This window comes from Emys orbicularis, chromosome 1 (assembly GCF_028017835.1).
Source record: "Emys orbicularis isolate rEmyOrb1 chromosome 1, rEmyOrb1.hap1, whole genome shotgun sequence".
Lineage (NCBI taxonomy): Eukaryota > Metazoa > Chordata > Testudines > Emydidae > Emys > Emys orbicularis.
Window position 1 is genome coordinate 337,763,967 of NC_088683.1, and position 576,716 is coordinate 338,340,682.

At 42.4% G+C, this 576,716-nt stretch overlaps 2 protein-coding genes across 3 annotated transcripts; one reads left to right on the plus strand and one right to left on the minus strand.

Moving 5' to 3' along the window:
- The first annotated feature begins 84,329 nt into the window (after nt 1-84,329).
- On the plus strand, nt 84,330-143,047 carry PGR (progesterone receptor). Of its 2 annotated transcripts, XM_065405609.1 has the most exons (9): nt 84,330-84,963; nt 85,045-85,633; nt 87,445-87,596; nt 113,440-113,556; nt 125,400-125,705; nt 131,298-131,442; nt 134,902-135,032; nt 137,282-137,439; nt 142,892-143,047. In XM_065405609.1, exons 1-9 carry the CDS (start codon nt 84,330-84,332, stop codon nt 143,045-143,047), a joined length of 2,388 nt encoding a protein of 795 aa, XP_065261681.1. The 2 variants fall into 2 exon arrangements, with proteins under 2 accessions (XP_065261681.1, XP_065261671.1); XM_065405599.1 differs by having other exon boundaries at nt 84,330-85,633.
- A 33,607-nt stretch (nt 143,048-176,654) lies between these two features.
- Nucleotides 176,655-473,546, minus strand: ARHGAP42 (Rho GTPase activating protein 42). Its single transcript, XM_065406329.1, has 24 exons — nt 473,393-473,546; nt 390,508-390,603; nt 355,993-356,054; nt 298,456-298,527; nt 265,724-265,825; nt 259,505-259,615; nt 247,658-247,762; nt 243,981-244,110; nt 241,136-241,236; nt 235,640-235,749; nt 230,739-230,817; nt 229,782-229,821; nt 222,175-222,237; nt 220,383-220,457; nt 218,734-218,818; nt 217,385-217,443; nt 216,128-216,233; nt 203,394-203,553; nt 202,276-202,420; nt 199,887-200,267; nt 195,862-196,018; nt 193,280-193,342; nt 176,999-177,078; nt 176,655-176,743 (listed from the first exon to the last, which is right to left on the minus strand). Exons 1-24 carry the CDS (start codon nt 473,544-473,546, stop codon nt 176,655-176,657), a joined length of 2,625 nt encoding a protein of 874 aa, XP_065262401.1.
- Nucleotides 473,547-576,716: the final 103,170 nt, after the last annotated feature.

Genomic DNA, 576,716 nt, shown 5'->3' on the forward strand with positions numbered 1-576,716 from the left:
CAAGCGCAGAAGAAAAGTTAAACCTGGCAAAACCAATAGACAGGGGGAAAGAAGGGAGTTCCTCCCAGATCATTCCATTGGGAGTGGAGGGAGATATAGTGCTTGCCCCCTGCAGAGCCAGACTCCAAACCAGAAGGATCCCCATAGATCCATGCAGATCCCAGGGGACCTGTGGAAGGCTAGGACCATCTGTGCAGAAGCGCTAGACTAAGACTTCAATGGAGCTGAGCTACCAGGGACTCATGCTAATGTTACTATGAAAGCTCAGGTAGCGGATGCCCAAGCGATCAGCAAAAAAAAAAAAAAAAAAAAAAAGCCGCGATTGGCGGCGGCAGTTCAGCGGCAGGTCCTTCGCTCCTAGAGGGAGAGTGAGGGACCTGCCTCCCCCGAATTGCCGCAGGTGCCGCCCCTCTCCCTTGGCCGCCCCAAGCACCTGCTTGTTAAGCTGGTGCCTGGAGCCGGCCCTGCAAGCGATCACCCTTAAATGGTGGTTCCACACCATGAAGAAAGCTTTGCAAAACCAAGGCTGTATTACCTGTTCCAGGTAAGCTCCATTGGCCTGGAATTGGCTGGTTTGCATCTACCCCACCCAGGCCACTTGCTCTCTGCCCCCGGACCCACTGGTTTTCACCCTTTCCCATGCATGGATCCTAAACGCATGGAGAACCCTCTGTGGGATCCTAGGAAGAAGGTTTATGCCGAAGAAGTGGCTAACCCCTTCTCCCTTTCTGCATGGAAGGAATGAAATCTCTGCATGAATCCTGGTGGCTCAATCTGAACCTAGATATTTAATGCCTTAAAAATTCAACTGAAAAGGAAACTAAATATATGCAAGGGCAGTAGGACAATATGAATATCTCAACATCTGAACATTCAGATGTTTTCCCAGTTAACTTACTAACCAGAAATTAGGGGAAACACTTTGATATCAAAATATTTGGTGTATTCAAGTATTAGTGGTAAAGGGATTTTCTTATAACACTATTTTGAAGAAAAGTTATTTAAAAGCCCAGCTCAACTCCCATTGATGACAATGGAAATACTCTCACTGCCTTCATGAGGCGATGGATCAAGCCTTAAATAGGAAGTCTTTAATGATGGGAATTGTCACAGGGTGGCTGGTCCTTTAAAGGAGATGGGTCTTAGCTCCACCTGTGACATGGCCAACTCTCCTCCCCAGATATGTGATTCACATGATCGGGCCTCACCAGCAAAATAGGCAGGAGACCCTCTGTTTCTCACTGCTTAGGTGGGAGGTATGTATCCAGATGCCTAACATGGGGCAGTAGTGCACACACCCAGAAGAAGAAATTTAGGTGCTTAGGGAATTTTTACCCTGAAAACTTAGGTGCTGAGTGAGTTTAGTCACTTACAGGATTAGGCACAGCTGAGCAGGGGTTTTGTGGATTGCAGTGGGGCCTAAAATTAGGATATAGGCACTTAAATAGGGGATTAGATGCCGAAGTACCTTTGTGGACCTGGGCAGTGGACAGGCAGTGTGTTGCATACCTTTCAAAATGGATACCAGTTACCATTATATATTTAAGTCTAGACTATGCTTTGTAGGTGCAGTCCTATGTTGCAGGCAGAGCGGAGGTGCACCATCCCCTGGGAAGCACTCCAGTTACTACTAGGTTAAGTGAAAGTGCTTTAAAAAAGATTCAATAGGTCCAATGTCCCAAGAAAGCTAATGTTACTCTGAATCACTCACCTGTGTAAATACATATCCTCAATATTGCACTGATTTATTATATATTTGTATTGTGGTAGCACCTAGAGATTCCAACTGAGACAGGGCCTCATTGTGCTAGGTGCTGTACAAACACATAGCGAGAGACCACCCCTGCCCCAGAGAGTATAGACAAGACAGCAAAAAGATGAGAGAAAGGTCATATTGTAATTGCATTTTATAGGTGGCAAGGTGAGGCCCAGAAAGATTTAAGTGACTTGCCCAAGGTTACAAGAAAGTCTTTGGTCAGTTCCAGGCCTCTCTGTCAATATAGTTTGCAATTAATATTGCAGAAAGTTACCATGCAGTAAGTGTGCACACATTTTTTAAGGCACTTCAATTTGTTCTGAACACAATTCCTGGAGCTCATACAATGTGTTTCCTTAAAGTGTACATCCTGGCAAAGTTTGAAATATTTTTTTTGCCCAAAAAAGTTTTTGTCTACTGTAACTTTTACTATGTATGCATGTGTGTTTGTGTGAACTCTATGATTTAATATAGTTTAATGTCTTCCTGATTACACAGCTGCTACTTTTTTTTGGCAAAATGTTTCTTTTGCCATCACTGTGGCAGGAAACTGAAACTAACAGAGAACAATTTAATTCCAATAACATTTTATTTTTAGAAAATACATGTTGAATAAGTATGCCAGAAACTGAAGGCCAACAGATGGAAGGAAACTGAAATTAGATAGTATCGTATTTTTTACTCTTATGGCCATATATCTGATCTATTTGTCATGCTCATCACCTTAGCATCTGAATGCCTCAAAAAGAATTTTGCAGATTTTCTCCTACATTGGGTCCATCTTATGCCACACCACTGGTGCAAAGTTAATAATGATGTTGACATAACTGAACATGGGAGGAATCCATATTCTCCAATGCTGAAGAGCCAATGTAACAGCACCTACACCACCATCCTCTCCCTGCTGCTATATAGGATGTGGTTTAGAGAAAAAGAACATGATTTGGAACAACCCATTCCCTCGCAGTTAGAACATCCCCAGCAGGGCCTAAGGCTGCTCTCATTTATGCCAAGGGGAATCAATTGGTACAATGGTAGCCCACAGTCAGAGGAGCAAAAAGGTGGCTTGAAGTGTGCTGTGCACCCTTCGCTGCAGCTGACAATCTAGGTCTTTGTCGTAAAGTACTGAGTACAGTTTCTGATGCAATCCAATACTGAGAACAAAGGGCCAGAATCATAAAGGTACTTAGGCCCCTATGTCCTACATTTAGTCACCACTGACATTCTGAAAACCACCACTTAGCTGCTGCTTCGCCCCGAAGGCACCTAAGTTTCTGTGGCAGTCTTGTGCAAAGCCACATAAATCTTGGCGCTGCCCCATAGCTAAGGAGTTGCTCGGCGCTCACGCTTTGTTTACCCACCAATCTTCCCTGTGAGGTCTGATTTGCACGAAAGGCAGCTGGGTGTGTGCTGGAATGCATAGTAGCCCAGTGGGTAAGGCACTCATATGGGTCAATGGAGACCCACGTTTGGCTCCTTATGCCGCCTCATTTCATAGAATCATAGAATCATAGAATATCAGGGTTGGAAGGGACCTCAGGAGGTCATCTAGTCCAACCCCCTGCTCAAAGCAGGACCAATTCCCAACTAAATCATCCCAGCCAGGGCTTTGTCAAGCCGGGCCTTAAAAACCTCCAAGGAAGGAGACTCCACCACCTCCCTAGGTAACGCGTTCCAGTGCTTCACCACCCTCCTAGTGAAATAGTGTTTCCTAATATCCAACCTAGACCTCCCCCACTGCAACTTGAGACCATTGCTCCTTCTTCTGTCATCTGCCACCATTGAGAACAGCCGAGTTCCATCCTCTTTGGAACCCCCTTTCAGGTAGTTGTAGGCTGCTATCAAATCCCCCCTCATTCTTCTCTTCTGGAGACTAAACAATCCCAGTTCCCTCAGACTCTCCTCATAAGTCATGCGCTCCAGACCCCTAATCATTTTTGTTGCCCTCCGCTGGACTCTTTCCAATTTTTCCACATCCTTCTTGTAGTGTGGGGCCCAAAACTGGACACAGTACTCCAGATGAGGCCTCACCAATGTCGAATAAAGGGGAACGATCACGTCCCTCGATCTGCTGGCAATGCCCCTACTTATACAGCCCAAAATGCCGTTAGCCTTCTTGGCAACAAGAGCACACTGTTGACTCATATCCAGCTTCTCGTCCACTGTGACCCCTAGGTCCTTTTCTGCAGAACTGCTACCTAGACATTCGGTCCCTAGTCTGTAGCTGTGCATGGGATTCTTCCGTCCTAAGTGCAGGACTCTGCACTTGTCCTTGTTGAACCTCATCAGGTTTCTTTTGGCCCAATCCTCTAATTTGTCTAGGTCCCTCTGTATCCGATCCCTACCCTCTAGTGTATCTACCACGCCTCCTAGTTTAGTGTCATCGGCAAACTTGCTGAGAGTGCAGTCCACTCCATCCTCCAGATCATTAATAAAAATATTAAACAAAACCGGCCCCAGGACCGACCCTTGGGGCACTCCGCTTGAAACCGGCTGCCAACTAGACATGGAGCCATTGATCACTACCCGTTGAGCCCGACGATCTAGCCAGCTTTCTATCCACCTTACAGTCCATTCATCCAGCCCATACTTCTTTAACTTGGCAGCAAGAATACTGTGGGAGACCGTATCAAAAGCTTTGCTAAAGTCAAGGAAATTTGGAGCAGGGACTTGAACCCCTGTTGAGTGCCCTGGCCTCCAGGCTATTGAGTCAACTGTTTGTTTCTTTTCATTTTTGGCCAGTGACTACTTAATTATTTATACAAAGTGGAACCGCTTTAACATGAGAGACTGATATAGACCCACCCCAGAATACTGCATGTTCCTTCCCACTCCTGGCTAGCTTAGACAGCACCCCACTCACTTGCTGACTTCTGAGAATCCCTTTCTTAGGTGTTGAACTCTCCCCAGGCATTGCCTGGACACCAAACTCAGAGCTGTGAATCCCACTGTGTGACAGGATGCTTGGGAGTTAAGCATTAGATCATTAATGATCTGGAGGATGGCGTGGACTGGACTCTCAGCAAGTTTGCAGATGACACTAAACTGGGAGGAGCGGTAGATACGTTGGTGGGTAGGGATAGGATACAGAGGGACCTAGACAAACTAGAGGATTGGGCCAAAAGAAACCTGATGAGGTTCAACAAGGACAAGTGCAGATTCCTGCACTTAGGACGGAAGAATCCCATGCATTGCTACAGACTAGGGCCGAATGGCTAGGCGGCAGTTCTGCAGAAAAGGACCTAGGGGTTACAGTGGATGAGAAGCTGGATATGAGCCAACAGTGTGCCCTTGTTGCCAAGAAGGCTAATGCCATTTTGGGCTGTATAAGAAGGGGCATTGGTGAGACCTCATCTGGAGTACTGTGTCCAGTTTTGGGCCCCACACTACAAGAAGGATGTGGAAAAATTGGAAAGAGTCCAGCGGAGGGCAACAAAAATGATTAGGGGGCTGGAGCACATGATTTATGAGGAGAGTCTGAGGGAACTGGGATTGTTTAGTCTGCAGAAGAGAAGAATGAGGGGGGATTTGATAGCTGCTTTCAACTTCCTGAAAGGGGGTTCAAAGAGGATGGATCTAGACTGTTCTCAGTGGTACCAAATGACAGAACAAGGAGTAATGGTATCAAGTTGCAGTGGGGGAGGTTTAGGTTGGATATTAGGAAAAACTTTTTCACTAGGAGGGTGGTGAAGCACTGGAATGGGTTACCTAGGGAGTGGTGGAATCTCCTTCCATAGCGGTTTTTAAGGTCAGGCTTGACAAAGCCCTGGCTGGGATGATTTAGTTGGGAATTGGTCCTGCTTTGAGCAGGGGATTGGACTAGATGACCTCCTGAGGTCCCTTCCAACCCTGATATTCTATGATTCTATGATTACAATGCCTAACATCCCTTTGTGAATTTATCCCAGAGTTCCTTATGCATTCACAATGTACGTGTTGGCACAGAAAGCAAAATTCATCAGGTGGGAACAAGCTGTTTATAGATGCACTAACATTGTGCTAGAAGCAATTGCATTTTATATCTTGTTTTGCCCTAGCAGCTGGCAGGGAGAAAATCGCTCAGAAGAGCAAAGGAAAGAAGACTGGCTGAACAAAGGGTTTCACCTCTTTTCCTAAAAAATCCCTGCACCACAACAGCCCCGTGTGAACCTGCTTGGAGGGGGAAGTACTGGGGGAGAGGGGACTACCACCTTCTCCATTGCCCCTAGTGTACAGCATAGTTTCTTATAAAAGGAGAAGAAAGATGGATTTCTGGGTTTTTTTTCTCATCTCAAGTCACTGTTACCTAGAATTAACAATGCCATGAACATTAAAGAGCTGAATATAGTTCTGAGTGTACCAAGCCATAATTTCACTTCACTTATCTTCTTGTGAATAACTTCTTGATCTGGGGCCATGCAGTGCCATACTAGCTATCTTAGCAAGCAAATTTTCTTTCTTTCTTTCTTTCTTTCTTTCTTTAAATTATAAATTTGAAGTTGAAGTCTTCTGTAAAATTGTGCAATGTATTTCCTTTGAATTGTAAAATTACCCTTGGCTGAAGTGCACGCTGTGCCTAGGAACCAGCACTGGTTTACTTGAATGTTGTTCCTGGCCATAACCTGTCTGCAGGAGGCTTTTGCCTACGTGGCTCCTATGTCTGGCTGGCTGGCAGGCAGATGCCTAGATATGACAGGGGTTCTGAGTTGGGAGGTCAATTCCCCTTCAGTGTAGGTTAATTGGTATCTAAATGGAGGACCAATTAACAAGGGGAGTTGCAGCTGAAGGGGTAATTAGAGGAGGAAGCAACCCCAGCAGCTGGGAGCAGATAAATGGAGAGGAAGGAAGCCCTGAAAAGGGGATGGGGGAGAGTCTGAAGGAAGGTAGAGCTGGAGGCTACTAGTACTTCTTCCTTTCCCCCAGCAATAAGCGGGGTAACTGACTGGGACTTGTAATTATGTAAGTGGTACTACAGACAACAGCCTATAGGACAGTATAATAAAGCATAGTGGTAGTGAAGGTTATGTAAAGTCAGAGAGAGTCACAGAGGACACCCTGTGATACTAGAACATTGCAACTTCCTCAGTTATTGGGAAATATCTCTTTTTTTTTTTTTTACTCCAACAATAATTATAGCCCAGTTTTAGGAGGGAAAACTATTTTCTTGAGTTCTGTGGTCTAATATGACAGACCTGAGGCATGGGCCCTATTGCTGCTTACTCTGAGCAAGTACCAACTTACACAAATGAGCATGAAGCCCTCCAGACCAAACCCTGTACAGGGGTTTGCAGTGAATTTTGACCATTAAAACTGAGTTAATTTCAACATGAACCTTTTTTAGTTTCAGAACTACAGAACCATTATGAACTGGGTCTCTCCCAGATAACTGCAAATCCCTTTATCAGTATTGCCAACCCCAAAAGTTCAAAAATTATGGGTCAGACCCCCAAAATTCATGAGATTATTTTTGTAATTACACTGTCTTTTTGGGGCTATTTTTGACTTTTAAACTCTCTGTGCCCACCTCCAAAATCTGTCTGTGTGTGACCGTTAGTGTTGCTACCTTTCCCAAATTTGAGTCGGGTGATTTTGGCTCTGCCCTCAGCTTCTCCCCAAATGCCAAAATTCTAATTAATTTTCCATCCCCTCTCACCAACCTCTGCCCATCTCTCAGCCCAGCAATTAATTAGGCAACCACTACATCATTTAGATAGCCCCCTGCCATCCCCTATATCTGCCTGTTCCCAGCCTTATCCCTGTTTTCATAGGTCAGCGGGGCAACTCCAGGTCTCTTCAGCCCCTCCCCCTTCCCAGGCCTGGTTTTGCGGGGATGCGGGAGGGGAAGGAACACAGCCACCTTGAGCTACTGGGTTCTTTTTATTGCAGGAAATTGCCCTGCTAACTATCCCCCAATGACAGCCCTGGCTTTTATATGCAGAAAACCAGTTATTGTGACACAGGTGGGCCGTTGAGATTTTATAGCATGTTGGGTGGGCCTCAGAAAGAAAAAGGTTGAGAACCCCTGATCTGGATGGATTGCACCCTCAGCAAGTTCGTAGATGACACTAAGCTGTGGGGAGAGGTAGATACGCTGGAGGGTAGGGATAGGATCCAGAGTGACCTAGATAAATTGGGGAATTGGGCCAAAAGAAATCTCATGAGGTTCAACAAGGACGAGTGCAGAGTCCTGAATTTAGGATGGAAGAATCCCATGCACTGCTACAGACTAGGGACCGACTGGCTAAGCAGCAGTTCTGCAGAAAAGGACCTGGGGATTACAGTGGATGAGAAGCTGGAGATGAGTCAACAGTCTGCCCTTGTTGCCAAGAAGGCTAATAGCATATTGGGCTGTATTAGTAGAAGCATTGCCAGCAGATCGAGGGAAGTGATTATTCCCCTCTATTCGGCACTGGTGAGGCCACATCTGGAGTATTGCATCCAGTTTTGCCCCCTCTCCTCCCCCCACCCCCCCCCACTACAGAAAGGATGTGGACAAATTGGAGAGAGTCCAGCGGAGAGCAACAAAAATGATTGGGGGCTGGGGCACATGACTTATGAGGAGAGGCTGAGGGAACTGGGCTTATTTAGTCTGCAGAAGAGAAGAGTGAGCAGGGGATGTGATAGCTGCTTTCAACTACCTGAAAGGGGTTTCCCAGGGGGATGGAGTATGGTCTCACGTTGCAGTGGGGGAGGTTTAGGTTGAATATTAGGAAAAACTATTTCACTAGGAGGGTGGTGAAGCACTGGAATGGGTTACCTAGGGAGGTGGTGGAATCTCCATCCTTAGAGGTTTTTAAGGCCCGGCTTGACAAAGCCCTGGCTGGGATGATTTAGTTGGGGATTGGTCCTGCTTTGAGCAGGGGGTTGGACTAGATGACCTCCTGAGGTCTCTTCCAACCCTAATCTTCTATGATTCTATGAAGTCCCACCAGGCAAGAAATTGCAGAACCTATGAATATGTCTAGGTAGTTCCTGTCTAGAAGAAACTTTGTCTTCTAACTTGGTATGCCTGGCCAGTGCAGACAGGACCCAGTCATATTATAAATCAGTTTACAGAGATGATCAGTTTACAGGAATAGAACAGTTGGGGCCTTTCTACAGTGACCAAGGAGACTGTGTTAGTGCCTTTCTCGCAATTACTATGTTTAAGAAAAAATGGAATCATGCTGGAATCATGTTAAATGGTTTCCCTGGACTTAGCAGACAGGATCTTATTGCAACAGCACTGGATACAAAAGGATGTTAAACAAAAAAAAAATGTTCAGTAAACTGTTTATTACAGTTAAATCTTTAATGTCTATCTATCTCCAAGTCATTGCTAACCATGAGAATTTCCAAACTCCTGCCTCCTCAGAAAATAGATTTCACAAAGGTCTCAGTTCAGTGATCATATCCATCAGCTACAAAACAGTAGTTCCAATAATATCATAGGCTACTTTGATGTGGAGTTAATTAAGCTTATCTGACTTGAAATACCATATAGATTTGGCTAAGGAGAATCCTTGAGGTGGTGAACACAAATGTTGTACAAGTCACTATGCCTCTTTGTGTCTGAAAGACTGCAGGTGACATTTTTTGGTGAATGAAACTTGAATGAGCTCCCCCTTTTCTTCCTTTTCATTTGCTTTTTCTATAGATCCTTTAGCTATTCATTTGTGTAACCTAGAATCTTTTCAAGATGTTCAGACTGTAATTAATCTATTCTGAGTCTGTGTTCATTATTGTTGGTAAAGCACTCTGAAAAAAGAAGAGTGCTGCATAAGTACTAAGGACAGTATTTGGCCCCACTTACATCTAGTGCAGCTGGAAGGCAAAACGCTTGTGTAATTATTATTATTAATCACATGGGCCAAATTAGTGAAACTCTCAATGGCTACACTAGAAATTGTGCCTTTGTGCTGTTTCTTTAAATTTGTCAGAGGAAGCCAAGCAGGGTGGGGCTGGGGAAGGTGATAGGCAGAAGCTGTGCAGTGAAGCAGCTGTTTTCCTTATTCTGATAAACTTCCTTGCCCATTGAAAGAGGAAAGCAACTTTTTCAGTGGTTCTTTCCTATTGCCACTTGACAGGGCCTGCTTTGGCCTTCCGATTTAAGGGAGTTCACTAATATCACTGCTCTACAGCCAAAATGCTTCTGAAATAAATGTAGTCAAACTTTACTAATTCTGGGTCACTGAGAACGAAAATGATGCTTAAAATTGTTGATTGGCTCTAGTTTTCAAGATATGCTATTGGGTCAGTATATACGACCCTTGACTTGGGAACGACGGAGGATAAGTGAGTTATAAAGGGAAGGGATCTCAATTTAAACCAGAAATGACTAAAATACATCTTTGACTGGATCTATGAATAAATCTATGACTGGGTTTGGACAGTACTTGCTTTTTAGGCAAAACAATGAATGATGCAATCTGAAGCTGGTATTGCATCATACATGATATGAATTGCATCATGTTATTCCTAGCAGTCATGGATGATGCAATCATAACGAAGCTTACATCACTCTGCTGAACAAATTGCCCTATATCAGCTCTAGAAATCATACAGTGTCGTGCTCTCTTATTTGTCAGTGTTTGATTTTGCCAAGGGACACATTTCTGTTTAGCCAAAGTGAGCAGAGATGCCTCGTACTTGTGTGAACAGTGCAGACAACTTCTGCTATGTTTGTGGTGAAGTGACTTTTGCATCACAAAACCGCAGTATAACCATTATGGTTAAGAAAGCCTATCACCTTTATTTTGGCTGCAAAATTGGAGATCAGGACAAGAGGTGGGCCCCACACATATGCTGCAACACTTGTGCAACAAATCTTCGCCAGTGGTTGAACAGGAAAAGGAAATCTATGCCTTTTGCAGTGCCAATGATTTGGAGAGAGCCAACAGATCATACCAGCAATGGTTACTTCTGCATGGTGCCTCCAGTTGGGAAAGGTGTGTCAGAGAAGAAAAAGTGGACTGTCCATTATCCAAACATTCCATTGGCTATACGCCCAGTACCCCATGGAGAAGGACTGACGGTTCCTGATGTACCAGAATCATTCTCACTTGAGTCAGACGAGGAAGAGGAAGAGGATGAAACTGCTGGTCCTGAACCATCAATGTCACAGGACCCACATTTTCTCCCATCCTCCTCCTCTGAACCACACCTCATAACACAAGGTGAACTGAATGACCTTGTCAGGGATTTGGAACTACCCAAGAGTAAAGCAGAGCTGTTGGGCTCCAGACTACAGCAGTGGAATCTCCTGGCAGGTGATGTTAGGGTTTCCATGTTCCGTGACCGTCAAAAGGATCTTGTCCCATTCTTCTTCATGGAAGGTGATCCTGTAGCCTGCAACAACATCGATGGTGTGATGGCAGCCCTCAACATCGTTCACGATCCAGATGAGTGGAGACTGTTCATTGATTCATCGAAGACGAGTCTTAAAGCTGTTTTACTACATAATGGCAATGTTTTGCCATCAATTCCAGTTGGTCATGCAGTCCATATGAAGGAAACCTATGACAACACGAAACAACTTTTGAGGTGCATAAACTATGACCAACATCAGTGGCAGCTTTGTGGCAATTTGAAGGTTGTTGCTCTCTTGCTTGGTCTGCAGACTGGATACACAAAGTACTGCTGTTTTCTCTGCGAATGGGATAGTCGTGCAAGAGATTCCCACTACATCAAGAAAGATTGGCCACTCCGACAGTCATTGGAGCCTGGGAGGAAAAGTGTTCAGCATCCACCACTTGTTGAATCAAGGAAGATTTTGTTAGCACCCTTACACATCAAGCTAGGTCTGATGAAGAACTTTGTCAAGGCCATTGACAAAACACAAGCAGCTTTCAAGTACCTCCGTGGAAAATTTCCAAGGTTAAGTGAAGCTAAGATAAAGGAAGGTGTCTTTATTGGTCCTCAGATTCGTGAACTTCTTCGAGATGATGCATTTGACCATGCACTGCGTGGCAAGGAAAAGACGGCCTGGAAAGCCTTCCAGTTAGTGGCAATAAATTTTCTCGGAAACAACAAGGCAGACAACTACTGGTTGTTGGTGGAAAACCTCCTCAAGGCATACCAAAGCCTTGGTTGCAACATGTCACTAAAGCTACATTTTTTGCACTCTCATCTAGATTTTTTTCCACCGAACTGCGGAGCAGTGAGCGACGAGCACAGCGAGCAATTTCACCAGGACATTGCAACAATGGAGAAACGCTATCAGGGCAAATGGAGCTCATCAATGCTTGCAGACTATTGCTGGACAGTGACAAGAGATGCTCCATTTAATGAATACAAGAGACAAGCCAAGAAGCGCCGAGTAGTCACTGAATAGGACTAAACTATGTACAGAATAGTTTTTTGCCTTTTGTTTCATAATAAATTTTATTTCTATAACCCTTTTGCTGATTTTTAAAGTGTTACATAAACAGGACAGGTGAAATATTATCATGTAAAGCAACCATAAACACATGAAAAGACCTAGGTTTACAATTTATGATTAAAACTCTACTATCTACACAATATACATAGACATAAAATGTAAAAACTTAAATATCTTAGAAACAGTAGCCAATCAGTTGTTTTAATTGTCATATTTGAATTCAGCACATCAAAATACATAATAAATAGCACATTTTATCTCTGAAGCAGACGACTTCTCAAAAATTGTAGACCAGTGTATTCTACCTCTTAGCTATCCTATTGAATCCTACTTTTAAGAGGAGCAGGGGAGAGAGGGAAGCCCTGTCTGCTGGTTAAATAACTAAAAATGTGCTTAAGCATGGTTAACATCTAGTTATGGCCTAGCAGGGTTTTAGGACTTTTCAGCCAAATAGTTTTTAGAACAGCAAAGTTCTTGCCTAAGCATGGTCTGCAAAGTAAGGTCCCAGGACATGGTTAATAGAAGACAGGTTTTCCTCATTATCAGATCAGTGAACTTTTATAAAAATTTGTTTGACTAGAATCCATTTTGAATCATATGATGTTTTTAACTCCATTTTCTAGCTTGTCCATACTGAGCTAGAGCTCAAATAAAAGGAGGTTCTACATCCAGCTAAGGACTAAAATCATATCACGGAAGTATAGGGCTGGAAGGGACCCTGAAAAGTCATCTAATCTATGCTCCCACTCTGAGGCAGGACTACGTAAGCCTAGACCATTTCTGAGAGGTGTTTGTCTAACTTGTTCTTAAAAACCTCCAAGGATGGGGATTCCACAACCTCCCTTGCTCCCCTATTCCAGTCATTAACTATCCTTATAGTTAGAAAGTTTTCCCAATATCCAATCTAAATCTCCCTTGCTGCAAACTAAGCTGATTATTTCTTGCCCTACCTTCAGTGGACATGTACAACAATTGATCACAGTCCTCTTTGTAACAATATTTTACATATTTGAAGTCTATCGGGTTCCCTCTCAGCCTTCTCTTCTCTAGACTAAACCTCCTCATAGGTCATGTTTTGTAAACCTATATCATTTTTGTTGCTTACCTATGGATTCTCTCGTGATCTTGTCCAGATCTTTCTTAAATGTGGCACCCAAAACAGGACACAATACTCCAGCGGAGGCCTCACCACTGCTGAGCAGAGCAGAACATACACCCCTGAATGATATTAGTTTTTGAAACTGCAAAATATGTTGGCTCATATTCTATTTGTGACTATAACTCCCAGGTCCTTTTCTGCAGTACTACTCCTAGCCATTTTGTGTTTGTGCATTTTGATTTTTAACTTCCTAAGTGTAATATTTTTGCACTTGTCTTTCCTGAATTTCATTGCGTTGATTTCAGAACAGTTCTCCAATTTATCAAGGTCCTTATGAATTTTAATCCTATCCTTAAAAGTGCTTGCAACTCCTCCAAGTTTGGTATCATGTGCAAATTTGATAAGCATATTATCCTCCAAATCATTAATGAAAATATTTAATAGTACCAGGCCTATATAGCCCACGTTTTCACCTACATTTACAGGAAATGGGCCCCAGAACCTGTGACTCCTAACTGAACTCCCACCCAATCATAGATTCATAGATTCTAGGACTGGAAGGGACCTCAAGAGGTCATCGAGTCCAGTCCCCTGCCCTCATGGCAGGACCAAATACTGTCTAGACCATCCCTGATAGACATTTATCTAACCTACTCTTAAATATCTCCAGAGATGGAGATTCCACAACCTCCCTAGGCAATTTATTCCAATGTTTAACCACCCTGACAGTTAGGAACTTTTTCCTAATGTCCAACCTAAACCTCCCTTGCTGCAGTTTAAGCCCATTGCTTCTTGTTCTATCCTTACAGGCTAAGGTGAACAAGTTTTCTCCCTCCTCCTTATGACACCCTTTTAGATACCTGAAAACTGCTATCATGTCCCCTCTCAGTCTTCTCTTTTCCAAACTAAACAAACCCAATTCTTTCAGCCTTCCTTCATAGGTCATGTTCTCAAGACCTTTAATCATACTTATTGCTCTTCTCTGGACCCTCTCCAATTTCTCCACATCTTTCTTGAAATGCGGTGCCCAGAACTGGACACAATACTCCAGCTGAGGCCTAACCAGTGCAGAGTAGAGCGGAAGAATGACTTCTCGTGTCTTGCTCACAACACACCTGTTAATGCATCCCAGAATCACGTTTGCTTTTTTTGCAACAGCATCACACTGTTGACTCATATTTAGCTTGTGGTCCACTATAACTCCTAGATCCCTTTCTGCCGTACTCCTTCCTAGACAGTCTCTTCCCATTCTGTATGTGTGAAACTGATTGTTCCTTCCTAAGTGGAGAACTTTGCATTTGTCTTTGTTAAACTTCATCCTGTTGACCTCAGACCATTTCTCCAATTTGTCCAGATCATTTTGAATTATGACCCTGTCCTCCAAAGCAGTTGCAATCCCTCCCAGTTTGGTATCATCTGCAAACTTAATAAGTGTAGTTTCTATGCCAATATCTAAGTCGTTGATGAAGATATTGAACAGAGCCGGTCCCAAAACAGACCCCTGCGGAACCCCACTTGTTATACCTTTCCAGCAGGATTGGGAACCATTAATAACAACTCTCTGAGTACGGTTATCCAGCCAGTTATGCACCCACCTTATAGTAGCCCCATCTAAATTGTATTTGCCTAGTTTATCGATAAGAATATCATGCAAGACCGTATCAAATGCCTTACTAAAGTCTAGGTATACCACATCCACCGCTTCTCCCTTATCCACAAGTCTCGTTATCCTATCAAAGAAAGCTATCAGATTGGTTTGACACGATTTGTTCTTTACAAATTCATGCTGGCTATTCCCTATCACCTTACCACCTTCCAAGTGTTTGCAGATGATTTCCTTAATTACTTGCTCCATTACCTTCCCTGGCACAGAAGTTAAACTAACTGGTTTGTAGTTTCCTGGGTTGTTTTTATTTCCCTTTTTATAGATGGGCACTATATTTGCCCTTTTCCAGTCTTCTGGAATCTCTCCCGTCTCCCATGATTTTCAAAAGATAATAGCTAGAGGCTCAGATACCTCCTCTATTAGCTCCTTGAGTATTTTAGGATGCATTTCATCAGGCCCTGGTGACTTGCAGGCATCTAACTTTTCTAAGTGATTTTTAACTTGTTCTTTTTTATTTTATCTGCTAAACCAACCCCCTTCCCATTAGCATTCACTATGTTAGGCATTCCTTCAGACTTCTCGGTGAAGACCGAAACAAAGAAGTCATTAATCATCTCTGCCATTTCCAAGTTTCCTGTTACTGTTTCTCCCTCTTCACTGAGCAGTGGGCCTACCCTGTCCTTGGTCTCCCTCTTGCTTCTAATGTATTGCTAAAAAATCTTCTTGTTTCCCTTTATTCCCGTAGCTAGTTTGAGCTCATTTTGTGCCTTTGCCTTTTTAATCTTGCCCCTGCATTCCTGTGTTGTTTGCCTATATTCATCCTTTGTAATCTGTCCTAGTTTCCATTATTTATATGACTCCTTTTTATTTTTTAGATCATGCAAGATCTCGTGGTTAAGTCAAGGTGGTCTTTTGCCATATTTTCTATCTTTCCTACCCAGCGGAATAGCTTGCTTTTGGGCCCTTAAGAGTGTCCCTTTGAAAAACTGCCAACTCTCCTCAGTTGTTTTTCCCCTCAGTCTTGATTCCCATGGGACCTTACCTATCAGCTCTCTGAGCTTACCAAAATCCGCCTTCCTGTCTCTATTTTGCTGTACTCCCTTCTACCCTTCCTTAGAGCTTACCAAAATCCGCCTTCCTGTCTCTATTTTGCTGTACTCCCTTCTACCCTTCCTTAGAATTGCAAACTCTATGATTTCATGATCACTTTCACCCAAGCTGCCTTCTACTTTCAAATTCTCAACGAGTTCCACCCTATTTGTTAAAATCAAGTCTAGAACAGCTTCCCCCCTAGTAGCTTTTTCAACCTTCTGAAATAAAAAGTTGTCTGCAATGTAGTCCAAGAATTTATTGGATAGTCTGTGCCCGGCTGTGTTATTTTCCCAACATATATTTGGATCAGGGGTAGGCAACCTTTCAGAAGCGGTGTGCCGAGTCTTCATTTATTTACTTTAATTTAAGGTTTCACGTGCCGGTAATACATTTTAACTTTTTTTAGAAGGTCTCGCTCTATAAGTCTATATATTATATAACTAAACTATTGTTGTATGTAAAGTAAACAAGGTTTTCAAAATATTTAAAAAGCTTCATTTAAAATTAAATTAAAATGCTGATCTTACGCCACCAGCCTGCTCAGCTCGCTGCCAGCCTAGCATTCTGTTCACCTAGACCGGCAGCGGGCTGAGTGGGGCCTGACCTCTGAAGCCCCCCACACTCCCAGAAGGGTGGGTGTGGAGGGCTTCAGAGGTCAGGGCAGAGGGCTGGGGGTGTGTGGAGGTGCAGGGCAGAAGGCTGGCGGTGTGGGGGGCTTCAGAGGTCAGGGCAGAGGGCTGGAAGGGTGTGGGGGGGTACAGGGCAGAAGGCTGGGGTGTGTGGGGGGCTTCAGAGGTCAGGGCAGAGGGCTGGGGGTGTAGGGGGTGCAGGGCAGAAGGCTGGGGGTGTGGGGGGCTTCAGAGGTCAGAGCAGAGGACTGGAGGGTTGTGTGGGGTGCAGGGCAGAAGGCTGGGGGTGTGGGGGGCTTCAGAGGTCAGGGCAGAGGGCTGGGGGTGTTTGGGGGGTGCAGGGCAGAAGGCTGGGTGTGGGGTGGGTCAGGGCAGAGGGCTGGGTGTGGGGGAGTTCAGGGCAGAGGGCTGGGGTGCTCGGCTTGTGGGGGTGCTCCCAGCCCACTGCCCTCTGCCCTGAGCGGCTCATGGCAGGGGGCTGGAAGGGATATGTCCTGTTCCACCCCCCCGCCCCAAGGCCCGTCCCTACCTCTTCTCTGCCTCCTTTACCCAGGGCCGGCTTTAGCAAGGGGCTGCTGCGCGCCAGCTGGAGTTCCAGCCGGGACAGCGGGCCGCGGGGCTTTTGCAGAGCAGCGAGCATGCTGCCACTCCTCCCCCCTCCCTTTGCAAGGGCCGGCACAGGGAAGGAGAGGAGGAGGGGCAGGAAAGCAGGCTGCACCACGGCTGGGGGAAGGAGGGGAGGAGCTTGGCTGCTGCAGGACGGAGTTTCTGCCTCCTGCCCCAGCAGGGGAGAGCGGGGGGCGGGGGGGCTGAGTGCGGCTGGGGGTCGGAACCGCGGCAGGCAGCCGCGTGCCATTCAAAATCGGCTCGCGTGCCGTGTTTGGCATGCGTGCCGTAGGTTGCCGACCCCTGATTTGGATAGTTGAAGTCCCCCATCACCACCAAATCTTGGGCTTTGGATGATTTTGTTAGTTGTTTAAAAAAAGCCTCATCCACCTCTTCCACCTGGTTAGGTGGCCTTTAGTAGACTCCTAGCATGACATCACCCTTGTTTTTTACCCCTTTTAGCCTAACCCAGAGACTCTCAATACTTCCGTCTCCTATGTCCATCTCCACCTCAGTCCAAGTGTGTACATTTTTAATATATAAGGCAACACCTCCTCCCTTTTCCCCCTGTCTATCCTTCCTGAGCAAGCTGTACCCATCCACACCAACATTCCAATCATGTGTATTATCCCACCAAGTTTCAATGATGTCATAGTTGTATCTATTTATTAGCACTTCCAGTTCTTCCTGCTTATTACCCATACTTCTCGCATTTGTATATAGGCATCTAAGATACTGGTTTGATCTTGCCTCCCAGTTTTGCCCTGACCCTCCTTTCTCTCTGCCATTATAGCCCACGGTCCCTCTTGTTTCCGACCCATCTCCCAGGTCCCCATGTTCCCCACTTACCTGTGGCTTTGCTCACCTGTCCCCGTCGAACCTAGTTTAAAGCCCTCCTCACTAGGTTAGCCAGTCTGTGTCTTTCCCCTCCTCGAAAGGTGAACTCCATCTCTGCCTAGCAGTCCTTCCTCAAATAGCATCCCGTGGTCGAGGAAGCCAAAGCCCTCCTGGCGACACCATCTTCGCAGCCAGGCATTCACTTCCATGATGCATCTGTCTCTGCCCGGGCCCCTACCTTGGACAGGAAGAATCGAAGAGAATACCACCTGCGCTCCAAACTCCTTCACCCGTACTCCCAGAGTCCTGTAGTCACTCTTGATCCGCTCAGTGTCACACCTCGCAGTATCATTTGTGCCCACATGGATGAGTAGCATGGAGTAGTAGTCAGAGGGCTGGATAATCCTCAACAATGCCTCCGTTACATTTCGGATACGAGCCCCCGGCAGGCAGCATACCTCCCGAGATGAAATGTCAGGGCGACAGATGGGCGCCTCCGTCCCCCTCAGCAGAGAGTCTCCGACCACCACTACCCTACGTTTCCTATTCGCAGTGGTGGCAGCAGACCTCCTAGCCTTAGGGGCACGAGGCTGCTCCTCCTTTACTGTAGGGGGTGATTCCTTTTCTCCTGTATCAAGAAGAGCATAACGGTTACCTATTACCACGGCGGGAGAGTTTGGAGCAGGGGTGGAGCACTGCCTGCTGCCAGAAGTAACCAGCTGCCAGTGTCCACCCTGAGCCATCTCCTCCTCCACCAGTGGTGTGTCAGCAGTCCTGTGTACTGGGACAGCTACCTTAGCTGTCTCCACATGGACACTGTCCAGAAATTGCTCGTGGAGACCACAACTTGTGGCAACAAAACATTCCACCCACTGAATAAAATTCCAACCTCTAGTTGTCAAGGATTAGAGAGAGTGATTTTATTTTTATTCTTTGGGAGAACTGGGAGCCACTTTTGAATTAACCTAAGACCAACTAAGGCCTGGTCTACACTAGGAGTTTATGTCGAATTTAGCGCCGTTACATCGAATTAACCCTGCACCTGTCCACACCACGAAGCTATTTAGTTCGACATAGAGCTCTCTTAAATTCGACTTCTGTACTCCTCGAAAACGAGAGGAGTAGCGCTAAATTCGAAATGGCAATATCGAATTAGGCTAGGTGTGGATGGAAATCGACAGTAATAGCTCCGGGAGCTATCCCACAGTGCACCACTCTGTTGACGCTCTGGACAGCAGTTCGAGCTCGGATGCTCTGACCAGCCACACAGGAAAAGCCCCGGGAAAATTTGAATTCCTTTTCCTGTCTGGGCAGTTTGAATCTCATTTTCTGTTTGGACAGCGTGGCGAGCTCAGCAGCACTGGCAACGATGCAGAGCTCTCCAGCAGAGATGGCCGTGCAATCTAATAGAAAGAGGGCCCCAGCATGGACTGATCGGGAAGTCTTGGATCTCATCGCTGTGTGGGGCGATGAGTCCGTGCTTTCAGAGCTGCACTCCAAAAGAAGGAATGCAAAGATCTACGAGAAGATCTCTAAAGCCATGGCAGAGAGAGGATACAGCCGGGATGCAACGCAGTGCCGCGTGAAAATCAAGGAGCTGAGACAAGGCTACCAAAAAACCAAAGAGGCAAATGGACGCTCCGGATCCCAGCCCCACACATCCCGTTTCTACGAGGCACTGCATTCCATCCTAGGTGCGGCCGCCACCACTACCCCACTACTGACCGTGGACTCTGAGGATGGGATATTGTCCACGGCCAGTTCCTCGTCGGAAATGTTAGCGGACGGGGAAGATGAGGAAGGAGATGAGGAGGACGAGGCAGTCGACAGCGCTTGCACCGCTGATTTCCCCGACAGCCAGGAGCTCTTCATCACCCTTACCGAGATCCCCTACCAACCGTTCCCATCCGTTACCCCGGACACCGAATCAGGGGAAGGATCAAGCAGTGAGTGCTTTAAACATCTAAACATTTATTTTTAACATAACTGTAATATTTATATTGTTAACAATGGGGTTTTCATTCACTCATTTAAACATAGAAACTTTTATTTATAACACAACAGGAATATTAATAATATCAGCAATTGGGTGTTCATGATTTCTTTGCCTTAGGCAACTATTTAGTCCCAATATGTAAAAAAAATCAAATAATGTCCGGATTTTCATGATTAGGCAACCACAGGACGCTCCACTCTGTAGTCCCTTCCAGTACAGTTACACCAAAATACGGTCTATATGTCCGGGAATTGACAGAAAGTCCTCATGGGAGAGCTCAGCATAGCTCTCCTGGAGGTACTGCTCAAGCCTGTGCATCAGGTTCCTTGGCAGGGCGATCTTGTTAGGTCCACCGTGGTACGACACGTTCCCACGCCATGACTCTATCAAGTAGTCCGGGATCATAGCACGGCAGAGCATGGCGGCATACGGCCCTGGCTTCTGCATGCTCTCCCGAAGCATCCGTCCCCTGTCGCTCTCCGAGATCCTCATCAGCGTGATGTCGCACATGACGCCCTGCTTTGAATTAGGGAGGGGAATGTTAGTATTGGGACTGCTTTACAGCCACGCGGTGGAGGCGGCAGAGGGGCAGCATACAGGGATCTTTCCCTGGGACAGCCGCGAGGTGGTGGGACAGGGGCAGAGCTCATGCTTCCCTGATTGCTGCCAGCAGAGAGTGGCATTGCTTTCAGTGCGAAAGGAGCCCAGTGCTACTATTAAAGTTTTAAGCTGCCACAAGTCTACGGCTTACCATGTTTTCCTGCTACAAAAGTAGAGGTGTCCTGCCACGCTTCTCAGATCGCAACTGCAAGACCCCAGGCACTGAAGGCGAGGGCCGAAAATTCGACCTTGTCCTGAGTGCGCATGTGAAAGGTGCAGTGCATGGTGTTGTTCACAGAGAAAGACTATGTTCTTTGTTAGCAACTTCATTTATCTGTCTCAGGAATTCACTCCCTTTTTCCCATTCCCACAGACACATCTGCGACTGTCTCCCAACCCAGCCTGGCATCACACTCCCAGAGGCTAGCGCAGATTAGGAGGAGGAAGAAGAAGACGCGTGAGGACATGTTCTATGAACTTATGGACTGCTCACGAGCGCAGGCAGCCCAGCAGACACAGTGGAGGGAGAACTTGTCACAAATGCACCGAGCAGTCATGGAACAGGAGGAGAGGTGGCGCCAGGAAGACCAGCAGGCTACTCAAACCCTGCTTGGACTAATGAGGGAGCAAACGGAGACGCTCCGGCGCCTTGTGGATGTTCTGCAAGACCGGAGGCAGGAGGACAGAGCCCCGCTGCAGTCTATCTCTAACCGCCCTCCCCCGCCACAAAGTCCCACACCCCCCTCACCAAAAGTCCAAAGAAGGAGGGGCGGCAAGGGCCGTTAAAACTTTCAGTCAACCCCTGCAGACTGCTGTAGCACTAGAAGGCTCTCGTTCCACAAAGTTTGAAAAGTCCTTTCCTACCCATCTCACACAAGCCCCCGTCCAAGTTTCCTCCCCCCCCTTTTCATGTGCGGTTCATAATAAAATATTTGTTTCTGTTAAGTACTGTTTCCAAGATTTTCTTTTAGAGGAGATTCTGTCTGAAGGGGGGGAAGGGGTTTGGTAATTGGACAGGACAGTCACCTTTAGCAGGCTACAGAGGCGGGGGCAGGTCCAGCATCAGGACACATACACAGTGTCCAGTCACCAGTTACCCTGGTCAGTCTGGGAGGTGGTTTTCATGTTCTGGGGGGCGGGGGGGTTGATCTGTGACTTTGTGGCGGGGGAGGGCAGTTAGAGATCTTATGCCGCGGTACTTATCCTGGATCACAGAGCCACGCAGCAGGGGGTCTGTAACCCTCCGCCCCCTGCCAGAAAGTCACTTGGCCGACACATACACGCAGTCCCGCCCAGGACTGCTGGCAGGCTCCGTTGAAACAACCAATCCACCACTGCGGAGCCTGTCATTCCCGGAGTTTAGAAGCATCATTTGCATCAGAACACTAAACCCGCCCCCCGCCACAGTCTGCGTCCCCGGTTTAAAACATTCCCGCGAAAACAGTAAAAAAGAGAACCTTGTTCAGTAACAAAACGGAACAGATTTTATTTGTTGGGAAGGTGGTGAAGGGGGTATGTAACTTGGAAGGATAGTCAACAGTAACTGGGTAAAGAAACGGGGGCAGGTTCAGCATCTGTGTCCACAAACTAAACAGTCACTGGAGACCCTGCTCAGTCAGGAACCTAGCTTTCAAAGCCTCCCTGATGCACAGCGCGTCTCACTGGGATCTTCTAATCGCCCGGCTGTCTGGCTGGGCGTAATCAGCAGCCAGGCTATTTGCCTCAACCTCCCACCCCGCCATAAAGGTCTCCCCCTTGCTCTCACACAGATTGTGGAGCACACAGCAAGCAGCTATCACAATGGGGATATTGGTTTCGCTGAGATCACAGCGAGTGAGTAAGCTTCTCCATCTCCCCTTGAGACGGCCAAAGGCACACTCCACCACCATTCTGCACTTGCTCAGCCGGTAGTTGAAGAGTTCTTTTTCTGAGTCCAGGGCGCCAGTATAGGGCTTCATGAGCCAGGGCATTAGCGGGTATGCAGGGTCCCCGAGGATCACTGTAGGCATCTCCACATCCCCAAGACTTATTTTGTGCTCCGGGAAGTAAAGACCTTCCTGCAGCCGTCTAAACAGACCAGAGTTCCTGAACACGCGAGCGTCATGAACCTTGCCCGGCCATCCGACGTTGATATTTGTAAAACGTCCCCTGTGGTCCACCAGTGCTTGCAGCACCATTGAAAAGTAGCCCTTTCTGTTAATGTACTGGCTGGCCTGGTGGTCCGGTCCCAGGATAGGGATGTGAGTCCCATCTATAGCCCCACCGCAGTTTGGGAATCCCATCTCGGCAAAGCCATCTATGATGAGCTCCACGTTTCCCAGGGTCACTACCTTTGATAGCAGTACCTTGACGATTGCCTTGGCTACTTGCATGACAGCAACCCCCACGGTAGACTTGCCCACACCAAAGTGGTTCGCGACTGACCGGTAGCTGTCTGGCGTTGCAAGCTTCCAGAGGGCTATGGCCACTCGCTTCTGGACAGTCAGGGCTGCTCGCATCCGGGTGTCCTTTCGCTTCAGGGCAGGGGACAGCAACTCACACAGTTCGAGGAAAGTCCCCTTCCGCATGCGAAAGTTTCACAGCCACTGGGATTCATCCCAGACCTGCAGCACTATGCGGTCCCACCAGTCCGTGCTTGTTTCCAGGGCCCAGAATCGCCGTTCCACAGTATCCACAAGACCCAGTGACACCGAGATGTCCTGGGCGCAGGGTCTCGTGGTTTCTGAGAGCTCTGAGCTACTCTCCGACTTCATGCCCTCACGGTGGTGCCGTAGCCTCCTCTCATGATTTATCTGCAGCTGCCTCTGGTAAAGGTGGATGAGAAGCTGCGAGGCGTTGAGAACTGCCACAACTGCAGCGATGGTCGCAGCGGGATCCATGCTCGCACTGCTGTGGCGTCCGCGCTGTCACTGATCAGAAAAGTGCGCGAACTGATTTCCCGCCGGCGCTTTCAGGGAGGGAGGGAGGGAGGTTGGGAGTGACGGACGGATGACGACAGGCACCCAAAAGCACCCTCGACACATTTTTTTACCCAGAAGGCATTTGGGGCTCGACCCAGAATTCCAATGGGCAGCAGGGACTGCGGGAACTGTGGGATAGCTGCCCACAGTGCACCGCTTCCAATGTCGACGCTTGCCCCGTTAGTGTGGACTCACAAAGTCTCACAAAGTCGAATTACTGTCCTTAGTGTGGACACACACGTTCGACTTTGTAATATCGATTCCACATATTCGATTTAACTAAAATCGAACTACTCTCGTAGTGTAGACATACCCTAAAAGCACAAACCACCCTAGGAACCAGTTATTTAAAATTAAGAATTGTTTTTGGAGAACAGGCCAAAATCTGCTGTCATTTACTCTTGAATTTACAGAAGGGTAACTCCATTCACTGCTATGGAAATTGCTCCAGATTTTTATCTGTATAACTAAGAAAAGAATTTGGCTCTAGCAAGAGAGAGGAGTGGTGAAGAGGAAAGGGAAGAGAGAGAATTGAGATTTTGGAGCCTTTACTGAAGAATTTCTGTTGTGTTTTGTTTCTGGTTAGAAAACAAACAGATTTAGATACTAAAATACAGTAGAATTTAAAACAATACTTAAAGCAAATATAATCCCATGTTTATTGGAGTCCAACAAAAAAGGACAAATCTGTTTCCCAGACCTGAGATGCACTATGATAGATGGTGTTTGCAAAACTTATGCTTTCCTGGAGGGTCTGTAGGTGGAGATGCACTGAATCAGATCATCTCTTAGGAGCCGTGGCCCCATCATTTCACCTGCCAATGCTGTCCACTTTTTGGGGTATGTATAGGTCAACTGCAGGCCCCCCAGAAAATCAGAAGTTGCAGGTAACTTCTGCAACCCTCCTCTAGGTGAAATTTCCATCTCTGGTGGGACCCTGTGCCGTGAGCTATACTAATGGAAGCCAAGATAAACCAGAGCTGAATCAATCCCTACAGCTTTGCCTAGGTTTATAGGTAACAGAAAAAATAGTGATACCAACCCCTGGAACCCTGATTTCTGAGATTTGTGTCCTTCCAGAATTAAAAACTGCATCTGCAGAAGAATTCCAACTCCAAGAAATGACAGTCCATTGCCCAGCTGCTGCCTGTGAATTAATAGGGTACTGGGTTTTGTAATTATTCTTCAGGAGGACTGGGAACCTGCCTCCCTGAGAACACTTCTCTCCTTGAGCCACATGGCTTCAGTTACAATCAGCAGAGGTGCTCAAGCTGCAGTCCCACTGATTTGAAAGAGACAGGAATGGTGGGGCTTCTAGAAGGGCATTCTCAGCTTTGGAACCACTTTCTCCTCCCTTTGGTCTGAAAAATCCTGAATTTCTTCGTCTTCATGTTATGCTGCAAATCCAATCTATTTACTTGGATTATGGTGGGGAGGGTGTATGAGTGAGCTCCTGTATGTGGGATGGAGACTTTTATATGAGGGGAATTTGTTTGGGCTCTTGAATTCTATGGTGTGGGTTGCTCCTGGTTTCATTTTTATTTACTATGTTTTTAATTAGTTGCAAAGAGCACCCATTAATTTAGGCTGGGTGCCTTTTTATGGCTACAATAAATCAAAAAGAATAAACAAAAATACAGAACTATCCAGAGGCCAATAAGAAACAGAATTAGGGCAAATCTGTAGGCCCACAACAGAATCCAGGATGCAGGGATTCAGCACTCAGAATTTTTGTCAGGCTAACAAAGTTTGGGACTCTTACAATAAATGTTTATTGTATTCTGGTGAGTAAACGAAGCAAAAACAAACAAACCTGAGGTGCTGAACAAGTGCAAAGTTTGTCTGTGCCATTCATTTGGTGTTGGGTTTGGCAGAGGAGATTTGGAGGTCCAGGAAATGGGAATTGGATTTTGTTTCTAGGAACATGAGGAAACAGAGCAACCCTTCCTCTACAGGCAGATCTCCACATGACCTGTCTGTATATTGTGGGGTGGGAGCAGTGCAGGTGTAGGAGGGGATGGAGCAGTGCTTGATAGACCTCCAGTTCCCCTATGGATATTCCAACCTCCCTGGATCCTGCCACTGAGGAGCCAGAGGGAAACACATCTAATGGAAGGATGGTTCTTAAAGAAACCATGCTCCTAAGGGAGAATGGAGATAAGAGCCAGTCAAGCAACCTTTCATGGTAGAGGGCTATGCAATTTCCCAAGATCCAAGGCAGGGCCGCCTCCAGGTTTTTTGCTGCCCAAAGCAGCGGGGGGGGAAAAAAAAAAAAAAAGCCGCGATCGTGATCGGCGGCAGCTCCACTGCGCCGCTTTCTTCTTCGGCGGCAATTCGGCAGCAGGTCCTTCCCTCTGAGAGGGACCGAGGGACCCGCCGCCAAATTGACGCCAAAGAGCCCGAGGTGCCGCCCCTTCCCCTTGGCCGCCCCAAGCATCTGCTTGCTGAGCTGGTGCCTGGAGCCGGCCCTGATCCAAGGGTTTGGAAGGCCTCACTCCCATAGGTTCTAAAACCCCGTCGCCTTGAGGGAATCCTTGATAGGAAACTCCACAAGTAAAACTTCCCTATCCCTCTGCCCCCCTTTCCTTCACAAGAAGGGATGGCTGGGCCCATATATTACTTTTTTATTTCTCATAGTGAGATTAAATGTAGTTAGTAAATAATAACCTGACTCATCTATCATGTTTTTCATCAGTGGATCTCAACATGCATAATAACATTATAACCGGATTTGAGGTATACATGCTATTGCTAATGGTAACTGACAGAGCTAAATACAGTAGGAACTACAGTTCTACAGCAAACTTATTGATTGAAATAATAAATAAGTTCGTTGAGTGCTTGTTCATATTTACTTCACTGCTGGTGCCTGTGTACTCCATACACTCAAGTTCGGATTCTTTTGGCCAGCAGTCTGCCTGTGCCAGGAGTGTCCTTGTGCTTCCCACCTCCAGATATAAACGCGGCTCAGCCCCAAATGTTCCTTAGTTAGAACTTGCAGTGTCCACACTTCTTGTTCGCTGTGCAGCCTATTCATTGTTGTGTAAATAGTGGCAAATAGGTACTTAGCAGTAAGTCATTTAGATTAGCTTTCAGTTATCTTGTTAATGTCTCCTATCTTCTTTTAAAAGGAAGAAAGTTTTTCCTTTACTGTGAATTTCCCAATACCAGATCCAGTCGTCATGACTGAACACAAATCTTCAGGCTTTAAAAACTGCCCTCATGTGAAGCAGTAATTCCCCTTAATAATGAGTATATGAGATGTATTTTATGGCTTGGTGAGAGGCGCCTGCCAGAAAGATGTGTCATTTGCAAATTGCTTTTGAAGAGAACTCTAAATAGAAAATCACTCCTGAAGTGGTTTTTGCTAGAGGGATCAATGTCCCCCTCTTCAGATCCTGGAGTGTCTGGGACTTAAAAACCCTGAGAAGACCTCTTCAAAGAGTACTCATGTCAGTTCTTCAGCTCTCAACTCTGAAACAAGCATTTTGAAGGGTACACTGCAGTTAAAAACCCACGGCTGCCCCATGCCCGCTAGCTCAGGCTAAAGGGCTGTTTAATTCTGCTGTAGATGTTCAGGCTTGAGCCCGGACTTTAAGACCTTGTGTGGAGGAAGGGTCCCAGAACTCAGGCTGCAGCCTGATCGCAAACATCTACTTTGCAATTAAGCAGCCCCTTAGCCCGAGCCCTGCGAGCCTGAATCAGCTGGCATGGGCCAGCCGTGGGTGTTTAATTGCAGCCTAGACACACCCTAAGGGTTCATCCTTCATGTGTGGTAAAATCTCTGGAGCCAGGGGGAGAAAGGAGCACTCAGCATCTAAGGGAAAGAGACCTAGATCTGCTTCACTGGTGCCTAGTCCTAAGTAAAAAATCCCATAGATTTGCCTCTGAGAAGGGTAATTCAAGGCCCAAGAAGGGTCCCTCTGGAACCCACTGAGGAGTCAATTGCCATGTCTTGGTAGCAGCCTCTCCATAGTGTCAGAAATTACTTCAGTCCCGAGGCATCCAGTACCAATGTCATCTTCTGGTACAGATGCCTTTGATTCATTTATCCACAGTGCCAGCTGACTCAGTCCCAAGATCCTATATGGCGTCGTGAGACTTCAAGGTCTCTTCAGTACTAGAGTCACCACTGTTCTCCATGGTTAAGATACCTCCCTTGGTATGGACTGTGGCACCTAGTCTGGTACCAAACACATTGACCTTGCCAGTTAGAGCGCTTTCTGAGGACTGACCTTGCACTCCAGATAGAACTGCTCCACCCCATGAGAGGGATAGTCCTTTTCCTCCTCCAGGTCAGACAATAACAGGGAGGTGTCATTAGTGTATTCCCTGGGATCTAGGTATTCTGGTACATATGCCTCAGAGAGGAAGTCTAGGGCTCACTATTATTATTCCAAACAGAGGAGTTCTAACAGGAACCCTGCTCCATACTCCTGCCAGCACCCTTGGCCTTTTTGGGCACAATGGAACTGGCCAGGAAGCCAGTTTCAGAAGCCTAGTCCAGGGCTAGATCTCTCTCCCTACCATGTCATAAGGGAGTATTTCAGGCAGCTCAAGCTCCAGTACTTATAATTGAACAGCAATTACAGGGTTCTGATGAGAAGCTGCAAGTGGAAGATTAGCCTATCCAAGCATCCATCTCATCATCTCCTGATGAGACTGATACCTGCAACAGCCACCTCACAGCCCAGTGATTTCAAAACGTTCCAGGACTTGCTGAATAGGATGACAAATTCACTGGAATCTCTAATGTAGATTGTCCCAGGAGAAATTGTGCAAGCTCCTGGATCTCTGAAACACCTCTGTGCTTGGGCGCCTGGCAATGCCATCAATGAGTGACTGTTGGAGACTGCCGAGTTATTCTGGCAAACACCTGCTTCCCTAGCTAACACGTCAAAGAGAGCAGATCACCGCTACTAAATGCTTTCCCAAGTTGCTGAACAATTTTAAACCTACCCTGCACCTGAGTGGTTGCATTCACTAATGAGAGAACCAGATATGGGCAACAGAAATCTCTACCCTGAAACAAAGAACCAAAAAAACTCAATAAATTTGGTCATAAAATTATTCAACATCAAGCTGACAAGTGAGGATCACGAGTTATCAGGTCTCATTGGAAAATACGATTACTTGAATTCTGATGCCATCTCTAAAGTTGTTGACAAAATTCTTCAGAGAGGAATTTAAGTCTTTGGTCCTGGAGGAACAGCTCATAGTGTGCCCATCCCTTCAAGCGGCTATTGATGCTGCAAATACAATCCATGGCATCTTTGATTAACATGAGAAGATCTTTTTGGCTTCAATCCTCTCGTGTCCCTAAAGAAATACAAGTAACAATAGAGGATCCACTGTTTGAGGGCTGCCAATTGTTTAATATAAGGACAGAGTCTTACATACGCTAAAGGGCTCTCAGGGGACACTGAGGTCTCTAGGAGTTGCTCCTGCATCCAAATGAAAACAATTTTGACCTCAGGCATAACCAAGGCAGGACCTCCAATCTGATTATCTCTTTAACCAGATCTGATATTTCAGAAAGAGGTGCAGGAAGGCTCCATCTTCCCTGCACCTCATGGCATGGATGCTGGCTGGTTAAAAACAGTAGCCGGGAACTGTTCTACGGCAGTGCAGAACATTCTAATACATACTAGAAAAGACTCTACAAGACTATTTACCTTCGAGCGGAAGAGAATTACCCTTCTGACACAGCAACATCAATTAGCTAGTTGGACTAGTTCTTTTCCTTAAAGAATTCAGGACTGTCTATAAACTCCACCTGGCAAATATTTCTTCTTGCCATCCACCTAGTCAGGATCACTTAACATTTTAACTCCCCATAATAGCTAGATTCCTGAAGGGACCATATGCAGGTATATCTTGGAGCCTCCCCCTCAGTGGGATTTCAAGCGTGGAGAGATACAAGCACCCATGATGGGACCGCCATACACTATCTTTCACAAAGATAGGGTGACTACAAAACCTCAACTAAAGTTCTTGCCAAAGGTAGCATCTTGCTTATACCTGACTCAAGTTATACACCTGTCTGTTTTCTTTGCCAAGCCACATTCCAACAAGGAGGAAGCTAAGCTTCACATATTAGATGTGCTTAGGGCATTACCCTCTCTTACACACAGGGCCGGCTCTAGGCACCAGCAAAACAAGCTGGTGCTTGGGGTGGCACATTTTTAGGGGCGGCATGGCTGGCGCCAAAATGCCGCCCCTAAAAATGTGCCCCGGCCACCCTAGCTCACCTCCGCTGCTGCTGCCGCTCGCGCGCCGCTACTCGCCCTCCCTCCCAGGCTTGAGAGCCTGGGAGGGAGGGAGGGGGAGCAGCGGCCCGCGAATCAGCTGTTTCGCGCGCCGCGGCCGCTCGGGGTCTCCCCCTCCCTCCCAGGCTCTCAAACCTGGGAGGGAGGGGGAGATCCCGAGCGGCCGTTTCGCGCGCCGCTGCTCCCCCGCGTTCCCAGGCTTGAGAGCATGGGAGGGAGGAGGAGAAGCGGCGCCCGCGCAGCTGCCACTCGAAGTCTCCCCCTCCCTCCCAGGCTCTCAAACCTGGGAGGGAGGGGGAGACTCCGAGTGGCCGCGGCGCGGGCGCCGCTTCTCCCCCTCCCTCCTAAGCTTGAGAGCCTGGGGGGAGGAGGCAGGGAAGGGGCGGAGTTGAGGCGGGGCCGGGGGTGGGGTAATTAAAAAACGGGGTGGGGGGGGCGGCCAAAATTGTTTTCGCTTTGGGCGGCAAAAATCCTAGAGCCGGCCCTGCTTACACACAGGACTGTGCCCTTTAGAGTGTCCTCTAGGCTATTCGTAGCTTATGCAGATAGGGTGAGAGGTCAGGTTATATCAATTCAGAGACAGTCTAATTGGATTGTGCTATGAAGTAGCTAACACAGATGCACCTTTGAGAGTTACAGCCCAGGGCTCAAGCCACTTCTGCAGCTACGTTAAGAAGTTTTTCTAATACTAGACATTTGTAGAAAAGCAATTTGGGGCTTGATACTTACATTTACCCAATATTACTTCATAATAGAAGCTTCAAGATCTGATGCTTACTTTGTCAGAGCTTTCTTGCAATTATTGTTCAGATAGACTCTCAGAACCCACCTCCTGTGATCTAGGTCACTGCTTGTGAGTCACCAACAGTGAAATATGGATGGGGCAAGAACTTGAAGAAGAAGAAGAAGAAAGGGTTAGTTACCATATATAAAGTGTGATTCTTTGAGATGTGTTTTCCACATATATTCCATAACCTACCATAACCATAACCATAACCTTCCCCTGCTATTCTGTACTGGCAAAAGAACTGAAGTGCCCTGCCCTTTATACCCTCACGTGAGAGATGTGAGGCATGGCCCCAACAGACACTGCTGGCCAAAAGAATCTGAACTTGAGTGGATGGGATCCACGTGCATCAACAGTGGAGTGTATATGTAAATAACACATCCTGAAGAACCATAGTTACTGTAGGGTAAGTCACTGTTTCATATTTTATCTGTATCTGCATACCCAGCATTACTTAAGGCTCCAGGACTGTACAGCAATAAAATTCTACCTCTCCTACAGGGTGGCTTCCATGGAATAGTATGACTAGGGCTCCTAAGTGCTACAGTAATACAAATAAGAAATAAGAGTTTCTGTTACCAAAAAAGAGAGGCTTCTTTCAGGAAACTGACATTTTAAGGTTCCGGGGCTATGTGTAATTTTTAATGCAGCTTTAAGCAATTTCAAAAGTTTCACTTATGAACTTATCTCATTAAACTATCACTTCCTCTGAATTGAATGTTTCCACCTATCCGACACAATTGTCCAATACTGTACACAACGCAATGTCACCATGCACCATCTCTGTTGTACTGATGCAGCTAATTAGTGACAATTGCAACAAAGCTATGAAGTCTTTAAAATGTTCATAAAGCTAGACATTTACAAGATTCAAGTTGAATGACAGCAAGCTCTTTTTTTAATTGCACTGCAGATAAAGTTGTAAAAACAGAAAAGCACTCCAACTGCGTATTTTCAGGAGATCCCACAGGAAAACAAATGTTGTATCTATGATTTCATTTTGAAAGCACTAATGACAGCCTATTTTTAAGCTGAAAGAATTGAAGAGTATATATTATAGTCTCTAACTGAAAACAACATCATTAAATTTTTGGAGACGTCTGAAGAAGCTCTTCAAAATGCCAGCATGACCTCTATAACTCAATAAAACCGTCAAAATAGCCTTTCTCCATCCGTAAAGAGAAAAATCTACTCATTTCCACTCTTCTGAAGTGATAAGATGGAATAGAGGGATTTTTTTTATATATTATAGTTACAAAGAACTCTTTGTAATAGCTTATATTCTATAATAATAGGGGGAAAGAACTTCTAATATTATCCTGCCACCTAGCAGTTTTTCAGCTCCATAAGTTGTAACTGCATTAGAAACCATGCATTTTCTTAACATGATAGGGAATGTGTTGCTCTGAGCTGTCATCCCACCCCCCATGTAGGTTGCTGAGTCCATAGAAGAGACCAAATGCTGTAATCACCCAAAAAGTGGTGGGTAATACACGCCCTTATATGTCTTATTCTAACTGGAAAAAATAGTATGAGGGATTTATTCACTACCTTCTTGTGCTTCAAATATTGTCTGAACTTATTAAAGACAAAATCAGCGGAAGAAAATGGCATTGAGGGTATGTCTTTACTGCAGAGTTTACCCATGTCCAGACACTTGGAAATGGGCTCCCATGCTTGCCAGACCTGTGGGAGGGCATCCACACTGCAGAGCTGCAGCAACTTATACCCGTTTAGCGGCATCCACACTAGCATGGCAGTAGCCCAGGTTAGGTGTTGGATTTCAGAGAGTGTATCCCATGGTTCTTAGCCCATCATTAACTGGAGTCACTCTAGGACTTGTTTTGTGGTGTATTGTGGCAGAACATATCTGTCCTTCCCAAGCCCCAGTGTGGAAGTCTTTTTAGTCCTCCAGGACATTTAATTAAGGCACTTCAGGCTCTGCATGGCACTCACTTCTATCCATTCCAGCAGGTGCCAAGGCATGGACCAAGCAGTGATGGATGAACTGTTTCTGCTTTTGACTGTGTTGTGGTTGCAGCAGATTGAGAGGCATGGTGGAGGACATTTCAGCAATGGTTTTTGACCCTTACAAAGCGGTGGTGGCTCTTGGTAAGGAGATTATGCAGAATGGATGCTGACATGGCAGAGTGGAGACAGCTGTCACTTACTACAGTCACTGTGGATTCCTCATATGTATGCTGGTGCTTCTGGGGCAGGACAACTAGCACAGAATGCTGGGGTTGCATCGCCATGCAGACCTGAGATGAATAGCAGTGGCTTCAGAATTTCTGCAGGAGGAAGGCCCCTTCATGAAGAGCTTGACCTGACCCTCCAGCACCAGGACATGCAAATGAGTTGAGGCCATACCACTCCAGAAGTGGACTGCTATTGCCAGCTGGAAGGTGGCTACCCCAGACTGCTACTGGTCTGTGGCTAGCCAGTTTGATGTTGGCAAGTCAACTGTTGGTACTGCAGTGGTGGAGATTCATGAGGTGATTACTACTGTGAGTTACCCACAGGTGGCGGACATAACTAATGTGCCAAAAGTAACAGCTGGTTTTGAGAGAATGAGGTTCCCAAATTGTGCTGGGACCACAAGTGTGAAGTACAATACTTGGTTATATCATGATCAGTGGAACTGGAATGGGAGGGCCCATCTTCCCTGAATGGGCTGTCATTGATGAGGCAGCAGGGGAATGGGTGAAGTTATGACAGAAGCAACTAAGCCCCATGGACAGAGCAGTCCACAGGATTTAATAAAGTTCCACTTAGTCAACTTAACCTGGATTCAGCATTGCTCTTTGTGAATGAAAAATGGTGGCAGCATCTGAGGGGTGAGTTTTCTGAAGTGCAGCAGCTGGCAGCGTGAGTCACTAACTTGGTCTGAAGCCAACCCAGAGCCCTTGATATGAGTACTCCTGGGGGAATTCTGCGTCACTACGTGTGCGCAGAATTCATGGCCCCCACAGATTTCTTTGACTACCCGCAGAAAAATGACTTCTGCTGGGGAAGCAAAGGAAAGCTGCAAGAGCAGTCATGCATCAACTCCCTGGCAGTGCAGACAGGTCAGTTTGGGTACCCAGAGCAGAGACATAAATCACTGCCTGGGGGAGGGAGGCCTGGGTAGTCATGTGTGTGTGTGTGTGAGAGAGAAACACTCTGTCCCTCTTGCTCACTACTGCAGCATGCTCGGCGTGGAGGGACAAGGCTTTGGGATATTTCTGAAGAGGTAGGCTTGGGGCAGGCTGTGTTCCCTCAGGCAGAGGAAAATGTAGCAGCCTGCCTGCTTAGTGAATTTTTCCCATTGTTTTTAGTGAATTTCCCCAGGAGTATAAAACAGGTGTAAAAATGTTAAGGCTCCATTACATTGCCAGAGTGGTATAAAGAAGCCTTATTGTAAAGGATGGTATGGCCTTATAAATGCTTATGGTTCTTTAGTGATTAGAACTGGTCTACATTTTTGGACTGAAAAATTTTCCTATCAAAATGTGCTCCATTAACTGTTTGCCACTAACCTTTTTGGAGATGGTCAGTAGCCAGTACAAATTATGAGTTTGCGTCCCCAGCCCTCCTTTGCTTTTCAGTTGCCTATGATATAACACTGAGCATATGGCTGCATATATTTGTTGACTAATAATTAGAAGTAAAGGGTCAATACTAGTTACATTACTATTAGAGGGGGTTTGGTGATTTCTTCCAATGCTCCCCACTCCCATTCTCCATCCATTGTATTGTAGTTTAAATAAATTGCCAAAATAATTTAAACTAGCTGGATTATATTGCGTTATTTCGACCAAACAAATGCAGAATTTGGCAGAATTTTAGAATATCGTGTGCAGAATTTTTATTTTTTGGCGCAGAATTCCCCCAGGAGTATATGGGGAAGACAAACCTAGCCCAGCGATGGACTCAGGGGAAGAAGAAGTTCGAACTATACACAGACATGGCCATCCAGGAGGGCAACAACAGCAAGTGGGTAAAACTCTTTATTTTACCTCATTGGGGGAAAAGGCAGAGAGATCTGCAACACTCTGAAGCTCACCACTGCCTCTAGCCTCACATCACAGGAGTCTGGGTACCTACCCAAAGCAGAGTGAAAGTGTGGTGCAACACAGGTTGTTCTCTAGAGATCAATCTGAAGGGGAGGGAATAAACCCCTGTGTTACTGCCTTACACACACTGTAGACTTGACAGACTCCCTAAATCAGGACAGGCTAGTCTGCCACACTTGGGATCACCACCTGAGGGAGCAGCTGCTCTGGGAAGGCAATCTCACATTAGATTAATGCTTAGACATGGGGTGTACAGCAGGAGCCTGGAGAAAGAGGATGAAAGTCATAGGAGGAAGAACATCCCCAGAAGTACATGCGGTGAGACCACAGCAAAAGAGAGCAGGTGGCACAGACCCCCTCTTGGGGAATACAGCTATACAAGCCATGGATTTCATCAGGGTACAGGGCCAGAATATTATAGGTGCAGTGTAAGAAGCACAAGGGGGAGACCCATGGACAATGGAGACCATTTTAAAAGCATATGGGGATGTTTTCAAAGGCACCAAGTGCCTGGAAGGAAAGCTATGACTGGAAGTAGAACCCACAGTGGAATCTGTGTGCTTACCATGAAGGAAAATTCCACTGGCACTACATAATCCAGTATGCAAGGAACTTCAGGGCCAGATTATGATATTGTGAGGCCCTAAGCTATGTCAAGTGTAAGAGGCCTCATACCATAAAAAATTAATTTATTATTTTCACAGGAAGGACATTGAATATATAAACATGAAAGCTTTATATTTGCATATATACAAAAGGCCAAGTTGTAAAAATGGAATAATAACACTGCTCTACAGCCAAAATGCTTCTGAAATAAATGTAGTCAAACTTTACTAATTCTGGGTCACTGAGAACGAAAATGATGCTTAAAATTGCTGATTGGCTCTAGTTTTCAAGATATGCTATTGGGTCAGTATATACGACCCTTGACTTGGGAATGGCGGAGGATAAGTGAGTTATAAAGGGAAGGGATCTCAATTTAAACCAGAAATGACTAAAATACATCTTTGACTGGATCTATGAATAAATCTATGACAGTACTTGCTTTTTAGGCAAAACAATGAATGATGCAATCTGAAGCTGGTATTGCGTCATACATGATATGAATTGCATCATGTTATTCCTCGAAGTCATGGATGATGCAATCATAACGAAGCTTACATCACTCTGCGGAACAAATTGCCCTATATCAGCTCTAGAAATCATACAGTGTCGTGCTCTCTTATTTGTCAGTGTTTGATTTTGCAAAGGGACACATTTCTGTTTAGCCAAAGTGAGCAGAGATGCCTCGTACTTGTGTGAACAGTGCAGATAACTTCTGCTATGTTTGTGGTGAAGTGACTTTTGCATCACAAAAGCGCAGTATAACCACTATGGTTAAGAAAGCCTATCACCTTTATTTTGGCTGCAAAATTGGAGATCAGGACAAGAGGTGGGCCCCACACATATGCTGCAACACTTGTGCAACAAATCTTCGCCAGTGGTTGAACAGGAAAAGGAAATCTATGCCTTTTGCAGTGCCAATGATTTGGAGAGAGCCAACAGATCATACCAGCAATTGTTACTTCTGCATGGTGCCTCCAGTTGGGAAAGGTGTGTCAAAGAAGAAAAAATGGACTGTGCATTATCCAAACATTCCATCAGCTATACGCCCAGTACCCCACGGAGAAGGACTGCCAGTTCCTGATGCACCAGAATCATTCTCACTTGAGTCAGACGAGGAAGAGGAAGAGGATGAAACTGCTGGTCCTGAACCATCAATGTCACAGGACCCACATTTTCTCCCATCCTCCTCCTCTGAACCACACCTCATAACACAAGGTGAACTGAATGACCTTGTCAGGGATTTGGAACGACCCAAGAGTAAGGCAGAGCTGTTGGGCTCCAGACTACAGCAGTGGAATCTCCTGGCAGGTGATGTTAGGGTTTCCATGTTCCGTGACCGTCAAAAGGATCTTGTCCCATTCTTCTTCATGGAAGGTGATCTTGTAGGCTGAAACAACATCGATGGTGTGATGGCAGCCCTCAACATCGTTCACGATACAGATGAGTGGAGACTGTTCATTGATTCATCAAAGACGAGTCTTAAAGCTGTTTTACTGCATAATGGCAATGTTTTGCCATCAATTCCAGTTGGTCATGCAGTCCATATGAAGGAAACCTATGACAACATGAAACAACTTTTGAGGTGCATAAACTATGACCAACATCAGTGGCAGCTTTGTGGCGATTTGAAGGTTGTTGCTCTCTTGCTTGGTCTGCAGACTGGATACACAAAGTACTGCTGTTTTCTCTGCGAATGGGATAGTCGTGCAAGAGATTCCCACTACATCAAGAAAGATTGGCCACTCCGACAGTCATTGGAGCCTGGGAGGAAAAGTGTTCAGCATCCACCACTTGTTGAATCAAGGAAGATTTTGTTAGCACCCTAACACATCAAGCTGGGTCTGATGAAGAACTTTGTCAAGGCCATTGACAAAAGTGGGCTGTAGCCCACGAAAGCTTATGCTCTAATAAATTTGTTAGTCTCTAAGGTGCCACAAGTACTCCTGTTCTTTAAGCAGCTTTCAAGTACCTCCGTAGTAAATTTCCAAGGTTAAGTGAAGCTAAGATAAAGGAAGGTATCTTTGTTGGTCCTCAGATTCGTGAACTTCTTCGAGATGATGCATTTGACCATGCACTGCATGGCAAGGAAAAGACGGCATGGAAAGCCTTCCAGTTAGTGGCAATAAATTTTCTCGGAAACAACAAGGCAGACAACTACAGGTTGTTGGTGGAAAACCTCCTCAAGGCATACAAAAGCCTTGGTTGCAACATGTCACTAAAGATACATTTTTTGCACTCTCATCTAGATTTTTTTCCACCGAACTGCGGAGCAGTGAGCGATGAGCACGGCGAGCGATTTCACCAGGACATTGCAACAATGGAGAAATGCTATCAGGGCAAATGGAGCCCATCAATGCTTGCAGACTATTGCTGGACAGTGACAAGAGATGCTCCATTTAATGAATACAAGAGACAAGCCAAGAAGCGCCGAGTAGACACTGAATAGGACTAAACTATGTACATAATAGTTTTTTGCCTTTTGTTTCATAATAAATTTTATTTCTATAACCCTTTTGCTGATTTTTAAAGTGTTACATAAACAGGACAGGTGAAATATTATCATGTAAAGCAACCATAAACACATGAAAAGACCTAGGTTTACAATTTATGATTAAAACTCTACTATCTACACAATATACATAGACATAAAATGTAAAAACTTAAATATCTTAGAAACAGTAGCCAATCAATTGTTTTAATTGTCATATTTGAATTCAGCACATCAAAATACATAATAAATAGCACATTTTATCTCTGAAGCGGACGACTTCTCAAAAATTGTAGACCAGATTATAATCTAACTAAAACATGTCTTGCAATATGCCTGTTTGCATTATAAAATAGTTTCAAATTAACATATTTTCATCTATGATTTCTTAATTAGTAGATATGAAAACTTTATATCTACAGCAACACAAAACCAGCTACAGTTACACAGACCAGCTTTCTTCATGGAAGCAGTACAACCTGCAATATGTCTGTTTGCACATCACATTAATTTTAATACTGAAATGTAAAACATTTTCTTTCATGATTTTTGAAGAGCAAAGTCATTGATGATGTCCTCAAATGACAAGCAATGGAGTTTGTCACTTTCAATGCACAAAATGCTTGGGACAGATAACTTTTCTTGCAGCATTTTCTAGGCAGACATCTCTCTTCCCATTCACTTTCTATCCTTTGTCTCCCCCAGGACCACTAATTAATCTTGAGTAAACACCTCATGAAAGAGAGAGAAAGAATTTACCAGAAAAAAGACTGGTAATATCTAAACAGGCATTGAGAAAGTCAGAAAACTAGCCTATATTCAAGCAAATATAATGAATATTATAGGCTTTAATAGCCTATAAATCATATATGCACATAGTTTGAAATAACTTGCTCACCAAGTACTCAGAATATTTTGATATATATGTATATCTTCCTTCACTCCTCAAGATCCACTCAACCCAAGTCCATAAGACGATCACCTGCAAACTCAGTCATTTGAAGCACGGATAGTGCATGAAGCAGAAAGCGGCGTGCGCACTAAAATACACAAGTGTACGTATGTACGGATCAAAAGAAGAAAGAACACACTAAAACTTAAGAAAACAAAGAAAAACAGGAGCGAAGGCACTATACAACTAAGCGTGCTGGACCATAAACAAAAGATGGTGGCCTTCCAGCTATTACCAGCCAAGAGGGACGCAGTACATAACGTCACTCCTAGGATGAGTCCAATATGAGTATGAGCTTGGCAGGATTGCTTCGCAACACTGCTGTCCCCGACCTCACATTTTGCCCGATTTTATCGGCAGTTAGATTATTATTTTTTTAATAAGTTATGAAAGCACAGTCAGAATTTTACCAGTAGCAGCTGGCCAACAAAATGCTGCCTTAGGGGACTGATAGCAGACTTACTCATAGAAATACTAATTTTACAAGTGCAATTATTGTTTTTTTTCTCAGTGCTGGCCTCCAGCCTCTCAAGAACGAACAATTAGTGAAGGGTAAGGGCAGGGTAAGGGTATTTGTGTAGCCAGATGTGTATATTTTTGTCATATTTGAACGAAAATGTCTATATTTAGACAGAATATTCTTTTTCCCATATCTCCTTTATTCATCGACAGATTTTGATAACATTTGAAATGGAGTCAGCTTTTTCTTTTTTCGAAGCCCCTCATATTGCAAGGCCCTAAACTTTATCTTAGTTATCTTATGCCTTAATCCAGCCCTGTCTGTAGAGCAGTGGTATCAAAGCACCTGTAAAGTCAGTACAGCCTGGGTAAGCAGCATGGTGGTGGGAAAGAAGCCATCAGGCAAATTATGCATCTGCATAAACCCAAAGCCCCAGACCTGGCTTTGAAAAGATGCTACTATCCACTGCCCACCATAGATGATATCTGGCCAGAAATCTCCAAAGCCAGAATCTTTATAGTCTGTGAGTAAGGGACAGGTTTTGGTACATGCGCCTGGGGAAAAAGTGGGAACGGCCTTATTTGCCTTCAGTGAAAAGAAGTAGTTGTCCAGTTTTGGGCACCACATTTTAAGAAAGATGTGGACAAACTGGAACAAATCCAGAGGAGAGCAACAAAAATTATAAAAGCTTTAGAAAACATGACCCATGAGTAAGGCTAAGATTTTATCATGGACATTTTTAGTAAAAGTCAAGGACAGATCACAGGCAAAACAGAAAAATTCACGGAAGTCATGACCTGTCCTTAACTTTTACTAAAAATATCCCTGACAAAATGGGAATCTGCGGATCCCCACACTACTTCAAGCGGGGCAGCTGCAGAGATTAGGAGCTGCCTGTAGCAACTGGGGGCTGCAGGGTACCCCTTGTGCCTGCAGCTGCGGGTGTTCCCGGCTGGCCGCAGGAGCTCAGAGCTCAGGGTTCCCCGCCACCCATGGGGGCCAGGAGCTGCCGCAGCAGCAGGGAGTTCAGGGCCTCCCCCGCAGTGCTGCCCTGGGCAGCAGGAAGCTGGGGGTTCCCCGCCACTGCCCGCCAGGAGCTGTGGTGGGTCCCTCGCTGCCCCGGGCGGCAGGGAGCTGTGGGGGTCCCCCACTGTCCCTGATGGCAGGGAGCTGGGCGATTCCCCAATGCTGCCAGCAGCAGCAGGGAGATTGGGGGGTTCATCCATCGGCGGCAGGGAGCTGCGGAGTCCCCCACTGCTTCCTGTTCCAGCGAGGGACCCTTCAGCTCCTGACCACTGCAGGCTGAAGTCATGGAGGCTGCTGAAAGTCATGGATTGATGAGGAAAGATGTCAAAAACTGGGTATGTTTAGTCTACAAAACAGAAGGCTAAGTGGGGACATAAGTCTTCAAATATGTAAAATGTAAGTACTGTGATCAATTGTTCTCCATGTCCACCAAGGGTAGGACAAGAAGTAATCAGCTTGAGGTAAGTCCAGACTACCCGCTGAATCAGCGGGTAGTAATCGATCTATCGGGGATCGATATATTGCGTCTCATCTAGACGCGATATATCGATCCCCAAACGCGCTCCCGTCGACTCCAGAACTCCACCAGGGCGAGCGGCGGTAGCAGAGTCGACGGGGAAGCCGCGGCCGTTGATCCTGCACCGTGAGGACCCAAGGTAAGTCGAAATAAGATACGTCGACTTCAGCTACGCTATTCCCGTAGCTGAAGTTGCGTATCTTACATCGACACCCCCCCCCCCAGTGTAGACCAGCCCTTAGTTTGCAGCAAGGGAGATTTAGGATGGATATTAGGAAAAACTTTCTAACTATACAGATAGTTAACCACTGGAACCAGTTACCAGGGGATGTGCTGGAATCCCTATAACTGGAGGTTTTTAAGAACAGATTAGACAAACACCTGTCAGGGATGGTCTAGGTACACCTATTCTTGCCTCAATGCAGGGAATTAGGTGACTTCTCAAGGTCCCGTCCAGCCTTACATTGCTATGATTCTATGCTATGGCTCATGTGCCCAAAGTTTGCCTGCTTCAAGGAGCACATGTATGTGTCAACATGTATGTGTCAACCATAAAGGGTACTACTTGATCATTATGTAGTCCTTGGTCAGTCACAAAGGCAGGTTCATGAACACTAGCATGGGATGCACACGCAAGGTGTATGATGCCACAAAGGTGTGTGTAAACTGGGAGGAAGCACCCAGTGCATAGAAGGGGAGAAGTGTGCAGAGGAGTGTTTTGTTTTGGAATATTTTTACAATATAAATATGCATATTTATAATAAGTTGTAGAGGTAGAAGGGGTGGGAAAAAATAGACCTGGGGAATTATGGGATGGCATTGGAGGATTATCAAAACCTGAGCTACACAACCTGGGCTTTATCTACATCCCCATTGCAAAGTAGGTGGGTTTGACCCTGTCTTATAGTGAAACCTAAGCGCTAACCAGGAGCAGCCCCAGCCATTTTGCTGGCCAGAGCAGAAAACATTTTTTCCTCCTGTCACAGATCCACAGGATCTATGCTATGCTATGCTCCAGCTTTTTCAGTTTCTCAGAGGAACCCCTTTAGTGTGTCAGACCCCCAAGGGGTCTCACTTTTGCTCCAGAGTGGGCCACGCACCCTCACCACCTCCTAGACTGAGCTTCTGGGCTCCAGCAATCCTGCTTCACACTGAGTTCTGCTCAGCAAGTCTAGCTGAACTAGAATCCCGGTTAAGGACTTGGACGCACTCAGGGACTAATGCTCTCCAGCCAGTATTTGCTGTGATGAACTGCCTTTTCAGAACAGAGTAGGATTTGTTAGGCAACTGGAACACAACACTGGGAGTCCTTAGATTAGCACAGAGAAATAAAGGTTAAAGCATGCTCCATTTTAGTCGAGCCAGAGCATACCACCAGCCCACCTGCAGTGGATTCCATCTCAGCCTCCCTAGTCAGTCCCAGGAGAGAGCAGCAAGCCTCCTCCAGAAGCCTACAATTTATCCCCTGCTCATCCTGTCACAGTCCTTTGTTTTTGAGCTGGAGTTTCTGCTCAGCTTCCCTACTGGGGTGTGGTGGGGGGACCTCCTTCCTTGGGGTCATTGGTTGCTAGGTGTCAGTGTTCTGATCAATGGGGCTTTCCATTGTCTCGTTCAGATTCTTCATTGATATGGGTTGCTTTCAGCAGGTTCCAGTCAGTTCCTTAACAATCCTATTCCTTGCAGCCCAGACAACAAGGCGCCACATTCACCTCATGCCCTGTGCTGCCCCTAAGAGCAGACTTAACCCTTTTTTCCCTCCACTAGGTAACAAGGCAGAGTAAGAGGGAAACTGAGGCACACATAGGATCCATAAAAAATGTTACAGAAAATTCCTACTTTGTCACATCCCCTCCCTCCCCCACTAGCAATGGAGCTGCCAAGTAAAAAAAGAAAGCCAAGCAGTTTGGCTCTCTCTGACAGTTGGCATCCTCCTCACCCCTCCCTACAACCACCCCTGGCTCTAACCTGTACCCTCAGCCAGGCAAACAAGCCTGGGTTCAGAGCACATCTAAGCCTGAGCATAAGGGTTTTGTGTGAGGCCAAGTATAGGGGATTTGGCTAAAACCTGGGTAAGAGACTGAAGTAAGCCTGCAGTGAAGTTATACCCTGAAAGTAAGATGCAATGAGCAAGTAAAAATAGGGAGAACCCCTCACAGAGTTAGAATTGGGAAATTTATACTGTAATATTGTTGCAGTACAGACTATGACAAACAGCTTTGCTACAGAGGGATTATATATATAAAATATGGGTTACGTATATTTTATATGTTTTTTGTGTTATAAGTCAACAATACCGATTAGCACCTTATCAACTGTTTTGTTCATAATAATTGTAATGGGTTTTTTAAATTAATTTTAGCTACTATTTTGGGGTTTCATATGGCTGCCCATTACTGTAGTATCTGAATGCCTATTTTTTTCTAGTGTTTTTTCTAGCATTTGATTATTATTATTTATCAAATACTGGAAGGGAAAAAATTAAAGGCAAAGAAACCTTGAAACAGGAATGTTTAGTCAAAAGCCTGTCTCTTCACTACCAGCCCTAGATTTGGGACTGGTAAATTAGTGCAAACACCCCAAATATAAGGAGGAATGGCAACCCCTTCTATTTATCTTTCCAATCCCTTTTGCATCTGAACATGTATTAGCACATTTGCTTTCCGAAATTCCAGGATGGGAAGATTTCCTAAGCATGGAAATAATGCCTGAGATTTTCAGAACATGCTAGATCAAGCCTAATGATTAAACATCTCACTTTTTTTTTTAAAGATAAGGATTAAATTCTCACATTTTTAAAATCTAGATTTGAGATAGTTATCTCCTAAATCTTATTATTTATTTTGTATCTGTATGGGAATAGCATTTAGAAGCCGCAAAATGATTCTTTTCTATATAAGTTCTTGTACCACACACATCACTGTAGTATGAGTGCCTTTCAATACAGCAATAAGCAACATGACTAACATCTGTCATGTTGTTTGTTCTGTTATCCTCTCCCCAGGAGGAGAAGTGTATGCAGTGGAGTATTTTGTTTTGGGAAGTTTTTCTATCTATACTGTTTTTAAGAACACCTGTCAGGGAAGGTCTAGGTTAACTTGGTCCTCCTTCAACACAGGAGGCTGGACTTGATGACTTCTCAAAGTCCCTTCCAGCTCTACATTTCTATGATTGTGTGTGTGTATATATATTTTACACACACGCATACACACACACTCACTCTGGTCTCTTAAGCTAGGTGCTATAGAAACATACTGTAAGAGATAGTCCCTGCCCAAATATCTCATTATCTATGTTTTAGGATTAGGTCCTAGTCCCGGTCTATGACTAGGGCCCCTAGGTGCTATAGCAGGGGTCGACAACCTTTCAGAAATGGTGTGCCAAGTCTTCATTTATTCATTCTAATTTAAGGTTTCACGTGCCAGTGATACATCTTAACGTTTTTAGAAGGTCTCTTTCTATAAGTCTATAATATGTAACTAAACTATTGTTGTATGTAAAGTAAATAAGGATTTTACAATGTTTAAGAAGCTTCATTTAAAATTAAATTAAGATGCAGAGCCCCCCGGACCGGTGGCCAGGATCCAGGCAGTGAGAGTGCCGCTGAAAATCAGCTCGCATGCCGCCTTCGGCACGCGTGCCATAGGTTGCCTACCCCTGTGCTATAGTATTACAAATAATAGGTGCAACATCTGAGTGAAACAAACAAATGGAAGGAGATGGAAAGGGAAGTAGGGATAACAGTAATGTGAATGTTTCTACATAGGGTACGTCTACACTTACCGGAGGGTCCGGCGGCAGGCAATCGATGTTCTGGGATTGATTTATCACGTCTGGTTTAGACGCGATAAATCGATCCCGGATCGATCCCGGAAGTGCTCGCCGTCGACGCCGGTACTCCAGCTCGGCGAGAGGAGTACACGGCATCGACGGGGGAACCTGCCTGCCGCGTCTGGACCCGCGGTAAGTTCGGACTAAGGTACTTCGAATTCAGCTACGTTATTAACGTAGCTGAATTTGCGTACCTTAATCCGAAGTGGGGGCTTAGTGGGGACCAGGCCATAGACTATCTATGCCTATGTCTACATAGATATACTCATGTAGCTCTCATCTGATTTAGCACACTAACAATAGCAGCGGAGCACTGGTAGCATGGGCAGCAGTGGCATGGGCTAGCAGCCCCAGCTACATACACATGCCGTGCCGGTGGGTTTATACTCGGGGTGGTTAGTATGGTGCTGCTGCTGCAGCTACCTGTGCTACCAAATACATTACTATTCTTAGCATATTCGCTCAGTGAGAGAATCACACCCCTAGCTCGTAGTGTAGATGTAACCCTATTTGCATAATAAGGTATCACGTAATTTTTTTTTCTTTTAAGAGTTAAATTTGTCAGTAGCAGTAGTCCCAGCTGTCTGCCTGTCTAGCCATTGTCAGCTGTAAGTGTTCTGTAAACACACTAAATCTCTAAATAATCCCACTCCAGTGTCACTGCTGGAAGCAGTGTAAAAAATTATAATAGCAATTTGAGATCTGTTATATGCCCATTTATATTTTGTTTTTAATGAAATTCCTATTAACTCTAACTTCTTGTAAACAAAACTATGAAATGCCAACACAATTTGCAGTCAATATTACCTAGTTAAATCGACATTGCAAATCCTCACTTTGTGTCAGTGAAATTGAATACATATGAACTGTCAGTTTCATTCAATGTATGGAGTCCTCTTATGGGTTTAAATGGCCTAATTGGTTACTTCATGTACAATTCATTTTTAAAAATTCTCTTTCTTAAAGAGGAAGAAGCTCTAGTTATCTCAGAAAAAAATAATCATGTTACATTAAAGAACACAATACAAGTACCCTTTAAGGTTTTGCCATTAATGGCAAGGTTAAATGTGGTACTTTTTGCTTCATTGATTCAGAGATTCATGACCTAAGTGAGGTCATTGCTTATGCACAGAGCACAATTAAATCAAGGTTAGACAAGCAGGGTGCTTTAGTACAAGATAATGTGCCAAGAAATTACATAGCTCTTGAAAATTTGCATATGAATCATACTTGATGATGAACTTTTATTAGTCTTTGTGACTGTCTCAAAAAATCAAGTGGTGAGTTATATCACATTAACATTGATTTAATTTCAAAAAATGTGTACATGCTATTATTCTAAGAAGATAGCTATTAAATGTAGGTCTAACTTTAGATTAACTCCTTTTTAAAATATAAATAAACAAGCAAAAAGAAAAAAAGTTGGTTTGTTTAGTTTTTTGTGTCTTGTTTATGCTTTTTCAAGATAACATTCGTTATAAAATTAGTTGGAGAAACTCCACAAACATTTTAAACTTTCTTTCTAATCAGAATTGGACATAATACTTACATAAAAGGTCTTACTTCCCGTCTAAAGATTTCCTATCTTAAATTCCTTTAATACGTACGTAATGTGCAGTCCTTCACATATACGTTTAAATAAAAAGAAGGCCATTGCCAAAGTATGACATGCAAAGACTGTTCTGACATCAGCTGATATTTTAATAATGTTAAAGGGTTCCCTCTCCTCCCCCAACCAAAGAGCAAGGAAATTCAGACTCAGGGCTATTTTAAATAGTGAAATAGTTAATTTGCTTTCTATATAAACTATTATTTGTTGAGTGCTGTCAGCACACTCAATATTGTACAGTAGAAAAAAGATGCCTGCTCCACAGAAACTGCCTATCAGACTCGAAGAAGAGCTCTGTGTAAGCACAAAATCTTGTCTCTCTCATCAACAGAAGTTGGTCTAATCACAGATATTACCTCACAAACTTGTCACGCTATATCTGATGCAGATTAAAGTGCAAACAGACAAGGCTCACAGAAAGAAGGTCCAAACTTCAAGCAGTGCAAGTATTTTCTTTCAAATATATAATCAATGTGTGTTGGTTTGTTGAAAGGCCTCATGGGAAAAGTTAGTTTTGAGGGATGAATCGGAAAAAGAGGAGGGAAGCCATTTGGTGCTCAAGGAGAGAGAGGTATTTCTGTGCATGAAGTGTGGGTGGTGGAAGAAGAGAAAAGACTGGAGCGGGAGAGTGGCTGAACCCTGTGACACGGAGAGAGGCAGAGTAGGAAAAGACTCAGGGAAACGGCAGCAAGATGGGTGTTGCAGACCTGACTAGAGGGTCCCTGAGCTGGAACCCATATTAGAGGTCATGTTGGGGTTCCCCATCAGCCACTGGGGAAGTGCCACGGATTGGCAGTGGAGCAGAAGACTGCCTGAGACAGTTTGTCCATTAGGACTTTGATACCCCCAGAAGGAGAAAACACATAATGACCTGGCCGGAGGGCCCAGCCAAGAAGATGGAGCAGCCCCCTGAGTCATACAGCACGTGAGAGAGGCAGTGGGCATGTGAACAAATGATGGAAGGGAGCATCACACCTGGAAGGTTCTAATCCCCTGATCTAGCTATGTTGATAATATTGCATATTAACAATCACTGGCTCCTTGCAATCCAAGTCAATGTCATAGGAACATAGGTATTGCCATATGAGATTGTCATGCTGTCTGGAGTGGCTCACAACTGTGAGTGCCTACCTAAGAGCAGACTGTCAGAAAACAGGACAGATACCCCAAACCGGTGGTTTGTTCTATAATTAGACTTCACCAAGCCAGTGACAAATGTGAACTCCTGGATCATTATAACAGTCTTACCATGAAGTCACAGACAGACCCCTTAGACTCTCCAGTCTATCTTGCCACCCAGAAAAACTGGACTTTGTGATAAAAGGTCACTTAAATCAAAAATCACACCACATCAGGTTGGTCCGAGTTCCAAGAGACCAGTCACTTACCCCATTTCAATTGCTACTCTAGATCTTACACCAAAAACAAGCTGGTAGCCAATTCCATAGTAAACTAACTAAAGGTTTATTAGCTATGAAAAGGAAGTGAGAGTTATTGAGAGGTTAAAGCAGGGAAAATATATGCATGGATGAGTCAGAGTTTGTAATTCCAAATGGTGGCAGTGATGTAATAAACTTCCAGTTTCCCAAAAGTCTTTTGAAGGTACCGTTTAAGAGTCCAAACAGTCCGGAGATGAAGGATCTTTCTCTGAATCCATACTTATAGCTTCTTCTCACAGAAAACAAGCTGACAGTGTCACTACCCACATATGCTTTTCCTTTGATGACAAAGTGAGGAATGACTTTTGAGTCTTTGACCTCCAATCGTAGCTCTTTTCTAATAGATTTCTTCATTTGCATTCTACAAGGCTTCTTTCTCCTTTGGGTTATTTAGTTACAGGGGTATACACAATGTAAATGTTTGCTACTACATAATAACAGGATACAGATAAGTGAAAACAATGCAAGTAACATCCCATTAGTTTTCATGAAGTTTAAATACCAAATACACTCTTAAACATTTAACAATCACTTTGCTCTTCCCTAATACACAAGGAAATTGGCCTGGGTCTGCAGCATGAGTTAGTACCTGGTCTGCTGGCGTCACAGAGAGCAGACCAGGAATCCAGCCAGTCCAGTAACCCATCTCTGAAAATATACCATATCTGATGCTTCAGAAGAAGGTGGAAGAAACCCTTTCCAAACTGCAAGGGCTGAGTTTGCAAACTGATCTCTTCAGTTTGTATCACAGAATTTGGTGTGAACCAACCAATGTTTTTCTATCTATGCTATTGGCCTCTATGAAACTTTCTTCTGTATCATTTCATCATCATACTATCTGAACACCTACATATCTCAGGTTTGCTAGGGGTTCTAGATTGAATGGAAACTTACAAAGGACTCTGCAGTCAATCTCACCCTCTGAATCCAAATACCACTTACCACCAAGAAACCACTCCACCCTCTTCCTTACCCAGTGAGCCTTAAGGATGGAAAGCACTAGGGCTTATTGCAGGAGAAGAAATGCTACCTGTTGTGGGGGATAAATGGACTGGCAGGAGATTTGCTGGTATTAACTACCTCCGTTGATGTTGTAGGCATGGGATGAAGTTCTCAAAAGCATCAAACTTCAAAGCCAATGCTCAGTTGAAAAGTTCAATGTGAATTTTTTGCACTGCTCTGGTCAGGAGAATTACTCTCCATTATTTTTATTTGTTAAGCTTACAAATATGTGCTTGGTACTATACATAGTTCTCATTTAGGGACTCTCACAAAAGTATTAAAGTGAACATCAAAAGGGTAAAATATTCAGATAAACTCAAAGGACCAAATTCTGGAAACTCAATTTGTTTGGCCACAAAAGTGACACAAAAGAGGCCCCGTTCAGACCCACAGCTCTCACACCCAGCCTCCAGCCAAGTTAATCATGCACAGAACAAGAATATGCAGGAACCATCATTGATTTAGGGTGCATACATGCACAAATGTTCTGATTACATCACTTGACCCCCTAATGACCACCTGAGAATTCACCTGTGTGAAAGGCCTGGAGAATCTCTGCACACTTTGGCTGCATATAGTTCACAGTTTTTCTGTTTGCAGAGGTACATCAGCCAATCAAAATTTGGCCAGGTTTTTACATAATTATTTTAAATTTTTCTGAGTCACTATCAACCAGGTTATGTTTCTCAACATTTCCAGTTTAACTTGGCTGAAAATACTAAGCAGTTCCTTTCTCTTGTTACTGTTTTGGTGCTCCTGCTTCTGATTGAAACCAAAATATTGAGGCATTCATTGGAAAGAATAAATGTGAAAAAGAACTTACAAACATTGGACACATGTGAAGTTACTACATTCTTTAGTTCTCCAGCCATGCGATCCTATTTTGCCAAACAAATCCCCGGTTCTCAGAAACACATACATATAGTGTCTTTGCATGTTTTGTTTAATTTGTGTGGTTAATTCCCCATAATTCACTGAAGATTTGCTATGTTTTGTGATGTGCATGTATATGAAACTAATAAAAATAAAATGACATCATAAACATAAAGGCACACAAGAATTTAAAACAAAATTTTAAGTAATCCCTTCTTAACGCCAACTAAGATTCAGGTTTAGTTTCAGGAATGGACAAAAATTCAGGACTATTGACTTCAATGGGACTATTCACAGGCTTGAAGTTGAGCATGTCAATCAGGGCCATCTTACTAGGCTAATATAAATGTACTATAAATGGCAACACAGGTATGTACAATAACTGTACTCAAGGCAAAATATAAAACACACTATGGTATGAAGAAAAGCCTAACAGGGCTATCTCTTGTTATTCAGTCAGCATTTTCAGGGACTGTTACAAACAAAACAAATGTAACCTATTGACTGCACATTTAATTTAATAAAACATTGCAATTTAACAGCACCATTCACCCAGGGCTCTGAAAATGCTTACAAACATAAATTAATTTATTCTAGCAACACCTGCTCATGAGTAGGCATTATTATTTCATTTTGTAATGGAAAAACTTAGGCAGAAATAAGTTAAATGACTAGACCTACAAATAGTCCCTGAGAGAGCCAGCAGGTTCTAACCTCTAGGCATGATCTCTGTTCAGCACAGTTACAGTTTGGTGTGGAGTGTCCTGGTATTTGAAAAATGTAAAAATTAAAGCCACCTTGTTGCTCACGGGGGAAAAAATAGTCAATTTATGAAGCATCCACAATGTTTTATGTGCTGCTGTTTTGCAGCCAACACAAGTTAAATAACAAACACTGTTCCTAGAGCCATGCTGACATTATCCGTGCTGCTAGTGCACAAACGAGCACGTAAATGAAACTAAACCATGTTGGCTTGTGCTCCAGAAGACTCCTCTGCCAAGTGGAAAAATACACAACTGATAGGGACATAAATGTTAGTTTCAAGCTTCTAAGAGGATAGCAAATTATTACAGACTATGCGAAGCAGAATATTTTCAGTTTTGAGTTTGGATTTAATCTTTTTTCTGGGTGTTGCTGTGGAATTCCCTTTTCTGAGAAAAAAGAAGATAGCCAAAAAAAACCCTCTCCCAGATGTTCCAAAATATAAACAACTGCTTTATGTTTTATGCATTGCAAAATAGCCAGTACCATCAATCTGCCTTGCAGACAGTATGGCCATTAGCAAGCAGGAAAAGGGCAGGAAAAACAAAACACATCTTTCAACAAAGAAAAAGTTGGAGAGAGGAGTTCTATTGTTTTATAAATGGCCTCCACCCTAATACTGTCAGGTGTCTCATGCAGCACAGCACTCATGGTGGTATGTCATTTAAAAAATAACCCTGTTATTCTCGCTAGACCCAGAAGTAATGCTGACCCCTCCAAATGGCACTTCCAAGTCTTTGTTAATAAACCACTTCTGACTTCTAATTTGCTAGCACACATGCTTCTGTGAGATCCTTGTTCCTATTAGGCTACATCTACACTACGGGGGGGATCAATTTCAGATACGCAAATTCAGCTACGGGAATAGCGTAGCTGAATTCAACGTATCTGATCCGACTTACCCCGCTGTGAGGACAGCGGCAAATCGACCGCCGCGGCTCCCCCGTCGACGGCACTTACTCTTACCTGGGCTGGTGGAGTACGCGCGTCGATTCGGGGATCGATTATCGCGTCCCGACAAGATGCGATAAATCGATCCCCAAGAGATCGATTTTCTACCGCCGATCCGGGCGGGTAGTGAAGACCAGCCCTTAGTTTCACAAGGCCACATTGTGTCAGAACTGGCTGGACCCTACTGCCAGAAAATGGAGAAAGCACAATGAAAAGGAATAAAAGAAAAGTGAAATCCAGTTCAGTATGGGTTGGGTTTGTTTTCCTTGCCCTCATTCATTGGAGCTGCCCACACAAAAGGGTGGTCTGTCAGGGCTGACCTGAAAGAGAAGACAAATACAGGAGGGAGAGGGAAAGAACAACATACCGGCCTATAATAGGAATTTTAAAGCCTATGATTTTCCTCTCAACTAACCCCTAGTTCCCTCTCATCAACTCCTAGGTTTCTCTGTTTTGAAAAGAAAAACAATCTATCCCAGACTTTAAGAGAATCGGGCCAGAGATGAGGCTTGTGGACTACCTACTTGGACATTATTTCTCTCAAATCATTTCAGTGTCATTTTTACACTTGCTACCATGTCCCCGAAGGGTCTGAGATTTTGGAAATAGCTCTGAGAAATTCCCCCAAATCCAGAGAAAAGTATAGAGACCTGCTCAGTTCCTCAGAAAAGGCTGTGTAGGTAGAAAAACACACCAGCCTGAAGAGGAGGAAGTGAAAAAGAAAACTGATAGAAGTGGAGAAAACCAGACTATTTTCCTCATAGGGGAAAATAAAAGAGAAAGGTGAAGTCAAGCAAAAAACAAAGCAGGCTGAGGAAGGAGGCCAGTTGTCAACAGTTGCACAATCAGGAGACCTGAGCTATATTTCTGGCTCTGCCACGGACTGTGGCCTTGGGCTTAAATCCTGTGCCTCGGTTCCCCTATCTGTAACCACTCTGTCTGAAGGCAATTGATATCTATGTGAGAAAAGCAATATGTAAGAGTACGAAGTGGTGGCATTAAATTTATTATCTCCATGGGAATATTTAATGAAGCAGAAAAAAAATCTGCTTTACAGGCACAGAAGCACCTGAAAAGTTAAATAAAGAATGAGTAAAAGAACTGAAAATTCTTTCTGAAAGGATAATGGAAATTATCCAAATGAATAGGCCATTTCAAGCTGTCTTGTTTTGCATCAGGGCTTTTCATCAAGAGCAAGATATACCAAGTCAATTACTTTGTCTATGCCATGGCAAATAAGGTGCATGGCATAGTGTACACATGGGCTCCTGATCAGAAGAAAACGTACAATAGTGAATGCAATGTTTGAAGTGCTTTTCTTTGAGAAACCTGAGCAACTTGCTGAATTTAAAAGGAAAACCTGAAGGGTAAATGTATATGTTGCAGAGATATGTTTGTGAAAAATTATAGTTTAGAGAATCTCCCTCATAAGAGACAGTATTATGAATATAGGAATTTTAAGACATGCCCTGGATGTTCAAGTCATGCCCTGGTTTGAAAACAAAGGGTAGCTATGTAGCAGTTCACCATGGATACGCTAAAAGTTTTGTTTCTTTTCATTCACTTATTTGTTGTTTAATGAACCTCAAGATCATTACATATGTGATGTGAAAGTTCTTGGTGCTTGGCACCTCACAGGATCAGGCCCTGATCAGGCCAAAATTCTACAATAAACTGAATATAACTGTGGTTTTCAACCTGTGGTCTGCGGACTCCTGGGGGTCTGCAGACTATGTCAAAGGGTTTCTGTAAAAGGTTGTCATGACCATAGATGAGTGGTTCTCAACCTGTGGTCCACAGACCCTTGGGGGGTCCGCAGATGGTGTCTAAGATTTCAAAGGGATCCACACTTCCATTTGAATTTTTTTAGGGGTCTACAAATGAAAAAAGCTTGAAAACCACTGGACTATAAGAAAACCAAACAGTTCCAACACTAGGGTTGCCAGGCATCCGGTTTTCAACCGGTACACCCGATCAAAAAGTGACCCTGGCGGCTCCAGTCAGTACCACTGACTGGACCACTAAAAGTCTGGTCGGCCCCCACAGCAGAGCTAAGGCAAGCTCCAGGATCCGCGCGGCTCCTGGAAGCGGCCAGCAAGTCCGGCTCCTACGTGCAGGGGCAGCCATGGGGGTGTTGTGCGCTGCCCCCACCCCGAGCGCCAGCTCTGCAGCTCCCATTGGCCGGGAACTGCAGCCAATGCAAGCTGCAGGGGCAGCGCCTGTGGGCATGGGCAGCATGTAGAACCCCCTGGTCCCTCCGTCTAGGAGCCAGACATGCCGGCTGCCTGAGGTAAGCCTGAGGTAAGCCTGAGGTAAGCGTCCCCCTGCCCCAGCCCTGAGCCCCCTCCTGCACCCCAAACCCCTCATCCCCAGTCCCAGACTCCCAGCTGGAGCTCTCACCCCACACCCTCACCCCAACCCCCTGTCCCAGCCCTGAGCCCCCTCCTGCACTCAAACTCTCTCCCGAAGCCTGCATCCCTTCCCGCACCCCAACCTCCCTACCCCAGCCCTGAGCCTCCTCCCATGCTCCGAACCCTTCAGCCCCAGCTTGGAGCCCCCTCCTACACCCCAAACCCCTCAGCCCCAGCCCCACCCCAGAGCCCACACCCCCAGCTGGAACCCTCATCCCCTCCCGCACTCCACCCTCCTCCCCCAGCCTGGAGCCCCCTCCCGCACCCTGAACCCCTCATTTCTGGCCCCACCCCAGAGCCAGCACCCCAAGCTGGAGCCCTCACTCTCACCCTCTCCTGTACCCCAACCCCCTGCTCCAGCCCAGTGAAAGTGAGTGAGGATGGGGGAGAGTGAGTATTGGAGGGAGGGAGGATGGAATGAGTGGGGGTGGGGCCTCTGAGAAGGGGCGGGGCAAGGGTGTTCGGTTTTGTGCAATTCGAAAGTTGGCAACCCTATCCAACACTACTTTTGTCACTATCTGGAGGTTGGATTTCAGGGCCTGTGTAGCTGTCCTATTGGCAGTGGAGACATTGTGGAGGATGTGATGATTGCTAAGGATTTCACAGTCAATTCTGGGACAAAACCCAAAGAACTGAAATCTACTGGTGGGAAATGTCATGACACCCTGACTTTCCTGGCATATGTATCCATCCCAACGATCTGATTGCTCTTAATATCACAAATATGGTTGTTGCACAGCATTATTCAGTGATTTAAGTGGTGTTTGTGTATCATTTTTTATGTTTATTTGTGTTTGAGCCTGCAGAGTAATTTAGGGTTATTTGGGATGAGATCCGCTGCATAATTGTAAAATTATTATATTACTAAATGTTTTGATGCAAGTTGATCAGTGCTGAAAAGGACATTTTAAAGATACTGTTGTACCAGTATACAAAATGCAGATGAAGGCATGATATGGTTAACAGCAATTGTATTGTTTATGTTTTACTCTATTTTTCAAAGTGAAGTGAAAATATAAGTGACCTTGGCTGATCTGTGCTGAGATAGTAAACCGGGAAGGGTGATTTGATTATTATCTATGCAACGCTCCATTAGGAAAAGAGAATACATCATTGTGTGGGTTTTGCCTACCCTGGCTACTCAGAGGAGCTGCCATTGCTCATACTTGCAGAGATGCCTCCTGCAAATATTTGTAAATTGATTTCACATCCAGTTCTCTGACTGAACCTCTTGAGGCCTTTGTTGCTGGTTTCAAGCTCAAAGGGGATGCATCTGAAAGGGGATCAGGCTGTCTTCAGGAGAAGGCAAATGTATGCTATAATACAGCAGCTGAAGTTCCCTTAAAAGTCAGGAAATGCAGTATTTTTTTAAGCTAAAAAATAAGTGACGAATTGCAGATACTTGACTAAAATGAGTTCTTCAGATAGTGCCAGTCACTACAATTCTGGCTTCTCACAGAGACTAACAATCTAACAAGTATAGTGACAGCCAAATCCGTAATTTTGAGGCCAAATTTTCAAAAACATCTAAGTTTTGCCTGCAAAATTTACACAAAGGCATGTGGTTTGTGGAAAACCCACATTTGCCTGTTCTGATAATCACTTGTGTGTGATAAACAAGTACTATACACAACAGCATATTTTGTACAAACGAATGTGAGGTGTCTGTGTGTGTAACCTGAGTGCCTGTCTGTCTCCAGATAGAAACCCTATTTGGCCAAGTCTAACGATTTTTCCACCTCATAGCCTATGAAAAGACAAAGATATTTTGCTTTATTGCAGTGCAGAGGACATGAAATGGAATGAGAGCTCAGTCATACTTTATAGCCACTGGCCTCTGTTGCAGGGAAGCTGATCCCTCTCAGATCTCCTCAGCATGCAATGGAAGTGCTCCTGTCACTACATCTCTTCAGGGGATGACTCATACTCCTCCTGAATGCCTAGCCAGCTCTGCTAGGTAGTAAGGAGATAAGGAACGGGGTGTAATCTCACCTCCTTTCTGCCCACTTTGTGGTGTCTTGTGCCCCAGAGTGCTAGGAGGGGTTGTGACTTTGCCTGGGTGTTATGCAGGGGTATAAGAGAAGGGAAGGTTATGTGAAGGATAGGAGATCCACCTATGGAGCAGTGGGACACTGACTGGCCCTCAGTGTAGATTTCATTGCTTTTTAGTTCTTCTTAGCAGCACATATTGGGGAATGTTTCCCTCTCTTAATCTTAATATGATGCTTTTCATTGCAGAAGCTTGCTCACAGGGATTGAAACTCTATGTTTAAAATGGATGGGGGCTGCTTGTGCCAGATTCTATTTCACTAAATACATACCATGTTGAGTTTAGGATTGGTGAATGTATTGCTATCCATGCTGGCTAGTTTTCCAAGGAATACAGCATTTTCCCCTCCTCTTTTGTTTGGCTGCCTGTAGGCTGCTTCTAAAGCCTGTCCCCTAAGGCACTGCCTGTTACTCAGGCTGTTTATCAGGGGCCCTCGATCAGTCAGAATGCATTGGTTAAGAGCTAGCTAAGAGGTTCAGCATGTCATGTTGACATGATGATTCTGGTTTAGGAGCCCCAGGTGCTACGATAATAGAAATAATAATAATATTCACAAGAATTCTTAGAAGAGACTCATGCTTTCAATAATACAGTACAGAGATGCCTGGGGGATGAAATTTAAAAGCTATGGGAATTTTTTGGTTTTCGGGGTGAGAGGGTTGTTTTGTTTTGTTTTTGTGGAGATAGATAGATAGATAGATAGATAGATAGATAGATAGATAGATAGATAGATAGATAGATAGATAGATATGAAGGAATTCATGGATTAATATTGGTTCTGTCCATCTATGTAACTATGTAAAGACCCAATTATGTAAACACTACCAAGCACAGTACTTACTGTCATAGCTAACCACACTTCTGATAATTACGTTGATTGGTTAAGGAAAAAAATTGACTGAAATCCTTAGCAAACATCACATCTACCACAATGTCCCCACTGCCAAGAGGACAGCTATACAGACCCTGAAATCCAACCTCTAGATGGTGACAAAACCAGCAGACAAAGGGGGTGTCATAATAGTTCTCAATCATGATGACTACGTCAACGAGACCAACTGATGGAGGCCAGCTCTCTGACGCCACCTACTCTAAAGAACTCAAAGAACACCCCACACTACAATTCACCCAGAAATTTAAGGATGTAACAAATCCTTTCCCAAACAACTCCAAGAGAAATTCTACAACCTTATCCCCCATGAACTCCCACCCCAGGGACCTTCTGCATGCCTCCCAAGATGTATAAACAAGGGAATCCAAGAAGACCCATCATATCTGGCCATCACACTCTTACTGAAGGAATATCTAGACTCACAAAACCATTCTAAAACCACTAACCTCACAAATGGCCAGCTTCCTCCAGGACACAACTGACTTCCTCCAGAAACTCCACTACATTAACAACCTCCCTCCGAACACCATCTTCACCATCATGGATGTCACCTCCCTATTCACAATGACAGCATCACTGCCTGCCTCAAATATCTACAAGGCAATTGGCAACAGTCAGATATCCCCCCACCCAACACACTGCCAAACTCATCCATTTCATCTTCACCCATAACACTTTGTCCAAACCATGGGAACAGCCATGGGTACTAGGATGGCTCTGCAATATGCCAACATCTTCATGGGCCACCTTGAAGAAGAATTTCTGGACAAATGCACTACAAACCAAAGATATACCTGAGATTTATTGATGATATTTTCATCCTCTGGACAGATGACCTAAACTCCCTCATTGATTTGCACCACAACTTCAAAAACCCAGCCATCAAACTCTCTCTAGAACACTCCTGTACCAAGATCAACTTCCTGGACACCATAATCAACTTCAACAATGGAACCCTATAGACAACTATATACAAGATACCAACAGATCACCACACTTACCTTCACAGACCCTGTAACCAACCCAAACACACTAAGAAATCTGTTTTCTACAGCCAGGCACTCAGATACCACAGGGGCAAAAGTCTGGGCTACAACCATTAAAACTTAAAACCACCTTCACCAAACAAGGACACTGCACCAGGGCAGTAAATCGCATCATGGAGTGGGCCACCCAAACTCCCCAAGAGAACCTGCTTTAAAGTAAACAAACAACAAAAAAGGCCTCTGACTGCACTCCCTTAATTGTCACCACCCCACAGTGGAACCTCTATCAGTTACAAACGACACTCGATGGGGGCCACATCGTAAAATAAATCTTTCCCAAATCCCATCTTCAAAAAAACCCAACCTCACCAAGCTCGTCATCAGAAGCAAGCTCCCTACAGACCAGGACCCACCAACTGAAAGTGGCAACAGACCCTGCCAGAACAACAGATGCAAAACTTACTGACATAGCTCCACTGCTATGTTGATGTATACCCGTACCCCACAGCACAACTTTCAAGATCCATGGATCCTACACATGCCTATTACAACATGTGGTGTACCTCATGCAGTGCACTAAATGCCCTAACAACAACTATGTGGGTGAAACCAACAATTGCTACACTCTCGAGTGAACTCACACAGAAATATTATAAAAGACAAAAACACCATATCGGCCAGTGCCGAACATTTCACAAAATGATTATTACAACAGTCTGTAACCCACGAGTCCTCTTTTTTGTCCTATGACTACAGACATGTTAACAGGCCACTTCACCTTGAATGGTCTCTTAGAGTATGTGTTAACTATTTATGCTAAACAATCACTTCTGGTCTATGCTACAGATCTATATCAGTACAACTACATCACTCAGGGGTGTGAAAAATCCACACTCCTGAGTGACATAGTTATGCCAGCCTAACCCCTATGTAGACAGTGCTTCTCCTATTGATATAGCTACAGCCTCTCAAGGAAGTGAATTAACTACACCAATGGAGAGCTGTCTCCTGTCATCTTAGAGCATCTTCATTAAAGTGCTACAGCGCGCAGCTGCATTGGGGCAGCTGTGCTGATGCAGCGTTTTAAGTATAGACTTGCCCTCAGTTCCACCATGCATTTAGCTGTGATACTGAATACTTTTCCTAGAGCTGAAGAAGAGCTCTGTGTAGCTCGAAAGCTTGTCTCTTTCACCAGCAGGAGCTGGTCCAATAAAAGATATTACCTCACCCACCTTGTCTCTCTAATGTTGTGGGACAACACTGCACCAACAACACTACAAATAACTAATCCTGGTACTCCCATTTAATTCAATGGGACTATTCATGGTAGTAAGCATCAAACTTCAATGGGAATTTCACTGAGATCTGGGAGCTAGATCCACAAAGGGATTTAGGTGCCTAACTGCTGCCTTACCTTGTAGGCACATAAGTTTCTGCCCGTAAAGTTCTCTAGGCACCTACATTTCTGCACAGCCACCTACACCCTGACACTACCGAGCTGCTCAGCACCTCACTCAAACCTAAGCCCCAGCAGGATTCTCAAATTAGATATTTTCCCACCTGTCTTGCCTAGAGGGTCTGATCTGATAGGCATGCTCAGAGCATGCCTCCCCTGCAGAAAAGACAACCAAGAAGGACGTATTGCCCACTTACACACCATAGCCAGGACACACCCCTGAGAGGTGGGAGACATAGGTTCAATTCCCTGTGCTGCCTGATTTGGAGCAGAATCTTGACCCAAAGTCTCCCACCTCCCATCAGGCTATAGGGTGTTTTGGGGTGGGTCTCTCTGCTGAAGCTGTTCCAGTTTGTATAAAATACTTAAATATTGATTGGAACAGGGGTTGGAACCTGGGTCTCCCAGGTGAATAAACTGACCATTAGACTACAGTCATTCTCACCCTCTCTGGCCAGAGAGATATCTGCGTGTGTGTGAACAAGAGAGAATTTGTGAAACATTCATTTCCTTGTGGATGAAAGGCACACCTAAATGTAAGTCATTATAATTAATTGATTTTGAATTCTTTCTCTGGTTACTTTTTCTTCCCTCAAAACTGCTTCATATTAGAGATGAACCCAAGCCACAAAGTTGGGCTTCAAGTCCCAGTTTCCCCCTTTTACCACAAAAAATTGATTTTGGGGCACTCTATAATAACCTGCCTATTGCCCCCTGTTCTTCCCGAGATAAAAGTTCCCGGGGTTGCTAAGAAAAACACTAAAGGACACAGATATAACCTTCTGATAAAGTAATTGACACAGGCAGTGTTCTTTCCAAAACAAAGTATATTTTTTATTAAAGTAACTAATAATCCCTACTACAATATCATATAAAAATCCTAAGCAAGGCACAAACCCCCTGAGACACAAATACCTTATTGCAAATTAAAGAGCACTTATACTACAAAATACAATATAGTTTAAATGATTCGAAGCGAAGCAATTTGTTGCAAGTGGCCAGTTTGCAACAAATTGCTGATGCTGGATCTTAAATTGCTTTAAAGTCTACATAGAGAAAATACACACCCACATTTCAAGCATACACATACTAACCCTATATACTATCCTATACTATACTTATACTAAACTATAATTAAAAGAATGTTAAGCTTATTCTATAAATCCATTGCTGTTTTCTTTTAAAAATCACTGCTGCTGCTGTTCAGTTCCTGGTCAGTCAGCTCTGCTCCTCTCCAGCTTTTCTCTCTCTGCAGCAGTTTTTCTTTTGCTTGTCTTGCTAGTTCCCTAGCTTTCCCCACACACCTTTCTCTTTCTCAGACGCAGCCTCCTGACTCCAAAGGTGCTGTTGGCAGCAGGCCTTTTATGGTACATTGTAGCTCTTTCTTTATATACCTTCCGATTCTTAGAAAGTTACCTCACTCGTACCATTGGTCAGTCTTGATCTTTACCTCAGAATTCTGATTGACAGCTCTGACCTTTAAAATGAGTTGTGACTGGTATGAGTGAGTTCTGACCAGCTAACCGCTCAACTAACTGACCTCTCTGTCACCCTTTACTGCACATGCTCTGTAGCCACCAATCTTGCACATGCTCACTGTTGTCATTTACCTCAGAGCTGCCAGGCACCATTTTAGAAATCCTAGTTTTCACTATGCATGCTATGGGTCCGCAGCGTCTATCTCAGGTAGAGTGATTTTGGCTTATTCAGAATAGAAACCAGAAATACAAAGTAGAGACTGGAGAATTTTCTCTAGTTATAACGCCCAGTGAAGCTTGTTTGGGTTCAAGCCCATCTCTACCTCATATTTGAATGTAAGTGCATATATAACAATTTTGAAGCACTTCAAGGAAAGGAAAGTGATCAGGAACAGTCAGCGTGGATTCACCAAGGGCAAGTCATGCCTGACTAACCTAATTGCCTTCTGCGTAGACTGCGTAGACTGTCGGTCCTTGATCAGTTGAGACTGAGCGGATCACAACACGTCTTCCAATCTTCTCTCGCTCTGGCCATCCTTCGCCATGCTTGTCCATATCTCCTTGTTAGGAAATCATCCCACCTCTTTGGAGGTCGACCGCATGGCCATTTCTGTTCTCGCGGATACCACTCGGATATAGCTGCGGTCCATCTGTTGTCGCTGAGTTGGGCCACATGTCCCGCCCACCGCATTTTGCTGAGCCTGCTTTCAACAACAACATTTCGCACTCCAGACTGCTGCCTAATTATTTCGTTGGGGATGTGATCACGGAGCAAAATGTCCAAAAATGTTCGTTCCATCGCCTTCTGTGTGACAGACAGTTGATGTTCTTTAATCTTTGTCAGCGACCATGTTTCATTGCCATGTAACATAGCTGGAAGCACGGTCGAGTTGAAAAGATTTGCATGAGTTGTTTTGCTGATCTTTCTTTGGAGGATGTCCTTGATGTCATTGAATGTGCACCATCCAGCTTTTTTTCTGAACGACAGTTTGCCTTTCTGATTGTGGCGCATGTTGACTTCCTGGCCCAAATAAATGTATTTATCAACCTCTTGGATCTGCTCTCCTTCAAGAGTTATTTGGGTTCTTGGCAGAACATCTGATCTCATGTATTTTGTTTTCGACCAATTCATTTTTAATCCGATTTGACTACTTTTCGCGTTCAGTTCTTTAAGCATTCTCTCAAGCTGGGCTGTATTTTCGGCTATCAGCACTATATCGTCTGTGAACCTGAGATGGTTTAGCCACTCGCCGTTGATATTAATCCCACCTTTCAAGTCTGCTCGTCGAAAAACCAATTCAAGACAGGCTGTGAATAATTTTGGTGAAACTGTATCCTTGTTTCACACCTTTCTCTATGGGGATTCGGAGGGGAGTATCAAACAGCGATATGTCCGTGCTGCAGACAGAGTTTGCTTCCTTTAGAAATGTGATATATTTCACGCTGATGCCCTGTTCTGAAAGAGCTTCAAGAACGGTGTTAGTCTCTACGCTGTCGAACGCCTTCTCATAGTTCACGAAGGCAATGCACAAAGGGAACTTACATTCCCTTGAACGCTCTAGTAGTTGGTTTAGAGAGAAGAGGTGGTCTATTGTGCTATAATTCCTTCGAAATCTGGCCTGCTCTCTAGGTTGCTGTTCATCCAGGTTTCGCGATAGTTGATTTGTTATTATTTTAGTGAACAATTTATAGATATGCAAAAGCAGGCAGATCGGGCGATAGTTCTTTAGATTTTCTCGATTGCCTTTCTTATGCAACAAGATGGTATTGGACTCTTTCCAACTGGACAGTATCTTCTGGATTTCCAGGTAGCGGCTGAACCTTTGGGCGAGAGCTTTCCAAAGTTCCTGACCTCCCACCTTAAGCACGTCTGCTGTCAGACCGTCCTTACCTGGAGCCTTTCCCTCTTTCATTTGATGGACTGCATGGCGGACTTCGCTAATGAGAACCGTGAGTATGTGTTCATGGGTTTGTTGAAGTGATGGCATTGGGACGTCTATACAGGATGCAAACAGCTGGGTGTAGAAATCCCTGCAGATTGCCTCCATCTCTGTTCGATCGGTTACTGATTCTCCGTCCCTGTTCTTCAAAGCTGATAATGATGGCCTGTACAATGCCAGTTCCCATTTGCATTTTTTGAGACTTTTACGATCTTCAGCAGCCTTTAGGAGCTTTTCAATTCGAAATTTCTCGAAGTCTTCCTTCAACTTCATTCATATGAGTTTGCAGAGAAGGGAGTACTCAAGCCTGTCACTACCATTTCTTTTCATTTTCTTCCTCTTCTCCAATAAAGTCTTTGTATTTTCTGAGATTCTTCCACTAGCTCTTCTTGGTCTTTCACGTTCAGCTGATTTCACACACCATTTCAGTCTCTTACTGAAGTTCTCATAATCATCGTCGCAGTCCTCCAGGAGGCTCCAATCTTCCCTAGAAATGTTTTCCTTCAGGATTGCCTTGTCGAAAGCTACCGGTTGGTGCCTTCTGTTCGCCATACACAGCGCCTCTTTCTCCACCTTCACAGTGAACATGAGTCTGTCTCTCAGTAGGCGATGATTGCTACTGATATTGAATGATGGCACTACTGAAATATCCTGCACGATGCGTTGTCTATCGATCAGAAAGTAATCGATTTCATTTTTTGTCTTCGCGTTTGGTGCGATCTAGGTCCATCTTCTGTTGGCCTTCTTTCGGAACCAGGTGTTACCATAAGAACATAAGAACATAAGAATGGCTGTACTGGGTCAGACCAAAGGTCCGTCCAGCCCAGTATCCTGTCTACCGACAGTGGCCAATGCCAGGTGCCCCAGATGGAGTGAATCTAACAGGTAATTATCAAGTTATCTCTCTCCTGTCGTCCATCACCACCCTCTGACAAACAGAGGCTAGGGACACCATTCCTTACCATTCCTTACCAATGAACATTCTCCTCATCTCCTCGTCTCTGCCAATATAGCTAGTCGTTCTCCGATACCGTACCTTCCTATGAACTTTTCGCTCTCTCTCCCTCTTCCAGCCTTGGCGTTAAAATTTCCCATCACAATTATATATGTGGAACTCTGAACAAGGGTTACCTCCAGTTCCTGATAGAATACTTCCATATCATCATCATCGCATGCACTTGTGGGAGCATAGATCTGGATAATTTTGAGGGTACTATTTCGGTTCAATCGGAGGTAAAGCACCCCGATACACGATGACTTCAAATGGCATGAGACAAGTTTCAAAGACCATTCCTTGTTTATGATGAATCCGACTCCTCCAACTGTCCTCGTGCCTTCTCCTTTTCCTAAAATGACTGTGCTTCCATCCCTCCAGCTGACCTCCATCTCCTTCTTTCGTCTTGTTTCGCAAACACCCAGCACATCGCAGGCTGTTTTTGCCTTTTCCTCCATGAGATGGTTTATCGATTCCTCCTTCATCATTGTTCTGCAATTATAAGTGCACACTGAGAGAGTTGTCCCGTTTCCTTTTGGCGACCTGGCACCTGAGATTCTTTGCAGCCTCTCGTCATTCGAATGCCTCACTGCCTCCGGAGTGAGGATCGAGGGACATGCCGAGGACTGAGACTTGGTTTTCCATGTTGTTTTAGCCATTGTTTTCAGTCAGTCGCTGGCTGGGCTGTCAGTGGCGCGTTTACCTCCTCAACTTGGCTAGCTTACAGCCTCAGAAAGAGGGATTATATGCCTCTCCACAGAGGAAGCAACTCCCTCGCTGGACTGACAGTCTGACACCTTGATAGCATGGTTAGACCTGCTGGAGAGTGCACTCCGCTATCACCACTGTCGAACAGCCAGGGTCACTGCTGTGCCATGTTGAGGTGTTGAGGTAGGATTTGCAGCAGATCCTTCTATGATGAGATAACTGGCTCTGTGGATGAGGGGAAAGCAGTGGACGTGTTATTCCTGGATGTTAGCAAAGCTTTTGATATGGTCTCCCACAGTATTCTTGCCAGCAAATTAAAGAAGTGTGCATGGCAGAATCACAAATATCTGGCATCTTTGCTTTCTAAAGTACTTATCATTGTTTACCCCTTTTCCCAGATCATTTATGAATATGTTGAACAGTACAGACCCCTGGGGGACACCACTATTTACCTCTCTCCATTCTGAAAACTGACCATTTATTCCTACCCTTTGTTTCCTATCTTTTAACCAGTTACTGATCCATGAGAGGACTTTCCCCTCTAATCCCATGTCTGCTTACTTTTCTTAAGAGCCTTTTGTGAGAGACCTTGTCAAAGGCTTTCTGAAAGTGTAAGTACACTATATCCACTGGGTTACCCTTGTCCCCATGTTTGTTGACTCCCTCAAAGAAATCTAATAGATCAGTGAGGTATGATTTCCCTTCACAAAAACCACGTTGACTCTTCCCCAACAAATCGGGTTCATATATATGTCTGATAATTCTGTTCTTTGCTATAGTTTCAGCCAATTTGCCTGGCACTGAAGTAAGGCTTACTGGTCTGTAATTGCCAGGATGGCCTCTTTTTTAAAAATTGGTGTCACATTAGCTATCCTCCAGTCATCTGGTACAGAAGGTGATATAAATAATAGGTTACATACCACAGTTACTAGTTGTGCAATTTCATATTTGAGTTCCTTCAGAACTTTTGGATGAATACCATCTGGTCCTGGTGACTTATTACTGTTTAGTTTATCAATTTGTTCGAAAACCTCCTCTAATGACACCTCAATCTGGGACAGATTTGTCACCTAAAAAGAAAGGCTCAGGTGTGGGAATCTCCTCACATTCTCTGCAGAGAAGACTGATGCAAAGAATTCACTTAGCTGCTCTGCAATGGCCTTGTCTTCCTGAAGGCTTCCTGCTTCTGATGTACTTAAAAAAAATTGCTGTTACATTTTGACTTTTTGGCTAGTTGGTCTTCAAATTCTTTTTTGGCTTGCCTAATTATACATTTACACTTGACTTGCCCTGTTAATGTGGAATTAACAGAGACATCAAGACTGATTTGAAAGAATTATTGTGCATGCCTCTTTCCTGGATCATCTGGCAGAATGCTAATCCCTTTTAGCTAGAAATCTACTATACATGTGCTGAAACTGTAGAAACATTTTGTAAAAGTAAAGTTAAATTTTAAAGATTAAAATCTTCACATTGTTGTTTTGTTGCCAGCAGTTTTTTTGTTTGTTTGTTTGTTTGATTGATTGATTAGGAAGAACAATCATAGACAGTGTATTGAAGATAATTGAAGAAGCAGATACATTTCTGATTAATAGAAGAACAGAAGGAGGAAGGAGGGGGCAGAAGATTTGCCTGGAGGGCAGCACCCTGCCTTATTGATAGGGCCCTACAAAATTCACGGTCTATTTTGGTCAATTTCACGGTCACTGAATTTTTAAAATCATAAATTTCATGATTTCAGCTATTTAAATATGAAATTTCACGGTGTTGTAATTGTAGGAATCCTGATACAAAAAGGAGTTGTGAGGTGTTCACAAGGTTATTGTAGGGGGGGTTGCGGTACTGCTACCCTTACTTCTGTGCTGCTGCTGGCAGTGGTGCTGCCTTCAGAGCTGGGCAGCTGGCCAGGAGCCCAGCTCTGAAGGCAGAGCCACCGCCAGCAGCAGCGCAGAAGTAAGGTGGCATGGTATGACATTGCCACCCTTACTTCTGTGCTGCTGCTGGTGGGGTGCTGCCTTCAGAGCTGGGCACCTGGCCAGGAGCCACCGCTCTCTGGCCACCCAGCTCTGAAGGCAGCGCAGAAGTAAGGGTGGCAATACCGCAACCCCCCTAAAATAACCTTGTGACCCCCTGCAAACTCCATTTTGGGTCAGGTTCTGCCAATTTGAGAAACACTGGTCTCCCCCATGAAATCTGTATAGTATACAGTAAAAGTACACAAAAGACCAGATTTCATGGGGGGAGACCAGATTTCATGGTCCGTGACGTGTTTTTCATGGTCATGAATTTGGTAGGGCCCTACTTATTGATATTATTTTTTTCTTCTGGGACTTTTGGTCATTAATTTCAGGGTCTTTTTCCACTGCAGTTGTTAAGTTGGTGCAACAGTTGTTAAGATCAAGGCCGGCTCTACCATTTTTGCCGCCCCAAGCAAAACTAATAACATTTTGCAGGATTTTCATTATACTACTGCCCGAACTGCCAAAGCAAAAAAATAATAAAAAAAAAGCCGCTCGGACTGTACCACCCCAAGAATGGACGGAATGGTGCCCCTTAGCATGTGCCACCCCAGGCACATGCTTCCTCCGCTGGTGCCTGGAGCCGGCCCAGGTTAAGATACATTGGGCCTAATTCTGATCCAATTTAAATCAATCAGGAGTAACCTCACTGAAGTTTTGCTAGTGTAAAATTGTTGGGTGATCCCAAGGAGGCTTATTATCATTTATGTTGCAATAATTTCCTGTTGACTAGGGGAATCATAAAAGTAATTAGTCACATTTCTTCTGTAAAGCTACATTTTAAATTAAGCTATTGAGTTAATTGAGGTTTCTTGTTTTTTTCTCTTTAGAGCTAGGCAATGGGACATTCAATCAGGTGGAAGGCTCAAGCCTCTATCAGACCTGTCCTCTTTCCAACCAGCTTCATTAGAAGCTGTGTCCCAGGAAATAATCAAAAGGAATCAGCTTATTCTGGATACACCACAAAGCTAATACTGTATTGAGAAGAGAAATATTACTGACAAAAATAGAGTAATGTAGCCTCCCACCTGGCTGAGTGTGTCATGGCTTATGCATTGAGGGAAAAATAGATACCACAGTTAGATTACATGTTTGAACTTTCTCTATCTAAAGATATAATCTATCTGTATCTATTAGAGCTGGTTGAAAAAAAAATAAATGGAATATGGCAGCTCCAGATGGAACTTCTGGAAAGACTAAAATCCTAGAATACCAATACCCTTGGGGTGAGGGTCCTTGCCCGGCATATAAGCAGGTTCAAATCCCTGGTCCAAATCAAATAGAGCAATTGCTGACATGGCACTCTCTCTTTCCTGTTTTTCATGATAAGTTTTTAAAGGTCTTGTTTTCATTCCACGTCAGGACAAAACAAAACAAAAATCAAAACCTTTTTCATTAAATGGAATTGTTTTCTGGCCAGCCCTAATATCTATAATATAAACATTTTAATTTGAAATCACATCAGTTAATATTAGTCACAAGGCCAATTTATAGCCACAGAACTATTTCCTGAAGACTCTGAGAAACAGACCTCATAGAGGGAAACAGCATATTTGGGACATCAGCCCCGAGATACAGTGTAAACTATTGCTCTCTTCAAACCAGCCAACATTGCTGCTGGATCGTCACAAGTATTGGCTTTTCAAAGGAGTCACCACTGGGAAAAAAGAAGTGGGATGATGTTGGCTCCTGAAAAGAACAGGCATCAGCTGCAGGAATCAGAAGCTTACATGGTCCAGGTGTTGCACTGTTTCTTCTGAAGAGCTGATACAGGCAACTAGGGAGAGAGATGGTGCTATCTTGACAAAGGAGGCCAGTAGTGGCTAAAGAGGGAAGGCAGGAATCAGTGCTATCACAGAGGAATAGAAGGATGTCACAGGGTGGATGAACAAAGTCAGTACATGAAGAGGAGGGAGGGTCAAAAATGAACTCTGGAGATGTTAGATAAAAATCCCCCAAATTAATAAAACAATTATTGACTGACAGCAGAGGTAATAGTGATAAAATTTGTTGCTGAGGGGAAATACTTCTGGTGACCAAATCTCATGAAAAAGTGAATGTATATACAGTATTTCTATGTTAGATTCACCAAGATGACATTTTTCACTAGCTTAAATTACTTAAGTAAATTATTTTCTAAACCTCAGTGTTGTGTGTCTGTCCAGCCGAATCCTGGAAGCTGATATGTATTCAGTGATGATAATAATTATTTTTAAAATCCTTCTTAAAAACTTGTTCTGGAAATGTTCTTTTCTAAGTCAGCTCTGAGAAGCGCGCTGAAGACTTTTATTCAGCAATAATACAGGGAGAAGAACTAGTTTGTTCAAATAAAAATGTGGTACACCTACTAAAAGCTGCACATCTTTTAGATTTTGTTGTTCTCTGAGCACAACATATAATATGCTTTGTAAATTGAAGCATACAATATGCATGTTCTTTGAGCAGTAAGAATACCAAGCTATTCACTAATGGTACAGTGACCCTCTGATATTGTGATGCACATCATCCATCAACTGAAATTATTAAATCTGTGCTAGCTACTGTCCCAGGTCCTAGCGACCTACTAGGACTGCTGTGAGGGGAATCCAAGCCTCTGTGCTCTGGATCCCTTGGGGTGTACTATGTTTCTGGAGCCTGAATGTACTCAAGCCACTGCCCCGTTCCCGGGGTCCATAGGCACACTCTTAGGGTGCAGACCTTCTATCTGGCAACCCCCTTTGAGTGTTGAAACCTGCTGTCCAACTGCCTAGCCCCTCCCAGTGCAGCACTGACCCTTCAGACTCCCCAGTACTTCATAGATTCTAGGACTGAAAGGGACCTCGAGAGGTCATCGAGTCCAGTCCCCTGCCCTCATGGCAGGACCAAATATTGTCTAGACCATCCCTGACAGACATTTATCTAACCTACTCTTAAATATCTCCAGAGATGGAGATTCCACAACCTCCCTAGGCAATTTATTCCAGTATTTAACCACCCTGACAGTTAGGAACTTTTTCCTAATGTCCAACCAAACCTCCCTTGCTGCAGTTTAAGCCCACTGCTTCTTGTCCTATCCTTAGAGGCTAAGGTGAACAAGTTTTCTCCCTCCTCCTTATGACAGCCTTTTAGATACCTGAATACTGTTAGCATGTCCCCTCTCAGTCTTCTCTTTTCCAAACTAAACAAACCCAATTCTTTCAGTCTTCCTTCATAGGTCATGTTCTCAAGGCCTTTAATCATTCTTGTTGCTCTTCTCTGGACCCTCTCCAATTTCTCCACATCGTTCTTGAAATGCGGTGCCCAGAACTGGACACAATACTCCAGTTGAGGCCTAACCAGTGCAGAGTTGAGCGGAAGAATGACTTCTCGTGTCTTGCTCACAACACACCTGTTAATGCATCCCAGAATCACGTTTGCTTTTTTTGCAACAGCATCACACTGTTGACTCATATTTAGCTTGTGGTCAACTATAACCCCTAGATCCCTTTCTGCCATACTCCTTCCTAGACAGTCTCTTCCCATTCTGTATGTGTGAAACTGATTGTTCCTTCCTAAGTGGAGCACTTTGCATTTGTCTTTGTTAAACTTCATCCTGTTGACCTCAGACCATTTCTCCAATTTGTCCAGATCATTTTGAATTATGACCCTGTCCTCCAAAGCAGTTGCAATCCCTCCCAGTTTGGTATCATCTGCAAACTTAATAAGCGTACTTTCTATGCCAATATCTAAGTCATTAATGAAGATATTGAACGGAACCGGTCCCAAAACAGACCCCTGCAGAACTCCACTTGTTATGCCTTTCCAGCAGGATTGGGAACCATTAATAACAACTCTCTGAGTATGGTTATCCAGCCAGTTATGCACCCACCTTATAGTAGCCCCATCTAAATTGTATTTGCCTAGTTTATTGATAAGAATATCATGCGAGACTGTATCAAATGCCTTACTAAAGTCTAGGTATACCACATCCACAGCTTCTCCCTTGTCAACAAGGCTCGTTATCCTATCAAAGAAAGCTATCAGATTGGTTTGACACGATTTGTTCTTTACAAATCCATGCTGGCTATTCCCTATCACCTTACCACCTTCCAAGTGTTTGCAGATGATTTCCTTAATTACTTGCTCCATTATCTTCCCTGGCACAGAAGTTAAACTAACTGGTCTGTAGTTTCCTGGGTTGTTTTTATTTCCCTTTTTATAGATGGGCACTATATTTGCCCTTTTCCAGTCTTCTGGAATCTCTCCTGTCTCCCATGATTTTCCAAAGATAATAGCTAGAGGCTCAGATTCCTCCTCTATTAGCTCCTTGAGTATTCTAGGATGCATTTCATCAGGCCCTGGTGACTTGCAGGCATCTAACTTTTCTAAGTGATTTTTAACTTGTTCTTTTTTTATTTTATCTGCTAAACCTACCCCCTTCCCATTAGCATTCACTATGTTAGGCATTCCTTCAGACTTCTCGGTGAAGACCGAAACAAAGAAGTCATTAAGCATCTCTGCCATTTCCAAGTTTCCTGTTACTGTTTCTCCCTCTTCACTGAGCAGTGGGCCTACCCTGTCCTTGGTCTCCCTCTTGCTTCTAATGTATTGATAAAAAGTCTTCTTGTTTCCCTTTATTCCCATAGCTAGTTTGAGCTCATTTTGTGCCTTTGCCTTTCTAATCTTGTCCCTGCATTCTTGTATTGTTTGCCTATATTCATCCTTTGTAATCTGTCCTAGTTTCCATTATTTATATGACTCCTTTTTATTTTTTAGATCATGCAAGATCTCGTGGTTAAGTCAAGGTGGTCTTTTGCCATATTTTCTATCTTTCCTACCCAGCAGAATAGCTTGCTTTTGGGCCCTTAAGAGTGTCCCTTTGAAAAACTGCCAACTCTCCTCAGTTGTTTTTCCCCTCAGTCTTGATTCCCATGGGACCTTACCTATCAGCTCTCTGAGCTTACCAAAATCCGCCTTCCTGAAATCCATTGTCTCTATTTTGCTGTACTCCCTTCTACCCTTCCTTAGAATTGCAAGCTCTATGATTTCAAGATCACTTTCACCCAAGCTGCCTTCTACTTTCAAATTCTCAATGAGTTCCTCCCTATTTGTTAAAATCAAGTCTAGAACAGCTTCCCCCCTAGTAGCTTTTTCAACCTTCTGAAATAAAAAGTTGTCTGCAATGTAGTCCAAGAATTTATTGGATAGTCTGTGCCCCGCTGTGTTATTTTCCCAATATATATTTGGATAGTTGAAGTCCCCCATCACTACCAAATCTTGGGCTTTGGATGATTTTGTTAGTTGTTTAAAAAAAGCCTCATCCACCTGGTTAGGTGGCCTGTAGTAGACTCCTAACATGACATCACCCTTGTTTTTTACCCCTTTTAGCCTAACCCAGAGACTCTCAACACTTCCGTTTCCTATGTCCATCTCCACCTCAGTCCAAGTGTGTACATTTTTAATATATAAGGCAACACCTCCTCCCTTTTTCCCCTTTCTATCCTTCCTGAACAAGGTGTACCCATCCACACCAACATTCCGATCATGTGTATTATCCCACCAAGTTTCAATGATGTCATAGTTGTATCTATTTATTAGCACTTCCAGTTCTTCCTGCTTATTACCCATACTTCTCGCATTTGTATATAGGCATCTAAGATACTGGTTTGATCTTGCCTCCCAGTTTTGCCCTGACCCTCCTTTCTCTCTGCCATTATAGCCCATGGTCCCTCTTGTTTCCGACCCATCTCCCAGGTCTCCATATTCCCCACTTACCTGTGGACTTTGCTCACCTGTCCCCGTCGAACCTAGTTTAAAGCCCTCCTCACTAGGTTAGCCAGTCTGTGTCCAAATAGGGTCTTTCCCCTCCTCGAAAGGTGAACGCCATCTCTGCCTAGCTGTCCTTCCTCGAATAGCATCCCGTGGTCGAGGAAGCCAAAGCCCTCCTGGCGACACCATCTTCGCAGCCAGGCATTCACCTCCATGATGCATCTGTCTCTGCCCGGGCCCCTACCTTGGACAGGAAGAATCAAAGAGAATACCACCTGCACTCCAAACTCCTTCACCCGTACTCCCAGAGCCCTGTAGTCACTCTTGATCCACTCAGTGTCACACCTCGCAGTATCATTTGTGCCCACATGGATGAGTAGCATGGAGCAGTAGTAGTCAGAGGGCTGGATAATCCCCAACAATGTATATGGCAGAGGGGCATTGCTGGCACATGATGGCATATATCACATTGGTAGATGTGCAGGTGAACGATGGTATGGCTGATGTGATTAGGTCCTATGATGATGTCACTTGAATAGATATGTGGACAGAGTTGGCATCGGGCTTTGTTGCAAGGATAGGTTCCTGGGTCAGGAACCACACATCACTGAACAAAAACACTGACCCAGGAACCTATCCTCCTCTGCCATGTACATTGGCCAAACCGGACAGTCTCTATGCAAAAGAATTAATGGACACAAATCTTACATCAGGAATCATAATACTCAAAAACCAGTGGGAGAACACTTTAAACTGTCTGGCAGGGCCGGCTCCAGGCACCAGCCCACCAAGCTTGTGCTTGGGGCGGCACCTGGAGAGGGGCGGCACGGCGCTCCGGCTCCGGCCGCCGGGGAGAGCGGAGCCGCAGTGGGCTCGCCGCCCTCCCCCGGCGCTCCGGCCGCCAGGGAGAGCGGGGCCGCAACTGGGCTCGCCGCCCTCCCCGTGGCGCTCTGGCCGCCGGGGTGAGCGGAGCCGCGGCGGGCTCTCCGCCCTCCCCCCGGCGCTTTGGCCGCCGGGGAGAGCGGAGCCCCGGCCAGGCTCTCCGCCCTCCCCCCGGTGCTCTGGCCGCCGGGGAGAGTGGAGCCCCGGCCGGCTCGCCGCCCTCCTCCCGGGGCTCCGGCCGCCAGCAGAGCCGCGGCGGGCTCGCCGCCCTCCCCCCGGCGCGCTGGCCGGTCGGGGAGAGCGGCCCATGGCCGGGCTCGGCGCCCTCCCCTGCCGCTGTCGCGGGGGGGGGGGGGCGATGGGAGGCTTTTTTGCCTGGGGCGGCAAAAAAGCCAGAGCCGGCCCTGCTGTCTGGTCATTCAATGACAGACCTGCAGGTGGCTATTTTACAACAGAAAAGCTTCAAAAACAGACTCCAACGAGAGACTGCTGAGCTGGAATTGATATGCAAACTAGATACAATCAATTTAGGATTGAATAAGGACTGGGAATGGCTGAGCCATTACAAACATTGAATCTTTCTCCCCTTGTAAGTATTCTCACACTTCTTAACAAACTGTCTGTACTGGGCTATCTTGATTATCACTTCAAAAGTTTTTTTTCTCTTACTTAATTGGCCTCTCAGAGTTGGTAAGACAACTCCCACCTGTTCATGCTCTCTGTATGTGCGTATATATATCTCCTCAATATATGTTCCATTCTATATGCATCCGAAGAAGTGGGCCCATGAAAGCTTATGCTCTAATAAATTTGTTAGTCTCTAAGGTGCCACAAATATTCCTGTTCTTTTTGCGGATACAGACTAACACGGCTGCTACTCTGAAAGTCAATTGTGGAATTCTCAGTCAAACTCCATTTTAACTTGTACACCCTGCTCCCAAATAGCATGTGCTATGCAGAGCATAACATTTGAGTTCTAAAATGTGTAAGTTCTGTGTACCTAAGAAATTGCCTCATTCTCCATGGAATACGCTGACACTTGAGATTTCCTGGGATGCTCAGTCTAACATTTTCCCAGATGTATACATTAATGAGTTGAGTTCAGGGCGTCCTCCATGGAGTGCTCTGAACTCTGGAACACACTTCCTCTTTGGTCGAACAGAACCCAAATTTGTTGACCTTCAGAACATGCTACAAGATAATTTTTAGAAGAGATTATTGGAGTTGAAACTATGTAGTTGTTTGTTTGGTGCCTGATTTTTGGGGAGTTTTTTCTTTTTCATGTTTTTTTCCAATTGTTTTTGTATGTATTTTGAAATCAATAGCATTATTTTAAATAATTTGGGGTTTTTGCCAAGAATTCATATGCTTATATGGTACAAAAGATTAGTTCTGAAAAGAAGACAAGATGCCCATGAGCCAGCTTCTTTTCCACAATGCAAGCATATGATGACATTACAGTGAAATATCATGATCTCTATGATCACTGCAAATCTGTTATTTGTTAATAATATTTTATTTATAAGGTAAAAATTGTGTTCTAGTGCTGTATAGATATACAAGAAAAATATTCTTTTCATTGATCGGTTTATAATCTAGCAACCAATATGCAGACAAAGATAAAGAATGGGATGTAACAAAAGCAAGATGACTAGAAAGTCAACGTGTATGAGATAATATCTTTTATTGGTCCAACTTCTGTTGGTGAGAGAGATAAATTTGCAAACTTACACAGACCTCTTTGTGAGCTCTGTGTGAGTGCAAAAGTCTATTAAAATATATTACCTCACACATCTTGTCTCTCTAACATCCTGGGATCAATATGGCTAAAATACTACAGATAACCAAATAGTCATGTTTGGCACAGTGTCTGCTAGTTTTACAGGTATTATTATTTATTAATTATTATTATTATTATGATTTATTTATTATTTGGTGTTCAATCGAATAGCAGAGAATGTCTGTGAAATCATTATAAAAATTTAATGAAACCCGAAAATATGAGGTTCCCATGTCATTTAGATTTTTTTTTTTTAAATACGGTAGTATCATGAAAATCCTGCAAAATGTTATTGGCTTTGGTCTAACTAGGACTATTGTAGAGTAAAAAGTGGTCCATTTTCAAGCAGATATGGTTGCATTTTTTTAATGAAAACCATTTTCAAAATTTCAGATTTTAAAATTCTAACTTTCATTCTTATGAGTGATTTATTTAAAAAGTCCATGTTTCTTTGAAATACCTCTATTGGAATATTTCACAAAAAGCAAAGATTTTGGATTATAACATGGCCTGAATCTTTCCTTAATCTGTGGTTCCCTACCTCCATTAGGCCAGCAGTAGTAGTGAGAAAGCAAATCACATTGTGAACTGAAGTTTGTGAGGAACTAGCAGAGACTCTGGCGTGATTCCAGGAAGGAGGTGGGGCTGCCTGCAACATGGAGAGAGAACTTTTTTTCTGGCAGATGTTAAAAGGAATCCGGGAAGGCTAGGGAAATGGAAGAGTCCTCATCTGAGAGGAAGTGGGGAGTAGGAGTGGGAGAGAACTCCCACTGGATGGGAGGGAGAGATTTAGTCAACTCCCCCATTGCTGTTGTTTTCAGTATTTCTGATCTGATCTTTTGGATAGGTCCTCTGAACAGCAACATCTTTTAACTGGTGTCCAGTTCTCAGTAGTCTGACTACATGTTTCATGTAGAATGAAATGGGCTGATTAAAGGCAATGAAAAAGGGACTGAATGAAAAGCAACTGCATGAGATCCATTCTTACATTCAGCAATGGAATAAATTGGAGGGAGAAAGAAATCTGCATGTAAGGACATAGGGTTGAAGGAAAATTGAGTGGGAATGAGATGACAGAATATAAAGGAGTTGATCTCCAATCCCCAGTTCTATGGCCATCATGCTAAGTTATCATTCTTGTTTTTTCATCCAATTTAGATTGTAGGCTCCTGGGGCAGGGCTGGGGCTATTACGGGAATGTTAAGCATCATGTGCACCTATGGCGCTATATATATATATATATATCAGTGCTAATAATGAGTATAGGCAGATGTGGAAGGGTAGAAGAAAGAGACAGCATTTGGAGGAGAGAGAGAGAGAAACTTGACAACCAGCTGCAGTGAAGGAAGTCTCCAGGAAAAATTCAACCGGAAGTCTACCTGATTAATGACAACCAGTTCTTGATGGGTGGGGGATGGCTTGAGAGAAAGGGCAAATGTGAAGTTTGATTAAGTTTTAGCTCAAGAGAAAAGCAATAAACATATCATATCATACTGCATTTTTCAATGTCTTGGCACTAAAGGGTTAACATTTCATGATTTTGAAGATTAATATACTTCCATCCTAATGTTTTAACATGTACACACACCATGCTGGGTTATGCTCTTGTTGGATCTCATAATGCAGGTAGGTTTAGGCAGGAGACCTCAGCTGTTGCAGAGACCAGTGTTGCTTTATCAGTACCTGGCAATCTTCTGTCCAAGACTGTGGCCAAGCATGGACTCATGGAAGTCAGTATGGTGTGTTTAAGATACTATTTGTTGGATGGAATGTAAAATGAAGTTCTGATCACTTTGTTTTTGTTGTTTTTTTTTAATATCTCATGACACTTTTACAAGAAAAAGGGTGTTAACCTTTGTGTCATGGCCAGCTTCCTGTTTGGGAGTTATATTCTATCTAAACTTCCCTCTGCAGTTTAGAACATAAGAACATAAGAAAGGCCGTACCGAGTCAGACCAAAGGTCCATCTAGCCCAGTATCCTGTCTACTGACAGTGGCCAATACCAGGTGCCCCAGAGGGAATGAACCTAACAGGCAATGATCAAGTGATCTCTCTCCTGCCATCCGTCTCCACCCTCTGACAGACAGAGGCTAGGGATACCATTCCTTACCCGTCCTGGCTAATAGCCATTAATGGACTTAACCACCATGAATTTATCCAGTTCTCTTTTAAACTCTGTTATAGTCCTAGCCTTCACAACCTCCTCAGGTAAGGAGTTCCACAAGTTGACTGTGCGCTGCGTGAAGAAGAACTTCCTTTTATTTGTTTTAAACCGGCTGCCTATTAATTTCATTTGATGACCCCTAGTTCTTGTATTATGGGAATACGTAAATAACTTTTCCTTATCCACTTTCTCCACATCACTCATGATTTTATATATCTCTATCATATCCCCCCTTAGTCTCCTCTTTTCCAAGCTGAAGAGTCCTAGCCTCTTTAATCTCTCCTCATATGGGACCCGTTCCAAACCCTTAATCATTTTAGTTGCCCTTTTCTGAACCTTTTCTAGTGCCAGTATATCTTTTTTGAGATGAGGAGACCACATCTGTACGCAGTATTCGAGATGAGGGCGTACCATCGATTTATATAAGGGCAATAATATATTTTCAGTCTTATTCTCTATCCCCTTTTTAATGATTCCTAACATCCTGTTTGCTTTTTTGACCGCCTCTGCACACTGCGTGGACATTTTCAGAGAACTATCCACGATGACTCCAAGATCTTTTTCCTGACTTGTTGTAGCTAAATTAGCCCCCATCATATTGTATGTATAGTTGGGGTTATTTTTTCCAATGTGCATTACTTTACATTTCTCCACATTAAATTTCATTTGCCGTTTTGTTGCCCAATCACTTAGTTTTGTGAGATCTTTTTGAAGTTCTTCACAGTCTGCTTTGGACTTAACTATCTTGAGCAGTTTAGTATCATCTGCAAACTTTGCCACCTCACTGTTTACCCCTTTCTCCAGATCATTTATGAATAAGTTGAATAGGATTGGTCCGAGGACTGACCCTTGGGGAACACCACTCATTACCCCTCTCCATTCTGAGAATTTACCATTAATTCCTACCCTTTGTTCCCTGTCTTTTAACCAGTTCTCAATCCATGAAAGGACCTTCCCTTTTATCCCATGGCAGCTTAATTTACATAAGAGCCTTTGGTGAGGGACCTTGTCAAAGGCTTTCTGGAAATCTAAGTACACTATGTCCACTTGATCCCCCTTGTCCACATGTTTGTTGACCCCTTCAAAGAATTCTAATAGATTAGTAAGACACAATTTCCCTTTACAGAAACCATGTTGACTATTGCTCAACAGTTTATGTTTTTCTATGTGTCGGACAATTTTATTCTTAACTATTGTTTCGACTAATTTGCCCGGTAATTTACAGACGTTAGACTTACCGGTCTGTAATTGCCGGGATCACCTCTAGAGCCCTTTTTAAATATTGGCGTTACATTAGCTAACTTCCAGTCATTGGGTACAGAAGCTGATTTAAAGGACAGGTTACAAACCTTAGTTAACAGTTCCGCAACTTCACATTTGAGTTCTTTCAGAACTCTTGGGTGAATGCCATCTGGTCCCGGTGACTTGTTAATGTTAAGTTTATCAATTAATTCCAAAACCTCCTCTCGTGACACTTCAATCCGTGACAGTTCCTCAGATTTGTCACCTACAAAAGCCAGCTCAGGTTTGGGAATCTCCCTAACATCCTCAGCCATGAAGACTGAAGCAAAGAATCCATTTAGTTTCTCCGCAATGACTTTATCGTCTTTAAGCGCTCCTTTTGTATCTCGATCATCAAGGGGCCCCACTGGTTGTTTAGCAGGCTTCCTGCTTCTGATGTACTTAAAAAACATTTTGTTATTACCTTTGGAGTTTTTGGCTAGCCATTCTTCAAACTCCTCTTTGGCTTTTCTTATTACATTCTTGCACTTAATTTGGCAGCGTTTATGCTCCTTTCTATTTGCCTCACTAGGATTTGACTTCCACTTTTTAAAGGAAGTCTTTTTATCTCTCACTGCTTCTTTTACATGGTTGTTAAGCCACAGTGGCTCTTTTTTAGTTCTTTTACTGTGTTTCTTAATTTGGGGTATACATTGAAGTTGGGCCTCTATTATGGTGTCTTTAAAAAGCACCCATGCAGCTTGCAGGGATTTCACTTTAGTCACTGTACCTTTTAACTTCTGTTTAACTAACCCCCTCATTTTTGCATAGTTCCCCCTTTTGAAATTAAATGCCACAGTGTTGGGCTGTTGAGATGTTCTTCCCACCACAGGGATGTTGAATGCTATTGTATTATGGTCACTATTTCCAAGCAGTTTAAATTGCACAAGGCATTCTTCACCTCCTGCTGAAGAAATACACATATACATAAGCACACAGGGCTTGACCTGCATGGTGCTGAGGCTCTCCTGAGTACTCACCATGCCCAACTATGCCTGCTCAAAACCTTTCAATATCAAGTCCACAGGGCCTATCCCTACTTTCATTAAAATTAATGGGGGTTGTACCGTTGACTTCTTTAGTAGAGGCTAAATTTAGTCCATTATGTAAATACACTGGTATAAATTTGCAAAATGTTTTGGCATCATTTAGAAGAAGACTTTTATATACAGTAACTCCTCGCTTAACATTGTAGTTATGTTCCTGAAGAATGCTACTTTAAGTAAACGATGTTAAGTGACTCTAATTTCCCCATAAGAATTAATGTAAATAGGTAAAAAATAGGCAATGTAAAAAGGTTAGGTTCCAGGGAAATTTTTTTCGCCAGACAAAAGACATTATATATATATATATACACAGTATAAGTTTTAAACAATACAATTTAACACAGCAATGATGATTGTGAAGCTTGGTTGAGGTAAGCGACAAAGAGTCCTGTGGCACCTTATAGACTAACAGACGTATTGGAGCATAAGCTTTCGTGGGTGAATACCCACTTCGTCAGATGCATGTGTCGAAGTGGGTATTCACCCACGAAAGCTTAAGCTCCAATACGTCTGTTAGTCTATACGGTGCCACAGGACTCTTTGTTGCTTTCTACAGATCCAGACTAACACGGCTACCCCTCTGATACTTGGTTGAGGTAGTGGAGTCAGAGGGTGGAAGAGGGTGGGATATTTCCCATGGAATGCCTTGCTCCTAAATAATGAACTAGCACTTAGCTGAGCCCTCAAGGGTTAACATATTGTTGTTCATGTAGCCTCACACTCTACAAGGCAGCACGAATGGAGGGAGGAAACACAATAGACGCATGGCAGTGGCTCATGATGAACCTACGCTATCCCACTGGAGCGCACCACTCCCTCCACTTCCAAAGTGCCGGGGGGTGCATGTGTGTGTGAGACAGAGACACACTCTGTGTGTGTGTGTGTGTGTGTGTGTGTGTGTCAGAGAGAGAGAGAAAGACAGAGACACCCACCCCCTGTGTGTGTGTGAGAGCGAGAGCGAGTCATGCATTGCCCCTTTAAGTATGCTGACCTTACTCTAAGTACACTGCCTTTTTAAGTAGATCAGCAAGTTGAGACAGCAGCTGCTGCCAGCAAGTTCCCTCCATCCTGAGCCCTGTCGTGTCCCCACCCTGCTCTGAATAGTATTTTTTATATAAATTAAAAAGGTAAATAAAAGATTTTCCACTAGGTTGGGAAAGGTAAAACAGGGAGAGTCCAGCAGCATCTAAGCCTATGGCATGCTGCCACCAGTAAAGTAAAATGGACACATAATATTGTATAAAGCCTACCTTACAACGTTGCTTCTGGAAACTTGTCCTGTATAAAATCTGATGTTAACTATGAGAATATCTAGGGTAGGGATAGGGTCCAGAGTGACCTAGACAAATTGGAGGATTGGGCCAAAAGAAATCTGATGAGGGTCAACAAGGACAAGTGCAGAATCCTGCACTTAGGATGGAAGAATCCCATGCACTGCTACAGGCTGGGGACCGACTGGCTAAGCAGCAGCTCTTCAGAAAACGACCTGGGGATTACAGTGGACGAGAAGCTGGATTTGAGTCAACAGTGTGCCCTTGTTGCCAAGGAGGCTAAGAGCATATTGGGCTACATTAGTAGGAGCATTGCCAGCAGATCGAGGGAAGTGATTATTCCCCTCTATTTCGCACTGGTGAGACCACATCTGGAGTATTGCGCCCAGTTTTGGGGCCCCCACTACAGAAAGGATGTGGACAAATTGGAGAGAGTCCTGTGGAGGGCAATGAAAATGATTAGGGGGCTGGGGCACATGACTTATGAGGAGAGGTTGAGGGAACTGGGCTTATTTAGTCTGCAGAAGAGAAGAGTGAGTGGGGATTCGACAGCAGCCTTCAACTACCTGAAGGGGGGTTTCAAAGAGGATGGAGCTAGGCTGTTCTCAATGGTGGCAGATGACAGAACAAGGAGCAATGGTCTCAAGTTGCAGTGGGGGAGGTCTAGGTTGGATATTAGGAGAAACTATTTGTGACTTTGCACTCTATATGATTTTATGAAAGTATGCTGATGAGTGTGAATATATGCTTCATGAAAAAGGTCTTTTGTAAGGTACCAGTACAAAGCTTATAATCTACTGAGTGTGGTTATCCTGTTTGTATAAATGTATCACTCTTGTATCTGAAACTGGAAATATGAAATATAACTCTGAGGGCCTATTGTAATTATGCAAAGTGTGGGCCATTAATGGTGGTTTGGAATCTTAGTGGCTCCCATTAACCAGGACAATTGACTGTAGATGGCTCTGTTTTACTTGTAAGTCTTCCTGTATATGTGTGTGCTGGCAAGTGAGTAATGAAGTCTCACAGTGACATGTGATCATGTCACCTGAACTGGAATCCATCTTTAACCTGGTGCATTTCCATTGAGAAGGAGGGGTGGGAACCCAGAGGGACAAAGGATTCCCGCCTTATGCAAAAGATATATAAGTGGGTGGAACTGAGAAAAAGGCGCAGCCATCATGAGAAATCCCCTAGCTACCACCTGAGCTGAAAGAAGGGCTGTACCAGGGGAAAGGATTGTGACCAGATTAAGAAGGCATCCAGTCTGTGAAAGAAACTTATTGAAACATCTCTGAGGTTGAGATTTTATCTGTATTCAGTTTTATTACTGTACTAGGCTTAGACTTGCGTGTTTTGTTTTATTTTACTTGGTAATTCACTTTGTTCTGTCTGCTATTACTTGGAACCACTTAAATCCTACTTTCTGTATTTAATAAAATCACTTTTTACATATTAATTAACCCAGAGTATGTATTAATACCTGGGGGGGAGGGGCAAATAGCTGTGCATATCTCTCTATTAGTGTTATAGAGGGCGAACAATTTATGAGTTTACCCTGTATAAGCTTTATACGGGGTAAAACGGATTTATTTGGAGTTTGGACCCCATTGGGAGTTGGGCATCTGAGTGTTAAAGACAGGAACACTTCTTAAGTTGCTTTCAGTTAAGTCTGCAGTTTTGGGGCATGTGATTCAGACCCTGGGTCTGTGTTGGAGCAGACTGGCGTGTCTGGCTCAACAAGACAGTGTGCTGGAGTCCCAAGCTGGCAGGGAAAGCAGGGGCAGAAGTAGTCTTGGCATATCGGTTGGCAGTTCCCAAGGGGGTTTCTGTGATCCAACCCGTCACACTATTTCACTAGAAGGGTGGTGAAGCACTGCAATGGGTTACCTAGGGAGGTGGTGGAATCTCCATCCTTAGAGGTTTTTAAGGCCCGGCTTGACAAAGCCCTGGCTGGGATGATTTAGTTGGGGTTGGTCCTGCTTTGAGCAGAGGGTTGGACTAGATGACCTTCTGAGGTCTCTTCCAACCCTAATCTTCTATGATTCTATGATCTGTATACCCTATCATGCAAATAAATTAATTAGAATGAGTATCTTTCCCATAAGAGGCTGCTCTTCCCAGTTGGAAGATACTTAAAAAAATAAGAAAGAAGAAAATATTTTTATAGTGAATAGTATTCCTGAAAGATGCTGGGTTGTCTGTCCTTGAGGCTATCCCCCATTTACTTACAGATCAGAAACAGCATAGGCAATAGGAGTGCTAGTTTCTCCATGAGTCATGTCATCCTGACTCTACCCAGACCAAGAAGAACCACCTCTAGAGGTAAGGAAGTAGTTTATTCTCAAGATCTTTCAATGCTTAGTTTCTCTGCTGAGACTGCCACGAAGAATGTAATTTAGTACAAATTATATTAGTGGAGTTTTGGTATAACCTTTAGTCTTATTGGAACTGAATGGAACCAAGCTAATATTGCACATACAACACCAAACTACCATCAGATGGTAACAACTTCTTGGTCAGAACCAACCAGCGATATATTTGAACCTGCAACCTAAAGGGGAGCCATCCAGTTCCCAGATATTTGTAAGTGCCCCTCTTATTTGCTCAGATAACAGTTATACAAAAATATCAGAGGCAAAGAAGGACCCTCATTCAAATAGTAAATTCCTTCAGTGGTGACCTGCATCCTCTGTGACTGTGAGATGAGTGAAAGATATTCAGGGGGCCATGAATGAGAGCCGAGTTTAAACTGCTTTAGTTTTCACCATCTTGTGGAAGGTGCAAAGGCAAGTGCATAAATATTTACGGAGGCCCTATAGGATCTTGGGCCAGAGGTTACACTCACATTGTAATATTAAAGTTTGAAGACGTATGAAAAATAGAGGTATGGATGAACAATTACTGCAAGTAATTTAATCCTTTGTTACTCTCTCCTTTCCAAGACCCCAACCTGCCCACCCTGCCTAGAGCAGAGTAACTTGTTGTTTACATCCAATGGGTGGTGAAGTGTCATAACTGGGCAACCACATAACAGAAAAGGGAGGGGGAAAGAAGGGTTACAAGCCAGAGGAGGAGGAGCTTAAGAAAACGTGTGGGGCGGGTGGGGGTGGAGGCACCAGATGCCAAAGAGGCAGGGATAAAGGGGAAAAGAGGGGGAAGGCCAGAAAGGATATTGCCAGCTTGATTTTGGCGCATGGGTCACAAGACCACTCAAATTTGACCCAGCTGCCCCTCCCAGCACTGCAGCAGGAGGAGACCTGGAAAGGAGCAGGAGGAGATCGCTGGAAAGAGAGAACCCCTGGGAAGGCCAGGAGAGGAGCAGGATCTTGTCCTCCATCATGGGCAAGTCAAGACCTGGCACATCCCAGGTCTCTCCGCTATTTTTGAAATAAAATGTTGGCAACCCTAAGGGACGGGGCCTTGGAGGAAAAGGGAACTCGGAGACAGTGGGCGGGGCCAGGGCGAGGAGGGGCGGAGCTGGAAGCAGCAAGTGGCGGAGGGTGCCCAGCTGAGGACTTGGCTGCCTTCTCCCTGCACGGGATCGGTGCCTCCGCAGGGAAGCAGGGCCAGGCTTGGTGCCAGCCCCCAGCCCGGGGAGGCAGAGCGGGCGCGGCAGGCAGCCAGCCGGGGAGAGGCAGCGCTGAGCAGGGAGCCAGCCTGGGGAGTCGGAGCCCTCTTCAGCCCTTCCGACGGCGGCAGCTGGCGCTGCGCGGTCTCCTGCTCAGCGCGCAGGGTCCGCCAAAGGCGCCGGGGGCAGCGCCTCCGCTCGCCCGGTCACCTCGGCCGCCTGTTGCTGCACCCGGCAGAGGCGCCTCCGCCTGCTCGCAGCTTAGAGCGAACGCGCGGGGGGCGCAGCGGGAGCGTCCCTCGCCGCGGACCCCGGAGGCGGTGGGTCCCGTGGCTGGCTGCGGGGTTTGGGGCTTGTGCTGGTGTCTGTGGGGCTGGGCAGAGGCGAGGCAGGCGGCGGGGAAGCGGAGCTCTCCGGGGACCCGCGGCGGAGGGTGCCGCCCGCTCAGAGGTGCCGCGGGGCAGGGGCAGGATGTGAGGAGCTGCCAGTCCCGAGCCAGTCCCCAGCCCAGCGCCCTGCGCGGCTCAGCATGAGCAAGATGAAGGCGAAGGACTCGAGGGCGCCTTCCTCTGCCAGGGACGGCTCGGTCCGGCTGCAGGGCCGCCCAGAGCGGGATCCCTTCCGCGGGAGGGCGGAGGCCGTGGACATCTCCCTGCATGGGCTGCTCTACCCCAAAAGCAGCGAGGAGGAGGAGGAGGAGGAGGAAGAGCAGCAGAGGCTCCCAGAGGGGGAGGAGAGGGGCCCCTCCTCGCAGCGGGAAGACAGCGGCTCCCCGCCGGATAGGGACGCGCTGGACAGCGTCCTAGACACTTTCTTGGCTCCCCCGGCCCACGCCAGCTCGGCCAGCGCCCCCGCGGCTTGGTGCCTCTTCGGGGCCGAGATCCCCGAGCTCCCCGGCGCGCTGATGAGCCGCTGCTCCGAGCACCAGCGCGGAGAAACAGCCGCCGCCCACCAAGACAGCCCGGCTGCAAACTCGGGCTCCGTGCCGCCTCCGGCCCCGGCCGCCTCCCTGTGGCCGGGCGGGGCGCCCCCGGCTGCCGCCGCGATGCTGCCGCCCCAACGGGAGGGCGAGGGAAGCGCAGAGAGCGCGGGTGGGCCGCGCAGTGCCCCCGCGGCACTCTCCGAGGAAGATCACGGCTTTGCCTCCGGGGACCCAGCTGAGCAGGACGCCGGGTCCGGGAGCAGCCTTGCTCTTGCCCCTGCCTATGCCGCTGCCCCTGGGCGCTCTGCGGCGGCAGCAGGGTCCGGGCAGGATTTCCTCCATGTGCCCATCCTGCCCCTTAACTCGGCCTATCTGGCAGCCAGGACCCGGCAGCTGCTCGATGTGGAGGAATACGAGAGCAGCCTCTTTGGCCGTCGTGCGTCTCCCACCTCCACCCCCCATGACTTCGCGGACTATGTCTATCCCCAGCCCGACTCAAAGGAGGAGCATTATAGCTACGGGGACTTCCAGCCTGCTCTAAAGATCAAGGAGGAAGGAATTAGTGCCAGCACCCCCTACTTGGGCACCAAGACCACTCCAGCAGTAACGTGCACAGACTACACGCTGGCCCCTCCGCAGCCGAGAGCCAGCCAGGAGTCCTCCTCTCTCGAGTGTATCCTGTACAAAACTGAGTCTTCAGTTCTGCCTGGGCCCTATGGGCCGCCGCACTGTAAAGCATCGGGGAGCTCAAGCTGTATGGTTCAGCGGGACAGTCTGCCCTCCACATCAACAGCCCCTCAAGCCTTTTACCAGCCTCTCAACCTGAACGGCCACCAGCAACTTGGCTTTCAGACAGCCGTGCTCAAAGAGAGTTTACCCCAGTTATATCCTCCCTATATCAATTATATTAGGTAAGATTTAAGGTTACATGCATCTACAGCAAACGGCACTAAACCTTCTTCTTTTAAAACATTACTTTTAAAGGCACAGACATTTCAAAATATTTATGTCTGCATTTTATCAGCAAATTTGTGGTGTTGATCTTAATTTAAAAGGGATGATTTATTGTGTTATCTTTTAAACAGACATGGCAAACAGTTATTGACAGTTTTTTAAATAAGATGTTACTGAGCTAGGTCTTCAGCTAATCTGTGTGCCATAACACTTTTTTGTGTTAAGGAGATTAAATCACAGAAGTTGTGCTGAAAGCAGACTTATAGACAAAAAATACAGACTTCACCTAAGTTTTTAAGTAAAATGAATTTTGTATTAAAGGAACATTGCACTGATTAGAATAAGTTTTTCAATAAAAAGGGGAAGTTCTAAAAAATGTGTGAGACATTGAAACATGACAAAAAGGAATCAAAGGGACCTGAGCTTCACTTGATCAAAACTCCAACGGAGCTTTTAAAATAAATACATCTAGAAATAAGACAAATATATTTACATTTACTACATTGTTTGTGTCATATCTGGAATTTTAGTTCTTGTCAGAAGAACTCCACTTTATCAAATCGTACTCTTGTGACAGTGAAATTTTAAATGCTTTTGTCACAAGGGAACTGGGGTAAAAATCTGTCTGGGGATTGGTCCTGCTTTGAGCAGGGGGTTGGACTAGATGACCTCCAGAGGTCCCTTCCAATCCTGATATTCTATGATTCTATGATTCTATGACCTCTGGATCCAACAGAAACTATATTTTGTAATCAATACAGTGTTTATTACCGTATAATGGACTAACAGGTGATCATTTCTGAACAACCTTAAATGGTGAAGATTTCATGATTTATGTGCAGGTAACTTCTGTATACACAATGTATATTTTACAAGTAGATATTATGTTTACATTTACATATTTCTTTAAAATGCACATGCATGATTTTAGGGGAAAACCACCCAATTTCAAAGCAAAAATTAACATGACAATATGTCCAAAATTCTGATCTTGCTAATATATTAATAAGTCGTTAAATAAAATGGCTCAATATGATTCTTATATACAGAAATACTACAACATTGTTAGAATATTTACTAATCCATTAAAGACACTTCTAGTTTTTTAGTAAATAGCCATTTACTAGCTAAATAAATCAATTTCTTTAGGTGGACAATATATCTGGAAATAATTCTTCACTATCCTTTTTGTGTTAATTAAAACTGGATAAAAACTGGGTAAAACTGCAAATGAATTAGGAGATATTAATTTGATATTTATGAGTTTTCTGCGTAACCTGAAGGCCAGTTACCAGTTGCCTGGGGAAAGGGCTGCTGAAGTTAAATTAGTTTCAGTTCAAAGCAGTTTATTATTATTTTAGATTCAGCAACTAGAGAAATTTGCACAGGAGTAATTTTATTCACATGAGCAGTCCCACAGAAGGACCAGGCATCCATTTCGAAGACCCCAGCAAAGAGCCTAGCTTTCCAGTCTACTAGCTAAAACATGTTAAAATACAACTTGCCCTCTACGCCAGGGTTTTTAAATTACTTAAAACATTTTAGCTAATGCATTTTACAGATATGCCTTTTATCCAAGTCCCAGAGCAAAAACACATTCAGTGCTGGAGTTGCTTTAGTCACTTTTCTTCTGTCCTTAACAAATTTGCTTTCAGTTTTAAAAGGCAAGCATTAGGACTGTAATTTCCTTTGAAACTATAACCCAGACTGACAGTGAATCTTCTTTACAAGTCTGTTTCATTCCTGTTAATTTTCTTTCCTTTTAAAGGCCAGATACTGAAGTTGGTCAGAGTCCTCAATACAGTTTTGAATCATTACCTCAGAAGATTTGTCTGATCTGTGGTGATGAGGCTTCTGGTTGCCACTATGGAGTACTTACCTGTGGAAGCTGTAAAGTCTTCTTTAAGAGAGCAATGGAAGGTACGTCAGATGCCTTTGTTTCTAATTTTCTGTAATAAAACTTCCTGCAGTACATTAAGCACTTTATTTTTATCTAGCTTTAAAACCAATCTTTGTAAATATTACTGCAGTCATGTTTTGTCCCTGAGAAAAAGTTTCAGATACTTGCAGTAGGTGGTAAATTCCTTCTTAGTTATTTAATATTAATACCATTTGCTTTACTTATATTTATTATCTGGCTTGTTTTATTTTGGGTTGTGGATTTGGTAAGCTTATAAAATCTTGCAGTTCTTAATCTGTTACAAACTTAATAAAATGTTAATAAATACCAGCCTCACTTTAAAAATATTTAAATGTTGCTGCTTGGCAACAAACAGCCTTGGTATGAAACTATGTTCTTTATGCAAATAAAAACTACCATTGGCTTCATTCTCTCATTAAAGTCAGTGGTAGTTTTTCTTGCTTATGGAATACAGAACTGGGCCTTTGAGTTTTAAATAATAATAATTTTACAATAGTTGTTTTGCTTTCTATTCAGGACATGAAAATCAAGTCTAAGGTGTTAATAAAACAGTAGTTTTATATTACCTCTGAAAATAGGTTGGTACCTAGTTGATAATGTATGTTTGGTTTCTCTTTTTAAATCAAATGATATATGTGATCCTGCATTCCTTATGTACCCAAAATGTACACACACACACACCTGTTGAAATAATTATTGTGTACAAAATGCAAAATTAGACTCCATATTTTTTCTGACACTACCAAATACTAAATAAAAGAGTATACTGTATACTCTTCAATGGTTTTACCTTTTACCTTTTATGTGTTTATCTTCTCATCATGTCAAACTAGTATACTAGAGTACCGCATATACACAAAACCCTTGCTTACAGTATATTTCTCTAATTTGTATTTGTTTTCTTAAAATCAAAGTTGTATAATATGTTTCTCTGACATTTCATATAGTTTATTAACCTTTATATAATTTAATCTTCAAATGAAAGAACATCTGAATGTGGGGGTGAAAAAAATTAACATAGTTTGCGAGATATAACACTAATTTTTGTTCTGTAATTTGATGTTTAGTCTATGTGTGTATTATTCTTAAAGTGTCATATCTTTAAAAAGTCAGTCATAACATAAAGATAGTTGTAGCTTACTAGGTTAGGCTCCGATTCAGGAAAGCAATTAAAGATGTGTCTATATTTAGGCATGTACTTCACTGACTTGATTAACTCATATTCTTGATTAGGTTACATAAACAAATTAAGTTCACTTATTTTTAGCAATACTCTAAATACATCAAATACTTATAATAGCTCAAGCAAGTGAAATTTTTAACAAGGAATCAAATTTAAAAAGGCCACATTTTAAAGAAAATTTTTTTTACTTCATCCCTATAGAGTAATGTTGTCTTTGACTAATATTTTTTGGTTGGTTGGTTTCTTTACGAACTGTTAAAATCAGCTGGGTACAAACCCGCTTTCCAGTTGTATTTGCCCAAGTAGGCAAATCTACTCAGAAATGTATTTTATTACCATTTTAATATAAAAGCATTGCTGATAAATGTTATGAACACTTTATGAATAAAATATTAATGAGCATATGTTGGCAAAGTCTTCACAGAGTCATAGATTTTAAAGCCAGAAGGGACCACTGTGATTAGTCAGCTCTCCCGAATAATACAGTCTATATAGGACTTCCTGCTTCAATCCAAAAGCTGTGGTTCAACTAGAGCATATTTTTTAGAAAAACATCCAGTCTTGATTTAAAAATTTCCAGTAATGTTGAATCTACCACTCCCCTTGGTAAATTGTTCCAATGATTAATATCTCTCACTGTAAAAAAAAAAAAGGGGGCACCTTATTTCTAATCTGAATTTGTCTAGCTTCAGCGTCCAGCCATTAGATTTTATAGTTTTGTCTTCTAGATTGAAGAGACCTCAGATTTGTGTTCCCCATGTTGGTACTTACAGACTGTGATCAAGTCACAATCTCTTCTCTTGGACAAGCTAAATAGATTAAGCTCCTAGAGTCTTTCACTGTCAGGCATGTTTTCCAGTCCTGTAGTCATTCTTGTGACTCTTTTATGAAACACTCTCCAATTTGTCAACATTCTTCTTAAAGTGTAGACACCAGAACAGACACAGTATTCCAGTAGTGATTGTACCAGTGTCAAATACAGAGGTAATATAACTTCTGTACACCTACTTGATATTCCCCTTTTTATACATCCAAGAATGACATTAGCCCTTTTGTTCACAGTGTTGCACATGGAGTTCACGTTCAGCTGATTATCCACCATGATTTACAAGTATTTTTCAGAATAATTGCTTTCCATGATCGTGATCCCCCCATCCTGGAAGTATAGCCAACATTCTTTGTTCATAAATGTATGATTTTACATTTGGTTGTATTTAACATATATAGTTTGCTTGTGCCTAGTTTACTAAATTGTTCTGAATCAGTGATGTATTCTCTTCATTATTTACACTCCTCCATTCTTTGTGTCATTTGCAAACTTTGTTTTCTTTCGGATCATTGTTAAAAATGTTAAATAGCGTAGGGCCAAGAACTGATCCCTGTGGGACCCCACTAGAACCACACCTATTCAATGATTATTTGCTGTTTACAATACAATTTGAGATCTTCCAGAGATCCAGTTTTTAAATAATTTAACTTGTGCCATGTAGATTTTGTATTGTTCTAGTTTTTTAATCAAAATGTTGTGCCGTACCTAATCAACACTATTACCTTTATCAATCAAATTTGTAATCTCGTCAAAAAAGTATCAGGTTAGTTTGGCAAGATCTATTTTCCATAAACGCACATTGAATGGCAAGTTAATTATATTAATTTCCTTTAATTCTTTATAAATCAAGTTCCATATCAGCAACTCTATTATTGATTGATTAGAATTGATGTCAGGCTGATGGGACTATAATAATCTGGGTCATCCTATTTACCCTTTTAAAATATTGGCATGATATTAGCTTTCTTCCAGTCCTCTGGAACTTCTCCAGTGTTCCAAGACTTACTGAAAATCAATATTAATGATTCAGCAAGCACCTTGGCCAGCTCTTTTAATATTCTTGGGGGAAAGTTTTAAATCTGCTGATTTAAAAATGTCTAGCTTTAGTAGCTGCAGTTTAACATCTTTATTAGTGACTGTTGACATGGAAAGTATTTCACCATCATATGATATGAATACTTCATTTGGCTTTATTCCAGCTTCAGAACACTTCTGCGATTTCTACATTATCATTGACAATGGAACAGTATCATTGCTAGCATTCTTGTTGTGCCTAATATACTTTTAAACTCCTTCTTATTGTTCTTAACCTTGCCAACCATAGAGTTCTACTTTTGTCCTTTTGCCTTCCTTATCAATTTCCTACAATTCCTAGCTTCTGGTTTGTATTCATTACTATGAACTTCTGCTTTTTTCCATTTGTTATACATACTTTTAAAAACTTTTTATAGCTACTTTAATTTCTCCTCTAAGCCAAGTTGTTGTTGTTTTGTTTAACTAGTGTACTCCTTTGTTGATTGTGAACTTTTGAACATTTAGTAAAATATTTGTAAACAGTTATCAGTTTATCTTTCGTATCCTGTTTTGGACTTTATTTTGCTTACACATAACAAATGTAGTCATGTCATGATCACTTGTACCTAAACAACCATTAATTTTAGTTTTGTGATCAGTTCCTCTCTGATTGTCAACATCATGTTTAATACAGCGTTCGCTCACGTAGGATGTAAACATAAGGTGATTGATATCACTGTTTTCCTATGCACAGTCTTTCCAGATTAAGAGTATTCAATAAATGTGAAAATAATGAATGTGAAAATAGGTGTCTGTACACACTCTTATGTGGACAATACAATGTATGCTTTATGTAGCATCTTCGTACTTGCTGATACAAAATGTTTTCATCATAACATGAGAGATTATTGTTTTAATTATGAGATTTCAGGAGTGGAAGAGTGACTCAGAAAGTTGGGACATGACAAGTGAAATAGCAGTCTCTTGACTACTGGAAGTTAATGGGGAGGAAGACAGAAAGGAGTCAAAGGCTGGATGTGTAGAGTGAACAGGATGGACAAGTAGCTGGTTACATAGTCCAACACAGAGGTTGCACGTTTGTGGTGATTTTTTAATATCAGGAGTTCAGTCATTAATTTGATTGAGAGCTGGATAGATAGTCATTAGAGTTGCTGAAGAATGGAGTAATATGTTCCCATGTATTGGCAAAAGGATAGCCCCCTGATTTCTATGTAGCTTAGATGTAATGATCTATCTCACTAACTTCAGCTGTCACAAACTAGTGTAGTAAAATAGTTTGTCAGTAAGAACGAACACTCTAAACATTTTACTGAAAATACCGTACAAAATAACGTTTTGCAAGTTCACAAATGGTAAGTATGTAAGTTGAAAACCAGATATGTGTTTGATGTAAAAATATGCTACTATCCCCATCATTTCCTCATAGGGGATGTAGCATTACCTTTATGAATTTTTAGGTACTGTAGTACTATTCTAGACACAGTTATTTTATTTTTAAAATAACAGTTAATGAAAATAAAAGACTGAACTTTGTGAATGCAAGTTCACAGTTACAACTCTGCTCTTCATGCACTTTGCATAAAAATATTGGTTGTTATGATAAATTAATGCATTATTAGGAATAGGTGGCTGTTGGGAGGTTAATTTCTGTTCTAAAAGTTTCTGAGTTGAAATATGTTGATTGCTTCATCTTTAATTATCTGTGATGGTCTTTTTCACACACACATCATTTCCTGCATACAGAATTTTCCTCTGAATCCAATTAATAAATTGAAATTCCTTTAAAAAAAAAAACTCTGTTCACTTATGGAAAAAAGGGATCTATCTGTTCAATCTTTCATTAGCCAAAATATACGTCTTATCATGTATAAACATCAGTATGAACTATATTCTAATAAATTTAGCTAGATAAGAATTATTTATGCTCGTTAGATTTGTTGTAACTATATATTTTAGTGTGGCCAGCATATAGATGAATACATTTTAAAGAAGAACTAAAACTGTATGAAAAGCCTTAGTGAGAAGACTATATAATATAAATGTAGAATGAAACTGCTTTGGGAAGCGGAATTGTTAAAATAAATGTGATTGCTCTTGTACAGACTTTAAATCATTTTGGTTCTCAGCTTTTGATTTGTCAGTTAACAGGTCTGAAGGTTGGGCTGCTTTGTAGAATGTGTATGTTTTGCTCTCATCGGAGTTCTGAAGAAGAGTAGCTTAACTGTCATTTTCAAGGTCAGCTAATTAGAAAAGCATTCCTTTCACAAACATAAACTTCTTTGCCAGTCTGTGAAATAGTAAATTTTGTCCCGTTTTCAGCACTGCTGTTAAGCAAAGCATCTTTCAAGAAACATGTAGCAACAAAACATTTTTCACATCATTTATACATTACGGTGTCTGGATGCAGGCAGTAAAGAGTCATATTCCAGGGTGGAGAGATTATATTGTAGAGCACTGCTTTTGGTCTAGCATGCACAGGTTTAAAACCTTCTGAAAATAAAAATATTGGTTGGGGAAAATTGGATTTAGGTGCAGCAGATGGGGTAAAGGCTAATGTTGATAGGGAGTGGAGGAAAGAGAAAAATGTAAGGATAGCCAAGAGTTAGAAGTCTGTAGCTTCATAAAAAACAAACAAACAAACAAAAAAAACTCTTTCACAAATTAGGGATTATTTACTTTCTTCAGGTATTTGCCTAGAAAAGACTGTTGCCTAAGTTGTTGCATTATTGTTACTTCTTATTGTACAAACTTGGGACAATTACAATGGCTTTTAAGAAGTGCTCTAAAAAATAAAAGCCAATATCCTCCTGGCAACAAGAGAATTACAACAGCTACAATTACTTTACTGTCATTTAAGGAATTTTAAATGTAAAAATGGATACAGTAGGTCAGAGTGGCTGAAACTTTCTTCTGTTGGTGAGCTGACAACCAACATGTATGAATGCTTGGAAAGGAACTTTTGAATGGTATCAAATAACGATATTCAGGATATTTTCTAAGAAACCTACAATTGAATAAGAATTTAAAAGGTACTGCCGAATGGGCTGTCTTTGGTTTGCAGTTGCATGAAGTTTTAGTATGGAATACAGTAAATCCTCACTTAAAGTCGGCCCGGTTAACATTGTTTCGTTGTTACGTTGCTGATCAATTAGAGAACATGCTCATTTAAAGTTGCGCAATGCTCCCTTATAACGTTGTTTGGCAGCTGCCTGCTTTGTCCACTGCTTGCAGCAAGAGCAGCCCATTGGAGCTAGCTGGTAGGGGCTTGGAACCAGGGTGGACCAGCAGCCCCACTATCAGCTCCCCATTCCCCTAAGTTCCCTGTGGAGCAGCCGCCCAGCAGGCTATCAATTGCCGGCAGTTCAGCTGTCCCTCCCCCCACTGCTATGTGCTGCTCCTGGCCTCTGCCTTGGAGCTGCTCTCCGGAGCCTCCTGCTTGCTGTGCAGGGGGGGAGAAAGAGGGGGACTAATGTCAGGGTGTCCCTCTCCCCCCTGCTCCTGTACCCAGGTTACCCTATTTCCAAAGAGCAGGGGGGACACACACAGGGCTCAGGATGGAAGGAGCTTGCTGGAAGGAGCTTCTCAACTTGTGGATCTATTTTAAAAGTCAGTGTACTTAGAGTGGGGTCAGCGTACTTAAAGGGACAATGTGCGTCTCTCTCTCTCACACACGATGTGTGTCTCTGTCTCTGTCTCTGTCTGCCATGCTGTCTCCCCTTCCTCCATTCGTGCTGCCTAGTGGAGTGTGAGGATACATTAACAACGTGTTAACCCTTGAGGGCTCAGCCGATTGCTAGTTCATCATTTAGCAGTAAGGCATTCGCTGGGAAATATCCTCTGACTTCACCACCTCAACCTAGCTTCACAATCATCATCGCTGTGAACCAGTATTAAATTGTTTGTTTAAAACTTATACTGAGTGTGTGTATATATATAGTCTTTTGTCTGGTGAAAAAAATTTCCCTGGAACTTAACCCCCGCAGATTTTTGGAGAGGAATTAAATGTTTAGATTTGTTGAATCCCGGACTTCTACCATTTGCTGCTCATACATTGTCTCTTGGCAGCTTGCATTCAAGCCTTTCATTTTTCAAGTGACCCCTTGCAAATGCTTTAGGTATGCAAAGAGCATTATTTGAGGTTAGACCTCAAATAATATTGCAAGTTCTATCTTTTCTAAATGAAGTTCTTCGTTTTGAAAAAAAAAATTCATCAGCTGATGTCACATGTTTTCCTTTGGCTACTGCTGATACTTACTTCAGCATGCTAAGGAAAAATAACTGCCTGCATCTGAAGGGTTTGAGACTAGTAAAACAGGTCGTATTGCAGCACGTATATGGGGAAACTGATTATTGGTTTGTTAAGACACTCTGTTTCAAAATAAGTCTAGTAGTTGCACATCTGCTTCTATACAGTTTTTAAATATAGTTTGAGTTCAGGGATGGGAGTGGGTTGCTATGCAGGTAATTGCATATGGGGACAAGCTCAAACAAATATAGCAAACAGTTAAGTCACTTGTCAAATTCCACTCCCCTTCTCCTCTTGCCTGAGTTTAACAAACTCTACCATTATGGATTACTGATGCCCTAGTCATTCTCTGCAAGTGGGGAGGTGTGGGGTGAGGTGGTAGCTTCAGGCTCTGCTGGGATTGATCAATGCCAGGCCTCCTCCAACTACACCAGGGGTCAGCAACCTTTCAGAAGTGGTGTGCCGAGTCTTCATTTATTCACTCTAATTTAAGGTTTCGCATGCCGGTAATACATTTTAACGTTTTTAGAAGGTCTCTTTCTATAAGTCTATATTATATAACTAAACTATTGTATTTAAAGTAAACAAGGTTTTCAAAATGTTTAAGCGTCATTTAAAATTAAATTAAAATGCTGATCTTACGCCACCAGCCTGCTCAGCTCACTGCCAGCCTGGGGTTCTGTTCATCTAGGCCAGCAGGGGCTGATCAGGGCTGCGGCCGGGACCCCAGACCTGGGGGGGGGGCGTGTTTCAGGGGTCAGGGCAGAGGGCTGGGGGAGGGGGTTCAGGGCAGAAGGCTGGGGTGTGTGTGTGGGGCTTCAGAGATCAGGGCAGAGGGCAGAGGGCTGGGGGGGTGCAGGGCAGAAGGCTGGGTGTGTGGGGGGTTCAAGGGTCAGGTCAGAGGGCTGGGGGGGTGGGGGTGCAGGGCAGAAGGCTGGGTGTGTGTTGGGGTGTGGGGGGTTCAGGGCAGAGGGCTGGGGAGTGTGGGGGGTGCAGGGCAGAAGGCTGGGTGTGTGTTGGGGTGGGGGGAGGTGCAGGGCAGAAGGCTGGCGTGCTGGGCTCGTGGGGGTGCTCCCAGCGGCTCATGGCAGGGGGCTGGAAGGGATATATGCCCTGTTCCACCCCCTTCCCCCAGGCTCCGTCCCTACCTCTCTCTACGGAGCTGTGTGCACGCTGCCGCTGTTCCCCCTCCCCCTCGCTAGGGCCATCAGCTGATTGGCACAGGAAGAAGAGGAGGAGGGGCAGGAAAGAAGCGGGGAAGGGGGGAAGCTTGGCTGCCGCAGAACCAAGCTTCTTCCTCCTGCCCCCGCAGGGGAGAGCGGTGGGCGGGGGGGCTGGGGGCCGGGACCGCGGCAGGGAGCTGCGTGCCACTCAAAATCGGCTCGCGTGCCCCGTAGGTTGCCGACCCCTGAACTACACCATTCAGAAACTGGCTATTGCACTGCCCATCCACTCTGGTAAAGTTTCTCAGACTGTATGGCCAACTTCATAATGGTGGAGAGATTCACCACAAGAAAAAAACAACATGCTATGCATAAGGAATATTACCAGACTAAACGCAGTTGTTCCTTCCTGCCCACATGAATATAAATAAGCATTTAAAACAGTAAGACAATTAATAAGGTGAAGGCCTCTTCTGGGAGTGGAGTATTATGGATGCAGCAGTTTTGAGCATCAACTTGTTTCTGATAACTTTGCCAATCACAGGTTGTCGCTAGTGTTAGGATTGGAAATGGCAGTGATACTGCTGTGACTGGTCATTATTGCTGATTTATTGCATGCTGAGTTGCACAAATGCTAGCTGTTCAACTTTTTCCTGAGTCTACCTTTATGCAGTCTATGTAGTGGCAATGCCACCTATTGTACTGAACATCCTTTCAGATGGAACAGAAGTCATCTCAGTTAGTGCAAATCAGTTTGGTCTACGGAATTCCAACAGGTGACTCTGGTCAGACAATGACTAGGTACAGCTAAAGATTACTTGGCTTTTGCAAGACCAACTGTAACTGTTTAGGTGAGATGGCATCTGTCAAGCAAGACTCTATATTTCTCCTGCAACACTGATGATGTGCTCATGGTGGATATTCAGATAGTGCTTCAAAAGCTACTGAATTCCATCGCTTGCTGTCATATCAACAGGCTGCAGAGGCAGCAATATATATCTCCAGCCTCATGTTGGTTCCCTAACTGTGTGTCCATGTTCACAGCTCTTATGCTTTTGCAAACAGCTGTTGCTTAATGCCAGTTAAGCTCTCAGCACATACAAATTAGTCTTCATATTAAGTATTGTAGCCAGAATACAGAGAGAATTGTATGGAAACAAGTGGCAAGCAGTTGTTTGAGATCCATTGTTATCTTATTTTGATCAGATAGTGGTGGATAGCCACCACCCCACCTTCATATCTGTGCTAAAACACACATTTTTTCTGACTGTACTCTGCCTATTATTATAGTGTTACTAGCACACCCACAATTTACCTGATGCCTACTAGGCAGAGTGAGTAAACCTGTGCCCCCATTCCCCTCAAGGCCATACAACCCCATGTAGTCTCCCTGCAATCTGGAGGAATTAAATAGTTGTGTACTGTAGCTGATCCTGCTCCTGCCTTGCAATCCACTGGTAGAGACAGACCCCAGCTAGTTGTGCAGAGGTCCATTGTCAATTAGGTCATCTGGAGTGGGAGCTGTTCTTTGCTATTTGTTACTCTCTTCTGCTTCTGGTGTACAATTTTTTCAGTCTTTGTTACTTTCTGACTGGGGCAGTCTGTCCCACACTGGCCCACTAAAACTGTAGGATGGAATTGTGGGTCATAGACTCATATAAAATAAATGAGAGGTGGAAGGTAGGAAAAGAATTATGAATCCAGTTTATGTATGAAATGGCTTTATCTTAGTAATGTGTTGTGATTTAAATATTTGAGAGTTTTTCCTGGGAGTTGTTAGTGTTCACAGAAGTGTGTCATGTACACGAAGTAATTCAGACGAACTGAACACAAAAGGCTGTTGATTCCATTGTTTTATACACATCCATTCACTGTCATCAGAATTCTATGACTGTAGAGCACTTATGATGATTACATAAGTGCCGTCTGCAAGATATGTTGCCATAAAAAGGTCAAGAGAAATTAAATTTAAAAAGTTAAAATAATGTCTCTTTTTGACAAACTATTAAACTGAAACTAAAAGTTCTATTATGTTTTTAGTTCATTCTGCTGTACACAAAGGTTTATAGTTTTCAGAATGCTAAAATTCTTGAGACCAGGATTAAGTAAGAGTATTAATTCCTTGTTTATGATAGTTTCTGCTTATCCAAGAATCCTAATAATGCTTTAATTTGCTTTTCTGCTTTATTTAATTCAATTTAGCCATCAACGTTAGTGCTATGTTAATTCACATTAGCAGAGTTCTTATTTCAGTTTATTCTCTCCTTCCTTTCTCTATATAATGCAGAGATTATGCTTTAATTCTTATACAAAACTTCATGTTAGGCACATTAACTAACTAAACAATATTCTCATTCTGAAGTTTTGTTACCTTCCTCCTCTATCCTATTTAGCTGATACTATTACAAATGAGAGGTTTCAGAGTGGTAGCCGTGTTAGTCTGTATCAGCAAAAAGAACGAGGAGTACTTGTGGCCCCTTAGAGACTAACAAATTTATTTGGGCATAAGCTTTCGTGGGCTAAAACCCACTTCATCGGATGCATGCATTGGAAAATATAGTAGTAAGATATATATATACAGAGAAAGTGAAAAAATGGGTGTTGCCATACCAACTATAACAAGACTAATCAATTAAGGTGGGCTATTATCAGCAGGAGAAAAAAACTTTTGTAGTGATAATCAGGATGGCCCATTTCAAACAGTTGACAAGAAGGTGTGAGTAACCATAGAGGAAAAATTAGCATGGGGAAATAGTTTTTACTTTGTGTAATGACCCATCCACTCCCAGTCTTTCAAGCCTAATTTAATGGTGTCCAGTTTGCAAATTAATTCCAATTCTGCAGTTTCTCGTTGGAGTCTGTTTTTGAAGTTTTTTTGTTGGAGTATTGTGACTTTGAGGTCTGTAATTGAGTTACCAGGGAGGTAGAAGTGTTCTCCGACTGGTTTTTGAATGTTATAATTCTTGACATCTGATTTGTGTCCATTTATTCTTTTGCATAGAGACTGTCTGGTTTGGCCAATGTACATGGCAGAGGGGCATTGCTGGCACATGATGGCATATATCACATTGGTAGATGTGCAGGTGAACGAGCCTCTGATGGTGTGGCTGATGTGATTAGGTCTATGATGGTGTCCCTTGAATAGATATCTCTAATGGACAGAGTTGGCATTGGGCTTTGTTGCAAGGATAGTTTCTTGGGTTAGTGTTTTTGTGGTGTGTGGTTGCTGGTGAGTATTTGCTTCAGGTTGGGGGGCTGTCTGTAAGTGAGGACTGGCCTGTCTCCCAAGATCTGTGAGAGTGAGGGATCGTCCTTCAGGATAGGTTGTAGATCCTTGATGATGCACTGGAGAGGTTTTAGTTGGGAGCTGAAGGTGATGGTTAGTGGCATTCTGTTACTTTCTTTGTTGGGCCTGTCCTGAAGTAGGTGACTTCTGGGTATTCTTCTGGCTCTGTCAATCTGTTTCTTCACTTCAGCAGGTGGGTATTGTAGTTTAAGAAAGCTTGTGTATATATATCTTCCTACTGTATTTTCCATTGCATGCATCTGATGAAGTGGGTTTTAGCCCACAAAAGCTTATGCCCAAATAAATTTGTTAGTCTCTAAGGTGCCACAAGTACTCCTCGTTCTTTTTGCTATTACAAATGAGACAAACTCTGGAATGCTTAATCATTTAACCCAAAGAACCCAAAGTGCACTTGGAGACTTAGATATTTAATAGATTGTTGTACATTTAACTCACTTTATTTTGGCTAGTGAAAATGAAGGCTCTTGCAGCAGCACTGGAGAAAGTGTATGGCGCAACAGAGGAGATTATAAAGCTATATGGTTGAAAAGGGAAGTAGAGAGAGACAAAGTCTATGAGACAAACTGAAGCAAGTCCAGGGAGAGTTTAAAAAACAAAGATTGAAATCTTAACTGCAGGGCCAGCTCCAGGCACCAGCAAAACAAGCAGGTGCTTGGGGCGGCATATTTCTAGGGGCGGCATTCTGGTGCCGGCCATCATAGGCGCCGACTCCAGGGCATGGGGAAAAGGTGCCCCCGCGGCCCCAGCTTGCCTCCGCTCCGCCTCCGCCTGCTCCTCTGAACGCGCCGCTGCTCCGCTTCTCTGCCCTCCCTCGCCTGAGAGGGAGGGGGGAGAAGCAGAGCAGCGGTATGCCTGGGGGAGCAGGTGGAGTGGAGGTGAGGTAGGGCAGGAGGTCGCGGGGGGCCCGCAGGAAGCAGTGGGGGGTGGGAAATGCGGCACGCCCGGGGGAGGAGGCGGGGCTGGGGATTTGGGGAAGGGGTTTGGAAGGGGTGGAGTTGGGGCGGGGCCGGGGGTAGGGGGGCACAAACAAAAGGGGGGGGGGTAAAAAAATTTTTGCTTGGGGCGGCAAAAATCCTAGAGCCGGCCCTGCTTAACTGTATCCTGAAATGAATGAAAAGCAATAAAATTGGGTGGTGTGTGTACATGTGATAAAGCAGGCAATAGTATTCTCTTTATGCCGATGTCTTGAGAGCTGGGATTTAGGGAGATTATAGAGAAAGGAGTTGTGATAGTCAAGACAGCAAGTGGAGATGAAAGTGTCAAGACATGGGAGATTTGAGAAGGGAAGGAGAGTGCAGAGTCAAGGATGATGCCGAAGTTGTGGACATTAGAGGCAAACTGGCTGTTGGAGCCAGGGAGGGAAAGAGAGAAGTGGTTGCCTGAGAATTTTTCTCTCACTCTGGAGAAGCCATTCTTTTTTTTTTTTTTTAGACATTTAGCTGAAAAGTTGAGACAGAACCGAAAAGTTTACTGTAGAATTAACCCTTGAAGGCTTCACAGGAAGTGGCAGTAGGGAGCAAAGAATACAAAGAATACAGTCTCTTAGTGGCCCAACAGAAAAATTGCAGGATTGTTCCTTACAGTACATTTTCTTCTATTTTATTCAGTCTAGGTTTTGATATCTAAAAATATTGGGCTTCCATCATTTCCCTTAGTAAATGTTTCTACTGCCAAATACATTCCCATGTTGGAATTTCCTGATAGTCAGTCTGCATCTTCCTACTGTAATACAAATAATTAATAATTACAGAGGATGCACACAGTCAAACCAAAAAAATAAAAACATAGGGAAGTCCAACGTTTGAGATGCTGCAAATAAAATCTACTCAAGTAAATATTTTAGTATGCTCACTAATAGCCTATACAAGCTTTCCAGCTGGTTTATCCCCTAATTTTGAATTAACCAAATATAGGGTTGCCAACCCTCCTGGATTGCCCTGGAGTCTCCAGGAATTAAAAATTAATCTTCCATTAAAGATTATGTCATGTGATTAAACCTCCAGAAATACATCCAGCCAAAACTGGCAACGCTAACCAAATATCTTGCATATCTTTCCTTTCCTATTCACACGTTCTGTCCTTCAGTGAGATGCTGGAATTTAAATATAAAGGTCAAACAACTAACAACATTTCTCGGTGTCTAGTTTCAGTTAACTGTAGAAGCACAAATATTAGTGTGAGATGATGATTAGGCATTTGTATCTCAAATTAATCTGTGTGACTGAAATCCGTTTATGTTCTTCAAATAGACATCAGGTTAGACAAAAGAGAACATAACCATATTACTTAACATTTTAAAAGGTAATATCCAGGTGTGCCTGGTCGCAGTCATCTGTGTCAATTATATGTCACTTATTTTAGACCCAATTATATCAAATGCTGAGTGATTTTTTTGGTACATTGATTATAGAAATTTATTGAAATTACCTGTAAAAATCCAGACTCAGGAGATTATAGAAGATATTAAACATGTTAAATCAGAGTCTGAAATGTTTTCCAGAGTGGATGCACTAGAAAGGGGAGGGATAGCTCAGTGGTTTGAGCACTGGCCTGCTAAACCCAGGGTTGTGAGTTCAGTCCTTGAGGGGGCCACTTAGGGATCTCAAGCAAAATCAGTACTTGGTCCTGCTAGTGAAGGCAGGGGGCTGGACTCAATGACCTTTTGGGGTCCTTCCAGTTCTATGAGATAGGTATATCTCTATTTATTATAATCTGAAATTAATGGGTCAGACTTAAGGGAACTGGATGTTATGGAGTGGAAAAATCAGATGGTGGGTAGTAGAAGACTTCTCTGAAGTTCCCTGTGTTGATGCATCCATATAGAGTTGATATTAAGTTACAAAGGACGAGTGCTATTCAGTCTCAGAAGGTGACTGCTGCTTGTTCTACAGTCTTGAAGATTAGGAAAGAAAAGTTTTAAGTCTGATATTAGGAAAATGTTATGAATAGTAAGAACCAAATGGGTGGGCAGCTCTAAATGATATGATAAAAATAACAGTCAGTCTACATTAGCACTAGAACCAAAGGAAATTTCCCTAAAATAATCAGTGTAGACAAGACCAAAGTGACTGTCCAATGAGTAAAATAGTACTATGTGTAATTTGAATACTCTTAGTCCAGCACCTTGCTTTTGCTCAATTAATCCTTATTCAGTTATTCCTTGTCTTCTAACTGGCAACAGTAGGTCATTTATTTATTTTATTTATTTTCATTTATAATAAAATAAAGAAATGCCTATCCTGTGGTCTGGATACTTTTACCATACATGAATACAACATTTTCTCAAATCAGAAACCTAACCGCATTAGCCTCTTATAAGTGAAGCATAGTCCAAAGCCCATTGATATTAACACTGAAATCCCAGTGGATCTTTTTTGCCATAGGCATGTCTTTGTTTCTCTATTTTACTATTGAAATTTTGGAGGCAAAAGGGAAATATCTAGTCAATTATATTGCTAAAGCTGATAATAAAGGATTTACTGTTCACAACTAACACCCAATGGTAGTTAATGGATTTTAAATTCTAAATCTACTTAAGCTTGTGAAAATGAAAGACATTCCATAACATAGCTCAGTCAAATGGTTAACCCTTATTGATGGCATTGCAGTGCAAATCCAACCTCAGTGGCTCCTAGTGACCTCACATACAGATGGAATAGGAAGGATGGCCAAATAGAACCCTGTGTAAGTAACTTCAAGTGAGAAATCTCAGGGCAGATAAGCAGTCTTCAATAAAATATGTGAAAGTATGTGTTTCTGTAGCAGTTTTCTTGGTACATTTCCATTTTAAAAATTAGTTCAACATTACCATCTTGAGTTTTAGCATGATACATACAGTAGACCTGCTTCTCCACTCCGTTATACCAGTTTTATGCCTGTGCAACTTGGATTTACACTGTCATACAATAGCATTGGAACCATTTTTACATTGGGGGTGCTGAAAGCCATTGAACAAAACTGTAAACGCTGTGTATGATGGAAACCACTTGAAGCCAGGGGGTGCTGCCGCATGCCCCCCAGTACCCCTAGTTCCAGCATCCCTGCTGTCATAAAACTGGGGTAAAATGAGAAGAGAATCAGGTCTATTGTATGAACAATGGAGGAGGATTAAGTTACAGTGAACTAAAGCCACTTTACTCCTGAATGAAACCATCCACGCAGGGGTGTGGGTGGAGGTTAATGCACTTTAATTTATGTGCATTGACTTCACATCTTTAGTTGATTTGCCTTCAGTTTCTTGAGTGTCACCTAAATCTGAGGCTTCAACCTTTTGAATACATAGTTTCTAATTGGAAATTTGGGGGTTAACTATAAGAGATTTTTCCCTATGCTTTTAATAACTAAAAACTGCAGAACTGGTGTGGTTCAAATGTCCAAAATAATTACTTTTGGGTTGAGACTAAGCATGGACAATTAGACTGGAAGAGGAATTTAAGAAAGTATAGGCCTGTGATATTACCATCTTCTACTGGCTTTGGTCAGATTACACAGGGTAAGCTAGGTTGGTAATTTGGTAGGTTGAACACTTCTCTTTTGGTAACAACTGTGTCAGTGCTCCAGCTGGCACTACAATCTTATATATGAGACATGAAAGTGAGGTTTTACTATATATGGATATAACTTTTTTTTAAGTTGTATATGCTGGTATCATGGATACATTTTAAACTTTATTCTGAGTATGTGTACCTAAACATCTACTTACAGCACTCTTGAACATATAATAAGATAATCTTACAATTATTTAGAATTCTTCTCCTTGAAGTTTAACTTTCTGCTCCATAAAGTTTCACAATATAGCATCAGCTTCAGCATTTTCTTGTTTATCTAAAAGATACAATTTGATGGCTTAAGGAATGTCCTTACTTCCATGTTGGAGATTTATCGTTGATTTTCTTGGGTATGTCTACACTACGAAATTAGGTCGAATTTATAGAAGCCGGTTTTATAGAAATCGGTTTTATACAGTCAATTGTGTGTGTCCCCACATAAAATGCTCTAAGTGCATTAAGTCGGCGGACCGCGTCCACAGTACCGAGGCTAGCGTCGACTTCCGGAGCGTTGCACTGTGGGTAGCTATCCCACAGTTCCCGCAGTCTCCATCGCCCATTGGAATTCTGGGTTGAGATCCCAGTGCCTGATGATGCAAAAAAAGCGTCGCGGGGGGTTCTGGGTACATGTCGTCAGGCCCCTCCCCCTCCGTCAGAGCAACGGCAGACAATCGATTCGCGCCTTTTTACCTGGGTTACCTGTGCAGACAACATACCACGGCAAGCATGGAGCCCGCTCAGCTCAGCTCAGCTCACCGTCACCATATGTCATCTGGGTGCCGGCAGACGTGGTACTGCATTGCTACACAGCAGCAGCTAATTGCCTTTTGGCAGTAGACGGTGCAGTATGACTGGTAGCCGTCATCGGCTATCTGGGTGCTGGCAGACGTGGGGCTGCATTGCTATACAGCAGCAGCTCCTTGCCTTTTGGCAGTAGATGGTGTATTACGACTGGTATCCATCGTCGTCGTACTCCTCAGTGAGTTCGGTCAGAGGCACCTGGGCAGACATGTTTTGTCTCCTGGAGACTCAGTCCTGCCGGCAGTCCTATTGTACCGTCTTGACGATGATGGCTAGCAGTCGTAATACAGCATCTTCTGCCAAGCACCCAGAAGATGCCGATGGCTATCAGTCATGCTGCACCGTCTGCTGCCAGCCTAAGATGTAAAAGATAGATGGACCAGATTTGTTCTGTATTCATTTGCTTCCCCCTCCCTCCGTGAAATCAACGGCCTGCTAAACCCAGGGTTTTGAGTTCAATCTTTGGGGGGGCCATTCTGTGTGACAGTTGTTTGTGTTTCTCCCTGATGCACAGCCACCTTTGTTGATTTTAATTCCCTGTAAGCCATGTCGTCACTCGGCCCTCCCTCCCTCCATCAGACAATAGTTTCGCGCCTTTTTTCAGCCCAGACGCCATAGCACTGGGATCATGGAGCCCGCTCAGATCATCGTGGCAATTATGAGCACTATGAACACCACGCGCATTGTCCTGGAGTATATGCAGAGCCAGAACATACCAAAGCAAAACCAGGCGAGGAGGCGATTGCAGCGATTGCAGCGCGGCGACGAGAGTGATGAGGAAATTGACATGGACATAGACCTCTCACAAAGTACAGGCCCCAGCAATGTGCAAATCATGGTGTTACTGGGGGAGGTTCATGGCGTGGAACGCCGATTCTGGGCCCGGGAAACAAGCACAGACTGGTGGGACCACATCGTGTTGCAGTTGTGGGACGATTCCCAGTGACTGCGAAACTTTCGCATGCGTAAGGGCACTTTCATGGAACTTTGTGACTTGCTTTCCCCTGCCCTGAAGCGCCAGAATACCAGGATGAAAGCAGCCCTCACAGTTGAGAAGCGAGTGGCGATAGCCCTGTGGAAGCTTGCAACGCCAGAAAGCTACCGGTCAGTCGGGAATCAATTTGGAGTGGGCAAATCTACTGTGGGGGCTGCTGTGATCCAAGAGGCCAACGCAATCAAAGACCTGCTGATATCAAGGGTAGTGACTCCGGGAAATGTGCAGGTCATAGTGGATGGCTTTGCTGCAATGGGATTCCCAAACTGTGGTGGGGCGATAGACGGAACCCATATCCCTATCTTGTCACCGGAGCACCAAGCCACCGAGTACATAAACCGCAAGGGGTACTTTTCAATGCTGATGCAAGCCCTGGTGGATCACAAGGGACGTTTCACCAACATCAACGTGGGATGGCCGGGAAAGGTACATGATGCTCGCGTCTTCAGGAACTCTGGTCTGTTTCAAAAGCTGGAGGAAGGGACTTTCTTCCCGGGCCAGAAAATAACCGTTGGGGATGTTGAAATGCCTATCGTTATTCTTGGGGACCCAGCCTACCCCTTAATGTCATGGCTCATGAAGCTGTAAACAGGCAGCCTGGACAGTAGTCAGGACCTGTTCAACTACAGGCTGAGCAAGTGCCGAATGGTGGTAGAATGTGCATTTGGACGTTTAAAAGCGCGCTGGCGCAGTTTACTGACTTGGATAGACCTCAGCGAAGCCAATATTCCAATTGTTATTGCTGCTTGCTGTGCGCTCCACAATATCTGTGAGAGTAAGGGGGAGGCATTTATGGCGGGGTGGGAGGTTGAGGCAAATCGCCTGGCCGCTGATTACGCGCAGCCAGACACCAGGGCGGTTAGAAGAGTACAGCAGGGCGCGGTGCGCATCAGAGAAGCTTTCAAAATGAGTTTTGTGACTGGCCAGGCTATGGTGTGAAACTTCTGTTTGTTTCTCCTTGATGAACCCTCCCCCCACCCCCGGTTCACTCTACTTCCCTGTAAACTAACCACCCTCCCCTCCCCCCTTCGAGCACCGCTTGCAGAGGCAATAAAGTAATTGTTACTTCACATTCATGCATTCTTTATTAATTCATCACACAACTAGGGGGATAACTGCCAAGGTAGCCCGGGAGGGGTGGGGGAGGAGGGAAGCGCTGGGTGGGGTGGAGGAGGAGGGAAGGACAAGGACACACGGCAGTTTAAAACGTTAAAACTTTAACACTTATTGAAGGCCAGCCTTCTGATGCTTGGGCAATCATCTGGGGTGGAGTGGCTGGGTGGCTGGAGGCCCCCCCATCGCGTTCTTTGGCGTCTGGGTGAGGAGGCTATGGAACTTGGGGAGGAGGGCTGTTGGTTACACAGGAGCTGTAGCGGCGGTCTCTGCTCCTGCTGCCTTTCCTGCAGCTCAACCATATGCTGGAGCATATCAGTTTGATGCTCCAGCAGCCGGAGCATCGACTGTTGCCTTCTGTCAGCAAGCTGACGCCACCTATCCTCTTCAGCCCGCCACTTGCTCTCTTCAGCCCGCGATTCAGCCTGCCACCTCTCCTCTCGTTCATATTGTGCTTTTTTGCACTCTGATATTGACTGCCTCCACGCATTCTGCTGTGCTCTGTCAGCGTGGGAGGACATCTGGAGCTCCGAGAACATATCATCCCAAGTCCGCCGTTTTCTCCTTCTAATCTTCACTAGCCTCTGTGAAGGAGAAACATTTGCAGCTGGTGGAGGAGAAGGGAGAGGTGGTTAAAAAAGATACATTTTAGAGAACAATGGGTACACTCACGTTAAATTTTGCTGTTCACATTACACAGCACATGTGCTTTCGTTACAAGGTGGCATTTTTCCTCTTATATTGAGGGCCTGCCGGTTTGGTGTGAGAGATCAGTCACGCAGTGCCAGGCAACAGAATTCGGCTTGCAGGCAGCCATGGTAAGCCACAGTCTTTTGGCTTTTTTAACCTTGTTAACATGTGGGAATGGTTTCAAACAGCAGCGCCCTCATTTCCCATACCAAACACCCTTTGGGTTGGCCATTTAAAATGGGTTTGCAATGTAAAAGGAGGGGCTGCGGTTTCCGGGTTAACATGCAGCACAAACCCAACTACCCCCCCCCACACACACACCCAATTCTCTGGGATGATCACTTTACCCCTCCCCCCCACCGCGTGGCTAACAGCGGGGAACATTTCTGTTCAGCCGAGCAGGAACGGGCACCTCTGAATGTCCCCTTAATAAAATCACCCCATTTCAACCAGGTGACCGTGAATGATATCACTCTCCTGAGGATAACAAAGAGAGATAAGGAATGGATGTTGTCTGCATGCCAGCAAACACCGGGACCATACGCTGCCAGGCTTTGTTATGCAATGATTCCAGACTACGTGCTACTGGCCTGGCGTGGTAAAGTGTCCTACCATGGCGGACGGGATAAGGCAGCCCTCCCCAGAAACCTTTTGCAAAGGCTTTGGAAGTACATGAAGTAGAGCTTTCTGGAGATGTCCCTGGAGGATTTCCGCTCCATCCCCATACACGTTAACAGACTTTTCCAGTAGCTGTACTGGCCGCGATTGCCAGGGCAAATTAATCATTAATCATTAAACACGTTTGCTTTTAAACCATGTGTAATATTTACAAAGGTACACTCACCAGAGGTCCCTTGTGTGCCCTCAGGGTCTGGGAGCACGCCTTGGGTGAGTTCGGGGGTTACTGGTTCCAGGTCCAGGGTGATAAACATATCCTGGCTGTTGGGGAAACCGGTTTCTCCGCTTCCTTGCTGTGAGCTATCTTCATTGTCTTCATCATCATCTTCCTCGTACCCTGAACCCACTTCCCTGTTGCGTGATTCTCCATTGATGGAGTCAAAGCACACGGTTGGGGTAGTGGTGGCTGCACCCCCTAGCATGGCATGCAGCTCCGCGTAGAAGCGGCATGTTTGCGGCTCTGCCCCGGACCTTCTGTTTGCTTCTCTGGCTTTGTGGTAGGCTTGACTTAGCTCCGTAATTTTCACACGGCACTGCTGTGCGTCCCTGTTATGGCCTCTGTCCTTCGTGGCCTTTGAGACTTTTTCTAATATTTTGCCATTTCGTTTACTGCTACGGAGTTCAGCTAGCACTGATTCGTCTCCCCATATGGCGAGCAGATCCCGTACCTCCCGTTCTGTCCATGCTGGAGCTCTTTTGTGATCCTGGGACTCCATCATGGTTACCTGTGCTGATGAGCTCTGCATGGTCACCTGTGCTCTCTACGCTGGGCAAACAGGAAATGAAATTCAAAAGTTCGCGGGGCTTTTCCTGTCTACCTGGTCAGTGCATCTGAGTTGAGAGTGCTGTCCAGAGCGGTCACAATGAAGCACTGTGGGATAGCTCCCGGAGACCAATAACGTCGAATTCCATCCACACTACCCCAAATCCGACCCGCAAAGGCCGATTTCAGCGCTAATCCCCTCGTCGGAGGTGGAGTAAAGAAACCGGTTTAAAGGGCCCTTTAAGTCGAAAAAAAAGGGCTTCGTCGTGTGGACGTGTCCAGGCTTAATTCGATTTAACGCTGCTAAATTCGACCTAAACTCGTAGTGTAGACCAGGCCATTGTCGTGGTTTGTTCATATTCAGAAGTAATTGTTTGTGGTGTTCAAGGGACAGAGGAGCAATTGTTATTGGTAAATATCAAAGCATTTGAATAACTAAGGAGCAACATGGCCACAATCAAAAATGAGTCTGGAACTATTTTCTTGGTTGAAAGGACAGTGGATGTTTATGTAAGTCTTGGTAGGGACATAAAAAAATAAAAGGATCCATAAGTGATACTTCCAGAGGGAAAACATCACCCACTTTTATCTGTGTTCCTACAGATGGCTTAATTATACTTGAGTTTCCTGAAAGTATCAATATTTGAGACAGCAGGCGGACTCTGACATATTGCTGCATATAGTATAGTCCAATAAAATCATTCCAACCAATAAAATCATTTCAAAACTAGATACATACTGAGTATGCCCTATTCCTTCTCTTAAAGCCTCTGTAGTGTAACAGTAGCATAGAGAAATACTGTGAGGGCTTTCAAAGCTAACTAAGGCAAAGTAGGGGAGAGATCAACTAAATATTGCACAGACTATGAAGGAGAGGGATATGGTTAAGAATAAGCATTCTGCTTCTTGGTCTGTGGCCAGAAATATGAAGGGTTGTTTTGTTGCTTTTTAATGTTTCACTCGGGGGGGGGGGGGGGGGAGAAGGAATCATGGTGCAGATGTCATGGAAGAAGGCAACAGTAACAACTGAGGAAGAGCCCTGTTTAAGCTTGTGTCTATTACCTCACTGACCTTGTCTCTCTAATATCCTGAAACCAACATGGCTACAACAATGCTAAAAAATGAATGTGAACATTAAAAACAAAAGCTAAAAACATGCTCTTTTGGATGGTTTGGCAGTAATTCTTAGCATCTTGCCAGAAGACAATGCCATTTTTCTCATGAAATAAATACTCATAGCTGTACCTATTACCCGTTACTGAGAGGACATTTTCAGATTGTCCTTACTGTATATCTGTAGAACAACTCTTGCTGAACACATACTTATTTTACCAGAAGTGGGCAAAGAAAGGGGATACAAAAAACAGCAGCTGAGTTACATAACCACCATTTCAGACTTCTTTATTACCATTGGCAGTAAATAACTAAATCAAACAACAACTGCTCTGAAAATAAATACACACATGAAAAGAAGCAATGATTGAAACAACATTCGCATGTCCACACCAGAAAGGAGGAACACAAATTTCACAAGTTTGGATGCTTTCCTGTACTTGAGCCATACCTTTTTTGCTCTGCATAATTGAGCTAACATGTTTTTCTATTGATATTTTGATACTTCCACTCACTTGAAGTCCTGGTTAGAATTAGGAGGTACCAAAACATGGAGGTGGGGAAAATTTAAAAAGTTTTAAACACCAAAAAATAAATTTGAGGTTAATTTGGACGGATGAGTGAAGGTTGGGATTGATTGTTTTATCCAATCAGGTTGTCCCATCCATAATTAAAATGATTGGCAATACAGTTGCAATCAAATAATCACAGGATAGAATAATAATGTTTTAGAGCATAATTTTGACTTTGACTTGAATGAGAGAAGAACTGGGCCATCATTATTATTTGTTGTATTTGACTACAACATTATATCTTGGCAATAGAATGCTAATAAGATGACAGCATTGCTGGAATGTAATTCACATTAAAATAACATCAAGACAATAAGATTCAATTTTAGCACACACAAAATAAAGCCTGACATTCAAGTAATTACATAACTCTTTCAATTTGACTAAAATTCTTTACAGTCAAATTTTAAAATTTTGTTTTTGCTAAGGAAAATCTACTGAAGCAAGAAAGTATCCATAACATCAGGAAGAATACACAAATCCTAAAACTGCAAGACCAGAAAAGACTACTTCATACATCATTCAGTCTGATCCACCTGCTTCTGCCTTGCTTGCACTAGTTAGTGGTTCTTGAATCTTTTCGGTGCCCAAAGAATTTCCCTTTGGAGACTGTTCCACTGTCCAAATGTATTTACTGTTAAGAACTGTTTCATCATACCTAACTAAACTTTTCCTTCCTTAGTGTCCAGCTGTTGCTGTTTGTTCTACCGTCTTCAAGGCTTTGAATGGTTCCTGTCCTTCATTGATTTGTTTCCATTTAAGGAACACCACCATGTGAATAGAAACTGTTTAAAAATGTACTTGTCACTTCTTACTCTTCATGCTTCTGTGGGGCTGCTGCAGTCTCCTAGCCTCTTCCTGGTGATGCAACAAGTTTGTGCGTTGTATAATCAACTTCTGTCAGTTTCTTAAAATGATGTAGCACCCTGTATCACTAAAACGGGTTAATTAAGAAGTTTTCTATTATGAATTTTATGCTCTCACCATTAAAAATGTACACCTTATTTCTAGTCTGAATTTGTCTAGCTTCAACTTCCAGCCGTTGAATTGTGTTATATCTTTCTCTGCTAGATTTGAAGAGACCAATAGTAAATATTTGTTCCCCATGTAGGTACTTATAGACTGTAATCAAGTCACCCAATAATCATTGCTTAGTTGAGCTAAATAGATTGAGCTTATCGAGTCTATCACTATAAGGCATGTTTTCTAATCCTTTAATCATTCTTGTGATTCTTCTGTGAACCCTCTCCAATTTATCAACATCCTTCTTAAACTTGGGGACCAGAACTGGACACAGTATCCCAGCAATGGTTGATCCCATTTTGGACCTTACCACTGCTTTCCCTGATTAAAAAAAAGTTTAATAAACTTGTTTATATGGCAAAAGCTGTATTTTCTTGGCATGACTAACAGACAAAGGTAGAAGAGTGAAGATTGTACAGTGGTTCAGGTACCAGCCTGGGACTCGTGAGACCTGGGTTCAATTCCTCCTATGCTAGATACTTCTGATGTGAATTCGGCTGTCATTTAGTCTCTTGGGCTCAGATTTCTAACAGTATTTAGGAGTTGCAGTACTCAACATTGCAATGTCTAGCTGATTTATGAATCCGAATCTAATTTTCAAAAGGTGTTTAGGCACTTAGGAGCCAAAAGCTCATTGGCAGTTGAAGGGATTTAAGCTTCTAAGTCCCCAAATCCTTTTTAAAAATGAGATTTAGACACCTAAATCAGTTAAGCATTGCAACAATGAGCAGAGCAATGCCTAAATACCTTTTAAAATCTGGGCATCTGGGCCTTAGTTTGCCATCTGTAAAACTGAGGTAATAGTACTTTCCTACCTTACAGTGGTGTTGTTAGCATAAAAATAAATTAAAGATTGTGAGTTGCTCAGATACTGTGGCAATGGTGGCCATACAAGTATGTTAGGTAGATAAATAAAGTACATATACATTTCTTTTGTGTGTATTCCCTTTAGATGTCACTGTTATATGTTTTTCTCAAAAAAAATATTTCTGCTATTTCATAACTTTTATAGAAGATGTGCATATTTTTTGTTTTGTCAGTATTGTTCATTAAGCCTGCCAATATATAATGGGTTTGGTCAGTGCTTAGTTTATCATGAAAGAGATGCTGGGGCTCAAACAATTTTATTTACTTTCAAGCCCTGGCACAAATTAAGTACTGGGTTTGGTGTTCCTATCTGCTGAGAAATGTGGAGGGTAACAAATAGAATTGAAAAAGGAATAGACATTTTCCAAGAGCAATGAAAGGGATTGCAAAGCAAATGTAGCATTCTAACAGGGCCCATTCCTGGGATGCTGGGTGCCCCAGCTTCTGTGGCCTGAAGCAGGAGTTGAGGATACTCATCCCCTTGCAGGAGGTGCCCAACCCTTCAAAGGAAAGCACCCTCAGTTACCCTACGAAACAGAGAAAAAATGTTTTACAAGAAGTGAAATAAGATCAGAGAAAAGACCCAGAAAAGAAGAAATCCCAAATTTGGTCCTATTACCTGATTTATATACGAAATGTCGATTATACAGTAACATGAACAGTATATATTGTCCATGCCCTATTTTGGAACTATAGAAGACTGGTGAACATTAAGAAGCCAAAACAATTACTATAATAAAACTGTCAGCTGGTAATATCTGAAAGATAACGTTAAAAAAACTCTAGTGATTCTTGTAATGGGACAGTCAGCCTTTGGTTTGAAGTCACTTTAATTTTTGGCTCACCATACACTGGTTCAGAGATAGTTTTGACACAATCAGAAACATTGTGTTAATTCTGGGTTTTTCTTGTTTGCAGGGCAGCATAACTATTTATGTGCTGGAAGGAATGACTGCATAGTTGATAAAATTCGTAGGAAGAACTGTCCAGCATGTCGATTGAGAAAGTGCTGTCAAGCCGGCATGGTCCTTGGAGGTAAGATTCCTATAAAGCCTGGATTCAGAAAAATAACCAATCAAGAACTTTACTGCAATCCATTTAGTTTAAATATTACTACTTTGGAATTTCAGTGACTTCAATAAAGGACATTAAGTTAAAATATATTTCTAGAGGGACAATTTGTCTGGGAATTTTAAATAGTTTTAAACTCATTTTAAATTCTTCTGAATAAGAACACCTTCAAATGAATTCTTTCTGGAGTAAAGTTTGTCCTGCATTGCATATGTATACACTAGGTTGCTCACTAACATGGACTGGTCTTGCTGGCTTTGATTTGTTCTTTTTTTTTTTTTTTTTTTTTTTTTTTTTTTGGAGTTGGAGAACTTGCTTTAGGAAATAAATGGGAGTTGAAAATAAAGTAGTTGTCTCTATCTCTTCTCTTGTGTGCTTCCCACCATTGGTTTGGGTGGATGGCAGCAGCATTCTGTCCTTCCACTTTAGTGAGTAGGGAGAGGGCTTGTTAGCTCTGGCATTACATGGGCTGGATACTAAGAGCTGAGAACTCCAGTCTGCCCTGGTATACAGTAATAGAACGGAGAGGTTGGTATAGACAGCATTTTGCTTTCTCTGTGTAACCGCAAGCAAAGCCAGTGGAAAGCGGAACACTGCTTCAGCAGACCCACAGCCTGGGAGCCACTGCCCTACAAGGAGACAGTCTAGTTACAGGGTAAGTTTTGGAGCGCTTACATGCAGAAAGGACAGATATATATCCCTGTATTTTTCAAACTGCTGATGTAGCATTTTAGGCAATAACTTCCATTAACCGTGCATAGCTTTTGAAAATTTATGGCTAAGATGATAAGAAAACAGCTATTTGAGGATGGCAGAATGGAGAAAAATGGATAAACCTGAATAATAGAAGAGAATTAAAACAATAATTTTAAAAATACAGAGAAAGAAGAAACAGAATAAACTAGTATGTCTTAAATGGCATTCATTTAGTGCTGTACAACCTATTAGATTTTTTTTTACTAACTTGTTTCAGCTGGAAAAATCAAGATTATACACTGTTGGTGATTGTATTGCCTCTCCCATCTGGGTCCTTTAATAACTGAAAATATTTATGTAAAAAACTAAAATTAGATTTTTATAACGTTGTACACTTCCAACTCCTGTAATAGCTTAGGGCTCTGGTGCTAGATTTTTCTGAACTGATGGTCCCTGTGTTACTCCTATGTTTTAGCCTTTGTCAGTGATATAAATGAATACAGATGAAAATTAGCATTTTCTTTTTACTTCTGAGTGGTAATGTACAATGTCTCCCCCCCCCCCACACACACACACTTTTTGCATTAGATCTTAGAGTTCTTGGCACTTGGCTAATAGCTTATCTGCACTGCTGGGGAACAGAAGAAATGGTTTTCTCTCTTAAACCAATTTCTTACATATATTACATTATACTCTGTCTTCAGATTACTGTTAATTTGAGCAGGATTTTCTTTGGTGTTTTGCTTTATGCACTTGATTTAATCCAGATCCAGATCAGTCTTGGAGCTGCTTATTGCACCAAAGCATAGAAGGGAAATATCCAGGTCAGTCATGTGTTAATTTGCAAATGTTGTGGCTGGCCACAAATGGTAGATATTTAGGGCATAGGGCTCCATGCATCCCCTTACATCTGCACATGAAGGGGAGCTGGAGTTTGTGCGCACATATGGGGCTTGGGATTAGGGGTATGGAAGGGAAATTGCCATTTACAGTATGCTTCCCTATCTCCAATTCCCACAGAAGACCCTCTGGGGTTCAGGCTTTGCAAAGCTGGGTGGATGGGGTGGAGGAGCTGGCTGGGTTCTTCGGGATTCTGCCTCTACTCTGTAAATAAGCTAAAATATCCAGATGGACCAAGACACTGTTTCCTCTTGATATCACCCAAACACATTTGCATGTAATGTCAAGAGGGACTATTCATATGCATTAAGTTAAGTACATGTTTAAGAGTTTGCAGGCTGGGGGGGTCTAAGGGCTTCGCTACATATGAAGTTTCTCAGGAATAACTCCATGTGTGGACATTCTTATGCTGGAACAAGAGTGCCATATTCCTGTTTAACTTAACTTTGAAATGCGTAAGGGTGCAAATGGTTTGTCATGAACAGGGCGGGGGATGGCAGGAGAACATTGGGAGTGGGTGGTCACAGGTGGGGATGCCCTGTCACACCTATGGTGGGCCCAAGCATGAGGTACTGCAGGCGATCCCTGCTTTCGGCCACAAGTTGTGGCCACCTCTTGAAGCAGGGTGGCCTGTGCTACAAGTGTGGCATCAGTCTCTGAACAGTTAACAGAGGATAACACCACTCATAATTTGTCTGCGCCTTTAAATAAACAAACGAAACTCAAAGGCAACCACTTAGTTGCAGTACTTGAGGGCAAGGCCCTGACTGGGCACTGGGGTTCTGGGCTAGCACTGATGAGCTCCTGCTCTGCCCCAGTCTCACCCAGCACTGCTCCTGGGCCCTGAGAAGAAGCAGGCAAGCCTGCTCACTGGGTTGCTGGCTCCCGATTGGTCACTGTCTCCTCCTGGCCCTTTTAGCCTGGTTTGAGTGGGTTTCTTCAGCAGGGGGTATCCAGGCACCAATACCCCCCAGCACCCCCCAGCTGGGACCAGAAAATGCCTGATCGACCCCATCACAAGGGCTTTTCAGGCCTGTCTAAATGATGTCAGTGACTGGGCTGGGCTGGTTCCTGGTAGACCAGGATCAGGAGGAGGGTGCAAAGGTGGCTTAAAGCCCCTGGAACCTTGTCTCCTCCTGGACTGAATTCAGTGCAGCACAGAACCTCACCCAAGGTCTTTAACAAGTACAAGTGGTCGTGGCCTCTGTTTTTATGTCCTACGAGGTATAGATGACACCTACAGCATCCCATATGGTCCTAACATCATGATGGGGGTATTGAGTCTGTACTTCTCAGCAGGGAGCATGCTACAGGGTGAGTCATCAACATCACTTTCTGTAGCATCTAGTAATTCCAAAGAGTTTTCCCATCTAAGTACTGATGGGAACTCAGTTTGTCGCAGGAGATCTATGTAAATTAATGGAGATATCCTATCTCTTAGAGCTGGAAGGGACCCTGAAAGGTCATCGAGTCTAGCCCCCTGCCTTCACTAGCAGGACCAAGTACTGATTTTCCCCCAGATCCCTAAGTGGCCCCCTCAAGGATTGAGCTCACAACCCTGGGTTTAGTAGGACAACACTCAAACCACTGAGCTATCCCTCCCTCCATCATCACAGCTTTAGGTGGTAATTCTATATAGAAAGATTAAATCTGGAGGCTTGAGTTTTTTCTGCACTTTGCATGGGTTTGTGGATGCTAAATTAGGAAAAAATGCTTGGTTTTCCATTTACCTGATGAAAAGTAAGGATCTGAAAAAAGGAATGAGACATCTATGTTTCTTGCTGCATATTATAAGAGCAAAGGTTGTTGAAAAATCATAAATTCTAGATACTGACACATGGGGTCCTGGCAAGAGGCTGTGAAATAACAATCACATTTCAAAATATAAGAAATTATAAACACAATTGAATTACAATAATCGTTTTGTTTCCTAAACTGTATTAGACTGCTCAGCGGTCAGAGCAGCTAGTCATGTTTCATTTCCAACTGACACTAACACATTTTAGAAGACAATGTATATTCACATTAACAGCGAATGGCTTTCATTCTTCAAAGAGATTATGCTGCTGAAAACAAATCAGGTCAAACTGACCAGCTGTAAACCTTTCCGCAAATTAACATTGTGCTTTTAAACTCACATTTTCCCATTAGTTCCCCAACTCAGGTGAACAAATCCCACCTTTGTCCATAGTAGTATAAAGAAACTCTTTGAAAGTGTATGCGGTGAAGAGGTTCTTTATACTACTATTCTTAATACTTTCTGCAAAAAGTTGAGAAAACAAGTACACCAATATTTAAAATTATGTAACAATCTTGTAGTTTCTTATACATTTAAATAAATCTGCATGATTTAAACAATCCATATTCTTAGAGTGATAGTCCTTTATCACTCTGGCATCTGTATCAATGATGTGCCACTGCCTTCTGCTGGGGATCCATAATTCCCAGGATAATTACACGGCAGAAGTGCAATAAATAGGGTACTAGTGCCAACATTCACTTCATATTGAACAAAAGGGAATGCAAAGGCTAAAAATGATCTTTCCACCAAAGAAATGCAAATTCACTTTCACTTTAACATTCACAACTTACTTCCCTAACTTTTAAACCCCACTAGGTTCCTAAAAAGGGAGAAGTATGAAGAAAAATAGTGAGTACTTGAGTAATTCATATACCTATTCATACAGAAGATCTGGGGGAGGGAAATACTGAACATTTTCTCTTTGAAAGATATTCATAGTGCTCCTGCAAACCAGCTTTTTTGCCAGATCCCCTCAATGATAATATAATATGAAATGTCTAGTTAATATCCTTATTTTTTACACTGACTTGAAAGTTATTTGGAACAGGCAATAGCATTTTCAATTTTTGCAGAGGATTGGGAATCTAATGTTTTGCAAGGCTTCAGTATCATTAATAATCCTAATCTCTCTTGCATTGTCTGTGGACAACAATGATAATTTAAAGCAAATATGATAAAAATTGTTAAATGATACACTTTTGTTGCTAGTTCCAGCACATTTTTATTTCAGGTTTCAGAGTAGCAGCCGTGTTAGTCTGTATCCGCAAAAAGAACAGGAGTACTTGTGGCACCTTAGAGACTAACAAATTTATTAGAGCAAAAGCTTCCGTGGGCTACAGCCCACTTCTTCGGATGCATATAGAATGGAACATATATTGAGGAGATATATATACACACATACAGAGAGCATGAACAGGTGGGAGTTGTCTTACCAACTCTGAGAGGCCAGGTTTCAGAGTAGCAGCCGTGTTAGTCTGTATCCGCAAAAATTTACGCATATTTTATCCGCAAAAATTAATTTGTGTGGCAGCTGTTCCTGTGACTCACCTTCTGTGTAAACTGGAAGCAAAACTATATGGAAGCATTCTGTGGCCATACTAAAAAGTGTACTTTTGTTGGAGTTTTAAAGGTTAGTACTGTATGACATACAGTACAGATTTGGAACCATACATTGTCTTCAGAATCAAAACTACTTCCATCAGGTAGACTTCAATAAAAAATACCTGTGCTATGAAAAAAGAAATTATAGATAGGAAAAAAGCTTATTGAGTCATCTAGTCTGTCCCCATCTGCCACAGCAGGGTTGTTCCTCACAATATGTATTTTTTAGTGTTTTGGCCAGTCCTGTTCTAAATGTGCCAAAATGAAATAGCTCCTCCATTTATTTTGGGAGATTATTCCACATTATCACAGTTCTGAGTTAGGAATTTTGAGTCCCTGCTCACTCCCATACCCACACTGTGGGGGCACATGACCCCTGCAGATCTCCCCTCCCAGGAGCACCACATAGTCATGCTTCCCACCTGATTTCTTGGGGGAGAAATCCTTTAAGAATGTCCCAATATTCACCAGAAAGGAATATCCAGCAGTACATGGGGCCAAAGGGAAGGGGATATTACACCTCCTTGCAGAGCCAGAACTCCAGCAATCTCCTCTCCTTTCTCAGCTGCAGCAGGTGGGGTAGCTGCACTTTTACAGCTTCAGCAGCCCAATGATGTCAGCAGTTCCAGACTCTGCTGTTTGTGGGGATGGGAGATTGTTGGGTGGGGATAGTGAGCAGGCAACCTCACTGCCCTAGACCGTATTGACATTACAGCATATGCTCCATAACTGATGAGTGGAGTTTTGCTCTCTTGCGTTTGACACCTATGGAGACCAAAGCCTCCCCCTTGTACAGCATGTGGTGCAAGGTTTCAAGAGGAGAGAGGTTTATGTAGAAATAGGACTAATAATGCTATATAATGGGAGTGTACTAAATCTATATAAAAAGGGGGAAATAAATAAAACAGCAGGCAATGAGCTCAGCCTTATTTTTTTTTCCAAGAAAAGGATGTTGGGGGTGAACAGCCCAAATGTTAAGGAAAACGGGGGTTTATGGTTGGGTTATTTTTTTAATGAGGATTATAAAAGCACAGAATAAATGACTGAGAGCCATTCAGTTGTGCCACTGATGGCCTGTTCCTATTACTGTTGCCATAATCCTTTCTCTCTCTGCCCTCTATTGTTTGTTACACTCAGTTGTTGCTTTTCATTATTAAGGAGGGTATAAGCTGTTGGGGCAGGAACCATGTTCACCTGTATGATTGTACACTACCTAGCACAATAAAGCCCAGATGCTGGGCACGACTATAATACACATAATTAATTTGTGCCCCAACTGGGCAAAGATATGTAAGCACATTCCTAACTTTAAGTACATAAGTTGCCCCATTAACTGTAATGGAACTACCCATAGAGTCCTAGAGTTTAAGGCCAGAAGAGGCCACTAGATCATCTTGTCTGACCGCCTGTATATCACAGGCCACCAACACCAACCAGTACCCACACACTAAACCCAACTACTAAAATTAGACCAAAGTATTACAGCCCACTGGCGATTAGACTGTTGTGCACCACAGGCAGAGAATAGAAGAGACCAAGGTGCACCAGTGCTCGAGGCCCCAGCTATGGCAGGGAAATGATTAGGTGGGATAGTCCCAAATAATCCTGGCAAGTGACCTGCACCCATATGCTGCAGAGGAAGGCAAGAAATCCCTCAGATCATTGCCAGTCTTACCTGGGGAGAAAATCCTTCCTGACCTCACATATGGTGATCAGTTAGACCCTGAGCATGTGAGCAAGAACTAGCCAGCCAAGCACCTGGAGAGAGAATGCACTGTGTTTTTAAGTTAGGCATGTGCTTAAGTACCTTGTTGAATCAGAACCATATTTTTCCTTTCCTTAATGCCATTCCATTGACCATAAATCTAAACAATTTTCTCACAGTTTGTTTTCAGCCTGCTATATTGTAAAACCTCCCTTTCAGTTCTTAAACAAACTATATATATTTAGTTCTCTTGGTCTTTCACTGCAGCCCCTTAATCATGCATTACATCTTAAATGCAGACACTTAATATTGCTTAACCAACCTGAGACAGGCTGCAAGACTTTACAGAGACTTTGAGTATCTAATGATTCCCACTTGATATAGACTGGCTTGTATGGTTGTTTAGGCATTGGACTAAACTTACTGCTGGGAGTAGTGAGTGTAGCCTCCACTGACAGCTATCGACTGGCACCTACTTAGCACAGGAGTGAATTTGATTCAGTGTGTGTATTATATTAACAACACATTAACTATGTTTCCAGAAACTAATTTCTAAGCAGTTAAATGCGTCTGAATGATTTTAGAATTAATTTTGATGTGTTGTAAGTAAATAGGTGCATAGAGTACTCACAAACTCTTTTGTAGAAACACTGCAGTCTAATTTGCATTTATAGCACCCTAAGTAATAATTCTTCTTCTTTAGTCATTAAAAACTTAAAAATACTTGTGGAACTTTATATTCTGGCACTTCTCCCCCTAGAGTTGGCACTCCCTCAATTTTGTCATTAGCTTTCTGGTAACATCATTCCAGAACTGAACACATTAATTTGTCACCTCCCTGCGCTTCTGCATATATGCCCCGAGTGAATGACACTTCTGCATATGTGGTACAAAATCACATTTGCCTTGTTTTGTTTCTATACTGCATTGCAGTCTACTGAATACTGTTGCCCCAGCTTTCTCTGAATGTTACAGGTTTCTGGATTTTTCCCTTCCACTGAATCTATGCTTCCAATTATTTTTCCAAGCTGAATCTCATTTTATTTTTTCTTGCTGATATTATTTCCAACCCCTCTTGATCTCTGTTATCTCTTTGTCTTCACTGCCGTTCATAGCACACCAGCTTGAAGTAAAATATTCTTTAGCCCTTTCTGCCAGATCAGTAGCAAAGACTTTAAAAATGACCCATGTCAAACACTGATTTCTTGTTGTGCCCTACTGCTCGAAAATCACCATCCAGTTAGCTTTCAGTCCATCTGACAGTGCTCATGTGCAAGAAAATTTGAATTAATTTTCCAAGTAATATTTCCTGAAACACTGCTTCAAATGCTTTATTAAAATCAAGATGTTTTACCTCTGCTTTGTTCCCTTAGCTTGTTTACAACCTTCTGAGGTGTATAGAACTTGTTCTCTGATATGGAACCAGAGGAGCATAGTGACCTTGGAGTCAAAACCATGGTACGGTGTCAAGAATAATGAATCATTGACATTTTTCACCTGATTACGGGTTGTGGAAAGGGTGAGGCATTAGTGTCTTATGAGAAGACTAGCTATCTAATACAGAATGCCTGGTGCACCATGGTACCTGACATGTAATTTGCTTCTGTATACGTGCTTAAAAGGAAAAATCAAAGTGCAGGATTATGCACCAAAACAATTTAGTGAATCTCACATATGCATGTTAAGCAGTTGTCATTTAAGTAGTTTTTATTATGTTGTTGGTTTATGTTCAGTAGTTGTACATAGTTCCCATGCACTATTAATGTACTGTCCAATAATATTCAGTAAATTGTGGATTTAGAAACTGTGGGTACCATGAAGCTGCTGGTGTAACTGAACACCCCAATGACAAAATGCACACAGCTCTTATGTGTTATGATGAGTTAGTGCCAAAGTGACATCACTACTATTTATTCGGTATAGAACTAATTTGGGATGCTCGTTCATCTTAGAGCAGGAAATAATTTTTAATATTTTGTATAATACAATTTTAAAACCCAAATATTGTTAAACCGCTCATTTTTTCCTGTGGCATTAAAATTCCAGCAACAGAGGCTTAATGTGGCATGACTAGCCTGAAGCAGGTGCCAAGCCTTTGCAATTGCTAATGTGAGTCTGGTAGGACTCACCTTTGCAATTGACTAGAAAGATCTGAAAACAGTGTATATACTATACTGGAGACTGCTTAAATATATTTCCAGAAACAATTATCTAAGTAATTCTGTGAATTGGTCCTTATTTTGATGCATTCTAATTCATTAGAAGCATGTATCTTTATTCATTCGCTACTGAAGATTCCCTGTGATTACAAATCCATAACTTAATATTAAGGCTTCATTTGTTTTACTCATGACTGGCACCCTAAGAATCTGCAGGTTTATTACCTCTGCTGACCTTGTCTTCTGTTCTCTTCCCAAGTCCATGAAGTAATTCTTGAACTGTCAGACCTTCCCTTGCTGCCTTTTCTCCCCCTTCCACACACATACCCCTCACCAGCCACACACACTTCGACTATAATTAGTGGGAAATTTCCAGCATTATTTATGATACTAGGAATATTTGTTGTGATGTCATTTCATCTGGACGTAACAGCATATAATCCTTTTTTCTTTATCTGGGTCAGCTGTGACCCAGGCTTGAGTGTCAGGTTTGTTATTTTACTAAGGAGTCACTAACCAGGACTGCTTGCCTCTTCTTTTTTCTGTTACTATCTTTAGTGACAACTGATGTAAAACAGTTGATAGTTTTGAAGGAGGGATTTTCAAAAGCACTCATGACTGGCTTAACTTTGCTCTCATTGAAGTCATAGAGTCTAAGGACAGAAGGGACCACTGTGATCATCTACTCTGATCTCCTGCATAACAAGTCAGTGGGAATCTTGCCACTCACTTCCCTGGGAGCAGAGTTAGATCACTGCTTGAGTGCTTTTGAAAATTCCATTCTGTACATTTATGATATTAGCAGATTATTTTCCTTGAAAAAATATTTAATATGCTTCCCTATTTATCTTAAGTGTTATACTGGACTACAAATAATGTTGTAATCTAATTTTTAATGGTGCAGCTTTTTTGTGTGCTAAATATTTATTTATTCATTTTTATGGATGAATAATACTGAAGAATTAGAACATTTATTTGAGATTATAAAACCGATTTTGTGTTTTTAGATTAGCTATAAGTATACTCATCTATACCCCCTCTAATTTGAAATCAGAGAGTTAGAGTCTCCTCTCATGCCAGTGTAAATCAAGAGTAACTCTTTTAAATAATGGAATTACCCTTCTGTAAAATGTGTGTAACAGAGACAAAAATCCAGCCCTAAACTAACAGAACTGTTAAATAGAATGAAAAGAAGACAAGGAGGATGGAGAGATCTTGTCCTATTGTTTATGAAACAACACATTCAATTTATAAATTCTCAGCTTCCGGAATGATTTACTCCACTATAGACAGATGTAACATCTGGCTTAAAGTATGGGATACTGATTCCATTTCAAAGGGTAAATTAGCACCTGCATATTTCAGTGGTAAGTAACTATTTGACAGTGCACTAGAAAAAAGCTTTCAAAAAGCTGAAGCATAATCCATCTAGCTAACTGTTAACATTTCTATTACCTCTACTCTTCCTCCACCACCTGCAAGGTGGCCTTTGAATATTCCCACTTCTGGGATGGTATCCCAAAACTTCAGGACCTGGGGGAATGTAATCTCTGCTGGTGCCACACAAAAGCCCTCTAACAGCCCTGAAAGTTTGGAACCGAGGTTATAGAAGGCTGTGCATCCCCCGCCACTTTAGTTCCTTCCTTTCCACAGCTGACTGCGCTTGTAAAGACCTTCTCCATGCCCGAAGTGATTTCTGGTGGATTTATATCCAAGAGTTTCCTCTTGTTCATTGTTTTGTTGGAAATTAGAAGATTTACATGTTTTGTTCTTGCATTTCTTCAGCAGTGGCAGAAGGTTTGGAGGTTGTTATAACAGTGATATGTTCAGGAAGAGGGAGATGCTTATTTTAATGGCTGATCCTCACTTTACAATTGTCCTGAGTCCTCTCCCCAAATTCATATATAAAGGGTCATGTGAGTTTCACCTGAACTTGATTATTAGCTGGGGAGGGGGAGGAGGAGGAGGAGGAGGTGTTTATTCTCACCCAGTTTTGAGTTTTTATCTGGATAGGATTAAGACATATAAGAAGTCACATAGGCTTTTTGGACGGTGAATGCATGTGAATTAATGTGTGTATGTTAGCTAGGCTGACAGTACCTGAGCATCTAAGAACTCACTTTACAAGGGCTAAAGTGGACTGTATGGTATGCCTCCATAATGGAGTTCTGTACTGTATGTATGTTTACTCTGCACAGCTTTCTTCACTTGACATCTAGATCTGATGCTTACTTTGGGAGGGCAGTTCTGCAATTTTTGTTTAAATAGTACTCATAGATCCACCTTCCTGGGTGTTGTGCATAACTGGAAATGTGTAGAAGAAGAAAGGTTACTCACTGATAACTGAAGTTCTTTTTGAGTGTTGTCTCTATATATTCACACTACTTTCCTCATATCCTCAGAGTTCTGTTCTCATACTTCTTCTGTTTTAGCAGAGAGAACTATGTCAGTTGGGAGTGGAAGTTAGACAAGTCAAAAGTCTTCTATGCATGGAAATGGGAAACAAGAAACTTCTATTTGTACTGGGGAACTATTTGCATTTTTTCTGAGGGTAGAGGAGAACAATGTAAACAGTATAATTGACTTACATTCAGCAGAAATTGAATTGCAGAACAATTGGCTCAGCCATCAGAATGTGATAGGACAGTGGGAACTGAACCAGGAAATACTTTATCAGGTTGCAGTAACATAGTATATATGGTGGGACGTTTAAAGAGTATATTTTCATGTCTTTCTTTCCATTTCTTCTTCCACTGGAACAAAACTTTAAGAATTTTCTATAAGATTTTTGAATTATATGTAACTGGGAGTTGTAAAAGAAAACAAATTAGAAAGAAAAAATATTTCAAGGTTAAAAGTGTAATAATCTAAGAGATACTAGAGTTAATCTGCTCTGTGGGAATCTGCTTTTTTTGATGTGCCATTAAACTATTTTTTTCCCCAGGTCGAAAGTTTAAAAAGTTTAACAAAGTGAAAGTTGTGAGGACACTAGATATTGTTGCACTCCAGCAGCCAGTGGCCCTTCCAGATGAAAGCCAAGCTCTAACCCAGAGGATATCCTTTTCACCAAATCAAGAAGTACAGTTTATTCCCCCACTGATCAGCATTTTACAGGGCATTGAGCCGGAAGTGGTCTATGCAGGTTATGACAACACACAACCTGAAACCCCAAGTGCTTTGCTGACCAGTTTGAATCAATTATGTGAGAGGCAACTCCTTTGTGTAGTCAAATGGTCTAAATCACTACCAGGTAATAACATCTTTCTATTCATAGTTATGATAATATATGTCATCAAGCTAATTATTTAAAGAGTATTTAGTCTGTTTATTGGCTGTGCACTAAAACCAGGTATATACAGAAATGTAATAAATAATAAATTGAACACATAATAATTGAATCCTTAATAAAGAAATTTAATTGAATACATAATAACACTGCCAATTCACCAAAAGAGTATAAAATTGGACTTTCTGTGTACCAGAGAGATATTTTTAGCAGACAATAGAGCCTTCTTAAAGGAATTCCTCTAAATGAGCAGACATGTTTTTTTTTTTACTTTATATTCTTTAGGTGTAAGAATATTTAAACAGATTTTTATTGTATGTTTATCTTATTGTAGTTAGGATGATTAAAAAAAATAACATGGGAAAACCGAGAGCAACACTGTTTGGTGTTATAAGACTAAAAAGATATTAGGTTTAAAGAGATTAGACGAATGCTCCAATATCACTGAATACGGAAGGATCCAGTGACCAATGGAGTAGTACAGATTCAACAAAAGTGCAACTTGTACCTTTTTCAGAAATTGGGTTAGTTTAAAAAAAAGAACTATTTTTAAAGCTGTTTTAAATGAAAAATATGTTCAGTGTTTTATGCAGTGTAGCTATAGCTGTGTCAGTCCTAGGATATTAGAAAGACAAAGTGGGTGATGTAATATCTTTTATTGGACCAAACTTCTGTTGGTGAGAGAGAATTGCTTTCAAGCCACATAGAGCTCTTCATGGATTCCCAGCATCACAGAAAAATGCAAGAAGAACAGATTGTTTAGCATAAGTAGTTAGCAAATATTGTAAGGGACCATTCAAGGTAGAGTGGCCTGGTAACGCCTCTGCAGTCATAGAACTAAAAGAGGGGAGTTAGTGGGTTACAGATTGTTGTAATAAGCCATAAATCCAGTGTCTCTGTTCAGTCCATGATTTTTAGTGTCTAGCAGAGTTATGAATTTAAGCTCCCAGGGTCGTATTTTGAAACTGTTGTGCAGTTTTCCTTTGAGGATGAGGACTGATAGGTCAGATATAGAGTGATTGCTTTGTGAAAAGTGTTCAAGCACTGGTGATGGGGTGTTTTTGTCTTTTATCATTTTCTTCAAAAAGAACAGGAGTACTTGTGGCACCTTAGAGACTAACACATTTATTTGAGCATAAGCTTTCACTTCATCGGTGTAGCCCACGAAAGCTTATGCTCAAATAAATGTGTTAGTCTCTAGGGTGCCACAAGTACTCCTGTTCTTTTTGCGGATACAGACTAACACGGCTGCTACTCTGAAACCTGTCATTTTCTTGTGTGAGTTTGAGAGCGTAGTGATTGGTTTCACCCATATGGTTGTTATTGGGGCATTTAGTGCACTGGATGAGGTACCCCATATATTGTGGTAGGCACATGTAGGATCCATGTGTGGCTCAAAAGCTTGTCTCTTTCACCAACAGAAGTTGATCCAATAACAGATATTCTTTCACCCATCTCGTCTCTTCAGTGTTTTATGTCAGTTTTTGAGATTGCTTTGTATGGAGATGTCGGAGAATATTTGTCACTTTTGCAGTTGTGTATTTATCTTGTTTCCTTGTAAATCTTGTATGCAGCTCTGTTTGGAATTTAGTATTCTACTCAGTTGAGATTGGGGAGTCTACAGCAGGGTCACCATACTTGCTCATTTCAGAATGAACTCAGTCCCAACTTCCTGCTTTTCATCATTCTCTCCCTTCCCCGCTTCCTTTTAAATAAATATTTTGATCTCCTGAACTCTCTTATATCTTCTGTCATCATTTGACATATCTTTATAAATTGTACACACTTGAAGGAGTATTATACAAAAGAGGCATTCTCTGCCTGTAGACTGTTGCTGTAAAAATGGCTGTTGCATAATTTGAATATGCCAATTTTTAAAAATCTATATTCGATGCCTCAGTGAGCCACTTCCTAAACATACTTTGTTGCTAGCATTAAAACATATTCATGGGAACAGGGAAAAGGGATATAGTATATTATTGATCTGTGCTAAAGTAATAATTATAAACAACTTCAGATCAATCCTCCCCTCACTCTCCTCACACATCCCAAAATATCTTTTACTTCTGTAAAACCATCTATAGTATAAATACCACCACTTGTCTTAAAACAGACAAGTCTTAGGACCTGATACAACAACACCAACTGAAATCGGGGGAGTCCTTCCACTGGCACCTGTCTGCTCCGGATCAGGCCCTAAGAGAACTATAACCAGACCTAAAAGACATAAGTGGTGTAAAAGACACTGTAACCCAGTATTATTCTGAGATGCTATTAAACAGACTGAGGGAACCTTCAAACATCAATAAAGCGTTTTTATTGAAGATTTGCTTATTTTGAATTCAGTCAAAAAAGAGGACAAGAAAAGACAAGCTCAGACAACATGATGTGGAATAAATGTCTTTGTGACTAAGGCTACGTGTACACTACCCGCCTGAATCGGCGGGTAGAAATCGATCTCTCGGGGATCGAATTATCGCGTCTCGTCGGGACGCGACAATCGATCCCCGAATCGATGCTTGTACTCCACCAGCGGAGGTAGGAGTAAGCGCCGTCGACGAGGGAGCCGCGGAGGTCGATTTGCCGCTGTCCTCACAGCGGGGTAAGTCGGCTCCGATACGTCGAATTCAGCTACGCTATTCGCGTAGCTGAATTTGCGTATCTTAAATCGACGCCCCCCCCCCCCCGTAGCCTAATACAAAATAAAACTAAATGAAATGGGGAGGAGAGAAGGACAGAAAAGAAAAATAGAAAAAATTCCCGTCACTTTCATTGGAACTGAGGTGGCCTGTGACAGCAATGCCACTTGTGCTAATTAAAGCTATGCCAGTCTCATGAAATTGTTCTAAGGAATGAAAAAAAGCTGGAGTGAACATATGAAAATTACCCATTTAGGACACTTCCTCCATTTTTGCTATTTTCTTTCCTGTAGTTTGGCTACATTCACCTACTTTACCAACTTAATATAGTTGCAAGCCTAGATGTAAATTGAAGAATATGAAATTTGTTAAATTAGAATGAGAGGAAACTTTAATAACCCTTTTTCATACAAAGTATATAAACATCCAATGTACATTAGTTCACATTAGTGAGGAAACATTTTTTTTGGTGATACTGACCTCATTGTGACATATTGTAATGTTTTCCCATTCCTAAAATATAATACTAAGATGAGCCGCCATCTCATCATGTAAGTATTTCCTTTATAATGTAAAACACTGTATATGGCACGAGAAGTCAGAACAGAGCTCATAATGTGACACACTGCTGAATCTATTTGGTAGACAGGGCAGTAAGTCACTCCAGCACTGCTCCATGCTTTGCATAAATCACTGTTATCCAACATTCAAAGAATACCACTATGTTTCACTAAAAGATAGATGCTGTTGCGGAATGCTGCCACGAAGAACTTAATGGAGATTGTACAGGCAGCTACCCGCACACTGTACTGAAAATATATTTTAATTTGTCAAACAAAAGTGCTGTAGCTGATAATAATTATGGGTAGAAATAGGAGCTCATATTTACGAACTGTTAAAGATAGTGGACCATTAGTGTTGATGGAAATGCTGGTGTAAATTATATGTTGAGTGAAGTTTTGAGCTTCTAGGTCCTATAATGAGAGGCACTATGAAAGTTTGTAGGATTATTGCCTTGTATGCACTAAACTTAGCCAATCACTGTCATAAATGGGAATTTGATGCTGGTGTTCTCTTCTTTGTTTAAACACTCACCTACTGACTGGTCCAAACACAAACTTTTACTATTTCATACAAAAATCGATATTATTAAGTGACAGTTACAAAGTTAATCAGTTAGTAGTCAAGAAATGTCAAAGTTAACATGGCATATGACTGTGGAAGTATAATGTGAAGGCATAACTTAGGCAAGACAAAGACCAAATGGTTAAAAGGACTAAAGGAAATATCAAGATAATGCAGAGAATGTCCATCATCAACTAGTTGAACCCAAATGAGAAGCAGAAGTTCAGACTGGGAGGCCAGAAGTACTCAGTGAAGATGGCATGTCTTTGATCTTTTTTTTGTGTACCCAGCACCAAAAATCTTAGCCTGTGGTGCTCTTATACCAAAGTGATGGATGCAGTATAAGAATCTAGACAGATAGAAAGACTGGTCACAGATAGAAAGACTGGTCACCAAAAGACCCCTAACTGCCCTATGAAAATACCATCAGAAAATGGTTCTGAAATTATCTTAAAATCTGCACTTTGCCACAGATTGCAGCAAAGACCAATGAAATAATTAAAAGTACTTATAAATATTTCCACAAAAGAATCATGCCTCATTTTACATTTTTAGAATAACAGAAACTACTCTTAAAGTCATTGCAGCTTATTTTGGAAAGAAGCTGACTGGAGGTTTGATTATCTGGAAATAAGAAAGTTTTCATGTTGTATAATTTTGAAGAGTTATTGATAGTTAAGAAATGCAATCCTCTTTCTGAAATAACCTCGTCTCGGGTAAATAAAAGCCAGTGACAGGGAGACATTATTCTAATGAAATTGTTGAAACATAAGGTTTGGTTTAAATTAAATGTTGTGGACCAAATGTTTTATCCCTTTTGAAAAATAAAAGCGGTGAATACTTTCCATTTATTTGCTGGAACAAGGACATGTGCAGATAGATGTTTATGTGCCTCAGTTCCCCCATCTGTAAAATGGGGATAATGATAATGACCTCCTTTGTAAAGTGCTTTGAGATCTACTGATGAAAAGGGGTACATAAGAACTAAGAATTATTATAATTATATCTACTGCTCTTACTTAGAATAAGGAGAAACTGTTAATAAATAAGAACTGATTATGGTAACAAATATGGTAAACTGTCCTATTTTTGTTAAAAGTAAATAAAGAACTTTGTTGTTTCCTAAAGTACATAGTCACTCATAACTCATAAAATTATATTTGATTTGATCATTTCAGGATCAAAACCAAGAAAAGGAATAATATGTGGCTCAGCATAAAAAATTGGGAGAGGTTAGCTAATCTAGTCAAATGGCTAATGATCATTAAAATATCACAAGCCTACTGTTGATTAGTCTCTAACTACTTAAGAAATACGGCTAAATTAGCCTGTAAAATTAGATACATTTGAATTGTCAAGTCAAACGCTACCACCTACTGGAAACTGCTGCAATATTAGAAATGGACATGTTTGCTCTTTAATTAGCTGATCCTGGAGGCTCTTAAAGAAAAATATAAATGAAAAATATAAAGTCCCATTGAGTGAACTAAAAGGAGTTCAAAAATTAAAGTTAATGCCAATTTTTGTTGTAGTAGTCTTATTTTCAGTGGATGTTTAATAGGATTCTGTCTGATACTGTTAATAATCAGATCTTATTTAAGACATGCACAAGGTATGAAAGGAGACGTATAGATACATAACAAAAAATACTACATATTTAAATTTCTCTTAAAATAACAGATAGCTTGTCTGATACAACATCAAGAACACTTGACAAATATAAATTTCTTACTTTGTGAAATGTTTTATACAGTAGTATTTGAATTCTTTTAATTCTTGATGTGATTTTCAGGATTCCGGAATTTACATATTGATGATCAGATAACCCTTATCCAGTATTCTTGGATGAGTCTAATGGTGTTTGCTATGGGATGGAGGTCATATAAGCATGTCAGTGGTCAGATGCTATACTTTGCACCTGATCTGATACTAAATGAGTAAGTAGACAGTTACTGCTATTTACTGATATAATAGATGAAATCCTGACCCCACTGAAGTCAATGGAAATTTTGCTATTGACTTGATTGGGGCTAGGATTTTGCCCTATGTTTCTGTTTTGTTGTTTCATTAAACAGTGCTAAAATTAAGATCAAAGGAGAAAGCTCTGATAATATCAAAGATCAGTAACCTCAGTAAGGATTGCATAAAAGTCCAATATATTTCATTGACATGTAGACCCAAAAGCAAACGAGTTTTGGTGGTGGTTTTGTTTATCTGAGGGAAAGTTAAAAAAGAATTATATTATCATGACATAAAACCTGAATTAGTTTGAATGTAGATTTCAGGGCAGAGGGTTAATATCCCAAATCCTTGTAGCATGATACATAGGAGTATTTCATAGGCAATCATAGTATACTTTTCCCTCCCTCTTTAATAATTTGTCCTTGAAATTCACAAAAGAAGCCTATACAAGGCAAGATGAAAATTAAACAAATAGGTTTATGATTCAGCTTAACATAAAACTAAGAACTAAGTCCCCGATCCTATTTCAGGATCCCAGTGTACAGATCCTCTTGCCCATGTGGAGTACCCATGAAATCATTGGAATGCCACACAATCACAGGGGTCATACATTGGGATCTAAGGGTGAAATTCTGGTCCAACTGAAGTCAGTGGCAAAACTCATTGATTTCAGTGGAGCCATGATTTCACTTTATGTATTTACAGTAAACACTAGGAATTAGGAAACAAAAGTTGAATAATTTGGTATAATAAAGCACATCAAAGACATTATGTATACAGGAAAATGCTCTGAAAATAACTTGTATTAAATTAAAAGCTATCTCTTTATCTATACTGTTGTCTAACAGGTATTTTAAAACCAAGTTGCCACTTAGACTTGGTTTATCCATAATTCAGTCCTAGTGCAGATGGATACCACCTGCCATATCAGCACACAGCAGCACCAGCCTCAAACCCGAAAATGAGGCAAGAGCTGTTAATTTCCAGATGAATTCACGGGTTGTTTTTAAAAGCACTGTAGATATTTACCTACACCTTCTGAGACCTAAAAATATGTCTCAGGGTGAGATCCACTAAGGCAGTGCTTCTCAAAGTTGGGCTGTCGCTTGTTCAGGGAAAGCCCCTGGCGGTCCAGGCCAGTTTGTTTACCTGCTGCGTCCGCAGGTTTGGCCGATCGCGGCTCCCACTGGCCGCGATTCGCCGCTCCATGCCAATGGGGGCTGCGGGCAGGGCGGCCAGCACATCCCTTGGCCCGCGCCTCTTCCCGTAGCCCCCATTGGCCTGAAACTGCGAACTGCGGCCAGTGGGAGCCGCGATCAGCCGAACCTGTGGATGCGGCAGGTAAACAAACCGCCTGGCCCGCCAGGGGCTTTCCTGAACAAGCGGCGGACCGGCTTTGAGAAGCACTGCACTAAGGGACTTAGGAGTTGCAATGCTTGGCGTTGCAGTGCATGTCTTTTAGGCGCCTTGTCATCCACTGGAATCCACAGTTCTAAGTTAGGCACTTAGGCTCCCTGTACAAGGCATGGAGCGAATTAGGTGCCTATGAATGGGTCCCACAAAAGCCACCTCGCTGAGTGGGGAGCTACCTAAGTTAGCCAGAAGGAAACATCAAGGAAAGGATTGTGGCCACGCCCGTCAAAGGGACTTGTACGTCTGCATTGGAGGAAGCGGCATATCTCTACTTGGGATTCTTGACCATCAAGACTCTCCTTAATTTAGGTGCCTAAGCCAGAGGAGGGCAGGGTGGAGCCCCCCCCTTATAAATTTTCTCCCAGTGATTAGGGCACTCACCTAGGAGGTGAGAAACCGAGGTTCCAGTGCCCCTGCTCCAATGACCTCATATTTATGTAGAACAGCCTCAACGGGAGCAACTGAGTAATCAGTAGCATCATTTCCCAATAAACAATAAATTATATATTTAACTCATTTAAAAGAGGGTGCAACGCTTCAGATTCTGAACAGATTTGAAGTATTTCTCACTTAAAACAATAAAATATTGATCTACATGCATTGAGAAAAAGTTTTTTGTCATACCAAATATAAACATTTTGTTGATTATAATGCTTCCAGCCAGACTGGAATCATGATTTAAAACACTTGGGTGAAATCCTGTCTCCATTGAAGTCAATATTAAAAATCCTGTTGACTTCAGTAGAACCAAAATTTCACCCGTGCTTTTTGTTTAACTCATTGACTTAAATCAAGTTGAGGCTTTGTAAAACTAACCTGTGCTATTGCACCTTTCTATTCAGTGTATAATGAGCTAACATATGCTGGGCTTTTTTAAATGCTACTACTGGCAATATATCTTAACTGATTTTTTGTAAACTGCTGTAAGTAAAAAACAAAAATATTGAAAATGGAGGCCCTATTCCTGAAAACATTTCTGCAGTTATTTAACTTTACTGACATGATTAGTTCCATTGACTTTAATGGGACTTCTCATAAAAGTCAGCATCAAGAGCTAACATTTATTTAAACATTTTCTCTTTACAAAATCTTTGTCACTTTAAAAAAAATTGTGTCACTGTTAGTAGTTAAAAGTTATTTAGACTTTCAGTCCATTCACAAAGTTATTGTAAACTTTTTTATGCAACAGGCCAAAATTTGTTTAAATGCCCATATTTGTTTTCAAAAGCATCCTCAAAAAGTGTTTAGGCTTCTAACTTCCATTGAAATCAACAGAAGTTAGGAGCTTAAATACCTTTGAAGATCTGGGCCTAAGTGACTTAGGAACATCATTAACATCAAACTGCCTGCTCAAAATAATTCAGCTATTTTGACTTGTGGAAGTTCATATATCAGAAGATGATGTTGGTTACAAGTATAGAACAGGCTCTTTGTTTGTTAGTTTTGTGTTTGCCATTTTCTCTTGTTCTCACAGTACAGATATTAATGAGTATACTACAATGTAGATAACCATTTATATGTGCAAGTTCTTAGTAGAAAAAAAACTATATGCAAAATCTGAAATTCCACTAACAATTAGAATGCTAATTAAAGAAGCACTTGCAAAACATTTACTCTAGCAATTTAAGATTATAAATAAGAAGAAAGTAAAGAACTAGCAACATTTAAATTAAAAAATCTGATTTACATTTTAAAAATTGTTGGGTTTCTTTAATTTTAAAAAAATCATTATTATTATTCACCTGACATTCAGCTCCTATCAGTCTCTAAGATGCCCGTCTAAACTGTGACACCACTAGAGGGGAATTAATTTACCTTTAAACTTCCAATCAAATGTCAAGTTATGATTTTTTTTATGTATGTGAAAACTAATAGATACACAAAAAGTTCAGAAAATTGTTTTACTTTATATATCTCTCTTCTTAATTTCAAGAATGTAGTAATTAATCTAACAGCAAAGTATGTACTGCAAAGAACTAGTGGCTGAGTCTTTTTTATTTTTACCTTTTTTGGGGTGTAAGACAGAGGATGAAAGAATCATCGTTTTATTCATTATGCCTATCCATGTGGCAGATCCCACAGGAATTTGTCAAACTACAAGTTAGTCAAGAGGAGTTCCTCTGTATGAAATCATTATTACTGCTCAATACAAGTAAGTAAAAAATGGATGTTTTTGTCTTTATAACATTTTTTGTTCTGTACCTCAAATATTAAAACAATACTGAAATGTTGCAAAATTTCACACGGTGTTATTTATCATGAAAATTGTAGGGCTGTATGCCCAAAAAAACAGGGAAAAGTCCCTTTCAGCAAAAATGTCTCCGCCTCTAAAGCACTAAAATACTGTTTCTTTTTGTTGTGCACAGAATAAAATCAATGAGATACATGTTGAATACAATTTGACAGGTAGCCACATTAAGCTGGACATTTTCAGAGCAATAGTGCAGGGTTTCAGCCATGCAACTCTGAATGACTTCAGTGGCAATACACAGATAAAGCCCCATGCAAAGCTGCAAAATGACAAATACAAAAAAAAATTCCTTTAATACAATGTCAGGTATGTTGACGTAGGGGCCATATCCCGCTCCTGTGAAGTCAATGTTTTGCTCATTGGAGCAGGGGAGAATGGACATGGCTGACATACTATGTCAGGTTACTAATATTAACGATTATTCAAATTATTCCTGGACAAAGATGGGCAAATTTAGCCCAGGTGTAAGTCAGGGCAACTCCATTGACTTCAGCTGTCTGTTCCAGAACTAAATTTGGCCCACCACCTCTAATCTGATCCCAGCTACAAAGCATCTTTCCAGGTTCCAGTTTGCTCATTGGTCTTCCACTTTCCAGGTAGGTGAGCATCTGGGTGAAGTTCTCTGACTATCTATACTAAGAAAGTAGTCTGTTGCTGACCTTATTTGTCAGTAATGAATTCCCTGAAAATGATTTAGCTGCTAATATAGGACAAAAACTATTTTCAGAACTTTTTCGGAAAGTATTCTTGAGACTTGATTCCCCAGGAGCCTTACACCTACACTGAACCATAGGGGTGACAGGATAGACTCCTGTAGTATGTTGCTTGGTTCCTCCAAGTGCCAAGAAAAATGTTCATTGAAGGCTTATTCCCTTGTGTACCTTTGCTTGTGACTCGTGTGCTCAGAGTGTGACATCTGTGCTCAACTTGACTAGCTTTTGCATAAGCATAGACTTTTTTAAAAAGAATTTCTCAGCAACAGAACACTGTATATTTTTAATAGATGTTTAGAATCCAGATATTAGTATTGCCAGGAACAGTTACAGGCGTGAAAATGACAGCCTCTATATGGTTGTCTTTCTACAACTTTATATTCAGCATTTTTCTGCAAAATCTAAATTTCCATTTTTAAAAGGCTTATTTTCCCATGTTGAACAGGGGATATTGCTTTCCAATCTGCTTCTGCCCTGTTAACACGGCCTAGCTGAAAAAGTCTGTCTAGCTAAACAATGGCTGCATAGAAGTAAGAGATGGAAAAGACCTGTTGGGTCATCTGAGCCATCTCTCACAAAAGTGTATGTGTTCCCCACCACATTCAATTCACACCATTAAGATGTAAACATCAAAGATTAAATTAAGACCATATTAATGTTAAAATGGTTTTAAAAATAGCAATCTAAGAAACAAACATTCAGCTAGTGTCAACCATTGGGCAAAAGTTATCCCTAGTGTAACTCCAGTTGCTTTAATGGAGGTGCATCAGGGATGAATTTGGCCTCTTTTTTATAATATTCAACTCTCTGTTCTCTTTTCAGGATGAAATAGCGATATATACTTGTTTAAAGTCAAAGAAAACATGCCTAAGTGCAACAGATCTTTCAAAAACTGTACTTCTGAAATTCAGAAGTAGCTGATGTTTTGGCTTATCATTTTCATTGCGTGTTAGGAAGATGGGAAGATTTAAACCATTGGGAATTTTTGCTCATTTTTATTTTGTATAGTTGTCTCCTGCAACATACTAAATAATGCTTGTGTATTACACATTCATGAGACACCACTAGGTTATGCTAATCAGTGCATCTCCTTGTTGTCCTGCCCATGCCCCTGCCTGCCTCCCTGGTCACAGATGACTTTATTGCAGAGGGAGGGTTTCAGTCATTTTGCATCACTTTTACCACCACCTCTGGCAGATTTTCCACATCAGTTATCCCATGCCAGGATACCAGAAACCGACATAAGTGATTGGTTATGACTTACATATCCATCTGCCTGTCAGATCACCATTTCTGCACTTCACTAACAGGAAGAAGTCTATAGTCCAAGATAAAATAATTAACCAAACAGTACAGTGTAAAATACAGTATAAATTCTTTCTCAGTTGTTGTCTTCATAATATATTGCAACAATCAAGAGTATTACTTTCTCTTTAGTTCCTTTGGAAGGTCTGAGAAGTCAAAGCCAGTTCGATGAGATGAGAGCAAGTTATATTAGAGAACTGGTCAAGGCAATTGGTTTGCGGCAGAAAGGAGTTGTGGCCAGCTCACAACGTTTCTATCAGCTTACAAAACTTATGGACTCCATGCATGATGTAAGTTTGTTTCTCGGGAGGTAGGGGGGCAAGGTTTATGCCAGAAACAAGAACCATTCCTTAAAGTAAATTTAAAAAATATATACATATATTGGGATGTTTGTGGTGTCCAGGCAGAGTTGGACACATCTTCAGGGCAAAAATCAATGCACAATTAACCAGATGTTCACATTTTTATTTATAGAGGATTCAATTGTATGGGAAACATATATTTAAAATGCCAGTTCATTTTTTATATTTCTGTTAATATTAGTTCAGAGCTGTGGTATGTGTATTTCTATATATTACAGACAAAAAAAACCATTAAAAAGAATTTTATAAAGGTAGCAAAGGCATACTCAAATGATAGGAAATGCCAGAATTAAGGTTGCTTGTGAGAGCAACCTTAATTTGGCCTCATTGTGCATACATATTACAATGCAGTCTTTAATTACATGATCACATACAATTTTTTCCACAGGACCTCTGCCTTAATTATTCTATTTCCTAATTTTTCAGTGTTTGACTTTGCAATCTTAACAATGTTCTTTTAACATTTTGTGTGTGTGTAATTTCCTAAATTTTAAAAAGCCAAATGAAAAAAACAGAAATTCCATTGTGGTGTTATTGACATCAATGTGGTTCATCAGTAGCGTTGGAATTTTTATACCCAACTCAGAGACGTCTGCCACTTGAGCGAAGTGACTAACTAATAGCATTAGTGGGTTGTCATTCTCTGTGGACCCAGCACCAGAGGAGGATGGGACACACACACTTTGCCAGTGAGTTTCACAGCTATTTGCTGACAGCAGAGAAATGATGAGACTCAGGAATCTTGAGTTCCAGTCCAGTCTCTGGAGGGGAGTGTGTCTAGTGGATACAGATTCTTCTGCCCATTTCCCCCAAGTTTCACCCCTTCTTCTCCTCCAACTTATCCCTTTTCCAGTCCTGTCTCTTCCCCTCTCCTAGCTGCCAGTTCCAGTCTCCTCACCCAGAAAGTCCCCAGTCCCCATCTCCTTGCCCAACCATTCCCAGTTTTCCCTACCCTATAGTTCCTTGTTCCCAGTCTCATTGCCTAGCCTCCTTTAGTCCCACCCCCAGCTCCTTGTCCAAACTAGTTCTCGTCCTGACCCACATTCCCTGTCCCCCAGCTCCAAACCCAACTCTTAGTCACAGTTTCCTTTTTCCTCCTTCCTTCAGTCCCAGTCTCCACCTCTCAAGCTCCTTGTTCCAAGCCAGGGAGAGGGCAGGCTGGGGCTGAGAAAGGGAAGGATGCAATGGGAGGCTGGGACTAGCTGGGCAAGGAGACTGAGGTTGGGGGAAGCGAGAAGACTGGGACTGGGAGCCAGTGAGGAAAACAGGAGGGACATGGGGGACTGGGAAGCAGTTAAATGATGGGGGAAACTGTGATCAGACAAGGAACTGGGAGACTATTAGAATTGGCAGGACAAGGAGACTGGGACAAGCCCCAGTGGAAGGGGGATAGAGGTCTGGGAGCAGGAGAAACAGTTGACAAGGAGTTGGAGGGGGAAAAGTGGGACTGGCTTGGCAGGGAGACTGGGATAAAGAGCCAGGGAGAGGATGGGTGGGATGACTGAGATTGAATGAGGAGCCTGGGGAGGAAGATTAAGACGGGGAACTAGTGGAGGGGGAGGGGAAAGACAGATCAGATGAGAAGCCAGGAGGGAGAACTGAGGCTGACTGGGCAAGAACACTGGGACTGAGTATGAGGAGAGGGAGAGACTGGGAGTAGTGGGAGATTGGGATTCAGACAGCGAGCCCAGATGAGGAAACTAGGATTGGCTGGGCAAGGAGACTAGGACTTGGATGAGAAGTCTGCGGAATGGAGACTGGGACTGAGTAGGCAAGTAAAATGAGACAAGGATGTGGTGGGGAAGAGAAAAGACTGGGACGGACAGGCTGGAGGGGACGGGGAAGCAATGGCAACGCTTATAGAAAGTGAGCAGAAAAATCAGTACCCACAAGAGTACGCTCCCCTTGAGAGCCTGGAATGGAGAGCCTCATGCTTGCTCACATATAGGATAACAACCTGTTACTGCTGTCACTTAGTCACTTAGCTCAAGTGGCAGAGTTCTGTGATGTGGATCTAAACATTCCAACCATGAAAAATGAACCATGTTGGTGTCAATGTGATGCCACATGATGGAGTTTCTGTATTTTCAGTTTGCTGTTTTTAAAACCTAGGAAATTACACACACAAAAACACATTCAAAGAACGTTATTAAGTTCAGAAAGTCAAGCATGCAAAAGTTAGGAAATATCAGAATTACAGTTGCCTGTGCTATCATGCACATAGGCTCATAGACTCATGGATTTTAAGGTCAGAAGGGACCATCATGATCATCTAGTCTGACCTCCTGCACATTGCAGGCCACAGAACCTCACCCACTCCTGAAATAGATCCCTAGCCTCTGGCTGAATTACTGAAGCCTTCAAATCATGGTTAAAAGACTTCAAGTTACAGATAATTCACCATTTACAATAGTTTAAACCTGCAAGTGACACATGCCCCATGCTGCAGAGAAAGGTGAAAAACCCACAGGGTCTCTGCCAATCTGACATGGGAGAAAGTTCCTTCTTGACCCTAACTATGGGGATCAGTTAGACCCTGAGCATGTGGGCAAGACCTGCCAGGCAGATACCTGGGAAAGAATTCTTTGTAGTAACCCAGAGCCCTCCCCATTTAGTGTCCCGTCTCCAGCCACTGGGGATTTTTGCTACTGGCTGTCACTGATGGGCCACATGCCATTGTAGGCAGTTCCATCATACCGTCCCCTCCATAAACTTATCAAGCTCAGTCTTGAAGCCAGTTAGGTTTTTTGTTCCCACTGCTCCCCTTGGAAGGCTGTTCCAGAACTTCACTCCTCTGATGGTTAGAAACCTTCACCTAATTTTAAGCCTACACTTATTGATGGCCAGTTTATATCCATTTGTTCTTGTGTCCACATTGGCACTTAACTTAAATAACTCCTCTCCCTCCCTCGTATTTATCCCTCTGATGTATTTATAGAGAGCAATCATATCTCCCCCAGCCTTCTTTTGGTTAGGCTAAGCAAGCCAAGCTTTTTGAGTCTCCTTTCATAAGATAGGCTTTCCATTCCTTGGCTCATCATAGTAATCCTTCTCTGCACCTGTTCCACTTTGAATTCATCTTTCTTAAGCATGGGAGTCCAGAGTTGCACACATTATTCCAGATGGGGTCTTACCAGTGCCTTGTATAATGGTACTAACACTTCCCTGTCTCTACTGGAAATACCTCACCTGCTGCATCCTAGGACTGAATTAGCCTTTTACACGGCCGCATCACATTGATGGCTCATAGTCATCCTGTGATAGACTTAGGTGTATTGGTCATTCTCCTCCTCCGTCACTTTCAACTGATAAATCTCCAGTTTATAGCAAAAATTCTTGTTGTTAGTCCCTAAATGCATGACCTTGCACTTTGCACTATTAAATTTCATCCCAGTTCTATTACTCCAGTTTACAAGGTCATCCAGATCTTCTTGTATAATATTTGAGTCCTCCTCCGTATTGGCTATACCTCCCAACTTTGTGTCATCAGTACATTTTATTAGCACAATCTCACTTTTTGTACCAGGGTCAGTAATAAAAATGTTAAAGAAAATTGATCCCAAGACCAATCCCTGAGGAATTCCACTAGCAACCTCCCTCCAGCCTGTCTGTTCACCTTTCAGTATGACCCATTGTAATCGCCCTGTTAACCAATCCCTTAAACATTTTTCAGTTCTCATATTGATCCCCAACTTCTCCAATGTAACTAATAATTTCCCATGTGGAACTGTATCAAGTGCCTTACTGAAATCTAGGTAGATTAGATCTACTGTGTTTCCTTTGTCTAAAAAATCATTTATCATTTAAAGAAGGAAATCAGGTTGGTCTGGCATGATCTACCTTTTGTAAAACCATGTTGTATTTTATCCCAGTTACCGTTCACCTCTGTGTCCTGAACTACTTTCTCTTTCAAAATTTGTTCCAAGACCTTGCATACAATTGAGGTCAAACTAACAGGCCTGTAGTTTCCTGGATCACTTTCCCCCCCTTTCTTAAAAATAGGAACTATATTAGCAATTCTCCAGTCATAGGGTCTGACCCCCCAAGTTTACAGATTCATTAAAAATCCTTGCTATTGGGTTTGCAATTTCATGTGGCAGTTCCTTTAATATTCTTGGCTGGAGATTATCCGGGCCCCCTGATTTAGCCCCATTAAGCTGTTTGAGTTTGACTTCCACCTCAGATATCGTCATTGCCATTAGCCACCTTGCCACTACCCCTAGGCTCTTCATTAGCCTCATTAAAAACTGAGGCAAAGTATTTGTTTAGATTAGGGATCGGCAACCTTTGGCACGCAGCCCATCAGGGAAATCCACTGGCAGTCCGGGACAGTTTGTTTACCTGCAGCATCCGCAGGTTCGGCCGATCACAGCTCCCACTGGCCGCAGTTCGCCATTCCAGGCCAATGGGGGCTGTGGAAAGTGGTGGCCAGCACAGGCCTCGGCCCGCACCACTTCCCATAGCCCCCATTGGCCTGGGGTTAGCAGTAGTTTGAAGATGTGCAATTAGAGAGGCAGGGGTTTGCAAGTAAAGAAAGGGTGGTTTTATGAGTAAGAAAGTTGAATGATGCCCTGGAGAACTGGAGTTTATTCCTGCCTCTGTCACAGAGTGTCTTTGTGATGCTGGGCAAGTCGCTTAAGCCAGACTTTACACAGGTGGTCACTAATTCTGTGTTCCTCATTTTCTACCTTGGGATATGATTTGCAGAAGTGCTGAGCACTCACAGCTGAAACTGAAGTCAATGGGAGCTGTGCATTGAACACTTTGCAATGCTGAGTTGTAGCATTTGAAAAATCAGGTTCTGGGTCCCTCAAATAGGGCACTCAAAATTAGTGGGCACTTTTGGCCTTCATCTCTGTGCCTCTGTTCTGTAAACTGGGGAATAATATCACACCTCGCAGGGGTTTTGTGAGGATAAATTGATATTAGTGAAGTTTTCAGATACTATAATGGTGAGCACTATAGAAAAGCCCATGAGGAATTTAATCATTCTGTTTTCAGAGCAGGGTTGAGTAGTGTGCAGTGAATAAGTCATGGGACCACATCTTGCACAATGAGGATAAAAAAAATATTAAATGAGGACTGTCTGTCCTGTTCATTGAATGAAGCTGGGGATATTTTACAATGGGGTTAGTGTTACCCCATTTTTTATACACTGAAGTGTTCATTGAGATATGTTCATGACTTCTGAAGTGAAAAGACTTTTTGGCTTGCAAGGCAAGACTGTGCACAGTATGATTTCATGGGTGATAGACATATGTAAAATGACATTGATTGAATGACATATTTAAAATAAACAATCATTGGTCATGTTTAGATAAACGTATAATGTATTAGTAGTAGTCTAAATTTTCACATGTTTGTATTTCATTAAAACCAGCTAGTGAAACAACTCCACCTGTTCTGTCTGAACACATTTCTCCAGTCCCGGGCACTGAGTGTCGAATTCCCGGAAATGATGTCAGAAGTGATTGCTGCCCAGCTACCCAAGATTCTGGCAGGGATGGTGAAACCTCTCCTCTTTCACAAAAAGTGAAATGTCTTTTCTCTTACTGAAGAGACAATTTTTGTGCCTTTTTTGTTTGTTTATTTTGATCAGGATTTTGCGGTTTATTTTGGTCAGTATTTTGCAGTGTCAGGACTTTAGGATATTTGTTCTATTTACCATACCTACCACCTTACTGTGTAAGTTTGATGTCCATATTGTGCGCTCCTGATTTATTTTACTGTTAAAATCACAACTGATGTTTGTCATAAGAAAAGTTTTGTAAGCCAGAATAAGTTGCTTCTTAGGAATTCACAAGAACAATACTTAACAAACGGAATCTTTAGTTGTCTAAGAACAGTTATCTTGTACATTTTTTCTTTCATATTATTCCTTTGAAAACTTGTGCTATGACATGGAGTAAACTTTTACTCTAGTACATTGGGTGGGTGGGTGTCCATATGTATAAATATTAAAGGTCTGAAGAAATTAAAATGTACATTAGCCACATTTACTTATGGAAATTTCCCCTTTTACTTACTAACCTGCCTCTCTGAAGTAGCATTTCAAAATACAGTATCCAGGTTTAGTGGTACAGTATCTTCACAAGTAGTTAGCATAGTGGCAACAAAATGTACATTTTGTGTGAGTGTGTGTATGTTTGTGTCCATACCAAAGTAAAACTAAAGCAATTCTCTGCAAAGATTGGAAGGATTAAGGAAATGCCAGTGTTTGCCTCCCACTGAAACCAGTGTATACAGTAGAATACACACACACACATACTGCTATTACTGTTTCTCCTTAACAATATGACACTTATCAGTAAAGCTAAACCACTTAACTCTCATTTTAAACTTACAAATTTGAAATTTAATTCATATAGCCCCTACTGTATCTTTTAGACGCTTTAAATATATTTTAGTTACGTGTCTCTCTTTAACATTCAGTAATGTTTAATGACTACAGCCTTTGGTGATCATAATGTGCTACTGGATAACTGAAACACCCAATAAAATCAAATTATAGAGAGATCAAATACAAAAAGAAATGGAAAGCATGATTACTGAAGCTTTGATACACACCAGTCTCATTATAATGCCATTCAGTGGACCTTTGTGCGGTTTACAGAGACAAGTGATTATAACTGGAATAATTGTAAAGGAGGGTAATGTGGTTGTGAGTACAAGTAAAGTACCCTTATATGATCAAAGAGAATGTCATAATTTTTATAATGGGAGTGAAATGTTTTACTGAAGAATTGCTGTGATTTTTTTTTTTACATGGATATGAAACACCTCACATGCTTACTTCAGTCAGTTAGGTTCAAACAACATAGGAATAGCTCAAGGGAAACAATAGCCAACTATTAGGCTACAAAATCATTAAAAGCATTAGTGATTTTATCTGCCCTTGGAAGCCATGTCCTGTTGCTCCAAAATTCCCAGAAATACCTTCTCCAGGGGTTGGCATGCGGATGGGCTGGTGCCTCCAAGAAGTGCATGAGAGCAAGCTACACTAAAAATGAGAATAAAGATGAAAAAAACCCAGCCAAATAGTTACAAAAACAGAACAAGCAGGGTGCAGAGAAATGCCCCAAGATAAGCTGGGACAATGTCACTTTCTTTTTGAATGACCAGATTTGAAATTTTGACTGTCTATGGACAAGTGATTTTGATTTTTTTCCACCACAGCCTGACTTTAACTCTGATCCTCATAGCATTTATATTTTAATAAATTATAGGTTTAAGCTGCAAGAGTTCTTTGTTTTTGCATTATTAGAGTAGTGGTGGGTTTTTTCGTTAGTAGTATTTGCATTCACTAGTTAAATTTGTACCCAGGCTACATGCTTTCTTCCACTTGCTCACTAATCCATTGCATAATAATACCATTTCTGCAAGCTCTCTGGGAAGGTGACCATTGCTGGGGGTCTTGAAAACAGTATGGCAAGATTTATCATTCACTAAATACACTATTCACTGTCAGTAACCTATTCTGCCATGCCAGAAAATCATCCTAACCATCCCACCATTGAATTTGGAATATGGAACAGTGAATATGATCGCCTTAAGAATACCTCCAAATTCAGGCTACATAAATCTCTGACTCCATTTCTGCAATATGTTCCAAGTGAGTACCAGTTTAATGATCATTTTTATTGCTGCCTTCAGTGCTGTGATAACCCACCTTATGTGGTAGGTACCTCCAAAATAGCTCACACTTGCCTCAAAGCTATCATCAGCAAGAGCTTAAGCTGCCATCATCTTTTGGGAATAAATAGTAAATTCCAAAAGAAAGTTTTCCAAACTAAAAAATGTTTTAAGCTCTAGATCTCAGAAAAGAGTATCCATAACAGCATGCTCACCGTTGTATATTTTGCAGTGTACAGCCACCTGACAAGTCTGTCTAAATTTGGCCTTCATACCATTTGAAAATCCTGTGTTCAGTGCTGCATCATCTACATTTAGACAAAACAGCTTTGAGCTTTTCCTGCCCTGATCCCCATGTAAATCCTAAAGCTGTTTTATTCCCTAGTTTGAAACCATCATCTGTCTTTGATTCCAACTGTATTGTGTCAGAAAACAGAACACAGGTTTTTCCATAGTGGACAGAACTAATGTGCAGCAACTCTTGATCAGCTACAGACCTGTCCAGGAATCCAGCAGCAAGCACACTAATAAACGTAGCTTTCTGTAGGATTTTCTGAGACTTTGCAGTTGTCTATATAAAGTTTTTCATTGCATGGATGGTTAAGATTAAGGTCATTTTTGACCTGCAAGCTGCAAATATCTCTAAAACTGTCATGTTTAATGATTGTGTAAGTGGTATTTAAATGAGGTCTCACAATTCTGGATCTCATGCTGAATTTTACAGCGCAGTCTAGTAATAGGAGAGTCTTATGGGCAAAGTGTGGCAGTCTATGAGCAGTAGAGCAATCTCATACATGGACAAGATACATTTTAAAAGTCTTGCCCATTTATGAGGGGACTGTACTAATGAACTTTCTGATTCTTTCTGCAAATTACACAAATCTTTTCCTCTTTCTACCATAATACCAATGATTACTTAGTTTTCTGCAAATTTGGGAAAGTGGGTTTAGGTCCAAGTCTCTCATATTCATTTGCATGTTCTTCTGTTCTATCTGCTTTATGTTTTCTTTGCCCGAGGCTTTCAGTATTATCCTCTGCAGCTTCAGACTGATCTTCTTTAAAAAAACAAAAACAAAAGAAAAACCACCTTCCAGGGTCAGTTTAGCATTACTGCAATTTTTCACCTTTTGTTGAGAGCAGCCATGCCTGGGTGTGTGTATATATATATTATACAAATGATTGATTTGCAAATTAAACTGCTTGGGCCTGGCAGAAGCAGTTATGTTTGCAACTGGAAGGCTGTAACAAAGTGTTAAAGAGAGAAACTAAGCAACTTCCCACTGTCACCAATTAGCCCACTCTGTTACATATAACCTGAACCTGTTTAGTTCTCATAATCATCCAAGAAGGTCAAGAAGACCCCAGACAGACCGAGCATAGACCTGACCTATTTCTTGTTAGCGACTATGACCCAGGAAAGTATAGTCTGTGCTGTATCTGGGCTTTGTCGAGAGCCCATTCAAGTCAATGGTTGTCATTTCAATGGGCTTTGGATCAGGCCTGCTGGTCTGACATCATAAACTCAAGCCTGGATATTTTTGCTCTTCAGCTGTTCCTGGAGCTGTACTGCAAGCACATTTTCTAGTTCCATGTCTAAAAAGAGTAGTTAAGAACTGAGCCTGTAATTTTAAATAGCAGAAGATGGAACAAAGTCTTCTTTAATTGAGGCTTCTTTATCACTTGCTTTAAATTGTGGAAACAAACCTGTCACAGTGATTAGTTAATACAGTTGGCTAAAACAGATAACCTCCCTACGTCCCAAAAAGAACTTTGTTGGGCCAGGATCCACGCTGCAGGTGGTGGGACAAGGCTCAGCAACTTAACTTCATGGTTTTCAACTTGAAATTAATCTAGAAACCTTGCACCAGATGGAGGATTTGTGGCATCAAAAGGTCTGCTAAGAGCTCTTGAGTGTTTAGTGGCTCTCATGTGTCCTAATCTGAAAGCATAGAAATGACTCAGATGAGGATATAAACCAGTGGCAGGAAACAAATACTGTCAGTAGTAAATCCCCTACTGCCCCAGGGAGCAACAGTGACTGAGAGTGGGGGGCATGAGGCCCTCTGCTAGGTACTGTATCCTGTGTGGCTGGGGTGGTGCATTCACAGCTTTTGGGGAAAGGGGTGAGTTTGGTGGCAGAGGCATTATAGACCCTAGGAAGGCATCACTGGAGATGTAAGCACTGGCATGACAGCTTTTTTTGGGGGGGGGAGGGAAGGGAGAGAGATTATTAGAGTAATTGGAGGTTTGTGGGTACAGATCATTTGCTGGGGTAAAATGGTACTTGAAAACAAATGGACCAGCATCCATTTACCGCAGCTGAAGATCTGTCTCCTAGTGTGCTGAATTAGTGTAGTGAAAGCTTTACGCTTGTAGGTGTGTGTTGTAACGTCTGCTGGTAATACAATTGGGATAGGTGCCAGAGACATAAATAAATACATATCTCTGGCCATTAGATTGAGCCAGATCCATCTACTCCCCAGTGTTGCAAAAGAGTGACTCCCACAAGTTAACACAGCCCCAGAACTGGAGACTGCAGGAAGCTCGCTTACATTAACTCTCCTTCCTCTACACACCATAACAGCTCTGAACAACAGCGATTCTTCTTCCCCCTTAGCCCTTGGGCAGAAGGCTGACCTTTCTTTCCTCTGGATAAGTCAGTCTGCTGCCGCAGAGCCAATATCCAAAGCCTTCCCAATTTTGCATGGCTCAGAAGCCTGTGGATATACTGGCAGACCAAGCCTAGATTGTCAGCCTTATTAGATTTACTGGTTTGTGCTGCTTTGTGTCACAGTGACCTGAGTGCTGAACATAGGGTTTGCTTTTAATTTAATTTTTTTCCCTTCAAAGATAAAGGGGGAAGGAGAGAAATATTTATTTTAAGATTGTTAAAAAAGCTTATTATTTACATGACAGTCCAGTTGGTCTGATTAATGTGTTTTGAATGTAACTGGCTTATTTTGCAGTGTTATTGACTCAGTAGGCTGAAATGAGTAGCATACAGAGTCAAAGTATGAATTGTCAAAGTGCTTAGACAGCTACATAGAAGAAAAAGGTAGAGGTAGAGTAACAGATTTCAAGCATTAGAACAACACTAAGAAGGGACCTATCCACTCGGAATTAAGGCCACTGATCTAGTACAGCACATGCATAACCCTGATTTGCTATGGCTCTAATCCTGGCAAGACCCTTATGGCTGCATAGCACCTCACTGAATTAAACGAGGCTCCAAACAGACAAATGGGCATGCCCACACATTCCCTTGTGGGATTGGGGCCTGTGTGCAGGATAGCTTGTGAATATGGACATATTTGGCTTTTAAATAGTTGATTCATTAGAAACCAAAGACTTTAAATCCCAGGTTACTAAATTGTCACCATTTCAAAGGATATTTGTGACATGAGTTTTTGTAAAGCCCTTAGTTTTATAACTGTAACTTTCCTAAATGTGGTCAATTGAGTGTTTAATTCGCACGAGGAATTCTAACTCAAAAAAGTGCCATCTTACTGTTTTGGTTTCCTTTTAAATCTTCATAAAAATCTTCAGAAGCCATAAATCTAAGTTGGTCTAAATGAACAAATCTATTTAAAAATGTTCTCAATTGCAGCTGTTACTAAGGGTATCCAAAGGTAAGGTTAAAGCCTTCATTATGAGTAATAGTATTTCATGCAGTACTTGTTCTGACAGATGAGGAACACAAAGCATGCCTAATTGAAATATTTACTTCTTTTTAATTTAAAATCTCTCTCACACACGCATTCTTGATGCAGCGATGTAGATACAATAGACGGACCCCTTTTGCAATACAAACAGTTTTAGATCGCAATTTATTTTGCCAGCAAGGATCAAATTAAATCGGGTACAGTTCAGACGTCTTCTCTTCATATGTAGGAGTAAGTGCCTGGTACAGGATCTCACCATCATCATTCATTTTACTTTTGCAATGTTATGTTTCAATTGCACTTTCAATCGTATGATGAGATTTCATCTGTACCACACATATAGTGGGGATCACAACTTTAATCTTTCAAAATGGGAAGTGAAGATCCAGTGACAGACAGATGTTAACAAAAATGATTATTACATTACAGTCTTGATGCTGCTGTTAAAACTATGGGGGGAGAGGAGGGGAGACCCAAAGCTGGAGTTTTGCCATTGAACTCAATGGGAGCTTTGCCATTGACTTTGTTAAGGGAAAGAGTAGGGCCTATAGTGTTTTTCCACATATTTGCAAAATTTCTAATTATAAAACAGAGAAACATTTTGTTTTATAGAACTGTGTATTTTAATTTGGCTATGACAGCACATTTTAAAATGTCATTTATTAGGGTATAACAAGGATCTTTTAAACTCTCACCCCGATTAAAAGCTCCATGTGCATGGAATACTGTAGCACTACACAATTACACTGCCTTCTATCATGATGTCACCATTCAACAAGGAGAGGTTCAAATAATCTCCCCTTGTAAAACATAGTATTTACCAAGATACTATTTAAGGGGCAAAAAGGCTTTAGGACTATGAATTTCAATGGGAGTTTTATACCTAACCCTTACCCCCGTGAAGCACGCGCGCACACACACACACACACCCCGGGTTCCTTTTAAAATCCCATCTTAACTCTCAATTTACTGCTTAAAATTATAGCACCTGCTCTTCCTTTCACTCCAGTTTTACACTGGTGCAACCAACAGCTACACGCGATTTGCAGTGACAGGAAAAGAGACTCACTCCTGTTCAATTCTAATTGTACTTGGAGCCAGATTCTGATACCTTTTCTCAGACTGAACAGCACATGACACATTGACATCTATTGGACTGTTCATGAAGTAACTAGTCACTCTGGGTAAGGTAATGAGACTCTAGCCCTTTAAAAATGGAGCGTCAAGGAAATTCTGAATACATTACAACATTTTCTAGTATATATAGGAAGACTTTACTTTTGAAATGGCCTCAATTTCTTTGTACATAATAAGAAAAAATCACATCTAAGAGAAGAAGCACAATCTAGTAGTTAAAGCACAGGCTTAGGAGTAATGAAATATTCTATTTATTCCTGTTCTCCATGTCATTTAAACATTGTTTCTCATTTTCAGTTCTGTAAAATGAAGATAATAATCCTTCCCTGTCTCACAATATTGTTAGAAGGCTCAATGCACTAGCACTTAGTAAGGGCTTTGAGATCTTTGGTGGAAAACACTACAGACGTGCTAAAAATTTATACTGTATTTGAAACAACGTTTGGACCGGTGTTAATATTTCTATGTATTGACCAATCAGGAGTGTAAGTGATGGTCACAAATTTCCACTCTGTTCCTGTTATTTTTATAAAAATGCTGATCTAAGACTTGTATAAGATTTCTGTATTTTCCAGTGAAGAGAACCGATGTCTATATATTTGTAAGTCTGAACTAGCATTCAAGTATTTTTGTAAAAGTTGTTGCGTAGCTAATATTGTGTCATGTCCAATAAATTGGAGATGTGCTTAACTTGCAGGAATACTAGAGGTATTTAAAACCCGGATTACAACAGAATTGGAAGGCAAAGTGAAGCTACATAGTATTGTGAAGTCACTGAACATCAATGTGTGACCACTAACATCATTCTTCATAAAAAGTACTAGCTTCTGTGACTGTGGAGCAGTGCTTCTATGGGTCTGCAGCCATGGTTTCTAATTTCAACTTGATTGACCTTGTCAGGTGCAGTACAGCGGGTAATATGCATAGCTTCCTGACTGAAGAAATCCATTCCCTACTATGGTAGCCAGTGTTTTTCTTTGGTTCAGAGCTTGCATAAGTGTTGATAGACTGGAAGTCAAACATAATTTTGGCTGATTTGGGTTCACGGGTTTAGGGCAAACCCAGTAATATGACATGCTGGTAGTGATTTTAATAAAATCTGCTCACTGTCAAATTGTAGAATTTTTTTTACCAACCCAGAATTTATTTAGAAGTTGAAGACATGAAATGCAAAATAGTCAGGCTTGTGGGACAGGCTGGCCGCCACTTCCTACAGCTCCCACTGGCCAGGAACAGCAAACCGTGGCCACTGGGAGCTGCGGGGGGAGGGGGACAGGGACAGGGCATGCCAGTGGACGGTCAACGTAAACAAAATGTCTCAGGGCCCGCCAGCAGATTACCCTGATGGGCCACATGCTGAAGGCTGCCAACCCCTGGCCTAGAGCCTCTCTCTCCAGACAGCCATGCCCACCTTTCTTCTTAATGAATCACCTACTTCAGTGAGTCAGCAGCACCCACTTAACTTTTTTCCAGCAGGATCTAAACCTGCTAGGAGGAGGTTTAGGCAAACACTGCAGGCCTGTTACACTCATCTATACTGAGTGTCAGAGTTAAGGTTAAAAAATACATATCTAGGCTCATGCATTCATCTCAGAAGAGCATGTTAACATGCAACCCCTAGTAGCTGTGTTTTCTCTACATCAGTGTTTCTCAAACTGGGGTCTGTGGACCCCTGCGAGTCCGCGAGGGTACTCCAGGGGTCCATAGGCCCCACTGATCAACTCCTTCCCTTCCCTCCAAGTGCCTTCTACATGCCAGGGAAAAGCTGTTCCTTGGCATGCAAGAGGCACGGGGAGGAGATGAGCGAGGGGGTGCATGCTCGGAGGGGGCGGAATCATGTCCTGGGTCACCAGCCCCCTGATAAACTCTTCCCCCTCCCGCCCAGTGCCTCCTGCATGCTGGGGAACAGCTGTTCAGTGGCATGCAGGAGGCGCTGGGAGGGAGGGTGAGGAGTGGGGATGGGGCGTGCTTGGCGGAGGGCGGCGGAAAGGGGCAGGGATGGAGCAGGGGCGGGAAGTGGTGGGGCAAGGGTGGGGCCTTGGGAGAAGGGGTGGAGTGGGGGCGGGGCCTGGGGCTGAGCAGGAGGGTTGGGGGTCTGCGAAAAATTTTAAATCAAAATGGGGGTCCTCCAGTTGCTAAAGTTTGAGAACTGCTGCTCTACATGATAGTACAAGCTGGGAAATGATGTTTCAGTCTAGTTTCTGCATTTCCATGTGCTTGTGAATTGAGATTTTGGGATAGTATCAGACTACATGTGTGTGGTCTAAACACTTTGAATGTAACATAAATTATTGGGCTAACCAGTGTTTACAAGTGAACTTAATTACAAAACAGTCTCTGTAATATAAAACTACAGGAAAAGGCATTTGGTTCTTGCCAAAACTCACTTTTTTATAAAAATAGGACGTACTGTTAGCACATTAAAAAAAAGGCAGAAAAGAATATTTGACCCTATACACTCAGTGTTCATTGCAATGTAAGGCCCTGATCTCGTTATTTATGCATGGATCCAGGCAGGAGCAGTGCTTTGGGAGAGTAGTTTTCCTCTCCACAGATTGCCAGGGATTTACTCACCCAATACTACATCTCTGGTTTGAGATTGATGCCCTTATTATTTATACATGATGCTTGCAAACCTTGATTTTAATCAGCCTTTACACCCCTATCATCTCATAACTATTATCTATATCTAAAATATCTGTATGGCTGGTTGAAAAGCACTATATAAGAGCAAGGTATTATTCATATTATTTTTTTAGCAGAAGGAGTGATGGGAGGGAGTGAAGAGAGTTAACAATTTAACACCCAGGATTTGAGTTGAAGAGGCTAAATCAATTGGGTTTGAAGCCTCTGTTTTAATCAATGGCTGATAAAAGTCCACATAATTGAAATCCTCATTCTGTGTAACATGAAAGCTGCTATGGAAATTGACTGTTATCTTTTTGCATGAAGCAGATGTCTGTTCATGTGATCATCTAGGGGAGTTGATATAATAATTGTCCCCTCACATTGATAAAGACAGATAATTCCAGAAATCAGGAGTACATGGCAGAAATGAAATCTTTTGGCTGAAACTATCACTTTAAAAAAAAATCTGTAAACACAGAAGGGAGGAGATAGAAATAGAAGGCAACAAACCGACCGAACGCAAGACAGGGAGCTGTATAATCTTTCTATGCTTATGTTGGCATTGTGGCATATATAGCTTGATTCTGTTATCCCTTTATTTTCTGTGCACTGCACCTTTAAATTGCCACAAACCTTGTTTGTCTACACAGTGATGGCAAACACTTTGTTCTCACCATTGCTGCCAGGTCTGTAATAGAGAAGAGACACATATGAGTGCAATTCCCTGCACTGATTGAGTGAATCTTTCTCTCATGGTGAATTTACTTATTTTCTTTACTGTTGATATTGCTTTCATCAATCTAAACCAACATTTCACACTGGGAATATGTGTTTTGCACTTTATATATGGAAAATATTACTATAATAACCTAAGCAATTATGCAAATCCTTCTGCTATGATTGGTTATTGATGTGAGACCATCCCATTCCCTTACACCAATCAGAACTGCCTGAGCTTCCGATTTTCCTGTCTTCCAACCCCAGCTGTGAAAGAAAACTTTCTTTAGGCATTTGGATGGGGGACTAAGCCTTCCTCAAGGCACTGGGAGGAGGGGAAGGATAATGAGAAATAATATCTGGATGCAGAGTTCTGAGCACAGCAGCCAATCAGAACAAAGCAATTTAAAGTAGCCAGGTGGAATCCAGGGGAGAAAGGATGCATAGCAGATTTTTGTGCTGGAAGATGTTGGTGGCTGCCAGCAAGGGTCTCTTCGATCTGTGGGAAATCACAGACCGATTTAGAGCTGAAGGACTTTCATTCAGGCTAAATGTAAGGAGCAATTAAGCTCCTTTATGGATAGTTGAACCAGAAACAATAGAAGCCAGCCAAGGCAAAGGGCCAGATGGAAAGGCCTGAGGAAGAATGCATGGAGAATAAGAGGAGTTTCACGGGGACGCATTACAAATGCAGGGACTGAATCATAGAATCATAGAATATCAGGGTTGGAAGGGACCTCAGGAGGTCATCTAGTCCAACCCCCTGCTCAAAGCAGGACCAATTCCCAACTAAATCATCCCAGCCAAGGCTTTGTCAAGCCGGGCCTTAAAAACCTCCAAGGAAGGAGACTCCACCACCTCCCTAGGTAACGCATTCCAGTGCTTCACCACCCTCCTAGTGAAATAGTGTTTCCTAATATCCAACCTAGACCTCCCCCACTGCAACTTGAGACCATTGCTCCTTGTTCTGTCATCTGCCACCATTGAGAACAGCCAAGTTCCATCCTCTTTGGAACCCCCCTTCAGGTAGTTGAAGGCTGCTATCAAATCCCCCCTCATTCTTCTCTTCTGGAGACTAAACAATCCCAGTTCCCTCAGCCTCTCCTCATAAGTCATGCGCTCCAGACCCCTAATCACCTCATAGCCAACTTCTCGTCCACTGTGACCCCTAGGTCCTTTTCTGCATAACTGCTACCTAGCCATTCGGTCCCTAGTCTGTAGCTGTGCATGGGATTCTTCCGTCCTAAGTGCAGGACTCTGCACTTGTCCTTGTTGAACCTCATCAGGTTTCTTTTGGCCCAATGCTCTAACTTGTCTAGGTCCCTCTGTATCCGATCCCTACCCTCTAGTGTATCTACCACGCCTCCTAGTTTAGTGTCATCGGCAAACTTGCTGAGAGTGCAGTCCACTCCTGCCTCCAGATCATTAATAAAGATATTAAACAAAACCGGCCCCAGGACCGACCCTTGGGGCACTCCGCTTGAAACTGGCTGCCAACTAGACATGGAGCCATTAATCACTACCCGTTGAGCCCGACGATCTAGCCAGCTTTCTATCCACCTTATAGTCCATTCATCCAGCCCATACTTCTTTAACTTGGCAGCAAGAATACTGTGGGAGACCGTATCAAAAGCTTTGCTAAAGTCAAGGAATAACACATCCACTGCTTTCCCCTCATCCACAGAGCCAGTTATCTCATCATAGAAGGCAATTAGGTTAGTCAGGCATGACTTCCCCTTGGTGAATCCATGCTGACTGTTCCTGATCACTTTCCTCTCCTATAAGTGTTTCATAATTGATTCCTTGAGGACCCTGCTCCATGATTTTTCCAGGGACTGAGGTGAGGCTGACTGGCCTGTAGTTCCTCGGATCCTCCTTCTTCCCTTTTTTAAAGATGGGCACTACATTAGCCTTTTTCCAGTCATCCGGGACCTCCCCCGATCGCCATGAGTTTTCAAAAATAATGGCTAATGGCTCTGCAATCTCATCCGCCAACTCCTTTAGCACCCTCGGATGCAGACTGGGACATTGACTGGTGGAAGTGTGTGTCAGAAACAGACAGGAACCAGGCAGGCGAAAGCAAAAGAAACAGGTGGTGGGGTGCCCCCGAGAGGGAGAAGAGACAGAGCTCCTTGGGCCACAGGACTGGCTGGAAAAGGGCTTGGATTTCTGAACAAGCAAACTGCCTGCTGTTGATTGTGTTCAGGGAAATGGGATTTTGTGTAGCTTCTTTGTAAATAAACAGGATTGCATCAAAGACGTACACAACTCGTATCCTCAGTTTCTCCTCCTAACGGAAACAACCTGGCCAGACCATGAGTATTCGCTAAATAACCGCTCAAGCTGAAAGGGGCAACAATATTCACTGGAGTGCCTTCTGCTGACTCAGTAATCCACGTGTCCCAGACATTTGGCTTCAGAGTGAGTTCAGCCAGGATACATTTTTTTCCTCATTAACAGGAAGCAACTCCAATGAGAATTTAAATACTGTAATATGATGGAGGGGGTTTATCAACAGTTTAATGCTGACCCTCCTCTGAAAACCTGATCATTTCTGTGAAATCCACATACCACCATTGTTTAGCTAGTGTAAAACAAATCGTTTGTGATAATCAACTGATATATTAAGTCAGACTAAGCAAAGGGCCCCACAATCCAAACTAAGACCTGCATGAGGAGGATAGGGTAAAACTTTAGCATGGCATTTACATGCAAGCCTTCCAACAGACAACCTCATTAATTAGCTAACATTGTGCCCATAATACACGAGACTGAGATTGTGCAGCATGATGCTAAGATGTTTCACCTGTTCCAGACCCACTTTTCCATCATTACAGTATAATGTTATCTGCACTCATGTGCTGCTATCTTGCTTTTATCTGCTAGGTCTTGAAGCAGAAAACCTGTCATTTTAGGACTGTTATGTGAAATGCTAAACTTAAACCATTCAGATGCATTTTACTTAGAAACTATCCTGGACTGTCCAGCAACAGGAAGTGCAGATACAACGTGCTGTGTCTTTTTGTGCATGGTGTCAAGTACGTAGGAGGGTTCTTGCACAGGAGGCAGAATGATCTTTTAAATATTTATTGGTTTGTTTCTTTTGGGTTTTTTGAAAGGTACATAAAAGTAGGTAAATACAATCAGAAAACAATAGAAGTAAAATATTCAGCTATTGTATTCTTCATATTAAATAGATGTTGGAGAATTTATTTTTAAAAATCTCTCTTTTTTCTTAAGCAAACATGAGGAAGGAGAACTAAAGACTTTTAAAGGGGGGAACTAGAAGAAAAGTTGTAACTACTGTGTTGGACCTTTCATTCTTAATATTTGCCCTAGATACAGCCAAATTGTTTGTCATTAGCGTGTAGTCGCTCTATTACTCTTTTATAAGATGTAGCTTAAGTTATTGGCATAATCTGCTCTGTAAAGGCAGATTTTGCATTTGATTGTTCCACCAGATAGATTTATTGCCTGCTGAATTGTTCTCTATCTTCTGACAGTAGTTCTGGGTCCACTTATTCAGCTCCTATACTGCTAAAGAGAGATGCAAGCAGTTTACAGCTCAAGTTAAATGGCACGTGGAACAGGCCTTTGAGTTGGTAAATGTTTTTTAAAACCAAGGTGAATTGCCTGCCATAGGGTGCATAATAGGGTGGTGAAAGCTGCAGAAACCACCCCGTGCCGGTGTCATTTTTTAAATGGTAGGATTTACTGAGCCTAAGAAAGTGATGTGGGAACTGTAAAACAAGGAGCACATGTCCCTGGGGTTGTGAACTGAAAGACTGGAGCCAACTTTACTTTTTCACCTGCTTGGGAGGCAGTCAGGACTTTATGCCAGATCCACCCTGCCCTCTCATTCTGTGCTGCTTCCACCCTGCTAGATCTGGCCCTGAGTGAATAAGAACTGGCAGCAGGGAGAGGTGAGGCATAGAGGGAGGCCAAGCTAGGAGGGGCAGAGGGACTGCCTGGCCCAGGAAAGGCAGAGCCAGTTTGCACTGTCCCCTCGGTAAATCAGCTCTGTAGCTAGAAACCCTCTCCCTTTTCCAGCCGGGTGACACCTAATGGGTCCTAAACAATACCTAGGAACTGACCAGTTTCCAAAGCCTTAAAAACATAGGCCCACTGGTGTAAATCAGTGTCGCTCCACTGAAGCCAGTGGAGTAAAGCTAATTTACACAAGCTGAGGATCTGGCCATGAAGATTATGATGTATTATTTGTATTGTGCCAGCGCCTAGGAGCCCCACTTCTGGACCAGGACCCTGTTGTCCTAAATGCTGTACAAAAAGTCCCTGGCCCAAAGACCTTACAGGCTAAGTTAGATTAACCAGTGCCACAGAACCAGGACAACAGTGAGAAGAAGGAGATTGAAACAGGAAGTGGTTTCACATCTTAACCTTCCCTATTCATTGTGGTTTGTGTGAAATGGATATGTTTCAATGACAGCTCACTCACCCACATTCTCCCTATGGTTACCAGGTAAGCCAGAACCTTGTGATTAATAATAATAATGATGCCTATTTCTTATATAGGGCTTTTTATCGTAGATGTCAGAGCCTTCACAAGCTGTTGAAATGTGTGTATCCTCATCATGCCTTTCAGAGGCAGGGAAGTGCTATTATCCCCATTTTACAGATAGGAGACTAAGGCACAGAGAGGCTAAATAACTTTCTCAAGATCACACAGAAAGCCCAGGGGACAGCAGGGAATTGAATCCAGGTCTCCCGTGGCCTAAGCCAGTACCCTAATCACTGCACCATACTTCCCCTTATTGCACTGCTTGCTGTATAAAAATAACTGCTGTACACAGTTGCCAGCATTTGAAAAAGTTTTCCAGGAACAATTCCCCAACCTTCGGTTGTTTGCTGCTTGACCTGCCCATCCATCTTCGCCGGAGTGAGAATTGTGAGCAGGCTCCAGCAGGTTTAAACAGGCATTCTTTAGTCATGGGCTTCATCATGCTTGGCTAAACCTCGAGAAGTTTGGCTGTTTATCTAACTGTATAGTGCCCTCACCCTGGGACCTTCCATCCCCATCAAACTCCTTTCCCAATATATCCTAAGTAACGGATGCACATAACATTCCTACCAGCCAGAGCCATCATGCTAGTGGCGCATGCAACAGCTTGTTTCCCCTGATCCCACACATGGGCGGGGGAGGGGAAGAGGGCAGTTGTCTTCGCCTCCTGAAAACACATAAAGTTTTAGAATAGAGGCAAGGGCTTTTTTGGTTGTCTGGTTTCCCCTACGGGATGAATGTTGGTGCTCTCTTTCTTGCAGTGTCGCAGCTGGGTTATGACATTGATTCTTCTGAAGTGTAACTCCCTGCATGGCTGGGAGTTCTGAGGGCAGACACAAGGAGAGGCATATCTGCTGAACTGCTATTCCCTTTTTGAAACAAACCACAGCCAAGATAAGCAATTTTTTCCCATTTGGATCTGACAAAATGAGACTGTTTATTGCAGGAAGGAAACAGAAGCAACAACATAAATAGATCGCTAATGTTTCTCACTTAGACTGGACTCTAATCCCTTATAAGGACACACCAGATCCATGCCAGTAATGGCAAGTGAAATATACTGCAGCTAAGTAAATCTAGCTAATCAACTTCTCAGTTATGCTGGCAGAAGAATATACCAATTACCAGAGCACTTTCAAGTGAATAAAGACTCCTTGCTTTACTGGCTGTGGAGGTCACTGACTGTTCCCATGAAACCTCACATGTTTATATTAAAAAGCACACCATGATCTTTGACAAAGGCTGTTGCTCTAGGTTAGTTATGCATTTGAACTTGTTACTGTAAGTACAATGGACTTTACATCATTGCTAAAAAATGTAAAGATATATTTCAATACCAGTGACTGACCCTAATTTTATATCAGAAGAGCTTTATAAATATATATATATATATATAAACCCAAACAAACAAGTCAAGTTGGAAGCACAAACACCTTCATCCTCATCTCAAATAAGTGTGGGGTGATGTCCATATTAAATTGTAAGAGACTAACTCTTGGGTTTTTGGATTGGGCCTAACGTCCATTAATGCTTCTGAAGTTTGGAGCTGAACTTTGCAGCCTGCTCCCCTGTGGAGGATGTTAGCGTATGTTTATGTTGTTTTGGCTATGAGGTCTGTGGGAGCTGGAGTATCTGAGTGGGCTGTGAGGGTTGCTAGGAGCCACTCTGGTATGTATATTTGAAAATCACCCTGCTAGAGGTAGGGTTGGCACCTGTCCAGGTTTTTTTGTTTTTTGTTTTTTTTTGGTTTTTTTGCGGTAGAGGTCCCAGGAAATCTGAAAGGGTGCTCAGTACACACACAGACAGCTGTCCAGTTTTAGGGGCAAAGGGTCATCCCAGATGGTCTGTTTTTTGGTACCTCAGAAGTGGCAGCCCTTGGTGGAGTGTGTGTGGAGGCTTGCCAACTGGAGGTGACGTGTTATGCGCTTGCTGAAATTGCAAAGAAAGGTGACTCCAGCGATTGGTCCATCAGGGATAATAGAGGTCCAGGCTGCCAGAAGATGGCTATGAGAGCAGATTAGCAGGACATCGAACTCCATGGCTTATGAAAAGAAAGCTTGAACTGGAATGTGAAATAAGACTTTCTGGGCCTTAAAAAGGACAGTGGGCAGTTCCAAGTAATCACTACCAGAGTTCACTCATTGGTGTTAATTTAAATAAATTACAAGTTTGTTAATTCAGCATGGAGTGGGATTGTGGTGAACAGGAATTTCTGCAGCTGCCTTTAAAAAACGTTAGGCAGCTAGCCAATGGGAGCTGCCAAGCGGGGGGAAGGAGGTGGTAAGTCCCACCCCTCTCTTAAAGATAAATGCGTAAGTCCAGGCTGCAAGGAGTTCCCACCCTCTGCTTTGGATTCTCAGCTGCAAACCCTCTTATGGCGTTAGGTGCCCTTGCCGTTTTTGCAAGAAGAGGAGGAGACCCTCATAACTTTGAGACTAGTGTTCTCATCTAGAATGTGGGAGACCTCCAATCCAAATCTCCTCTATCTTAGGGGGAGAAGGGATTTGAACTGGGATCTGCCACCTCATTTGAGTGCCCTTGCCACTGGGTTGTGGGATATTCTGATACCTAACATGGCATTTAAGTGCCTTTTGTGAATCTCGCCCATGACGGCCACAACAGATATCCCAAACTGGATTGTCAAAAACCCAGGGTCATGCTAAATCTCTACACTGGGCTTCCCTGGATCCCCACACTCCTGAATTTTCTTCTTCTGAAGCACCAAGGTTGCCATGACCAAGGCCTTCAGACAAACACAGGGAGCACTGGCCAGGCAGCATACCTAAAGTCAGAGCGGTTCACCACAAACCCCAGGTGCTTCTGGATGACAGTGAACACCAGCAATAGGGAGGTAAGCATCTTTAAGGCCCACTAAGGCCAAACACTTGCCTTGCCCCATTGCAGCTGTGACTCTTTTGAGTGCCGCCATTTTGAACTGCATCTACTTCATGAATCGATTGACTCATTTTAGGCCCAACACTGGACATATTAAGTGATATGCCAAATCCTTTTGTAGCTACTTCAAGCAGCCTGCACATGACAGCATCCATTTTTCTGAATGCTTCAGATTCATGAGGGATGACATAGCCTGCTCCTGTCATGTGACCAGGACCTAGTGGTTGGAGCAGGAGTCAGGCCCAATGGTAAGAGCAGGAGTCAAGCGTAGTGGTTAGGAGTTGTAGCCAGAAATAGGAGCTTAGCCAGAATCAAATTCAGAGGCGAGATGCCAAAGCCAAAAGTCAGAGGTGAAGTCAGATGGCAGAAGCCAAGGGTCAGAACCGGTATACCTGGATTGAGGCCAGGCAGGGGCGAAGCTGGAAACAAGCAGGCACAAGCTATTGCAGCCATGGGCAAATGCTTTGAGCATCCATTGAATTACTGCTGGGTTTAAGAGCGTCCTGGTGACTCTTCCAACCAATCAGGCACCATAGCCAATCAGGCAGCCTATTGCAGGCTCGCCGACAGTTGAGGATTCAATGGATTCCTCCTGTCCTCAGACTGTTATAGGCGGCAGTGGTGTGTTATAGTGGTTTGGGTATGGATTCTTGGGAGCTTTAAAAGGGAGATGTGAAAGATGGGGTGGGTCTTCAAGGACTCAGGCAGCTGTAACCACAAGGCCACTGGATTTATAATCTTGACCCAGGAACTGGTAGTCTAGTTTGATGGATGGGTGCCTCGATTTAAGGTTCTGGGCAGAGAGCCACACCTGGTGCCCTAAGGTCAAATTGGGAATAGACAAATAAATTTGTTAGTCTCTAAGGTGCCACAAGTACTCCTGTTATTTTTTGGTTCTCACAGACTTCTTTGGTGGACTGCGGGTGTTCTTTGAATTGCCGGTGCACCCAGTGTAAGTGAGAGGCTGAATCCACAATAGCTGTCATTGGGGAACTCACAGGCAAATCTCTGTGGAAATGGGGGTTAAAGCCAGAGTTCGCAATGGATAGGCAAAGCATGTATTGTGAAGTAGCATAGCAGAGGAAGCCAGTCATCTTGGGGGTAACTCAAAAAGCAGCAGAGATACTGCTCCGCAATTTGATTGACTCCCTCTGTTTGCCTTTAGTCTTCTGGTGATAGGCGAATGAGGTGAGTGACTCAACGCCGAGGAGTCTGAGAAATTTCCATCAGAATTGGAAGATGAACTAGGGTCCCCAGTCTGATACAATGCCCAACAGTAACTCGTGATAGCAGAAGACATTGTCCAGGAAGAACTGAGCCATCTCCCTTATGGTAGGAACAGTATGGCATGGGATGAAGTGCACAATCTTTGGTAGGAGGTCAACAACAAACAGGATTACCAAGTGACTCTGGGAGTGTGGCAGTTTTACAATAAAGTTCATTGATATAACAGATCAAAGCTCTAGGTGCATGGCCAGAAGCTGGAGGAGACATAGGGGTCTTGATCATGGGTTCTTGGTACAGGAATGTGGTCACAGGACCTTATATAATTCTTGATGTAAGCTTGTGGGTCTGGTCACCAGAAGCTCCTCAAGACCAGATTCCAGGTGTTGAATTGGCCAAAATGGCCCACAAGCAGTGAATCATAGTATAATTTCAATACTTGAAGTCTAGATTGTCCCTGCAGAATATAAATACAATCTTTGTGATAGAGGAGGCCATTCTACAGTTAGAAATCAGTCAAATCAGGTACCTGCATCATTCAGGGTCAGGTGGATCTGGGTTGCGAACAGGTTGTTGGTGGTACAGGGAGTGGATGGAGGACGTCAAACTGCTGTTGATCATCCCATTGACAAAGTTGAGATGAGCACTTGAGTACATTGGCAGAGAGCTCTTCACCAGGTCCAAGATACTTGTCTTTCTGGGATAGGGCATCCACCTTCCCATTTCTTGTCCCCATGTGATAAGTTACAACAAAGTCAAGAGAAAAAGAGAGACCAGTAGATCTGACATTGTTTAAGGCGCCTAGCAGTTCACACATACTCCAGTTTCTTGTGGCCCATAATGACCTGGACCAGTAACTGGGCTTCTTTTAGGAGGTGGCACCACTCCTCCAAAGTGACCTTGATAGTCAGTAACTCAAATATTGTAATTTTTTCCACTGGGGTTAGCTTCCACAAAAGCGCAGGGGTGAAGCTGGTTGCGAGAACCTGCACATTGAGATACTACTGCACTTCTGGGAAAGTTTGAGGCGTCAGCATTGATCATAAATGGTTCAGTAGGATCTGGGTGAATCAAGATGGGTGCTGAGGTGAATGCCTTCTTCAGTAGATCACAGGCTGCCTGAGCCTTTGTAGACCAGGCAAATCAACCCTCCTTTTGCAGTAGTGTCATTGATGTAACCAGGCTACAGAATCCTTTAATAAATTAACTCTAGAAATTGGTGAACCCCAGGAATCGTTGCATCCCACATACATCCTTGGGTGAGGCCCAGTCAGGTATTGTGCAGGTCCACAGTGAGTCCCTCAGGGGAGACAAGCTATCCTAAGAATTCCACTGTGTTCTTATCAAACTCACATTTCTCTAGCTTTGCAAAGAGGTAGTTCCAGAGGAGTCTCTCTAAGATTGTTCACATGTGATGATTGCAGAGGTGCTGACTTTTGGAGACAATGACGATGTTGTCCAGGTAAACAATGACACACTGGTCTAGTATGCCCCTATAGATGTCATTTATGACATGCTGGAACCTCACCAGGGCATTGTACAACACAAACAGCATGACCAAATACTCGAAGTGGCCACATCTACTATGGAAGGAGGTCTTCCATTCATTGCCTTCCCGGATCCTCACCAGGTTATAAGCTCCACGGAGGTCCAACTTTGTGAAGACCCTGGCGGAGCAGAGTCTTTCAAATAGCTCATTAATAAGCAGTAAGAGATACCAGTTTCAGATTGTAATCTTGTTCAGAGATTGGTAGTCCACACAAGACTGGAAGGAGCAGTCGTTCTTCACCATGAAGATGTCGAGGAGTAAATGAGCCCCTTCTGCAGGTTTACCTTGAGATAGCGCTGGAGTGCCTGTAGTTCAGGTTCATAGAGGGAGTAAATGCACCCAAAGGGAACCTCTGGTCCCAGCTAGAGATCAATATGGCATTTGTAGCTGTGATGGGGCAGTAGGATGTCAGCTTTCTTTTTGTCGAACATGTCAGCATAGCGTTGATATCTATCAGGAATCCCTAGAGCTGTTAAAGAGGTTGTGGTGTGTTGAAGGGATCAGCTTTAGATTCTCTCTTCACATATCTGAATTCTTTGGAGGACTGAGTAAGCTGAAAAGGGTTGCTGGTCCTGGATAGGCTCTCGGAAAACAGGATTTTTGGCAAGACCGGGAGTCAAAGTGTATCACTCCTGACTGCCAGCAGATGTATGGGTCATAGGGAATAAGACAGGGGATGCCAAGGACAACCAGTGAACGCAGTGCATGAATTAGCCCTAACTGGAGGTCTTCTCTGTGGCTTTGTAGCATTGTTACTTTGTTACCTCTAAGGGAGCTGTCTGGTGGCTGACCACTACTGATGAAAGGAGTGATCCTTTCACTATGGACTCCACTAGCTGGGGGACTGCTTCCTCTGGGTGGGGATACTGTATGCTTGGGCAAACTTCAGATCCATGAAATTGCCTGAGAGTCCTGATTCTACCAGCACCTGTAGGTTGGTGTTGGGCATTGCAGGGTGCTGGAACCAAAGGGGGAGCTGGAGATGTGTTGGATGCTGATTGGCCATTACCAGGGTACCAGTGGAGAAGTGTTTGAGCAGTCTGCTGGATGGAAGGGAAGAGCGCCAATTCAACCTGGACCCCCCAACAGGGGATGAGGGTTGGCATTTCCTAACCTGGACACAGCTTGGACATTGGCAAGGCAGCTTGATGCAAAGTGTCCTGGCTCTCTGCAGTATAGGCATATGCCCAATGCCTGGTGTCATTTTTTCTCCACATTGCTGAGGTGAGAAATCACAGATGGTAGCCTTGTCCTAGGGAGTGAGTTTAAATTATTGTGAAGGGCTCCCCTATAGTTAAAGCTGTACAACAAATTTCAGTTTTAATGTGAGATTAAAACCTTTATTTGGTAAAAATATGACATGCCAAAAAGCAAAACATCATTTATAAACTTTGAGCACTATGTGACTATTTCATGGTAGCTTCATGAAAGATGGCTCAAAGAATAATAAGACTTCAAAACCACAGGCCTTCTGGTGATTTTTCTCACTGGAGTGTCTCACCTTTCTTTGAACCACTTTTGCAAGAAATCTAGACTACTCGGGGCCTTATGTACCAGTTCCCAGAATAGCAGTTATACATTGCCAGTGTTTGTACACAGAGCATTTTATAACTTTTTAGCCATAATGGAACATTTGTGAAGCAAAAGACATTAAAAAAAAACAACACCTGCTGAATTTGACAACGTTCCAGGCTCTGGAGGGGAGTGTGCTCAGACTCTTTCTGTCTGGTTCCCGCAAGCCTAATCTCTTTTGCACCTGTCTTTGTCTCAATCCTGGCTCTTCCCCACACCCAGTCCCACGTCCCATCCTCCATGCCTAGCCAGTTCTTGTCTCTACTCCTTAGGTTTTTGACACCACACCCAGTCTCCTTCCCCAGCCAGTTATAATCTCACTCTCTGGGCTCCACAGCCAAGTCTCCATGCCCCCAGTTCCTTGTCCACTCTTTCTCTCCCCAACTCCAGTGTCCATTTGCTCTCTCCTCTCCCCCGGCTTGCCCAGCTAGTCCTAGTTTTCTTCCCGCACCTTGGCTCCTTGTCAGATCTGTCTCACCACCCCTCACTGGTTCCCAGTCTCTTTGTCTAACCACTCCTACTCTCCATGGCTTTGTCTCCTTGCTCAGCCAGTCCCAGTCTCCCACTTCACCCTACCCCCAACTCTCACTCCCAGTTTCTTTCCACCATCCCCATCAGTCTCCTGTTCCAGTCTCCCGACCTCCAGACTCATTATTCCAATCCACTCTACCCACCCCAACCTGACCTAGGTTCCATGTTCAGTTCAGGCGTCTTCTTTTTCTCCACATTCTGTGGGCCCAGGCTGGTGAACAGTGGGAACCCAGGAGAGACAGTCTCCCTGCTCTTAGGTCTGGCAACGAATCTCACCCCAGACTACAGCAGCAATTGCAGGGCAAGTCCTGCTTGCTCCGCTTCTAGTGCAGACAGGATTTTTGGAGATTGTAGCTGTTAAGCTTCAATAAGTCTCTACTGAGCATGTACCAACTGAGATTTTTTTTCAAAGGCTTATAACTTGGCCAAACTTTGATGAATTTTCACCAGAATGGCAAAAGGCACATCTCTGACATGAAGGGCTCTCTCTGCCCTCTTCCCTCAACAACTTTCAAGTTCTTGCACCAAAGCATTGACATGCTAGACTGTCTAAAAGCAAACATTGCTAGAATTTTTTAACATCACAAAACAACCTATTTTCCCCTTGCTTTGTTTTTCAAAATGGCTTAACTGTTCTGGCTGAAACTTTCCATAAAAATATCAGCCCGAGACCAACATTCATCACAGAAAACTTTATCCTCATTAAACTTTGCAAGTTATAAGCAACTGAAAACAGAGTCTTATGATACGACGTGTTGGGCATCCTTAATAATAGATGGTGCCGCCAGCCCCACCTATAATAGCTTATAAAAAGCCCTTTGGAGACTTATGAAGTACACACATCCATTTTGTCCAGGTTTCCTAGGACAGGAATAGGATTTTCCTTTGTATGCTCATCTGGGAAGTAGTTCTTCATGAGGGTTGCCGTCACAGAGGCAAGTGAGAAAGACTCAATGTAAGTTGCTGGAGCTGGACTCGAACAAAACCCTAGATCCAAATATAATTACCCTTCTGTTGGGGTCAGCTTTGAGGACTGACCCCAGACCCTCTGGAGCTAAAAGCATGAGCCTCTACTTAAAGGACCAGCTGCATTAGCCCAACGGCAACAGCAGACTTATAAACCTTTATGTAACATGTAGCTGCTGGAGGAGAACTAAGAAGCATATTGCATTGATGTGGGTATGCAAACAGCCCTGATCACTGTGGGGAATGATAATCAAGAGCATTAAGGTCCATGCTCAAAAAGCCAGTTATACTTGTGTGGATGTAAATGCTTGGAATTTCCAGCCACACTGGCTTTGCAGCTAACTAGACCAAAAGATGGAGACATCAAGACTTGCTGCTGACAACACTTGTGCTAGGTTAAGAGCACTTTTGGGTGCAAACATTGCTTTGGAAGAATTATGGGTGCCTGATCCAGGGGTGTTAACACATTCCTTAGCATACACGGACCTCCTGCTCCCCCATCTGTTAAATGGGGATAGTACTTCCTCTCATGGGGGGTTGGGTGGGTTAGTTCATTGAGGTTTTTCAGATCTCTGACTCTAGTAGAGCAAACTAATATAATCACTATCGTCACTGGAAAATGCTGATTCAACGGAATTGAAAAGTTCCATGAGACTGTGTCATTTCCATTGAAACTTTAGTCAGAAACCAGGCAAGCAGGGAAAGACCAACATATCTGGTTTCCTATCAGTTCTCCTGCCCACCTCCCTGACTCCTCAGCGGCTGTGGAGCTTGGCTCCTGGAGTTCCCTGGCTTCTCAGGAGCCTGCCTGATGGGCTGCTGTGGAACCTGGGCTTTCAGGCGCCCAGGCTCCTTGCTGGGCAAGCGACCATGCAGCCTGGTAGCTGGGATGGAAATTTCCATTGCAGTTCTTGCAGAACACGATTTTTGTTTAAAAAGTCCCTGTTGTGCAAAACTTCACCCTGCCAACTGTTTGTTCCAATTCAGAGCCATTTTTTTCTTCAAAAATACAAAATTTTCCAAGGGAGAGAAATTCTGGTTCCTGCTCAGCTCTAATTGTCATTTTATCACTGAAAATGGGATGTGCTGCCACCAATTGCAAAAGAGAGTCCTAGGCACTGATTCCAGGGGTGCTCCAGGGCTGGAGTATCCACAGGGAAAAAATGGTGGGTGTAGCAGCCCTGCCGATCAGCACCTCCCCATGCCCCCCAGTGCCACCTGCCCGCTGCAGATCAGCTGTTCCGCAGCATGCAAGAGGTGCTGGGGGGAGGGCGAGGAGCAAGGGTGCACTTGGGGGAGGGGGAAGAATAGGTCCAGAAGAGGCAGGGTGGGGGCAAAGTGGGGGTGGGAAGAGGTGGGAAAGGGGCGGGGCCTGGGGCACAGCAGGGGCCAAGCACCCCCAGGCACAGCAGAAAGTTGGCGCCTCTGAAGAGAGTAATTCATGGCTATTATGTAGCAGAGCAGAAGCCTGCCAAACGTACACAACAAATGCATTTGACTTGATTTCTTGGACAAGTCTTCTGATTTATGACAGTGTTTTTCAGATGCAAATATAAATATATATGTTCAGCCAACCAATCTCTTCTATTCTTTAATTATGTCAAACAAAAGGTGCTGAAGGTAAAAAACAAAATGAACAAAAAAACAAACAAACCAGTAGTATTTCCTTGTAGCAAAGACAGACAGGCTTGTAAAGGAGTACGGTTAGGAAAATGAAACTTCAACTGATTGTGTTTTCAATTAAATCATTACAGGATGAGACAGGCACTTCTTGTAGCTTTGGAAGTAAACAAAGACTGAAGATTTATGTAAGCTGTGCCCTGCTGATTCCTATATTTTTGCTGCAGTGGGTGTGCATTTATTTCACTTTGTGATTTATCCCTTGAAGTTCATGTTTAGTTTGGCATGCAGAAAAAAGATATGGGATCTGCCTTTACTGTATGCTGGGTCCACAGTATGTGAAAGGTCTGAAGGATTGTGTAAGGATCTCATTTTGGTTGCAAAGGGGCTCTAAGGGCATGTCTACACTGCAATTAAAAACTTGTGACTGGCCCATGCCAGCGGACTCGGGCTTGTGGGGCTGTTTAATTGCTGTGTAGACTTCTGAGCTTAAGCTGGAGCCCAGGCTGTAGGACCCTGTGAGGTGGGAGGGTCCAAGAGGGTCCTGCCTGAGCCTGGACCTCTACGCTGCAATAAAACAGCCCCACAGCCCAAGCCCCGTGAGCCTGAGTCAGCTGGAAAAGGGTAGCCACTGCGGTGCTGTGTAGACATAGCCTAATAGTCTACCCTCTGGCAGGATTGGTCTTACTGCAAATCCTCCTTCACTGACAGGGATCTAGTCTAACCGGCAGTATCGCAAATGATTACAACTTTTTTTGCCAACATATTATCGTTCTATTGCCCATCTCTTCTTAACCTATTTCTCCACCCAGAGCTCTGATCTATTCCATCTTTGTCTTCTACAGCTGAGAATTGTATCATCTCCTCATGCAGTTTTGTAACATCTCAATCATTTGTACTCTAGACTCACCATGTCCAATTCTCGGATCTTATCTAAACTTTGCACTATTTTTGTTGCTCTCCTCTGAACTCTTTGTGACCATTGTGATCAAACGAGACCTAAAAAGGGTCCCAAACTTCAGTTTACCTTCCACACTTATTTTACATTGGATACTGCCTTTTTGTGAGATCCTAGTAACACGGTTGACTCACACATTATGTTATATCAGCTGCTATAACCACCAGCTCCTGCTCTGTGGTAATATTGTCTAGAAAATATCCCTTGTGAGCACGCCAACAGCCCTGACAAAGGTATTTGGAGAATCTCCTTGCAACACATATTTGTGATGTACTTCATGATATACAATCACTTGCTTAATTTACTTCCCACTTCTCATTGTGGGAGAATCCTTCATTGCTGGGATTTGAAGATGGACCTGATAGGAGCAACTTCACTGGTTTTCATTTTAAATACCTGTTTTGGTACTTTATCAAAGTGTCTTTTCACAGAGATAAGACACTGGAGCCCAAATCTCCTCTCAGTTACACTGGTATAAATCAGGAGTAACTCTGCTGAGATCAATACCAGAGGTTCATCAGAGCACAGATTCTCTCTGCTCTTCTTCCCCCAACCTCAACTCAGTCCCCATTTCTACTGTTTTTCTTCCACCTACATTCACTCTTCCCTGCTAATGCCTCTCCACTGTTGGGCAGGCAAGAGAAAGGGTGTTAATTTAAGGGCTATTACCACCATCAATTCACACTCCAAATGCCCACTGATCTTAGTCAGTGCAAAGATGGCATCAAGACCAAATATCCTTGTGGAAATTTTGAGGCGTGTGAGCCCCAAAGTAGTTACAACACCTCGCTCATCTACAGGAACTTCAGTCGGTACCATGTCACCAAACACCTACCTGCCTATAATTATGAGAGACACTAAGATTTTGTTAACATTATTATTTGTTATGTGCCAATGATGTGCTTCTCTGTTATGTGAAGTGCCATTTTCTCATGTTCACTTCAGTCACATTTTACAGATTTCCCAGATAAAAGATTCTATGGTCAAGAAGGTATTTGCTGAACTATGAATTTAGCATTTTTATATATGTCCATTGCTTAACAGTCTGAACATGTTTGTAAGTCACCATCTACATCAAATGGCTACATAAATAATATTTATGTAGCATTCAGTCATTGTGGTATCTAGGCAAGAATAACAAAATAGCACTCCAAAATAAAAAAATAAATGGGATGAATAGGAATAATAAATGGAATAAAATAATGGGCTGAATGGGAAATGTAAAAATAATAAAGAAAAAAAAACATGTAGTCAGGCTTTTTATTTTTAAAAATATTTCTTAAATTCATGAAATACAGTGTAAAGTACAGCACAGGTACTGTAGCAAGCCAGTTCATGAATAACATGCCAGTTATTTACATGTATATATGTACAGAGTGCAGATAATTACTGAAACCCCACTACAAAACAACCAAAAAGTTCAATATGATAATTTACTAGTAGTAACTTTTAAAATATATTTTATTTTCTCATGTTATTGATTGCATATAAATTCCTGGTATTAAAATACAGTATAATAGCTAAGACTTCTATAAACTCTAGTACCGCCAAAATAATCATAAATATCATTCAGAATTGAATTCACAAATGTATGATCTGCCTAAACATCCTTATATTTGTTGCAATCCAAACTCTCAGAGCATTCGGAAATCCTGACCGCCAGTGCCAGAAGATTAACGCTGATTCACAACCAGGCCGGCTCCAGGCACCAGCGTAGCAAGCTGGTCTTCGGCGGAAATTTGGCGGCGGGTCCCTCTTTCCCTCTCTTCCTCTTTGAGCTGCCACCGAATTGCCGCCGAAGAGGAAGAGAGGAAGGACCCGCCGAAGCGGCACGGTTGAGCTGCCGCCGAAGTGCTGCCGCTCGTCTTTTTTTTTTTTTTTTTTTTTTGCCACTTGGGGAGGCAGAAAAGCTGGAGCTGGCCCTGTTCCCAACACAAGCTTCGCAGGAAGCTCAGATACAGAAGGACTTTCAAATAATGTATCCAAGGAGGAAAGCACCATTTAAAACAACAAAGACAGTCGAGTAACCTATGAAATGCTGCCACATACAGGAGAACAAATACTATGTTATTACCTTCAATGGCTGGAAGGCAAAATCACAGCAACAGCTGCTTGGATACAGAGGACCCAACCTATTTTGATTATCCTGGTTAATAGCTTGGTCAACACTCTCAGTTTTGCATGGGCAATGCCTGAAGGGGTATTACAGCGGCAGTCACCAGGGCTGTGTGATCTGGAGGAAAATGACAATGCACTGTGTTTAATCTCTGGTGGATGGGGTGATTTATGGGGGATCCTTTACTAGAGAAAACAAATTTTAGAAACTCTAACGATAATATTGGGCCATATCACATCTTCCACTTTTCGGCAGAACACCTACTGATTTCAATGGGTACTTCCTTTTGAATACCGAGGGGCAGATCCTCAGCTGATGTAAATTGTCAGAGCTCCATCTTTGATGTCATTGAACTATGACAATATACACCAGCTGAGGAGTTGCCTTATGATTGCATGATATGGTCTTTGATAAGGAGAGTCATCTTCTTGTCACTTACCCAAGAAGTGCATGAATTGGTGGTCTAACACAGGAAACATTCAGATTAATGTACTTTTTTTGATCTCACTATTTATTCTTATGCAATATTAGTAAGTAGAATATAAAACAGGGCCCAGTGCACAAGTATACAAATTACTGCTGTGTTAAATGCTTTTTTGCTGTTGTAATTACTCTCTTCTGCATGGTTTAAATTTTACTTTCACCCCTGCTAAGGTTCCTTTCCTAAAAGGAGGGGGGAAAAAGATTCCAATTACAGACAATAAATAGAGAATATCAAGGGGAAATGTAAAAAGATTGGTATGTTACTTATTACTGTCAGGAATTAGCTCTGGTGAGCAATTCTGTGCATCATCTTCTCTAGAAATAATTCAACAATGCACTTGTAGGTTAGTTACATTAAAACAGCACTAGGGAGAATGGAAAAATTTCTCAGGATACAAAACTATAGTTTAATTTAAAAGCCATCTCACATAGTACTCAAAACTCCAAAATGTGGCAAGAATCTTTTAACACTGAACTTGTAGAAATGATACTGAAGAAAAATCATTTTTCATTCTGATCAACATTATTAAAAAACCCTGTATATAAAATACTAACATACTGTACATATTTATCAGACACTATAACAATCTTTCAGCTGATTAATTTGAGTCAGTATGTTAGATTGCAATAAGTACCAAATGACAACAATTAAAACACACAGTTAATTATATAAACTGTATACACGGACATACGCTTTTCACATGACATTAACATCAGTCAGAATATGCTACCAAATGTGAATCTTACAACTTTGCAAACAGTGGTTGTCTTGACTAGATTGCTACATCTTTACTGGCAGGGAAATACAGAAGATTTACCACACGCTTCTTGTGCTTGCAGAGTGAATCCAGGGCTGTTCTTAAACAATAGTACAGGGACATAGTCAATCAATTTTTTTAAATTAACTAATTTCCTGATAGAACAGTCTTCAAATACTGTCTTTAAAAAAATCCTTGAAACAAAAAACAAAAAGGAAATAATAATAATAAAAATAATTAAAAAACCCAAGCCCTAAAACACCTTGAGGGGCTTTCTGCTCCTCTGTTTCGGGAAGGAGTAGGAGCACCACTACCAAACAAGCTCAGGCCCAATGCTCTCCTCCATTCCTGTCTCTCTAGGCACACTGCTTCCTCATGTCTCTTCAGTTCCAGTTTTACTGCTGTTGCTACTGGTGAACACCTTTTTGCAAAGCTTGGGGCTGGGTGTGCACCATCAACACAGCAGAGAAACTGACCGCACATAAAGTGCTCACTTACTGCACCAGGTAAGAGAGAGAGGAATAAAAAAACAAATACCTTTCATCTCTTTCAGTTAAAGTATTGGTAGGGGTCACTCGTAAGAAACCACAGGAATAACATTTTCAGATGGCAATGTGAATCTAAAGGTGGCTGTGTCCCTTTAAAATGATATGCAGGATGCAGAGTGGCTGATTCACAGATTCCTAGGTACCCCATGTCTATTCACCATACACTACTGAGGAAGAGAAGGCTCACATAGTATATTAGGCTAAAGGGGGGAAAAAAGATCTTCCTCTCTCCCCGTCAAAGTTCCATGACTGATAAGTCTCTCCAAAGGGCTGTAAGGAATCGTTCATCTCCACGGGATTCAAGAGGAGATGCACAAAAAGGGCCAGATTATGATTGCCCTGATGGGGAAATCAGGGTGGGGGAAAGATAGCTCAAATAAGCATTTTGCCCCAGCCCATTGCGGCCCTGTACAGAGGCCAGACAGCGTGTCTGGGGACACTACTCCATGCTAGGGTCACTGGTTGTCCTAGTCTCCTGAGCAGGGCCCTACCTCCCTCTCCACTAACAACCCCCAGGAGCACAGATAGCACCTCTCCCTGGAATGGTGAGAAGGCGCAACCCCCTTGTTATCCCACCACCGTAAGACGGAGCCTTCAAGCACAGCCAAACAAGATGTTACACAGCATGGGATGAGAGAAGTTGAAATTTCAGAGGTTAATTACACAGGGAAGTCTCAGAGCTCTGACTCAGGGGAAGTGCCCATTGAAGTCGACATGAATTTTGTCTGACTTAAGAGCTGCAAGCTTTGACCTGCTGAGAAGCCTTCTTCCTACTTTACTTCAGTGCTGAACACAGATACGTCAGCAGGATATTTGCCTCTACTGTCCAAGAGGGACAGCTTTGGAATTATCCTTCACAACAACCTACCAAGGAAACACTCTTAATGACACGAGGTGTCACCTGCTGATAGTGAACTGGGCGAGAATGAAACTCTTGATAGCGAAGTAGAATGAACAGCCCAAATTATTGAGGGTCACTGAATTACTGTAGTCATCGATCCCATGGTCTGACCTCCAGTGCCTGGTTCCAACCTACCCCCTACTAGCCTGCTTGAAGCTGGTGGAAAGCCTCCGTCTGTGTCATGCAAAGGATTCCAAGAGCCCACCAAACTCCATTTGGTGCTCTCAGTGCGGAGATGGCTCTTGCCTCCAGCCTGAATTTCAACAATTAAATTTCTGTCAAGAAATGATTCACTGTAAGCAACTCCCACTGTGTTGTCCAGGAGGCAGGTACAGAAGCTGTTAGAGATACACTACTTTTGAAAGACTGCGTCTATTGGCTATAGATAGCCTACTAAGACCTCCAGGGAAAGTGCCGGGAAATTTGGCAGTGTTTAATAGCTTGGTAAAGTTTTCAGCCCTGGGAAAAGCTCCTATTTAACCCATTAAGAAAGCAGCGCCCACTATTTTGGTAAATAAAGGGTTAATATACTTAATGGAGCTGGTAGGAAAAACGCTGAGAAAAACGTTTTGTTGGTTGTCAAAATCAAAATGTTGCATGGAGACGGTTTTATTTCAACAAAGGTCTGAGGAAACCCTGCCTGGTGAGCTGCTGTGAAACCTGGGCTTCCAAGGGCTGTGGATCCAGGACAGCCTGCCAGGGGTGCTGTCTCAGAGTTGGGGACCCCTGGGCTTCCAGGGTCTCCAGCTCCAGGACAGGCCACCAGGCAGAGTGCCCTGGAGCCGGGGCGCCATGCCAATTTGCAGAAAACTTCAAAATGTGGGGTTTTCATTGTGAATCGGAACAAAACCTAATTTAAAAATATCTAAATCTTCGGCATAATGGAATTACCTTGCCCTGCCCACCTGTAATATTTAATACTGTTACTGGAGACAGAGCTAACATGCAGGACAGTCTGCATGAGAGGCAATTCTTCCTGTAGCACTAGCAGCAATGAGCTCAGCTGCTAATGTGTTAATGTAGCGCTGAAATGATTTTGCTTTGAATAGTACATGCTGACTGGCCGTGCAGCTACTGCAGTTTTCCTGGAGCAGTTCAATAAAGAGCTATGCCCTGATTGAGCCAGTGGCTTAAGCGCATGTGTGATTCTGTTGACATCAGTGTAGGTTTTTGAGGTCACGGTGTACTGACTCCCCAGAATGGATTCACCAAATTAGCAGCTCTGTCGATTAACTAATTGGGGATGTCCAAATTCAAGGGGAGTTTTGCCAATAAGGCCTTCAGGACTGGACTCTATGGTCATTCTTTCAGCAAGCAGAGTGTCTGCCTTGGACATATGCTTTGCTTACTGTTTACTCTCTTGCTTTTCTGATTTCTGATCTTTGTTCTCTTTGTAAAGGATTGTTATTCTGTGATAAAGTGCCAGTGCCCTCACTGTTTATTACAGCCTTTTATTAATACAAGCCATTGTACTTTGATGGGAAAACTCACACAAAATTTAATGTCAGTAGTTAGAAAATGACTGGCTTTTAGTTCCAGCTGGAGTAATTAATGGTTATTTGTAAATATCTATACCAAGCGGTTTTATCATCATGTTTTGGAATTGTTGTCAAATAATTAAGTGAAATTCTGAAGAAACTGTATTTCAAACTTAACAAAATAATCAAAGTTTATCTCATGTCAGATACTTTTTACAGCTAAAAGGAGCCTTTAGAAATCATAGCTTATAAAACTAGACACTTCATAGGTCATTTGTCTTGTATGCGGTGGAAAATCTGAAAAACAATTTGGGTGTCTTAATGGCATTGTGGGACTCTGCTATGTTTTATTTCAGGTTTTAGATTTATTTTCATTCTTTGTTGCTAACCTCACACATTTCCCCATCATTTTACTTTCAGTACTTCTTTGTTTGGTATGGTTGTGTTTTTGAGACAAGCCGAGAATGTCTTAGGGAAGATGGATGCTAGACATATAATTTATTATTAATATTAATTATATTGATAAAACAAACTGATGAAAGCAAGGAGGAAATAAGATAAATCTGTACAATATTTGAATTAAATGATTTTAAAAAGGTCACATTTTGAAAGAGGACTTACTGCTTAATCAGTGTACAATCTAATTTGGTTATCAGTTATATAAATTACATACATTACTGGATCTGTATATTGTGATCTCGTTGCATAACAAGAGATTCAAAACTCTGCTTTTATGGCAGATTAACTTCTTCCATGAAATGACTAGGACCAGTCTCAGAATCAAGTTTTCTAATGCAGAAGGCAGATCATAGAACTATATCTTGCTTTATGAACAAATATATATTTTTTTACATGTAAAACAATATAATTGTAAGAATCGGCAGAGTGCATTGCCTGTGAATTTCACGCTGGTTGAGCAATATCTCAGGTCTGACATGTTCTGCAGCTAATTTTCTGATTTTATTGCTCAACTGTTCCTTATCCATAAAAGAAGTATGCAACATGCTTGTGTTACAAACAATGGAAGTTATTTAAACAGAGTACCATCTGCAGCACAAAAAACTGTTAACTATTTCATTATATCCTGTTCCATTTATAGGGCGCTACCTAATTTGCCCTTGCAGAATTTGAAGAAAATCTACCACTCTCTGCTAACGGGCTGATCCCCACATCTGTGTCAGATAAAATCATAGTGCTTATTATTTGTTACCATGGATACCATGAAGATACTGCTGTCCACTAAAGATTACTAGAGGAAGACAACATAATTCTCTGGAACTAGTCCTGTTTTGCCTTCATACGTTGCTTTTAACCAGCCTGGTTCCACTGATGGGTACACTGCAAAAAAAATAAAATAATAATAATAATAATAAATAAATAAAAATATATAATATATATTAAAATCTGTTATAGTTAAATTTAATCCTTAACCCAGATGTTTGATTTAAAAAGATCAACATCATTATAAAAGATCAACATCAGATTAATGGAGACATAAACATTAAATTTGAAGTGAAAATCTCTTGACTTATCTCACAGATGCAGTTATGTTTAAGTATTGTGTGTATAGGAAGACTATCTAATACATCTTACCATTTGAAAATATCGCCCCCTGTGGGAAGGAGAGCTCATGACTGTGCTCAGCTTTACAGGAATACATGGCTTTGGCTTGTCTGAAAGATCAAAATATAAGTTTGTTACAAACAAGAAAAGGGGGAAAAAATGAATTTAAAAATCTGAGAAGCAGAGTAGTCAGCACTGAGCTGGGAAACATGGAATCCTGACAGAGCTCTAGGGAAAACTCAGGAATTTATCTAGACTAACTCCAGGTCTGCACATGATTTTCTGTAAGGCCTCGGGCAAGTCATGTAACTTCTTTGTACCTCATTTTTCCCAGCTCTAAGTAGAGATATCAAAATTTATGGGCATCGCCCACCACACTGAGGTGAGGTGAGGATAAATTTGTTCAAGACGTCATGTGTTATGTAAAAGTACTGTAGTTTGTGATGAAATTGGAGATTATCGGTAGCACTTTCTTCCCAGTCAGAACGTTAACTCAATGATCTAATATACCATCTGTGGTAGATTTTAATTTGTCAGCATAACTCCCCCCGACTTTCCTCCCATGAAATGAAATTAGTGAACTCAGAAGGTTATATTAAGGTGGACACAATTTACACATTAAGGACCTCTCTGCTCCACCCTGTGTGCCAGTGGTGCTGTGCAGACTGATGTAGAAGGATGGTTCAGCCATTCCCCTGCCTCCTCCACACCCACTTTTGGAGCTCCATGCACCCCTGTAGGAATTAGGAAGGAAGGAACCCTCCCCCAATAGGGGTTCCAGAGAGAGTTTAATGGACGGGTGGTGGTTGCTGAAGTTGTGGTGGAAATCTGAGTTTAAACCATCTGTCCAGAGGATGAAAATATCTTCAATGTATCTCATGTATATCATTGGTTTCACGATGCATTTGTCCAGAAATTCTTCTTCAAGGTGGTCCATGAAGAGGCTGGCATATTGCAGAGCCATCCTAGTACCCACGGCTGTTCCCATGGCTTGGACAAACTGTTTGTTGTTGAATTTAAAATTGTTATGGGTGAGGATGAAATGGATGAATTTGGTAATGAGTTCAGGGTGGATATCTGAGGACTGTCCACTGTCTTATAAATATATGAGGCAGGAATCTATGGTGTCATTGTGAGGGACATTGTTGTATAGGGAAGTGACATTCATGGTAGCGAGGCTGGTGTTCGGAGGGAGGTTGCTAATGCAGTGGACTTTCTGGAAGGAGTTGGTTGTGTCTTGGAGGAAGCTGGCCCTTTGTGTGGTGAGTGGTTTGAGGATGGCTTTTATGAGTTCTGATATTCCTTCATGGCACTCTTACTCTCTGGAACACTCCCACACTAGCATCAACTTCCTGGACATGACAATCAGCTTCAATAATGGAACCCCACAGACAACCATATATAAGAAACCCATGGATCGGTACACCTACCTTCATAGATCCAGTAACCACCACGAACACACCAAGAAATCTATTATCTACAGCCAGGCACTCAAATACTACAGAATATGCTCAGAGGAGAAAGTCCAGGATATATACCTTAACACCCTCAAAACTGTCTTTACCAAACAAGGACACTACATCAGAGAAGTAGACTGCACCATGAAACAGGACACCCAAATACTCCAGGAGAATCTGCTTCAATACAGAAATAGAACCCCCTCCGACCACACACCCCTAGTTGTCGCCTACCATCCCACACTGGAACCCATGTGGGGGTATCATCAAACAACCACAACCCACAGTTGATGGGGACCCTATATTGAAAGAAATCTTTCCTGAACCCCCTCTTCTGGCCTTCAAACAACCCCTCAACCTCTCTAAGCTCATCATCAGAAGCAAGCTCCCCACTGACCAGGACACACCCACTCAAAGCAGCACCAAACCCTGCCAGAACAACAGATGCAAAACCTGCAGAAATATCTCCACTGCTACACCCCCCACAACACACCTTTCAAGATCCATGGATCCTGCACATTCGTAACACAACATGTGGGGTACCTCATGCAGTGCTCTAAATGCCCTAATAACAACTATGTGGGTGAACCCAGACAATAACTACGCGCTTGAATGAACTTGCACAGGAAATGATAAAAGACAAAAACTCCCTATCACCTGTGGGTGGGCGAACACTTTTCACAAAGCAATCACTCTATATCTGACATATCAATCCTCATTCTCAAAGGAAATCCACCCAACACTTGCAAAAGACAAGCCTGGAAGCTTAAATTCATAACTCTGCTACACACTAAAAATCATGGACTGAACAGAGACACTGGATTTATGGCTTATTACAACAATCTGTAGCCCACTAACCCCCTTCTTTTTGTCCTGTGACTGCAGAGATGTTAACGGGCCTCTCTACCTTGAATCCCTTAGGGTATGTCTACACTACAGGATTAATTCGAATTTATATAATTCGAATTTAGGAAACCGATTTTATAAATTCGAATGTATTCGGCCACACTAGGCACCATTAATTCGGTGGTTTGCGTCCAAGCTACCATAGTAGCATCGATTTCCAGAGCGTGGCATTGTGGGTAGCTTTTACATAGCTATCCCATAGTTCCCGCAGTCTCCACCCCCCTTGGAATTCTGGGTTGAGACCCCAGTGCATGATGGGGCAAAAAACATTGTCGCAGGTAGTTCTGGGTACAGCCTCCCCCTCCCTCCCTGAAAGCAACGGCAGACAACCATTTCGCGCCTTTTTTCCTGAGTGAACTCTGCAGACTCCATTCTGCATCAAGCATGGATCCCGTTGTGCTCCAGAACGCAGTCTTGAACATTATAAACACCTCGCGCTTTCTCGTGGAGTTTATGCTTACACAGGACCAGAAAAAAGAGGCGAGGAGGAGGAGGTGGCGATTGCAGCGCAGCGACCAGCGTGATGAGGACATGGACACGGACACAGAATTCTCTGAGACCGCGGGCCCCGGTGCTTTGGAGATTATGATGTTAATGGGCCAGGTTATAGGCTTGGAACGCCGATTCTGGGCCCGGGAAACAAGCACAGACTGGTGGGACCGCATAGTGTTGCAGGTGTGGGACGATTCCCAGTGGCTGAGAAACTTTCGCATGCGTAAGGGCACTTTCATGGAACTTTGTGACTTGCTTTCCCCTGCCCTGAAGCGCCAGAATACCAAGATGAGAGCAGCCCTCACAGTTGAGAAGCGAGTGGCGATAGCCCTGTGGAAGCTTGCAACGCCAGACAGCTACCGGTCAGTCGGGAATCAATTTGGAGTGGGCAAATCTACTGTGGGGGCTGCTGTGATGCAAGTAGCCAAAGCAATCACGGAGGTGCTGCTACGAAAGGTAGTGACTCTGGGAAATGTGCAGGTCATAGTGGATGGCTTTGCTGCAATGGGATTCCCTAACTGTGGTGGGGCAATAGATGGAACCCATATTCCTATCTTGGCACCGGAGCACCAGGGTACCCAGTACATAAACCGCAAGGGGTACTTCTCAATGGTGCTGCAAGCACTTGTGGATCACAAGGGACGTTTCACCAACATCCATGTGGGCTGGCCGGGAAGGGTTCATGACGCTCGCGTCTTCAGGAACACCAATCTGTTTAAACGGCTGCAGCAAGGGACTTACTTTCCGGACCAGAAAATAACCGTGGGGGATGTTGAAATGCCAATTGTTATTCTTGGGGACCCAGCCTACCCCTTAATGCCATGGCTCATGAAGCCATACACAGGCAGCCTGGACAGGAGTCAGGAGTTGTTCAACTACAGGCTGAGCAAGTGCAGAATGGTGGTAGAATGTGCATTTGGCCGTTTAAAAGGTTGCTGGCGATCCTTATTGACTCGCTCAGACCTCAGCCAAACCAATATCCCCATTGTTATTACTGCTTGCTGTGTGCTTCACAATCTCTGTGAGAGCAAGGGGGAGACCTTTATGGCAGGGTGGGAGGCTGAGGCAAATCGCCTGGCTGCTGATTACTCGCAGCCAGACACCAGGGCGATTAGAAGAGCACACGATGAAGCGCTGCGCATTAGGGAAGCTTTGAAAACCAGTTTCATGACTGGCCAGGCTACAGTGTGAAATTTATGTTTGTTTATCCTTCCTGAAAACCCGCCCCCTTTATTGACTCATTCTCTGTAAGGAACCCACCCTCCCCCTTCCCCCAGCTTGCTTTCAAAGGAAATAAAGTCACCATTGTTTAAAAATCATTTATTCTTTATTAATTGATTATAAAAAGAGGGAGAGAACCTGAGTGGGGTTTGGGAGGAGGATCAGCGGGAAGGAAAAGCCCAGTAAAAAAAGGTTAAGAAAATGGCAGCCTTTTGCTTGGGCTGTCCACTGGGGTGGAATGGGAGGGTGTACGGAGCCTCCCCCCCCGTGTTCTTACACGTCTGGGTGTGGAGGCTATGGAACATGGTGAGGAGGTAGGGGGTTATACAGGGGCTGTAGCGGCACAGAACCTGAGTGGGGTTTGGGAGGAGGATCTGCGGGAAGGAAAAGCCCAGTAAAAAAAGGTTAAAAAAATGGCAGCCTTTTGCTTGGGCTGTCCACTGGGGTGGAATGGGAGGGTGTACGGAGCCTCCCCCCCCGTGTTCTTACACGTCTGGGTGTGGAGGCTATGGAACATGGTGAGGAGGTAGGGGGGTTATACAGGGGCTGTAGCGGCACTCTGTTCTCCAGCAGCCGTTCCTGAAGCTCCACCAGATGCCGGAGCATGTCTGTTTGCTCACGCAGCAGCCCCAGCGTTGCTTCCCGACTCCTCTGATCTTCCTGCCGCCACCTCTCATCTCGAGCGTCTCTCCTCTCCTCACGTTGGTCCCTTCTGTCCTCACGTTGGTCCCTCATGTCCTCACGTTGGTCCCTCCTGTCCTCACGGTCACTGGCTTCTTTCCTATACTTGCAAACCGTCTCCTTCCACTCATTCAGATGAGCTCTTTCATTCCTGGTGGATTGCATGATTTCGGAAAACATCTCTTCTCTCGTCTTTTTTTTACGACGCCTTATCTGGGATAGCCTTCGGGAAGGAGGAGGGAGGCTTGAAACATTTGCACCTGCTGGAGGGAGTGAAAAAAGGAGAGAATTTTTTTAATAGATACATTTTTCAGAACAATGCTTATACTCTTTCACGGTGTATACTATTCACATTACATAGCACATGTGATTTCTGTGCAAGGTCGCATTTTGCCTCTTAATATTGAGTGCCTGTGGCTTTGCTGCTAGAGATCACAGACGCAGGTCGGGGCAACAGAATTCACCTTGCATGCTGCCATGGTAAGCCACTGTCTTTAGGCTTCTGCGCCCTGCTTTCCCACATACCAAGCAAAGCCCGTTGTGCTGCAGTTTTCCTGTTAGCTTGTTTTCTGCTGCTGAAGGTTAACACCCCCCCCCCATCCAATTCTCTGGGATGAGTGCTTTCTCCCTCCCCCCACCGCGTGGCTGGTATCAGGGAAGATCCCTGCAGGAACCAAACTAACACCCCCCCCCCCACCCGCCATGAATTCTCTGGGATGAGTGCTTTCTCCCTCCCCCCACCGCGTGGCTGGTATCAGGGAAGATCCCTGCAGGAACCAAACTAACACCCCCCCCCCCACCCGCCATGAATTCTCTGGGATGAGTGCTTTCTCCCTCCCCCCACCGCGTGGCTGGTATCAGGGAAGATCCCTGCAGGAACCAAACTAACACCACCACCCCCCACCCGCCATGAATTCTCTGGGATGAGTGCTTTCTCCCTCCCCCCACCGCGTGGCTGGTATCAGGGAAGATCCCTGCAGGAACCAAACTAACACCCCCCCCCCCCCCACCCGCCATGAATTCTCTGGGATGAGTGCTTTCTCCCTCCCCCCACCGCGTGGCTGGTATCAGGGAAGATCCCTGCAGGAACCAAACTAACACCCCCCCCCACCCGCCATGAATTCTCTGGGATGAGTGCTTTCTCCCTCCCCCCACCGCCTGGCTGGTATCAGGGAAGATCCCTGCTAGCAAAACGCGAAAAGGTCTGGGCCAATCCTCCCCCCCACCCTTTGCACTTGGCTAAATGCAGGGAAGGATTTCTTTTCAGCCACAGGCAAACAGCCCAGTAGGAACGGCCACCTCAGTCCCCTTAATTAAATTCCCTTATTTCAACCAGGTTACCCTAAGCGATATCACTCTCCTGAGGATTACACAGCAAGATAAAGAACGGATGTTGCTTGAATGCCAGCAAACACCGGGACCATACGCTGCCAGGCTCTGTCAGGCAATGATACCAGATTACTTGCTACTAGCATGGCGTGGTCAAGTGTCCTACCATGGAGGACGGAATAAGGCTGCACTGCCCAGAAACCTTGTGGCAAGGCTTTTGGAGTACCTCCAGGAGAGCTTCATGGAGATGTCCCTGGAGGATTTCCGCTCCATCCCCAGACATGTTAACAGACTTTTCCAGTAGCTGTACTGGCTGCGAATGCATCCCAAGTGCTCAGGGCAAATTAATCATTAAAAATGCTTGCTTTTAAACCATGTTTTATATTTTAAAAGGTAAACTCACCTGAGGTCCCTTCCATGGGGTCATGGTCTTGGGTGCTGGCTTGGGAGGCTTGGGAGGGTACTTCAGTCAGGGTGAGAAACAGTTCCTGGCTGTTGGGGAGAACGGAGAGCTGGGTGCTCTCTGCCAGCTCGTCCTCCTCCTCCTCCTCTTCCCCTTCCACGGAATCATCAGGTGTACCTGATGAGATTATCCCCAGCTCGGAATCCACAGTCAGAGGTGGGGTAGTGGTGGCGGCCCCCCCTAGAAATGCATTTAGCTCAGCGTAGAAGCGGCATGTCCGCGGCTCTGACCCGGAGCGACCGTTTGCCTCCTTTGCTTTTTGATAGGCTTGTCTGAGCTCCTTGACTTTCACGCGGCACTGATCTGTGTCCCTATTGTGGCCTCTCTCCATCATGCCCTTGGAAATTTTTTCATAAGTTTTGGCATTTCGTCTTTTCGAACGCAGTTCAGCTAGCACTGAATCCTCTCCCCATATAGAGATCAAATCCAGTACCTCCTGTACGGTCCATGCTGGTGCTCTTTTTCGATTATCAGCCTGCATGGTTACCTGTGCTGATGAGCTCTCTGTGGTCACCTGTGCTCTCCACGCTGTGCAAACAGGAAATGAAATTCAAATGTTCCCGGGGCTTTTCCTGTCCACCTGGCCAGTGCATGCGAGTTCAGATTGCTGGCCAGAGCGGTCACAATGGTGCACTGTGGGATAGCTCCTGGAGGCCAATAACATCGAATTGCGGCCACACTAACGCTAATTCGAATTGACAAATTCGATTTTGGCGCTACTCCGCTCGTCGGGGTGGAGTACAGAAATCGAATTAAAGGGCCCTTTAATTCGAATTAAATGGCTTCGTTGTGTGGACGGGTCAAGCGTTAATTCGAATTAAGGCAGCTAAATCCGAATTAAAGTCGTAGTGTAGACCAGGCCTTAGAATATGTGCTAACTACTTATGCTAAACAATCCATTCCACCCTGCATTTAGCTATGAGGCTCGGAGTACCTTTCACAGACCTGAAGAAGAGCTCTGTGTGGCTTGAAAGCTTGTCTCTCACCTGAACAGAAGTTGATCCAATAAAAGATATTGCCTCACCCACCTTGTCTCTCTAATAAATTCCAGTCAGCACAGACCTAGATTTTCACAAAGCTCATACTTCAGTTTTTGGGTGTCCTCTTCCAGGCACCTTAAAGGGTCCTGATTTTCAGCACTTTTTGATAATCAGGCCCTTTTAAGGGGTCTCAAGTTTGACACCCAATAGCACTAGACACTTTTGAAAACCTTGACCATAGCCCCTTTTGTGTGGTGGTGGTGGTGGTAAAGAGGACAGCACACCACTCCAGGTGATATCTCTGCCTCTCATTTCTAGCAGGGAAGAGAAACCCTGAACTCATTCAGAAGAAAAACAGATCGTGCCTCCCTGTTGATGCTATTATTTGTATTGTAGTAGCACCTAGCGGAGCCAACTTTGATTGGTGCTTCCAAGCACTGTACAAACACACAGTGAGAGATCGTAAGCTCTTCAGGGCAGGGACTATCTAAACAGACAAGACAAACAAGGAAGTTTTGTTACCCCTCTTACAGCTGGGGAACTGATGCAAAGAGAGATCTGATAGCTTGTCTAAGATCACACTGGAAGTCCGGGACCTGTCTGGGACTGAACTCTTATCTACAGAGTCCCAGTGTGGTGCCCTAACCACAAGCCCTCCTCTTTAATTTGATATGATAAAGAGCTCTATAAACATTTATGGTAAGTATGTTCATAGTTCTCCCACAAAATATCTATTTCCCGTATCACTTAACCATAAAACTATACATAACACAAACATGAGACCAAAAACCAGATAATCTAAGGTATCCTGTACTGAATTTAATAAACCACAGAGATGATTATAAACACATGGATAATATGCAATACCCTCAGTATTTGGTAAGGCTGTAAACCTTTACAGTCAGGCTGTGTTCTAAACCAAGGTTAAGAGTTCAAATGCTACAATGAGAAGGGGAAGCTAAGAACAGAGAGAGAAGAAATGGTAACGTTGTGGAGTGTGTGTGTGGAGAAATAAGCTATTTAGCTTTCCTGGAGTCAGAATATGTTGATTTTTATTGTGGCGTTAAAATGAGATAAGTGGAATAAATACAATTCTTTCTTTCTCTGGCACTTTCTTTAAGTTTAGTGAAATATACCAATTTCAGCTGAATGGGGGATGTTTATCTCCAAAAATGAAATAAATTTGAGAAAAAATAGGGTGTCGGTCTTGTATTCTCCAATTAAGAGAAAGTTTGTAGGGACCCGAGTGTCAAGTCATTGCACCTATAAAATGAGTGAACAAAATGCAGTGATTAATCTGCACAGTCATATAAATGCAGTCAAGTGTGAGCAAGTTTGCTTGAATTAAACAGTTTCTTCAAGTGATCTTCTTATTATTTTAATTTGTTGTTATTATTCTTGACATACAGAATAATTATACCCCACTGACATCATGTACAAATAAAACAGTGTGCGTGAAATAGCACAGGGATAGGCCTAATCTAGAAATATATGCCCATGACTTTTTGACTAATTTTCAGGCTCCTGATTATTCCCTCAATCTCCATCACATTTTGTGATTATTAAGATATCATTTTCCTATGATGGTACTGTCCAGCCACAATGTGTTATCAAGCTTTCACGGCTCAAGGTAATCTTATTGTGTGCAACTGCGCAGAGGGACATTCTCTCCGGTGGTGCTAATGCTTTCTTTCAACCAATGCTGCCAGTCGAAGAGGGTGTGAAAATAGCACTATCATCTATAGTGAGGCTCTTAAAAGGATTAACATTATTTTGAAGAAGAGAGTTACTCATGCCGTTCAGTGCATAGAAGAGTTAGATAATGGCATCTACCTCTCCTAAGAGTTCACTTTCCTTAACTTGAGTTGAACAGGTTACCTAGCGGAGAATACATTTGTCTTCCCCTCATAGGGTGGCAGGCCCCAGTAAATAAAGTAAGTCAGCTCCCCTGTGCCAGAGCAGGTGCTTCCATTTAGCCAATGAAGAGGGCAGAGCAGCAGCTGGGAGATATCAAGGAACAGGGAGAGAGCCGGTAACAGAAAGTCCCAGTGAGTCACAGCAGGGCTGGTTCAGTCAGGAAGGGCAGGTGGGCACTGGCAAAGACCAGGGGACTGGAGTGGTCTTAGAGGGAAACAGAAGGGTGGTTCCTGGGGACAGGTTGAAGGCAGGGGAGCAGTAAGAGACTGTTTTCTGGCTGGTGTCTCCAAGACAAAAACCAGGGCCAGAGGGCTGGAGAGGGCTGAAGGCAGGAGGAGTAGCAGCAGAGGGAGCTGCCTCCTGGCTCTAAGTTGAAGAACTGCAGCCAAGGGCTGGAGAGGACTGAAGGAAGGAGAACAGCGGAGGAGCTTAACTTCTGACATCTTCAAGGCCGGTGAGCTGGACCCAGAGAAAACATGAGAGGGCCAGGGGAGTGAGGGATGCTTTCCTGGCAAAGATGCTCCCACACGAAACTCTGTGGGGGTTCCCAGTGGGAAGAGCGGAAATCTGTCCTGGTACAAGGACAGGAGAGGACTGACCGAGTCCAGGCATGGTTGAAGGTATATGGGGCATCAAGGGATGAGGTGTCTTGAGTTTTAATGACTGCTTGTGCTGGGGTGAGAAATGGACTACATGTTTGGGACTTTTGCTATGGATTATGTTGTTGTAATAAATCAGGAAGGGCAGTATTGAAACAAGAAAGCCTGAAGAGAATTAGTGGGTCACCCGAGAGGGGAAACTGAAACAAGGGTGCCTGTCATGCCATGGCCTGCCACAGGAGGGCACTCCAGGCAGGGGCTGCCCTATGACACTCCCCATTTTCAGGCCTACTTTTACATTTTTCCTGAATCCCTAATGATGAGTTTATGATTGTTGGCATCAAAACATTTGGGTGATTATCTAAATCTCAGCAGATCATCAAAATATTATTGATTATTGCATGGTGCCAAAGCCCCCGCCCCTCCAAGCTCATCATCAAAAGCAAGCTCCTCACAGACCAGGAGTCCTCATCTGCCAAGGGAACCTGCACAACACCTTCAAAAGACGAGCCTGGGAGCTTAAATTCATAACTTTGGCTGACACTAAAAACCATGGACTCAACAGAGACACTGGATTCATGGCTTATTACAGCAACCTATAACCCACTAACTCCTCCCCCCCCCCACACACACACCCAAGCTGCCTTTCCCCCCCTTCCTCTAACTACTTATGCAAAACAATCTGTCCCACCTTGTAATTCTCTATGACATTCTGAGTAAAAGACCTGAGGAAGAGCTCTGTGTGACTTGAAAGCTTGTCTCTCTCAAACAGAAGTTGGTCTAATAAAAGATATTACTTCACCCACCTTGTCTCTCTAGGCACTTTATAGGCAGCCTGAAGTGTTAGATTCCTGCTCTAAAGAATGTAGTCTACATAGACAACGTACACATGAAAGAAAGGAATGGGATGCAATTGTAAGTGCCAGAGATTTTGTTTGGATTCTTTTAAAGTGTTACGCTTTGTATAGGACTGTCAGACAACTGATTAGGTAATGCTTCTTTGCATGGATTTATAGGACATGGATTTATAGGCCTTGAGGTACAGTCTAAGGTGGAACTTGAAGGAGAACAGAGTGTGGAGGCACGTGGCTTCCAGGTGCATAAGGACATGTGAAATAAGGCACAGAAGCAAGAGGACAATGATGACAACCGGATGGATATGTTTAATTACATAGCAAGGAAGAGACGCAAAAGGGAACATAGGTCCTCCCCCTTCCCTAGACATCATACTACCAAGCCAATTGATTCAAATCCTGAGCCTGTTCCCCCAGGACCTTGCTGCCAACTCAGATGAAATCATGATCACTGCACCCTCTCTCTCATTCTTTGAGCTGTTCCCTCTCGTGCAATTTTGGTCACCTCTATGCCATGATGTTCACTCCGGTCAGTAGCTTCTCATTTACCTGAGCCCCCAAGAGTGCTGTGTGCCCCTAATGGAAAGCTAGAGAACAGGAAACCTCACATTTCCCAGACTAAAAAGCGACAAAGAGTCCTGTGGCACCTTATAGACTAACAGACGTATTGGAGCTTAAGCTTTCGTGGGTGAATACCCACTTTGTCAGATGCATGCTTTTTACAGATCCAGACTAACACGGCTAACCCTCTGATACTATTTCCCAGACTGTAAGCTCTTCGGGGCAGAGACTATTTCTCTATGTATTTTTGTACAACATCTATCACAACGGGGCCTCAATCCCCATTGGGGCTGGTGGGCAATACAGCAATATATGCATAAAGAAATAATAACTATGCTGCTTTTCTGTCATGGGTATTATACATCAGTGACAGGGATTAGATCCAGTGTGGAGCAAAGGGATACACCATGGTCTGATAGCTGGGTGCTCCACCAGATTGATAGCTTAGCCTTAAAGCTAGGTTTGAGGGAAAGGGAAAAGTAGTGAGAGTGAGGATGGGGAGGCAAAAATGCAGCTGGGACTGGAATAAGGGAGAGAGTTATCAAAATCTGAGTAAAGTTCTGGGAATGGGCATATATTCTGCCTACCAAAATGCACTAATTTAGAACACTCATTTTGCTGCTTTCTGAATAAAGAGATCTAATCAAACTGATACCACTGTGGATAAAGTGAATGGATAGCAAGTGTGAAAAATCAGGACACTTTTTTTTACCAGGGTGGGGAGTATAATTGCATATATAGGACAAAGCCCCTAATATCAGGACGGTCCCAATAATATTGGGACATCTGGTCACCCTAACTGTGGAAGACACATTCATGTACAGCTGAAAACAGTGCACAGGTTTAAGCTAAAGGAAACAAGCAACAGAGGGGTGTTCATGGCTGGGGTACATTATAGCTGACCAACCTAGGAAGAAGAGGTGAAAATGCTGTTTCTAGGAAGGGTATTAAGCATGTCCAGATCACAAGAGTGATAGTAAAGGAGACAATCTGCAGACACCTGTTGGAAAATGAAAGTCGATGGGACTTGTGCGCCTAAATCACTTAGGTGCTTTTGAAAATGTCACCCATTGTGTAGATGACAACGTTTTGTTTCAGGCGGTAGAATCTACAAATCGCAATGTAGCTATTTAGAGGCTGAGTTCTGGATCGGGAAAAAGTAGTTGAAAATCTGGAAGCAAGGGACACTGGTGATTCCAGAGATTAATAATGGAATAGAGGCTTTCCTCTAGGCTGCTGGTTCTACTTTAGCAGGACCAAAAGCTGTTACTATCTGATGATTGTTTGGTGGTCTATGTGAAACGAGTTGTCGGGAATTGTCCAACTCCTTCCTCATGGACTCAATGGACACAGAGACTGAGCCACTCTTAATCAGCCCCAGTGTAGGGATGACACCCTTGGGGGACTGGTGTGTGGGAAGCCTGTGGCGCTCTGCAGCTTGCTCTGTAGACTGCACGCTTTATTCTCTTGGGCTACCAAACGTGATGCTACACATGAGCACTACATTCAGCAACATTTTATTTTTCATGTCCAAAATTGCTTCTGTTTTTTTTTTTTTTTTTTTGAACTTTGTAACAATGGTGAGGAAATGGAAAGAATCCTTGTTTTAGGTCCTGATCATGGAAGTTGATCTGTGTGAGAAGACTTCTGGGGAACCCCACTGACTGGCCTGGGAATTGAGGTCTGTGTGTGCAGAGCAGTTTGCAGGGCCAAAGCCTCGTGGTGGAACATATTCGGCCAAGTTTTACTTGGCAGACACAAATGTTAGAAACTGAATTACACACTGTATTGCAGCTTCATTTATAACAGAATGCCCCTTTATCACTGCAACATTTACATGCATGAGCTAACAGCGTGGATTCCTGTACTAACTTACAGAAGGACACCGGATCTCAAAGCTCAGATACCAAGCAATAGACACTCCAGAAACACTTCATATGGATGAATGGATGAAGGTGGCAGTAACATTGTAAAGTCAGAGTTTACCATACTTTGACTGCTGGAATTCCTGCATATGCGTATCTGTGTTTCCCCCCTTCTCTGTTAAAATGATCCATATATTTGTATTTTTATGAATGCACATACCCTTTCTAGTAGGCTATTATGGAGAGATCAAGAAAATTAACTTGTGGGGTGAGACAGGTCAAATTTACCATGATTTCAGTGGAGCAAAGAGACAGAAGAATGCTTTAAGGGCTCAGTTTGGCCCTCATGTGCATAGCATGCATGCAGGTTTAAGCAAGAACTGGTTCTGACTGCTCCCTTGTTGCAGAGGCTGGTCTGACTCAAACAGCACTGCAGTAACAGCTGAGCCACCTTTTATCTCTTCCTTCCTCATTCTGTCTGCTGCCCTCTCATTCTCCTTGTTATTGTCACTAGTCTGCTTTCTTATGAAGACTGGATAGAGGAGCTATTAAGCCTGTCAAGCCTTTCCTCCTTTGCCATCTATCATCTGCCCTCCACCCCCATTATGAAGCTGCACAGCTACTTTCTTCTTTGTCAGATTCTTGCTTCTTATGTGGTTTATATAAAAGTACAACAGAATGGGAGCTGAGCAGGAGGGAGGAAGGGGAGCAACACACAGTGGGAAGGAGGAGGAGCAGAGTAGAAGTAGAGTGCCAGAGAACAGCAAAGCAGGGCTCTATCGAGGCTCCCTCAGCTTGTGTGCCACACAAAACAAGCATCTGTGCCCCACCCGACTCAGCCATGCTGCTGCCTTCTCCCTCCCTCTCTCCCTCCCGTAACATCATAAGGTCCTGGCAACTCAAACTGATCAGCTTTCTCTTGAATTGGATCCTGCCACCTGCTGGGTGGCAGTCAGCTGTCAGACCTAGACTGTAAATTACTAAGCATTTTGGTGCCTGCCTGCTTGCCAGTTTCACATCAGCCCCTACGGTTCCATGGATTATTGTTATTGGATGTTATATGTCTGTTACTCTATGGCTCGGAGGTCCCATTAGGCTCAGGGTCTTGTTGTTCTAAGGGCTACACAAAAAGGTGGCTGTGATACCAGTCTCATAAATTGGAAAGCCAGAAGGGACCACTGCGATCATCCAGTCTGACCTCCTGCATAATACAGGCCGTAGAAGTTTCCTGAGTTAATTCATGTTTGAACTAGAGTATTTTTTCTTAAAATCAGGGGAGGGAGGATCACAGGGCATGGATCACTTGATGATTACCTGTTCTGTTCATTCCCTCTGGGGCACCTGGCATTGGCCACTGTAGGAAGACAGGATACTGGGCTAGATGGACTTCTGGTCTGACCCAATATGGCCGTTCTTATGTAACCCAATACTGATTTTAAAATTGCCAGTGATGGAGAATCCATGACAACCTTTGGTAAGTTGTTCCAATAATTACTTACTGTCACTGTTAAATATTTGCACCTTATTTCCAGTCTGAATTCATCTAGCTTCAACTTCCAGCCATTGCATCGTGATATATCTCTGTCTGCGAGACTGAAGAGTCCACTATCAAATTTTTGTTTCTCATGTTCCTCATTTTGTAACTTATAAACTGTCGTCAAGTCACCCTTTAACCTTCTCTTTAAGCTAAATGGATTGAGCTCTTGGAGTCTCACTACCTCGAAGTGCTTACAATAAAGACAAGGTAGACAGGAAGGGTGGGGGGGAAGTAAGATATAAAATATACATTTGATTTTTTTAACAGTCTTAGGTTTGTAATTATGTAAGTAAGTGCGGCTCAGTCTTGCCACCAAGCCTTGGCTGATTTCTTATAAAATCATGGCAGAAGGGACCATGAGTAAGGCTACAATTCTGTTACGGAGGTCACAGATTCCGGAACTTTCTGGGACCACTGTGACTTACCTCTTCTGGGGCAGGGCTGGAGCAGCTGTCAGCCCTGGGGCTGCTGGAGCAACAGCCGCCAGAACAGATGACCGGTGGCCAGTCCCGGGGCCTCCAGAACAGCTGACTGGTGGCTAGCCCTGGAACTGCCAGAGCAGCAGTCCCCGGCCTGGCAGAGCAGCGGCTGGGGTTGGGTCAGCCCTCCTGGGGCTGGAGCAGCAGCAGTCAGCCCCTGCCGCAGGAGCAGGTGCTAGTCCCCATGGCGCTTTCTCTTCTCCCCCCCACCTCAGGTGTTTTTAGTAAAAGCCAGGGACGGGTCTCTGGCTTCTGTGAATTTTTGTTTATTGCCTGCAACCTGTCCACTAAAAATAACCATGACAAAACCTTAGCCTTAGCCCTGAGCCATCTTCTGATGGTGCTTGAGCACTCTCCTGGTGCTGGATCTGGAACTGCTTATTTGCCTTTAATCTAGCCCTTTGGTTGGGAAATGTATGGAAGCCCACAGTGAAATGCGATAGAAAGAAAAATAAAGCAGAATGGAAGGAAGAAGAGGTTGGACAACATAGAGATGGTTCCACTTCCTAGAGGAACGCCATCCAAGGAATGGATGTCTGCTCTACTATAATTAAAGTGACAAGACGAAAACAAATCCCAATGGCTGTGTAAACAACTAAAGGGCTCGTGGGATGATCACAGATTTCCCCAAATGGAAACCGAAGCAAGGAAGCTATGGTGGGAAGAATAGTAACAAGCCTGATTCTTTTTATCCAAAGCTAAAGTTTGGAAAGGGCAGTTTCACTAAGAGGCAGCCTACGGTCTTCGGCTTCTGTACAGGTACTGTCCCAGCGGACGGAGAAAATCAACGGTCTAACTCTCTCTCTGAGAGAGGTATAGAAAGGTTGAGCCTGACACATGGGGGCCCGTTTGCATGGCAAGGGATGCTTCCTTGGAATGTACAAAGTATTGTTTCCCACTCCTCCACAGCCGTCTCTGAGAGCATATGGCTTTGATTTTTAACTACAATTCAATTGTGTAGGGCACTTACCGTCCTGAAGAAGTTTGTTTAAGTGAACCAGCACTTTCGAACAACTGGGCTCTTGCGGCCACTCTGAAAATTGAGTTAAGAGGCATCTGGTTTTAAACTTGTCCCTTTCAGTGAATTGCATAGAGTTATTTCAGTTTTAATAATCTAAAGCAGCGGTTCTCAAACTGTGTGTTGGGACCCCAAAGTGAGCTGTGATCCCATTTTAATGGGGCCGCCAAGGCTGGCGTTAGACTTGCTGGGGCCTGGGGCCAAAGCTGAAGCCCAAGCCCCACCTCCTGGGGCTTAAGTCTGAGCCCCACCTCCTGGGGCTGAAGCCTGAGTCTGAGCCCCACTGCTCGGGGCCAAAGCCCGAAGGCTACAGCCTTGGGTGGCAGGGCTCAGGTTACAGGCTCCCAACCTGGGGCTTGGGCTTTGCTCCCCCCATTTCCCTCCCGTGGCAGGGCTTGGGCAGGCTCAGACTTTGGTCCCCACTCTTGAGGTCATGCAGTAATTTTTGTTGTCAGAAGCGGGTCACGGTGCAATGAAGTTTGAGAACCCCTGATCTAAGGTAATTTTAGTTGCACGGACAAGAAAATGTTAATTTTTATTTTAAATTCTTTATTTGATTCTTAAAGTGACTGTGCTCCCTTTTTTCAATCTGAAAAATGTAGGAACAATGGAGGAAACCAAGAAGCAAGTCATGCTGAGCTTAGGTCCCAGTTCAGCAAGAATCTTAAGCATGTGCCCAACTTGAAGGACATGAACAGTCCAACCAGTTTCCAGCTAGGCATGAGCTAAAGTACCTTGCTGAATTGGTAAAACAGGAAGGAACTCTGCTGAAAATGCAACACAAAACATTCCCATAATTTTTAATTCATATTCATGTCTTGTCACTAAATAAACCTGAAGTGAGCGAGATGTAGTTTCTGGAGAGGGAAAATGGGTGTTATCATTTCTGGGTTCACTGACCACCAGTCCTGTGCTATAAGCACTAGAAAACATTTTTAACCCACAGTTTATGTGAAAATAATCATTTATATTTTGTAATGCATTCCGTCTCAAGAAATCTCTAGCTACTTTATCAAAAACAAAGAAATTATTTAACCGTGCATGCAATGGAACACATCAATTTCAGAGAGGAATTAAATTTGTCTTGCTCTGATTTCTGACTGTCAAAAGAAAGAGGTGATGATGAATAACACTTTATTCCTTGACATATCGCCTGGACAGTCTGTGGCATTTAGATCTCTTAAAATAATAAACACAGAAGAAGCAGAGAGATAATGTTAGAGCTGGCTGAATAGTATCAGTCCAATAATTTATTCGATGGATTAATTTTCTCTCCTCATTATTGGCTTAATCCAAAGCCCAATGATTAAATCAATGGGAGTCTTTCGCTGATTAGAGCTGGGTGAAATTTTTCAGATGAAACTTTTTCACCAATAAATGAAGATTCAGACTGACCAAAACATTTCACGGATGAATACTTGTTGATTTGTTTTGGCCAAACAAAAAAAACAAAACAAAAAAAAACTTTTGGAAATGTCCGAACAGACCATTTCAACAATGTCACAATGAAACATTTCAACTTTTCAGGCTACAGTCACAAGAGGATTTGGGCATCATTCACAAAGCCACCGGAGGAGGAGGCCATGGCAGTTGTGCTGCCCCTCGCTTATCACCTTTAACCTATAGGTTAGGGCACTTCCTTGGGATGTTGGAAACCCAGGTTTGAATCCCTGCTCTGGAGCAGGGGTTTGAACCCAGGTATAACTCTCTAGAGTGACTGCCCTCACCACCAAGGTATAGGGTATTTTGGGGTGGGCATCTCTCAATCTTTCCCGTTAAAGCTGTTCTACTTTGTGCAAAATACTTGAATAGTCACTGGGAGAGTGAGAATGACTCTACATCCCAGTGGCTAGGGTATTCCCATATGAGGGGACACACCCAGGTTCCAGTCCCTGCTCTGATGACTTCTTAATTATTTATACAAAGTGGAACAGCTTCAACAGGAGAGACGGAGAGACCCCAGAACTAGAATAGCCTATAGTCTGGTGGTTAGGGCACTCACCTAGAAGGGGGGAAAATTGCATTCAAGTCACTGCTCCAAAACAGGGATTCAAAGCTGGGTCTCTCACATCCCATGTGAGTGCCCTAACCTCTGGGCTAAAGGTTATAAGTGTAAATCCCTTGTCCTCTGTTTCTGTGAATCTAGCCCTTCATTTCTTTTGCTTTTATTAACGACACATGAAATGAAATGTCTTGGTTCAACCCAAACCAATTAGCCAAAAATTCAAATACATTTTGATTTCAGTTCAACTCAAAGCATTTTTTTTTATTTTTCAGAACTGCCAATAAACCAAAAAATCCATTATTCAGAGAGCTCTGCCACTGATTTCAATACACTTTGGGTAAGCCCCCATCTGCCTAGTTTTCAGAGTTTATGAATCTTGATGAATAATTCTCAAAGATGACAATTTCATTTGATTTATCTGATCAAATATTCATGAATACTTTTCCCATCATTCACCCAGCTGTATAGGATAGTTTGTATGGGAACATAATGCAATACATCAAATCTCCACTAAGTCTTGATGACTTACACGGATCCTGGTCTCTGATAGCCATTACTTGATGCAGTATCCAATCTCAATCTCCTGCGCATTTTGGGTGGCAACTCAGGATTCAGTGCAGCCTTTGGTGTATCTTTGGCATCAATTGAGGCTAAGCTCTGTACAGATCCACTGCAACTTTTGTTACCTACAGGGAACAACCAGAATGCGGGGAATATAATAAGATTTCAGTGTGCCTTAATCACATGTATATCATACGTAAGAAAGCAGGATTTTTAAAAAGAAATAAAATAGGTAGAGACAATGCTTACCAAGAAAGAGAACAGACAGCCTATCAAGCAGAAAGGTAACTAGAAAAGCATCACCACCAAAAATGGAGAGAATAATATTAAAACTTTGAAGAAGGCGGAAGATTCTTATGCTGCACCGATGAATATATAATACGTTTTCTGAACATTGATGATGCTAAAACTCCATTAGCAAAACACTACACAAGCCAGCCTCCCGTCTGTTTAATACTAATCGATTCCCCCCCCCCTAAAAACAGAACAAACAAACAAAAACAGGTTTATGAGGTTTTTGTAGATGAAAATTAAAACTTGTTTAAATGACTATTTTGTTACCATATCTTAATAAAATAAAACAAACTTTGCATAGCTTGGATTTTATCTGTCAGAAACAGAAGGCCCTAATGTAATAGTATATAAATATTCAGTAATAACAGCCAGGAAGCCTTCAAAAAAGATATGTCCTTGTACCTGCTTTGTTTTTATATATGACTTTCACAGGTTTCTAATAGGATAATAATAATAATAATAATACAATGCTTCACATTTTCAAAGCACTGTATAAAGACTAATACATTTCATACATTTCTTGCAAGGCAGGTAGATTTTACTTAATAAAGTCCACAATTTCTAGATGAGGAAACAATTACTCAAAATGATCTATTTATTTGTACTGAAGTAGCACCTAGGAGCCCTACACAACCCCATTGTGCTAAGCACTGTACAAATCTACACAGCAGATCAGTGGAAGAGCTAGAGGTAGAACTCAGGGGTTCCTGGTTCCAAATCTCATGTTCAATCCATCAGAATTTTCTGTCTCAATGATTGTGTTAACCTTAGTAATCCACAACATTATAAATAAATTGACTTCTTTTGGTATCTATTTTTAAGGGCAATGCCCAGTCAATTATCAAGGTATTGTGAAATCATCTTGTGATGGACTGGACTCAGTTTCTGGATTCCAAAACAGGAGAAGTGGCCAAAAATATCTTCTTTCATCCCATGTGTGCACACAGACATGTTCAGCCACACCTTTGTAACCTACTGGCTAGATTATATGCTATACTTGAACATAAGAACGGCCATACTGGGTCAGACCAAAGGTCCATCTAGCTCAATATCCTGTCTTCCAACAGTGGCCAATGCCAGGTACCCCAGAGGGAATGAACAGAACAGGTAATCATCAAGTGATCCATCCCCTGTTGCCCATTCCCAGCTTCTGGCAAACAGAGGCTAGGGACACCATCCCTGTCCATCCTGGCTAATAGCCATTGATGGACCTACCCTCTATGAATTTATCTATTTCTTTTTTGAACCCTGTTATAGTCTGGGTCTTCACAACATCCTCTGGCAAGGAGTTCCACAGGTTGACTTGCCTTGTGTGAAGAAATACTTCCTTTTGTTTGTTTTAAACCTGCAGCCAATTAATTTCATTTGCCCCATAGTTCTTGTGTTATGAGAAGGAAGAAACAGCACTTCTTTATTTACTTTCTCCACACCAGTCATGGTTTTATAGACCTTTATCATAACCCCCCTTAGTCGTCTTTTTTCCAAGCTGAAAAGTCCCAGTCTTATTAATCTCTCCTCATATGGCAGCCACTCCAGACCCATAATCATTTTTGTTGCCCTTTTCTGAACCTTTTCCAGTTCCAATATATCTTTTTTCAGATGGGGTGACCACATCTGCACGCAGTATTCAAGATGTGGGCATACCATGGATTTAGATAGAGGCAATATGATATTTTCTGTCTTATTATCAATCCCTTTCTTAATGATTCCCAACATTCTGTTAGTATTTTTGACGGCCGCTGCACATTGAGTGGATGTTTTCAAAGAACTATCCAAAATGACTCCAAGATCTCTTTCTTGAGTGGTAACAGCTAATTTATACTCCATAATTTATACGTATAGTTGGGATTATGTTTTCCAATGTGCATTACTTTGCATTTATCAATACTGAATTTCATTTGCCATTTTGTTGCCCAGTCACCCAGTTTTGAGAGATCCTTTTGTAGCTCTTCGCAGTCTGTCTGGGACTTAACTATCTTGAATAGTTTTGTATCATCTGCAAATTTTTCCAGCTCACTGTTTACCCCTATTTCCAGATCATTTTTGAATATGTTGAATAGGACCAGGCCCACTATAGACCCTTGGGGGACATCACTATTTACCTCTCTCCATTCTGAAAACTGACCATTTATTCCTACACTTCGTTTCCTATCTTTTAACTAGTTACCGATCCATGAGAGAACCTTCTCTCTTATCCCATGACAGCTTACTTTGCTTAACTGCCTTTGGTGAGGGACCTTGTCAAAGGCTTTCTGAAAATCTAAATACACTATATCCACTGGATCCCCCTTGTCTACATGTTTGCTGAGCCCCTTTTGGGGCCACTTAAAGAAATGCCATCTTCTAAGTATCAGAGGGGTAGCCGTGTTAGTCTGAATCTGTAAAAAGCAACAGAGGGTCCTGTGGCACCTTTAAGACTAACAGAAGTATTGGGAGCATAAGCTTTCGTGGGTAAGAACCTCACTTCTTCAGATGCAAGTAATGGAAATTTCCAGAGGCAGGTATAAATCAGTATGGAGATAACGAGGTTAGTTCAATCAGGGAGGGTGAGGTGCTCTGCTAGCAGTTGAGGTGTGAACACCAAGGGAGGAGAAACTGCTTCTGTAGTTGGATAGCCATTCACAGTCTTTGTTTAATCCAGATCTGATAGTGTCAAATTTGCAAATGAACTGGAGCTGTAGGAGAACACTTCAACCTCCCTGGCCACACAATAGCAGATGTAAAGGTAGCCATCTTACAGCAAAAAAACTTCAGGACCAGACTCCAAAGAGAAACTGCTGAGCTCCAGTTCATTTGCAAATTTGACACCATCAGATCAGGATTAAACAAAGACTGTGAATGGCTATCCAACTACAGAAGCAGTTTCTCCTCCCTTGGTGTTCACACCTCAACTGCTAGCAGAGCACCTCACCCTCCCTGACTGAACTAACCTCGTTATCTCCATACTGATTTATACCTGCCTCTGGAAATTTCCATTACTTGCATCTGAAGAAGTGAGGTTCTTACCCACGAAAGCTTATGCTCCCAATACTTCTGTTAGTCTTAAAGGTGCCACAGGACCCTCTGTTGCTTATCTTCTAAGTAGGACACACTGACTAGAGCACATTACAACAGCGCTTAGCCTTCTGCACCACTTGCCAATTCAGCTTGCAATTCAAGGTATTGGTAGAGTTCTACAAAAATCCTACATGATCTCGGATCCAGTTATTGTAGAAACAGTCTCGACCTCTTATGAGATGCAGCTGAAAACAAAGCAAGCATATAGCCTGAAGTGGGGAAAGTGAGGGTGCTGGGGACTGGGTGTTCTCAGCCCAGAGCCCTACGTACTTGAATTCAAAACCCAAGTCTTGTCACCTTTAATCATGATGCAAGACTCATCTCTGAGAGTGCTGAATCCTGGCTAGCTACTCCAGCCCTACATGTAATTAAGCAGTGCTGGGTGAGGTGAGACCACTGTTCCAAGTTGTGAGAAGGGTTGATGCCTTCTAAACTACGCAAAAGGCACAAATGAAGGGCACCTTAGAAATATTGCTCAAAAAATGTCTGGACAACAAAAGAACATGGTGGAAAGATTCCAAAGTAAATGAACAAAATCAATGAATTTCAATAGCCTTTTGATTAACTTAATTTTTTCTGGTGCATCATGTTTAACTCAGTGGTGTCCTGATAGAACAACTTAATGCAACATATAGGACCTACCGTCTGCTGAAGGGATTGATCTGAGGGAGGAAGCTGCAGACCTTTTCAGCCCAGACAGACCATAAAGCCCTTTTTTGGTCAGATCTATCGGTGGAGATGTATTCTCTGGATTAGTGACAGAAGATACACTTTGACAGTCTGACTCCACATCTGTTTTTGTTGCATCCTCCTTAGAAGAGGATTCTGGACTTGTGGTCCAGAGGCCTGAGCTCTTCTGTCCATTGGAAGAAGGTGGAGATGCAATCCATGGAATTCCTCCCGATTTCTCCCTGGGTTGGGATGAGGCGGATTTTGTGGTGCTGTTTTGTTCTGATGAATGAGAAGAGAGTGATTCTATGCTGCCCATGGGGGTGCTGTCTGGGCTACTACTGTATGAATCACCTGAAGAGGAGTGGGGAAAAGAAGAAAAATGACATTTTGTGTGTAAATTACACTTTCTCAAAGTGTCCATTTTCCTAATGCATATGTGGCCCCTGGAGTCTTCAATAATCATCAAACTCGTTAGTAAATGGCTTTTGCAGATAACAATTCTCCAAAGAGAATGGGTATTTGATTAATTTGCATTTCAATGGGGCAGCTGTTTTATGCCCCCCTTCTATGTGAAGGATGCAGTCACATATTCCTCTGATGGCTTGCTCCAGCCATAGGCTACCATGACAATTCATGTGACTCGGATTGATGCCAAAGTCTCCGGTTCTATTGTTTTGCAGCAACTACTTCTACTATTTTATTTTAGTTTGAACTTTCCAGTCTCTTTACAGATTGCAGCCCTGGAAACTTTCTACTTCTGGCTCCCTATTCTCCAACCCCACTGCTGAAGACTCAGGGGATATGGCTCTTGGATCCTGGGATTAACAGAAGCAGGAGGTTCATCTTTGCCTCTGTGGACCCAGCTCTCAGCATGCTTTCCTATTTAACCTGAAGATGACCCAGGAATTGGGCCTCATTAAAACAAGTTAAAGTCATCTTTATTGGGCACAATGTGTTAATTTTAGATATGGTTGAACTGTTTTAAGAATGAGAAGGGACCTCTGGAAATAGTGGAACTTCTCTACACAAGGAGTGGGGTGGCAGCAGTCCATGGGCTGGTGTATCCTCTGCACATGGAGATCAGTTCCATATGGGCTTGCTACACATCAGTGCACTGTAGGGACCACCTAATTCTTTATTAAACAAAGGCCACTGAAGTTACTTTGGCCAGTAGGCTGGAATAGCAGCTAAGAAGTTCCATGTCTTAGTGGTGATTCTTAACTGGCACTTCGCTTGCCATCTGTGCATGCAGACACCCAGTTAGAGTGCACAGGTTTGGTGTCTGCACACGTTAGGAACACACAAGCATCTGCATGTATCTAATTTTGAAAAGTTGATGCTAGGTACCCACGAACTCCCCTTCTTTGGAGACTTGTACAACAACTAGGCACAAAAAAACCCCACCATTCATTTACAACTTTATCTATGAATTTACTTTTTTATGGCAGTAACATAAAGGCTCCTTGAGAAGCCATGAGAACTAAAACTTCTTTTGGAATCAATTTCATACCAGTGGAGATGCTAACATTTAGCAGATTAAATTCAATCTTGGCTACAATTTGAACTGAAGTTCAACCCCTTCTAATGGTAATTTAAGAAAACAAAAAAGTGGGTGATAATGAATAAAGAGGGATCTTTTATTTAAGTATATATGAAAATGAAGAATCACTTTAGGTGGCAATTTACTGCAAAAAAACCCTCTCTACTTTTAATTATAAATCCATATAGAAGACTAGGTTTAAAGTTCAGTCTCCATGCCATTCAGTGCTTGACCTTTTTGTTAAAATTGCCAACATGGGTGTCAATTAACAACAGCTGTGTCGTGGTTTTGGTGGTATAGATAGCTGCCTACTGGGACTTAGACAGAGACCACATAATTCATTTCACACACACGGAAGAGCTGTCTAATGGTAACAGCTTTTGGCTAAGACTAACCTCAACTGGATTGACCTTATTATTGATGAGGTGAAATGCTCTATTATCCCATTTCCAATCTTAAAGATCTTATTAAAAGCAAACAAAGTGAAACTTGTATTCTTTTTAGCAGTCTGGAGAAGGTCATTTCAAATCACTTGGTGGTTAGTTTGGAATAACAAGCGTACCACAATGTATTTTCAAACACTTTATGCCACACAAGAACTGCTTGACAGAACATGCTGTGAAAGGAGCAAGGAAAGCACTCATTCAACAACACTGACGTCTGCTCACTTTATTGTTACTTTTCATAGGACCACTGCAAATAAGAACCCAATGTGCTTGGAGCATAGCAATTACCGTTGCTTACTAATTAAAAACCAGGAGAACTAAAGAACAAGACATGAACAGAGAGGTAAACAGCTAACAGTATGAATAAACTTACTATCATGGTCTGCCAGACATGGGGTATATCTTCCTTTGGGTTTGCGTGAGCCTGTTGAGAGGCATATTGCTCTTGATCTTCTGGAAGCTGAACGGGACTGAGGCTGGGGAAGAGGAATGTTGGGGTCTGGTGCAGTGTGAAATATCTATAAGTACAAAAAATCACAATCGATAACTTACATTTTCTTTAAAGCTATGATTAACAATCTGCTTATTTTACCCAGTTACACTTGCACCTGATAGGTTTGTTGTATATATAAAAAAAGGTCAATAGGAATTTTTGTATGAAAGTTCACTGAAGATAGATTTTTGTTTTGATTTAATTTTTCAACATAAGAACTACAGCACTGGATTAGTGCCTCACAATATGCACGTGAAACTGACAGATACAAGACTATAAAAAAATGAACTGAACTAGTTTACTTTCAATGTTCCTATTAAGAGAAATAAAGTAAACAGAGCACAAACGATAGAAAATACAATAGATGTTTAACATTGCTCCCATTCCAGTAACCCAATGTACTATTAGTAACAAGGCAAGAGAGATGGATTTTCAAAAATCATGATTTTTCACCTGAAAATGTCCTTTGGTCTAGTGCTAACATTGGATGGTGTAAGGGAAAAGTTGGGGGCAGGGTCATAGCCATGTGTTTGCTCAGCCTGCTTCTCTTTCCAATGAGATTCTGGTCAGCTCCTGCACAGGGCTGGGTGGCTGCTCCTTGTGCTTAGACCTTTCATATCCCCATAACAGTTGGCCCATAGCTTTGATTAAGAAGGAAACATTCTATCTGAAAGTGATCTTCTATAAATGCAGGTATCAGGAGGTAGCCGTGTTAGTCTGTATCTACAAAAACAACAAGGAGTCTGGTGGCACCTTAAAGACTAACAGATTTATTTGGGCATAAGCTTTCGTGAGTAAAAACCTCACTTCTTCAGATGCCCAAATAAATCTGTTAGTCTTTAAGGTGCCACCAGACTCCTTGTTATAAATGCAGCTGACTCTTCTCTTATTTGTAGGAATTTGCTGAAGGTAGTGAATGGGAGATCCGGTAGCATGTTTAATTCCAGTTGCATCACAAATTATATTAAAGTAAAAGGTTCCAGATGAAGTTCTTTTACCTTTTCATAATGCTCTATCAGAATTTCCACTACAATATTCTGAAACTTAATGTTCATCATAGCAGCCACGGTTTCCTCCTGGGCTCTCATCAGAGTCGGCCCAAAGATAACACCAAGGTTGGAGACGGTCATGAGATTTTGTTGACTGTGTAATGAAACCCTGAAAAGGAATTAAAAAAAAAAAAGGCTAATTAAACATTCCCTAAATATTGTGCTTATCTCCCATTCCAATAAGGCACCTGACACCACAGAAGCGGACTTTTGTTGTTGTTCACCAGCTCAAGTTTCCCTTTTGAAAATAATTTTAAACTTGTATGTGAAAACTTTGCCCCAAAAGCTGGAAAATATTGTTTTTTCTTTTTGCAAAGCATGACCACTGCATGAATTGCACATAAATGATTCACACAGTAGAGATGATGCAGACAGGCCGATGTAGACCACATCAGGAGGTGGACAAAGACGACTATGCTGGACAGAGATTAAAACTTGGTCTGTACATCCAAGAGAGCAACTGTGCAGTTACTTTGCGACCACAGTAGTTTTCCAAACAGCGATTGTTCAGACACAAATGTATGTATCTATATAAGGCACTGATATGGCCATTGCCACAGAATAACAGTGGAGACAGTAACTCCATTTATCACAGTGTCATTTGGTGGGAATAGTGTCCCATGAATGCAGACTCCTGGTCGGCGAAAAACCCTGGCATCATGAACTTTCCCAGTGCAGCCCACATGGACATTCATAAATCAACCTCTGTGGTCTATGAAGGCCTGCCTAACAATGGAGTAGTACCCCTTGCGGTTTATGTACTCATGTGGTCCCTGAGGAGGGAAAACTATTAGCATATGAGTCCCAGTTTGGAAACCCCATTCTCTAAAAGCTGGCAATTACTTCAGGAGTATCTTTTATGCTCGCCACCTTGGGATAAACCATACTGACTGATTGTCTCAGAAACCTGCGCCACCATTTTACCCAGAGTTGACTTCTCAACACCAAACTGGTTGGCAATGGACCTGTAGCAATCTGGGGTAGCCAGCTTCCAGATGATTATAGCAACCTTCTCTAAGCAAGGATGCCCTTATGCATGTGTCTTTATGCTGGAGGTTCAGAGTAAGCTGCTCACAAAGCTACAGAAATGTAGTTTTCTTCATGCTAAAGTTCTGGACCCACTGCTGGTCATCCCAGGTCTGCATGCTGATATGATCCCACCAGTCTGTGCTTGGGGCCCTGCTCCAGAAGTGCCAGTCCATGTAGGGGATATCAGCAGCTATACCGAGTATTATGAGTAGCATCAGCCAATGCAAATCTGCCATGCCTGGGCAGATGCATGGACTCCTCCTCTGCCTCCTCTTTCTCCTGCTCCATCATAAGCTCTATCAGGTGTCTTCGGTGGGTCAGAAAATGCCAACAAAATGTCGACCAGCATTTCATGGAAGCTCTGCCGGTTTCCTGACACAGGAGTGAAACCTCAAGCAAGAGAAGTTCTTCAAAGGGCGCCTCCCTCCATGTTGCTGGCTCCGGTAGCTGGTGCATAGAGCAAAATGACTGCTCGGCAGGCTATACTGGTGGGCTGTTCAAACTTCCTGTAACATGCAGGGTAGGCAGTAAAGATTTCCCACAGTGCACCATGGTGAAAGGGCTAGAAGCTATTCGAATCAGGGAGGCAGCATTTTGACAATGAGCCATAGTAATGTGTCTTTCTGTAATGCATTCAGCCAGGCATTGTTTAGTTGCCACCTTGAATGACCCTTGTAATGATTCCTGCCTGAGAATAAATTGTAATCTCCAGATGTGCTAAGTTCTGTTGCAACCCTTGTTTGTAGGACACAAATAAAGAATTATTGTATTTGTAAGAATAAATTTTTATTAAACAGCAATACACAGTTTAACATTTCTTTCAAGGGACCTGATCCTCTCTGAAATGAGGATTGCACAGCTGAGTGTAAATCCAGCTGTCATTATGGTACATATCCATAGGGGTGGAGTGCAAGGGGAATTACGACGGGCCAGGAACATGTGAAGAATGTGTGTGGGGAGTTTGGGCAGGGCATGGAACGCAGTTCTGTATGGGCTGCAGGGGGAGTCGAGCACAGATGTGTTCCGAATGAAAGGCAATCAGGGATCTGAGCATCTCTATTTGGTCCTCCATGAGCTTTATCATCTGCTCCTGAGTCTCTATTATCCACTCCTGCCCTGTCTTATCTCCTGGCTATCCACTTTTAGTTTTTAGTTTATTGCCTCCATGCTCTGTGCTCGCTATCGGCATGATCAGATGATTGCAGCACTTCCTCGTATGCTGGTATGCTCCTTTTAAAAGCAGCATGTTTTCGGCACTGTACCAGAGTGACGGTTGGCCTCTCTTGCCTTCTGGTACACCTGCCTTAGCTCCTTGATTTTAGCATGGCACTGCTGCATGTCCCTTTCATGCCTCTTCCCATCCATGCCACAAGCAATCTGCTCGTAAGTGTGAAAGTTCCTATGGCTGGATCAGAACTGCAGCTACACAGCCTCCTTTCCCCACAGACCCAACAGATCCAGCAACTCTGGTGTACTCCAGGCAGGAGCGCGTTTGCTACAGAAAGCCGGCATGGTCAGCTGGGAAGATGTGATGTGAGCTGTCTACCCCAAGCAAACAGGAAGTGGATTTTCAAAAATTCCCGGGACATTAAATGGGAAGGGGGCACATGCCTGGGTACCTGGCTGAAGGGCAGTGGAGTAGAAACTGCTGACAAGAGCAGTCATGATGGAGATTGTGGGATACCTCCTGCAGGCCACTTAGGGCGACATAAGCAAATGGAGTGTCTATACTGATAGTGCCGTCACTCTAACTTCGTCGCAAAAAGCTCTATGCCGCTCGTTGAGGTGGTTTTATCATGTTGGTGTAGCACTCCACTGTTTTGTTGATGAAACCTGCCTTTTGTTGACAAAACTGTGTAGTGTAGGCAAGGCCTTAGAATTCTGTGTTAGACGAAAGTGACTCTTTCTTTGATTCTTTATTATTGCCAATTTGCGTATGCAAACATCTTGCATATCCACAAAGTTAGGTACCAAGAAATATGGGATCAGAATTGTTAATAAAGATTTTTTAGACCTATCCTAAAAATGTGGCCTTGAATATATCTAGATCAGGAGTTCTCAAACTTGTGGGTTGTAAGTTCGGGGGAGGTCATGAACAGTGTCAGGTAGGTCATTAGCATCATCACCTATTCTCAACCCTTCAGTTATAAAAAAAAATTGTTTCTAGCCCTTATGATTGTGGAGATTACCTTGAAAATGTGATCTGAGTGTTAATGAATGCATTGCTGCTTGCCTAAATCTACACAAAACATGAAACAATAGCTCTAAGAAGTGTGAACTGCTCTGTTAATTTCAATCAAAGTTTTATGGATTTGCCTCTGTTATTCTACAAAGATGGAATTTGGGATTTTTTCCCAAATGATCTGGAATTCAGCATTTTTGTCATGGAATTTCAGTTTGCTACAGCCAGATGCTCAACGTTATGTCAGTCTCCTTGCCTACAGCCATCTGTTTTGCTTTCCCTAAGAAGTTAATAGGATTACAGTCCTCATCCATGGAGCCAGGCAGCAGGCTGCTTGTGACAAACCACTTCTTTCTTCCATGAATCTACCACTTGCAGCCTGACTTTTCTGTCTGGCAGACTCTGTACCACAAACATGTACTAGACTGCTTATCAGTGTTACACTAGCTGGCAAAGGTTTCTGGAGCACAGAATCATAGGACTGGAAGGGAACACGAGAGGTCATCTAGTCCAGTCCCCTGCACTCATGGCAGGACTAAGTATTATCTAGACCATGCCTGACACGTATTTGTCCAATCTACTCTTAAAAATCTTCCATGATGGAGATTCCACAACCTCCCTAGGCAATTTATTCCAGTGCTTAACCACCCTGACAGTTAGGAAGTTTTTCCTAATGTCCAACTAAACTGCCCTTGCTGCAGTTTAACCCCATTGCTTCTTGTCCCATCCTCAGAAGTTAAGGAGAATATTTTTTCTCCCTTCTCCTTGTAACAACCTTTTATGTACTTGAAAACTTATCATGTCACCTCTCAATCTTCTCTTCTCTACACTAAACAAACCCAATTTTTTCAGTCTTCCCTCAAAGGTCATGTTATCTAGACCTTTAATCATTTTTGTTGCTCTTCTCTTGCCTTCCCCAATTTGTCCACATCTTTCCTGAAATGTGGCACCCAGAACTGGACACAATACTCCAGTTGAGTATCAGCACAGAGTAGAGTGCACAAATTACTTCTCGTGTCTTGCTTACAACACTCCTGCTAATACATCCCAGAACAATGTTTTCTTTTTTTGCAACAGCATTATGCTGTTCACTCATATTTAGCTTGTGATCCACTATGACCCCCAGATCCCTTTCCGCAGTACTCCTTCCTGGGCAGTCATTTCGCATTTTGTATGTGTGCATCTGATTGTTCCTTCCTAAGTGCAATACTTTGCATTTGTCCTTATTGAATTTCATCCTTTTTACTTCAGACCATTTCTCCAGCTTGTCCACATCAATTTGAATTTTAATCCTAACCTCCAAAGCACCTGCAACCCCTCCCAGGTTGGTATCACCTGCAAACTTTGTAAATGTACTCTCTATGCCATTATCTAAATCACTGATAAAGATATTGAACAGAACGGGACCCAGAACTTATCCCTGTGGAACCCCACTTGATATGCCTTTCCAGCTTGACTGTGAACCACTGATAACTACTCTCTGGGAACGGTTTTCCAACCAGTTATGCACCCACCTTATAATAGCTCCACTTCGGTTGTACTTCCCTAGTTTGTTTATGAGAAGGTCATGCGAGACAGTATAAAAAGCCTTACTAAAGTCAATATAACCACATCTACCACTTCCCCCATATCCACAACGCTTGTTACCCTGTCAAAGAAAGCAATTAGATTGGTTTGACATGATTTTTCTTGACAAATCCTTGCTGACTGTTACTTACCTTATTATCTTCTAGGTGTTTGGAAATGGATTGCTTAATTATTTGCTCCATTATCTTTCCAGGTACTGAAGTTAAGCTGACTGGTCTGTAATTCCACGGGTTGTCCTCTTTTCTCTTCTTATAGATTGGCACTATACTTGCCCTTTTCCAGTCCTCTGGAATCTCTCCTGTCTTCCATGACTAAGCTAATGGCTCAGATATCTCCTCAGTCAGCTCCTTGAGTATTCTAGGATGTATTTCATCAGGCCCTGGTGACTTGAAGGCATCTAAATTGTCTAAGTAATTTTTAACTTGTTCTTTCCCTAGTTTAATCTCTGATCCTACCTCATTTTCACTGGCATTCAGTATGTTAGATGTCCAATCGCTACTAACCTTTTTGGTGAAAACTGAAACAAAAACGTCATTTAGCACTTCTGCCATTTCCACATTTTCTGTTATTGTTTTGTCCCCCTTCTTGTGTAATGGGACTACCCTGTCCTTGGTCTTCCTCTTGCTTCTAATGTATTTGTAGAATATTTTCATTTTACCCTTTATGTCTCTAGCTAGTTTAATCTTGTTTTGTGCCTTGGCCTTTCTAATTTTGTCCCTGCATACTTGTGTTATTTGTTTATATTCATCCTTTGTAATTTGAACTAGTTTCCACTTTTCGTAGGACTCTTTTGCTAACATCTATTTTCTTGAAATCCATTATCTTAATTGCGCTGTTTTCCCTCCTACCATTCCTTAGAATCATGAACGCTATCATTTTATGATCACTTTCACCCAAGCTGCCTTCCACTTTCAAATTCTCAACCAGTTCCTCCCTATTTGTCAAAATAAAATCTAGAACAGCCTCTTCCCTAGTAGCTTTCTCTGCCTTCTAAAATAAAAAAAGACTCCAATATATTCCAAGAGCTTGTTGGATAATCTGTGCCCTGAATATGGCCATAAATATGATTATAAAAGGAAGGAGTGCTGAGCCATTTGGAGACCAAGCATCCATCTTTATGAAAAAAATCCACTCAGCCTCACCTCAGTCCCTGGAAAAACCATGGAGCAGGTCATCAGGGAATCCATTTTGAAGCACTTGGAGGAGAGGAAGGTGATCAGGAACAGTTAATGTAGATTCACCAATGGCAAGTCATGCCTGACCAACCTGATTGCCTTCTATGATGAGGTAACTGGCTCTATGGTTATGGGGAAAGTGGTGGATGTGATACACATTGATTTTAGCAAAGCTTTTGATACAGTCTCCCACATTCTTGCCAGCAAGTTAAAGAAGTATGGATTGGATGAATGGACTATAAGATGGATAGAAAGCTGGATAGATTGTCGATCTCAACGGGTAGTGATCAACAGCTCGATGTCTAGTTGGCAGCCAGTATCAAGTGGAGTGCCCCAGGGGTCGGTCCTGCGGCCGGTTTTGTTCAACATCTTCATTAATGTTCTGAATGATGGGATGGATTGCACCCTCAGCAAGTTTTCAGATGACCCTAATCTGAGGGGAGAGCTAGATGTGCTGGAGGATAGGGATAGGGTCCAGAGTGACCTAGACAAATTAGAGGATTGGGCCAAAAGAAATCTGATGAGGATCAACAAGGACAAGTGCAGAGTCCTGCACTTAGGAAGGAAGAATCCCATGCACTGCTACAAGCTGGGGACCGACTGGCTAAGTGGCAGTACTGTAGAAAAGGACCCGGAGATTACAGTGGATGAGAAGCTGGAGATGAGTCAACAGTGTGCTCTTGTTGCCAAGAAGGCTTGGGCTGCATTAATAGGAGCATTGACAGCAGATCCGGAGAAGTGATTATTCCCCTCTATTCGGCACTGGTTAGGCCACATCTGGATTATTGCGTCCAGTTTTGGGCCCCCCACTACAGGAAGGCTGTGGACAAATTGGAGAGGGTCCAGCAGAGGGCAAAGAAAATGATTAGGGGGGTGGGGCATATGACTTATGAGGAGAGGCTGAGGGAACTGGGCTTATTTAGCCTGCAGAAAAGAAGAATAAGGGGGGATTTGATAGCAGCCTTCAACTACGTGAAGGGGGGTTCCAAAGAGAATAGAGCTAGTCTGTTCTCAGTAGTGGCAGATGACAGAAGAAGGAGCAATGGTCTCAAGTTGCAGTGGGGGAGGTCAAGGTTGGATATTAGGAAAAGCTATTTCACTAGGAGGGTGGTGAAGCACTGGAATGGGTTACCTAGGGAGGTGGTGGAATCTCCATCCTTAGAGGTTTTTAAGGCCGAGCTTGACAAAGCCCTGACTGGGATGATTTAGTTTGGGTTGGTCCTGCTTTGAGCAGGGGGTTGGACTAGATGACCTCCTGAGGTCTCTTTCAACCCTAATCCTCTATGATTCTATGAAAATCCTCTGTTCTATTACATAAATATGTTGTAAATATGAAACCCCTCCAAGCATCATATGTCATATCACTGCAAATAATAAGAGGTGCCAAAAGCTCATAATTTGGGAAATGTTGCTTGCACCCTGTGTCCTGTCAAAACAATTACTTCCTCCAATGTCACAGTCAGCTGATGTGACATGGTTTTCATGACATAGCTTCAGAGGCTGAGGAGAGCCGGTATTCTCAGTACACATGGATGAAACTACATAGATGTCTTCCTCTGACCAACTTGTAACATTTGTCCAAGATGAGTGAGAAGAATTCATATATGAGCACTGCCTCTTTTGCTGTCTACTGATATGGGCTACAGGGAGAAAAAATAAATCTTTGAAGATTTCTAACAAGCAATTCTTGGCATGTGGGTTGGATTGGTATTTGAACTGATAGTACTCGAGCTATGACAGGAAAACACAGTGGCTTGTGACTAGAATCTAGTTGATTCTATGCCCCACGCATTTGGGAATATTATTCAATGCACAGGAAAGCTGGAGTGGCAAACAGGATGTCAGTGGAATGGCAGTAGGTACTTGATGAGTATATAAAGTTGTGAACTGTATTAAAGTTAAGCCCAGTGCATGCCTCTTTGCTATTTTATGTGACAGAGCAGGCATTCAACACTGACAGCTCCTCTTCCACTCTGAAGTTCACTGGCTTTCATGGAGTAAATTTTGAATTACTTGTCTGAGCTCAGAGAAGACATAAGGGTTTTCCATCATGAATGTGGCTCTTCCTTTGCAGAATACTTCCCTGATCAGCATAGGCTTGCTCTGAATGGTTCTTTCCAGGAGCAGAATATAACCTAGGTTATTAACCTGAGGGTTGTGAACAGGAGGTTGTGGGTCCTGGTATGGACCACTGATCTTCTTCAACGCTTAGCCGGACAGTTGGCCATAGTGGTCGTTCGCCATTTGGTCCGTTCCTGTGCAACTACAAAGGCTTGATGGCCTGAGAGTTCAACAGTGGATCTAGTCCACATTAAATGAAAATGTGGCATGCATTAAATAGCTTACTAAAATCAAAATACACTGCAGTATGACTACTGTGGCCTGGTCTACACTAACCCCCAAATTCGAACTAAGGTACGCAACTTCAGCTACGTGAATAACGTAGTTGAAGTCGACATACCTTAGTTCGAACTTACCGCGGTTCAGACGCGGCAGGCAGGCTCCCCGTCGACTCCGCGGTACTCCTCTCGCCGAGCTGGAGTACCGCAGTCGACGGCGAGCGCATCCGGGATCGATTTATCGCGTCCAGACCAGACGCGATAAATCGAACCCGGAAGTTTGATTGCCAGCTGTCGAACTACCGCGGTAGTGTAGACCTGGCCTGTATTTGTTTATCCACAAAGGCCCCAAATCCTGCACTGATTTATGCTCATGCTTGACTATGCACTCAACACAATGGGATTACTCAAATGTGCTAAATCAAGTAAGAGTGTAAATCTTTGTAGGATAGGGGCCTCAGAGCCATGAAATATCTTTCTAAAAACACATGCTCTAGAGATCAGTCACAAGATATGGGATTGATATAGGAATTAATAGGTGATTTTTTTTTGCCTGTGTTGTACATAAGGTCAGGTCCCTTCTGACTTTAAAACCTGTTAGTCCATATTCTGTGTTTTGTTTTTCATTAACCTACACTGTCCACTGTTTCTCTTTTTCTCTAACAACTGACATACTGACTACTTTGAAAGTTTTTCTACAAATTTACCAGATAGTGAAGTAAAAAACTCTTACCAGTACTTCTCAGTGTCTCTCCCTCTCCCGTTTCTCTCTTCATAAATAAGAATGTTTGCCGGATACATGTCACAACCTCTCAAACTCTTACAAATAATTACCACTGGTTCCAATGCTACAGTTCTCCTATTGTCCTAGCCTATTCAGCAATTTCTAGAGAATCTTACTGAGCCTTGCTAAACTGAATAGAATCAGTTGCCGTGGAATTAACTTCTTCCTTCCTCATTCTGCTTTATGATCGCTCCCTGTCATTGTTATCTGATATTGCACTAAGCACTCTATTACTATGATCATTTCTAGAGATGACAAACAACATTTTAGCTGCCTCTTTAGTGTATTTTTTCTTAGTCCCTGATATTCTGCAGACCCCACCATTTGTGAGCAGCAAGAGTCATCCACAAAAGTTTTAAAATATAAGCTAAAACAAACAGCCCCCCCCCTCATTTTCTTCTAATTCACAAACTACCTCTGAGAGCTTTCCATTAATCAAGGCCATGTGACGAGTTTGATACTTTTACCTTTTGAAGTAAGATCACTTGGCCCATACATACTGGTAGCTCTATTTGTTTTTAAAGCATTATATAAAAACTAACTAAACTAATCCTCAGAGCACCATTGTTTGGTAGGCAAGTACCATAACAAAGATGGTACATGGTATGTAACAAACCATCCCCATTACAAAGATGGGAAAACTGAGGTTGAAATATTAAATGACTTTCCACAGGTCACAGAGGGAATCTGTCAGAAGCAGGATCAAATCTCAGGAGTTGCTGGCTCCCAATCCTGGGCATAGATCCCATGACCTCTCTCATTCTGATTGTTGAGCTGTTAGTACTAGGTACGTATAGTAGTGAGTGGATAACAGAATTCTCTGGGGCACAGAAGAGAATGGGATGACTGGAGGAGTGAGTCTGTGAATACAAAAAAATATTCCTTTTCCATTTCAAACTGCAGAGTTTGATGCCTCATTTACAATGATATCCAGTAAAAACTAGGATTAATTTCTTTGGGTTCACGATAACCAGATAAAAATGGAGGAATATAAATGCCTTCTACTGCACTCAGCTTCTATTTCACCTAATTAAGAGTAGCTTAAAACATTTCAGATTTCAGTTTAAGTAACAATTCTGGTAGACAGATGCTCATTTGAGGCCCAAACCATGAAAATTAGTTCTTTTTTAGAAGCACAAGTTACTGTCCTGCACAAAAAGTTTTAAGGTCTTTTAAACAAACTATATAATCTGAAAATATAGACTACAGAACACAAAGAGTAATGTTTGCACTATACTTGGGTTTCCTTGGTGACAAATTGGTTCATTTAGTTAATAAATGGAATGATGTATTTAATATTATTCTGACAATAAATGACTAGGCAGAAATTTGGATATAGCATCAAAGGCTCACTTTGTTGCAAAAGGAAAGAAAAAAAAGAATTGCTGTTCAGAATGCTTGTAATATGGAACATTTTGATAACCAATTTTCTCTTCACTAGTCCTACTTTTGCTAGGGTATTGAACGGATACAGACCCACGTAATCATACATTTCAGGTGGCTGCATGCCTCATTCATCAAGGCACAATTGCTTTCTCCTGGAAATCTCGCTCTTTGCTGTATCACAGGTGACAGTAAATTTTGGATATTACCAATTTGCAGACTCCTGGCTACCTGTATTCTGGAAGTGTGGAGTTATTAAAGCACATTATGAAATTATCTGTATTCTCAAGGAGGCAAATGTGTAATTTGCATGGGAAGTTTTTCAAAGAGTGAAATACTTCTTTTCTTTTTTTGCAGATAATGTCAAGTCTCTATTGTTTGCCTGTTTGCTAATGCATTATGATATATTTACATATCATCATAACTGTGCATGCTCCTTTTCAGAGGTTCTCTTTTTCTTAAAAAAAAACAACCACCTGTTTATGTCCCAAAGGGCATGAAATCTGGGATTAGACAAATATATGCAGATAGATACAGGGAAGAGGGATAGGGAAAGGAAGTACACGGATTAAAACCAATTAAAATAGTGTGACTTATATTACATAGCCAGCAAATCATACAGTGTGGTTTTATTTTTTAATAGAAGCAAGAGTGCACATTGGAGGGGAAAATATAAATTACTCATTTATCTTAAAGGGTTCTAAATTAACTATCAACTCAGGAGAGGGTTCTGGGCATCATTGTGGATGGTTCAATGGAAACCTCTTCTCAGTGTGCAGCTGAGGTGAACAAAACAAAGAAGATATTTGGACACATAAGGAATGGGATGGAAAATAATCTAATGCCTTTATTTAAGCCAATGGTATTGCCTCAGCTGGAATACTATGTAAAGTACTCATCACCTTACCTCAAAAAGGATAGTTCAGAACTGGAAGGTGTTCAAAAAGAGCAACGAAAATGATAAAGGGCCTGGAAAAACTATCATCTGAAGAGAGACTGAAAATATTGGGTTTACTTTAGGAAGGAGATGAGTACGAGAAAAACACAAAATAATGAATTGTCTAGAGAGAGTAGAACAGGAAGTTATATCTTCCTTGTCTCATAACATAAGAACAAAGGGACAGTCAATGAAATTAAAGGGTGGCAGATTCAAAACTGATAAAAGGAAAGTTTTTCACAGAAGGCATAATTAGACTGTGGTACTCATTGCTACATGAAGTTGCTGATGACAAGCATTTAGCAAGATTCAAGAAGAGACTGGGAATTTATATAGCTATCCAGAATATCCAGAGTTATCATAATTAAAGATAAATATTTTGGAAGGGATATAAAAATCTCATTCTTCTGGATAAAGCCAATGTCTATCCATTAGAGATCAGAGTGAGATCTCATTTGGGGTGCAGGGTTGAGGGGGAAACACACAGATTTTTTCACATCTGCTATGACACAGTTCTTAAACTTTCTTCTGACGCATCTGGTATTGTCCACTGACTGAGACAGAGTAAGGTTATCAGTTATGGATCAGTTATATTTATTCCATGAACATTCTGGGAATTGTACTTCATATAAACTCAGCTAAAACAATGGGTGAAATCATAAGGACAGCTTTGGTCATCAATTCAATTTCATTGGTGTTAATTCATGCACTGAGAGCAGGATTGAGAACAGTTATATAAGAACATAAGAACGGCCATACTGGGTCAGACCAAAGGTCCATCTAGCCCAGTATCCTGTCTACCGACAGTGGCCAATGCCAGGTGCCCCAGAGGGAGTGAACCTAACAGATAATGATCAAGTGATCTCTCTCCTGCCATCCATCTCCACCCTCTGACAAACAGAGTCTAGGGACACCATTCCTTACCCATCTTGGCTAATAGCCATTAATGGACTTAACCTTCATGAATTTATCCAGTTCTCTTTTAAACGCTGTTATATGAATTAGTCCCATTTAATAAATACAATCACTTTCTGGGAACCTCCAGGGCTCTGAGTTATGATCCTATTTCTAGTTGGCAGTTCTTTTGTCACAAAATTTTGTCCTGCATTTTACAAGTCTGATCTAATTTTCAAGTACTTATCTTCTCAGGTAAAACAAACAAACAAACTTGAATAGCCAAAATTGACAAACAAAAGGGGGGGAAAGAAGCCCACATCCAAGTCCATAACCCTAAACACCAAACAGACAAAAATAATGGTGGAATTACTTGACCAAATGCTTGATTAGGATGTCCAGCATCTCTCTGTTTTTCTCTGGTAATTTATGAACAAGTGCATGTACTGCCTCAACCCTGTAGTTTTGGTCATCGGATTCTGTTAAATAAAAATAAGGAGAATGTTATTAAATTAAGGTGCACCCAAAGATGTGTGTAAGGATGATGTTAATAACACTACACTAGGGCACACTACACATTACAATAAGGCAAACCATCAATCTGCTGTTAAAACTGCCTTCCAAAAATCTGAGAACAATTTAGATATGTTTATTACATGAACATTCTGGGAATTGTACTTCAAATAAACTCAGTTAATACAATGGGTGAAATCCTGAAGTCAGCAGGAGTTTTGCCATTGATTTCAACAGAGCCAGGATTTCATAGAATCATAGAATATCAGGGTTAGAAGGGACCTCAGGAGGTCATCTAGTCCAACCCCCTGCTCAAAGCAGGACCAATTCCAAACTACATCATCCCAGCCAGGGCTTTGTCAAGCCTGACCTTAAAAACCTCTAAGGAAGGAGATTCCACCACCTCCCTAGGTAACCCATTCCAGTGCTTCACCACCCTCCTAGTGAAAAAGTTTTTCCTAATATCCAACCTAAACCTCCCCCACTGCAACTTGAGACCATTACTCCTTGTTCTGTCAAACAAGGAGTAATCATTTGACCCAATGATCTTTAACAGCATCTAACCCCCCTTTATATTTCCTCTTATGGTGGTTTGAGGAGAGATGAGGATAATTAGCACTTTATGTATTTGTAAGTATCAGAAAAAAATCCAAATAATTAAGGTTGCACAGGCACAGAACCTTAATTCTAGCATTTATTAACTTTCGAGTGCTTGACTTTTAAACCTAAATATTCTTTTAACAGAGATTCTGTGTGTGTGGGTGTGTGGAGGAGGGAGGGAGAGAGAATACTACGTACATACATACTTTGATTTTGAGTTCCTCGGGGGCAGGAACTGTCTTTTTATTATGTTAGTACAGAACCCAGCACAGTGAGCCTGGGGCCTATGATTGGGGCCAGTTGGTGCTAATGCACTACAAATACATAATAATGTCCACGTATGTACAATTTCATATCTCTTGAAATAAATCATTGCCTGGGTTATTTGAAACAAAAGTAGGCTGAACATGGGAAGATATAGTGTAAGGAAAGTTCTCCAGAAACAGTGGGTAAGAGATGGATCAAAAAGAGTATTACTCTCCTGAAGACGTACTAATTTCTTTAGTGTTTTACTTACTAACGGCAATAATGAAATCCTTGTGCAACTTGAAGGTCATCAGTGGTTCTGTAAGACACCTGGTCATAAAATTTAAAAAAATATTTTAGAAAATGTATTACTTTTTAAAATCCTTTCTTGTCTTTTATTGCTGTTGCTACTATTTCAATATGCTTTTATATGATGACCGTCACCTTAGCATCTGGGTGCCAGATAATTATGTCCAATGAAACGAATTCATTGCCTACAGGCCACAACCTTAGCACCATTCAGTCACGTGCAAGGTCTGATGAAAATCTTCTCTAGCTAAATCCAGTGCCACTCTGTGAGTAACTTAAAGAGGAATGCCAGTACCATTGCCTTGATCACAGACCACGGGCCTGACTGCCTTCTCACTTACGAAGCTGTAAAATCAGGGATAACTCCACTGAAATCATCAGCAGTGTTGCTGACGGTAGAAAAGTGAGGGGCCAATTAGGCTTCAAGCCTGAGCTGGTGAAATCCAAATATATCATGAAGACCCCAGTATGGCACTGAAATCCTGATATGTAGTGAACTGGGAAGACTCTTCATTCAAAAGGCAACTTATGAATTGTCTGCAGTCATAAGAAACATTATTACTGCCATTTCTTATTATAAAATTGCATAAGTAACAACCTCACCCTAACCAAGATTTTCAGAAGTGATTAGTGATTTTTGATGCCTCCATTTTTGGATGACCAACTTGACTGAGTTTCAGAGGTTTGGATTTTTAGGAAGTGCTGAACACCTACCCTCTATAAGCTTGGTCCCTTCAAAGTGTCCCAAATTGTCACCCAAAAGTTGAGGACCCCAAAATCACAGTCACTCTAGAAAATCATGACCCTTATTTTTAAAGGGTTTCGAAATTGCTGAAGGTTTAGTATGAATTTGCTAATTGTTTGGGGATATATTTATTCCCAATACCTGTAAAGTGACCTGTATCATAGGATATGAAATGAGAATTTATGCAGGGAGCCACGATTTTATCCTGCTCTAACAATAAATTAGTGAAATATCATGCTGTGCAATTTAGATAAAGGATTTAACAAATTAGAAAGATTGCCTCATACTGTGCAGTTTAGATAAAGGATTTACATCTCAACAAATGCAATTAACTTATCCCCCCTCCCAATGTAGGGTTTTATAGAGCACAACTGATTCAACAGCAGGCAGACAGATAGCATAATCAAATGCAGATTCATTTATATATAATTACTGGAATATTATTAGGCTAGCCAAAATCACTATATATATTTAGTGTTCTAAGGGGGTGAAAGAGATGTAATGCAATATCAATAAATAAGGGTAAATGGACATGAAATGAGATACACGTAGAGCATCATACTCACCTGAGGTAGTTTTTTAGTCCGCTTGTTATTGTTTTATTGTCCCAAACGTCCATATCAATATCCATATCAGGAGGAGATTTAGGGGCTGGTAGAAAATTGAATTAGGACTGTATTATACTTTGACTAGCAGACTAGTTAGGAAAGCAACACAACACTTAAACAACATACAAAGATTATGTGTTAATTTCTTATGGTTATTTTATTACCCAGATTAACTAACACCTTGAACATACATTGAAATCCTTTAATTTTTGTCAAGTGTCAGAAAAATGGAATAGCATCTAGTACATAGACGTCTCAACTATGTGCCCAACTTCAAAGAGTAAACTAAACCCAAGGTGATACAGGGGTTGCCAGTTGCTTTGGTTTTGATATAGAGCAATCTTCAAAAGAGAGGGAGGTTATATCCAGATTAGCAAAATAAGGGAAACCCCAGGACCACCAACAAAGAAAAATGTTATAAACTATGAGTTATTAATGGATGATGGTTGTAATATATTGACCTAAAGTTGAGGGACACTTCTGGGTGTTTGGTATTCCATGCCTTGACAAACAGGTCCAATAAACTGAGCATTAAAATTAAATGAAGAAAGGGATTTATAGATGTATTTACATAATCCCAGCTGCAAAATATAAACAAATCCAATGGGTCTCATTTTTCTCAACTGTCTGCATGTGCCACCTTTGCTCCATGATTTGTATTGACTGCCCATTTGTTTCTGAATTGAATTTAAGATGTTGTTTTTGATTGGTAAAGACCTAAAGGTCTTGGAGTGTTTCGATGGGAGACACTTCCTCTATCCTCAGTCAGTAGTAGACACACTCCAAGGATTCCCCTTAAGTTAAGAGAGAGGGCTGGCAGCAGAGTGTTCTCAGATCTGGAGCCAGCTTTCCTGAATAGCCTGGGTTTGTTGACCACTGGAGCATGTTGCAATGTACATCCATTTATACAGGCTGCTGTGGAATTAGTGTTTGATTAAATGTGGGAGGGGAGTTCTGTGTTTCATAGAGGATTGAGTCCTGTTGATCACTGGGAGGTAAAACTTTTTTTTCCCTTTTAATTTGTGTCGGGGTGTTGAGAGCTCTGGAAAGATTTCCTGTTTCATTTTTTAATAAATTCAAATAAATAAACTAAATTAATTGTGAAAAATGCACATCTATCCATAGTCTGTGTATGCAATTTCAATGACTCTGCACAAACTGAGGCTATGTCTACACTACTACACGACCTACGCTACACAATTCCAGCTATGTGAATAACGTAGCTGGAGTCAATGTACCTTAGGTTGAGTTAATGTGGGGTCTACACCGCAGGAGGTTGTAGGGGTAGAAGTACAGGGGTTGACTGGAGAGCCATCTGCAGTCGATTTGGCAGGTCTTTACTAGTCCTGCTAAATCGACCGCTGGTGTATCAATCTCAGAGCGTCGATCCTGGCTGTAGTGTAGACCTGTCCTGAGTAACAGTGACCAGTTACATACATAGCTAACTATTTGCATGCTTCCTCACTTAATTTGCCACCTGTAATTGCAAGTGCAAACTAAACTTACTATTGTACACACATTTTTGAGCAAAGACAGTGAAGGAAATCATGTCCATAATGTCCTTAGTGGATATTAGAGTTTTTCATACAAAATCTTCCAAAACTTACAAAATATGGTATTCATCAGCTTTTGCACTTTGGAGTTTACACCTCCTATTCTGTACAGCCCCAAGATTGTGATACCTATATGGAAAAAATACAGGATAATGAACAGAATCATGGCACCATGGTACAGCATGTTCATGTAAATGGACACATAGGTGAGACATTTGGGTGTAAATTTTCAAAATGGTTTATGAGGTTTAACCATCCATTAATTTACAGGAAGTTATGCAGCTAAATTCCTGTACACCACTTTGGACTATTTAGTGCCATTTTGGAAAATTACCACACATATTTTACTGATATTACACCATATTATAAACAAATCTTAGCTGCACGTTAATTAAATGAAACCCCACAAAAGGGCCCAACATTCTGTCTGACTGACTCACGGAAAGGTGCCATGATAGCAGACACTGGAATGATGTCTGAGAAGTGAAAAATAAGTCCCAGAAGCACTCTAGAGGCATGTCCTCACTTCCTAGCCCTGTTCTTGCTTACCAAGAAATGTAAACTTGTGTAACGCAAGCCACTTCCATCGAGTTACTCTGAATTTACACCAGTGCAAATGAGAACGGAATAATGTCCTCCATATTCAAATGTTGCTGACAATTACAGCAATTACTTTTGTACAAAATTTACTGGTGATACAAACAATTCTACTTAAAATATCTGCACAGTCTAGTGTTTTCCTTGTTTATCTGCAGTACTGCAGCTACTTTGTCAATGCTGAATGACAGGACTGTTTTAATTTGTAGAGCCCAAAACAAGATGATGAGACAGCCTTAGGTCCCAATTATCCTCAAACGGTTAAGACAGGCATGGCCCAAATGCAAAGAATATTTTTTATAGTACAGTATGCTAAAATGCTACTGGATAATGTTCTATTTTAGGCCTTTATAGTAATATATTTTAACACTCAAATGATGGGACTTGACTTGACTTGATCTCCTTTTTTTCCTTAGCACCTTATACTATAGAGAGTTCTTAGGTGTAACCATGGCAAAGTTCTTTTCTGAGGATGTTTGAGAAAAAACAATTATAATTTGTCGCAATCTCAAAAGCCTAAACAGGAGGATGCTTCTTAAGTTCAGCCAAATTATTTAGAAAATCATTCCTAATACATATATTTAATTTTAATTTTGATGTTATTAAACTTTGTCTATTTGCCATATCAAGTTTTACTATTTAAAAATGCTTGTATTATTGGTGCCTCTTTCAACATAATGTTCAAAATTCTGCTCTCAGTAAGAAGCACATGACCTTATTTGTTTCAGAAGGTTACGTAGGAATAACTGAGGACTGATTTATTATGAGTAGTAAAATATTATATCAGCAGTAGCTACAGTATTATTTTGTTGTTCTTCCCATATAGTGCATACATTTCCTACTATTGTTATTAAACACAAACAATGGATAAACAATGGATGAAATGTATAACTGGTGTAAGGCAAATAAAGTTAAGGGAGTAAGCTAGGGATAAATTTGTCCCAATGTGTATTAAATACAACTGAGCATTAAATTGACTAATAACAGAAAAGTGTTAATTTTTTAAAAAAACAATAAGTTGCAATAATTTATTCTTAAATGATAAATTAAAGACAGTCTTTATGGAAGATTTTGGCAACAGTGTTTCAGCTGTGAAAAGTACAAGTTGAGTGACACATAGATTCCAAACTGCACTTGGAAAATATTTTCTGTTTAAGCATTGTAAAGTAACCTATGTCAGAGAAAACCATATTGTGGAAGCAGATATTGTGCATACTATGTAATATATAGAGTGTAATGTAATACCTACCTCTTGTCTCCACAGCAACAATACATTTCCTCACAAAGTTAAAACCTGCTTCATTTAAGAACACTATAAATTGAAGAAAAATACATTATTTACTTTAATCTGGCTTTCTGGTTAGCTACATCTTCATGTTAGGATCAAATGTGAGCCCTAAACATTTGTCCATAAGAGCATAGCACCTAGAGGTAGTAACTATTATTTATATTATTGTTTAATTACATCTTTATCCTAAAAGAATGCAATCAAACTTTCTGCTCATTAGTACATTCATGTGTGTTTGTTGTTATATTTTTAGTATGTATATTTCAAAACCAGAATTCTTTAACATCTGTTAGAAATAAAAATGCGGTACCCTAGCCCCAACACTTGTATGGCCGAAAGCGTGTCTCTGTATAAAAGGATGCTGTCATAAATATAAAGGGAAGGGTAACAACCTTTATGTATGCAGTAACATAAATCCCTCCTGGCCAGAGGTACAGAATCACTTACCGGTAAGGGGTTAATCAGTTCAATTAACCTTGTTGGCATCTGACCAGAAGGACCAATGGGGAAAGAAGATACTTTCAAATGGGAGGGGTGGGGGAGGAGATGGGGGAGAGAGGAGGTTTTGTTTGTGCTCTCTTTGTTGGTTCCCTCTCGGGACAAAGAGAGAGACCAAGCAGGTAACCCAGCTCCTAAAAAGATCCGGAACTGATACATCTAAAAATTACTGAAATTGTAAGTAAAAGCAAGGAAATGCGTTAGATTATCTTTTGTTTAATTTGTGAATTTTCCCTATGCTAAGAGGGAGGTTTATGCCTGTTTTTGTAACTTTGAAGTTGAGCCTAGAGGGGAATCCTCTGTGTTTTAAATCTTTTTATTTACCCTGTAAAGTTATCTTCAATCCTGATTTTGCAGGTGTGATTCTTTTAATTTTTTTTTTAAATAAAATTCTTCTTTTAAGAACCTGATTGATTTTCAGTGTCCTAAAAATCAGAGATTGTGCTCACTTTGTTAACCTATCGGTTGGTATATTATTCTCAAGCCCTCCCCCCCCAGGAAAGGGGGTGAAGGAGCTTGGGGGGATATTTTGGGGGAGATAGGGCTCCAAGTGGCCCCTCCCTGAATGTTTGTTTAAATCACTTGGTGGTGGCAGCAATACCGTCCAAGGACAAGGAAAGGAATTTGTGCCTTGGGGAAGTTTTTAACTTAAGCTGTTGGAATATAAGCTTAGGGGGTGTCTTTCATTCGGGTCCCCACATCTGTACCCCAGAGTTCAGAGTGCGGAGGGAACCCTGACAGATGCACATTCTAAGAATACAGAAACAAAACAATAAGAGAATGAACCAAACACAGATGCCTACAGTTTCTACTAGACACCTTCCCCTCAGCTCAATACTCTGCTCTGCAGACTTACAGAGGTGCTTCACTTCACACACTGAGTAGTCCCATCAATGTCAATTGATTTAAATGAGACTACTAACCATGCATAAAAATGAGCATGTGTGTAAGGCTTTCCAGGACCAGGGCCTAAGACATGAATAATATATTTTATCGTTGTCTTATTATATCTTAATAAATTATATACTATGGCTGGGATTTTCAAAGGCACAGAAGGGAGTTAGGTGCCCATCTCCCATTGATTTCCAGGGGTTCAGGTGCCTAATTTCCTTAGGCTTCACTGAAAATCCCAGGCTTCAATGTTAATTTCCTGATTTGGATTCCCAAAAAAGGTAGACTGAACAAACAAGCATTATGATAAAATTACTGATGGGCAGGCTCTGGAGGAACTTGTTGGGGTTTACACATTAGCACTTATCACCAACCACTTGAAAGAAAATAACTTGAGCTCTTGGAGAAGCTGAAATGTCAGGTTAAACTGAACACAACATCCTTGCACGTGTGAAGGTAAAACCAAAAAAGATAATCACTCACAAAATGAAAATTGCCAGAATGTAGGAAAACAGCATTTGCTAAAGACTTTAAGTAGTGTTGTTAATACAAACGAGTATTTTTCAGATTGGTCTTCAATGCTCATTTTTCTAACTAGTTAAATTAAAAACATTTCAAAGCAATATTTTCATCATAATTAAAATAATTACCACCAAGTAAAAGACCATATATGTTGGTTTCCAATTAGCCAAATGTGTGTGTGTGGGGGGGGGGGGGGAGGGAGAGAGGTTGTGGGGGTACGTATGTATGGGATAGCTGAAAAGGTAGTACCTCTGCATAGACAGCCACATCCACAAGGTGTGGTTTGCTTGCAGTTGGTCCTGGTGATTACTCAGCTCTCACTAGTGGTTCCAAATTGATGTGAGTGTACTGCAGCACCACACCCTAGGACTTTGCCTTGGCTGGCATGCTAAACCTAGTGAGGATAGCTAGCAGTGATAAACACTGGGGAAAGGGCACGTCTGGCTGTCCAAGTGCACAAAGTCTCCTAAGGCAAAGCCAGCAAAAACAACGTTCAAAGCATAAAATGTGGAAATGGTGCTGGAGCAAGCTAGTGGGTAGCTTAAAGCAGTGTTGCAGACTGATTACAATACACTGATCAACCATAAAGCCAGGAGTCATGGTAGAACACTTGGCAAATACTGGACCATAGAATCTGAATGAGGAATGTTAAGAGAAAGAAAATATGCTGGATCGGTTGTCATCGGGACAAACATGGGTCAGCTTCAATCGATAGTATGCAAAGTATGTATAACAACACGCAAATCAGGGAATTACATGATGAAGTTGAAGGATATTTATTGGAACATGGGATGTAAGAACATTATACCAGGCTGGAGCACTTGTGGTAATGATCCACGAGTTTGAAAATGATCCATGAGTGGCAAATCATTGGTCTATGTGAAACGAGATATTGAGACGGTAAAGGAGAATTCTACCATGATGAACATAGAATATTGACATTGGTAAGAGACGATGGTGGATGATGGTGTTGCATTGGTGCTAAAGCCAAAGGTAAAATAGATTCTCATCGCATTTAACCCAATATCTCCTTGTATGTTGAAGGTGAAATTCAAAATCAAATCCGATGCGGTTACAGTAGTAAGGGATATGTGCCGACTTCAGCAGCATCCAAGGAAGAAATTGAATATTTTTATATTCATCTGCAGAAAACAATCCAAAAAGTTTCAAGACAAGACATATTATTGGTGATGGGAGATTTGAATGCAAAAGTAGAATTGGACTGGAATTCCTGGGCTGCAGCCATAGGCAGAGTTGGATTAGATGAAGAAAATGTAAGAGGAGAAAGGCTACTAAATTTCTGCTTATGCAACAACCTGGTGGTAACAAACACACTATTTCAACAAAGAAAGCTGCAGAAGAAGTGGGAGCAGTGGAGGCAAAAGACATATCTGGCTTCAAGACTAAGCTTGATAAGTTTATGGAGGGAATGGTATGATGGGATAGCCTAATCTTTGACTATTAGTAGTAAATATGCACAATGGCCTGCGATGGGACACTAGATAGGGTGGGATCTGAGTTACTACAGAAAATTCTTTCTTGGGTGTCTGGCTGGTGAGTCTTGCCCACATTCTCACGGTTTAGCTGATCGCCATATTTGGGGTCGGGAAGGAATTTTCCTCCAGGGCAGATTGGCAGAGGCCCTGGGGGTATTTCGCCTTCCTCTGCAGCGTGGGGCCTGGGTCACTTGCTGGAGGATTCTCTGCACCTTGAAGTCTTTAAACCACAAGTTGAGGACTTCAATAGCTCAGACATAGGTCAGGGGTTTGTTACAGGAGTGGGTGGGTGAGATTCTGTGGCCTGCGTTGTGCAGGAGGTCAGACTAGAAGATCATAATGGTCCCTTCTGACCTTAAAGTCTATGAGTCTATGACATGTCACCTGATGGACAAATGAAGAACATGACAGACTTTGTACTTGTGAATCAAGTCTGTTGTCATGAAGATCATTTGCAGCTGATATCGGATCAGATAATAAATTTGGGCTGGCATCAATAGGTTGAGGCTGAGAGCAACTGAAAAAGTGCCAAGAACTAAGATCTATGCCATGGACAAACTGAAAAAGCCAGATATCAGGAAAAAATACAAAGTAGTAATGTGGAAAAATATCACATCTTCAGTGAAAGAAGAAACGCACAACGAAGAGACATGTGTGACATACTGTACCCAGGTTACCCCCTGTACCCACATATCCCCCACTCATATATGGTTCTGACATTTTGTACAAAGTATGCCTTGCTAGGTGAAAAGTTATGATTTGTTGAAATTCATTATCCTGTTTAAATGTGTTTATCTTCATTGTATATGAAGTTATGAGATTTTGCTATATGTTTACCTGTTATGAGTCTGGGAAATGCTCACATACTAGCTCCTCAGAGAAAACAAAAGAGTGACCAACACCCAGCCAGGTGTTAAACGACCATCACCGGCTATTCTCCAGTAGGGGAGTTGAAAACAAAGACAGTTGCTCGAGCATGTACACTATGGGGGCGGCCTAACCCCATGACACTGCAAAGATTTTCCCTGAACCTGGGAAAAAGTATAAATGAGGCACAGTGACATTACCAAGGTGCCTGCAGCTTCCCCCCATCTCTACACAAGGAAGCAAGATAGTCTAGAACAGAATGATCTCCACTGAGACTTTGGGAGGGGCCGGACCTAACTGGAAGGCGTTCCAGTTAGCAGAAACTGCTGTGAAGTTTTGGGTGGGAGAAATCCTCTTGCTTTTAGAATTATTAGCCTGGTAAAATATAGGATTTAGATAGCGGTTTTGCTCTTTTATTTCCTTTTGTAATCAACTCTAATCTTCTATGCCAATGTCACTTAATCACTTAAAATCTATCTTTCTCTAGTTAATAAACTTGGCTTGATGTTTAATCTAAGACAGTGAGTTTGTCAAAAGTGCTTGGGGGATCCACTCAGATTACAGAGGCTGGGGCATGTCCACTACCCTTCAAAGAAAAGGAGGGAGGGATAGCTCAGTGGTTTGAGCATTGGCCTACTAAATCCAGGGTTGTGAGTTCAATCCTTGAGGGGGCCATTTAGGGATCTGGGGCAAAAATCTGTCTGGGGATTGGTCCTGCTGTGAGCAGGGGGTTAGACTAGATGACCTCCTCAGGTCCCTTCCAACCCTGATATTCTATGGTTCTAAAACAACAAGGAGTCCAGTGGCACCTTAAAGACTAACAGATTTATTTGGGCATAAACTTTCATGGGTAAAAAACCTCACTTCTTCAGATGCAACGAAATCTTACTAAATCTGCATCTGACGAAGTGGGTATTCACCCACGAAAGCTTATGCTCCAATCCGTCTGTTAGTCTATAAAGTGCCACAGGACTCTTTGTTGCTTTTTACAAATCCAGACTAACACGGCTACCCCTCTGATACTTACTAAATCTTTTAGTCTTTAAGGTGCCACCGGACTCCTTGTTTGTTTTTGTGGATACAGACTAACATGGCTACTCCCTGATACTTGATAACCTTCGAAGAGTGGCAAACTAATTAATGAGCTTGCATTGCTCAAGAAAGTCTTGAGCAGTGTAAGACACGCATTTCTGGAGTGTAAAGCTGGGGCTGGGGGAATTTGCTGGTGTCTCCCTATATACAATTCATGAGTGGCTTGGGAAAGTCTTTATGGAACTAAGATGGGTGTACCTTTGCACACCGATGGTTGAATTAACAGAGCCTGGAGGGGTTTGCTGTTCACTAGCATGGCAGTGTAGGAGACACTGTGGGCAGGAGAGGAAAAGGGGGCACAGGAGCTCCACAGTCCAGATTGCACCCCGGGGCATGGAACAACGTGGAACAATATAAAAATGGGATTACAAGCGTTGGGCTACAAGGACAAAACAAAGAGACCCAGGTGGATAATGGATGAAGTGCTGCAGCTGTTAGGCAAACGTAGGAAGCTGAAGGAGAATAAAAAAGAGGACTAAAGTCTTAGAGCTAAGTACAATAGGCTGCTTAGACAGATAACACAGAAAGCAAAGAGAGACAGAAACAACTGGATAAGCCAACAATATAAGGAAGTAGAAGAATATGTGAAGAGAAATGTGGCACAGGAGTGGAATTGTAAGATGAGAGAACTGAGTGGGACATATGAGTTGAAGATGTTGGCAGTGAAAGACAAACATGAAAAACTGAGCATGAACAAGCAAAGAATACGTGATGGAAATAATATTTTGAAGAGCTGTACAATGTGCGGAACACAGTAGATGAAATGGTTCTAGAAAAGCTTCCCAGCACAAATGAGGGAGAAAAGATGCTGGAATTCTTAGACAAAGAAGTAAATATCTCGATACCTCGGAAGTTTGGAAAAGAAAAAGGCAACAGGTAATGACAATGTAACTGCAGAGATACTGCAAGCAAGGGAGGAACACTTGGTAAATGTGATGCACAAACTATTCAACAAGATTTACAAACAAAAGCAAGTGTCGAGCAAATGGGGGAAAGCGAAAATAGTACCGACCTATAAAAAAAAGGAGATTGGAGTGAGAATAAGAAACCACAGAGGGATCAGCTTATTGAGCGTGCCAGGAAAAGCATTCACCAAAATGGTGCAGAGAAGAATGAAGAGGTATGTGGAAGTGGCTCTTGCAGAACTGGCTGGATTTAGACCAAGATGAAGTATAATAGATCAGTTATGTGTGATAAGACAGATATCAGAGAAGTATACAAAACACAACTGAACCTGTTACAACGACTTTATAAACCTCAAACGCGCTTTTGAGAGCAGTTAGCAGAAAGTTATGAGACTGTATGGCATCCCCGAAAAACCAATCAAGCAGATAGAAAACATCTACAGCAAGTCAATGAGTGCGGTGAGAGTAAACAAGATGCTGACAGAATGACTCAGGATGACTGTAGGAGTAAGACAAGGAGGCATGCTATTGCCCGATTTTTTCAGCTTGGTACTGGAAGCAGCAATGGCTACATGACTGAGAGATGAAACGGGAGGAGTCAGGTTACGTTACAGGATGTGTAGGATAAACCCAGTGAAAAATGACATACAAAAGGTTTAAATATGAATGAAACTGTGAAGCTGGTACAAGATAGAAAGTGTTGGACAGACTTCATTTGGCTCCATTGTTATTGCTGAGCTGACGGATGGGAAACAAAGAATAATAATAATGTGTGTGTGTGTGACACCTGCACAGACGCACATAAAATATAATGGAGTAACTGCATGATAACGTAATGTTTGCACATCATCACAATAAAAGCCATAATATTCCTAAGTCTGAAGACCATAAACAAGTTATCAGGTGCAGGGATATTATTATGTCAGGGTGCAGGTGGTCCATTTGATTTTATATATACATTTATATATAGAACTATGAATATATCTATAGCTATCTAGAGTGACATTATACATAGTGTACTGTTTTGGAACCACATTAGCCAGAAGCATGATTTATTTTATTTTCTCCCAATTTATATTTGATTATAATACAAACATTGAAGACTTTTTCACACCTAATATAACTGACCCTTGAGACAGGATGTACTTTCTTGCAAGTTGACAGAAAAGAGTAATTCTTGACAATACATGAAAATATAATAATGTAATTTGCAACCCTAATATGCCTGAAAACAAGGACATTATACTGTAGGAATCCAGGTATATTTAATAATTTTACATAATTAAAAAAAGCTTACTTTCTTCCTTCTTGCTAATAATGGCTGGTAAAGTGTAAATCTGAAAAAAGAAAACATTGCAATATGAACATTTGTGACTTCCAGGTCAGTTAAGAGCTCTCAAGCCAGTGCAAACACATTTTGCATTAGCATGTTGCATTGGGCAAGCCTTGCTCCTGCCATTTATTTACTATGTAGTCATTGTAAATGAGCTTAACAAGCATAAAACTTAAAATGCTGCCTCTAGCAGGCAGTCTCTCTTATGAGAGTTCAGTTCAACTACACGTTTGGGTAGCTGAAAGATGATAGTGAGTAGCCAGAATTGTAGAGTCTGTATTGTTTACTCTCAGCCCTAACTCCTTGGTTGGACCTTGTTCAGTGAGACCAGGTGCCATCTAGCTCATAATTCTGAACAATCATCTTCTCCCTTTTGGGTCTACATGTGGAGCTGTGCCATTGTATTCAATGGAAATCTCAAGTGTAGATTAATGGCAGGATGAAATCTCAGCTTCTCTCATCAACACCTACCAGCCTCCATCACAGTTTCTTTTTTCTGCAGCACCTTTAAAGGTGGCGATACTGCTGCTCAAAGGCATCACCCTTAAGATGACTTGCTCTCAAATTCACAAATTGTGCCTGTGCACATGTATCCTGTATGCCAACGAAATATGATGTTGGCCGGACTGTCAATATCCCAACTAACATAAGTGACTCAATGTGTGACTACAGATTGAGATATACTATTTTTTCTGCTTCATTATTAATTTAATGATTATCTTATCATTCGTGTTTATTTTACCATATATTTGTCCATAAAGATTGCGAAATACCGTTTGCACGTATGCATTGTGTCGTAAAAGTTTATGTAAACTGTTTCTCCATGTTTGAGATATTTTGAGATGTACAGCAATTTGTTCTTTTCACTTCTGTATACAAGAAATCTGAACTCATAATAAATAATATAACAAATTTCCTTACTGGTTCCTTTCCATCCATAGCTTCCAGCCAAAGTTTCCTGTTGGACTCTGAAAAAGCCTGAAGTGTTATGATCCCATGTCTATTAAAACAAAATATATATTATTTAAACATATTAATTATTTTTCCAACCAATGATATTTAAGATCATTTTAACAGGAAATGTGATCTAGTCTAATCATAATTATTTACTTTTTTGTAGTGCTAGGCATGTATCTTGACCTTTCTGTGTCTGTTTTTTATCTCTGTGAAACTGTGATAATAACATTTACTCTGTCACAAGGGAATATAAGACTTCATTAGTTAACATTTGAGAATCTCAGATGAAATGTGGTATCAAAGTAACTATGAATTGTTTATACAGCTGATAAAAATAAAATTAATTCAGTAGACGTGCCTACTTAACTAATGGAAGAGGCTCTGTAGAAATGGGGTTTATTAGTGATACAAAAGCACACACACCTACTAAAAACTCAGTGTAAATATTACTTATATATATAGTCAGCTGTATAAACAATTCATAGTTCCGGATCTAAGTCTGCATCAGTGAGCTACTTTAAAAGTGATGGCAGTCCAAAACCTGGCAAACATGGAGCGTCAAAGAAAAGCCCCTTGAAGAAGCTTTGCTCTCACCTGTCTAGGACCTATCTATTCAAAACTTTTGACACCTTGTTTGAACCCACAGTCTTCCTTTGCCAAATACAGAAATAAAAGATACTAAATTTATACTAATTATCCCCCCGAGTACTCTCACCACTTAATTATAACATTTTTCATGAAGGACATTGGAGAATATGAAAATACAGATATACACAAACAGAGCTCCACGATACTGAAGAAGAAATGAAAAGCCTGCCTCATTAAATCAATATTGGATGTTATTCTACAAATTATGTGCTATCTCAACCATGAGATATCAAGAAGCTACTGGGTGAAATTCTACAGCCTGCATTATGCAAGAGGTCAGATTAGATGATCACAATGTTCTCCAATAGCTTTAAAATCTGTGCATCTCTACACATCATATATATTTAAAATGTAAAGCGTAAGTTATAGAGTCAAACCAAAACAGGGATGGGGAGGGGGATACATATAAAGAGTCCTCCCATTGAAATTAGGAAGGTCATGTCATTTGATAAACATTTTCTACCCACACACAATGTTTCATAAAACATTTTAAACTAGGGGAGGAGGGATAGCTCAGTGGTTTGAGCACTGGCCTGCTAAACCCAGGGTTGTGAGTTTATTCCTTGAGAGGGCCATTTAGGGATCTAGGGGAAAGGAAAGGACAGGACAGGACAGTGTGGCCTGAAAGGCCTCTGGTGTAGATGGCACACCAGGTACCAAGTGCCTCTGCTGCTTTCCAGGGTGGCAGGTGGGTCTTGAAGTAGGCTCAACAGGAGTCAGAGCCTGGCCACCATCTGGAGGGGAAGAGCTGCCCCATGCAGGTCTTTGCTCTCCACCAGCTCTCTCTTTCCCTTCATGGGACATAGGAGAACACCCACTCCCAGCCTTTCTTTGCTTTTTTGCCAGTACTGGGGATGGGGATCAGTGGCACACTCCGCACCGAGGCCATGGTGCTTGGAGCAGAGTCTGATCTTGTCGGCTCCGAGGCCAGTGCAAGGGCCGACTCCATAAGGAGTGCTCTGAGATCAATGTCCCACTCCTTCTCGGTCTGAAGCCTGAAGCTCTTGCAAATGCAACACTTGTCGCTCATGTGGTTTCCCCTAAACACGTCAGGCAGCTTCTATGGGGATCACTGACTAGCACAGGTTTTTTGCAACAGTCACAAGCTTTGAAGCCTGTTGATGAGGGCATGCCCCATCCCTAGGTTGAGTCCCATACAGGACTAACTATTCCTAGCTTAACACTAAGGGAACTATTAACTATACAACATTAAACAACTATATACAACAAATTCACTACTAGATACAGTAGAGATAGGAAAGCTTGTCAAAGCAAGGAGACATTCCAGCACTGTCACTGGCGGTAAGAAGGAACTGTGGCAGGGGGGAGCTAGTGACACCCCTTATACTGGCTGCAGTACAATAAAGATAAGTGACTATTAGAAGAACTTCTTATAAAAATCTGAGCTGAAAACTGTTGAGAACAACATCTAAGTAAAATTGAAATTGTTTCACTTAGATGTGTTGCTTCCTGATAACAGTTTGAAAGTTTTCATATCAGATTGTTTCTTTCATTTAGTGCAGTGGTTTTCAATCTTTTTTTCTAAAAAATTTCAAATGGAGGTGTGGTCCTCTTCGGGAATCTTAGACAGTCTACGGACTCCAGGGGTCCCAGGACCATAGGTTGAAAACCACTGATTTAGTGAGATGTTCACTTCAGTCTATATGTTGTCTTATCAGCATTTGCAACATCTCCATATAGATTCTGAGTACTAGGTGGGAGAGGATTGAGTCTCATGAGATGAGAGGTTTGGAGGTGGAGGAGGAGTTGCTCATAACAGTCCTTTCCAGGTCTTTAAAGACTTTGTTGTACCTTATAAACTGTATGAGTAAATAATTATTCAATGAAGGCCAAACCCTGCAAGTTACCAAATGTCCTTCCTCACTGACTGAAATTGATCACTGTTGAGGATACTCAACAATTCTCAGGATTACATCTAAAAAAACCTTAAGCCTAATCTTTAAAATCAGTACACAGTAATTTAAAGTCAGTCATTAGCAACTTTGTATTCTTCCCAATTCCCCTATGTTTTAATAGTGTATAAATTAAAATACATGAAACTGCAAGAAAGTATTTTATCATTACAAATATATTTGACATCAGAGTCTCCCTTTCACAGAGGAAGCCAAGTTTCAATTTATGTCATCCAGAAGTGATTAGTGCCACTCTTTGCATATGGGCTGCCTGCCAACTGATCATTTCTCATTATCATGTTGACCACAACTTTTTATCTCCTCTGCTGACTCACACAAACCTCCACTTGTTTCCTGTTAAATATGGAACCAATTTCAAAACTTGACTTCTTGTCAGTCTCTGAAAGGTCTGTCTCCTCTCATAATAGTATTTTAAGCAACCTTGTGAACTAGTGTGCTTTCAACTTTTTTGTCTAAATTTTCAGAAAACATTTAGATGTAAGCTCTCTGTATTTTAACTTGTTAAAGCAAATCAAAATAAACAAGACTTGTTAAACCAAGTTAAAATTAACAAGTTTTATTCCCAAAGTGTATAACTCCATTTAAAGAGAACTGAAAGAATTTAAGATCTTTCTAAAAATTTAAGGACAAAACTCACTTTTTAACTATCTTACAGTAGCACTACCATCATTTTGTCTGATAAAGTTAGTTCTGATATATTTTGATCTTTGAATTTGAACCACTCTTTGATTTTGGTTTTCCAAAACAAAATTGTAACCTATGTTGTTGTTTTTTTAACAAAACCAGAACAAGAACAACCCAGTTTTGCCCATATTTCTGAAATTAAAGGGCACCAAATATCAAGTAATTTATCCCAACATATCCCCACCCCAAATTTGTAGTGCTAATGACTGCATTTTACCTATTAATATAGGACTTCAGATTACAGGTATATTTATCTTTCACAAGCACAAAATTCACCACAAAATTAACATGTTATAAAATAGTGACACTTCTGCATAATACGTTACTATTATTATTGTAGTCACAAAATATTTCTTAGAGAAAGATCAGGAAAGATTTATATAAATAGTGTGAATTTACTAATTCTGTTTATTTCACCATGATTCAAGGCAGATGTTTATCCACCTTTTCTCTCATGTCCACTAGCCTGAAATTCTTAAAAAAGAACAAATATTACTTTCACTGAGTATTTGCATTCCCCCCCAAATGCTGTAAAACTGTTCCTATTCATTTCATACAATTAAATATTTCCAGTAGTACCTGGAGAAACACTTGTACAGCTATTTCAGCATATGGGAAAAAATAAACTTTCTTAATTTTAACTTTAATAGGTAGAAATATATTTAACTTCCACATAATTCATGTATAACTAGAAACTGTGGAACAACCAATTTGAGAGAAACATGGAGTGTATGTGTGAGAGAGAGCGCACATTTTTTTAGATATTTATCACATGGGCCAAAATTCTAAAATTAGCCTCCTTAATAGAATCATAGAACTCAAGGTAGGACTAAGTATTAGCTATACCATCCCTGACAGGTGTTTGTCCAACCTGCTCTTAAAAATCCCCAATGAGGGAGATTCCACAACCTCCCTAGGCAATTTATTCCAGTACTTGAAAACTGTTATGTCCCCCTCAGTCTTCTCTTCTCCAGACTAAACAGACCCATTTTTTCCCAATCTTCCCTCATAAGTCATGTTTTCTAGACCTTTAATAATTTTTGTTGCTCTTCTCTGGACTTTCTCCAATTTGTCCATATCTTTCCTGAAATATGGCGCCCAGAACTGGACACCATACTCCAGTTGAGGCCTAATCAGCGCGGAGTAGACGGAAGAATTACTTCTCGTATCTTGCTTACAATACTCCTGCTAATACATCCCAGAATGATGTTTGCTTTTTTTTGCAACAGTATTACACTGTTGAATCATATTTAGCTTGTGATCCACTATGACCCCCAGACACCTTTCCGCAGTATTCCTTCCTAGGCAGTCATTTCCCATTTTGTATGTGTGCAACTGATTGTTCCTTCCTAAATGGAGTATTGCACTATAAGTTTATTAATTGAACTATAAGTTTTCCAAAAAACAGATATGGTTAATTGTGCATGGATAATACACACATGTAATGTTATTTGTTTTGTGGTCAGAAAAATAGGTTTTGAGCAATTAGGAGCACACATTTGAAAGTTTGGCCTTATACGGGCATAGTTCTTATGTAAATACATTTACATACACTTTATTAAATAATTAATAATGTTCTTTAAAAAAAGAACCTCAAACCTTTCAGATACTTCAATATCAAAACAGAAACGTTTGTCAATTGAATCAGTCTTTCTCCGGATGCAGGATTTTAGCTTGAATATTTCTGGTGAGCTTGTGACAAGGCCATTCTGTAAGACATACAAAAAAAGAAAATCAGCATGCAGAGATTACATTGCGAACAGGGAGTTTCGAGTGGGAGTTCGGAAGGGGAACCGGAAGGGGGCAAGGTACATTTGTCATTCTTTAAAACCTTTAAACTAAACTATAATCAAAACTTCTTGATTTAAACAAAACCCCTCTCATTAACATAGGTAGCTGTAGGAGAGAATGCAGGCAGAAGCCCAGCAGCAGAGTGGGGGCTATCCTGTTTATTGCGCTCAGTGTAGCATGTATGATTACCTGCCCTGTGGGCGGGTGGCGTATGTGTGCATTCAGTACAAGGAGCTCCTGGCCCTCAGAGACCGCATATGGGGTTTGGAGGCCAGGGTGGCAGAACTGGAGGAGCTAAGGGAGGCAGAGAGGTATGTTGATGAGGCTTTCCGGGACACTGTAGAATTGTCCCACCTCCCGTCAGACAGCCCCTGCACAGTTAAGAGGATGAAAGGTTCAGGGAAGGAGAGCAATCAACAGGAGCAGAGCGAACCTTCCCATAGTTGGGACCCTCCTTCCAGATGATGTTGGGGTATCCTCTCGCACTGAGGTTACCTCTCCGGGGGAGGGAACTCCAGTCATTAGTTAAAGGCAGGTGTTAGTAATGGGAGATTCAATCATTAGAAACATAGATAGCTGGGTTTGTGATGACCGGGAGAACCATATGGTGACTTCCCTGCCTGGTGCGAAGGTTGCCGATCTCTCGAGGCATCTAGACAGACTTATGTGTAGTGCTGGGGAGGAGCCTGTGGTCGTGGTACATGTAGGTACCAATGACATAGGGAAGGGTAGGAGAGACGTCCTGGAGGCCAAATTTAGGCTGCTAGGGAAGAGGCTGAAATCCAGGACCCCTATGGTGGCATTCTCAGAAATGCTCCCGGTTCCACGCGCAGGGCCAGGTAGTCAGGCAGAGCTTCAGAGTCTCAATGCGTGGATGAGACGATGGTGTAGAGAGGAGGGGTTTAGATTTATTAGGAACTGGGGAAACTTTTGGGATGGGGGAGCCTATACAGGAGAGATGGGCTTCACCTAAACCAAAGTGGAACCAGACTGCTGGCACTTAACATTAAAAAGGTTGCAGAGCAGTTTTTAAACTAAGAGATGGGGGAAAGCTGATTGCTGCAGAGGAGCACGTGATCGGACAGAGACTTCTCTTAGAGGAGAGTCTATTGATAGAGATTCTCTAGGTTTTAGTCAGGAGGAGAGGATAGAAGAGGATAAAGTATGGGCCAGATCAGAGAAGAAACATTCACATAAAAAAGAATCTGACACATCAGAAAAAGGCAGACAAATAAACGGTGACAAGTTTTTTAAGTGCTTGTACACAAATGCTAGAAGTCTAAATAATAAGATGGGTGAACTAAAGTTCCTCGTGTTTAAGGAGGATATTGATATAATAGGCATCACAGAAACCTGGTGGAGTGAGGACAATCAATGGGACACAATCATTCCGGGGTACAAAATATATCGGAAGGACAGAACAGGTCGTGCGGGCTGGGGAGGGGAAGGAGTGGCACTATATGTGAAAGAAAATGTAGAATCAAATGAAGTAAAAATCTTAAATGAATCCACATGTTCCATAGAATCTCTATGGATAGTAATTTCATGCTCTAATAAGAATATAACAGTAGGGATCTATTATCGACCACCTGACCAGGACAGTGATAGGGACGATGAAATGCTAAGGGAGATTAGAGAGGCTATCAAAATAAAGAACTCAATAATAGTAGGGGATTTCAATGATCCCCATATTGACTGGGTACATGTCACCTCAGGACGAAATGCAGAGACAAAATTTCTTGATACTTTAAATGACTGCTTCTTGGAGCAGCTGGTACGGGAACTCACAAGGGGAGAGGCAATTCTCGATTTAGTCCTGAGTGGAGCGCAGGATCTGGTCCAAGAGGTAACTATAACAGGACCGCTTGGAAATAGTGACCATAATATAATAACATTTAACATTCCTATGGTGGGAAGAACACTTCAGCAGCCCAACACTGTGGCATTTCATTTCAGAAAGGGGAACTATGCAAAAATGAGGGGGTTAGTTAAACAGAAATTAAAAAGTACAGTGACTAGAGTGAAATCCCTGCAAGCTGCATGGACGCTTTTCAAAGACACTAGAATAGAGGCCCAACTTAAATGTATACCCCAAATTAAAAAAAAACACAGTAAAAGAACTAAAAAAGAGCCACCATGGCTTAACAGCAATGTAAAAGAAGCAGTGAGAGATAAAAAGGCATCTTTTAAAAAGTGGAAGTCAAATCCTAGTGAGGTAAATAGTAAGGAGCATAAATACTGCCAAATTAAGTGTAAAAATGTAATAAGAAAAGCCAAAAAGAAGTTTGAAGAACAGCTAGCCAAAAACTCAAAAGGTAATAACAAAATGTTTTTTAAGTACATCAGAAGCAGGAAGGCTGCTAAACAACCAGTGGGGCCCCTGGACGATCGAGATACAAAAGGAGCACTTAAAGATGATAAAGTCATTGCAGAGAAACTAAATGAATTCTTTGCTTCAGTCTTCACAGCTGAGGATGTTAGGGGGATTCCCAAACCTGAGCCGTCCTTTGTAGGTGACAAATCTGAGGAATTGTCACAGATTGAAGTGTCACTAGAGGAGGTTTTGGAATTAACTGATAAACTTAACAGTAACAAGTCATCGGGACCAGATGGCATTCACCCAAGAGTTCTGAAAGAACTCAAATGTGAAATTGCGGAACTATTAACTATGGTTTGTAACCTGTCCTTTAAATCAGCTTCTGTACCCAATGACTGGAAGATAGCTAATATTTAAAAAGGTCTCTAGAGGTGATCCTGACAATTACAGATCCGTATGTCTAATGTCAGTGCCGGGCAAATTAGTTGAAACAATAGTAAAGAATAAAATTGTCAGACACATAGAAGAACACAAATTGTTGGGCAAAAATCAACATGGTTTCTGTCTTACTAATCTATTAGAGTTCTTTGAAGGGGTCAACAAACATGTGGACAAGGGGGATCCAGTGGACATAGTGTACTTAGATTTCCAGAAAGCCTTTGACAAGGTCCCTCACCAAAGACTCTTATGTAAATTAAGTTGTCATGGGATAAGAGGGAAGATCCTTTCATGGACTGAGAACTGGTTAAAAGACAGGGAACAAAGGGTAGGAATAAATGGTAAATTCTCAGAATGGAGAGGGGTAATGAGTGGTGTTCCCCAAGGGTCAGTCCTAGGACCAATCCTATTCAATTTATTCATAAATGATCTGGAGAAAGGGGTAAAAAGTGAGGTGGCAAAGTTTGCAGATGATACTAAACTGCTCAAGATAGTTAAGACCAAAGCAGACTGTGAAGAATTTCAAAAAGATCTCACAAAACTAAGTGTTTGGGCAACAAAATGACAAATGAAATTTAATGTGGATAAATGTAAAGTAATGCACATTGGAAAAAATAACCCCAACTATACATACAATATGACGGGGGCTAATTTAGCTACAACTAATCAGGAAAGAGATCTTGGAGTCATCGTGGATAGTTCTCTGAAGACGTCCACGCAGTGTGCAGCGGCAGTGAAAAAAGCAAACAGGATGTTAGGAATCATTAAAAAAGGGATAGAGAATAAGACGGAGAATATCTTATTGCCCTTATATAAATCCATAGTATGCCCACCTCTTGAATACTGCGTACAGATGTGGTCTCCTCATCTCAAAAAAGATATACTGGCATTAGAAAAGGTTCAGAGAAGGGCAACTAAAATGATTAGGGGTTTGGAACGGGTCCCATATGAGGAGAGATTAAAGAGGCTAGGACTTTTCAGCTTGGAAAAGAGGAGACTAAGGGGGGGATATGTTAGAGGTATATAAAATCATGAGTGGTGTGGCGAAAGTGAATAAGGAAAAGTTATTTACTTGTTCCCATAATATAAGAAATAGGGGCCACCAAATGAAATTAATGGGCAGCAGGTTTAAAACAAATAAAAGGAAGTCATAGCGCACAGTCAACCTATGGAACTCCTTGCCTGAGGAGGTTGTGAAGGCTAGGACTATAACAGGGTTTAAAAGAGAACTAGATACATTCATGGAGGTTAAGTCCTTTAATGGCTATTAGCCAGGATGGGTAAGGAATGGCATCCCTAGCCTCTGTTTGTCAGAGGGTGGAGATGGATGGCAGGAGAGAGGTCACTTGATCATTACCTGTTAGGTTCACTCCCTCTGGAGGGAGCACCTGGCATTGGCCACTGTTGGTAGACAGGATACTGGGCTGGATGGACCTTTGGTCTGACCCAGTATGGCCATTCTTATGTGATTGATATCATAGAATAGAATATCAGGGTTGGAAGGGTCCTCGGGAGGTCATCTAGTCCAACCCCCAGCTCAAAGCAGGATCAATCCCCAGACAGATTTTTGCCCCAAATTACCCCCTCAAGGATTGAACTCACAATCCTGAGTTTATCAGGCCAATGCTCAAACCACTGAGCTAGTCCTCCCCCATTAAGGTCCTCTGAATATTTACACACAAGCGTAAACCCGTCTTACTCTGCTTAAATTTAAGCATGTGTATAATTGCTTGCAGGGCTTAAAATTATACAAGCATATTATACAATCATTTTTATCTGTCATATATATATATTGTAAGAGACAACATTACTTAATGTACTTCCTCACATAATTGTTTACCATTCTTCAGACAGTTCAACATAATATATTTAATAAAATGTCTAATTATGAAAGTTTGCTTTGAAAACTCTCTCTCTCTAAGTAAAACTATTGGTATTTATCAAGTCTGAAAATGGCCCAGTATCTACATACACCTCTACCCCGATATAACCCAACCCGATATAACATGAATTTGGATATAACGCGGTAAAGCAGTGCGCTGGGGGGGGGCTGCGCACTCCGGTGGATCAAAGCAAGTTCAATATAACACGGTTTCACCTATAACGCGGTAAGATTTTTTGGCTCCCGAGGACAGCATTATATCGAGGTAGAGGTGTATTTATATCTGATATGATTAAATGTCAATCAACTTTTAAGCAATAAAAATGAGGATGTCTAACTCATATTTCTGTGCTAAGTATTGTAGTTTTCTTATATGTTCGGAGATACCACAGAAATTGTACTGTATTTAGCATGTATGGTATTTAGCATGTAAATGAGTTATGGAAAAAGTAGATATTTTCATTTTAAATACTTAATATGACCTTTATTTTTTTCATAAGTAAAATCATTTGTTAATCATTTTGTTGATCCATGACAGAGGGCATTTTGTTTACCCTAACTTGCCTAATATATTATTTTTTCCTCGTAAGTACATTGAGTAGACAATATAAAATACACAAGCTGATTCTCATGTGTATACTAAGAGATATGTCAAGATACTACTCACCACTTTCCCACCAGACTTTGTTTCAGCTGCACTCATTGTAAATGTTTTTGTCCCTTTATCGTAAGTACAGTAATGTTTTACCCAGGTAAATCCAAGGGGTCCTAGATGAAAGAAATGTAACAATTTTTTAAAAAAAAATCTCGGTGGACATTTTACCACAATTTTATCATGTTATGGATACATGTTGTCTCTCTCATTTGTATTTCACAGGCAAATATTAAGCTGAGTCAGCAGCAAATCAAAGAGAAAAAAAAAGTTGTCTGTTTTACTTCTGAACTATAAACACACTCTTATGGTGCTTTCACCACATTTTTTATGCTGGCAGCATTTTCACCAACTTTCAAGTTATATCAGAAGGGGAAAATTTTTCAAATCATTTTAAGGCACCTAAAGAAGGTCTGATATTGAAAAGTGCAGAGCACCTGCAGCTCTCATTCATGTCGACTGTAGTTGGAGATGCTTAGCATCTCTGAAAATCAGGCCACTTGTGTTTGAGTGGGTAAGTACGTCTTTATGGAGGCAAATACTTGGCACCCAGCTTTGAACATTTTAGCCCACACATGCCTGATTTGTGACATTATACTTGTTATTTATAACCCATTGTCCAAGTGAATACAATCCATTTTAAATGCAATTTTATTCTTTCCTGGCATCGTCTACAAATATTATCAAAACTTTGTTCTGAGGGATACCTAGTGCTCCTTTCCTCCAACCCATACTCACCATGCTATTTCCACAATATATTGTTATAGCATTTTACAAATTTGCTTTTTGGGAGAAATGAAATACCTCATTGTTTCATAGCCCAACAGTATCTTTAACCTCTTGTGTGGTACTAGCAATAAACATGTATAGTATTACATTCAGGAATGGCAAATATTAACCAACCATTGCTTTTGGACAGCATACATAACTGGTTGTGGGAAGCTAAAGCCAGCATGATAAGGAAATAAACAATTAGCACCTTCATCTCTGAGGCAGAGATTACAGACCTTCTGACTTTTCCCCAAAATAAACTAATGATCAAATCCTTTTTCAGTGAGAGGATGTCAAGTTGGCCTCTCACCATTTAATGAAACACTTCATGTGCCTGACATTTCACTCCTTTCTTGCTCTGCCATTAATAATGCCCAGTATATTTCCACTTAACACTGGTTTTTATTATTATTATTATTCAATTAAAGTATACATGCTCTGCTCAAACCTCATCTATGCTACTGCTATTGCTGCTAAAAATCAGCAAGGTTAAATAAGAACAGAACAATGGCTCTCTCCTTTTTGCTCATATATGTTAATAGGAGTTAAGGCCAAGATTTCAGTGGGAAAGTCAATTATCTATAACACACTACAATTCCTTGAAATGGTTTTGGGAAGGCAGATATCCTCGTGACTGAATCTATACTAGTCTTTGGGTAAGACCAGGTATGATACAGGAGATTCTAATGCCAGATGCCAAGTATTTTAATGTTAGACACAGAAATTAGGAATGAATCAAAATTGGATTTGTATTCAAATAAATACCAGCATTTTATCATGATCTGTATTTGTTAGATCACCAAACTTGCATGCACACATACACATCTCAAACAAGGTCTCCCTACTTCTCCAGCTTCAGCCAGGCCCTCATCAAACAAAGCACTGCATAGCACACAGGACTGAAATTGCTTTACTAAGCGGTTATAATGAACTTGGTGCAGCTCACTCAGCCCGATTGTCAGATCACATACAGCTTTTAATCTCTCTTCTGTCCTCAGTGTTTGGTATCCAGGGCTGTTCACTCTTGTAGTTTGGGTCAAACTGCTCTATGGTTCATTTCATATGGTCTCTGATTCTATTTCTCCTTCACATTGTGATGTATTGGATGACTCCTCTAAGGCTAGGTCTACACTACGGGGGGGGGGGGGGGTGTCGATCTAAGATACGCAACTTCAGCTACGTGAATAGCGTAGCTGAAGTTGCATATTTTAGATCGACTTACCTGGCTGTGAGGACGGCGGTGAGTCGACCGCTGCCGCTCCCCCGTCGACTCCGCTTCCGCCTCTCGCTGCGGTGGATATCCGGAGTCGACGGCAGAGCGATCGGGGATCGATTTTATTGCGTCTACACTAGACGCGATAAATCGATCCCCGATAGATCGATCGCTACCCGCCGATCCGGCGGGTAGTGAAGACGTGCCCTCAGTGTTCTTGGTTAAGTCCATTAACTTTTTATTCTATTTGCTTAACCTCTTTGGACCCTGCTTAATTCCAATGCCTTTTCTTATCACTTGCGCATAGATGTGCTATAAATCTATACCTCTTTATCAGGGTTCTCCAGTTACCTTTGTTTTTGTATTTCATGTTGTTTCTCTCACATATCAAATTGGAAGTTATACTTTGTTTTGCTTCTAAGTCTCTACATCTTATGCTTTGCCCCCAAATGTCTCATGGATTGGACACTGGGTTGCTCCCTAGAACTCCTTGATCACCCTATATCTGTGAGGATCTGCTAGAGGCACTGGGGCGTTTGGGAGGCATAAGACTGCTGGCTTTCAAGAGACACAAGTGGTGGCAGGGGGTCACCTGAGGCATGTGAGAGTGCTGAGAGGCCAGTCTGTCAGTTTTAAAGAGAAAGGCCTCTAACAAATCAGGATACTTTTTTTTCCAGCTTATGATTAGTTGGGGCCAGACAGCTCCTGGGAGAGTTCCCTGTGGGCCAGTCTGACCTTAAATACAAACAAATCAACAAAACAGACATGAAACCTGCCTTACAATTTACCTGGAACAATTTACTTGGCATCCCCTACAAGCTGAAATGCAATAAGGCAATCGTCAAATACTGGTTGTACACAGATGTAATTACTCACGTTTCTCCTGCACATAGAGATAGCCTTCCATTGTCCACTGACTGGGTGGTTGGTAATCCTGGTTGGCAGATTTCATTCTCTGCATCAGTCTCTCTACTTCCTGCCTGGTACTTTCAAAATTATTTCGTGTCTAAGGAAAATAAAACGAGCAAAATCATACTAGTAACTTACTATTTCTGAAGTATCTAAGACTATAAGTATAGGTATTATTACTACCTCTACTACTACACTGGCATATGCTAGTACATTCACATTTAAACAAACCGGGATGCTGCTCCAAAGGAAATTAAGTTATTAACCCTAGACATACGCTATCCTCATTACTACTGTGTCAGTGGAGCACTGAAAACCTTGACTTAAACCCACAAAAGTCAAGGAAATTCAGAGTGAAGAGCAGGAGCTAGATCAGTGGCTCTCAACCTTTCCAGACTACCGTACCCCTTTCAGTAGTCTTATTTTTCTTGCGTACCCCCAAGTTTCACTTCACTTAAAAACTTACAAAATCATACATGAAAATACAAAAGTGTCACAGCACACCATTACTAAAAATTTGCTTACCTTCTCATCTTGACAATATAATTACAAAATAAATCAAATAGAATATAAATATTGTTCTTACATTTCAGTGTATAGTATATAAAGCTGTATAAACAAGTCATTTTATGTATCAGAGGGGTAGCCGTGTTAGTCTGAATCTGTAAAAAGCAACAGAGGGTCCTGTGGCACCTTTAAGACTAACAGAAGTATTGGAGCATAAGCTTTCGTGGGTGAACGCCCACTTCATCAGACACATTTTATGAAATTTTAGTTTGTACTGGTTTTGCTAGTGCTTTTAATGTAGCCTGTTGTAAAACTAGGTAAATATCTAGGTGAGTTGATGTACCCCCTGGAAGATCTCTGCGTATCCCCAGAGGTAGATGTACCCCCGGTTGAGAAGCACTGTGCTAGACTTCACTGAAAGTACACTCAGTATCTTGCAAGATCTAGCCCTATCTGGTCAAAACATACAATCAGATATTTGCATGTTTGTGAAAATTACACCTTGTTCCTGCAGCAAATTTTAAAAGGTCAGTAAAAATAATCCTAATCCTAGTACTTAACTGGTATATACTGTATTATATTTTCATGTACCGAAATTAACTAATTAATCCTCACAAGGTCCCTGTGAAGTAGGAACAGTATGTACTAAACTAAAGCTGAAATTTACTTAGCCCATGTCTGTACAGCACTTTGAAGATGTAAAGCACTGTAAGTAAAGCACTGTAAGTACTGTAAGCTCATGCCACTGTAATTAGAAAACAATAAGTGATTTAACTGACAAAAAAAAAAATTAAGCCCCATACATTCATGGCTTTAAGCATTAGTATAATCACATGCAGGTTGAAGCACTCTTCTCTGAGGCAAATTGTGTTTAGCTAGGTAGCGAAGTCTAAAGAGGCAAGGTTCCTCCAAGAACTTTTAAAGAAAACTTTTTCCTAGGGAGAACAAAGGCCCAATCCAAAGTCCACTGAAGTCATTGGAATTCTGGCCATTGACTTCAATGGGCTTTGCATCACGGCCCCTATGCCCCTGAAACCAGGAAGGACCCTGTTTTCAGTGCTCATCCATATGTCACTGCTGATGGGTTTTTTTTAAACCAAGACAGCGTTTTGTCTCAGTTCTTGTCAAACCAAGCAGAGTGGCCACCTGAAGGAAGTGGCTGGCAAGCTGATCCAGTGAAACTGACATCAGGCTGGGTGAGAACATGTGGACTCTTCAGGACCTATCACTTCAGAAAGGGCTGTCACATCTTATTGTTGTCCTTCCCTCTATCAGGTCACCCAATGAACAACCCTCTTGAGACAGCCTTCCCTCATGCAGAAAGTGTGATTCAAGTTCAGTCTGAGACTGGGCACTGCTGTGAGTGATGAGTCTACAGGCAGCTCAGTCGATTCAAGCTTCTGCTCAACTCCTCTACATTGCAGGTGAGTATTGGCCTGTGAAAGGGGCTATTAGAGGAAAGAACAAAAGGGGAAAAGGAGGCAGACCAAAGGATAGAGTGGATGTGATGGAGTGAACACATGTTGCAGAGGATGAAGGTGAGATAGCAGGGCAAAAGGTAGGGAGGGAAGATGAAAGAAGCAGGAAAGAGGAAAACAAAAAGAGAGAAAACTAAAGCATTGAAAATATAAGACAAAGGAGTGGACACCATTTTTTCTCCTCCACTTCCTCGTCTCTTGAGAGCTTCCTATATGCCTCCCTGATCACCACCACACCCAACTAACTCCCCCCTCTCTCTCCTGCAGGAAAACCATCGCCGTTTTCTGTTCATCACCCTTTTGCTTACATAATTTTAAGTGTCTAGCTTTCACATGTTTTGGGGGGGGGAAATCAAAAAGGTTTCTTCTTCTCGCTGCCTGACCCAGAGCTATGGCCCTGCAGATGTCATCCCACAAGCAATTTAAAAAAGAAATTAAACAATTATTTAAACAAGAGAAAGAGGTGAATGTGTTTTTACCTAATGGTAAAACAGGAGAAACAATTTAGCAATTCTGGTTCTCGTGGCACATTTACATAGAAGGTGTTAACACAGTCTCAATTTATTTTTTATCTATCTTTGGTCCATTATCCTAGACCCAGACTGGTGGAGCTCTCCCATACTTTAAACTACTTAAGTTACTGGACTGGAGCATGGGTATTTTCTCATCCCTGCAGTGAAGCAAGAGTGACCTCTTGTGCCTTTAACAAAAGTGGCAAATATACGATTTGGAAGAAGAAAAGATTGTGAGGACTTGCGGACAGAGGGGGACTTCTGTGTGCAGACCTATGTGTGAAGTGAGGGCAGTGTTAGCGATCACCACTCTATGTCCTTGGACAGTGCTCTCCATGGGTTTCAGGATCCACATGTGGGAGCAGGCATAAAGGAGGATAGAAGGGTTGGGGCCAAGTGAGATACACATTGTATCTCACATGAAACCTAAGAAGAATACATTAATACAGTCCTGGGCAAAATAACCACCATACTGTGGAGTCCCTCACCCCTAAGGGAGTGGTTGCAGGGGCAGCAGCTAGCAGTAAAAGTCCTGTCAGCACATCTCCCCTGGAGCCATGGAGACCAGCAATTGGCCTGTAGGCTGCAGGTTTGGGAGAGGTGATCTCTCAGGTAACTAGAGCCAATCCCCTGGATGACTTTCAGTATCAAGACAGGGACTTGGAAGTACACTCCATATTCAATGGGGAGTCAGTACAGACAACAGACCAGCAGGGCTAGTGGATCATGGAAACCTGTGGTGCTAGACAGATGAGCTGCTGCATTCTGTACATGAAGCATTTCCTGGACATAGGCCCTAAGTTAGGAAAGCACCTGAGCACGTGCTTAAGTCCATCTCTATTCAAGACAACTTAAATATGAACTTAAAGTGTGAGCTTAAGTGATGTCCTGTACAGGGATACATTTGTGAATTGAGGAGACAGTGAGTTGCACTAGTCAAACCTGGAGATCATGGATCAAACATCTGACAACTGATTTTCAAAGATTTCTGGTGGAAAGAAACTTGATGCCATACCTTTCATTCAGCAAACACTTTTCAATTATTCATATTTTTTTATTTACGTTTCAAAACATTTCAAGATTTAGAATTGCAATAAAGCATTTCTACTTGCTCTGAGAAATTGTAGTAAATACTGTTCAATCTTACATTCTGCAAGTTGAATTGCAACTGTTGCTTGTATGGGGTGAACTCCTGGGCCAGCTCATATCCCTCATGGTAAAAAGTAAATAATCCCTGAAGAAATGCCAAAAGCTGGAAAGGTAAAATAAGATGTTAATGCCAAAACATGCATTACAAATATTAAGAACCACGAATATCAAAACAGGCATTATAAATATGAATCATCACAAATATAACAGAACACATGCTGATTTAGGAATGACATAAGAACATAAGAATGGCCATACTGGCTTAGACCAAAGGTCCATCTAGCCCAGTATCCTGTCTTCCAACAGTGGCTAATGCCAGGTGCCCCAGAGGGAATGAACAGAATGGGTAATCAACAAGTGATCCATCCCCCGTTGTCCATTCCCAACTTCTGGCAAACAGAGGCTAGGGACACCATCCCTGCCAATCCTGGCTAATAGCCATTGATGGACCTATTGTCCATGAATTTATCTAGCTCTTTTTTGAACTCTGTTATAGTCTTGGCCTTCACAACATCCTCTGGCAAGGAGTTCCACAGGTTGACTGAATTGTGTGAAAAAAGACTTCCTTCTGTTTGTTTTAAACCTGCTGCCAATTAATTTCATTTGGTGACTCCTAGTTCTTGTGTTATGAGAAGGAGTAAATAACACTTCCTTATTGACTTTCTCTATACCAGTCATGATTTTATAGACCTCTATCATATCCCCCCTTAGTCGTCTTTTTTCCAAGCTGAAAAGTCCCAGTCTTATTAACCTTTCCTCATATGGCAGACGCTCCATGCCCCTAATCATTTTTGTTGCCCTTTTCTGTACCTTTTCCAATGCCAATATATCTTTTTTGAGATGAGGCAACCACATCTGCATGCAGAAAAAGTTATTAACTGCAAAAGAGAAAAGTAATTTCAAAGCACAACTGACCCATTGTCCTTATATACAGATGAATCTTAAGATGTTGGAAAACAAAAAATAAGGATACCTTATTTGTTGATCTCCTCTAATTAGCAAAACTATGATCTTAATACTTTTGGAGCCCATGCTTGCATTCCTGGAACACTCAAAATTCTCATCACTTTCAATGGTAGCTTTGCATGAGCAAGGAATGGAAACTTTCAAAGTTCAAGGGATTTTTGTTTTGTTTTGAATCTATGACAATTCAGAACATTTTTCCACCTTCCTCATTCCAAAATCTCTGTCTATGACCTATTTTCTCCAGATGAGAGTCTTGAAAATAAGTTTTGGACAGCTTTATAACTGAAATGAATACAAAAAGTTCCAGACCATGTCTTCCTGCTCTAAAGAACAAAATATAAACTCTGATGAACTTTAACTGGTATGTCTTTTACAGTTTCCAGTAAAGAAATTTAAATCTGTATCAAGACTTTTTTTTTTTTTAATTAACATTTAAGCAGGAAAGAGTGCCACTGAAGTTTTCGAAAAACTCATTTTGGTCCTTTAATAAATATAATCCTGCCATCTATTTATGTTTAAAAGCCTTGTATTTAGGTTGATGTTTTTATACTGTGCCTATTGATAATAAAAAGAGGATGACTTCTGATAATGCGCAAGTTACATCACTATTAAACCTTTTATAGCTAGTTTTTCTTGTGGCATATGGCATAATTTAGTTTACTGTAATTATCTAAACATAAGAGCCTGAAAATGAAAGCACTATAGATACAAAGTATTATTAGTACTATTATTATAATTATAGTACTTTATGTTTGACATACAAGTCAAATCTACAATAAGGATGTTTTCCACTTGGATACATAATTGAAAAGGCGGAAATCAAATGCTTAATACATTTTTTCTTTATTTATGTTAGCAATACCACAGATTATGAAAAATGAAACATTTTTAAAGTACTGATTTCACCATTTGTGCAATTTATATGATTTTTTTTTTGCACTTCTCTCACCTGGGATATTGAAACTAGATTGTTCTGTCTCATTCACTTGTTTCATGTGCCAACAGAGTACTGCATTCTAGGGTGGCGAACAATGCAGTTGAATATTTGAAATAAAGCTGCTGCTGAGGATGATACTTTGTACATCTAGAGACCCTATGACCCCAAAAATCCCTCAATGCCCACTGGTAGAGGGCCCACTATACTGTAACTCATATCAGGCTGGGCACACTCACTACCCCCACCTGTTGTCATAATATGTATCTAAAAAGTGTCTTGTAATGTGTCGTATGTAAATTGGTGACATGCTGGTCCTGACAAATCACTGTGATGTGCGTACTGGTTGGGTACAAAGAGTTACATATGTGTGCCGACATAGATTCTTAAAATATATTTGGGAGGCAGTGCATGTGTAACCCACACTCCTCCTGGTGTGGTGTTCTGTCCCATCTAGTGGCACCAAGACCACTTAGTGAGAGTTAAATGAGTCTGCTCTACAGCCTTAGGTAACAGCCAGTTGGCTTTTAGCTCATGCTGTAGAGGCTCATGGACTAAGCTCCAGAGATCCCCGGTTCAATCCCACCCGCCGATAACCAGGGTCTGTCGGCGTTACACATACATCGAGCCTGCCCTAGACAAGGAATGTGGATTGCCTTGTCTGATTGGCTTGAATACAGGCAGAGGACAATTAAAGTATATTTGCATATAAGGTAAAAAAAGCAATCAAGCTAATGGAGGAAGTAACTTAGAGAGCTCACCAGAGGTCAGAGTCTGTACCCCAGGAAGCCTTCCTGGTTTTTGAGGCAGAGACAATGGTCTTTGGTCAATATAAGGGGAACAAAGACACATTTTAGTTATCCACCACTTAGGGGACAGAGGATACAACACCGTCTGAGCCTGTGAAAGTTGGATCCCCTGGCCTGGAGGGCTAGAGATGCCGGTAACTTGATGCAAGTAAGAAAACTGCTTAGGCAAAGACTGTAAATTCCTAAAATTAAGTTTGAGTCACTAGAAAGCATGTTTTGTTTTGCTTGTAACCAGACCTCTCTCTTTTTCTCTTTCTTAGTATCACTTAAATCTCTGTTCTTTATTAAGCTTATGCTTGTTTTATTACAGAACCACCTCGGTGCTGTGTATTAAAGTGAAGTGTGAGTCTTCAGCTAACTTAACAGGCTGGTAGGTGCACTGTCTCCTCGGAGTGTGTCACAGTGAGAGGAACTGGACATTGCAGAGAGACATCTCTAGGGAACTCGATATCTGGGGTTAACTGACTGTTACCTGCAAGACAAGGTTTAGACTGGCAGAGTCTCAAGGAGATTGCCGGTGAGGTACACAGACTAGCGTGGCAGGGAGCTGACACACAGTCTAATCGCCAGCAAAGCTCTCACCTGCTGAGACAGAGGGGTAACACAGTGGTTTTAAGTTCTAGGTGTCCTGAGCAGAACATTACGGGCCTTTCAATCTGTGTTTCTCAAAACACTTTACAAACAACAATTCATTAAGTTTCACAATACTCTTTTGTAGGTCAGTAAGTATTATTATCCCTAGGGGGAAACTGAGGCAAAGAAATAAAGCTCTCAAGGTTGCTCAGCAAGTCAGCGGCAGAGCCTGGAACATAAAATAGACCTCTTGCGCATTAAACTTTTTTAACACCCTATGTTTATTTTACATATATGGCTCTGAATTACATGGCAATGTCCATTTCAAAGCAACTGCAGATTACACAGCCAAGAGGAAAGATCCTCAGCTGGTGTATAATTGTCATAGCTTCATTGACTTCAACTGGGCGATGGCAAGTTACACCACCTAAAGATTTGTCCCTTGCAACTTTCTCTTTATTAGAGGTTTTGCAAATAAAATATGACAATTTCTCAGAAAAAATCAGAGCTCTAGCCAAGATCTGAGAATTAACATTGACTAGGGAATTTTTAAATTTGCGTTTTCCTCATCTAAAATATTTTTAGGACATCTTTTGTTTTAAAGCTACTCTGTAAAATTTCTTTTTAATGTGAAAAACCAAAATTAGAAGAATGCACTCTATGCTTATGGTGGGCTTTTTTAAATGACTAAACTATTTAAAAAAATGCACTGACCCCTTCTTGCTGTGTCACTTTATACGTTTTTTAAAGATAAGTTTAAGACCTGTTTGTGAAGAACACTCACTTTTGGCTGTTTATTCTATAGCTCTGGGAAAGATGCATTAAAAAAAAAAATCAGCAAACCTCCTTCACACATGTCCTTTATATTTTTTTGTCTTCATTTTCCCTAATACAAAGGGCTTTTGTTAAGGTTTGAGCATACTGTGAAATGAGAAAAAAATACCTGGCACTAGATGGCAGCAAAGTTGAATTTATAAGAAAGGATAACACAACTGGATAAATATAAGGATAAAATGCTTTATGTTTTAGCTATGGTGCATTAAGTTGTGTTTGTTTGTTTTTAAGTGACTATTCTTGCAGTGTGGCGGTTGTGCATTGCATGGGATCTGGCCTTGGGACTCTCTTGGTCAAGGGCTCCCCAAACACCCCCCCCCCACCTACCCACCCCCCAAAATGTTAACGTGTCTCTCTCACTCAGTCCCCTGATGTATTTCATGCCCTGTGTAGAAATCATGTATACTGAGGATGCAGGTATGCATGTATGTAAACACCACTGATAGTGGAAGGAGACCCTGTTCTGTAATGCCCTTCCACAGCCCCTGCAGGAGAGATCATGGCCTGGCCTAATAAGCACTGTGTTTGGAGAGCCAAAATTGAGGTGAAAAACTTTTGTCCCTAGCTCATGATGTTTGTAGCTTTTTGGTGGCTACTTACAAGCAGCACTATGTCAGAGTCTGGCCCATTACATGTAAATTTAGAGAAAGCGTGCTGAATGTTTTTTTTTTAAAGATGATTCTCAATATGTATTTTTCAAGGTGATCTTAATGTGTTAAGAAGTGATTGGTTTCACCAAATGTTACATACAATCCCCAATGTGTTTATATTATCAATTTTCCAAGTGCAACAAGCACTTTACTGCTACTTCACTCTGAATACCTAATCAGCCAGATCAATACAGAAATCAGACTTGTACTCATTTAAGACAATAATCTGTCTGCATGCTGCGAGAGCTGCAAGGATTTCAACAGAGAACCTGAAATAGAATCCAAAGACTGCTTGGGCCTTTATTTATTTTTATGTAAAGTTTGTGACCCTGAGATTGCTTGGTCATTTCATTCTCACAGGAAGAAGATTGTACTTAGGTTTTGGACAGAAGAGGAATTTAACCTTTGGCCTGCAGTGCATCAGCCAAAAGTCACTGTCTCCTTACTTCAATTTATTTATGCATATAGTACAAAAAGGTACTTAGCTATCCAGTTTAAAATGAATTTGGTGAATAGCGTTGTGGGAAATGCAAAAAAGATGAAATTGGTTTTTGAGTTTTACTATCTAGACAAAATTTCTTTTTAATAAAAAACTATTTATTTTAGATAGCTCAAGTTTACACGAGACCATCATAAACATATACGCAATTAGAATTAGTTTTATTTATTTTTAAATCTTTGATGACTAGTTAATGATCCTATTCCTCACACTTCAGATAGGTCAGATTTTAATGATCTCTAAGGACCTGCTCCTGCTCCATGGAAATCAGTGGGAGATCAAAAGACGGAACAGGGTCCGACTAAGCAAGCATCTAAATTCAACTTTCCATCAAACCAATGTAAATCCTGAGAAAATAGCATTGGTTTTCACAGGGTTACTCTGGATTCACACTGGCATAACTGATAGCAGAAGTTGTCTGAGAGGTTGTTTTCATTTATTTATTTGCTTTTGGTTTTAAACGTGTTGCAAGGTTTATTGTAGAACTAATTTAAATTGTGCTTCAGAATTCAGTTCAAAACATTATTTATCCATCTCCATGCAGGTTTCACTCTTGTTTTCCAAGAAAGAATTAGTTTTAAAAGAGTCAAGTAATATGGTAGATTGCCCTGTGGTGGGAGCTGTGTGCTACAACATGTATGCTGAAAAGAAAGTCTGGGATACACACCTTAATGCACTTAAAACTGCCTTCACTAAAGAAGGGCATTCCACCAGAGAAGTACATTGCATCATGGAACGGGCCACCCAAGTACCCCAGGAGAACCTGCTTCAATACAGGAAAAAAATAAACCCACCACCAACTGCACACTCCTAGTTATCACCTACTACCCCACACTAGAACCCATATGGGGGATCCCAGATACAACCCATATTTGATGGGTGGACCTACCACATCTTGAAATAGATCTTTTCCCAAAGCCCTCTTCTTGCCTTGAAACAACCCCACAACCTCATCATCAGAAATAAGCTCCCCACAGACCAGAACACACCAACTCAAAGCAGCACCAGGCCCTGCTAGAACAACAGATACAAAACCTGCAGACAAATTTCCACTGCTACGATGATCAATACCCCACACAACACACCTTTCAAGGTCCATGGGTCCTGTCCATGGTGTACCTCATCCAGAGTATCAAATGCCCCACTAGCAATCATGTGGGTGAAACAAGACAATCCCTACACTCTTGAATGAACACACACACACACACACACACACAAATGATAACAGACAGAAACACTTCGTCACCCATGAACAAAACACTTTTCACAAAGCGATCACTCCATATCTGACTTCCCAGTCCTTGTCCTCACAGGAAACCTGCACAACGCTTTCAAAAGACAAGGGAACTTAAATCCATAACTCTGCTGCACATTAAAAACCATGGACTTAACAGAGACACTGGCTTTATGTCCCATTACAACATTTTGTAACACGCTCCTGCATTGCCTGCTAACCTTCCATTGTCCTACAACTGCAGACATGTTAATTGCCCACTTCAATTTGTGTGTCTCCTATAAGTGTGTGAACCCTTTATGCTTAACAATCTGTCCCACCTTATATTTATCTTGGACACTATGATCACCTTCTCCAGACTTCAGGGAGCGCTCTGTGGGGCTTGAAAACTTGTCCTTTTCACCAACAGAAGCTGGTACAATAAAAGATATTATCTCACCCACCTTGTCTCTGTAATACAGTAGAGGCAGCTCCCCAATCATTGTAATGTTAATAAAATGTATTGAAGAGAGTCCACAAAAACATTACTGATGCAAACACATTTTCTAACACCTGAATTATCAACAAGAAAAATAAGTAAGAGGAACTTCTGTATCATAATGCAATAAAATCTATAAACAGACTACAAAAACTGCTAACATTTGAGCCAGGTCTATATATCTAGGCTTAGATTTATCCTTAAATGGACCTACCCAACCCAGCAACAGTGTTCAGGAAGGGGACAAGGCAAGGGCAGCTAGAGAACGCAATGATTCACTGTCCAGTGGGCAGCATTCACTGCAGTGTTTCTATAGCTTCCTTTCTTTGGTAGAACCACCAAAGGCAGGACAGTACTGAAGATACCCCTGCCATCCTTTGAGTATGAACTCTCTTGGACTGCAAAAGCCACAGGTTACCCACAAGAGTCATTTTCTCCATGGCAATTATTATCCCCAAGGACAAAGGGTTTTGAAGACTTCAAGGCCAGAGTCTTGAGATGAGAGGCACTGCACAGCAAGCACAGAAGTAGACCCATGGCCTCTGGGGTTGGATACATAGGACCTTTGTAAAGCACTAGAGCCCCCATCTTAGAGATAATCCACTGAGCGTGATTCATCCACCATCCCTCCCTCATAACCCCCCCCCAAAAGAAGACTATCCTCCTACCACCATCCCTCCCTCATAACCCCCCCCCCCCAAAAAGAAGACTATCCTCCTACCTGGCAATTCCCTCTCCAATGCACTAGTGTAGACAAGGCTAAACTTGGGCAAACACATTTTAACTTAAACTAAACACCATATTCCCCAAATGAGAAGTGGTAGTTTACCCACTTCTTTTTTCCCCCACTCCTCCACTGCACCAATGGGTATTACACACCTCATAGGATTTGCTGGGTTACTTTCCCCACAACACCGAGCCTTTCCAAGGTTCAGTATGCAGGGACATTAATAGTGCAAAGTGTCAGGCACTTAGGGACTAACAATACATTTTTTTGCTATAAGCTGGAGTCTTATCAGTTGAAAGCGACAGAGGTGGCAAAAGTCCTGGGTGTATTGGTTGATCACAGGATGACTAAGGGCTGCCAATGTGATGCGGCCATGAAAAAGACTAATGCAGTCCTAGGATGCATCAGGCGAGGTATTTCCAGTAGAGACAGGGAAGTGTTACTAACATTATACAAGGCACTGATGAGACCTCATCTGGAACACACAGTCTCCCATGTTTAAGAAAGATTAATTCAAACTGGAACAGATGCAGGGAAGGGCTATTACAATGATCAGAGGAAGGGAAAACCTACCTTATGAGAGGAGACTCAAAGAGCTTGGCTTGTTTAGCCTAACGAAAAGAAGGCTGCGGAGAGATATGATTGCTCTCTATGAATACATCAGAGGGATAAATACCAGGGAGTGGGAGGAGTTATTTCCGTTAAGGGCCAATACAAGAACAAATGGATATAAACTGGCCATCAATAAGTTTAGGCTGGAAATTAGACGAAGGTTTCTAACCATCAGAGGAGTGAAGTTCTGGAACAGCCTTCCAAGGGGAGCAGTGGGGGCAAAAAAACCTAACTGGCTTGAAGACTGAGCTTGATACATTTATGGAGGGGATAGTATGATGGGACTGCCTACGAGGGCATATGGCTGATCTGTGACTGCTGGTAGCAAATATCTCCAATGGTTGGTGGTGGAACACTAAATGGGGTGCGTTTCTACAGAGAATTTTTTCCCAGTTGTCTGGCTGGTGAGTCTTGCCCACATGGTCAGGGTCTGATCGCCATATTTGGGGTCGGGAAGGAATTTCCCCCTGGGTCATATTGACAGAGTCCCTGGGGTTTTTTTACCTTCCTCTGCAGCATGGGATATGGGTCACTTGCAGCTTTAATCTAGTGTAAATGGTGGATTCTTTGTAACTTGAAGTCTTTAAATCATGATGTGAGGACTTCAGTAACTCAACCAGAGGTTAGGGGTCTATTACATGAGTGAGTAGGTGAGGTTCTGTGACCTGCAATGTACAAGAGATCAGACTAGATGATCATGATGGTCCTTTCTGGCCTTAAAGTCTATGAGTCCTGATTGGCACAACAATTTCCCCTCCGTTTACCTCCACATCAGAATCTCTCCTTTCCTCATTGACAGATCTCTTTGAAGGGAAATTTTAATAAAATAAAAATACAATTCCCTGTATTCATTAGTTATACTTAGGACACTTCAAACTGTATAAAGGAATGAGATACTAGGCTGGAGTATCAGAGGAATGATACCAGCAAAATACCTTATAATTAGCACAGCTAATGAAGAACAATTAAATGTTTCTGAATTTATATGACCCTCATCTCAGTAGTATCAGCGCACATGTGGAGCGTATGTTGTGAACTGCATTGAGCAATCAATTCCATCATATACTAAAATAAGATAAATATCACAGAAGTTACTTAAGATGGCATTTTTCAGTAATCTGAAAGTAATTTCCACTATACTTTCCACAGCAAAAAAATAAATAAAAAAATAGAAATAACTCTGTCTAATGCCCTCCAAAATCCCTATTGAAATATATGAAATGAGTGACTTTGTCTGTCAATTACCCTCTGTGTAAGTGTTTACAGTATGATGTTTTTATATACATCATTTTAAACCTCAACAGGCCACAACTTTTTACCACTAGTTGCTGCTTTCTAGGACTTCACTAGGGAGAAAAACATAGAAAGTCAGTCTCTATTGTTCATTCCACTGATTTCAAATGAAAAAATATTAAGACTCTCATTTAACATGCAATTGTTAACATCCCACCTAAATCCACTCTAAAATGCAGCTACAACCTGTGAATCGTTTCCCCTGATGCTTGCATACAGTTATAAGGACAGCCTTATAGAAGAGAAAGTTAATGGAAAGTTGGCACTTTGGACTTCCTAAAATCTTCAGGTGAGATTAAAGTTTTGGGTTTTTTTCCTACTGAATGTGTTTGATACTACAAATAATGTTTTGCAGTGGAACAGTAAAAATCTTCACCAACAAATGTCTCTAAGCCTTTCCCCCCATGCTTCCCTTTTAGCTTGCAATGTCCTTCCAAAATCTAGGTTTTTTACCCATGCTGTTGTAGCTATGTCGGTCCCAGGATATTGGAGAGACAAGGTGGGTGAGGTAATATCTTTCACTGGACCAAACTTCTGTTGGTGAGAGATACAGGCTTTTGAGCTATACAGAGCTCTTCTTCAGGTCTGGGAAACTTACCTCAGATGTCACAGTTATATACAAGATGGAACAGACGGTTTAGCATATGTAGTTAACACATATTTCAAGGGATCATTCAAGGTGAAGTGGCCATTCACACCCCTACAGTCATAGGCAGGAAAGGCGGGGGAGAGAGAAGCAGCTGAGGGGGAGGGTTGTTAATGGGTTATAGACTGTTGTAATAAGTCATGAATCCAGTGTCTCTATTAAGTCCATGATTTTTTGTGTCTAGCAAAGTAATGAATTTATGGACACTGGAAAAATCCACACCCCTAGGCCGGCAAAATTATGTCACTTAATTCCTCATGTAGACAGCGCTATGTCGGCAGGACAGCTTCTCCCGCCAATACAACTACTGCCTCTTGGGGGGTAACTATACTGACGGGAGAGCTCGCTCTCTCTCCCCTCACTTTAGAGTGCCTTCATTAAAGCTGTGCCGATGCAGTGTTTTAAATGTAGACTTGCCCTAAGTTTCCCAACATGAAGAAGAGCTCTGTGTAAGTTTAAAGGCTTGTCTCTTTCACCAGCAGAAGTTAGTCCAATAAAAAATATTACTTCACTTACCTTGTCTCTTCCAAAATCTACTCAGCAAGGCTGTTTCTTCATGCTTTTCAAATCTTTCCTAAAATCCCATTTTTACAGCCCCAATATGAAATGAGGGTGAAATCCTCGCTCTGATTTCCTTACTCCTCCCTATTTTGGTGTACATTACATCCTCACTGATAGCAAGTCCATGATATAAATTATAAGTAAGGCTATGTTTTAGTCATGGGTATTTTTAGTCGCTGGATCGAGGTTCATTAGTTTCTCACCAACATGCAAATATTCACTTTGAAATATATTCTCATCTCAAAATACATGAAGATAGGCACTTAGGGTAGCTCTTCTTGGGGAGGGGGGACAGCGGGGGAGAGGCCGGGGACTAGGCTCCCCAGCCAGGAGCTCAGGGGCCGGGCCCACGTCTGATCTACATCTACACTGCAATTAAACAGCCCCTTAGCCCAAGCCCCAGGAGCTTGAGTCAGCTGGCATAGGCCAGCCACAGCTGTCTAACTGCAGTGTAGACATACTTTAAATATAGATTTATAAACTTAACTGAAGAGTCCTATTTATTAAAATTTTGGCACAACTTCTGCCAGTCACACAGTTGTCTCAGACATGTTCTTCTACAGACATTATATCACTTTACAAAAATACCTTAATAATTATACAAATGAATTTTTAATATTCTATTCATGTTATTTCATATGTAACTTAGCAAAACTAAACATGAGGTAAACTTCATACTCTGAGCACTTGAAGACTAATATGTTTGGAATTTTGAGCCAATTTTTATATTAGGAAATCTCTGTTACGTGTTACACAGACACAACCTTTTAAGTTCAGTCATTAAAATATCATGCAGATTTCAAACTTATTTTACTTCACAGTAGACATGAAAACTTTTGTGCAAATCTTTAAGAAATGGGGATAATTCCCAAGGAAAGAACTTTATGCCTGTTTGCTCATGAACTACTTTCAAGAACTCCTTTAATTAAAAAGAGACCAAAAAATAAGAACATTAACCAAAATTTTAATCTTTAAATACATTCACTGTAAATGTAGGTAAAGGAAGTGAAAAATAAATACAAAACTTACAGGTTCAACAAATTCAAATTTCTTTTTCTCCTGTACTTCTTGAATTTTAAACACATATTCTAATGACGCTTCATAAAAGTTTTGATGTTCTCTGTCAATTTGCATATCTGCCTAAAAATAAAAATGAAGTACATAAAATTAATATTAATTTTCAGTTATAACTGGCTCACTTAGTATTTCCATTATTAACTATTTATTTAAGAGTCCCCTAAGTTCCAGTTTCCTGTTTTATTTCCCAGCCCTATATACTCTTATGCTCGTAACACAACTCTCCTTTTGCTAATATCCCTACTCTTCTCTGTGAGCCATTTCAAAGTGAACCAGGATGAAATGTGGTACACAGTACAAGTCACCAGTCCAGACATTAGTTCTTCACCAAATACAACCTAAACTGGCAAAAGTACAAGGAACACAAAAGGATGACAAAAAGCAGTCAAGGATCAACTATGCAAGATTTAAAGCAAGGAACATTATTATTTTGGGCATGCAAAAATGTGCTAGCTGCCATAGAAACACAAATAGAGACAGTCCCCCTTATTGTTTCGCAGTCTAAATGTAACAGGACACAATAGGCCAAGGTCATAAGTAGACAAAACAGAAAAGGAAAGGGAGAAAGAGGACAGGATAAAATAAAATCAGACAGTTCCTGAGTAAGGCAAGGACACATCAGGATGGTTACATTAATTTAGGATAAAATCTTCAAACCTGAGTGCCTAAAGTAAGGCACTTACATTCGTGACTCCCCACTCAGAGCTGCTGAGCATTCATTAAGGTCAGTGGGAGTTGTGTGTGCTCAGCACTTCTGAAAATTAGGGCACTTATTTAGGTAGGGTTACCATATGTCCGTTTTTTCCCGGACATGTCCGGCTTTTTGGTAATCAAACCCCCGTCCGGGGGGAATTGCCAAAAAGCCGAACATGTCCGGGAAAAATACCGCCGGCCGGGCACTTCCCCTCCCGGGCTCCGGGGGCGCAGGGTCCAGAGGCATGGGGGCTGCCCGAAGCCGGTAGCACTCGGGCAGCTCGGCTCTTAAACAGAGCCGAAGAGTCAGGGGAGGAGCACAGCAGCCGGAGCCCGGGAGGGGAAGTGCCCGGCCGGGGGCACAGGGTCCGGAGGCATGGGGGCTGCCCGAAGCCCGAGCGCTACCGGCTTCACGGTTTGCTGGGCAGCCTCCAGACCCTGCGCCCCCGGCTGGGCGCTTCCCCTCCCGGGCTCCAGCTGCGCTGGGGAAGCGCAGGGTCTGGAGGCTGCCCGGCAAACCGTGAAGCCGGTAGCGCTTGGGCAGCCCTTTTCGCGTGGCTAGGAGGGAGGAGGGGGAATGCGGGGCGCTCAGGGGAGAGGGCGGAGTTAGGGCGGGGACTTTGGGGAATGGGCGGAGTTGGGGCGGGGAAGGGGCGGAGTTGGGGCGGGGGCGGGGTGGGAAAGGGGCAGGGCCAGGGCCCCGTGGAGTGTCCTCTTTTTTTATTTTTTAAATATGGTAACCCTAATTTAGGTTACTAAATACAGATTTAGGACCCTAAGTTTAGACATCCAAGCTTAAAAATTTTGGCCTTAGGGTTCCCCCCAACCCTGCTCTTCTTTCCTTTTCTCTCCTCTCCTGGATTTATACTATATGAATTTTAGGAGAACCTGGCGTGAAGCAAGGAAAGGTGGCTTGGGGGAAGGTGCTCCACACATTCTGAGCATCATGGGAAAAGGTGCAGAGGAGGGAGTGGGACAAGAGAACAAAAAGGGGCATCAAAGCTGGTGTGCATTGTTAAGGATTCTCTTGAATATCATGCATGACTGATTCCTTGCACATTTCCCAGCATGAGTAGTTTCAAATGCCTTTTCCACAGATTATCTCACAGAGAGAGAGGGAGAGAAAGAGAGGGACATGTTTTTAAACACAGAAATCTTGCAGCCTATCATTTATTTCATAATATGAATCCAGCTGTCTGAGAATATAAACATATTTTATAGTTTTACACGTTCACAATAGCTAATTTTCATGTTTTAGTTTTCCCAGAAAGTGTAGTGTGCAGTATTTGCTGGAAATTTATGAGTATTGACTGCTACCATGGGTTATAGGCAGGGATCGAACCTGGAAACGCCAGCACCAAAGCAAAGGCTTTTGTCACCGGAGAGAAAGAATTAACTCCACCAACTGATAAGAGTAGTAGGATCTTATCCTTCATGTAAACAAGCCATTAGAGGGAGACATAACACATGGCCAGTTCCCGTTTTAACTCCATTTTTTCAGTTATTCATAACTTTCCTCAAGGACGTTCCTTTTGGGCTGAAATTGTCTATGTCTTGTCCCAGCTCTAAGGGCATTTCTTTTTTTAATTGTGGAAACTTTCAGTAACATCAATTCAGCCATTTCTGATTTATGGTAGTATAAAAATAATACATTTTTCTCTTATGTTCTGATTAAATTTGGAACTCAAATAACAAACATATGTGAAGCTCGAAAATTGAAGATGGCTTGTTTTATAGTTTCCATCAAGGAACAGAAAGAATATTCATTTTTAAAGAAAACAGGTTTAGTATTTTTTAAATCTTGTATTTGTATAATCAGTATTTGCCTTCAGTTAAAGATTCTGCCTGTTAATGGCACCTCTAATTAATACTACTTCAGGTAAGGGTGTGAATATTGTCATTTAGTAGCATGGAGACATTTAACATTGATTCACTTCTACAGTACTCCATTAGCACTTTAAAGCAAAAATATTAGCTTTAACAGTATCTTTAAAATGAATCAGTAGCACTTGTTCCTTTTTAGGCCTATAAAAAGCAAAACAGGAAATTAAATGCAAAAGCTAATGTTAAGGATAAGAAATAAAGCACTCAAAAGCCACGCAATTCCAAAAATTAAGGCTTTTACCACAAAGTTAACTTGGCCATGTGGCATTTTTGTTGTATTTTCTATTACTGGTTTCCTTGATGAATCTAAAACTTAGTGTATTAATAGCTATGTTATAAAAAGTATTTATAATAGGGTATATAGGATATGCAATTTGGCAGAATTTAACAATGTGTTACAACTTTAGGGTATGATCCTGCAAACTTTAAATCATGGGATTGCAAAATATGAGAATTTGCATAACATGGGCCTCAGTTTTTACTTTTGGTTGTATATAAAAACAGTTTAATTTGGTTTTAGCAAAGAGCTCTTTCAGGGCCCAGTTCAGGAAAGCACTTAAGAACATGCTTTAATCCATCCATAGAAAAGCACGTAAGCACATGTTTAACTTTATTGGGACTTAAGCACATTTTGAAACACTGTCCAAAACTTGGGCCACAATGATCATTTGGGTATAGTGATCAAATCACACTTTCCAAAAGCCATCTTCTGTGAAGGCTGATGAGTTTGCTTGACCAATGAGCATTCACAGTTGTAAGAATCATTTAAGAAGTGGTTTATTTGAACTTTTCCAAGGCAGGAAAGATTTTCACACCTTTTTGTATGCCACTCAGCCGATGGTAAAGAATGGCTTACTGTATGATTAATTACAGCAGCAGCTTTTATGATAGACAGTTAGAGTCAGTATTATTTTGACTGACTGGCAATAGCAGTAGAATGTGCATCAGAACTCAATCTGTTCTTGCAAGATGGACATGCCGCCATACATGATCATGATTCTGAAAGCTCAATTTCATGAATCTGCATTTAGTGATCAATAGGGGGCTACCAAAATTGATGCTTGTAGCATTGATTCAGATCTATTCCTTTTTAATTCTGTAATTCTCATTTATTTCCATAGGTTTTCTCATAGGGATAGTAAAAAAGTTGGTCACAGTGGGTTTTTGTTTTTTTTACATCACATACTGTTTGTAAAAAGTATTTCAATAGTCTGTGTACTACTATGGAATGTGCTGCATATTATGACAAAACTCATACCCAAATGATCTTCATCTTACACACTATTTGACAGTGATATCCCAAGGTTTAGCACAAAGAAGGATCTTTACTATGTGACTATAGCCCTGTAACTACAGATATATGGAAAACACAGGCCTCCACTTGGATCAAGATGGAACATCAGAGATCTGAAGTCTGTAGTGGCTGTATCTCTGCATTACAAATAAATAAATAACTTTGCAACCTACTCCATTTTAGGGAAAATGCATGTGGCCCTCTGGCTCACAGCTAGTGCCAACTTCAGCTTGGCTAAGTCTGGACAACCATGACCTGAGGTGAGAGTACTATCATCAAAACTAAACATATGCCTAATATTAAAACTGCACATTTTGAATCAAACTCAAAACAAGAGAAGCTGCCCCATTCTTTATCTAACTCCCCCACAACCAGTTTTTATAATTTAAATGCCTGATTCACCACTGTGCTTACTCCAGTTTTATGCTGGCGTAACTCCAATTATTTCAATGCAGTTATATCAACATAAATCTGCAGCAATGTAATGGTGAAGTAGGCCCTATATGTTCTACAATCACGGCCTTTAGAAAAGTAGACTAACTAGCATCCCTTATGAAATTCAATATCTAGGCATGAAGTGATCATTAAGGACAGAGTGGGAAACTTTTACTGTGATTTTCTATTAGTTTGTATGCTCAAGTCAAATCCTTCGTGATTCTAAGACAGTTTATTTAATTATATTCACAGTTGATACATTTTATTTAATTTCAATTAGTTTTTTAACTGCAATATAATAAATAATCTTCATAACCATCCCAGCAAAATGTGCTTTATTTAAACCTGACAGTAAATTAGCACTTAACTTGTCTTAACCAAATCTTGATTTATAGGTAAATACATCGAGAATTGTTTTCTGACTTCCTGCTTAACCTCTAATGGAACTATTTTCCCATTAATGCAAGGGGAATTTATGTACTTGTCAGAGTTGTGTATATGTAAATTTGGCCTGTGAATGGAACAAAAAAACCTTGTAAAATTAATGTTGTTTTCTCTACAGTTGATTCATCATACTGACATCTGTTTTAGCAAGTACAATATAAAAGAATAAATGTTATGAAATTGCATTATTATATCAGGTAAATATAAACCACAGTTTGTGACTTTCTGAGAGATGGTTACGTCTTTTGTGTAGAATTTTGTCAGCAAAATAGTTTCCAAGTTTTCAGAGTTTATCATTGACAATAACGCTATTAAAATAACACCCATCTTTTTTGGAAAGTTTAATAGAATGTCAGTAATACTGAAAAAAATAACTTGTAATTTGCTGCACAGGAAAATAATTTAACCTAACAACATAGCTAAAAAGGGGATCCTTCTGCTAAGTTAGAACTATGCATGCTTTTTAAAAGTAACAGTTACAGGATGTACTCTTTAAAATGGATGATGCATCTACATTTAAGGCTATGACCCTGGTAGAAGTCCTGTTGAAATCAAATGAGCTCCACATATCAGATTCCAGGATCAGGTTTAAATACTTTTACCCTGTATAATTAGAGCTTTGTGCTCATAATAGAACAATCCTCTCTGAATAGTTTTTTATCACTGTAGATCCCTTAATCTGTACACAGTACAGAATCAGGCCCACTGACTTCTGTTGAAACTGCTGGGGCAAAGAAGTACTACTCACAAAAGTAAGGACCCATCATTCTTTGCTCAAACTAAGAATCTTATGAGGTCATATTTGACTACATTTTGTTATGACAAACACAAGTTTACCTGAAGATCACATGCACAAAACCTGTCAAAAACCTTTGGCAATCTCTTTATTTATTTGCAATATGGCACTCTTTTTAATTTCACAAAATACAGCCATATAGTTTCATAATGGAAAGAATGTTTCTCTCCGATTAAAGCAGAAAACATGACATTCTGAAAAGCATTAAAAGTGTGATTAAAATGCTTCAGGCTCAGTTATCTAGTCGAAAATTTATGTAAAATGGAGTCAATTAAATAACAAAAAAAGTCAGCATAGCCTAATTATATTAATTCTAAATATTCCACATACACCTTGCAAATAAAGGTCATACATGTTTTATTAGAGTATTACAAATATTGTAAATAGTAAAAATTAGATTTGCAACTTAAAATATGGCAGAGCACATGGGACATACTACCCTGTTAACAGTTTTATTTCACATCAGAATAGTATTAATCTCATATATAGAATTTATGTATATGTACTTAGCAACAGGGACTGGCAGAAATCATCAACCATTTTATGTAAAGAAAAATACAGCATGTCCTAGAGACAACTCTTTTTAAAGATAAACTTATGGGCTAGTAAAAGGGTAAGAGCTTACATCTTGCAAATGAGATTCTTTTTTCTTTGCTGATAAATTTAAGTGCTTCTCTAGAATGGAATAATATTTCTCACTTTCCTTGTCAAACTTCTTCTTCCCTTCCTGAAAAACAAAACATTGCAAAGTAAATAATTTGTTAGAACTTCGAAGCCAACAGAAAGGAAAAGCTAGCACATTTGCTAAAAAGACTAGCTGTGTGGTTATTTTTGCTGATTCCAATGATTTTAGGGCAATAGACTCATATCTGAATTGGGGTCTAAAAGTTATTCCAAGTTATTCAATGAGACATTAAGTATATGCTTGTCTTCACTGGGACTGGTCACGTGCTTAGGTACCTTACTGTACTGGGGCCTAAACTGGTTTAACTTATACTTTCTACTGGCTCCATAAATGTGCATGTCTCAGATCATTCCAACTTGCAAAAAACCTACAGGAGTGGGTTCTGACTGGGGAAAAAAAAAATCTTTGCAACAGTCCCTTTGTGGTGCTCCTCTCTTATCTTTTCATTTGAGTTGAGGTTTGCCTGACCTTTGTGTTCAGAGTGCTGTATGTGGTTTTTACTCATATTCTTAGAACATGAGGAGGAGGAAGGAAACGCATGTACGATTCTAATACAGCTGCAAGGGAGCTAATGCAGGCAACTCAGTTTTTCAACAAATGCTTTGTATAGTTTTGAATTTTTAAACATGTCCTTTTTAGGGAATTTCTCCACTCTCCCGCCTTCCCTCTTTTGAAAGCTTTCCTTATGTGGAGTCAGGTATCCCACATTCCCACCAGCTGAGTACTTGGATGCATGACAAATAATTCAGAAGGGAAATTATTGATTATAAACAAGGCAGACTGAGCTACACTCTTCTACTTTAAAAAAAATTAAATCTGATGCTTATGGGCTGTAAATCTAAGAAAAAGACATCTTTCTCTCTCTCTGTTGGGATCTCTCCCATCATTCTAGAAGTGAAAGCACTGGGAAGGAAGGAGTAAAGGGGAAATCAGTAAGTACCCACAGCATTTTAAGGATTAAAAAAATTCTTGTTACTGCATTATATTATTGTAATAAAAGTGTCTATCCTGTGGTTGGCTGCGGTTCCCCGACAGGGTGTTTTATAGGCCTAAAACTTATCCTGCATGATTCCCTGTAATGACTAACAAACTGAGTATTTTAAGAAAACAAAGAAAGGCTAGCAGGACTAGTCTCATCAGCACATATGCAAAAGCTATTAATGGTGAGAAACCAATCACTAGATATAATGCAATAACATCAGGTCATGAGCAGGGCTCAATGATCCTTTCCTTCTGCTCTCTTTCTCTCTCTACGAATTATTGTTTTGTATTAAACAAGTTACTGTAGTATATTTTAACGAGAGGATTTGAAAATTCTCCCCAATTAATTTTTTTGTCACCATGCCACGTGAAAGTCATATCAACAGTCAAAGAAATAAGAAATAACAGGGAAATCTTAACACCATACATACTGAGCTACAACAACAAAGCAACAGTTAATTATTTCCAGGAACACCACAATATAAATAAGTTCACAATGATAATCATACCAAATTAGAAAAAGAAAACAAACTCTCAACTATGTGGAAAATTCATATGGTATATCTATAATTATAAGCATATTTCTAATAGCTTGTCTACACGGTGCACTAGTCCACACCAGAAGGGTGTAAATTCTAGTGCACACTAGCATGTTGTTCACTAAAAGTTACCTATTGCTTATTAATGTAGTCCAGTTTTAAACAGTATTGCATTGGGCTTAAACTGCAGCAAGGGAGGTTTAGGTTGGACATTAGGAAAAAGTTCCTAACTGTCAGGGTGGTTAAACACTGGAATAAATTGCCTAGGGAGGTTGTGGAATCTCCATCTCTGGAGATATTTAAGAGTAGGTTAGATAAATGTCTATCAGGAATGGTCTAGACAGTATTTGGTCCTGCCATGAGAGCAGGGGACTGGACTAGATGACCTCTCGAGGTCCCTTCCAGCCCTAGAATCTATGAATCTATGAATCTATAATAGGTATTAGGCAACTTTTAGTGCACGCTAGCAGGGTCAAAGTGGGCCCATTAGTGAGCAACACACTTGTATGCACTAGAATTTACACTCTTCTAGTGCAGACTAATGCATTGTGTACACAAGACCTAAGGTGCTCATCATCATAGAATCTTGGCAGCACCACGTAAAGAAAAGTATATAAAGCAGCCTTACTGGAAATTAAATAGAAACAAAAGCACCGGATCCAACAAAATATCTACAAGTGAATAATATAGTACACATCCAAAAACCTATAAGCATTTTATTACAGATTAATACATGCGGTCACATGTTAACAAACTTAAAACATTTACAAAAAAGAGTAAAGACCAATGTGCACAAAGTAATACTCTTGTATTACACCTGCAACATGCGCCTTGAAGTGTGACAAAATTAGCCGCAAAAATCAGTCTCTGGCAAACCAACATGAGAAATCAATTCCAGAGTCATGGATTCCTCACTGAAAATACACAGCCTCCAATGTCTTTGAGATTAAACCAAGAAACTATTAGCTTGTGTACGTCACATAATTTCATTAGTGTTACACAAGATGGTGAGATTGTCTTTGAAATGACAACATCTTTCTGGCCACCTGTAGATATATATTCTTGACTCCTGCTGTTACATGGGACATCTAGAAGCAGGTGTAAATACATCAAGAATTCCAGGTTGCAAAACACACAGAAGGCATTGAAAACAAAGAGAGTCAATATGAATTCTACTAATGATTCCAATTACTTCCCCCTGCCAATTAGCATAAATGTATCTGGATTAGATCAGAAACAATTTGCCCTCAACCAAGTCTCAATCCCAGCAAGACAATGGGTAAAACTTCAACTGCACTCTCCAGGTCCTACACAGCAACTACATTTTTAAATGCTTAAAAGAGTCATATTATTCATTACATTTGAAACACAGAGGTAGATGAAATATGTACCAGTTATACATAGGAAGGAATCTTGTTTTGTTGTAAACTGATGTGTTTGTTTATTCAACAAGATTACCAAGGTGAGATGGAACACTGATACTTACGTTGGGTACCTTCCTGGCAGCGCGGATCCTGTGTAATGCTAGCATGTCCAGATGCTGGGATGTTAATTTATACCTAGGAAGCATGAAGTTTGCCTCTAGGCTTGTGGAAATATATTTCTCTAGTCAGGTGGACATTTGTGTTGGTGGTTTGTTTGTGACTAAAGCAAATTAAATGAATAAGAGATTAAGCATTAAGGGGGATTAGTTGCCTAGTTATTGAGGCTGCATTACTTGTGGTGAGCAAATTAAGGTTTGTTTTTTGTTTTTGTTTTTAAATGAACAGATTTTAAGTTCTTTTGAGGGTGGATCATCCTCTTCTACAGAGATATTTGATGCTACCTCTGTTGGGAGAAGCCATGGGATAGTCATCAGAATATGCAGAAACCTATCTCTAGTAATTAAGCTTTAGGACAGCATCTTGTCATATTTTAAATCAAGACAAAATCTACCATAGGTCTTCCCTGGTACTTCAATGAGATGTCCCAGCCTCTTTTACTATAGCAGAACAGAATTCTGTAGTACCTCACATGAGAAGTATTTTTTCAGTTCTTTACAGTCTTCTCATGTGGGGATTTCAAAGTACCGGTACTTTAGAAAAGTTAACAAATTAAGCCTCACACAATTCCTGTCAATTAAGTATGTATTGTTTACCCACGTGTGAAACACAAATGAAGACACAAAGGGGTTAAATGAGCTGGCTCTGGTCAAAACAGGCTTTTATCCTGCAATAAAATCCACAAGTACAGTGGAAGTCAATAAAGCTGCACAGGCACTGGAGTTCATGTTAGAGGATCCGATCTAGGACCTAATGAGAGCTGGGATTCAAAACCAAAAGTCTATATTGATAAGAGAGAGACACAAAAGGTGGAAAGGGGAACCAGGCACAGAGCAGTGAAATGACTTCCTGAACACCACAAAGCAAGGCCAGTGACTGGCAACAGAATCCAAGTCTGCCAGCTCCTAGTCTTATTCCCCATCCACTAGATCAAACACTTACATTAAGTTATGAAAGAAATATTTACTTTATGTACTTCTCACTTTATCTATAGGAAAATCTGTCACATAGTGACTTGTAATAGGTCATGTAATGAAGACAGAAAAAACCCTCATATAAAAAAGTGTCAATACCGGAACAGGCCCCCTCCCAAAAAAAGAAAAAATCCCAAAAGTTAATGAATTGTGATACATTAGATCAGGGGTCGGCAACCTCTGGCATGCGGCTCGCCAGGGTAAGCACCCTGGCGGGCCGGGCCAGTTTGTTTACCTGCCGCGTCCGCAGGTTTGGCCAATTGCGGATCCCACTGGCCGCGGTTCGCCGCTCCAAGCCAATGGGGGCTGCGGGAAGCGGCGCGGGCCGAGGGATGTGCTGGCCGCGGCTTCCCACCACCCCCATTGGCCTGGAGCGGCAAACCACGGCCAGTGGGAGCCACGATTGGCCGAACCCGCGGACGCGGCAGGTAAACAAACTGGCCCGGCCCACCAGGGTGCTTACCTTGGCGAGCCGCGTGCCAGAGGTTGCTGACCCCTGCATTAGATTAACCTTCTTGTTCCCAGAATGAAATTTCATGTAAATCTTGCTAGCATTCTGTCTGTGAGGCTATGCAGAATTTGCAGACTTTTCTGTTCCACTGCCAATATTCCTAGCCCCTATAAAGAATGCACGAAACTGCCCCATAGGTATATTGTAATGATTCACCCTACCTTAAAATTGATTCTTTAGACACCTGTTAGTTTAAAAAAGAGAACTAACAACTGGGACTTCCTGTTACCAGGGTAACTTCTGGTCTGACTGCTGCCTTCATGTGGACATCTCATCAATCAGCTTTTTTTTTTTTTTTTTCAGATTAGAGCACTACAGTTTCTCACTCTCAAGACAAGTAAGAAAAAGAGAGCAAAACAAAGTCGACTGAGAAGAAAGGCAATCGCTCAGACGTTTCAGCTGTATTTGTATCTTTATTTTAACTCAGACTTTGATGGGGTTTTTGGGAATAAGGCTACAGTGCCAACAAATCAGCATTTCTGGCACTGTAAAAATCATTCTCAGAAGTGCTCCTGGGAATAGTTTAAAAAATGTTTGGCTGCTCACACCCGCAGATCAGCAAGTACCCCTCTATTCAAAAGTTCCTTTGATATTGCCAATAAAAACACATATTTGACTTCTGTGAATCCCCCAAAAGCTGTTTACTTTATGAGAATTAGCAAAAAAGACATGTACTCAGCAGCAGGTGATTCATTTTCTGGAAGACACAAGACACATCTGGAAATTCGAAGAAACGCTCACCTCACAAACACAGTGACTCAGTGTACAGGAACATCCTAGAGGGAGGATTTTATCTCACTCCAGTCTAGGCCACCTTTTCTTCTGTAATCTCCAGGGCCCTCTTTTGTATACAGCAGCTGCACACTCTCAATCAGCAACAAAAGGGTTATAAAGAAAGTTTTAGATATAAAATCTCTCTCATTCTTGAGCCCCAATTTGGGAGACTGAGGGTTACCTCTGTCTCTAATTGGAGCCTTTACCTGGTTCAAAACACAGGAGATGTGAGGTTTCTCATGAAGCCAAATCTCAGGTCTGGTATTGTTGTCAGGCCACTTAGTGAGACAGTTATAAAAGTACAAAGAGTATGTGGAAGGTATGCAGACACTGTTACTCTGTTTCCAGGACAAAGAGAAGGGTTGAGAATGGAAAAAATATGTTCATAAAGCCATTTGCCCAAAATATCAGATACAACCATAACAGAGATATACACGAGATACCGGCCTTATCATCTGGAACCAAAATAACACCTGTGTGTTCAGTTCCCACAAACATCCGGTGACAATGTTGGTTCTGTGCCTCAGTTCCTCATGTGTAAAATGAAGATAATACTGTTCTACTTCACGGGTGTGTTCTGAGCCTAAATCCATTAATGCCTGTGAAGTGCATAGATACACCTCTACCCCGATATAACGCTGTCCTCGGGAGCCAAAAAATCTTACCGCGTTATAGGTGAAACCGCGTTACATCGAACTTGCTTTGATCTGCCAGAGCGTGCAGCCCCGCCCCTCCGGAGCACTGCTTTACCGCGTTATATCCAAATTCGTGTTATATCGGGTCGCATTATATCGGGGTAGAGGTGTACTGTGATGACAAGGTCATATAAGTACTTACAGTTATGAAGAAAACACTGTTGATGTTTATACTGACATCATTAGGCTTCAGAGTTAACATTACATTGGGCAGAATAAGGGTAACTTCACTCTTGTTTCAAGATGATGTTTTACAGACTGAGGAAAGGAGCCCTGCACACTCAGAAGGTTTTTTTTACAACAACATAGGGTGTATTTTTAAAAAAAATGAAAGCTTATGTTATGATAGGTCACCAGGGAGCTGCAGACCACACCTTGATGGATACTGGGCTATGCGCTGCCATACTGAGTGATAGAGCATTTGCTTTGGTATTTGAATGTCCTCCGTTCAAGATATACCCTTGTTAGAAGGGTAACCACAAGACAAATCTGGCATCAACAGAAGAACAGATACCAACAGGATGTTTTCGAAGCATTTAAACTGTTCAATGCTACTGATGGAGCTCACCATCATGAAAATGCAAAATCATCTCTGCCAGAGAGAATTTACCATGGGGCTCAAAAATACTTCTGATGAGCCCCTCCTCCCCCCCCCTTTTTTTTTTTTACTTTGTAATGCTTCATAATATCCAAATGTCAGGTATCAGTTTCAAAAAATCTTTCCTGAGGGAGAAGACCTTCCCCTTTCCCCCCGACTTTCATCCCTATTTTAATTACACACAATAGCATAAGCATTTCTAGCAAAGAGCAGGTTAAGTGAAGTTTTGTCCAAATGATATTCTTCTTAATTAAATCAACTCTTACTGGGTCTAATTGAAGTTTTAATCATTAAGAATGGCAAAATCTGGTCTTTGGTTTGCAAGGCGGCATTTGCCTCTCTCCTTGGTTATGGTTATTGGAAAGCATTTCATCTTCAAAATAGGAAATCAAACAAATAGATTCTCTATCACGTATTCTTTGCACTATTGTTCTGTGGTGTTTATCACAAGCTAAAGATGGGTAACATTGTGTGGGAGTCCCTTCTTAGAGTATTAGTGAGCATATTGCTGATTAAGCAATAATAAAAAACGTTGCCCAGAATAGGTGGATCTGACCTACACACTTTTAAATCCTTTCCTAGCTGGATTTAGGATTCTCTTCTAAAGCTAAAAAGCAGGTCTTTATTTTAATAATCATATGGTCTCGTGGCCCAGATCCTACCTAGAAGCAGGGTCTCTTCATTTAAGTGATAGTGGATTTTTATGAAAGGTGTTACCTGGAACCTTTAGTGACACAAGAGGAAACGATTTAACTCTATGCAAGAAGTTTTGTTTACTCATCTGGCCTGAAAAACTGAAAGAAAATAAACGATCAACTAAAAGGATAAAATTCCTCCTAATATATTAAACAAATCTGCAATTAAAATAGATATCAATGCAAATTAGGAAACAAATCACAACTGAGGAGGTAACCTAATTGAAAATCCTTGTTTCTTTCCTAGTATCAGGCACATAAAATATAATTTGTGTATGTGACTGTCTTCAAGAGAGGAAATGATAATCAATATGTGTTGTGTTTAGGTCACCTTAACAGTACATCAAAGACTAGGTGAGCTAAAACCGAGCTAGGTTTTAGGCTGCCCTCATATTCTCTGGGGAGACATGTCATTATCCAAGCTTGTGAGATCAGACTGAGGGAGCAGCTCTACATTACTGAAGTAAAGAAATAGTACTATTACTTTCATATATTTCCTTTCTAGCTCAACATTAGAGTGCTAGTTCTCAGGGTCTTAAAATATAGTCCATGCAAACCTGTCCATTTAAAACCACGTATTTTCTCTTCTCTTGCCAATAATACTCTTTTGCATAATCTAAACTGATCTGACATTGACTTATATCTGTAGAAATTACAAGCTGGCACATATAAAAAAGAAGAGCAGATCTCTGGGAAAAGGTCAATGTAGCAGCCTGGGCACAGGTCAAGTGCACTGGAAATGGCTGCAATCTTCTATCTGTAACAGTGCCACATAGTAAGACTATTATGGGCAGAAAAGGAACAAACCTATGATACAGGGCACCAATACAGCTAGTTTTAAGCACAAGCAATGCAATTGCGCTGTATAAATATAACTCATGTTCTGCCTAATCTTCCATTCCAGGTGGTCTTTTTGCTTTACCTCTCCTTTGAGCAGTTGGGCAAGAGGATCTTCAAATTCAATAATCTTATAGCTCCATTTCCTAACTTTGATTAAAAAAATTGAAGAAAACTAACTTTTTCTTGCTTCTCCAGTTCATATCCTAAGGTCAGACAATACAGAATGGACTCCAGCTTGCTCTCCCATAGCTATACTGAATTTTGCTACACAAAAACTTGTGTCAGTAACGTAAGCTCATACAATTTGCATAGAGAGCTGGTAGAGGGCATGTCTACATTTGAAATGCTACAAGGCACAGTCAGCTGCACCTGTACCACCAAAGTGCTTCAATGTAGACATTACATTTGCCAGCTGGAGGGTTCTCCCATCAGCATCAGAATCCACCTCTCCAAGAGGTGGTAGCTAGGTTGATGGAAGAATTCAACCTAGCACTGTCTATGCTGGGGATTAGGTTGGTTTAATTGCACTGCTCAGGGATGTGGATTTTTCACACCCCTGAGCGACATGTCTAAGCCAACTTAATTTTCTAGTATAGACCTGGCCTAAGTAACAAGATGTAATTTCTACTAGACACTTTTCTGATCATAACTGTACTAACGTTTTTCTTAACTGGAATTAAACATTGGGATTTTGATAGACTTCACATGTTTAAATATTTAATCAATTTATCTATCTATCTAGGTAATTATATGCACCCAGTCACCGTGATATCCAAGTATTTATGATTTTTTCCTTATAACACCTCTTAGAAGTAGGCATGTATTATTGTATCCATTTAAACTAGTTACTTTAATTTAAAAAGATTAATGACTTTTTTGTGAAGCCTGAGATGTCAACAGTCAGAAGACGTATAACAAGACTTACTTTTCTTAAATAAAACAATTTAAAAAATGACTATGGGTAAAGAAAGCACAAGGAACAAATCAGAGTCATATACTTTAAGGTCAGAAGGGACCAATATGATCGTCTAGTCCAGTGTTTCACAAACTTGGGATGCCACTTGTGTAGGGAAAGCCCCTGTTGGGCCGGGTCGGTTTGTTTATCTGCCGCGTCCGCAGGTCCGGCCGAGCGCGGCTCCCACTGACCACGGTTCGCTGCTCCAGGCCAATGGGAGCTGCTGGAAGTGGCGGCCAGTATGTCCCTCGGCCCGCGCCACTTCCAGCAGCTCCCATTGGCCTGGAGCAGCGAATCGCGGCCAGTGGGAGCCGCGATCGGCTGGACCTACAGACGCAGCAGGTAAACAAACCGGCCCGGCCTGACAGGGGCTTTCCCTACACAAGCAGCGTCCCATGTTTGGGAAACACTGGTCTAGTCTGACCTCCTGCACAACGCAGGCCGCAGAATCTCACCCACCCACTCCCGCAACAAACCCCTAACCTATGTCTGAGCCACCGAAGTCCTCAAATCCTGGTTTAAAGACTTCAAGGTGCAGAGACTCCTCCAGCAAGTGACCCAGGCCCCACGCTGCAGAGGAAGGCGAAATACCCCCAGGGCTTCTGCCAATCTGCCCTGAAGGAAAATTCCTTCCTGACCCCAAATATGGCGATCAGCTAAACTCTTAGCATGTGGGCAAGACTCACCAGCCAGACACCCAGGAAAGAATACTCTGTAGTAACTCAGATCCCACCCCATCTAACATCCCATCACAGGCCATTGGGCATGTTTACCGCTCATAGTCAAAGATCAATTAATTGCCAAAATTAGGCTATCCCATTATACCATCCCCTCCATAAACGTATCAAACTTAGTCTTGAAGCCAGATATGTCTTTTGCCCCCACTGCTCCTCTTGGAAAGCTGTTCCAGAACTTCACTCCTCTAATGGTTAGAAACCTTTGTCTAATTTCAAGTCTAAACTTCCTGATGGCCAGTTTATATCCATTTGTTCTTGTGTCCACATTGGTACTGAGCTTAAATAATTCCTCCCCCTCCCTGGTATTTATCCCTCTGAGATATTTATAGAGAGCAATCATATCTCCCCTCAGCCTTCTTTTGGTTAGGCTAAACAAGCCAAGCTCTTTGAGTCTCCTTTCATAAGACAGGTTTTCCATTCCTCAAATCATCCTAGTAGCCTTTCTCTGTACCTCAATCAAATAAGTGTGAAGCTTTAAGTAAATTGCATAATGATTTCAATAGACAAGATCACTAATGATATGTAAGGCTGCGAGTTTGTCACAGAGGTCATGGATTCCATGACTTCTGCAGCGGCCAGTGTGGCTGGCCCAGGGGCTGCCTGAGCAGCTCAGGCAGCCCCTGGGCCAGCCGCTCCGGCTGCTGATGGGGCAGTCTCGGGCCACCGCGCCCCCCTCCCCAGCAGCAGCAGGAGTTTGGGTATGGGAGGGGGCTCAAGGATGGAGGTTGGGGCACGGGAGGGTATGAGGGGGCTCAGGGAGGCGCTTACCTCAGGGGCTCCCCGGAAGCAGCGACATGTCCCTCCCTCAGCTCCTAGCTCTGTGCGCTGCCTCTGCCCACAGGCACCACCCCCGCAGCTCCCATTGGCCGCGGTTCCCAGCCAACGGGAGCCGCGGAGCCGGCGCTCGGGGTGGAGGCAGCACACAGAGTTGTCTGGCCGCACCTCCGTATAGGAGCGGAGGGAGGGACTTGTCGCTGCTTCCGGGGAGCCATGAGAAGCCAGGTAGGGAGACTGCCAGCCCCGCCAACACCTCCCCCAGCACCAGCGGGGTTCCCGGGCCACTCCCTCCCAAGCACCCATGGCGCCCCCCGGACTGCCCCCCACTGAGCACTCATGGCACCCTCTGGACTGCCCCCACCCCAAGATTTAGTCAGGGGTATATAGTACAATTCATGGACAGGTCACGGGCTGTGAATTTTTGTTTACTGCCCATGACCTGTCCATGACTTTTACTAAAAATACCAGTGACTAAATCATAGCATTAATGATATGGTACATGGTTGAGTTGACTCATAGTAAAATAAAAAGACTTTTTTTCAGATTTGATCAGCACTGCATTGTGGTCATATGCTTAGCACCTTCTGACAAAGGCACAACTTTACCATCAGAATTAGACATGTGGAATTCTCTTAAACTACAGAAGAAAATCCAGTTTAAAAAAACAGTATATCACTGAATTAATAATCTCTTGGATCTAAAACCTATATACAGATTTCATCTGCAAGTAGTTAATAAAGATATATCTTACCTCTTTTTTGTCCTCTTATAAAATACACACTTATGTTTACTAGCATACGTTTACACAGATTTTGCTATGAAGAAGAAAAGGATTTATGGAATTTAGATTGTTTTACTTTATCAAATAGAATACTTCAGAAATAATGCACCATAACTTGACCTAAATGCTATTATATTTTAAAAATAGAAGATATTTAAAATTTCTCTCCACTAGGTTGGTTGCTACTTTTTTATGCAATGGTCCTTGGAATCATACACTCCTTGGAATCTTTGTCCCAACAAAGTTTGCTAGCCAAGATTTGATTCAAAAACTTTAGTGGCATGTTTGGTATTGCATACTTTCCCATGCAACTTTCTATGTCATCACACTGTGAGTGTAACCCTTATCTGAGGAAAAACTAGATTCATGTTATGAGAAAGCTTTCAATTAATGTGCAAAACTGGAAACAATATTGTTTACAGACGGAAAAAAGGATATCATGTCATGTGTTAATGTCAGCAGTGTCAGGGTTTCTTTCTTTCTTTTTTAAAGCATCTATTTTCAGGGTCCTGCATAAACTCATGGGACTGGTAAAGTAACACAGAACCTTTCACCCTTAAGAGAGAATCTGAAAGTCGTGCCTGTTCAGAGGCCAATGTAAAAGTCAGTAAGAGTTCTCAGTTTAGTTCATCATCAAGAACTATGCATATCCCCAAATGACCATCCCAACTGACACCATTGTTGGTAGTCTCATCACAGAGGAAAGGACTAAGTGGGCATGGCAACTAAGTACCCCCAAGAGGTAATCCTTACAGGCCAGACTGGAGGTACATTGTTGCATCAGTATGGAGAAGTCCGTATGGTCACTGCTCATACTGAACCTTTTTGATGGGAAACTAAAGACTTCAGTCTCCAGGGCTTTTAGTCCAAGCACTGAATTCATTCTAAATAATTTTTCTCAGAAGTCTATCAAAGCATTCCAAATTAAGACTTGAAAAATAATGAAGGCTTTTCTGACAAAGAATTCAGATGTTTTTCCCCCTCAGTCCAAACACTGCCCATTCAACACTACTCACCTCTTAACTTACTCAAAACACATGTCCATCCATAAAATCATGACCAAAATCATGGAACTAACAGGACATTTGTTTAAGTTCTTTATTCAATCATTTCTCCTCTTCCTTGTGTTTTCTTTGAAAGCTCTTCAATCAGGGACCTTCCCTTATTATTTGTCTCTGAAATGCATAGTACAGAATTGGTGCTTTACAAATAAACAAATGTTCTGGCACTAAAACTTAAGTTTCAAGTAGGTTCCTCTTCTGGTGATTTGAAGGAAAGTTGAGTAATTGGCTAGTTTGGAAGGTTTCAATGGCATTTTGTGAATGCACCTCCAGGGAAAACAATACTTCCATAAGGGACACTACAGTGTAAATAAAGTGCTAAGATTGGGTTGGCTTCTGTTAAGAATACTGCAGGATCCACCATGTTTCATTGCAGTGTTGTTTCTACACCTTGTAAGCAAGTGTCTGCAGGATCATTTTATAAACCTGAAAATTGTTTTGGGCCTACATTTTACATTGCATAACTGATAGCTTTGCTTCAGGGGGTTGTTATACATACAATCATAGAATATTAGGGTTGGAAGAGACCTCAGGAGGTCATCTAGTCCAGTGGTCCAGGAAGGGCAGCCAGCACGTCCCTTGGCCCGTGCTGCTTCCTGCAGCCCCCATTGGCCTGGAACGGCGTACCGCGGCCAGTGGGAGCCGCGATCAGCCGAACCGGCAGACGCAGCAGGTAAACAAACCAGCCCGCCCCGCCAGGGGCTTTCCCTGAACAAGCGGTGGCCCTAGTTTGAGAACCACTGATCTAGTCCAATCCCCTGCTCAAAGCAGGACCAACACCAACTAAATCATCCCAGCCAAGGCTTTGTCAAGCCGTGCCTTAAAAACCTCTAAGGATGGAGATTCCACCACCTCCCTAGGCGGAAAAAAAAAATCCCCTACCAGACAAATTATAAAGATGTGCATACCTATAAGTTCAACACTGGAAGAACCTTGTCTCTAAGGCAATGGTTCTCAACCAGGGGTACATGTACCCTTGGGGTACGCAGAGGTCTTCCAGGGGGTACATCAAGTCATCTAAATATTTGCCTAGTTTTATAACAGGCTACATAAAAAGCACTAGCAAAGTCAGTACAAACTAAAATTTCATACAGACAATGACTTATTTATACTGCTCTATAGACTATACACTGAAATGTAAGTACAATATTTAGATCCAGATTTTTTAGTTTATAATTATATAGTAAAAATGAGACAGTAAGGAATTTTTTCAGTAATAGTGTTCTGTGACACTTGTATTTTTATGTCTGATTTTGTAAGCAAGTAGTTTTTAAATGAGGTGAAGCTTGGGGGTACACAAGACAAATCAGACTCCTGAAAGGGGTTCAGTAGCCTGGAAAGGTTGAATGCCACTAGGAACTACTTTCAATAATAAACTCCATTTGGGGCTTCAGTACCTCAGAGTATCCACGAATACTGCAGATGGGCAATTTGGTAGAATGCTGGAGCCTTTGGTGCTCCCATTCCTAATGGCAAGACACATTAAAGTTTCAAGTCAAGAAACTTGTCTTTTGTTACCCTACAAATGTGCTGACTTAGAGCTACTATCATCCGCTACCCATTGGAGCGGAGCCATTTTATATTCATGTTGCCCAAAGCAAAACTGCTAAGATGACAGAGTCTATGTTCTCAGATTTCCAAATCCCTACAGAGTCTGTTTCACAAAGAGAATAAAAATCTGAGCAAACAGAAACACGCAGTGAGATGGGAAGTCCATGGTAATATAGCTAAGTGCTCAGATAGCATGATTTTCTTTTTAAATGTGAAGAAAAGAATTACAGTGTAGGTGGGGAATAGCAGCTCAATGACTTAACACCCTTAAAGTAATGCCTGAGCGGAACAGAGCTACTTATTACTCTATTATTTCAAACGCTGCCATGTCTCTAAGGAACAGGAAGGAACTGAGGGGAAATACTATTGTAAGAATCAGGGTTTCACTTGTCCTAAACTGCAAAAAAACAAAAAAACAGCATACATGACATGATCGATTAGCAAGATATTGTTACAGAAACATGGCACTGTCAAACTCTGAACTCCTAATTCACAATAATGCACCTCTCAGGCTTTGGGGGTTGGGACTGCCGTGTGCCACCAGGCAATTGTAATACTATCTCCATAGGCATTTCAGTCTAGAGTAATCCTTGAGTGGGGAGACGGCTGGGGTGAATTTTAAAGAAGCTGTGAACTAAAAATGTAATAGGGTGGTGTAACTGTTCAAAGTGTGCAATGCAGTTACCTTCCACTCTAGGCCAGATCTCCTCATTTCCCTTCTGTTAGCTGGACCAGGGGAACCATTCTTTTCTAGGAAAGCAGCACAGCTAAATTACACACTACATTTCCCTCCCACTACCTCCTACCCTTTCCACACTTTGGGTTGTATCTCATACTTCCTAGGTTTCTCTTACCTTCTCCTCCTTGTGATGACTGGTTGTGTTGCCCTGTTTTGTTTCCTGGTTCCTGCTTCTCGAATTCGGCTACAAGCTGTTGCTTCACTACTGTTACCTGCTGATCGTAGCAGTTTATGTTTGTTCCTTGGCCTAGCTCAGTACATAGGTGGCCGTGCTCTGCCCCATTTTAGTATCCTTGCTAAGCCCCTGTGGTGTTTAACCAGGGACAGTTGCTTTGGACTAAAGAAGCAAAGCAAGTTTTTGAACCCTATGTCAAGCCCTCTGTCAGATCTAATCCCATGCATATTTTGATCCATGGAAGCCGGTGCTGATTCAAACTGATGCATGCAATCGGAGTCTGAGCGCAATTCTGTTCCAGGAGGGATGGCTGGTTATATTGGCGTCCCATACTCTCATGCCAACCGAAGCAAAGTATTCCGAGATTGAGGTAGAGTTCTTGGCAATGGTTTTGCTATAGTGTGCTTCAAGGTCTACTTAATGGGAAGACCTTTCACCTTAGAAACTGATTGTTTACCTATTCTGAGCCTCTATCATAAGACCATTGATCTGCTAAATATGAGGCTGCAGTGCTAGATTATCCAGTTGTCGCAATAGGACTTTAATTTGGTATATAGCACAGGAAAGACATAATTTACTCACTGATGCTTTTTCGAGAAATTCTGCTGGGTTGGCATCCCAGTATGCAGAAAAGCAGAGTACACTGTCTGCCTTTTACTGGAAGATATGACAGTTGACTTATGGTGACCTCTGATGCCACTCTCTTCACGATGCTTAATGGTGCAAGGTGATACGTGCTGTAGAAGTGGGTTGGATGGACCCAGTCCTTAAGACAACTTTGCCTCCATTCTACAAAATTCATTCTGATCTCACAGTGAAGACTTGTGCTACTCAACATATCTTATGCAGAGGACCCTGGGTGATCATCTCAGCAGCATGCAACATGCAGTCCTGAATGAGGCTAATGAAGAACATTTGGGAGTTACGATGATGAAGGAACTTCTGCATAGTTATGCTTCGTGGCCGGAGCTGCACTCACACATTGAGCATCAGGGGAAGTCATGGTCAGGCTGCACAATGCATAGAACTACTGTTTCACCAGGCCCTTTGAAACCGGTAGTTGTAGACAGACCATGGTAGAGAATTGCAGTGGAAATTACTAGCCCACTGCATGGCTACACACTGTTTACTGTTATAGACTATTACTCATGTTACCCTTTTGCATTCATAATTTCATAAAACACCTCAAAAGAACTCATTTATTGTAACCACTTTATTCACTGTGTATGGCCTACCAGAGAGCTTTGTTTCACATAACGTAGCTCCTTTTGTATCAAGAGAGTTTGAAGGCTTTCTGATACGTATTGGTACAGTACATTACAAATCTGCTGTGTATCATCACCAAAGAAATGGGATAGTGGAGAGATTTCATGAGAGTCTGAAGGAGAGTGCACCTTGCAAACTGGAGGAACGTCAAGATACATCCTTCCCTATTGCATTAAGTTATGCTTTACATGACATTTGGGGTACACCTCATGAAAATATTGGAGAAACCCCTTTCTACTACTTCTTCAGCTGAGCTATAAGGGCGAAGTTGTCTATGCAGATGAAAAAGGTTCATCCCATCCTTTTGCTGATCTGGAAGCCAACTAATGTGGCTAGGAAATATGTGGGTTTCAACAAATATATCCATGCAAGACTCCATGCATTCTATCCTGGATAAACAGGGTATGTTAGGAAAGGGTCTGGAAGCATTTTTGATACTTGTGGCATGATCTTTTGGGCAGTGGGGTATGGAATGTGGCATGTGCGTTCACAATAGGGAGAATGCCTTGTTAATCAGTGAGATTTACTGCCTACTCAAAGGGAAACAAATAATAAAGAGGACGCTGTGTCTGCATATGATGATGTCATGTGGCCAACTGGGGAAGTTGTGCCACAGCAACAGAATCTACTTCCTGAGCTGAATCAGAGTTAGAACCTATAGCCCTGGAATCACCTGGTGCTTCCAGCTAGGTACTGCTGAACTTTTGCGGAGAAGGGAAGGAAATTGTGGTGACTGTTGTGTATTGCCTTCCTGCTCCTGTTCTGTTTCCTGGTTCCTGCTCCTTGAACTCTGTGTTCCTGTTCCTTTTGGGTTGCAGGGGAAAACTGCTGTGTATACCTGCATAGCTCAGGGTGTGTGCAGCTACTCAGGTCCTGCTGCTACGTATCTGCTTATTGACTGTTGTTATGCTTTGTTCAGACTGTTGCTGTCCTAACTACTTCATGGTTAGTACATGTTTTGATTGACAAGCTACCTGCATGTCTTGCTTCATTTTCTTGTGCTGTTCTGGAGTGAATCAGAACGTAACACTCCTCTACCAGTTTTTCTCTCTGTCTCTTCCTCCATCTGCTCAGCTGCATTCTTTGCCCTGCCTATCTGCCACCACTAACTCCCCTGTGCTATGTGAGTGTTACTAACAGCAGAATGAATATTCAGAAATCTCCTCTTCGATTCATCTTTAGAGAGATCAAGATTCCATTCATTTATGCACTGCTCCTACCTCCCACATACCAAAACAGAGCAGAGTAAAGCATATGCAGTAGAGGAACCAGAGAAAGGAAGGGAGAGGATTGTGTGTGAATGGGAACCTGATCTTCGGTTTCTATGATGGTTGGACATTCTCCCTTCTCCAATGTTATCTCCTTTAATTCACTATGTAGGTGACTGTAACCAAACGTTATAAGTTAAAATGGCAGTGCCTCCACTTCACTTTATTTTGTGTATTCAGTTCAGCAATGATCAAGGTGGAACTAGGTGGAATACATTCTTCAGATTATTCATTCCCTGTATTTGCTGAATGAAATATATGCAAATTATTATGATTATTTTGCTATTTAGTCTGCTTATAGAGCTGGATGAATAATGCTGTATGTTTCTGAACATGGAAATATTTTGCAAAGTTTGTCCAATTCAAATGCTAATTGATCCCCCCTCACACATGCAGCATTTCTCAAATGTGTGATTTCCTTGAAACATCATTAATAAAATTGGAACTGTTACTTATTTGGTGCAACTCATTACTTCTAGCAAGACTGTTCCTGCAAGTAGTTACTTGCAGGTCCTGGGCCATACACAATCCTGCCCCTAAAAGAATTTACTCTAACAAAAACAGATCAAGGTTGAGGCTGGGGACTGGTGCAGCTTTGTTAATTACCTATTTTTTTGGTTTTTTAATTTTTTCAGTTGGTGGTAGATGTAGAGTGAAGAATGGCTGGAATGGGGGAGTTAGTGAGAATAAGGTAATAAGAGAAGGCAGAAAGAGGAAAAGAGGGTGAATCAGAGCTCTTCATCTATCTAGCCACAATTAGCAGATTATTTTTGTTTCCCCGATGCCTCTTTATGACATATATTTAAACACCTTCTTGCACACACAAAGAAGCAGAATTGGTCTACTACAAAACAGCTGGTGCAATTTGTTTGCTGCTATTACACAGCATTAGTGACTGACCATGAACATTCACTTCAATTATTACCGCAGAACAAAGTAATTACATGAGCAAATGCTAATCTAGGTGCATAGGTTGCAAGCACAGATGCATGCACAAAACAGATACATTTCCAAGTCTGGAAGACACTGGTAAGCTTATTGCTGAAAAAGTAAACCTATGTGTTTAAATTATCCCAGGTTAGATTGTATGAACTAGGGCCAAAAGGAGTTCATTGTCTGTCCTGAATAGAGGTGGTGAAGTCAGCTCTGCCCTGCAACACCTGCCAACAATATCAAGCCTGGAAACAGGGCCCGACAGATGGAGAGAATAAAAATGCAGGAGAGAACAAGAGGCAAGGGGGAGATTGACTGAGTAACGCCAACCTAGAAAAGTAGTACAGGATTGGATTTTAGATTGCTTTTGTTTGTTTATTAAAGCAAAACCACAGGAGAGGTGTGAACCGTTTCAGAGTAGGTGAGAAAGTCCCCCACACACAGAACATCAATGTGCTAGTTTTGGTTTCTTTCCACAAGTATAGGATGTCCATTTGAAGCCACTGAGCATAGAGAAGAGAGTTGCTGAAGTCACAGCATACCACATATCATATCAGCTACCTATAAAAACCATATATAAGATATACACACTTTATAGGGATTTTCCTTATCTCTTGCTTATCATAACAGGGATATTTAAGATGTCAGAGACAATCCAGCTTTTAAAATACTTTTGACCCAGCTGCACAGGATCATAACAGCCCTCACCTGAACCGTGGAAATTTAAAGTCTAGAAAGGGAGATAACAGTAGCCTTTTAAAAATACATAGGTTAAACTTTGCAGTCAAACTTTAGACATGGACTAAGTTATGTGAGTGAAAAATAATATTCAACTGTCTCACACAGAAGGAGGGAATTATACCAGAGAGAGAACAAATAATCTGTTTGGTTTATTTATTTCTCTATCAATATAGACATTATCCAAAAGATGAGATCCCTGGAGTGAATAATATTTGTTATTATGAAGCATCCGGCATCCGCAGATAGAATTTTTTATTCTTAAAAGTCAGTGTCTTTTATGGATGGCAAAAACCGAGGCCTTCCCATAAAGGTATTATTGGGTATGAACGCAGTTACTTTCTCACAAATAATATTCAGATTTTCAATGGAAATCTCATTACAGTAACTCCCCACTTAACGTCCTCTCGCTTAACGTTGTCTCGATCTTACGTCCCTGCTCAATTACAGAACATGCTCCATTTAAAGTTGTGCAATGCTTTGCTATAACGTCATTTGCCTGCCTGCTGTGTCCACAGCTGGCAGCCTTGCTATCAGCTCCCCCCCCCCCCAGCGCCTCCTCCCCGCCAGCAGAGCCTGCGGATCAGCGCCTTCCCCCTCTTCCCCCCGCCTCCTGCCCGCGGCAATCAGCTGGCTTGCAGCGTTCAGGAGGGAGGGGGGAGGAGCAAGGACTCGGTGCGCAGGGTCCCCCTCCCTCCTGAACGCTGCAAACCAGCTGATTGCTGCGGGCAGGAGGCAGGGGAAGGAGGGGGGAGCCTGCGCTCTGAGTCCTCGCTCCTCCCCGCTCCCTCATGCCCCCTGATCGTCGCAAGCCAGCTGATTGCCGCGGGCAGGGGAGGGAGGAGCGAGGATGTGGTGTGCGGAGTAAAGGGGGAAGAAGAGGTGGGTTAAGGATGGAGACTTGGGGGAAGGGGTGGTGTGGGCAGTCCGAGGGTTGAGTCCCCCACCCCTGGTGCTTGCAGAGTAGGGGAAGCTGCTGCTGCTGCTGCGCAATGTGCTTCTCCTAGCCTACAGCACTTTCAGCCTCCTTGCCTGCCTCACTGTCTCCAGTGCCAGTGGGCTGTGCCTGCGTGGGGTAAGGCGGGGGCACCTCTCAACTATAGTACTGTACTGTATGGCAAAAAAAAATATTCCCTGGAACCTCCCCCCCCCCCTTTACATTAATTCTTATGGGGAAATTGGATTCTTTTAACATCGTTTCACTTAAAGTCACATTTTTCATGAACAGGAACGTCAAGTGAGGAGTTACTGTACTTGAACTTTCAGGACACTTTGGCCATTATATTATGGATACAACCGGGGGAATCTGGATAAAAACAGCAAAGATTTTTTCGCTTTCCTATAAAAATATTTGTATAGGCTGCTGGACTGTCTTCCCCAACCCAGCTCCCAAAGTCTGTTCACCAGTTCAGGTTCTACCTCCAGGGGACAGTTTATTCTTCAAACACAATGAAACAACTCAATATAAGTTCCTCATATAAACCCAGTCTTTTCTCCTGGTCTTCTGAAGAGGCTCAGAGGGCTGTTCCCTCGCATCTCTCTGACTGCTTCAGGACTAGCCACAGGATTCTCACGGCTTCCTGCAGCTCCTCTCTTCAGTTTCACTCCTTCATAGGTATCACCTGTCCGCTTATCAGCCGGATTTGAAAATCCCCTCCCAGGCTCAAACACATGTTCTCAAAAAGACCTTGTCTCCATACAGGGTTGGCTGGCCCCAAGCTCCCTGGCCCTCAAAAGCCTGACCTGTTGAAGTCATTGCCTTCTGGATCATTTGAGTCAAGCACTACTTTCACAGCAAACAACAACTCACCTGATGATGAAGGAATTCCATGCAAATAATAACTCAGTTTAAACCAGCAATCAAAGCAAGCATCTAAAATACCAAAATCCTGGAGAAACAAATACCAAATGCCAAAATCAAAGAGTCCATCTTCAAATGCATAAGAAAAAGGAAATGCAGGAATATAAAATGAAAATTTACACTCCACCGAAATTTCTATAGTCAAATATATATGGCCAGAGACTGCCACACATGTATTGTCACAAACAGGAACACAGCCCTGGTCACCAGGATTTTTAGACAAGTGTTTAAAATGATGATCTAAAAGAACAGCCCCACAGGCTCAAGTGATCCCCCTGGTAGCCTCAGAGGTAGGAAGACTTTGTCTCAGCCAGCAGAGGAAAGAGAAACATTGGCCCCTTTGAGGACTGCTGCTCTCCTGGTGGACTTTTAGCCTCCTCATAGTCATAGGCTTGAGGTAGGGAGATGGGGGGGGCCTCCTTCACTGATTAGTTGCATAGAAGGGTGCAGACTAAGCCTATTAGCTCCAGAGAACCCATGGGGACGGCTTATAAGGTCTTTCCCCCTGGCCAGGACAACATTTTGAGCCCACAAGGAAAAGCTCCTCTTCCAATGGATGTAGAGTAGAACTGGAGTTTGGCCTTGCTGTGGGGTCCTGATGCTAGTTGCGTTTTGGGGGCTAGGAAGGAATTTTTCCCACATTGTCAGATTGGCTTGGGAGGCCTGGGTTCTTTTCACCTCCCTCTCAGCAGCTCATGGGCCTAGTGGGTAGGTCAGCAAGTGCTCATTGCAGGTATTCAGTCAAGAGCAGGTCATAGTTTCCTGATAAACTGGAACTGTATGAGGAGAAGGCATCTCCTCAAGAAGGTGGAAATGGGGTTGGGGCTGCTAATGTTTGGTAAAGTGTGGAAACAACTCCCTCCTCCTCACCCTGTTAACCCTCATACAAGGGTAGGACCGTGGGGTCCCAGCAACACTGCTAGGACCAGGTTAATGGGAACGGGGGTGATAACTTCTGCTGGACGAGTTATTGCTGCATAGTTTACAGATGCATTATTTAATGAAGTTGCAGCCAACTTAAACCATATTCCTGGTGTCTCGTCTTTCCTCCTGGGGTGGCCAGGACAATTAGGCCTGGTCTACAATTAAAAATTAGATTGACCCAGCTATGTCGCTCAGGGCTGTGAAAAATTTAAATTTGCATGCAAATATGGAGGAAGTTGTCTTTGTCAGAGGACCACAATTCACATACACTCTTTCACATATGTCTATGAGTGGCATTCCAACCACTGAAACACAAGGCATTCCTTTAGGCTTCCTTTTAGTTTCATGAGGAAGAAAGGGGATACTTTTTTATGTATAGAATGTTGGGAGGAAATTTATGGGGAATTGTTTGCTTGATTTGTAATGCATTGATCCACTTTGTCCATTTTTTAAATTTAGTTATGCTTTAGTTATATTTTGGTAAAGGTATCAATACGTCTTAGGGGAAAGTGTTATATAAACACACTTTGTTGTTAGCGCTAGTTGAAATTTTTGGTTGAAATTTTTTTTTCAATGAAAAGTGCATATATGACTGAAATGAAATTTTTCAAGAAAAAACATCATTTTGGTCAAAATTTGTGATTTCTCTGTCAAGAGGCTCACTTATTTCACTAAATTTCCTTCGTTAGAAAAAAAGGGGGGAGAAAAAGGAGAAAAAGAGGGGGGAACACACACACCCTTCCTACTCCTATCCCCTTTTTTCCAATGCAAATAAAGGGAGGGGCAAGTAAAAAAGTGACTATTTCCCATCAATATGTTGATATAAAAAAAAAAAGTGGAAAAAAAGTTAGAAAAACTTCATTTCAAAGTTCTTTATCAAAATAAATTTCAGAAAAAAATATTTTTCTCCAATTTTTTTCACAAATGGCTTAACATGTTTCAATAATCTTTTGGTGTTATTAATATTATTATAAAAAGGTACAGGACTAAAACCCTGAAGCCCAGCATTCAAAGATGACTTTTCTTCTAGAGGTTTTTCTAGAGGAAGCAGTTTTCCTAGCTGCAATCAGCATCAGAAAAAAATAATTTTTCTTTTTTAAATGAAAAAGGACCTTTTTTTCCACAAAATGTCAGACTTAGAAATGTTGATCCCCTGTAACGGGCACAATTATATTATACATTACCTATTTACAATATGGTTTATTAAGAAAATCGCTAAGGTGATTCTACTTGTGGATTCCATGTTCCCCATTAAAGAGTCAGGACTTACATGCAGTTACTACACAGAGATATATTAGTTACTGTACCTCAGTATTTTACTATGCTTTCAGACAGGATAAAGCTTACCTCAGAAATGTATCTACTGACATGTAGTAATTGTTGGCAAACTTTGAATTCAAAATGATGACCACTTTAGGTACCAGAAAAGATATGCCACATGCCTCAACTACTCAGGGTCCTTAAGTACATATTTCCTGCCTTTTGCTGGTTTGCAGGACAGCTATTTTGATCTTTTGGTGTTATTTCCGTGCATAAATTCCCTTGTTACTAGAGTTGTATTGGTAAAATGATTGGGTCCCATGAGAAGTCTGAAATAAGCAGAGATCCTTTAGGGTAAGTTTCTTGTTTGGCCTGAACAAAGTCACACATCCCTAACTTGAAAAAAAACAGCCCAACAAACAAGATGACAAGGAAATGTATTAGAAATGAGGGATTAACACATTATTCAGATTAGAGATTCTAATATTTTGGACCCCTGAATAGTAATATCTGATTAGAAAACTACCATATATACTTGTTCATAAGCCAAATTTTTTTAGTAAAAAAGGGAAGCACCAGAGAAGGGGGTCGGCTTATGAACGGGTATAGAGAGGGAGAGGTGGGACACAGCCCCTCCCCCCAACAGAGGGGGCAAGGAGAGGCAGCACAGCCAGCAGAGACAGAAGGGAAGAGGCGGCGCCAGAGGGCTGGTCTACACTGGGGGGGGGGGATTGATGTAAGATACGCAACTTCAGCTACGTGAATAGCGTAGCTGAAGTCGAAGTATCTTAGATCGATTTACCTGGGGTCCACACGGTGCGGGATCGACGGCTGCGGCTCCCCCGTCGACTCCGCTACCGCCGCTCGCTCCGGTGGAGTTCCGGAGTCGACGGGGAGCACGTTCGGGGATCGATCTATCGCGTCTTAACGAGACACGATAGATTGATCCCCGATAAATCGATCGCTACCCGCCGATATGGCGGGTAGTCTGGATGTACCCAGAGTCTCTACGCTTCTGGCCAGGCTGCTCTCCCCCCAGCCTCCGAAGCAGCTGCAGCTTCGGGGCTGGCAGGCTGCAGCCGTGTCACTCAGCCCCGCCCCCAGAGCAGGCTGTGGCCATGCTGCCGGAGCACGCTGCGGCCGTGCCGCCCGGCCCAGCCCGCTGGAACATGCTGTGGCCGCACCACCTGGTCTGGCCCGCCGGAGCAGGCTGCGGCCACGCTGCCCAGCCTGCCGGAGCAGCTCCAGCCAGGCCAGAGACATCCTCCCGTGGCCCTCCCCAGATAAGGTGGGAAGGGATGGGATGGGGAGAGTGTGAGGGTCCCGGGCTAGGGGTGGGGTCATGTGGGGGGTGGTCACAGGGGTTCCTACCCTGACTCCCAGCTTCTCCCCCCCAAAAAATTTCCCCACCAGTCGCTGTCCCGGCCCGTCAGGGCAAGCAGCTGGTGTGCTGGGACACTTTGCTTACTTAGGTTTACCTCCATGCCTGCGGATGCTCGAGGTAAACAAAGCATCACGGCCCGCCAGCGGCTTATCCTGATGGCCTGGGAGCCAAAGTTTGCCGATCTCTGAATGATAGAGTCGGCTTATGAACGGGTTATAAAAAATTTCTATTTTTATTTATCCAACTTGGTGGGGTCGGCTTATAAACGAACTGGTTTAGGATCGAGTATATATGGTAATATAATCCCATTCCCCGATAAACTTTTTTGTTGGTCTTGTAAATAATGGTGAATAAAACTACTTTGTCAAGCCTGAACTTAAAAACCTCTAAGGAAGGAGATTCCACCACCTCCCTAGGTAACTCATTCCAGTGCTTCACCACCCTCCTAGTGAAAAAGTTTTTCCTAATATCCAACTTAGACCTCCCCACACTGCAACTTGAGACCATTACCCCTTGTTCTGTCATCTGGTACCACTGAGAACAGTCTAGATCCATCCTCTTTGGAACCCCCTTTCAGGTAGTTGAAAGCAGCTATCAAATCCCCCCTCATTCTTCTCTTCTGCAGACTAAATAATCCCAGTTCCCTCAGCCTCTCCTCATAAATCATGTGCTCCAGCCCCCTAATCATTTTTGTTGCCCTCCGCTGGACTCTTTCCAATTTTTCCACATCCTTCTTGTAGTGTGGGGCCCAAAACTGGACACAGTACTCCAAATGAGGACTCACCAATGCCAAATAGAGGGGAATGATCACGTCCCTTGATCTGCTGGCAATGCTCCTACTTATACAGCCCAAAATGCCATTAGCCTTCTTGGCAGCAAGGGTACACTGTTGACTCATATCCAGCTTCTCGTCTACTGTAACCCTTTGCTCCTTTTCTGCAGAACTGCTGCCCAGCCTCTCGGTCTATTAGGATTCACTCAAATAATTAAATACAATAGATGAAAAATAATATTTTCAAGATTATTTTAGCAACCTGTCACAGATGATGATGATAATATTAAGGGGATATTTTATTAATATGCACCAACTCTTAGTTGGCAATGTAGACTTTACATAAAACACAGACTAAAACAATTTACGAGAAATTGAATAAAAATAGAAAGCCAAGCCAATTCTTTCTAACTTCAGAAATCCTCTTAACCTCTCTAACTCTGAGCGAAGACAAAAATGACATATTACTGTGTCACCATCACGGTGCTATGATTATGGGTCAGTTGCAAGCCAGCAATAAAATTTTGCTCTGGATTCCAGGCTGGACCTTGGCAATGGGACACTTTTAGATGAAGAAACAATTTTGTTTAATTAAAAACAGAAACAAGAATCAAAAGGTTGATTAAGCCATTTCTGAAAATATAATGTTTATACTAAGAGAAAAAGTGTCTCCTTTCTGCTTATTCTTTATCTCTCATTCACCCCTCTTCTGTTCTGACCATTCCCCTATGCTCTTCCCCACATGGTCTCTTTCCCTTTCGCCCTGTATCCCATTCCTTCTCCCATCACCATTACCATCCCTAGATTCCTTCTTTCTTCTCTCCATTTACCGGGGAACCCCGTGTACCTTCCCTCCTCCCAGCCCCTGAGATTCACACTTTTCTCTCCAGTATTCACCCCCTTGCTCCTCCTTCTGAAAGAGTTCCCCACCTTCATGGTGCCTCCTCTCCACAAATAACCAGGGGAGCTGCTGTTATTGAATGGTGGGGAGAGTGGCTGGAGCCCTCTTCTTCTCTCCCTCCATGTAGTCTCTTCTCCCCAGCAGAGGGAAGATGCTGGTGTTGAAGAGCCTATTTTTCCTTTGTGCCAGCTGCCAGGTGAGCTGTCTCCTCCATTGCGCTACTCTATTGCTTCTGCTGCCCACAATGTCAGGCCAGCATAGGAACAGGGTCAAGATGCAGTAGCCACTTGGCCATCAAGGGGAGCTCACAGAAGTCCAACTTCTGTCCCCTCATATCGAGCACAAATTGGGGAAAGACAAAAAGCTTAAAAAGCCCTACAGTGACCTGGCTTTGGGGACAGGCCATGGCCAGCTTAAAACACCTGGCAATTGCTTACAGCCTTACAATTAAAATAACTTGACATGTACTTTTGTTACGACAGCTCAGATTCACACTGATACTTAAAGGGTTTCAAAACTGGTAACTCTGTGGACACACAAGGCCCAATGTTGACTCTGCTCAAATACCAGCTTACCATGACACATTGACTCTGCCCATTTCTCAAAGGCTAAGGAGTCTTTCTGTTTACCGCAATTAAAAACCAATTAGCATTTGCACTGAATATCCTAAAAGTAAACTAAGTTAGCTTCCTTTATGGAATCATAGTGGATTTCCAGCTGCTATAGGGTGACTCGCCAAGAAACTCTAATAACTTCTGCATAATGTAACTGTAAAAGCTATATTTTCATTTTGTTTTATGAGTGTTATATTGTTGGGCAATACAAATGTGATAGTTACAAACTACACTGTAACTTCTGTGGCTAGACTAAGTGAGCTGCTGTGAAATATAGCTGGGGTAAATTAATCCCAGCAGTGAACATGAATTTGTTTTCCAAGTTAAAAGGAATACTTATAGCTAAGAATGAATAAAAGTAAAAACAACAGAAATTCCCTTGGGACAGAAGAAATAACAATTTCTGAAACATGAAATTTTAAAAAGGGAAATAACACTGTTCTTTTAACTCTTAAAAAAATCTAAGTTTGCTTCTTTTCTCTTTGATCTGATTTAGTCTGTAGTAAAAGTCAATGAACATTTGAACAAATATTGCTAAATACTGTACTTGATAGATAAAAAGAAACATGAGAGTTTGGCCTTCGCGCACACAACACATCACACAATGATCTCACCAATGTTACCAGCTGGGGACCAGCAAACCACATTTACCAAATAAGGTAAGTTGCATCGTTCCTGAAATTTTTTCCCAGTTAGCTCACTCCGCTTTTCCTATGATTTATACAATAATTACAGAGGTCATTTTTTCAACTCAGATGGAGTAAATCATCAGGCTACCTAATGCAAGGCTGGATTTCTGTAGTCTCTGGAGAGTTCTCCGTTTTATTTAAACTGAGTGTGCACAGAAAAGGAAGAACTGAAATATGTGCAATAAAAACAGAAGAGCAAGTAATATAAATAATCAAGAAGGGCAGTAAGGGGCATAGATTGTGTACTGTTGGTTTGGTTACAAACACTAATATTTTATTTCCAAGATCTGTGGGGACTGTTTTTGTTTTTGATTGGGTACCTGCATATTTTTTAAGCACTTACAAAGGATTATTCTTTATTATTGGAGATTCTTGTGATATAAAAAAAACACTTGAACTTTACTCACTGGGTTTATGGTGACACTGAATATAAAATACAGATGTACAGTTTTATACTGTATATTGGGTATAGTTTATCCTCAATAATCTTTCTGATTTGTGCAATTGCATTACCACAATTCTGTCAGAAATCCTCTTCCTAACCCTTATTTTTAACTTTGTGGGCCTATATCTGCTTTAAGGTATACATCCATCTCCCACTGAAGTAATTAAAAAGAAAGAAAAAGAAGAAACCCTAAATACTCAAAACCCTTCCTCACATCCTTTCCTTCCCCACTGAATTCTGACAAAAGCTGATCGCTCATAATGATATGTATTAATACCACCCATTATATAGACGCTAATAATGCTCACATTTGAGCAAGGTGCTACTTCAACAAGGTTCATATTTTAAACTTAACAGGAGTAAAACAATTCAAATTAAAAAGGTCTGATAAAGAAAGAAAATGATACAATATTTAGAACATGTTTTTAAAAGAATATAGGAGCACAAACCAGGTGACTGTGGTCACAAAGACTGATTAACCATTTTCACACCCAGCTACTTGAATTGCGCTTGCAGTTGTGGGAATTGTGCATGAAAACTAGGAGCACAATTTAACCTACCTTTGAATGCCTAATTTCTCAACAACAATAAAAAATCAGACAAAAATCACCTCTAAATATATTGCTTTTTTCTGTTCAATTCTATATAGGTTCTTATACACACATCACCGTAGTATCTGAGCAACTTGCAGGAGTGCATTAGCAATGCGACTAACATCTGTCATTTGTGATTTGTTTTCTCTCCCATCTTCTCTTCTTATTTTGTTAGGGTTTGGATTTTTTTTTTTAAATGTACCTGCTGCTGTGAGTTTATGTTAGAAAAAAGCAAGTTCAAAGAAGTGCACCTTTCCTGTTGGAGCACAAGGTGGTGAGGTTTGCGTCTTTGGCACCTTTATCACTATCCAGAGAGTTTGAGGGCCCAGTGAAGATGTCAAGTATAAATGAAATCCCTGTGTACAGACATCCTTAGAGTGCTGCGAAACTTTCGTTACAAAAGTCCAAACTGGGTTTCCAGTTTGTTACATATGTAGAGATCACTCCACATTCAGCCAAAGGTTCACTAAAGGTTTGCAAATCTTCTGTGCAAACCTATATTAACTAAAGAGTTTTGTAAGAAACTTGCAGTTTCAACCAATTATTAAGCATTTGGCTTTGGTCAAAAACAAAAACTCAGTGGTTGAACTCAGGTGAACAGAGATTGAGGTAAACGTTCATACCATCTCTGGCACTGTAATACCACTCAGGCTATGTCTACACTACAGCTTCTCGTGAAGATGCGCTAAACTGATGGGGGAGAGCTCTCCCGTTGCCTTAATAACTCCTGCCTCTGAGAGGCGGTAGCTACGTTGGCAGAAGAAGCTCTCCCATCGACACAGCACTGTTCGCAGCGGCGCTTAGGTTGGTATAACTTACGTTGCTCAGGGGTGGGGATTATTCACACCCCTGAGCGATGTAAATTATACCGAAGTAATTTGTAGTGGCGACATAGCCTCAGTTTTGCATACCTTTATTACTACCCCATTCCTATTGTACTTTATAGATTTACCATTCTTGTTAGAGGTTCTCAGGCTTTTTTTTTTTTTTTTAGAAGAACATTAAGTGTAATTAATTATCACCTCTTTGTGCTGCTCTCATTCATCTCAATGCCCTTTGCAACTACACCTCTACCTCAATATAACGCTGTCCTCGGGAGCCAAAAAATCTTACCGCGTTATAGGTGAAACCGCGTTATATCGAACTTGCTTTGATCCACCGGAGTGCGCAGACCCGCCCCCCCGGAGCACTGCTTTACCGCGTTATATCCGAATTCATGTTATATCGGGTCACGTTATATCGGGGTAGAGGTGTATTTCATTTGACAGATCCACCTCATATCAGACCCAATCATACCCTAGAGTATGTGGGTGGTCTGAACCACCCAGTGCTGAAGCTGACAGTTGAACTCAGGCAAAGCAGCAGAAGAAAAGACAAATATATTTATTTTGGATTTTTCTAAAACAACCAACTAGTAGAGCTCCTGTCTGGTGGCTGAGCCTAAGAGGTGTCAACCCAGGAATCTAATGGTCCAAAAGAAAGGTAACAAGGTCTAATAGATTAGGCACAAGACTGAGTTGGAAGATCTGGGTTCCAGTCTTAACTCAGCCACTAAGTTGTTGTGTGGCTTGGGCAAGTCTCTTGACCTCTACATGTCCCTTTCCCCCCAGTTATGAAATGGGGACAAATGCCTATCCAGCAGGAATGCTGTAAGAACTAATTAATGTTTGTAAAGTGCTCTGCCCAGGTAGAGCCCTATACAAAGTGTCTGGTGTTATTGTTAATGGCAACAGCAAACTGGAGTGAGCAATCCCCGAACACAGAAGTATTAATTGTCTACATAGTCACTGATTGCATATATCTAAAGGGGACAGTGAGTGCTGCACATTGCTCTACAATGACCTCCGCACCCTGACTAAGAAGCCATGTTAATGACCTCTGGATAGAGTCTTGTTTAGCTTCTCCAGACAGAACGCCTGTCAACAACACAGTGAGTCTCTATAGAACAGGCAATCATGTCCCTGAAGCTATGTTATTACAAAATTAAATAGCAACACAAAGAATCAAACAACTGTCAATGCATGTAGGAATGAAAACTGCTAAAAAAAATAGAAAGCATTTTCAGATGGCATTACACTCTATTATCTGCAGCATAGTTAAAAACAAATTCCCATGTTCCTCATCTACATAGCAGGACATAGGTGTGGTGAGGAAAGCATGCAGCTGTACACAAAAAAAATATCAAACATGAGGGAAGAAAACATCATCTTTGTCCACAGAAGTCTGACCACAAGTCCACAGCAGGAATTTGCCCTAAACATGTGCTTAGTTCCTGTACAGAGGGTTCTCCATCTCTCTGCTACACACAGGAGTAGTACAGAAAACTTTAAAATATTATCACTTACATTCTCCATTTCTCCTCTTACCATATATATTTTCTCCTCCTGTGACTCTGCTCTGATGTGGAAAGACTGCAATCCCTATTACCTATTTTATAGGCCCACCACGTTATGCTCTTTATACAAGCATATAAACAAAACTAGAATGGTTTCTTCAAACCAAAACAATATTAAAAATTGAAAGATTTCCCAGATAATCTGTCAGCGAAGTTTTAAATCAAGGGTACAATATTTCAGAAGCAGTACATGTACTCAGGGAGCACTGTCTGGTACCAGAATCATGCACCTTATTAACTATTGTACCCTTTAAGACTCTCCAAGGCAACTAATCAGCAGAGTTCTGTGCATTGAGCTGGAAATAGGGCTTTCTAGGTTGAGAGCCTATACCTAGGAAACTCCTTTTCTGAATATACCCCCAGGTTCCCTGGGCTCAATACTGAGCCTTGCTACAGCTCTTTATGCTGCTCTGCCAACTTTATAGCTGTCTTAAACCACCGACTAGAGATTCTCCATATAGAAGAAATATCTGGACACCGTAACCCAGAGGGGGGCAGAGGCCGAAGGAGACATGGCCAAAGCACACTGAGCTCTGAGAATCCTCAGTGCCCCTTTGTGACCACTACATCCAGAGCACAGTATAGAATAGCCCCAAGGTGGTTCTAAACTATACCAAGGATTGAACAAGACCTTGGCAGCTCTTAGAATGAGGGAGCCACAACCAGCTGCTTTGCCATTCTCCACCTCTGCTGCGCCCAGAGGAGACACAAACCTCTTTGCAAGGAGTTGGAGGTGAGTCAGTTCATCTGACTGTTTCTCCTCCCATTTTAAAACCACTCTTTTTTGGTTTCTCCTTTCTTTCATCAGTTTTGTTTATCTAATATTTAAGTTTTTACAGTGTTCCAGATGCACAAAATTATTATTACTGATGTTTACTATGGCAGTGCTTAAGGGACAACCAAGAACGGGGCCCCATTGTGCTGGGCCTTGTAAAAACACCGTAGTAAACAGTCCCTACCCACAAAGAGCTTGCTATCTAACTAGACATTATAGACACAAGGTGGGGGAGGGATGTAACACACAAGCAGAAAACATCACATTATTTCCATACTTGTAGGGGGGGAGGGGTGATATTGGATTTACTTAGGAGGGATTAAGAAAAATGGAAAGAAAAGGGAAGGGAAGTAGGGTGAGGGGACAGGACAGGGGAGAAGAGGGTAAAAGTGGCAGGTGGAGAGTGAAGCTGAGGTGAAGAGACTGTGATGGAGTGGGAGGGAGAGGACTGAAGCAAACAGCAAGTGAGTATAGGACAGACAAAACTGTAAAAAGTTCTCTCATGGTTCCTGCTTTCACTGCTTCTTAAGCTGCTAGGATAGGAACATTGGAGATGTTCACAATGCATGTTAGAATGACTCTGGGCTAGTAAAAAAATGAGTGTGTGCAATTATTTCTCAGTTACTTTTTGGTTTTCCATATGGGATTGAATTAAACCTAAATATAGAAAATAAAGGCAACTAAAGGATATGGCAGATTTGCTGCAAAACTAAAGGTTCCGTTAGTGCCTGAGGTATGCAATATATCCAGAACCTTAAAATGTCCCTTCTAAAATGTTCCATTCCTCTGAAGCAAAGAACTAAGTTCAATTTATCAATACACAAATACACTGAGAACAATGGTATCATTACTTTAAAATGTTTGTAATCTAACAATCAACATAGCGTGAACTTCAAGCAAATATAAAATAAATAAGAATTGGTTCCTTACTTTTGCTGCACCTATTTGTTCCTTACGAAACTTTTCCAGTGGTGCTATTAACACATCATTGGCATTCTGGATCTGAAATGTCAAACATAAATATTCAAATATGTCTCTTTTTCATATATAGTATTTAAAGAAAGTTGGGAATGACAGTACAACTTCAGTAAATCTCACTTTGCTAATCTACAAACCTGATAAAAACCCAGGTTTCATCACAGTTGTCAATGAAGGTTTAACAGAGTGCAGATAAGGCTCCAGTTACAAATGCTTCTTTGCTTTTATAAAGTATACTACAAAACATTTCCCAATGTATTATGAGCATCATCATAAATAATTAAAACTTAATTATATTTGTCAATATAAAATAAATAAAAAGTACTCATGCTGCATACATAGGAATCCTGGTATTTGTTTTCCCTGAAATTTAGAGTTTACAATCTAATTTCAGACAAGATGCAACAACGGGAAGTAAAACAATCTGGCAGAATTGGGGAGAAGACAAAGGTAACAGTGTTAGGAACGTAATTACACAGACTAGTTATGTGCACAAATGGATAGCTTAGTCATTTCAGCAATCTCCTCTGATCATCTAGCCACGCCAGTTAAGGGAATAATCCAAAAGAAAAGCTGAAAAAAGTTACACAATATATAAAATTGGCAACTATCATGTTTATTTTTTATTAATAAACTGGAAAATAGCTATGGGGTAATTTTATCCTCTTACACTTAACCTGGAAGCCCTAATTATGTGATAGCTTTCATTTTTTCCATTGTTTGTTTGTTCACTTAGAACAGGGGTTCCCAAACTTGGTTCACGGCTTGTTCAGGGTATGCCCCTGGCGGGCCACGAGACGCTTTGTTTACCTGAGCGTCCACAGGTATGGCTGTGCGCAGCTCCCAGTGGCCGCGGTTCGCCGTTCCTGGCCAATGGGAGCTGCGAGAAGCGGTGGCTGTTGAAAAACATAACAACTGACACCACCGCTGACAAGTGTTCATGACAAAGACTAAATAGTAAAATCTAGCATGTGGTAGAATGTCCTGCAGACATGACAAAAAATAATAGAAGTATGGCCAACAAAACTAGAAGTCTTGAGAACCAGACCTCAACTGAATACACTTGGCCTTGTACCTCTATGCCAGTGTGACTCCACTGAGCTTTCATTGAATTAAATATGACAGTCAGTACTATAAAGTATTTCTTGTCTTATTAATTTTGATATTGAATTAAATGTTATGCTGTTCCCTAAACTGTCATTGTTCACTGACATTCTGATTTATTATTTGTATTTAAAGTAGCAACTAGAGACCTGAACTGAGATTGGGGCGCTTATGTGCTAGCCACTATGCAAACACATAGTCAGAGAGACCAAGTCCCAAAGAGCTTGCATTCTAAATAGGACAGGCAAGGGCAAAGAGGCAAACAGAGCTGAAGTGACTTGCCCAAGGTCACATGGCAGGTCTCTGGCACAGCCAGGAATAGAACTGAGGCCTCATAAAGCCCAGTTCAAAGACACACCTGCATTGAATAAGTTTGTGAGGAGGAAGCTAGATGTCTTGACAGCTGGTTGGACATGGCCGAAGCATTTAGCATCTATAAAAGCAAGGGAGATTGTTTTAATGTTTGGCACAAGAGGGGCTCTTGAGATCTTGGGCACAACAGAATGGATGTCTCTCTTTTTCCCCATCTCCCACGAGGAAAGAAATTGAGATTTTTGGTGGAGACTTGAATTCCTACTGTCTTACAACCACTTCCCACATTTCCCAGTGTATCAATATCTGTTGCGGCATCCAACAACTATACCCATATAAGATGAATGCTTCTCTTTATAACCATCAGTAAAAAAGTTAATATTGATATAAATAATCACTATTTGTCTTCAGCGTTAACACCACACTGAGCTGAATGAGGCTGTTCACAACACTCAGAGTTGTCACTTTCATGTGCCTTGCGTGCAAACTCTGGAGACCACTCGAAGCAGTTCATATTTTAACGGCTTTCTTCACAACCTTCAAATGAGAGACACTTACTTTTTACTGTTAACTGACAGTTTAACTTATGAAGCACAAATCATCTGCTGCAAATTCCGTTGCTGTGAAATCTCAGAATACAAAATGGTCCCTACTCTAGACATCGTGAAAGAGCTAGTTTATATACAATCATATGGCATTATAAGGAGATGCCAAGGAACAAGGGTTCCAGTACCATCAGGACCACAGTACTTTGTACACAAGGCAATTTAGAATTAGGAATGGGCAATGGATATAGCCAGAAATTAAAAGAATATGTTCATTTAAATAACTATAGAAATAATTTCCTGGTCTAAGTCAAGATACACAGACAGAATGCTGCACATTAGTCCCAGTAAAGAACGCTTCTGATGACAGAGCACTGATGTGGCAATCCTCTTCCTGGCAAAACTATGCATTAGACAAGCCAGGAAGGAGTATTTATTTTGGGAAGAGAAGCCTGCCAATAAACTATTGGAGAGAATCCTGGCAGATGCAATTCAACAGACCTCATTACAGGATTCAGGCTGCTCAGCTGTGTAATGACTCCCTCTCTATCTTCATTGGACTTTGCTGGCCTAACTTTGATAAACCATAAATATGGTAGAACTGGTAGAACTTCTGCCTGGCATATTTATTTTCTTTTCATTACTGGTTCGTATCACTGGAATTACATTATACACCTCTACCCCGATATAATGCCGTCCTCGGGAGCCAAAAAATCTTACCGCGTTATAGGTGAAACCGTGTTATATTGAACTTGCTTTGATCCGCCGGAGTGCGCAGCCCCCCCCCCCCCCCCGAGAGCTGCTTTACCGCGTTATATCTGAATTTGTGTTATATCGGATCGTGTTATATCGGGGTAGAGGTGTATTATAGTTGGCTTCTTTTGGCATCTCATTTGTTGATATTTTTTGGCTAAAATAATCTGTTGCATGACTGAGTACTGGATAATCTTTACGATAACCCTCCAAAATGTGTCACTTTGCAATACTAATGCATATACACCTCTACGCCGATATAACGCGACCCGATATAACACCAATTCGGATATAACGCCGTAAAGCAGCGCTCCGGGGGGGCGGGGCTGCGCACTCCGGTAGATCAAAGCAAGTTCGATATAATGCGGTTTCACCTATAACGCGGTAAGATTTTTTGGCTCCCGAGGACAGCGTTATATCGGGGTAGAAGTGTATATGATATGATTTTTACAAGTAAGGCTCTGGACCTTTCTTTGAACTTTCCTTTACTGAGTGGCCAATATAGTATAGTATAGTATAGTATAGTATAGTATAGTATAGTATAGTATAGTATAGTATATATATATATATACACACACACACACTATATTATATATATATATATATACATATATATATATATATACACACACACACACACACACACACACACACACACACTATATTATACTATAATAAGAGAGAGAGAGAAAGAGATAATTGAGAGTGTGGAGAAAATAATAATATTCTTACATCACCATCTATCTCAAACTGTTGAAATCATTAATTATATCTTCTCACTGATGGTGAAAATCAATGGGAAGTGCTTTGAGCATCTAAGATTTATTCAGAGAATGTTTTTAAAAGGATTTTTCATGTAATAATCGCTCACTTTGTAGAATGAAGCTAGATTTCCCTTTTTGAATTTAAAAACAAATTCTAAAACTAATGGGCATCATTACTCTTGTCCAATGGACTTTGTACTAATTATTACTGTACTGATTTGGATGACCTATCACTGTAACAGCTACTTCTAAAAGCTATATATATAGATGTATGTATACATTAATAGAAGGAATAACACCAAAGGAATAAACTCTCCCATAAATCTGAGATAATGAGTACAGCATCTTCAAAAAAACTAAATTAACAAATTAAAACTGTAAAGTCAATAATTATTTGCATGTATATAATGCTTTTCAGTCAAGGATGTCGATGAAATTTGCAAACAATTAATTCAACACCCTTACAAGAAAGGTACAGTCAATATACCCATCTAGGAACACAAGAATTTGCAGATCAAGTGACCCATCAAGTCCACTATCCAATCTCTGATTATGTCCAGTACTACATGCTTCACAGAAAGAAGCAAAGCATACTGTAGTGGATAGTTATGGAATAACTTGCCCTTAGAGACCGTTCTTACTGAACCCTCAGCTGTAGGTTGTTTTATGCTCTGAAACAAGGTTTACACGGGCAGACAGAGGCATTTGACCAAGGTCAAACAGTACATAATTTGCATAGGCAGAAACAGAATCCAGGGGTGAAATAGCTGGCCCCATTGAAGTCAATGGCAAAACTCTGGTGGAGTACAATGGCACCAGGGGTTTCATAGATTCCAAGGCAGAAGGGACTTCGTGATCTAGCCTGACCTTCTGAATAACACAGGCCATAAAACTAAGCGCCTAACTTCTGGTCTGCCCAACAACTAGGTAGTAACTCTTCCCACCTACTGATCCGCTCCAAAAATTTATAATGATCAAAAAGGATTGCAAGTTTTGTATCATTTAAGGTTTTCAATGTACCAGTTTAATAGAGCATCTCACTTCCTGCAAAACTCATGTTCCCTTGCTTGCTCAGTTACTGTGCCGAGATTGAGATCAAAGAAATGCAAAACAGTGGGATAATGTCAATAAGGCTATAATAGTTTGCTGTAAATAGCAACATCAGAACTCCTCATTGTGTTAAAAAAAACCAGACATCTTTTCCCTAAAAGCATTTTTTAATATTAGAAGCTCCTTTTAAGAAGTTTTAAAAGCTTTTTTGATCAATTATTGATTGGTTCTTGATTACTGTACATTCATTCCCTGTTATTACTTAATGATAGCTCCCCTAACCCAGATCAAACAATATAATTTGTTTTGTGTTCTGTGGCATAAGCACAGTACCAATTTAGATGAGAGAAGGCAATTTCACAGTAACTTAAGGTACAATAGGCAGAGATAATAGGGAAATGATACTCTGACAAAGTTTGAGACTTGTATTAGATCTTGTACCAAAAAAAAGGGATGAAAATTTTACCAAAAAAACAACCAAAATTTCTTTAATATTTTCGAGTAGCTCTAGTTAGCAGGATAGGTAAAAGTATATAAAAAACATGCAATCATAGTTATTCTGGTAGGCCACGCATATAGTTAAGGTTACTGAGCTTTTCTATTCCAACCCTTTCTTTTCAAGTATCAAAGGGCTAGCCGTGTTAGTCTGGATCTGTAAAAGCAGCAAAGAGTCCTGTGGCACCTTATAGACTAACAGATGTATTGGAGCATGAGCTTTCGTGGGTGAATACCCACTTCTTCGGATGCATGGAGTATTCACCCACGAAAGCTAATGCTCCAATACGTGTTAGTCTATAAGGTGCCACAGGACTCTTTGCTCCTTTCTTTTCAGTTGTTCATAATTTTTCAAAACTTCAGATCAGAAACCCTTTAGGAAAAGGATACTTTCTTTTTCAGACACACACACACACACACACACACACACACACACACACACACACACACACACTTATTAGAAACTAGTTATTGCAATCCTGTTGATATTCTTCTGTTTTACATATTAAATATCATTCTATAAATGCTGGTCATGACTCCATAGATGAGTTTTGCACTTTAAGGAAGGATTCAATCACTTTTATCATGCATGAAGAATACAGTGTATCCTCCCCAAAATTACAGCACTGATTACAGAATTAATCTTCTGAGAATTTATTTAAATTACTATTTATTTACAATGAATGACAGTAACAAAATAATGCAGACCCTTAACACTTCCTATATTTTTAAACTCACTGAATCGTGTTGCATACGCTACATGTCATGGTTGCAGAACTAGCTGCACCTCTATCCCCTTCCACATCCTTCTGAGTGTACTCCCTCAGATGTTAGGCCTCATGCTTTTTCTTCTCCTTCTCTTAGACCAGGCCCTGAACTACACTATTCTGGCCCAGGTTCTTAAAACACTCTATGGGGTGCAGAGAGAGAGAGAGAGTCTTTTTTAAACAGTTGGAGTTCTTTGTTCTTATCAGTTCCCGGGTTTTGGCCCTGCATGTCAAAGCCAGCCCAGTAGGCTTAGCAGGAGGTTAAGCCAGATTCCTCAGAACCAAAGGTTGGGCTACTGTCCCCTAACAACCTTAGTATTAGCTGAGGGGTGGCTTATCTTGAGCTATTCTTTTGTCCTTCCTGCTTGTTCCCCCTCCCCTCATAGAGCTTGCTATTAAATGAAACCAATATATTCATACAGTAAGCATTTCAATAACCAGGTCAACCTACAGTATTCATAAATTACAGAGCAGCGCTAGGTCCATTACACTATATTTGAATACTTTTTAGGATTATTTTTTTTGTCATTGTTCTTCATGACTGAAGTTTCTCCATCAGGAACAATGAGGGGGGAAAATCACAAATGATTTTTAAAAAATCAGTTAAATCTAATATGGGACCACAAAAACTAACATGGCTTAATCATAAGGTTATTGCATTGTATGCAGGGCAGAATTAAGGATAGCTTTGCATTTCCATGTTTAGATTTCTCTCAAATTGAACCTTAACTTTGAATGTCCCGCGTTTATCATGCTCCAGTACATCTTTTTTGTAATGCATTTTACCATAATTACCGATATACATACTTTAAATCCTTAATACCATTTTAACTTAATTTTTGCCTGGGAACATGTACACACGATATATACATACATATATGAATGGCAGAAGATATTAAGAATGTTTCAGGGACTTGTTTTTTATTGAGGAGGGCAGGGCCGGCTCTAGGACTTTTGCCGCCCAAAGCAAAAACAATTTTGGCCGCCCCCCCCCGTTTTTTAATTACCCCACCCCCGGCCCCGCCTCAACTCCACCCCTTCCCCAAATCCCCAGCCCTGCCTCCTCCCCCCTAGGCTCTCAAGCCTAGGAGGGAGGGGGAGAAGCGGCGCCCGCGCCGCGGCCACTCGGAGTCTCCCCCTCCCTCCCAGGCTCTCAAGCCTGGGAGGGAGGGGGAGCAGCGGCGCGCAAAACAGCTGTTTCGCGGGCCGCGGCCGCTCGGGATCTCCCCCTCCCTCCCAGGTTTGACAGCCTGGGAGGGAGGGCGAGTAGCGGCGCGCGAATCAGCTGTTTCGCGCGCCGTGGCGCGCGAGCGGCAGCAGCAGCGGAGGTGAGCTAGGGCGGCCGGGGCACATTTTTAGGGGCGGCATTCTGGCGCCGGCCATGCCGCCCCTAAAAATGTGCCGCCCCAAGCACCAGCTTGTTTTGCTGGTGCCTAGAGCCGGCCCTGGAGGAGGGATACAAAATGTAGTCTCTATCTGTAAACTCGGAAGTCCAATTGTATATGTCTGAGAAGGAGTCTTAATGTCTAAAAATTACTTAAAATAGCATTTCAATATATTAAAATAACATGCCCTATGTTTTGACTCCTACTAGGGTTTTTAAATGAGTGATTTGTGAAGTCACATATGTTTTACACTGGTGAAAGAGTTAAAACTGATGAAATGAAAGTTTTAATATGTGTTAGATAAAACTGATCTGATTCTACGTTTAATTTGAACTGGTTTTAAATAAAGACAGTACGATCTTGTGTTACAAAACATAAGAGTATACTGAATGGAATGTTCCCTGAGCCTCTCCCCAAGCCCCAAGCCCCTGCCTCAGCCCTGATCCCCCTCCTGCTCTCCAAACCCCTCAATCTCAATCTCAGGGCACCCTCCTGTACCCCAAATCTCTCATCCCTAGCCCCACCCAGAGCCCGCACCCCCAGCTGGAACCTGTACCCCTTCCCGCACCCCTGCCCCAGCCCTGATCCTGCTGCTGCCCTACGAACCCCTCAGTCCCAGCCCAGAGCACCCTCCTACACCCCAAACTCCTCATCCCCAGCCCCACCCTAGAGCCCGCACCCCCAACCAGAGCCCTCACCCCCTCCCGCACCCCAACCCCAATTTTGTGAGTATTCATGGCCCGCCATACAATTTCTATTCCCCGATGTGGCCCTCAAGCCAAAAAGTTTGCCCACCCCTGCCATATAGGACGGGGCAGGGAATTTTTTTTTTTTTAAAGGAAGCCTGTTGGCACATTTCTGTTTAAACACAATCTCAATATCTGATTTTTTTTAAAATTAATTACTTTACTTTAACTAACGAGGTATCTGCCCTGAGCTACTGATATTTGAAAACCATGCAAAAATTAGGTTGTAAATGGGCTACAATACGTCATTTGGGCCTTTGGTGGAGCAGCACGCACTCGGTCGTGTAGCCAAGGGTAAATGCGGGTAAACGGAGTTGATCTACTTCTCATTTGGGGAATATGGATTTTACCTACTTCTTATTAGGGGAATATGAGTTTAGTTTAGGTTAGTTTACCCACTGTTGTTTTTTTTAACCTCCACACCATTGCATATACCCATTTTCTTTTTGAAGTTAAGAGTTGTCTTAATTGTGGAGTACTCCAAGGGGCAAATTGAAAAGATAATGGAGTAAAAAAGGCCTGGAAACAAATTTAATGAAAGCTGTTAAAGCCCTTCTCTCCCTGTGTCCTTTCCTGGTATAACTGTAAAGTGTAATATGTATTAGTTCTATAAGGAATATAAATGACTGTCTTTAACAGAGATGGAGTCAAGGTACTTATCATCTATCCAATATTTTAAGAGCTTGTAAATCTTTGAAGTAGCTAATGTTAAAGATGAGAAATCTGTCTATCTTTCTGGAGGCCAGAGGCATCAGGCTGATCTCCAGTTAATTGTGACTATGTCAGTCTAAAGTCAGTAACTTATACTTACAAACTTAAGCTACTTTTTCTATGTGGGTGGACACATGCACCTATGCAGAGCTCCACTGATGCTGATGGGTGTGCACCCAGGTGGAACAAATTGCAGGATCAAGGTCTTAGGCCTGGTCTACACTGGGGGGGGGGAAGGGGGGTTGTAGTATCGATCTAAGTTACGCAACTTCAGTGACGTACTTAGATTGACTTACCGTGGTGTCTTCACCACAGTGAGTCGACTGCTGCTGCTCCCCCGTCGACTCTGCCTGCGCCTCTCGCCGAGCTGGAGTACAGGAGTTGACAGGAGAGTGCTCGGGGGGGTCAATTTATTGTGTTTAGTCTAGACGCGATAAATCGATCCCTGCTGGATCGATCGCTGCCCACCGATCCGGCCGGTAGTGAAGACATACCCTTAGGGTCTCAATCCTGCTTCTATTAAGTTGAATGGCCAAACTCCCATTGACTTCAACAGGAGTAGAAGCAGGTCCGAAGTTACCATATATAGATGGTATATATATATATATAACTCTGTACCATATATAGATTTAAGGGTGTATGACCACTCACTTTTATTTAGGACTGATAGAGGACACGGGAGGGGGTATTATCATCCCTTGAATAAATGCGTTAATAGTTAATAGTTAATACTAATAAAACTATCTTACATTTATTTGAAGATTTTCGTCATAAACAAGAGGCTGGCCCTACAAGCTGAGTGCCTCCTGTAACTTCAGTGGGACTACTCCTGTGTAAGTTATACATGTTTGCAAGTTTGGACCCTAACCAGGCAAAACAGATGAAAGGTGGGAGAAATAAGATGTTCTTATCCCCATTTGGCAGACAAACTGAGACAGAGAAAGACTGAAAGACTTGCCCAAGGGCACACAAAAATCTGGCAGAGCAGGGAACGGAGCCCAAGTTATCTCAGTTCCAGTAAAATGCCTTGACCACAAAACCAACCTTCTTGTGCTTGCTTCATGTTTAACAAAAGAACTTTCTCATTTTTTCTGAAATATGCTGCATCACATTGCATCAAATTGTCCACTTCCTCTACGAAAGAAGAAATCTTCACATTAAATTGGGGACTTCAAAACAGAGATTTCCCTGAAGTGTTTAATGACTCGTGTGTCCTGAATTATGACAAAATATTCACTTGCTTCATGTTGATTTGAGAATTCTAGAAAAGGTCAATTAAAATGCATTCATCAGACAAAGCCATGTATTTCTATAAACAATATTCTCATTAACAAAAATACTTGTCCCCTAGAATGTATGGCTGTGCCAGAAAACCAATTTAATAATTGCCAAGTTTTTTTTTCCAGCTAAACAACGTTTTAATCAGTCAGGGAAGAATCATCTTTCTGCTAGCTTGCACTGTGTATGAACAGCTATTCAGCAATACAACTTTAAATTAATGTGCTTGGGGAAATAAAAACAGTGGATTAACATGCAAGCTTTTGATGCCTAATAAAATTATGCACAAGCATGTTATCACTAAAATGCTGCACTCGTATAGGTATATATTTTAGTCTATATTTTTTGCCTTAAAAGTTACAGAAAACCATTATAACTAGGACAGAAAACTAATTTTACATCATTCAATGATTCTATAAATATATTACATATTTTTCAGAGACTTTAAAAGTAAAAAATTGTATACTTGTCAAATTGTTACAAACAGCATATACATATATCCAAACTTTATCATAAGCGCTCTCATGGCTGCAAACAGATAACATCAAGCAATATATCCTTAATATATATCTTGTTTAGGCTTCTGGAAAATGTCTATAAATATTACCCTCCATTTCAGCTATTTTGAGTAGCAGAGAAATTCAGATGATGTTGAAGTATGTTTAGAAGATAAACAACATTTTAACCATGGGTTAAATACGACAGAAGGTCAAACACTTCAATATACTAAACGTAGCACAATATTAAGTTTCCTGTCACTCACTTTTTGCTATTTCAAGTGTTTTTTATAAATTGCCACAAGAGAGTGCTCATAAATCACTCACACATCAGGGTTAAAAATGTTTATAAATGGCTCAAAGAACAATTTTTCCAGTACATTTTTTCCAAGTGAATATTCATTTTAATTTTCCATCCACCATGGCTTTTAAAGTGGCGTTGAAATAAAATACTGGATGTTTTAGTTTCTTACATTAAACAAAATAAAAAACATGTTATGGCTACAATGTTAAAAATCGCAAAGAGTTAAGAAATGCAAGAGATAATGTTCCTTCATCGCCATTAACTAGCTATGTTACATAATATAATGGAGCAGGCCAGATATGCATGTTTGATTTTACCAAATAAACAGTAATATATAAAGTACATTTAACCAGAAAAACAGGAAACGAAAACACATTTATGCATTGAATTCAAGTCAATGTTGCCATTAGAATATTAACTTTTCCATTTCTTGCCTTTGTAATTTCAGCAGTGCAACCCTAACTTTAAGTATATGCCTTTCTTAACTGCTTTCCTGAACAAGGCCACATCTAGATTGGAAACTTTTTTTGGAATAACTTTAATTTTGGAGGGATAAACTGCCTTGCATCCATATAAAAAACCTGTGTTCTAATTATCTGACGGCTTATCCTGCAATAATTAATCCACTTTGGAAAGTTAAATGCCATATATACTCGTTCATTAGCCCGTTCATTTATAAGCCGACCCCCCAATATGGATAGGTAAAAATAGCAAAAACTGTCTGACCCTTTCATAAGCCGACCCTATATTTCAGGGGTTGGCAAACTTTGGCTCCTGGCCCATTAAGGTAAGCCACTAGTGGGCCTGTACGTTTTGTTTACCTGGAGCGTTCACAGGCACGGAGCCCCTCAGCTCCCAGTGGCTGCGGTTTGCCGTTCCCAGCCACTGGGAGCTGCGGGAAGTGGTGCCAGGCAGCATGTGCACCTCTATGCTGCCTGACAGCAATTTGAAAATGGTGCTGGCTTGCCAAAAGACGATGAATTATGGTATGCCAGGAAAGGAATCATGCCAAATGTTTAGTTTGTTCTTAAGTCACAGAATTCTATTAGGCACCCCAGAATGCACCATGAGAAAAATCCCAGAATGCAGAGAGCTTAGCAGTGGAACATTGCACCATGGGATATCTGCCCATGCACAGAATACTATACAGTCATCTCGAAAAAGTGCAGAACTGTGTGGAGCAATGATTCACAAAGGAAGTAGTTTAAGCCAGCATTAAAAAAGCAATGTGGAGACACTATTTCACTATACTGTAGTTATAGAAATTAAATTAAGGGGACACTAGACAATCAGTAGAACACAGGTTTAACAAAAGAGTAAATTAAGCAAACATTTATAAAAGCTCACAATGATGCATTAAATTATTGGTTAATACTATAATGCAAAGTTACGCTCAGAAAAGTGTAAGGCACTCCTCATTTCCAGCTGACCAGTTGAGCTACAAATAATCTCAGAATTACTGAGAATAAATTCCCAAACTATAGAAACAAATGAATATGGATAATGAACTACATACTATATGCTTTTTAAAATACTCTGTTTAATATATTTTTAGAAAATTCTCTGAAGAGAGATTAAAGCAAGGCCATTTCAAAACTGGGATGTGGTTAGACGCAAGAATATAGCCCATGTCTTAAGCACCAAATGAAAACATAATATTGTGCCTTCCTACTTCCTTTTATTTGTTAAATTACCAGCATGGTTATTACAATATCACCATCTGGAGCAAGTGTGGAGAGCTCAGATTGAAATTGAAGAAATATGGCATTAAGTTATTTGTCTGATCTAAACTGTAATGTATGTCAACAGCCAGTTCTGATACATGATGTCACCTCTCTTTAAAATAAGGCTTCGTGAAGTCTCAGAAATAAGTGTTGTGCTCTCCACGACATATTCCATTACAAATATATTTAATTATTTCTACCGAGTATATTTTCTGTCATCAGCTCATGTTCGGAAACTGTATTCACCACCAGGTTTTAAAACGTGGTGGCCAGCTGAATGTCTGACAAAGACAGGAGTGATCATTTATTTTAAAAGGAACCCACAGTAAGCTCTGAGCATGCACAACACTTAAATAGGCATAAGAACATAAGAACATGCATACAAAATGAAAACAAAATTCAAAATTAGTAATCCTCCAAAAAAACACGACCTACAACCACTCAAACCTACTAATTCAGTTCTCTTTCCCAGAAAAGACCTAGACATTGCTGTGTGACCTGAAGGTCAACAAAGGCAGGTTCTCATGTACCAACAATAGAAACCCACTCCTGAGACACACAAAGTATTCTAGGAGCTTTACAGAACATAGCCCTCTGGTACAAAGTGTGGACAATCTTAAGATGTGGGCCACTTCCTACCATAAGTAGTGCTTCTTACAATGAGTAGTCTCATGGAATTTCTCAACTCTTCATGAGTCGTAAGTACTAACCATTGTGGCAAATTGCAGAATTGGACTCTAATTTCAGATAACACAACGAGAAATGTGACAGAAAAGGGATGGGAAGGGGACACAGGTGATAGCAAGCAGATCAAGTGGCTACCATAGGATAGTTATGCATGCATCTTTACGAGCTACATAACAATGCAACCATTAAGTTAGAGTATAATAAGACTAAATAATTAGCAGGTAGGCTTGTAGATGTGGTGGCAAGGTAGAGGCTAAAAAGGCTGTAAAGTGGGAAGAGTTGCAAAACTTCCATCTTCTTTCTTTTTTAAAGAAAGGAAGTAGGAAGAAGTGATATTTTAGCACATCTGGATAATACATTTAGTTGCATGTTCATTTAGTATTTCTTTTTAATATGATTTCCTCTTAACTATCTTGTTCACTCTCATTGCATTCATTGCTTGTGATGTCTCTGGAGGAGAAAGCTAAATATTCACTCCATCTGTTTTAAATTCTGCATTTGCGAATTTCCAGTAAGCTTAAAACAGTCTTTGTTGGCTTATAAATATTTAAAGAGAAAACATCATTACACTTAAACTCCCAGAATTGCAGTTATTTTACAATAATTAAGTTTTAATGTTTGAATGCTAATCTATTTCAGTCATAATTGCAGAATTTTTGGGTAGTGCCAGATCATTAATATTTGAAGTGTAATTTTAAACACCATCAAATCTTAACCTGCTCATTCAATTATTTACTACTGTTTGTATCCAGAGCAGAATTTGCATCCATTATAATCACAATCTAAGTGCATCAGTATTTGACAAGCCAAATGAACTGTTAAGGATATTTTGATAGCTGATGCTTAAAACTGTCCTGCTGAACTGGAGAAAACCTGCTAAGTACATTTTATCAGTCATTTCAGCTAGCAGTAAGTTAGAGGTTACAAATCTTGCATGTATCCAGTGAGAAAGTTATTTCTGATAACACACGGTAGCGATGAGCTGTCTGGTTGCTAGGTTTTATTGGCAACCTTAAAAATTATTTACACCACTGAATGCAGTGTCATCTGTATGGTAAAAGCAGATCTGTCCTTGGAAGGATACCATAAATCCTTTCTGCACTGTGACTTGCTATCCTGGAAACAGTTTCATGTTAATTCTACTTTACGTTTAAGTACACCACAACAATTGCTGAAAGAAGATAGTTCATATTTAGTATTTATGAAAAGTTAGATACTCTACCATTTATTCCATTGTTTACTCCACTAAATGTTTTTAAAGGATTGTTAGATTTCATTTTACCAGAGTTTGCTTCCAGAAGATTAAAGTGAAGAAACAGATACTGTATCTCAAAACTTTGATCACTTGGAGGTCAAAAGTTACTTTTCCTTCCATCCTCCTATTCAATGGGATTGGACGAGCTCAAGTTATGACTGGAAAAATAAATGTAGATGCGGACTTTTTTTTTTATATTTTCTAAAACCATTTTATCTAAAAAGTCCCCAATATGATCATTAAAAATCAAAATCAAGCACAAAGCAGTATACATTTCAAACAAGATTCTCTTCAAATTGATTTATAGTATTTATAGTACACAGGATATTACATTATGAATTCAGTTTTTTCTCATTTAATACTACAATTATTATTCAGTATATATGAATAAATATGTTTTAAAAACACATTACACGTTGGTGAGTTAAAGATTTGATTGAAATATTCAAAATGATGAATGGCAGAGTGAAAATTCATCATTTGCTCCTTTCACCCTGTCTCTTACAGTACACAAAAGCAAGGGGTCACAGAATTGAAATTAGCATGGCAAATTGTAACTAATAAAAAGGACATTATATGTGTAGTATATAATTAACCTGGGAAATTCAATGCCATAGGAGGACATCAAATCAAATACTCCAGCTGGAATATTAAAGGGGGTTGGTAATTTTATGACCATTTATAACTAGGCAATTGCTATGCATGCTAAAACCAAGCTAATCAGATCTCAGGCTTCCAGGAACTTGCTGATTGCCTGTAGAGGTGAGGATGTAATTTTCTCACATGCACAGCATTATGCATTTGCCAATGAGTTGTGTATGCTCTTCCTCTTAAGCACTAGCTACTGCCCAGAGGAAAGATTTATGAATCAATTATCTGATCTAAAATGGCAAATACTTTCAAGCTGCAGTGTTGCCAGTTTGAGTAAAATATAAATACATATGAACACCACCTCTTCGAACTCATGTAGCACCTTCCATCTGAGGATCTCAGAGCACTTTAGTTAGTAGACCGTCATGGGAGACTAAGACACATAGAAGGCAAGTGAAGTGATTTGCCCAAAGTCTGTGGAAGAGTTGGAAAGATTTCTTGGTTCCCAGGCTTGTTACTTGACCACAGAATTATCCTTCCTCCCACCTTGACAAAATTAACTATGATTCGAGTTTCACTCCTTTCCCAGTGCCTGGCTGAGATAGAAACTTGAATAAAGTGGCCTGGTTAGGACTCAACCCTCGTTTTGATAGGAAAACAATTTACAGGAAGAGAAAGAGAGATGATATCTACTACATACACTATTGTTGGTGTACATATGACTAAATGAACCCTACTGAGACTGTACAGAGATTCTTTCACTAAATGGTTCTCACTGGAACTATCACTGCTCTTGGTTTGTTATATAGTGGTGAAGACCATGATGTCTTATCTATGGTGGTGAAGGGGACCGCAGCCCCTCTTCTATCAGGCAAACCTCAATGATTATCCATTTTTTTAACCTCCTGGATAGACTGTAATGCAGAACTGAAAACCACTTGAAGGCTTCAACTGATACAGAACGCTGGTGCCTGCCTCCTGACAGCTACAATAGGCACATGAACATCAATGCTCAAACCTTTTCACTAGCTCCTTATTCTCTTCTGGGCACAATTCAAGATGTTAATGACTCTCTCAAATGTGGTGGTGATGGGCAAAAGAGTGCCTAAGAATGACACCGCTTTACTCAAGAGATCTGCTCCTTGTTTGTGTTCAGAGACAGAGCGCCTTACTTTAGTGACAAGGATGAATATTTACTACGTTTGACTCCTGACACCACTGCTGAGCCAACTCTGCTAGGGATGAATGAGCTAGCTTCTTGTCTGTCTCACGCACCAACAGAATTCTAAACCAACTTCCAGTCACAACATCTTCATTAACTGCTGCACAAGCTAGAAAGAACACAGCTCAACTTTGACTCGAGGTGAAGTTTGCAGCAATGGCTGTTAAAAACCTTTTTTTTTTTTACATTTATAAACTTAATACATTTTATCTGGATGTCATTGAGACAATGATCCTCCCCTTAAACCCTGGTGTATTTGTATCATTGCATTTGGCCACAGTGCTGCATGTGGACAGTGGCAGAACTGCAATCAAGGTGTAATGCAGACGCAAATGTTCTGCACAGTTACCCTTACACTAGCGTTGTCCATCTGGTTCATTTAGAGATGGTGCAGCTCTGCAGCATAGAAGTACCAGTAGCAGATTTATATGCATTACTAAACCAAGCCTCTAGGGCTCATTTATTTCAAATTTAACATCTAAAGTTAGGCACCTAAGTCCATATTAAGGCACCTACACTATAGTGCAGCAGAAAAAACTGAACTCTGTAATGAAGCCAAACAGGAATTTTAAACCTTTATTTTGTAAAAAGGTAATTAAAATGCCAAAAAGCCAAACATCATACATAAACTTTGTGCACTATTTGAATTTTTCATGGTGGTTTGATGAAAAACTGATTGATACAGAAAGAATAAGACGACTTCAAAACCACCCCATTCTGATTATTTTACTCATTGGACTGTCTGTTTGGCACCCCTTTCTTCAGGAAAATTAAAATCCCCTGGGACTTGTCCTTTGGCCACACTGTTGCTCCTCGTATGCTGATTACAAGAAAAACAATTTTTATTTTTTTGTAATTTAAATGGATAATATCTATGTTTATTTTTATACATTTTTCTATCTTCATTGATTTAAATTTTCACACTTGTGGGAAATTATGAGGGGCAGACAATAATCGTTTAATGACAGTAGATGCTGAGATTCAAAAAATTAAAGCTACCTAAATGGTGCCCCTGCTCCAGTTCCACTTATGCCAGCATTACGACATATTTTCTACACATTACGGTGGGACTCTAATATAAAGTTCTCAAGCAGTACTTTTCTTACTTTGCCCATCTGTACATTTCCATTATTTTTTATGGAAATAAATTTGTCAGTTTGTGTACGTATAGTGAAATCAACATTTCATTTACCGACAAAAATCTAATCGTTATAAGCCTATATATGGGGAGCGTTTGTTTACAGAGTAGGAACCCCAATCTAGACACCAGTTAGGGAAGAGCTACTGAGTATTCCCTCCATTTTTAAAAAATAAGTTAGCAGAGAGTTTATGCACGGTCACTGCAGGCAAAGAACCAAGGTCTCTAACATGGCTAACTCCAATTTCATCCACAACATCACACTTCTTTTCAGGGCAACTAAATCACTTTGTGTTATCCTATTCAACCAATACACATCACACTCCTCTGCCACACCTAGGGATATAATCCAGGATTCCTGATCGCCAATATTCTACTGCCCACTAAATATCTGTGCAACCCACTGTGAAAACGTGTCAAGTACTCCTCCAATGGCTGGTTTAGAAAGGTGCTAGCAATTACTCCTGTAGTTCAACTCGTAAGGATCTAAGGCCTGGTTTACCCCTAAAACTTAGGGTGACCTTGCTACATTGCTCAGGGGTGTGAAAAACTCACATCCCTGAGAAATGGAGTTCAGCAGATCTAAGCCCCAGTATAGACACCACTAAGTCATCAGAAAAATTCTTCCATTTCCGTCACTGTAGCAAGTGTCTAAACTATGGTGCTACAACAGCACAGAAGCAGTGCCATAGCTGTGCCGCTGTAACGTCTGTGGTGTAGATAAGCCCCAATCTAGGGATCTGAAGGTGAGGGTTTGAAATCCTGCTACTGACCGACGTGGAGGTGGTATGGTTGCATGTGATTCACACAGTGAGAAAACCACTTTAAAAATAGATTCTAAAATTTAGACAGATGTGCTGATCTATTGATAACAGTAGCATATATGGTCATTATTAAGGTTTACATTAGAATGCAAGTTTGATGAAGATGTTCTACGTATTGCTCTTTGGTATCTGTTGAAGATGGAAATCAAAGCCCCATGGTATGTAGCAAGACTGGAGTGAGCAGCAGCTTAACCAGTTCTCCAGGACAAGACGTGAGGGAAGTGGCGCAGGCCAATGCCGGAAATGGACATAATTCAGGCAGCTGTGCAGGCGCCAGCTCAGCTGAAGATACTGGAAGAATTGCAGAGGCAGAATGCAGATGTGTTCTCTCAAAATGACCTGGGCTGTGCCTCCACAATCAAACATGAGATACCCCTGACAAATACTACTCCTGTGAGGGAACCCTACCGGAGGATACCTCCAGCACAATACCAGGAAGTTCACAAACACTTGGAGGGGTTGGCGGAGGCAGGCGCAATCAGATCGAGCCAATGGCCACATACGTCACCAATGGTGGTGGCAAGGAAGAAAGATGGCTGTATGCAAGTGTGTATTCACTACAGACAGCTGAATGCTAAGATCATTCAAGATGCATTTCCTCTGCTCCCTAGTGAGGAAGCCATGGATACCTTAGAGGGAGCCAGCTACTACTCCATCCTAGACCTTCCCTCAGGATACTGGCAGGTGGAAATAGCAGAGCAGGAGAAGCCCAAGACCACATCCATTACCCCAGGGTAACTGGATGCCTTTTGGTCTACAGAATGCCCCGGCTACCTTCCAAAGGCTGATGACACATGTCTTGGTGGATTTAAAATTCTTGGCAGTACTGATTTACCTTGATGATGTCACAGTGTTCTCCTGCACTTTTGAGGAATGTCTCTGGTGCCTAGAGATGATTTTTGATAGACTCCAATAACACAATCTCAAGATGAAGCCCAGGAAGTGTCACTTGTTTCAAAAAAAGGTGGATACTTTGGGCACATAGTGTCTCCCCAAGGCACTGCAACAGATCCAAATAAAATACAGCAACTGAGGTATTGGAAGACCCCTTCCAAGACAAAGGAAGTGTTGCAGTTTCTTTGATTCACCAGCTATTACAGGGGATACATCAAAGAATACTCCAAACTGGCAGCCCATTGATCAGAGGAACCCTGGTCCAGAAAGAGAAGTCAGAGGGTTCCCACTCCGAGTATGTCTACATGGCAATAAAGCACTTGCAGCACCTAGTCTCAGAGCTCAGGTCAGCTGTCTTGGGCTCAGACTGCAGTGCTAAAAAGTGCAGTGTAGATGTTTGGGCTCAGGCTGGAGCCCCAGCTCTAAGACCCCGCAAGACCCCACTGGACCCCGCTCTCAGACACTGCAATTTTATAGCTGCGCAGCTTGAGCCCTATGAGCCCGAGACAACTGACCCAGGCCAGCCACATGCTGCGGGTCTTTTATCACAGGTAGATGTATCCTAAGAGACCTAGTTTTGCCTGAGCAGAGGAATGTGACCACGCTTTCATGGAGCTGAAGACACAGCTGACTACCAGTGCTGAGATATGCTGATTACAGCTTACCATTCATACTCCAAATGGACACATCCCTGGAGGGGCTAGGAACCGTACTAATGCAGATACAGTCAGGGAAGGAGAAAACCATAGCCTGTGCCAACAGAGCCTTAACTCCATCAGAAAATAAATATCCCACCCATAAACTGGAGTTCTTGGTATTAAAATGGGCGGCTATGAATAACTCAGAGACTAACTACTAGGGCACCAATCTACAGTGCTGACTGACAACAACCCACTGTCCTACATTACCAGTACTGCGTAGCTGGACACAACCACCTAGAGACGGATGGCAAAGCTCTTGGAGTTCAACTTTGACAAAGTACCAGCCTGGGAAAAGCAATGACAGTGTCAATGGCCTGTCTTAGTTACCCCAGGAGGAGGTGGGTACAGTTCTGAATGCTGAATGAAATGCATCCTGTGTAGCAAAACAGGTTGCATGCCAAAGGACTGTAATGGAGAGAGTCAGGCCACTGCACAGGCCAGGCACAGAACTAATCCCAGGCCTCCATAAGGAAGAACTGAGCAGACAGCAAGAGAAAGATGCAGCAATCTCTTGAGTAAGGACCTACCTGCCCAGGCAATGGGCACCCAGGGCCCAGGAGAGGTAGAAGGAGAAGACACCAGTGCAGAAACTATTGAAACAGTGGAAGCAATAGAGGACATCCTTTACAAAAGAACAACAATCCCAGGAGAGGGGTAGATCCAACCGGTGGTGCTACCAGAGAATCTCCGGACAGAAGTAGTCGAATCTCTGCACACAGACATGGGACACACAGTGGATCTCATTCACATTTGCTGTTACTGGCCAGGCATGCACTCCACCATCTGGGGTGGTGCCTCTCTTCCGAAAGGTGCTGCCTAGGGAAGAAAGGCATCTCTGAAGGTCTCGTCCACCCAGCAGGCTCTTCGAGCTAGTGTGCCTCAACTGGAACCATTCCTGGGGGGCATCGCGAATGTCCTTGAAGTCACTGACCATTTTGCCCACTATGCTCAGGCATACCCTACTCATGACCAACAGACATCTACTGTAGCCAAGGTGATGTGAAAGCAGTTTATCTGCCACTTCGGCATCCCTGAAAGGATACATATGGACTAGGGGAGACATTTTGAAAAGAATCTCCTGGCCTAGCTCTGAAACTGTTGGGGACTTCAAAGTGCAGAACGATACCCTATCACCCTGAAGGGAATGAGACCACTGAACGATTTAACCAAACACCCATGAATATGGTGGGAACCCTGCAGCCAGACCAAGAGATAAACTGGAAGAACTATGTTGAGCCCATGACTCATGCCTATAACTGCACCTGGCATGAGTTCACTGAGTTTTCCCCATTCTTCTTACTATTTGACCAGCACACAGGGCTGAAGGTAGATCTGGCCCTGGGTTTCCCCCACTGAGGAGATGAGGGGATAGAGGTGGAGAAGTTTGCAGGTACATATAAGAACATAAGAATGGTTATACTGGGTCAGATCAAAGGTCCATCTAGCCCAGTATGCTGTCTACCGTCAGTGGCCAATGCCAGGTGCCCCAGAGGGAATGAACAGAATAGGTAATCATCAAGTGATCCATCCCCTGTCACCCATTCCCAGCTTCTGGCAAACAGAGGCTAGGGACACCATCCCTGCCCATCCTGATTAATAGCCATTGATGGACCGATCCTCCATGAATATATCTAGCCAGTGCTGCTGTAGGGTGATGTGCAGCAGAAAGCTTCTGGAAACATTAAAAGGGAATGGGTTGGGAGAGTCAAGCCTGAGAAGTTGCTGATTAAGGGAAGGGACAAGGAGGAGAGGGGGGAATGTAGCCCAATGTCCAGTGTGCTTTAGCAGCAGCCATGGGAACTACAAATGGTAGACAGCAAACTGCTGCGCCCAGCAGGAAGTTTTAGCATTGAAGTTGGGAGCATGAGGCAAGCCAAGGAGAGAGCAGGCCACCGGACCTGTTCTATGTTGCCTTACATGGTATGCTTGAGCCAGATAAGGAGAAAGATGAGTACTTGGGATGACACGTTCAATGAGATCCTGCAAGCCAGGACTGCATCCGACTGCGAGCACAGGGTCTGGAGGATGAACACTGATGACAGCCTGGAGAAGGAAAGAGAGGAGAGGAGAAAGGCCCAGGAATCCCAGCAGGAAAAGGAGAGGGAGCTGCACCAGGACATAATGGGGCCTTCCAGGCAGCAAACACAGATGTTGCAGACTCTGGTGAACCTTCAGGGTCAATAATCCCAGGCACGCCTCTCTCTGCAGCCCATTGAGAACTCCCTATTGGGACTCTCTAAACCCTCCCTCAACACTCCACATGGCATCAGGGGTTGCTGCACTACTCTCACTGCCCCAGGGGACATTAAAGACAATCACAGTTTCACATACACTGACCTGTGAGAGCCATGGTTGGTGTATGTGCAGCTGAAATGGACGTGAACATTCTTTCCCCCTCATAAGTTCTGTTGTCTTAATAAATTAAGTTTTATTAAGTTTTTTATTTGTTTGTTTTAAAACTGTCCTTTTTGTGCACTGATTTTGTTACAGAATAAAATTCTATGCTCTGGCACATCATTCATCTTTATTAGCTCACAACATATGCTGCCAAGTGATCTGAAAGCAACCAATTACTTGTTACTGCATAGTGACACATAATTCAAAGGATCATTCAGAAACAAAATTAATAGGTGAAATGACAATGTTAATTTTTGTTGATGTTCTCAGTGGCAAGGTGCTCTGGTGCCAAAATTGGGACGTGTGTGTTACCTATCGCTCCACTGCCGTTCGAAAACCCCACTGATGCAAATCCATCCACGATGTACTGCACATTGCCGAGTCACAACCTGTGTAGCCCTGCATACTTGCATCACAACGTAGGGTTTTGTGGAGTTGTTTTTTTGGGGGGGGAGGGGGTAAACTCAATAATACAAATAACGTATAGTTGTATTTTGGTGCCGTTGGCCCCTGCTGCCTCCACACGCCCCCCCCCCCCCATGAATGCCCTGGACCCCCACTGCCTCCCCATAGGCTCCCCATTGCCCAGCCAGAATGGCTGGATCTGGGGTGGGAGGGCAAAGCCTGGAGTCCTGTCACCCCAGGGGGCTGATGTGCAGAGCCCAGAGTCTCGCAGCTGAAGCTGGGGGGGTGGGGTGGGAGATGAAGCAACAGCCCCACAGCTGAAGGGGGTTTAAGCCCACCCCCAGAGTCCTGCGGCTGAAGCTGGGAGGAGGGTGCTGAAGCCTGCTGGCAGAGCCTCCAGCTGAAGGTGGGAGGGGACGGGGGGTGAAGCCCACCCCCGGAGCCTCTGCCTGAATCAGGGGAATGGGGCTGAAGCCTGCCCCTGAAGTCCCCTGGGTGAAGCTGGACAGGAAGGGCTGAAGTCCACCCCTGGAGCCCCTGGACGCTGCAGGGAGGGGGCAGTGCTTTGTCCCCTCTCCCATCTCTGCCCAGGAGGTGGTTGTGGCGGCAGGAAAAACCTCTGGTGGCTGTATGCAGCCACGGTGGCCTCATTCGAGAAATGCTGGTTTAGATATACCCCCTGTTTTTGTTTGGATAAGGTTCACCAGCTCTTATTGATTTCAGTGAAATGAGATGTGGGGAAAAAACCCCAAGATAGGGAGTATTCTTATGCTAGGAAGTGTTAATTGCTGCCATCAGCCAGCTACATCCAACCAGACAGAGAAAGGCCATTGAGTTGAGTGTCAGGGCTTGTCTACACTTAAAATGCCACTGCAGCACAGCTGCGGTGGCACAGCTGTGCTGCTGTAGCACTTCAGTGTAGACGCCATCTATGCTGATGGGAGGGGTTCTCCTGTTGGTGTAGGTAACCACCTCCCCAAGAGGCAGTAGCTAGGTCAACAGAAGAATTCTTTCCTCGACCTAGCACCACCCATACGGGGACTTTGGTCGGTTTAGCAACATCACTCGGCACAGGCGCTGACTTTCCAATGTGCGGGGGGTGCTCGACCCCCGGCTCTGCCCCAGGCCCCTCCCCCACTCCACCCCTTCCCCCAAGGCCCTGCCCCTGCTCTGCTCTTCCTGCCCCCCCCCCATGACTTCTCCCAAGCCCTCACCCCACCTCTTCCCACACTGTTTTTCCCCCTACCCCAAGCGTGCGGCTCCCTCGCTCCTTCCCCCGCACAGAGCCTCCTGCATGCCACGAAACAGTTGATCGCGGCGGGCAGGAGGGGCAGGAAGCGCTGGTCAGCAGGGCCCGCCGGCGGGCAGGAGGCGCTGGAGGGAAGGGGACCTGATGGTGGGTTGCTGGTTTGTGTTCAGCATCCACCACTTTTCCCTGTGGGTGCTCCAGCCCCGGAGCACCAATGGAGTTGGCACCTATGTCGCTCAGGATGTGGATTTTTCACATTCCCAACCTACATAGTTAAACCGACCTAGTTTTCTAGTGTAGATCACAGTTAAAGCCTTGCAAACTTGGCCAACAAAAGTAGTACATGCAATAGATTCCTTGTAGTGTGTTATATTGCATGGGCAACATTTATATCATCTGATACAAGCTGAAAGGTGGGTTGGAACAGTTACATGAATTGACAATTGATATGCTCCATGTTAAGCACCTAAGAAAATTAGCAGTCTCACCTAGGAATATTTTCTTTTCCTGGTGAGTGCATCTTTTTTTGGCTTAAGCGATGAACCGCCTGATTGTAAATAACAAAGATGAAGTAATCACAAGCATGGCTGTAAAGGACAAGTGAACAACAGCTACATGCTGAGAAGTTTGGATTTTTGTTTTCTTCTTTTCTTTTCTTTAACACTAGTCCTACTACTGCAGCAACCCATGATTCTGGCTCTTGGTTTGGGAAAAAGTAAAAGCAACAGATACAGAATGAGCTCAAGAATATTCTTTCAGATAAGCAATCTACGAAAACTATCCGCCCCCTCATCCTTTATGGCTTTGTTAAAAAAAGAAAAGTCTTTAGTGGGGTTGTTTACACTATGTGCTATCTAGACACAAGCTGCTACATAGACACAGGAAATACCGTAATTAGAATACTGATCTAATTAGAAAAATAGAACCAGAAGTTAAAGTACACCTACGTTTCACATTTTTATGGCAAATTATCCCACAATGTCTGCTTTTGTAAAATGTGGAGTAAGTATCTTCAGAAATTGTAATGTCAGAGTAAATCTCTTTCACTGTTTAATCACATTGGAACACTGTGTTGAATCACAATACAAAATGCTTTTATTTTTTCTAAATTACTAGAGGGAACTTCTGAAGGAGAAAGAGGACATATTTGATTTTTTTTTACTTCATTTCTGAATACAAAAGTATTCATCATTATACAAATATTATCTAAATCTATAATTTAACAAACAAGTGATATGATTTATTTTACAAGGTCTTTGTTTTAAACTTTCCCAGGCAATTGAGTGCTGGCTTTTAGTTCTAGTTAAGAATTACCCAAAATAAGTTCCATATGTTATTACTCTGTCTCTTTGCTTTTCCAAATTCAAGCCTGGCCACAAACTTTACAGGCCAATTTTTCACACTGTGCAGATGTCAACAAACTTTTACATAATGGAGTAATGCACCCAAAACAGTCCTCCCTGTGAGCTCTATTACAGGTGAAGGAAAAGTTAGACAACAATAAAGAAAAAAATAAATACTTGACTAACCAAAATAAAAGAAGAACAGGAGTACTTGTGGCACCTTAGAGACTAACAAATTTATTAGAGCATAAGCTTTCGTGGGCTACAGCCCACTTCTTCGGATGCATCCGAAGAAGTGGGCTGTAGCCCACGAAAGCTTATGCTCTAATAAATTTGTTAGTCTCTAAGGTGCCACAAGTACTCCTGTTCTTTTTGAGGATACAGACTAACACGGCTGCTACTCTGAAACCTGTCAAAATAAAAGAAATCTCTTACTTTTTGTAACAAGTCAATAAAAATGAGCAGTAATGTTTAATTATCACAAATAATTACTTAAGGAGTATCCAGCTGTCAGACTCACTACAGAATTTAGTTTAAAATTTCATTTGTCAAACTGCTTGAAACTGACATTTCAAATGCTTCCCTGAGTAAGCGGGATGCGTGACAGAAGCCCCATTCCTTGGAAACAGAGCTGGATTAAACAAGCACACAAGCCAACCATTTGCATAAACTACAGAAGAGGTCTGGGAACTTGCACTGTGAATGTGTAAATGAGTTTCTCTAGGGCACCTCCCCTCAGGGCTTGGGGTCCCTTGTTACGCCCAGCTACTAACACTGGGTCTACCCAGTCAGGCTCCTGTCTCTTGGCCTTTATGTGCGGGCCTCCCCACCTGTTTGCCAGCGGAAAAAGAAAAAAAATAAACACACATGTTCTGACATCCCCAATAAGCCCCTTCCAGGGGTCTGCTGACCAGGGCAAAGACCACTGCCTTACTTTAGAGGTGCTTTCATAGCAACTTCACTTGGCAACACCCCAACAGTGTAGGCCAGGCAGCCACTCCCAGTCCCTTACTTCACAAGATGCCACCTGGTTTCAGTGTGCACTGGAGTCTTTCTAAGGCTGAAAAGTCTCTAGTGCGGGGGAAATTTCACGCACAGCTTCCAGAGCTACTCTAGCTACTCTCTGCTCCAGACTTCCCCCTCTATTGACAGCAGCATCTTCCTTTTAAAGCCCTCCTTCCTATCACAAGTACGACTGGCATGGATGGAGTGGCAGGACTACCTTAGTATACAGAGCCTCCCTGGCCCTTCCCCGTCAGCGTGGAGTTTAAGCACCCCATCACTGAATGTCATCAAGTCAATCTGAGCAAAGAGGCAATTCTAAGAACAAAATTGGTCACTTATGTTTTTGTTTGTAAAAGAATCACGAGCAAAAATCTTCTTGAGTCCCAAGGACATTGAACTGAAGAGGAAATTCACACAAAACGGAGTTGGTTGGTGGAAACACGTTTAGTAGAGCTGGTCAAAATTTTTAAACTTTCATTGTAACTTTTTCCATAAAAAATTATTTTGCTGGTGTTCTGATCAGTTCTAATATTTAGCTTTTCAGGTGTCTAACTAGTGAAAGCAGCCTCTATGGCTTCTGGCACTTGTGAGTTACACAACTAATGAGGCTATTCTTAATTACTATTGGGAAAACAGCTTTTCAGTCAAGACCAAACAACAGTCCTATTTGCTCCCCCGCACACCAGCCTTTATGCCAAACACATAGGTGACTGGGTGCTCTGCTACCATGACAGACATCTGTGAAATGAGCCACCAAACAATGTTCAACAATGACTTCAGCAAGCAAGATCCAGGCTGGGACAAAGCTGACAGGATCCCCTCTGGTAGTTGAAGAAATTAACAAGAAAAGATAGCTCGCCTGTCTCTCATCCAGTGATAAATCTGTCCCCATATTATATATCCTAGCATTTGGTTGAGGGTCATTTTCAAGTGTCCCCTTGGCACACTATTCCACGATTTAATACCTCTGACCCTCAGAAAGCTTTTCTGATACCCATCCCAAATTCTCTCTCAGTGTCAGCCCTGTAACCAAATTGCCTCTCTCTCCCAGGTAGTGTGAACAGAAGACACATCCCCCAAATAGAAAACAAAAGCTCTGCTTATAACCTACAGGGGGGGAAATTAAGTCCTCTCTTTTTCAGGGACTCATAGAGGGAAATAAACCCTTCCTAAACTCTTTTTTTTTTTTTTTTTTTTATAATTACTGTTTGATAAGAGATTGGCCTTCCTTTTTATAGAACAGTTTTTGTTGGTTTTTTTAGTTTCATGTATCTGTTGCCAAACAAAAATAAAAATGTATTTCCTCTGACAGTAAACATGGCAAATTTTACCAACAATTTTTTTCCTCCAAAATAAAACATGGAACAGAAATAGAACCCTGCTTGAAACCTTAGCTATGGTGCTGCGACCATGGTTAGCATTTAAAGGTTTTTTCACTACTGCGCTTTCATTATTCTATTCCATGGTTTAATAGCTCATACTTTAAGTGTATTTTTAGTGCAAACCTCGATGAGTTGGTGTCATAGCTATCTGAAAGGTCACCTCTTACTCTGCATATCACTATAACAGCTACATTAGACAGAGCCACTAATGGCCTATCCACACCAGAAGTGTAATTTTGCACTCATAGCCGTCTTCCATGATGGGCATTGGGGTATGTTCGAATCGAACACATTTTTATTGCTACTACGGATAATAAAATAAAATAATAAATAATAATAATATATATTAAAGAAGGGACCAAAGCTCCCATCTCTTCCCCTATTAGATTAAAACCATTTATTTAATGTGACTTAAATCTAGATGTTTCATTTTCTAGAGCCCACAAGGGCCATTTTGCAGTTCATGTCTTGCCAAAAGATTAGTCTTGCATTGTGTCCTAAAGTTGGCGAGATTTCCTATAGAAATCCTCACTTCCAGGAATGCACTGAAATTTACGCTACATCAATTTAAGGGCTTAATGAGACTTTTAAGAATCAGGTTAAGGTCCCAAACAGGGGTTGGGACTTTCACCAGTGAGATTTCTCAGACCTTTCAGGAACTTTATGGTTGCAGGGTGAGCAAACAGGGACAACCCTTCAATAGTAGTATGAAAAGCTATTAGAACAGCCAGATGAACCTTGGGGGAACTAAATAGCAATTTGTTTTCTTTAGGGGCAACAGGTATTCCAACATGAGAAGCAGCATGGCAGATTGCAGGACAGTATCCTGCAGTTCACACCAGTGACTAATTCTCCACTTTTGAAGGTAAAAATTTCTGGTAGATTCTTTCCTAATATTTAATATATGTTGCACCTCTGCAGACTGGGACAATTCTAGCACTGCAAACCATCGAGGAGCCATGCCTTGAGGCAGAGCACATTCTAGCTCCAGCTCAGGCTGAGGCGGTTGAGAAGGAGCGGAGGGTGGTTTGTCCGTGCAACCTGATATATCCACAGTGCTGGGCAAAAGATTAACAGTAACACATGTGGAGACCAAATGGACACAGCTAATGAAAATCTCGGATGGAAGGTGCATGAGGCACAAGCACACCTGAAGTGAAACACCCATAGAGGCACTACTTGAAGAAGAGCATATAGATCAGGGATTGGCAACCTTTGGCATGCAGCCTGCCAGGTTTGTTTACCTGCCGCGTCCGCAGGTTCGGCGATTGCGGCTCCCACTGGCCGCGGCTCGCCGCTCTAGGCCAATGAGGACTGCAGGAAGCGGCGCGGGTTGAGGGATGCCTAAGTTGCTACTAAAATTTTGCTTAAATGTGAAATGAATGTATATGAAACAGTGTGCATACACACTCCCTGGTATGTAGACACTCTAAAGAACAAGTGTTTGGGTTGTTGTTTTTTTATAACAGGTTTGAATGAAGATTCCAACCACTTCATGTGCAATCATCAGAAATGTAACAATAGTAAAAGAAGTAAAAGGAAAATCTGATAGATAATAATGGATGATACATATGCTGGCAATGAACACCTTCATTCATTATCCTGCCAAAATACCATAGAATATCAGGGTTGGAAGGGACCTCAGGAGGTCGTCCAGTCCAATCCCCTGCTCAAAGCAGGACCAATCCCCAGACAGATTTTTACCCCAGTTCCCTAAATGGCCCCCTCAAAGATTGAACTCACAATGCTGGGTTTAGCAGGCCAATGCTCAAACCACTGAGCTATCCCTCCCTCTCCTAGCCCTGCTACACTTGTTACTTGGTAACTATGGTGCTATTCTATACCTAGACGTTTCGAACTGTGTGTAATATTTTTAAGTCTCTGCACAAAGACAATAAGATCTACAATACCCTCAGAATAACACAAATCTATAATGAGCCTTTTTTCATGTCACAGCCTTGCATATATTACAAGGAATAAAAGGCAGGGAAAACGACCAGCTAGACATTAAAATCATATACTATATGGACTGAAAGAGGTGACCATCATCACCAATCCAGATTTGATAATTTCCTTTCAAGATACTTACTCTCTCTTTCATCACTTTTCAACATGAAAATGATTAATAAGCCAATTCAGTCTAAAAACAAAAAACTTTCTTTCTGGTTTCCTTAAATTGTCGCTGATATTTCCCCCTTGTGTGTTATTCTGCCCCTAATTAATTTTTAAAAATTGGTTAAAGGCTCTACATCTCCTCGACATTCCCTCACTAGGACCTAATCTACACTTAGAAGTTAGGTTGACATAACAAGGGGGCTCAGAGATGTGAAAAATTCATACTCCTGAGCGCTGTAGCTATGCCGACCTAACCCTTGGTGTAGATGTGGCTAAGTTGATGGAAGAATGCTTCTGTCAACGTAGCTACTGTCACTTGGGGAGGTGGATTACTTTCAGGAATGGAAAAAAAACCCTTCCATCGCTGTAGGAAGCATCTCCACGACAGCACTACAACAGCACAACTAAGGAGCTGTAGCTGTGCCACTGTAGCTCCCATAGCGTAGACAGGGCCTAGGAATGCTCCCAAGACTTAGTCCTGGCCCTCTGCTCCATATTTCTTTTTCCCTTTAGGACATTTGATTTATAGTTTTAAAAAACTGTTACTAACCTGTTCAATAACTGTTGTTCTTCAAGATGTATTGCACATGTACATTCCGCACTTAGTATCTGTGTGCACAGCACATGGCCACTGGAAACTTTTTCCCTCAGCAGTACCCACTGGTCAGCTCAAGTGCTGTTGCATGCCACTGCGTGGAGGTATAAAGGGCAGAGCTGTCCCTAGCCACACTCAGCTCCTTCTTGCCCGAATTCCGATGTAGAGGGGCAGGAGGATCGTGGAATGGACATGTACCTCACATCTCAGAGAACAACACCAAACAGGTTAGCAACTGTTTTTTCTTCTTTGAGTGATTGCACATGTGCATGATACACTTGGTGACTCACAAACCATGAAAACAGGAGGTGGGATTGGAGTCTATTTAAATAAAGATTGGAGAACAACTTGTCCAACTCTAGCATTGTCTTTTGAATTTGAGCAACGGCATAATGGGAGGCAAACATGTGGACTGGAGGACCAGACTGCCGCTCTACAAATGTCCACAATTGGCACTTGTGCCAGAAAACCAACCAAGGCCAACTGCAATGTCATCAAATGAGCTGTGACTTTGCTTGGTGGGGTGACGTTAGTCAGGTGGCAGCATATGTGTATATAGGAGGCTATCCAAGAAGAAATTCTCTGGGTCAAGACTAATTGTCCTTTTATTTTGGTCTGCTGCTGTTAGAAACAGTTGGGAGGACTTACAGAAGTGCCTGGTTCTGTCCAGGTAGAATGTCAGAGCTCTTCAGACATCCAAGGTATGCAAACGCTCCCCTTCCCTGCTCGAATGTAGCTTCAGGCAGAATGCAGGCAAATTAATTGGCTGGTAGATATGGAAAGATGACACCACATTGAGACAAATTTCAGACGAGGACACAGGTAAACCTTGTCCTTAGAGAAGATCATATAGGAAGGCCCAGACTTTAAGGCACACAGCTCTCCCGGTTTTCTGGCCAAGGTGATAGCAACCAAAAATGCCACCTTCATTGATAGCTGCAGCAGACAGCAAGTAGCGAAAGGCTAAAACAGGGGACACATAAGTCTTGGCAACACTAAGTTTAGATTCCAGAGGGGCATGGGGTCTTGCACTTCAAGATACAATTTGACTAGGCCCTTCAAAGACCTTACGGACATGTCAGAGAAACTATAGCAATTATTTACTTTAGGGTGGAATGCTGAAATAGCTGCCAGATGTACTTTGATCAAACTAACAGCCAGAACTTGGTGTTTCAACTACAATAAGTGGTCCTGAATATGTTCAACTGAAGAAAGGGATGGTGATACCCTACTGAAATGGCATGGCATCCACATCTTGTGAGTGCCCCTTCTGGTCGGTTGTGTCTGCAGTCTTTAAACAGTCCTGGACCTGGTATCAAGCTGTACCCCCAGGGCTCCCTCCCTGGAGGCAATGGTTTTGCCCTCTTGGTCTGTTCTGGCCCCAGCTCTCCAGCTGGGCCTCTTAACAGTCCAGATCCTCTTCTGGGGGTTTATCGTTGTCCAATTGTAGGTCACTTCACCAGTGAAATTTGGACCCTAAGAACAGCAACCACGTGCCACCATGTCTCTTTAATGAAACTGCCTTCAGTTCCCTGGGCCACTTGCCGCGGTCCCAGCCTTCACTGATGTTTTACCCTTAGCTCAGGGCTCTTCTGTGTTCAAGCCCAGCAGCCAGCCAAGAGTTCTTCCTTGCTCCTCCAGTCCCTGCCAGCACTGAGCTGTCTATGGTGCTGAAGTTCCCTTTAGCCAGCCACGAGCACAATCTACACTCCTCTGGCTCCAGCAAAGAACTGACTGTCTCTGGCTCTGCAACTTTTTATATGGCCATCCTGGGCCCTGAATGGCTGCTCCTTGCAGCCTCTCTGATTGGATAGCCCTTTGCAGCCTCTCTAGATCACTCGGAGGATTTAGCTCCACTGCTCTTTTCCTGGGATCAGTGTGACAGGACCTCCAGCAGGGGGCCTCTGGGCCTTGTCCACCCCATCACACCCATACTGGCAAGACGAGATGGTAAAATATCTCTACTTAGAAAGGTAACTAGCTCTTTTAGAAGGCTTTCTACAATTTAGCAGGATCTCTTCAACCTAATTCGCAGAAGACTGCTCTCCTATATCTAGCCATAGAGCATCCATGAAGTTGAATGAAGAGATTGTAAACTCAGGTGGAGTAGGTAACCGGTGGAGTAGGTGACGGTGATAGCGGGAGATTAGGTCCAAGTCTAATGGAAATGAGATTAGAGATTTCACTGTCAGCACCAGGAGAGTGGAGAACCAGAGCTGATGGGCCCATGCTGGGGCTATGAGTATGACTTTGACCTGGTCCCATCTTATCTTTCATAAATATCCTGTGAATGACTGGGATTGGATGAAAAGCATAGAGGAGTCTGCCTGACCACGGCAGTAAAAATGCATCTGTCAGGGAAGCCAGGCTATGACCTCGTGAGGAATAGAACTGCTGATACTTTCTGTTGTTCTTGTCACAAATAGGCCTACTTGAGGAAACCACCACCGAAGGAAGATGTATCAGGCCACATCTGGACAAACAGACCACTCATGGTGACTTGTAAACAATCTTCTCAGATGGTATGCTAGATCGTTTTGGACCCCCGGTAGGTAAGAAGCTTCTAGATTTATCAAGTTGGCAATGCAGAGTTCCCAAAACAGTAGTAGAGTGAGCTTCTCCCTGCTGTGTTGTCTGTGAGAACTAACAAGCTGTTTCCTTATATGTGTGGCAGAAACACTTGGCATGCCAGTCGAATAGCTTTCAGCTCTCTGATGCTGACGTGTAAAGCTAAGTTCTCTGGGGATAGAAAAACCCTGTGTCTGTAGAGAACCCAGATGGGGCCACCCAGCCAAGGGCAGACACGTCTGTCAATAATGTGTTGGTTGCGGGCAAAGAAAATGTCTCCACATACATTGGCTGGACTTGTCCACCAAGGTAGTGAGGCGGGCACATGAGAGGACACCCTCACCACCAAGTCTAGATGATGAGTCCAAAGAAAACTTTTCTGGCACTGAACAGGGGTTTCCATGACCATCAGAGGCAATAAGAAGGAAATTAATGGGGCTAGAGGCAGTTCTGCCCTTTATACCTGCATGCAGTGGTGCATGGCAGAAGAGGGTGCTTGAGCTACCCAACAGCTGCCGTTGAGGGGAAAAGTTTCTGATAGACATACGCTGGGTGCACAGACACCAAGAGTGGAATGCACAGAGGCAATCACTTGAAGAACCTTAGATATCACAACTTTGTGGATGTTGCCCATTCTACATCTCACTGCCTGACCCCTTTGTAAAATCTCTCATCTCTGTTTGAAGGTTTTAGCAAGAGGTGACAATCAAGGGCATTCAGCCCCTCACCATCTCATTTTCTTATTACTGTAACTCCCAGCTTTCTGGCCTCCCCAACAATCACACGGCTAAGAACATCTTCCTTGCCCACTGATCTGACCACTACTGGGCTCCCCCTTTTCAACTCTATCAAATTCAAGTGTCTTGTCCTCATTACCAAAGGACAATGGGTTACCTAGGGAGGTGGTGGAATCTCCTTCCTTAGAGGTTTTTAAGGTCAGGCTTGACAAAGCCCTGGCTGGGATGATTTAGTTGGGGATTGGTCCTGCTTTGAGCAGGGGGTTGGACCAGATGACCTCCTGAGGTCCCTTCCAACCCTGATATTCTATGATTCTATGACACTTCACATCTCTGATTCACCCTACTTATCCACTTTTGTCTCCTATTACTCTGCTCCCCATCCTATCCTCTTCCACATTCATTGGTACACTTCTCCCACAAACATTTCTGACCTTTCTTCCATGGTGCCCTTATATGGAATGCTCTTCTCTGATCTAATCCATGAGGTTATAGTCTCCTTCAAAAGCCTCCTCAGTGTGCAGTTCTACTGCAACAGCTACAAGGAGTGAGCCAACTAGTTGGAAATAGCTGATACTTATTAAAAATATCTTTTAATTATTCAGAATCAAACTGTACATACAGCTTAATTATGTAACCATAGGATCTCATCAATAACCTCATCCTCCCTTTCCTTTGCTTCCTCTCATTTGTATTTCTAACTCTCACTTGCAGAGCCTTGTTTCAAAATTTCAGTGCAAGTTCTTCAAGTACAGGGCCAACAGTCCAGACTGGAAGGGATCTTCTGTCCTGTGTATACAGCAACTAACAGAATGGGGCCCTGATCCTAAGTGGGGGCTTTGGGATCCAGCATAATATAAGCAATAAATAAGATTGTGTGTATGATAGTAGCACCTAGAGGCTCTGGCTGAGATCAGGACCCCATTCTGATAAGTATTATAAAACACATGGTAAGATAGTCCCTGTTCCAAAGAGCTTGCACTCTACTAGACAAGTATCCCCATTTTTATATGAAGTACTGAGACGCAGAAAGAGTAAGTGGCTTACTGAAGGCTCACAGGATATCTATGACAGTGGGAGGAACCGAATCCTGATCCTGAGTCTCAGTCCAGTACTTTAACCACAAGACCATCCTTCTGCAATTCATCACCTTCACCAATCCATCCACTTCAAAATCCAAAACTGGCCTTGGCTCTACACAGAACATTATGGACTACTTTCCTCTCTACCTTACAGCCAGCTATGCTCTCTCTCTCTCTCTCTCTCTCACACACACACACACACACACACACACACTGCTATCCATTGCTCTAATTTTGGCTATTGCACCTTAACAACCTAGATTTGTGAAGTTTTTCTAACATTCTCTGTATATCTGCAGCTGTCTCCTTTCTCCTTGTATCAAGTCAAGTCTGTTTTTTGTAAAACTTTCTTAATACAGTATATGAAGAGCATGCAGTCACTTCCATGAATGCAGGAAGAAACATCTTCTCTCTTCACCACATCAGCAGAGCTTTTTGGTCACATTAACCTGAGTAGCTTTTCAGGTTGTGTGTCATCTTGTTTTTTGCTGGGGTGTTTTGGATCGGTTTTAAACTTTACTTGCTATATTAACATAGAGAAATCCATCTCCATTACTTCAGAAGCTTCATGTCCTTATGTATGGACTCCAGTAACTAAAACACTGTAGGGTTAATGGCTTCACAATTAATCTCTATTGTCTAATGGCTATTGCTATTAGAGGCATTTTGTGATATATAGTACAGCTGCAACAGGATAAAATGCTCTGATGCATAGTCAGATACAGTTTAAAAGCCCTATTCTATATGGTGTCTCATTCTTAATACAAAAAAGCATGGTATACCCCTAATCATCTAATATTCATTGTTTCTCCATTTAACATCACCGACCCATATAAAATCACTGTTAAGAAATCAGAGCTGGCTATGAGGAAAGTAACTGTTCCAAGAGAAGAATGTAATTGGAAGTTGTATTTTGTTTTAACAAGTTTTTTATGAATGAACATGTCCAGGCAAAAAGCCAAAATCAGCTTAGTGGTTTGTAGCGGTATTATGCCCAGGATCCTTTAACTCTTAGACTGAAAGATTACAGTCTAACTCTGTATAGTTTTAGGAAAAGCAAGCATATATATACATACCACACACAGAGAGAAAAGGTTTCCAGAGAAATGCAGGTAATTCAGATTTGACTTATCCAAAGATAAATGAGCCACTTTAACTGGGTTACAGAATCTATAGAAAATCTGTATCAGATACTTTTGACACTCATGTTGTTAGGCTATGTCTACAAATGCGTACCTTATAGCGGCACAGCTGTGCTGTTGTAAGGTACGCAGTCTAGCCGCTCTTTACCGGCTCTTCTTCTGGCAAAATAAAAATCTCGCGCAACAAGGGGCGGTAGCTTGCTCTCCCATCAACAAAGCACTATCCACATCAGCAGTTTTTGTTGTTAAAACTTTTGTTGGTCAGGGGTGCGAAAAAACACATCCCTGACCAACAAAAGTTTTAACGACAAAAGTACAGTGTAGACATAACGAGGAGAATATCTGATCCAAAGTACCGTGTAGTCTACTTTTCTCCTTTTCCAGCAAAAACTGACAACATATAGTAAGAACACATGAACAACATGAAACCGTGTTTTTCAGATCATTCATCAGAAAATGCCCTCACAAAAAAACAAGGAAGGAGCTACTCAAGAAAAGAGACAGTTTTACCTATCCATATTTCATTTCTAGACATTAGAATTATTAGTGTAAAAATAAAACATATAGGACAGTTTTAACACGTTATTAGAAAAAAAACTAAATTCTAAATCATAGACTTTATATTTTAAAATGTAATGTTAGATGTATAACCATATCAGAAGTTAGTTTATATATACAAAGCTTCACTGATAACTGATATAGTGAAAGCTGTTTAAAGGTTGCTTAAATCTAGAATGTCACAATTATGCTTCTTGTGAACATCTCACCAAATTTAAAATGATTGGGAGATACCATACAATTTTTTTTAAATGATGCAGGAAATGGGATAACGGGTATTGTGGGCAAAATATTTAACAGAACAGGACCAGAATTAGTGGCAGTTACATCCTTCCAACTCTCTAGAGAATATGGCTGGCAGCATTGCTTATCCATTTTGGAAAGCTTTCACTTGGCTTTTAAATAGGATGCCAGCATACAGGGGGAAAAAATAATCTAGCAAGCTTTTTCTTTTAAAGGCAGGTTTCTTTCTTCAGTATAGCTTTCCAAAGAGGTATCCCATGTAATGCTTTTATTTTTTAAATGATCGGGAATATGCCTGTTCTGACCATCAATGCCTTCAATACAGATATTAAACTGATAAGAACAGATAGTAGATAATATCGTCACCCCTCAGCTCACATTACAATGGGATCTCAATGTATTAGTATCTCTTTCCGTTTCTCTTTCCCCCCCACATCCATGGGCGGCAGGTATAATAGGCCAGGGGAGGCCGCGACTGCCGGATCCCTGGTTGCAGGGTTTTGCGGGGGAAGTTTTTGTTTTATTATGCCATGCAGGTTCTGAGGCGGCTGAGGAGGCAGTATGTGCTATTCAAGAGAGATTACTGATGAACCCAGGAAGCTGAGTAGCAAAACCTTCTTCCGGAGGAGAGTCCGAGATGCTTTCCCCGCGGTGGCTTGGGGTCTGTGGAGGTGCGTCGTGGCTGGCTCGGGGCTCCTCCTGGCAGGTGGGAGCGGGGGGGCTTCGGGACCTCTGGGCAGATGGGGGCGGGTGCTCAGACCTACGGCCAGCCCGGGGCTCCTCCGACCAGGGAGCTGGGGGAGGGTGCTCGGGGTTTCAAACCCACAGACAAAAGTGATCTATGGCTGGAAGCTAAAGTTACATAAATTCAGACTGGAATTAAGGTGTACAATTTTAACAGTGAGGGTAATTAACCACTGGAACATTTTACCAAAGGCCATATTGGATTTTCCTTCACTGGCAGTTTTTAAATCAAGTTTGGATTTAAAAAAAAAAGACAAAGAAGAAGAAATATTCTAGGAATATTTTGGGTAAGTTCTAAGGCCCGTGTTGTACATGATGTCAGACTAGATGATCACAATGTTCCCTTCCGCCTTGGAATCTATGAATCATTTTCATGCATTTTCTCTGTACCCTATCCAATTTATAAACATCCTCCTTGAATTGTGGACACCATAACTGGACACCATATTCCAGCAGCAGTTGCATCACTGTCAAATACAAAAGTAAAATGATCTCTCTACTTCTGGTCAAGATTTCCCTGCTTATGCACATAAGGCTCACATTGGACATTTTGGATGCAGTGTTGCACTGGGTGCTTATGTTCAGCTGACTATCCACTGAAACCCCCAAATCTTTTTCAGAGTCACTGCTTCTCAGGATAGAGTCCCCCATCCTGTAAGTATGGCCTACATTCTTTGTTCCTAGATTTAATATGTCTAAATGTAAATATATACAACACAGATTGTTTATTTTGTTCTGTATCAGTGATCTGTTTTCTTCATTATTTACCACTCCCCCAATTTGTGTGTCATCTGCAAACTTTATTAGTGATGATTTTAGTTTTCTTCTTTGTCCATTCTATGTCCCTGGAGAGCTGAGACAGAGAACAAAAAAGAAGACACAAGGAGGCTGAAGTAGCTCAGGAGACCAAATTGCAAAACAAAAATTTCCAACAGAAATTGTTCATGGGCCACTTACATAGGAGTGAAGCTCTGTTTCCTGAACTACTTGGAAAAGATCAGACTAGTTCAGATCACATAAATAAATGCAAGAACGTGAGAGATCATCAGGTAATGGCCTACTCTGATATTAGTGCAGATGAGTTACCCAAATGTCCCTCTGATGCAAGCAGATCCTCTCCTGCAGTCACAAAAGAATAATCCCTACTATTGGAGGGCTGGCGGGTTACACTTCATCTCCCCAAACTCAACATTCTTTACAGCCCTATTTAGGAGGAACATAAATATACATTTTTCTTCTCCATCAGTAGTCATCTAAGTAGAAGATCAGTAAGTGAAAGCATTGAAGGCCAAAGTTTCTGCAAGTTGAAATAGCAACTTGTTGCTTTTGTACAAAGACAAGAAATAAAATTTCAAATAAACCCACCCTATCTACTAGCGAGTGAACTCCTTTCAAAAACAATTTGAAAAGTGACTGTCATGCCGTGCAAGTCTGCATTCATTTGCAGTAGAGGGGATAAGAGAAATGTATGTGAAATCAAGAAACAAATTACATTTATAAATGAGAAGTAACAAACAGTTTCACAGTTACAACCCTGTTACAATCATTTTGCACTTTTACTGAACTCTGCCTGGCAAGATTTCATCTCACTCTCACGGCTGATGCCTTTCAAAATTGAGAGCAGCAAGCAGTGTCATTTATGTGAACCTTTTCTCCTGTGTGAGCATAATGCAAGTTAAGCAGAAACAGCCATAGATTTGATTGTTAGCTTTTCTGTTTTACTGAAAGATTTTAAGTAATCTCTATTCTTATTTGCTCTAAGTACTGATTATTAAATCAAGAGCAGCAAAGAAAACTATTAATGCATCATGTTAGCCATTTAGGAAATTGGAGATGTTGTGGGACTCTATGCAGCAAGCTGTTAAATGACTTAATAAAATGCTTCATAGCCTGAAAAGCAAAGTTTTTGGCAAGTGCTTTATGTTGCCACGCTTTCTTTGTAATAAGTGGGAACATTCTGGTTAGAAGCATAAATGATCAGAGGTTTTATCACCCATTCAGGTTTTTATAAATGCAGACTTCACAGATACATAAAGACTCTATGCAGTAAAAATCTAACAACTGCATAATGTCAATTATGTTATTTTACAGTGTATTGTTTTGTTTATACAGTAGAACCTTCCTAATTTACACCAAGTAATTCACACAAAAATGACAACTTTTCTCCAATTCTCTGCAAATATTCAATGGCAATTACAGTGCTACTGTGAGGTCACTCATTCCTAAGGCTTGATTACTACTGGCAGAATGTGCTACAGATTCACTATTATGATTATACACTAATTACATTAAAATAAATGTTATGATGAATCTTTTAAAATTGTTCATACACTCCCTAAGTTGCAAAACTCAGTAATTTGCAACGTGTTTTCAGGTCATCTGTGCAAATTAGTAGCGGGCTCCTGTATTGCAAAAGGATTCTGAATGGTTTGAAACCTTTTTTCTAATATATTATCTTATGCTATTAAATTATTACCCAAACTCTTGTCAGATGCTGACTGGTTTTCTTGTGCAGATATCTGCATAGGGCTATGAGCCTTTAGCTCTTTCCTCTCCTCATGCTTCATCACCAGCAACCATGACTCAACATAGCATCTATCATGTTATCAGTGAACCAGTTATCAGTGGTTCACAGTCATGCTGGAAGGGCATAACGAGTGTCAGTTCTGGGTCCAGTTCTGTTCAATATCTACATCAATGATATAGATAATGGCATAGAGAGTACACTTATAAAGTTTGCGGATGATACCAAGCTGGGAGGGGTTGCAAGTGCTTTGGAGGATAAGATTAAAATTCAAAATAATCTGGACAAACTGGAGAAATGGTCTGAAATAAATAGGATTAAATTCAATAAGGACAAATGCAAAGTACTCCATTTAGGAAGGAACAATCAGTTGCATACAGACAAAATGGGAAATGACTGCCTAGGAAGGAGTACTCCGGAAAGGGATCCGGGGGTCATAGTGGACCACAACCTAAATATGAGTCAACAGTGTAACACTGTTGCAAAAAAAGCAAACATCATTCTGGGATGTATTAGAAGGAGTGTTGTAAGCAAGACAGAAGAAGTAATTCTTTCGCTCTACTCCACGCAGATTAGGCCTCAATTGGAATACTGTGTCCAGTTCTGGGTGCCACATTTCAGGAAAGATGTGGACAAATTGGAGAAAGTCCAGAGAAGAGCAACAAAATGATTAAAAGTCTAGAAAACATGACCAATGAGGGAAGATTGAAGAAATTGGGTTTGTTTAATCTAGAAAAGAGAAGACTGAAAGGGGACATGATAACAATTTTTAAGTACATAAAACGCTGTTACAAGGAGGAGAGAGAAAAATTGTTCTTCTTAACCTCCGAGGATAGTACAAGAAGAAATGGGCTTAAATGGCAGCAAGGGAGGTTTAGGTTGGACATTAGGAAAAACTTCCTAAGTGTCAGGGTGGTTAAGCACTGGAATAAATTGCCCAGGGAGGTTGTGGAATCTCCATCATTGGAGATTTTTAAGAGCAGGTTAGACAAACACCTGTCAGGAATGGTCTAGGTAATACTTAGTCCTGGCATGAGTGCAGGGGACTGGACTAGATGACCTCTCAAGGTCCCTTCCAGTCCTATGCTTCTATGAGAAAAAAAAAATTGAACCTTGCTTCCTATTAAAAGAGGAGGAAATTAAAGATGGAGAATGTATGACCCACTCTAAAGCTGTGGATAGAATGGACCCACTGATGAACAATATTTAGAGTTGTTTCAGATGATCAGGCATCTGTGAGGCAGGATGGGTAGCTTGCTTTCTCACTTGTGGATGGGGAAAGAGTTCCTGGTCATGGCGTTTACCATATGTTTGACTGGATTAAGCAGAGGGTGGGAGCCAGGAGGTCCTGGATAGTCTCACCTCTATCACAGGTTTTAATCATATCTTGCACTTTACCAAAGTTATTAAACTGATAAATATTATTTCAATTTTACAGATGGGGAAAATCAAGCTAAGAGAAGTGAAGTGACTTGCACAAGGTCATACATTTTAAGACTTATCTACACTTAAAATGCTACCATGGGCTGTGGTCCACAGCACAGTTGTGCTGCTGTAGCACTTCAGTGTGGACCCTATCTGTGCCAAAGGGAGGGATTCTCCTACTGGCGAAGGTAATCCACCTCCCTGAGAGGCAGTAGCTAGGTCAATGGAAGAATTCTTCCATTGACCTAGTGCTGTCTACACCAGGGGTTAGGATGGTATACCTACATCTTTCAGAGGTGTGGATTTTTCACACCTCTGAGAGATGTAGCTACACCAAAGTAAATTCTCAGTGTAAATCAGGCCTTAGTCACTGCCACAATCAGGTTTAGGGAATAAGATCAGTGTTCTAGTTCTCTGTATCTCAGTGCCAGGCAAGACAATTAACTTTTCTAAGCCAGTTTTTTTCTGAAAAGTAAAATATAAAATTATACAGGATATAGACTACATAATTCTATATAATACATAATATTATCCCAATGCATTTAAGAGGAAAATTGTCATGGAGGGGTTAAGTACCAAACTGTGGATTTGTGCTCCCCCAGGAGGACTGTCAGTCTTCTTGGACTGAAAAGGATTAGATTTTTATTGGTAAATGTTGATTTCATCATCAATAAAAACTGAAATGTACAGACAGGAAAAATTAAGAACAATGCTGCTTGAGAACGTCTTAGAGTTTGATTTGAGGATATTTGCTTTCTGTATTTTGATCTTGACACGTACCCCCAAAATTTCCCACGACGGTGAAAATTTAAACTGATAAAAATAAAAACAAAATTATAAAAATAAACATTGATATTATCCATTTAAACCATAAAAAAATAAAAATTAAATTCTGCCAAACCTACCTACTGTGAAGCAGAAGGAAGTAATCTATGCCAAGCCTACACCTGGGATAGATTACTGCCACCAATCCACCAGGTAGAACGCGAGCCAAAGCTCCACATACACATCACATCTGCCCTCCTAGTCTCTACCCCTCTGCACACGAAGAGGTCTAGAAAACCTGCAGAAGCTTCTCTCTCCCCTCCCAGTATCCACTTTTCACTCTGTTACTGGTTGGTGCAAGAGCCTTACGCCACAGTTTGACCGTAGGTGAATTGCATGGGGCTAATGGTTGTCTAGTGGCTTCAATATTTCATTTTAAAACTAAGAAAGCAGTTTCACCACGCCCCTTGTCAGCATGCTTTGTGTTGCAATTAGATGTCCAGAAATGACTGCTTTAATTCATTTATTTTGGAATCAGATTATATTTAAATGTTTTGAACGCATATTGTATGACACTAGTATATCTGGCTCACTATCCTGAATGAGTTCAGAATGAGTCAACCTTTTTGCTTTTGTGCAAGTGAATAAATATATCTCAGGGGCCAGACCACGTGACCTTACTGGGCCCAAAGCTGCATTCCACTGAAGTCAAAGGGAAGTTTTGTCATCTACTTTAATAAAAGTAGATTGGACCTTTCAGACATAAAAAGAACAAAGCAAGCTATGTTGGCAATCATGATTTTCACAAAGAATGTAACTACTGTTAAGGCTGAAGAAGAACAAAAACTAGGAAAACTTGGAATCCTTTAAATATGAGGTAAAAATGCTTTTACAGCCTCACATTTGGACACAAACACTGAATTTTTCGCAAGATTTTGCAACTGCAATCCCATATCCCAGCGAGCCTCATATTAACAAATGACCAGTGTCCTTGAACTTAAATGTCCAAGGAAATTAAATTATTCAGAAATAACTTTAACCTACCTTGTGGTAGCATAGTTACATCTTTCATACTTTTCTTGTCAATAGAACCAACTGCAAGTCTACATCAGCATATACTATGCAAATGTATATGTATATTCTGAACACACAAACTACACTGAGGCACGCCTGGCAAAAATGGTTGATAGAAAAAGTAATGATTTCATACTATATACACTTTCAGACAACCTGTCCATTAGCTGGCTGGACAGAGTGTAGTGTTGAGTACTGTTAACCAATGAGCTTTCTTCATCATCAAGCCAGTTTGTGGGGTAGTAGTGGAATATCAGAGTAGAGGGGTGATGTATTTAGGGCTGTGTTTATATTAGAGAAGCAGAATGTAATTGTTCATTTAAGAACATTGATGTTGTGACATATGGCCAGAAAGGGTTACACATCCTGCAGGATGAATGACTCAAATTCAACTCTTAAAGACATATGGGGAGATAATGTTTGTGTTTTTGTGTATTTACATATATATGGGTAGTGGTCAACATGTAATCAACAGTCCCTGTCTATGCTGTATTCTGATAATTCAGAGATCAAAAGAACATCCTAGCATTTAAATGAATTGTAAACACAGGATATCGCTGTATTCATCTCTCTTTGAAATGTATAGCAAATTATCTGTGAATGGTGGAGGAACAGGCAATTGCCTTATGATAATCTGTATAGCTAAGCACCGGTGATGGACCTACTTCAGTCGCCCTAATTACCTATTGTTCCCCGAGGAACTCCGACTTGTCAAAGAAGGCTTGAAATTGTATAAAAGATCCTTGGGTCCCAATCCTTTTTCTCTCAGATTTGCTTAAGCTTCATTAGGGGAAGTCTGAGTGGCAAGATTGAGGTCCCAGTTCAGCTGGAAACACCCTGAATATGATATTGGACATTGTACTATAACATTTCTTCCAGTGGAGAAAAAATCCACAGCCAGGATAATGCATCCTACTTTCCCAAATTACAGATGAGGTTATATATACTCTAAAAAAGCACAATTTCTCCTGCTGCAGAGCATGGGAAATCCCCATAATTTGTATCCAAAGCGGGCATGATCCGTGGACCTTATTACTCTAAAAAGAAATTTTCAGGTAAGCACAGAAAAATTTTCCTTTTCATTGTGCTAAGGTCCACAGATTTGGTACAAAGGAATAGGAAGCAAGACCATCCTTTAACTATGGACATCCAAAATGAGGTATGATATAGAGCATCCATCTTCCTTCTCCACTGAGTTATAAAGAAAATGTCTTCCAAAAAAATGATATTGGCTCATGCTGGATGACCGACATGTAGAAATTGGTGAACTTATGTACTGTTGGTCACGTGGTTGCCCAGCAGATCTCAGTACAGGCAACATAACTTCTCCTCCCTGTGACTGCCAGTGCTCTTTAAACAACTGGATTTTGATACTAATTGAGAAAGAACAGTCTCCTTCCTGCAGACCTGGGAAGGAGCTAGGAATTAGCTAGACATTAGTAAGCCCAAATGTTAGTCAAATTTAAAATAAAGTTTGGAATTTCCCTCAAACAGCTCTGCAGCCTGGTTAAGCTACTGTGAGGTATCAAAAACTGGAGGGAAGTTTAGGAGGTGAGGCATTCTCTTGCTGCCAGTGACTGACAGGTCTGGTTCTGTTCCCAAGCTGCAAGCAGGCTGACCTACTCCATTGTAACAGGTCTGTGAACCTTAGCATGATGAAGAAATATCAATATTAAACTATTTCACTGTAATACTCTGAGCAAAAGAATCCAACCCCTGTGTTACTGTCCTGTATCTGACCTGCCAAAATCAGAATTCAATTCCCCGCCCCAACCAATTCAAAAATCTACAGCAGCATGCTGAAAATGAAAAGGTTAGGGGCATAGTTAAATAAATTTAATATCAAACTAACAGAATAAGTCAGTACTGATTTACTATTCACTTTTATGGTGAGCTCAATAAGAACTTCAATTATTTAGATGAAGCTATATTTTAGAATTTCCAGCCTGCCACAGAAACTCAGGGGTCCTTGCTACAGAATTTAGGTTCAACTAGGTGCACAGCCCTATATATGTGTGTTCTTCCTTAAGCACTTTTATAAATCTAATGATCTGATAGAAATAATACTAATTCCCTCAAGAGCAATCATTTTGTTCATGCTGTTGCAGCTTCACATGTAGCCGTAAGTTTGTCAGCCGATTCTCAGCAATTAAGAGTTGATTTCATAATACACAGTCAGAATGAGATACTAGAATATTTGGAAGCATTACTATAGACTGTAATAGCTTTGTTACTTTAAGGATTAGATTTTTTTTGTAAAAACTCAATGCCAGATGTGTGCTTTACAGTCTCAGGGTGCTAGTAGGTAGCATTTTATGATTTCCTCCCTTTTAATGCTGAGCAAAACAAGCAGTGTGTATGGAATGAACAGTAAATAACCTTCTGACAAACAGTAGGCTGCATCAAATAGAGGACTAACTTCTTTATTCTGGGACATGCTGTATCCTGTGGTCCCTGCTGTTATGCACTGATGCATGCGCACTGGTTTTAATAATTCATTTATTTTGTCAAGTGCAGTTCTTGATGTTAATGAATAACCTGAGGCCTTTCCCTTGCAGGGGTGGAGATGCCAGCAGTCCTCTTGCATCAGCGTAGTTACAGAACATTCACAGATAGGATTTTTTTTTTTTTTTAGCAGCCAAAAGATATGCCCTGAAGCATGAAGGTTATGGGGGGGCATGGATCAGCGTTCACATAGCACGCCCCATCAGTACCCAGTCTGAGCTGGGGAAGCTAATGATCCAACCAGCGGACCAAATTCAGTGATGAATCCTGGTCACGTGCCACTTGAGGCACATACATTAAGAAGATGAAGCTTATCAGTCAGTCACTAAAGGACAGGAGTTAGGAAGAAGCTTCACCTTTTGGGTAGATTATTCCATAATTGTCCACCACAGGGTTTCTTGCACCTTTCCCTGAAATATCTCATGCTGCCCATTGCCAAAGACAGGATCCCTAACTAGACAAATGACAGATCTGACTCAGTAGGGCAAGACCTGTCTTCTATAACATCAAAGAGGGAAGCCATAACACCCCATCCCCCACCCAGACACTCATCAGCATTCCAAGAGCACACAATACATGGGTAAAAGGCAAGGAATTTCACAATTAAGGGAGATCTTCTGCAGTGCAGCATCTGGTAACCTTTCAGAAATAATCAGGGGTTTACACTGACAACACAATATAATCTAATCACTGCTTCAATTGTCCAGGGAATTCAGGAATGAGGAGTTGCATGCAGAAACCAGTAGCATGAACCAACCCATCTATTCTTGTGAAAACATAGCATTAATCCTACAAAAGGGAAAAAAAGAATTAGAAATGTACCATGAGTAATAAAACACTATTTGTTATAAAGTTTAATAACATCAAATGGGAAGGGAAGCATAAATAATGAATATCTTACATCCACAATGTATATCATTTACTTAACCAAAACACACCATAGACATGATCAGTAAAGTTCATAAGAGTGGAAAGAAATTATTTAAAATAAGATCCCCAGAAACAAAGTAGTCACATGAAACTAAATTATTGCATCTCTAGCATTCCCTAATGATTCATTAGGAATTGGAGGCCATTATTTCACAATTCCCATGTGGAATACTGCTGACGTCAGTGGAAAAACAGTAGAGATAAATTAGATCTCTTATTACTAGGGATGGGCAACTTGCAGAACCTAATGTCCTTGGAAATAATCAAGATTCTTCCCCATATGCAGAGATCATTAATTTAACAACCAAAAACAGGACTGATACCCTGAGAAGGATGTATACTATGGAAAGCAAAAATTTCATTTTTTCTTTTTCTGAGCCTGCTAATTAGTCTTCCTGAAAGCAAATGAAAGACTAAAGAAGATGAAGGAAACTTAAGGATGGTAGTTACTGCTCTATTAAACTGCTGCCAATTAAAATAGCAAATCTTCAAATGACAGAATCTCTCCCTTCTGTAAGATACATGGTTTTCTTTAATCCTAACCTCCAGTATTTCAAACTGAACATCTTTCCTAATAATTTTGTTCTTGTTTCATTAGCTGGTTAAAGAAAAGAAATGGGCTTGTAAATCATTATTTTTTATTTTTGAATATAAAATTAGCAAAATGGAAGATTGCTCTAGTGTCCCTCTGCATCAGCATTTTCTTGAAGATTAAGTCATTAATATACACCTTCTTCAGCTGGAACAACACTTCAACAGACCAGTTAGTACTTTGTGTTCATATATACAAAACAGTTATTATTTTCCTTATGAGGAATTTAATAGGCAATTATCAAAGTGCCTCAGACAAGATGTAAAGGTATGATATGAATTCATGACTTTCAACATGGAAGTCTGATGTATACACACTGGCTTGTTAATACCACCCATTACATAGTAGTAGTATAAAATACAATACAAAAGAAAATTAAAACATTAGCAAGTTAATGTTCATGTGTAAAGCAAACATCTGTCATTCTATAATCCTGTACATCAAGCATTTAGTGACGCAATATTGTCTTTTAATGGCTAACTGTCATACTTCATCGAATTAAAAGGAAGCTGTGAAACAACATGACAAGTTTATCCATAAAACACTGACGTACTGTCATCCCAAGGACATTCTGTAATATAGCTATTTCACGGATAAGACTTTATTCATGTTATACAGAACAACTTCTTTCTGATCTCCCTCTGACCAACCATGTTTATGCAGAGGAAGGCACACAAAAAAGGGGAACTCCTGAAGAGTCTCACGTCCAACCGGAAGTTTGTAAGGCAATTGGCTCAGCCTTCTGTGTTCTGTGAACGCTTTCCAGCAGAGGGACCAAAAATATATAACCTCTGCATAAAGCACCTTGTTTCCTCAGAAGCCAGCAAATTAAAAAGGAAGTTCTGAAGTTTCACAATTAGATTGTAAGCTTGTTAGGCAGGGAGTCTCTTACAAAGTGTTTGCTCAGAATCTAGCACAATTGGACCATGAGCCTGATTGGGGCCTATACCTCAGAGGTGGGCAAACTATGGCCCACAGGGCTGTCCTGCCCGGCCCCTGAGCTCCCGGCTGGCCCCGGCCCCTTCCCTACTGTCCTCCCTCCCCTGATTCCTACCCAATTGAGATTAAAAAGTTGCTGGAGGAAGGTTGCTACACAGCCGATCAAGTTTACAACTGTGACGAGACTGCTTTATGCTTTAAAATGTTACCCGATCGCACCCTCGCAACCAGGACTGATAGTCACAAACGAGAAGGCTTTAAGCAGAGGAAGGACCGAGTCACTCTCTTGTTTTGCGTCAACAAGTCTGGCTTGAAATGGTAAATTTTCATAACCCCGCTATAAAGCGACCCTGCATTTATCACGATCGAATTTTTTGGACCCCAATTATCGCGTTATAGTGGGGTTTCACTGTATATTACAGTAATTCCTCTAACTTCTCTGAACCCCACGTCCCTTAATGAAATTATTCAAATTTTGTGTATGTATCTATTGTATGGGGACAGATTAAGAACTTTAACCCCAAAAATGTTAAACTGTCCCCCAATGACAGGGCATAAACTGTTTAAAAATAGGAACTTTCCCAATTATGGTAAATTATCCTCTCATCCCAGTATTACTCGCTAGATAACTGTAGGCCTTCTACATACTGTGGACAGGGGTGACTTATTGTATCTGCGTTCAGTTTCAAGAGAACAAACAGAATTGTGGTACAGCAAGATAGTCAAGAATAGTATAAAAATAGTTGAATAATGCTCTATCACCAAGAAAGATAATGTAATGCCTTTACATTAACAATCGTCTGTGGTATTATCTGCAGTTGAACTCTACTGCTGAAAGTGATGGTGGTTGGTCACTTTAAAAAGCCACTATTCGATAAAAAAAATTAAGATCTAAACATATTACTCAAATTGTTGGTTTTAATTATGCCACCTAGGTTATTTAATTCCCTTGATAATTTTATATTTATTAAATTAAGAAGCATGTATAGAAAATTTCTACATAAGGGGGAAATTAGAGACCAAGGCCATGTTCCTGCATCAGAATCTACCGGCATAGCTTTTGAATCCAAATAAAGCCCTCTCGTGTCGGAAGAGTCCATTGAAGAATCAGCTCCATATATTCTAACTCTCTCTCTATTCCACTAACCTTTTGTTTGTTTAGCCTGCAAAGAACAATAAAAAATACAATTTTATTTTTTATATAGTGTCCTTCCTATACGATATCATATGAAACACTTTATGGGCAGAGCCAATCATAAAATAGAGAGACCAAGAAGGTTTTAAGGCAAAAAGAAGTGACTCATTTGGAAAGGAGGATAAAAAAACCAGTGAAGTTAGCTTTATATACTACGAAAGATTAACCAGCTTTAGAAATAAAACCTTCATTTCTCTTTACTGCGCTCTCTTCTCCTACAGAATCACCTTAAAATAATCTTCAATTTAATTTGGAAAGTTATTCATCCAGGACCTGCTTTAAAGAAGTAATTCAACATGTGGTGAACTGGTAAGATGATAAACTTTGAACATTCACCTTTCTATTCTTCCTCCCACTTCACACCGTGACAAACGGAGAGAAAAAAATTACACAATTACAGTGCAAAGTATTAAATTTAAAATTGCACACAACACTAATATTTTAAAATGGCAAATTCTGATTTACAACAGATGAACACTCAGAGGCAAGTTTGCTCTCATTTACTCATGAGAATGACAGAACCTATTGCAAACCTCTTCCTGGATTAATAATTTCCCGATTTAAATGGGAGGTTTTTTCAAGATTACACAATTATTTCTACAAGAAAGGAAAACAAAGAGACAAGTTAGCTGGATATTTCTTGAGGTGGTTAATCTTTTATGGTATATAAAAATCCCTTCACTGAGTTTTACATTTCTTTCCAGAATGCATCACTTTTCTTTGACTTAAAATGAGTTCTCCTTAGTTTATGATTGACTTCAGTGAAAACAGACTAGAATTTGATCTCATATTTGTTGGGTTATTTTTTAAATCTAGTCATTCATTTTAAGCTCTGTATTCAACCTAACATAGATGAAAAATTCTAAGTGAATAGAGATGCATTTGTAATCTGAACAATATCTGCTGTAGACCTAACCGCCTGCAAACAGAGAAGTTTTTCATTTATGTTACCATAGAGGAAAGTTATTGTCTGACCATGGGGCTATGAATCATGAAAACTCACTCACCATATGCTGTGGTTACTCAAATTATTAGTACATCAGTTAGCCTGTACATATAGAACCCAGTTCAGAAAATATTTAAGCATGTGCTTAAGTTCACCTCTTCTCAGAAAAAAGAAAGCAAATCTCCACAAGGAAGTTTATTGATTAAGTACACTTGAGTATAAAAAAAAAAATCTATGTAGGTACTTATATGACCTCCATTACCATCGCATCCATACACCTCACAATTACTAATAAATTTTATCATCACAATACTTCTGTGAAGCAGAAAAGCATTTCCATTTTACAGCCCGGAAAATGAAGAACTGCTGCAGTGTTTGGGTTGCAAAGAAGTCATGGCTACTTTTATTCCACACCCATCCCAAAATAAAATCTATGTTCATTTAATTTTCCTAACAATACAACAGAGTTAAGAAGAATGACTATGCTGTACTTTTAAATAAAATCAAAAATCAAAAGTACAAGAGACATAGATCTGGCTTTTTATAAGAAAATATTAGGGCTGTCGATTAATTGCAGTTAACTCACACAATTAACTCAAAAAAATTAACTCAGATTAAAAAAATTAATTGCGATTAATCGCACTGTTAAACAATAGAATACCAATTGAAATTTATTAAATATTTTGGATATTTTTCTAAATTTTCAAATATGTTGATTTCTATTACAACACAGAATACAAAGTGTACTACAGTGCTCACTTTATATTATTTTTATTACAAATATTTGCACTGTAAAAATGATAAACAAAAGAAATAGTATTTTTCAATTCACCTCATACAAGTACTGTAGTACAATCTTTTTATTGTGAAAGTGTAACTTACAAATGTAGATTTTTTTTTGTTACATAACTGCACTCAAAAATAAAACCTAAAACAAACAAGTTTGTTTACATTTATGGGAGATACTGCTGACTGCTTCTTATTTACAATGTCACCTGAAAGTGAGAACAGGCGTTCGCATAGCACTTTTATAACTGGCGATGCAAGGTATTTATGTGCCAGATATGCTAAACATTCATGTGCCCCTTCATGCTTCGGCCACCATTCCAGAGAACATGCTTCCATGCTGATAATGCTCGTTAAAAAAATATGAGTTAATTAAATTTGTACTGAACTCCTTGGGGGAGAATTGTACGTCTCCTGTTCTGTTTTACCTGCATTCTGCCATATATTTTATGTCATAGCAGTCTCCGATGATGACCCAGCATATGTTCATTTTAAGAACACTTTCATAGTAGATGTGACAAAACGCAAAGAAGGTACCAATGTGAGATTTCTAAGGATAGATACATCACTGGACCCAAGGTTTAAGAATCTGAAGTGCCTTCCAAAATCTGAGAGGGACGAGGTATGGAGAATGCTTTCAGATGTCTTAAAAGAGCAACACTCCGATGCTAAACTAAGGAACCCAAACCATCAAAAACAAAAATCAACTTTCTGCTGGTGGCACCTGACTCAGATGATGAAAATGAACATGAGTTGGTCTGCACTGTTTTGGATCATTATCGAGCAAAACCTGTCATCAGCATGGACGCATGTCTTCTGGAATGGTGGTTGACGCATGAAGAGACATATGAATCTTTAGCACATCTGGCACGTAAATATCTTGCAATGCCAGCTACAACAGTGGCATGCAAACACCTGTTCTCACTTTCAGGTGACATTGTAAAGAAGACGTGGGCAGCATTATCTGCTGCAAATTGTAACCAAACTTGTTTGTCTGAGCGATTGGCTGAAGTTGGACTGAGTGGACTTGTAGGTTCTAAAGTTTTACATTGTTTTATTTTTGAATGCACTTATTTTTTGTACATAATTCTACATTTGTAAGTTCAACTTTCATGATAAAGAGATTGCACTACAGTACTTGTATTAGGTGAATTGAAAAATATTATTTCTTTTGTTTTTTACAGTGCAAATATTTGTAATCAAAAATATAAAGTGAGCACTGTAAACTTTGTATTCTGTGTTGTAATTGAAATCAATATATTTGAAAATGTAGAAAACATTCAAAAATATTAAAATAAATGGTATTCTATTATTGTTTAACAGTGCGATTAATTGCGTGATTAATCACGATTAATTTTTTTAATAGTGTGCTTAATCACAATTAATTTTTTTAATCATTTGACAGCCCTAGAAAATATAGGATGTCATGCAGAGTCAAATGGTACCACCGGATAGTATTTTGGAAAAGGAGGTTACTTACCTGTAACTGGAAGTTCTTTGAGATGGGTGGTCCCTAACCGTAGCCCGCTGGGTGTTTATGCATGCGCACAATGCATCCAGAGCCAAAGAATTCGAAAGTAGTGTCTGCTGGTCTGCGCATTCACCCTGGTTTGCCTCATGGTTTCATCCAAGGTGATAAAAGCAGGACGGACCAATCACACCTCCAGTTCCTTCTCCACCGCAAAACTAACAGACCCGTAACAGGGGGAAGGAGGACAAGAAGTGGAATACAGATAGGGACCACACATATCGAAGAACCTCCTGTAACAGATAAGTAACCTATTCTTCTTCAAGTGATGGTCCCTACTGTATTCCACTGAGGGTGATTAACAAGCAGTACCTAAGTTGGAGCAGGGTGTGATGAAGAAGATGTAATGGTTGAGAGGAGGACTGCCATGCTGAAGAAGGCATTTGCCGCGGAGTCCTGTACTAAGGTGTAGTGCATAGCAAAGGCATGCACTGAACTCCACGGGGCCGCTCTACATATGTCCCAGAGGAACACATTGCGGAGGGAGGTCGTGGTTGAAACCTGGGTTCTCATAGGTAATAAGCCTGCATCCCAGTAGGTGGAGGAAGGCAAGATAGTCGATAGCACAGTGTAATGCAACCCAAAATACACTTGGAGATTCTCTGGGTGGAGACTGTCTGACCCTTGAGTCTTTCTGCTACTGCAACAAAGAGTCTGGGGGACTTCCTGATGGGTCTTGTTCTGTACAGGGAGAAGGCCAAGGCCCGTTGGATGTCTAGGGAATGGAGTCATCATTCCTCTGTGGATGCTCATGGCTTCATGAAGAAAACAGGGAAGTGAATGGATGGATTAATGTGAAACAAGGAGATGACTTTTGGCAGAAATTTGAGATGCAGACACAGTGAGATGCTATCTTTATGGAAAATTGTGAAGCGGGGGGTTCTGCCATCATGGCTCATCAACCCTTCTTGCAGAAGTGATAGCAACCAGGAATGTGACTTTCATGGAAAGGAGGGACATAGAGCATGATGCCAGCGGGCTGAAAGGTGATTTTGTTAGTATGGACAGAATTAGGTTACGGTCTCACTGGGGAGCAATGGGTTAGACGGGTAAGAAGGTTCTTCCAAAACCTAACAGTTAGTGGGTGTGTAAAGACCCACTTTCCATGGGTGGGTAGAAGGTGCTAATCACCATTAGGTGGACTTTTAGAGAGTGGAGGATGAGACCCAATGACTTCAAGGACAGGAGGTAGTCCAGGAAGAGGGGGATCCCCACGGATTCTGGGGAAAGTCCCTTTTGTTGGGCCTCGAGGCGAAGCATTTCCACTTGGCCTGGTAACCGTGCCTAGTGGACTCCTTCTTGCTTCTGGAGAGAATGTTTTGGACATCTAAGGAACAGGCCCATTCTAGAAAAGATATCCATTCAAATACCATGCTCTAAGATGGAGCACCTGTGGAGTGGGATGTCTGATCTCGCCGCTGTTCTGTGTCAGGATATCAGGGAAGATGGGGATGGGAAATGGTGGTCAGGTGGACATATGAAGGAGGTTGGTAAACCAGAACTGTCTGGACTGTTGCTCTGTCACATCTGATCTTGTGGAGTACTCAGGGTAGGAGCCGAAGGGGAGGGAAGGCATAGTTGAGTTGATCTGATCAGAAGAGTATGAAAGTGTTGCCTTGAGAGTGGTGACCAAGACCTCTCCTGGAGGTTGTATTTGGTGCTTCTGTGGGAGGTGAAGAGGTCTCTGTTCGGCATCCCACATCAGCTAAAGATGTCCTGAACTACGGATTCATGGAGTTCACACTCGTGGTTGATCACAAACTGCCTGCTGAGAGAGTCTGCAATCAGGTCCTGTGTTCCTGAGAGATAGGCTGCAGACAAGAGAACCTGGTGGGTGACACACTAATTCCAGAGGTTGATTGCTTCTGCAAACAGAGCAGTCAACCTCGTATCCCCCTCCGACCTCCTCTGTTGATGTAGAAAACAGTGGTGGTTTGTCTGACATGATAAGAACATGATGGGAACAGATGAACGGGAGAAAGGCTTGACATGCTTTCCTTACAGTCCGGAGTTCCACAATGTTGATGTGCATCCTGCATTCCCAAGGAGTCTATGTTTCCTGTGTCATGTGATCATCCATGTGTGCTCCCCAACTAACAAAGGATGCGTCCATGATGATCGTCCTGTCTGGGGAGGAGGGAAGTAAGAGAACCCATACACAGACATGACGTGGGTCTGTCCACCCCTGGAGGGATGAGAGCACCCTGTGGGGAACTGTCAGCAGCAAGTCCACGGTGTGATATTTGGGCGCATAAATTGTCAGGAGCCACATCAGGAGGCAGCGAAGGTTAAGTTGAGTGAAGGCAACGACGTATGTACACAAATCCATGTGGCCAAGGAGAGACAGGCAAGTCCCTGGCAGAGACATAAGGATTGTTGACAATGCGAGTTATGAGTTCTTGCAGTGTCTGGATCCTGTTGCTTGGTAGGTAGGTCCGTGCTGTGAGCAAGTTGATGGTGGCCCCTATAAAGTCGAGGGATTATGTGAGGTCCAAGGTTGATTTTTCTATGTTGATACTGGCCCCAAGGCATGAAAGAATGCTAAGCAGCATGGAGGTTGAAACTTGGGCTTCATGTCTGGATCGTGCAGCCAGGAATCAGTAATCTAGATAGGGGAATATGAGGACCCTATGATGCCTGATGTAGATCGCCACGTCGGAGAAAACCTTGGTGAAGACTCTGGGAGCAGTGGTTAGTCCAAAGGGAAGAACCCTGTATTGGAAATGGGTTTCAAGCCCACCGGGAACCTCAGGAATCAAAGTCAACTGTACCTGTGGTTCGGTACCCGGGACTGTCTGATTCCCTCGATTGTGGGAATTCTTCTCATGTTTAGGTGTATAAAAGTGCACTCCCTGTCCGTGATTCAAATTCGTGGAAGGAACATCCCCTTTCTTTGGTTTTGAGGAAGACTTAATCCATGTTTATGGACATGCTTCCTTACCTCTTGACTAGGTCCCAGCACAGGGTCCTTAGTGGTGGTACCACCAGTGCCAGATCTGGACTCAGTAGCCACAGGTGCACTCCTGGCTGTTTCAGACCAATGTACACAGGGAGTCCCCTGGCGTGGGTCTGAGTGAGGCCTCATGAGGACTTCCATAAGGTGCTTTCGGAGGTGGACAGCCCACCCTTCTTGGGTACGGCTGGGGAAGGACAGGCAGATCTGCACCTGGATGCATTGTGGGCTTCTCCCAAGAAGTAAATGCAGCATTGATGTTTATCACTGACCAAGAAGGAACACAGGCAGGAGGTACAGATTTTAAAACCTGGGGTCTTAGGCATAGTCCAGTATCTCCAGAATCTATCCTAATCACTAAAACTACAAAAAAAAAAATTAAAAATAGCTAAAAACACTATAAATAGTAAAATTCTAAAACAAAGTACAACAATGTTTTGAAAGCTGCATCAGAGACGAGGACACAGAAAGTTCCAACATGGCCCATGCAGCCGTGAGAAGGAAAAACCTTAGAGGTTTTTAAGGCCCGACTTGACAAAGCCCTGTCTGGGATGATTTAGTTGGGGTTGGTCCTGCTTTGAGCAGGGGGTGGACTAGTTGACCTCCTGAGGTCTCTTCCAACTCTATTCTTCTATGATTCTATGAACTGGAAACACGGTCGGTCCGCCCTGCCCTGCCCTTTATCACCTCGGATGAAACCCTGAGGAAAACCAGGGCACATACGCGGTCCAATGGACACTACTTTTAAATTCTCCGGCTCTGGATGCATGGTGTGCGTGCGTAAAGCCTCAGTGGAATACAATAGAGACCATCACTCCAAGAAAAATATACACTTCATTAAAACAAAATAATTTAACTATGTTTCCATCATTTAAAAAAAATTAAAAGTTTACATTAGAACAACAATGGAATCTTAAATGATTTGTGAGTTAGTGTCTTTGTACACTGCTTTTCTTTGAAAAAAATTGAATTACAGTAGAACCTCAGTGTTACGAACATCAGAGTTACAAACTGACCAGTCAACCACACACCTCTATTTGGAACCAGACGTATGCAATCAGGCAGAGAGAGAAAGAAAGAAAGAAAGAAAGAAACAAAGAAACAAAGAAAGAAACAAAGAAAGAAACAAAGAAAGAAAACAATGAGGAGTCTTTGTGGCACCATAGAGATTAACAAATGTATTTGGGCATAAGCTTTCATGGGCTAAAACCCACTTCATCAGATGCATGGAGTGGAAAATATAGTAGCAGGTACACCTCTACTCCGATATAACGCTGTCCTCGGGAGCCAAAAAATCTTACCATGTTATAGGTGAAACCACGTTATATCGAACTTGCTTTGATCCGCCAGAGCGCGCAGCCCCACCCCCCTGGAGCGCTGCTTTACTGTGTTATATCCGAATTCATGTTATATTGGGTTGCGTTATATCGGGGTAGAGGTGTATATATACATAGCACATGAAAAGATGAGAGTTGCCTTACCAAGTTGGGGGTCAGTCTAACGAGACAATTCAATTAACAGTAGAATACCAAGGGAGGAAAAATCACTTTTGTAGTGGTAATGAGGGTGGCCCATTTCAAACTTCTATTTATTCCCTTCTACTCTGCTGCTGTTTCTTTCAATATCCATTTTAGATGGGCTGTGTTATCATCATAGCAAAGAAAGTATTTTTAAAGTAATAACCTTACTTCGTTGATGTTTGTAATAAAGCACTTTACTGAGCCTCTTTCAACCCAGTGAGGCTCAAGACTGGGCTAATTTCCTGATCTTGGCAGCCTAAGCAGCAAAATTACACCAAATTTAATAGCTGCACTATTGGAGTATTTTACCCCTTACCAAACCACATTAAACTAATATTTTAAGCAAAATGTTTCATTAACGTGGCTGCAAATACATCGTGTATAGGATATATTTTACAAGTACAGAGGAGCTCAGAATGTTTTCTCAGGATGCATGAACAAATTTTGGTATTTTCAAAAATAAAATAAAATAAAAGTATACTATATTAGACTTACAAGTCGTCTTCTCTCCTCTTCTACAGCAATCAGTAGCCGGGCAAACTCTTTCAGTGACTGGGCTGTGAAAAAGAAAGATCAAATTAATATTAATATCAGGCAATTCTGTTAATTTGAATGGAGTAATGGTACCTTTTCACAAGTAGATCTACAAAGTGGGAGAGGGAGGGATAAGGTAAAGGCAAGAGCAAGGGAGAGGGCCAAGGATCCCCTTATGCCAAAAGCTAGAATTCTACTCTCTCTATGCCCTGTAAGGGGTTATCTCCAGTAAAGCTTGATTTTGAATCAGACATATGTACAAAACAAAACAGAAGAATCTTTAAAAACACACACAAAAAATCCTGAAATGAGGAAAAATTATTTACAACATAGCAGGAAAGAGAATTCTAAACTTGGTTATAAATTTATGTAACTTTTACACACAAAACAAAAGAATCAGAGGGGTAGGCGTGTTAGTCTGGAACTGTAAAAAGCGACAGAGTCCTGTGGCACTTATAGACTAACAGACGTATTGGAGCATAAGCTTTCGTCAGATGAGTATTCACCCACGAAAGCTTATGCTCCAATACGTCTGTTAGTCTATAAGGTGCCACAGGACTCAAAACAAAAGAAAAATCCTTTGTTCCTTGTATAAACATGCAGAGAACAGGTATTGCACAGGAGCATGGAAAACATTCAGTTAAAACCATGGAAGTCAGAGTTCAAACTTAAGTCTGAAAGAAGTCCATAGTTGGATGCATCTATTTATGTTTACAGATTATTATCCTGCTTAGGTTTCTGTCCTGGGGTAGGTGTCCTTTGTGAGGATTCACCTTGCCACAAAAGGAGAGAGAAGGGGTGGAAAGTGTATTTTAAAGGTAACTACAAGAGGGCTATATTCAAGGAAAGGTGGAACTACCTCCTCCTACACACACACACACACCAATGAAAAAAGTGTATTTAATTCCCTGAAAAGTAGAATTACCCATTCTTCTAACCAAAGGTCATTATCAGGAAGTACACTCTGCTGCCAACCTGGCACTACTGGGAATTGTGCATGAGCAATGAAGACAGGATAGGACCCAAATGAGGACATGCTTATAACTACCAAAGGTCAATTAAGTATCTTGACTGAGGAGAAAAAAAAGGGATTCATTGTTTGTTTGTTTTTTCCTCTTCAATGTAGACTGTAGAGTTGGGTAATTCCAGGTAATCTCTTCGGGTAATAACAAAGTTAAAAAAAAGGTGGTATGAAAGTTAAGCAGCTTGAAATGCCACCTGTTTATTTAGATCATTATAAAGTCTGTTCAGAATTATCAAAAATCAAAAGCTTATTTTGGAGGCAAATGGAAATATGAAAAGCATTAAGCTGTAAAACAGAACAACAAGGGAAACATTCCAATACTTCGGGCAATAGTCTGTCTAGGAAAATGTCCAACTATTGATACTTTTTTTGGCAGGAGACTAGTGTAATCAGAGAAGATACATTTACATCCACTTGTAACACTACTGAGCTAGAAAACAGACATTTTTACACTATCAGTATGTTGTGACTGGAATCTGTGAGAATAGGTCATTTCTATTTTCTGTTTTAAGCAATTGAATCTTTGTCTTTAACTCCTTCCAGATGACTTTACTAGCAGCAATGCATTATTGACTTCCCAAACATTTGTTTACACAACAATTGGCAAACCTTCAGAGAAGAGATCTTTAGAAAATTATGCTGGACCAGCTGCAGGGTTAAGAAAGCAAGGGTTTTGCAAGCAAGTGGTGAGAAAACTTCTAGAAAATCCCTTTCCTTTTGTTTGTATTATTTTCTTAGGGCATAACGGGTCATTAAGGATTTGCCACCACAATTCCATGGATAGCACTGCACAGGCAGGACAGGTATGTAATAGTTGCTGCGGGGCGGGTTATCTTCCTTTGAAGCATCCAGTACTAGCTGCTTCCAAAGATATGATGGTGAACTTGATGGACCAATGGTTTGTCCTAGGATGGCCAAGTCCGAGATTCCTATACTCTCAGAATCTGAAAACAGAGATGAAAGTAACCTGGTCTCTCTTCCTTGCAGTATCTTTTCTAGAGTTTTGTGCAAGTGTAATGAAAGGAAGTATTTGCGCTTTATAATAAATTTAGTAACTAGGAAGAACAACAGTTCCCACGGTCAGTTTGCGGAAGTGCCAATTAAAAATTGTTTTACTTGTAAACTGAGGAGTCAATAAGACATAGAAACATGGAACCCCACAATGCATTTTTGAGAATCATTAGCAAAACTGATCTTTAAGCCTACAGACAAGATTTCCTTTGACTGATCAGGGATCTCAGGGACATGCATTTGCACACTCTCCAGATCAGCTCTAAAGACTGCTAAGAAAATGACACAAAATAGTCCTAGCTTGACATTTGGGAAGCCAGCAAGGGGATTTAGACACACAACTTGGTTAAATCCCCTAGTCACCTTTGAAAATATCATCCTTAGTGAATAAAACGATGCTTGTTGAATAATCAACAGCACCATCGCTGAAGTCAATCAATGGGAGCTCTGTGTGGGGAATGACTAAAGAACTCTATTCTCTAAACAGTTCTACCTTCTCTCATCCCCTTTCTAGCCAAATGTTATGAAATAATCATTTACCTTTTAGCTCCAATATGCCACTTTACTGGTATACCTCGGTGAACAAATATTTGCAAACTCCCACCAAGCTGCTAACTGATTGTCGACACAGATCTTTTTCCTACTCAAGCTCATCCTCAGTGTCCATTCCTCCTGCTGCTTTGGCTGACCTCATTAGCGTCTCTCTGCTCCTGCTTCACCAGCTACTTCTCTCCTGTTACTGCTCCAGCAGTTCAGCTCCTGCACTTCCCTGCCTGGCCTATCTCCAACTACCTCTCCAGTTCTTTGTGCCTGCAGCTCAACAACCATCTCTCACCTGCTTTCTACTGTTTGACAGTCTCTCTTTTCCTCTCACACAGCCCAAAATTTTCCCGTTTAAAAAAAAAAAAAAAAAAAAAGCTAATTGCTTTAAACTCTTTGTTCCAAACAGACCACATCCATCATGTAATTATTAAAAAAAAGTAGGTACATGCCTTTTAATCAGGCAGGCAAAATACTGAGGGTCAGTATTCTCATATTTATATTCCAAACAAGTTAACATAATACCATTTTTTTCCTATAAAACAGACAGGGTGGAACCTTTTTATTCCTGGCACTTCATGTTGAAGTGATTCTCTATCCATTACTAAATAATATCCTATTTTGTTTAAGGACATGAAACACTGTTTGAATTTTATTATATATTCAGGAAACTAGGATGTACTTTATAAAACAGTTAAATTTCTAGTTCAGTCAGCAAGATAAATTGTTTCCACATTATTTCATTGAAATAACTAGTCAGTTTTAACCGCAAGATGATAAGTTACTGTTACCACATGTTAAGATCTTACTTTTGCTCTTTATTTTTATTTTATTTTATTTTAGCTTTGGAGTCACTTTGCCAGTGACAGAATTTATTTCAATTGAATCATATGCAAAACCCATTGTACTGAGCACTCTATGTATCTAAGCATTTAGGGCCAGATCCAAACCCATTAAAGTCAATGAAAGTCTTTCCATTGACTTCAGGCGTCTGGCCCCATATGGCACTCTTCACCCCAGTATGCAAACACCTCATAGAATGACCACCCTGACATTATTAAGGCCCATGACACAACTACTGTTTTAAAATGTGGTCCAGACTATGAAAAAGTTTCAGAATCTCTGATATACAGGGATACATACCTTTTATCAGTTGAGCCTAGGCATTCAACATACATAAGCAAAATCTTCTGGCTTCCCTATTGCCTCAGTGCATACAGATTCTACACGGAGGGGACAGGTTATGCCTTTGGTAAGAGTGATGAATGCAAATGGGGATCCATTTGGATAATCTTTGAGCCAATATTTCAGAACCTTTGGATCTTTCCGCTAAGGAGAGGAAGAACTTAGGAGACTTTGTGAAGTCCTTAGTCCTGTCCAAGAAAAATACCAGCACTCTTCTAACATCTAGCATGTTTAAAATTGCCTCCCTGTTGTCACAATGTGGTTTCGAGGGGGGAAAAAATCAGAAAATGGATTTGTTGATTCAAATGAAAGCCAGAGGCCGCTTTAGGGAGAAACTTGGGATACGGCCTCAGTGTCACTGTGTATTTAAAAAAGACTATGAATGGTGGGTGTGTCATCAGGGCCGCTATTTCTCCTATGTGTCTAGCTGAGGTGATGGCACTCAAAAATGCTGTCTTCATGGACAGGTATAAGAGACAGCAAGTTGCCATGGGCTCAAAGGGAGGTCTAGTCAATACTCTGAGAAGTAAATTAAGATTGGAGCAGGTGGTTTAACATACAGGCAGAGATTTCCAATGCCCTTAAGGAATCTACGTATCAGTGGGTGAGTGAACACAGAATATCTGTCTACTTGAAAGTGGAAAGCTGTTAGAGCTGCAAGATGTACCTTAAGGGAGCTGCTAAAGAGTTTGGGATGTACCTTAAGGGAGCTGATAAAGAGTTTTGACTTTTTGTGGTCTGAAATGAGAGGGAGGGAGAAAAATGTTGGGTTTATGTGCCTAGAGCAACACCAAATTTGGAATCGCTTCCATTTCTGCTGGTAAGTACGCTGAGTGGTCAGTTTTCATCTGTGTAGCAACACATCTTTCACTTGTCAGAGCATTCCACTTCTAAATCTTGAAACCAAGAAGTAGTCAAGTCTGGAGATGGAGGATCCACAAGTTGAGGTGAAGGATCTGTCCGTCGCTTTGAGAGAGCAGGTGAGGAATGGGCCAAAGAGGAACCGGAGGACATACTGCCATCTGTGCCAGGTAAGAGAACCAAACTTACCTTGGCCAGGAAGGGGCAATCAGAATGACTCTCTCACTGTCTCCTTGTATTTTCAACAGGACCTTGGATAGCAGAGGAAATGGGGGAAAGGTGTATAAAAGGTCCCTGTGTCAATGGAGTTGCACCCATTGAAATAAGGGCTGAATTAGGCTATTCGTTTACGTTACATTTATAATCCTTACAATGAGAGGAACTTTATTTTTAAATTTCTAATAAAAAGGACCCATTATATTTCACCAAAATAGGTTTTCACTTTGAAAAAAGTCTGGTGAATGAGGTAAGGCCTTTGACTGGGTCAATAAAAGTTGCAGCTTAAAAAAAAATAGTCTTCATGTTACTATTTGGATTAACTCAGTGTATTTCATGCAAATTAAATATGGAAAGAGAGACATTAAAGCCACTTGTTTTCTGTATGCGCTACTGTACTCTGTCAGGAAATCTGTGAATTCCACACAAGTCATAACCTTTTCCTACTAAATCTGCAATGTGCAATGCACATTCCTTATCAGACGAGGCACAAATGAACTGAAGTGAACAAAAAAATAAAAGGATATAAGTAATTTTTACAATAGCAAATGTCTTGGGTCACTGAACAGTACTGATAAGATGAAATTATACCTGAACAAATATTAGTAAAACAGAGGAAGAAAATGTAGAACTCTATTTGTTTACATTAAGATATTTTAAATTATTTTCATTAATCCATCTCCAGAGGTTTTAATTTAGCAGAATAGGTAACTGCATTATTGTTAGGTCATTTTTAGTAAAGCAGAGCAAATACTTCCTTAATCAGTTTATTTATATCCAGTCAAAGTAGTTAAAAGGTACTAGTTTATGTATTTTGAATAGTTTAACAGTCTACTTTCTATGTAAATACTATTTGAAGAGCTGGTAAGATAACACTTCACATTATGATGGGAAAGATGTCTGTGAGACAAGTTTTAACATGCAAAAACAATTCTGTATTTACCCTGCTGTTTATTTGTGGCTTCCTTCGTCACAACAGGTCTCCAGCTGTTTTCTCTGGAGCTTTCACAAACCCAGCAATAATTTGCTGGAATCTCTCTTTCTTTTTTCAGAGAAATAGCTCAAACTTTTTTTTTTTTAAATCTCTAGTCTTTCATTGAAAAGTGCCTTGTAAGGAAGCAAACTAATGTTAGCAACAGCTACACTGATGAATGATTTGACATCATTTATGCCAAGTGAATTTTTTTCTGTAGTCTTTCAGTGTGGTATAGGCTTCTGCTCTTTCACAATAGGTTTTGTGGTTCATATTTTTAAAAAATCAAAATCATAACTGACCTTAAGAAGCTTTGTTGTATATTCATGTATATGGAGTTCACCTCCTGGAACCAGATGTATACCTATTTAAACTACTGTACATACTCTATAAAACACTTTAACCTAGTGTCAAAGTTCAATGTTATTACAATATAAGGCTAATTTAAAGGTAACTGCTATTGAGCTATTTGTTCTCACTAAGTTATATCAATTCAATCCAGATTTTATGTAACCTAGCACTAGCCACACAACTATCTTGTATATGAAAACTAGTGAATTTAAAGATGGAAATTGAAGTTAAATGATGGTTTTCAATATATGGCTAAAGCAGAGTTCTTTATATCGGAATGGAAGGCAGAACAAACAAACAAATGTTTTAATTGTGGACCTCAGTCTAGACCAGGGGTCGGCAACCTTTGGCATGCAAGCCATCAGGGTAATCCGCTGACGGGCCGTGAGACATTTTGTTTACATTGGCCATCTGCAGACATGGCCCCCCACAGCTCCCAGTGGCTGCAGTTTGCTGTTCCAAACCAATGGGAGCTGCGGGAAGCGGCGCGGGCCGCAGGGACGTGCTGGCCACCGCTTCCCGCAGCTCCCATTGGCCAGGAACAGCGAACCGTGACCTCCAACTTATCTAATTCTTTTCTGAACCCTGTTTGGCAGGCTTCCTGCTTCAGATGTACTTAAACATATGCTGTCAGTTTTTGTGTCTTTAGTTAGTTTCTCTTCAAATTCTTTCTTGGCCTGCCTTATTATACTTTTAGATTTGACTTGCTCCTTTTCTCCTTTCTATTCCTCTCATTAGGATTTGACTTTTAATTTTTAAAGGATGGCTTTTTGCCTGTAACTGCTTCTTTTACACTGTTGCTTAGCCATGTTGGCATTTTTTTTTTTATTATTTATTTTTGTATTTGGGGTATACATTTAGTTTGAGCCTCTGTCCTGGTGTTTTTAAATAGTCTCTTTGCAGTTAGCAGCCATTTCACCCATGTGACCTTCCTTTTAATTTCCGTTTCACTAGCTGGAATTGTGTTGGCTGTTGGGTCTGAGCCATTTTGCCAGTAAAGTCAGTGAGCTCATATCCTCCTTCCAGCACTAGTCATATATAGCACAATACATAGTAAATGGCATTAACTAGTCAAGAAGGATCCAGAACTGATGTTCAAGAACCATGCTATACTTTTAAGACCACACCCTGCCACCATTACTTGGGCTAAAATTCCACTAGAGTAATGGGAGTTTGAGGCATGTGAAGTTATATTTATCCCAGTGTAGAACTGAATCTGAATGTAAGACCCGTTGAGGAAACTTACTCTATAATGGATTTTGATTACTATAGCTTTACTCACATAACAGGAATAAACTCATATACAGACTCGGGGCAGGGGAACCTAATGCTAGAAAAGTTAGTCTACTGCTAAAAATGAAAGCAAAGACATTCTGAAGAAGTTAGTCCATTTCTTTGAACCAGCTACAGAAGCATATCCACAGTTATAAATATTGGCAATTTTTGCAGCCACAAATTCCACATGAAGTAGTTCTTTAGAAGCCACAACATCAAATACAATTTCCCCCAGTCCTTTTGTGGCTTCAGGCTTGGTTATCTGACCTGACAGAAAATGTCCCAAAGATACTGACAAGCCACGACAGGCTGCTGTAAAGTACAGCTTGGCATAAACAGGCACTAATCTTCTTTCTCAGGTCTTTATAGTCACTAGGAATCACAGATCTTATATTAAAACCATATGGGATTTACAGAATTACCTTTAAAGGTACCTAAAAGGTATTTGTTGTCACACAATGTCATCCTAGAGATCAGTTTTGCAATATGCCAAAATATAAATCAAATGCAGATGTCTTCAAATAGTACCTGAAAATCTGCCATTCACACTGTTCTTGAATATGCTGCCAGATTTGTCTTCATATAAGGTCTCTAATGATTCCCCCCCCCTTTTGTTTGGGGAGGAGGCGTGAGGGCTTGACACAAGTTGGCCTGGTCGTGATTCATTAACATCTGTTTTTTACTTTTATTAAAAAAGCCTATAAAATCTGCATGTTGTACACTCATTGACAACTTCAAAGGGAGTTATATGCAAGGTTCTTCCCAGGTGGAGCAGCTCGCAGGACTGGGGTTTTAGAATGTAAACTTTGTCGGGTAAAGAATGACTTGCACAAACATTTCACATCCAACCCTGATTAAGGCCTCTGGTCACTACTGTAATGTAATTAAATACAATAATAGTGCAAGATGACAAATCTGCTTTTGTGAAGGAATACATTCATTTTTTAAACCAACAGATCCAACAAATAAGTTTAGACAAAACACATGCCAGTTAAACCTTACTAGTTTCATTTCCTTTTTGTGGGTTGAGAGAGTTTCCCCTGCCACTTCCACAGTAGTTCATCCAGAAGAGGGAGGGAACAAATTAGAAAATATTATGGGATGGTTTAATTTTAGATGATTTTTCCTGCTACTGGTCTCACAGGTGGGTTTTTTGTTTTTGCGGGGCAGGGGTAGAGTGAGAGGAGAAGGTTGCAAGTCAGGCTTCCTCAATTTCCAGGGTGGATTGATTTAAATCAAAATGATTGAAATAACCAATCATCATGATTTAAATCAGCAAGCAGGAAACCTTGCTTTAAATCATTGATTTTAATTATGTTTTGCATTTGTATTTTGTTATTGTCCCAAAGAAAAGTTGATTCTCATTGGTTGGTAACCATTAACACATGCTGATTTGCAACTAAATATAGCCTTTACACTAACTTTGCTGCCTCTGTGTGTTTACTAACAAGGATTCACTATATCTATTCATATTTATTTAAGCAATTATATAGCTTAACATACATTTATTCCAATTCTTAATGTTTACCTCTTTTTTCTGTTATAACATGGTGAATGATACATTTTTATTTACTAGATGATAACTAATATTTTACTTGTGATTTGTATCACTTGTATTTGTATCACGCTCTATTGGGATGGAAATTCAAATTAATTAAATATGCACAAAAAACAGCATTTTAATTTTTATTAAACTACCGTAAGTTAAGTATACTGGATACATAAGAAATTTTTTTTATCAAAGTATGTTTTACATTTAAAACTGACAGATTTATTAAACAAAGGAAGTATTAACTGTAGCTAGTGAATTGAACAGATTGTTTCTGTTCACCATGTCCTTCAAGATTTTATAACTAGTAGATCTCATCCTATCACACCTAGTTTTTATTCATAGATTGGAAGAGGAAAACAAGCTTTCATGCTTTTTCAACTCCCAATTGATTTCTTAACTTTGAATGAACTAGCTGAATAAACTGAAATGAAGAAAATATTCTCTCTACTCCTTCAGAAAAGGTTATTACTGTCAAAAAGGTGGTTTAGAAATTCAACAAACGCTGGTTTCTAATGCTTAGTCAGTGACTGCTATCAGTTCAGTTGTTTGACCTTTTTTGAAATTTGGTAACAAGCATGTAATGTTTAATTTACATTGTTTTAACAGGTTATACTAAATTTAGGCCTTAACATAGATTGTCAATTTCAAATTTAACTTCATTTATTAAAAAATAAACTCTATATTTAATTTACATTTGATTAAATAAAAAAAATAGATTTTTTTATTGATTTAAAATAATCTATTTTTATCCATCCTGGGAAAAAAGGAAGAAAAAAATGTCGTCTGTGCAATGTCATTGTCTTCTAGGAATTACTCCCAAGATACTGGAGGAAGCAGACTTACTGATCCCTTTTGGGTCTACGATCAACAAGATAATTTTATCTCTGTGTTATACCTAAATTTCAGTTTACAGCTAAAAGACAGGCACTGATACTTTGAATCCACCCCCCTACTCCTGTTTTCCCCCTTTATAATTAGGTCTGAATTCTAACTTTTAACAGAGTAAATTATTTGTAACTTCACAGAGTCTCAGTTTTGTAATTTATATCAAGCCAATTATTCTGGATAGTGTTGATTATGGGTCAGAACTTCTGCCTCTTTCTTCCTCTGTATTTTTAAGCCTATTCCAGACACTAGACTGGCTTATCCTCCATTTGGTTTTCCCTCTTTTGCCTGACATGGGCATGCATACTTTTGAAGTGAGAATCAAAGTAATGCATGTCTATAAGCTAAAAGCCACACATGTATTTTTTATGTATCGTTCTGTGTTTGTATTTATGATAATACTTAGCTACTTAAGGAAGTTAGCTACCTGAACCCCCTTACAAAACAATGAAAAGTGCTTCTGCTAGTGAAAGATACCAGCAAAAGTCAAGTTTGAAATGTATAGGTTAATTAGCTTTGGTGATATACTGAACTGCAAAACCGTTAGGAAAGTTTCTGGAAGTGAACAATGGAATACATTTGTAATCTTCATAGCCCCAAACTTTGCACAAGAATTGTATCGCAGGATGATATGAGATATGTGACATTTCAGGGGGATTGGTTTGTTTTTTTGGTGTAATGAAGAGGTGGTGGTTTAGAGTCAGGCTGATAACAGGTAGTAATTTACAACTCAATAAATTTGTACTCCTCCATAACATGTTTAGTGCTGACAGTCTATTTAGTCTTGTACAGGGCACAGAGAAAGGCCTGGTCCCTGCAGACAGGGGTTTACTTCAGTGTTTCCAATCAAAGAATTATCACCTTAACACACTGATATATATAAAGTTTTCTTAATAATGTTGCAGGTTCCTAATAAATCTTCCACATTTTCAAACAATTTGCACCTAGCCCAGAACATGAACTCTCAGTTCCCATAACTAAAGCCAAGAAACTGCCAATTCCACTTCAGAGGTGAAAAATCCTGATCCAGGACAGAGATGTCTAGTAACAAAAAATAATAATTGTTGAAATGAAAAGTCTAATTAGTCACGTACTTTAAAAATCCAGTCATATATAGGGACATATTTAGGTGGTTCTTTTGCAGTTTTCTTTGATACTTGCTACCCTAATCATAACGAAAGATCTATTTAGCTGGTTTTCTAATAATACAGAAAAAAGTTATTTTGCCACTGTACCAGGACTCTGGAAAAATACATTTGCTAATTTAAAACAAAAAGTTTCAAAAGAAAACAAGTCCCCTCTTTGCCATGAAAAAGTACAAACAGATAGAAGATGAATGATATCTAGTCTAAAGCCTTCCACAAATTATTACACCAAGAAGGAAGAGAAAACAATTAAAGCAAACAAAATGGAAACTTTAAATTCTAAGGACCACATTCTGCTCTCAGATGGACCTACGGTTCCTATTATTACTAGAGAGCACAGAATGTAGCCAGCGTATGACCACTGAAACATGTTGGCCATGTTTGACTCTTCCCTCTCTCTTTGTTCACACATCCAGGCAGTGTCCAATTCTTGCTGCTCCATCCTAAAAATTTCCAAAAATCCAAGCTCTTCTTTGACTTCATTGAAGTTACTCTGGATTTACAAAATTATAAGTGAAAGCAGAATTTGGCCCTCTGTGTCAAAATGTGGTTCTGCTTGGGATAGGAACTGCATCTTCCATGCATCTATTCTGTATTAACATGGAGGGCTAGAACAGCGGTTCTCAACCGGGGGTCCGTGGCCCGCAGAGGGTCCGTGAGCCCTTTCAAGGGGGCTGCAGGGCCCTGCAGCTGAAGCCCTGATCCCTGGCACCCCCTGTGCGGTGGAAGCCAGGGGAGGCGCAGGGCTGAAGCCCCAATCCCTGGCCAACGCCCCCCACGGGGCTGAAGCCAGGGGAGACGCGGGGCTGAATCCCAGAGCCCCAAGCCCTGGTGCTCCCTGGGTGGCAGAAGCCCTGAGCCCATGGTGGGTAGTGTTGGGGACATGGAAGGCATTGCCCCCCACCCCAAACCGCAGTGCAAATCAAGGCAGTCCTGGTGGTCAGCCATGGAGCCGGAAGCCGCAGCGTTCCCTCCTCTCCTGCTCGTGTCCCAGTGAAGCTGCTCCTCATCTCCCAGCCCCTTGTGCTCCCGCAGAGGCAGCCGGTAAGAGCCCCCTGGGTGGGGAGACCCGGTTCCATGGCTGGCAGACCCCTCCGGGAACGGGGACTGCAGGAGAGTCCTCCCAGCACACAGCCCCTAATGTCCCTCTCCTTACACCCTGAGTTACGCCCTCCCTGCACGCTGAGCTACCCCCTACCCGCACACAACCGATAGTACCCTTCTCCCTGCACCCTGAGCTACCCCCCGCCCACGCACAGCCTCTAGTCACCCCCTCCCTGCACCCATAGCCACCCCATGTGCACACAGCCCCAGCTACCCCTCCCTGCACCCTAAGCTGTTTTCAAACTTTTTGAGCTAAGCTCCCCACCTTTGAGTTATAATTTAAATATATCAACTCCCTCCCTGAATCCCACCATGCGGAGCTGTCTCGAGCCCCGCTGACCCCTTCTCCCTCCCCCCCCCCCCAAACAGAAGTCAAACTATGCCTATGCCCAAAGCCCCTGGCCCTGGAGTCTTTATAGCATGTCGAGGGGGGCCTTTTGAGATCAAAAGGTTGAGAATCCCTGCTCTAAGATGATGAGTGCCTTCAACTCCCACTGATGTTAAAAAAGGAAAGTGGCCCACAGCAATTTAAGTCACTGGAATTTTGGCCCCTTCCCTCCCCACCCCCCCACAAATATTTTCATCTTACCAAACTTGCGAAAAAATGTAACTATGCCTCTTATGAAATTTCTTTTTGAAAGTGTGCTCAGCATCTCAGAGCCACTAGGGAAAGATTCTGATATTGCTTATTATGATCTGTGAAAATCCATTTACCGTAATGGCTTTATTCAGGATTCACACTGGTGTGATATCAAGGTCTGGCCCAGAAATCAAGGTCTCAGACTTGTTCTGATAGTAGCAGCCAATACCAGTAAAATTGGGAATTCTTGGCTACACAAAGTAGTTTAAATGTTTATGATGTCTCAATAGTAACAATTAAAATTAATCATCATAGCCTCAGACAAAGAAATGAGCTTATATATAATACTTTAAGGCAAAACACTTGCTTTTTCACTACAACTTTTCAAAACCGTGTACAAAATGCTATGTGTATTTTATTCTGCATCTTAGTTCTTTAAAAGTCTATTTAATGGCCTGAGCACAAGTTATACAGGCTTTGAGGAAAACTTGCTTACATACTAGCTTATTCAGAAATTTCAGATCTGGAATCTGCCTCTGTCAAACACACACTTTTGTTTCCAATGCTTTTTTCTCTTTAGATACATAACCATAAATACTAATGCATGCAATCCCATTTAATTCACACAGAAAAAGTTCTATGTCCCTGCTAGAAATAAAGTAGGGTAAATTTAACAGCCACACTCATCTCTACTTGTGTTGATTTTGCAACTCTAAAGTAATGCTTAAGTGCAATGGAGGCCAGAATTGAGACCAATGCCTAGGGTTACCATATTTCCACAATCAAAAAGGAGGACACTGGGGCGGGGGGGAGCCCCGCTCTAGCCCTGCCCCCGCCCTGCCCCCATCCACTCCCTCCCACTTCCCACCCCCTGACTGCCCCCCTCAGAACTCCCAACCCCCCCCGCTCCTGACTGCCGGGCGGCGTGCTAAGGCTGCAGGGGATGGGGGGAGCCGGGAAGGGGCTTTGGCTGCTGAGGCCACAATGCGAGCGGCAGTCGGCCACCCTGTCAGCCGCTTTTCGCTCTTTAAATAGCCAACCGGGGGGAAATCCCGGACATTTTTAGATTTTTAGAAATCCCCCCTGGATGGCTATTTAAAGAGCGAAAAGCCGGACATGTCCGGGGAAATCCGGACATATGGTAACCCTAGTAAACTGGTTATGCTCTGTTCATACTAAAAATACTAAATCTTATTAACCGAATACATCTACAACATTCCAGCTGTATAGAAAGGTGTTTCTTAAGAGTCCATAAGGATCTTTGCAAGTCAATCAGGACAACCTCTTCCACAGTTTCTTGTTAAAGCATACAATTATTCAAACACCACAAACAAACTTTTAATACTTAAAATGGTTAGATTGCAGCAGACACATGCTGTATCTTATCATTATATTAACACTGTGAAAATTGTAGGTATTTTGAAAGTAAAAAGACTTCTAGTTGGAAATTAATCAGTTTCCTGTCATGGTTTATGGATTCTCTTGAAGCATATATGTTTTAAATGTATACTGAATAATCAATAAAAAAGCCAGCTTTAACGTATTACACTTAACAGCCTTTGTGGGATGAACCAGATGAATTTCCAAAATTTATTATCTGTAGAGCCCTGCAAATCCGCTGATATCCACAGACCACTTTTGCAGATCAGATGCGGATACGGCTCTAATTATTTGTATTACAAGCTCCAATCTAAATCAGGGACCCTATTGCTAGGTGCCATACAAACACATAGTAAGACACAGTCCCTGCCCTCTTTGATTGTAAGCTCTTTGGGGGGCAAAACAGAAACAGAGAGGTGACGGTACTTGCCCAAGGGCACACAGCAGGTCAGTGGCTAAGACAGGACAACAACCCAGTTGCCGATTCCCAGTCTCATGCCCTATGGACCAGACCATGCTGTTTTCCTGAAATTTGATACTTTTGTAACAAAAACTTTGATCAACATTGAACACAACCCACTGAAATCTCTCAAAATCTATTCATCATCCGGTGAGAAACACAAGGACACAATGCGACAAAGAGTCCTGTGGCACCTTATAGATTAACAGATGTATTGGAGCATAAGCTTTCGTGGGTGAATACCCACTTCGTCAGATGAACTGACGAAGTGGGTATTCACCCACGTAAGCTTATGCTCCAATACGTCTGTTCGTCTATAAGGTGCCACAGGACTCTTTGTTGCTTTTTACATATCCAGACTAACGTGGCTACCCCTCTGATAAGGACACAAACTTACTTCTGAAAAATCCAATGCAGCAGACAGCCTTTGTAGCTGCTAGTTCCTTACCCAAAAGGGATTTCCCCCTTTAGTAGATACTGCCTGTGACTATTACAAACTATCCCCAATTATTAAGTAATCAGGTGCATACAAGTGACATGTGGAGACTTGTTTGTTGCTGGCTGACTACTAAACAACCAGCAAGGGAAGGTTCTGGAGCAAGGTCACATTACCTGGCTGAGGGATTTCCTTCGGGGGGGTTGGAGGGAGAGAGAGAGGATACCCTCAGTTTGCTAATTATTTTTTAAACACACTGCAAACTAATCTGTGAGCCTCATTGCTACATGGTATTGAGAACAAGAATTTGGCAGGATTCAAAAGCATTAGAGATTTATAGGCAGAATATTCAATAGCACTCAGCATTGGCCTAACTCTTCCCATGGAAGTAAATGTAAGTTTGACCACTGCTCCCACTGAAGTCAGTAGTGAAGCTCCCAATGCGGGGAGCTTTTTGAAAATCCCTTTATGATCATCATCATCATCATCATCCAAAGTTACAGTAGCACCAATGATAATGTACAAAAGACATAAACCCTCATGCTCCTGGTCATAATCCAACTGTTAAACTGCCTGGGATTAGGAGGAAAATTCCCCTAAAGGCAGTTTTTTCCACAGCTGTCTGCTATAAAGTTTCTTGCTCCTTCCTTTCAAATATCTGGTACTGGGCACCATCTGAAACAAGATACTAGACCATACAGACCACTGCTTTGACCTAGTCTGAGTCCTATGTTTCTATGGCTCTCTGACGGGGTGGAGAAAATGAGAGTGACGACTCCTCATAACCACGTGTTCAGAAATCAGGGCATGGAAGCACTATATCCATTCACCTTTAGAAAATAGGGCTGAAGATACACGAGGAAATGAACCAGGTGGTAGCTTTTGTTATTTAAAAAAAAAAAAAAAAAAAAGTCAGCCAGTCTTCCCTCCCAATAGGGCCACACACAAAGATAGGGCTGGAGTAACTTGACTGCATAGCCAATCTGTGACTGCTAGCAGCAAATACCGCCACGGCCGGTGATGGGACACTAGATAGGGAGGGTTCTGAGTTACTACAGAGAATTCCTTCCCAGGGTCTCTGATCATTATGCTTGGTGTCAGGATGGAATTTTCCCCTGGGTCAGATTGGCAGAGACCCTGGGGGTTTTTCCCCTTCCTCTGCAACATTGTAAGTTTAAACTAATGTAAATGGTGACGCTTCTCTAACTAGAAGTCTTTAAATCATGATTTGAGGACTTCAGTAACTCAGCAAGACGTTATGGGTCTATTATAGGAGTGGATGGGTGAGGTTCTGTGGCCTGCAACGTTCAGGAGGTCAGACTAGATGATCATGATGGTCCCTTCTGACTTTGAAATCTATGAGTCTTTGAGGATAAGGAGTTTAAGTAGAAAACTCATTTTTCCATGTACTTTTTTGGCTGGACAGTTCTGTGAGAGACTCCTCAAGGTGCAGAAGTTGAGTTTCTGGAGATGTGGTACAATCCTTAAAGGGCCTGATTCTGCTTCTATTGAAGCCAATGACTAAACTCTCACTAACTGCATTGGGACAGGATCATGCCTAAATAGAAGGTCAACCATTGTCCTGAATATATCAGATTGCTGCAGAGCCAGTATTTACAGCCTGTCTCAAGCTAAGCTACTTCGAAAACCACATAAAAACGGGGCCAGATAAGATCAGAAATTTTTTCTTCTTCTTTAGACCCCACAAACTCTGGCTTGGCACTATATCATGATATATAGTTCGTGTTTGTCCTCCTCCAACTTATATTCATTTGTTTCAGTAAAACAATTGTTAATATAAAACTGAGTTTTCTGAGCCATTACAATATTAAACCAGTGTGAAAAAAGTGTTCTTCAGGGAATTGGTCTGTCCATGATATTTCCCGTTACAGACAAGAAATATTCAGCCTCAGCATTCCATAATAGATGAATGGGAAGGAAATTATGCCAGACACTTCAGAGTTTGTCAGCTCACAGATTCTTCACCGAGGAAAACACCTGATATTTCAATTTTCACAGCTGTATAACCATTACATGTGGGTGGTTCTGTGTGGGTGCTGAAATAAAGGGTGGTACAAGGAAACGCAATTGACTTGAGAATACAGCTGAAACTCATTAATATTTTTTCCTTTGTAAAGTTTAATAAAAGATATGGCAAGGTATCTGCCTAAATAAGTTCAGCATTTGAAAACTGAATTCACTTTCATGAAGTATTTGCTATTTTATTCTTAACAATGTACAGGAAAAAATATTAAACTTTAAAAAAGCAAAATTGCTCTCTCTCTCTCTCTCACACACACACACAATTTTTTTTCTACATCTCATTTGTGTGGCATGCTAGCCTACAAATGTAGGCAGTATTGCTAGCCTCAAAAGATCAAAAAATCACAAGTCAGACCCCCAAAAAATCATGAGATTAAAAAAATAATCTCATGGCTTTTTTGGCCAAAGACTATTTATTTTTGGTCTACCTTGATTTTTGGGGCCAGAGCCTTCCCAAAAGTGGGGGGCCAGGGATCCCTGCCCCCTAAGGCCCCACCCTTTCTTCCCCAGCAAGGCCCCACCCCCACCCCACCCCTTCCCCCGAGGCCCCTCCTCTTCCCCCCAAGGCCCCGCCCTGCCCCTTTCCACCCAAGGCCCCTCCTCTGCCCCCCAAAGCCCTGCCCCGCCCCTCCTCTTCCCCTGGAGGCCCCACCCTGGCCAAGCAAGAAGCTGGAGTGGGGCTGGGGAGCCTGCCCCCCCTGCCTGGGACTGAAGGGGGCCAAAAGCAGTCCCTTGCCCATGTCCCCGCCCCCCAGCTCCTCCACCCAGGGCTGTCCTTACCCCAGCTCCAGCCGGGGGGCGGGGCCTCAGAGTTGCACCCCGGCCGTAATAAGAGACACGCAGGCAGCTGTGAGGAGCCACGGTGTGGACCCTCCACCTGCCCTGTGCAGGGGACCCAGAGGGCAGGGATATGGGTCGGGGGCTGCTCTCAGGCCCTCCACACCCGGGCAGGTGGAGGGTCTGCTGTGGCTCCTCACAGCTGCCTGCACGGCAGCCTCTTACCATGGCCGGGCTGCAGCTCCGAGGCCCCACCCCCCAGCCGGAGCCGGGTCAGGGGAGAAGCCATGCGGGCAGCTGTGGGGAGCTGGGGCAGACCCTCCACCTCCATCTGCCCTGGCCGGGGAGCCCCAGGGGGCAGGGATACTAGCCAGGAGCTGCTCTCAGGCCCCCTGCACCGGGGGGTAGGTAGAAGGTCCATGCGGCTCCCACAACTGTCCAGGCTCACCGGCTGGGCTCCACCAGCTGCTGGCCTGGTGAGGTGGTGGGGCCTCGGGGGGAAGAGGAGGGGAAGGGGGCCCTGTTCTAGCGCCACTGGTTAGGAAAGGGAGGGGGCAGATGGGAAGATGTGACAATTAGTGTTGGCCACTCCCCCAAATTTATTGGGTAAGGTGATTTTGGCCTCTGCTGCAGGAGCTATCACCCCCACATCTGCTCATCCCCTGCCCAACAATTAAATTCTCCCCCATCTAGCCCCCACCCCCCAGTTCCCACCCAGGCCCCATCTCTGCTCCTCCTGGGTTTTTCACCCCTCTCCCAGATCTGAGGGGGCTGCAGTGGCTGTTCCCTCTCCCCCTTCCAGGCGCAGTGAGGCAGTTCCAAGGGCTCTTCAGCCCCCTACCCCTTCCCAGGTTGGGTGCTGCAGGGGGAGCAGCAGAGGTACCATTTGGTCCCTGATACTCACAGGAGTGGAGGGGGGAGTGCAGCCACCCTCAGCTGTCTGGCTCCTTAATTCCCTCCCCTCTCCCCCACTCTCCCCAGCCCCGCAGCCTGTGAGAATGGCTTTGGATTGCTATGAAGAAGGGGAAAGAGCTCTGCCTGCAGCAGCTATGATTGATTACTCTGCCCCAGGAGACAGGCAAGTGTGGCATGCAGCCAATCAGAGGCATCAAATTCGCTAGAGGGCTGGAGTAAGGTTCATTGCAAGACTGGGCTCCAGCTCTAACCAAAATCATGCCACTTGCATACACGCGCTAGCTCCACTCGAGTCAGCACACTAACTATAGCAGTGTGGCCATGTGGCAAGAGCAGCAGCTCAGACTAGACAACCAAGTACATACCTAGAATGTCAGACGGGGCTGTACTTGCCCAATCCATTGCCCATGCTGCTACAGCCACGGCCACACTGCATGTGTCTCTACCAAAGCTGGGAATTACACCTCCCAGCTGCAGTGTAGACAGACCCTTAGTGCACAGGATTGTATGCACACAGTTATTTTGACATTAGCAGAATCATGAGGCATGGCTCGAGTGATCATGAGCTAATTCGGTTTAAACTAAATGGAAGGATTAACAGAATTAAATCGGAGACTAGGGTTTACGATTTCAAAAGGGCTAACTTTAGTAAATTAAGGCGACTAGTTAGGGGAGTGGATTGGACTAACATATTTATGGATCTAAAGGCGGAAGGCGCCTGGGATTATTTCAAGTTGAAGTTGCAGGAGCTGTCGGAGGCCTGTATCCCGAGAAAGGGAAAACGGTTCGTAGGCAGGAGATTTAGACCGAGCTGGATGAGCGAGCGTCTCAGAGGGGTGATTAAGAAAAAACAGAAAGCGTACAAAGAGTGGAAGAGGGGAGGGATCAGCAAAGAAACCTACCTTACTGAGGTCAGAGCATGTAGAGATGGAGTGAGAAAGGCCAAAAGCCGTGTAGAGTTGGACCTTGCGAGGGGAATTAAAACCAATAGAAAGAGGTTTTATAGCCATATAAATAGGAAGAAAACAAAGAAAGAAGAAGTGGGACCGCTGAAGACTGTAGATGGAGTGGAGATTAAGGATAATCTAGGCATGGCACAATATCTAAACAAATATTTTGCATCGGTCTTTAATGAGGCTAATGAAGGGCTTAGGAATAGAGGCAGCGTGACAGAGAGGAATAAAGGAGGGGGGGTTGACATTGCCGTATCCGAGGTAGAAGCCAAGCTCAAACAGCTTAACGGGACTAAATTGGGTGGACCGGATGATCTTCATCCGAGAATATTAAAGGAACTGGCGCGAGAAATTGCAAGCCCGTTAGCGATAATTTTTAATGAATCTGTAAACTCGGGGGTGGTACCGTTGGACTGGAGAATAGCTAATGTAGTTCCTATTTTCAAGAAGGGGAAAAAAAGTGACCCGGGTAACTACAGGCCTGTTAGTTTAACATCTGTAATATGCAAGGTCTTGGAAAAAATTTTGAAGGAGAAAGTAGTTAAGGACCTTGAGGTCAATGGCAATTGGGACAAATTACAACATGGTTTTACGAAAGGCAGATCGTGCCAAACCAACCTGATCTCCTTCTTTGAGAAAGTATTTTTTACATAAAGGAAATGCGGTGGATCTAATATACCTCGATTTCAGTAAAGCGTTTGATACGGTACCGCATGAGGAATTATTGGTTAAATTGGAAAGGATGGGGATCGATATGAAAATCCAGAGGTGGATAAAGAACTGGTTAAAGGGGAGACTGCAGCGGGTTGTACTGAAAGGTGAACTGTCAGGTTGGAGGGAGGTTACCAGTGGAGTTCCTCAAGGTTCGGTTTTGGGTCCGATTTTATTTAATCTATTTATTAATAGATTAATCTATCTACTGACCTCGGAACCGAATGTAGGAGTGGGCTGATAAAGTTTGCAGATGACACAAAGTTGGGAGGTATTGCCAATTCGGAGAAGGATCGGGATATCCTGCAGGGAGACTTGGATGACCTTGTAAACTGGAGTAATAGTAATAGGATGAAATTTAATAGTGACAAGTGTAAGGTGATGCATTTAGGGATGACTAACAAGAATTTTAGTTATAAGCTGGGGACGCACCGGTTGGAAGTAACAGAGGAGGAGAAGGACCTCGGAGTCCTGGTTGATCGCAAGATGACTATGAGTCGGCAATGTGACGTGGCCGTGAAAAAAGCTAATGCGGTCTTGGGATGCATTAGGCGAGGTATTTCTAGTAGGGATAAGGAGGTGCTGGTTCCGTTATACAAGGCACTGGTGAGACCTCATTTGGAGTACTGTGTGCAGTTCTGGTCTCCCATGTTTAAAAAGGATGAACTCAAACTGGAATGGGTACAGAGAAGGGCCACTAGGATGATCCGAGGAATGGAAAACCTGTCGTATGAAAGGAGACTCGAGGAGCTCAGTTTGTTTACCCTAACCAAAAGAAGGCTGAGGGGGGACATGATTGCTCTCTTTAAATATATCAGAGGGATAAATACCAGGGAGGGAGAGGAATTATTTCAGCTCAGTACTAATGTGGACACAAGAACAAATGGATATAAACTGGCCGTCGGGAAGTTTAGGCTTGAAATTAGACGACGGTTTCTAACCGTCAGAGGGGTGAAGTTCTGGAACAGCCTTCCAAGGGAAACAGTGGGGGCGAAAGACCTCTCTGGCTTTAAGATTAAGCTTGATAAGTTTATGGAGGGGATGGTTTGATGGGATAACGTGATTTTAGTCAATAGGCCAATAACTTGCCATCGCTGGTAACTAGTATCAATGGTCAATGCAGGTCTGTCTGGAGAATCTTGCCCACATGCTCGGGGTTCAGCTGATCGCCATATTTGGGGTCGGGAAGGAATTTTCCTCCAGGGTAGATTGGCAGAGGCCCTGGAGGTTTTTCGCCTTCCTCCGCAGCATGGGGCAGGGGTCGCAGGCTGGAGGATACTCTGCGACTTGAAGTCTTTAAATCATGATTTGGGGACTTCAACAGCTGAGTCAAGGGAGAGAATTATTCCGGGGGGGGGGGGGGGGTCAGCTTTTGTGGCCTGCATCATGCAGGAGGTCAGACTAGATGATCATAATGGTCCCTTCTGACCTTAAAGTCTATGAGTCTATGAGGTACAATTGATCACAGTGTCATTCATTCACTTTAGATTCTTTATCCTTTGAACAGTAGCTTTATTTCAAAGGTGAATAGCTATAAGCGAATGCAAGATGATGCATCTTGGTTCTTTGTCATCCTGTGTTTGTTACTGAAATTTGGAAAGATGGAAAAAATGCAGCCATTAAGGATAGGAAGAGTGACTTATATTAAATCGCCAGTCTAATGCCTTCCTAGGTTACATTAACACATCAGTATCATCCATTACGCTATTTGCTGCTGCATGCAAATGTCATTTTTGTACGACAACTATTCAAATTGTACAAAACTACATTGTAATTGATTTGCCTGTCACTGTGACCAATATCTATATCGTAATATTAATTAGTAATATTACTGCTCTTGTAATGCTGCAGATGCTGTCACTGCATTTCAAAACAAAGACAATAATGATCATTGTTGTTTTTTAAATAATTTATTTTCCAAATCAAAGGAGATTAGAACTAGGGAGCTTTATCTCATGAATCCGATTTGATTGCAGCTTTAAAAGAAAAACTTGTTTCAATTCTCTACAGTACAAATCCTTCGATATTTAGTGCTTTAAAAATCAGATTATCTTTGATTTGAAGAACAAGTGATTCTATTTATTTGAGGGAGATAGGAATACATTTTACAGCCTGCACATAAAATGCCTAAGTGATTCTGAACTGGGACATGGTAATGTTAAAAGTGGCTGTAAAAAGCATTAAGTTAACTTTAATATTCCCCCCAACAATGGGGAGAAAGGAAAATGGAAGCATGGTACAAAGCCATAAATAGCTTATTATATACGTTTGGTAAATAAGCAAATTAACTTCTGCACTACAATCAGATATTTTTAGATAAACCTACAGTATCTTGAAAATTTAGGAAATACAACAAGAAACTGTTAAGAATCCATTAACCAAAGTAAAATAATAAGTAGTCCAATGAAAAAAAATGTGTGGCTCAAACGTAGTATAAGGGAATGTTATCCTATTTTAGCTTATGATCTAAAACATGGGCTCTTGAGGGTAACCTCCTCCTGTAACAGAACTAAACTTACCTTTACCTAGGCCAGTGTGCTCAGAGGGTGGGAGAGAAGCTATAAAACATACACAGATTCCTGTACAAACATATACACCTAGGCATGCCTGCCTACCCTACTTGCCAGGATTATCTGGGTCTCTCTCCCTTAATCATTTCCCTGCCCTTGCAGGAGCCTTCAGCACCCAGTCCCTCCTGTTCTCTGCCTGTGACACATAATAGTCTGGTCTTCTGTGCACTGTAATACTTTGGTCTAATTTTGGTTGTTAGCTTTAGTGGGCAGATGCTGGAGGGTGCTGGTGGCCTGTGCTACACAGTAGGTGGTAGGAGGTCAGACTAGAGCAGTGGTTCTCAGCCAAGGGTACATATACCCTTGGGGGTACGCAGAGGTCTTCCAGAGGGTACATCAACTCATCTAGATATTTGCCTAGTTTTACAACAGGCTACATAAAAAGCACTAGTGAAGTCAGTACAAACTAAAATTTCATACAGACAATTACTTGTTTAAACTGCTCTATATCCCGTTTATCTACATCAGGGATTCCCCCTCTCCTCTTTAATCTCATTGAGGAACAGTTCTGCTTGACAGTGCCTAGCCCCAGCTCTCCAAAAGAAGCCTCACCTGTATCAAACCGGCACCATAACGAATGTATCCTATATCAAGGACAGATTGAGGGACACTTTCATTGCGAATATTCACCAACTTTATCATTTGTGAGCAGAAAGAATAATCAAAAACCTTATCCAACCATCCAAACACTTCTTAGTCAAGAAACAAGTACTCTCCATACAATAGTATATTCAAAGTCAAGTCTGTATTGAATCCTATCCTGAGACAATAAGAATGGACTTTAACAAAAGAGAATTAAAAAGCCTTATCACAGAAGCGTCATTAGATTTTAAGAAAATGCATACAATTTGTGAATTACGATATCTGCAGTTATGAATCTGACCTGCTATTATGCTATAAACTATATAACTCAATACAATACTATAAATACCAGAAAGTGTTTTTTTTTTTTTTTAATTTAGATATTTTCAAAAAGTTTATAGATGGACATTTTACAATACTGCCATCTTTTGTGGATGGTAAGCCTTGATGGCATGAGATTACATACATGTAGATCAATGTAGAAAAAAATACACAGCAAAGACACCTGCTCATCTGATATACTAAAATCGTATTAGATTAGGCCATTGCTATATGGACTGAAGTAGAAATGGCTGGCCACTACATTTTGAACACCATCACATCACTCCAAACACTCATTCAAAAAGAACACTTATACAAGTCTCATTTGTATAGAAAATGGATCTATAAACAAAAATAAAGCATATGAAATTGTGGTTTTGTAGGACAAACAATGTATGATATACATACAAAAAAAATGTTATTCTTGTTACAGTCTCGGCAACAGACAGGTAGCAAGGGTTAGAAAGACTGAGATAAGCGATTCTAGAATCCCTCCTCCTCCTCCAGCTTTAGTGGGTTTCCACTAGGCCTGTCAAGCAATTAATTTTTTTAATTGTGATTAATCGCACTGTTAAAGAATAATAAAATACAATTTATTAAAATATTTTTAGGTGTTTTCTACATTTTCAAATGTATTGATTTCAATTACACCACAGAATACAAAGTGTACAGTGCTCACTTTATATTACTATTTTTATTACAAATATTTGCATTGTAAAAAACAAAAGAAATAGTATTTTTTAATTCACCTAATACAAATAATGTTGTGCAATCTTTTTATCATGAAAGTTTAACTTACAAATGTAGAATTATTTAAAAAAAAAACCTGCACTCAAAAATAAAACAATGTAAAACTTTAGAGCCTACAAGTCCACTCAGTCCTACTTCTTGTTCAGCCAATCGCTGAGACAAACATGTTTGTTTACATTTGCAACAGATAATGCTGCCTGCTTCTTGTTTACAATGTCACCTGAAAGTGACACCAGGTGTTTGCATGGCACTATTGTAGCCGGCGTCGCGAGATATTTACGTGCCAGATGCGCTAAAGATTCATATGTCCCTTCATGCTTCAAACACCATTCCAGAGGACATGCGTCCATGCTGATGATGGGTTCTGATCCATAACAATCCATAGCAGTGCAGACCAACGCAAATTCAATTTCATCATCTGAGTCAGATGCCACCAGCAGAAGGTTGATTTTTTTTTTTTTGGTGGTTCGGTTCTATAGTTTCTGCATTAGAGTGCTGCTCTTTTAAGGCTTCTGAAAGCATGCTCCATACCTCATCCCTCTCAGATTTTGGAAGGCAATTCAGATTCTTAAACCTGGGGTTGAGTGCTGTAGCTATCTTTAGAAATCTCACATTGGTACCTTCTTTGAGTTTTGTCAAATCTGCTGTGAAAGTGTTCTTAAAACGAACAATATGCGCTGGGTCATCATCTGAGACTGCTATAACATGAAATATATAGTGGAATGTGGGTAAAACAGAGAGCAGGAGACATATAGTTCTCCCCCAACGAGTTCAGTCACAAATTTAATTAACACATTATTTTTAAACGAGTGTCATCAGCATGGAAGCATGTCCTCTGGAATGGTGGCTGAAGCAGGAAGGCGCATAAGAATGTTTAGCATATTTGGCACGTAAATACCTTGCAGTGCCAGCTACAAAAGTGCCATGCAAATGCCTGTTCTCACTTTCAGGTGACATTGTAAATAAGAAGTGAGCAGCATTATGTCCCGTAAATGTAACCAAACTTGTTTGTCTTAGCGATTGGCTGAACAAGAAGTAGGAATGAGTGGACTTGTAGGCTCTAAAGTTTTACATTGTTTTTGAGTGCAGTTATGTAACAAAAAAAATCTACATTTGTAAATTGCACTTTCACGATAAAGAGATTGCACTTCTGTACTTGTATGAGGTGAACTGAAAAATACTATTTATTTTGTTTACAAATATTTGCACTGTAAAAATTATAATAAAAAATAACAACATAAAGTGAGCACTGTACCCTTTGTAGTCTGTGTTGTAATTGAAATCAATATATTTGAAAATGTAGAAAAACATCCAAAAATATTTAATACATTTCAATTGGTAATCTATTTTTTAACAGTGCGATTAATTTTTTTAATCATGGTTAATTTTTTTGAGTTAATTGCATGAGTTAACTGTGATTAATGACAGCCCTAGTTTCCACAAACACTTGCTGACAGCAGAGGAATGGTGACTCAGGAATCTTGAGTTCCATTCCAGGCTCTGGAGGAGTGTGTGTCTAGTGGGCACAGAGACTCTCCTATCTGTCTCCCCAAATATGATCCCTTCTACCCAATCCCCTCTAACTTGTCCCAGTCCTGTCTCTTGCTTATCCCCCAGTCCTCAACCCAGTCCCATTCTCCTTAGCTAGCCAGTACCAGTCTCCTTGCCCAGCCAGTCTCAGTCTCCAAGCAGCTCCTCATCCAATCTCTCTCCCACTACCATCCCTGGCTCCAGTCCCCTCCCTGCCCATCGGCTCCCCGTCCTAATCTCCCTCCCTGGGCTCCTCATCAAATATCTCAGTGTCGCATCTTCCCTGGCTCTTTGCCCAACTAATTGCAATCCTGACCCCCCCAAACACCTTAACTCCTTGTCACATCTGTCTCCTCCCCATCTACTCCCCCTCAGTCCCAGTCTCCTCCCAAGAATCTAATCTGATTTTATCCCTGCCAGCACCCAGTCCCATTCCCAACCACTCCAATGCCAGTTTCCATTTCCCTTTCCTTGCCAGCTTCCAATCCCAGTCTCCTCAACCTAGGCTCTTTGTCCCAATTTACTCCCCCTCCCAAACCTCCCCACTGGTCCAGGTCTTCTCTCCTGTGCATCTGAATCAGACAGCTTCCTTTTCCACACAGTGTAGGACCAGCAGAAAAATCACTGAGAGCACAGGAGACACAGTTGCTTGCATCTACCAGATGCACACCTGGCATGACCCATAGCAGCCAAGATATGCAATTGCAGGGGAAGTCCTGCTCAGCCCAATGCAAATGGAATCTTTGGGGAATTTAGATGCTAAAAACTAAGAAATGTCTACTGAGCATGTGTGAACTTCAAGACTTTTCAAAGGCTTATTACTCAACCACATTTGAATGGATTTTCACAAGGACAGCAAATGGCCTCCTTACTGCCAAATTTCAAGTCTCTCCTCCAAAGCATGACGGCACTAGAGCACAAAGAAGAGGTCATCAGAATTTAACATGGACAAAACATCTTTTCCCCTGGCCTCATTCTTAGAAATGATTCAATCATTTTGGCTGAAATTTTTGAAAAAAATTCAGCCTCAGGCAGACACCTGGAATGAAAATTTCAGCTTAACTGGTTGACATTTGCACAGATATATGCAAACAAAACTAGGGTGTTATAATGGGCAACCTTAATAACTGGCAGTGCTACCAGCTCTTCCTATAAAACTTGTGTAATAATTTTCTCTCAGTGCAACACAACAAATTCAGCTCTGGATTATTCACCTCTTCACATCACTTCAGTCCAAACTGCCTCTAAGAATCCTTCAGAAGCCATTTTTTACAATCTAGATAGTTAACATTTATCCTGTGACAATTCATTTTGATTATTGTATTCTCATACCAAAAAGTAATCTTCAAAAGAAAATGATTGCAGGAAAGAGTGTTGCAGTATGTCAGATTTTAAATATATATATTTAGCAAGAACCTCAATAAAGAACAAATAGACTAAAAGACAACTAAATTTCATAACACATTATCACTCCAGGACATCAAGGTCTTTTATTGAAAAAAAAAAAGATGTACAACAGTTAAAAACAGTCTGGAGGGCCTAGTTAACAGCTGGTATTCTGGGAAAAGCAGCAAGCCTTCAGTTTGGAGTCAGAGCACCCTAATATCTCTCCCTGAGAAAGAGTGCTAAATGGCTGAAGTAAAGCTACCCAAAGTGCATGTTTGGTGGGTGACTGAACCTGCTGTTTTGATCCCACAAACAGTAGCTCTGCTTTAACTGCATTAGCTATTGTAGAAAATGTGTAGATATAATGCCTAGATATCAGGCAACTAAACAGCTCAGAGTTACACAACAAATATTCCCAGACCACAAAAAAGAAGATAAAATATATTTACAATACAACATTCTAATTGAAAACACTGAAGAGATTTAACTATAGATTAACCATTGGAAAGTGAGGTAACTGATCAATAACAATTCCACAAACAACCTTTATTCTGGTCCTATATCCCCTGCTAGATCTGATATTCTTACAGCCACCCCGCCTACATCATACGCAGTTCCAACATGGGCCACAGAACCTTGGTGACCCCCCCACTCACCAACAGCCTACAAGTATCAGAGGGGTAGCCGTGTTAGTCTGCATCCACAAAAACAATGAGGAGTCCAGTGGCACCTTAAAGACTAACAGATTTATTTGGGCACAAATAAATCTGTTAGTCTTTAAAGTGCCACTGGACTCCTCGTTTTTTTTTTCCCAACAGCCTACAGAATACCAATCAGCTAATTCACTCATCATGGGCTAGTGACACCACTGCCATCTTGCCTCTATATTTAAAAAACCCAACTATACCGTCTCCAATCTACAATTTTATTATAGTCATAATATTGTTCTTATTCTCTATACACCAACTCCACCACAATAGCATGCCTACAACAACACATCTTGCCACAATAATTTGAAAACCTCATTATTACTATTTCAAATTTTACATTCTCACTTTAAGTCAGAGACTCTATGCTTCAGAATACATACACATGTAGTCCTCTTAACAGAACTTTATAGAACCCACTATACATATTAAATCTCATAATACTCCAGTCTCCACATTATTTAGCATAAAGGAGATATAGGAGTCAGTATGTTTATAGAACTTATTGCATTTTCATTTGTTAGATTTTAAAAAACCTGAATTTGTAAGAGTTAAGGTTTGTAAAAGTTTGTAAGGTTTGTAAGAGTTAAGGTTATTTGAAGAACAACAAATTTACTCATTTCCAATTTTTTAAACATACGCAGCAGTCAAACTTAAAACTAGAGATAGTTGACATTTTTTAAACAAAAAAGTTTTGTCCTCCCAACAAAATAACCCTACTTTTTTAAAAGATTTTTTTGTAAAAAAAAATAATTTATTGAACTATTTTGTTTTTAAAAAATATTATGACATCAAAAGCTTTTTGAAGTTTATCAAGGGTTTTCTGGAAGTGAAATTTTTCAATAACTACTTCAAAAATGTTTTTTTAAAAAGGCACAAGTTGAAACAAACATGTTTTACTTTTCATCCAGCTCTGCTTAAAATATTTCCTCCATTTTGAAAATAATTCTACTGATTTGAGAGACTCCTTCTGCTTAAAATAAGCACTCCTGCCAGAGCTCATAATACTGTTGTGCATCTCAACACGGAAGAAACTTTTAAAGGTGATCATTGTGCACACCTCTCTCATAACAGTGTTTAAAATTAATTGATATATACAACCTATACTACTTGAACGAAAATTCCTTGTAACGGAGTTGCCACTCACTGCTAATGTGCCTCTTTCTGTCTAGGTCTGGGAACGTAACTCTTGTGGCACCAGATGCCCCCTTGCTGCTCGTTTCTCACTCTACAATAGTTTTTCTTCCGATAACCTGGCCATTTAGTCCACCCCTTTCAGGGTTACAAAGTCCAGCAAGACAACTGTCCAAATGCCATCTCCAGACAGCATTCAGCCTCAGCTCGGGGCTCTATGCCACTATACCAGCGGCTTGCAGGGGAACCCAGGCTCGCCTGCTACACTAGGTTCCAGCCTATAAACAGCAATCCAGGTCCTCAGCCTTCATCCCTGTTGCTGCTTCCTTGGGCTCCTTCCTACCAACTCTATCTTCTCTTGCCTGGTTCTGGGTTTACCACAGGAGCCTACTCTAGTCCCTGTGGCTACTTCACTACCTTCTAGCTTCTTGTAGCTTCTTACCAGACTCCTTACTCCAGGTTAGGATATGAAGGCTTACTCTCCCTCTGTACTTCCTCCTTGTCCTTGATGGCCTACCTCATCCCAGGGAATGACTGAAGCCTCCTTCCCTTGAAGCCCCCTTCTACTTTCAGCTTCTTGGCTTTATTGTTCTGGTCCAGCCCTTCCCCAGCTTGTCCTCACTCTTAATTAACCCTGGTCTTCCTTCTCTCAGGTGACCTAATCGGCCTCTCAGCCTCTTGTTAACCCTATCAGGACTGATGTGGGGAGCACACCACATTACATTCCTATATAGGAATTTTCTAGATTTTTGTAAAAAGCAATTCTGCACATTAGATCTCCTCTAAGCACAATATATATATATAGAATTAAATGGGAGTTTCTAGATCAAGATGTTCTTGAGGTACGAGGATCTAAAGCACATTTAAAGAATGAAAAGTTGGTAGTTTTTCCCTTACAAGTTTTATTAAAAATGGCTTGTGCAACTCAACTCAAATCTTCCCATCCTGTCTTCTTTCCTACGGTACACATAACGAAATTTGGCAGAAAGGAGGTTTGTTTAGAAAGTTTCCAAGACTGGTCTTACAACAGAATTTTTTTCACAACCTTAACCAATGGAGTCACTACCAAGGGTCAATAATTATGGGGCAATTGATATTCTGATAAGTGTGCAAAGACTTTAGTGATACCGGGAGGGTTGACCCTAAACAAACAAAACTGAACTCTCAAGTAATAGCAGCTTGGGAACTGTAGAAACAATAAAGTAGTATTCTTACCAAAGAGATAAAGGAGAGGGGAGGCAAAGATAGTAGGATTCATCTGTACAAAACTGTCTTTGATGATGAGCAAACATCAAGCTTGTAGTGGCATGTAAAGATATGGACCAAATTCTAGGTCACTGCTTTAGGGAGATCAAAAACTGAGGCTTATTCTATAAAGGTGCACAATATCACCTCAAGCCCTATTAGACTGAGATTCAATTCCTGCCAGTTTACATTTTGCTCCTGTAAGCTTCTTTGATGCATATGACAATCCACCAGGAAATGACTGCCTTGGAACGTAGAAATCCCGTCTTTGAAGCGCAAAGTGAAATAAATCAGCTGTCAAACATCTTGAACTTTCTGGTTCTTCCAAAATAGTTTTAAATGCCTGTTTAACATCCAAATAAAATACCCTTTTCTCAACACATTTAGGATCCAGACTAAGACCAGTCAGGACCTTCCTTTAATCACTTGAGGCTAAAGTAATTCAAAGTTGTTGGTTTAGGGTTTTTTTCAGTTAAATATTGACTGACTTTGAGGTTACACAACTTTGAAAGGTACTGTAAATTTTAAATACACACTGTACATATCATACACACCCACAAGCTAGACTTATCAACCATAAAAACATTGCCAAATACACTGTGGGGGAGAGAGGACAGTGAGACAGACAAAAAAACAAAAAGATATTACAAAATAGGCCACAATTATTAATGAGGATAACCACAGATCATCGCAAGAGAGTGTAAAATACAGAAAAGAGAAAAATGTTTGGTGGCCCTGATAACCAAAATTATTTTCTGCTTTGTGAATATATCAAAATGTATAAAGGCATATAAAATTCAGATGTGAACAGCCACAATACCTCTTGGGATGAAACTGCCTATGTCTCATACTCATATGAGTCATAAGTCATATGTCCTAAGTATGGCTCTAATTCAACCTTATATTGCCCTGTAAATTTATTCCATTGGCATACTGTAAATCTGTAAGGGATGGTCGTTTATCCACTATGTAAAAATAAATTAACTACTTACTGAAAGTGTTAATCTCAAAAACATTTTTTTTTATGTAGATAATTTTCAGGCGTAAGTCTACCAGTAAATTTTGCAGATCACACTAAGAAAGATTTCAAAATGCCACATCTATCTCACTGACAAATAGCAACCCATTAAATAGAGGCACTAGACTGAAGTGGTTTGAATTGCCTTCCTAACTTTCAGCCCCATCAGGACTCAAAATATTAATATTTGGCTATCCATCTGCCACCAGAGGGTGTAGACAGACTCTAAATGTTCAGTTCAGACACAACTCTGAACCAATGGAGGAGCTAATAAAGGGATGGGAGTGTGGGGGGGGAGAGGTGTCGACAGCTCCCATGGCAACTTTTAGGTGAACATGTGACACCTTTTCTCATGGGGCTTGGTAGCGGTGGCTCCCTGCTGCGGTTGTTGCAACATGGCACACGGGTTCATGTGGTGCTGTGACCCTGTACGCTATGTCACAATGACTCTCACTTACATTTGACTCGACTGCCCATCAGTCATGATGGTCAGCAGCCAGGCCAAACCTGAATGGCACTGCAATCCCATGTGCCAATTCACAATGCTCGGAGTGGGGAGATAGTCCCATTCCCACAGGACAGGAGCCACTGCTACTAGGTGAGTGTGGGGCAGCTCACTCTCCGGCCTCCCACCCTCTTCAGGGTCTCCCTTCCACACCAGACTGAGATTAGATGGTGTGGGAGAGGATGATGCTGTGTGAGTGGTCAGTGCCCTGATTGCAAAACCTGGGTCTGCCATTGCTCTGAACACCGCCTCTAAGATGAGGTACCTGAACATTTCACACATTCACTCTGGGTCCTTTCCCAAGCCTACTAGATCACTATGAAGAGCTGAACCAATCTGAGATTCTGAAGATAAGGGTTATATAAGGACATGGAAAGATGGCACACTGGACCTTGATTATGCACAATTAATGTTAACTGGGTTTTTTCCATTGATTTGAATTGGAGCAGAATAAAGCTTTTGCTGATGAAATTCTCAGAGCTTACTGAAATAGACTGGCAGTTTGGTGTGATCTGTACAGGGAAGTCAGTCCACTTGCAATTATGACCACTCTGGCACATAAGTAGAATACTTTCTTACCGAACTACAGAGGAAAATACGGCTTGCCAGACCACATGTAAATCTAAGTCCAGTGTTCTACCGCTCACAGTTACCAGTAACAGATGCTTCAGAGGAATATGAATGAAAACTTCAAGGACAATTATAATTAACTTCCCATAGGGGAAGTTTCTTTCTAAGCCCTAGTGGATGTCTTATGTCTGAATCAGGATTTTGTTTTACATATACTTTACACAGAATGTTATATTATAACTGTCTGTATAAATGTCTAATCCATTTTTGAAGCCTCTATCCTCAACAAATATCTTGCAGCAATGAGCTCCACTGATTAATGATGTGCTATGCAACAAAAAAGTATTTCCTTATTATTTCATGTCATCTGCAAGTTTTCTATCTAATTTTTCACCCCTTCACCAAATCATTAATACATATTAGTACAGAACATTGGGGAACTACTCCTGATCTTTTCCCATGCTATAAATTGACCATTGTCCCCCTTCTTTGTTTTCTGTCTCTTAGCCAGTTTCTAGTATATGACAGCTCTTTCTCACCACTCTGAGTACTTAATAGTCTATTATGAGGGACTTTGTCAAAGGCATTCTGAAAGTCCAAGTAGATGCCAGCTGGTTCTTCACTATATATAGCTTTACTGACACACAAACCTGCGCCCATCTGAGCGAATTATTATTTACGTTATTGTGCGGCTACCTGAATCACCATTATTTCAACTGGGTTCTTTTTTGACAACTCCATTAGCATATGAGCTTTCATTCCTAAGCAGGGCTACCACTTTGATGCGGCACATTTTAGTGCTTGTGTAATGATATTTATTTTCGTTTGAGCAAGGAACTGCACCTTGAAAAGAGAAAATTAAGCCATGGTTTCTGATCTTGGGAGGAGACTCCCTATTCTCCATGTCTAGAAAATTATTGATCCCTTACCATTATTTAAGTGTGTCCATCCTAAACCCTATTAGGAAGGAGCTTATAAAACTGTATGAATCACCCCTTTTGGGCTGAAATTTTTCAAGCCTGATGTCTGCCTGAAGCAATTTTTTATTTATTTTGTTTTAGTTTGAGAAAAAATCAATTCAGTGTTTATTTTTTTGTCTTTGCATGTAAGGAAAAAAAAACCTCACTGCACATTTTTCCCATTTAAAAAAAAAAAGGTTTTGCCCTTTATTTGAAAAGGTCTAGGGACAAAATGATCGCAGCAAGAAAACTGAAAATGGACAGGAAGCTTGTTCCTAGGGAATAGGGATGCCTTTCAATGGCCCAGTTAAAACTGGTTTTCATTTAGAAGAATTAGCAGGGTTTGAAACAAATCATACTTGACTCAGTGGCATTCTAAAGGGGCTGGGCTACATTTTGCATACGCACACAGCACATTTTGATGTATAAAGATAAATGAAGTGTTACAACAGCTTTCCAGGGTTTTTCCTCCTACATACACAACTAAGCCCTGGTCTACATATAAAATTTAGATCGATGTAGCTATGTCACTCAGGGGTGTGAAAAATTCAAACCCCCAAGCAGCACTGTACTTAAGCTGACCTAACCCCTGCTGCAGACATGGCTAGATCAGTGTCAGCCTAGTTACTGCTGCTAGGAGAGATGTATTAGCTACACTAATGGAAAAACCCCTGTACCACTGTAGAATCTGTAGCATAGACATATCCTAACTGCATGAACTCTGAAAGAGTGTGTTGTTTACACCTTTATTGTTATAATCAAATCTTTTACATTTTGTAAACATGGGAATATTATTGGGCTGGAAATACAGAACACACTTACCAATGTTAATTTCATCATCTGTTTCAGCATCTCCAATACACTCAAACTGAAAATCCTGTAGCGACTGGGAAAATTTTTGCACTGCCATGGATAGATCTATGATAAAGAAAAAGGAAACAAGTCTTACAATTATTCCAATAACTATACCACAGTATATGCAAGTTTTTCTAGAAAAATAATCTCACATAAAATAAGAGAATACCATTCAAATCAAACTGCTTGCTATGCCTCAAAAAGTCACTGAAGCAAACTAAATTCCTAAATCTCAGCCATAACAAAGAGAATCGTATTGATACTGACGAATAATCCTCAGTTCTCGTTTTCTTGAAGCAAGAGAAATTGATACATGATCTGAAGCTTCAGTGGTAATAAGTAGTCCTAGTGCAGGGGTGGCCAACCTGTGGCTCTGGAGCCGCATGCGGCTCTTCAGAGGTTAATATGCGGCTCCTTGCATAGGCGCTGGCTCCGAGGCTGGAGCTACAGATGCTAACGTTCCAATGTGCTGTGGGGTGCTCACTGCTCAACCCCCTGCTCTGCCCCTGGTCCTGCCACCACTCCACCCCTTCCCCCAAGGCCCCTGCCCCGTCCCCCGAGCCTGCCATGCCCTCACTCCTCCCCCTCCCCACCAGAGCCTCCTGCACACTGCAAAACAGCTGATTGCGGTGGGCGGAGGCATGGGGAGGGAGGGGGAGGCGCTGATTGGCAGGGCTGCCGGTGGGTGGGGGCACTGGGAGCGGGGGTAGGTGGGGAGCGGATGGGAGGCTGCTGACATATTAGTGTGGCTCTTTGGCAATGTTCATTGCTAAATTCTGGCTCCTTCTCAGGTTCAGGTTGGCCACCCCTGTCCTAGTGTATGCAGTGGAGCTACTTGCAAACAAGGACTTCTTACATACACAAGGGTTGCAGGATTGGGCCCATAGGTTACCATGAGTTTTATTTTAATATACGTCTCACACAGTTAAAGTTTTCCATAGGGCCTTAACAGCTATTTTTAAAATAACTAAATATAAACACAATACTATATAATGTTCTGAAGAGACTTTTTTTTTAAAAGATATTGGAAAATATGTATTTTCAATTACTTGCTCATTACGTATGGACTACTTTAGTTGAATGGCATTTACAGGGACAACACACATCTGCACTTTAAAAAAAGTCAAAATTAAACTTCACAGCACCGAGATTTGATCTCAGCAGTAAGAATGTTCCAATACACAGCATTCATAAATATGGAATACCAGTGTGACCAAAATATTCTTCTCTTTTTACAAAAATACATAAAGGTAAATGTTAGAAGAAAAGTGAGAACACATGTATTAAGAATGATCAGAGTTCTATCAGTCGAGATAAAATATTGCTTGAGGACTACCTTTCACAGTCCTCGTGAGATATTTGTAGCATCAGTTTGGAAGCTAGAAAAATGAATAGACAATCTGAACTCTGATGTCTGCAATATCTAGACAGACGTCTCAGTATGGAAAGGGAAAAAAAGAGTTTTACCAAAACCCAAGTTAAGCACTATTTCCAATGCATCACTGGAGTATACAAATCTGATTAGAAACTTTGTCCCGATGTCTTGTACTGACAGCATGTTTGGTGCTGTGCAGCACACCAAAATAAAGGCCTTTCCCTGAAGATATTCAAATCTAGAAGATAGATGCACAGAAAAGGGATGAAATTGGGAAATCCAAAAGATGGGGATAGCTTTGTGGGTTTTCACTGGTTTTTAGCTAGCTCTTTTGGGGCAACACTGAAGGAAGTGCATACTTTAAGAGACACTTGAATGAAGAGAGGGTTTGGGGCATGGCAATCTGGACCTGGGGTAAATGTATCAAAACAACAGTGGGAGGGGAGGACACAAAAGAGGAATAAAAAAGGGCAAGGGAGGACATAAGCATTAGTGCTGGTATTTTCCTTTGAATTTCGCTTATGTATTAGTTAATTTTAATGTGCCTCAATGATAAAGAGGATTTCAATATATTCACTGAAATCAGGGCTTAAATTCCAGACAGCTACAAGCCAGGGATCAATAATAAAAAAAAGAGTGAGGATGCCAATCGATGGAAATACTCCCTTTGTCCCAGTTGCTGGAATTCCTACTAAGGTGCTGCCCCAATCCTTGGTCAGTGCCTGGTTCTTTCAGATCGGCCTCTGGCTGGTAGGCATCAAATTCTTTAGATGCCACCACCACACTCAACCTCTCATTATTTATTCATTTTTGCTTACAGTTATGGTGTGCATCAGCCTTAAAGAAAATAAAGGGCCTTTTTAGAAAAGGCAGACATGAATAAATTTTCTTCTATTGGTAAGGAATGAAATATGGTTATCTAATGCACAGTTGTAGATATATAAGTTGCCTACACAAGTTATCTTTGTAAATAAGAAAAGTTTTGGGACTGTTCAATCCTTCATTTGGATAAGCTATTTTTCCTATTACCAGGTGGTTGACTCTCTTGGAAGACTTAATTTGGTATAAGATTTAAAAAGAAAACACAGAAACTCAGAAGATAATGACTTTACAAAAGTTATATGCTACTGAAATAAATTAAATATTATTTCCCCTTATCTTACGGTTTATTTTAAATACAGAAAATACAATTGCTATGAAGTAAGACACAAGCCAATAAATCCAGATTATTCAGCCATTATTTAAAAAACATAATTTGGCAAAGCATTTTCATTAAGCACTTTTACCATTCTGTATCTATAGTGCAACTATATATGTTTGTTTTCGATTAACAGCTATTCATTACTTATATGCAGTTTAAAATACCACCGCTTGCACCTTCCTTCAGTGAACACAAGAAAATTTCCCCAGACATGAAGTCTCATCATTTTATCGTTATAAATTCTATTTTCTCTTCTATAACTGACTCTCTCTCCTTCATATCACTCTGGCACTTGTTGCTCCAAAAAAAGCATATCAGAAGTAGAATTACAGTTATTAAAAAGAGCGGCTCACCTGGTAGTCCTCCAACATGTTGAGCTACTGTACTGTCTCCATAATACACTGCATAATATGTTTTCTATTAAGAACAGAGTTAAGTATACACTTGTGAATGTACTGCAAGCTTACTGAATGTTTCTTGTTCCTATGTGTATGAAAATCATCTAACAGTAGCAATGCATTATTTTAACAACTTAGAAGTAGTTCTGCTTTGTACGTCTGACAGTATCTTGTGTAGTTTATGCAGTAAAAAAAACTGTTTTTGTTTCTTCTAAAAAATCTGAATCTATTACATTAACTTTTGACACTTAATCTTAGGAGTCAATTGTTCTGTAGCTATGAGAAGGATCTATTCAGGTAGTTTATGTAAAAGCAAAGGACAAAGACAGAGTTCCTTGGTTCTACTACTGGCTCTTCCACCAAATTACCATAGAGTAAATCATTAAAGCCCTCCTGCAAACTAGCACTGAGGCATGATGTGTGGCTTAAATAATACTTGTAAAGGACTAAGATTCCAGAATATAAAGTGCTACAGAAGTGCAAAGGATTAACCATTACTATAAATAGTCTATGTCTGTAAATTCCCATGGACAGAGAGAACACATTGTACTGAATGTCTGACTTGGATATTAGTAACTCAATGCATAATTTTAGGACCAGACTGTGACCAGCTGTTGATGTAGATGTGCAAGGGAGGAAGAGGGTGCATGGAACTTCCCTCACCCGGTACTCCTCCCAAGAAAGCCTATTCTGCCTCCTAGAGCAGTGGCTCTCAACCTTTCCATACTACTGTACCCCTTTCAGGATTCTGATTTGTCTTGCATACCCCCAAGTTTCACCTCACTTAAAAACTACTTGCTTAAAAATCTGACATAAAAATATAAAAGTATTACAGCACATTATCACAAAAAATTGCTTCCTTTCTCATTTTTATCATATGATTATAAAATAAATCAACTGGGATGTAAATACTGTACTTATATTTCAGTGTATAGTATATAGAGCAGTATAATGGATGATTTAGTTGGTGTTGGTCCTGCTTTGAGCAGGGGGTTGGACTAGATGACCTCCTGAGGTCTCTTCCAACCCTAATATTCTATGATTCTATGATTCTATAAACAAGTCATTGTCTATGAAATTTTAGTTTGTATTGACTTCGCTAGTGCTTTTTATGTAGCTTGTTGTAAAACTAGGAAAATATCTAGATGAGTTGATGTACCCTCTTGAAGACCTCTGCGTACCCCCTGGGGTAAGTGTACTGGTTGAGAACCACTTTCCTAGAGGACAGAGATAACTCCCATTGAAATTACTCCTTTCCCTCAGGATAGAGAGCCTAGGGCTTCAGGTCCAAGACAGGCAGTACTGTCCACTTTAAATCCTGATTTAGACTCACTAATTCTTGTTTGGCCAACTGCCTCAGAAGATCAGAATTCAAAATCAAAGAAGATGGCAAAGTGATGGGAAGGAAAGAGAGAATACTTCCTTCCCCCCCCCCCCCAAAAAAGAGAGAGAGAGAGAGAAAGGAGTCATTGCTTTGCTCAGACTTCTAAAAAGGGGCGTAAGTCCTTTCATCATCCTATTTCTTAACTTTGCAACCTATGCTTTTAGATCACTGTGATGGCCATGGAATAATGTAATAATCTCAAAAAGAAACTGAGGTATAATAATTATATGAACACTGTATATCAGTGGTTCTCAACCAGGGGAACATGTATCCCTTGGGGTACCCAGAGGTCTTCCGGGGGGTACATCGACTCATCTAGATATTTGCCTAGTTTTAAACAAGCTACATAAAAAGCACTAGCAAAGTCAGTACAAACTAAAATTTCATAGACAACGATTTGTTTATACTGCTCTATATATTATACACTGAAATTTAAGTACAATATTTATATTCCAATTGATTTATTTTATAATTATATGGTGAAAATGAGAAAGTAAGCAAGTTTTCAGTAATAGTGTGCTGTGACACTTTTGTATTTTTATTTCTTATTTTGTAAGTTTTACGTGAGGTGAAACTTGGGGGTACACAAGAAAAATCAGACTCTTGAAAGGGGTACAGTAGCATGGAAAGGTTGACAGCCACTGCTGTATATGATCTGGTCAGTGAGGTAACGTTACTGCATAACTATGGAAGGGTTATTAGAATTTCCTGTATGATGGTATTGAGTTAACTTAATAAGGGGCTGTGGGAAGTACAAACAGGAAATCAACACAATAGATCTAGATAAGGACACCCCAGAACACACTTGAGAGACAAGGGGGCAAGCTGTTAGCATCAAGGACCCTGTCTCCAATACATTGCAAGACTTGGTTGCCAAAGCTATGAGCCAGGAGAATAAAAAAATACTAAACAGTTATAAAGACTTTCTCAGGCAGGAGAAGATGGCAGAGGGGAGAGGGTCACTTGTCAAAAGACGTACAGGGACAAAGGCTGAGAGAGGCTAAAGAAGTTGGGCTTTCCCAGATCCAGAGAATAAGCCTCAGGGGAAAGCTAGATATACTTAACTTCTGTTATTATTTAAGATGTTTTCTCTGAAGTGCTTTTTTATAACTAAATAATATTTTGCTTGAAGGTTATTTGGTCTCTTCTTATCACTGCCATTGCTCCTAGAGGGAACAGAACTGCAGGGTCTGAGCCTAAAGCAGACTGCTAAGGCAATCACAGTGAGTACCCGGGGACGGCCACCCGGTCTCAGAGTGGGAAAAATCACGTGATTCCATCCCAAGAGTGGTGACGGCCTGAGGCTTGAGACCAAGAGGGTCAGAGGTACAGTTAGCCCAGTAAGTGTGACAACCGCTAATGTTTAAAAATAACAGAACAGTCTAGTCAATGTATTAATTGATTGGGATTCCGAGAGGGAGAAGATAAAGAAACTGGAGAAGATGATAGTTACTAAGAGAAACAATTCCCTGCCTGAGTTTTGGCTTTAGACAGTGATTTTACTGAAGGAAGAGGTTTCATTGTGAGTACACATTGCGATTGCTAGATTGTAAGGCACAGAACAATTTGATTAATACAGCCACGTCTCAATCTATTTCAAAATCAAGGACAACTTAGAACAGGAAAATGTATCCATGCTTGCCTGAAAATGTCCTTTCTTTGAACAATAAGGTCCACAGATTCACTATAATGGTACTCCAACTTGCTTTTGCAGCTCAGGGACAGAAACAGACCTACCATTCACTGGCAGGAGGGAAATGTCCTACCTTCTGGAAGTTCCTTCCAGCTGAGATAACTTCCAGTGCCAGGGAAACTTAAATCCACTTTCTTAAATTACAGATGGTATTAAATATACTTTGAGGAAAAAGGACAATTTCTCCTAGGGCAGGGCAGGGCACATTCCACCTAATGACAACAAACCCTAATCTACGGGTGTCAATTTCCATCTCTATTCTGGATGATCAATTTGTATCCAGGATCTCTGGGCCTTGTTACTCAAACAAAAGGAATTTTTCAGGTGAACACAGATAGTATGAAAAATAGGAAAATGTATGGTCCATTACAATGGGATTTTCATAGCACTGTGCCTCCAGGGCATGAAGCATGATCATCCTTTAAATGTGAACATCCAAAATGAGGTAAATTGTAATATAAGTATTCCCCTCATTTTTCTCTTGACATTAAGGCATGGAGAAGACTTCTGCCAAAAGAAAAAAAAAGGGAAAGGACACTGGCAAAGACTGAATGAATTAGAAGTACAATACTGGTCTCGCTACAGAAAGCTCACAATTTCTAATTTAAATAACCTCTCATCTGACTGGAGACTGTAGCCGTAAGGAGACCTACTCTAGTGGATCAGAAGTATACTGATGCCCCTTGCAGTGGTTCAATCTGAGTAGTGCCGCCAAGATCAGAGTGAGATTCCAAAGTCATGTTCTATGACCTTGTGGTGCTGAAATAAGGTCAGTCCTTACAGAAAATTTTAATGCTGGATTTATACAAAACTTACTTGTCTTGAAGGTGCTGAGAACGTTATACTACAAAGAGTTGATGTTTTTGCTTGGACACTCCTATGCATACAGAATAAAGCCCCCCTGGAGAAACTTAAGGTTAAGTTTCACTGGTTTAACATGGGAGTTAAAGTATGGACTTTGGACCAGCCAACAGAATAAATTTTATTTGCTAACTTCTCTTTTGGCGTACATTGAACTTTGTTTTAAACTTTTCTGGTCCCAGAAAGGCATCCAAATACCCAGGTGTAGATTAATCAGGCTTGAGAGCCAAAGCCTCTTCAATCAGAAGGACATCAACAGTATCATTACCACTTTCACACCTATCATTTGTACTGTCCTGGGGAAGCAGTGGAAGAGGTGGGAAGACACATAGCAGGGGCCTTGCCCAGCTTTGTGCAATATGTCATAGTTTTTCTCTGGGGGTAAGGCTGATCATGTTCTTTCCAGTTATTATAAAGACACATTGACTGCCACAACCTGGAAGGGTCCATTATTCATGGAAGGAGCAGCGCTTCAAGACCTCAATGAATCATTGTGTTTCAGCTGGAGGATACTGTACTCTCCTTTTGGTACCTGTTCTATTTGGACCCAGAAGAGAAGGAGATAGAGACAAAGCTGTCTGTAGTGCTCGCTTTATTGTTCAGGCAGCAAAAGCTGAAACTAACATGAAAGTGAAGCTTTCCACTGGGAAGTGGAGAGTGCTCAAACATTTAAAGGGACAGGACATCACAGTACCCACTCCCTGAACTAGATCAGAAAGATCCCTGGGGGGCGGGGGGGAGAAACAAACCAAAAACAAAACAAAACAAACAATCCATCCACATTCTCTGCATTCAGGAGTTATGGGAATGAATACTATACAATTGGAGCTAGACCTGCCAAGAGTTGAGATGCAGAGGGAATATCTAGATTTACTGATAGGAGCCATAAAAACTCAAGATCACTGAAACATGCCTCTGTATGAGATCATAATTCCCCCAATGGACTCTTATAAGAATTGTATTTTTGTTTTATGTGACACCACTTGTTTTCCTTCATGGCGGTCTTCTGTTAACATTCTACTGAGATGAAACCTTGTATCTGATGACATTCATCATCAGTCCAGGCCTATGACTGACATCCCTGGCACCATGTGTCTGCATTTGTCCTGAATCCAAGATACTCCAGGAACCATATCGCTCTGTGTTTGCTTCACTTTTCTCTTTGTGCAGAACCCTGATCAGAGAAACTGTCCAGGAAGATAAGTGAATTTCCTTCTTCCCTAAAGTAAATATTATTGCTACCATGATACTGGAGAGAGACCCTGGGAGAACATATCAGATCAAATGCTGAGAAACTGAAGCTGAGAAAAGAAAAAGGCTGCCATCCAATGGCAAAACATCAGAAGTATCTGAGGATGATAAATGGAATGTTTTGAAGACAAGCCTCCTTAATGGAACGTACTTAGATGCTTCAGACAGGGCCTTGCATTGCTTGTCTTTTATTGTCTGGGGCTAGAAATAGGAGAAGGAGTGGGTTATAATCCTATGACCTGAAGTCGATGATGTTGTGTCCTTTCCATGGGCTGCTAAAGGTATGTCTACACTTAAACTGCTACAGCGCTTCAGAGTAGACACTCACTACAGGGATGGGAGAGATTCTCCCATTTCTGTAGTTAATCCACCTCCACAAAAGACAGTAGGTAGGTCAACATAAGAATTCTTCTGTTGGCTACAGCAGTGGTTAGCTCGGCATAGCTACATGTCTCAGGGGTGTGGATTTTTGATGTAAGTTCACAGTGCAGACCAACCCTGAGATTGGGAATGGGATAAGGCAGTTCCTGTAGCTCTTCCACTGCTCCATAGGGTATGACCCTCTGGACAAATGTCCATTCACCTCATTTGATCAAAGGTACAGGAAGCTCTTTTTGCTTCCAAATTGAAAGAGCCTGGCACCAGTCAGGGATCTAACTCCAGAGAGGGCTGGATGGGACACCTATAGATAGCTCTGAAGTAAGAGAGGGCAGCTACTGATCCTCTATTTGTTCTAGCTACCAGGTATCTAGAGGTATTTTCGCCTGTCGTACTTCATGGACTACTCGACTTGCCACGTGACTTGTATTCCTTTCTATGGCATCTGGCAAGAGCCAAGATTGTAAGCTGAGTTTTCTGATTACTCTGAATAGCATCAGCTTTCCATAAAGTTTGCCACTGTATCACTAAGATAGCTGGGAACCAATTTGTGTGAGTGTTATATCCCAAGGAGCAAAGGGCCATATACTTGTACAAAACAGATTTGATTCCTACTTATTTTTTTTGCTTTCCAGGGCAAAGTCCTTAGGCTATATTGGTTTTGAGGTGGGAGGGACCATTTCCGCAATACCGTCCACCTATGTTAGCACTGCTTGTGAAAGCACGCAGGACACTTAGGGTCTCAAACGGCAGTTCATAATTCTTCATTTTTGTTGGCCTGATGCCACGTGAGAGTTATTGTGACCAAAGGAGGAGGCTGAGATGATGCCTGCCTGGACTTGATGCCCTGTGAGACTGTGTAATGAGGAGGCCACAGTTTCAGGCAAAAGTCTCCCCCATTTAGAAACACCATATCCCTGACCAAGAAAAATAGCCACATTAATCTTCAATGTTGAGTCATATGGGTCTGTGATTCTCCTGGAGGTCTCAGCTGGCACGCCCTGGGGTGGGGACATAGGGGAAGGGAGCTGGGCCTGAAGGCCCCTAACCACACTCTGGCATTGGCAGCATCTGTGCTGTGTCCAGTGCCTGCCATACATGACCTTAAGGAGAGGAAGTGGCTGATCTTCACAGTCAGAGGCATGGCTGCTGGTGCAGGGTATAGGGACTCAGACACAATCTTCCATCTGGCACCTTGCCCTTTTGGCTTCACTTTCCTTGTGGAGATTGGGCTGACCTGCCAAGACTATGCCAACCATTTATAATTATGGAATGAAGAATTTATCCTGAAGTGCTATATTTTCCCCGATTCTTTCTGTCCCACCTGATATCAAATTGCCTACAATAGCTCACTATGAGTTATAATAAAGAACACACAATAAAGAATAAATAAAGAATACAAGATGAGTGAGGTACTCTAGGTAAGTAAATGATGTAGTCTTAAGGAGTGATTAAGTTTGAGGATGCCACAGTACAGGGGACAGTATGAAAACTGTTGACTAGTTTTTCCCCTTGATACTTCTCTCACTGACAGATATTCAGGGCATCAAAGAACCACTTCCTGTGTTAGGATTTGAAGAGGAAGGGGCCCTCTGATCCCAAATGAATTGCAATAGGGCTAGGAATGTCAAAGATTTCACTCATTGGAAGAGGTGAGATTTAGAGTGTCAGGTCCAGCACAACCCTTAAGGATAAGGATTAAGCTCTAGAAGAGACACAGCATCCAGGAAGCCTGAAAAGCTTCCAGAGCCAAGGCCAACTAAATGAGAGTCAAACTTGTTCTAACACTCCACAGTTGACGCATGTGTAATGTAGCCACATGCACACAGCGACAATCTTCAAGAATCGATCCCCAGTACACACGGTACCAAAGGCAAAAGCCCCTACCCACTTGATCTAAAGGAGGAACTCCATTAGCTGACAGTAACAGACCTTTCTTCTGACGGTAATCAGTCACCAGACTGGCTTCACGTATTACACAGGGCCCAGAATAAAGGGAAACTGACCTTGAAACCTAATCACAAGAGATATGGGTTAAACCGCAGTGAGCACTACGGAGGCAGAGAAAGGTGAACTGGACTACTAAAAAAGGAAGCTCTGGCTGAAACTGCCTGGGACAGGCAGACAACACAAGGGACCACTGAGGGGGCGGCAGGAAAGGAAAGAGGAAGAATTGCACAAGCATAGTTGCAGATGTGGAACAAAATTTCTAGTGTACTTAGTAACACTTGGATCATTATTACATTATACTTGTCTTCTATTTTACGGTACTCTATTCACCGCCCTGTCCTCTCCTGCGCCGCACCCCCCTCCCCATACACACACACACAGACAAACACTGTTTTAATTAAAACAAACTAAACTGGTGACTTAAATTGAAGTTAATCACTACTGGACATTCTGGGGGAAACACACCTCTTGCCTTAAGGGAAACGGAAGCTGAGCATAGGTAACAACTTAAGCCCTTGATTAAAAGGGCAGATGGGGCCAATCCCCTATCGCTGCTGCTACCATCACCATCTTCAATCAGTTGAAGTTGGGGAAAGTCCAAAGACCAAGAGGGGTGCAGACAGTTATATCTGCTATTTCACACTTTTGTCATTGATTCTCCATGCACCCTCTCCCTAGTGAGCCCATGTACTGCGGTTCAATGCTCGATGAGCTGCCAAGGTCCCATTCAGCTGCGTATTCTCTCATGTACAATTAATCTTGGCAGCTCCAAACCCCAGTTTCCAAACCACAAGACAGGAGCATGAAGCTGCCCTAAGTGCACAAAAAGAGGTAGCTGGAACTGGCTAATATAGTATCAGCCTAAAGATAAAGTGGTGCACAAACCCTAAAATTCAGGGAACTACTTGTCTAGTTCAGAGACTTTTATTGTTTTGCCCTCTGAGAACTTCATATGGTATCACAGATTTTTAAAAATTTTATTAAAAATAAGTTACTCCTTGGCCTACTATAATCAAGGCTCAGCCCACAGACAACTTAATGTCCAAGTTATACAAAACCACAAGAAAGGGCATTTATAATGGAAATGCTGTCGTGACTGTAAAACAGCAGCTACAGGGGCTGCCACTGTAGCATTTGTACTATACGAAAAGCAAGGAGCAGAGAAACATTTTAAAAGATATACCCCTAAGTGATGGTTTTCAGTATTATAAATCCAAATCTTAAGAATACAACTTATCTGAGAAAATAATCACATGAGGTAAAAGTCCTTAAATTAAATACTGTATGCTGTCCCACATCTTTTTCTTTAAAGATAAACTGGGAATTAACTTGACTTCATTATTTCATATCAAAAGAACCGCAAAACAGGCAAACTATATCAATAGCCATAATATGCTGTAGCAACAAGAGTGTCTCTCTGAGAAGCGCTGAACTTCAACAACTGCTGTGTTTGCTACAGTCAATTTGATTAAACGAGAACATGTCACAGTGAGACAACTTTTTTCCACATCATAGATTGTACACACAGCAGCTGGCAATATGATTATGCTTAGGAAGTATGAAAGATTAAACAGTAATAATACAAGAAAGTACCTAGGAAAATTATATCTGAAATTTCTGATCCTATCTTTTGGAGCTTCCCATTAAAAAAATCCAGTTTCACAGAGGCTGACACTGATTCAGGAAACCAGCAAAAGTTGTTGTTTTCTTCCCACCATTTCATGGGGAATTCTCCTTTTTCTATTCTGATTCTTATTTCCCTCTCCTGTCATATTTATGCACGCATGTACCTTTGATGCTCAGGGCATCTTCTGATATCTTCACATCACAGAAGACGGGTCCTAATGACAGCAAGTCAGCCCACCCAAGGAAGTCTTTAAAGGTTTTACAATCCCTCAACGTAGTATAAAAGAGGATAACATCGAGTGTGCGAATATTGCCATCATAACACAGGGAGAGAACCCTTCCCCTTAAATGGTATTTAAAAACAGCCATGTGTTTTGCCAGTGGAACAGGTACCCAGCTGGTGATTTACAGATGTGTAGAGTAGTTAATCACCTTTCATCAGTTTGAAAAACTTGTCCTGAGACTACTTAGGGAGTGAGTGTTTTTGAACATAAAGAACTTGGCAGAAAGCGGACAGCATGTTAATGTGCACTTTCAACGCAAAGAAAAACTTGCATAATATAGTTAGCCAAGTTGCTTATCCTGATAAGGAAGCCAAACCCAGTTTTTAATTGTTTCCACAGCTCAGGTCTTTTCTACTGAGTATGGCCCTTAGAATATGAATATGAACTAAGCCATGCTATCTGATAAAGCATGGTCTTCTATGTCGTATCTATTTTTAGAAGCACATTTCTATGTTTTATTGATTTTAGACATTTGTTATTCTACTTTTTTCCAACTGATTTACTTTCCAGGATCAAATTAACTTTAATGACCATTCCAAATGAAATGTATCTTTCCATCTTATTTTAACTATCATCTTCAAAGTTCTGAAGTAGTAATTCATTCACTATAAAAACAGGGATCTGGCAAGCTGGCACAGAAAAGAGACTGCCTGCACGAACAGATGGAACTAGTTCTGGCTGCTTGCCTACCACCTCCAAAAGAAGACACAGCACGACAGGAAGGACTGCACTGAGATACAGGGTTAAGTGTACATTGCCAAGGATTTAAGGGCACAAGGATCATTAGTCTATTCTGACACAGCCTTTTGTTGTCATCTTCAATGAACTCTTTATCCCACTTATTTGCTAGATTAATCATGCTGCTGGCCTTTGCCAACTTGCAACCAATGGAACAAGAATGTGCAACATGAAAAGAATACAACTCTTTTCCATGTTGCAGCTCAATATTTTTCTCTTCAACATTTCGGGAAACTAATCTCCGCTTTGTCATTGGAAGGGAGAGCACATCACAGCAGACACTAAAAAACTGCACTTTATACATTATATTATTTTTGGGCCGAATACAGCTTTGAAGCTGCTTGAAATTATTTATGAACATTTTCATGAGAACTTTTCACATTTTAAGTCACTTTAGTAAGTATGTAGAAATCCTCCTGCTCAAACATTAACAGTATCACTATGATTGAACAGTGATTAAAAAAAAAAAAAAAATCTCGAAGACATCCAATTTGCAATTCCTTATTTCTATTATTTTCAAGTGTCTCCCCCCACTCTCCTTATATTAGAGTCATTTTAATTTTAAATATTTTGGATATTCTCAGTGGTTAAATAATGGACGCCCACGTATTCTTGTAGAAGACAAGTGAGGCACAGTCTCAGGATATCTAATGGGAGGAGATTTTTAGTGACTGCAAGTCTCATTGAAATATACCACCATTTTAACCACATCATGCCATACCTCCCAAGAGTGTGGCTGTTTTAAATGTACGGTATAATACAGGGAGAGGTTAAAAAACTACAGTTCCCCATCTCATTTCTCTTTTAACGCTTTAGCCTCTTATCCACTTTACGTTTTTCCCGTCTACTCTTCTAATTCTGCCAATAAGGTATTTTTGCATGTCTAAGAAAATTAGTTTAGAATGCAGAAAAGAGAATTCACATTCAAAGGTTAGCCCACTGTGACTCTGACCAGCATGAGAAAACATGTACAGAAAACCCCTTAAAAGTCAAAATGTTTGCCAAAATTAATCCCACAGTATAAACTGTAACTCTGATCTTTAGGGTATCAACACACTCCTTACTAACACTGCTTATCTGAAGCTTTTGTTTGGCAACCAATTGTGAAGGGTTCCATCTGTATTAAGTGGTGCAGCTCTGTCTGTAGAGCCTCCCACATTCTCTGCTGAATTTTATTTCTCGTGATCTTATTGCTACAAAGAAAGAGTCCTTTCTTCCCAAGATTTCAGGTGTCTGCATAACAACAGGGGTTTCTGCATTTAATTAGAAAGCAAATAGACTATGCAGGGAATGATTAGATCATTGTCTACGCATATAAGTTGCAACTCACAAACAACCATAACATTAAGATGACAAAACAAACCTGTACAAGTGAATAAGTGCAAGGTCAAAGACAAAAAAAAGGGAGAATATCCTCCCATACCAACTTCAACGATTTGGCCATTTTCCATCGTGACGGAGACTTCCAGGATACACGCTATATTACATTTTATTCTTTAACTGTAAACCCTGACTCTTGTGTACATAACTACTTTCATAATATAGAATGAAAAGAGTTTTATTGGGTTTTTTTAAATAAAATTAATAGTTCTACACCACATAAGCCTGCTTAGGGTTGCCAACATTCTAATTGCAGAAAACTGAACACCCTGCCCCGCCCCTTCTCCGAGGCCCCACCCCCGCTCAATCTATTCTCCTCTCCCTCCATCTCTCACTCTCCCCCACTCTCACTCACTCGCTCACTTTCACCAGGCTGCGGCAGGGAGTTGGGGTGCGGGAGGGGGTGAGGGCTCCGGCTGGGGGTGCGGGCTCGGAGGTGGGCCAGGGATGAGGAGTTTGGGGTGTAGGAGGGGGCTCTGGGCTGGGGCTGAGAGGTTCAAAGTGCAGGAAGGGGCTCAGGGCTCGGGCAGGGGTGCGGAAGAGGGTGTAGGAGGGGGTTCCAAGATGGGGCAAGGGGTTGGGGCACGGGCTACAGGCGGTGCTGACCTCAGACAGCTCCTAGGAAGCAGTGGCATATCCTTCTGGCTCCTAGACAGAGGAATGGCCAGGGGGCTCCACACGCTCCGCACCCCCACGCAGACACGACCCTCGTAGCTCCCATTGGCTACTGTTCCCGGCCAATGGGAGCTGCAGAGCCGGCACTCGGAGCTGCACCTGCAGGTGGGGGCAGCGTGCGGAGCCCCCCCAGCCACCCTTTCACCTAGGAGCCAAATGGGACATGCCGTCCACTTGCTGGGAGCCACATGGAACTGGGCACAGGGCCTGCCTGCCCCATTGCAGGTAACCGGACTTTTAGCAGCCTGGTCAGCTGTGCTGACCGGAACTGCCAGGGTCCCTTTTCAACCGGGTGTTCTGATCGAAAACCAGACGCCTGGCAACCCTATGCCTGCTAGATGCTCCCATTTTCATTCAATGATTCAGGGGGAAAAATCTGTTCTCACATCCACATGATGATCTCCATTCCAATATTGATAGAACAATAGAAGTTAAAGAGGAGAAAGACTTATTATATTTCCAAGTGCATTTCCATGCAAATACAGGTTTTCTCTGACAATGGAGTACATTTCCTAGTTCCCTGGTATTTTTAGATGTCTCAGTACAACAGCGCTTTCCCCGCTAAATAATTCCTCTCTCTCTCTCTTCAGTGTTATCCATTGAAATATTTGAACCTTTATGTAACCCCTTAGCATGTGCTTACCCAAGTTAGAGATTTATATCTCAATTTCTTCTCACAAGCCAATCCCTCTAATCTTTTTTGTTGCCCTTCTCTGTACTGTCCAATTTGCCAGTATCTTTCTAGTAATTTAGTGCACAGGACGGAATGCAATATTCTAGTTCTGGTGGCACTAGACAGTCTATTACTATTTGGCCCCATGCCTTGAAGCCTTTGCGTATTAACACCCAAACTTCATTGGGCTTGGGTGTACAACAGTAACTCTTCCCCTGTGTTTGTATGCATTAGGGTAACCATCAGCTACGTCATATCACATTATTTATTAATTACCAGTAATCTGATGTACTATACAGGTTCTCTAAAACCTTAGATAAAGGTGTTAGGCCCAAAAATATGGAGTATAGAACATTATATATATACCCATTTAGCCAGTTAGAGACTAAATGGCTAAATGGGACAATTTGGCAGTAAATGCCCGGGGGACGCCCCGTTGTCCCTAGTACTTAGAGATTGGAAGGAAATCTCTGGCACAACTGGTTTGACTAAATCCCAGATGAGAAATTTATGCCAAGTCCAATGGCCCTCCTTTACTGCCCATTTGTCCCCGACTAAAGACTGGCCAAGGTGCGGAACCTTTTCTGCTGACAGGATGGATTCCCTCAGGGATATCCTGGTTGATCTTAGACCGGGACAAATGGATTATTTATTTGTAAACCAAAAGAAAAACTGCTTTCGGCCCCAGCTGGCTGTGAAAAAATATAGACAGAGGCAAACCAAAGACAATACAAGTTACAAGTGCTGAGATTACATTTGCAAAGCTTAACTGTCCAGTGAGATCCAACAGTCTGCCTTTGAGACCCTGGAGCTGGCGTGGTTTGGGGACGCTGTGAAGAAGCCACAGGCAGCCGGCCTGGACTGGAATCTCTGAAAGAGATGCCGCAGGAGACCCCAGGGTGTAAAAGAACAGCCCTCCCAAGAGTGGAAGCAAGTCAGAGATTCTGGACAAGCTGTATACAGGATAATCTCCCGTCCACCTCTCCCCCTTCTCTGGACGTTATACAAAGACGTGGCCAGTCTGGATGTACGTGTGTGAGTATGAAAGTGTGCCCACTCTCAGCCGCAGTAAGTCTGAGAACCGGAGAGGGGTTAAGCATTCCTTTCTCCACCCCGGTTGACTGGGAAGGGTGTCAGGTGGATCTACCCCAGTCGTAGCAGGACTGGGCAATACAGAAGTTGGAGAAAAGGGAAGAGTTGTGTACTTGATAACTAGAATTAAGCAATTAAGAGCATAGATCATGAACCAGGCAGCAACTCAAACCTACGCCCAGGGCAAGTTGCAAGCCTTGAGACAGGACTTCCAGGCAGAAAAGGAAGCACTGGCTAAGCAAGTACCGGTCCTTCAGGGACTTGTCAGAATTTAACTATTTGTGTTTGCATATGCTGTAACAGCAGTGTGTTTGCCACAAAAAAAAAAAAAAATTGAATAGTTAAATGCCAATGGGCCATGCGTTTTTGCCCAGGTGGCAAGCCTCACGAGGGAGGACTCGGGTAGCCTTGTGAGTAAGAATGTTTAAGGGAAGAGAGCAGGAAGGGTGGGGGCTAGTTGAGAAGCCCACCCTCCTAGCTAAATTGATAGTGGAACAAGCCGGTGCCCATGGAAGGGACGGTTCAGCAAGAAAAGCAGGATCGGGCCCAAGCGGGCAGTCAACAGATAGATTAGAAAACAGGTTGGAAACTTTAAGGGCATAGTGGAAGAAAAGGAGTAAGTAATTATAAGCATGGCGATTTCAAATCCCCAGGACAATAATTGGAATGGTAAAATTTGAGTTGATTGGGTGTCCTTTTGGGAGACAAGCAAGTGATTTAAAAAAAAAAAAAGAGTGAGAAGTTAACTCTATAGTTGCTAGAGGGAATTAAGCAGTGAAACTTGGTAAAAATTTCTGTAAGTAATCCAGGCAAGAGGTTATTTAAGTGGAATTATTCGACTATGAATAATTTAGTCGAATTTGCTGAAGAACACTCCTGCTGTGTACAATCTGTATTTTATAAGTTTAAGATGAATTGGTATTGTTTAAAGTTGCAAAACCGAGAATACTTTTGCCAGGCACAGGAAACTAGTGTTGTTTAAGGTATTTAGCATTTAATCCTTAAGGTGACTTAATGCTACAAGATTTAAAATGTTTTAAATAAAGACCAAAGGTTGTGGCTGCAGCAGGGTAGTCAAAGCCAGAAGAATAAAAGATTTAAATTTGTTTTTGGGTAACAAAATAGCAGATAAAAGATCTGGTAAAGAGAGAGAAGGACAGTGCCCCTGGCTCTGTGTGGTCGAGCTGTCACTTTGCTGTGGGTGCATGGAGATTTTGTAAGCATAAAAGAAACAGTTACACCTTGTGTAGAAATTGATGTGGCTAGTGTTGTGGAAATTGAATTGTGGAGAGGATGTGCATTTTCCCCAGAACATGTGCAGTGTATATTGTAGCAAAGGTAAAAGAAATGCAAACCTACCAATATAGGTTGTGTTGTCTTTTTCAGATCACTGTGCGTTTGAAAGCAGGAGTTAGAAGTAAAAGGCAATCAAAAGTCTGGGAAAGTTAATTGTGTCCTTTTTTAAAGTAAGAATCTTTAAGCTGTGGATAGCTTTGGATCTGGAAGCAAGCCAGAAAGCATCTGTATTAATGCAAATTATCTAACTAATAAGGTAGAAGCCACTGAAACCTGGGCTGCCTATAAAACAAATACAAGGAAATATGGGGTAATTCCTCTGTTTTGCCTGAAATCAACAAGAGTATGTGTATATAAAGGAAATATTTTAAGCAAATAATGTCTTTCAAATCATCAGAGAAAACGGATGCCAGCTGAACAGCATTCAACGTACCATGCATTTACTGGTACAATAGGAATTATTTTTGTGTTCTATGTCCTGTCTTGTGGTGTTTGTCTTGTGGCCAGAATTGTTGGGTTTAATATTTTCATAAGACAGTCTAGTTCAAAATTAAATAAAAGGGTTAAATAAAAAAGCAGATACTTGTTTTATTCAACTTGGAATACAAAGTGTTTGGATAAATCATGAAAAATGTGATATACTAAAGTCTAATACATTTGCTTAAGTAAAAAAAAAAAGAAACTTCATTGGTCAGATCTTTTAATTGAAAAAAAATGTTGTTAAAATTTGCATATCAACAGTCTTTGGAAGCAAGGACATGGAAGGTTAACCCACTCCCCATATTGCACATGGGATCCTTCTGGCTACCTCAGATTTCTAGCCAGAGGGCTGGGGAGGGAGGAAAGCTATTGGACAGCAGAGGTTGTACCGAGTGGACTCCTCAAAAGTGGGAGTGCTTGTCCTGGTTTGTTGCTCCAAAGCTCTGCATATAAGTTATTTTACTGGAAGGGTGTGTATGGCAGACATTGAATAATAAGACTAATGTACTGTATAATGGCAATGTGTATGTGTTCATTGTTGAGAAAAGGTGTATGAGTGAAGAGTGGAAGTTTCCTTTGTAGGTTAAAAGAAGCCAAAAAGAGGGGGGGCCTGAATGTGCCCAAGCAACTATGAGATCTGCAAAACACTGCCAGGCATTAATGAAATGTGTTAGGTTTCTTTTCTCACAGGTAAAGAAGCACTACTCAAAGACCGTAGCAGCCCTGCCATTCATTGAAACCAGGAGACTGAGTCTACGTAAAGTCCATCAACGAAAGACTGCTTTGACTCCATGCTGGAAAGGCCCTTTCCAAATCCTGTTAACCACCAACACTGCTGTGAAGTGCCAAGGACTGCCTACCTGGACCCATGCTTCTCACTGTAAAAAGACCCCTCCACCTCAGGAGGACTCTCCGACTGATGATCAGCCTATTCCTCCTTCTAACTCTGCTGTGCCTTCTGGACAGCAGGAAAAAGAAAAAAAAAGACAAGGTGAAGTGCTAGTAACCTCTCCCTTGTCCACTGACAGACCTACTGTGCCTTTGGATTTTTCTAAAACAAGCAAAACCATTACAGGGTGATGTGCTAGTAACCTCTCCCCTGTATGATGCTGAACCACACTGTTTCAGAAAAAGAGAAGAAGGAACACTCGCTCCATTGAAACCACCAAAGTCCAGGGATTCCTGACTAAAAAAAACCATTAAGAACTGACCCTGGTGAAGAAACAGAATTATACACTGGCAGGAAGAAACTTGTGGGACCCATGCTTAGGAATGTGGTTTTGATTGGATTTGGGGGTTTATTCTACAGGCTGCGCCCTGTGTTTTGGATAAGTCCTTCAGCATGTATTGCCCTCCCTAATTGGATTTTAAATGACAAGTACCAAAGGCACCTTGTTGCCACTGCCCCTGCCATCTCCTCCATTACACTGTTACACCTGTAACACATCCAAATACAGACAATGCCATATATCTGATAAAACCAACGGCCAAGGCCTTCACACTTTAGTGATTTATTTAAAAAATTGTTTGAAAAAAGAAATATTTTTAAGGTTCAGGATATCCCATATAAGCGAACAATTGAATGAAAAAGAATGGATCAGTGGAGATAAAAATACATGATATCACTACAAGTGAACCCCAAGAATTTGTAATTGAAATTAATGGGTTCTATAGTGAAGTAGATATGATGGCTGTTCCTGGAATTTGCACTGTGTTAAATGAAAGAGGCCCTTATTGGTATTTGGTCACCCAATTAGTAAATAATCAAACGACTACCCAAAGAGTTTGTTCTGCCACTGAAAATTTTACCTGCATAGAAATCATTCCAGTGACTAATAATGTTACCTGTACCTTATTGCAATACACCCCTTCTTATGCCATTAATATCAATGCCTCCCGGAAATACATAAAGGTGTTCAACCAACAGATGTGGTATAGTACTACACCAAAGAGAGATGTATTAGGATATCAATGGACTGTGTAATTAACACTACACTAGGGACTGTTAAATTTTCATTACCCTTATCCAGTTTCCAGATCACCTCTACATACCCAAATTGTTCAAAAGGGGCTGCTATTAGATTAGCACAACAGAGGGCTTGGGTTATTTCCTCTAGAAAGAAGAGAGACTTGACCGGATCCCTATGGGATAGGGCCAATAGTACAGCAGCAGTTTGAAATATTTTTAAGAACCAAAAACATGATAAGAAATTGGGGCAACTAAAGAAGGCCACAAGCCTTATTTCTGGGGCACAGCTAACCCAGGTACAGGCTGGAATTGGTGAGTTACATGTTATCTCCGCCCTTAGTTCTATGACCCAGAAGTTGCTGACAGAGATGGTATTGAATATCACTGAGGCTGGGAAGGCATTGCAGTGGGATCTAGCATGTTCAGGCTTGGCCCACTGCCCTTACAGACACATCAGGAGTACCATCTGATCTGTGGCCATGGAGACATACTTGGAGACTTTCTGGGTGGAAGTGCGGACGTTCTCAATGCTCCTTCCAAGCATATGGACCGGTTGTGGGGGTGTGGGCTCCCACATACCGAATCCTGCCGGGTCCATGGGGAGGATGCATGTGGGATTGGGTAATTCACCGAGACATCTGGGAAATTAGACTACCGCCAAAGCCTTGGTGGATTTGGCAGCTGAACAGTGAAAACTAAGGCAGATGGTTCTCCAGAACCGCTTGGCTCTAGATATCTTACTGGCCTCTCAGGGAGGAACATGTGCACTAATTGGGCAAGAATGCTGCGTATATGTTCCTGATGTTTATAATGCCACCTGGGATAGAGCAAACCACCTTTGCAAGTAGCAAAGGACCATGGAGGGGAGCGGGTTGAATCCTGGTGAAGTAACCTGTTCAATTGGATTCCAAACATAGGTGGTTGGCTCCACAATGTACTCCGAAACACCGTTGTAATTATATGTGGCCTGCTAGCTTTGTATGTTATGGTAAAGGTTGGATGTTGGATGGGCACCAAGCTGTGTTCCGTCCAAAAGTAATCAACTCCAAGCTCACCACTCATAGCAGCTAGTTGTCCCAGGAGTCCCTCCAAGGCACTCCAGGGACAAAGGGGGGATTGTTAGGCCCAAAAATATGGAGTATAGAACATTGTTTGGCCAGCTTAGCCAAAGTTAGGCTAACAGTAGTTGCTGGGCCATTCCTGTCTCTCTGTGAAACCTGAGGGCATGCTTGCTTGAGCTGCAGAGAATGAGATAAGAGGTGGGAGCCACATTCTTGTACCAGAAGTGCTAGGAACAGTTTGATTGGACATATGGAAACTTGCAGTCTCCACTCCCTGTTTCTGTTCTTCATCTGTTCTTAACTCCCTCCTTTCTCCTAGTTTCTGGTGCATGACAACAAAGCTCATAAGAAGTTGCTGAGGCATCACGAATTGTTTGTAGTGTCAAAGAAGATAGATATGCATGAATATTAGAAGCTTTCTAACTAATAAAGGGGGGTTGGGTTGTTTTAACTATGACGCGACGGAACTGTCTATATAACCTTACTAGTTATTGTAATCGGGGCTGGTTCTCTTTGGAGACGGGCCGCTCTCTATTGTTGTGTGCACTCTTCAATAAAGAGCTTGTATTGGACCTTGCTGGTGTTGCCTGTCTCACTCTGCGGTCAGACAACGAACCTTGCCGTCTGGGTTAAAGTCCCCGACAAAAGTGTGCAGCATCTTTCTTTATTCTGTACCACTATAGTGCATGCCAAAGAACACTGATCAATATCTTAATAAAGAAACGAGTAACTATATGGAAAACTGCTTAATACACATGACACCACTAGTGTGTGACACACTGCAGCTCTTTCTGCCACACTTCTTAATTTATAAATTATTTAAAAAGCATAAGTAGTTAAAATCAGGACTCTTGGCATATGGGAAAGGGAGATTAATAAAGACATTATGTCCTGGAAAAACTAGCCAAATTTTATTATTTTAATCGTTATGTCTCCTGTTTTCCTTTTCTTTTTTCCATGGGTTCAGTTTTGTCACAATATTTTTCTCCTTTTTCTATTCTGCTAAGCCTGTATATTCTTCTGTAATTTCATTACCATCTATTTGTTCTCTTCCCTGCTACTCGGCTTTGTCCAGGGATATTCTGTTACGCTCTCCCTCCCCTCCGCCCCCCTTTTGGTCTTCTACCTGCTCTTGCCCTCCCCTAGAATCTTTTTCCTCATCCCAGGGATGTCTTCTCCCCTGATGTCCTTCCCCTCTCTCTGTCATTCCCTCTGTGCTTCCTCTACTGTCCCCCAGATTCCCCTCCTTTCTTTGAAACCTGGCGTGTCAGGCATGTTGCTGCTACCTCACAGACAGTGCTGTTGTAGAGTAGTCTAGGAAGCACTACAATGGGGTGGGGGGAGAGAGAGAAATTTAGAATCTAAAACCAGAGGTAGCCAGTGGTTGAAACAGCCAAGAGAGAATCTGTGCATCTTATTTCCTGTCTAGGAACCTGGGAGTTTCCAGAAAAACATGGAAATTCCTATGTTTTCTCAGTGTAACATAGGATATCTGTATGCCAGACTTTGAACATCATTTACATATTTAAAACATACACATTAAAAGTGTTACTACAGATTAAGTATAATAATAAAAAACTTGTTCATATGTTTAGGTTGCTTACGTTTGTAGCAAGACTTGATTTGCTGTTAGCAAAGACAGCTATGCTGCTGGTTGAAAATAAAATGTACGCTACATGGGTATTTTTACATTTCAGACTGAGTTTTCTCTGTTTGTTCTTAGCCTGAGAGTGAATTTTTGGCAACGTTTCAGGGAGAAAAAGCATTCCACCATGCTCAAGTAGAAAGAGTGAAAAGAAAACACAAAAATATCATATAATTAAAGACTATGTTGTAATGCATACTCACAAGGGGGCATAGTTATGATTGTGTGGGCAATCTTTACTTTGCTGTTTCCTGCCGGGCGTAAGTACAGAACAAAGCTGTTCTTTTTTGAGGACACAATTTTTAAAAAGCATGCTTAGCGTTGATCAGTCTGAATCAATGTGAAGCTGCAATGAACTGCATCTAGACAGAGTATCCACAAATCACTGCAAGTGTTCTTGTGAGTATCAGGGAATGTACAGAGGGATGTTTATGTTTATCCATTCAAGACATCTTCAAATATGCTCATTTGTCATGATTATATGATAGGTAAGATCTCCAACAGTGGTAAGAAGCTGTTAGAATGAGGATCAGACAGATTTTACTGCATGTAGGGGGAGGGGTATGAAAGGAATGAAAGCAGTTATCAAGGCATTTCTAAGTAGTGAGCCCTTGGAACAACATTAGAGTGGGGGTCATGGGAAACAGAAGCTTTGCTCACCCTTCTTCCGGGCAAAGTTTTCTGCACTTGGGCGGTGAGCAAACTGTTTTGCAAGAAGGGGGAGGGTGGGAGGGGATAGAGACAGCAAAGTTAAAACTGTGTATATTTAGCTTGTTTAAAAAAATACTACCACTTTGCTTTAAAGGAAATGAAACACATTCTATAAGCAATTCCTTTAAGCCCGTAGCACTTAGCCATACAAACACTTGATTAGAATCCTTTGATCAGATGCTGGGATCACACTCACATGAACCTCAGCCGTGCATATAACAGTTAATTATTCTTAAAACACACACAAAGAAACTGATGTGATCAACGGCTGTTTATAGAATCATATATGCACTCACTCCTGGACATTAAGGATCAAATTCAGTCCTGGTGTAAGCTGGGGTTTACCCACTGAAGTCAATGGCATTGACTCCACTTGCCCCAGGGCTGAATGTGGCCTTAAATATCTTTTGAAATCAAATATTCAACTCTACAATTGACCATTCACTGCTGGAAAACTAGATCCTTACTCCATAAGTAGTGTGAAATAACACAAAACAACTCTGAGGGTATGTCTATACTGCAATTAAAAGCCTGCAGCTGGCCCATGCCAGCTGACACGGGGCTCAGGCTATGGGGGCCTGGGCTGTTTATTTGTAGTGTACACAACGTTTAGGATCAGGCTGGAGCCCGGGCTCTAGAACTACTGCAAGGGGGGAGTCCAACAGCTTGGGCTACTGCCCAAGCCCAAACTATACACCACAATTAAACAGCCCATTAGCCGGAGCCCCGCAAGCCCAATTCAGCTGGCACAGGTCAGCCGCGGGTGTCTCACTGCTGTGTTGACATACCCATACTGACTTCATATAACAAAGACAGCCAGATGCATTAGTAATAGAGCTATCCTACTTCACAAGAAAAAGCCATGAATACCTGCACGGTGTTCAGACATTGTGGTGATGGAACCATAGGAGAAACTAGATAGAGGCATACACACCCCTCCCCCGCCCCCCAGGAAACTAAATGTACACTTCAGAAAGCTGCTGAAAGTAAATGATTCGTTTTACCTAAAACTCCAAAGCCAACAACCTAAGTATTTACACTTTTGTATAAGGGAAAAAAACATATCCTATGATGGCATTTAAACTGTCAAATCCAGTCCTCGTTTATTTCAGCCTATAGTTAATACGACTATTATTTTTAAAAATTAAAAATGTAAATGGAGTGTGTATGGTGAGCCCAGAATATAGCAGAAAAGGGTCTGATTTCCACAGGTGCTGAGCGATCCCAGCAACTTAGGAAATCAGTCCAAACTACAATATGTTTATAACACAAGAGTTGTAGGGGAATGATATATCCAAATGTTTAATAATCAGGTGGCTGAATACATGAGTGTGGCACTGCCATATTAACACATGCTCCTTCAAATAGGGAGTCAACGGCTTCAGAATGCCTTTGAGTTAGGCAAAACAAATTTGCAGGTATCATTACTTCCTTACCATTCTTTCTTTCTCACTGTCCAAATTCTAAGGCCTGGTCTACAATACGATTTTAGGTCGAATTTAGCAGCGTTACCTCGATTTAAGCCTGGACCCATCCACACGACGAAGCCCTTTTTTTCGACTTAAAGGGCCCTTTAAATCGATTTCTCCGACGAGGGTATTAGCACTGAAACTGGCCTTTCCGGGTCGGATTTGGGGTAGCGGGGACGCAATTCGACGGTATTGGCCTCCGGGAGCTATCCCAGAGTGCTCCATTGTGACCGCTCTGGACAGCACTCTCAACTCAGATGCACTGGCCAGGTAGACAGGAAAAGGCCTGCGAAATTTTGAATTTCCTGTTTGCCCAGCGTGGTGGACAGCCCAGGTGAACACGCAGAGCTCATCAGTACAGGTAACCATGATGGAGTCCCAGGATCGCAAAAGAGCTCCAGCATGGACCGAACGGGAGGTACGGGATCTGCTCGCCATATGGGGAGATGAATCAGTGCTAGCTGAACTCCGTAGCAGTAAATGAAATGCCAAAACATTAGAAAAAGTCTCAAAGGGCATGAAGGACAGAGGCCATAACAGGGACGCACAGCAGTGCCGCGTGAAAATTAAGGAGCTAAGGCAAGCCTACCACAAAACCAGAGAGGCAAATGGAAGGTCCGGGGCAGAGCCACAGACATGCCGCTTCTACGCTGAGCTGCATGCCATGCTAGGGGGTGCAGTCACCACTACCCTAACCATGTGCTTTGACTCCGTCAATGGAGACTCACGAAACACGGAAGCGGGTTTTGGGGACGAGGAAGATGATGGTGAAGACATTGAAGATAGCTCACAGCAAGGAAGCGGAGAAACCGGTTTCCCCAACAGCCAGGAGACGTTTTTCACCCTGGACCTGGAACCAGTAACCCCGAACCCACCCAAGGCATGGCCCCAGACCCTGAGGGCACACAAGCGTACCTTTGTAAATATTACATATGGTTTAAAAGCAAGCTTGTTTAATGATTAATTTGCCCTGGCATTCACGGCCAGTACAGCTACTGGAAAAGTCTGTTAATGTGTATGGGGATGGAGCGGAAATCCTCCAGGGACATCTTCAGAAAGCTCTCCTTCATGTACTCCCAAAGCCTTTGCAAAAAGTTTGTGGGGAGGGCTGCCTTATTCCGTCCTCCATGGTAGGACACTTTACCACGCCAGGCCAGTAGCATGTAGTCTGGAATCATTGCATAACAAAGAATCACAGCGTATGGTCCCAGTGTTTGCTGGCATGCAGACAACATCCATTCCTTATCTCTCTTTGCTATCCTCAGGAGAGTGATATCATTCACGGTCACCTGGTTGAAATAGGGTGGTTTTATTAAGGGGACGTTCAGAGGTGCCCGTTCCTGCTCTACTGAACAGAAATGTTCCCTGCTGTTAGTGATCATCCCAGAGAATTGGGTGTGGGAGAGAGGCGAGGGGGGTTAGTTGGGTTTGTGCTGCACATTAACCCAGAAACCGCAGCCCCTCCTTTTAAATTGTAAACCCATTTTAAATGGCCAACCCAACGGCCGCTTGGTATGGGAAATGAGGGCGCTGCTGTTTGAAACCATTCCCACATGTTATGAAGGTTAAAAAAGCCAAAAGACTGTGGCTTACCATGGCTGCCTGCAAGCAGAATTCTGTTGCCTGGCACTGCGTGAGTGATCTCTCACACCAAACCGGCAGGCCCTCAATATAAGAGGAAAAATGCGACCTTGTAACGAAAGCACAAGTGCTGTGTAATGTGAACAGCAAGATTTAACGTGAAAGAGTGTACCCATTGTTCTCTAAATATGCCTTTTTAACTACCACCTCTCCCTTTTCCTCCACCAGCTGCAAATGTTTCTCCTTCGCAGAGGCTAGTGAAGATTAGAAAGCGAAAAAGACGCACTCGGGATGACATGTTCTCGGAGCTCCAGATGTCCTCCCATGCTGACAAAGCACAGCAGAATGCGTAGAGGCAGACAATGTCAGAGTGCAGAAAAGCACAATATGAACGCGAGGAGAGGTGGCGGGCTGAATCGCGGGCTGAAGAGAGCAAGTGGCGGGCTGAAGAGGATAGGTGGCGTCAGCTTGCTGACAGAAGGCAAGAGTCGATGCTCCGGCTGCTGGAGCATCAAACTGATATGCTCCAGCATATGGTTGAGCTGCAGGAAAGGCAGCAGGAGCACAGACCGCCGCTACAGCCCCTGTGTAACCAACAGCCCTCCTCCCCAAGTTCCATTGCCTCCTCACCCAGATGCCCAAGAACGCGGTGGGGGGGCCTCCAGCCACCCAGCCACTCCACCCCAGAGCATTGCCCAAGCAACAGAAGGCTGGCCTTCAATAAGTTTTAAAGTTTTAAAGTGCAGTGTGTCCTTGTCCTTATCTCCTCCCCAACCCCACCCGGCGCTTCCCTCCTCCTCCACCCCTCCCGGGCTACCTTGGCAGTTATCCCCCTATTTGTGTGATGAATTAATAAAGAATGCATGAATGTGAAGTAACAATGACTTTATTGCCTCTGCAAGCGGTGATCGAAGGGGGGAGGGGAGGGTGGTTAGCTTACAGGGAAGTAGAGTGAACGGGGGGGAGGGGGGGTTCATCAAGGAGAAACAAACAGAACTTTCACACCGTAGCCTGGCCAGTCACAAAACTGGTTTTCAAAGCTTCTCTGATGCGTACCATGCCCTGCTGTGCTCTTCTAACCACCCTGGTGTCTGGCTGCGCGTAATCAGCGGCCAGGCGATTTGCCTCAACCTCCCACCCCGCCATAAATGTCTCCCCCTCTCACAGATATTGTGGAGCGCACAGCAAGCAGTAATATCAATGGGAATATTGGTTTCGCTGAGGTCTATCCAAGTCAGTAAACTGCACCAGCGTGCTTTTAAACGTCCAAATGCACATTCTACCACCATTCTGCACTTGCTCAGCCTATAGTTGAACAGGTCCTGACTACTGTCCAGGCTGCCTGTGTATGGCTTCATGAGCCATGGCATTAAGGGGTAGGCTGGATCCCCAAGGATAACTATAGGCATTTCAACATCCCCAACGGTTATTTTCTGGTCTGGGAAGAAAGTCCCTTCCTCCAGCTTTTGAAACAGACCAGAGTTCCTGAAGACACGAGCATCATGTACCTTTCCCGGCCATCCCACGTTGATGTTAGTGAAACGTCCCTTGTGATCCACCAGGGCTTCCAGCAGCATTGAAAAGTACCCCTTGCAGTTTATGTACTTGCTGGCTTGGTGCTCCGGTGCCAAGATAGGGATATGGGTTCCGTCTATGGCCCCACCACAGTTAGGGAATCCCATTGCAGCAAAGCCATCCACTATGACCTGCACGTTTCCCAGAGTCACTACCCTTGATACCAGCAGCTCTTTGATTGCGTTGGCTACTTGGATCACAGCAGCCCCCACAGTAGATTTACCAACTCCAAATTGATTCCCAACTGACCGGTAGCCGTCTGGCATTGCAAGCTTCCACAGGGCTATCGCCACTCGCTTCTCAACTGAGGGCTGCTCTCATCTTGGTATTCTGGTGCTTCAGGGCAGGGGAAAGCAACTCAAAGTTCCATGAAAGTGCCCTTACACATGCGAAAGTTTCACAGCCACTGGGAATCGTCCCACACCTGCAACACGATGCGGTCCCACCAGTCTGTGCTTGTTTCCCTGGCCCAGAATCGGCGTTCCATGGCATGAACCTGCCCCATTAACACCATGATTTGCACATTGCTGGGGCCCGTACTTTGTGAGAAGTCTATGTCCATGTCTATTTCCTCATCACTCTCATCACCGCGCTGCTGTCGCCTCCTCGCCTGGTTTTGCCTTGGCAGGTTCTGGTCCTGCATATACTCCAGGATAATGCGCGTGGTGTTTAAAGTGCCGCGGTGATCTGAGCGGGCTCCATGATCCCAGCAGGGCCGCCCAGAGGATTCAGGGGGCCTGGGGTCTTCGGCGGCAGGGGGATCCCGCCGCCGAATTGCCGCCAAAGACCCGGCCAAAGACCAGGTCCTCCTGCCCTGGGACCCGCTGCCGAAGTGCCCTGAAGACCCGCGGTGGGGGGTCCTTCTGCCCTGGGACCCGCCGCCGAAGTGCCCTGAAGACCCGCGGCGGCGGGTCCCGGGGCGGAAGGACCCCCCGCCGCGGGTCTTCAGGGCACTTCGGCAGCGGGTCCCAGGGCGGAAGGACCCCCCACCGCCGAACTGCTGCCAAAGACCCGAAGCGGAAGAAGCTCCGGGGGCCCGGGCTCCGCGAGAGTTTTCCGTGGCCCCCAGAGCGAGTGAAGGACCCCGCTCCAGGGGCCCCGAAAAACTCTCGTGGGGGCCCCTGTGGAGCCCGGACGGCCCTGGATCCCAGTGCTATGGCGTCTGGGCTGAAAAAAGGCACGAAACAATTGTCTGCCGTTGCTTTCACGGCAGGGAGGGAGGGTGGGGCCTGACGACATGTACCCAGAATCACCCGCGACACTGTTTTTGCCCCATCAGGCATTGGGATCTCAACCCAGAATGCCAATGGGCAGCAGAGACTGCGGGAACTGTGGGATAGCTACCACAGTGCAACGCTCCAGAAGTCGACGCTAGCCTCGGTACTGTGGACGCAGTCCACCGACTTAATGCACTTAGAGCATTTTGTGTAGGGACACACACAATCGACCTTATAAAAACGATTTCTAAACAACTGACTTCTATAAATTCGACCTAATTTCGTAGTGTAGAATACGTAGTAGTACCCTAAGATACTGAGAAATTACAAGCACTTGCAGAAACAAATCAGATTAAGTTTCAGGGAAGAACTAGTTCATAAGAAGTAGTTCAGAACACATGCTGTACATATTCAGCAGGAAAGAAGCGGGAGTGTCCTTCAGATTCACTTTGCTTCAAGGTTATTAATTTAGCCTGTCAGACAAAATATAGAGTGCTAGTGAACTTGTCTTGTGCTAAAGTTAATGGAGACTTTCCTCTTTCGAATTCCTTATAGGCAAGACAAAGGTAGGCTCCAGTCCACTCCATTTGTGGATATTTAGTGTCACTTCAATTCACTGAATTTTCTCCTACCACTCGCACCTCCTGTTGCTCCCCCCCCAAAAAAAAAAGTATTCAGGTACACACTACTGCATTCAGGAGCATATTGTCTTCCCAGTCTGTGTTCCATGAATATTACTTTCCTTTGATATTAGTAGCAACGTACCCTAATTTGATGTAAGTGACTTGCTCAGCCTCTCATGGAAAGTCTGTGGTAGATGTCTCCTGTGAGGCATTCACATGCCTGAACCATGACACCATTCTTTTTCTTCCTGCAGTCCCCTGCCTCATTAAATGCATACTTTCTGACTTCTGCAACAAATGAGGCAGGAGTGCTACAGACAGCCTCATTCACTGCACAACTCTGTGAGCATTGTCCTTCCTGTGCATTGAATGAGACAGGGGTCCTGTGAAAATAGTATGTGATCATTAAGGCTATGATTTAGTCATGGGTATATTTAGTAAAAGTCATGGACAGATCACGGTCAATAAACAAAAAGTCACAGCCAGTGACCTGTCCATGACTTTTACTGAAAATACCCCAAACTAAATCTTAGGTGCTGGGGAAGGGGAGAGCTCCTGCGGACGCTGCTGCTCGGGTGTAGCCCGGGGCCCTGCTACCGGTGCTGCTCCAGGCGGGGGCAGCCTATGGCACCACCGCCGCTGCTGCGGCGGGGCGGGGAGGGGGTGCAGCTTGGGGCGCCGCCGCTGCTCCCGGACCGCTGCTCCGGGCCGGCCGAGCAGCTGCCGTGGCGGAAGTCACGGCGGTCCTGGAAAGTCACAGAATCTGTGACTTCTGTGAAAGACTTGCAGCCCTAGTGATCATTTAAAGATTATCATAATGCATACACACAAGGGGGTGCAAAATGAAGGTTAGCACAGTCAACTTACATTCTGCCATTTCCTAGCTTTTGAGTGCTTGACATTGCACTCTGAAAAACTTCATTTTAATGTAGTTTTGTACACAATTTCCTAGAGTTGTCTTTTTTTTGTTTTGTTTTTAAAAGGTATAAATAAATCCTATTACATACGATTGTAACCACCAGCACCCCTCATTAGTAGGATTTGAACCTTGACCCTCAGCACATGTTGATTTACAGTACTATCTACATCCTGGCAATAAGACAAAGTTGTTGTGGGGAGAAAGTAGCAGAAATGGATCCCTGGGGCCGCATGCTGGTTCCAGGCAGAGTCTGGCCAGGATTTTTCTCCCCTTTACTGGGGGAGAAGGCAGGATAGGGGAAATCCTTCCCCATGTGGTGTCCCCAAAGTGAGGAGCAGGGAACTGGGACCATGTGCTGAGGTGGGCTGTAACTTATGCCTGGTCTACTCTACAAATACTGTGCTAGTATAGCTGTACCAGCAGACCCCCCGCTGTAGATGCAGTTTTCTGTTAGCATAGGAACTCCACCTTCCTGACTGACCTTAGCTACGCTGACACAAGGTCTCTTCTGTCAGTATAGCTGTGTCTACACTGAGGGTTTTGCAAGCTGGGAATGTGGTTTTTTCATATCCCTGACCAACACAGCTATGCTGAAAAACCTTTATAGTATAGACCTGGCATTATTCCCAGAACTATACCACTATAAGCGCTTTTATATCAGTATTATTGCACCCATATGAGAGGGTTGTATAGCTTTAACTATGCTGGTTTCTACACTGATTAGCTACAGTGGACAAACCTATGTGTACACAATCTTGAAGGGTAAGGGGAGGCATTTCTCTAACCCCAGGACTTTCTCCCTGCTGCGACAGTGCCTAATACAGTGGGATCTTGGTCCACAACTAGGGCTCATGGGCACTACAGTAATACAAATAGTAAGCAAATAATCTTGTATAATGGAAAGCGTTACACAACCAACTACCAGCTCCTTTTATAATAAAAGGCAGTTAGAGCTTGTCTACACTGCTCTGTAGTTCAGACCAAAGTGCTGCACTGGAACTCCTTGATGCTGCAGGTTCCTAGTTCATGTTAACATAGTCCTCTTCCAACAGGACTACATTAACACGGACTAGGAACCTTTCAGTTAATTCTCACAGTGTCCACACAGGGGAGTGCCAATGCAGCACCATTTACACCATGTAGTCCAAATCTCAGGGCAGTAAAGACACAGCCTTAGTGTCTAATCAGCACTAATCAAAGCTGCTCTTCTTGTCTCACTTCTGAGGAAACTGATTCTGATATAGAATATTCCACATTTCCCATAACAAGCTGGGACTCCTTAGAAAGCTTTACTGACAAGCTTAGATAAAAAAAAGTTCTGTAAACCATAATACAATTTCACAATCATTAAAGTCAGAAGACAGTTCAAGTTCCTTATATAATTAAAAGACAGTCAAAACAAAGGATAGCCATTTTTAAAATATTAATTACTCTAGGAAACAGATCTACAGAGGTACAGTTATACAATCAGTAATTAAGTTCTAATGTTTAGAACACGGGTATGGCTGTCAGAACTCCAAGATTCCATTCCCAGTTCTGCAACCTTGTTCAGAGACATGCTCCTTTGTTAATCTGTAAATAAAGTGTAACACTTCCTCTCAAAGGACAGTTTATCTACTTTACAAGTATTGCATTCTGAAGGAAATAGTCCTGTTAATGTTATATGTATTTCTATTTTAACCCACTACTGGATCTTTGTTTAAGACACAAATTACTATTATTAATGATTTTTGTGTTACTGAAGAGGTTGCAAAATTCAAATACGCTACTCCCACAATGTTCAACAATTACATCATCAAATAATTTAACATTAAGGAAAGTCATGTTAAGATATCACACAGAAAAAAGGAAGAGGACAAACAGTTAAGAGAAAGAAATCATGATTTTGAGACGCTATTATAAATAAAAGAATAAAAGCAGATAACTGAATAAATGAGTGGCTTTATAGGCATCTCTGTGTACACTCTGTATAATAATGCATAGCCTCTCCAAAGAAAGCATTACAGTTATTATGTCAATGGTTTTTAAATTAAAGACTCCCAATCTACACATTGACAAGATGGATCATAATAGTCCATTGATTAAGGGTAAGTAGTATATGCTATGTATAAGATAGTAGTATACATAGCACGGTATATATAAGTAATATATTTTATGTCATGTCATGTCATTGCATAGTAGTAAGAAGGTAATATTGGGTGTTCCACTATCTTTGTTTTCTCACTGATGTTATACTAAAAAGATCCCTGGAGAATGTACATTATAATCTATATTTTGATTGTTTTGGACAACAGCGTTTTCCCGATTGCAGTGGCTGAAATATGAAAGACTATGTTGCCCTAGTGAGTTCTGAGCAGTAGTTATAAATGTTAACTAATATGAATGAGAACAGTAATATGAAGGAGCATATGGATAATCTCACTGAATGTCATTCTCCTCTAGTTTTGAAGGCACCAAAAACAGACATGCAATATTTAACTATGAAATGAGAGCACAAACTAGATCAACGAAAACAACTGAATTGCAGTGCTGAGTTATAAAAGCTTGATTGTTGTTTGCCTGTTGGTTTTATTTGTTTGGCCCTGGTATTAATAACTTATTTTTTCTCTGGCAAAACAACAAAAACAAAACACTGACCTGGCATTAACAGCAATGCTTGGCAAGGTTTTTGGTTTAACTATCCTAGTTATTTTTACGGCTTCCCAGTTACAGTAAAATTTAGCACAACTGCAGTAGCTTTACCAACATGAATATAGGTTTCCAAAGTTACTTGACAAATTGATTACATTGTTGTTTCAAAATTCATGCTCCTGTGCTCTAAAAAAAATCAAAAATCGATGAATGACTCATGGACAAGTTTCTTCAGAAAAGCAATGCCACAGGCTTTTGGGAGTTTTAGCTACATAAAACTATGAGATTGATGAAGATTTGAAAAACTGAACTAGTCCCCATTTTTCAAGCATTTTGTGTGTGTAAATAGCCACTACAAAAAAAGCAAAATATAATGTTATTTACAGCTATCTAGATACTTGCTCTTGACAGTAGTCTGCAGAAAGATCTGATAAAACTCTTCCCTGGAAAAAATTATCATTGACACAAGTTGATTGATTTTAAAATTAAATGCAGAAGACTGTGCAAGACAGATGAAACAAGCCACAAAGTTGAGAAAAGTGAAGATATAACTTCTACTTTCTACAGTAATTCTGCTGTAATATGTTACCCCTTGTCTATACTACAAAGTTTTGTCGACAAAAGGTAGCTAGCCTTTTGTCGACAAGGAGCTAGTGTGGACATACAACAGCGTTTTTAATTAAAGTGGCATAACTTTTGCCGACAAACTTTGCAGTGTAGACAAGGCCTAAGTGCTACAGCAGCATCGTTGCAGCTGCACCACTGTATGTGTAGACAAGCCTTAAGAGTATCACAGCTAAATACAAGATCAAACAGATAGAATATGTGCTAACTACTTATGCTAAACTAAGGGTTCATTCAAGGTGAAGTGGCCCAATGTAGTCATAGGACAAAAACAGGGGTTTAGTGGGTTACAGATTGATGTAATAAGATGTAAATCCAGTGTCTTTATTAAGACCATGATTTTTTGTGTCTATCACAGTCCTCATTTGGTAAAGACAGTTTTGAGTGTGTTAAGATATATACCCTGTACTTTCTCCTCCGAGCATATTCTGTGGTATCTGAGTGCCTGGCTGTAGATAACAGATTTCTTGGTGTGTTTGGGGTGGTTACTGGATCTATGAAAGTAGGTGTAGCAATCCATGGGTTTCTTGTACATAGTTATCTGAAGGATTCCATTGTGGAAACTGATTGTGGTGTCCAGGAAGTTGATGCTACTGTGGGTGTGCCCCAGAGAGAGTGTAATGGACAGGTGGTGGTTGTTAAAGTTGTGGTGGAAATCATGAGGGAGTTTAAATCATCTGTCCAGAGGATGAAAATATCAATGATATACCTGAGATAACTCAATGGTTTTGTGGTGCATTTGTCCAGAAATTCTGCTTCAAGGTGGCCTATGAAGAGATTGGCATATTGGGGAGCCATCCTAGTATGTACGGCTGTTCCTGTGTTTTGGATAAAGTTTTTGTTGTTGAATGTAAAATTGTTATGAGTGAGGCTGAAACAGATGAGTTTGCTGATGTGTTTGCGGTGGATATCTGAGGGTTGTCCATTGTCATGTAAATATTTGAGGCAGGCAGCTATGCTGTCAACATACAGGATGCTGGTGCATAGGGAACTGATATCTATGGTGGCAAGGATGGTGTTCTGAAGGAGGTTATTAATGTTGCAGAGTTTGTGGAGGAAGTCGGTTGTGTCCTGTAGGAAGTAGGCCCTTTGCGTGGTGAGTGGTTTGAGGATGGTTTCAATAAGTCCCTATATTCCCTCAGGAGGAGTGCTGGGGCCAGATATGATGGGTCTGTCTGGGTTCCCTTGTTTGTCTACCTTGGGAAGCATATTGAAAGTCCCTGGGGTGGGTTCATAGGGGATAAGTTTGTAGAGTTTCTCTTGGAGTTCTTTGGGAAAGGATTTGATGATATCCTTAAATTCCTGTGTAAACTGTGGTGTGGGGTCTTCTCTGAGTTCTTTACAGTAGGTGGTGTCAAAGAGCTGTCAGTTGGCTTCATTCACATACTCATCACAGTGGAGGACGATGCCGGTACCCCCTTTGTCTGATAGTTTGATCACTATCTGGCAGTTAGATTTCAGGAACTGTATAGTTGTCCTCTCCACAGTGGAGAGATTGTGGTGGATGTCATGTTTGTTAAGGATTTCACAGGCCAACTTAACAAATAGATGAAAAATTAAAACTGATGGCTTTAACAAGGAATAGTTTTACATTAAGGTAATGTGTTTTCACCTCTGTCTTGCTAAATCCTATTTTTGTTCAGCCTCTATTGCTGCCTTTACTAGCCTGTTACCTATGTTAGTATCTTCTATGTTATGAACTTTAAATTTAAAGCAGCATAGTGCACCTGTCCAATTTAAAGTATGCATTCCCTCCTAAAGTTTAGCATACATTCCCTCCTAAAGTTTAGCATACATCTTGAGAAGCAGTCAAGCACCTAAAGGGGAAAGGGGGAGATTCCAGATATTCTAAAGGGGGGAAAGGAAAAAGAGGAAGAAATTTACTTAATCTGAATGTTCTTATTTAAATGTTCTGGGAGTTTAAAATAGTGCAATCCAAATGGTAAAGAAGCTCATTTAACTTGTATGACTAGTCTTTAGGAGATTACACTTGGTGTATCCTTTGCCAACGTAATTCAGTGGTCACAGTTTTACATAATTCAGAGTCCATCTCCATGCCAGTTGGAAACAGTCCCTTACAGTTTATTTTCTACCAAAAATTCCCACGTAGGATTCAATTCTGCAAGGTGCTGAGCACACTTGCCCTGATCCAACAAAGCATATAAGCAAGTGCATTATCTCAGGGACTTCAGTGAGACTGCTCAAATGCTGAAAGTTAAAAGTGTACTTAAGCGCTTTATTGGATTATAGCTAGAGCATTCAACACCTTGTAAAACTGAGTCCTTAAGTGGTAGTTAATGCCTTATTGCTTGGACCATCTGCACTGGTTGTTAAGTCATTTGCAATGCACTGGGATTGCAACTAGTGCTTTATTGTTATAGTGCAATGCAAACTAAAGTCTAACTTGGTGCCCACTATCAAACCCAAATCTCTGAATATTATTCTTTTCCACATGTCCCCTATAGCACTGATCCCTGCACCCCACCTCCCTGTACCTATTGGGGTTCAGGAAGTGGGCGGGCATAAGCCCGCCCACTGCTAAAGGGTCCCCCCCGCAGCCTAAGGGGAGGATCCACAGGGCCTGAAACTCAAATGATTACGGGGGACCTCCCTGTAGCGGGGTGGTTACCCCGCTCCTGCCCTGAAGGGCTTAAAACAGCCCTAGGGGAAGGTTGTGGCTGGGAGCTGCTAAACTGGGCTGATTGGGAAGTGGCTGCAGCTGGGCCACGGGCCAATCAGGCCACAGCTGGCCTGTATAAAAAGGCTGTGAGCCAGAGTCCAAAAGGTCTCTCTCTGTGTTTAGAGGGAGACGGGCCTGGCTGCAGGGAGCTAGAGACAGGGTACTGGAGCGGAGCAGGGCTGGGGAAAGGCAGAGGAGCTAGGGAGCTCCAGCCTGGAAAGCCCCAGGCTGTGGCCTAGCATTGGGCTAATAGGTACTGGGGGTTGCAGAGGGCAGCCCAGAGGTAGGCAAAGGCAGCAGGTCCAAACCCAACCTTGCCTGTGATGAGAGGCTGACACTGCAGTCTGCCCCAGGGCGTGGGGGCTAGTTGGTGACTGGCAGTACCCTTATACTGAGGCGAGGTGGGGACTAGTGGGTGGGGGTTCCCCTGGGAGGGGGAGACCCAGAACTGTGTGGGGATATTGCCTGGGGGGCAGTGCCCAGATAACAGGGCACCGGATCTGGGAGGGACACGGGGGCCAAGCGGTAGTGGGACACCGGCCTGCAGAGGGTGCTCCAACGGCTGGAGAGCTAATTCCCAGAGACGACCAGCAGGAGGCGCTGCAGGGGTGAGTCCCGCTCCTCTACACTCCCCAAACTCAATACAGTGCTATTTATCATTAACTTCTTTTTTTATCCACAGGACACTGCTGATATCCAGTGTTATTTATCATTATCCTTTGTTGTCCTTCAGCCATTTTTCCAACACAGAGGGCTCATGTCCAATCCAATTTAAATTAATTATGTAAAATGTTAGACATTATCCAATTTTTAATACACAAATATACAGTATTACATTTACTATAGTCCCACCATCCACTAATTCCACCCAAAGAAAATAGTTTGCCTGGAAAGGTTTTTCTTTATAAATCCATTCTACTCATGATTCAATTCTCTTTTAAAGACTCAGAGGTTCTGTTAAGTGTACATTGTCAACTTACAATTTTTTTAAAATGTGAGGGTTGTTTTTTTTAACACTACCCAAGATTTCTGTAACTTAAAAACATCTATGAAGCTATTGGGGGGGGGGGGGCGCGCACGCGGGGGAAAAAATAATGGCTCAACATAAAATATGGTATAAGGAAGAACTAAAGACATGCCTTTCTTTACCTTTTGCCTTTTACCATTTCACAAATAGCTGTTCCAGATCTCTGCTTATTAAAAACATAACCAACCCAGTCAGAAATTCAACTATCAGGATTATTTGTGCATACAGCATCTCCAAAAAGGTTTTGTTGTGGGCTGAAATATTTTAGTGAAGCCACTCATATTCCATATTCATGCGAAAAAGAAGTATTTAGGTCTGGATCTGTGCATCTGCCACAGTTTAAAAGCCTCTTTAGTTTAACAAAAAATGTGCATTTTAGCACATTGCACAACTTAACACTGGTCTGCCATCTGAAAATTGCTATACTGAAGCTTCAGGGTGGAATTCAGCCCTCTGTAATTCTAATAGAGATTTGTGATTTAAGTACATTAGTGATAAGTAGATACAGGATAATTTAAAATAGCCTTAGAAAATTAAAGCTAACTTTTGATGCCACAGTGGTCTTATTAGTTTTGGAACAAAAATTCGAGATTAATTTGTTTCACATGGAGTTACTCAAGTTTTACTGCAATTGAACCGGACCCTATTTTTATTAATTTTTGAGCTTATATTGCGATTGTAAACTAACTTTTGAAAAGAGATAAAATTACATATTGTAGTTATGGATTTTCTTGTTAGATCAAAAAAAAAAAAAAACCACCAAGAGATCCGTTGACTGGAATGAATGGGCACTTTGGGAGTTCCAAAGAACATAAAGAACCAAAGTAATTTTTAGTTTAATGAAGATTACCAAAGCAATTTGGCAGCATAAGTCTTCAGATACAGAAACAAGGTAGCTCAATACAGTTTCAAACATTGTGTTATATGAACAGGCAAATTTATTACAGGTAATAATCCTACTCTATTTCAGTTCAGAATGAATAATTAATGTGCTTGTGCCATGCAATGTGCTGAACCACTTCTTTGCTATAAACAAAGCAAACAAGATGAATGGCAAGAAATCTTTGGTTATATGAATCTTCTAAAGGCGTTTCTCCCAGGTAAAATGCTATTCAAATTTTAAAATAATAAAAAAAAAAAAAAAAGTAACACTCCCGATAAAAAGGAATAGCAAAGATTTTAAAAGTATATAACTCACTAGCTATCTATAGACTTATATGTCATTATTCGTAATATCACTCTGTGTATTGATAGCATTTTAAAATAAAGCCATATATAAACACACAAATACTGAATTTATATTTAGAGGACTGGCTATTTGTAATGCCTGGAGGCCCCAACCAGTATCAGGGCCCCATTATATTCGACAATGAATGAACAGATAGTAAGAGACCGTCCCCACCCTATAAACTTATAATCTACAGAGACTAGAAAAAGAGGAAATATCGCCATTTTACTGATGAAGAACTGAGACAGAGTGAGATTAGGAACTAGGTGCCGGGCAGGTGTAAATCCATTTACTCCAGCTGAAGATCTAGCCCTAAGTGCCCTCCCCAAGGACACACAGGAAGCCTGTGACATAAGCAGTATCCGAACCCAGATTTCCTGATTCCCAATCTGGCACTTTAACCGTAAGGTCCTTCTCTTGGTCTGCAGTAGTTTGGAATTGTGTTTACAATCTCACCTATGAAATATACAAGATAAGTTTTTAAATAAAGCAGCCAAATTGAAGCTTTGATACAGTGTCAAATAACTGCAGCCCTCTCATAATTGCACAGCCCATACAGATTGAACTAGTAAGAAGAACAGCTGTCCAACCGGTACTCTAGGACCACACAGAGAAGAGTCCTATTTGCCAGGAAGTTGAAGAGTTGCTCTAAGGAGTGGCTGCATAGGAGTGGCTCTAGTTAAAACAAAACCACAACAAAAAATAACTGTACACTCCACAACTCCCTCTCTCTTCAGGGATTGCAGCTCAGGCTTCCAAAATCCTATCCCTACATTTGCTGTGCACAGTACTTCTGCCACAGAATAGGCCCTCCACACCCATAAAGGAAGAAGACTGGATATGGGGAATATGGCCTGTTGGGAGAGACAAAGCAAGTCGTCACAGGGGTGTGGTATGCGGTTATTAACACAATAACTCCTGAAACTGATGTTAACAGTACATATTCAAACATACTTTTAATGCACATGGAACAAAATAACTCTGCTCTGCAAAAGAGAGTTATTTTATTTATGAAGGGACAAGAGATGTTTGTCATATTACCAATAAATTCCTTGTGTACAGTGAACAATATTGTGACAATAAGGCGGATGTTCAATCAATGCATTGTTTGAAGCACAAGAGAAACAAAAGCAGACATAAAAGTGAGCTTTTATTGTGTCATAGCACGGTATATTGAAAGCTGTATTTTGCAAGGAACCACAAGAACCATGAGGATGCTCTCATGTGGCAATGATGACAGGAACTGTGACAGTTGAGTATAAGGTAACTTGTACTCCAAACCTTTTTTAGAAGTTTGGGAGTTGTTAGAAAGCTGGTGAGAATAAAGACTTTATGAGCTGACATTTTACTTATGTAAATATAAGATTACAGCACCCAAAGAGAGGAGAATGCCATCAAGAAAGTTCAGTACATGCAAGAGTACAACTGCTGAATCAACAGCTGAACATGACGTTTGAAGTACTATGTAGGTTATCGCAGTCAAATAAAATAAAGGTGTCATAACTATAAAGGGAAGGGTGACAGCTCTCCTGTGTACAGTGCTATGGAATCCCTCCTAGCCAGAGACTCCAAATCCTTTTACCTGTAAGGGGTTAAGAAGCTCGGGTAACCTGGCTGACACCTGACCCCAAGGACCAATAAGGGGACAAGATACTTTCAAATCTTGGGGGGGGAAAGGCTTTTGTGTGTGTCCTTTGTTTAAGGGGTTGTTCGCTCTTGGGACTGAGAGGGACCAGACATCAATCCAGGTTCTCCCCATCTTTCTAAACAAGTCTCTCTTATTTCAAAATTGTAAGTAAAAGCCAGGCAAGGCGTCTTAGATTTACTTTGTTTTCTCAGCTTGTAAATGTACCTTTTACCAGAGTGCTTATCTTGTTTGCTATACTTTGAACCTAAGACAGAGGGGATTCCTCTGAGCTCTTTAAGTTTGATTACCCAGTAAAGTTATTTTCCATACTGATTTTGCAGAGATGATTTTTACCTTTTGCTTTAATTAAAAGCCTTCTTTTTAAGAACCTGATTGATTTCTCCTTGTTTTAAGATCCAAAGGGGGTTTGGATCTGTATTCACCAGGAGTTGGTGAAAGGAAGGAGGGGGGAAGGGTCAATTTCTCCTTGTTTAAAATCCAAGGAGTTTGGATCTGTATTCACCAGGGAATTGGTGAAAGGTTTCTCAAGGCTTCCCAGGGAGGGAATTCTTAAGATGGTGGCAGCGGACCAGAGCTAAGCTGGTAGATAAGCTTAGAAGTTTTCATGCAGGCCCCTACATTTGTACCCTATAGTTCAAAGTAGGGATACAGCCTTGACATGGTGGCACAGCGGTGGAGATCGTTTTAAACCCAAAAGCCAGGAAGAGATTTTTTTTTTTTTCCTTCTAGCTGCTTGGAAAGCAGAGCTGAAGGTAGATGCATATCTTATCTCTCCTTGCCTGAAGGCAGAGGTGTTAAGTTTTTTTAACAAGGTCCTTTGTTAAGAGAACGGTTCAATCAGTGAGCAAACTTTGATCTGGTAAAGGTAATTTACAATCTGAATTGTGTTTTTTTTCTTTTTACATCCTCGGGAGTAGCTTGTTAGAAAGTCTCTGTTAACTCAGCAGCACTCAGCAGGAGCCTGAGCTAAGTACATCCCAGTTTCAGTCAACTGCAGAGGGGTATGACCCAGCACAAGAAAACCAGGAAAATGACTACCAAAGAAGAAAAAGCTAAAGAGGAGGCCCACAAGAGAGCTATGGAGCTGAAAGAAAAGGAGATAGAGCTGAGAGACAAAGAAGAGAAAGCCAAAGAGGGGGCCCACAAGAGAGAGATGGAGCTGAGAGACAGAGAAGAGAAAGCCCAAGAGGAGGCCCATAAAAGAGAGATGGAGCTGAGAGAAAGAGAGGAAAAAGCCAAACAGGAGGCCCATAAAAGAGAGATGGAGCTGAAAGAAAAAGAGATGGAACTGGAAGCAGCAAGGACTAGGCAGGGTGCATCAGACCATCCTAACAACTCCTCTCCAGGTACCACTTCCCATCCCAGGAAATTCCCCACCTACAAGGCAGGCGATGATACTGAGGCCTTCTTAGAAAATTTTGAAAGGGCCTGCCTTGGATACAACATCCCTTCAACCCAGTACATGGTAGAGCTGAGGCCTCAGCTCAGTGGACCCTTAGCAGAGGTGGCGGCTGAAATGCCTAAGGAACACATGAACAGTTATGAACTTTTTAAAAACAAGGCCAGAATCAGAATGGGGCTAACACCTGAGCATGCCCGTCGGCGGTTCAGAGCCCTAAGGTGGAAACCTGATGTGTCATTTACCCGACATGCCTACCACATTGGGAAAAATTGGGATGCCTGGATATCAGGAGCAAATGTTAAATCTACGGAAGAGTTGCCCTTCCTATTGCAAATGGAGCAGTTTTTAGAGGGTGTTCCTGAGGAAATAGAAAGGTACATCCTAGATGGGAAGCCCAAAACTGTAACCGAGGCGGGGGAGATTGGAGCCAAATGGGTGGAGGTGACAGAAAAGAAAAAAGCTAGTAGCAGTTGGAGCGAATATCAGAAGGGGCAAGCCGAAACAAAACCTTATCACCGGGGACAACCCAAGGCCCCACCCACATCCCAAGGGAAACCCCAGACGCCTTCTCACCCCACCACACCAGTCTCCATCAACCAACATCGCCCCGGTGATACCTTAGCAGGGCGATGTTTTAAATGTAATGAACTGGGGCATATAAAGGCTCACTGCCCCAAGAACCCCAACCGATTACAGTTCATTACACCCCAATCACACCAAAGATCCCCAGACCCAGATGCCTCTCTCATACCCTCGGAGCGAAGGGAAACCTTGAGAGTGGGCGGAAAGAAGGTTATCGCTTGGAGGGACACTGGGGCACAAGTGTCAACTATTCACCAATCCCTAGTGGACCCCAAACTCATCAACCCGGAGGCTACAGTGACAATTCAACCCTTCGTGTCACAGTCTGTAACCTTGCCTACAGCCCAGTTGCATGTCCAGTACAAGGGCTGGGCAGGAATGTGGACTTTTGCAGTCTATGACAATTATCCCATCCCCATGCTGCTGGGGGAAGACTTGGCCAACCATGTGAAGCTAGCCAAGAGGGTGGGAATAGTCACCCGCAGCCAGGCTAAGCAAGCTTCCACCCCCATCCCTGTTCCTGAGCCGTCCACCAGGACCCCGTCTGTGTTACCAGAGACCCAAACAAAGGTGGTGGAACCGGATCCCCTGCCAACGACTGCAACAGCCGTAGTGGATCCAATCCCAGAGACCCAGCCAAAGCCAGTCCCAGAACCGGAACTGGCAACGCAACCAGCACCAGAACCATTGTCAGCACTGAGTCCAGCGCTTGCAAGCCCGTCTACAACTCCAATGCCAGAGGACACCAGCGAGCCTGAACTGGCGGAAGCAGCAGATAACCTTACCCAAGAGGCTCAGCCAGAGCCTGAGATACCACATAGTGCACCAGCGAACAGCGGTTCACAGTCAATGGAAACAGCCCCAGCACCTGCATCGCTTCCAGAGGGACCAAGCCCCAGTCCACAGTCCAAGGAGGAACTGATGTCTCCAGCATCAAGGGAACAGTTCCAGGCCGAGCAGGAAGCAGATGACAGCCTTCAAAAAGCTTGGGAGGCGGCGCGGAGCACCCCACCGCCTCTCAGCTCTTCTAACCGATCCCGATTTGTTGTAGAACAAGGGCTTTTATACAAGGAGACTCTTTCTGGTGGGCACCAGGAAGACTGGCATCCTCAAAGACAGTTGGTAGTTCCCACTAAGTATCGGGTAAAGCTCTTGAGCTTAGCCCATGATCATCCCAGTGGCCATTCTGGGGTGAACAGAACCAAAGACCGGTTGGGGAAGTCCTTCCACTGGGAGGGAATGGGCAAGGACGTTGCTAATTATGTCCGGTCTTGTGAGGTGTGCCAACGAGTGGGAAAGCCCCAAGACCAGGTTAAAGCCCCTCTCCAGCCACTACCCATAATTGAGGTCCCATTTCAGCGAGTAGCTGTGGATATTCTGGGTCCTTTCCCAAAGAAGACACCCAGAGGAAAGCAGTACGTACTGACTTTCATGGATTTTGCTACCCGATGGCCGGAAGCTGTACCCTTACGCAACACCAAGGCTAAAAGTGTGTGCCAGGCATTAGCAGACATTTTTGCCAGGGTAGGTTGGCCCTCCGACATCCTTACAGATTCGGGAACTAATTTCCTGGCAGGGAACATGAAAAACCTGTGGGAAGCTCATGGGGTGAATCACTTGGTTGCCACCCCTCATCACCATCAAACCAATGGTCTGGTGGAGAGGTTTAATGGAACTTTGGGGGCCATGATACGTAAATTCGTAAATGAACACTCCAATGATTGGGACCTAGTGTTGCAGCAGTTGCTTTTTGCCTACAGGGCTGTACCACATCCCAGTTTAGGGTTTTCACCATTTGAACTTGTGTATGGCCGCGAGGTTAAGGGGCCATTACAGTTGGTGAAGCAGCAATGGGAGGGGTTTACGCCTTCTCCAGGAACTAACATTCTAGACTTTGTAAGCAACCTACAAAACACCCTCCGACACTCTTTAGCCCTTGCTAAAGAAAACCTAAAGGATGCTCAGGAAGAGCAAAAGGCCTGGTATGATAAACATTCCAGAGAACGGTCCTTCAAAGTAGGAGACCAAGTCCTGGTCTTAAAGGCCCTCCAGGCCCATAAAATGGAAGCGTCGTGGGAAGGACCATTCACGGTCCAGGAGCGCCTAGGAGCTGTTAACTATCTCATAGCCTCCCCCACCTCCAACATAAAGCCTAAGGTATACCATGTTAATTCTCTTAAGCCCTTTTATTCTAGAGAATTAAACGTTTGCCAGTTTACAGCCCAGGAAACTGATGACGCGGAGTGGCCTGCAGGTGTCTACTATGAAGGAAAAAGGAATGGTGGCGTGGAAGAGGTGAACCTCTCCACGACCCTGGGACGTCTGCAGCGACAGCAGATAAAGGAGCTGTGCACAAGCTTTGCACCGATTTTCTCAGCCACTCCAGGACGGACCGAACGGGCATACCACTCCATTGACACAGGTAATGCTCACCCAATTAGAACCCCACCCTACCGGGAGTCACCTCATGCCCAAGCGGCTATACAAAGGGAGATCCAGGACATGCTACAGATGGGTATAATCCGCCCCTCTAGCAGTGCATGGGCATCTCCAGTGGTTCTAGTTCCCAAACCAGATGGGGAAATACGCTTTTGCGTGGACTACCGTAAGCTAAATGCTGTAACTCGTCCTGACAACTATCCAATGCCACGCACAGATGAGCTATTGGAGAAATTGGGACATGCCCAATTCATCTCTACTTTAGACTTAACCAAGGGGTACTGGCAAGTACCACTAGATGAACCCGCTAAGGAAAGGTCCGCCTTCGTCACCCAGGCAGGGGTGTATGAATTCAATGTACTCCCTTTCGGGTTGCGAAATGCACCCGCCACCTTCCAAAGACTTGTAGATGGTCTCCTAGCAGGATTGGGAGAATCTGCAGTTGCCTACCTCGATGATGTGGCCATTTTTTCTGATTCATGGACAGAACACCTGGAGCACCTGAAAAAAGTCTTCGAGCGCATCCGGCAGGCAGGACTAACTGTTAAGGCTAAAAAGTGTCAAATAGGCCAAAACAGAGTGACGTACCTGGGGCACCAGGTGGGTCAAGGAACTATAAATCCCCTACAGGCCAAAGTGGATGCTATCCAAAAGTGGCTGGTTCCAAAGTCAAAAAAACAGGTCCAATCCTTCTTAGGCTTGGCCGGATATTATAGGCGATTTGTACCACACTACAGCCAAATCGCCGCCCCGCTGACAGACCTAACCAAAAAGAAACAGCCAAATGCAGTTCAGTGGACTGATAAGTGTCAAAAGGCCTTTAACCAGCTTAAGGCAACACTCATGTCTGACCCTGTGCTAAGGGCCCCAGACTTTGACAAACCGTTCCTAGTAACCACAGATGCTTCCGAGCGAGGCGTGGGAGCAGTTTTAATGCAGGAAGGACCGGATCAAGAATTCCATCCTGTCGTGTTTCTCAGCAAGAAACTGTCTGAGAGGGAAAGCCACTGGTCAATCAGCGAAAAGGAATGCTACGCCATTGTGTACGCGCTGGAAAAGTTACGCCCATATGTTTGGGGACGACGTTTCCAACTACAAACAGACCATGCTGCGCTACAGTGGCTTCATACCGCCAAGGGAAATAACAAAAAACTTCTTCGGTGGAGTTTAGCTCTCCAAGATTTTGATTTTGAAATACAACACATTTCGGGAGCTTCTAACAAAGTGGCTGATGCACTCTCCCGGGAAAGTTTCCCAGAGTTAACTGGTTAACAATTGTTCTTGAAATAAAACATATTGTTAGTTTTTATATAATCAGTAGTATGTCTAAAGGTACATGTGTTTTATTAACTCTGTTTTCTCCTAGAGCTCCAGGAAGAAATCACAGCCAGTGTGGAACCGGACGTCCAACACTATCTGTGATTTGGGGGGCGTGTCATAACTATAAAGGGAAGGGTGACAGCTCTCCTGTGTACAGTGCTATGGAATCCCTCCTAGCCAGAGACTCCAAATCCTTTTACCTGTAAGGGGTTAAGAAGCTCGGGTAACCTGGCTGACACCTGACCCCAAGGACCAATAAGGGGACAAGATACTTTCAAATCTTGGGGGGGGGAAAGGCTTTTGTGTGTGTCCTTTGTTTAAGGGGTTGTTCGCTCTTGGGACTGAGAGGGACCAGACATCAATCCAGGTTCTCCCCATCTTTCTAAACAAGTCTCTCTTATTTCAAAATTGTAAGTAAAAGCCAGGCAAGGCGTCTTAGATTTACTTTGTTTTCTCAGCTTGTAAATGTACCTTTTACCAGAGTGCTTATCTTGTTTGCTATACTTTGAACCTAAGACAGAGGGGATTCCTCTGAGCTCTTTAAGTTTGATTACCCAGTAAAGTTATTTTCCATACTGATTTTGCAGAGATGATTTTTACCTTTTGCTTTAATTAAAAGCCTTCTTTTTAAGAACCTGATTGATTTCTCCTTGTTTTAAGATCCAAAGGGGGTTTGGATCTGTATTCACCAGGAGTTGGTGAAAGGAAGGAGGGGGGAAGGGTCAATTTCTCCTTGTTTAAAATCCAAGGAGTTTGGATCTGTATTCACCAGGGAATTGGTGAAAGGTTTCTCAAGGCTTCCCAGGGAGGGAATTCTTAAGATGGTGGCAGCGGACCAGAGCTAAGCTGGTAGATAAGCTTAGAAGTTTTCATGCAGGCCCCTACATTTGTACCCTATAGTTCAAAGTAGGGATACAGCCTTGACATGGTGGCACAGCGGTGGAGATCGTTTTAAACCCAAAAGCCAGGAAGAGATTTTTTTTTTTTTCCTTCTAGCTGCTTGGAAAGCAGAGCTGAAGGTAGATGCATATCTTATCTCTCCTTGCCTGAAGGCAGAGGTGTTAAGTTTTTTTAACAAGGTCCTTTGTTAAGAGAACGGTTCAATCAGTGAGCAAACTTTGATCTGGTAAAGGTAATTTACAATCTGAATTGTGTTTTTTTTCTTTTTACATCCTCGGGAGTAGCTTGTTAGAAAGTCTCTGTTAACTCAGCAGCACTCAGCAGGAGCCTGAGCTAAGTACATCCCAGTTTCAGTCAACTGCAGAGGGGTATGACCCAGCACAAGAAAACCAGGAAAATGACTACCAAAGAAGAAAAAGCTAAAGAGGAGGCCCACAAGAGAGCTATGGAGCTGAAAGAAAAGGAGATAGAGCTGAGAGACAAAGAAGAGAAAGCCAAAGAGGGGGCCCACAAGAGAGAGATGGAGCTGAGAGACAGAGAAGAGAAAGCCCAAGAGGAGGCCCATAAAAGAGAGATGGAGCTGAGAGAAAGAGAGGAAAAAGCCAAACAGGAGGCCCATAAAAGAGAGATGGAGCTGAAAGAAAAAGAGATGGAACTGGAAGCAGCAAGGACTAGGCAGGGTGCATCAGACCATCCTAACAACTCCTCTCCAGGTACCACTTCCCATCCCAGGAAATTCCCCACCTACAAGGCAGGCGATGATACTGAGGCCTTCTTAGAAAATTTTGAAAGGGCCTGCCTTGGATACAACATCCCTTCAACCCAGTACATGGTAGAGCTGAGGCCTCAGCTCAGTGGACCCTTAGCAGAGGTGGCGGCTGAAATGCCTAAGGAACACATGAACAGTTATGAACTTTTTAAAAACAAGGCCAGAATCAGAATGGGGCTAACACCTGAGCATGCCCGTCGGCGGTTCAGAGCCCTAAGGTGGAAACCTGATGTGTCATTTACCCGACATGCCTACCACATTGGGAAAAATTGGGATGCCTGGATATCAGGAGCAAATGTTAAATCTACGGAAGAGTTGCCCTTCCTATTGCAAATGGAGCAGTTTTTAGAGGGTGTTCCTGAGGAAATAGAAAGGTACATCCTAGATGGGAAGCCCAAAACTGTAACCGAGGCGGGGGAGATTGGAGCCAAATGGGTGGAGGTGACAGAAAAGAAAAAAGCTAGTAGCAGTTGGAGCGAATATCAGAAGGGGCAAGCCGAAACAAAACCTTATCACCGGGGACAACCCAAGGCCCCACCCACATCCCAAGGGAAACCCCAGACGCCTTCTCACCCCACCACACCAGTCTCCATCAACCAACATCGCCCCGGTGATACCTTAGCAGGGCGATGTTTTAAATGTAATGAACTGGGGCATATAAAGGCTCACTGCCCCAAGAACCCCAACCGATTACAGTTCATTACACCCCAATCACACCAAAGATCCCCAGACCCAGATGCCTCTCTCATACCCTCGGAGCGAAGGGAAACCTTGAGAGTGGGCGGAAAGAAGGTTATCGCTTGGAGGGACACTGGGGCACAAGTGTCAACTATTCACCAATCCCTAGTGGACCCCAAACTCATCAACCCGGAGGCTACAGTGACAATTCAACCCTTCGTGTCACAGTCTGTAACCTTGCCTACAGCCCAGTTGCATGTCCAGTACAAGGGCTGGGCAGGAATGTGGACTTTTGCAGTCTATGACAATTATCCCATCCCCATGCTGCTGGGGGAAGACTTGGCCAACCATGTGAAGCTAGCCAAGAGGGTGGGAATAGTCACCCGCAGCCAGGCTAAGCAAGCTTCCACCCCCATCCCTGTTCCTGAGCCGTCCACCAGGACCCCGTCTGTGTTACCAGAGACCCAAACAAAGGTGGTGGAACCGGATCCCCTGCCAACGACTGCAACAGCCGTAGTGGATCCAATCCCAGAGACCCAGCCAAAGCCAGTCCCAGAACCGGAACTGGCAACGCAACCAGCACCAGAACCATTGTCAGCACTGAGTCCAGCGCTTGCAAGCCCGTCTACAACTCCAATGCCAGAGGACACCAGCGAGCCTGAACTGGCGGAAGCAGCAGATAACCTTACCCAAGAGGCTCAGCCAGAGCCTGAGATACCACATAGTGCACCAGCGAACAGCGGTTCACAGTCAATGGAAACAGCCCCAGCACCTGCATCGCTTCCAGAGGGACCAAGCCCCAGTCCACAGTCCAAGGAGGAACTGATGTCTCCAGCATCAAGGGAACAGTTCCAGGCCGAGCAGGAAGCAGATGACAGCCTTCAAAAAGCTTGGGAGGCGGCGCGGAGCACCCCACCGCCTCTCAGCTCTTCTAACCGATCCCGATTTGTTGTAGAACAAGGGCTTTTATACAAGGAGACTCTTTCTGGTGGGCACCAGGAAGACTGGCATCCTCAAAGACAGTTGGTAGTTCCCACTAAGTATCGGGTAAAGCTCTTGAGCTTAGCCCATGATCATCCCAGTGGCCATTCTGGGGTGAACAGAACCAAAGACCGGTTGGGGAAGTCCTTCCACTGGGAGGGAATGGGCAAGGACGTTGCTAATTATGTCCGGTCTTGTGAGGTGTGCCAACGAGTGGGAAAGCCCCAAGACCAGGTTAAAGCCCCTCTCCAGCCACTACCCATAATTGAGGTCCCATTTCAGCGAGTAGCTGTGGATATTCTGGGTCCTTTCCCAAAGAAGACACCCAGAGGAAAGCAGTACGTACTGACTTTCATGGATTTTGCTACCCGATGGCCGGAAGCTGTACCCTTACGCAACACCAAGGCTAAAAGTGTGTGCCAGGCATTAGCAGACATTTTTGCCAGGGTAGGTTGGCCCTCCGACATCCTTACAGATTCGGGAACTAATTTCCTGGCAGGGAACATGAAAAACCTGTGGGAAGCTCATGGGGTGAATCACTTGGTTGCCACCCCTCATCACCATCAAACCAATGGTCTGGTGGAGAGGTTTAATGGAACTTTGGGGGCCATGATACGTAAATTCGTAAATGAACACTCCAATGATTGGGACCTAGTGTTGCAGCAGTTGCTTTTTGCCTACAGGGCTGTACCACATCCCAGTTTAGGGTTTTCACCATTTGAACTTGTGTATGGCCGCGAGGTTAAGGGGCCATTACAGTTGGTGAAGCAGCAATGGGAGGGGTTTACGCCTTCTCCAGGAACTAACATTCTAGACTTTGTAAGCAACCTACAAAACACCCTCCGACACTCTTTAGCCCTTGCTAAAGAAAACCTAAAGGATGCTCAGGAAGAGCAAAAGGCCTGGTATGATAAACATTCCAGAGAACGGTCCTTCAAAGTAGGAGACCAAGTCATGGTCTTAAAGGCCCTCCAGGCCCATAAAATGGAAGCGTCGTGGGAAGGACCATTCACGGTCCAGGAGCGCCTAGGAGCTGTTAACTATCTCATAGCCTCCCCCACCTCCAACATAAAGCCTAAGGTATACCATGTTAATTCTCTTAAGCCCTTTTATTCTAGAGAATTAAACGTTTGCCAGTTTACAGCCCAGGAAACTGATGACGCGGAGTGGCCTGCAGGTGTCTACTATGAAGGAAAAAGGAATGGTGGCGTGGAAGAGGTGAACCTCTCCACGACCCTGGGACGTCTGCAGCGACAGCAGATAAAGGAGCTGTGCACAAGCTTTGCACCGATTTTCTCAGCCACTCCAGGACGGACCGAACGGGCATACCACTCCATTGACACAGGTAATGCTCACCCAATTAGAACCCCACCCTACCGGGAGTCACCTCATGCCCAAGCGGCTATACAAAGGGAGATCCAGGACATGCTACAGATGGGTATAATCCGCCCCTCTAGCAGTGCATGGGCATCTCCAGTGGTTCTAGTTCCCAAACCAGATGGGGAAATACGCTTTTGCGTGGACTACCGTAAGCTAAATGCTGTAACTCGTCCTGACAACTATCCAATGCCACGCACAGATGAGCTATTGGAGAAATTGGGACATGCCCAATTCATCTCTACTTTAGACTTAACCAAGGGGTACTGGCAAGTACCACTAGATGAACCCGCTAAGGAAAGGTCCGCCTTCGTCACCCAGGCAGGGGTGTATGAATTCAATGTACTCCCTTTCGGGTTGCGAAATGCACCCGCCACCTTCCAAAGACTTGTAGATGGTCTCCTAGCAGGATTGGGAGAATCTGCAGTTGCCTACCTCGATGATGTGGCCATTTTTTCTGATTCATGGACAGAACACCTGGAGCACCTGAAAAAAGTCTTCGAGCGCATCCGGCAGGCAGGACTAACTGTTAAGGCTAAAAAGTGTCAAATAGGCCAAAACAGAGTGACGTACCTGGGGCACCAGGTGGGTCAAGGAACTATAAATCCCCTACAGGCCAAAGTGGATGCTATCCAAAAGTGGCTGGTTCCAAAGTCAAAAAAACAGGTCCAATCCTTCTTAGGCTTGGCCGGATATTATAGGCGATTTGTACCACACTACAGCCAAATCGCCGCCCCGCTGACAGACCTAACCAAAAAGAAACAGCCAAATGCAGTTCAGTGGACTGATAAGTGTCAAAAGGCCTTTAACCAGCTTAAGGCAACACTCATGTCTGACCCTGTGCTAAGGGCCCCAGACTTTGACAAACCGTTCCTAGTAACCACAGATGCTTCCGAGCGAGGCGTGGGAGCAGTTTTAATGCAGGAAGGACCGGATCAAGAATTCCATCCTGTCGTGTTTCTCAGCAAGAAACTGTCTGAGAGGGAAAGCCACTGGTCAATCAGCGAAAAGGAATGCTACGCCATTGTGTACGCGCTGGAAAAGTTACGCCCATATGTTTGGGGACGACGTTTCCAACTACAAACAGACCATGCTGCGCTACAGTGGCTTCATACCGCCAAGGGAAATAACAAAAAACTTCTTCGGTGGAGTTTAGCTCTCCAAGATTTTGATTTTGAAATACAACACATTTCGGGAGCTTCTAACAAAGTGGCTGATGCACTCTCCCGGGAAAGTTTCCCAGAGTTAACTGGTTAACAATTGTTCTTGAAATAAAACATATTGTTAGTTTTTATATAATCAGTAGTATGTCTAAAGGTACATGTGTTTTATTAACTCTGTTTTCTCCTAGAGCTCCAGGAAGAAATCACAGCCAGTGTGGAACCGGACGTCCAACACTATCTGTGATTTGGGGGGCGTGTCATAACTATAAAGGGAAGGGTGACAGCTCTCCTGTGTACAGTGCTATGGAATCCCTCCTAGCCAGAGACTCCAAATCCTTTTACCTGTAAGGGGTTAAGAAGCTCGGGTAACCTGGCTGACACCTGACCCCAAGGACCAATAAGGGGACAAGATACTTTCAAATCTTGGGGGGGGGAAAGGCTTTTGTGTGTGTCCTTTGTTTAAGGGGTTGTTCGCTCTTGGGACTGAGAGGGACCAGACATCAATCCAGGTTCTCCCCATCTTTCTAAACAAGTCTCTCTTATTTCAAAATTGTAAGTAAAAGCCAGGCAAGGCGTCTTAGATTTACTTTGTTTTCTCAGCTTGTAAATGTACCTTTTACCAGAGTGCTTATCTTGTTTGCTATACTTTGAACCTAAGACAGAGGGGATTCCTCTGAGCTCTTTAAGTTTGATTACCCAGTAAAGTTATTTTCCATACTGATTTTGCAGAGATGATTTTTACCTTTTGCTTTAATTAAAAGCCTTCTTTTTAAGAACCTGATTGATTTCTCCTTGTTTTAAGATCCAAAGGGGGTTTGGATCTGTATTCACCAGGAGTTGGTGAAAGGAAGGAGGGGGGAAGGGTCAATTTCTCCTTGTTTAAAATCCAAGGAGTTTGGATCTGTATTCACCAGGGAATTGGTGAAAGGTTTCTCAAGGCTTCCCAGGGAGGGAATTCTTAAGATGGTGGCAGCGGACCAGAGCTAAGCTGGTAGATAAGCTTAGAAGTTTTCATGCAGGCCCCTACATTTGTACCCTAAAGTTCAAAGTAGGGATACAGCCTTGACAAAAGGATATTCACCTTTGGGACCAGTTGTATTTATCTTTCCCTGGGAAGAGTGAATTAGCGTGAACAAAAAGAGTGGCATGAACTATGAGCTGAACAATGAGTCCTGCCAGACAGGATTCATAAAAGCAGCAAGTCCTTCCTCAGGCCCTACGGGACCTAAGACAGCAGATCAAGGACAGTGCTATAGTGGCAGGGGAAGAGAAGGGAAGGAAAGCAAAGGAAAGGCAGTGGTTTCATGTAGGTATTTGACTGAGGGCACATCTTCACTACGGAGCTAAATTGGCACTGCTGCAATCAATGTGAATCACACACTTAGTGGGTCAGGTGAAGACACGCTAAATCAATGGGAGAGCGCTCTCCCGTCAATTTCTGTACTCCATCTCCCCGAGAAGAGTAAAGTAAGTCGGCGGGAGAGTATCTCCCATCAACACAGCACGGTGTAGACACCACGGTAAGTGGATCTAGCTACGTAGACTTCAGTTATGTTATTCACGTAACTCAAGTAGTGTAGCTTAGATCAATAGACCTGGCCTAGGACGGCACACAGAGTCAGTTTGGGGTTTAGATTTGCTCTGTTACATTGAGTTTCGGCTCCAAGCTGTGCTGCTCTCCATTATTTTTTGTTGGGTTTTTTTAAACTCAAATCAAAAAAGGAAGCCTATGCTACTCATAGAGAGGTATTTTTCTAATTCTTCTAACTTCCTTTCTAATAGTGATGGTGCCTTAGTGTCTTCCCAATGCTGCAATAGCAGTCACTCAAACACTGCATAATGGGAAAGCTTACTCATATTATATTACTCATATAGCAAAAGTGATGTACAAGGTGCTTTACACATGAGCAAGACACTAATCACCATCATTTTCAGAAAAGAAGGGAAACTAATCCACACTCTTCCTTTCCACCCCCTCCAACTCGTTTTCCTTTCCTTTCTCTACTTCCAAAGTTACTGCCACTCTTCTATAGAACGCTATCACTAAAGCACACTTGCTATTTACTTCACAGACAAAATGGTTCAGAAAGTGATCACCCCTCATTAAAACTGTAATTGGCATGAATCTTGTTAATTCCAAGGTATTGTGCCAACCTCTCGTCCCTGTACTGGACACCAGTATGGGTAGATGTCAGAGGTGCAGGCTTCCTACTCTAGTCCTCTCCGGATAGGGCGATTTGCCCCCTTTGCTTACGTGAGTCCAGAAACTCCTGACACAAATCCCAATTACACATGGACGAGTTTTGTAATAATTTACATAAACGAATGTTAGGCAAGGGAATGGGTACAGACCAATGGGCTGGAAGGGGATGGGAATCTAAAGGAATTCAACAGCAACAGGGAAATAGTACAATTCCTTCCTCCACCTCCGGAGGCACTCAACATTTTTATCCCACCCCCCACACTAGGTCTCTATCCCCCACTGATGGTGCACACAAAGCTGTGATGTGCTGCTTGGTGGCTACTCAGTCTGGGGCCCTGTCTGGATGGAAGAATGCCACTCAGTCGACAATCACAGATAGCAGGCACTAGAATACGACAGTCAGTCAAGGATCATGGCCCTGGAGACAGACACTCCTGTGAGGATTTAGCCAGTTGAGAGACACCAGAAGGAGTGGAATAAAGGATTTGTGGGTGCAGTGGCATCCAGGCCATACAAGGTGATTGTGCAAGCGGGACAGGTAATCCAAAGGAACAAAAGACACTTATGAGCCAGCAGATACAACATCCAGAGAGAGCCTGAGATCATCACAGATCGCAGACACAGAGAACCATCCAGAGGCCAACTCCACAGGATGGAGAAGACTACACCGAGACAGTATTCTAGACTCAGTGACAGGGAGACAGAGATAGGTCATTCCCAACGTGATCACCTCTTGAGGAGACCAAACTATCTCAAAGACTATGTAACCAATTGAGTCTGTGGTAAAGACAGGACTCCAACTCTGCTATATACTAGCCACCTTTGGCCAAAGGCATAAGGTTGGGGGTCTCAGCATCAATTATTTGTTTTAAAATGATTATATTAAAATGTTGGTAAAATAAAGAAGATGCATCATGATCAGTGGAACTGGAATCAGAGGGTCCATGTAACCTGGAGGCGCTATCATTGACAGGACACCAGGGGAAACAGAAACAGGTGGAGTAAGACTGGAAGATCAGAACTGAAAAGTGAACTAAGATCTCTGAATGGTTCTGAAGAACACTTACAGTGTTTAAGACTGGACCGGACAACACACAAGAAAATACATTTTAAGGAACAATCCTGTATTGGAAGGATGATAAAACAAATGATCCAGTGGGTCTTTCTCATCTCTAATTTTTAATAATTTGCCATCAGCATAGAATAAGTTTGCTTTTTACCTGACAGGGCAGGAAGGAAGAAGAGGTGTTAGTTTATGAAGGCACCTGGTTTTCCAGAGACATTTTGGCAGAGCATGAAATTCAGTCCTGTTAAAATGTTTTGTTAAATAGCATCTGAAATGTCTATTTTTGTTTGCAGTTTTATACTTTGCAAATCTATGGATAAATCAAGATTCCTAAATTTTAGATACACATTACCTCCTTTGCTTTAACAACATGCACATTTGTTGCATCACCCAGCAAAGATGCAGATAAAGGTACCTTCAGAAAACTACAAGAAGAGTCAAACTTTAGAAATAAAGCACCAACTCAAAATTTTAATTAACAGGCAAGTCAGGAAATCCCACAGCATAACAACAGAAGTTCAGGGCTATTTAAACAGGAAACAGTACCAAAGTGCCTGCACCCATGTTCATGAACTGTATTTTGAACTTATCATTTGACCTCAGGCTGCAGAGCAAAATGCAGATACAGAGACTAAAATACTGAGGCTTGCAAACAGCAAAATGCACGGTCTGTATATTTGCATATAAATTACAGCCTCTAATGTAGACCAGTAACTTAGTGAAATATACTTATCAGAATCATCCTTACTTTTATGCCCATAAAGCCTCCATTTCAAATGGAGTTTTTCAACTTTTAAAAATATATAAAATAATGTTTGATTTATGAAGAAATCGGAGACTTGGTTGTTTTGCTGTAAATTACCTAGTGATAATCTTTAAACAAAAACTGAGGCCCCAACTGAACAAAACATTTAAGCATGTGCCTAATTTTAAGCACACAAGTGGCCCCATGGATCTTAATGAGACTACTCGTGTTTAAAGTTAGCAACACATGCTTAAGTTGTTTGCTGAATCCACGTCTCTCAACTTGACAGTTTAGTGGTGGCCATGTGAAGTTCCTCAATTTGCTGATTACAGGGCTGACAGTGGCTGGGAATACTGCAATACTACAGTACCCTGGCATGCTCAATCAGCAGGCCAGGTTGCTGCTAATTTAACAATGCTGTCAGGCTCTAAGCGAGTGCCCATCGCTTCACCTGGAAGAGGTCATCAAAACACATAGAGCCCGATTCACAATGGTATTTCAGTTATTTCAATGGAGTTAAGCTACTGTAAAACCGGAGTGTAACAGAAGTGAGTCTCAAAAAATGGATGTGGGGAGCAGAAGTTACTCTTCAGAGTACCAGGGAGGATTTCAAGGGTGGAAATTTAACTACACCTCTACCCCGATATAATGCTGTCCTCGGGAGCCAAAAAATCTTACCGCGTTATAGGTGAAACCACGTTATATCGAACTTGCTTTGATCTGCTGGAGTGCGCAGCCCTGCCCCCCCGGAGCACTGCTTTACCGCGTTATATCCGAATTTGTGTTATATCGGGTCACGTTATATCGGGGTAGAGGTGTACTTACATTCATATTTTTAGTCACTGCTAGTATTAGTTCCTCCCCGATTTTAGGATTCCATGCTCACATTCTGATAAGTGGCATGTTTTTAGAACAGATGTCCAAGCAATATTTGGTCCATAGATGTTAAGGCCAGATGGGACCATTGATGATCATCTAGTTTAAGCTCCTACACAACATAGGCCATAGACCTCTCTCCAATTCATTCAACCACAGCTATTAGATTTGAACTAGAGAAACATCTAATCTTGATTTTGAAGCTTCCAATGATGGAGAATCCACCACAACCCTTGGTAAGCTGTTTCAATGGATAATTACCCTCCCGGGGGGAGGGGGGGCAGGGGAGTAGCTTTTTTTTAAAAAGTCTGAATTTGTGAAGCTTCAACTTCCACACACTGTCTTGTTAAACCTTTTGCCTGTAAGACTGGAGAGACCGCTATTATCAAATTTCTGTTCCCAATATAGGTATTTAGAAACAGATCAGGTTACCCTGTTGTATTAATTTAGATGGAAAGTATGGGCCCAAAGAGCCAAAATGCTAACATTGCCCTGTAACTGTCCAACATTAAAACAGCTTTAAACAAAGTTTGGGAGTTGGCATACAGAGACGTCAGCCTGCTTAGTACCATGGCAAACACATCATTAACAATCTTTTAAACCTTTTATTAAAGGTACATTGAAAACTAACAAAGCATTTGAAACGTAAAGTATTAAAATAGGGCTTTCATTTTAACAACATCTGTTGTTCCCTTTAGCTGTAGAGAGCTTTTAGAAGGAGGGGGGAAAAACCTTGTTTGACAGTCTCGTAGATGGTATTAAAGATGGTAATAACTGAGCTTTTGGGGAACAGAGAAGCAGCTAGCTGAGATGGACTGGAGCTGTTGTTGAAGTCCAATCCCTTTTCCTAGAAGGCAAAGCAAAACAACACACATAGAAAACGGGAAATTAAAGAACAGCGAAGATAAAAAATGCAGCTTCTGTCTCTGGTGTAGACTCTCAATTGCAGCCTCACTGCTAGAAAAACACAGGCACAGCATATAGCCTTACTGGCCACGCCAAGACTTGGCAAATTTGTACCAGAACTAGGCCATTTAGGGCATTGTGTACAGCTGCCTCTCTGGTCACAGTCTTACAGCATTGTTGTAAAATATGCAGTCTTTGCCAGCTAAGCCAGACTCTTATTAGACAGAACTAAAAAGGAGACAGATAGGAAAGAGAAGAAATAAGGTAGGGAAGGAAAAGGAAAAATGGTGGGGGTGGGAGGGAGGAGATGAAGTCTCACATCTCAGGTGGTGGTCAGGATTTAACAGGGGCTGAAAGTGTCATCTGGTCCCTCTTTCTGGCCCAGTCTGGTCAGAATATCTCAGGATTAGGACAAAGACGATCCAGGGTCCCAGGAGCCAGGGGAAACCATCATGGTAAAGCTTGCTCATTCCCTTCTCTCGTCTTTCATGTAGTCATCCCCTCTTTTCAGTCAGCCAGCATCATAGTATCCTGCTTTCCCCCAAAGTCTCTCTCTCTCTCTCTCTCTCTTTTAAAGGACCCCTAAAGGGAGTAATACAGGGGTCGGCAACGTTCGGCACGCGGCTCGCCAGGGTAAGCACCCTAGCGGGCCGGGCCAGTTTATTTACCTGCTGACGCGGCAAGTTCGGCCAATCATGGCCCCCACTCGCCGCGGTTCACCGTCCCGGGCCAATGGGGGCGGCGCGAAGCCGCGGCCAGCACATCCCTCGGCCCGCGCCGCTTCCCGCCGCCCCCATTGGCCCGGGACGGCGAACCGCGGCGAGTGGGGGCCGCGATCGGCCGAACCTGCCGCGTCAGCAGGTAAATAAACTGGCCCGGCCCGCTACGGTGCTTACCCTGGCAAGCCGCGTGCCGAACGTTGCCGACCCCTGGAGTAATAGATAGTATATGTGATGTTGTGCAGTCTATATGGTTTTATAAAAACACATTATATTCACTTATTATCATAACTGGGATAGTTTTAGAAAAATATGGTAATAAGTGAACGTAACGTAACTGGGATATGCTTCATGCAAAAGGTCTCTTGTAAGGTATCATTACAAAGCTTATAATCTACTGAGTATGATCATCTGATTTGTATAAATGTACCACTCTTGTATCTAAAACTAGAAATATAAAATGTAACTCTGAGGGCCTATTGTAATTATGTAAAGTGTGGGCCATTAATGATGGTTTGGAATCTTGATGACTCCCATTAACCAGGACCATTGTCTGCAGATGGCTGTTTACCTGTGAGTCTCCCTGTATATGTGTGTGCTGGCAAGTGAGTAATGAAGTCTTGCAGTGACATGTGATCATGTCACCTGAACTGGAATCCATCTTTAACCTGGTGCTTTTCCAGTGAGGGGGGGTGGAAACCCAGAGGGACAAAGGGTTCCCGACTTATGCAAAAGATATATAAAGGGGTGGAACAGAAGAGAGAGAGAGAGGAGCCATTATGGAGAATCCCCTAGCTAACACCTAAGCTGGAACAAGAGCTGTACCAGGGGAAAGAATTGTGCCCAGGCCTGGAAGGTGTCCAGTCTGAGAAAAACTTACTGAAGCATCTCTGAGGGTGAGATTATCTGTATTTAGTTTAATTAGACATAGATTTGCGCATTTTATTTTATTTTGCTTGGTGACTTACTTTGTTCTGTCTGTTACTACTTGGAACTACTTAAATCCTACTGTCTGAATTTAATAAAATCACTTTTTATTTAGTAACTTACTCAGAGTATGTATTAATACCTGGGGGAGCAAACAACTGTGCATATCTCTCTATCAGTGTTATAGAGGGCGAACAATTTATGAGTTTACTCTGCATAAGCTTTATGCAGGGTAAAACGGATTTATCTGGGTTTAGACCCCATTGGGAGTTGGGCATCTGAGTGCTAAAGACAAGCACACTCCTGTGAGCTGTTTTTAGGTAAACTTGCAGCTTTGGGACAAGTGATTCAGACCCTGGGTCGGTGTTACAGCAGATTGGAGTGTCTGGCTCAGCAAGACAGGGTACTGGAGTCCTGAGCTGGCAGGGAAAACAGAAGCAGGGGTAGTCTTTGCACATTGGGTGGCAGCTCCCAAGGGGGTTTCTGTGATCCAACCCGTCACAGTATAGTTCATCTCATTATTTTGTCCACCAATTAGGTCTAATTTCCAAAACACCAGTTTTGGTTCACCAATTTCCAATCTCATGCTGTGTTTGTTTACCAGGCCTGATCTTAACACAGTCCTGGAATTGTATTTGTAGATCTTTTGTTTGGACTAATTCAGTCCCTGTCTCTTTTTTCCCCCCACAAACATTTGTCATTATAGGTTATTGAACCTATACAATTTATGAACTTTCGCTCACTTTTCCAGTTAAGCTGACAATTAGGGTAAATTTGTAGGCCCAAGTATTTCACTACCACCCCTTAACCTTCTCTTTAATAAGATAAACAGACTGAGCTCATTGAGTCTATCACAATAAGGCATATTTTCCAACACTCTAATCATTTTTGTGGTTCTCCATCTCCTCTGAACCATCTCCAATTTTTCAACCTTCTTCTTGAATCGTAGACACCAGAAGTGGACATAGTATTCCAGTGGCAATTGCACTGTGCCAAATGCAGAAGTAATAAAACTAGGCTTGATAGAATTTGTTTTTTATTTTTTTATATAATTTCAACAAGTAATATCAATGTTTATTTTTAAGCATTTTTTTCTATTTCACAGTTGTCCAAAATTATGAGGATCTGACAATAATTGAAATTACAGTAGACGTTAAAAATCAAAAGTTGAAAGCTTTCTATAACTATTAAAACACAAACTGTCAACATCACACGTCAAAATATACATATATATAAATATCCTTAAATCAAACACTAATAAGTGTTCAAGCAGCATTTTTCTTACTTTGCCTTGCTGTAGATTTTGATTATCATCAATGAGAATATTTTTTCGTCACTTTCTGCAGTGAAATCGATGCTTACTGATATTTACCGCTACAAGTCGAATCCATACACGCCTAAATGTAACTCCCCGGCTGCCATGATATTCATGTATCACTTTTACTCCTAACAGCCACAGTGCTGTGCTGAGAGTTCATGTTCAGATGACTATCCACCATGATTCCCCAAGCCTTTTTTAGTCAACTTATGTCCCTATGCTGTAAATACCAGTCTGATCCTGGTAGCGAGAGCTGCTCTGTAGCTGCATGGGGTATAAATACCCCTCCTACTCTTCCAGTCAGCAAGAAGGGCACTGCAGTAATGTTGACCTGGCCAACTGCATCCTGCTCTTCCTGTCCATTCCTGTAATTCTTCTTTGAGAGAGTGAGGAGAAGGGGAAGCCCTTCAAGGGGCCCTGCCCCTTTTCTTCCAGCTAGCCAAACAAAGGCACATTCACATAAAGGTTGCAATGGGCACAGTCTCTGTTTCTGGATTTGTGGCTGACACTGAAGCCAATTAACCAAAGAGGACTGCAAATTTAAAGTACACAAATTTCATTAACAATAATATTTTAGATCATCTTTAAAGTTTCCTTTTTTAAGAATTACCCAAAACACTCGTCTATCAACACATTCCAAAGAATAAAAACTAATGACAGAACTGTGGAGTATGAGACCTGTCAAAACGTGCTGCTGGCTGTCAACGAAAAAGAAATTTGAGATGTTGCATTACATCAAGTTGCCTATTGTCATTCAGTATAATGCAAGTAACAGTGGATTTGTGATATTAGTGCCATATTATAAAAACACACCCATTCAGTAATACCTAGACAGAGTTACATGAGCCAAAAAAATCTGCTCTTTAGACATTCCTGCTACCTGGAAATAACTGCATTCGTTTTTGGTTCTCTTAGAAGGCTTGGATAATAAGATGCAAAAAAGATAGCGATATGCAGCTCTCATTCTATTGAATTTTATTACTATTAAGTACATGTAACTTATCGAAAAATAAAGTACTCCTGAGGATTTTTCTTACAGAGTTTGTTGTTTAATCCTGACTGACATAGCAAGAAGTCCTGTTTTGCTCTTTCCAGAGCAGTTGGAGGACAGCATTTCTGGAGCAGATCTTACCCTTATTTCAGATCTGTTCTGGGCTTAGTAACGAACATTGCAACCATCAGCACACCATTGAGGGATCTTTCATAGACAAGGGACAAATCTATTACAGTTCAGACTTAATCCTGTGAGATGGCCTGCATCCTCAATTCTCATTAGTTTAGAGCAGGCAGCACCTTAAAGGATTAGGCCTTGTATCTGAATAATATGTCCTACCAATATTAGAAGCAGCAAGTTCTCCTTCAGGACATATGGAGCATATTCGAATTTTCCTTAGAGGAGCACTACTTTTCCCACATCTCTCGCTATGATAAACAGGCATAATTTTAATACAAACTAAAATATGCAAATTAACTTGCATGGGTTATATCTGAAAGGATAAACTCAACAATATTTTATGTATTTGGACATATATTTTACACACACGAGTTTTTAGATGTACTCATTGTGTACACTGCAGATTCAAAAATACAAAAACAGTTTCACTTTGTTTTCCAGTTCTATGACTTCTGTTCCTCCCCAAAGATAAGGGATTTTACATTTCCTCTAGTAAAGCTTTATTGCTGCAGGTGCCTTACTTGTTTCAAAGTTTCCCAGAGGGCAGGTTCCAAATCCTTCTCTACTTGAAACCTATCTAGTGATTTCACTTGATGGACCCTGACGACTAACTAAAGTTTTTCCTCAAGCCCTGGTACAGATATTCTTTTCATATTTTTAATACTAGAGCTGTCTGATCACCTTGAATATTTTAACAGGACAGACAGACAACTAGGGATTTTTTTAAATTAATTTTTAACATTAACTGTGTGCTTAGAGCAATCATTTCCAGAACAGCAAGTGACCAGCAGGCTTGCTAGCAATTTATGAACCAATTTGAGGAAAGATGCCCTTCGTTCCCCTAAAGCAGAGCTCTAAACCAACAGTTTCCAGACAGCGGGTTCCAAATCAGTAAATAGTAGAGTGCCCCCCTCCTTTCATCTGCAGAAAGAAAGGTTGCTGGCCCAGTGTGGGTGGGAAGGGAGGGGGAGAAAGGGGACAGAAGAGAATACAAAGAAGGGGATAAATTGCAGTGCAAGTTTTCTGAATTGTTTTATCTCAGCCATTCAGAGACTGCCTTCTAAGGCCTTGATTATCTGGGGTTTCAAACACCAGTGTAGCTGCATCAATACAAACCCCAGCACAGAGAGGTAAGACTGTTATAAGCAGCAATTTGCCAGAGTGCAAGTCATCCCTGCTTGAAGCCAATTAGCCACAATGGTAAGAATTACAGTATAACTAGTCCACATGAGGGGTTTATACTAAGAGGCTGGCAGCTGATGGCCATAACAGTAACTGGGGCAAATCGCCAGCATAGACAAGACCTAGAACTTAGACGTTCATCATCATTAGTGTGCTTCTCCAACTGAGGACCAAACAAAGAACTTGCTTCACTTAAATGAGAGTTTTACTTACCAAGCAGCCCTACTCCATGTAATTCTTCTTTTACCAAACAGTGGCTGCTCCTTAATTACATGCTCTTTGCTGTGAAAAAAGCACAAGCCATTTGCTATGACACTCCATAAGAATCCAAAATCTCCCCACCAAACAGGTAAGGGAACTAGACTGGGGAACCTCGGTATCCAATCATTTTATTCCCTATTAAGCTTCAATCTCATCCTGTAAATTATGGAATCAAAGCATTACATTTTTAAGCACTTGATCAATTAGTGTCCCCCTCCCCCCCAGAAAGAAAATTCCTTAGTTCTTCAACTTAATCTTAATACAGCCAACCTGACTGGAGCCTGTTAAAACAGCCAGAATTTCTCCTCTCCACAGTCAAAAAGGGGATGAAAAACTGGCAGAGGGGAAAGAGGGTAAGGCAGTTAGAAGAGGGGGAAGCATTGTTCCTCACTTGTCCCTGCAAAAGCAGATCAGCACCTGAGGAGAAGCAAGTCGTCCCAAGACAGGGATGCTACAGGCTACCTGGAAGTCAGTGGAAAACCTGAAAAGTGAAGCGTCTCAGTTTGTGTTCACTTTGGCAGACCCTCTTTCTCCACCTACAGAGAACTCCTGGGGCAGAGGATAGCTCCATTACAGCATTACCAACAGGGGATGCAAGAGAACCAGAGGAGCAAGAAGACAGCACATAGGCACAGGGCCCCTGCATAGTGGCCCTGGGTCTCAAGCAGACAGCCTCCAAGAGCCACAGCTTTGAGGTGAGAAAGCCCTACTTTTGATACTGTCTCACATGACCTTCTCATAAACGAACTAGGGAAATACAACCTAGACGGAGCTACTATGAGGTGGGTGCATAACTGGTTGAAAAAACGTTCTCAGGGAGTAGTTATCAGTAGTTCATGGTAAAGTTGAAAGGGCATATCAAGTGGGGTCCCATAGGGATCAGTTATGGATCTGGTTCTGTTCAATACCTTCATCAATGATGTAGATAATGGCATAGAGTACACTTATAAAGTCTGCAAATAATACCATGCTGGGAGGGTTTGCAAGTACTTTGAAGAATAGGATTAAAACTCAAAATGATCTGGACAAACTGGAGAAATGGTCTAAAGTAAACAGGATGAAATTCAATAAGGACAAATGCAAAGTACTCTACTGAGGAAGGAACAATCAGTTGCAGACATACAAAATGGGAAATGACTGCCTAGGAAGGACCACTGCAGAAAGGGATCTGGGAGTCATAGTAGATCACAACCTAAATATGAGTCAACAGTGTAACACTATTGCAAAAAAGCAAACATCCTTCTGGGATGAATTAACAGGAAGGTTGTAAGCAAGAAACAAAAATTCTTCTGCTCTACTCCACGCTGATCAGGCCTCAACTGGAGTATTGTGTCCAGCTCTGGGTACCACATTTCAGGAAAGATGTGGACAAATTGGAGAAAAGCAACAAAAATGATTAAAGGTCTAGAAAACATGACCTATGAGGGAAGATTGAAAACATTGGGTTAGTTTAGTCTGGAGAAGAAACGACTGAGGGGGGACATGATAACATAAAAAGTTGTTACAAGGAGGAGGGAGAAAAAATGTTCTTCTTAACCTCTGAGGATAGGACAAGAAGCAATGGACTTAAATTGCAGCAAGGGCGGTTTAGGTTGGACATTAGGAAAAACTTCCTCTCAGGGTAGTTAAGTACCAGAATAAATTGCCTAGGAAGGCTGTAGAATCTCCATCACTGAAGATTTTTAAGAGTAGGTTAGACAAACACCTGTCAGGGGTGGTCTAGATAATACTTATTCCTGCCTTGAGTGCAGGGGACTGGACTAGAAGACCTCTCAAAGTCCCTTCCAGAACTACAATTCTATGAAATTCAGTGACCACAGTGTCACATTTTTCATTGTAATAAAGATGATATTCATAAAATAGCCAGTTTCGTATTAATAGAACGCATTTATCCTATTCATATCAAATGAAGCATATAGCAGGAAAAGAAACAGGATCATTAAGAATCAGATTAAATTGACCTTTGCAGAAGTAATTTTAAATGGTTGAAGTTCCTGATTAAAGAAACCACATTCACATTTGTTTTTTTCCAAGTTACAGTAAACTATTTTGCTTCTTCGACTACCTACATTCTTACACCGCACTTAGCATCTTGGCATTTGAGCTCTAAAGTTACTCCTTTGGTACTACACCTAAAATTATGCAATTGAAGAACTGCAGACCCTTAAAAGAATGGCTATTTCAGAGTTTAAGCATAAAAAACCCCACCATAGCGTAAGTGCAATCTGTAATGCAGTTCTCTCATCTTTAGCAAACTTGAAGCCTGCAGCGATCCCAGGGCCCAGCACACAATGCTTCATCTTGATCCAGTCAGAGGACACGCTACTCAAGTTGAATCATTGCCTGCTGGGATTGGTGTTCTCCATGCAGTGGCGGATTATCCACTGGGCCGACGGAGCCTGTGCCCAGGGGCCCCGGCGAAAAATCCATTGCCGGAAGCCTGGAATATAAACCCAAAATTATACCGTCTTGCATTGCACAGGGAACTGTGGAGTGTAAGCTCATAAAATTCACCCTCTCCTTCAATGTGGAGAGGAATATGCAACAGCTTTCTCCCCCACGTTATGATTCCCACACACTGGATTTAGATAAAGCAAAAACAAATTTATTAACTACAAAAGATAGATTTTAAGTGATTATAGGTGATAGCAAGCAGATCAAAGCAGATTACGTAGCAAATAAACAAAAACGCAAACTAAGCTTAATATTCTAAATAAAATTGGATATGAATAGTAGATTCTCACCCTAAGTGATGATACAAGCAGGCTGCAGATTCTTAAGGGGCAGCTGCAATTGCTTACAGCTTGGAATCCCCAGGTGTTCCATTCACAGGCTAAAAATCCCTTTAGCCTGGGTCCAGCACATTCCCCAGTTCAGTCTTTGTTCCTCAGGTGTTTCCAGGAGCCTTCTTGGTGGGGAGTAAGTGAAGAATCACGATGATGTCATTCCCCTGTCTTATATAGCTTTTGCATATGGCAGAAACCCTTTCTTTCAAAGCTTGGTTCAAAGCCAGTCAGTGGAAAAATACTGACATCCCAAGATGGAGTCTTGCACCAGGTGATCCTTTCCAATGTGCAGAAAGAATAGCAAATATGTCAGGCGACCAGCTTGGCTTAACAGAGAAATCTTCGGTGAGCTTAAACACAAAAAGAAAGCTTACAAGAAGTGGAAACTTGGACAGATGACTAGGGAGGCGTGTAAAAATGTTGCTTGAGCATGTAGGTGTGTAATCAGGAAGGCCAAAGCACAATTGGAGTTGCAGTTAGCAAGGGATGAGAAGGGTAAAAAGAAAAAGGTTTCTACAGGTATGTTAGCAACAAGAAGGTCAGGGAAAGAGTGGGACCCTTACTGAATGGGGGAGGCAAACTAGTGACCGATGATGTGGAAAGAGCTGAACTACTCAATGCTTTTTTTGCCTCGGTCTTCACAGACAAGGTCAGCTCCCAGACTGCTGCACTGGGCAGCACAGTATGGGGAGGAGGTGAGCAGCCCTCAGTGGTAAAAGACCAAGTTACGGTCTATTTAGAAAAGCTGGACATGCACAAGTCCATGGGGCCAGATGCAATGCATCTGAGGGTGCTGTGGGAGTTGGCTGATGTGATTGCAGAGCCATTGGCCATTATCTTTGAAAACTCGTGGTGATCGGGGGAGGTCCCAGATGATTGGAAAAAGGCGAATATAGTGCCCATCTTTAAAAAAGGGAAGAAGGAGAATCCGGGGAACTACAGACCCGTCAGCCTCACCTCAGTCCCTGGAAAAATCATGGGGCAGGTCCTCAAGGAATCCATTTTGAAGCACTTGGAGGAGAAGAAAGTGATCAGGAACAGTCAACATGGATTCACCAAGGGCAAGTCATGCCTGACCAAACTGATTGCCTTCTATGATGAGATAACTGGCTCTGTGGATATGGGGAAAGCGGTGGACATGATATATCTTGACTTTAGCAAAGCTTTTGATACGGACTCCCACAGTATTCTTGCCAGTAACTTAAAAAAGTATGGATTGGATGAATGGACTATAAGGTGTATAGAAAGCTGGCTAGATCGTCGGGCTCAACAGGTAATGATCAACGGCTCAATGTCTAGTTGGCAGCTGTATCAAGCGGATTGCCCCACGGGTCAGTCCTGGGGCCGGTTTTGTTCAACATCTTCATTAATGATCTGGGTGATGGGATGGATTGCACCCTCAGCAAGTTCGCGGATGACACTAAGCTGGGGGGAAGAGGTAGATATGCTGGAGGGTAGGGATAGGGTCCAGAGTGACCTAAACAAATTGGAGGATTGGGCTAAAAGAAATCTGATGAGGTTCAACAAGGAAAAGTGCAGAGTACTGCACCTAAGTGGAAGAATCTCATACATTACTACAGGCTGGGGACCGACTGACTAAGTAGCAGTTCTGCAGAAAAGGACCTGGGGATTACAGTGGACAAGAAGCTGGAGATGACTTAACAGTGTGCCTTTGTTGTCAAGAAGGCTAATGGCATATCGGGCTGCATTAGTAGGAGCATTGCCAGCAGATCAAGGGAAATGATTATTCCCCGCTATTCGGCACTGATGATGCCACATCTGGAATACTGCATCCAGTTTTGGACACCCCACTATAGAAGGGATGTGGACAAATTGGAGACAGTCCAGCGGAGGGCAAAGAAAATGATTAGGGGGCTGGGGCACATGACTTATGAGGAGAGGCTGAGAGAACTGGGCTTATTTAGTCTGCAGAAGAGAAAAGTGAGGGGGGATTTGATAGCAGCCTTCAACTACCTGATGGGGGGTTTCAAAGAGGATGGAGCTCGGCTGTTCTCGGTGGTGGCAGATGACAGAACAAGGAACAATGGTCTCAAGTTGCAGTGGGGAAGGTCTAGGTTGGATATTAGGAAAAACTATTTCACTAGGAGGGTGGTGAAGCACTGGAATGGGTTACCTAGTGAGGTGGTGGAGGTTTTTAAGGTCCAGTGTGACTGTCATAACTATAAAGGGAAGGGCAACAGCCCTCCTGTGTACAATACTATAAAATCCCTCCTGGCCAGAGACTCCAAAATCCTTTTACCTGTAAAGGGTTAAGAAGCTCAGGTAACCTGGCTGACACCTGACCCAAAGGACCAATAAGGGAACAAGATACTTTCAAATCTTGGTGGGGGGAAGGCTTTTGTTTGTGCTCTTTGTTTTGGTGGGAGTTTGCTCTTGGGACTAAGAGGGACCAGACATCAATCCAGGCTCTCCAAATCTTTCTGAACAAGTCTCTCATATTTCAAACTTGTAAGTACAGCCAGGCAAGGCGTGTTAGTTTTATCTTTGTTTTCTCAACTTGTAAATGTACCTTTTGCTAGGGTGTTTACCTCTGTTTGCTGTAACTTTGAACCTAAGGCTAGAGGGGGGTCCTCTGGGCTCTTTAAGTTTGATTACCCTGTAAAGTTATTTTCCATCCTGATTTTACAGAGATGATTTTTACCTTTTTCTTTAATTAAAAGCGTTCTTTTTAAGAACCTGATTGATTTTTCCTTGGTTTTAGATCCAAGGGGTTTGGATCTGTATTCACCAGGGAATTGGTGAAGAGTCTCTCAAGGCTACCCAGGGAAGGGAATTAGCACATTGGGAGTGGTGGCAGCGGACCAGATCTAAGCTGGTAGTTAAGCTTAGAAGTTTTCATGCAGGCCCCCACATCTGTACCCTAAAGTTCAGAGTGGGGAAGGAGCCTTGATAGTGACAAAGCCCTGCCTGGGATGATTTAGTTGGGGTTGGTCCTGCTTTGAGCAGGGGGTTGGACTAGATGACCTCCTAAGGTCTCTTCTTACCCTAATCTTCTATGATTCTATGACCTGGTCACATGTCACAGCAGCCATTACTCGGAGGCTGTCTGTAGAGTCTTCAGGAAGGCTTCCCAGATGGGAGATAAGCTTCTCCTAAGTCCTATTGTTCTCTCTAATTGCTCATTAACCTGAATGGGCCCTTCCCAGCCAGCTATCTAGACTGAGAGCCTTTTCCCTAGTGGGCATTGCCTAGGTGTAACTACATTTTGCAATGCAGATACATAGTCAATATTCATAACTTTGGATAGAAAATGATACATGCATACAAATAGGATAATCATATTCAGCAAATCATAACCTTTCTAATGACACCTCACTTGACTTACCTTGCATGAAATACATCATAACTATTTCATAATCATATCATAATAATGTCACTGTGAAGAATATGGAGTGCAGTGTCACAGGGGTACCCCGGGTGGAACAGGGGGCGGGGCCCCAGGGAAGGGGCAGAAAGGGGTGAGGTCATGGGTGGGGCCACAGGCGGAAGAGGCAGAATGGGGGCGGGACCGCAGGCAGAAGGGGTGGGGAGGGGCCTCTCACTTGCTCTGGCACAGGGCCCCAGGAAACTTTAATCCACCTCTGTCTGCACGTACCTTCTATGAAAGATGAGGACACATCCTTCTGTGCCATATTAACACTTTCAAGCTCCTGGAAGTTGAATTTGTGGGAGATTTTGGATGCCACAGTCTTTAGTAAGTAGGTGTGTGTGAGAGGGAGAAAGAGAGAGTGTGTGAGAGAAAGAGAGGATTGCTGGGTCAGGATTCTTAGATACTCAAATCAATGCATGCTGCTTAGATTCATACTGAAAGCTATGTTCACTTTGTCACTGAATTATCTATAGATTATGAGCAAGACAATTTACCTGTCACTAATCCACTGTTCCTATCACTGATCTGAACACTAAACTAGATCACTACTTTGAAGTGTTAATACCAATTCTTGCAAGCCTCAATGGTTTTAGCATGGTACACTTTGACACGGCGGAGGAATCATTCACTCCAGAGGCTGAGAAACTGATAGTGTGGATAAAAATGCTGATTATTTTTATTTAAATCAGATCTTTCATTTAAATTAAATACAGAGTTTAATTTTTAAATAAACCTATTTGAAATTAAATTTGAAATTGACAACCTATGTTAAGACCTAACCTTATTATAATCATTTAAATTAAATACAAAAAGCATATTAAAGCAGTACACGTTAGCTGCCAAGTTTCAAAGAACTGGTGGAATCACTGGTTAAGCACCTGGAACCAGAGTTTGTTGAAGTCCTAAATCAGATTTTACAGCAGTAACCTTTTTTGAAGGGACAGAGAGAATAGCTTCTTCATTTCAGTTAATTCAACTAGTTCAGTTCAATGACTAATTCAATCAATGTTAAGAAATCAACTGGGAATTTAACAAGCAAGAAAGCTTGTTTTTCCTCAACCAATCTATGACTAAAACATAGTTGTCAGAGGCAGGAGCAGCGGAAACTCCCTAAAAGTGGCGGAGGCACCGGCACCTGAACCATGGCCCTGCTCCCGTACCGCCTCTCCCCCCGAGCCTCTGCGCCACCTCTTCCCCCCAAGACTCAGTTTCCATATGTTCTGGACACTGTTTTTTCATAGCTATACTAGCAGACAGAAAATCATAATTTTGCATTATAAATAAATTAATGAAATAAGACTCCCTAAGGAAACCTGTTTATACACTTCCATATATATTATTTTCAAATCTCATATCAAACAGAAGTCATATATGACTCTTTCAACAACGAAACTAAAATGAGTTGAAGCAAAGATCTGGTATGTCACCACTATAATAACTCTACCATTGAATACTAGGTATAAGTGGACGAAATATTTGCTTAAAAAGAACTAAAATTGTAAAAATAAAAGACTGACTGCTACCAAAAGCCAGTACGTATAATTTACTGAAGTCATTTACTGCTGCTATAGTTGGAATCTAGAAAAGACATACAGTATTTAAACATCTCTTGGCACCAGAAGTATACATATCATTATACATGGGAAAATACAGTCATTGTGGAAAAATATAAATCTTTTACAAAAAAAATTCCCCAAGGGAGATAGTGACCACATTGTCAGCTCCAATTTTGTAATATTTTTGCTTAAGTTTTGTCCTGCCTGGAAATCCCAGTGAGCTTTTCACACACAAAGCTGGGTTCATCCCTGGGGTTAATTATTAGTTTGTACAACAAGGAAATAGCTAGCTGTTTGGCATGAACTGTGCAAGGGTTTCGAGGCAGAGACTTGTGGGTGGAAGCTATATAAAATTCCAGTCAAACAAAAAAAAAATGCATCCAAAGGAGCTGGCATTTCCATTTATGGACCAGTTTCTTTTCCAGCTAAGCCTGCACATCAGGAAGATTACAGTACTGATGGCTTTTTCAAGGCTGATTGTTTATTAAGACTATAATTCTTCTAATGGGAAGACGGGACAGTTTTCAAAAACTTTAATATTTCTCCCAGTGCTTTTCTGAATTCATGAGTCAGTTGGATTAGTATTACTTAGGTCCCTACCAAATTCACGGCCATGAAAAACGCATCACAGACCATGAAATCTGGTCTTTTGTGCGCTTTTATCCTATACTATACAGATTTCACGGGGGAGACCAACATTTCTCAAATTGGGGGTCCTGACCCAAAAGGGAATTTCTGGGGGGGGGGGTCACAAGGTTATTTTAGGGGGGTCGTAGTATTGCCACCCTTACTTCTGAGCTGCCTTTAGAGCTGGGCGGCTATTGGCCAGGTGCCCAGCTCTGAAGGCAGCACCCTGCCAGCAGCAGCACAGACGTAAGGGCAGCAATACCATACCATGCCACCCTTACTTCTGAGCTGCTGCCTTCAGAGCTAGGCAGCCGGAGAGTGGCAGCTGCTTACCGAGGGCCCAGCTGTGCAGGCAGTGGCATCGAAGCAAGGATGCCAATATCACAGCATGGCATCCTTATTTCTATGCTGCTGCTGGTGGCGGCTCTGTCTTCAGGGCTGGACTCCTGGCCAGCAGCCGCTGCTCTCCAGATGCCCAGCTCAGAGGGCAGAGCTAACGCCACTGCGCAGAAGTTAGAGTAGCAGTACCGCAATGTCCCCTACAATCACCTTGCATCCTTTTTGGATCAGGATCCCTACCATTAAAACACTGTGAAATTTCAGATTTAAATAGCTGAAATTATTAAATTTACAATTTTTAAAATCCTATGACCGTGAAATTGACCAAAATGGACCATGAATTTTGGTAGGGTACTATTTATACTGTACGACAGGAACAAATTCAGACATTGTTTAAGCAGGTGAAACTCCATTCAAGTCAGCTGGAAATCTGCACACACTCAAACCAAGTTGAATGTAGCTCTAACACTCTGTCTGCATGAACTTGCAGCTAGATTAATCAAGGCATGAGACAGGTAGAGTGGTCACTAGAGAAAGGTGTGGGAATGGAAAAGAGTTTACCCAGAAAGAAGTTATTCGATTACTTGTATTGTACATGTATTAGTTGTGTGTATTTTTAATTCAATTTTTATTAACTTGCCATAACAGTAGGCCAGTAACAGACATTAACATTAAACAACTTTGGCCTGGTCTACAGTTGCGGGGGGATCGATCTAAGTTACGCAACTTCAGCTACATGAATAACATAGCTGAAGTTGACGTACTTAGATCTACTCACCGCAATGTCTTCACTGCGGTGAGTCAACCGCTACCGCTCTCCCATCGACTCTGCCTGAGCCTCTCGCAGCAGTGGAGTACAGGAGTCGATGGGAGAGTGTTGGGTGGTCGATTTATCGCGTCTACACTAGACGCGATAAATCAACCCCCGCTCGATCGATCGCTGCCCGCTGATCCAGCGGGTAGTATAGACATACCCTTAATCTTATATTGCATCTTCCATGCAATTTCTCTCTTGAAATGCTTTACTGTATTAAGAATTGAATAGCCAATATATAGACCAACTTCCTGAAAAGAGCGGTGTAGAGAAATATTGTGACTGAGTTCCTTATTTTTTTCACCATACAATCAATAATTAAGGAAAGAAATTAAGAGGTATGCTGCGAACAAAGGGAAGCTTTTCATACGATCGCCCACAGTATTCTTGCCAGCAACTTAAAAAAGTATGGATTGGATGAATGGACTACAAGGTGGATAGAAAGCTGGCTAGATCGTTGGGCTCAACAGGTAGTGATCAACCAGTTGGCAGCCAGTATCAAGCAGAGTGCCCCAGGGGTCGGTCCTGGGGCCGGTTTTGTTCAACATCTTCATTAATGATCTGGATGATGGGATGAATTGCACCCTCAGCAAGTTTGCGGATGACACTAAGCTGGGGGGAGAGGTAGATATGCTGGAGGGTAGGGATAAGGTCCAGCATGACCTAGACAAATTGGAGAATTGGGCTAAAAGATATCTAATGAGGTTCAACAAGGACAAGTGCAGAGTCCTGCACTTAGGATGGAAGAATCCCATGCACTGCTACAGGCTTGGGACCGACTGGCTAAGCGGCAGCTCTGCAGAAAAGGACCTGGGGATTACCATGGATGAGAAGCTGGCTATGAGTCAGCAGTGTGCCCTTGTTGTCAAGAAGGCTAACGGCATATTGGGCTGCATTACATTGCCAGCAGATTGAGGGAAGTGATTATTCCCCTCTATTCGGCACTGGTGAGGCCACATCTGGAGTACTGTGTCCAGTTTTGGTCCCCCCACTACAGAAAGGATGTGGACAAATTGGAGAGAGTCCAGCAGAGGGCAAAGAAAATGATTAGGGGGCTGGGGCACATGACTTATGAAGAGAGGCTGAGGGAACTGGGCTTAGTTAGTCTGCAGAAGAGAAAAGTGAGGGGGGATTTGATAGCAGCCTTCAACTACGTGAAGGGGGGTTCCAAAGAGGACGGAGCTAGGCTGTTCTCAGTGGTGGCAGATGACAGAGCAAGGAGCAATGGTCTCAAGTTGCAGTGGGGGAGGTCTAGGTTGGATATTAGGAAAAAACTGTTTCACTAGGAGGGTTGTGAAGTTACCTAGTGAGTTGGTGGAATCTCAAGCAAGAGATCTTGGAGTCATTGTGGATAGTTCTCTAAAAACATCCACTCACTGTGCAGCAGCAGTCCAAAAAGCGAACAGAATGTTGGGAATCATTAAGAAAGGGATAAATAATAAGACAGAAAATATCATATTGCCTCTATATAAATCCATGGTACGCCCATATCTTGAATACTGTGTGCAGATGTGGTCGTCCCATCTCAAAAAAGATATACTGTAATTGGAAAAGGTTCAGAAAAGGGCAACAAAAATTATTAGGGTATGGAACGGCTTCCATATGAGGAGAGATTAATAAGACTGGGACTTTTCAGCTTGGAAAAGAGACGACTAAGGTGGGGATATTATAGAGGTCTATAAAATCATGACTGGTGTGGAGAAAGTAAATAAGGAAGTGTTATTTCCTCCTTCTCATAACACAAGAACTAGGGGCCACCAAATGAAATTAATAGGCAACAGGTTTAAAACAAACAAAAGGAAATATTTTTTCACACAATGCACAGTCAACCTGTGGAACTCCTTGCCAGAGGATGTTGTGAAGGCCAAGATTATAACAGGGTTCAAAAAAGAACTAGATAAATTCATGGAGGATAAGTCCATCAATGGCTATTAGCTAGGATGGGCAGGGATGGTGTCTCTAGCCTCTGTTTGCCAGAGGCTGGGAATGGGCGACAGGGGATGGATCACTTGATAATATGTTCTCCATCCTTAGAGGTTTTTAAGGCCCGGTTTGACAAAGCTCTACCTGGGATGATTTAGTTGGGGTTGGTCCTGCTTTGACCTCCTGAGGTCTCTTCCAACCCTAATGTTCTATGAAGAGGGGAAACAGACTTAAAGTTTCAATTGAAAACAAGACAGAATTAATGAGAAAGAAAGATTTAAGCCCCAGTTCAGCAGTCCATCTTTATTTAGAAAAGCACTTAACTACATGCTTAAAGGTTAAGCATGAGTTTAAAGGCTTTGCTGAATTGGTTCCTCCGGAACATATCAGATCAAATAGCCAGATACAAGTTCATAAACTATGACATTTATCAACAAGTTCAGTTGGACCAGAAACAGAGTGGGGATAAATGAAGGTTACTTCAATTCACAAGATAGCAGAAAGTGAAGGGTAAAGTAACCCTCTATCAAAGAACACAGAACAGTGCATGAGCCTACTTTATCTTTATTGTCAATATATCAAAGTTAAATCTTTGGAAAGGTACCTTTCCAGGGAGTCTAGTCTCTTGACAATAGAAATGGTCATTATGTGCATACAGATAAAGTGAACCCTTAAAAAGGGAACAAAATGAGCTGCAACACTAGGTACACTATGATAATGACAAAGTGAAGTATCCCATTGTACTGAAGCCACAAATATAGATTGTAAGACAAGGCTGAAATCGGCTTGAGGACTATAAAAATGCAATGTTCTAGTATGCAAGCCACCATCAAACTGAGCTGAGCTCACCAGAAACTATAGGCTACTTGAGGGTAGCATCAAAAAGCCTGGCTTACCTGCAGGCAATATGGAATATGGCAAGGGAGTTGGGGAAGTTGCTAATGATCTGACATCAATCCAGGTAATACCACTCTAGCAGATTGTTTAGAATGACCTCACTGAAATCAACCGGCATGTCATATACTATGGTATTAGGGACCTATGCATTACTTTGGAAATCAGCACTTTTAAGAATGACAGAACAGAGTGGTGTTGGTGGTTGTAAGAAGAAATATATGAACTTAAGTCAGCCTCAGAATACTCCATGATTAGACAAAACATCCATTAAATCAAGGGTGGGCAAACTTTTTGGTCCGAGGGCCACATCTGGGTATGGAAATTGTATGGCAGGCCATGAATGCTCACAAACTTGGTGGCTGAGATGGGGGAGCGGATGAGGGCTCCGGCTGGGGGTGCGGGCTCTGTGGTGGATCCAGAAATGAGGAGTTCAGTGTGCGGGAGGGGGCTCCGAGCTGGAGAGGGGAGGAGGGCTCTGGCTGGGTGTGCGGGCTCTGGGGTGGGGCTGGGGATGAGGGTTTGGGGTGCAGGAGGGTGCTCCGGGCTGGGACCAAGGGGTTCGGAGGGTAGGAGGGGAATCAGGGACGGGATTGGGGCATGGGAGGAGGGCAGGGGTGCAGGCTCTGGGCAGCGCTTACCTCAAGCGACTCCCAGAAGCAGCGGCATCTCCCCTCCAGCTCCTATGCGGAGGCGCAGCCAGGCAGCTCTGCACACTGCCCCGTCTGCAGGCGCCACTCCTGCAGCTCCCATTGGCCGTGGTTCCCAGCAAATGGGAGCTGCGGGGGCGGTGCTAGGGGCGGGGGCAGCGTGCCGAGCCCCTTGGCTGCCCCTACATGTAGGAGCCGGAGGGGGGCCATGCCACTGCTTCCTGGAGCTGCGTGGAGCAACAGTACACGTGGAGCGGGGAAAGCCCCCTACCCTGCTCCCCGACTGGAGCACCGGAATGGGACAAGCCCTGGACTCTGTTCCCTGGCCGGAGCTCGAGGGCCAGATTCAAATGTCTGAAGGGCCGGATGTTTGCCCACCCCTACGTTAAATACTAAACTCATTCATCCAACCTTTACCAACATACAGGGCATCCTGACAGAGATTTTTTAAGACTACATTTTTACAATTTATCCTGACAAGTGTTCATTATAAGCCACTTTAACCATGGGAAAGGACTCATCAACTTTTATTTCCATCTGAAAATTGTATATCTAGAGTTACAAGTAACACCTAGGATTTAGCTAATTGGAAAATTAGAAAAAGAAATTTTTCTCTCTGTCTTTTCAATTTAAGTAGAGCCAGTTTCACTGTTTCTCCTACATATTTATTGTGGAAGGACCTACTCCAAAACCCTTTGAGGTCTGTGGAAAGATTCTCATAGACTTCATTAGGCTGTGCATCAGGTGCTCCATTTCTCCCTTCCCAGAAAGAGCCCTCTTAAACAACAGCAAGGCAACATGAAGATCCATATGCAATCAAATTCCTTTTAAAAGTTTTAAACAAAATGCAAAAGAGGTACATAAACACTCACTGAAACTCTTGAAATCCAAAGTTTCTGAGTTTCATACAGCTCTACTTGTAAGCAATTTCTTAGAGAGTATCTGTAGATCAAAGAATATTAATACTAGTTCATCAAAGAAATGTGGGACAGAGTAAATGAAAACAGCAGTTCTCCAAGATTGCATAACAGACTGTTAAGGCTTGAAGACCAAAACACAAGGGTCTGTCATTACATTAATTATTTACTCAGGTATTTGATTAGATTTTCCAACTCAAACAAAACAGCCTTGCTATAACACTGCATTGATTTTAAAAGCCTTCCACATGAGAACTTTAGTTCTTGTAAACAGCTATTACTTGCCAGAGCAGTGTTGGTGTTTTTGCAGTCCTCCTTTATACCAAAATCCACCTAGGGGTACTACAACAGATTTCTCATTTTTTTCCCCATAAACACAGACACTTCCAAAGTCACCTTGTTATAAGTTACCCTGGCATTACTCTCCTGAGTCAAATATCTGTAGCTGGTCACTAACAACCGTTTGAACAGAGCCGGGAGGAGAGTGGTAGTTCTTTCTAGAAAATAAAAGATCTCAGCTTTGGAGGACTCGGCAATGAGCACTTCAGAATAGCGTTTGTACAATAAAATGAGTGATGTCAAACAAGAAGGAAATTCTTAAATAAGGCTCTAAGCTAATTAAGACTTGCAGAACAAACAATTCTAATCATCATAGAACTGTTTTTTCTTCCCCCAGAGAATGGGAAAGTGGTTGAAAACATGTGCGTAAGGTATCAATCCTGCAAGCACTGAACTCAATGGGACTACTCACATGTGTGAAGTTTAACACATATAAGATTGGGTTTGCAAGATTGGGGCATAAATTAGTGTGTCCAAATAACACTATCCACACACACACACCTCCACTTCTACTCTCTTTAGGTTACCAATTAAGAAGAAATTTCTTGTTCATATTTTATTTAGTTTCAAAACAAGCAGCAAAGCGCCTGTCAATTCCAGATGTGAACACAAATTAATCTGGCTCAGAAAAGCACTAAGCACCCACTGATAAGAAAAGTTGTACATGCTCAAGACCACACAGGATCAGGGCCAGTTTGGTTTTGCCAGCTATCTAGCTTCAAATACTTTCATCTATATAGTTGAGTCAAAGCCATATAGAGGGAAAAGAAAAAACTTACATGCTTGCAAGAAGTAATACAACTTTTTCTCTCTCTTAGTTTAAGAGTATTTGAAGTTTATGACTGGTGATTTCTTTGAAATCTCCTGTTTTAAACACAGAACAAATCTAAAATCAATCTATAAACTAACTAAACAAGCTTTAGCTAATCTGTAGCATCAAAGTTCCTGGCTATATTGTAAATCCATGGTACATGGTAAATCTATATAAATCCATGGTACGCCCACATCTTGAATACTGCACGCAGATGTGGTCACCCCATCTCACAAAAGATATATTAGAATTGGAAAAGGTTCAGAAAAGGACAACAAAAATTATTAGGGGTATGGAACGGCTTTCATGTGAGGAGCAATAAGACTGGGACTTTTCAGCTTGGAAAAGAGATGACTAAGGGGGTATATGATAGAGGTCTAGAAAATCATGACTGGTGTGGAGAAAGTATATAAAGAAGTGTTATTTACTCCTTCTCATAACACAAGAACTAGGGGGCACCAAATGAAATTAATAGACAACAGGTTTAAAACAAACAAAAGGAAGTCTTTTTTCACACAAGGCACCAGTGGAACTCCTTACCAGAGGACGTTGTGAAGGCCAAGACTATAACAGGATTCAAAAAAGAATTAGATGAGTTCATGGAGGATAGGTCCATCAATGGCTATTAGCCAGGATAGGCAGGGATGTGTCCCTAGCCTCTGTTTGCCAGAAGTTGGGGATTGGGCGACACGGGATGGATCACTCGATGATTACCTGTTCTGTTCATTCCCTCTGGGGCACCTGGCATTGGCCACTGTTGGAAGACAGGAGACTGGGCTAAATCCCAGTATGGCCGTTCTTATGTTCTTATATATACCTGCACATTTTCTACATTGTCATAATTATAAAGGGAAGGGTAACAGCTCTCCTGTGTACAGTACTATAAAATCCCTCCTGGCCAGAGACTCCAAAATCCTTTTACCTGTAAAGGGTTAAGAAGCTCGGGTAACCTGGCTGACACCTGACCCAAAGGACCAATAAGGGGACAAGATACTTTCAAATCTTGGGGGGGGGGGGGGAAGGCTTTTGTTTGTGCTCTTTGTTTTGGTTGATGTTCGCACTTGGGACTGAGAGGGACCAGACATCAATCCAGGTTCTCCACATCTTTCTAAACAAGTCTCTCCTATTTCAAACTTGTAAGTAAATAGCCAGGCAAGGCGTCTTAGTTTTACTTTGTTTTCTCAACTTGTAAATGTACCTTTTACTAGAGTGTTTATCTTTGTTTGCTGTACTTTGAACCTAAGACTAGAGGCGAGTCCTCTGAGCTCTTTAAGTTTGATTACCCTGTAAAGTTATTTTCCATACTGATTTTACAGAGATGATTTTTACCTTTTTCTTTAATTAAAAGCCTTCTTTTTAAGAACCAGATTAATTTTTTCCTTGTTTTAGATCCAAGGGGGTTGGATCTGTATTCACCAGGAGTTGGTGGGAGAAAGGAGGGGGATGGTCAATTTCTCCTTGTTTTAAGATCCAAGGGGGTTGGATCTGTATTCACCAGGAGTTGGTGGGAGAAAGGAGGGGGGTGGTCAATTTCTCCTTGTTTTAAGATCCAAGGGGTTTGGATCTGTATTCACCAGGAGTTGGTGGGAGAAAGGAGGGGGATGGTTAATTTCTCCTTGTCTTAAAATCCAAGGGGTTTGGATCTGTATTCACCAGGGAATTGGTGAAAGGTTTCTCAAGGCTTCCCAGGGAAGGGAATTAGTTTTGGGAATGGTGGCAGCGGACCAGATCTAAGCTGGTAGTTAAGCTTAGAAGTCTTCATGCAGGCCCCCACAGTTGTACCCTAAAGTTCAAAGTGGGGATACAGCCTTGACATACATGAACAAAGATCTGAGAGTCGGAGGATATGCACTGCAGGTACTAGGTACAGCTGAAAATGTAAATCAGTTTGTACTTGCATAAAATTAAGTGCTTAGACCCAAGCTAATCCCGAGAGTAGATATGTGTGCAATTGTATTTAGGTTTATATGCACATATCACCAAAGCCTCTGATTATTTTATTTATATAAATACAAATACCTTACCTATATTATACCTATAATGAGCAGTGGAAATTGTCAATAACACTGTTGCCCACCTATAATACTTGCAAGTTCGAATCCTGTTCTGAGAAATGAGACAAATGTCATAGCACAAGAAACAGTGAGGTTTACTAGTACAGTACAGATGTATAAGGAGCTTGTTGTAACACCTGCTCACAGCTTGCCAGGCTCAGTGATACTGCTAACACTCACTTTTATTAGTATTAAATAATTATTTGGAGAAAAATGTATGTGAAGACGTAGTACATTATGGTGGAGATATGCGACGTTTAACAACCAAAGGAAATAGCAAGAGAAACTGTATGTCATCACCTCCTCTGGTCAAGTAATAGCTCTGACCAAATATGTCTGATCAACAGGCAAAAGGGATCATCCAGTCTGACTAAATGATAAGAAGTGGATGACCATGGCTAGAGGGGGGAAAGGTGCAAAATGGAAGTAGTAACACCAGAAATAATCTTTAATGTTTGCTCTACATTCTTCAGATTTAACTCCAACAAGAGGCCCGTATCCCAGAACACATTAAGAGCCCCCTTCACCACTCAATAAAAGTACCCGGAACTTCAAGGAAAGTGGAACATTAAGCTATTTAGTTGACTCATTCCTTCACTATCTTCCTAAACATAGTTATGTTGAAGTCAAAAAGCTATCAGCTTATATTTAAAAACCAAACATCCATTAAGAAATATACAACAAAACCAGAAAAGGTACAAATACTCTCTCACACTTAAAAATCCAATTTGTTGCTTTGGCCATTTAACATAAAATTTTCCATCATTGTTTAGAACCACCACTTCAAGATACCAGTTAGCTAGTGATGAATGCAATTACTGAGAAAGTGTGATAGGTGTGAGTTTATACTGACATTCTCTATTTGAATTTTGATCCCCACAAATCCATATGGGACTTACTCCCCTCACTTGCTGGGAAGATTTCCCTCATGGCAGCTTTACCATGTATGTTTTAACTGCCGCACACATGTGAAAATACATACTACACAGGCACACAGATGCAGCTTTGATTATCAAGGAATCATTGTTATCTAAAGTGTCACTATGCTCTTACAGCACTCAGGAATGAGTTGGGTCTTAGACCGGGCACAATTACCACCCGATCCTAAAACACACACAGCTGAACGCTGGGGTCTCTTCAGAAACACACCAGCTATGCAAAAAGACAAGAAAAATGACATGCAAGTCAAGACTGAACGCCTCACCCCTACGCTTTGATCCATCTCCCTGAAGATAAGGAGGTGGGGGACAAAAACTTTAGCAAACTTTGTTTTGGCTGCCAGCAGGGGAGCCCTTTCCCTACATCCATTCAAACAAAAGAAGCCTCTTTCTCCCCCACCCCCCTCTCCCTGTCCCCCCCACCCCAGATATGCCCTGTCCCGCTTCCACCCTTCTCAGAGCTCGCACTGCCCCCTACTCACTCCTGAGGGCCCCGATGAGCAGACTGCCGTCCTTGATCAGCTCCTTGATGAACTTGTTGGTCCTCTCCAGCTCAATCTCGTGACACTGCAGCCGCTCTCTGAAATCCGGGCTGTCCAAGTAGGAATCGCTGAACTCCAGAGTGGGCAGCCCCATGGCAGTAGCGGCAGTAGCCCCGCTGCCAAGGGGGGCCAGGCGAGGCTGAGCAGAGAGCAGGAGCTCGGGCTTGGGGGCAGTAGAGGGGAACTTGCAGGAAAGCGCGCCCCCTCCCCTCCCCGTCCCGGGGAAGTTTACTTCTCTCACGAGCCGGCCCCCTTGAGTCTGGCCCGGCCCCGTAGCAAAGCAGGCGGCGGATACAGCAGCGCTCCTGAGTTGCTGTCAGCTGCTCACATTGTTCCTCCAGGGCATTACGGGCTCCCCTTAGACGTTTCCGGCAGCTCTCGGCTCTGTCTCCTCCTTGAATCTGAGCCTCCCCTGGCCCAGCCGGGGGAAGCCTCCTCCCAGCCCAGCATGCACACACGCCGGGGAGGAGGGACGGGGGCTGCGCCGCCCGGGCAGTCAGTCCCCGCCCCGTCGCGGCGAGGGCGCCCTGCGTCCCTCCCCGCCTGTGTGCCCGGCCGAGCAGGGAGAGGGCGCCTGGAGCTCCTGGACGCGGGCGCTGCTGCGCGGAACCCACGTGGCCAGTGGAGCTGCGGCCCCTCACCCATCGCTTCCAGAGCCCTCTGGCCATGCAGGAGCAGGGAGAGCAATGGGGGGAGACGGTGGGGGCGCGGAGGAGGCAAGGAGTCATGGGGGGCACCAGGAGGACTGGGAAAAGTGCAGGGCAGAGGGGTGGGCGGGACGGATTAGAATGAGTGGCCTTGCGACCTGGCACACACAGGGTTGCAACACCACTTAGATTTGGCCTGGCTGCCCCTCCGCCATGCCAGCAGGAAAGGGGCTCTGCTTTTATACTGCTCAGCCCTGATTAGGGGCGGGGGCTAGAATCCCCCTTGTTGCACCTCTGCTGAGTTCATGTACTCACAAGTGGGGGGCTGTGGCTTCCCCCATTTAAAAGTGGCCAGTGGCTATTCCCACTCCTCCCCCCTCCAACCATTTGTGGCATCCACAGAACAGCAGAGAGCATGTAGGACCAGCTCAGTTGGTGCAGGGCTTGGGTGCCTATAGGCTGAGGAAGGGAGGAGTCCAGTTCATTTCATAGACTCACAGATTTTAAGTCCAGAAGGGACCATCATGATCATCTAGTCTGACCTCCTGCACATTGCAGGTGACAGAACCTTGCTCACCCACTCCTGTATTAGACCCTTAACCTCTGGCTTAGTTACTGAGTCCTCAAATCATGATTTAAAGACTTCAAGTTACAGAGACTTCACCATTTACACTAGTTTAAACCTGCAGGTGACCCGTGACCCATGCTGCAGAAGAAGACAAAATACCCAGGGTCTCTGCCAATCTGACTCTGGGGAAAAATTCCTTCCTGACCCCAAATACTTCTGAGGGTCCAGAGCAGAAGAGGAGAGGAGTATGGAGGGAATAGCCCACTCTACCTGCAGGTGAAATGGCTGGGGGTTCCTTGGAAAATTCTCACCTATTGTGATTCCAGGAGAAGCTCATGTACAGGGCTTCAGGCTCAGGTAGCAGCCTGCCACCACAAGCTTTTCTGCTCTACTCCAGTGGTATTCAGCTCAGCCGGTCCCTGCCCTCCCCAAAGCATCATCTCGCCTTGTGGTGCATGGGAGAATGTGGAGGGGGATCCGAGCTACAGAGGGAGAACGGTCAGCAAAAAAACCCATACAACTAAAAGGGGATAAAAACAAGGCACAGATGAGGAAAAATGAGAGCAAAACTAAGGCGAGAGCGAAACAACTATGTGAGGACGTGGTATTTCGGAGACATACGTGGGAGCTCCAACAACACCAAAATAGGTTGGGAGCCATTGGCAGCAAGTACGCTAATATATTTGTCTCAAGGCTTGTCTTCACTGCGTGGTTAGCTCCAGCTATAACAAATATTGTTCCTAACTCGACTCCCATCCACACACAAAAGTCTGTAGTTCGAGTAAAATGGTGCTTTAATCTCGAGAGAGCAGGCCCAGTGGGGAAGGGGGCGGGTTTCCCGGACAGAGGCTCCTCAAGCCAATCCACCACCCTAGACAAAACTTCAGTGTGCTGCCCTCTTCCTACCTCCTTAGAAGTTTGCAACAGGCACCCACTCGCCATCTGCCCCCCACAACCCTCCTGCCTCCCCAGCTCAGCCCAGACACACCACCTGGCTCCCACTCTGCCCCCATATCTTTCTGGATGAGCCCCTTCCTGTCAGGTCCATAGCACAGGGCAGTCACAGGGCAAGTCCAGGGCAGGGCCCACAGTGCCAGGCATGGAGTAGGAGGTGTGGGCTGGGTGCCAACATGGAGCTGAAGCAACAGCAGTGCCTGCAATGCCACCAGGAGCAACCCCTAGCTGCTCAGTGCCTCAGCCACAGCCACGATCTCACTTGTGGTGGGGGCAGGGAGTGGCTGAGGTCTGAGGAGCAGGTGGGAGCACTTCCCTGGCACCTCAGTTGGAGGTCACTTTCTGCTCCTTTGAGCCCCAGCTGGTGGCTATCCCATCTCCCAGGTAGCCCCACCATCCTCATCCCCTACCACCACCAATGGAAGGAAACCAGGGAGGTCCTATCATGTGTGGCCCTCAGAAATCTGCCTCCCTAGGCAGCTGCCTATCTTGCCTGTGCCCAGAGCAGCCTCTGGGCAGGGAGGTTGAAACTCACTAGAGATAGTACAGTAATGCAGTGGGGATGCAAGTAGCTCAAGTCACAGCAACACATTGCTAATCCAATGGTTCTGTGCTGCTAATTCAATCATTCTGAGTAGCTCAAGTGTTGTTTCACAGGATGGTTTCTGTCACTCGAGATAGTACACTGGAGTTCAAGCTAGCCTAATTCAAGCTAACTGTTGCAGTGAAGAAGTGCCCCTGGAGTGCACAAGCCCCTTGGGTGGAAGAGCTGCACTGAGCCTGCTGTCATGGCACATGCTGTAGACACACAAACATGGTTAACACACAAATTGGGTTTTGAAAGAAAAGCTGCTGCTTGGACACACCTCCACAGTGTTGGGGTAACCCCAGCCAGATCAGAGCATCATGAACTGATTACAAAAACAGTTGTACTTTAGCACAGACGAGGCCATTAATATCAGTGACTGCCTCTGGCCAAAATTTCATTCAAGAGACTCTCCCCCGTCTGCCACTAGCTGCCCACACAATACAGCCATCCACAAGATCTGCTTTGCTATGAAAGTGCTAACACCTGCAGGATAGGGAGCAACTCAGAAGCTGCTGCATGTCTCCTGGACTCTGCTTCCTCCTCAAACCCACCCCTTTATACACACACACAACAACTGCCCTGCCAACACAGGGGCGCAGCCATTCACATCAATTGTATGTGCAGAGGGTGAATGTTCCGACCACTTAGTCTGTAGAGTAATTTGCTATAGCAAAGAACCCCAGGAGTTGTTTTAATCATTTCCCCCTTCTATCCTCCCCACACTTAGGCCTTCTCTGTGCTACAATTTATCCCCATGTCTGTGCATGGTTTTCAAGAGTTGTGTTGCTAGGCACTGTATTGGAGGCTATTCTAAACTGACCTCTATCATCATGTCAGCTAACATGATTCTTGACAACCGTTGTCAAGATTGTACCATGCTGAACATGGTTGCTACCAAGCATATTAGCTGACACTATGCTGAACGCATTTTAGCAGTCAATGTAGACCAGGATAAATACTGTGGGTGTCTCTACTCCAGGAGGAAATGATGATTTTTTAAAATAAAGAGCCTAATTGCCTTGTTCCATTCTGCCTCACTTTACATCTCGGGGAACACTAGCTATAGAGCCTCATTGCACCATTCCATCCTTTGAAAACTGCTGCCTTCACTTGAGAGCATGGGGAGTTTTGGAATGTGGGGTGATAGGGACAAGGACACTGGAGAACAAATGCTAGTATAAGTCCACTTGAACTACTCAAATGTTCAAGATAAGCTCTGTGCCCCTATGTCACAGGAAACATTAATTGCATAGAAAACATCAGTATCAAGCAGTTACTTACAAAGTTTATGAACTTGTTTTAGCCCCTTTAAAGATCTGTTTTACATCGATCTGTTTGTGCACTTGAACTGTTTGTTAAAAGATTAATAGTCTGTTCGGGGGGGGGGGGGGATGCCATGAAAAGCTTTTATATTCACTTAATTTAATTAGGATTTTAGACTTCAGAATTTATATTGGTCACAAGTAATATAAATATTAGACAAAAGGCTGAGTTAGAAACAAACATACAACAAATGAAAAAGACAAGCCAGAGAATTAACCATCTAAATTTGTAGTCTTTTGCTTGTGATATTACTCTGCTCTCTGAGCATTATTCCAGTAATAGCCTGCCATCAACACAGTAAGCATCATCAGAGGTGGAGGATAAGGGGTAACAAATGTAGCTACTGTATTTCAAAAAGTCTGACCTAGAGCTACAAAAAGTCAGTGGATAAAACTATCCTGTGATATCTTAAAACAGCTTTAAAGGCTGCCCTGACATTTCCAAGGTCTCAATCCTGCAGCAGACTTCCATGGGGTTCTCTGTGGGTACAGGGATTTGCACATGTATATATTCCCATGTGTATACTCCCATTGTTACCTGAATGGAAACCAGTACATTATTTTAAATCATAGTCTTGAAAAATCACAACCGCTTCAGTTATATTTATCTCTGGGAATTTTTTGTATAATTTGTTATGTTTTTCTTTTCTGTACACTTGTATTTTTTCTTTCAATTTTAAAAAATTCGGTAAAAAGCTGTATATTTACCATGATTTATTGGGAAAAAATAAGGGCTGTGATCTTAGGATTTTAAGAAATCTAGTTACCCCCAAATAACCTTTTTTATATGCAAGACCTAGTTCCCCATTCATATGCCACTACCTGTTAGGCAAGTCACTTCTTTCACATCTACCTGGAAGACATCTTTCAGTTAAGGAGATGCAGATGGCTTCAGAACCTCACTATGTCATAGTACAGTCATCTCAGAGTATCACTCCACAGTGGTATGAGGCACTCCACACAAACTCTACCAGCTGAACAAAATGAGTCTGATTCTTTGTTAGTACATTGTGTACTCATTTACACCTCTGCAACATGAGTGCAAGTCAGAATAGCAGCATTTCACAGCATTTCACTTTGCATTGATGCAATTGAGTCCACAAGGTGAAAGGCAGTGGAGAGTGAGGCACAATGCCTTTGCAGCACTCCTAGGAGGTAAGAGGTCAGGGCGGAGAACAAGATGCATTACTGTAGTCTTATCACAAGGCCACTGGGGTGGTTCCATTTTCTCTTATCTATGAACAGTACACTGCAGTTTCATAATCTCTTTAACAGAGTTCAAATTCTGCTAACAACTTCAATACTGTTACTCACACTGTGTTACACATAAAATATTCGTTACAAAACCCAACAAGAGACATAATTTTGCCACATCCAGTACACACTTTAGCTCAGCTCTATGTATCTGTCCTGTGCCACAAAAGCTTTAGTATCAGGAGCTCCTGAATTCTTCAGCTCAAGTCTTCCATTACTAGTAGATTCATGCCTTCAGCATCCAGTGAACTCAATCAGTTAACTTACACTTTACCATTTCATAGACATATATTAGATAAGATAATCACATAGACAAAAGAAAAGACAATCTTCTCCAGATGAGACAATAGATTCTATGATAGTCTTGCTGAAAAAGCTAGGATCTCGGCGGTCAACCCCAGGAGAAGCAAGAATGGGAAACAAGCTGACTCTGATAGCAACTCTTCTTGAAAGGTGGGCACATGTAGAACATAAGAACATAATAATGGCCATACTGGGTCAGACCAAAGGTCCCATCTAGCCCAGTAGCCTGTCTTCCAAAAGTGGCCAATGCCAGGTGCCCCAGAGGGAATGAACAGAATAGGTAATCATCAAGTGATCCATCCCCTGTTGGCCATTCCCAGCTTCTGGCAAACAGAGGCTAGGGACACCATCCCTGCCCATCCTGCCTAATAGCCATTGATGGACCTATCCTCCATGAACTTATCTAGGTTCCCCCCCGCATTATAGTCTTGGCCTTCACAACATCCTCTGGCAAAGAGTTCCACAGACTGACTGTGTGTTGTATGAAAAAATACTTCCTTTTGTTTGTTTTAAATCTGCTGCCTATTAATTTCATATGGTAACCCCTAGTTCTTGTGTTATGAGAAGGAGGAAATAACACTTCCTTATATACTTTCTCCACACCAGTCACGATTTTATAGACCTCTAGCATATTCCCCCTCGCCCCCCAGTTGCTTCTTTTCCAAGCTGAAAAGTCCCAGTCTTATTAATCTTTCCTCATACGGAAGCCATTCCATACCCCTCATCCTTTTTGTTGCCCTTTTCTGAACCTTTTCCAAGTCCAATATATCTTTTTTTTTGCGATGCAGTGACCAAATCTGCACGCGGTATTCAAGATGTGGGCGTACCATGGTTTTATATAGAGGCAATATGTAACACCGACAGACTACCATCGCTCAGCTATTACTTCAATATGGAATGGAGGGCCTACAGTAGGGCCTAAAAATAGGAGGGGAAGGGCCTAAAAATTAGGACTTAAAGTAGGGCATAAAAATAGGTGGGCCTAGGGCTATAGCCTTATTCGCCTATGGATTATTGCGGCCCTGGGCGTACCATGGATTTATATAGAGAATTATGGATTTATATGTAGAGAATGGGATAGGCCCATTGTCATATTATTAATGTTTTTGTTGCACAAACAGAACACAATTGACACTCCCATTCAAAGGGCAGGTCTGATAATCACACTGACACTCATAAGGCAAACGGGACTCCAGATAAAAGGCAGGTTGAATTCAGTGCTTAAAGACACTACTAGACCAAGCCAAGGAAAACAATGCTGATACAAATGTCAGATGACCAACTCATGCAATGTTAACTCCAGACTTGGTGAAAAACCACCTAATTCTAATTTAACTGCAGAAAAGAAAGCTCAGCAATTCAAGTTTGACAAAATATATAATGTAGTCAGAGCATAAAGAGCACTTCTCATCTGTGGATATCAAAACAGTTTACAGACCTGGGTAAGCATGTGAGGCAGAATTAATGATTTGTTTATCTATGTGTTTACATGGCCATCAGCATCATAGTATTTGATCATCTCACAAACATTAGTGAATTTATGTTTGCAGCACTCCAGTAGGGTAAGGAAATAATATCCCCACTATACAGATAGGGAACCAAGGTGGATTATATGATTCTCCCAAGGGTTGCACAGGAATCAGTGGCTGAGTGAGAACTGAACCTAGGTCTTTTCAGTTCAACCACTCTTATTTGTAGATGGTCTGAATGTATGGTTGGATTTTGTTATGGGATTCGGTAGGCAGGATCGACTTTTTGTATTTAAATTTGTGTATGTAATGTTTAAAGTGACTTAGAGGTGCTGAAGACTATTGGATAAGCACATTGTCATTTTTAAAATCTGAAATAAACAGATGGGGAAACCGAGGCACAAAGAAGTTAAGTGGCCAAGATCAAGAGCAGTTGCTTCTATAGGCCAACACCTAGCTTCCCAGGCTCCCTCCAGCCCAAACATGTTTTCCCTGTATCTGGATAATCCTGTCATTAGCTTGTCTCCTTTTTTCTATTTACTGCAGGATTGAGAGTTGTAAGATGGGGCTAGTATAATTCTTGGAATCTAGGTATTTTATCCCCTTCCTGTTCTAAAATATGTAAACTGCACTATAGCATCTTAGTAGTGGAGACATGTACAGACAAAAAGGTGGAAAAAATAGTCTCATTTTGTTAGTAAAAGAAGCAAATCATGCAGTATTGAGATCTGGTTTCTATGGCTGTCTCCCATGAATGTGCAATAGATTTTGATGTGGGAAATGCACTTTCTTTGAACTCTATCCCCCTTCTACTCTATGTCTTTTTTTGTTTGTTTCTTTAATTCACATTGTTTTTGATGCGTTAAAGGGACAACAGGGTAGCCTTCCTGTAGATAGTGTAATAGCTATACATTTCCATGGACAATAACCTAGTGGGTAACTTGTTTTCAGTTTCTGAGCTCTAATCCTGGTTGGTTTGTATTCTTCTTATTTTTCATACCATTTTAACCCTTTGAATACCAGCATTTTCATAGAATGTATGGATATAAATGCCTCCATACTCTATAATTCAAAACATGCCACCTATATTATAAACCCAGTTTTAAAAGGAGCAGTTCAACCATCTAAAGATATTAAGTAAGACAATTAGAGTACATTGGTACCCCCTCCTAACGTTCATTAACCCACAGGAAGAATAGCATAGGAGCTGTGAATTTATAACGAATAGCACAGAATGCTATGATGTAAAATCATCTGAGCTATGCTTGGTATCTTTTATTTATAGCTCAGCTTGTAATATGGGGAATTAGGAAGCCTACTACCTATCTAGAGGGGGAAGATAGCTATATAAATGACCTAGAGGTACTATATCTAGAGAATGGAGGCCACCTAACACATGGAGTTCTAAAAATAATCATAGAAGTTGGAGATAAAAATAAAGCATATTTTATTATGTATTTTCCCAACTCTCTGCCAATGCAAGGCTGAGAAAGAAAGACCAAGTTGTGTTTTGTGTAATTTGACCATTTCACTGACTCTTTCCTCCTTCACCTCACTAAGTTACAAGAATTTGACCATCTTGTAAAACAAAGACAAGGAGAAATATATGTGCATAACATATTTGTAGTTATAATATTGCAGCTCAAATGCTAGCAAAACCTTCCAGATTGTGAGCTCTTTGGGCCTTCAGCGTCCATATTCTGTGCCTTTTACAAGGTTAGGCAGATTAGGCCTGATTTTAAATCCCACTGAAGTCAATGGAAAGATGTCCATTGGCTTTTGTGAGCTTCTGAGTCAGATCCATTCTTGACACTTACACAGTATGCCAGTTCTAAACCATTGTGCATGTTGTCTTTGCACAAAGATTATTTTTATTTTAAAAGTTGGAAGTGAAACTATAATCACTTATGAGTATGAAGAGAGTGGAAAATACATATTTCCCTATTATAAAAGTATTCTTGCAATATTTTCTTTCAATCACATTTAAGCTACTGGAGGCAGAGAATTGAGTGTTGTTGACCTCTATGGTGAAAATTGGTTTTCATTTGCCAGAATTGTGAGCCTTAGAAAAAGTCACACTTCATGCAGGCACACTACAGTGAGTGATTTGTTTCTTCATTTTTAAAACAAAGGTCTCTGCCTCCTTCAATACATGTTTTGTAAGGTAAAAGCTACACAGCTCTTATCATCCACCAAGCGGGCTTTCTCCTGCAACTCACTCCATTGTGCAGGAGAGGGACCTGGTGATCAGTATGTTTCCATTGCTGTGCATGCCCTGTTTGGGCATTCAGATAACCAGTTCTATTTTATGCAAAACATTATTGTACAAACAAGCAAAAAGAACCATAATCATACAGTACTGAGATAACAGAAGCATGGAAAAAACAGCTTGAGGTCTAAGTGAAACAAAAATGCCCCTGACGTAACAATGTCATCTAAGTGGTAGAAGGATATTCTAACCACATAATTTAGATGTTTCTCAAAAGAGAGGGTAGGATATAAAATAGCCTCATGGTTCCATATTGCTGAGGCAGAGAGATGTGATAGAACCCAGACATGGCAGATGTAGCCAAAAAGGTTAGGACAAAGAAATAATATTTCTGAATTAAAACTTTGTAAACAGCAACATTCTCCAATACCAGTGACACTGCCACCAGCACCAGTGTCGTCAAACTTGCATCTTTAAGGAATAAACACCAAGATCATGGATTCCTACCTACTGTGTGATGGTCACTGCTCATGGGTTCAGTGCTGAATGCTAAGAGTATTGTGGGCATCAAACTTGACATATCTCCTTCTATTGCACCCGTGGCTGGCACGTATCACACACTCATTGTCCTTTTTAACAGGAAACCTCTATACATTGCCTCCCTTGATTTCTTCCATAAATACCAGTTTTGGACATGTTATCTATTAGCCTCCTCCTTCCCTATAAGATTAATGTCCACGCCTGGGCCCCACTTGTCATGTCATAGGAGTGTGCTGTAGTTTACATGCTGGATCTTGGGCCTTTGAGATGGGAGACCACAAATGTATTGGATCCAGCCATGCTGGGTCTTCAGCAAGAGTGGGATTACTACCACTGCATGGCCACTTACACAGAACTTTTCATCCATTTTCTTCCCCAGCTCCTCCCATCTTTCTTTCTTTCTTTCTTTCTTTCTTTCTTTCTTTCTTTCTTTCTTTCTTTCTTTCTTTCTTTCTTTCTTTCTTTCTTTCTTTCTTTCTTGTATTGGCACTTGGCTTTCTGTCTTCCTCCCCTGACAGTTTTGCACCCTGATCCATAACCTCAACGACTTCAAATTCCTCAACGGCTAGTCAAACCATTAGCCTCCAATCTCCTCATTCTGACCTCCCCAATGTGGAGGCATTGTAGCATAATGGATAGACCATTAGACAAAGACTCAGGAGATGTGGGTAGTACTTTCAGCTTGGCCAGTGGCCTGCTGTATGACCTTGGGCAAGTCACTTCACCTCTCTGTGCTTCAGTTTCCCCATCTGTAAAATGGCGGTAATGATACTTATCTCCTACATAAATGCTGTATAAGAGCTAAGGATTATTTATATTTCACCTTCACCCCTAGGTTGTAAACTCTTTGGGCCAAGGACCATCTTTCTGTTGTGTGTGTACAACGCATAGCACAATGGATAGTGGGCCTCTAAATAGTGTGATGACATAAATTATAACAAACACCCTGCATCAACTCGTCTAGTCTACCATGTCTTTACAAAACCTTGCATCTTCTCCTGGACTTGGCATGAATTAATCACATATCCTACTAACAGTAATCTTTTTGCTACAACCTAATCTAGTCTTTGATATTCAGAAATGTTTACTTTCCCCAGGGGAAAGTGTCATCTACACCTGCTCTGAAAAAGGTTAGAAGACACAGTGGTGAAGACTCCAAAGCTTGGCCTATAATAACATTGCCACCATTGCTAGCACTAGTGGAGTTGCACCAGTTCTAGGCTGATGATGAGAGAATTGCTAAAAATTATTACTTTGTGTACAAGTGTAGTGGCTTTGTCACGTATCCGTGCCTCTGCCACTTCAGTGAGAGCACAGAATAGATGTGAGTCAAGCCACTAATTTAAAAGATAATATAAATTATTTTTAATGTTGTGATGCTGTATGATTTAAATATGACCATGTATATAATTGTAACCCTTCTGCCAGGTGAAGCCGGCAGCAACCGGGGCTGGTTCAATATCTAGGGGTTCCTTTTCAACAATGCAACACAGAACCAGCTCGAGCCCCCACCCAGTAACTTGGGAAAATTACACACCACCCTGGGCACCTCTGAGAGGCAATACTTCCCCACTCGCAAGCACAGAGTTTGAGTGTAGAAAGAAACTTTTAATGAAAGGAGGGAAGTCACCCAACATTAATTAGGGAAAATGCCACAAGCGGGATTCATAATAATAAAACTGTGAGCAGAACACCCACCCTGGAGTGCGTGGGGCAGTGCCTTCTGCCTCAGGTTCTTGAGTTCTACAACCACATGTTCCTTTTCTGCACCCCTCTCTGCTCCATCACCATACCCCACTCACAGTGGTTATCCTTGGTCAGTGAGGACCCAGGGTTCAGAAGCGCTTCTGTGTGAGTTCACCTCCCACCCAGGGAAGAAGGCACCTTGCTTGCTCTCCCATCTGAGAACTTGCTCTGGCTTGCCACCCCACTAACCGTGGTTCCTCTCCACTGGCCACCCTGCCAGCCACTCATTCCACTCCCGTGGCTGACTGTCAGTTACCTTCTGCTACCACCTGCCTCTCTCCTGTGACCACTGCAGGTCAGTCTCTAAGTGATTTTCAGCTTTTAGCAGTTCTGCCACAAGTGACTTCAGCTCTCATTTAAGCACTTAAATAACAAAGGCTCCTAATGGAGCCTATTTAGTTCTATCTTTGAACAGTGGGGAGAAACAACTTAAACAAAACTGGGGACCCTTAGGAAGGGCCCTCCTAGCTGGGATACCTGTCCCCACCCCTCTTACTTTCACAGGGGTTTGGCATTCGAGCCCCTGGCTTAATGTGGTCCTTTCAGCTGAGGGTGAACCCCTCATTTGGGACAGGTTAAGCACAGTTCTGCTCTGCTTTATTCATACAATAAATACAACAACATTGATAACAGCATTTCACTACCCCTGCATTCAGTATACTAAAGTGATTTGTAACCCAACACCAGCCAAAGTTGATCACTTGGAGCCACACCATTCTATCTGCTGGATATCTAAGCAGAGTAGGTGTGTTCATGTAAATATAGTTTGCTCCCGAAGTCTCTCCCCCTCCCAGGTAGCTGTCAGGGGAAAGTTCATTCAGACTTTGCTTACATAATTAATATTGCCACTGTTAGGCGATTGCAACAAATCTTGTATGACATATATCATGTAAGGTATTAATGGAGATGTTATGATTTGCTAAATAAGATTATCCTGTTTATATGCATGTATCATTTCTGTATCTGAAGTTACGAATATTGGCTATATACCTGTATCACCTGGGGTAGCAGCAACAAGGTAGTTTACATCCAGTCTAGCCAGCACATTGTGAATGGACTTTTCAAGTTTGATTGCCCATTAAGGACAATTGTGGGCCATAGAAGAAACTCATTCTTCCCAGATAAGTCTTCCTGTGGATGCCTTACTAGGGATCAGAGGGTTCTGTGGCATCTTTAGGACTAACAGAAGTATTGGAGCATAAGCTTTCGTGGGTGAATGCCCACTTCATCAGACGCAAGACCCCTTGCGCAAGACCCCTTGCGTCTGATGAAGTGGGCATTCACCCACGAAAGCTTATGCTCCAATACTTCTGTTAGTCTTAAAGGTGCCACAGGACCCTCTGTTGTTTTTTTACAGATTCAGACTAACACAGCTACCCCTCTGATACTTAGTAGGGATATGGCCAATGGCTGCCCTTGTGAATCAGCAAGTCATGCAGGGCATGTGTCATGCTCATGTGACCGTGGACTTCATCTTGTGCCAGTAATTTTCCACAAACTTTGCTGTGAGCTTTCTTTGGGACAATAAAAGTCCAAGCACATAGCCGAGGATATAAAAGACCCTTGAAACATCTCCATGTTGTCTCTTTCCAGCTCTGATTCTCGGGACTGTGGATTTTCAACTAAAAGGAGCATATTGATTATGGCAGTGTTTCTCAAACTGTGGGTCAGGACCCCAAAGTGGGTCATGACCCCATTTTAATGTGGTCACCAGGGCTGGCTCAGACTTGCTGGGGCTCAGGGCAAAGCCAAAGCCCAAGCCCCACCACCCGAGACCGAAGCAGAAGCCCGAGCTCCACCGCCCAGGGCTGAAGCCAAAGCCCAAGGGCTTCATCCCTCAGTGGCAGGGCTCAGGTTACAGGCCCCCTGCCTGGGGCTGAAGCCCTTGGGCTTCAGCTTTCCCACCCCCCACCCCCCAGGATGGTGGAGCTTGGGCTTTGGCCCAGCCACCCAGGGCAGTTGGGCTCAGGCTTCGGTCCCCGCTCCTGGGGTTGTGTAATATTTTTTGTTGTCAGAAGGGGGTCGCGGTACAATTAAGTTTGAGAAACCCTGGACTATAGACTGAGGCCCTTCCAATATTTTGGAAGTTACCAGAGACTTTGCAAGCCAGCAGTTTGTAATAATCACTGCTACAAACCTGATACAAGAACATTGCCATTATTGTACATAGATGATCTATTAACCATTTTAACTCTCTACTTCTTTTCTTTATTAATAAATCTTTAGATTTTAGTTACTAAAGGATTGGTAGCAGCATGATTATTGAGGAAGATCTGAGTTATATATTGACCTGGCTATGTGCCTGATCTCTTGAGATCAGAAGAACTCTTTGTTTGATGAAATTGGTTTCAATAACCACTCATCATAAAGTCTAGTGCCTGGGTGGTGAAATAAGGGCTGGAATGCCTAAGGAGACTGCATTTTTGACTTCTTGTTAATCAGTGTGATGAGACAAAAGTTTGCTTTTGTTATTGTCTTAGAATCATAGAATCATAGAATATCAGGGTTGGAATGGATCTCAGGAGGTCATCTAGTCCAACCTCCTGCTCAAAGCAGGACCAATTCCCAACTAAATCATCCCAGCCAGGGCTTTGTCAAGCCTGACCGTAAAAACCTCTAAGGAAGGAGATTCCACCACCTCCCTAGGTAACCCATGTCTTGGTATAATCTAATGATAAAATAAGCACCAGTCAGGGGTGAGTCTGCCCTATTTCACAGCAGTTTGTCCTGAATCTGGTATTCTCAGCTGTGACCCACTGAGGCACGGTGACAAATGTATCTTTCCTTTTTATATAATCCTTTCCCATTTGTTGGATTCAAATTAATCTCCTGTTTCTTTAATTACAGCAAAGCCAACATGCGTGCGGTATATCACATGACTAAAATGATAGCACAGCCCCCAAATGTGAAACTTAAGACAAATTAAAATAAAGAATAACAATTGTTTAAATGGTTTCCTTTTTAAAAATGCATGCATGTGTTTAATGCCCTGGAAAATTAAGTTTACTATTTAGCCACAAAACATGTACAGTACTCAGGGATAAAGGTTGATTCTTCACTCCATTGTGCCTCAGCCTAAGGATGAGACAGTGTGTCCTCTGAAATAAGGCATTCGGATGACGAAGATTGAGCATTCCAAAACAAAGCCAGAATCTTAAAGCATTGGTATAAGCAAATTGATTTTTCATGGTAACCATCAAAACAGAACTAGAGGATTTTCAAAGTGAAAAGACTGAAAGGATTGCTAATCAAAGATGACAACTTAGGCCTGGTCTACACTATGACTTTAATTCGGATTTAGCAGCGTTAAATCGAATTAACCCTGCACCCGTCCACACAACGAAGCCATTTATTTCGAAATAAAGGGCTCTTAAAATCGATTTCTGTACTCCACCCCGACGAGCGGAGTAGCGCCAAAATCGATTTTGTCATTTCGAATTAGGGGTAGTGTGGCCGCAATTCGATGGTATTGGCCTCCGGGAGCTATCCCACAGTGCACCATTGTGACCGCTCTGGACAGCAATCTGAACTCGGATGCACTGGCCAGGTAGACAGGAAAAGCCCCGCGAACATTTGAATTTCATTTCCTGTTTGCCCTGCGTGGAGAGCACAGGTGACCACAGATAGCTCATCAGCACAGGTAACCATGCAGGCCGATAATCGAAAAAGAGCACCAGCATGGACCGTACGGGAGGTACTGGATCTGATTGCTATATGGGGAGAGGATTCAGTGCTAGCAGAACTTCGTTCAAAAAGACGAAATGCCAAAACTTTTGAAAAAACCTCCAAGGGCATGATGGAGAGAGGCCACAATAGGGACTCAGATCAGTGCCGCGTGAAAGTCAAGGAGCTCAGACAAGCCTATCAAAAAACAAAGGAGGCAAACGGTCGCTCCGGGTCAGAGCCGCGGACATGCCGCTTCTACGCCAAGCTGCATGCAGTTCTAGGGGGGGCCGCCACCACTACCCCACCTCTGACCGTGGATTCCCAGGCGGGGATAATCTCATCAGCTACACCTGAGGATTCTGTGGACGGGGAAGAGGAGGAGGAGGAGGAGGACGAGCTTGCAGAGAGCACCCAGCACTCTGTTCTCCCCAACAGCCAGGATCTTTTTCTCAGCCTGACTGAAGTACCCTCCCAACCCTCCCAACCCAGTATCCAAGACCACGACCCCATGGAAGGGACCTCAGGTGAGTTGACCTTTTAAAATATAAAACTTGTTTTAAAAGCAAGGGTTTTTAATGATTACTTTGCCCTGAGGACTTGGGATGCATTCGCAGCCAGTACAGCTACTGGAAAAGTCTGTTAACGTGTCTGGGGATGGAGCGGAAATCCTCCAGGGACATCTCCATGAAGCTCTCCTGGAGGTACTCCAAAAGCCTTGCCACAAGGTTTCTGGGCAGTGCAGCCTTATTCCGTCCTCCATGGTAGGACACTTGACCGCGCCATGCTTGCAGCAAGTAATCTGGTATCATTGCCTGACAAAGCCTGGCAGCGTATGGTCCCGGTGTTTGCTGGCATTCAAGCAACATCCGTTCTTTATCTTGCTGTGTAATCCTCAGGAGAGTGATATCGCTCATGGTAACCTGGTTGAAATACGGGAATTTAATTAAGGGGACAGAGGTGGCCGTTCCTACTGGGCTGTTTGCCTGTGGCTGAAAAGAAATCCTTCCCTGCAGTTAGCCAAGCGCAGGGGGGGGGGGATTGGCCCAGAGCTTTTCGCGTTTGGCTAGCAGGGATCTTCTCTGATACCAGCCACGCGGTGGGGGGAGGGGTAAAGCGATCATCCCAGAGAATTCATGGTGGGGTGGGGGGTGTTAGTTTGGTTCCTGCAGGGATCTTCCCTGATACCAGCCACGCGGTGGGGGGAGGGATAAAGCGATCATCCAGAGAATTGGATGGGGGGGGGGTTAGTTTGTTTTCTGCTGCTGAAGGTTAACAGGAAAACCGCAGCACTCAATGGGCTTTGCTTGGTATGTGGGAAAGGAGGGCGCAGAAGCCGAAAGACAATGGCTTACCATGGCCGCATGCAGCCGAATTCTGTTGCCCGGACCTGCGTCTGTGATCTTTAGCAGCAAAGCCACAGGCACTCAATATTAAGAGGCAAAATGCGACCTTGCACAGAAATCACATGTGCTATGTAATGTGAATAGTGTTGGTCACCGTGAAAGAGTATAAGCATTGTTCTGCAAAATGTATCTTTTTAAAAAATTCTCTCCTTTTTTCCCTCCCTCCAGCAGCTGCAAATTCTTCAAGCCTCCCTCCTCCATCCCGAAGGCTATCACAGATAAGGCGTCGGAAAAAGAAGACGCGAGACGATATGTTCGCAGAAATCATGGAATCCACCCGCAGTGACAGAGCTCATCTGAATGAGTGGAAGGACACGGTTTCAAAGTATAGGAAAGAAGCCAGTGAACGTGAGGACAGGAGGGACCAATGTGAGGACATGAGGGACCTACGTGAGGACAGGAGGGACCAACGTGAGGAGAGGAGAGACGCTCGAGATGAGAGGTGGCGGCAGGAAGATCAGAGGAGGCAGGATGCAACGCTGGGGCTGCTGCGTGAGCAAACAGACATGCTCCGGCGTCTGGTGGAGCTTCAGGAATGGCAGCAGGATAACAGAGTGCCGCTACAGCCCCTGTATAACCCCCCTCCCCCCTCACCATGTTCCATAGCCTCCTCACCCAGACGTGTAAGAACGCGGGGGGGGAGGCTCCGTGCACCTTCCCATTCCACCCCAGTGGACAGCCCAAGCAAAAGGCTGTCATTTTTTAACCTTTTTTTAGTGGCCTTTTCCTTCCCTCCTCCCAACCCCCACCCGGGTTCCCTCCCTCTTTTTATAATCTATGAATAAAGAATAAATGATTTTTAAATGATAGTGACTTTATTTGGTTTGAAAGCAAGCTGGGGGAAGGGGGAGGGTGGGTTCCTTACAGAGAATGAGTCAATAAAGGGGGCGGATTTTCATGAAGGAGAAACAAACAGATATTTCACACTGTAGCCTGGCCAGTCATGAAACTGGTTTTCAAAGCTTCTCTGATGCACAGCGCTTCCTGGTGTGTTCTTCTAATCGCCCTGGTGTCTGGCTGCGCGTAATCAGCAGCCAGGCGATTTGCCTCAGCCTCCCACCCCGCCATAAAGGTCTCCCCCTTACTTTCACAGAGATTGTGGAGCACACAGCAAGCAGAAATAACAATGGGGAGATTGGTTTGGCTGAGGTCTGAGCGAGTCAGTAACGATCGCCAGCGACCTTTTAAACGGCTAAATGCACATTCTACCACCCTTCTGCACTTGCTCAGCCTGTAGTTGAACAGCTCCTGACTCCTGTCCAGGCTGCCTGTGTATGGCTTCATGAGCCATGGCATTAAGGGGTAGGCTGGGTCCCCAAGAATAACTATTGGCATTTCAACATCCCCAACGGTTATTTTCTGGTCCGGGAAGTAAGTCCCTTGCTGCAGCCCTTTAAACAGAGTAGTGTTCCTGAAGACGCGAGCATCATGAACCCTTCCCGGCCAGCCCACGTTGATGTTGGTGAAACGTCCCTTGTGATCCACAAGTGCTTGCAGCATCATTGAAAAGTACCCCTGGTGGTTTATGTACTGGGTACCCTGGTGCTCCGGTGCCAAGATAGGGATATGGGTTCCATCTATCGCCCCACCACAGTTAGGGAATCCCATTGCAGCAAAGCCATCCACTATGACCTGCACATTTCCCAGAGTCACTACCTTTGGTAGCAGCAGCTCAGTGATTGCTTTGGCTACTTGCATCACAGCAGCCCCCACAGTAGATTTGCCCACTCCAAATTGATTCCTGACTGACCGGTAGCCGTCTGGCGTTGCAAGCTTCCACAGGGCTATCGCCACTCGCTTCTCAACTGTGAGGGCTGCTCTCATCTTGGTATTCTGGCATTTCAGGGCAGGGGACAGCAAGTCACAAAGTTCCATGAAATTGCCCTTACGCATGCGAAAGTTCCGCAGCGACTGGGAATCATCCCACACCTGCAACACTATGCGGTCCCACCAGTCTGTGCTTGTTTCCCTTGCCCAGAATCGGCGTTCCATGGATAGAACCTGCCCCATTAACAACATGATCTCCAAAGCACAGGGGCCCGCAGTTTGAGAGAATTCTGTGTCCATGTCCATGTCCTTATCACGCTTGTCGCTGCGCTGCCGCCGCCGCCTCCTCGCCTCGTTTTTCTAGTCCTGGCTCAGCATAAACTCCACGAGAACGCGCGAGGTGTTTACAATGTTCATGACTGCTGTCTGGAGCTGAGCGGGCTCCATGCTTGCCGTGGTATGGAGTCTGCAGTGTTCACCCAGGAAAAAAGGTGCGAAATGGTTGTCTGCCGTCCGTTGCTTTCATGCAGGGAGGGAGGGAGGGAGGGGTGAGGCTGTACCCAGAACCACCTGCGACAATGTTTTTTGTCCCATCAGGCACTGGGATCTCAACCCAGAATTCCAATGGGCGGGGGAGACTGCGGGAACTATGGGATAGCTATGGGATAGCTACCCACAGTGCAACGCTCCAGAAATCGACGCTAGCACCGGTACATGGACGCACACCGCCGAATTAATGTGCTTAGTGTGGCCGCATACATTCGACTTTATACAATCTGTTTCCCAAATTCGAATTATATAAATTCGGATTAATCCCGTAGTGTAGACATACCCTTAGAATGGTTTTCAGTCCTCATTAGAAGGAAAACTTCTTTATTAGACAACTCAAATTTAATTAAAAGATACGGGGTTGGGTTCTGCCCTTTTTTACACCAGAGTCCACTGAAGTCGGTGTTACTCTACTGTCAATCTTATATAAGTGAGAGCAAACTCCAGTCTATTATTCAGATGGATTGCATTTAAAAAGCAGTTGAAAGAGTTGTTCCAAGTAAAACTCTTTCTAAAAAGTTTTGTTTTTATGTGAAGATTCTTATAGTCTTCTTTCATGTTATTGCATGAGTCTCTGATTCTTTGCAGCTCATCTGTTCTTAATAATTTTAACAGAAACTAAATATGATATCACTAGCATAAAACTGGGATTAAGTGAAGAGTGAGCAGACTGTGTCCTTCATCAAAAAACCTAGGAGGAGAAAAATATAGAAAAATATGATATGGAAGTAGAACTGTTTCTAAACACAGCTGAATGTTTTTGCAAGGTTTCTATGAGGTATTATCAATTCTTTGAGATGTTTCTTTCATAAATAAAGGACTCTTGCATGAATAATGCATAATGGTACTCTAAAACTAAACTGTTTCATTCTCATTATAGAGGTAAAGAATGTCTGAGAAATTCTGATCATTCTTTACTACTTAGGGACATATTATTCTTGACATATACTATAATTTACAAATGTGTCTGTAGTAGTTAACATTAAGAAGAAAACATTTCTCTAACTGCCACATAAATATCTTCTGACGAAAATATAGAAATAAGTACTGCAATAAGACACCTGTTGCTTTTACATTTATTTATAGGCATTTCAACAGTGCTTATCACAATATCATGCAACTCTTATTATATGTAGTCACATATTCCTGGAGCATTTGCTACAAAGAAAATGGTGATTTCACAGTGGAGCAGTATGCAAATAACCAGTGATTTAGAGAACATTCAAAAGAAAGATTAACATACCAAATAATTATTCTTTTTTTAGTAGTGTGTTCTTATTTGTTTTACCATAGAAAATAAAAAGGTTGGAATCATATAATCAAGGCACATCATATAACTAAAACATCCACAACAACATGCTTTTTAGCTGCCTTCACTAACCAATATTTTTGTAGATTTTTTTTAAAGCCATTCATGGTAGTGAGCGAATTCTGCACAGACCCACATTTCTTTGGTTTCCATCCTAAATCTCTGCTGATTCAGCCAAGAAACTTGTAATATTCTGTAGTAATTGTATATAAAAATTTGCTGTGCCGGCAAGATTTTTACTGCTTTTGGTTTATGTGCTTGAAGATTTCAGTTTTCTTTGGTATTCCAGGGCTATATTTACTCTATGAAACTATTCCTTCACAGACTCACACACACAAAGAAATGGAGTCCCAACTAAATTATTTCTAACCTTACAGAGCTCTGAGCTACTTTAACACTAACACATTATGAATGCCCTCCAATCCTTCATCATCCATGTACTCAGTAACACCTTTTTCTATATGGCCCACTGAACTACATCTTTACATTCTCCTTGTCACCTTCCCTCAGTGACCTGTTGCTCTTCACTGTAAGGTAACACCACTGCCACTGTTAACCCGGTACAGGGTATTTCCGCAGGGAGCTAAGGATTTAACCACAAACCCCAACACTACAGATCCGTCCCCCTCCACACTCCTAAAAATACTAAGGAGGCAGGTATAAAGCATAAACAGAACAAGAATTTATTAAACAGGACCCCAAACCAGCATAATAAACCAGATATAACAATCAAAGCACTCAGATGTCAACCCCACAGACAGTCTTGAAGCCAAGAACCCCAAATTAACACAGGTAGGTATACAAATAAATCAAGGAGATCTGATGCTTTTACAGAACAAGGACCACACACAGGTTCAGGAGCACGACAGGACCACAGGGAACGCCAGGAGACAGGTACACAGGAACTATGCACAGTACCAGGAATGACAGTACCACAGGATCAGGAACCACAGGTAAGCAGATCTTCTCTTGACTCATAGCCTTGGCTGGGACACAATAGGCACTGGGCTGCCACTGAGGTGGACAGCGCTGGGTGCTGTGCACATAGTCCTTATATAGAGTCTTATCTCTGGGCAGATTACATAGATCACATCATACTGTTCCTGCTTGAGATTTCCTGCCTTGGACAGAAAAAGGCGAACAAGAAGGGTTAACAATATGGAGGGTAAACTACAACTCAGGCAAACCAAAATGGTGGATTGGAAAATTGACCCTACACCGCTTCCTGTTGGGCTGCTAACATCTGCAATGATTCCACCTGAGAGCAGGTAAATAACACAATGTATGTCTGCATTGTGTTTAGAGGCGTGACTGCAGCACCTGCAGACACGCCTGAGGTAGCTTTGAGCTAGCTGGCTCAAAAAACAACAGCAGTGAAGCCATGACAGCACAGGCTGCACAAGGCAGTCTGGGACCCTGGGTATATACTCAAGTGGCTAGCCCATGTTGCCAGCCTGACTGCCCTCAGTGGCGGTTTCATTGTTTCAAGTGAATGCTCCTGTTATTGGAGGTCATGATTATGTGGGGTCAAGTGGCCTCTTGGGTAACTTGGGCCAGTCCTATGGAGGACTCTGAAGAGGGACAATCAATACCTTGAATTTGAGTTGGTATTAAATGGAGAGCCACTGAAGAGTGAGAGACCCTATGGAGAAGTGTTCTCAGAGGCTTGTGTTGCTCACAGAATGGGCTGCTCCATACTGAACAAATTGCAGCTACTGTATTTTCTTTTTTAAGCTCTGTGTCTTAGCACTTAACCATAGAGAATTACATACATGAAGCATGGAGGTCAAGAATGGTTGGACCACTGTGGCCGAGTCTGTCTGGGTGTCCAAAAACAGTGATGAGTCCCAGTGAACACAGTTGTGGAGAAACAGAAAGATGGGCTCCAGTGCAGATTTGTGACTCCTTCTTCAAATATTAATGAGTATAACACTTACTTATACACATCAAACATTCATGAGAGTGGGGGTAGGGCTCACAGCTAAGATTCCAGATGCTCCAGCCAGATGTGAACAAGTGGAGAACATTCCCCCCAGCCAATGGGGGGAGGGAGGCCAAGCTAAGCCACTCCCCCCAAAACACACAGCTCCCCTCCATGGCCCACAGGGGGCAGAGAGTAAGGGGGACAGAGGTAAAGTGGGGAGATTGGGGGTCCTGGGGATGTCGAGAGGAAGGAGTTGGACATTCTGGGGGGACTGGGAAAGGAATTGGGGGCCAGAGGGGTGTGGGAGTGCAGTGGGGGGTCTGGGGGAAGGAGATGAGGAAGAGGGGTCCAGGAGAGGGACAATAAGCCAATAGTTCCCCCCAAAATATGCATCCCCCACATGGCCAATTGGAGGGCAGAGGGTACGGGGATGGGGGGATTTGGGGACCTGGGGTAAAGTGGGGGTTTTGGGGAGGGAGTTGGGGGCAGAAGGGGCTGGGGCTGAAGTGGGGGAAGATCTGAGGGGCTTCGGTTCAGCATGGATGGTATGCCAGAGGGGGAGTTGCCCAGTTATGGGGAGGTACATCGGGAGCCCATTGGGGGGATACTGGAGGTCAGCACTAGGGTTATGGAAGATGAGGTGTTGCCCAGCTGCAGGGTGTGGGGTATGTTATGAGGCTGGTGCTTACTGTGACACCAACCGCTCTCTCCTGGCTCTTGTCTTGTGGGACTGGCTGGGTTTCTCAGTTCCAGGGTTACAGCTTCACTCAGGTTTGGCCTGGCCCAAATTTGTGTGAATGGCTTTGGAACCTGGTGCATGGGATTGCAGGGCCACACATTCAAGTTGGGCCCAGCTGGCTGCCCCGCTCAACATAATGGAGGGGCAGCTGAGCGAAATCTGAATGGCGCTGTGACCTTGTGCACCAGTTCATGACACCTGGAGTGGGGAGCTGAGCCCAGCAGCATCCCAACCTTTGATGCATTCTGATGACCCAATTTTGGGTCATAACCCTGAGGTTGCAAAACCCTGGTCTAAGTTGCATGGGCTCCGTGCACCTGCACTGGCTATTCTTTTGCCTGTGGCTGATCTGTTGTCTGTGGACTATCTTAATTTGAGGGCAGACTCCCTCAATGGAAGTGAATTTATAGAAGTGGCAAGTTCTTTAAATTGCTGCTCTCTCCCCTCAAGCTTACTTCATTCTTTCCAGAATACTTTTTCAGACAGCAGCCCTTCATCTCATTTAGACCTTTGGGTAACTGAGAGATGGTGCTGTTTGCATCTGATGTGAAAGTGGTGTCGAGCAGGCGCATCTGGCTATTGCTGGCATTTTAGCTCATGCTGTTTCACACTCTGCCCTAGTGGATTCACATAGCTGAATGACAGGATAGAGGAGAAGATAAAGCCTTGTGGGACTCCACTGAGGAGAACTCTGAAGGTGGCAGAGCAAGTGTTCATCACAATTCTGGGTGTGGACTTAGAGGAATGATTGATGACATCTCAGCACAATCCCATTAACTCCTCCCACATCTGAGGTAAAACCTTTGTCCATGGCCAAGAAAAGATCCAGCAATGCCACCAGCACTAATTCTGTTCTATACCCTGGCGTAAAGCCTGATTGGAAGGCATCCAGGATATTGGCAGTGGCCAAAAGTTTTCAAAAGTATGAGCTTAAAGTAAGGCTCCTAAGCAGGAGCGGCGCCAGGGTTTTTGGCGCCCTAGGCGGGGGTCCTTCCGCGCTCCCAGTCGTCGTCGGCAATTCTGCAGCGGGGGGGTCCTTCCACACTCCCGGTCTTCGGGGCACTTTGGCGGTGGGTCCCGGAGTGAGTGAAGGACCCGCCGCAGAATTGCCGCCGAAGACCCGGAGTGCGGAAGGACCCCCCGCCGCCGAATTGCTGCCGAGGGCGGCAAAATGCCGCCCCCCCAAATCCTGGCGCCCTAGGCGACCGCCTAGGTCACCTAAATGGAAGCGCCGGCCCTGCTCCTAAGTGCATATTTAAGCATATTTTGGCCCTTCAGACATAGTAAAATTTTCTAACCTACAAATGCAATAGCTATTTATGTAGTCCAGAATTACTCAGCACTAAGAACCAGGGCTGGATTACCCAATAGGCAGACTAAGCACGTGCTTAGGGCACCAGCAAAACAGGGGGCATCCAAAAAAATTAGATTTTTTTTTTTTAAATTTGATATTTCAAAAAAAGCATCAAAGTAGTCATCATGGGAAAAATCAGAACTTTGTTAGACTTCCTTACACTCCACTACACACTCTTCCCCCATTTTTCTGTTCTCTTTTTATTACTTATCCCCACCTAAACGAGGGGGGCGTCCTACTAACGTAGATCGAAATAATGCAAGGAAATCAGAGACTGTAACTGATCATCCTACTCCTGGTGGTAAAACAGACATTGTTCTAGAAGGTGTGGATGTGTCAGAGACTGAACCTGCTCATGCTGTAAATAATAGGAGAAAAGATCCTGGTATGTGGGTTGATTTCAGTACCGATGTTGTAGCTTACTGGATAGATCGTGAACCAAATGACCGTCAACACCACACTGGGCCATTTGAGAAATCACGTCGGACTTTTACCAATGGCAAACAAACAAGATATTGTCCACAAAAAATATTTTTCGGCATGAAAGCAAATGGTGAGAAATACACTCAAGAATGGCTACTGTATTCACCATCAACAGGGTCTGTGTACTGTTTTGTTTGCAAACTTTTTGCATATAAACCTTCAACATCCCGGTTTGCTGCAGATGGATTTAGTGACTGGAGGAATACTGTTTTAATTGAACAACATGAAAATAGCACTACTCATAGAGATTCAATGTTGACATATTTAAATCGAAGACAGGGCTTTGGATTGACACAAAAATTGGAAGAACAAAATAAAGGGGAGTGTGAATACTGGCAACATGTCTTGCAGCATGTTATAGCTGTTATTCAAACATTAGCTGAACGTGGTCTGCCTTTCCGGGGATCAAATGACACATTTGGATCATTGCAGAATGGAAATTTCTTGGGATTGTTGGAGCTTGTGGCTCAGTTTGACCCATTTTTAGCAGGCCATATCTCAAAATATGGGAATGCTGGCAAAGGTAACCCATCATACTTATCCAAGACAATATGTGATGAACTCATTGGTCTAATGAGTAACAAAGTTCGTTCAGCTATTATGGATGAAATAAGTACTGCTGGGTACTTCACTTTGTCGACTCTACACCTGATCTTTCACATATTGACCAATCATAGAATCATAGAATCATAGAATATCAGGGTTGGAAGGGACCTCAGGAGGTCATCTAGTCCAACCCCCTGCTCAAAGCAGGACCAATTCCCAACTAAATCATCCCAGCCAGGGCTTTGTCAAGCCGGGCCTTAAAAACCTCCAAGGAAGGAAACTCCACCACCTCCCTAGGTAACGCATTCCAGTGCTTCACCACCCTCCTAGTGAAATAGTGTTTCCTAATATCCAACCTAGACCTCCCCCACTGCAACTTGAGACCATTGCTCCTTGTTCTGTCATCTGCCACCATTGAGAACAGCCGAGTTCCATCCTCTTTGGAACCCCCCTTCAGGTAGTTGAAGGCTGCTATCAAATCCCCCCTCATTCTTCTCTTCTGGAGACTAAACAATCCCAGTTCCCTCAGCCTCTCCTCATAAGTCATGCGCTCCAGACCCCTAATCATTTTTGTTGCCCTCCGCTGGACTCTTTCCAATTTTTCCACATTCTTCTTGTAGTGTGGGGCCCAAAACTGGACACAGTACTCCAGATGAGGCCTCACCAATGTCGAATAAAGGGGAACGATCACGTCCCTCGATCTGCTGGCAATGCCCCTACTTATACAGCCCAAAATGCCGTTAGCCTTCTTGGCAACAAGAGCACACTGTTGACTCATATCCAGCTTCTCGTCCACTGTGACCCCTAGGTCCTTTTCTGCAGAACTGCTACCTAGCCATTCGGTCCCTAGTCTGTAGCTGTGCATGGGATTCTTCCGTCCTAAGTGCAGGACTCTGCACTTGTCCTTGTTGAACCTCATCAGGTTTCTTTTGGCCCAATCCTCTAATTTGTCTAGGTCCCTCTGTATCCGATCCCTACCCTCTAGTGTATCTACCACACCTCCTAGTTTAGTGTCATCGGCAAACTTGCTGAGAGCGCAGTCCACACCATCCTCCAGATCATTAATAAAGATATTAAACAAAACCGGCCCCAGGACCGACCCTTGGGGCACTCCGCTTGAAACTGGCTGCCAACTAGACATGGAGCCATTGATCACTACCCGTTGAGCCCGACAATCTAGCCAGCTTTCTATCCACCTTACAGTCCATTCATCCAGCCCATACTTCTTTAACTTGGCAGCAAGAATACTGTGGGAGACCGTATCAAAAGCTTTGCTAAAGTCAAGGAATAACACATCCACTGCTTTCCCCTCATCCACAGAGCCAGTTATCTCATCATAGAAGGCAATTAGGTTAGTCAGGCACGACTTCCCCTTGGTGAATCCATGCTGACTGTTCCTGATCACTTTCCTCTCCTCTAAGTGTTTCATAATTGATTCCTTGAGGACCTGCTCCATGATTTTTCCAGGGACTGAGGTGAGGCTGGCTGGCCTGTAGTTCCCCGGATCCTCCTTCTTCCCTTTTTTAAAGATGGGCACTACATTAGCCTTTTTCCAGTCATCCGGGACCTCCCCCGATCGCCATGAGTTTTCAAAAATAATGGCTAATGGCTCTGCAATCTCATCCGCCAACTCCTTTAGCACCCTCGGATGCAGCGCATCCGGCCCCATGGACTTGTGCACGTCCAGTTTTTCTAAATAGTCCCGAACCACTTCTTTCTCCACAGAGGGCTGGTCACCTTCTCCCCATATTGTGCTGCCCAGTGCAGCAGTCTGGGAGCTGACCTTGTTTGTGAAGACAGAGGCAAAAAAATCATTGAGTACATTAGCTTTTTCCACATCCTCGGTCACTAGGTTGCCTCCCTCATTCAGTAAGGGGCCCACACTTTCCTTGACTTTCTTCTTGTTGCTAACATACCTGAAGAAACTCTTCTTGTTACTCTTAACATCTCTTGCTAGCTGCAACTCCAAGTGTGATTTGGCCTTCCTGATTTCACTCCTGCATGCCTGAGCAATATTTTTATACTCCTCCCTGGTCATTTGTCCAATCTTCCACTTCTTGTAAGCTTCTTTTTTGTGTTTAAGGTCAGCAAGGATTTCACTGTTTAGCCAAGCTGGTCGCCTGCCATATTTACTATTCTTTCTACACATCGGGATGGTTTGTTCCTGCAACCGCAATAAGGATTCTTTAAAATACAGCCAGCTCTCCTGGACCCCTTTGCCCTTCATGTTATTCTCCCAGGGGATCCTGCCCATCTGTTCCCTGAGGGAGTCAAAGTCTGCTTTTCTGAAGTCCAGGGTCCGTATTCTGCTGCTCTCCTTTCTTCCTTGTGTCAGGATCCTGAACTCGACCATCTCATGGTCACTGCCTCCCAGGTTCCCATCCACTTTTGCTTCCCCTACTAATTCTTCCCTGTTTGTGAGCAGCAGGTCAAGAAAAGCTCTGCCCCTAGTTGGTTCCTCCAGCACTTGCACCAGGAAATTGTCCCCTACACTTTCCAAAAACTTCCTGGATTGTCTGTGCACCACTGTATTGCTCTCCCAGCAGATATCAGGGTGATTAAAGTCTCCCATGAGAACCAGGGCCTGCGATCTAGCAACTTCTGCTAGTTGCCAGAAGAAAGCCTCATCCACCTCATCCCCCTGGTCTGGTGGTCTATAGCAGACTCCGACCACGACATCACCCTTGTTGCTCACACTTCTCAACTTTATCCAGAGACACTCAGGTTTTTCTGCAGTTTCATACCGGAGCTCTGAGCAGTCATACTCCTCTCTTACATACAACGCAACGCCCCCACCTTTTCTGCCCTGCCTGTCCTTCCTGAACAGTTTATATCCATCCATGATAGTACTCCAGTCATGTGAGTTATCCCACCAAGTCTCTGTTATTCCAATCGCATCATAGTTCCCTGACTGTGCCAGGACTTCCAGTTCTCCCTGCTTGTTTCCCAGGCTTCTTGCATTTGTGTATAGGCACTTAAGATAACTCACTGATCGTCCCTCTTTCTCAGTATGAGACAGGAGTCCTCCCCTCTTGCGCTCTCCTGCTTGTGCTTCTTATTACAATTGAGTATTGTAATAAGATATGTGTCTCCCACAGATGGAAAACCAGTTGAATGATTTATAACATTCCTCAATTTGAAAAGCCACACTGGTGAAGAAATGGCAAATCAAGTACTGCATTATCTGTGCCAAGTTTGCAAAACAGATTTCTCAAAGTGCAGAGGTCAATCTTATGACAACGCTGCCAACATGTCAGGGCGTTATCAAGGAATGCAGAAGAAGCTTTTAGAACAGAACAAATATGCCATATTCATACCATGTGCTGCACACGCTCTCAATCTTGTTGGCCGCAGTGCTGTTGATTGTTGTCCGGTGGCAGTAAGGTTTTTCTCAACAGTCCAGTTACTTTATACATTTTTCTCTGCCTCAACACACCGATGGACAGTTCTTAAAACATATTTGGGCAATGATTGTGTGTTGAAATCTCTTTCTAATACTCACTGGGAGGCACATGCAGTGGCAACAAGTGCAATTCTGGAGTCCTACTCAAAGATTGTGGATGTATTAGAAAGTATAGCTGAAGACCAATCACAAAAGGGAGAAACTATACGAGAGGCAGAAAACATTGCAAACAAGATGCAAGAACTAGAGTTTGTATTCATGTTGACCATGTGGAATGAAATTTTACAATACTTTTACCACACAAGTCAAGCTCTCCAAGAAAAATAATTGGATTTGAAAACATGTGCAGACCTCTGTCAATCATTAGAAGACCACTTACACACGTTGAGGAATGATTTCGAAAGATTTCAAGACATATCAAAAGATATCTTGCCTGATACAAACTACAAAGAAGCCCAGTCCGGCAAGTGAATCAGGAAAAAACAAGCAAATGATAGCAGTGCAACAGAAACAGCATTGAATCCTAGAGACAAATTTCGCGTATCTACTTACTACGCTATAATCGATACACTTGAAGCTCATAAGAAGAGGAGAGGTGAAGTGTACAAAGAAGTATCAAGTAGATTTTCTTTTCTAAATGATATGGACTTATCTGATGAACAATATTCACAAGGTTCCCAAAAGCTAGTTGACTCATACCCTGTTGACATGAACATGAATCTCTGTAGAGAAGTACGGCAGTTCCATTGTTATATGCGCACAAAGTTTAATGAAACAGGAAAAATGAAATTCAGTCACATTGATCTTCATGACACAATACTGAAAGATGGAATACAATGTGTATTTCCAAATGTAGAGATTGCACTACGTATTTTTTTAACATTGATGATTACTAACTGCTCCACAGAACGCTCTTTTTCTCAGCTGAAAAGAATAAAAAACCCTCAGAGAACAACAATGTGTCAGGACAGACTTGATTCACTTTCCCTATTGTGTATGGAAGCGGACATGCTTCATCAAGTCAGCTTTGATGAACTTATCCAGAATTTTGCAATCAGAAAATCTAGAAAGAAGCTATTTTAATTTCAGCATACATGTAAGTTTTGTGTCATTTCTAAAAATAAAATTTTATTTTACGGCATAGTATTGTTTTTTATTTTGAATTACATATGGGGGGGCACTATAATCTTTTCAGTGCTTAGGGCCAATAAAGGTCTTAATCCGGCCCTGCTAAGGACCAAACTAACCTGTTCTCAAGTCACTGTCAAGTTCTTCAAAGTGCTTCCCTGTTTTTCCCTTGATCATCTCAGTCTTTCCAGGATTTTGGTTTCAGTCAACTGCTCTTCATCCAGTAGCTTGGAACTTGTGCTCCTAAGTCACTCTAAAAAGCAACAGAGAGTCCTGTGGCACTTTTAAGACTAACAGATAATTTGGAGCATAAGCTTTCGTGGGTGAATGCCCACTTCGTCGGATGCATGTGAGTCACTCTAGGTGCTTTTGAAAATTTCAACTAAAGGCACCTAAATATGGAGTTAGGAGCTTAATTTTAGATACTTATTTTTGAAAAATGTGACTATTTTTAGGTGGAATTGGAGGTGACACTGGGCAAGGTTCCCAGTTAGCTAGATCATCCTGAAAGTGAAACTTGATTATCAGTCATGCGTACTATTACCCACCAGCAACCACTTTTTGACTCTCCTCTGGCATTGCATCAGAGTTTTCTTTTCACTAGATTAATATCACTTTACTCAATTCACTGGGAATTCCCTATTGGAAGATAACTTGCCAAATGTAATATTATTTCAAGGCAGTTTTACATGAGAACCAGTTATTCAGGTTCTTGGTGCTAAGTCATTTTGGAATATGTAAGATGTCTATAGGATTGGAAAATTATATTATGTCTTAAGAGTCAAATTCAGCAGTGTCGTAAACTGTTTTCTACTTTGTTTAGGTTCTTATACCACACCAGTTGTTTTGGTATCTGAATGACTTCCAATTATGCATTCAGTCTTGCAATTAGCAATGTCACATGTGGTTCTTGCTTCTTTTCTTGCCCTAGGGGCAACATTCCATGGTTTTTTTTTTAATTTGTTTTTTTAAATGGCAGTTTAACTTACCAGTGGGGCATAAATTCAAAGTGTTTCCCCTGTTTTATAAAAATTCATTGAAATTAGGAAAATTGCATCTAGCTATAATGCTGTTTCTTATATACGAAAAAAACCTAAATCCAAAACCATATTTTTATGTTACAAAACAGCTTGTGGAAATTATACTTACTATAGTACATTCATAGCACTTAAAGTCATGAACAATCCCAAACATGTAACACCAGTGCAAAGCAGTCTCCCAAGCAGTGGAAGATAGCTGCCAGGTGGAAAAGCTGGGGCTTGTTTACATGGCACAGCAGTGCATGCTACAGAGTGTGAATTCTAAAGCGCACCAACAGGCCCATGTTGGCATGCACTAATAGTTCCCTAGTGTGCATTAACATGTATTACAGTTCCCTGTTAATGTGCACCAGGGGACTTTTAGTTAGTGCACAACTCATGGGTGCGTGTTAGAATTCACACCCCTGTAGTATGCATTACCGTACCCCGTAGAAAAACCCTTGATTATACTACAATGATTACGTTTTTCTCAGGACACCAGGACAAGTGTGACAAAATCAACTGGGGAAATAGTAAATTGAGCACAGCTTTGCATGTTCAAATACCCAGTTTGTGTAACTGAGTGCTGTTGCGCGTGCACATTTTTTAACACCAGGCTATTATGGCCAGAGTTTTAGCACTTGACCCCATTTATGCAAGTGGAAAAGTAGGAAATGGAGAACAAAGCATTACAGTCAGAGCACTTGTAATTAGCCATTATTTAAACAGTGTGCCTTGATTATCCATTGTCTTGACTACTGCAGCAGCAACCTTCTGATCTGCGGCCTACACCTCACATCTCTCTTCCCTTCAGTCTATTAGAAGCTTCCTGTTACCGCTCTTAGCACCTCATCTTCCTCCTGAAATCCTTTCACTGTTTTCTTTTGAACACCCAGTTCAAATGTCTCATTTTCATTTCAGGGCTCTACACAACTGTACCCCTATTTACATCTCTGCTCCCATTTTCTCCTATACTCTCTGTCTCCTCTCTTCAGGCAGGTATACACCTACAACGCTGCAGCAACGCTACTTATGCCAACAGGAGAGCTTCTCCCATCAGAGTAGGTACTCCACCTCCTTGAGAGGCCGTAGCTGTGTTGATAGGAGAAGCCCTCTGGACATAGCACTGTCTAGACCAAGGGTTAGTTTGTATAACTAGGTTGCTCAGGGATGTGGATTTTTCCATACCCTTGAGCAATGTAGTTATACCAACATAAATTCCTAGTACACGAAGCCTCCACCTTGGGATCTCTCACTCTCGGCTTCTCCCTTATGAATGCATCCCTCTAAGTCTGACACAGCCTCCCAATGCTTATGCTCAGCATCCTTCATTTGTGCCTTCACATTCTTCTTCCAACTTTGATCACCTCTCTATTTCTACATGCCCAGTTCATTGTGAATTATTACTTATCCAAATTATATTGACTCTTATTTTGATCCAGTTTAGACTATATACTATTCAGGGCACAGACACTGGGCCAGATCCTCAGCTGGCGTAAACGGCCATAGCTTCATTAAATAAACGCTGCCCCTTTACAATGGCTGAGAATCTGTCTTGTTGTCTTTTGCATAGTGGTAAAACTCCATACGGCTCTATGCTGATATATAAACAGTCCTAACATGCAAGTGCATGACATGCAATTACATGGTTAATGATGTTGAAACAGGCCTTTCACTCACTATGTAGTGTACATAAACAATCATTCCCACAGACCTACCTGGTATTTTCTGTTCTCATTTAGCGATGCAATAGTGGGGTTTAAATTTTTTAAAAGGTATTATGCATCAGCTGTTAAAGTACATACCCATTTGGATACATAAGAATCATTTTCACAATGTTTTTGAATATGCACAATAAACAAATGTCAGTTTTAGAAAGGTAGTTGACTAGAATAAATGTTGCATGTGGCATTTTACTTAGAGGTAAGGGATTGACTGTTTAAATGTTATGTTTTAAAACTTTATACTCAAGTATTTTTTAAAGTTATAAAATGTAACTCATAAAGATTGCTTCAATACCGGCAAATTACTATTTTTGATGGAAATGCTCATCTTGTTTTAATTTTATATTTGTGTGCATTTACATAACTCAGTCCTGACGTGCCCTCTGCTGGTCGTAGACAGAAGGCAACCAATTAAATAAAAGTTTATGTCTGGTCATGTGGATATGCTTGTATGAGCTATATAAACCAGCATGTTTTTTACAGTTCAGTGCCCACAAATTTATTCAAGGCCATTAAAATTGTATCTGTGTCCAATACAGAATAGTTTAAAAGTGGAAGATGTAACTGGCACTAGTTAGATCTGTAAAGGAGCTGCTTCAAAACAACAAATGGTCTTGTGTATCCATTATAACTGTGATCAGATACTAATTTTTAACTGACATCACCCCCTTTCACTCTCTTTCACTGTCTTTGATAGATAGAGAGAGAGAGAGAGAGAGAGAGAGAGATGTTATTTAGGCTAGTGATATAGGAAGGAAAAACAAACCCCACTGAATTATTTTTTTAAATCATGGAGTGTGGGGGAGGAAAGAATGGAAGCCACATAAAGTTCTCAAAGCTGCAGACCAAGGCAAAAGTGCCTTGAAAAATATATGACACAACACATCTTGTGGCAAATGCACAATGCATGTTAGAGCCAAGCAGTAGCTAGTAGAGAGAGTAAGGAATGTCTTGATTCTCCCACCCCCTCTCACAGACCAGTTAAGTCTGCTTAGAATAATCATCTCAGATAAAAGATGGCTGCAAAGGTTGGCCCTAAATCCAGACCTGGATTCAAAATTCTCCTGTTTGCCGTGTTCCGAACTAGTGATTTGCTGCCACATAAAGCAGAATAACTATATTGACATGTACTGCTCTTTTATAGGGATATATCTGTGGTAAATTGATTGGGCCAGAACCTCAGCTGTGCTGGAGAGCAATGTCTGGGGTGTGCATGCAAAGGTTGTTTCTAGAAGGGTAAGGATGGCTCTTTTTCTCTTCCCACTTCCTCATTAATGTCCCTTAGGGTACGTCTATACTTACCCGCTGGTTCGGCGGCAAGCAATCGAACTTTGGGTTTGATTTATCGCGTCTTGTCTGGACGCGATAAATCGAACCCAGAAGTGCTCGCCGTCGACTCCGGTACTCCTGCTCGGCGAGAGGAGTACGCAGAGTCGACGGGGGAGCCTGCCTGCCGCGTCTGGACCGTGGTAAGTTCGAACTAAGGTACGTCAACTTCAGCTACGTTATTCACGTAGCTGAAGTTGCGTATCTTAGTTCGAATTGGGGGGTTAGTGTAGACCAGCCCTTATTCTCCACAAAAACACTTCTTTGATGTCAGATTCGCAGGTTTTTTTGACAAGCTGTGTCTGTATTTGTGTGCATGTGCCAACTGTTGTCCACAGCGCCACCCTTTATTTTGGGCATCAGTTGTCACTGGGTTGGGGTGAAGAACTAGGAGTTCTCATTCAGATACGTACTTGACAGAAATATGGTATTCAAATTGTGACATGGTAGGATTGTATCATAGCACAACAAGATGTAACTCAGCACAGTGAGTAACTAATACTAGCCCGGGATGCGAGAGGGCATGTGAAAGTGCATGGTGGCTGTGAGCATGATATGAGTATACTGTGTATGTAGGCTGGTGGTTCCTCTCTAATCTACTGACATGGTTCGCAACCCATGGAACAACAGCCTCGCAGCAGGTCAGAAGAGCAGCTTCCATGAGGACACAGAGAGCAAGCAGCAGAGCTGCTGCTCCCCTCTGTGCATGACACTCTGCCATTTTTACCCACATGGAATCCTTTTCTTAAGCACAACTGGAGGAGAGCACCAGGGACTGTGTTATTTTAAACTTCCCCAAAAGATCCTTCAGTATTCCTTAAGGAAAGTGCCCTACCAACCCCTGAGATCAAGGTTACTTGAATAACTTCATCAGAAATCCAACAGCATGAATCTGCTGATTTGGATTACTTGTGGTTAGAAGATACTTTAATTATCCTTTAAATGACTGTTGAACTAGATGTCTCCTAAAACGTATTACCCTTCAAGTTGATTTCAGATCTATATCTGAATGAAATGAAAGCAGACAAAAATGCAGTCTCACTCTACGTGCATCAAGCTTGAATTTTGATAGCCAGTGCTACTTTTCAAACAAGTTAAATGGATATCGGATATATACTGAGAAATTGTTTAAAGCATTAAAAGCTAGAAATTAACTTAATTGTCCAGAAGATGTCACTGTTGCAGAGAGAAACAGGGCTTCAGGTGTATTTATCTGTCAGTACAAGTAAAATATAAATTGTAGTCTGGACATTTCAGGGGTTTGGTCTATGCATAGACCAACTATAGAATTATGTCCATCATATTTTTAATCTTAGCTAACGGTGACTTATCACTTCTTTGAAGTGACAGTGCAGGCTTGCTAGTGCCACAAGTTTTAATTTCCTACCAACATTAGGAGTTTATATCATAATAGCTTCAAGAGCCAGATCCACAAAGAGGACTTGGCTTCGGTATTGCAATACCTACTTTTTAGGCACTCTGCTACCTAGTCAAATCCATAGCCCTGAGTTAGGAGCCCTGGCTCCCTTTACAAGGCATGGGAAGAGTTAGGCGTCTAAGAATGAGATTCACAAAAGCCAGCAAGATGACTGTGGAGCTGTATAAGCTACCCAGTAGGAAATGCCAAGGACAGGGGCGGGCTTTAGGCCCTGGTCCTCAAAGGGAGTTTGGGCTTGTCTACTCTGCGAGTCCCTGTGTGGGAAGCCAGGATGTGAATCTGGAGCGTACCAGTTTGCTGCGCAGTAAGTCACCACACAGACATTTATTACTAGCTAACTTAATCAAATGTAGCAAAGCTTTCAATATTGGACCAGCTCCATCAATATATTCACTGTTATTTTAGCGAAATGGACTTCAGTGTTCATGTTGAAAAAGCCTTTGACACAAAAAAACCCCAAACCCCCTCATTTCTTCTCTCAACTTTTTAGGACTTTCAGGGGTCATTTCCTGTCCAACCCAAACCATTATCATTAGACCTAGTCTTCAGGTTAGATGTTGACATAGAAGACATTATAATCCAGACACTCTCTTGGACAGACCATCACCTCCTCCGGGTAGTGATCAGAACTCTCACCTCTTCCAGGTAATATGAGGAAGGATATAGGGCAGCAGTAGGCAACCTATGGCATGCATGCCAAAGGCAGCATGCAAGCTGATTTTCAGTGGCACTCATACTGCCCAGGTCCTGGCCACTGGTCCGGGGGGCTCTGCATTTTAATTTAATTTTAAATGAAGCTTTTAAAACATTTTAAAAACCTTATTTATTTTACATACAACAATAGTTTAGTTATATATTAAAGACTTATAGAAAGAGACCTTGTAAAAACGTTAACATGTATTACTGGCACACAAAACCTTAAATCAGAGTGAATAAATGAAGACTCGTCACATCACTTCTGAAAGGTTGCTGACCCCAGATATAGGGTGATGGTTCAGGCTGAGAGACTCACGGAGCCTACGAAATTCCAAAACATGCTCCAGAACAATAATAGCCTACGCAAAGAATGAGGAGTGGTGGGTTTGCCTAGTCCATAGCATCACTCTCTAATCATGAATATTAACACAATGGTCCCTGTAATGGAGTTCTGCTCACCTCACGTGAGCGCCCCCTGGCTGTTTGTGTATGTGTGCCTGCACTCTTTTCAGCTTGCGCTGCTTGCAGTGCCCGCTGTTGGTTGTTCTGGTCTTCTCCGGCGGGTGTTCTGTGACTCAGCCCTCCAGCCAAGTCATACACAATCTGTGGGTGTACAAACAAACAGGGCCTTTCACAGTGCCCTCAACAATGTCCTTTGTCTGCAGCCATGTCCCTGGGCTCAGTCCTCAATTAGTCAGTCCTCCATTAATCCAATAGGGCAAGGGTTCCCAAACTTCAACAAGGTTCAACAAGGTTCAACAAGGACAAGTGCAGAGTGCTGCACATGGGACGGAAGAATCCCATGCACTGCTACAGACTAGGTACCGAATGGCTAGGCAGTAGAAAAGGACCTAGGGGTTACAGTGGACAAGAAGCTGGATATGAGTCAAGAGTGTGCCCTTGTTGCCAAGAAGGCTAACAACATTTTGGGCTGTATAAGTAGGGGCATTGCCAGCAGATTGAGGGACATGATCATTCCCCTCTATTTAACATTGGTGAGGCCTCATCTGGAGTACTGTGTCCAGTTTTGGGCCCCACACTACAAGAAGGATGTGGAAAAATTGGAAAGAGTCCAGAGGAGGGCAACAAAAATGATTAGGGGGCTGGAGCACATGATTTATGAGGAGAGGCTGAGGGAACTGGGATTGTTTAGTCTGCAGAAGAGAAGAATGAGAGGGGATTTGATAGCTGCTTTCAACTACCTGAAAGGGGGTTCCAAAGAGAATGGATCTAGACTGTTCTCAGTGATACCTGATGACAGAACAAGGAGTAATGGTCTCAAGTTGCAGTGGGGGAGGTTTAGGTTGGATATTAAGAAAAACTTTTTCACTAGGAGGGTGGTAAAGCATTGGAATGGGTTACCTAGGGAGGTGGTGGAATCTCCTTCCTTAGAGGTTTTTAAGGTCAGGCTTGACAAAGCCCTGGCTGGGATGATTTTAGTTGGGGATTGGTCCTGCTTTGAGCAGGGGGTTGGACTAGATGACCTCCTGAGGCCCCTTCCAACCCTGATATTCTATGATTCTATGAAACTTGGTTCGTGGCTTGTTCAGGGTAAGCCCCTGGCGGGCCGCGAGACGCTATGTTTACCTGAGCATCTGCAGGTACGGCCGCTCGCAGCTCCCAGTGGCCGCGGTTCACCATTCCCTGCGAATGGGAGCTGCGGGAAGTGGTGGCCCAGCCCGCACCGCTTCCCACAGCTCCCATTGGCCGGGACCTGTCCAACCCATAGTTGGCTGTGTGAGTACAAGTGGCTCTTGAGCAATCCTGAAAATGATGTTATATGTGCTTATTTCCAAGGCCATATCTACAAACCAGCCATTTTGAACATGCCTGCCTTTAGCACGCACATACTCTATATGCCTCCCCTTCCATAAACCCTATAAGCAGTTATCTGTGGATGCATGCTGGAATAAGTTCTCCTCTGGACATATGAACATGCTTTATTGAAAATTTAGCCCAGGCTATGTTAAAGATAGCACATTCAGTATCTAGTGATTGTCAGTACAAGGAAAGAATGTTCATGTCAAATCACTGAACTAGGGGTTTTGGCAGCACACAGTCCCAATAAGCATCAATGTATCTAAAAACTTTTGATTCTGTTGCACTTTAGCCAACATGAGGTTGCTAAAGAAGGCTCTACATGTGTATTACACAGAGTCAGACACTAGACTTTTTCCCATTTGTTATCAAAATGCTGGCCTGCTGCCCATAATAAAGAATTCAGATTTATTGAACCAAGTAATGATGAGTTGTCCTTCTAGGAGAGGGTATAACATTGATTAGAGGGCTGTAAAAAGATTGCCATTGACCATAGTTCCTCACGATGTGGCTGTTTTGGCAATTGAGCAAAAACAACATTGTCTGCTTGTCATTGATCAAATTACTTCCTCATAATCTTATCCAATGCAATCAGTATTTGGCAAAAGCATCCTTGTGCTGTTGCTTTGTACTTCCTCAATGTATTAATCAAAATCTGAGCTCCTTTTTAGTATATGTGAGTAAGCAAAGCCTCCTTGAGAAACTCTGCAAGGAAAATGGGGTAATTTTATGTTAAAGATTAGGACCTGCTCATCTTTAACATAAAATTACCCCATGGTAATGCATCGAACATCAATTCAATCCTCTGCAAATATGAGGATTGAATTGATGTTCATGTTGTGCAAGTGAGAATCCTCCACAAGCAGAACCTTAACTTTTCCTCCCCCTAGAAGCCATCCAATGGGTTTTCCTATGGGAGGAGGAAATCTGGCCCTTCTTGTATTTACAGTCGATGCACTTAAATAGTTTATTCTGGTTTTAGAGGTTTCAGAGCTATTCCCTGTTCTTAGTGGGGAACACGGTTATAAATGAAACAAACATTTCAAGTGCACTGACAGTTTATCCATTTAAATAATATATATGTAATTAGTCTTGGAAGGGTTAGATTTTTATCAATAAATGTTGGTAATCATTAATTTCACTGTACACATCACAAACTGACAAAAATATTTCCCTCAATAATAATCAAAATTTATAGATAGACAAAGTAAGAAAAATTCCTCTTGAGAACTTATTAGAGTTTGATGTAAGGATATTTACTTTGTATATTTTGACATGTGATGCTGACAATTTGTGTTTTAATGGTTATAAATCTTTAACTGTTTGAATCTCAGCATCTACTGTTGTTAAATAATTACTGTCTGAACCCTGTACTGTCTGATCCCTTCCCCTAATTTTGTGCTACTGTGAAAATTTAAATGAATAAAAATGCTTAAAAATAAACATTAATGTTATCTGCTGCAATTATAAAAAATAAAAATTGAATTCTGCCGAGCATATTATATATATTCCTCTTCATCTGACATTTATCCCTGATTTGTGAACCCCACATCATTTCTTCTATAAAGAATATTTACGATGTGGATATTTTCTCAGGGAAACCCTAATTAAATAGGCCAAACACTCAGAGAAAAATATTTGAGTTAAAATTTCCTTTAGTGAATTACAGTGGCTACCATTAATATCTTTTCAGTTGTGTGATGTATCTAAATATTGTTACCTAGAATTCTCTAGGTATTTCCTAAGTATTGGGGAAATTAGCTAATATTCCAAATACTATTGTAATTTTGTCTACTGCAACAGCACAATTGATATATGTTAAAGGTGAGCACTATGAAGCAGACATACACCACTGACAGGGTAATCTAGTCTAGCTGGGGTGGAGATACTTGTTTTCAAAATTTTTCATACATGTTTTAGAAATAACTGTTATTTGCATGTACAAAATTGCCTACTCGTCTACAAGTTTTGATACAGATCTTTAAAAAGATAGACGTTATCAAATCCAACAAGTTAAGTAATAATATCAATGTCTTATTAAGCTACAATAAGTTACTGCATATTGCTATATTTTCATCATTGTGGAGATGAATTCCCCCTGACCAGATGTACTCTGGGTGGCTGCTAAGCCTCTCTATGATTCTGAACAGTAAAACTCAGCTCCTCAAATCTTCTTTGTATGATTTACATTGTCCTCAGGATTAAACCTTTGAGCCAGATCCCTAGCTAGCTTAAATCGGCACTGTGACAGATATGACAGTTTCCTGCAATATCCTTGAAAAATCTTGAATTAAGTTTAAGTAGCTTTACAATCCATTGTATTTAAAATGCCAAGTTTATGTGTTATTGTGGAATTGTATGTAACTTCTTTAGGGGGGAAATGTAACCAGTGTAAATTTTTTTAAGTGTTATAAACTTCAAAGGTCTATTTGAAACAATATGCCAGACAAGAATGAACGTTTGGAACAAACAAAGCTAAGTGGGTTTCCCAGTAAATCTCTCGGGGGAGGCGAATGCAAATGTATCACCTCCAGTTATGCAAAAACTCAGCCTTTTGAAGCTATGTCTTGAGGAGGGGACCACTGTCTGCTGATTATCTGTTCCCAGAGTCTGAGGATCAAAGGCCCAAGCTGCATAAAGAAGAGACTGACTGTTTCATCATTGTTCTTGTGCTGAGCTTAGGCTCCAATGAACTTGTAACCACAGAGAAAGCCCCTTTATGGAGTTTAAAGGACTGATCACTTATCAGAACCCTTTCTGGAGTGTGGGATGATCACTGGGAAGCCTATTAGCATGCATGTAGGTTCTTTCATTGTTTTAATATGTTTTCTTTGTAATGCTTTCACTTTAAGAATAAATGTGCTTGCTTAGAAAGTGCTAGGTGATGACTTACAACTGTAGGCAATTACACTGTTTATAGCCCCTGAAGAGAAAGCAAAACACAGACACTGGCCTGTTTAGACTGTGTGGCTTGCTGGGAATAATACTTTTTAGGCAGGGAACTCTGCAGCCTGAAAAAACCTTGGTCAGGAGGGAGATGCATGTGGGCCTCTGCCCAAGAGAGGTGACTGCAGAGGAGCCAGGAGCCTACAGTGGGTGCCCTTGCTGGACCATGGAAGGCGAATACAAGTGCATTTGCACAGGTGAACTGTGACAAGAATAGCTCAATTGAAGTCAATGGAGGTATTCTAATGTACACTAGAAGATGATCTGCCCCTTAATTCTTTGTGCCTGAGTTTACCAATTTGTAATACGGGAAAAATCATACTTACCTTCATCCTCAGTGTATTGTGAGATTTAATTAATTACTGTTAACAAACTCCTTTCAGATCCCCGAATGAAGGATGCTACAGAAATGCAAAATAAGTTTCATTATTTATTGCATAATTATAAATGTGAAAATTCTTAAGGTAGTTCTTTGAAATGATGTTCTTAAAGAAATGGATGTTACTCTAGCACTGAAACTGCTCATTGTCTATAAAATTCCTTTCTGAAGTTTGGCAAGTTTTCAGCTGACACAGCTGTACTTCATAAACAAAATGCCCTGTTCCATTAAAGCTCCAGCTTCCAAGTCTTAGGCCCACCTCTGTGCTTAGTAAAGTGTAATTTTGAGGGTTTATTTGTTTCAGTATGTTCTCTCACTTGCATTCTTAGCTCCCTTAACTCTACTGACAATATATCTGTCTTTTTTTAAAAAAAGTTTCCCTGCAGTTTAATTTCTTTTCAGTTCCACTTCTTGCTCTTATTTTGCTATGTCATCTACTTGGTTTTACTTCTGCTTTAATCAGGACACAGCCTCCTAAATTAGGACTGTCCTTATTAAAAAAAAGTGAAACTACAATAATTGCATATTTCAAGGGGAAAATTATCTCTAATAATCCAAGGAAGCTGTCTTTCAATAGCAGTTTGATTTAACAAAAGTTTGATGCATGATCATAATACTGTGAACCTTATTAGATAGGCTATATTGAGCTCTCATTAGATTTATATAATGAGAACAAAAAGACAATCCATATTTCCTTTATTTTTTAATTTATTGAGAATTCATTTATCTTGATTTTAGAATATTACAGGATGCATTATCAAAATTTTCCACCTCTCCTGAGGTTCGGAGGATTATTTTATCTAGTGATTTTAGAATATAAGAACATAAGAATGGCCGTACTGGGTCAGACCAAAGGTCCATCTAGCCCAGTATCCTGTCTACTGACAGTGGCCAATGCCAGGTGCCCCAGAGGGAGTGAACCTAACAGGTAATGATCAAGTAATCTCTCTCCTGCCATCCATCTCCACCCTCTGACAAACAGAGGCTAGGGACACCATTCCTTACCCATCCTGGCTAATAGCCATTAATGGACTTAATCTCCATGAATTTATCCAGTTCTCTTTTAAACCCTGTTATAGTACTAGCCTTCACAACCTCCTCAGGCAAGGAGTTCCATAGGTTGACTGTGCACTGTGTGAAGAAGAACTTCCTTTTATTTGTTTTATACCTGCTGCCCATTAATTTCATTTGGTGGCCGCTAGTTCTTATATTATGGAAACAAGTAAACTTTTCCTTATTTACTTTCTCCACATCACTCATGATTTTATATACCTCTATCATATCCTCCCTTAATCTCCTCTTTTCCAAGCTGAAAAGTCCTAGCCTCTTTAATCTCTCCTCAAATGGGACCCGTTCCAAACCCCTAATAATTTTAGTTGCCCTTCTCTGACCCTTTTCTAATGCCAGTATGTCTTTTTTGAGATGAGGAGACCACATCTGTACGCACTATTCAAGAGGTGGGCGTACCATGGATTTATATAAGGGCAATAAGATATTCTCCGTCTTATTCTCTATCCCCTTTTTAATGATTCCTAACATCCTATTTGCTCTTTTGATCACCACTGCACACTGCGTGGATGTCTTCAGAGAACTATCCACGATGACGCCAAGATCTTTTTCCTGATTAGTTATAGCTAAATTAGCCCCCATCATATAGTATGTATAGTTGGGGTTATTTTTTCCAATGTGCATTACTTTACATTTATTCACATTAAATTTCATTTGCCATTTTGTTGCCCAATCACTTAGTTTTGTGAGATCTTTTTGAAGTTCTTCACAGTCTGCTTTGGTCTTAACTATCTTGAGCAGTTTAGTATCATCTGCAAACTTTGCCACCTCACTTTTTACCCCTTTCTCCAGATCATTTATGAATAAATTGAATAGGATTGGTCCTAGGACTGACCACTCATTACCCCTCTCCATTCTGAGAATTTACCATTTATTCCTACCCTTTGTTCCCTGTCTTTTAACCAGTTCTCTGGAAATCTAAGTACACTATGTCCACTGGATCCCCCTTGTCCACATGTTTGTTGACCCCTTCAAAGAACTCTAATAGATTAGTAAGACATGATTTCCCTTTACAGAAACCATGTTGACTTTTGCCCCAAAATTTATGTTCTTCTATGTGTCTAACAATTTTATTCTCTACTATTGTTTCAACTAATTTGCCTGGTACTGATGTTAGACTTACTAGTCTGTAATTGCTGGGATCACCTCTAGAGCCCTTTTTAAATATTGGCGTTACGTTAGCTATCTTCCAGTCATTGGGTACAGAAGCCGATTTAAAGGACAGGTTACAAACCATAGTTAATAGTTCTGCAACTTCACATTTGAGTTCTTTCAGAACTCTTGGGTGAATGTCATCTGGTCCCTGTGACTTGTTACTGTTAAGTTTATTAATTAATTCCAAAACCTCCTCTTGTGACACCTCAATCTGTGACAATTCCTCAGATTTGTCACCTACAAAAGCCGGCTCAGGTTTGGGAATCTCCCTAACATCCTCAGCTGTGAAGACTGAAGCAAAGAATTCATTTAGTTTCTCCGCAATGACTTTATCATCTTTAAGTGCTCCTTTTGTATCTTGATCGTCCAGGGGCCCCACTGGTTGTTTAGCAGCCTTCCTGCTTCTGATGTACTTAAAAAACATTTTGTTATTACGTTTGGAGTTTTTGGCTAGCCGTTCTTCAAACTCCTCTTTGGCTTTTCCTATTACATTTTTACACTTAATTTGGCAGTGTTTATGCTCCTTTCTATTTACCTCACTAGGATTTGACTTCCACTTTTTAAAAGATGCCTTTTTATCTCTCACTGCTTCTTTTTCATGGTTGTTAAGCCATGGTGGCTCTTTTTTAGTTCTTTTACTGTGTTTTTTAATTTGGGGTATGCATTTAAGTTTGGCCTCTATTATGGTGTCTTTGAAAAGCATCCATGCAGCTTGCAGGGATTTCACTCTAGTCACTGTAACTTTTAATTTCTGTTTAACTAACCCCCTCATTTTTGCATAGTTCCCCCTTTTGAAATTAAATGCCACAGTGTTGGGCTGTTGAGGTGTTCTTCCCACCACAGGAATGTTAAAAGTTATTATATTATGGTCACTATTTCCAAGCGGTCCTGCTATAGTTACCTCTTGGACCAACTCCTGCGCTCCACTCAGGACTAAATCGAGAGTTCCTCTCCCCTTGTGGGTTCCCGTACCAGCTGCTCCAAGAAGCAGTCATTTAAAGTATCAAGAAATTTTGTCTCTGCATTTCTTCCTGAGGTGACATGTTCCCAGTCAATTTGGGGATAACTGAAATCCCTCACTATTATTGAGTTCTTAATTTTGATAGCCTCTCTAATCTCCCTTAGCATTTCATCATCACTATCACTGTCCTGGTCAGGTGGTCGATAATAGATCCCTTCTGTTATATTCTTATTAGAGCATGAAATTACTATTCATAAAGATTCTATGGAACATGTGGATTCACTTAAGATTTTTACTTCATTTGATTCTACATTTTCTTTCAGATATAGTGCCACTCCGCACGACTTGTTCTGTCCTTCCGATATATTTTGTACCCCGGAATGATTGTGTCCCATTGATTGTCCTCACTCCACCAGGTTTCTGTGATGCCTATTATATCAATATCCTCCTTTAACACGAGGCACTCTAGTTCACCCATCTTATTATTTAGACTTCTAGCATTTGTGTACAAGCACTTTAAAAACTTTTCACTGTTTATTTGTCTGCCCTTTTCTGATGTGTCAGATTCTTTTTTATGTGAATGTTTCTCATCTGATCTGGCCCCTACATTATCCTCTTTCATCCTCTCCTCCTGACTAAAACCTAGAGAACCTTGATCAATAGACTCTCCTCTAAGAGAAGTCTCTGTCCGATCACGTGCTCCTCTGCAGCAATCAGCTTTCTCTCATCTCTTAGTTTAAAAACTGCTCTGCAACCTTTTTAATGTTAAGTGCCAGCAGTCTGGTTCCACTTTGGTTTAGGTGAAGCCCATCTCTCCTGTATAGGCTCCCCCCATCCCAAAAGTTTCCCCAGTTCCTAATGAATCTAAGCGCCTCCTCTCTACACCATCGTCTCATCCACGCATTGAGACTCTGAAACTCTGCCTGCCTACCTGGCCCTGCGCATGGAACTGGAAGCATTTCTGAGAATGTCACCATAGGGGTCCTGGATTTCAGTCTCTTCCCTAGCAGCCTAAATTTGGCCTCCAGGACGTCTCTCCTACCCTTCCCCATGTCATTGGTACCTACATGTGCCACGACCACCGGCTCCTCCCCAGCACTACACATAAGTCTATCTAGATGCCTCGAGAGATCTGCAACCTTTGCACCAGGCAGGCAAGTCACCATACGGTTCTCCCAGTCATCACAAACCCAGCTATCTATGTCTCTAATGATTGAATCTCCCATTACTAACACCTACCTGCCTTTTCAATCCTTGAGGGGACCATTTAGGGAACTGGGATAAAAATCTGTCTGGGGATTGGTCCTGCTCTGAGCAGGGGGTTGGACTAGATGACCTCCTGAGGTCCCTTCCAACCCTGATATTCTATGATTCTACACCATTGCTTCCCTGCAGAATAAGCATCTTCCAGAAATTCATCCTAATTTGTCTCTGAGAGAGACATTCTGCCAAAACTAGGTTTTGATTTTAAGTATATTAGGGCTGGGAAGCCCCAGCATGCATTTCAAAGCAATTCAAATCTGAAATTTCACATACCTCTTGATCACCCTGATTTCCTTCCAAAAATTGATGAAATTCTTGACATTAATGATCCTGGTAGTTAAGGCTGCAATATATTGTAAAAATGTGGCAATTTTCTACTACTCTTCTCCTTGAGGAACACCATTGATTTGCCATGCTGATTGAAGGAGTGCTGCATGGAACTTGCTTATGTATTGTGAATTTTCAGCACCACCTCTGCCTGCAGTAAATGGGACAGTGCTATCACTTCTTGGATTTGGAAATATTCTCTATACTGCAGCCAATATGCACAAAGTCTCATTTCTAACACTCCTGCTCTTCAACTGGCAAAAATTGCAATCAAAATGGAGACCAAAAGAAGGATATTGCTGTTGCCATCTTTTTTTTTCTTGATATTCTTGACATGTGTAGTATTTATTAAAGCAAAGTGCAGGTCTCTAAGCTGAAATATTAGGGGAAATTAATCCAAGCATTTTAATTAACGAAATACCACCCAAGGCTTGTGCTGTCATGCCATTTTTGTTTTTACAATATGCATATAGCATTCCTCTGCTTTCATTGCAACTCAAAAAGTGAAAGATATCAGTTCTTTCTCTTTCCCGGGGAAATGTATAAAGACTGCCCATATAATGAATAATCTGCCACTACTGTCTCTACATCTTGGTTACTCATCATGCCAGAAAATGTGGCATGATTAACTCAGTGGTTGTGTAACTCATAAAAGGTTGGTTTTGAATTTTCTCACAGACATGATTATTGGCTGGAGGATTATTGTTATTCCTGAAATAACTTTGTTTGTTGAAAAGTCTGTAACAAGTTTCTTTTCCTCTTTAGAGCAGATTCAAGCCTATTTGTAACATTAAGCATCCATTCTTCAAATCTGATGTTGCTCTTGTGAACTCACATTTTTATTGAAGATGAAATAATGATCTCATGTATCACACTTCTGCACTGGAGTCATGAATTTTAAATAGCAACTTTGCTACAAAAGACTGTAGTATTGCTGTCTGTTGCTGCATCAGTGGCAGACCTTTTTCTATGGTTACATTCCTTCCATTGAAGTAACAAAACAACTGACAGGTCTGTCTTGTCTCCAGTCTCTTTGGAAGGCTATAATAAGACCCAGGCTACCGTTGTTAGCCTTTTGATCTGCTATTATCAGTTGTCAGTGAGTGAGGGATTTGGGGAGATTCTCTGTTGTAGTCAACGTGAACATGGACTTATCTCCTGAAGTCCTGTTCTTCTGAAAGAAAGGGCAATTATTTTCAGCTTTCACATGTAGTACTTTCATAGCTAGATGTACAGGGCACTAAAAATATTATTATTACTGAAGTAGCTTTCATGTATGGAAGTTCTGGACAAGTTTGTTTATTTTTTAGATCAGCTTCCACTCTATTATCAGTAATGACATTGTGTTCCTCATAGCTAATTTTTGTGTGTGAAATAGGCTCTTTATTTCACCATGAAAAAAAGTTATGTACCACGCTATTTTGTCTACTGGAACCTCTTTTCGGTTTTCAATAGCAAATTTACTAGGAAAGACTGTGATATTACTCTTTGTTATTGCAGCAGAAGCAGCCCTTCAACCATGGGTACATGCATTCCAGTATGAAATCAATATAATAAATGGAGATATACCTATCTCATAGAACTGGAAGGGACCCTGAAAGGTCATTGAGTCTAGCCCCCTGCCTTCACTAGCAGGACCAAGTACTGATTTTGCCCAAGGTCCCAAAGTGGCCCCCTCAAGGATTGAGCTCATAACCCCGTGTTTAGCAGACCAATGCTCAAACCACTGAGCTATCCCTCCCCCCAATGAATATACATTTCATTCTTTTGTGCCCAGCCTCTAATCAGGGCCGGCTCCAGCATTTCTGCCGCCCCAAGCAAAAAAAAAAAAAAAAAAAAGCTGCGATCGGCGGCGGCAATTGGGGGAAAAAAAAAAAAGCCGCGATCGGCAGCGGCAGTTCAGCGGCAGGTCCTTCGCTCCTAGACGGAGTGAGGGACCTGCCGCCCCCGAATTGCTGCAGGTGCCGCAATTGCTGCTTGTTAAGCTGGTGCCTGGAGCCGGCCCTGCCTCTAATGCAAGGTCTGGAGAGTCACAGGCTGATGATGTCTGTTCTTTGAATCTGAATCTTATACCATGTGTTGTATGATTTGTTCTGATGCACACTCTTTTTCCCCTGTCTTCTTCTTACTCCGGAAGTATCTTTCATGTTTGTCTTTTGAAGTTGAATTATCTGTTTTGATTGGTTGTGGATTTGTAGATATTCTCTGACACAGAGTCAACTGGTGCTTGTTCTCATTTCTGCAAGTCCTACTTCTCTTCAGAGACATTTATATTGTCAAAACTTTTCTTGGTATATGTAATCACTTTATTTTAAAGTTGGTTTATGACTCTGCCTGAACTATATCTTTAGGAATCTGCTCTTCATAATGTTTGTGTTGTTCTCTGATCATACTGCTGAAAGTTGAATCAAGTTGTTGGTTATTAGTGTAAATTGTACAGAATGTGTATGAATTTCAGACATATTCTCATTCCCATTGTATTACTATTACTCTTGTAGTTTCTTTCTGTGGAGGTACTCCTGAAGTTATTTTTTGTACTAGAGGGTGTATGCTGGCTTAATGCCATCAGGGTATTCCCCTATAGGTGCTGCTTCTTTAGGGATGGGGCCCCTTGTGTCTTTTTGTTGAAACTTCACATTTTCAGGAAGTTGATATTTTCTAGCTCAACTATTGCAGCTCCTTTTGTTTGTGTTGTTTAATTTCTCATGGGTTGTTCTTGGCAGTGCTGTCAGCATGTTGATTACTTTTTTCGTTCTCTGTGTACCCCTATTGTTTACTGTATCACTGTACCACAGTGAAACGTCTGCCTTCCTGGTTGCTCTGGAGATGCTTTCTCATTCACTGCAGTTCCAGCTATACGGCTGCATGGTACTTCTTGATTTCCTCTTGCTGGCATTCTTGTTTTGCTGCCTTTTTGGCCTGGTCTACACTACGAGTTTATCTCGAATTTAGCAGCGTTAAACCGAATTAACCCTGCACCCGTCCACACAACGAAGCCCTTTACTTCGATATAAAGGGCTCTTAATATTGATATCTGTACTCCTCCCCGACGAGGGGAGTAGGGCTGAAATCGGTATTGCCATTTCGAATTAGGGTTAGTGTGGTCGCAATTCGACGGTATTGGCCTCCGGGAGCTATCCCACAGTGCACCATTGTGACTGCCCTGGACAGCAATCTGAACTCAGATGCACTGGCCAGGTAGACAGGAAAAGCCCCCCGAACTTTTGCATTTCATTTCCTGTTTGCCCAGTGTGGAGAGCACAGGTGACCACGCAGAGCTCATCAGCACAGGTAACCATGCAGTCCGAGAATTGAAAAAGAGCAGCAGCATGGACCGTACGGGAGGTACTGGATCTGATCGCTATATGGGGAGAGGATTCCGTGCTAGCAGAACTACGTTCCAAAAGACGAATTGCCAAAACTTTTGAAAAAATCTTCAAGGGCATGATGGAGAGAGGCCACAATAGGGACTCACTACAGTGCCGCGTGAAAGTTAAGGAGCTCAGACAAGCCTATCAAAAAACAAAGGAGGCAAACGGTCGCTCTGGGTCAGAGCTGCAGACAAGCTGCTTCTACGCTAAGCTGCATGCAATTCTAGGGCGGGCCGCCACCACTACCCCACCTCTGACCGTGGATTCTGAGCAGGGGGTAATCTCAGCCATGCCTGAGGATTCTGCGGACAGGGAAGATGAGGAGGAGGAGGATGACGACGAGCTTGCAGAGAGCACACAGCACTCCGTTCTCCCCAACAGCCAGGATCTTTTTCTCAGCCTGACTGAAGTATCCTCCCAACCCCCAGACAATGAGGCCATGGAAGGGACCTCCGGTGAGTGTACCTTTGTAAATATAAAACATGTTTTAAAAGCAAGCGTTTTTTAATGATTAATTTGCCCTGAGGACTTGGGATGCATTCGTGGCCAGTACAGCTACTGGAAAAGTCTGTTAACATGTCTGGGGATGGAGCGGAAATCCTCCAGGGACATCTCCATGAAGCTCTCCTGGAGGTACTCCAAAAGCCTTTCCACAAGGTTTCTGGGCAGTGCAGCCTTATTCCGTCCTCCATGGTAGGACACTTGACCACGCCATGCTAGTAGCAAGTAATATGGTATCATTGCATGACAAAGCCTGGCAGCGTATGGTCCTGGTGTTTGCTGGCATTCAAGCAACATCTGTTCTTTATCTCGCTGTGTTATCCTCGGGAGAGTGATATCATTCATGGTAACCTGGTTGAAATACGGGAATTTAATTAAGGGGACATTCCTACTGGGCTGTTTGCCTGTGACTGAAAAGACATCCTTCCCTGCAGTTAGCCAAGCGGGGGGAGTGGGGGGAGGGAATCATTGGCGCTGAGCTTTTCGCGTTTGGCTAGCAGGGATCTTCCCTGATACCAGCCATGCGGTGGGAGGGGGAGGGATAAAGCGATCATCCCAGAGAGTTGGATGAGGGGGGTTAGTTTGGTTTCTGCTGCTGCACGTTAACAGGAAAACTGCAGCACTCAATGGGCTTTGCTTGGTATGTGGGAAAGGAGGGCGCTGCTTTAAGGCTGCAGAAGCCGAAAGACAATGGCTTACCATGGCCACATGCAAGCCGAATTCTGTTGCCCGGACCTGCGTCTGTGATCTCTAACACCAAAGCCGCAGGCACTCAATATTAAGATGCAAAATGCGACCTTGTACCAAAATCACATGTGCTATGTAATGTGAATAGTGTTGTTCACCGTGCAAGAGTATAAGCATTGTTCTATAAAATGTATCTTTTAAAATACTTCTCTCTCTTTTTTCCCTCTCTCCCTCCCGCAGCTGCAAATTTTTCAAGCCTCCCTCCTCCGTCCCAAAGGCTATCTTAGATAAGGCGGCGAAAAAAAAGAATGTGAGACGAAATGTTCTCTGAAATCATGGAATCCACCCGCAATGAAAGAGCTCATCTGAATGAGTGGAAGGACACGGTATCAAAGTACAGGAAAGATGCCAGTGAACGTGAAGCCATGAGGGACGCTCGAGATGAGAGGTCACAGGCTGCAACGCTGGGGCTGCTGCGTGATCAAACAGACATGCTCCGGCGTCTGGTGGAGCTTCAGGAATGGCAGCAGGATCACAGAGTGCTGCTGCAGCCACTGTATAATCTCCCTCCCCCCTCACCATGTTCCATAGGCTCCTCACCCAGACATGTAAGAACGTGGGGGAGGCTCCGTGCACCCTCCCAGTCCACCCCAGTGGACAGCCCAAGCAAAAGGCTGTCATTACTTTGAACTTTTTTAGTGGCCTTTTCCTTCCCTCCTATCCTCCTCCCAAACCCTACCCGGGCTACCTTGTCAGTTCTCTCCCTATGTTTATAATCAATTAATAAAGAATACATGATTTTTAAACGATAGTGACTTTATTTCCTTTGAAAGCAAGCTGTGATCGAAGGGGGGAGGGTGGTTTGCTTACAGGGAATGAGTCAATCAAAGGGGCGGGTTTTCAACAAACAGAACTTTCACACCATAGCCTGGCCAGTCATGAAACTGGTTTTCAAAGCTTCTCTGATGTGCAGCGCTTCCTGGTGTGCTCTTCTAATCGCCCTGGTGTCTGGCTGCACGTAATCAGTGGCCAGGCGATTTGCCTCAGCCTCCCACCCCACGATAAAAGTCTACCCCTTACTCTCACAGAGATTGTGGAGCACACAGCAAGCAGCAATAACAATGGGAATATTGGTTTGACTGAGGTCTGAGTGAGTCAGTAACGTGCACCAGCGACCCTTTAAATGTCTAAATGCACATTCTACCACCATTCTGCACTTGCTCAGCCTGTAGTTGAACAGCTCCTGACTGCCTGTGTCCAGGCTGCCTGTGTATGGCTTCATGAGCCATGGCATTAAGGGGTAGGCTGGGTCCTCAAGGATAACTATAGGCATTTCAACATCCCCAACGGTTATTTTCTGGTCTGGGAAGTAAATCCCTTGCTGCAGCCGTTTAAACAGATTAGTGTTCCTGAAGACGCGAGCGTCATGAACCCTTCCCGGCCATCCAACATTGATGTTGGTGAAACGTCCCTTGTGATCCACCAGTGCTTGCAGTACCATTGAAAAGTACCGCTTGCGGTTTATGTACTGGCTGCCCTGGTGCTCCTGTGCCAATATAGGGATATGGGCTCCATCTATCGCCCCACCACAGTTAGGGAATCCCATTGCAGCAAAGCCATCCACTATGACCTGCACATTTCCCAGAGTCACTACCTTTGGTAGCAGCAGCTCAGTGATTGCTTTGGCTACTTGCATCACAGCAGCCCCCACAGTAGATTTGCCCACTCCAAATTGATTCCCGACTGACCGGTAGCTGTCTGGCGTTGCAAGCTTCCACAGGGCTATCGCCTCTCGCTTCTCAACTGTGAGGGCTGCTCTCATCTTGGTATTCTGGCACTTCAGGGCAGGGGAAAGCAAGTCACAAAGTTCCATGAAAGTGCCCTTACGCATGCGAAAGTTCCGCAGCCACTGGGAATCGTCCCACACCTGCAACACTATGCGGTCCCACCAGTCTGTGCTTGTTTCCCGGGCCCAGAATCGGCATTCCACGGCTATAACCTGCCCCATTAACAGCATGATCTCCAAAGCTCCGGGGCCCGCAGTTTGATAGAATTCCATGTCCATGTCCTCATCACTCTCGTCGCCGCACTGCCGTAGCCTACTCCTCGTTGCCTGGTTTTGCAGGTTCTGGTTCAGCATAAACTGCATGATAACGTGCGAGGTGTTTACAATGTTCATGACTGCTGTCTTGAGCTGAGCGGGCTCCATGCTTGCCGCGGTATGGCGTCTGCACTGTTCACCCAGGAAAAAGGAGCGAAAAGGTGGTCTGCCGTTGCTTTCCTGGAGGGAGGGGGAGGATGTACCCAGAACCACCTGCGACAATGTTTTTTGCCTCATCAGGCATTGGGATCTCAACCCAGAATTCCAATGGGTGGAGGAGACTGCGGGAACTATGGGATAGCTATGGGATAGCTACCCACAGTGCAACGCTCCGGAAATTGATGCTAGCCTCGGTACATGGACGCACACCGCCGAATTAATGTGCTTAGTGTGGCCACATACACTCGACTTTATACAATCAGTTGCCAAAAATCGAATTCTGTACATTCGGATTAATCCCATAGTGTAGACATTTCGTTGTCTCACTTCTCCCTCAGGGAAGGAATGCGGTGCTCCTTGCTCCCTCAACTTCTCTCCATTTGGGAGAAGGAAGTAAAGAATCCTTATTTCATTCATAGTTCCACTGTTACAGGGAGGAGAGATTTGAGCCCCTTCCCTGCATCTCTACAGCTTTCTGCCTCACTCTCTGGAGCAGGGTAGTGAAGATTTTGTTCCCTCTCTGTCCAGCTTCAACCTGCACTGGCTAATTGCAAAGGTGTGATGATCCTCTCACATGTACTATAGCTGCTTTCTCACTCCGCTGCCTCTGGGCAGGGCCGGCTCTACGATTTTTGCCGCCCAAGGCAAAAACAATTTTGGCTGCCCCCCCCCGTTTTTTAATTACCCCCACCCCCGGCCCCGCCTCAACTCCGCCCCTTCCCCAAATCCCCAGCCCTGCCTCCTCCCCCCAGGCTCTCAAGCCTGGGAGGGAGAGCAGCGGCGCGCGAAACAAGTGTTTCGCGCGCCGCGGCCGCTTGGGATCTCCCCCTCCCTCCCAGGTTTGAGAGCCTGGGAGGGAGGGGGAGACTCCGAGTGGCCGCGGCGCGGGCGCCGCTTCTCCCCCTCTCAAGCCTGGGAGGGAGGGCGAGTAGCGGCGCGCGAGCGGCAGCGGAGGTGAGCTAGGGCGGCCGGGGCACATTTTTAGGGGCGGCATTCTGGCGCCGGCCATGCCGCCCCTAAAAATGTGCCGCCCCAAGCACCAGCTTGTTTTGCTGGTGCCTAGAGCCGGCCCTGCCTCTGGGAAAGAGTGACAATTCCCCCCAGGATCCTGTCAGCTCTCTTCCCGACTCCCTGAGGCAAGGCAGTGACAATCCCTCCTTTTGATTGGTCTCCCTCTCACTCTGTGGAGGAAGGGAGTTGTGTTTTCGCTGCCTCCCCTAGCTCTTTCCAGTCCTCCTCACCACTTCCTCACATTTTGGTGGTGAGCTGACTCCCACCACTCCCCTATGCTGCCTGGGGAAGGTAGGTAACCTTACATCTTCCGGCTGCCCCAGTGCCCATACCCTCTGTCTGGAGGAAGAAAATAAAGATTCCCCCCTGCTTCTCCTGGCCCTCTTCCTCATTTCAAAGGGAAAGGGTAGAGATCCTCTCCACAAACTCTTGCTCCCCACACTGTGGTTCCTCCCAGCTCCTCTCCCACTTCCCCACTGTGTGAGGGAAGAGCGTGATACTTTCTCACCCTGTAACGCTCCAAATTTACAGAGGAGGGGGTAAAGTTCTCCACAATGAACCACAGACAAATTCTGTCCCCCCCTCAGCCCCTCTCCCCTGGCGGAGGGCAGTGAAGATCACTCATGTGGTCTAGCTGCCCTGTTCTGCCCATAAACATTGAGGAAGTGAATGACCTCCCTCCACACACACACACGATATTTCCAGATGACTCTTTCCCCTGTACTTATCTTCCCTCTTTCTAGCTTCCCTCCACACATCTTCCCACATTGGTATTATGGAGTAAAGATCCCCCGAGCTAGGGAGTGAAGTTTCCCGCTCCTCTTCTTGGATCTAGTCCTCTCCACTGTGGTATGAGGAAGGAGAGGATCTTAGTGGCACTTTCTCTGAAGAACCAGCAGCAAGTAAAGCACTGTGGGGGTGGGACTGTGTACAGTTGAACTGGGAATAGAGGGTTAATAGATTATTAATGAGGATTGGGGAAAAGCAAATAAACTGACAATGTACCCTGTTTTTTACAAGGGAAATGATGTTCCCCCCTCTTTCCTGGATCCAAGAGCCTTGAGATATTAGATTTCCTGCTCCTCCTCTGCCTGTACTTCCATTGCCTGTCAGATTTTTTCCCCTTTCTTTCTTTTCTTCAGTTCCTATTGGTTGTGAACTCTCATGTGTTGTTTGATTGACTGAATCCCTATCTCAAGCAATGAATGAGCTGCTCCCTGTTTGAGGTAAGGACTCAGACATTTCTGACTTCTTGGAAGCGGGTGACAACTCCCTCATTGGGAAGAACATAAAAAAAGAAGTGAACTGCACAAAACGTAAACCTACCTTGTACAACACGTCCTGAACCCCACCGGATAAGGGCACCGATTTCAATGGTCTGTATATAACCCTTCTACCTTCACAGTTTTCATCACTTTCCCTCCTCACTCCACCACTCCTCACATCACTGTTTAATCATCCTTCTTTATAACTCAGTCCCTTCATCCCCTTAAACATTTTTGCTCCCCTGCTCTGAATTCTCTCTAATTTAACAATATTCACCCAATACTGAGGTGCCCAGGCCTGTCTGCAATACTTGAGGGACAGTCTCACAGAGCATCCCTGGTTTGTGATGCTAAGTGCTCTAAAATCCCATTTGCTTTATAGGTCACAATATTGCATTGCAAACCCATCTCCAATTGATTCTCTTCTCTTACCCCTAGGTCTCTTTCAGCATTTCTGCTATCCAGCTCTCTCCCTCCCAGGGACTATCTGTGTTTCAGGTTATTTTCCCCAGATGTATTACCTTGCATTTTTTTAAGGTTGAATCTCATTTTCTGCTCATATTTCCAACATCTCCAAGTCCTTTTGTATTACCTTTTCCTCCTCACCAGTGATCATACCTCCCACTTTCCTATCTTCTGTGAATTTAATTAACATGCTATTCACCTCAATTTGCCAGTCATTTATAAAGACATTACAAAAAAGCAGGCTTAAAACCAGTCCCGATGGCCCCACACTGGAATTTACCCACAAGTCAATACATTGCAATTTATCACTGACCATTGTTTATGGTCCTTAGTCCTTATCAGTGCTCATGTTCAAGCCTATTTGAATTAATTTTTCCAAATAAGATTTGGCGAGACACTGAGAACTTAAAGTAAAGAAATACTTTGAAGAAAAGTTTTACCATTATTCTCTTTACCTGTATATAGTTCACTTTCTAGCCATTCAAAAAAGACTTTTGAGGATGCAGTGTAAATGGTACGTTTTGCCAAAACTGGATCAGCAGACCATTGGGTCCATGTAATCAAGTATCCTCCATCTGGCAGTGACCAGTATTTGATGTTTCAGAAGAAGATAATCCTTCCCCCCATAGTGCACCTTAAGAAATGTGCATTGCTGTACTGGATGAGAAAAAATCCTTCCTGATCACTGAAAGTGATCAGTTTATGCCCTGAGATTTAACTCATAGCCTTCCCACCTGCAAATGGAGTTAGTTCAGGTGGTTACCCTGTTGGTAGTTCCTATGGACATGTGAACACAGGTGACTTGGGACCACTATCTCTTTACCTACCAGTCAGTTTCTAGACATCCTCCAAAGGCGCTAGGCAGGAACAAACACTAAAAACTTTTGGCTTTTTATATATATCCCTACCAATGAATGAGACATTGAACATTTGGATGTAACGCAGACAGCAGCAGCAGTCATGGACATTGGTGCTATCTCTGAACAGTATTATTGGAGACAGGCAACACTGGGAGCAGTCCACTGATTTGGCCTATATCTCCCATCCAACCCAAGCCTCCATACATTGACATTATTATATTTTGGAGGTAGCGCTGTGCTGAAATCCTTCCTGATATTTGTATGGGATGAGGTTGTAATATTCCCAAATTAGCCAATTGATGTTGGAATGCTCTGCTCTTCAGAGAACTCAGTCCCTGAGAACTAGGCAGCAAGGCAGTTCATCAAAGGCTTGAGGCAAGGAGATAAGGATGGCTGCTCTTCATTCACAGCCATCCAGCCTCCCCACCCACTCGATTAACTGCACAGAAAGGTAACTATGAGGGTTGATGGAAGCCATACACCGTGACTCATGCCATTCTTGCCAGTGTATTCGTGGTGTCTGAAAGGTAGCTGTGCTATTTAAAATATAAACAAATATTTCTGAGCATGAAAAGCCACTGGACCTCAAACCAGTGACTTGAATCCTAAATTATTCTCATTTTGACCCTAGGACAGGACAATCTGCTGAAGTCACCAGCCTTTTTTGGGGAAGATATTGTGGTGTTGGCTTCATGACACTGATATGTCTCTGGCCCCAACTCTTTAACAGGCGTCCCATTTTCTTTTTGTGTGTGTATGGTTATGCTGCATAAGAGAGCGAAAACACAGTACCAAGGCAAATACGTCTTAATATTTTGTAAATGGTTGCAGTATTCTGCACTCTATAGAATTGTTTAGATTTGTTGACTCGGGGGTACGAACATCATGTTTCATTCCTAATTACCCCAGTTCTTCACTAGTCTGTGACTCGGCCCAACATTTCTCCTTATATGTGTGTTTTTATTTCTTAGTTTGAGCTGACTTAGAGAACCTCCAGTCTGATTCTAATTAACACAACTCTATGCAATTGTTTTATGATGAAAACCAGTGCCTGATATTTGGAATCTGAATCCTGGTTTGATCAGCTAAGGATCTGAACACTAGAGTTGACACAGCCAGGAGTGGAATTTGATTGTAGGTGGGGAAAAGATATAGGGCATTTTGGGCTTCACACTATACCACATGACACCAGGCTACAAGACATTTTGGGGAATAACCGAGAGATCATGGTGTGCAAAGGGACTTCACATTTCTACTCCATATCTCTGTACGTGTTCTCGGAGTTGACTTGCCTCAGGAGTTACAATATCCCTCTTAATTCCTAATTACTCTAGTTCTTCACCAGCCTGTGACTGGGCCCATCATTTCTCCTTATGTGTGTGTGTTTTATTTCTTAGTTTGAGCTGACTTGGGGCTGGAAACCTCCTGACTCATTCCTAATTAACCCAATTTAAGTAATTATTTGATTTGGAAACTCAGTTTCTGAAATTTGGAATCTGAACCTTGGCTTGATCAAATAAGAATCCTAGCAAACACTCTCAAGAATGGAAGCTGTCAAGAAGATGGCACATGAGGAAGTGTTGGTTGCATGCAATACTTATAGCCATGTATCATGCAGAGAATAGAGAACATGACAGACTTAGGAATAGTGGCAAAATCATAATAATCATAATCATAATAATCTGCATTGTATCTGTGTGTATTTTGTTTGACTCTGTGGTAGGAATATCCTGATTAATTTCCATTTCCCTCAGTTCTACTCTGTCTGTGATTCAGCAACAAGATAACACCCTGCAGATTTGTTTTTATTATTTATTTTTTCCTGATTTGTGACCAGAATAATCCTACAACATTCTGAATTAACTGAATATTGTGGAATTATTTTCAGAGGAAACATGGATCCTGATGTTTGCATTTGGAGCTCAGGTTGGATCAAGTAAAGAGCCAATTGCTAGTCTAAAAAGGAAGATAAAACTATTGAATTTGGAAAAAGAAGTCTGAACCCTAATTTGATCAGCTACACTTTGTATGATGAGGACAGAGGTAAAACTTTCAAAAATGGACCCAATGAGGCAGGATGGTACAAGATGTTTTTCTGACTTCCTCTTTATGTGGTTTCGACACCAGACTATGAGTGCATTCCATTATTGTCTCTGTGTCTATTTGTTTAAAATGTGAATCGGGGATAGGAACATCATACCTCATTTCTATTTAGCTCAATATTATATAGTAATTTGACAAGGAGAGGTAGTGCCTGAGTTTTGAAATCTGATCCCTGGTTTGATCAGTTAAGGAAGCCATCGATTGTGTGAATAGAGAAAGGACAAGATCAGGAATTGAATCTATCAGAAGGGGAGAGACAGGCGGCAGAGTTGTCTGCATGCCACTCATATCCCCCCAGCCTTGCATCCTGATATACTTTGGGAATAAAGGATCTTTATTTTGTATAAGTGGAACCTATCTTTATGCTGCATGTTTGCTTATTAGTTATTGTAAGGGAATGTCCTCACCTCTAGGGCTCCCTCTTGTGCCTAAACATGGTGCTGCAGGGGACTTAACCTTTAATACCACCCTCCGTGACCACTTCCTTAGTCACAATGCCTAGTTGCAGCCAGCACTTACTCCATCGCTGGGTTTTCTGTGGCTCAGCCCTCTGGCCAAGTCACAGAACAATTTGGTTTCCTTCTGGGGTAACAAAAGTTCCAACTTAAAGTACTAATCAAATGCCCAGCCTAATAGTTTTTTTGCCCCTCTCAGGGTCCACTTGGCACTTTCTCCTGGCCCCTATAGAGCTTTTCTACTCTAGCTTCTTCCCCAGTAGGATTCCCCTGCTGCTTCCTTTCACCAGGGGTTCCAGCAGTTTGCCTCTGAGAATCTCCCTGCTCCTGTTATGCCCTATCTCAGGGTTCCCCTCAACACGAACCTACTGTGCTCCCTGTGGGTCTCTTTCTCTGGTTGAAGGCGCTACCACAGGGCTCCCGACATCCATATCATTCTCCTTGTGGGTGACTCAGCCTACCTTCCTCAGGCTCTTCCCCAAGGGATGTCCTTGTTCTTCTATCCAGGGTCTTCTTTCTTCTCCTGCGTTCCCAGCTCTATTTAAGTAGTGCTCTCCTCACTTCACCACCACAGCTGGAGGCCAGTCTTTCTAATTATGCTTCGTTATATCCAGCTGGGGTTACTAATTAGCCCTCAGGTTGCCAGCTCATCAGTGAGACTGAGAGATAGCTGCTAAGTCATGGTCAAGGCTGAGCTCAATGGGCCAGCCAGCCTGTGACAGTTATTGTTAGGTTGGACTCAGAGTTGGAAACATCCTGTTTTATTGCAAATTACCCTCTATGATTTACTAAGTAGTAGAGAAAACTTAATGCCTTTGACATTCAGAATTTATACCTTGGTTTAAATATTTATGTGATCCACTACAATTTATTGCATAACATTCACCCAATTAGGAACAAGAGATGTTGTTGCTATCCCTGAATATCCTGAAACAAAGAAAAAGATATGAGTAAAAGAAAATGGGGAGACACCTCAGTTTTTGAAGACAATGGGTACATAGAAAGAAAAAAACATCCCTCCTAAGAGTTAGAATCTGTTATCTCCATGCTGAGAAAACTGTTATGACAAATGATGCATAAAACCAGTGATCAGATTTCAAATTTGAAAAGCTACGTCTCTTCCTAAAATAAATAAATAAGATAACAAAACTTTGAAAGAGGCAAGATATTCTCATCCCTACTCAGCTCAAACAGAAAACAAATAAACCCCCTTCAGGGATAGAAGCTGCCAGGAGAGGTCGTAGTGTAGGTAGTGTTGGTTAAAAGCCACTGATGCCCCTTTTGCCACAAACCTTACTAGGGAATCTTCACACCATGACAGTTTTTGGAATAATGAAATAATCATAATCCATAATTGGGCCTCAACAAGCTTCTCTCTAAGTTTTTGTTCCTGTTTTTGTTTTTTGAGGAAGCTGACTTGGGTGTGGGAATAACCTGATTCACTCCTGATTTCTCCAATATTTTATCTCTCTGTAACTAAATGCCAGCATTCTCCTCAGTGATTTTTTTGGTGTGTTTTTGTGTGTGCCTATTCAGTAGTTGGAATACTCTGTTTCATTTGTAGTTACCACAATTGTTATTGGAAAAAGGAAATCTTTTAAAATTTGGACTCTGGACCCTTGTTTTATGCTTGCAGTAGGCTCATCAGGGAGGTGAAATTCTGAGCATGGATGCAATACAAGAGGTAGTGTTGGTTCCAGGACACTCATATATCTCCAGCCCTGCACCTAGGCATCTACACAATAATAGCCCAGGAGAGAGTTCAGGGGAAATTTGGATTTCTCTCAATGGTGCCACATTTTTTGCTCAGAATACCCCCGTTTTTGAATATTTGCTGTTCAGGAAGCCACGGTGTCTCAAATTGGGACCTGAGTCCTAATTAAATCAAATATGAAAATCCCACTATCAGCACTGGAAAATTTCATATACCAGGCACAACACTTAGTTACAACACTGGAAAATACACCTCAAATCAGCAAGGAGGGCACCTCAAAAATATCTGAATTTCAGGGATAGTGTACAATAGCACTGAAGTAATGGAAACTCAGGCAGTCTAACTGCCCCAGAGATATCTAGGCCCCCAACCCTGCCAGCCTCCCACAATGTACTCACCAGAGGCCCTGTGGACCAATCCACTTTCAGTTCTTCTTGATACTGTTTATAGATGGGAGCCCAGTGGCGTGCTTAAGGATCAGAGAGTGAGTCTTTCTTTCTCTGTAGAATTTAGGAGACAGGCATTAGGCCAGCTCTCACTCATCAAAGAGCAGCTTCTCTTCTCTCTCAGTCTTGCTGGGAATGCTCCCTTTTATCTCTGCCCCAAGGGAAATTAGGGTCTTCTTCCCTCCCTTCCTCCCTCTGGCCCCTTAGGCAGTAAGGGAGTCCGGGGCCTGCTTTGTGTTTTTTAATGTCACTCTTTCCCCACCGTCATGGGAAAAAGGAGAGGGGGGGGCTTCTACATGGGTGATAATGGTTTTCGCCTCTGTCTGTTCTGCAGGGTTGAAGATGGGGTGGGAAGGAGCTTCTTGGAACTCACTGCCTGAGTGGCTCCTCGGACCTAGGTCTGTTGCTTGGTCACCTCCTCTGACCTGCAGTGAAATGAGGGTGGTGAATAGCTCTGCTGGCTGTGCCTGACTTGACGTGTGCAGACAAACCTCTCCATGAATGGTTGTACTGAGGTCGTACTGCATACCTATTTACCATCTATCAGTGTGGCAATGCAGGGGGAAGGGAGAAAGATCCCACATCTATCAGTCTCATTTCACTTACCTGATAATTCCAGACACAAGAAGGACAGGAGATTCTTTTCCCTCCCAGTGATGCTCCCTCAGCACCTGAGGTGTTTCCGCAGTGTCAGTGAGAGGTTTTGGAAAAGTTTGGACTGACTCCCTGGATTAGACTTATCTAGACTCTTTCCCTGTCTCAGCAGGAACCTGCTGTTTCTCTAGCACTGAGGGGACAGGAGATGGAAGGAAATAACGCTACAAATACCATTGTCACTGTGTGGGCTGTGCTCAACGTTCACCATCCCAGCACTATCCTGCAGGGAGAGAGAGAACATGGTAGGTCAGTGTTGGGGAATGAATGTAAAGGTAGAATGGGAAGAGACTGTCTAGGAAGGAGTACGGCAGAAAGGGATCTAGGGGTTATAGTGGACCACAAGCTAAATATGAGTCAACAGTGTGATGCTGTTGCAAAAAAAGCAAACACGATTCTGGGATGCATTAACAGGTGTATTGTGAGCAAGACACGAGAAGTCATTCTTCCGCTCTACTCTACGCTGGTTAGGCCTCAACTGGAGTATTGTGTCCAGTTCTGGGCACCGCATTTCAAGAAAGATGTGGAGAAATTGGAGAGGGTCCAGGGAAGAGCAACAAGAATGATTAAAGGTCTTGAGAACATGACCTATGAAGGAAGGCTGAAAGAATTGGGTTTGTTTAGTTTGGAAAAGAGAAGACTGAGAGGGGACATGATAGCAGTTTTCAGGTATCTAAAAGGGTGTCATAAGGAGGAGGGAGAAAACTTGTTCACCTTAGCCTCTGAGGATAGAACAAGAAGCAATGGGCTTAAACTGCAGCAAGGGAGGTTTAGGTTGGACATTAGGAAAAAGTTCCTAACTGTCAGGGTGGTTAAACACTGGAATAAATTGCCTAGGGACGTTGTGGAATCTCCATCTCTGGAGACATTTAAGAGTAGGTTAGATAAATGTCTATCAGGGATGGTCTAGACAGTATTTGGTCCTGCCATGAGGGCAGGGGACTGGACTCGATGACCTCTTGAGGTCCCTTCCAGTCCTAGAATCTATGAATCTATGAATCTATACACTCTGGAGCCAGCATGCTCACATATGGATCTGCGCTGTATAAGACACTGTCTCAGAGAACTGACACCCAACCCTCTTTTTGAAAATATGCATCACAAATACGCACCTATGTGCCCCCGTCCCACTACTCAGTCAGGCCTAGGTAGAGGTTAAAGGTTAGATTTCAGCTCAGCAAAAGGAAAATAATCCAACACTAATGGATCCAGGGTGTAGATTCAAACCAGCCTCTATTGGAGATCATGAAATATTATAAATTGGATTGTAACAATCCTGCTGCCCATCAGAGCTGCAGCACCTTGACTAAGCACAGGCAGCAGACAGGCAGCAGAGATCCCCTGGTCACCAGGGCCTTTCATTAGAAGTCAGGGAATGGACCCTTCCTTTTTAGGTGTAGCACTTTGATCATCTCTTTTTCTATCGAAGCTCTCAGGCTTTCAACCTTGAGGTCTTCTTTACTCACCGCAGACAGAAAGCAGAAGGTCAGAGTCCAAAGTGCAGACAATGCAATGTTTATTGGGGTTAACAAGTAAGCATACGCTCAGCACTTTACACCACTAGAACTTCCTTCTTCCCTCCTCCTACTTAATAGGCTTAATTATACCTGTAGTGCTCACCCCTGGTACCACCCTTTACAATTTATAGTCATATTCATTTTGAAGGGTCTTGAATCTGGGGGCTTCAGGACCACCTCTTTTGTACCCCATGGGAGGTTTAGGAAGTGAGATTGTGCTCCGGCCAGGGTCACCTTTTCTTTGGCTTTTAGTGTTTCTTATACCCCACCCCCAGCCCCCTTGTCCCCTCCCAACTGGTTGCTTGATCTTGTCTTTGGAGAGGAGTCGGGGCAAAACTGTCTTTCAATTGTACATTCGTATGTACAATTGAAAGACACCATATCCAGCAATACCTTAACTCTATTTCTTATCTTTTCTCATTGTACTAAAACTCCCATCTGGCTGTAGGCAGAAGCAACAAACAGTGTCTTTGTTCCTTGTTCACATATGTCACAATATAAGACACAAACAATTGTATTTTAAAAACCTCAAAATTCAAATGGGCAAACAAAATCCAAAATTCTATCTCAGGCAAATAAACTGGCCTAAATACTATATTACCATCACTAACATATGGCTCCTCTGCAGTATATATTTATGGACTTTTATGGAAAAACCATCTTCATCTCTGCTGAGTCCAGGATGTGCAGGCTTAGCTCAATTTCTTAGCTTTTATGGTCTTATGTTTCAAATGTATATTTATGGTACCTTTTTGGAGTGTAATGTATTTGTAATGGTAGTACAGTTTGTATGGATTTTTTACACAGACAAAAGTTTCTTGAATGGTTGATTATCTCTTCTTGACTATACTACAGGCCTTATGCAAAGCCTACTGAAGTCAATAAAACATTCCTACTTGACTTCAGTGGAGTTTGGACTGGGTCCTTTATTATCTTTTGATTTTTGTACTGCCATAATTTTGGCATCATGTTAATATCATACAATTTTCTCCAGATACCTGCATGTATATTGCTGTGCAGCATGATTTCATTCTCTCAGTGGCTTGCGTTGTCATGGCAATGCTTGTGTGGCTTGGTCTGAGCACAGAACTCAGTGCCAAGAAGCCCTACATTTTATAGCTTGGCTGACACTAAAGGCCAAATTCTCATGAGAGCTCAACGTGCAATGGTTCCCATTTAGGCACCTAAATAAAAGGGTCAGATTTTTAAAATGGTTTGCAACTAGCAGCTCATTGCTTTCAGTGGATGCTGAGTGCTTCTGAAAGTCTCATCACTTCATTTAGGTGCCTAAATGAGAGTTGAGTATTTCTGAAAATCTGGCCCCAGTTATGGGTGCTGAGAAAATTGGAAATTTGGCTCTAAATCCTTGTATGGCCTTTGGAAAACCACTTAACCTGTCTGCCTTCCTTTCCCCATTTTAAAGATTGTAGGTAAAAGTTCTTGCCTGCTACACCTAATGCATCTGTTGATGGGATTAATTAATATTTGTAAAGTGCTTTGAGGATGAATAGTTCTGTATACATTTTCTTTTGATATGGAAGTGTCAACTTCATGGACTTTAGTTAACGCAGGCCTCTATTTCTCAAAGACATGTATGCCCCCAAATTCTGAAAGGAAATACATTGTCCTTATTCACCTAAACAGTTGAATGAATTTATACCAATTTTTTAAATTAAAAAGTAGACATTAATTCTGATGACTTATATATCAAATTTCAGCTACATAAAGTTTTAAATAGCTATGATATTAAATCAGGGATTAGTAGAAGAGCCAACTCATCCTTATCTCTAGCGGAACTGAGAGTCATGCTATTACATGCTTTTTATGCAGTTCTTCTTTCTCAGATAAGTACGAATTGGTTCAAGTTCGTTCAGTCTTAAAATAGACTTTGATATCCTCCCTTTAATGGAGTTTTTATCTGGTTCAAGTTGACATTTTACAATGGGTATTTAGTCAGATTGATTTTTACATAAATGATACATCTTAGTTGTTTTATTATTATTATTATTTGCTATTGTCATCAACAAAATGCTTTTCATGGAAATGTGAGTGTGAAATGTTCCTCAAAACAAGATAACCCCAGGGAGATCTGGAGACCATTCTGTACAAATATTTTACCACCTAAATCTTTTATTTTAAAATACAAATGAAGGATTCATTGATATCTGGCAGTAGACACATCTGGCCCTTATAGCGCAAGAGGATGAATTGCCTCTCTCCATTTCAGCTGTATGCTTAAATCGTGTTCCAAATGGGATGCTTTTGTAAAGAAATAAAAATTCTTTGTAACTACACAGTCTATTTAATTAATGAATTGTAGGTGTTCCAATATCATCAAGTCAAATTCAGATGATCTGTAAGACAGTGGAAATCACACACTGGTAAATTGGTGTAACTGGGTAAGGATATGGATTGGTAAAACACATCAAGGGTCAAATTTTGTCATAAGTAATTCTGGTGTAACCCTGATTATTTCAGTGCAATCACATTGATTTACACTGGTGTAAATGATAGCAAATTTGGCCTCAGGGAACGAGAAGAGAGGGATATAGAATGAAAAGCAATTAATAGGAATGTGAAAGAAGGAATAAGTAGGCTTCACCACACCTCTAATTTACTCTTTCTTTCATTTCCTAGGTATATAAATTGCATGAATGTAGATTGAAAGATAATTCTTTATACTTATTAGGGTAAATCAAGAGTAACAAAGTGCATTGAAGTTCATGGCGTTACATTGGTTTAAGTGAGATCAGAATCAGGCCCCTGTGGACTCATTTACATACTAGAAGGAGCCTGATATATTCAGGTGCAGATCATTTTCCAAATCCAGTCATTCCTTGGCCTCTCTGCTGAGAGAGTTTATCAGATGCCAATTAGTTCTGAATGGAGACCACTAATTTCTTTTACACAGCCAATGAAATAGCCACCAGAATGTAATAACATTTGGTCACTACCGGGGCGGTTCCAGGCACCAGCGCACCAAGTGTGTGCCTGGGGTGGGAAGCCGCGGGGGGCGGCCTGCCGGTCGCTGTGAGGGTGGCAGGCAGGCTGCTTTCGGCGGCGTGCCTGCGGGAAGTCCGCCGGTCCTGCGGTTTTGGCGGCAATTCGGTGGCGGGGATGCTGATGGCACGGCACCGGCGGACCTCCTGCAGGCATGCCGCCAAATCCGCGTGACCAGCGGACCGCCCGCAGGTGCGCCACCGAAAGTCGCCTGACTGTTGTGCTTGGGGCGGCAAAAAACATAGAGTCACTACCAGTTTGTCCTGGATTTAAACCTCCACTCTGCCAATGATGTCAGCCTTCATTGCCAACTTGTTAAAATTTCAAACTAGCATCTTTGTGTTTTCTCCCATGCTGCCCCTCACACAGGGGAAGAGCTCCCCATAAACACATTGTCCTGTTTCAGGTCCCTTTGTAAGCCTCTCCTCTGCTATGATGCTTACAAAAAACTTGACAATGGCTAGGCAGCTGGGGTGCTGAGACTGCTGCTTATCATGCTAGCCAGTATTGTCTCATTGTTTACTTGTGCTTTTCTGTCTATCTGTATCCATCTCTTGTTTTATACCTAGATTATAAACTCTTTGGGCATAGACAGTCCTTTTGTTCTGTGTTTGTACAGCACCTAGCAGAATGGGATCTTGGTCCATGACTGGGTCCCCTTGGCGCTACTGCTAAACAAACAAACAAACAAACAAACAAACAAACAAACAAACAAACAAACAAACAAACAATCATAATAAACTAGAGACCTAAAGATAAAGTTCCCATGTAGCATCATCCATCCTTTGTGCCATTCATTCCTCCACAGTGGGCTAGTTTCACAGAGACTTAGACCTGGTGATGCTGAGCTTAACTTTTAGGCACCTGGAAAATCACTGGGATGCACAAAGTCAGTGTGCTGAGTGCGGAGCCGCCTAAGCCAGCCAATGAGAGATGCAAGGAAAGGGGTGAGTGCTAAGTCCTGCCCCTCCCAGGCAGTTAGGCACCGAAGTCCATGCGGCAGGGAGGTGCCTATCTCTGCTTGGGATTCATAGGCAGGAGCCCTCTCCTGGAGTCAGGCACCTAAGGTGTTCAAAAAAACAATGGAGGAGGAGGACGTCCTTCATAACTTTTAGCCCAGTCGTTCGGGTAATCACCCAGGATGTGGGAGACCCCCAGTTCAAGCCTTCCTCTGCTTGGTCAGGAAAAGGGATTTGAAAAGGGGTCTGCCACCTCTCCAGTGAGTGCCTGAACTAATGGGCTATGGGATATTCTGATGCTGGGCTCCCTCAATCTCTTCTGTTGAAGCTGTTCCACTTTGGGTAAATAAATAAACAGCCGTTGGAGCAGGGGGAGTGGATCCTGGGTCTCCCACATGAGTGCTCTAGCCCCCAAGCAATACAGTCATTCTCATTCTTCCTCTCTGGCCCAATCACTATTTAATTATTTATCCAAAGTGGAACAGCTTCAACAGGAGAGACTGAGGGAGACTCCCATTAGAATGGTAGCACTCGAGTAAACTGCCTTTGTACAGGGAACTCACGGGGGTTTGGCAGATGGAATTCATCTTTCAACTCTCAGGCAAGGGGTAGAGCTGAAGCACAGCCTTTCCAGAGCTGATATTGAATCTGCTGGGCTGGAAAAGTGGCTGCTGCTCCTCTGAATCCCTTCTGCGAGGGTTCCCAGCCATGAGATTCATGTCAGAGTGAATCCAATAGCCCCTCCCCAGATTCCCCAGATGCTCCCCTCTGTCTGTTCAGAGCCAGCACACCCTGCACAGCTTGAGTGGACCCTCCACAATGTGAGATGTTCACTCTTAGTGTTAGTTTCTGTGTGTCTGAATAACAGAATGTATAAAAATAATGCACAATAGATACTAAAATCTGCACAGTAATTTTAGTGCAGTCTTTTTAAAGACTCTTAGATATAGCTGCTCAGATATACACTGCACACAACAACAGCTCTCCTACCATATTATTGCTTAACAGCTGTGAGGCCTGACCTATTTAACTGTCCCCCTACAGGTTGCAGTCACATTAGAAAATAAGAAAAGGATCCCCTTTGCACAAACCTACAGAGAAGCACAATTTTCAAAAACTTCAGCCTCTACAATAACAAAACTGGAAAGCACTATCGGCATCATTAGTGTAGCCATTTTTTGCATATTCATGCAGCCAGATTAAAGACACTTTTTTTGCTCTCTCTCTGTCTTTCCTGGATGTCTATGGGGACTCTTCAGTGTCAGTGATTAGAAGACTTAGTACACTATATCTATAGGGACATTATTAAAATGAGTAACACAGCAGTTCATGTTTTCAGCTCACCTTGAGACCAAATGGTCACAGCTGCCTAGTGCCTGCAATAGTATCTTTTAAACCAGTTAAGAAAGCGTCTACTGGGAGATATGAAGAATTTGGTTACGTATATGTATTTGCTATGTTGTGCCATCAGCAAGCATAGCACCTTACATCTTTATAAAGAGGCAAGGGTCCCTTCCCCAAGGAGTTTACAATCTAAGGACCAAGGTTTTCAAATATGGGTACCTAAAATTAGGTTCCTAAGTCCATATTTGCCAAAGCTCAGCATGCTCCCTGAAGCACTCTTGAGCCACTATGCATTTTACAGGTGTGATGTCTCCCTTCACTTCCATTTTGGGACTGAATATGCTGCCCGCAGTGTGAAGTCTACTAGCTATTACTTGAGCCATAATTTAGCCTTTAATACTAGCACACACATATACCAGTGCATGCATAATATTTTAGTATACAAATATATACTATATTCTTCTCTTCTTTTCCCTTGATTTCAGTGAACAGACACTTTCAGACTGTGCCCTGTGGATATATGGCGCTTGTCTAAACTGCAGCATCTTTATATCCTGATGAATATGCACCCGATGCCCACACATTTGAATGAAATTAAAATCACAAAGCAGCTGGATTAAAATTACAGTAGGTGATAAAAAACAGCGGGGATGAATTGATAAAGGGTAAGTAATGGAATGTTTTGAGGGGATAACCTACAGAGTGCAAACATTGATAGTGCAATGGACAAAGCCTGTTCCAAATTCAAAACATTTTTGTACTGAACACTATAAAGATGCACCTCTTCAGTGAACAAGGTCTCTCTGACTTCGAACTTGCCTTCTGTAACATAAACGCATAGGAGCATGTACATAATAAAATAAAATGAAATAAAAAACCCTACCCAAACCTACCCTGCACACACACAGCCTTTCCTGGGGAGAGGATAAGAGAAAGAACAAATGATTTATGACAGATGTTAGTCACGTTGCTTAAGGCAGTACTGGAAGGCGCTCAGATACTCTGGTGATAAGGGGCAGTAAAAGAACCCTGTAGAGAATAGAATAGTCTTATTTGTTAATACAGACTTTTATGATGTACTACTTTTAAAGAACTGATTTGATGATTAAGATCAAATCTGAAGTTAAAAGCTGAGGGGCAGGCAGGAGAAAAATAATGTATGTAGAAGTACATGGTTGGTGGGAGCTAATAGTTTTGACTTGGTATGTGACTTAGGGTATGTCTGCAGTGCAGCTGGGTGTGTGCTTCCCAGTGTGGGTAGAGAGCCATGTACTAGCTCTGCCGGAGGTACCCCACTATGAACAGTAGTGTAGCTGAGGATAGCACAGTTGGCAGCTTGGGCTAAGCTGCCAGGTATGTTCCCAGGGGGACTGGGCGGGTTTGTACTCTGGTGGCTAGCTCAAGCCGCTGCCTGTGCTACCCTGTGCTACCCTGCAATTTGTAACACGCTAGCTCGAGCAGCGCTAGAGCATGTGTATCTATCCAAGCTGGGAAGTATGCTCCCAGCTGCCGTGTAGAGGGAGACACCAATAATGCAGTGTTTCAGTTTGCAGATATCATAGACCATGAAGTCAGAAAGACCTTTGTTTGGCTATACAAACTGCTCTTTTATACTTTTACACTTGATTTGCCAGAGTTTATATTCCTTTCTATTTTCCTCAGTATGATTTGACTTCCAATTTTTAAGGGATGTCTTTTCGCATCTAGCCACTTTAGTCTGTTTAGCCATGGTGGCATTTTTTGGTCCTTTCACTATTTTTTTTATTTGGGGATGCTCATTTAATTGGTGCCTCTATTGTGGTGTTTTAATGAAGTTTCCATGCAGTTTGCAGGCATTTCATTCTTGTGACTGTTCCTTTAGATTTTTGTTTTACTAGCTTCCTCATTTTTGTGTATTTCCACTTTTTGAAGTTAAATGCTGCTGTGGTGGGCTTGTGGTGGGCTTCTTTGGTATTCTTACCCGCCCCCCAGGATGTTAAATATAATTACTTTATGGTTGTTGTTAGTGAGGGGTTCAGTTATATTCACCACTTGGACCAGATCCTGTGTGCCACATAGAACTAAATCAAGAACTGCTTCTGCTCCAAGAATGATGTCTAGAAATTTTATCTCTGCCTCCCATCCTGAGATGAGATGTATCCAGTCAATACTGGAACAGTTGAAATCCCCCATTATTATTGTGTTTTCTATTTTTGTAGCCTTTCTAATCACCCTGAGAATTTCACAATCACTCTCTGGGCCGGTGGTCAGTAGTATATTTCTACTGCTAAACTCTTATTATTCAAGCATGGAATTTCTATTCATAGAGTTTCTATGGTATAGTTTGATTAATTTACATTTTTTGCTATATTTGACTCTATGCTTGTTTTCACATATACTGCTACTTCCCCACAAGTACGACCTACTCTGTTGTTCCTATATATTTTATACCCTGGTATTACTGTGTCTCATTGATTATCATCATTTCACTGAGTTTCTGTGATGCCTGTTGTATCAATATTCTCATTTCATACCAGACACTGAAGTTCACCCATTTTAGTATTTAGACTTAAATTAATGGAGATATCCCATCTCCTAGAACTGGAAGGGACCTTGAAAGGTCATCGAGTCCAGCCCCCTGCCTTCACTAGCAGGACCAAGTACTGATTTTGCCCCAGATCCCTAAGTGGCCCCCTCAAGGATTAAACTCACAACCCTGGGTTTAGCAGGCCAATGCTTAAACCACTGAGCTATCCCTCCCCGCAATACAATACTTCATACAATACTTTTGCGAACAGGGGCTGCTAACAGGGAGTTTCGCAAGGGAGTTCTCCAGGTGAAGGAGGAGCTAATACAGCATCTGTGGGGTAAGTGACTGTCTGTAGTGTGTGTTTGTTTGTGTTTGGGGGTTACTTGCTGTGTGCTGAGCTTGTGTTTGTTTGTTTGGTTGTTTGAGGGACCGTGTGCTCTGGCTGGCAGTTGGAGGCAGGTTTGAAAGCTCGAAGCCTCTGGTAATTGGCTGAGCCTTACTCAGTGGGCGGGGCATTCACTCAGGCCAGGGCTTTATAAAGCCGCGCACAAGCGACCAGGGAGCTTTGCGAACAGGGGCTGCTAACGGAGTTTCACAAGGGAGTTCTCCAGGTGAAGGAGGAGCTAATACAGCATCTGTGGGGTAAGTGACTGTCTGTAGTGTGTGTTTGTTTGTGTTTGGGGGTTACTTGCTGTGTGCTGAGCTTGTGTTTGTTTGTTTGGTTGTTTGAGGGACCGTGTGCTCTGGCTGGCAGTTGGAGGCAGGTTTGAAAACTCGAAGCCTTTGGTAATTGGCTGAGCCTTACTCAGTGGGCGGGGCATTCACTCAGGCCAGGGCTTTATAAAGCCGCGCACAAGCGACCAGGGAGCTTTGCGAACAGGGGCTGCTAACAGGGAGTTTCGCAAGGGAGTTCTCCAGGTGAAGGAGGAGCTAATACAGCATCTGTGGGGGACCGTGTGCTCTGGCTGGCAGTTGGAGGCAGGTTTGAAAGCTCGAAGCCTCTGGTAATTGGCTGAGCCTTACTCAGTGGGCGGGGCATTCACTGAGGCCAGGGCTTTATAAAGCCGCGCACAAGCGACCAGGGAGCTTTGCGAACAGGGGCTGCTAACAGGGAGTTTCGCAAGGGAGTTCTCCAGGTGAAGGAGGAGCTAATACAGCATCTGTGGGGGACCGTGTGCTCTGGCTGGCAGTTGGAGGCAGGTTTGAAAGCTCGAAGCCTCTGGTAATTGGCTGAGCCTTACTCAGTGGGCGGGGCATTCACTCAGGCCAGGGCTTTATAAAGCCGCGCACAAGGGACCAGGGAGCTTTGCGAACAGGGGCTGCTAACAGGGAGTTTCGCAAGGGAGTTTAGAAGGGGAGTGGGAAGGGAGTGGGAGTCCCTCGCCAGCCGTAACCCCATCCCTGTGGCCCCCCCCTAAAACCTATAAACCAAACCACATTCCAAAACTTCCTTCTGTAAACCACCCTTTCACTAACTAGGATACAATGCAGGCAGAAGCCCAGCAGCAGAGTGGGGGCTATCCAGTTTATTGCACCGACTGTTGCATGTATGATTACCTGCCCTGTGGGCGGGTGGCGTATGTGTGCAGTCGGTGCAAGGAGCTCCTGGCCCTCAGAGACCATGTACGGACTTTGGAGGCCAGGGTGGCGGAACTGGAGGAGCTGAGAGAGGCAGAGAGGTATGTTGATGAGGCTTTCCGGGACACTGTAGAATTGTCCCACCTCCGCTTAGACAGCACCTGTGCTGTTAAGGAGGAAGAAGGGCCCAGGGAAGTAGAGCAGTCAATGGGAGCAGAGGGAAACTTTCCCGTAGTTGGGACCCTCCTTCCAGATGGTTCTGGGGTTGCCTCTCGCACTGAGGTTGCCTCTCCGGGGGAGGGAACTCCAGTTTCTAGGAAAAGGCAGGTGTTAGTAATGGGAGATTCGATTATTAGAAATGTAGATAGCTGGGTCTGTGATGACCGGGAGAACCGTATGGTGACTTGCCTGCCTGGTGCGAAGGTTGCGGATCTCTCGAGGCATCTAGATAGACTTATGTGTAGTGCTGGGGAGGAGCCGGTGGTCGTGGTACATGTAGGTACCAATGACATAGGGAAGGGTAGGAGAGATGTCCTGGAAGCCAAATTTAGGCTGCTAGGGAAGAGACTGAAATCCAGGACCTCTATGGTGGCATTTTCAGAAATGCTCCCAGTTCCACGCGCAGGGCCAGGTAGGCAGGCAGAGCTTCAGAGTCTCAATGCGTGGATGAGACGATGGTGTAGAGAGGAGGGGTTCACGTTCATTAGGAACTGGGGAAACTTCTGGGATGGGAGGAGCCTATACAGGAGAGATGGGCTCCACCTAAACCAAAGTGGAACCAGACTGCTGGCACTAAACATTAAAAAGGTTGTAGAGCAGTTTTTAAACTAGGAGATGGGGGAAAGCCGACTGCTGCAGAGGAGCGTGTGGATCGGACACAGACTTCCCTTAGGGGAGAGTCTGATGATAGAGAATCTCCAGGTTATAGTCAGGAGCAGAGGACTGAAAAGTATAATGTAAGGGCCGGATCAGATGATAAACAGCCACATAAAAAAGAATCTGGCACATCAGAAAAAGACAGGCTAATAAACAGGGACAAGTTTTTAAAGTGCTTGTACACAAATGCCAGAAGTCTAAATAATAAGATGGGTGAACTAGAGTGCCTTGTGATAAAGGAGGATATAGATATAATAGGCATCACAGAAACCTGGTGGACTGAGAGCAATCAATGGGACACAATCATTCCGGGGTACAAAATATATCGGAAGGACAGAACAGGCCGTGCAGGGGGAGGAGTGGCACTATATGTTAAAGAAAGTGTAGATTCAAATGAAGTAAAAATCTTAAGCGAATCCACAGGTTCCATAGAGTCTCTATGGATAGAAATTTCATGCTCTAGTAAAAATATAACATTAGGGATCTGTTATCGACCACCTGACCAGGACAGTAATAGTGATGATGAAATGCTAAGGGAAATTAGAGAGGCTATCAAAATTAAGAACCCAATAATAGTGGGGGATTTCAATTATCCCCATATTGACTGGGAACATTTCACTTCAGGACGAAATGCAGAGATAAAATTTCTCGATACTTTAAATGACTGCTTCATGGAGCAGCTGGTACGGGAACCCACAAGGGGAGAGGTGACTCTAGATTTAATCCTGAGTGGAGCGCAGGAGCTGGTCCAAGAGGTAACTATAGCGGGACCGCTTGGAAATAGTGACCATAATACAATAGCATTCAACATCCCTGTGGTGGGAAGAACACCTCAACTGCCCAACACTGTGGCCTTTAATTTCAAAAGGGGGAACTATACAAAAATGAGGGGGTTAGTTAGACAAAAGTTAAAAGGTTCAGTGACTAAAGTGAAATCCCTGCAAGTTGCGTGGGCCCTTTTTAAAGACACCATAATAGAGGCTCAACTTCAATGTATACCCCAAATTAAGAAAAACAGTAAAAGAACTAAAAAAGAGCCACCGTGGCTTAACAACCATGTAAAAGAAGCAGTGAGAGATAAAAAGACTTCCTTTAAAAAGTGGAAGTCAAATCCTAGTGAGGCAAATAGAAAGGAGCACAAACACTGCCAACTTAAGTGCAAGAGTGTAATAAGAAAAGCCAAAGAGGAGTTTGAAGAACGGCTAGCCAAAAACTCCAAAGGTAATAACAAAATGTTTTTTAAGTACATCAGAAGCAGGAAGCCTGCTAAACAACCAGTGGGGCCCCTTGACGATGAAAATACAAAAGGAGCGCTTAAAGATGATAAAGTCATTGCGGAGAAACTAAATGGATTCTTTGCTTCAGTCTTCACGGCTGAGGATGTTAGGGAGATTCCCAAACCTGAGCTGGCTTTTGTAGGTGACAAATCTGAGGAACTGTCACAGATTGAAGTATCACTAGAGGAGGTTTTGGAATTAATTGATAAACTCAACATTAACAAGTCACCGGGACCAGATGGCATTCACCCAAGAGTTCTGAAAGAACTCAAATGTGAAGTTGCGGAACTATTAACTAAGGTTTGTAACCTGTCCTTTAAATCGGCTTCGGTACCCAATGACTGGAAGTTAGCTAATGTAACGCCAATATTTAAAAAGGGCTCTAGGGGTGATCCCGGCAATTACAGACCGGTAAGTCTAACGTCGGTACCGGGCAAATTAGTTGAAACAATAGTAAAGAACAAAATTGTCAGACACATAGAAAAACATAAACTCTTGAGCAATAGTCAACATGGTTTCTGTAAAGGGAAATCGTGTCTTACTAATCTATTAGAGTTCTTTGAAGGGGTCAACAAACATGTGGACAAGGGGGATCCGGTGGACATAGTGTACTTAGATTTCCAGAAAGCCTTTGACAAGGTCCCTCACCAAAGGCTCTTAAGTAAATTAAGCTGTCATGGGATAAAAGGGAAGGTCCTTTCATGGATTGAGAACTGGTTAAAGGACAGGGAACAAAGGGTAGGAATTAATGGTAAATTCTCAGAATGGAGAGGGGTAACTAGTGGTGTTCCCCAAGGGTCAGTCCTAGGACCTATCCTATTCAATTTATTCATAAATGATCTGGAGAAAGGGGTAAACAGTGAGGTGGCAAAGTTTGCAGATGATACTAAACTACTCAAGATAGTTAAGACCAAAGCAGATTGTGAAGAACTTCAAAAAGATCTCACAAAACTAAGTGATTGGGCAACAAAATGGCAAATGAAATTTAATGTGGATAAATGTAAAGTAATGCACATTGGAAAAAATAACCCCAACTATACATACAACATGATGGGGGCTAATTTAGCTACAACGAGTCAGGAAAAAGATCTTGGCGTCATCGTGGATAGTTCTCTAAAGATGTCCACGCAGTGTGCAGAGGCGGTCAAAAAAGCAAACAGGATGTTAGGAATCATTAAAAAGGGGATAGAGAATAAGACTGAGAATATATTATTGCCCTTATATAAATCCATGGTTCGCCCACATCTCAAATACTGTGTACAGATGTGGTCTCCTCACCTCAAAAAAGATATTCTAGCACTAGAAAAGGTTCAGAAAAGAGCAACTAAAATGATTAAGGGTTTAGAGAGGGTCCCATATGAGGAAAGATTAAAGAGGCTAGGACTCTTCAGTTTGGAAAAGAGAAGACTAAGGGGGGACATGATAGAGGTATATAAAATCATGAGTGATGTTGAGAAAGTGGATAAGGAAAAGTTATTTACTTATTCCCATAATACAAGAACTAGGGGTCACCAAAAGAAATTAATAGGCAGCAGGTTTAAAACAAATAAAAGGAAGTTCTTCTTCACGCAGCGCACAGTCAACTTGTGGAACTCCTTACCTGAGGAGGTTGTGAAGGCTAGGACTATAACAATGTTTAAAAGGGGACTGGATAAATTCATGGTGGCTAAGTCCATAAATGGCTATTAGCCAGGATGGGTAAGAATGGTGTCCCTAGCCTCTGTTCGTCAGAGGATGGAGATGGATGGCAGGAGAGAGATCACTTGATCATTGCCTGTTAGGTTCACTCCCTCTGGGGCACCTGGCATTGGCCACTGTCGGTAGACAGATACTGGGCTAGATGGACCTTTGGTCTGACCCAGTACGGCCTTTCTTATGTTCTTATGTTCTTATGTTCTTATATTAGTATTTAGTATTTAGACTGTTATAGATAGTTGTTATAAACCATGATTATAATTAATCTATTGGACTCTATACAAATTTTATAACTGTTTTCTGTTTCTTAACACAAACTTTTACAAATAAAGATTTTCTATTGGATGTTTGTCAGATGCTGTAGTTAAATAGGAATGAACAAAAATGAAATGAGACGGTAACAAACCAGAATGGTTTTAAACAGTCTGTCTAAAAATCCCTTCCATTTTCCATAGCTCTTATTTTAGCCTTGGGTGTTGTCACAATTCTCCATTGCTTGAGAGGGTTCACCTGTAAAACCAGGGAAGACAAAACTTGATATTTCTAATGTCAATGACCTTCAGACAAAAACATTAATTTAAATAAAAATGAAATATCTCAGCCACCTTCCTGGCATTTTATATACCTAGGGGAAAAACAATTTTCTATTTTTCCCCTTTCCTCCCATTGTTTAAGGGAAAGAGTGATTTGTTTAGCTGTCATAAAGAAGCAAATGAAGCAGATAATGGACTATGCAGTGGAAAATACAATATATCTTAGCAAATTCCAGTACACATCTATGAACTATTACGAATGGACTTGCAGATAACATCAGGCATGCCATTTAAATGGATCCGATATGTCATCTATCCATGTTGTAGTCACTGAATTGTACTGAATCTGTTCTCTGTTGATCATTCCAATTAAGCAGGTGTGTTGCATTTCAAGATGCTTACTATAATGTGAGTTCTTATTCAATTTCTACAAGTTGTTATAGGAGGTGATAAATTTCATTGTCATAATTCTCCTTTCAGTGGCACTGATTCTATTTACAAAGGTATAAATCCATTAATTTCCATGGGATCACTCCTTATTTATATAGGAATAAGTGAGTGCAGAGTCAGACCCAGACTGTTCTAGAGTGGTATAGAACAGGAGTTCAACAAATGCCTGTTTCTTTTGACTATTGGAACCTACAGAAATTCAAAGCTTTCTCCAGTATTTTCCATCTTACCTGTTCATGCCTCAGATTAGACATCCCCAGTGCTGAGACAGGAATAAAAGTGTCAACATTTTAAAAGGCTCAGTCTTATGAGATACATAGGTTTATATTTTATTGTGTTAAAATGTTCAGCCTAGCCTTGTAATTTTATTGGCCTTTCCTTGAGGGCAAATAAATCAATAAGAGAGTACTTATAAAAGCACTTAAAAATAGGTAAGATCATAAAAAGTGGATAGCTAGTTTTAGCATTTTATTTATTTCGTGATAAACTTTTAATGGTTTCTGTTGATTTAAGTTATTTTGAAACATACCAATCTTGCTCAGCTTCTCCCTGTTTGTAATTTAGGCTTAGCTAGTTGATTGTAGGGCATTGAAACAGAAAATATGAGCTAGTACTTTTAATTTTAAAGAAATACGACTCAAAATAAATCAAGCCTATAGAGATTGTTTAAAACAACAACAACAAGAACTCTGGGGAAAAAATCCAATCACCATACTTTCAGTAATAAATGATATTTTATTTTTCTTGGGAAGTTGTTGAGTCTACAACAATTAGATGGGTTAATCACTTGTGATCTAGGAGCTTCTGCTGACGTGATTAATTTGATTGTGTAGTAGCAGTAGTAAAACATCCACCGTGAATACAGCATATACATTTAGTGTTGACTTAGTTTGCTTACAATTATAATCCATTAATAGTTTGTTCTCCTAATTATTCTGTGCATAATATTAAATACTCTAATTACTTGATAAAATAGCTAGCTGAACATTACTTCATGTCTTATGTATGCAAGGTCTGATGTATGCTGTACTGTTGATGATTTAGTTGGCTACGTTTAGAGAAAGGGATATTGTGATTAAGGATGTTAACAGTGAGTATAATTCATCTGCTTCCTATCTAAACAAAGATATTTTAGGGTGGGCAGTTGCAATTTTAGGAACCATAAGTAGTCATGCAGCACACCTGCTTCTGCTAGAGGCTTCTGTAAATTTATCTATTACGTATCACTGCAGCAAGAGTTCCTACTGCTATGCTGCGCTTTGTGTTCCCTGCTTTCTTGGAATCACATCTGCAACAGTGAGACAATCAACATTGTAGTTGCTATGAGACACTTGAGGTGAGGAGAAGACGCAAAGCCTTCCTGGTATGACAGGCCGGCCATCAGAAGAAAAAGTCACTGCCACCATAGATGGTCAGTTTGCTGGGAGAAACATGCTGTCCTGCTCTGCTTGGTCTATTTGTGAGTTTTGAAAGTCCAATGAGTAGCATTGCTTTATAATACACGGAGTGAGGCTGGCCTACTGCCCGAATGCTGACACCTCTAAAGAGGTATATATATATTTTTAAATAAAACCTGTTTGTTCTCCTGTGCCTGGAATTTACTGATCAATCTATAGCATTTGAGCCAGAATGTTCGCACAGATTTTCAGACTTACATTAACTAGAGAGATGGACACATTCCTCATATTGGTTTTAAGAATGACAGTAATTGAGGCAATACTAGAGGAACTCAGGAAGATCTCTGCTGGAGAAGCAAAAATCATCTTAAACAAGAAACTACAACTGATCATGCAGCAGTTTATCATATTGTTCAACCCCCCCAAACACCTGGCCCAGGATGAATTTTTGCAGACTAACAGCCTGAATCACTTCTGACTCAGAAAGAGGCTTGCTCTGTGGCATGATATACACTAACAAGGTAAATCAATCTAAATTATGCTAGTTAAGTTATGTAAGTTACATAACTTAAGTCAACATAGCTTAGATTTACTTACAGATTTACTTACACTCTCCCGTTGACATAGCTTCCGCCTCTCGGAGAGATAGAGTACTGAAGTTGATAGGAGAGCATTCTACCATCAACTTATCGCATGTTCACTAGATCTGCTATATCGATGCCTGCTGCTTCGATCCTGGCAGCACTGATTTAGCCCATAGTGAAGACATGCCCTGAGCTTCAGCTTGTTTAGGGTAGAGAAGGTAAGTATATTTGGTCTAAACTATATTACTCTGTGGAGATTTAGGGCTAGATCCTTAGCTGGTATAAATCTTCACAGTTTCATTGAAGTCAATGAAGTTACAGATGTAAGCAGGGTCTGAATGAATGCTCCCCTGACTGCTAGCTGGGAGAGAGAAAAACTTTGGGTGTGTTTATGTAAATACAGTTTGCTCCTGCTCTGCTTAGATATTCAGCACATAGAACGGTGTCAAAGTAATCAATTTTGGCTGCTGTTGGGTACAAATCACTTTAGTACTGAATGCAGGGGTAGTGAAATGCTGTTACCAAAATGTTGTAATTATTGTAGGAATACAGGGAAGCAGCACTGTGCTTAACCTGTCCCAAATGAGGGGGGGTCACCTTCAGCTGATAGGACCTCATTAAGCCAGGGACTCGAATGCCAGAGCTCTGTGAAAGTAAGAGGGGTGGGGACAAATGTTCCAGCTGGGAGGTGTGGGGATGTTCCCTAGGAATTCCCAGACTGGTTTGACTTGTTCTTCCCCACTGTTCAAAGATTAGAGTTAAACAGGCTTTATTAGGAGCCTCTTTGTTATTTTAAATGCTCAATCAGAGCTAAAAATTAGTTGTAGTGGGAGTGTGTTTCTGTCCAGAGCTGAAAATCACTGAGAGCTGAAATCACTTAAGATGGGGCAGTGTTTCTGCCCAGCCTATCAAGAGCTGAAAATCACTAAGAGACTGATGTGCAGAGGTCACTGCAGAAAGAGGCAGGTGGCAGCAGAAGGTAACTGACAGTCGGCTGCCAAATGAGAGGCTGGTGAGGGTGTGAGTAGAGCAAGCGGCCAGCAGGGGGGCTGGCGGAGAGGCACAGCGAGCAACGGATGAGTGCCCGAGCAGCAGAATGAGTAAGGTGCATCTGTGCCTCCTCCCAGGGTGGGAGGTGAACTCTGCAGATGCACCTTTGAACTCTGGGTCTGCACTGACCAATGACAGCAACTGTGAGTGGGGTGCAGAGAAGGGATGGGCACACTGAAGGGACTTTTGGGTTGCTGGACTTAAGAACCTGAGGGGAAAAGGACACTGCCCAACTTATTTGGGGGTGGGTCTTCTGCTCACGGTTTATGTTTATGAACCCTGTTTCCAGTGTTTTCCCAAATTAATGCCGAATTACGTCCCTCCTTTTAAAAAAAAGTTTCTTTTCTACATTCAGACTCTGTGCTTGCGAGGGGGGAAGTATTGCCTCTCAGATGCACCCAGGGGTGGTGTGTAATTTTCCCAGGTTACTGGGTGGGGGCTTGAGCCAGTTCTGTGTTGAATTGATGGAAAGGAACCCCTAGATATTTAACCCTGCCCTGATTGATGCTGGCTTCGCCTGGCAGAAGGGTTATATACTGATTTACACCAGTTAAGCATCTGACCGTAATGTACTGAAACCTACCTATCTTAAGTTTCCTGCCACAGCAAATGGCATAAATCACAGTACTATGAACTTATCTTCTTGCACATAAATGGTGTTTGGAAAGGGTCCAAATTTCCCGCAAATCATTCTGATTAAAGTAAATAATCAAAGAGCCACAAAATGGCAGAAATAATTTCCCTTGATCTGGAGCCATATTCTATTAGAGCTTAGGGGATTCGGAAAACCCAGGGAATATTTAAAACCATGATATTCAGTCTCTTGGAGAAAATACTTGCTGTGCATAAATCCATAACAACTCAGTAATCAAAGTAGAGCTTGTTCATAGGGTTGCCCAGGATAAAGTCGTACATTTCACAGACATGTGGCAACCACCCAAATGATCACCTACTGTATTATTGTGGAGTTCAAATAAGATGATTCTTGCTGAAGCATACAGGCAGATGTCACTGATACAATCACAGAGTTTCATTAAAGTTTCTCCTTTCAAACTCTCTATCCCCATGCCACCTAGCAATCTGGCCAATTTCAGGATCAAAGCCAAAATTACCAAATCCCTTACAGAAAATAAAATATTATTTTATGCCTTTCCAACACTTATATGCAACATAATCCCCACTCACTGACCCTAAAGGTAAAGTTTAGTTTTCTAGGACTAATTGTATTGTATGCAGTGTTTTTTTCCCCCAGTAGGTGAACCTGCAAGCTCATTTTCACATGTGGCTTGGAAATTCATCCAGCTTTAGTTCTGATAGTCAAATGTTAGGTGGTCAGTGAGTCTTGGGACCTTTAGATTTCCCAGATCCTCATTGCAGATATCTGTATCTAGTATAATGATTCTGTTTGACACAAGGGGTTACAATACATTGATAGAGAGGCTGGGCATGTCATTTAACTGGATTGTGTTCAGCCATTGTGAAAATGAACTTCAACTACTTAGTATTCTAATATTGTGCAAGACTGGTGCCTGTGGTCTTGTTTCTGCACTGCCTAGAATGATGTTAAAAGGGGCATGGAGAAACTATGCATTGGATGGGGCCTGCAGGTATGGAAAGCTGGACAGTCTCTCCAGCCTGCTTACTGTTCCCTAGCCCTACACATCCCTGTTTTGTGTAATCACATACAGTGATGGGAATGATGTGAGCAGAGGAAATGCATGGCCGGGGTAGGCTGATTTGTAGCTGACCCTGACCACTTGGCATGGATACATAGGGCAAGAGGGGCAGGAAAAGCATTGCTTCTGCTCCATCATATAAATAACCAATTAATTTGTGGCAGCACAGGGTGTAGGAAGTAGCACTGCCAGCTGCTTAGGTGAGTAACGTCTGTTCCTTCTTCTGCACAGCTGACCTTGATTTCTGAAAATATCAGATTGAGGGCTATATTCATCAACCAAAAAGGGATTGTGAAACCCCAGATGTAACCTCAGAATGCATCAACAAGACAGAATTCTATGTACTGAGCATCATAACTCTGTCCCCTATTCCATGTGACCTGGCACAAACACAGCAGCCACACAAGACCTTCTGTCTCTCCTGGGCTTTAGCAGCGTTCTCCTAGGCAAAACTCATGAGCTCTGTAGGCTTTTCCCTAAAGCACAACTCATACTCCACCATTGTTTCCCCTTCAGGAGAGGCCTTACACTAAAACGCAAATACTAGAGCTGGTTGGAACATTAAACATTTTTTTTTCATTAAAAATGCTGTTTCATTGAAGGTGAAGATTCATGGAGATGTATTTATTTCTATGAAGTTTTTGATGGGAAGGTTTCTAAGGTCCAGGAAGGACTTTGGTCACACACACACACACACACACACACACACACACACACACACACACACACACACACACACACCCCTGACCTTTTTGATCCAAAACTAAATGTTTTGACACAATTCCATGTTGCGAAAATATTCAAAAGGTTTTGTTGGCATGAAAACTAATTTCAAAACCTCAAAAGTTTTGCAGAACAGAACCAGCTGTGCCTTTTAAAGCTATTTAGACCATGTCTACACTAGCACTTATGTTGGCAAAACTTTTGGCGCTCAGGGGTGTGAAAAAACACCTCCCCCAAGCGACATAAGTTGTGCCAGCATAAGTGCTCATGTGCACAGTGCTATGTTGGTGGGAGATGATCTCCCATTGACATAGTTACTGCCGCTCATTGAGCTGGTTTTATTATGTCGATGGGAGAGCTCTCTCATGTTGGCGTAATGTGGCTACATGATTGCTCAACTCTACTAGCTCCTCTTTCCTGAACTGTTCATAACACTTTTTTCCCGTCTTTTCCTATTCTCTTCCCCAACAGACTAAAGTCCCACTCTCTGATTTCAGTTTAAGAGCAAGCAGTTTGTTTCCTTGCAAAAGCTTCCTTTAAAAAAAACTTTACTGTCTGCCCTGATGATCTGATTGCTGCCACCGGTATGTTACAACTAGGCCCAATACCCTCTGTATAGTCACCAGTCTGTTGAGAGTGAAGCCAATCATGGGGTGCCTTGTACTTCTGAGTCAGCTGATTTTGGGCATTCTCAAGTCACTGTTCCTAGCTCTGGGTCTATAGGACACACTCTCATGCTCAGACCCCTTGTCTGACATATTTTCCTTGGGACGTGGGATGCAGTCCAGATGCTCTAGACCCTGAAACCACTGCCTCAGACATTTGAGCCCATCGGTCACTCACCACGCTCCCTCAGAGCCTTCCTGGGCGGTAGCTCTCTGGTCTTGTTTAACCTCTTTCAGGCCAATGCAGCAGGAAAGCAAGCAGCACAGGCTTAGCAAAGGAATTTCATAATCACAGTCAGGTTACTCTTAAAAGCACTTGAGAGTTACAGATCTTTGAAAAATAAATAAAAGTTCTGGGATTCACCGTCCCCTAGTCAGATCTCTTCCTGTGAGCCTCAGGTTTGTCAGCATTTCAAGCTGAGCAGAGTCCTTTCTCTCCTGCACATCCTGCTTCCCTGTGGCCATAGATTGCACCTTCTAAGACTGGCACCCCACTTTAAACACAGTCTCCATCTCCTTTTGCCATGTTCAGTACGGGGGGACCCCAGTCCCCTCCCGAGTCTTTCTTGATGCACCTATGGGCCCTGTGTAGAAAACCCATTGTTCCAGGGTGGTGTGTCAGGTGTTGAGAGACAATCAAAGCTGATAATGGAGATTGGTGTCTTGGTGGCTTCTCTGTGATACATCTTCCACAAGGTATCAACACTTTTCTAGGCTGGGCATCTATCCGGAATGCATTACAAAACCTGCCTTGGGCAAGTTTAGGCATGTCTTCAGCACAAAATACAAAATGGAGTTCACAATTTGATACAGACATATCCCCCTCTATTAGAATAAGATTTAAATGTCCTGACAGGGGATCTCAAGTAATAATCTAGATAGCTAGTTATTGTAGTTACTGTAACTGCTGAACAAAGTTAATTCAACAATCTTGATAAAGAAAGCTCTAATAATGATATTAATTTACAATTAAATCTATCTCAAGTCTTTTATTTTTAAGTTAAATAACAGCATAGGAAGTATAAGCAGGGTCTGAATGAGCTCTCCCCTGACATCTAGTGATGAGCTGTGGAAGAGGACTTCAGGAGCTGATCTCATTTGCATAGGCTCACCCACCCTGCCTAGGTGCTCAGCATGATGGGATTGCTTGTCCAAATGATCACTTTTGGCTGGTGCTGGATCCACAGTCTCCTTCTTATTGGGGTAGGGGTAATAAAGAGTTGTCCCTGTTGTGTGAATCAAGGGCAGCAGAACTGTGCTTGGCATACCCTGATTGAGGAACTCACTTTCAATTAAATAGCACTCACTAGGCAGGGGACATGGGTTCTAAAGCCCAGTAAGCTGAGAGAGGGTGGGGGCAGGTATTTGTATCTGGTGGTGTGGGCCCTGTGAAAGAGCCTTAGAAAGCATTTGACTCTTCCTCTCTCCACTGTATAATGAAAGAACTAATTTAGTCTTAATTGAAAGTCTTGTTACACAGTGCAGAGTTGAAATAAGTGTTAGACCTTCTTTAGGACAGTGTCTCTGATGCAAGAGGCTGCCCCACTAACAACTGAAATTGCTGAGAGCTGTGTTAAGTAGTGAGACCTGGAGACATCCTGGTGGATTGGCAATTGGCTGGCAGGGTGGCCAACAGAGAGGATCGGAGCAGGGCACAGTGATCAGCCAGCAGGGTGGCTGATGGAGATTTGTGGCAATTGGCTAGCAGGGTGGCTGGTGAAGAGGAGTGCCCAGGCAGCGGTGTGAGTAAGGTGCCTTCTTACCTTCCTCCCCCTCCATCCAGGATGAGAGGTGAACTCTGAGCTCTATCTGCTCTAACCAAGGACAACTGTGAGTGGGGTGCAGAGAAGGGACACAGGCACGTTAAAGGGATTTTTGGTGCTGGACTTAAGAACTTAGGGCAAAAGAACACTGCCAAATGTTCTCTGGGGTGGGGCTTTTGCTCATGGTTTTATGTTTATGAATCCTGCTTGTGGCATTTCCCCAAATTAATGCTGGGTTATGTCCCTCTTTTTATTAAAAGTTTCTTTTCTACACTCAGACTCTGCTTGTGAGAGGGAAAGTATTGCCTCTGAGAGGCACCCAGGGGGTTGTATGTAATTGTCCCGGGTTACTGGGTGGGTTACTGGCTCGAGCTGGTTTTGTGTTGTATTGTTGAAGAGGAATGCCTAGATATTGAACCAGGCCCTTGTTGCTGCCAATTCCAACAGGCAGAAGAGTTACAGAAAAAAATTAAGATGTGTACCCAGGGAAAAAAAAGATATTTCTAATACATTTGCCCATCTCAGCCTGATTACAGGGCTGTCGTGAGTATCTTTTCAAAATCCTGCTACCACTCAAGGTTTTGGAAATGTACTTCTCTGTATCCTGCTGGCAAAAGAAAAAATCAGTACAATCTAATTTATTCAGTTGTCCAAGACCAAGAACATTTCACACTAAACCTTTTTTTATGCTTACTTTGCTACAGATAATTTCAGTATGATCCAGCTTTTCAGAAATGAATCAATTTGAAAAGTATCTTCAACATAACAATAATTAGATACTTAGATTATCTGCAGATCTTACCAAAACACTAAGGTCACTTAGTTAAAGCATGTTTAGCTAATGAGTAAAACTCTTGTAGTTTAACTCATTTCTCAAGCATATTACAATGTTCAAAATTTATTACTCACTGAAAACCCTTTGCACAGCAAGCCCAAAGCATAACATTAAAATTACATGGAATCTTGATTTTGTTCTCCACTAATCACTCAAGTTGATTATACACATGTGCCTGCTTCTTTATTATAAGGGCAACTGTTTTCTGGTCCAGAGTGAAAAGCTGAATTTTTGGGATCTAAATTTAATAGTGAACAAATGGTATTCTCAATCAGAAAGTCAATGTGTGCAAAATTTTATAATCCTTTTTCATTGTGCCTGGCTTGAAAAATTACTTACAAAAGGCTGAATATATTCAAAATGCTCATAAAAGTTTAAGAGTTAAAACAACAAGTAAAAGTTTATCTTCAGTTGTTTGTCAATTTAGCAATTTGTTTAGTTTACTTTTAATGATCTTTAATCTCATTTGATGTCTGGAATACATATTAGAGAAACACAGTATCTGTTACAACAGGTGATAAGAACACATGTTTAGTAATGTGGCATGCAATATACACTGTTAATAGCTGTAGTAATACAACGTCAATTTCCAAAGTCCTCAATCAGTTTTTTGTTCGGTTCTTACTCAGGAAAAACTCCCAGGGCCCAATCCAACACCCATTGAAGTTAATGGAAAGACTCCCATTGATTTCAATGCATTTTGGATTAGGCTCCCACTGAGTAAGGACCTGAGGACTTTTTCTGTTTTGATGACATTTCAGACTAAGGGGAAAAAAGAACTAGAAAGAGCAAATAAAAATCTACATAAAAGAATGAGAGCAAGAGAGTAAATGCAGTGATTCCCTCTCTACCATTTTTCAACAGAGAATGGCATCTGCCTACAGGTGTCCCTGAAGCAAGCAGAGAATCTCCTACAGGTGTAGGTACTATATCCAAAAAACAAAATGACCACATCCCCTCTGAGTTACATTGTGACAGGTACGTATACCAACATTCCCTCTGTTGAAAAAGTGGTTGTGTTTTAATTATGTCCCCACTACTGAATAAAATTTACAGGTCTGTAGTTTTACAGAACATAGAATCATAGAATGATAGAATCATAGGACTAGAAACGACATTGAGAGGTCTTCTAGTCTAGTCCTCTGCACTCAAGGCAGGACCTGGTATTATCTAGACCATCCCTGACAGGTGTTTGTCCAACCTGCTCTTAAAAATCTCCCATGATGGAGATTACACAACCTCCCTTGGCAATTTATTCCAGTGTTTAACCACCCTAACAGTTAGGAAGCTTTTACTAATGTCCAACCTAAGCCGCCCTCACTCCAATTTAAGTCCATTGCTTCTTGTCCTATCCTCAGAGGTTAACAAGAACAATTTTTCTCCCTCCTCCTTATAACAACCTTTTATTTACTTGAAAATTGTTATCATGTCCCCTCTCAGTCTTCTCTTTTCTAGACTAAACAAACCCATTTTTTCAATCTTCCCTCATAAGTCATGTTTTCAGGACCTTTAATCATTTTTGTTGCTCTTCTCTGGACTTTCTCCAGTTTGTCCACATCTTTCCTGAAATGTGGTACACAGAACTGGACACAGTACTCCAGCTGAGGCCTGATTAGTGTGGAGTAGAGCAGAAAAATTACTTTTTGTTTCTTGCTTACAGCCTTCTTGCTAATACATCCCAGAAGGATTTTTGCTTTTTTTGCAACAGTGTTACACTGTTAACTCATATTTAGATTGTGATCCACTATGACCCCCAGATCCCTTTCTACAGTACTCCTTCCTAGGCAGTTATTTCCCATTTTGTACGTCTGCAACTGATTGTTCCTTCCTAAGTGGAGTACTTTGTATTTGTCCTTACTGAATTTCATCCTGTTTACTTCAAACCATTTCTCCAGTTTGTCCAGATCATTTTGAGTTTTAATCCTGTTCTCTAAATTACTTTCAACCCCTCCCAGCTTGGGATCATCCGCAAACTTTATAAGTGAACTCTCTATGCCATTATCTAAATCAGGGGTCGGCAACCTTTGGCATGCGGCTCGCCAGGGTAAGTACCCTGGCAGGCCGGGCCAGCTTGTTTACCTGTCGCATCCACAGGTTCGGCCGATCGCGGTTCCCACTGGCCGCGGTTCGCCTCTCCAGGCCAATGGGGGCTGCGGGATGTGCTGGCCGCGGCTTCCCGCCTTCCCCATTGGCCTGGAGCAGCGAACCGCAGCCAGTGGGAGCCGCGATCGGCCGAACCTGCGGACGCGGCAGGTAAACAAACTGTCCCGGCCCGCCAGGGTGCTTACCCTGGTGAGCCGCGTGCCAGAGGTTGCCAACCCCTGATATAAATCACCGATGAAGATATTGAACAGAACCAGACTGTAAGCGAGGACAGGTTTGTCTCCCCTATACCGGAAACCTACTGACCGCTATACTTACCTACATGCCTCTAGCTTCCATCCAGGACACACCACAAGATCCATTGTCTACAGCCAAGCTCTAAGATACAACCGCATTTGCTCCAATCCCTCAGACAGAAACAAGCACCTACAAGATCTCTATCAAGCATTCTTAAAACTACAATACCCACCTGCTGAAGTGAAAAAACAGATTGACAGAGCCAGACGAGTACCCAGAAGTCACCTCCTACAAGACAGGCCCAACAAAGAAAATAACTGAATACCACTAGCTGTCACCTTCAGCCCCCAACTAAAACCTCTCCAGCGCATCATCAAAGATCTACAACCTATCCTGAAAGATGATCCCTCACTCTCACAGATCTTGGGAGACAGACCTGTCCTCGCTTACAGACAACTCCCCAACCTGAAGCAAATACTCACCAGCAACCACAATCACTGAACAAAAACACTGACCCAGGAACCTATCCTTGCAACAAAGCCCGATGCCAACTCTGTCCACATATCTATTCAAGTGACATCATCATAGGATCTAATCACATCAGCCATACCATCAGGGGCTCATTCACCTGCACATCTACCAATGTGATATATGCCATCATGTGCCAGCAATGCCCCTCTGCCATGTACATTGGCCAAACCGGACAGTCTCTACGCAAAAGAATTAATGGACACAAATCTGACATCAGGAATCATAATACTCAAAAACCAGTGGGAGAACACTTTAACCTGTCTGGTCATTCAATGACAGACCTGTGGGTGGCTATTTTACAACAGAAAAGCTTCAAAAACAGACTCCAGTGAGAAACTGCTGAACTCGAATTGATATGCAAATTAGACACAATCAATTTAGGTTTGAATAAAGACTGGGAATGACTGAGCCATTACAAACATTGAATCTATCTCCCCATGTAAGTACTCTCACACTTCTTATCAACCTGTCTGTACTGGGCTATCTTGATTATCACTTCAAAAGTTTTTTTTCCCTCTTACTTAATTGGCCTCTCAGAGTTGGTAAGACAACTCCCACCTGTTCATGCTCTCTGTATGTGTGTGTATATATATATATCCTCAATATATGTTCCATTCTATGCATCCGAAGAAGTGGGATGTAGCCCATGAAAGCTTATGCTCAAATAAATTTGTTAGTCTCTAAGGTGCCACAAGTACTCCTGTTCACTTTGCTAAAGTCTCCCCTCCTTCCTTTGCTGTTACCTTTTCAACTCTGGGATACATGCTCAGTAAAATCCGGAGTAATATCCAATACAGATAAAACTGTAGCTGATAAAAAATCTTCAGCAAGGGATTGATGACAAATGGAAAAGAAAGTTAGCATTAGTGCAAAAAATATAAAGTAAGAGAGCAATTAAATATAAATGATATGTGATCGGCAGGTGGCAGAGTTGATCATTAGCTGTAAGAAGAAGTGGTTTGTGCACAGCCAGTTGCATCACTGTGTCTTTTCAGTACCTCTGATTCCTTTGGCATCTATTCTGGCATGACTGACCTTTTTTGGTGTTTCTTTTTACTTCCTTGGAACATGTATTTCTGTTGATGGTTCTCTAGCCTCCCTTGTTATCACTGAGGAGAAGGATTAATTTTAATTTTTGTTCCTAGGTTTTATCACTTCTGTCACCTAATTACTCTTTGATGCTTTAGTACTGACTCTTCTTTTGAACACTTCTCATTTATTTGAAATGATGTTTAACTCTTAGTAATTGTTTGCACCTCTTGTGCAATTGTCATTACACCCAGTACTTTAACAGTTCTTAAATTTCTGACACACTGTCTTCATTTTTCACTGTAAGCCTCCCCATTCTCCTCTATGCCTGGTACTTTGTCTCTCTAGTGGACACTTTCTTTATCTTTGATTTTCTTTCACACCTATTCTTCATCCACGCTAAACTTTTTCTAGTCCTTCCGTGCATTTCTTGCTAGGAAGAAGAATAAAATGACACCTTAAGATGCCAAAATCCTTTCTGGAGATAAGATGTACATTGTGGTTGATACTACTAGAGCAGGAATAAAACACACACAGATGGTTATGGCTTCAATTGATGGCTGAAAACTTTATTGAATGAAGTTCATTCAATGAAGATGTAGCTGTTAACATTCCCGCTGATGTCACCCAGCAGCAAGCCTATCCAATGTGGTATTGCACAATTCTCAGATGCCATAAAGGCTATCATCCATAGTGGGGAGACCTCTCATAACCTCTTACCATTACCCAAGCTTTGGGATTTACCCTGAGAACAAAAATATCATATTCTGCCCTTTCCTCCTGTGAAGACTTTGGGCGCTGAAGACAGGAGGTCCCATTTCTGCTGGATGTTGAAGCTCATTTGTAATCCTCACTACTGATCCCAGCCTTCCTCACTCACAGACCTGTGCTTAGGACTGGAAAAGTGAAAGGCCTCTGCTAATGCACTGCTATGGCTCCAGAGTCCTGCCAAACAAAGTTGTGATAAAATTATGCACAGAGTAAAACATAACTAGCTTGTAGCTTGACTGTCCTCAAGTGAAACCTCTGCAATTTTACTGCAATCTAGAGACAAAACGCTATAGAAAGGTGTAAAAATCCATCTGCCCTTGTCAATGCTCAGCAGGAGAAAATCTCTTCCTCCACAGAAGGGAGAGCCAGTGTAGTTTGAAAAACATTGGAGTTTTTGCTATTGCACACCTGAAGTCAGTGGACGTTTTATTGCTGATGAGCAGGATCTGTCCCCCGGGAACATTGCAAAAATCTTAACATTATAGAGGCTGGGCATTCTATCAGTAGCACCAAAGAAACCACAACCAACCACTAGGTGAGCAATGATCATAATAATCATAATTAATAAAATACAATAGTACTAAGAAGAAAAATGGTGAAATTTTAGCTTGTGGTTTCTGGAATTAAAACAATTATACCCTATTGCCAAGGTAGGAGAGGACCACTAATACGGCTGATAGCCTTTCAGTTGGCAAACCCCCATAATTGGGTATGTGACTAAGGAGCAAGGGGGGAGGAATCACATTTAAGGGTCCTGAGGTGGCTCTTCCCCTACTGATCCCATGCAAGTCCCATCCTGATGTGTCAGAGTGGGCATTTGTGTTTGATTTGTATATGCTAGTGGATTTTGTGGCAGTAAATTCAATCATTTGTCTCCACAGGTGATAGTACACAAGATGTACATGCAAGCGATTCCTCATGCAAAGTTGAATATACTACTTGGAGGCTGCATTCTGAAAACTGGGCCTTTCAGAGATGTCCTCCGCTGCAGCTTGCCCATACTAAAAATGGTCCCCCCTCTTTCCGCTTCTTTCTTTTTTATCTCATGTAAGGGCATTTTTGTATTTATTAGTATGACTTTAAGAAAGCTGAAAACATTCTAAGATAATCCCCCAAATAACCAAAAAATACCCCCCTTTGGTCAAGTGTTATATTATTAATAAGGTTACTGATTAATCACAGTTAACTCATGTGATTAACGCAAAAAAATCACGAATAAAAAAATTAATCACGGTTAATTTCAGTTTTAATCTCTCTGTTAAGCAATAGAATAACAATTTGAAATGTATTAAATATTTTTGGATGTTTTTCTACATGTTAAAATATATTGATTTCAATTACAACACAGAATACAAAGTGTACAGTGCTCACTTTATATTATTATTTTTGATTATAAATATTTGCACGCTAAAAATGATAAAAGAAATATTTTTCAATTCACCTCATACAAGTACTGTATGCAATCTCTTTATCGTGAAAGTGCAACTTACAAATGTAGATTTTATTTGTTCTATAACTGCACTAAAAAACAAAACAATATAAAATTTTAGAACCTACAAGTCCACTCAGTCTTACTTCTTGTTCAGCCAATCGCAAAGCCAAACAAGTTTTTTTTTACATTTATGGGACATAATGCTGCCTGCTTCTTCTTTACAATGTCACCTGAAAGTGAGAACAGGCATTGCATGGCACTTTTGTAACTAGCATTGCAAGGTATTTATGTGCAAGATATGCTAAACATTCATGCCCCTTCATGCTTTGGCCACCATTCCAGAGGACATGCTTCCATGCTGATGATGCTCAATAAGAAAAAAAAGTGTTAATTAAATTTGTGACTGAACTCATTGGGGGAGAATTGTATGTCTCCTGCTCTGTTTTACCTGCATTCTGTGATATATTTCATGTTATAGCAGCCTCAGATGATGACCCAGCACATGTTCATTTTAAGAACACTTTCACTGTAGATTTGACAAAACTCAGGGTATGTCTACACTACGAGAGTAGTTCGATTTTACTTAAATCGAATATGTGGAATCGATATTACAAAGTCGAACGTGTGTATCCACACTAAGGACAGTAATTCGACTTTGTGAGTCCACACTAATGGGGCAAGCGTCGACATTGGAAGCGGTGCATTGTGGGCAGCTATCCCACAGTTCCCGCAGTCCCCGCTGCCCATTGGAATTCTGGGTCGAGCCCCCAATGCCTTCTGGGGGAAAAAATGTGTCGAGGGTGGTTTTGGGTAACTGTCGTCATCCAACCGTCACTCCTGCCCTCCCTCCCTGAAAGCGCCGGCGGGAAATCAGTTCACGCACTTTTCTGGTCAGTGACAGCGCGGACGCCACAGCACTGCGAGCATGGAGCCCGCTGCGACCATCACTGCAGTTATGGCCGTTGTCAACACCTCGCACCTTATCATCCACCTTTCCCAGAGGCAGATGCTGAGAAATCGGGCAAGGAGGCTATGGCACCGCGGTGAGGGCCTGAACTCTGAGAGGGGCACAGACCTCTCACAAAGCACAGGACCCCGTGCCGAAGACATCATTGTGGCAATGGGTCATGTTGATGTTGTGGAACGGCGATTCTGGGCCCGGGAAACAAGCACGGACTGGTGGGACCACATAGTGCTGCAGGTCTGGGATGAATCACAGTGGCTGCGAAACTTTCGCATGTGGAAGGGGACTTTCCTGGAAATTTGTGAGTTGCTGTCCCCTGCCCTGAAGCGCAAGGACACCCGGATGCAAGCAGCCCTGACTGTCCAGAAGCGAGTGGCCATAGCCCTCTGGAAGCTTGCAACGCCAGACAGCTACCGGTCAGTCGCGAACCACTTTGGCGTGGGCAAATCTACCGTGGGGGTTGTTGTGATGCAAGTAGCCAACGCAATCGTTGAGCTACTGCTCTCAAAGGTAGTGACCCTGGGAAACATGGAGGTCATCATAGATGGCTTCGCCACGATGGGATTCCCAAACTGCGGTGGGGCTATAGATGGAACTCACATCCCTATCCTGGGACCAGACCACCAGGCCAGCCAGTACATTAACCGAAAGGGCTACTTTTCAATGGTGCTGCAAGCACTGGTGGACCATAGGGGACGTTTTATAAACATCAACGTCGGATGGCCGGGCAAGGTTCATGACGCTCGTGTTTTCAGGAACTCTGGTCTGTTTAGACGGCTGTAGGAAGGTATTTACTTCCCGGACCACAAAATAACTGTTGGGGATGTGGAGATGCCTATAGTGATCCTCGGGGACCCAGCCTACCCGCTAATGCCCTGGCTCATGAAGACCTATACAGGCGCACTGGACAGTGAAAAAGAACTCTTCAACTACCGGCTGAGCAAATGCAGAATGGTGGTGGAGTGTGCTTTTGGACGTCTCAAGGGGAGATGGAGAAGCTTACTGACTCGCTGTGATCTCAGCGAAACCAATATCCCCATTGTTATTGCAGCTTGCTGTGTGCTCCACAATCTCTGTGAGAGCAAGGGGGAGACCTTTATGGCGGGGTGGGAGGTTGAGGCAAATAGCCTGGCTGCTGATTACGCCCAGCCAGACAGCCGGGCGATTAGAAGAGCCCAGCGGGACGCCCTGTGCATCCGGGAGGCTTTGAAAGCTAGGTTCCTGAGTGAGCAGGGTAACCAGTGACTATTAAGTTTGTTTACAGAGAAGCTGAACCTGCCCCCGTTTCTTTACCCAGTTAATGTTCACTATCCTCTCCAGTTACATACCCCGTTCACCCCGTTCCCCCCCTTCCAACACACGTTTAAAAATAAAATCACTTGAAATTTGTTAATGAACACCGTTTTCTTTATTACTGTTTTCGCGGTAAAGTGTTGAACCTGGGACGCAGACTGTGGTGGGGAGCGGGTGTAGTGTAGTGATGCAAAGGACGCTTCTAAACTCCAGGAATGACAGGCTCCGCAGTGGTGGACTGGTTGTTTCAACGGAGCCTGCCACCCCTCCTGTTCGGGACTGTGTGTGGGGGCTATGTGACTTTGTGGCAGGGGGAGGACGGTTACAGATCCCCTGCTGCGTGGCTCTGTGATCCAGGATAAGGACCGCTGCATAAGATCTCTAACCGCCCTCCCCCGCCACAAAGTCACATAGCCCGCCCCCCCCCCCCAGAACATGAAAACCACCTCCCAGACTGACCAGGGTAACTAGTGACTGCAATGTGTGTGTGCCCTGCTGCTGAACCTGCCCCCGTGTCTGTACCCTGGTAAAGGTGACTGTCCTGTCCAATTACCAACCCCCTTCCCCCCCTTCAAACAGACTCTCCTCTAAAAGAACATGATGGAAACAGTAATTAACAGAAACGTATTTTTTATTAGCAACTACACATGAAACTGGGGGATGAAACTGGGACGGGGGCTTGGGTGAGGCGGGAAGGAAAGGACTTATCAAATTTTGGGGAATGAGAGCCTTCTGGTACTTGAGCAGTCTGCAGGGGTGGAGTGAGAGTTTTCACGGCCTCTGCCGCCCCTCCTTCTTTGGACTTTGGGTGAGGGGGGTATGGGACTTTGTGGCGGGGGAGGGCGGTTAGAGATAGACTGCAGCGGGGCTCTGTCCTCCTGCCTCAGGTCCTGCAGAACATCCACAAGGCGCCGGAGCGTGTCCGTTTGCTCCCTCATTAGTCCAAGCAGCGTTTGAGTCGCCTGCTGGTCTTCCTGCTGCCACCTCTCCTCCCGTTCCATGTGTGATCGGTGGATTTGGGACAAGTTCTCCCTCCACTGGGTCTGCTGGGCCGCCTGGGCTCGGGAGCAGCCCATAAGTTCTGAGAACATGTCCTCCCGTGTCCTCTTCTTCCTACGCCTAATCTGCGCTAGCCTCTGGGAGTGTGATGCCAGGGTAGGTCGGGAGACAGTCGCAGCTGTGGGATGGGAAAAAGGGAGTGAATTCCTCAAAAAGATAAATTTTTTTGTGAACAAAGAACATAGTCTTTCTCTGTGAACAAGACCATGCACAGCACCTATCACATGCGCACTCAGGACAAGGTCGAATTTTCGGCCTTCGCATTCAGTGCCTGGGGTCTTGCAGTGCAGATCAGACAAGCGGGGCAGGACAGCGGAATTTGGGTAGCAGGCCGACATGGTAAGCAGTGGACTTGTGGCTGCTTAAAACTTTAATAATAGCACTGGCCTCCTTTCACGTTCAAAGCAATGCCAGTCCCTGCTGCCAGCAATCCGGCAAGCATGAACTCTGCCCCTGTCCCACCCCCTCGCGGCTGTCCCAGGGAAAGATCCCTGTATGCTGCTCCTCTCCCGCCTCCACCGCGTGGCTGTAAACCGCCGGTTACAGTTCTGTAAAGGAACAGGCAAGCAGTCCCAATACTAACATTCCCCTACCTAATTCAAAGCAGGTCACCATGAGCGACATCACTCTGATGAGGATTTCAGAGACCGAGAAAGAAAGGATGCTTCGGGAAAGCCTGCAAAGACCAGGGCCGTATGCCGCCATGCTCTGCAAGGCAATGATCCCCGAGTACTTGCTTGTCTCCTGGCGCTGAAACGTTTCCTACCACGGAGGACCCAATAAGGCCGCTCTCCCCAGGAACCTGATGCAAAGGCTTTCCAATTACCTCCAGGAGAGCTTCGTGGAGATGTCCCAGGAGGATTTCTGCTCTATCCCCGGACATATAGACCGGATTTTACTGTAGCTGCACTGGCAGGGACTAAACAGTAGAGCGCCTAGGGCAAAACAATCATGCTAAAGCGGACATTGTTAGATTTTTTTTCAGTAGTTGCACTGCCAAGGACTGAAACGTTAAGCGCCTAGGGCAAAGTAATCATGAAAAACCCATTGTTAATATTGTTAATATTCCTGTTCTGTTAAAAATAAATGTTTACATGTTTAAAACACTTACCGACTGATCCTTCCCCTGATTCTGTGTCCGGGTTAACGCCTGGGGACGGTTGGTAGGGGATCTCTGTAAGGGTGATGAAGAGCTCCTGGCTGTCGGGGAAATCAGCGTTGTAAGCGCTGTCGACTGCCTCGTCCTCCTCATTTCCTTCCTCATCTTCCCCATCCGCTAACATGTCCGAGGAACCGGCCGTCGACAATATCCCATCCTCAGAGTCCACGGTCAGTGGTGGGGTAGTGGTGGCGGCCGCACCTAGGATGGAATGCAGTGCCTCGTAGAAACGGGATGTCTGGGGCTGGGATCCGGAGTGTCCGTTTGCCTCTTTGGTCTTCTGGTAGCCTTGTCTCAGCTCCTTGATTTTCACGCGGCACTGCGTTGCATCCCGGCTGTATCCTCTCTCTACCATGGCTTTTGAGATCTTCTCGTAGATCTTTGCATTCCGTTTTTTCGATCGCAGCTCGGAAAGCACGGACTCATCGCCCCACACAGCGATCAGATCCAAGACTTCCCGATCAGTCCATGCTGGGGCCCTCTTTCTATTCTGAGATTGCATGGCCATCTCTGCTGGAGAGCTCTGCATCGTTGCCAGTGCTCACCACAATGTCCAAACAGGAAATGAGATTCAAACTGCCCAGACAGGAAAAGGAATTCAAATTTTCCCGGGGCTTTTCCTGTGTGGCTGGTCAGAGCATCTGAGCTCGGAGTGCTGTCCAGAGCGTCAACAGAGTGGTGCACTGTGGGATAGCTCCCGGAGCTATTACCGTCGATTTCCATCCACACCTAGCCTAATTCGACATGGCCATGTCGAATTTAGCGCTACTCCCCTCGTTGGGGAGGAGTACAGAAGTCGAATTTAAGAGACCTCTATGTCGAACTAAATAGCTTCGTTGTGTGGACGGGTGCAGAGTTAATTCGATGTAACGGTGCTAAATTCGACATAAACTCCTAGTGTAGACCAGGCCTCAGAGAAGGTACCAATGTGAGATTTCTAAAGATAGCTAGAGCACTTGACCAAAGGTTTAAGAATCTGAAGTGCCTTCCAAAATCTGAGAGGGATGAGGTGTGGAGCATGCTTTCAGAAGTCTTAAAAGAGCAACACTCCAGTGTCGAAACTACCAAACTCGAACCGCCAAAAAAGAAAATCAACCTTCTGCTGGTGGCATCTGACTCAGATGATGAAAATAAACATGCAACAGTCCACACTGCTTTGGATCATTATCGAGCAGAACCCATCAGCAGCATAGACGCATGTCCTCTGGAATGGTGGTTGAACCATGAAGGGACATATGAATCTTTAGGGCATTTGGCACATAAATATCTTTTGATGCCGGCTACAACAGTGACATGCGAACGCCTGCTCTCACTTTCAGGTGACATTGTGAACAAGAAGTGGGCAGCATTATCTCCTGCAAATGTAAACAAACTTGTTTGTCTGAGCTATTGGCTGAACAAGAAGTAGGACTGAGTGGACTTGAAGGCTCTAAAGTTTTACATTGTTTTATTTTTAATGCAGGTTTTTTTTCATAATTCTACATTTGTAAATTCAGCTTATATGATAAAGAGATTGCACTACAGTACTTGTAATGGGGGAATTGAAAAATTCTATTTCTTTTGTTTTTTACAGTGCAAAACTTTGTAATAAAAATAAATATAAAGTGAGCACTGTACACTTTGTATTCTGTGTTGTAATTGAAATCAATATATTTGAAAATGTAGTAAATATCCATAAATATTTAAATAAATGGTATTCTATTATTGTTTAACTGCACAATTAATTGTGCGATTAATCATAATTAATTTTTTATTGTGTGATTAATCACAATTAATTGTTTTAATCACTTGACAGCTATAATTATTATGTATTTGTATCACAGTGGTGCCTAGAGGATCCACCTGTGATTAGAGCCCTATTGTTCTAGGAACTGTACAAATGCATAGTAAGAGATTGTGTGTTCTTTGTGGCATGGGGCATCTATGTGGATAAGTCAGACAAAGGGCAGCAGGGAAAACAGAGGCAAAGAGAAGGGAAGCTACTTGTGGAAGATCAGCCAGAAGTTCAGAACCCAGTCCAGTGCCTTATCCACTGCACCATAGTGCTTCTCTTGGGAGAAGATTTGAAGTACGATATGTCAATATGGAGAGAAACAAGGAAGTAGATTTATCCAGCTAGTTTGGTAGATCAAGAAAGGCAGAACTGGGTTTAGGCACCAACATCAGATAGTTTCTGTTTTACCTTTAGCAGTTGTACTCTCATTATTTGTCTGGCTAGATAATGAAAGAAGTGTTAATGGTACCAATTAAGATGTGAGAACGTGATTTATTGCTCTTTGTTGCTTTCCAGGTCAGTAAAGATGCAACAGGAAAATACACATCCAGCAATCTAAAGACAATTTAAACTGAAAGGGTGCTTTGCAATTTAGGCATGTAATTAAAGGCTTTTAAAGTTTAATTAAAAAGTTAAATCGTTCGTCTATTTCTGAAAAAAAGTGCTTTTGTGATAGGGTCAATTACATAACACAAAGCATCATAAGATAAGTATACTATTTTCTGGTCTGAAGTTATAACATTTTTTCATGCATAACAGCCAAACACATAAAAATGTATTCCGAGAGATAGAAGCAAATAGATATATTGTTCTATTAAACACTGTGAAAAATAAGTTCTCAGTGTATATTTCTTCTTCTCTATCATTTCCAAGAAGCTGCAAAAAACAACCATTGAGTTTTTAACCACATAGAATGGAGAGGGAAAACTAAGAGAGTTTCCTAATATTCTTTAAATAGTTGTAATAGCAATATTTTGCAGTTATATAGTGGCAATAAATAATGAGGCAACTATCACCAAGAGTATTAGGGAAATATCCTTATTATTTAATTGCCCATTTTTGTGATGTTGGAAATTTTTGATTAAATTAACTAGTTGGATTTTAAATGCAGGACTAGCTGTTCTGCTCCTACCTCTCAAAATGCCCCCCCTTTTTTTCGGGCTCACATTTTCAAAAGTGCTCAGAGCACTCACAAATGGGGCCAGAATTTCAATAGAGCTCAGCTCTCAGATAAGCACCTAAATGAACTGGCCAGATTTTCAAAAGTGCAAAGAATCCTGTAGACTTGTTTGAAACAAGTGGAGCAGGTCAGTGCTGAGCACTTCCGTAAAACTGGCAACTTATTTAGGTTCCTAAATGGGAACTACTGTGTGTGGAGATCTTTTAAAAGTCTGGCCTTCTGTGTATCTTCATTTGCATAAAACCCCCTTCATTATAGTATCTCACAAGTTTCAAGTCTCATCCTTCAGATCTGGTTTATGATTTTCAACTGTACAAGGTTTTAATGACTCCTCTCTGTTCAATTTCTGCCTGTGATTGCCATCTAAATTTATAGCCTTTTATCAGCTCCTTACAGTGAAATACCCCAGTGAAATACCCCGAAGACTTCTGCTGAGTAAGATATATAGCCTCAAAGACAATTTGTGTACTTCCTTTTCATTAATCTCACCTTCCATTGGCCTCCTCTTGATGAGACCTTGACCTTGTTGTAGGCTTGGCATCCTCCTTGACCATTTTCTTTCTTCCCCTTCCCACATCTCCTTTTTCTGCAAATCAGTTTACTATCCTCTTTGCACCATTGCCCAATTACAGCAAGGCCTATTTCCAGCTCTGAAACTGTAACCCACTCTTTATTATACCACAGCAGTTTATTTTTTTAGGTTCAGAGAAATGAAAAGCTGCAGTAGGGACAACGGAGGGATTTGTTGCGATTAGATGCTGTAGTGATAGGAGCTATAAAAAAACCTTAAATAGATAAACAGATAGATTTGGGTTTCTGCACATGTGCAGAGAGTTGAGTGCAAAGCTCCTGGTTACTCAACATTGACCAAATATGCCAATGCCTTAGATCCAACTCTGCTGAAATCCTCATTCATGCTTCTATCTCTTCTGACCCTGACTACTGCAACTCTTCACTCTGTACCTTCCATCAGGATTCAGCTACCCAGTGCCTCTTAAGTCCATGGTTTTTTGTGTCCAGCAGAATTATAAATTTAAGCTCCCAGGCTTGTCTGTTTGAAGGAGTTGCACAGGTTTCCTTTAGGGACAAGGACTGAGGGGTCAGATATGGAGTGAGCTCTTTGTGAAAATGTTTGCCCAGGGGTGATAGGGTGTTTTTGTCGTTTATCATTTTGCTGTGTGAGTTCATTCGAGAGCATAGTGAATGTCTGTTTTCAGCCACATAGTTGTTGGGACATTTGGTGCAGTGGATGAGGTACACCACATCTTGTGATAGACATGTGTAGGACCCCTGGATCTAGAAAGGTGTGTTCTGGGAAGTATTGATCATGGTAGAAGTGGAGATATGTCTGTGGGTTTTGCATCTGTTTTTCTAGCCAGGACCAACACAGCTACGACAACACTGCAAACAATGATATTATTAAGGACAATATCAGAATGCATACCTACAAGTGTGGGGCGGGGAGGGGGGGGCGCGAATTAAGGTTTCACAGGCAACCTTAATTCTGGCATATCCTAACTTTTGAGTGCTTGAGTTGGCAACTTTTATAATGTATTACTGAATCTCAAAGTAGAGAAATGTCAAATTAACTGCTTTAATAGTGGATAAGTCTACTTGTTAAAGAATGATTGCTTTATATTTCAGAAGAATGACAATCCTGAATTATTAGTGACATAGAAGGGAAACAAATAATACAAACAATAGGTTTTATCATCGAAAACATAGAAATCTACCTATATAATTTAGATTATGAAATGTCATAGATAGGTCTTCAGAATGTATATTGCATGTGCTGTACAAGTAGCTTTCTTATATCTGAGTATGTGTAAAAATATCAGAAAAGGCATTCTGTCTATGTGATATAAGAAGGGAACAGGATTAATATAGCAGTCCAAGACTATACACATTTCACAGAATTTAGAAACATGAACAAGATTAAGTGAATCACCTATTTAATTTCATTCATTTTCAAATCAGGATTAAAATGCTGGTTTCAAATATTCTTCTTCACTGTAAAGTCTGCTACTAAATGACTGGTGCTATGTTTTATACTTTCCTATTCCTTGCTTCTTTGCCTTTTTCATGCAGGTTAATTATATTCATAGACCTTTGTCACATTATTCATCTAGAGGGCCCTGATTATGCATTACACATCAACATTCATAACTCACAAAGCCCAAGATAAGCACTGTACTCAAAGGTGAGACAATATCATAAAAAATCCTAAAACTCTAAAAACATGGATGAATTAAAACAAGAGGATTTACATAGTAGATAATAATGTATTCAATACCAAGGCAGACTTTGGTTGTGTGCTGATGTGTAGTTCAAGAGTCATTTTACATAAATAGTGTTTATGGCAGAGGTGATAACAAAATGCATGTTATGGATTATTGATATGTAAGTACTTGATATGAACTTCTCCATTGGAAGGGTTAATCACTGAGAGTCTTACTCAAGGGCTTTCCTAAGGGCTAGCTAGAGAAAATGTATCTGGGCAATTGTTAAGGGGATTCTATGGATTAAGCACTCTCTTTTCTCTGTATGGAGATTCACAGGTAATCCAGCTCTGGTATAGATTAGTTATAGTCAAACTCATGAGGAGTCACTGAACAGGAGCAGCCGAACTAAAGGAGGGGGTAAAGGGGAGGTAATGCTCAGATCTAACTAAACTAGTCCAAGCTCTGTATTGAAAACAAAGAGGGAAGGCCTGGATGAACAAGAGGAGTTGGATGTTTAAGTTCCTGTGTCTGCCGCCTAAATTCCAATTTTGGGAGTGTTGCGATCCACAAAACGCCTGCTGAACCCTGTAAGTGCCTAAATTCACTTGGCTATCTACTACTCCAGCTTACACCCCAGAGCGAGTCACAAACTGGGGGGAAATAGGCTTTCGGCCACCTAAGTCACATGTGGGACCTGATCAAGTAGGTGTACTCAGAAGCTGCCTATGAGATCGGGTCCATTTCAAAATACAATCAGAGGAGGAGGGTGGTGCCAACATTATAACTTTTAGCCATGCGCAGTGGGTATAACAGGCCAATGGAGGCTAAGCATCCCCTAACCCAGGCCGTAACCCCACCCATGCTCTGCCCTGAGGCCCTGCCCTCACTCCCCCTAAGCCAGCGGGGGCTCAGCTCTAGTCAGCCCAACCACGTTCTCTTATGCACTAAAAGGAGCTTTCTCCTCTCTGAGCTCGAAAGGAGCTCTCTCTGCCTTTCCCCTCCAAACAGGTAGGCAGTGTCTGGTTACAAAAACTCCATCATAGAACCACTGTGTCCTCACCTTGCTACTGAGTATACTTGGTCAGCCTCTCTTCAGACACTTTCTTACCAGGGCTACACATATTTTATTATAGCAGCAATGCAATGCAGTTGGCACACTTCACTTAGCTGAAACTCAGTCAAGAACATGCCCCCTTTGGCCTCTGCTGGATACCAGAATTGTGGCTACTGCTCTGTGGCCTTAACTCTACAATCAATCATCTGAGGAAACTCAGACTAAGAAGCTAGGGAATAAA

Coding starts and splice junctions, on each gene's coding strand:
- PGR (XM_065405599.1), top strand. CDS start 84,330: ATGAGCAAGATGAAGGCGAAGGACTCGAGGGCGCCTTCCTCTGCCAGG. Junction 135,033..137,281: donor ATTATTACTGCTCAATACAA/GTAAGTAAAAAA, acceptor CTTTCTCTTTAG/TTCCTTTGGAAGGTCTGAGA. Junction 137,440..142,891: donor TTATGGACTCCATGCATGAT/GTAAGTTTGTTT, acceptor CATTAAAACCAG/CTAGTGAAACAACTCCACCT.
- ARHGAP42 (XM_065406329.1), bottom strand. CDS start 473,546: ATGGGGCTGCCCACTCTGGAGTTCAGCGATTCCTACTTGGACAGCCCG. Junction 247,763..259,504: donor AATTTGAATTTGTTGAACCT/GTAAGTTTTGTA, acceptor TTACCTTTCCAG/CTTTTGGCATTTCTTCAGGG. Junction 203,554..216,127: donor CTAATCAAGCATTTGGTCAA/GTAATTCCACCA, acceptor ATTCCTTTTCAG/GGTTTCATTACACAGTCAAC.